Source organism: Pseudophryne corroboree, chromosome 5, assembly GCF_028390025.1.
Source record: "Pseudophryne corroboree isolate aPseCor3 chromosome 5, aPseCor3.hap2, whole genome shotgun sequence".
In the NCBI taxonomy this organism is placed as follows: domain Eukaryota; kingdom Metazoa; phylum Chordata; class Amphibia; order Anura; family Myobatrachidae; genus Pseudophryne; species Pseudophryne corroboree.
In genome coordinates this window covers 705,128,547-705,705,262 of record NC_086448.1, presented here as the reverse complement: position 1 = coordinate 705,705,262, position 576,716 = coordinate 705,128,547, and the positions used below count along the sequence as shown (strand labels likewise).

The following is a 576,716-nucleotide window of genomic DNA, read 5'->3' as shown; positions in this document are numbered from 1 at the left end:
CCATACCAGGTCTTATTGACTAGCACCACAGCATTGAAGGTTGCTGAGAGAGAGACTTGGGTCCATTCATCCCACTGCAAAAAGGTTGCTGATTCAGAGAAGTCCCGTGATAAGGAACAGACGGTAAAGGTTGTATCACTGGAGTGTCTGTTCCAGGAGGACTGAGGCGGCACCTGAGCCTTGAAGACCGAAAGCAGTTGTTGACTCCCTTCTCCCTTTTATTGTTTTCTCCACTTCCCATCCCCTCTCCCTTAAAAATTTCTTTTTCCCCCTTCTCATTCTTCTCTATTTCCTCCTCAAAGATGGACTTGCCCCAAGAGACTGTGATCCGGATTTTGATGTTAACCATGATGTTGACCAGAGCAGTCTGTTCCGGCGAGAGTACCATAGAGGTCGAGAGAGGTTCTGGAATGGGTTCCGATTATGATGATGGAGGCGTAGTTTTCCAAGATCAACCAAACCAACAAGCAAAGGCGAGTATCAGAAAACGATCCGATAGAAGAAATTGTGATGGATTATTAGCTGAAGAAAACTGTATCTGTAGGCTCTGTGACAATTTGATTGAGGATGGGTGCATAAAGAAATGCCAATCCAGTTTTAATATCCATATGGACCGGCATCCATTGAGTGACTATCACTCCTTAGTGGGTAACGTACTAAACCAAACAGATTGTTGGGTATGCTCTCAAGTACCTCAGGGTCATAGCAAATCAGGGCTAGTACCATTTCCTTTAACGTTAGGGGAGGTACTTGAGCTAAGTGGTGGGAGACCGGTGGACCGGAGGTTTAACATCTCCAGCCCTCCTAGTTTGAAGCTCCACCAATACCATGTGGATAGGTCCCTCTTATGTTTTAATATCTCCAATCCCCGTAAGCCGGGAAATTGGGAAGTGTCATGGAGCAACCTTACCATGACCTTTTCACACAGAGCAGATAGAATGCCTACAGATACAGAGCTTGTACGCCACATAGCCAGTAGAGGAAAATCTTTCCGGTATCGATATACCTTAGGAAATAGGATTACTAGAGTTGGAGAAGTATCACCAGGATACTGTGCACATATCGTACAAACCGATACGTGCATTAAGCAGATGGAAGAATTAGGGTCAGGAGAGTTCACCTGGAAGGTGTGTAATATGGTAATGTCCTTCTCTGTCCCCTATGTTCTCCCCGATGATGCATATTTCATATGCGGGAGAAAGGCGTACAAGTGGCTTGCCCCAAACTCTGAAGGATTGTGTTATATTGGAAAAGTAGTGCCTGAAGTGATGACTGTTACACATGACAAAATGAAGGACATACACCCTGGTGCCCAAGCTCCTTATACTCACACTCATTACGAGCACCGAGTTAAAAGACAACTGTCAGAAAGGTTAGAGCATCCGGCCTCTGATCTTATCCATGAATCCACCGGGATTCAGGTTCTGGTAGCGTTAGATTTCACTCGCACCGCTCGAGGAGTGATGAATTATAGATACATTTCCGCACTCGCCAATTTGTTAGATAATATCACTGAAATGTATGATGACACGTTCAGATACACTGGAAGAGAACTTCAAGCTTATAAAACAGAACTAGTTCAGCATAGGATGGTTCTTAATTATCTTACAGCAGTAACAGGCGGATATTGTGTTACATTGGCAACACAGTACGGCATAAAGTGTTGCACGTATATCACAAATAGCACCGAGGATCCGGTAGAGGTCATAGACCAAAAGATGGACGATATTCTCCAATTGAAGTGGGAATTTCGTCGAAAACACAATCTCACCCTTGCTGCTGTAGGTAATGAGCTGACTGGTTGGGTGTCATGGTTGAACCCGCGAAATTGGTTCTCCGGTTTAGGAGACTGGGCTCAAGGAGTCATAATGGATGTTGGAAAGTTCCTCCTATGTATCTTAGGTGTTGTTATATCTATTGGATTGATATTTAGATGCGGGCAGGCTTTAATGAGGTGCAAACAAAGTACAAAAGTGATGAGCTTGAGGAGTGAGGAAACTGTAATTAACCTGGATTTGATTTATGACCCAATGATAGAAACCAGGATGTGATGAAAAATGCGATTATACGGTCCGTTTCTTTCACCTGTTTTTCTGCTTTTCTCCAAGATACAAAGACCCCCTTGGACGAGGAAGTTGACGAGACGCTATACAGACAACAGACAAGCACCAAAGATGAAGTTTTGACCACTTGAGAAATGGACATTTGATGAACTTTGCCATGGATCCCCAGTTTCCCTAGTATTCTTAAACTCACGCTAGCCCAACATTTTTGTAAATCTGATGGCACTGACAAAGCTATTTGCTCATGCCCAAGGAGCAATACAGCGCAAAGAAGACGACTCTCAACAGATACCGAACAAAACTTCAACAACAGATGTACATTTCCCTGACATAGAATATCATTGCATTTCCCATAAGTGTTCTTTATCTTCATCTCTACAACCCTCAGGTAATAACACACATAGTATAGGGAATACAGGTACAGATATCAGCAATCACATATTCCCCATTTTGTTCAAAAGCCGAAAAGAGCTCGGTAAAGTTTGACAGCCCATCCACAGACCTGTACCACGGGATAAGAAGGAATTCAAATGTATACTTCGCAATACCTCGAAGCTTGATTTACCACACGTACGGCACGATGATACATGACCCTCCAAACATGGACTCATACACACATGCTTCTGCTTTCTCACTAGGTCATACCCTCTTCACACCTACTCCACTCTTCTTCCTTTCCCCACCATGGAAATCAATTAACCCCTGACTTATATTTTTCTCCTTTTGAAATGTTTTAGAAGGTGGCAGTTATTATTGACTGCCAAAGGGTGGACTGTCAAAGTCAGAAAAATATCCCTATACACGCTGCCATATTTGCACCTCACGCTGGTCTGCGCTGCGCATGCGTGCGCTTTCCCGTGATAGCGCATACCCGCTGATGCGTGCACCCGCTCGCATCGGTATGCGTATTTACGGTAAAGAGTATGTAGTCGTAGCGTGCGACCCAATCGTTACATATTTCCACAATTAATGTAGTTTGTAGATCATGGTCCCTTTGATAGATTCTGAAAGTTTGGTTAATATAGAATGTCCCTGAATGGAGGAATCCCTCTTTGTATTGTGCGAAGGGTCTAACAGGAATCATACAGCAGTGTTTGGTACCCATCGGAAGAGTATTTAATTAGCAATATTCCGGTGTTGGTTTGGAGCGTATTAATCGCTTGTGCGAATAGTTATGAACATAAGAAGTTTATGTCCATTACTATTATTTACTCATACTCAGGTATGCGGCGGGAAACCTAGTTTCCCACCCACCTGAGCTGTTTGAAATCGTCACAGCCCACCTGTATGAATCACCCTATGACCTTTTGTTATAGTGCGAAGCCGAATTCCTGCGTCCAATGGACAATGAGGTTGTAAGGACCATTAGATTGCATTGTGTGAGTAGCATAAAAGACAGGCCTGTGGCATCCAGCTTTCACTTCTCATCAAACGGTTCTCATTGCTGATAATCGGGAAGCTGGATGTCCAGAGGCGCATGCGATCATACCCTTTGTGCGTAAGTTTCTCTCCGTAATCTTATTGTCTTACTGTGAGCCAATCTCTCTCTCTCCGTCTCTCTCTCTCTCTCCGTCTCTCTCTCTCTCTCTCTCTCCCTCCCTTCCTTCTCTTTCTCTCGTATCTCCCATTGACTAGTATTGTATTGTATTAGATCAGCATAGTATTGTATTGTATTTCTTGTATAGTTATTTGGTTAGGAAGTCTCTGTTATATTGTAGTGTATCATTTGTACTGTGATTCTTTTTACAAGTATATTAGTTATAATACAGTTAATAGGCTTTGGACCCTAAACCAGTATCTGTGTATTTCCTATAGTTTTAAGTGTTCACTTGAGCGTCGGTGACGCTCAAGCAGCTTTGTAGTTAGTCAGGTTACACAAAGTTGCACTTACACCCTGTATTCACATTAAGGTATTCTGTGTATTTCATTGATAATAGGTTTAGACATAAAGGTATAGCGTTGTGAGCGTCTGCGCCGCTGGTGATCTCCTCGTGGTCTCGAGCGTCCGCTACGCCATAGCGAATCATTACTCTAGTCATCACCAATAACGTGCTGTCCTGTGATCGCTGGGCCGTGAGCGAACGTGACGCTTGAGCGTCTCGCCTACGGCTAAGCGATCGTTACGCAACTAGCGTACCCTTACGGTACTTCTTAAGTAAACAGCGTACTGTGTTCTTAGACTTCATTAAGGGTTGTTTATAAGACAAAGGAATTTAACATTGTCACTCACCACACATTGGAACCTGAGGATGACATATAAACACAATTTACTTAATGTAATATTTCTTTCTACATTTCTCAGTAAGAAACTTTTGGCCTAGGGGTGCCGTAAAAAAAATAAAAAAATTCTGATACTCTAGGGCGCCGGGGTTCAAAGAAGTTTGTGACCCACTGCTCTATAGCATTTACTACATATATTTATCAAGGGGATCATAACATGCACTCTCTAATGGTGATGACAGATAAGAACCACTTGGCAGCTCATCTAGTCTGCCCATGTATACACTAGGTGCTACGTTTTTGTTGGGAATCAATTAACCTACCTGGAACCTGGAATACCCATGCAAGTGCAGTATGTACAAATTCCACACACTCAGGTCTATGGTGGGAATTGAACCTATGACCTTTCTGTCTCAGGGCTGTAAGGCAGCAATGCTAACCATTACACCATCTGTACTGTGAAAGCTAGCCACCCACTTAAGCATGGGCCACTGCCACTGCATTCCGCCGATGGGCCTTTCATTCCCCAGTCCAACACTGGGGAGGCTCATTACATTATATACTATAAAGGGGAACATGAGGAGAATATACAAACTCCACACAGTTAGGACCATGGTGGGAATCAGTGCTGTGATGCAGTAATGATAACCATTTCGTTATCCAAACCGCCATGCTGTATATGTATGTTTGAATATATGTAAGGTAGGTGTGTGTGTGTGTGTGTGTGTGTGTGTGTGTGTGTGTGTGTGTGTGTATATATACTTTATCATTATGAATTACGGTCAACATAATTTGCATATGCAAATTAGTTTACCCATAATGCATTGTGATTGTAAATGATGTAATGTTTGCACTTTATTTATGCGTAATTGACATATAGGAATCAAGAAATAGTGATTAGCATATAGTAAGCATTATAAATGAATAAAGTATATGTACATTGTATATATAAAAAACAATTTAGAAAAAAGAACCCAACTCTCCCTAAGCCTTCATGTTCATGATATAAAGTGACATATAAGAAGATTGAAAACACTTAGCATATCGGGGAGGGTGTGTGGCTGTTAAGATGAACATCTACCATCATACTCCAACATCAGGTGATGGTTCCAAGTCCCCCTCCCTACATTTTTTTTTGTTTTAAATCTTCCCTTTGTGTAAGACCAGGGTTGGGGAAAAAATAATACATCATAAAAAAATGAAAATGCATTTCTCACTTAAACAGCTTTTACTTTTATTAGGTTCTTTATTCAGTGTTGCTACATAGTGCTTTATTGGCTCAGAGTCCATGGGGGACACATTGCATTCTATACAGGAGGCTGGGTTAGGGTTGTACTGGCCCTCAGGTGTACAGGGGAAACCCACAGTGGGGCCCACCCTAGACTCTTGGGATCAGTTTCCAGACTGTGAACTTTTACTATGCAGTACATTATACATATGTTACATTATACTGCACATGACTATGGTGTATTTTCTACTATACTATATAGCAGTGGTTCTCAAACTGTGTACCGTGGCACCCTGGGGTGCCTTGGGACACTTTCAGGGGTGCCTTGGATTAGTGCTCCATGACCAATTAAAATTATTTATGGTCAATGTAATAGGCAAAACCAGTGCTGGTGGCTGTCAATCATAAAATATGTGGACAAACAGAAGCAAATCTTGTCCCTCACCACACATTGGAACCTGAGGATGACATATAAACACAATTTACTTAATGTAATATTTCTTTCTACATTTCTCAGTAAGAAACTTTTGGCCTAGGGGTGCCGTAAAAAAAATTAAAAAATTCTGATACTCTAGGGCGCCGGGGTTCAAAGAAGTTTGTGACCCACTGCTCTATAGCATTTACTACATATATTTATCAAGGGGATCATAACATGCACTCTCTAATGGTGATGACAGATAAGAACCACTTGGCAGCTCATCTAGTCTGCCCATGTATACACTAGGTGCTACGTTTTTGTTGGGAAACAATTAACCTACCAGGAACACCCATGCAAGTGCAGTATGTACAAATTCCACACACTCAGGTCCATGGTGGGAATTGAACCTATGACCTTACTGTCTCAGGGCTGTAAGGCAGCAACGCTAACCATTACACCATCTGTACTGTGAAAGCTAGCCACCCACTTAAGCATGGGCCACTGCCACTGCATTCCGCCGATGGGCCTTTCATTCCCCTGTCCAACACTGGGGAGGCTCATTACATTATATACTATAAAGGGGAACATGAGGAGAATATACAAACTCCACACAGTTAGGACCATGGTGGGAATCAGTGCTGTGAGGCAGTAATGATAACCATTTCGTTATCCACACCGCCATACTGTATATGTATGTTTGAATATATGTAAGCAGTGTGTGTGTGTGTGTGTGTGTGTGTGTGTGTGTGTGTGTGTGTATATATATATATATACTTTATCATTATGAATTACGGTCAACATAATTTGCATATGCAATAGAGATGAGCGGGTTCGGTTTCTTTGAATCCGAACCCGCACGAACTTCACTTTTTTTTCCACGGGTCCGAGCGACTCGGATCTTCCCGCCTTGCTCGGTTAACCCGAGCGCGCCCGAACGTCATCATGACGCTGTCGGATTCTCGCGAGGCTCGGATTCTATCGCGAGACTCGGATTCTATATAAGGAGCCGCGCGTCGCCGCCATTTTCACTCGTGCATTGAGATTGATAGGGAGAGGACGTGTCTGGCGTCCTCTCCATTAGAATAGAGATAGATAGATTAGATAGAGAGAGATTGTGCAGAGTCGCAGACAGAGTTAGTTTACCACAGTCAGTGACCAGTGCAGTTGCTAGTTAACTTTTATTTAATATAATATATCCGTTCACTTCTCTCTGCTATATCCGTTCTCTGCCTGAAAAAAAAAACGATACACAGCACAGTCAGTCACACAGTGTGACTCAGTCTGTGTGCACTCAGCTCAGCCCAGTGTGCTGCACAGTCATCAATGTATAAATTAAAAGCTTATAATTAATTGTGGGGGAGACTGGGGAGCACTGCAGGTTGTTAGCAGGAGCCAGGAGTACAATTATATTAATTAACAGTGCACACTTTTGCTGCAGGAGTGGTGACCAGTGCCTGACCACCAGTATAGTATTGTTGTATACTACTAATATCTCTTTAAATATCAACCAGTCTATATTAGCAGCAGACACAGTACAGTGCGGTAGTTCACGGCTGTGGCTACCTCTGTGTCGGCACACGGCAGGCAGTCCGTCCGACCAGAATTGTATTATTTATTATTATATACCTACCACCTAACCGTGGTTTTTTTTTCATTCTTTATACCCCGTCATAGTGTCATCCTAATTGTTACGAGTATACTACTATCTCTTTATCAACCAGTGTACAGTGCGGTAGTTCACGGCTGTGGCTACCTCTGTGTCGGCACACGGCAGGCAGTCCGTCCGACCAGAATTGTATTATTTATTATTATATACCTACCACCTAACCGTGGTTTTTTTTTTAATTCTTTATACCGTCATAGTGTCATCCTAATTGTTACGAGTATACTACTATCTCTTTATCAACCAGTGTACAGTGCGGTAGTTCACGGCTGTGGCTACCTCTGTGTCGGCACACGGCAGGCAGTCCGTCCGACCAGAATTGTATTATTTATTATTATATACCTACCACCTAACCGTGGTTTTTTTTTCATTCTTTATACCGTCATAGTGTCATCCTAATTGTTACGAGTATACTACTATCTCTTTATCAACCAGTGTACAGTGCGGTAGTTCACGGCTGTGGCTACCTCTGTGTCGGCAGTCGGCAGGCAGTCCGTCCATCCATAATTGTATTATTATTATAATATATACCACCTAACCGTGGTTTTTTTTTCATTCTTTATACCGTCGTCATAGTGTCATACTAGTTGTTACGAGTATACTACTATCTCTTTATCAACCAGTGTACAGTGCGGTAGTTCACGGCTGTGGCTACCTCTGTGTCGGCAGTCGGCAGGCAGTCCGTCCATCCATAATTGTATTATTATTATAATATATACCACCTAACCGTGGTTTTTTTTTCATTCTTTATACCGTCGTCATAGTGTCATACTAGTTGTTACGAGTATACTACTATCTCTTTATCAACCAGTGTACAGTGCGGTAGTTCACGGCTGTGGCTACCTCTGTGTCGGCAGTCGGCAGGCAGTCCGTCCATCCATAATTGTATTATTATTATAATATATACCACCTAACCGTGGTTTTTTTTTCATTCTTTATACCGTCGTCATAGTGTCATACTAGTTGTTACGAGTATACTACTATCTCTTTATCAACCAGTGTACAGTGCGGTAGTTCACGGCTGTGGCTACCTCTGTGTCGGCAGTCGGCAGGCAGTCCGTCCATCCATAATTGTATTATTATTATAATATATACCACCTAACCGTGGTTTTTTTTTCATTCTTTATACCGTCGTCATAGTGTCATACTAGTTGTTACGAGTATACTACTATCTCTTTATCAACCAGTGTACAGTGCGGTAGTTCACGGCTGTGGCTACCTCTGTGTCGGCAGTCGGCAGGCAGTCCGTCCATCCATAATTGTATTATTATTATAATATATACCACCTAACTGTGGTTTTTTTTGCATTCTTTATACCGTCGTCATAGTGTCATACTAGTTGTTACGAGTATACTACTATCTCTTTATCAACCAGTGTACAGTGCGGTAGTTCACGGCTGTGGCTACCTCTGTGTCGGCAGTCGGCAGGCAGTCCGTCCATCCATAATTGTATTATTATTATAATATATACCACCTAACCGTGGTTTTTTTTTCATTCTTTATACCGTCGTCATAGTGTCATACTAGTTGTTACGAGTATACTACTATCTCTTTATCAACCAGTGTACAGTGCGGTAGTTCACGGCTGTGGCTACCTCTGTGTCGGCAGTCGGCAGGCAGTCCGTCCATCCATAATTGTATTATTATTATAATATATACCACCTAACCGTGGTTTTTTTTTCATTCTTTATACCGTCGTCATAGTGTCATACTAGTTGTTACGAGTATACTACTATCTCTTTATCAACCAGTGTACAGTGCGGTAGTTCACGGCTGTGGCTACCTCTGTGTCGGCAGTCGGCAGGCAGTCCGTCCATCCATAATTGTATTATTATTATAATATATACCACCTAACCGTGGTTTTTTTTTCATTCTTTATACCGTCGTCATAGTGTCATACTAGTTGTTACGAGTATACTACTATCTCTTTATCAACCAGTGTACAGTGCGGTAGTTCACGGCTGTGGCTACCTCTGTGTCGGCAGTCGGCAGGCAGTCCGTCCATCCATAATTGTATTATTATTATAATATATACCACCTAACCGTGGTTTTTTTTTCATTCTTTATACCGTCGTCATAGTGTCATACTAGTTGTTACGAGTATACTACTATCTCTTTATCAACCAGTGTACAGTGCGGTAGTTCACGGCTGTGGCTACCTCTGTGTCGGCAGTCGGCAGGCAGTCCGTCCATCCATAATTGTATTATTATTATAATATATACCACCTAACCGTGGTTTTTTTATACCACCTAACCGTGGCAGTCCGTCCATAATTGTATACTAGTATCCAATCCATCCATCTCCATTGTTTACCTGAGGTGCCTTTTAGTTCTGCCTATAAAATATGGAGAACAAAAAAGTTGAGGTTCCAAAATTAGGGAAAGATCAAGATCCACTTCCACCTCGTGCTGAAGCTGCTGCCACTAGTCATGGCCGAGACGATGAAATGCCAGCAACGTCGTCTGCCAAGGCCGATGCCCAATGTCATAGTACAGAGCATGTCAAATCCAAAACACCAAATATCAGAAAAAAAAGGACTCCAAAACCTAAAATAAAATTGTCGGAGGAGAAGCGTAAACTTGCCAATATGCCATTTACCACACGGAGTGGCAAGGAACGGCTGAGGCCCTGGCCTATGTTCATGGCTAGTGGTTCAGCTTCACATGAGGATGGAAGCACTCAGCCTCTCGCTAGAAAACTGAAAAGACTCAAGCTGGCAAAAGCACCGCAAAGAACTGTGCGTTCTTTGAAATCCCAAATCCACAAGGAGAGTCCAATTGTGTCGTTTGCGATGCCTGACCTTCCCAACACTGGACGTGAAGAGCATGCGCCTTCCACTATTTGCATGCCCCCTGCAAGTGCTGGAAGGAGCACCCGCAGTCCAGTTCCTGATAGTCAGATTGAAGATGTCAGTGTTGAAGTACACCAGGATGAGGAGGATATGGGTGTTGCTGGCGCTGGGGAGGAAATTGACCAGGAGGATTCTGATGGTGAGGTGGTTTGTTTAAGTCAGGCACCCGGGGAGACACCTGTTGTCCGTGGGAGGAATATGGCCGTTGACATGCCAGGTGAAAATACCAAAAAAATCAGCTCTTCGGTGTGGAGGTATTTCACCAGAAATGTGGACAACAGGTGTCAAGCCGTGTGTTCCCTTTGTCAAGCTGTAATAAGTAGGGGTAAGGACGTTAACCACCTCGGAACATCCTCCCTTATACGTCACCTGCAGCGCATTCATAATAAGTCAGTGACAAGTTCAAAAACTTTGGGTGACAGCGGAAGCAGTCCACTGACCAGTAAATCCCTTCCTCTTGTAACCAAGCTCACGCAAACCACCCCACCAACTCCCTCAGTGTCAATTTCCTCCTTCCCCAGGAATGCCAATAGTCCTGCAGGCCATGTCACTGGCAAGTCTGACGAGTCCTTTCCTGCCTGGGATTCCTCCGATGCATCCTTGCGTGTAACGCCTACTGCTGCTGGCGCTGCTGTTGTTGCCGCTGGGAGTCGATGGTCATCCCAGAGGGGAAGTCGTAAGCCCACTTGTACTACTTCCAGTAAGCAATTGACTGTTCAACAGTCCTTTGCGAGGAAGATGAAATATCACAGCAGTCATCCTACTGCAAAGCGGATAACTGAGTCCTTGACAACTATGTTGGTGTTAGACGTGCGTCCGGTATCCGCCGTTAGTTCACAGGGAACTAGACAATTTATTGAGGCAGTGTGCCCCCGTTACCAAATACCATCTAGGTTCCACTTCTCTAGGCAGGCGATACCGAGAATGTACACGGACGTCAGAAAAAGACTCACCAGTGTCCTAAAAAATGCAGTTGTACCCAATGTCCACTTAACCACGGACATGTGGACAAGTGGAGCAGGGCAGGGTCAGGACTATATGACTGTGACAGCCCACTGGGTAGATGTATGGACTCCCGCCGCAAGAACAGCAGCGGCGGCACCAGTAGCAGCATCTCGCAAACGCCAACTCTTTCCTAGGCAGGCTACGCTTTGTATCACCGCTTTCCAGAATACGCACACAGCTGAAAACCTCTTACGGCAACTGAGGAAGATCATCGCGGAATGGCTTACCCCAATTGGACTCTCCTGTGGATTTGTGGCATCGGACAACGCCAGCAATATTGTGTGTGCATTAAATATGGGCAAATTCCAGCACGTCCCATGTTTTGCACATACCTTGAATTTGGTGGTGCAGAATTTTTTAAAAAACGACAGGGGCGTGCAAGAGATGCTGTCGGTGGCCAGAAAAATTGCGGGACACTTTCGGCGTACAGGCACCACGTACAGAAGACTGGAGCACCACCAAAAACTACTGAACCTGCCCTGCCATCATCTGAAGCAAGAAGTGGTAACGAGGTGGAATTCAACCCTCTATATGCTTCAGAGGTTGGAGGAGCAGCAAAAGGCCATTCAAGCCTATACAATTGAGCACGATATAGGAGATGGAATGCACCTGTCTCAAGTGCAGTGGAGAATGATTTCAACGTTGTGCAAGGTTCTGATGCCCTTTGAACTTGCCACACGTGAAGTCAGTTCAGACACTGCCAGCCTGAGTCAGGTCATTCCCCTCATCAGGCTTTTGCAGAAGAAGCTGGAGGCATTGAAGAAGGAGCTAACACGGAGCGATTCCGCTAGGCATGTGGGACTTGTGGATGCAGCCCTTAATTCGCTTAACAAGGATTCACGGGTGGTCAATCTGTTGAAATCAGAGCACTACATTTTGGCCACCGTGCTCGATCCTAGATTTAAAGCCTACCTTGGATCTCTCTTTCCGGCAGACACAGGTCTGCTGGGGTTGAAAGACCTGCTGGTGACAAAATTGTCAAGTCAAGCGGAACGCGACCTGTCAACATCTCCTCCTTCACATTCTCCCGCAACTGGGGGTGCGAGGAAAAGGCTCAGAATTCCGAGCCCACCCGCTGGCGGTGATGCAGGGCAGTCTGGAGCGACTGCTGATGCTGACATCTGGTCCGGACTGAAGGACCTGACAACGATTACGGACATGTCGTCTACTGTCACTGCATATGATTCTCTCAACATTGATAGAATGGTGGAGGATTATATGAGTGACCGCATCCAAGTAGGCACGTCACACAGTCCGTACTTATACTGGCAGGAAAAAGAGGCAATTTGGAGGCCCTTGCACAAACTGGCTTTATTCTACCTAAGTTGCCCTCCCACAAGTGTGTACTCCGAAAGAGTGTTTAGTGCCGCCGCTCACCTTGTCAGCAATCGGCGTACGAGGTTACATCCAGAAAATGTGGAGAAGATGATGTTCATTAAAATGAATTATAATCAATTCCTCCGCGGAGACATTGACCAGCAGCAATTGCCTCCACAAAGTACACAGGGAGCTGAGATGGTGGATTCCAGTGGGGACGAATTGATAATCTGTGAGGAGGGGGATGTACACGGTGATATATCGGAGGGTGAAGATGAGGTGGACATCTTGCCTCTGTAGAGCCAGTTTGTGCAAGGAGAGATTAATTGCTTCTTTTTTGGGGGGGGTCCAAACCAACCCGTCATATCAGTCACAGTCGTGTGGCAGACCCTGTCACTGAAATGATGGGTTGGTTAAAGTGTGCATGTCCTGTTTTGTTTATACAACATAAGGGTGGGTGGGAGGGCCCAAGGATAATTCCATCTTGCACCTCTTTTTTCTTTTCTTTTTCTTTGCATCATGTGCTGATTGGGGAGGGTTTTTTGGAAGGGACATCCTGCGTGACACTGCAGTGCCACTCCTAGATGGGCCCGGTGTTTGTGTCGGCCACTAGGGTCGCTTATCTTACTCACACAGCGACCTCGGTGCAAATTTTAGGACTAAAAATAATATTGTGAGGTGTGATGTGTTCAGAATAGGCTGAAAATGAGTGTAAATTATGTTTTTTGAGGTTAATAATACTTTGGGATCAAAATTACCCCCAAATTCTATGATTTAAGCTGTTTTTTAGGGTTTTTTGAAAAAAACACCCGAATCCAAAACACACCCGAATCCGACAAAAATAATTCGGTGAGGTTTTGCCAAAACGCGTTCGAACCCAAAACACGGCCGCGGAACCGAACCCAAAACCAAAACACAAAACCCGAAAAATTTCAGGCGCTCATCTCTAATATGCAAATTAGTTTACCCATAATGCATTGTGATTGTAAATGATGTAATGTTTGCACTTTATTTATGCGTAATTGACATATAGGAATCAAGAAATAGTGATTAGCATATAGTAAGCATTATAAATGAATAAAGTATATGTACATTGTATATATAAAAAACAATTTAGAAAAAAGAACCCAACTCTCCCTAAGCCTTCATGTTCATGATATAAAGTGACATATAAGAAGATTGAAAACACTTAGCATATTGGGGAGGGTGTGTGGCTGTTAAGATGAACATCTACCATCATACTCCAACATCAGGTGATGGTTCCAAGTCCCCCTCCCTACATTTTTTTTTGTTTTAAATCTTCCCTATGTGTAAGACCAGGGTTGGGGAAAAAATAATACATCATAAAAAAATGAAAATGCATTTCTCATTTAAACAGCTTTTACTTTTATTAGGTTCTTTATTCAGTGTTGCTACATATTACTTTATTGGCTCAGAGTCCATGGGGGACACATTGCATTCTATACAGGAGGCTGGGTTAGGGTTGTACTGGCCCTCAGGTGTACAGGGGAAACCCACAGTGGGGCCCACCCTAGACTCTTGGGATCAGTTTCCAGACTGTGAACTTTTACTATGCAGTACATTATACATATGTTACATTATACTGCACATGACTATGGTGTATTTTCTACTATACTATATAGCAGTGGTTCTCAAACTGTGTGCCGTGGCACCCTGGGGTGCCTTGGGACACTTTCAGGGGTGCCTTGGATTAGTGGTCCATGACCAATTAAAATTATTTATGGTCAATGTAATAGGCAAAACCAGTGCTGGTGGCTGTCAATCATAAAATATGTGGACAAACAGAAGCAAATCTTGTCCCTCACCACACATTGGAACCTGAGGATGACATATAAACACAATTTACTTAATGTAATATTTCTTTCTACATTTCTCAGTAAGAAACTTTTGGCCTAGGGGTGCCGTAAAAAAAATAAAAAAATTCTGATACTCTAGGGCGCCGGGGTTCAAAGAAGTTTGTGACCCACTGCTCTATAGCATTTACTACATATATTTATCAAGGGGATCATAACATGCACTCTCTAATGGTGATGACAGATAAGAACCACTTGGCAGCTCATCTAGTCTGCCCATGTAAACACTAGGTGCTACGTTTTTGTTGGGAAACAATTAACCTACCAGGAACACCCATGCAAGTGCAGTATGTACAAATTCCACACACTCAGGTCCATGGTGGGAATTGAACCTGTGACCTTACTGTCTCAGGGCTGTAAGGCAGCAACGCTAACCATTACACCATCTGTACTGTGAAAGCTAGCCACCCACTTAAGCATGGGCCACTGCCACTGCATTCCGCCGATGGGCCTTTCATTCCCCAGTCCAACACTGGGGAGGCTCATTACATTATATACTATAAAGGGGAACATGAGGAGAATATACAAACTCCACACAGTTAGGACCATGGTGGGAATCAGTGCTGTGAGGCAGTAATGATAACCATTTCGTTATCCACACCGCCATACTGCCATAATGTTTGAATATATGTAAGCAGTGTGTGTGTGTGTGTGTGTGTATATATATATATATATATATATATATATATATACTTTATCATTATGAATTACGGTCAACATAATTTGCATATGCAAATTAGTTTACCCATAATGCATTGTGATTGTAAATGATGTAATGTTTGCACTTTATTTATGCGTAATTGACATATAGGAATCAAGAAATAGTGATTAGCATATAGTAAGCATTATAAATGAATAAAGTATATGTACATTGTATATATAAAAAACAATTTAGAAAAAAGAACCCAACTCTCCCTAAGCCTTCATGTTCATGATATAAAGTGACATATAAGAAGATTGAAAACACTTAGCATATTGGGGAGGGCTTTTAAGATGAACATCTACCATCATACTCCAACATCAGGTGATGGTTCCAAGTCCCCCTCCCTACATTTTTTTTTTGTTTTAAATCTTCCCTTTGTGTAAGACCAGGGTTGGGGAAAAAATAATACATCATAAAAAAATGAAAATGCATTTCTCATTTAAACAGCTTTTACTTTTATTAGGTTCTTTATTCAGTGTTGCTACATATTGCTTTATTGGCTCAGAGTCCATGGGGGACACATTGCATTCTATACAGGAGGCTGGGTTAGGGTTGTACTGGCCCTCAGGTGTACAGGGGAAACCCACAGTGGGGCCCACCCTAGACTCTTGGGATCAGTTTCCAGACTGTGAACTTTTACTATGCAGTACATTATACATATGTTACATTATACTGCACATGACTATGGTGTATTTTCTACTATACTATATAGCAGTGGTTCTCAAACTGTGTGCCGTGGCACCCTGGGGTGCCTTGGGACACTTTCAGGGGTGCCTTGGATTAGTGGTCCATGACCAATTAAAATTATTTATGGTCAATGTAATAGGCAAAACCAGTGCTGGTGGCTGTCAATCATAAAATATGTGGACAAACAGAAGCAAATCTTGTCCCTCACCACACATTGGAACCTGAGGATGACATATAAACACAATTTACTTAATGTAATATTTCTTTCTACATTTCTCAGTAAGAAACTTTTGGCCTAGGGGTGCCGTAAAAAAAATAAAAAAATTCTGATACTCTAGGGCGCCGGGGTTCAAAGAAGTTTGTGACCCACTGCTCTATAGCATTTACTACATATATTTATCAAGGGGATCATAACATGCACTCTCTAATGGTGATGACAGATAAGAACCACTTGGCAGCTCATCTAGTCTGCCCATGTATACACTAGGTGCTACGTTTTTGTTGGGAAACAATTACCCTACCAGGAACACCCATGCAAGTGCAGTATGTACAAATTCCACACACTCAGGTCCATGGTGGGAATTGAACCTATGACCTTACTGTCTCAGGGCTGTAAGGCAGCAACGCTAACCATTACACCATCTGTACTGTGAAAGCTAGCCACCCACTTAAGCATGGGCCACTGCCACTGCATTCCGCCGATGGGCCTTTCATTCCCCAGTCCAACACTGGGGAGGCTCATTACATTATATACTATAAAGGGGAACATGAGGAGAATATACAAACTCCACACAGTTAGGACCATGGTGGGAATCAGTGCTGTGAGGCAGTAATGATAACCATTTCATTATCCACACCGCCATACTGTATATGTATATTTGAATATATATAAGCAGTGTGTGTGTGTGTATGTATATATATATATATATATATATATAAATATATACTTTATCATTATGCATTACGTTCAACATAATTTGCATATGCAAATTAGTTTACCCATAATGCATTGTGATTGTAAATGATGTAATGTTTGCACTTTATTTATGCGTAATTGACATATAGGAATCAAGAAATAGTGATTAGCATATAGTAAGCATTATAAATGAATAAAGTATATGTACATTGTATATATAAAAAACAATTTAGAAAAAAGAACCCAACTCTCCCTAAGCCTTCATGTTCATGATATAAAGTGACATATAAGAAGATTGAAAACACTTAGCATATTGGGGAGGGTGTGTGGCTGTTAAGATGAACAACTACCATCATACTCCAACATCAGGTGATGGTTCCAAGTTCCCCTCCCTACTTTTTTTTTTGTTTTAAATCTTCCCTTTGTGTAAGACCAGGGTTGGGGAAAAAATAATACATCATAAAAAAATGAAAATGCATTTCTCACTTAAACAGCTTTTACTTTTATTAGGTTCTTTATTCAGTGTTGCTACATAGTGCTTTATTGGCTCAGAGTCCATGGGGGACACATTGCATTCTATACAGGAGGCTGGGTTAGGGTTGTACTGGCCCTCAGGTGTACAGGGGAAACCCACAGTGGGGCCCACCCTAGACTCTTGGGATCAGTTTCCAGACTGTGAACTTTTACTATGCAGTACATTATACATATGTTACATTATACTGCACATGACTATGGTGTATTTTCTACTATACTATATAGCAGTGGTTCTCAAACTGTGTACCGTGGCACCCTGGGGTGCCTTGGGACACTTTCAGGGGTGCCTTGGATTAGTGGTCCATGACCAATTAAAATTATTTATGGTCAATGTAATAGGCAAAACCAGTGCTGGTGGCTGTCAATCATAAAATATGTGGACAAACAGAAGCAAATCTTGTCCCTCACCACACATTGGAACCTGAGGATGACATATAAACACAATTTACTTAATGTAATATTTCTTTCTACATTTCTCAGTAAGAAACTTTTGGCCTAGGGGTGCCGTAAAAAAAATAAAAAAATTCTGATACTCTAGGGCGCCGGGGTTCAAAGAAGTTTGTGACCCACTGCTCTATAGCATTTACTACATATATTTATCAAGGGGATCATAACATGCACTCTCTAATGGTGATGACAGATAAGAACCACTTGGCAGCTCATCTAGTCTGCCCATGTATACACTAGGTGCTACGTTTTTGTTGGGAAACAATTAACCTACCAGGAACACCCATGCAAGTGCAGTATGTACAAATTCCACACACTCAGGTCCATGGTGGGAATTGAACCTATGACCTTACTGTCTCAGGGCTGTAAGGCAGCAACGCTAACCATTACACCATCTGTACTGTGAAAGCTAGCCACCCACTTAAGCATGGGCCACTGCCACTGCATTCCGCCGATGGGCCTTTCATTCCCCAGTCCAACACTGGGGAGGCTCATTACATTATATACTATAAAGGGGAACATGAGGAGAATATACAAACTCCACACAGTTAGGACCATGGTGGGAATCAGTGCTGTGAGGCAGTAATGATAACCATTTCGTTATCCACACCGCCATACTGCCATAATGTTTGAATATATGTAAGCAGTGTGTGTGTGTGTGTGTGTGTGTGTGTATATATATATATATATATATATATATATACTTTATCATTATGAATTGCGGTCAACATAATTTGCATATGCAAATTAGTTTACCCATAATGCATTGTGATTGTAAATGATGTAATGTTTGCACTTTATTTATGCGTAATTGACATATAGGAATCAAGAAATAGTGATTAGCATATAGTAAGCATTATAAATGAATAAAGTATATGTACATTGTATATATAAAAAACAATTTAGAAAAAAGAACCCAACTCTCCCTAAGCCTTCATGTTCATGATATAAAGTGACATATAAGAAGATTGAAAACACTTAGCATATTGGGGAGGGTGTGTGGCTTTTAAGATGAACATCTACCATCATACTCCAACATCAGGTGATGGTTCCAAGTCCCCCTCCCTACATTTTTTTTTTGTTTTAAATCTTCCCTTTGTGTAAGACCAGGGTTGGGGAAAAAATAATACATCATAAAAAAATGAAAATGCATTTCTCATTTAAACAGCTTTTACTTTTATTAGGTTCTTTATTCAGTGTTGCTACATATTGCTTTATTGGCTCAGAGTCCATGGGGGACACATTGCATTCTATACAGGAGGCTGGGTTAGGGTTGTACTGGCCCTCAGGTGTACAGGGGAAACCCACAGTGGGGCCCACCCTAGACTCTTGGGATCAGTTTCCAGACTGTGAACTTTTACTATGCAGTACATTATACATATGTTACATTATACTGCACATGACTATGGTGTATTTTCTACTATACTATATAGCAGTGGTTCTCAAACTGTGTGCCGTGGCACCCTGGGGTGCCTTGGGACACTTTCAGGGGTGCCTTGGATTAGTGGTCCATGACCAATTAAAATTATTTATGGTCAATGTAATAGGCAAAACCAGTGCTGGTGGCTGTCAATCATAAAATATGTGGACAAACAGAAGCAAATCTTGTCCCTCACCACACATTGGAACCTGAGGATGACATATAAACACAATTTACTTAATGTAATATTTCTTTCTACATTTCTCAGTAAGAAACTTTTGGCCTAGGGGTGCCGTAAAAAAAATAAAAAAATTCTGATACTCTAGGGCGCCGGGGTTCAAAGAAGTTTGTGACCCACTGCTCTATAGCATTTACTACATATATTTATCAAGGGGATCATAACATGCACTCTCTAATGGTGATGACAGATAAGAACCACTTGGCAGCTCATCTAGTCTGCCCATGTATACACTAGGTGCTACGTTTTTGTTGGGAAACAATTACCCTACCAGGAACACCCATGCAAGTGCAGTATGTACAAATTCCACACACTCAGGTCCATGGTGGGAATTGAACCTATGACCTTACTGTCTCAGGGCTGTAAGGCAGCAACGCTAACCATTACACCATCTGTACTGTGAAAGCTAGCCACCCACTTAAGCATGGGCCACTGCCACTGCATTCCGCCGATGGGCCTTTCATTCCCCAGTCCAACACTGGGGAGGCTCATTACATTATATACTATAAAGGGGAACATGAGGAGAATATACAAACTCCACACAGTTAGGACCATGGTGGGAATCAGTGCTGTGAGGCAGTAATGATAACCATTTCATTATCCACACCGCCATACTGTATATGTATATTTGAATATATATAAGCAGTGTGTGTGTGTATATATATATATATATATATATAAATATATACTTTATCATTATGCATTACGTTCAACATAATTTGCATATGCAAATTAGTTTACCCATAATGCATTGTGATTGTAAATGATGTAATGTTTGCACTTTATTTATGCGTAATTGACATATAGGAATCAAGAAATAGTGATTAGCATATAGTAAGCATTATAAATGAATAAAGTATATGTACATTGTATATATAAAAAACAATTTAGAAAAAAGAACCCAACTCTCCCTAAGCCTTCATGTTCATGATATAAAGTGACATATAAGAAGATTGAAAACACTTAGCATATTGGGGAGGGTGTGTGGCTGTTAAGATGAACAACTACCATCATACTCCAACATCAGGTGATGGTTCCAAGTCCCCCTCCCTACTTTTTTTTTTGTTTTAAATCTTCCCTTTGTGTAAGACCAGGGTTGGGGAAAAAATAATACATCATAAAAAAATGAAAATGCATTTCTCACTTAAACAGCTTTTACTTTTATTAGGTTCTTTATTCAGTGTTGCTACATAGTGCTTTATTGGCTCAGAGTCCATGGGGGACACATTGCATTCTATACAGGAGGCTGGGTTAGGGTTGTACTGGCCCTCAGGTGTACAGGGGAAACCCACAGTGGGGCCCACCCTAGACTCTTGGGATCAGTTTCCAGACTGTGAACTTTTACTATGCAGTACATTATACATATGTTACATTATACTGCACATGACTATGGTGTATTTTCTACTATACTATATAGCAGTGGTTCTCAAACTGTGTACCGTGGCACCCTGGGGTGCCTTGGGACACTTTCAGGGGTGCCTTGGATTAGTGGTCCATGACCAATTAAAATTATTTATGGTCAATGTAATAGGCAAAACCAGTGCTGGTGGCTGTCAATCATAAAATATGTGGACAAACAGAAGCAAATCTTGTCCCTCACCACACATTGGAACCTGAGGATGACATATAAACACAATTTACTTAATGTAATATTTCTTTCTACATTTCTCAGTAAGAAACTTTTGGCCTAGGGGTGCCGTAAAAAAAATAAAAAAATTCTGATACTCTAGGGCGCCGGGGTTCAAAGAAGTTTGTGACCCACTGCTCTATAGCATTTACTACATATATTTATCAAGGGGATCATAACATGCACTCTCTAATGGTGATGACAGATAAGAACCACTTGGCAGCTCATCTAGTCTGCCCATGTATACACTAGGTGCTACGTTTTTGTTGGGAATCAATTAACCTACCTGGAACCTGGAATACCCATACAAGTGCAGTATGTACAAATTCCACACACTCAGGTCTATGGTGGGAATTGAACCTATGACCTTTCTGTCTCAGGGCTGTAAGGCAGCAATGCTAACCATTACACCATCTGTACTGTGAAAGCTAGCCACCCACTTAAGCATGGGCCACTGCCACTGCATTCCGCCGATGGGCCTTTCATTCCCCTGTCCAACACTGGGGAGGCTCATTACATTATATACTATAAAGGGGAACATGAGGAGAATATACAAACTCCACACAGTTAGGACCATGGTGGGAATCAGTGCTGTGATGCAGTAATGATAACCATTTCGTTATCCAAACCGCCATGCTGTATATGTATGTTTGAATATATGTAAGGTGTGTGTGTGTGTGTGTGTGTGTGTGTGTGTGTGTGTGTGTGTGTGTGTGTGTGTGTGTGTGTGTGTGTGTGTGTGTGTGTGTGTGTGTGTGTGTGTATATATATATATATATATATACTTTATCATTATGAATTACGGTCAACATAGTTTGTTTACCCATAATGCATTGTGATTGTAAATGATGTAATGTTTGCACTTTATTTATGCGTAATTGACATATAGGAATCAAGAAATAGTGATTAGCATATAGTAAGCATTATAAATGAATAAAGTATATGTACATTGTATATATAAAAAAACAATTTAGAAAAAAGAACCCAACTCTCCCTAAGCCTTCATGTTCATGATATAAAGTGACATATAAGAAGATTGAAAACACTTAGCATATTGGGGAGGGTGTGTGGCTGTTAAGATGAACATCTACCATCATACTCCAACATCAGGTGATGGTTCCAAGTCCCCCTCCGTACTTTTTTTTTTGTTTTAAATCTTCCCTTTGTGTAAGACCAGGGTTGGGGAAAAAATAATACATCATAAAAAAATGAAAATGCATTTCTCACTTAAACAGCTTTTACTTTTATTAGGTTCTTTATTCAGTGTTGCTACATAGTGCTTTATTGGCTCAGAGTCCATGGGGGACACATTGCATTCTATACAGGAGGCTGGGTTAGGGTTGTACTGGCCCTCAGGTGTACAGGGGAAACCCACAGTGGGGCCCACCCTAGACTCTTGGGATCAGTTTCCAGACTGTGAACTTTTACTATGCAGTACATTATACATATGTTACATTATACTGCACATGACTATGGTGTATTTTCTACTATACTATATAGCAGTGGTTCTCAAACTGTGTACCGTGGCACCCTGGGGTGCCTTGGGACACTTTCAGGGGTGCCTTGGATTAGTGCTCCATGACCAATTAAAATTATTTATGGTCAATGTAATAGGCAAAACCAGTGCTGGTGGCTGTCAATCATAAAATATGTGGACAAACAGAAGCAAATCTTGTCCCTCACCACACATTGGAACCTGAGGATGACATATAAACACAATTTACTTAATGTAATATTTCTTTCTACATTTCTCAGTAAGAAACTTTTGGCCTAGGGGTGCCGTAAAAAAAATAAAAAAATTCTGATACTCTAGGGCGCCGGGGTTCAAAGAAGTTTGTGACCCACTGCTCTATAGCATTTACTACATATATTTATCAAGGGGATCATAACATGCACTCTCTAATGGTGATGACAGATAAGAACCACTTGGCAGCTCATCTAGTCTGCCCATGTATACACTAGGTGCTACGTTTTTGTTGGGAATCAATTAACCTACCTGGAACCTGGAATACCCATACAAGTGCAGTATGTACAAATTCCACACACTCAGGTCTATGGTGGGAATTGAACCTATGACCTTTCTGTCTCAGGGCTGTAAGGCAGCAATGCTAACCATTACACCATCTGTACTGTGAAAGCTAGCCACCCACTTAAGCATGGGCCACTGCCACTGCATTCCGCCGATGGGCCTTTCATTCCCCTGTCCAACACTGGGGAGGCTCATTACATTATATACTATAAAGGGGAACATGAGGAGAATATACAAACTCCACACAGTTAGGACCATGGTGGGAATCAGTGCTGTGATGCAGTAATGATAACCATTTCGTTATCCAAACCGCCATGCTGTATATGTATGTTTGAATATATGTAAGGTAGGTGTGTGTGTGTGTGTGTGTGTGTGTGTGTGTGTGTGTGTGTGTGTGTGTGTGTGTGTATATATATATATATATATATATATACTTTATCATTATGAATTACGGTCAACATAGTTTGTTTACCCATAATGCATTGTGATTGTAAATGATGTAATGTTTGCACTTTATTTATGCGTAATTGACATATAGGAATCAAGAAATAGTGATTAGCATATAGTAAGCATTATAAATGAATAAAGTATATGTACATTGTATATATAAAAAAACAATTTAGAAAAAAGAACCCAACTCTCCCTAAGCCTTCATGTTCATGATATAAAGTGACATATAAGAAGATTGAAAACACTTAGCATATTGGGGAGGGTGTGTGGCTGTTAAGATGAACATCTACCATCATACTCCAACATCAGGTGATGGTTCCAAGTCCCCCTCCATACTTTTTTTTTTGTTTTAAATCTTCCCTTTGTGTAAGACCAGGGTTGGGGAAAAAATAATACATCATAAAAAAATGAAAATGCATTTCTCACTTAAACAGCTTTTACTTTTATTAGGTTCTTTATTCAGTGTTGCTACATAGTGCTTTATTGGCTCAGAGTCCATGGGGGACACATTGCATTCTATACAGGAGGCTGGGTTAGGGTTGTACTGGCCCTCAGGTGTACAGGGGAAACCCACAGTGGGGCCCACCCTAGACTCTTGGGATCAGTTTCCAGACTGTGAACTTTTACTATGCAGTACATTATACATATGTTACATTATACTGCACATGACTATGGTGTATTTTCTACTATACTATATAGCAGTGGTTCTCAAACTGTGTACCGTGGCACCCTGGGGTGCCTTGGGACACTTTCAGGGGTGCCTTGGATTAGTGCTCCATGACCAATTAAAATTATTTATGGTCAATGTAATAGGCAAAACCAGTGCTGGTGGCTGTCAATCATAAAATATGTGGACAAACAGAAGCAAATCTTGTCCCTCACCACACATTGGAACCTGAGGATGACATATAAACACAATTTACTTAATGTAATATTTCTTTCTACATTTCTCAGTAAGAAACTTTTGGCCTAGGGGTGCCGTAAAAAAAATAAAAAAATTCTGATACTCTAGGGCGCCGGGGTTCAAAGAAGTTTGTGACCCACTGCTCTATAGCATTTACTACATATATTTATCAAGGGGATCATAACATGCACTCTCTAATGGTGATGACAGATAAGAACCACTTGGCAGCTCATCTAGTCTGCCCATGTATACACTAGGTGCTACGTTTTTGTTGGGAATCAATTAACCTACCTGGAACCTGGAATACCCATGCAAGTGCAGTATATACAAATTACACACACTCAGGTCTATGGTGGGAATTGAACCTATGACCTTACTGTCTCAGGGCTGTAAGGCAGCAACGCTAACCATTACACCATCTGTACTGTGAAAGCTAGCCACCCACTTAAGCATGGGCCACTGCCACTGCATTCCGCCGATGGGCCTTTCATTCCCCAGTCCAACACTGGGGAGGCTCATTACATTATATACTATAAAGGGGAACATGAGGAGAATATACAAACTCCTCACAGTTAGGACCATGGTGGGAATCAGTGCTGTGAGGCAGTAATGATAACCATTTCGTTATCCAAACCGCCATGCTGTATATGTATGTTTGAATATATGTAAGAGAGGTGTGTGTGTGTGTGTGTGTGTGTGTGTGTGTGTGTGTGTGTGTGTGTGTGTGTGTGTGTGTGTGTGTGTGTGTGTGTGTGTGTGTGTGTGTGTGTGTGTGTGTGTATATATACTTTATCATTATGAATTACGGTCAACATAATTTGCATATGCAAATTAGTTTACCCATAATGCATTGTGATTGTAAATGATGTAATGTTTGCACTTTATTTATGCGTAATTGACATATAGGAATCAAGAAATAGTGATTAGCATATAGTAAGCATTATAAATGAATAAAGTATATGTACATTGTATATATAAAAAACAATTTAGAAAAAAGAACCCAACTCTCCCTAAGCCTTCATGTTCATGATATAAAGTGACATATAAGAAGATTGAAAACACTTAGCATATTGGGGAGGGTGTGTGGCTGTTAAGATGAACATCTACCATCATACTCCAACATCAGGTGATGGTTCCAAGTCCCCCTCCCTACATTTTTTTTTTGTTTTAAATCTTCCCTTTGTGTAAGACCAGGGTTGGGGAAAAAATAATACATCATAAAAAAATGAAAATGCATTTCTCATTTAAACAGCTTTTACTTTTATTAGGTTCTTTATTCAGTGTTGCTACATATTGCTTTATTGGCTCAGAGTCCATGGGGGACACATTGCATTCTATACAGGAGGCTGGGTTAGGGTTGTACTGGCCCTCAGGTGTACAGGGGAAACCCACAGTGGGGCCCACCCTAGACTCTTGGGATCAGTTTCCAGACTGTGAACTTTTACTATGCAGTACATTATACATATGTTACATTATACTGCACATGACTATGGTGTATTTTCTACTATACTATAAAGCAGTGGTTCTCAAACTGTGTGCCGTGGCACCCTGGGGTGCCTTGGGACACTTTCAGGGGTGCCTTGGATTAGTGGTCCATGACCAATTAAAATTATTTATGGTCAATGTAATAGGCAAAACCAGTGCTGGTGGCTGTCAATCATAAAATATGTGGACAAACAGAAGCAAATCTTGTCCCTCACCACACATTGGAACCTGAGGATGACATATAAACACAATTTACTTAATGTAATATTTCTTTCTACATTTCTCAGTAAGAAACTTTTGGCCTAGGGGTGCCGTAAAAAAAATAAAAAAATTCTGATACTCTAGGGCGCCGGGGTTCAAAGAAGTTTGTGACCCACTGCTCTATAGCATTTACTACATATATTTATCAAGGGGATCATAACATGCACTCTCTAATGGTGATGACAGATAAGAACCACTTGGCAGCTCATCTAGTCTGCCCATGTATACACTAGGTGCTACGTTTTTGTTGGGAAACAATTACCCTACCAGGAACACCCATGCAAGTGCAGTATGTACAAATTCCACACACTCAGGTCCATGGTGGGAATTGAACCTATGACCTTACTGTCTCAGGGCTGTAAGGCAGCAACGCTAACCATTACACCATCTGTACTGTGAAAGCTAGCCACCCACTTAAGCATGGGCCACTGCCACTGCATTCCGCCGATGGGCCTTTCATTCCCCAGTCCAACACTGGGGAGGCTCATTACATTATATACTATAAAGGGGAACATGAGGAGAATATACAAACTCCACACAGTTAGGACCATGGTGGGAATCAGTGCTGTGAGGCAGTAATGATAACCATTTCATTATCCACACCGCCATACTGTATATGTATATTTGAATATATATAAGCAGTGTGTGTGTGTATATATATATATATATATATAAATATATACTTTATCATTATGCATTACGTTCAACATAATTTGCATATGCAAATTAGTTTACCCATAATGCATTGTGATTGTAAATGATGTAATGTTTGCACTTTATTTATGCGTAATTGACATATAGGAATCAAGAAATAGTGATTAGCATATAGTAAGCATTATAAATGAATAAAGTATATGTACATTGTATATATAAAAAACAATTTAGAAAAAAGAACCCAACTCTCCCTAAGCCTTCATGTTCATGATATAAAGTGACATATAAGAAGATTGAAAACACTTAGCATATTGGGGAGGGTGTGTGGCTGTTAAGATGAACAACTACCATCATACTCCAACATCAGGTGATGGTTCCAAGTCCCCCTCCCTACTTTTTTTTTTGTTTTAAATCTTCCCTTTGTGTAAGACCAGGGTTGGGGAAAAAATAATACATCATAAAAAAATGAAAATGCATTTCTCACTTAAACAGCTTTTACTTTTATTAGGTTCTTTATTCAGTGTTGCTACATAGTGCTTTATTGGCTCAGAGTCCATGGGGGACACATTGCATTCTATACAGGAGGCTGGGTTAGGGTTGTACTGGCCCTCAGGTGTACAGGGGAAACCCACAGTGGGGCCCACCCTAGACTCTTGGGATCAGTTTCCAGACTGTGAACTTTTACTATGCAGTACATTATACATATGTTACATTATACTGCACATGACTATGGTGTATTTTCTACTATACTATATAGCAGTGGTTCTCAAACTGTGTACCGTGGCACCCTGGGGTGCCTTGGGACACTTTCAGGGGTGCCTTGGATTAGTGGTCCATGACCAATTAAAATTATTTATGGTCAATGTAATAGGCAAAACCAGTGCTGGTGGCTGTCAATCATAAAATATGTGGACAAACAGAAGCAAATCTTGTCCCTCACCACACATTGGAACCTGAGGATGACATATAAACACAATTTACTTAATGTAATATTTCTTTCTACATTTCTCAGTAAGAAACTTTTGGCCTAGGGGTGCCGTAAAAAAAATAAAAAAATTCTGATACTCTAGGGCGCCGGGGTTCAAAGAAGTTTGTGACCCACTGCTCTATAGCATTTACTACATATATTTATCAAGGGGATCATAACATGCACTCTCTAATGGTGATGACAGATAAGAACCACTTGGCAGCTCATCTAGTCTGCCCATGTATACACTAGGTGCTACGTTTTTGTTGGGAATCAATTAACCTACCTGGAACCTGGAATACCCATACAAGTGCAGTATGTACAAATTCCACACACTCAGGTCTATGGTGGGAATTGAACCTATGACCTTTCTGTCTCAGGGCTGTAAGGCAGCAATGCTAACCATTACACCATCTGTACTGTGAAAGCTAGCCACCCACTTAAGCATGGGCCACTGCCACTGCATTCCGCCGATGGGCCTTTCATTCCCCTGTCCAACACTGGGGAGGCTCATTACATTATATACTATAAAGGGGAACATGAGGAGAATATACAAACTCCACACAGTTAGGACCATGGTGGGAATCAGTGCTGTGATGCAGTAATGATAACCATTTCGTTATCCAAACCGCCATGCTGTATATGTATGTTTGAATATATGTAAGGTGTGTGTGTGTGTGTGTGTGTGTGTGTGTGTGTGTGTGTGTGTGTGTGTGTGTGTGTGTGTGTGTGTGTGTGTGTGTGTGTGTGTGTGTGTGTGTGTGTGTGTGTATATATATATATATATACTTTATCATTATGAATTACGGTCAACATAGTTTGTTTACCCATAATGCATTGTGATTGTAAATGATGTAATGTTTGCACTTTATTTATGCGTAATTGACATATAGGAATCAAGAAATAGTGATTAGCATATAGTAAGCATTATAAATGAATAAAGTATATGTACATTGTATATATAAAAAAACAATTTAGAAAAAAGAACCCAACTCTCCCTAAGCCTTCATGTTCATGATATAAAGTGACATATAAGAAGATTGAAAACACTTAGCATATTGGGGAGGGTGTGTGGCTGTTAAGATGAACATCTACCATCATACTCCAACATCAGGTGATGGTTCCAAGTCCCCCTCCGTACTTTTTTTTTTGTTTTAAATCTTCCCTTTGTGTAAGACCAGGGTTGGGGAAAAAATAATACATCATAAAAAAATGAAAATGCATTTCTCACTTAAACAGCTTTTACTTTTATTAGGTTCTTTATTCAGTGTTGCTACATAGTGCTTTATTGGCTCAGAGTCCATGGGGGACACATTGCATTCTATACAGGAGGCTGGGTTAGGGTTGTACTGGCCCTCAGGTGTACAGGGGAAACCCACAGTGGGGCCCACCCTAGACTCTTGGGATCAGTTTCCAGACTGTGAACTTTTACTATGCAGTACATTATACATATGTTACATTATACTGCACATGACTATGGTGTATTTTCTACTATACTATATAGCAGTGGTTCTCAAACTGTGTACCGTGGCACCCTGGGGTGCCTTGGGACACTTTCAGGGGTGCCTTGGATTAGTGCTCCATGACCAATTAAAATTATTTATGGTCAATGTAATAGGCAAAACCAGTGCTGGTGGCTGTCAATCATAAAATATGTGGACAAACAGAAGCAAATCTTGTCCCTCACCACACATTGGAACCTGAGGATGACATATAAACACAATTTACTTAATGTAATATTTCTTTCTACATTTCTCAGTAAGAAACTTTTGGCCTAGGGGTGCCGTAAAAAAAATAAAAAAATTCTGATACTCTAGGGCGCCGGGGTTCAAAGAAGTTTGTGACCCACTGCTCTATAGCATTTACTACATATATTTATCAAGGGGATCATAACATGCACTCTCTAATGGTGATGACAGATAAGAACCACTTGGCAGCTCATCTAGTCTGCCCATGTATACACTAGGTGCTACGTTTTTGTTGGGAATCAATTAACCTACCTGGAACCTGGAATACCCATGCAAGTGCAGTATATACAAATTCCACACACTCAGGTCTATGGTGGGAATTGAACCTATGACCTTACTGTCTCAGGGCTGTAAGGCAGCAACGCTAACCATTACACCATCTGTACTGTGAAAGCTAGCCACCCACTTAAGCATGGGCCACTGCCACTGCATTCCACCGATGGGCCTTTCATTCCCCAGTCCAACACTGGGGAGGCTCATTACATTATATACTATAAAGGGGAACATGAGGAGAATATACAAACTCCTCACAGTTAGGACCATGGTGGGAATCAGTGCTGTGAGGCAGTAATGATAACCATTTCGTTATCCAAACCGCCATGCTGTATATGTATGTTTGAATATATGTAAGGGGGGTGTGTGTGTGTGTGTGTGTGTGTGTGTGTGTGTGTGTGTGTGTGTGTGTGTGTGTGTGTGTGTGTGTGTGTGTGTGTGTGTGTGTGTGTGTGTGTGTGTGTGTGTGTGTGTGTGTGTGTGTGTGTGTGTGTGTGTGTGTGTGTGTGTGTGTGTGTGTGTGTGTGTGTGTGTGTATATATATATATACTTTATCATTATGAATTACGGTCAACATAATTTGCATATGCAAATTAGTTTACCCATAATGCATTGTGATTGTAAATGATGTAATGTTTGAACTTTATTTATGCGTAATTGACATATAGGAATCAAGAAATAGTGATTAGCATATAGTAAGCATTATAAATGAATAAAGTATATGTACATTGTATATATAAAAAACAATTTAGAAAAAAGAACCCAACTCTCCCTAAGCCTTCATGTTCATGATATAAAGTGACATATAAGAAGATTGAAAACACTTAGCATATTGGGGAGGGTGTGTGGCTGTTAAGATGAACATCTACCATCATACTCCAACATCAGGTGATGGTTCCAAGTCCCCCTCCCTACATTTTTTTTTGTTTTAAATCTTCCCTATGTGTAAGACCAGGGTTGGGGGAAAAATAATACATCATAAAAAAATGAAAATGCATTTCTCATTTAAACAGCTTTTACTTTTATTAGGTTCTTTATTCAGTGTTGCTACATATTGCTTTATTGGCTCAGAGTCCATGGGGGACACATTGCATTTTCTACAGGAGGCTGGGTTAGGGTTGTACTGGCCCTCAGGTGTACAGGGGAAACCCACAGTGGGGCCCACCCTAGACTCTTGGGATCAGTTTCCAGACTGTGAACTTTTACTATGCAGTACATTATACATATGTTACATTATACTGCACATGACTATGGTGTATTTTCTACTATACTATAAAGCAGTGGTTCTCAAACTGTGTGCCGTGGCACCCTGGGGTGCCTTGGGACACTTTCAGGGGTGCCTTGGATTAGTGGTCCATGACCAATTAAAATTATTTATGGTCAATGTAATAGGCAAAACCAGTGCTGGTGGCTGTCAATCATAAAATATGTGGACAAACAGAAGCAAATCTTGTCCCTCACCACACATTGGAACCTGAGGATGACATATAAACACAATTTACTTAATGTAATATTTCTTTCTACATTTCTCAGTAAGAAACTTTTGGCCTAGGGGTGCCGTAAAAAAATAAAAAAATTCTGATACTCTAGGGCGCCGGGGTTCAAAGAAGTTTGTGACCCACTGCTCTATAGCATTTACTACATATATTTATCAAGGGGATCATAACATGCACTCTCTAATGGTGATGACAGATAAGAACCACTTGGCAGCTCATCTAGTCTGCCCATGTATACACTAGGTGCTACGTTTTTGTTGGGAAACAATTAACCTACCAGGAACACCCATGCAAGTGCAGTATGTACAAATTCCACACACTCAGGTCCATGGTGGGAATTGAACCTATGACCTTACTGTCTCAGGGCTGTAAGGCAGCAACGCTAACCATTACACCATCTGTACTGTGAAAGCTAGCCACCCACTTAAGCATGGGCCACTGCCACTGTCACTGCATTCCGCCGATGGGCCTTTCATTCCCCAGTCCAACACTGGGGAGGCTCATTACATTATATACTATAAAGGGGAACATGAGGAGAATATACAAACTCCACACAGTTAGGACCATGGTGGGAATCAGTGCTGTGAGGCAGTAATGATAACCATTTCATTATCCACACCGCCATACTGTATATGTATGTTTGAATATATATAAGCAGTGTGTGTGTGTGTGTGTGTGTGTGTGTGTGTATATATATATATATATATATATATATATAAATATATACTTTATCATTATGCATTACGGTCAACATAATTTGCATATGCAAATTAGTTTACCCATAATGCATTGTGATTGTAAATGATGTAATGTTTGCACTTTATTTATGCGTAATTGACATATAGGAATAAAGAAATAGTGATTAGCATATAGTAAGCATTATAAATGAATAAAGTATATGTACATTGTATATATAAAAAACAATTTAGAAAAAAGAACCCAACTCTCCCTAAGCCTTCATGTTCATGATATAAAGTGACATATAAGAAGATTGAAAACACTTAGCATATTGGGGAGGGTGTGTGGCTGTTAAGATGAACATCTACCATCATACTCCAACATCAGGTGATGGTTCCAAGTCCCCCTCCCTACATTTTTTTTTTGTTTTAAATCTTCCCTATGTGTAAGACCAGGGTTGGGGAAAAAATAATACATCATAAAAAAATGAAAATGCATTTCTCATTTAAACAGCTTTTACTTTTATTAGGTTTTTTATTCAGTGTTGCTACATATTGCTTTATTGGCTCAGAGTCCATGGGGGACACATTGCATTCTATACAGGAGGCTGGGTTAGGGTTGTACTGGCCCTCAGGTGTACAGGGGAAACCCACAGTGGGGCCCACCCTAGACTCTTGGGATCAGTTTCCAGACTGTGAACTTTTACTATGCAGTACATTATACATATGTTACATTATACTGCACATGACTATGGTGTATTTTCTACTATACTATATAGCAGTGGTTCTCAAACTGTGTGCCGTGGCACCCTGGGGTGCCTTGGGACACTTTCAGGGGTGCCTTGGATTAGTGGTCCATGACCAATTAAAATTATTTATGGTCAATGTAATAGGCAAAACCAGTGCTGGTGGCTGTCAATCATAAAATATGTGGACAAACAGAAGCAAATCTTGTCCCTCACCACACATTGGAACCTGAGGATGACATATAAACACAATTTACTTAATGTAATATTTCTTTCTACATTTCTCAGTAAGAAACTTTTGGCCTAGGGGTGCCGTAAAAAAAATAAAAAAATTCTGATACTCTAGGGCGCCGGGGTTCAAAGAAGTTTGTGACCCACTGCTCTATAGCATTTACTACATATATTTATCAAGGGGATCATAACATGCACTCTCTAATGGTGATGACAGATAAGAACCACTTGGCAGCTCATCTAGTCTGCCCATGTATACACTAGGTGCTACGTTTTTGTTGGGAAACAATTAACCTACCAGGAACACCCATGCAAGTGCAGTATGTACAAATTCCACACACTCAGGTCCATGGTGGGAATTGAACCTAAGACCTTACTGTCTCAGGGCTGTAAGGCAGCAACGCTAACCATTACACCATCTGTACTGTGAAAGCTAGCCACCCACTTAAGCATGGGCCCTGCCACTGCATTCCGCCGATGGGCCTTTCATTCCCCAGTCCAACACTGGGGAGGCTCATTACATTATATACTATAAAGGGGAACATGAGGAGAATATACAAACTCCACACAGTTAGGACCATGGTGGGAATCAGTGCTGTGAGGCAGTAATGATAACCATTTCATTATCCACACCGCCATACTGTATATGTATGTTTGAAAATATATAAGCAGTGTGTGTGTGTGTGTATGTATATATATATATATATATATATATATACTTTATCATTATGCATTACGGTCAACATAATTTGCATATGCAAATTAGTTTACCCATAATGCATTGTGATTGTAAATGATGTAATGTTTGCACTTTATTTATACGTAATTGCCATATAGGAATAAAGAAATAGTGATTAGCATATAGTAAGCATTATAAATGAATAAAGTATATGTACATTGTATATATAAAAAATAATTTAGAAAAAGAACCCAACTCTTCCTAAGCCTTCATGTTCATGATATAAAGTGACATATAAGGAGATTGAAAACACTTAGCATATTGGTTAGGGTGTGTGGCTGTTAAGATGAACATCTACCATCATACTCCAACATCAGGTGATGGTTCCAAGTCCCCCTCCCTACATTTTTTTTGTTTTAAATCTTCCCTTTGTGTAAGACCAGGGTTGGGGAAAAAATAATACATCATAAAAAAATGAAAATGCATTTCTCACTTAAACAGCTTTTACTTTTATTAGGTTCTTTATTCAGTGTTGCTACATATTGCTTTATTGGCTCAGAGTCCATGGGGGACACATTGCATTCTATACAGGAGGCTGGGTTAGGGTTGTACTGGCCCTCAGGTGTACAGGGGAAACCCACAGTGGGGCCCACCCTAGACTCTTGGGATCAGTTTCCAGACTGTGAACTTTTACTATGCAGTACATTATACATATGTTACATTATACTGCACATGACTTTGGTGTATTTTCTACTATACTATATAGCAGTGGTTCTCAAACTGTGTGCCGTGGCACCCTGGGGTTCCTTGGGGCACTTTCAGGGGTGCCTTGGATTAGTGGTCCATGACCAATTAAAATTATTTATGGTCAATGTAATAGGCAAAACCAGTGCTGGTGGCTGTCAATCATAAAATATGTGGACAAACAGAAGCAAATCTTGTCCCTCACCACACATTGTAACCTGAGGATGACATATAAACACAATTTACTTAATGTAATATCTCTTTCTACATTTCTCAGTAAGAAACTTTTGGCCTAGGGGTGCCGTAAAAAAATAAAAAAATTCTGATACTCTAGGGTGCCGGGATTCAAAGAAGTTTGTGACCCACTGCTCTATAGCATTTACTACATATATTTATCAAGGGGATCATAACATGCACTCTCTAATGGTGATGACAGATAAGAACCACTTGGCGGCTCATCTAGTCTGCCCATGTATACACTAGGTGCTATGTTTTTGTTGGGAAACAATTAACCTACCAGGAACCTGGAATACCCATGCAAGTGCAGTATGTACAAATTCCACACACTCAGGTCCATGGCGGGAATTGAACCTATGACCTTACTGTCTCAGGGCTGTAAGGCAGCAATGTTAACCATTACACCATCTGTACTGTGAAAGCTAGCCACCCCCTTAAGCATGGGCCTTTCATTCCTCAGTCCAACACTGGGGAGGCTCATTACATTATATACTATAAAGGGGAACATGAGGAGAATATACAAACTCCACACAGTTAGGACCATGGTGGGAATCAGTGCTGTGAGGCAGTAATGATAACCATTTCATTATCCACACCGCCATACTGTATATGTATATTTGAATATATATAAGCAGTGTGTGTGTGTGTGTGTGTGTGTGTGTGTGTGTGTGTGTATATATATATATATATATATATATATATATATATATATATATATATAAAATATATACTTTATCATTATGCATTACGGTCAACATAATTTGCATATGCAAATTAGTTTACCCATAATGCATTGTGATTGTAAATGATGTAATGTTTGCACTTTATTTATGCGTAATTGACATATAGGAATCAAGAAATAGTGATTAGCATATAGTAAGCATTATAAATGAATAAAGTATATGTACATTGTATATATAAAAAACAATTTAGAAAAAAGAACCCAACTCTCCCTAAGCCTTCATGTTCATGATATAAAGTGACATATAAGAAGATTGAAAACACATAGCATATTGTGGAGGGTGTGTGGCTGTTAAGATGAACATCTACCATCATACTCCAACATCAGGTGATGGTTCCTAATCCCCCTCCCTACATTTTTTTTTGTTTTATATCTTCCCTTTGTGTAAGACCAGGGTTGGGGAAAAAATAATACATCATAAAAAAATGAAAATGCATTTCTCACTTAAACAGCTTTTACTTTTATTAGGTTCTTTATTCAGTGTTGCTACATACTGCTTTATTGGCTCAGAGTCCATGGGGACACATTGCATTCTATACAGGAGGCTGGGTTAGGGTTGTACTGGCCCTCAGGTGTACAGGGGAAACCCACAGTGGGGCCCACCCTAGACTCTTGGGACCAGTTTCCAGACTGTGAACTTTTACTATGCAGTACATTATACATATGTTACATTATACTGCACATGACTATGGTGTATTTTCTACTATACTATAAAGCAGTGGTTCTCAAACTGTGTGCCGTGGCACCCTGGGGTGCTTTGGGACACTTTCAGGGGTGCCTTGGATTAGTGGTCCATGACCAATTAAAATTATTTATGGTCAATGTAATAGGCAAAACCAGTGCTGGTGGCTGTCAATCATAAAATATGTGGACAAACAGAAGCAAATCTTGTCCCTCACCACACATTGGAACGTGAGGATGACATATAAAGCCAATTTACTTAATGTAATATTTCTTTCTACATTTCTCAGTAAGAAACTTTTGGCCTAGGGGTGCCGTAAAAAAAAATAAAAAAATTCTGATACTCTAGGGCGCCGGGATTCAAAGAAGTTTGTGACCCACTGCTCTATAGCATTTACTACATATATTTATCAAGGGGATCATAACATGCACTCGCTAATGGTGACGACAGATAAGAACCACTTGGCGGCTCATCTAGTCTGCCCATGTATACACTAGGTGCTACGTTTTTGTTGGGAAACAATTAACCTACCAGGAACACCCATGCAAGTTCAGTATGTACAAATTCCACACACTCAGGTCCATGGTGGGAATTGAACCTATGACCTTACTGTCTCAGGGCTGTAAGGCAGCAACGCTAACCATTACACCATCTGTACTGTGAAAGCTAGCCACCCACTTAAGCATGGGCCACTGCCACTGCATTCCGCCGATGGGCCTTTCATTCCCCAGTCCAACACTGGGGAGGCTCATTACATTATATACTATAAAGGGGAACATGAGGAGAATATACAAACTCCACACAGTTAGGACCATGGTGGGAATCAGTGCTGTGAGGCAGTAATGATAACCATTTCATTATCCACACCGCCATACTGTATATGTATGTTTGAATATATATAAGCAGTGTGTGTGTGTGTGTGTGTGTGTGTGTGTGTGTGTGTGTGTGTATATATATATATATATATATATATATATAAATATATACTTTATCATTATGCATTACGGTCAACATAATTTGCATATGCAAATTAGTTTACCCATAATGCATTGTGATTGTAAATGATGTAATGTTTGCACTTTATTTATGCGTAATTGACATATAGGAATAAAGAAATAGTGATTAGCATATAGTAAGCATTATAAATGAATAAAGTATATGTACATTGTATATATAAAAAACAATTTAGAAAAAAGAACCCAACTCTCCCTAAGCCTTCATGTTCATGATATAAAGTGACATATAAGAAGATTGAAAACACTTAGCATATTGGGGAGGGTGTGCGGCTGTTAAGATGAACATCTACCATCATACTCCAACATCAGGTGATGGTTCCTAGTCCCCCTCCGTACATTTTTTTTTGTTTTAAATCTTCCCTTTGTGTAAGACCAGGGTTGGGGGAAAAATAATACATCATAAAAAAATGAAAATGCATTTCTCACTTAAACAGCTTTTACTTTTATTAGGTTCTTTATTCAGTGTTGCTACATACTGCTTTATTGGCTCAGAGTCCATGGGGGACACATTGCATTCTATACAGGAGGCTGGGTTAGGGTTGTACTGGCCCTCAGGTGTACAGGGGAAACCCACAGTGGGGCCCACCCTAGACCCTTGGGATCAGTTTCCAGACTGTGAACTTTTACTATGCAGTACATTATACATATGTTACATTATACTGCACATGACTATGGTGTATTTTCTACTATACTATAAAGCAGTGGTTCTCAAACTGTGTGCCGTGGCACCCTGGGGTGCCTTGGGACACTTTCAGGGGTGCCTTGGATTAGTGGTCCATGACCAAATAAAATTATTTATGGTCAATGTAATAGGCAAAACCAGTGCTGGTGGCTGTCAATCATAAAATATGTGGACAAACAGAAGCAAATCTTGTCCCTCACCACACATTGGAATCTGAGGATGACATATAAACACAATTTACTTAAAGTAATATTTCTTTCTACATTTCTCAGTAAGAAACTTTTGGCCTAGGGGTGCCGTAAAAAAAAATAAAAAAATTCTGATACTCTAGGGCGCCGGGATTCAAAGAAGTTTGTGACCCACTGCTCTATAGCATTTACTACATATATTTATCAAGGGGATCATAACATGCACTCTCTAATGGTGACGACAGATAAGAACCACTTGGCGGCTCATCTAGTCTGCCCATGTATACACTAGGTGCTACGTTTTTGTTGGGAAACAATTAACCTACCAGGAACCTGGAATACCCATGCAAGTGCAGTATGTACAAATTCCACACACTCAGGTCCATGGTGGGAATTGAACCTATGACCTTACTGTCTCAGGGCTGTAAGGCAGCAACGCTAACCATTACACCATCTGTACTGTGAAAGCTAGCCACCCACTTAAGCATGGGCCACTGCCACTGCATTCCGCCGATGGGCCTTTCATTCCCCAGTCCAACACTGGGGAGGCTCATTACATTATATACTATAAAGGGGAACATGAGGAGAATATACAAACTCCACACAGTTAGGACCATGGTGGGAATCAGTGCTGTGAGGCAGTAATGATAACCATTTCATTATCCACACCGCCATACTGTATATGTATGTTTGAAAATATATAAGCAGTGTGTGTGTGTGTGTGTGTGTGTGTGTGTATGTATATATATATATATATATATATATATACTTTATCATTATGCATTACGGTCAACATAATTTGCATATGCAAATTAGTTTACCCATAATGCATTGTGATTGTAAATGATGTAATGTTTGCACGTTATTTATACGTAATTGCCATATAGGAATAAAGAAATAGTGATTAGCATATAGTAAGCATTATAAATGAATAAAGTATATGTACATTGTATATATAAAAAATAATTTAGAAAAAAGAACCCAACTCTTCCTAAGCCTTCATGTTCATGATATAAAGTGACATATAAGGAGATTGAAAACACTTAGCATATTGGTTAGGGTGTGTGGCTGTTAAGATGAACATCTACCATCATACTCCAACATCAGGTGATGGTTCCTAGTCCCCCTCCCTACATTTTTTTTTGTTTTAAATCTTCCCTATGTGTAAGACCAGGGTTGGGGAAAAAATAATACATCATAAAAAAATGAAAATGCATTTCTCATTTAAACAGCTTTTACTTTTATTAGGTTCTTTATTCAGTGTTGCTACATATTGCTTTATTGGCTCAGAGTCCATGGGGGACACATTGCATTCTATACAGGAGGCTGGGTTAGGGTTGTACTGGCCCTCAGGTGTACAGGGGAAACCCACAGTGGGGCCCACCCTAGACTCTTGGGATCAGTTTCCAGACTGTGAACTTTTACTATGCAGTACATTATACATATGTTACATTATACTGCACATGACTATGGTGTATTTTCTACTATACTATAAAGCAGTGGTTCTCAAACTGTGTGCCGTGGCACCCTGGGGTGCCTTGGGACACTTTCAGGGGTGCCTTGGATTAGTGGTCCATGACCAATTAAAATTATTTATGGTCAATGTAATAGGCAAAACCAGTGCTGGTGGCTTTTGGCTAAGATCAAGTGTAGTATCTGTTCTTATCAGTGGAGAAACACTGGGCCGCTTACCCCTAACCCATGGGGACCTAACATAACCCCCATGTGGTATAGGGAACGGCCTGGTGGAGTATCTGCGGTAGAGAAACACGGGGTGGAGTACCTGTTCCCACACTAGGAGCGTGAGAGGTTCCTAGATGTGGAATGGAGAAACACCCTGTGGAGTACCGTGCCGGGGTGTGGCGGGCCCCTGGTCGAGAGTGGAGAAAAACTGGGCTGAGTATTCCTATCTTCCTAGGGGTTTTGTGTTACCCTAGGTTGTTTAGGAACAGCCTGGTCTAGTATCTACCCTTGTACTGGGGGTTGACCCTGGCATAGAGCAGTACGAAACTTGGTCTGGCTGAGAGGCCGGGAGCTGCTTAGAAGCTCGAGGTGACATGTGCCCATGGGGAGACCCAGGGGTGCCTCAAACTGCACAGGTATTCTGGGAACCTTGCACTTGATGGCACGAGCACAGTCACCTCCCCAACTTCTGGTGCACCACATCCTTTGCCCTGGCCTTTTGGCTAGGGCAAGGATAATTTTTTACTCCCCCCCCGGCCTTCTGGCTGGGGCTTATTTATTTATTTATGCCCACGTATGTTTTGCACTTGCACTTGCACTTGCACAGCATTTAGCACTTATTTTTGTTTTTCGTAGTGTGTCACGTTCACGTTTTCGTTTGGGGTTTAGGTGAGACCCTTATGGGCCGCCCTCTCCTCTACGTTGCTGAGGTCCTCTCCACGGGGGGAGGACCAGACGCAGTTATCGGTCCCCAGGGGGACGCTTCGGCCAACCCTGGGGACACCCGAGGGTTCCCCTGCGCTTCGGCAAAGGGGGACCCACAGTCCCTTTGTTCCCTCAGTAGGCCTTTTGGCTCTGAGGGTTAGAGGAGTAACGGGGCCCTTCTCCTTTGGGAGAGGGTCCAAGAACCTATGCCCCCAGCACGTTTGGTCACAGACACTGGGTGATGAAGCACCGCACCTCGGGCTTCAAGTAAAAAAAAAAAAAAATCTACCATCATACTCCAACATCAGGTGATGGTTCCAAGTCCCCCTCCCTACATTTTTTTTTGTTTTAAATCTTCCCTTTGTGTAAGACCAGGGTTGGGGAAAAAATAATACATCATAAAAAAATGAAAATGCATTTCTCACTTAAACAGCTTTTACTTTTATTAGGTTCTTTATTCAGTGTTGCTACATATTGCTTTATTGGCTCAGAGTCCATGAGGGACACATTGCATTCTCTACAGGAGGCTGGGTTAGGGTTGTACTGGCCCTCAGGTGTACAGGGGAAACCCACAGTGGGGCCCACCCTAGACTCTTGGGACCAGTTTCCAGACTGTGAACTTTTACTATGCAGTACATTATACATATGTTACATTATACTGCACATGACTATGGTGTATTTTCTACTATACTATAAAGCAGTGGTTCTCAAACTGTGTGCCGTGGCACCCTGGGGTGCTTTGGGACACTTTCAGGGGTGCCTTGGATTAGTGGTCCATGACCAATTAAAATTATTTATGGTCAATGTAATAGGCAAAACCAGTGCTGGTGGCTGTCAATCATAAAATATGTGGACAAACAGAAGCAAATCTTGTCCCTCACCACACATTGGAACCTGAGGATGACATATAAACACAATTTACTTAATGTAATATTTCTTTCTACATTTCTCAGTAAGAAACTTTTGGCCTAGGGGTGCCGTAAAAAAAAAAAATTCTGATACTCTAGGGCGCCGGGATTCAAAGAAGTTTGTGACCCACTGCTCTATAGCATTTACTACATATATTTATCAAGGGGATCATAACATGCACTCTCTAATGGTGATGACAGATAAGAACCACTTGGCAGCTCATCTAGTCTGCCCATGTATACACTAGGTGCTACGTTTTTGTTGGGAAACAATTAACCTACCTGGAATACCCATGCAAGTGCAGTATGTACAAATTCCACACACTCAGGTCCATGGTGGGAATTGAACCTATGACCTTACTGTCTCAGGGCTGTAAGGCAGCAACGCTAACCATTACACCATCTGTACTGTGAAAGCTAGCCACCCACTTAAGCATGGGCCACTGCCACTGCATTCCGCCGATGGGCCTTTCATTCCCCAGTCCAACACTGGGGAGGCTCATTACATTATATACTATAAAGGGGAACATGAGGAGAATATACAAACTCCACACAGTTAGGACCATGGTGGGAATCAGTGCTGTGAGGCAGTAATGATAACCATTTCATTATCCACACCGCCATACTGTATATGTATGTTTGAAAATATATAAGCAGTGTGTGTGTGTGTATATATATATATATATATATATATATATATATATACTTTATCATTATGCATTACGGTCAACATAATTTGCATATGCAAATTAGTTTACCCATAATGCATTGTGATTGTAATGGATGTAATGTTTGCACTTTATTTATGCGTAATTGACATATTTGAATCAAGAAATAGTGATTAGCATATAGTAAGCATTATAAATAAATAAAGTATATGTACATTGTATATATAAAAAATTATTTCGAAAAAAGAACCCAACTCTTCCTAAGCCTTCATGTTCATGATATAAAGTGACATATAAGGAGATTGAAAACACTTAGCATATTGGTTAGGGTGTGTGGCTGTTAAGATGAACATCTACCATCATACTCCAACATCAGGTGATGGTTCCAAGTCCCCCTCCCTACATTTTTTTTTGTTTTAAATCTTCCCTTTGTGTAAGACCAGGGTTGGGGAAAAAATAATACATCATAAAAAAATGAAAATGCATTTCTCACTTAAACAGCTTTTACTTTTATTAGGTTCTTTATTCAGTGTTGCTACATATTGCTTTATTGGCTCAGAGTCCATGAGGGACACATTGCATTCTCTACAGGAGGCTGGGTTAGGGTTGTACTGGCCCTCAGGTGTACAGGGGAAACCCACAGTGGGGCCCACCCTAGACTCTTGGGACCAGTTTCCAGACTGTGAACTTTTACTATGCAGTACATTATACATATGTTACATTATACTGCACATGACTATGGTGTATTTTCTACTATACTATAAAGCAGTGGTTCTCAAACTGTGTGCCGTGGCACCCTGGGGTGCTTTGGGACACTTTCAGGGGTGCCTTGGATTAGTGGTCCATGACCAATTAAAATTATTTATGGTCAATGTAATAGGCAAAACCAGTGCTGGTGGCTGTCAATCATAAAATATGTGGACAAACAGAAGCAAATCTTGTCCCTCACCACACATTGGAACCTGAGGATGACATATAAACACAATTTACTTAATGTAATATTTCTTTCTACATTTCTCAGTAAGAAACTTTTGGCCTAGGGGTGCCGTAAAAAAAAAAAATTCTGATACTCTAGGGCGCCGGGATTCAAAGAAGTTTGTGACCCACTGCTCTATAGCATTTACTACATATATTTATCAAGGGGAACATAACATGCACTCTCTAATGGTGATGACAGATAAGAACCACTTGGCGGCTCATCTAGTCTGCCCATGTATACACTAGGTGCTACGTTTTTGTTGGGAAACAATTAACCTACCAGGAACTTGGAATACCCATGCAAGTGCAGTATGTACAAATTCCACACACTCATGTCTATGGTGGGAATTGAACCTATGACTTTACTGTCTCAGGGCTGTAAGGCAGCAACACTAACCATTACACCATCTGTACTGTGAAAGCTAGCCACCCACTTAAGCATGGGCGTTTCATTCCCCAGTCCAACACTGGGGAGGCTCATTACATTATATACTATAAAGGGGAACATGAGGAGAATATACAAACTCCACACAGTTAGGACCATGGTGGGAATCAGTGCTGTGAGGCAGTAATGATAACCATTTCATTATCCACACCGCCATACTGTATATGTATGTTTGAATATATATAAGCAGTGTGTGTGTGTGTGTATATATATATATATATATATAAATATATACTTTATCATTATGCATTACGGTCGACATAATTTGCATATGCAAATTAGTTTACCCACAATGCATTGTGATTGTAAATTATGTAATGTTTGCACTTTATTTATGCGTAATTGACATATAGGAATCAAGAAACAGTGATTAGCATATAGTAAGCATTATAAATGAATAAAGTATATGTACATTGTATATATAAAAAACTATTTAGAAAAAAGAACCCAACTCTCCCTAAGCCTTCATGTTCATGATATAAAGTGACATATAAGAAGATTGAAAACATTTAGCATATTGGGGTGGGTGTGTGGCTGTTAAGATGAACATCTACCATCATACTCCAACATCAGGTGATGGTTCCAAGTCCCCCTCCCTACATTTTTTTTTTTTTTAAATCTTCCCTTTGTGTAAGACCAGGGTTGGGGAAAAAATAATACATCATAAAAAAATGAAAATGCATTTCTCACTTAAACAGCTTTTACTTTTATTAGGTTCTTTATTCAGTGTTGCTACATATTGCTTTATTGGCTCAGAGTTCATGGGGGACACATTGCATTCTCTACAGGAGGCTGGGTTAGGGTTGTACTGGCCTTCAGGTGTACAGGGGAAACCCACAGTGGGGCCCACCCTAGACTCTTGGGATCAGTTTCCAGACTGTGAACTTTTACTATGCAGTACATTATACATATGTTACATTATACTGCACATGACTATGGTGTATTTTCTACTATACTATAAAGCAGTGGTTCTCAAACTGTGTGCCGTGGCACCCTGGGGTGCCTTGGGACACTTTCAGGGGTGCCTTGGATTAGTGGTCCATGACCAATTAAAATTATTTATGGTCAATGTAATAGGCAAAACCAGTGCTGGTGGCTGTCAATCATAAAATATGTGGACAAACAGAAGCAAATCTTGTCCCTCACCACACATTGGAACCTGAGGATGACATATAAACACAATTTACTTAATGTAATATTTCTTTCTACATTTCTCAGTAAGAAACTTTTGGCCTAGGGGTGCCGTAAAAAAAAAAAATTTCTGATACTCTAGGGTGCCGGGATTCAAAGAAGTTTGTGACCCACTGCTCTATAGCATTTACTACATATATTTATCAAGGGTATCATAACATGCACTCTATAATGGTGATGACAGATAACAACCACTTGGCGGCTCATCTAGTCTGCCCATGTATACACTAGGTGCTATGTTTTTGTTGGGAAACAATTAACCTACCAGGAACCTGGAATACCCATGCAAGTGCAGTATGTACAAATTCCACACACTCAGGTCCATGGTGGGAATTGAACCTATGACCTTACTGTCTCAGGGCTGTAAGGCAGCAACGCTAACCATTACACCATCTGTACTGTGAAAGCTAGCCACCCACTTAAGCATGGGCCTTTCATTCCCCAGTCCAACACTGGGGAGGCTCATTACATTATATACTATAAAGGGGAACATGAGGAGAATATACAAACTCCACACAGTTAGGACCATGGTGGGAATCAGTGCTGTGAGGCAGTAATGATAACCATTTAATTATCCACACCGCCATACTGTATATGTATATTTGAATATATATAAGCAGTTTGTGTGTGTGTGTGTGTGTGTGTGCTTCTCGGCCTTTTGGCTAAGATCAAGTGAAGTATCTGTTCTTATCAGTTCACGCTGACTGACGGTGCTACCTTGTTTCTTGGACCGACAATTGTCCTTCTCAGGGCTAAGCTGCACCCGGGCTGAGAAGCCAGAAAAAACGAAAGTCGAGACTGCGAGGAGAAGGAGAAGATCGCTTGAAGAGGGTGAAGATTTGCATCGCTCCCCAGCTACAGCAGAGGGTTAGACTTGTTTGCTCTGCCCTCTGGAGAAGATACCCCCCCCTCCGCCAGCAAGACTGCGTGGAGAAAAGGGACTTCGCCGGAGAAGCTCTGCAGCGCCCCCTACCTGCACTGGAGGGCTAGACTTGCTGGCTCTGCCCTCTGAAGCGACCGACCGCCTCTCCTCCTCTCGACGACAGCGCTGATCCTCCGCCCCGCCTTCTACGCCAAAGGAGCTGTGAGTATGGCCACCGCTGCCCCGGCCGCCGCTGTTCCAGCCCCCGCTGCTCCAGCCCCAGCTGCTCCAGCCTCTGCCTCCACTCCAGCCACCCTCGCCAAGAAGAGCCAGGCCAAGACGGCGAAAAAAACCGCCAAAGCCCCCACCGGATCGGCCGCACCCAGCGCCACAACCCCTGCAGCAACACCGCCAGCGACACCCACCCAGGTGAGCACCAAAGACAAACCGTCCCTGGAGCCCTGGATGAGATTCACCGTGGTGATGAAGTTGAAGGAGGTGGATGGACGGATGCCGGACATGACAGTGGAGACCTTTGGGAAGAAGATGATCCTGGACCAGGGCTTCTCGACCGCTGAAACCCTCAGCATCCAGAATTACCTGAAGGGGATCTTCTACGTCACCTTCGCCTCCCTTGCCATCTGCAAGAGGTACTGGGAGGCAGTGAAATCGGCGAGACCCGAATCCCCTTTCTCCCGCTTTGTGGGCAATTGCCCTATTCAAAGAGAGGAAAGGCGGGTGACGGTTTCAATGAGGAACCCACACACGCCCATCAAGGACATCGTCACCTTCCTCAGCCGGTTCTGTACCGTCAAGAAGGACCCCACAAGGGTTCTGGATGGGAACAGCTTCTGGACTGGAAAGTGGGCGGTGATCGTCGTCCTGCAGAAGGACACCTCGTGCCCAGAAGGAGTCAAGCACCTCCCCCAGTGCTTCTCCCTGGGGGGATCCCAAGGACTTCTCCACTACGCCGACCAGCCACGCAACTGCAGGAAGTGCGGCGGGACGGGCCACGTGATGAAGGACTGCAAGGTCCCGGCATGCAAGAATTGCCACATGGCCAGCCATGAGACAAAAGACTGCCCCACGAGGAAAACCTGCAACCTGTGCGGCAAAGTGGACCACGTCTACAGGGACTGCCCGAGTAGGTCGAGAACCTACTCAGCTGTGGTGACCGGACGTGCCAACCCTGCCCTCAAGCTGCTGCCCTCTGCTACGCAGAAGGAAAAGAAACCGCAGGAGGGTAAGAAACCTAACCCCACCCCTCTCCCATCCTCCCTCACCACCTCCCTCCCCATCTCCACCAGCCCACCCCCTGTGACAGTGACTCCCATCCCTACCACTGTCACAACCCTCCCTGACCCCCCCTCCGACTCTCCTACCCAGCCCATTGTCTCTCCCAACCCAGCCACCCCTGCCCCCCCTGACCTTTCTTCCCAGGAAGATTTCCCCCCCCTCCCCTCCCCTCTTACTCCAACTGCAGGTGCTGAGAAAACGAGGAACTGCAAGAGGAAGGAGCTCGACAGCCCGTCTGCGGACTCCGAATCCTCTAAGAAACTGGCGGTCGAGCTGATCCCGCTGGAAGAAGAAATGGAGGAGCTGGCGGAGGCAATCAGCAGGGAGGAGGAGGAGGAGCTGGATGCCAACGCCGTCGCCTTACTCGACCAGATACTGGGAGACAACTCGCCGCTACCCGAGCAGGGGAACCTGGCATCCGATGCCGAGGAAGCCCCGCCCGACGGAGTGGTAACGTAAATGTAGAACTGTTGCCTAACTTCTCTTTTTTCCCCAACTAATGGCGTCATTTTCTATTTTCACCATTAATGTGAGGAGTATTAAGGATAAGCTTAGAAGACAGTCTGTGTTTACTTTCTTAGATAGTCAGAAATGTGATGTGTACATGTTGCAGGAATGCTCTCTTCCTTTCTCCAAGTCCTACAAACATCTGGGCAGGCAGTGGTCTCACGGCGCCTCCTATTGGTCCGGTGGGGGTGAGTGTAAGTCTGCAGGGGTCGCCATTCTTATCAGGGGGAGCCTCTTCACGCTAGATTCTGTTCAGGAGCTCGTCTGCGGCAGATTACTTGTTGTGGACGGCTCCTGGGCAGGTGAGCCTATCAGGCTTATCTGCGTGTACGCCCCCCCTTTCAAGAATGAGCGTTTGGAGCTTTTCCAGACCCTGCGACCGCAGCTCGCAACCACTAGGGCGGTAGTGATGGCAGGAGACTTCAACTGCACCATGGAAGAGGATGGACGCAGCACCAGCAACTCTACCAAGCTTGATGTGACGTCTAAACTGCTTATAGAAATGGTGACCGAAGCATCACTGCGGGACGCGATGGGCTCCATGGGGTCCGGCTCCGTGAATTATACATGGAGCCGCCCCGATGGCTCTGTGCGTTCCCGCATTGACTTTGTGTTTACCTCTAGAGCAGTGAAACAGACTAGGCATTCTATGATCCCCTGCTTCTTCTCAGACCACAGGGCCATTCTCTTCCAAGGAGTCCTGGGTAGCGGTTTCGCACCTGGCCCAGGCTCCTGGAAGTTGAATTGTGCCCTACTGGAAAGGGAGGACGTGCTGGCGGAGCTGAAGGATGCCTACATCACATGGAAAAATGACAAATGTTATTTTGATTGTATGAGCGACTGGTGGGAATATGCTAAGGCTAACATTCGCAGTTTCTTTCAGGTTAAAGGGAGACAACAGGCGTGCGACCGAAAGAGGAACTTCAAGAGGCTGCAGAGACTTCTGCAGTCCCTGCTGGATCTCCAACGGTGCGGCTGGGACGTGAGAGACGAGCTGGATGAGACCAAAGGGGGCCTGAAAAGGCACTTTGAGGAGGAATCCAGACGTATCGTCTTCCGTTCCAAGGTGGAGAACCTTGAGAAGGATGAGAAATGTAATTCTTTCTTTTTCAGGAAACTCCACTCTGGCCACACGCCCCTGACTGAGCTGCGAGATGAGACCGGCATTCCCAGACAGGGGAAGGAGGGCGTGATGAAAGTCGTCCGCGACTATTACAGCGACCTCTACTCCCCTAAGACTACAGACAGCGAGGAGGCTGATAAGTTCCTGTCAGGTATCACTAACACCCTTGATCCTGCAGGCAAAGCCGCCCTGGATGCTCCCTTGGCGTTGGAGGAGTTGCACTCTGCCGCCAGATCCTTTAGGCAGGGCAGGACCCCGGGCAGTGATGGTCTCCCAGCAGAGCTCTATGTAGCGCTGTGGGACCTCATTGGACCGGACCTGCTCGAGCTGTATGGGGAGATGGTGGTGGAGGGCAAAATGCCCCCATCGCTGAGGGAGGGAATGATCACGATCTTGTATAAGCGTAAGGGGGAGAGATGCGAGCTGAAAAATTGGAGGCCCATCTCTCTCTTAAACGTGGACTACAAGATCCTCGCCAAGGTGCTCGCCAACAGGCTGAAGGCTGTCATCGGACAGATCATTCACCCGGACCAGACCTGCGCCATTCCTGGTCGCAGGATTGCAGACAGCCTCGCCCTCCTCAGAGACACGGTCCATTACATCAAGGATCGGAACGTTCACGCGGCCCTGGTCAGCCTCGACCAGGAGAAGGCCTTTGATCGTGTCTCACATGAGCTGATGGGCAGGGTTCTGCATAAATTTGGCCTCGGTAAAATGTTTTGTACGTATGTTAACCTGATGTACCTTGATATCCACAGCTCGGTGCTGGTGAACGGCTGGAAGACTGACCCCTTTTCCATCTTGTCCGGGGTCAGACAAGGCTGCCCTCTTTCACCTCTTCTTTTTGTTTGTGTTATAGAGCTTATGGCTGTATGCATCAGACGGAATCCAGAGATCAGAGGGATCGCCGCACCGGGTCGTGACCGACGAGAGGCCAAGTGTTCGCTGTACATGGATGATGTCACTGTCTTCTGCGCGGATCAACGTTCGGTGACAGCACTCGTCCAGACCTGCGAGAACTTCGGCCGAGCCTCAGGGGCTAAAGTCAACTGCGGGAAGTCAGAGGCTATGCTCTTCGGAAAGTGGCACCTGTCATCCTCTGCACCATTTCCTTTTGCCATCAAGCCCGACTTCATTAAGATCCTGGGAGTCTGGTTCGGCGGTGAGGGTGCAGCCCTGAGATGTTGGGAAGAGAGACTGGCGACTGTTCGACAAAAGATTGTATTGTGGAGCCTCAGAGAACTCACCATCGAGGGGAAATCACTTGTGCTGCGCAACGAGATCCTTCCCGTTCTGCAGTACACCGCGCAGGCCTGGCCACCTCTGGCAACCGTCTGCAGGGCCATCACAAGGGCAGTGTTTCACTTCATCTGGGGCTCCAAGATGGACAGAGTAAAGCGTGCAGTTATGTACAAGGAACCCCTCAAGGGTGGAAAGGGTATCCCCGATATCCCCACCATGCTTCGAGCCTTCTTCGTCTGTAACTGCATCCGAAGGACAATGTACGAGAACTTGAACGATTCTGCAGGAAACTCCATGTCCCGTTTCTTCCTCCTGCCTCTTTGGAGGAACCTCGGCTGGGACAAATGGGACAGCTCCATCCCTTACAACTGGAACACTCCGTGGTTTTACCTGGACGTGTCCAAGTTCGTGAGGGAACACCAACTGGAGGGAGTTAAACCTGACTTATGGAAACCGAAGACCATCTACAAGCTCATCAGAGCTAAAGACGATCTGGAGCCGATTCCTGGGCTCCCTTCAGCGACTGCCAAACAGGTCTGGGAGAATGTGGCCTCCAAAAGGCTCACAAACAGACACAAAGACCTGTCGTGGATGGCCATCCAAGGGGGCTTGCCCCTCCGGTCATTCATGCACTCCCGGAACCTGTGCAGGTACAGACATTGCCCCAGGTGCATCATACATGAGGAAACATCTATGCACCTGTTTTGGGACTGTGCCTGGGCCCAGTTGTTGTTGGACGCCCTGGAAAACGAACTGAAAAACTCTGTGCCAAGGAACTGTCTCACGTACCACTCGGTACTCTACGGACTATTCCCTGGCACCCATACCGTTGGGGCGATCCAGGAAGCCTGGCGCCTTATGAACAGTGTTAAGGACGCTTCGTGGCTAGCCAGGAACCGCCTCATTCTGCGGAGGGAGAGGATGTCTATCCAGGACTGTTGCAGGCTGGTCCACAGCCTGCTCAGAGACTATTCCACCATGGACAGCCCTGAGGAAGAAGAGGACTAAAGCCCCCCTTTTTCTGCCCCTCTCCCCTTGTTTGGACTGAATAATGAGACTTTGGGACCGTGGCCCCTTCCCCCTCACTCACAATGTCTGTTGTTTTATTGATGTCTTTTCTATTTATTGCCCCTCCCCTTATATGTGTCTGTCCTTCAATAAAGCTTCGGGCATGTGACTCACCCTCCCTCACCCCCCTACCCTCCACACCCATAGCCTTATTAACTGTTGTGTTATTGTATCGTTTAAATGCATAGTGCAGTCTGAGAACTATAGTGTAGGCTACAGGCCTGCGCCGTAGTTCTTCGACTGCACTATACAGTCTGCATCTGTGCTGTGTTTTGGCCTGTGCTGCGACACTGCACTTATGTTTGTCAATGTACCCGTCTGTTTTTTGCTACTTTATGCCAATAAAGACGCTTTTTCAATCTACCATCATACTCCAACATCAGGTGATGGTTCCAAGTCCCCCTCCCTACATTTTTTTTTGTTTTAAATCTTTCCTTTGTGTAAGACCAGGGTTGGGGAAAAAATAATACATCATAAAAAAATGAAAATGCATTTCTCACTTAAACAGCTTTTACTTTTATTAGGTTCTTTATTCAGTGTTGCTACATATTGCTTTATTGGCTCAGAGTCCATGGGGGACACACTGCATTCTCTAACGGAGGCTGGGTTAGGGTTGTACTGGCCCTCAGGTGTACAGGGGAAACCCACAGTGGGGCCCACCCTAGACTCTTGGGACCAGTTTCCAGACTGTGAACTTTTACTATGCAGTACATTATACATATGTTACATTATACTGCACATGACTATGGTGTATTTTCTACTATACTATAAAGCAGTGGTTCTCAAACTGTGTGCCGTGGCACCCTGGGGTGCCTTGGGACACTTTCAGGGGTGCCTTGGATTAGTGGTCCATGACCAATTAAAATTATTTATGGTCAATGTAATAGGCAAAACCAGTGCTGGTGGCTGTCAATCATAAAATATGTGGACAAACAGAAGCAAATCTTGTCCCTCACCACACATTGGAACCTGAGGATGACATATAAACACAATTTACTTAATGTAATATTTCTTTCTACATTTCTCAGTAAGAAACTTTTGGCCTAGGGGTGCCGTAATAAAAAATAAAAAAATTCTGATACTCTAGGGCGCCGGGATTCAAAGAAGTTTGTGACCCACTGCTCTATAGCATTTACTACATATATTTATCAAGGGGATCATAACATGCACTCTCTAATGGTGACGACAGATAAGAACCACTTGGCGGCTCATCTAGTCTGCCCATGTATACACTAGGTGCTACGTTTTTGTTGGGAAACAATTAACCTACCAGGAACCTGGAATACCCATGCAAGTGCAGTATGTACAAATTCCACACACTCAGGTCCATGGTGGGAATTGAACCTATGACCTTACTGTCTCAGGGTTGTAAGGCAGCAACGCTAACCATTACACCATCTGTACTGTAAAAGCTAGCCACCCACTTAAGCATGGGCCACTGCCACTGCATTCCGCCGATGGGCCTTTCATTCCCCAGTCCAACACTGGGGAGGCTCATTACATTATATACTATAAAGGGGAACATGAGGAGAATATACAAACTCCACACAGTTAGGACCATGGTGGGAATCAGTGCTGTGAGGCAGTAATGATAACCATTTCATTATCCACACCGCCATACTGTATATGTATGTTTGAAAATATATAAGCAGTGTGTGTGTGTGTATATATATATATATATATATATACTTTATCATTATGCATTACGGTCAACATAATTTGCATATGCAAATTAGTTTACCCATAATGCATTGTGATTGTAAATGATGTAATGTTTGCACTTTATTTATGCGTAATTGACATATAGGAATCAAGAAATAGTGATTAGCATATAGTAAGCATTATAAATGAATAAAGTATATGTACATTGTATATATAAAAAATAATTTAGAAAAAAGAACCCAACTCTTCCTAAGCCTTCATGTTCATGATATAAAGTGACATATAAGGAGATTGAAAACACTTAGCATATTGGTTAGGATGTGTGGCTGTTAAGATGAACATCTACCATCATACTCCAACATCAGGTGATGGTTCCAAGTCCCCCTCCCTACATTTTTTTTTGTTTTAAATCTTCCCTTTGTGTAAGACCAGGGTTGGGGAAAAAATAATACATCATAAAAAAATGAAAATGCATTTCTCACTTAAACAGCTTTTACTTTTATTAGGTTCTTTATTCAGTGTTGCTACATATTGCTTTATTGGCTCAGAGTCCATGAGGGACACATTGCATTCTCTACAGGAGGCTGGGTTAGGGTTGTACTGGCCCTCAGGTGTACAGGGGAAACCCACAGTGGGGCCCACCCTAGACTCTTGGGACCAGTTTCCAGACTGTGAACTTTTACTATGCAGTACATTATACATATGTTACATTATACTGCACATGACTATGGTGTATTTTCTACTATACTATAAAGCAGTGGTTCTCAAACTGTGTGCCGTGGCACCCTGGGGTGCCTTGGGACACTTTCAGGGGTGCCTTGGATTAGTGGTCCATGACCAATTAAAATTATTTATGGTCAATGTAATAGGCAAAACCAGTGCTGGTGGCTGTCAATCATAAAATATGTGGACAAACAGAAGCAAATCTTGTCCCTCACCACACATTGGAACCTGAGGATGACATATAAACACAATTTACTTAATGTAATATTTCTTTCTACATTTCTCAGTAAGAAACTTTTGGCCTAGGGGTGCCGTAAAAAAAATAAAAAAATTCTGATACTCTAGGGCGCCGGGGTTCAAAGAAGTTTGTGACCCACTGCTCTATAGCATTTACTACATATATTTATCAAGGGGATCATAACATGCACTCTCTAATGGTGATGACAGATAAAAACCACTTGGCAGCTCATCTAGTCTGCCCATGTATACACTAGGTGCTACGTTTTTGTTGGGAAACAATTAACCTACCTGGAATACCCATGCAAGTGCAGTATGTACAAATTCCACACACTCAGGTCCATGGTGGGAATTGAACCTATGACCTTACTGTCTCAGGGCTGTAAGGCAGCAACGCTAACCATTACACCATCTGTACTGTGAAAGCTAGCCACCCACTTAAGCATGGGCCACTGCCACTGCATTCCGCCGATGGGCCTTTCATTCCTCAGTCCAACACTGGGGAGGCTCATTACATTATATACTATAAAGGGGAACATGAGGAGAATATACAAACTCCACACAGTTAGGACCATGGTGGGAATCAGTGCTGTGAGGCAGTAATGATAACCATTTCATTATCCACACCGCCATACTGTATATGTATATGTGAATATATATAAGCAGTGTGTGTGTGTGTGTGTGTATGTATATATATATATATATATATATATATATATACTTTATCATTATGCATTACGGTCAACATAATTTGCATATGCAAATTAGTTTACCCATAATGCATTGTGATTGTAAATGATGTAATGTTTGCACTTTATTTATGCGTAATTGACATATAGGAATAAAGAAATAGTGATTAGCATATAGTAAGCATTATAAATGAATAAAGTATATGTACATTGTATATATAAAAAACAATTTAGAAAAAAGAACCCAACTCTCCCTAAGCCTTCATGTTCATGATATAAAGTGACATATAAGAAGATTGAAAACACTTAGCATATTGGGGAGGGTGTGTGGCTGTTAAGATGAACATCTACCATCATACTCCAACATCAGGTGATGGTTCCAAGTCCCCCTCCCTACATTTTTTTTTGTTTTAAATCTTTCCTTTGTGTAAGACCAGGGTTGGGGAAAAAATAATACATCATAAAAAAATGAAAATGCATTTCTCAGTTAAACAGCTTTTACTTTTATTAGGTTCTTTATTCAGTGTTGCTACATATTGCTTTATTGGCTCAGAGTCCATGGGGGACACACTGCATTCTCTAACGGAGGCTGGGTTAGGGTTGTACTGGCCCTCAGGTGTACAGGGGAAACCCACAGTGGGGCCCACCCTAGACTCTTGGGACCAGTTTCCAGACTGTGAACTTTTACTATGCAGTACATTATACATATGTTACATTATACTGCACATGACTATGGTGTATTTTCTACTATACTATAAAGCAGTGGTTCTCAAACTGTGTGCCGTGGCACCCTGGGGTGCCTTGGGACACTTTCAGGGGTGCCTTGGATTAGTGGTCCATGACCAATTAAAATTATTTATGGTCAATGTAATAGGCAAAACCAGTGCTGGTGGCTGTCAATCATAAAATATGTGGACAAACAGAAGCAAATCTTGTCCCTCACCACACATTGGAACCTGAGGATGACATATAAACACAATTTACTTAATGTAATATTTCTTTCTACATTTCTCAGTAAGAAACTTTTGGCCTAGGGGTGCCGTAAAAAAAATAAAAAAATTCTGATACTCTAGGGCGCCGGGGTTCAAAGAAGTTTGTGACCCACTGCTCTATAGCATTTACTACATATATTTATCAAGGGGATCATAACATGCACTCTCTAATGGTGATGACAGATAAAAACCACTTGGCAGCTCATCTAGTCTGCCCATGTATACACTAGGTGCTACGTTTTTGTTGGGAAACAATTAACCTACCTGGAATACCCATGCAAGTGCAGTATGTACAAACTCCACACACTCAGGTCCATGGTGGGAATTGAACCTATGACCTTACTGTCTCAGGGCTGTAAGGCAGCAACGCTAACCATTACACCATCTGTACTGTGAAAGCTAGCCACCCACTTAAGCATGGGCCACTGCCACTGCATTCCGCCGATGGGCCTTTCATTCCTCAGTCCAACACTGGGGAGGCTCATTACATTATATACTATAAAGGGGAACATGAGGAGAGTATACAAACTCCACACAGTTAGGACCATGGTGGGAATCAGTGCTGTGAGGCAGTAATGATAACCATTTCATTATCCACACCGCCATACTGTATATGTATATGTGAATATATATAAGCAGTGTGTGTGTGTGTGTGTGTGTATATATATATATATATATATATATTTCTCTATCGTCCTAGTGGATGCTGGGGTTCCTGAAAGGACCATGGGGGGATAGCGGCTCCGCAGGAGACAGGGCACAAAAAGCAAAGCTTTAGGATCAGGTGGTGTGCACTGGCTCCTCCCCCTATGACCCTCCTCCAAGCCTCAGTTAGATTTTTGTGCCCGGCCGAGAAGGGTGCAATCTAGGTGGCTCTCCTAAAGAGCTGCTTAGAAAAGTTTAGCTTAGGTTTTTTATTTTACAGTGAGTCCTGCTGGCAACAGGATCACGGCAACGAGGGACTTAGGGGAGAAGAAGTGAACTCACCTGCGTGCAGGATGGATTGGCTTCTTGGCTACTGGACATTAGCTCCAGAGGGACGATCACAGGTACAGCCTGGATGGTCACCGGAGCCTCGCCGCCGGCCCCCTTGCAGATGCTGAAACGAGAAGAGGTCCAGAATCGGCGGCAGAAGACTCCTCAGTCTTCTTAAGGTAGCGCACAGCACTGCAGCTGTGCGCCATTTTCCTCTCAGCACACTTCACACGGCAGTCACTGAGGGTGCAGGGCGCTGGGAGGGGGGCGCCCTGGGAGGCAAATGTAAACCTTTTTTGGCTAAAAATACCTCACATATAGCCTCCGGGGGCTATATGGAGATATTTAACCCCTGCCAGAATCCGTTAAGAGCGGGAGACGAGGCCGCCGAAAAAGGGGCGGGGCCTATCTCCTCAGCACACAGCGCCATTTTCCCTCACAGAAAGGCTGGAGGGAAGGCTCCCAGGCTCTCCCCTGCACTGCACTACAGAAACAGGGTTAAAACAGAGAGGGGGGGCACTAATTTGGCGTTAGAAATATATAAAAAAGATGCTATAAGGGAAAACACTTATATAAGGTTGTCCCTATATAATTATAGCGTTTTGGTGTGTGCTGGCAAACTCTCCCTCTGTCTCTCCAAAGGGCTAGTGGGTCCTGTCCTCTATCAGAGCATTCCCTGTGTGTGTGCTGTGTGTCGGTACGTGTGTGTCGACATGTATGAGGACGATGTTGGTGAGGAGGCGGAGCAATTGCCTGTAATGGTGATGTCACTCTCTAGGGAGTCGACACCAGAATGGATGGCTTATTTAGGGAATTACGTGATAATGTCAACACGCGCCAAGGTCGGTTGACGACATGAGACGGCCGACAAACAATTAGTACCGGTCCAGACGTCTCAAAAACACCGTCAGGGGTTTTAAAACGCCCGTTTACTTTAGTCGGTCGACACAGACACAGACAGGGACACTGAATCCAGTGTCGACGGTGAATAAACAAACGTATTCCTTATTAGGGCCACACGTTAAGGGCAATGAAGGAGGTGTTACATATTTCTGATACTACAAGTACCACAAAAGAGGGTATTATGTGGGATGTGAAAAAACTACCGTAGTTTTTCCTGAATCAGAAAAATTAAATGAAGTGTGTGATGATGCGTGGGTTCCCCCCGATAGAAAATATGGGCGGTATACCCTTTCCCGCCAGAAGTTAGGGCGCGTTGGGAAACACCCCTTAGGGTGGATAAGGCGCTCACACGCTTATCAGAACAAGTGGCAGTACCGTCTATAGATAGGGCCGTCCTCAAGGAGCCAGCTGACAGGAGGCTGGAAAAATATCATAAAAAGTATATACACACATACTGGTGTTATACTGCGACCAGCGATCGCCTCAGCCTGGATGTGCAGAGCTGGGGTGGCTTGGTCGGATTCCCTGACTAAAAATATTGATACCCTTGACAGGGACAGTATTTTATTGACTATAGAGCATTTAAAGGATGTATTTCTATATATGCGAGATGCACAGAGGGATATTTGCACTCTGGCATCAAGAGTAAGTGCGATGTCCATATCTGCCAGAAGATGTTTATGGACACGACAGTGGTCAGGTGATGCAGATTCCAAACGGCACAAAGGTGTATTGCCGTATAAAGGAAGAGGAGTTATTTGGGGTCGGTCCATCGGACCTGGTGGCCACGGCAACTGCTGGAAAATCCACCGTTTTTACCCTAAGTCACATCTCTGCAGAAAAAGACACCGTCTTTTCAGCTTCAGTCCTTTCGTCCCTATAAGAGTCATATCTGCCCAGGGATAGAGGAAAGGGAAGAAGACTGCAGCAGGCAGCCCATTCCCAGGAACAGAAGCGTTCCACCGCTTCTGACAAGCTCTCAGCATGACGCTGAGACCGTACAGGACCCCTGGATCCTACAAGTAGTATCCCAGGGGTACAGTTTGGAATGTCGAGACGGTTCCCCTGCGCAGGCTCCTGAAGTCTGCTTTACCAAGGTCTCCCTCCGACAAGGAGGCAGTATGGGAAATAATTCACGAGCTGTATTCCCAGCAGGTGATAATTAAATTACCCCTCCTACAACAAGAAAAGGGGTATTATTCCACACTATATTGTGGTACTGAAGCCTGAAGGCTAGGTGAGACTTATTCTAAATCTAAAAAAATTTGAACACTTACAAAGGTTCAAATCAAAATGGAGTCACTCAGAGCAGTGATAACGAACCGGGATCCATGTCCCAAATTTGCCCTTATCACTAAGGGTACCTCAGGTTCGTGGTACAGAACTGTCACTATCAGTTTCAGACGCTGCCGTTTGGATTGTCTACGGCACCCCGGGTCTTTACCAAGGTAATGGCCGAAATGATGGTTCTTCTTCGAAGAAAAGGCGTCTTAATTATCCCTTACTTGGACGATCTCCTGATAAGGGCAAAGTCCAGGGAACAGTTGGAGGTCGGAGTAGCACTATCTCGGATACTGTTACAACAGCAGGGGTGGATTCTAAATATTCCAAAATCGCAGCTGATCCCGACAACAAGTCTCCTGTGCTTAGGGATGATTCTGGACACAGTCCAGAAAAAGGTGTTTCTCCCGGAAGAGAAAGCCAGGGAGTTATCCGAGCTAGTCAGGAACCTCCTAAAATCAGTGCATCATTGCACAAGGGCCATGGTAAAAAAATGGTGACTTCCTTCGAAGCAATTCCAGTCGGCAGATTTCATGCAAGAACTTTTCAGTGGGATCTGCTGGACAAATGGTCCGGATCGCATCTTCAGATGCATCAGCGGATAACCCTATATCCAAGGACAAGGATGTCTCTCCTGTGGTGGTTACAGATGACCACGGAGGCCAGCCCGAGAGGCTGGGGAGCAGTCACACAAGGAAAAAATTTCCAGGGAGTGTGATCAAGTCTGGAGATTTTTCTCCACATAAATATAGCTAAGGGTAAAGTTATAATGCTCTAAGCTTAGCAAGACCTCTGCTTCAAGGTCAGCCGGTATTGATCCAGTGGGATAAAACATCACGGCAGTCGCCCACGTAAATAGACAGGGCGGCACAAGAAGCAGGAGGGCAGTGGCAAAAACTGCAAGGACTTTTCGCTGGGCGGAAAATCATGTGATAGCACTGTCAGCAGTGTTTCATTCCGGGAATGGAAACTGGGAAGCAGACTTCCTCAGTAGGCACGACCTCCACCCGGCAGAGTGGGAACTTCATGGGGAAGTTTTCCACATGATTGTAAACCGTTGGGAATTACCAAAGGTGGACATGATGGCGTCCCGTCTGAACAAAAAACGGGACAGGTATTGCGCCAGGTTAAGAGACCCTCAGGCAATAGCTGTGGACGTTCTGGTAACACCGTGGGTGTACCAGTCGGTGTATGGTTCCATCCTCTGCTTTTCATACCTAAGGTACTGAGAATTATAAGACGTAGAGGAGTAAGAACTATACTCATGGCTCCGGATTGGCCAAGAAGGACTTGGTACCCGGAACTTCAAGAGATGCTCACAGAGGACTTATGGCCTCTGCCGCTAAGAAGGGACTTGTTTCAGCCAGTACCAGGTCTGTTCCAAGACTTACCGCAGCTGCGTTTGACGGCATGGCGGTGGAACGCCGGATCCTAAGGGAAAAGGCATTCAGGAAGAGGTCATTCCTACCCTGGTCAAAGCCAGAAAGGAGGTGACCGCACAACATTATCACCACATGTGGCGAAAATATGTTGCGTGGTGTGAGGCCAGGAAGGCCCCACGAAGAAATTTCAACTCGGTCGATTCCTGCATTTCCTGCAAACAGGAGTGTCTATGGGCCTCAAATTGGGGTCCATTAAGGTTCAAATTTCGGCCCTGTCGATTTTTCTTCCAGAAAGAATTGGCTTCAGTTCCTGAAGTCCAGAAGTTTGTCAAGGGAGTGTTGCATATACAACCCCCTTTTGTGCCTCCAGTGGCACTGTGGGATCTCAACGTAGTTCTGGGATTCCTCAAAACACATTGGTTTAAAAACCAGTCAAATCTGTGGATTTGAAGCATCTCACATGAAAAGTGAACATGCTCTTGGACCTGGCCTGGACCAGGCGAGTGTCAAATTGGTGGGTTTTTTTTCTCAAAAAAGCCCATATCTGTTTGTCCTTTCGGACAGGGCAGAGCTGCGGACTCGTCCCCAGTTCTCTCCCTAAGGTGGTGTCAGTGTTTCACCTGAACCAGCTTATTGTGGTGTCTTGCGCCTACTAGGGACTTGGAGGACTCCAAGTTGCTAGATGTGGTCAGGGCCCTGAAAATATAGGTTCCAGGACGGCTGGAGTCAGGAAAACTGACTTGCTGTTATCCTGTATGCACCCAACAAACTGGGTGCTCTTGCTTCTAAGCAGACTTTTGCTAGTTGGATGTGTAATACAATTCAGCTTGCACATTCTGTGGCAGGCCTGCCACAGCCAAAATATGTAAATGCCCATTCCACAAGGAAGGGGGGCTCATCTTGGGCGGCTGCCCGAGGGTTCTCGGCTTTACAACTTTGCCGAGCGGCTATTTAGTCAGGGACAAACACGTTTGTAAAATCCTACAAATTTGATAACCTGGCTAAGGAGGACCTGGAGTTCTCTCATTCGGTGCTGCAGAGTCATCCGCACTCTCCCGCCCGTTTGGGAGCTTTGGTATAATCCCCATGGTCCTTTCAGGAACCCCAGCATCCACTAGGACGATAGAGAAAATAAGAATTTACTTACCGATAATTCTATTTCTCTGAGTCCGTAGTGGATGCTGGGCGCCCATCCCAAGTGCGGATTATCTGCATTACTTGTACATAGTTACAAAAATCGGGTTATTATTGTTGTGAGCCATCTTTTCAGAGGCTCCGCTGTTATCATACTGTTAACTGGGTTCAGATCACAGGTTGTACAGTGTGATTGGTGTGGCTGGTATGAGTCTTACCCGGGATTCATAAATCCTTCCTTATTGTGTACGCTCGTCCGGGCACAGTACCTAACTGAGGCTTGGAGGAGGGTCATAGGGGGAGGAGCCAGTGCACACCACCTGATCCTAAAGCTTTGCTTTTTGTGCCCTGTCTCCTGCGGAGCCGCTATCCCCCCATGGTCCTTTCAGGAACCCCAGCATCCACTACGGACTCCGAGAAATAGAATTATCGGTAAGTAAATTCTTATTATATATACTTTATCATTATGCATTACGGTCAACATAATTTGCATATGCAAATTAGTTTACCCATAATGCATTGTGATTGTAAATGATGTAATGTTTGCACTTTATTTATGCGTAATTGACATATAGGAATAAAGAAATAGTGATTAGCATATAGTAAGCATTATAAATGAATAAAGTATATGTACATTGTATATATAAAAAACAATTTAGAAAAAAGAACCCAACTCTCCCTAAGCCTTCATGTTCATGATATAAAGTGACATATAAGAAGATTGAAAACACTTAGCATATTGGGGAGGGTGTGTGGCTGTTAAGATGAACATCTACCATCATACTCCAACATCAGTTGATGGTTCCAAGTCCCCCTCCCTACATTTTTTTTTGTTTTAAATCTTTCCTTTGTGTAAGACCAGGGTTGGGGAAAAAATAATACATCATAAAAAAATGAAAATGCATTTCTCACTTAAACAGCTTTTACTTTTATTAGGTTCTTTATTCAGTGTTGCTACATATTGCTTTATTGGCTCAGAGTCCATGGGGGACACACTGCATTCTCTACAGGAGGCTGGGTTAGGGTTGTACTGGCCCTCAGGTGTACAGGGGAAACCCACAGTGGGGCCCACCCTAGACTCTTGGGACCAGTTTCCAGACTGTGAACTTTTACTATGCAGTACATTATACATATGTTACATTATACTGCACATGACTATGGTGTATTTTCTACTATACTATAAAGCAGTGGTTCTCAAACTGTGTGCCGTGGCACCCTGGGGTGCCTTGGGACACTTTCAGGGGTGCCTTGGATTAGTGGTCCATGACCAATTAAAATTATTTATGGTCAATGTAATAGGCAAAACCAGTGCTGGTGGCTGTCAATCATAAAATATGTGGACAAACAGAAGCAAATCTTGTCCCTCACCACACATTGGAACCAGAGGATGACATATAAACACAATTTACTTAATGTAATATTTCTTTCTACATTTCTCAGTAAGAAACTTTTGGCCTAGGGGTGCCGTAAAAAAAAATAAAACAAATTCTGATACTCTAGGGCGCCGGGATTCAAAGAAGTTTGTGACCCACTGCTCTATAGCATTTACTACATATATTTATCAAGGGGATCATAACATGCACTCTCTAATGGTGACGACAGATAAGAACCACTTGGCGGCTCATCTAGTCTGCCCATGTATACACTAGGTGCTACGTTTTTGTTGGGAAACAATTAACCTACCAGGAACCTGGAATACCCATGCAAGTGCAGTATGTACAAATTCCACACACTCAGGTCCATGGTGGGAATTGAACCTATGACCTTACTGTCTCAGGGCTGTAAGGCAGCAACGCTAACCATTACACCATCTGTACTGTGAAAGCTAGCCACCCACTTAAGCATGGGCCACTGCCACTGCATTCCGCCGATGGGCCTTTCATTCCCCAGTCCAACACTGGGGAGGCTCATTACATTATATACTATAAAGGGGAACATGAGGAGAATATACAAACTCCACACAGTTAGGACCATGGTGGGAATCAGTGCTGTGAGGCAGTAATGATAACCATTTCATTATCCACACCGCCATACCGTATATGTATGTTTGAAAATATATAAGCAGTGTGTGTGTGTGTATATATATATATATATATATATATATACTTTATCATTATGCATTACGGTCAACATAATTTGCATATGCAAATTAGTTTACCCATAATGCATTGTGATTGTAAATGATGTAATGTTTGCACTTTATTTATGCGTAATTGACATATAGGAATCAAGAAATAGTGATTAGCATATAGTAAGCATTATAAATGAATAAAGTATATGTACATTGTATATATAAAAAATAATTTAGAAAAAGAACCCAACTCTTCCTAAGCCTTCATGTTCATGATATAAAGTGACATATAAGGAGATTGAAAACACTTAGCATATTGGTTAGGGTGTGTGGCTGTTAAGATGAACATCTACCATCATACTCCAACATCAGGTGATGGTTCCAAGTCCCCCTCCCTACATTTTTTTTTGTTTTAAATTTTCCCTTTGTGTAAGACCAGGGTTGGGGAAAAAATAATACATCATAAAAAAATGAAAATGCATTTCTCACTTAAACAGCTTTTACTTTTATTAGGTTCTTTATTCAGTGTTGCTACATATTGCTTTATTGGCTCAGAGTCCATGAGGGACACATTGCATTCTCTACAGGAGGCTGGGTTAGGGTTGTACTGGCCCTCAGGTGTACAGGGGAAACCCACAGTGGGGCCCACCCTAGACTCTTGGGACCAGTTTCCAGACTGTGAACTTTTACTATGCAGTACATTATACATATGTTACATTATACTGCACATGACTATGGTGTATTTTCTACTATACTATAAAGCAGTGGTTCTCAAACTGTGTGCCGTGGCACCCTGGGGTGCCTTGGGACACTTTCAGGGGTGCCTTGGATTAGTGGTCCATGACCAATTAAAATTATTTATGGTCAATGTAATAGGCAAAACCAGTGCTGGTGGCTTCTCAATCATAAAATATGTGGACAAACAGAAGCAAATCTTGTCCCTCACCACACATTGGAACCTGAGGATGACATATAAACACAATTTACTTAATGTAATATTTCTTTCTACATTTCTCAGTAAGAAACTTTTGGCCTAGGGGTGCCGTAAAAAAAATAAAAAAAATTCTGATACTCTAGGGCGCCGGGGTTCAAAGAAGTTTGTGACCCACTGCTCTATAGCATTTACTACATATATTTATCAAGGGGATCATAACATGCACTCTCTAATGGTGATGACAGATAAAAACCACTTGGCAGCTCATCTAGTCTGCCCATGTATACACTAGGTGCTACGTTTTTGTTGGGAAACAATTAACCTACCTGGAATACCCATGCAAGTGCAGTATGTACAAACTCCACACACTCAGGTCCATGGTGGGAATTGAACCTATGACCTTACTGTCTCAGGGCTGTAAGGCAGCAACGCTAACCATTACACCATCTGTACTGTGAAAGCTAGCCACCCACTTAAGCATGGGCCACTGCCACTGCATTCCGCCGATGGGCCTTTCATTCCTCAGTCCAACACTGGGGAGGCTCATTACATTATATACTATAAAGGGGAACATGAGGAGAATATACAAACTCCACACAGTTAGGACCATGGTGGGAATCAGTGCTGTGAGGCAGTAATGATAACCATTTCATTATCCACACCGCCATACTGTATATGTATATGTGAATATATATAAGCAGTGTGTGTGTGTGTATATATATATATATATATATATATATACTTTATCATTATGCATTACGGTCAACATAATTTGCATATGCAAATTAGTTTACCCATAATGCATTGTGATTGTAAATGATGTAATGTTTGCACTTTATTTATGCGTAATTGACATATAGGAATCAAGAAATAGTGATTAGCATATAGGAAGCATTATAAATGAATAAAGTATATGTACATTGTATATATAAAAAATAATTTAGAAAAAAGAACCCAACTCCTCCTAAGCCTTCATGTTCATGATATAAAGTGACATATAAGAAGATTGAAAACACTTAGCATATTGGTTAGGATGTGTGGCTGTTAAGATGAACATCTACCATCATACTCCAACATCAGGTGATGGTTCCAAGTCCCCCTCCCTACATTTTTTTTTGTTTTAAATCTTCCCTTTGTGTAAGACCAGGGTTGGGGAAAAAATAATACATCATAAAAAAATGAAAATGCATTTCTCACTTAAACAGCTTTTACTTTTATTAGGTTCTTTATTCAGTGTTGCTACATATTGCTTTATTGGCTCAGAGTCCATGGGGGACACATTGCATTCTATACAGGAGGCTGGGTTAGGGTTGTACTGGCCCTCAGGTGTACAGGGGAAACCCACAGTGGGGCCCACCCTAGACTCTTGGGATCAGTTTCCAGACTGTGAACTTTTACTATGCAGTACATTATACATATGTTACATTATACTGCACATGACTATGGTGTATTTTCTACTATACTATAAAGCAGTGGTTCCCAAACTGTGTGCCGTGGCACCCTGGGGTGCCTTGGGACACTTTCAGGGGTGCCTTGGATTAGTGGTCCATGACCAATTAAAATTATTTATGGTCAATGTAATAGGCAAAACCAGTGCTGGTGGCTGTCAATCATAAAATATGTGGACAAACAGAAGCAAATCTTGTCCCTCACCACACATTGGAACCTGAGGATGACATATAAACACAATTTACTTAATGTAATATTTCTTTCTACATTTCTCAGTAAGAAACTTTTGGCCTAGGGGTGGCGTAAAAAAAATAAAAAAATTCTGATACTCTAGAACGCCGGGATTCAAAGAAGTTTGTGACCCACTGCTCTATAGCATTTACTACATATATTTATCAAGGGGATCATAACATGCACTCTCTAATGGTGATGGCAGATAAGAACCACTTGGCGGCTCATCTAGTCTGCCCATGTATACACTAGGTGCTATGTTTTTGTTGGGAAACAATTAACCTACCAGGAACCTGGAATACCCATGCAAGTGCAGTATGTACAAATTCCACACACTCAGGTCCATGGCAGGAATTGAACCTATGACCTTACTGTCTCAGGGCTGTAAGGCAGCAACGCTAACCATTACACCATCTGTACTGTGAAAGCTAGCCACCCACTTAAGCATGGGCCTTTCATTCCTCAGTCCAACACTGGGGAGACTCATTACATTATATACTATAAAGGGGAACATGAGGAGAATATACAAACTCCACACAGTTAGGACCATGGTGGGAATCAGTGCTGTGAGGCAGTAATGATAACCATTTCATTATCCACACCGCCATACTGTATATGTATATTTGAATATATATAAGCAGTGTGTGTGTGTGTGTGTATATATATATATATATATATATATATATATAAAAATATATACTTTATCATTATGCATTACGGTCAACATAATTTGCATATGCAAATTAGTTTACCCATAATGCATTGTGATTGTAAATGATGTAATGTTTGCACTTTATTTATGCGTAATTGACATATAGGAATAAAGAAATAGTGATTAGCATATAGTAAGCATTATAAATGAATAAAGTATATGTACATTGTATATATAAAAAACAATTTAGAAAAAAGAACCCAACTCTCCCTAAGCCTTCATGTTCATGATATAAAGTGACATATAAGGAGATTGAAAACACTTAGCATATTGGGGAGGGTGTGCGGCTGTTAAGGTGAACATCTACCATCATACTCCAACATCAGGTGATGGTTCCTAGCCCCCCTCCCTACATTTTTTTTTGTTTTAAATCTTCCCTTTGTGTAAGACCAGGGTTGGGGAAAAAATAATACATCATAAAAAAATGAAAATGCATTTCTCACTTAAACAGCTTTTACTTTTATTAGGTTCTTTATTCAGTGTTGCTACATACTGCTTTATTGGCTCAGAGTCCATGGGGGACACATTGCATTCTATACAGGAGGCTGGGTTAGGGTTGTACTGGCCCTCAGGTGTACAGGGGAAACCCACAGTGGGGCCCACCCTAGACCCTTGGGATCAGTTTCCAGACTGTGAACTTTTACTATGCAGTACATTATACATATGTTACATTATACTGCACATGACTATGGTGTATTTTCTACTATACTATAAAGCAGTGGTTCTCAAACTGTGTGCCGTGGCACCCTGGGGTGCCTTGGGACACTTTCAGGGGTGCCTTGGATTAGTGGTCCATGACCAATTAAAATTATTTATGGTCAATGTAATAGGCAAAACCAGTGCTGGTGGCTGTCAATCATAAAATATGTGGACAAACAGAAGCAAATCTTGTCCCTCACCACACATTGGAACCTGAGGATGACATATAAACACAATTTAATTAAATGTAATATTTCTTTCTACATTTCTCAGTAAGAAACTTTTGGCCTAGGGGTGCCGTAAAAAAAAATAAAAAATTATGATACTCTAGGGCGCCGGGATTCAAAGAAGTTTGTGACCCACTGCTCTATAGCATTTACTACATATATTTATCAAGGGGATCATAACATGCACTCGCTAATGGTGACGACAGATAAGAACCACTTGGCGGCTCATCTAGTCTGCCCATGTATACACTAGGTGCTACGTTTTTGTTGGGAAACAATTAACCTACCAGGAACTTGGAATACCCATGCAAGTGCAGTATGTACAAATTCCACACACTCAGGTCCATGGTGGGAATTGAACCTATGACCTTACTGTCTCAGGGCTGTAAGGCAGCAACGCTAACCATTACACCATCTGTACTGTGAAAGCTAGCCACCCACTTAAGCATGGGCCACTGCCACTGCATTCCGCCGATGGGCCTTTCATTCCCCAGTCCAACACTGGGGAGGCTCATTACATTATATACTATAAAGGGGAACATGAGGAGAATATACAAACTCCACACAGTTAGGACCATGGTGGGAATCAGTGCTGTGAGGCAGTAATGATAACCATTTCATTATCCACACCGCCATACTGTATATGTATGTTTGAAAATATATAAGCAGTGTGTGTGTGTGTGTGTGTGTGTGTGTGTGTGTGTGTGTGTGTTTATATATATATATATATATATATATATATATAGCCGAAAAAAGATACAGGCACTCACCACTTCCTTGATGATGAAAACTTTATTGGTGTGTCTCACATAGAGACAGTTAACAGCATGTCAGCAAAAGGTGTCGACGTTTCGGCTCCATCTGAGCCTTTTTCAAGACTAACAAGATTACAGCAGGTTCTCACCCAGCAGCCCATGACACACAATGAACCCTGGAGCACTTTTATAGCAGAGGCATATCACAAACTCTGCCCATCAATCATCCAACAGGATGGAGCCGAAACGTTGACACCTTTTGCTGACATGCTGTTAACTGTCTCTATGTGAGACACACCAATAAAGTTTTCATCATCAAGGAAGTAGTGAGTGCCTGTATCTTTTCTCGGATATATTTTTGGATTTCTTGTGAATCTCTTATGGAGCACCGCCCAGGTTGCAAATTGGAGCAGTGAGTGTGGACTTTCTGGATATATTAGGGAATGGTCTGTGATACAAATTGTTCCTTTAGTCCGACACCCGCCTTACTTTGAATATATGAAAAGCTTGTGGAGATATTTTTGTGGAGTTCTTTTCCTCACCTGCCCTGATACCGTTTTCACCAACATGTGGTGATTTTTAACTGTATTTTTTCTTTTTTCATTTTTCAACGTCTTTGGACTCTAGTGTCGGTCCCTGGTCTAAGCTTTGTGTTTGTCATATTGTTTAATAAGTATTGTTTAAACCTTGCTGTGGTCAGTATGTCAATTGATCCTAATCAAGTGATTGATGAGGCCACTTTCCAATTAGCACATAGCACTTTTCTTTCTCTGACTGATGACGACGTCGAAAAGGTGCTTTTTGACCATATTGAATTTGCTAAACTACCAGATGAGACACCACTTGATCTGTTCCATAAAGCCCTGAGATTAAGAAAGCGGGAGGTGGATCTCACCTTACATGGCCAATTCCTCTCGGACTATTATAGGAACAAGAGAATCCCGAGAGGATTTCGAGTAAACAATATTCCCACCATTGGTCGCAATAGTCCAACATTTTGCACCAAATGGTGTGGTGTCCTGAACAAGTGTTCGCTAGACCTCATCCTCCTCGTTATTGAGGAGGTTGGGGTTGAATTGAAACAAGTGCGAGAGGATTTGGCCGTGTTTAATTCTACACATTTGTCTACATTGGTGGTGGACACTGCTGATAAGTGGCTTGACCGTTTGACTGAACAAGTAAACACTTATCAACAGGACCTTATCACATTTAAGCGGAAGAAATTGGTTACTGTAAACGCCGATTACACAAACAATCAGGTTTATAGATGGTTGAGGGGTGAACCTAAAGGTTATACTGGTCGGAGACCACGTTTACAAACTAGAAATAGATATCAAGGTCCCTTAGACAATTCTTCATCCCAATCAAATTCTGAGAGTGAGGTGACTGATAATAGACCCCCCTCTGGCGCTTTTTTAGGGAAGAGCGTCCGGACCAATACCAACCCCAACAGAAACGTAGAAGGAGGTTCCCCTCGAGGAGGGGAAGGGGACGCCCAAGAAAATACCAATAGATACTGTCTTTAATCTGTCAGAACACACGCTCTCACCTGTGGAAACTGAAGTATTGGCACTAGGTCTTTCGTTTGTGCCAACTGTTCCACACAATAAATTTGGTTGGGTTGTAGACCATTACAAATTCGGGAGAAAACTCAGATTGCGTGAGTTTTTCTCCAATAAATCAAATGAAATGACCCAAATAAGTGGTTTAGCTAGACCGAGTGTCTTTGACCCTCAATCAATCAATTCAAGTATACGAACATTTCTCCGTTTGACTAACAATGAGATGAGTACCGGGGTTGTACCACCACGGTACAGTAACCTTTCTCCCGCACAAAGGGTTGCATTAAAGAGCTTGATTAACAATGAACAGATCGTGATTCGACAAGCCGATAAGGGCGGTGCCGTGGTGGTACAGGACTGGTGTAAATATAATGCTGAGATACTCAGATAATTAGCAGACCCCATGGTATATGTGAAGTGTAGAGGCAACCCAATGTTGCAGATTAAAAATTGGTGGATATCACCATCAATCGGGCTTTGGCGTGTGGATGGTTGGACCAAAAAATAGCTGGCTACTTGACAGTGGATAGTCCAGTATGTCCAATCATCTACACGCTACCTAAAATACACAAGTCTATGATTGATCCCCCGGGTCGCTCAATCATCTCGGCAATGGGCTCTGTTTTACAGCCATTGGCAATCTTTATTGATTCATTTCTCCAACCACTTGTATCCAAGATGCCAAGTTATATTAGGGATACGGCAGACCTGCTTGATAAGATTGATTCCATTGGCATTATACCTGAAGATGCCTGGTTAATAACTTTAGACATCCAGTCTTTATATACAGTCATACCGCATACAGAGGGCCTAGAGGCCATGCGTGAAGCTTTGATCACAGGTCCACACGATGGTCCAATGTCTGAATTTTTGTTGGAGCTTGCTAGCTTGGTATTAAACAAAAATCATTTTGCCTATGGCAAGGATTTCTTTATGCAGTGCAGTGGCACTGCGATGGGGTCAAATTTGGCCCCATCTTATGCCAACCTGTACATGCATAAGTACGAATCCAATAACATCATACCGAGATTTGGATCCAAATGTCTATTTTTTGTTCGTTATATTGACGATGTCTTTATCATTTTGCTAGGGACCGACACAGAGTTCTATGAGATGATTGATTATTTACATAGTCTAGATAGCCCTATCCGCTTCACATATCACATCAATCGTGATAGAGTGAATTTTTTGGATGTGTCTCCTTTTCGACACAACGGTAAACTTGCCTCAACTCTCTATAGAAAAGAGACTGATAGAAACACGCTGCTTCATGCCTCCAGTCACCACCCTGCTCATCTGAAAGAGAGTCTTCCCATCTCTCAATTTATGCGTGTGCTCCGAAATAACACCTTGAATGAGGACACTGAGACACAGATTAAGGCGATGGCTGAAAGGTTTTACGAACGCGGCTATTCAAGGAGAACTGTTGAAAGATGTTTGCTCAAAGCAAGATACAGGCACTCCCACTCTAGCCACAGTCATCGTACCAAGCGAATAGCCAATAGAATGATCTTCACGACCACGTTTGATGTTGCTTCATCACATTCTGAACATGTTTTACGCAAACACTGGCCAATTATTGCCACTGACCCAGTCTTCAAAGGGTTAGGCCATCAACCACCTCTCTGTGCCTACAGACGTGGTAAGAATTTACGACAGATGCTAATGCGTCCTACTTTGCAACCATCTGCCACCATTAAGACCTGGCTTTCAGATACCAAGAAGGGTTGCTACCGGTGCCCTAATTGTACCACGTGCCGGTCGATGATGACTGGTGCAAGCTTTGCACACCCACATAGTGGTCAACAAATCAAAATTCGTCATCGATTACATTGCACCATGGACCATGTAATCTATATCATCATCTGTCCCTGTGGGTACTATTATGTTGGCATGACAACTAGAAACTTCCGTGACAGAATGGCTAACCATCGCACATCAATTCGAGCTGCGTTGGTCTCAAAGGTGTCCGACAAACCTGTAGCACAACATTTTGCAAGTAGGGGGCACTCAATTTCCAGTTTGAAGTGCATGCTGATTGATCATGTACCAAAACCTCCACGTGGGGGTGACTGGGAGAGGCAGTTACGACAACGAGAGGCTAAATGGATATATGAGCTGGACACTCTGACACCACGGGGCCTAAATGAGGCAAATCCATTCAATATTTTTCTTGGATAGGGCTATGACTAGACTTTTTTAATATCCGTACTTTTCATAATGTATGTTTACAATTATGTGTGTTGTCTTGTTTGTGATTTTCTTGTCTTTTGTGTTGGTGATCACTCTGGTTCACCTAGTGGCAGAGGCAATATCACACACCCAATACGGTCTCCATTAAGTCCTGGGTTCCATTTATATCCATATTATGTGTTTTAAACTTCTATTACACATTTCTCAGCTAAGCTGTATAAGTTATTATGAATTATTCTATATATATGTATAAAGGCGAGAATGTGTGGTTCTTTTGGTCAGTGATAGGCGGTTAACAAGCTTTTATCTTAGGAATGAAGTTTTTGACAACAGTAAACATGAACCATTATGCAATAATTATTTGTCATCTATTGGAATCAAACTAAGAAGATGTTTAATGTGGTTAATGCTTGTTCCGCACTCAGGACTAATATGGAGCCCTTGCCCTATGTTTAATACATCTATGAATTATTCCCGTGCTTGCGCGCCTTATTACATACTTTTTATGACTATATTAATACATATTCACTTATGTGTTTTGGTCTGTCATGTGATCATTTATACTGGCGTTAGTCTGGTTGCTTAGTAACGACGTACAGCCGTCCTTTGCCATTTACCACATACACAGTGAAGCGCACGTCACGTCTGCTAAATCCACTTCCGCCGGATAGACGTGTGCGTTCCACTGGCAATGGAACGCACAATACTTCCGGTAATGCGACTATCAGCCGCTATCGGTTGTTCTTTTGGTTTTAAATGGTTGTGATTGTGTTCACATGTTGTGTAATTGGTTGATGTTATAGGACATTCGATTGGCTGCACATGTATCCTTGATTACACATGTTAAACACTTGAATACCAGTGTTTTTTTGTTATTTCCTGTTGGATGATTGATGGTCGGGGTTTGTGATATGCCTCTGCTATAAAAGTGCTCCAGGGTTCATTGTGTGTCATGGGCTGCTGGGTGAGAACCTGCTGTAATCTTGTTAGTCTTGAAAAAGGCTCAGATGGAGCCGAAACGTCGACACCTTTTGCTGACATGCTGTTAACTGTCTCTATGTGAGACACACCAATAAAGTTTTCATTATCAAGGAAGTGGTGAGTGCCTGTATCTTTTTTCGGATATATTTTTGGATTTCTTGTGAATCTCTTATGGAGCACCGCCCAGGTTGCAAATTGGAGCAGTGAGTGTGGACTTTCTGGATATATATATATATATATATATATATATACTTTATCATTATGCATTACGGTCAACATAATTTGCATATGCAAATTAGTTTACCCATAATGCATTGTGATTGTAAATGATGTAATGTTTGCACTTTATTTATGCGTAATTGACATATAGGAATAAAGAAATAGTGATTAGCATATAGTAAGCATTATAAATGAATAAAGTATATGTACATTGTATATATAAAAAACAATTTAGAAAAAAGAACCCAACTCTCCCTAAGCCTTCATGTTCATGATATAAAGTGACATATAAGGAGATTGAAAACACTTAGCATATTGGGGAGGGTGTGCGGCTGTTAAGGTGAACATCTACCATCATACTCCAACATCAGGTGATGGTTCCTAGCCCCCCTCCCTACATTTTTTTTTGTTTTAAATCTTCCCTTTGTGTAAGACCAGGGTTGGGGAAAAAATAATACATCATAAAAAAATGAAAATGCATTTCTCACTTAAACAGCTTTTACTTTTATTAGGTTCTTTATTCAGTGTTGCTACATACTGCTTTATTGGCTCAGAGTCCATGGGGGACACATTGCATTCTATACAGGAGGCTGGGTTAGGGTTGTACTGGCCCTCAGGTGTACAGGGGAAACCCACAGTGGGGCCCACCCTAGACCCTTGGGATCAGTTTCCAGACTGTGAACTTTTACTATGCAGTACATTATACATATGTTACATTATACTGCACATGACTATGGTGTATTTTCTACTATACTATAAAGCAGTGGTTCTCAAACTGTGTGCCGTGGCACCCTGGGGTGCCTTGGGACACTTTCAGGGGTGCCTTGGATTAGTGGTCCATGACCAATTAAAATTATTTATGGTCAATGTAATAGGCAAAACCAGTGCTGGTGGCTGTCAATCATAAAATATGTGGACAAACAGAAGCAAATCTTGTCCCTCACCACACATTGGAACCTGAGGATGACATATAAACACAATTTAATTAAATGTAATATTTCTTTCTACATTTCTCAGTAAGAAACTTTTGGCCTAGGGGTGCCGTAAAAAAAAATAAAAAATTATGATACTCTAGGGCGCCGGGATTCAAAGAAGTTTGTGACCCACTGCTCTATAGCATTTACTACATATATTTATCAAGGGGATCATAACATGCACTCGCTAATGGTGACGACAGATAAGAACCACTTGGCGGCTCATCTAGTCTGCCCATGTATACACTAGGTGCTACGTTTTTGTTGGGAAACAATTAACCTACCAGGAACTTGGAATACCCATGCAAGTGCAGTATGTACAAATTCCACACACTCAGGTCCATGGTGGGAATTGAACCTATGACCTTACTGTCTCAGGGCTGTAAGGCAGCAACGCTAACCATTACACCATCTGTACTGTGAAAGCTAGCCACCCACTTAAGCATGGGCCACTGCCACTGCATTCCGCCGATGGGCCTTTCATTCCCCAGTCCAACACTGGGGAGGCTCATTACATTATATACTATAAAGGGGAACATGAGGAGAATATACAAACTCCACACAGTTAGGACCATGGTGGGAATCAGTGCTGTGAGGCAGTAATGATAACCATTTCATTATCCACACCGCCATACTGTATATGTATGTTTGAAAATATATAAGCAGTGTGTGTGTGTGTGTGTGTGTGTGTGTGTGTGTGTGTGTGTGTGTGTGTGTGTGTGTGTTTATATATATATATATATATATATATATATAGCCGAAAAAAGATACAGGCACTCACCACTTCCTTGATGATGAAAACTTTATTGGTGTGTCTCACATAGAGACAGTTAACAGCATGTCAGCAAAAGGTGTCGACGTTTCGGCTCCATCTGAGCCTTTTTCAAGACTAACAAGATTACAGCAGGTTCTCACCCAGCAGCCCATGACACACAATGAACCCTGGAGCACTTTTATAGCAGAGGCATATCACAAACTCTGCCCATCAATCATCCAACAGGATGGAGCCGAAACGTTGACACCTTTTGCTGACATGCTGTTAACTGTCTCTATGTGAGACACACCAATAAAGTTTTCATCATCAAGGAAGTAGTGAGTGCCTGTATCTTTTCTCGGATATATTTTTGGATTTCTTGTGAATCTCTTATGGAGCACCGCCCAGGTTGCAAATTGGAGCAGTGAGTGTGGACTTTCTGGATATATTAGGGAATGGTCTGTGATACAAATTGTTCCTTTAGTCCGACACCCGCCTTACTTTGAATATATGAAAAGCTTGTGGAGATATTTTTGTGGAGTTCTTTTCCTCACCTGCCCTGATACCGTTTTCACCAACATGTGGTGATTTTTAACTGTATTTTTTCTTTTTTCATTTTTCAACGTCTTTGGACTCTAGTGTCGGTCCCTGGTCTAAGCTTTGTGTTTGTCATATTGTTTAATAAGTATTGTTTAAACCTTGCTGTGGTCAGTATGTCAATTGATCCTAATCAAGTGATTGATGAGGCCACTTTCCAATTAGCACATAGCACTTTTCTTTCTCTGACTGATGACGACGTCGAAAAGGTGCTTTTTGACCATATTGAATTTGCTAAACTACCAGATGAGACACCACTTGATCTGTTCCATAAAGCCCTGAGATTAAGAAAGCGGGAGGTGGATCTCACCTTACATGGCCAATTCCTCTCGGACTATTATAGGAACAAGAGAATCCCGAGAGGATTTCGAGTAAACAATATTCCCACCATTGGTCGCAATAGTCCAACATTTTGCACCAAATGGTGTGGTGTCCTGAACAAGTGTTCGCTAGACCTCATCCTCCTCGTTATTGAGGAGGTTGGGGTTGAATTGAAACAAGTGCGAGAGGATTTGGCCGTGTTTAATTCTACACATTTGTCTACATTGGTGGTGGACACTGCTGATAAGTGGCTTGACCGTTTGACTGAACAAGTAAACACTTATCAACAGGACCTTATCACATTTAAGCGGAAGAAATTGGTTACTGTAAACGCCGATTACACAAACAATCAGGTTTATAGATGGTTGAGGGGTGAACCTAAAGGTTATACTGGTCGGAGACCACGTTTACAAACTAGAAATAGATATCAAGGTCCCTTAGACAATTCTTCATCCCAATCAAATTCTGAGAGTGAGGTGACTGATAATAGACCCCCCTCTGGCGCTTTTTTAGGGAAGAGCGTCCGGACCAATACCAACCCCAACAGAAACGTAGAAGGAGGTTCCCCTCGAGGAGGGGAAGGGGACGCCCAAGAAAATACCAATAGATACTGTCTTTAATCTGTCAGAACACACGCTCTCACCTGTGGAAACTGAAGTATTGGCACTAGGTCTTTCGTTTGTGCCAACTGTTCCACACAATAAATTTGGTTGGGTTGTAGACCATTACAAATTCGGGAGAAAACTCAGATTGCGTGAGTTTTTCTCCAATAAATCAAATGAAATGACCCAAATAAGTGGTTTAGCTAGACCGAGTGTCTTTGACCCTCAATCAATCAATTCAAGTATACGAACATTTCTCCGTTTGACTAACAATGAGATGAGTACCGGGGTTGTACCACCACGGTACAGTAACCTTTCTCCCGCACAAAGGGTTGCATTAAAGAGCTTGATTAACAATGAACAGATCGTGATTCGACAAGCCGATAAGGGCGGTGCCGTGGTGGTACAGGACTGGTGTAAATATAATGCTGAGATACTCAGATAATTAGCAGACCCCATGGTATATGTGAAGTGTAGAGGCAACCCAATGTTGCAGATTAAAAATTGGTGGATATCACCATCAATCGGGCTTTGGCGTGTGGATGGTTGGACCAAAAAATAGCTGGCTACTTGACAGTGGATAGTCCAGTATGTCCAATCATCTACACGCTACCTAAAATACACAAGTCTATGATTGATCCCCCGGGTCGCTCAATCATCTCGGCAATGGGCTCTGTTTTACAGCCATTGGCAATCTTTATTGATTCATTTCTCCAACCACTTGTATCCAAGATGCCAAGTTATATTAGGGATACGGCAGACCTGCTTGATAAGATTGATTCCATTGGCATTATACCTGAAGATGCCTGGTTAATAACTTTAGACATCCAGTCTTTATATACAGTCATACCGCATACAGAGGGCCTAGAGGCCATGCGTGAAGCTTTGATCACAGGTCCACACGATGGTCCAATGTCTGAATTTTTGTTGGAGCTTGCTAGCTTGGTATTAAACAAAAATCATTTTGCCTATGGCAAGGATTTCTTTATGCAGTGCAGTGGCACTGCGATGGGGTCAAATTTGGCCCCATCTTATGCCAACCTGTACATGCATAAGTACGAATCCAATAACATCATACCGAGATTTGGATCCAAATGTCTATTTTTTGTTCGTTATATTGACGATGTCTTTATCATTTTGCTAGGGACCGACACAGAGTTCTATGAGATGATTGATTATTTACATAGTCTAGATAGCCCTATCCGCTTCACATATCACATCAATCGTGATAGAGTGAATTTTTTGGATGTGTCTCCTTTTCGACACAACGGTAAACTTGCCTCAACTCTCTATAGAAAAGAGACTGATAGAAACACGCTGCTTCATGCCTCCAGTCACCACCCTGCTCATCTGAAAGAGAGTCTTCCCATCTCTCAATTTATGCGTGTGCTCCGAAATAACACCTTGAATGAGGACACTGAGACACAGATTAAGGCGATGGCTGAAAGGTTTTACGAACGCGGCTATTCAAGGAGAACTGTTGAAAGATGTTTGCTCAAAGCAAGATACAGGCACTCCCACTCTAGCCACAGTCATCGTACCAAGCGAATAGCCAATAGAATGATCTTCACGACCACGTTTGATGTTGCTTCATCACATTCTGAACATGTTTTACGCAAACACTGGCCAATTATTGCCACTGACCCAGTCTTCAAAGGGTTAGGCCATCAACCACCTCTCTGTGCCTACAGACGTGGTAAGAATTTACGACAGATGCTAATGCGTCCTACTTTGCAACCATCTGCCACCATTAAGACCTGGCTTTCAGATACCAAGAAGGGTTGCTACCGGTGCCCTAATTGTACCACGTGCCGGTCGATGATGACTGGTGCAAGCTTTGCACACCCACATAGTGGTCAACAAATCAAAATTCGTCATCGATTACATTGCACCATGGACCATGTAATCTATATCATCATCTGTCCCTGTGGGTACTATTATGTTGGCATGACAACTAGAAACTTCCGTGACAGAATGGCTAACCATCGCACATCAATTCGAGCTGCGTTGGTCTCAAAGGTGTCCGACAAACCTGTAGCACAACATTTTGCAAGTAGGGGGCACTCAATTTCCAGTTTGAAGTGCATGCTGATTGATCATGTACCAAAACCTCCACGTGGGGGTGACTGGGAGAGGCAGTTACGACAACGAGAGGCTAAATGGATATATGAGCTGGACACTCTGACACCACGGGGCCTAAATGAGGCAAATCCATTCAATATTTTTCTTGGATAGGGCTATGACTAGACTTTTTTAATATCCGTACTTTTCATAATGTATGTTTACAATTATGTGTGTTGTCTTGTTTGTGATTTTCTTGTCTTTTGTGTTGGTGATCACTCTGGTTCACCTAGTGGCAGAGGCAATATCACACACCCAATACGGTCTCCATTAAGTCCTGGGTTCCATTTATATCCATATTATGTGTTTTAAACTTCTATTACACATTTCTCAGCTAAGCTGTATAAGTTATTATGAATTATTCTATATATATGTATAAAGGCGAGAATGTGTGGTTCTTTTGGTCAGTGATAGGCGGTTAACAAGCTTTTATCTTAGGAATGAAGTTTTTGACAACAGTAAACATGAACCATTATGCAATAATTATTTGTCATCTATTGGAATCAAACTAAGAAGATGTTTAATGTGGTTAATGCTTGTTCCGCACTCAGGACTAATATGGAGCCCTTGCCCTATGTTTAATACATCTATGAATTATTCCCGTGCTTGCGCGCCTTATTACATACTTTTTATGACTATATTAATACATATTCACTTATGTGTTTTGGTCTGTCATGTGATCATTTATACTGGCGTTAGTCTGGTTGCTTAGTAACGACGTACAGCCGTCCTTTGCCATTTACCACATACACAGTGAAGCGCACGTCACGTCTGCTAAATCCACTTCCGCCGGATAGACGTGTGCGTTCCACTGGCAATGGAACGCACAATACTTCCGGTAATGCGACTATCAGCCGCTATCGGTTGTTCTTTTGGTTTTAAATGGTTGTGATTGTGTTCACATGTTGTGTAATTGGTTGATGTTATAGGACATTCGATTGGCTGCACATGTATCCTTGATTACACATGTTAAACACTTGAATACCAGTGTTTTTTTGTTATTTCCTGTTGGATGATTGATGGTCGGGGTTTGTGATATGCCTCTGCTATAAAAGTGCTCCAGGGTTCATTGTGTGTCATGGGCTGCTGGGTGAGAACCTGCTGTAATCTTGTTAGTCTTGAAAAAGGCTCAGATGGAGCCGAAACGTCGACACCTTTTGCTGACATGCTGTTAACTGTCTCTATGTGAGACACACCAATAAAGTTTTCATTATCAAGGAAGTGGTGAGTGCCTGTATCTTTTTTCGGATATATTTTTGGATTTCTTGTGAATCTCTTATGGAGCACCGCCCAGGTTGCAAATTGGAGCAGTGAGTGTGGACTTTCTGGATATATATATATATATATATATATATATATATATATACTTTATCATTATGCATTACGGTCAACATAATTTGCATATGCAAATTAGTTTACCCATAATGCATTGTGATTGTAAATGATGTAATGTTTGCACTTTACATATGCGTAATTGACATATAGGAATCAAGAAATAGTGATTAGCATATAGTAAGCATTATAAATGAATAAAGTATATGTACATTGTATATATAAAAAACAATTTAGAAAAAAGAACCCAACTCTTCCTAAGCCTTCATGTTCATGATATAAAGTGACATATAAGGAGATTGAAAACACTTAGCATATTGGTTAGGGTGTGTGGCTGTTAAGATGAACATCTACCATCATACTCCAACATCAGGTGATGGTTCCAAGTCCCCCTCCCTACATTTTTTTTTGTTTTAAATCTTCCCTTTGTGTAAGACCAGGGTTGGGGAAAAAATAATACATCATAAAAAAATGAAAATGCATTTCTCACTTAAACAGCTTTTACTTTTATTAGGTTCTTTATTCAGTGTTGCTACATATTGCTTTATTGTCTCAGAGTCCATGGGGGACACATTGCATTCTATACAGGAGGCTGGGTTAGGGTTGTACTGGCCCTCAGGTGTACAGGGGAAACCCACAGTGGGGCCCACCCTAGACTCTTGGGATCAGTTTCCAGACTGTGAACTGTTACTATGCAGAACATTATACATATGTTACATTATACTGCACATGACTATGGTGTATTTTCTACTATACTATATAGCAGTGGTTCTCAAACTCTGTGCCGTGGCACCCTGGGGTGCCTTGGGACACTTTCAGGGGTGCCTTGGATTAGTGGTCCATGACCAATTCAAATTATTTATGGTCAATGTAATAGGCAAAACCAGTGCTGGTGGCTGTCAATCATAAAATATGTGGACAAACAGAAGCAAATCTTGTCCCTCACCACACATTGGAACCTGAGGATGACATATAAACACAATTTACTTAATGTAATATTTCTTTCTACATTTCTCAGTAAGAAACTTTTGGCCTAGGGGTGCCGTAAAAAAAATAAAAAAATTCTGATACTCTAGGGCGCCGGGATTCAAAGAAGTTTGTGACCCACTGCTCTATAGCATTTATTACATATATTTATCAAGGGGATCATAACATGCACTCTCTAATGGTGACGGCAGATAAGAACCACTTGGCGGCTCAGCTAGTCTGCCCATGTATACACTAGGTGCTACGTTTTTGTTAGGAAACAATTAACCTACCAGGAACCTGGAATACCCATGCAAGTGCAGTATGTACAAATTCCACACACTCAGGTCCATGGTGGGAATTGAACCTATGACCTTAGTGTCTCAGGGCTGTAAGGCAGCAACGCTAACCATTACACCATCTGTACTGTGAAAGCTAGCCACCCACTTAAGCATGGGCCACTGCCACTGCATTCCGCCAGTGGGCCTTTCATTCCCCAGTCCAACACTGGGGAGGCTCATTACATTATATACTATAAAGGGGAACATGAGGAGAATATACAAACTCCACACAGTTAGGACCATGGTGGGAATCAGTGCTGTGAGGCAGTAATGATAACCATTTCATTATCCACACCGCCATACTGTATATGTATGTTTGAATATATATAAGCAGTGTGTGTGTGTATATATATATATATATATATATATACTTTATCATTATGCATTACGGTCAACATAATTTGCATATGCAAATTAGTTTACCCATAATGCATTGTGATTGTAAATTATGTAATATTTGCACTTTATTTGTGCGTAATTGACATATAGGAATAAAGAAATAGTGATTAGCATATAGTAAGCATTATAAATGAATAAAGTATATGTACATTGTATATATAAAAAAACAATTTAGAAAAAAGAACCCAACTGTCCCTAAGCCTTCATGTTCATGATATAAAGTGACATATAAGAAGATTGAAAACGCTTAGCATATCGGGGAGGGTGTGTGGCTGTTAAGATGAATATCTACCATCATACTCCAACATCAGGTGATGGTTCCAAGTCCCCCTCCCTACATTTTTTTTTTTGTTTTAAATCTTCCCTTTGTGTAAGACCAGGGTTGGGGGGAAAATAATACATCATAAAAAAATGAAAATGCATTTCTCACTTAAACAGCTTTTACTTTTATTAGGTTCTTTATTCAGTGTTGCTACATATTGCTTTATTGGCTCAGAGTCCATGGGGGACACATTGCATTCTATACAGGAGGCTGGGTTAGGGTTGTACTGGCCCTCAGGTGTACAGGGGAAACCCACAGTGGGGCCCACCCTAGACTCTTGGGATCACTTTCCAGACTGTGAACTTTTACTATGCAGTACATTATACATATGTTACATTATACTGCACATGACTATGGTGTATTTTCTACTATACTATAAAGCAGTGGTTCTCAAACTGTGTGCCGTGGCACCCTGGGGTGCCTTGGGACACTTTCAGGGGTGCCTTGGATTAGTGGTCCATGACCAATTAAAATTATTTATGGTCAATGTAATAGGCAAAACCAGTGCTGGTGGCTGTCAATCATAAAATATGTGGACAAACAGAAGCAAATCTTGTCCCTCACCACACATTGGAACCTGAGGATGACATATAAACACAATTTACTTAATGTAATATTTCTTTCTACATTTCTCAGTAAGAAACTTTTGGCCTAGGGGTGCCGTAAAAAAAATAAAAAAATTCTGATACTCTAGGGCGCCGGGATTCAAAGAAGTTTGTGACCCACTGCTCTATAGCATTTACTACATATATTTATCAAGGGGATCATAACATGCACTCTCTAATGGTGACGACAGATAAGAACCACTTGGCGGCTCATCTAGTCTGCCCATGTATACACTAGGTGCTACGTTTTTGTTAGGAAACAATTAACCTACCAGGAACCTGGAATACCTATGCAAGTGCAGTATGTACAAATTCCACACACTCAGGTCCATGGTGGGAATTGAACCTTTGACCTTAGTGTCTCAGGGCTGTAAGGCAGCAACGCTAACCATTACACCATCTGTACTGTGAAAGCTAGCCACCCACTTAAGCATGGGCCACTGCCACTGCATTCCGCCGGTGGGCCTTTCATTCCCCAGTCCAACACTGGGGAGGCTCATTACATTATATACTATAAAGGGGAACATGAGGAGAATATACAAACTCCACACAGTTAGGACCATGGTGGGAATCAGTGCTGTGAGGCAGTAATGATAACCATTTCATTATCCACACCGCCATACTGTATATGTATGTTTGAATATATATAAGCTGTGTGTGTGTGTGTGTGTGTGTGTGTGTGTGTGTGTGTGTGTGCGCGTGTGTGTATACTTTATCATTATGCATTACGGTCAACATAATTTGCATATGCAAATTAGTTTACCCAAAATGCATTGTGATTGTAAATGATGTAATGTTTGCACTTTATTTATGCGTAATTGACATATAGGAATCAAGAAATAGTGATTAGCATATATTATGTTGAAATTACAGCATAAGAAACTTTTGCCTTACGCTTGTAGTGATTTTAGTTAGACAACCACTCCTGCTGGGGAATATGGCTGGTGTCCAGTTTTCTCAATTTCTTCATTATCTGTCAGTGACAGTAGATTGGTGAAGGACAAAGGGGGTCATTCCGAGTTTTTTAGCAGCCGTGCAAACGCTATGCCGCCGCCCACCAAAAGTGAGTAATTCAGACCTGATTGTAGCAGCAAATTTGTTAGCAGTTGGGCAAAACCATGTGCACTGCAGTTATGGCAGATATAACATTTGCATAGAGAGTTAGATTTGGGTGGGTTATTTTGTTTCTGTGCAGGGCAAATACTGGCGGCTTTATTTTTACACTGCAATTTAGATTTCAGTTTGAACACACCCCTCCCAAATCTTACTGTCCCTGCACATGTTATATCTAACCCCCTCCCCCCCCCCCCTGCAGTGCACATGGTTTTGCCCAACTGCTAACAAATTTGCTGCTACTGATTAGGTCTGAATTACCTCCATAGGCCCTCATTCCGAGTTGTTCGCTCGCTAGCTGCTTTTAGCAGCATTGCACACGCTAGGCCGCCGCCCTCTGGGAGTGTATCTTAGCTTAGCAGAATAGCGAACGAAAGATTACCGGAATTGCTACTAAATAATTCTTTGCGGTTTCTGAGTAGCTCCAGACCTACTCACAGATTGCGATCAGCTCAGTCCGTTCAGTTCCTGGTTTGACGTCACAAACACGCCCTGCATTCGGCCAGCCACTCCCCCGTTTCTCCAGACACTCCTGCGTTTTTCACTGGCACGCCTGCGTTTTTTAGCCAACGCCGTGAAAACGCTGAGTTGCCGCCCAGAAACGCCCCTTTCCTGTCAATCATTTACCGAACACCAGTGCGACTGAAAAGCGTTGTACGAACACCAGCAAATCTACTAAGTTTTGTGTTAAATAACTTAGTGCAAGCGCGCTGTGTACCATGCGCATGCGCAGTTAGCAACAAATCGCAGCATAGCGAAAATCGGCAACGAGCGAACAACTCGGAATGACCACCATAGTCTTTAAGAATCATTTTGTTACCTTTTCCTACCAGATGAGCGTCAACAACTTCTCAGAAATCTTTTTTGATTGAGGCCGGTCATTCATTCACAAGCCTGAAAGGTGAACATCAAACTTCGATAGTGGAGGCTCCAGTTTATGTATTTTACGTAGGACAGTTTAACCTAAACTCACACCAGATTGTATTCCCATTGATTGACACTCATGACTAATTATCCGTCTTATCTGAACTGATAATGCTAGAGGCTCACATACTTTTGGCAACAAAAAAATTGTAATGTTGGCTAATTTTCAGCAAAAAATGAATGGACATGTACATAATTGTGTGCCGTATTTTTGGTTTATTGGGTTCTCTTTATTTTTATGACTTAGATGAAGTTCTGAAGACATTAATGATTGCATTTAGGCAGAAATCTGAAAATTCCAAATGATTCACAAACTTTCTAGCATCTCTGTATTTAGCTATGTTTTGAACACCCTAGTTTCATGTACAATATATTATTCATCTCAGTCTTTCATTTACTGTACTGTACTGTATATTAATTTCCGATAACAATAACAATAAAAAATGTCGGAATGACATTGTCGAGAACAGCCAAACAAACAAAAAAGGAAAGAATGTCTCTTTGTTGGCGCACAATAAGTAATTAATATTAAAATATAACTTTTATTACATCAATGACTTTTAATTGATATAATAAAAGTTATATTTGAATTTCAATTTCCTTCCTTTTTTGTTTGTTGTGATTATCTATCTTGTCTCTGGCAGCACCCCCGAAGATTTACTTCAATAAGAGCAATTTGCTTATAGATATTAATCGGGGCTTTTCTCAAAAACATATTTACAATTAATTGACTGTTGCAGAGTCTCATCATCCCTTTCCACATCCCCTTTTCCTATCCTTTTATGAATTGAGAACGACCAAATCCCGTCGGATTTGGCCGTTCATTTAATAGTGCTCTGTCAGATCCTTTCCGACAATGCTTATCGGAAAGGATCAGACTTGAATTGAATATATACCACGGTATTGTCATCCCATATTCACATACAGGAACATTAGTAAATTTTTTAACATATCAGTTTGTGTTCAAACTTAACACATTATTTGAAAAAGATGGATACAATCTCAAAGAGCCTAACTAGGCGCCCTGGGCAGCATGAAAACCTAGTCTTACACTGGCAAAAGTAGGATATTATGCCGTGGCACAATCCTACACCCCCGCCAGTATAAATATTTTAGTGGAAAATTCTGAGGAGAAACGCGCCATTACAGGGGGCGGGGCTTCCTCTACACAGGCTGTAGGGGAAGAAACGCTGGTCCTCCTCCACTTCTGAACCAAGTATCAGGGTGTAAATAAGGGGGGCACAGTGTATTTGGTGCTGTATTGTATAATTTGACATAAAAGCGCTACAGGTCTCTGTGGACATTTTATATTATACAGGGATTTTATATTGGCGCTGAGTTGTGAACTGGCTAATCCTTTCTGTGTCCTTCTGACAGATTTTACTGTGGGTCTGTCCCCTATAAAGCCCGGAGTGTCTGTGGTGTGTTTGTGCACGTGTGTGGCATGTCTGAGGCAGGGAGTTCTTCCCCTGAGGGAGCCATTTTAGGGACACAGAGTTGTAATGTGGTGGCTCTGCCGGCACACCACGAGCCTGAATGGGTGAAAGAATTACGTGATAGTGTGAATCATATAAGTAAGAGATTGGATAAGTCTGAGTCTCATGCAGAAACCTGGAGAAAATCAGTCGAAGATGTGATTTTTAATAGTTCTGTTTATTCATCCATGGGGACCCCTCTGGGTCACATAAAAGGCCATTTGCACAAATAGTACATACTGATACCGACACGGACTCTGATTCCTGTGTCGACACTAGTGATTCCAGAGGAATAGATCCAAAGTTAGCGACGAACATACAATACATGATTGTTGCTATAAAGGAGGTCTTAGAAGTTACAGAACCCCCTCCTTTACCTCAGGAGAAGGCTTACTTTTGCAAAGAAAAGAAAATTAACGTAACTTTTCCTCCATCTCATGAGCTGAACACTCTCTTTGAGGGAGTCTGGGTAAACCCTGAAAAGAAATTTCAGATTCCCAAAAGAATTCAGGTAGCCTATCCTTTCCCGGCAGATGACAGGAAAAGGTGGGAGTCACTCCCTGTTTTAGACAGTGCCCTGTTACGTCTAACAAAAAAAGGTAATTCTCCCTGCGCCTGGGACGGCTTCCCTAAAGGAGCCGGCAGACCGCAAGTTAGAGACTACGTTAAAATCTATTTATGTGGCCAATGGGACACTACTCAGACCTACCATTGCCTGTGCGTGGGTGAGTAGTGCTATTGAAAAATAGTCAGAAAATTTGTCATCAGAGATTGATACAATAGATAGAGACTAAATTCTCCTAACGTTCTCCTACGCTGCTGCATATATGCTAGAGGCCATGAAAGATATTGGGCTTTTGGGATCAAAAGCCGCTACAATGGCTATTTCAGCAAGGAGGGCATTGTGGATTCGCCAATGGAATGCTGATGCAGATTCCAAAAGAAATATGGAGGCTCTCCCATATAAAGGTGAGGCCTTGTTTGGAGATGGGCTGGATGCTTTCGTTTCTGCGGCTACCGTAGGTAAGTCGTCATTCTTGCCTTATGCTCCTGCGCCGGCGAAAAAGACACATCACTCAGATGCAGTCCTTTCGGCCCAATAAATACAAAAAGGGTAAAGGTTCCCTTTTCTTTGCAGGTAGAGGAAGGGAAAAAGGAAAAAAGTCTTCTGCGTCTCCGGGATCACAGGAGCAGAAATCAACCCCTGCTTCTGCCAAATCTTCAGCATGATGCTGGGGCTCCCTTGCGTGAGTCCGCTCAGGTGGGGGCACATCTGAAACTTTTCAGTCAGTTCTGGGTTCAATCTGGTCTGGACCCGTGGATCTTACAAATTGTGTCCCACGGGTACAAACTGGAGTTTCAAGACGTTCCCCCAGGCAGATTTTTCAAATCGGCCTTACCAGCTTCTCTTCCAGACAGGGAAGTAGTAGCAGCAGCAATACAAAAATTGTGTCAGGATCAAGTCATTGTCCTGGTTCCCTTGTTTACAACAAGGAGAAGGGTTTTATTCAAGCCTATTTGTAGTTCCGAAGCCGGACGGTTCGGTCAGACCAATCCTAAACCTGAAAAATCTGAATCTCTACCTGCAAAGGTTCAAGTTCAAGATGGAATCTCTGAGGGCAGTGATTTCCAGTCTGGAGGAGGGGGAATTCATGATGTCAGTGGACATAAAAGATGCCTACTTACATGTTCCCATTTATCCTCCGCATCAAGCTTATCTGGGATTCGCAGTGCAGGATTGTCATTACCAATTTCAGACGTTACCGTTTGGACTTTCCATGGCTCCAAGAGTGTTTACCAAGGTAATGGCAGAGATGATGGTCCTCCTTCGACAGCAAGGAGTCAATATAATTCCTTACCTGGACGATCTCCTGATAAAAGCAAGGTCCAGAGAAAAGCTGGTGCAGAATATTGCACTCTCCCTGACAATACTTCAACATCAAGGTTGGATCATAAATTTTCCAAAGTCACAATTGGAACCGACGACAAGATTGTCCTTTCTGGGGATGATACTGGACACAGAAGTACAGAGGGTATTTCTTCCAGTAGAAAAGGCTCTGGAAATCCAGAGAATGGTCATACAACTCCTGAAACTAACAAGAGTGTTGATTCATCAATGCATTCGGTTGTTGGGAAAGATGGTAGCGGCCTACAAGGCCATACAGTTTTGCCGCTTCCATGCCAGAGTATTCCAGTGGGACCTATTGGACAAGTGGTCCGGATCCCATCTACACATGCATCAGAGGATAATCCTGTCATCCAAAGCCAGAATTTCGTTCCTGTGGTGGCTACACAGTTCTCACCTTCTAGAGGGACGCAGATTCGGGATTCAGGACTGGATCCTGGTGACCACGGATGCAAGTCTCCGAGGCCGGGGAGCTGTCACACAGGGGGAAAGCTTCCAAAGAAGATGGTCAAGTCAAGAAACTTGTCTTCACATAAATGTTCTGGAGTTGAGAGCCATTTACAACGGCCTTCTACAAGCGGTGCATCTTCTTCAAGATCAACCCGTACAGATCCAGTCAGACAATGTAACAGCAGTCGCGTACATAAACCGTCAGGGCGGAACGGAAAGCAGAGCAGCAATGGCAGAGGTGTCAAAGATCCTCCGCTGGGCAGAAAGACATTCAAAAGCTCTGTCGGCAATTTTCATTCCGGGTGTGGACAACTGGGAAGCCGACTTCCTCAGAAGACACGATCTCCATCCAGGAGAATGGGACCTCCACCAAGAAGTCTTTGCAGAGTTGACAGGTCTTTGGGGAATTCCTCAAATAGACATGATTGCGTCTCGTAGCAACAAGAAGCTTCAGAGATATTGTTCCAGGTCGAGAGACCCTCAAGCAATAGCAGTGGATGCACTGGTGGCCCAGTGGGTTTTTCGGTCGGTATATGCCTTCCCTCCACTTCCACTGATACCAAAAGTTCTCAAAATAATAAGAAGAACAGGAGTTCGAGCAATCCTCATTGTCCCAGACTGGCCAAGGAGGGCTTGGTATCCAGATCTTCAGGAGTTGCTCATAGAAGATCCTCTGCCTCTTCCTCTCCGTGAGGACCTGCTGCAGCAGGTGCCGTGCGTGTATCAAAACTTACCGCGGCTATGTTTGACGGCATGGCTGCTGAGCGCCGAAGCCTAGCCCGAAAGGGTATTCCAAATGAAATCATTCCCACTCTTATTCAGGCCAGGAAAGGAGTAACGTCTAAACATTACCACCGTATTTTAAGAAAATATGTGTCTTGGTGTGCAACCAAGAAGACTCCAATGGAAGAGTGTCAGTTAGGACGTTTTCTCCATTTTCTCCAGGCGGGTGTGGATGCGGGCCTACGATCGGGTTCAATCAAGGTCCAAATTTCGGCCTTGTCCGTTTTCTTTCTGAAACAATTGGCCTCCCTTCCAGAAGTTCAGACATTCGTGAAGGGGGTGCTACACATCAAACCTCCGTTTGTGCCTCCTGTGGCACCATGGGATCTTAACGTGGTGTTGCGATTCCTTTAATTGGATTAGTTTGAATCTCTCCAGGAGATTGAGTTGAAATTTCTCACTTGGAAAGTGGTCATGCTGTTGGCCTTGGCATCCGCAAGAAGGGTGTCTGAGTTAGGGGCCTTGTCTCACAAGAGTCCTTACTTGATCTTCCATGAAGATAGGGCTGAGTTGAGAACTCGTCAGCAATTTCTTTCGAAGGTGGTTTCTTCTTTCCATATAAACCAACCTATTGTGGTGCCAGTGGCCACTGACACCTTCGCTGCGTCAAAGTCTCTGGATGTGTTCAGAGCTTTAAAAATTTATATCGCAAGAACAGCTCGGATACGGAAAACAGAGGCTCTGTTTGTCCTGGATGCTCCCAAAAAGATTGGGTGTCCTGCTTCTAAGCAGACCATTGCCCGCTGGATCAGAGGTACGATTCAGCACGCTCATTCCACGCCAGGATTGCCGATACCGAATTAGGTGAATGCCCATTCTACTAGGAAAGTGGGCTCATCCTGGGCGGCTGCCCGGGGGGTCTTGGCATTACATCTTTGCCGAGCAGCTACTTGGTCATGGGCAAACACATTTGCTAAGTTTTACAGGTTTGACACCTTGGCCGTTGAGGACCTCAAGTTTGGTCAATCGGTGCTGCAGGGTCATCCGCACTCTCCCGCCCATACTGGAGCTTTGGTATAACCCCATGGTACTGAAGTGGACCCCAGCATCCTCTAGGACGTATGAGAAAACAGGATTTTAATACCTACCGGTAAATCCTTTTCTCCTAGTCCGTAGAGGATGCTGGGCACCCAACCCAGTGCGTACTTTACCTGTAGTTGTTATTTTGTTGAAAATGTTTTCAGCACGGTTGCTGTACTGTTCATGCCCGTTGGCATGTGTTTTGTTGAATGCCATGTGTGCGGCATGGTTGAAGTGTGAGTTGGTATGAATCTCACCATCAACTTAAAAGTCAATCCTTTCCTCGAAATAACCATCTCCCTGGGCACAGTTCCTATACTGAGGTCTGGAGGAGGGGCATAGAGGGAGGAGCCAGTTCACACTCTAGAAAAGTCTTAAAGTGCCCACGGCTCCTGCGGAACCGTCTATACCCCATGGTACTGAAGTGGACCCCAGCATCCTCTACGGACTAGGAGAAAAGGATTTATCGGTAGGTATTAAAATCCTGTTTTTTTAGGTGAAATTTTTTTTCTCCGTTATACCCAACACAATGGGGGTCATTCTGACACGTTCGCACGCAGCAGTTGTTCGCTGCGGTGCGAATGGGTCAGAATTGAGCATGCGCGGCGAGCGCATTTTGCACGAACACCGTTGCTCTGCGACAGATGTCACCAGGCAACGGAGCGCCTAGCGTGAAGAAAAGATGCAGCGCTGGACGGAAAGAAGATTGACAGCGGAGAGGTGGTCCTGGGTGGATACTCACCGTTGGATGCCGTTTTAGGGGATTGGTAAGAAGAACGCAGGTGTGTCCAGGTGAATGGAGGTCGGATGTCTGACGTCAGGACCAGGACCTTCATCGCTGGATCCATCGCACTGGGTAAGTAGCTGTAGGGCTGGTCTTGTTATGCAGGGAAATTTTTAAGCATAGCAGGACTGCACAAGCGATCGCAGCCCTGCTATGCTAAAATACACTCCCCCATAGGCGGGGATTAGTTGATCGCAGCAGCAGCAAAAAGTTGCTGGCTGCGATCAACTTGGAATGACCCCAATATCACACAATTTACAACGTACAAGACAAATCAAGTCCATCACTTCTACTTGATAATTCTGCTCAACTCTTTGTATTAAGAGCCAGTGTTATTTTTTTTATGAAAACCTATGAGTAAGAGCTACAATTGAAGTTGTCACCCTATGTTGAAAACTGACAAGATACACAGCTACAATTTTTTGTATACAGTGTCATGTATGGGACATTTTACTCATTTACTCAATTTTCGTGGAATGGCCAACTACGCCACTGTGAGGGGGGAGCATGCACTATACAAGTTTTAAGGTATCCTTAAGCACGCACAGTAGCAAATAATTGCTTAACTCCATGAACATAGGCATTGCACGTGAACAGAATAAGGCCTTGAATGTTCATTTCCTCTTCCAAAAAGTAATTACTCATACTGTAGGTCAATGGCAGATTTGTAACTGATGAGGGACAGAGTACTAGTGACACATCTAGTGTTTGCCAAATTGTGGTACTCTGTACTATTGAAAGTAATTTACTGATCAGGAAGCAATTAAGCACAGTTGATTGAATTTTGGACAAACATGGTTAATCGATCACCTCACTCATTAAAAGGTCCACATTGGACAGAACCTCCCGGAAAATACTTCCCTCGATTCCCCCATTTGTGTCATTGCAGCCCTAGGATGGGAATGTGGATCGTGGGCATACATTACTTCGGAGGTAAAACTCACCTTTGCAATTAGTTTGCCCTGGGCATTGTGGAACATATATGTCCCCTCATCTAGCACGGTAGCCTCTAACGGCACAAAAGTGTTATTGGCTCGCATATCCGCTGCATCTAAGAAAACTATTTTATCTCAAAGGACTAAACCAGACCATATCTCAATGTCTCTTTTTCTATCTTGCTTGTACTATCTTTTTTCAAATGGATTGGGTGAGTGCCTTTTTTGATATATGGCTCCTATATATAACTACCATGTCCCCAGCGCTTATTAATAATATTTGCAAGGTAGTGAGGTAAACTTCATGGAATAACATGGAAATTGTCGAAAATGGTTCTCTATTTTAAGTGGAATGGTTCTCCTACTTTGTGGAAATGTTCTCCTTTTACACATGACTACCATGATTGTCGTTTACATATCGTCACTCTATGAACTGTATTTTATTTTATTGTAATATTATGTATCTGAACAGTTATATTGCGTTTGATGATTGTAAGATGTGTATGTTTTTCCTTTGATAATAAAAGTATTTTGAAAAAAAATATTCCTCAAGTGTCCTATGTACGACAACTTCATGATTATTCCCTTAACTATCTACAAATGTAAATTTATTTCCCAAATGACTAATTTATGAGAGTAATAGGACAATTGAATTGTCTTTAATTGCTGACTTTTGCAAAGTTTGATGTTTTACGAACTAGCGTTCGGGTTGTCTATAAAATGTCAACATGGCCATAATGTTGACACTGACCATGTTAACATTAATTATGTAGACAGAAATGAAATATCAACATGCTAGAATGTCGACATGTCAACATATTTCCTCCCTGTGGTCCAGTGGTGACTTACCTCTTCCTGGTGGTCCAGTGGTGACTTACCTCCTGGCAGCTCCAGAGGTGTCTTCCAGGTCTCGGAGGTCACTTGACTGTCCCCTTGGGGTCAAAGCTTTTCTTCCTCCAGTGTTTTGGTAAGTATATTTCCATTATCCATACCCTGAATCCCTAACCCTCCCTCTAGTGCGAACCACTGGCCTAGCCCTATGCTCCCTCCACCCCAGCCTAAACCCACCCCTCCCACCCTATGCCTAACCCTGATGTTGACATTCTGATAATGTGTACAGTACACATATTACCTGGCGATATTGTAACAATGGGCCTAATTTAGACCTGATCGCTGCTGTGTGTTTTTGCACAGCAGCAATCAGGTCTGAACTGCGCATGCACCGGTGCTGCAGTGCGCTGGCGCATGCCAGACAGCCGACGGCAGTCTTAGCCCTGTGATCATCTCTGCCTGATTGATAGACAGAGGCGGTCGCAGGGCGGGAGGGGGCGGGCTGGCGGCATTTAGCCACCGTTTAGGGGGTGCAGTCTGGGCAGCGCAGCCGTGCCCGGACCGTTGGGGGTTACGGCTGTGATATGGGCAGCGACGAGTAGCTCCCTGCTAGTGCACAGTAGCTGCGCTGACTGGGAGCTACTCCTACAGTACAAAAGCACTGCCGCTGTGCGATGCTTTTGTACTTGTGCGACGGGGTAGGACCTGACCTGCGGGGTGGACTAGCCCTGTGCTGGGCGTCCCCCCGCATGTCAGGGAAGCTGATTGTAGATGTGCTAATTTTAGCACATCTACGATCAGGTCTGTATCACCCCCAATGTCGTCATCTGAACTGTCGACGTGATGAATGGCGACATTGTTAATTTTGACCTTTTTACTGCATCCCATACGTACTTCCCCATATACATTGTGAGTGGTAATTCGGCAGCTTCAGAACTGACTTTGCTTTTTCTTTTAGTCTTAATTCAGTATTAACCATACACATTTGTACAATACTATACACTTTTTTTTTTTTTACGTAGACACGTGTACAAACTATCAGGAAATTAACAGCATGCTGCGATTGTTATATTGTTTGGAACTGATCCTTCTGTAATGCGTTGCCGACCCCTATGGCTTTGACAGAATTAATGTGATGTTAATGTAAATGACAGAGAACTGAAATGAAACAGAAATGAGTCATTTATACATTTATTTCTATCCTGCATATGCATTCAGACTGAAATGAAGAAAAGAAATGCAGTCATTGTACAGACATTTGACATAAATGTTCAACAGTTACTTGCATGCATACATAATTCATAGGACGATTGGTATGGAAGTCATCAACATTCTACTTATTACAAAGCCACATTTCCTCTCCTTTCTGTATGTCAAAGGCAACAATAATGAGAACATTGATAAAAGTGCCATTAAATATGTTTGAGAAGAAATTATTGATGCATATGAAAAAGTGAAGGAGGTGGTTTATCAGTTTGTTCAGCTGGATGGGTGAAGAGTATGGCTGAATTCTAATGAAACATGCTGGATACCAGTAATACAAGTCAAACAAGAATGTTATTGTTATTAATAATTACTAACATTGACCCAAGCACCCTGTAAAGAAACAACAATATTTTACTGATACATGTGCTCGTCCTGCAATTATGTAAATGAACATACTTCACGATGGCTCTTTTTTGGGCATTCTAGAAATGATGCCAAACCCTTAGAATCCTTTGACATTCACAGAGATCTTTTTAGTCTTGCAAAAATACATTACAAATTGTATTTAAACTTTATTAAATCTAAAGTTGAGAAGGTCAGACAGTTGTTGGTAGTTCAGAGTAAGGTTGAAATGTAGTTTTTGTGCTTTTTTTGTTCTTTGCAGCATTCAGGATAGTTACTGAAACAAATATTGTACAAATATAAATTTATATGTATATACATATATATATTTACAGAGCAAAAAAATAAACATACTATTAGACAACATAAATAATATACAGGAAAAGATAAATTGCACAAAAACTCAGTGCTACTGATTCTGTCAAACATCATGAATGCTTAGGCTTTGTGCATGGTGCATTCTAGTCTATGCATTAATAATAACCTCCATAGATATATTGGGTTGTAATACTTGTAAAAGTAAGAACCCTGGTGGCTTAGTACTTAACAAGCTACTACAGTGCATTTCGCAGTGTGCATACTGCTTGATGACATTGCTTTATGTTTTCTTTTTATCTTCCACTAGAATCCATTAATTATAGAATAATACAGATGATCTCCAGGAACAGTGAAACAAATTAATAAAGTAAAAGTGACTGTTTGATCTTATAATGTTTATAATATTTTTGCTGATAAAAAATGTGTGTGTGTGTGTGTGTGTGTGTGTGTGTGTGTGTGTGTGTGTGTGTGTGTTTATCGATAAAAAGAAGTCCAAGTAGTCGCATAAAATAAAGAATTCATAAGAGTTATATGTGCTTTATAAGTGTACAAGACTTATTTAAATTTTTCCTGAATAGATTTTGTAGAAATCTTCCTGTTTCTTTAACTAGTTTTAAGAAATAGATATCAGATCCTCCAAAAACATAGTGCCAGTAATTCACACCCCTGAGTACCACCCCAAAAGCCCCCGCTTCTCTCTCTCTCTCTCTCTATATATATATATATATATATATATTCTGCACTTATCACTTTATCACTGAGTAACTAAAGGTCACTTAGATTCTATGGTTTCTGGAAATTAATTTCAAAATAATATTTATTGAAAAAAGGGCAAAAGTAGCATTTTATTGGTTCCAGAGCAACATACTTTTTTTTATAAAGTTTATTAATTACCTTTAAGTTGTACATAATGTGCAAAATTGACTTACTATGCTGTATAGATTTATAATAAGTCATTTATAATATTAAGAAATGCAAGATACAAGTATGATGAGTCATAAGTAAGAATTGTAATTCTTCTTTGCTCTTATTAAGAATAATAATCTTCTGGTTTATATTGATGGATTTCTAACAGGGCAAGACTAAAGATAGATGCTGGCAAAAACATATTATGATAAAATTGCTCTGATCAAAACTCAACATGGAGCTCCCCCTAATATGATAGATATGCTTAAAAACTCTATTTGGGATGAAATTTAGTAGTGATCTATTTAAACAATCAATTTATTTGGGATTGAAATGATCTATTTTTACAATTTCTTTCTTGGATGATTTTCATTTTACACTACTCCTATCAGCAATAAACAGGTGTGTTGGAAAACTGCAGCCCCAAAATAAGAATCATTATTTTGATTACTGCCAATAAATAAACATATTGGCGTTAAAAAAAAAAAGTATATATATATATACACACACACACACACACACACACACACACACACACACACACACACACACACACACACACACACACACCTGTAGGATGATAGATCCCTAGATCCCTGCTTAGATTAGAATATATATATATATATATATATATATATATATATACAGGTTGAGTATCCCTTATCCAAAATGCTTAGGACCAGAAGTATTTTGGATATGGGATTTTTCCGTATTTTGGAATAATTGCATACCATAATGAGATATCATGATGATGGGTCCTAAATCTAAGCACAGAATGCATTTATGTTACATATACACCATATACACATAGCCTGGAGGTCATTTTAGCCAATATTTTTTATAACTTTGTGCATTAAACAAAGTGTGTCTACATTCACACAATTCATTTATGTTTCATATACACCTTATACACACAGCCTGAAGGTCATTTAATACAATATTTTTAATAACTTTGTGTATTAAACCAAGTCTGTGTACATTGAGTCCTCAAAAAACAAAGGTTTCACTATCTCACTCTCACTCAAAAAAGTCCGTATTTCGGAATATTCCGTATTTCGGAATATTTGGATATGGGATACTCAACCTGTATATATATATGTATGTGCTTGATATACACACATGTTGAGTCTCCCATATCCAATATGCTTGGGACCAGAAATATTTTGAATATCAGATTTTTCCACATTTTGAAATATCTGCTATAATATCTGCTAATAATGAGATATCTTGAGGATGGAAACCAAGTCTAAACACAGAATGCATTTATATTTCATATACACCTTAATAATTTTCTGCATGAAACAAAGATTGGGTACATACACAAAATTAATTTTGTTTCATATACACCTTTTACATATAGGGGTAAATTCAATTAAAGTCGGATCCATTCCGACATGCATTTGTCGGAATTGATCCGACAAGCCCTATTCAATGAGAGGCCAAATCCAACTGTTGGATTTGAGCCAAATCCAACTGTCAGATTTAGCCATTCCCGGTGTCCCGTCCTGCTGCTGCTGTCGGTGGCGACCTGGGTGTGCTGTCAGTGGCGGCCGGGGAGCGCTGTCAGTGGCTGCCGGGAGTAAAGAGCCTGGCCGGGGGGACGCCCTGCTATAGAAGTACCTGTGCCCTGCTGCCCCTATAGCTCCCCCGTCTCATCTCGTCAATCCGACTTTTTTAAAAGTCGGATTGAGATTGTCGGAAACAGGGCCAAAACCTGTCGGATTTGACCCCGTTTACAACAGAAGCACGCGGATCGGCAGCTATTCTGCCGTTCCACGTGCTTTCCAATAAGTCGGAATTCCCGACTTGTCAGATAATTCTGGGGTATATTGAATAGGTCGAAACCCCTTCTGACCTAAAAAAGTAGAAAACTGCCATCTTTCCGACAAGACGGAAGTTTCTACTGTAACTGAATTTACCCCATAGCCTGAAGATAATTTTATACCATAATATTAATAATTTTGTACTTTACACAAAGTTTGTGTACATTGAACCGTCAAAAAGCAAATTTGTCCATATTTCAGTCATGCTCAAAAAATTCTGTATTTTGAAATTTTGGATATAGGAGACCTGTATTTATGTTTAATTTATCCAAAGGGATTATTTATGAGAGTGTATAATATATGTAAAATTGTGTAGGTAATTTCAATAAAATACTGGATATTTAAATAGATGTATGGGTTAGTCATTGACAACCTGTTTGATATTCAATTTACAATGTAATCAACATTTAAATATTTATTACACCTAATGTTGGATGCAGCATGCGCATGCTAGTGATATGAGTGAGTTATAGGTCTTATCAGTTTAACATTCCATTCAAGTGTAAATGTTTTTATGAACTATGCTCAACTTGTATGTAGGTTGTTTTTTTTTTTTTATAAAACATCCTGAAATGCAGCTTTTCAATATTATTCAGTACATTGCAACACTATAAATGTCCTTGATTTTTGCAGAAAAATAATTGGTTAGATGAGAATATAATAAACTACTGTAGAAAGCATTTGGGCATACCTAAAATTAAGTAGTCTGCATTATAGTGTTTCATTTTTCATCTAGTAGTCAGATATAGGTTTATTAGGCTAGTGGGTGTTGGTAGTTTAACAACAGCTGAAAGTCTCCAGTGTTATTAAAATTTTGCAAAAGAGTTTAGAATGAACGATCTTTAGCTATTCAGTAAGGAGAGAATTTGAATAAAAACTGAGATAAACAATCTATGTATTTATTTTTTTTACACTGAAAGATGTTATCTGTTAAATAGAAAAGCAAGAGTAGATTGTAGCCTTGCAAATCAATAATATAAAATCCAGTCTTTATACTTGTCCTTGGTATAAAATCTCCGTAAGTGAAAAAGTAAAATTTTGTTTATTGTTTATTTTAGATTGTACTTTCCTTTTTGTTTACTTTAGTCTAACACTTTGATCTCATTTAACTTGTTTATTGTAAAAAAAATTAATAAACCTATCACAACATGCAATTTTATATTGAAATTTGAATCACTGACAAATTGTTTACTGTAGATTTTGTTTTTCTATCTGTGTTTTTCTACTATTTTCACATATGTCCTGTCCTTATTTATCACAGCCAGCTTTATATTTAGCATTGCTCTAGTATCCTAGTCAACAAGAAAGCCAGGACATTTTTATTTTAAACGTTTAAAAAAAAAATATGGCTAATAGTATGCATTTGAAGGTTCTGGATGCAGCGTTTTAAAGGGCAATAATATTAAGTGCAAAACCAGTAGAGTTTTGCATTTAATATAATTATGCTGTTAAATCCTTTGGCCAGAATCAACGACAAACTGAAGTCATGAAAAATATAGTGAAGACCTACATTTCTTTTTAGTACTATGGATGGAGCGTGCAGGAAAGAGAAACAGTATTGTCACTGGAGTATGTTGCAATCTTCATTTTATACAGATATGTAATACAAGAGAAGGGATTGAACTCATACTTATATTTATCAAAAAGTAATTAAAAGTAATTTGTATTCTTTTAAAAACTGCAGAACAAATATAGGGTTTTATATAGGTTTTTAAAGCAAAAAAGTTTGAAATGTTTAATGGGAGAGGCTCACCAGACCTGGGCGGAATCAGTCAATTTTGAACAAGAAAAAATATTATGCATAGAGAATAAGAATCCGTAGCAATGCACCAGATTCACAGTGCAGAAAGGAGATTTTGCTTATGTAGCATGATAAATATCAGTGGATGCAGACTTCTATTTTGTGAGACATTCTTAATTTAGAGGATGCCTTTTTGCAAACACATGTTGAATGTCCTCTGAATTAGCGTTGTTTGTGTACCATTAATTTCATGCCTTTAACACCATCTAAAGACCTGTAAATGAATGATCTATGTACACTATAATTACAATTAGCCATAAAATGGACAAATGTACATACATAAAATGAAGACAGCCCAATGGCGCCTTACTCATACTTACTGAAGTGAAGTGACTGTAAGTAAAATCGTCACTGTGACCAACGTGAGAATTTTTATCATTGACCACCATTTTGCAGAATGTTGATCTATGTATCTTTGAGGACTAGCATAACTTAGTGAGGATGCGCATTTGTGTATACCTGGGCATGGAAGACATGTATACAGTATTTATGCACACATTTGTATAATTTGTGCTCTTGCCATGTTTAGAAGAAGTGCTTTGTGCCCCATACCCACTGGTGTTTATTCTATACATTTTAATAGTGCATTGAGGTCTGGTTCTAGAAACCATTGTTGCTAGTCTTACAGTACTTAGTTACTACTGCTTTTACTAACATTTCCTGTTGTGGCAGCATTTCTTTGTTTCCTGGTGTTTGGAATGCATTTTTTAACCAATGTACTTACTATTGGGTACGCCTACAGGATACTCAGAATACTAGTGAAAATGCTAATAGTAAATGCATGTTAAAGGCAACGTGCGTTCAGTCGTGTCAGTACTAGTTGATGCCACCAATGCCATTGAGTATTGACCTGTCCCGATACCCTTTAATTATCCCACTAGCACTGACACAAATAGCAGGGGGGCAGCTAGAAATTCAAATTACCCCGACATGTAATGTATTGTCTGTTATTATATCATAATTATTTTATTATATCCATTTTTAGTACATAGGAGTTAAGCTGTTAACACAGCAAATTTATTCCCTAAAAATGTATTGATATAGGGCATAAAGTGCATCTCAGACATCTTTTTCATTTTTAAAAATTACATTCAAAGGGTTACTTTCTACTTATGCCAATGGTAAATTTCCAGGGGCTGATTGATACCCCGGGGCTATCAAATTAGCCCCAAAGCCAGCCTGATGCCGGCAGTTATCAGGGATTTTTTTTTCGGGGCCCACTCAGGTTCCGTAAAAAATCCCCAAAAAGTGCCCTGTATTTGCAATCACATCCTCAAAAACAGATAGGTCCTTGAACTTATCACGGATCCTATGCGTTTTCACAAAAAAAAAAGGTTTGGCACCAGTGCATTCCTTAATTTTTGCAAGGGCGCTCAGAATTCTACAGGAGCGGGAAGGTTTGTGGAGTAACATGGTTGTCAGCACAGGGGATTAGAAAGAATTAGGCAGAATAAAGTAATTCTTAATAAAGTACAAAATAGGTGCACCAGTGCGCCCACTTTGCAGAGCAATTCAAACATTTCAGACTGCAGGGCGAGATTACTGAAATGAGAAAGAGAGAGGTGGAGATGGTCCATTTTAGTGGGCTTCCGTTCCCTGTGAATGCACGCATAGCCATTTTCACTGTAGAAAGACCAATTCTGATGCACCTTGATCTCATGATGAATTTAAGCCATACATTAGGCTATATTAAGCTGTGCTTTTTAAGAAAAAATTCAGTTACAAAAGTTTCAGTGTTGAGAGTTGAAATTTCCTCCTGTGTTCACAAGGACTAAGAATACCATCTAAATCTATTACATGCTGGTTGACCCCGATCACATCTAGAAAGCACTAGTGCTAATTATTCCCATCTGACGTCACTACTACTCTCAAACTCTCAGCAACTTGCTGCTACTCCACACATCAGAGTTGCCGACATTCTGGCTGCCCAGTTCAGGAGAGGACAGCCAGGTCAGCATAGCATGGATCAGTACAAGAGAGCGTGCGAGTCATAATGGGCGAGGCAAGACAAATGGGGGGGGGGGGGGCATGGTTTCCTTGATCTTGCCACCATGGCTACACACCTGCTATACAATGCTGAGATTACCGACATTGCACGGCAGGCGGGGGGGGGGGGGGGGGAGCTTTGATTAATCGCATCATTGTCAGGGTAACTGGTGAGGGCAGGCAAATTTTGGGATACTTGCCCACCTTTCTGGGGGGGCCGGGGGAATACCACCAGATATTCAGGAGCTTCCTGTCCGTTCCGGGAGAGTAGGCGAGTAGGCCACACATTTGTAAATTGTTTGGCAAAAGTGCTGCAGGATAAATGGGGTGTGTATCAGTTATGACTCAGCTGGTTTTGCACAGATGTACTGTACTCAGATGCTGACACATTATGAAATACAGCTTCAAACTAGTGTCTAGGTTTGCAGGGAAGTGGGAAAATCAGACGAGGCACACTGCAAAATGGCAAACATAAGCTCGCTGCCACTAAGGAACCATACCTTTCATTATTATTTTTTTTATTTCCACTTATTATACTTCTAAATTTAGCCTCAGTTGTGTATTAGATTAATCATGAGGGGACGTTCATGATGTGCAGAGCTGGTGTAGAATACAAGTGTTGTTTGCTCCTCTACAAGTAAGCAATCATCCTTAAAAATGGGCCCTTCTGCCCCTTTATCTAATTTTAATCATGCTCTGCAAAATGAGATCTCCTTTTTGCAGTTTTCCACAACAATAGGCTGTTGTCATTACTACCGATTTACTCTGCAAATAAAAGAACGTATCGCCATCTTGCAACATTTTACACTGCACCTCCACAGTTCTAATGGTCTACTATAAATATCCTGCTGTTCCAATAATAAGCATCGGTTTGTCAGTGCATTCAAATCGGTGGTTATTCTTAAATTGTGAGGTCCCAAATGCCTGCCCACTAACATAAATAAATTACTGAAAAGACCTCAAGCTCAGTAACAGGGAGCACATACTCTGTGTGCTGAATAATAAATGTCCACCTTACCTCACCCTGTGCTGCATTAGCTTTTAGGCAGATTTGCTGCCTACTGTATATGCCAGTTAAACACTATTACATACCCGTATCTCTCTTAAGAAAACAAAATAGGACATAGTTAAATAGATTTTGAAACCAAACACAATTTCGTATGCCTCTTCAAACAGAGCTATAGCTCCAAATTAATTGTCATTTTTAATGCTGAAAACTGGCTTGTAGGCATTACTACTTTTTTCTGGGATTTTAATTAGAGCTTTCACGCAGACAGAGGGCCTGATTGTGTGTGAAAATGCGGACGCATCTCGGGGATATCTGCATACTGTATCTGGGCATGCTCAGATATACATATGTTCATGGACAGAATTCACTATTCATGTGGATTGATCCGTACGTAGATGGTGCACACTATCCTTAAATGGGCATTTCTGGTTGGTGACCATGTGTTCTGTTTCATGGGAGTGCCTTGGAGGAGTATGCTGGCTTCTAACTCGTTCGTCGCCTGCCGGCAGAAATTGGACACCTGTTCCAGACGGATATGGGCTGGTGCAATGCCAGACACTAATGATGACAGTTGTGACTGCAGAGGGCGACATGGCCTTCCACATGCAGGTACACAGATTTTTAGTATACATGGGCGGGTTCTCACTTTATCTTAAGGAAATACTGTACGTAGGCTGCCACGGTCAAATGCAACTGCGGATGCGTCCAACCAAGATCCAACCTAGTGGATTTCCCCCAAACTGTGCAAATAAATTGTGTATTGTACCCAGAGCAACCACTTTGAAATTAGCTTTCATTTGTCTGACAGTGCTAAATTGCCAATAGATTAATAGTTGGTTTCTATGGTTTACAGTACATCAAGTAGCCTGTACTCTAGTATTACTGGATAGCCAAGCTCATGCAGAATACCTCTGCTTATCTAGCGATCCTGCACCAAGAATGTGAAAAAGCTTGTAAGTGTCCCATATAGCTAAAGTAAGTTTCAGAATCCAGAAATGTGATTTCTTGTTTCCGTTATGGGCATCTGCAGTGACACTGTGAAGTTGGCTATATATATATATATGCATGTGTGTGTGCTAGTATAGGTTTGATATGGTATTCCAAGCTTTCTCTAACTATACAGTAGTAGTAAGTTTACCACTACAAAAATTGAATGATGAAGGGTCCTATTCCTGGAACGCCTGCCTTTTGTGCTGCAGTGCACTTGGTAAAGTCAGGACTTTCCACCTAGAAAAACCTGATTGACATAATATAAAGGTGGGACTGCCTGTGACTGCATCAAACCCATGCTCACTCTGCCATACTAGTAACATTTCAAAGTCTTGTGCCAACAGTTACTGCACTAGAATGTTCACATTTATTACCTCTGCAGGGGGCACAACATTATAATGAGCACATCACTTGATCTGGTTTGTAGGACTGATTTAATTAGTGGTATATACAGATTAGAATGTAACATAGGTAATTGATTTGTGTTTATAATTGATTTATAAGGAAGTGTTGAAACTGCTCTGTCCCTGATTAATCAACAGCCCCTTAAGAGAGAAATAATATAGACTGGAAAGTACTAAACAACATGGCATTCAACATGTATATTGAGAAACTGAGTTATTTCATGGCAATTGGCACTATTTACGTGGCAATCAATAACCGTACTTTTGTACTCAACAGTGGGAAATTATTATTGACAACATTTTTGGCAAGTTAACACATTAAATATCAGTCTTCACACTCAAATTTCTGTTTGTTAAATCTTGCCTGTTTTTTTTTTATTTTTGCTTTATTTTTTTTTATTTATTTTTTAGTAAGAAATGCAAAAACAATCTTTTATGCACAGCAAAATCTGTAGTGGTTTATAGCACAAAAAATAAAATAAAAAATATTTTCTTAATTTAAACCAACAAAGATCTCTGAAAAGAAAGCATTTACTTGAGTTGCATAACGATTCCAGTGTTGGTGCACTTTGTAGTAGTGTGTTATAATGCAAACCTTTACATCACTGGACCAGCTAACAGCAAAGTTGCACTTCTGCAACATGATAGGTCTATACAAGTCTTCCACGCTGTGAAGGAAGTACTGTACCTGTGTCCTAATTAGTGGATTCTCATTATATACTTTGTTTATATTCAGTCTTCTAGCTAACATACAGTATGTACACATATTGGCTTTCTTAAAGCTCACAGTACCTCATTTCCGTTTTTTTAATGCATGCATTGACACTTAATCCTTTCTTGTGCAAACTGTACACCGCTTTTATAAACGTTCCAGAATACATCTACAATCATGGATTAAAGGATCAAGAATGTCAGGCTTTGCAGTACACTGGCTCTTAAGGGCTTTCATTATTACACGCTGCCATTGAGTCATTATATGGATTGTTATAAAAGGTAGTTCCTGAACTATTTAACTAAGCAATTCTTCATGCCATGCAAAATTAATAGTTTTTGAGGTTTTTCCCTTTAAGTTCACAGACGTTATCAACCTCTAGTGCTTTTAAGAAAAAAAAAGTCTTTATTGCTCTTTGAGCTAGTCACATGCTGGTCTCACGTGTCTGACAGTAGCCTATTTCGCCAGTGTCAGGGTGGATTTCTGGGATAAATAAATGGTTTTCTACTTTGCTTTCCTCCTGATTATTGTCCGGGTTCCTGTCCTCTCCTGCCAGGTAAATGTCCTGAGTACAGTTTACATTGATATTTTTTTGAAGAGAGAGAATATCAGTTTCTGCAGTCACGTTGTTGCCTTCATCCTGTTCCTCGGTGCAATTGTTTTTTATGTCCTCCTGAGTTTCATGATGTGCACCACATACCTGCATGAAGTCATCGTCTTCTGTGTTGATTTCTGTAAAGCTGCTTCTCTTCTTTGAAGAGAGTGAAACAAGGATGGGGTTTCGAGAAGGTGACGTTGAAGGTCTTGAAAAGCCACCTGATTGTTCAGTTTGTGGCTGTGTTGGTTGTTCCGATGAAGAATAGTCTTGCAGAAAAACTGTACTTAACTGAAGATGAGTGTACAATGGATGATCTATTGTACTTTGTGGTAAAGTGCTTGTCAGTTTTGTTGGATTTTGGAGAGTGCTGCTATTTGATGGTTTGAAATTAACTTTCAGGGATCTAGCCTTAAGTGGGTTGTTAATTTTCTGTAAACTCTGGCCATTGTCCAGTTCATTACTGACCTGCTCTTGCAAAATTATTTTTGGGGTTCCACTATCACTTTTGGCAGGTGCCTCAGATAACTTATATTCAAAGGTGACATCTTTGGGAGCAAAACCTGTATATTTTGAACGTGGCAGGTACTGAGACACTTTGACCTCTTGGCTGCCTTCCTCAGGCACAGGATTTGAAGGAAACCTAGTTTCCAAGTTACATCCTTGGAATGGCGTAAGAGGGGACCTTTCTGCTTCTGTAAAATCTGTTGCACAACTAGCAAAGCTATCAATGCTGGAAACACTTCTCATGTCCGTTATTATATCTTTTGGAGCAACTGATAGCTGGTTTCTCTTTGAGGAAACATCTTCCATTTCTATTTCCTCCTCATATGCAGGAGGGATGATAGACTGCTCATGGTATGCAGAGTTAACACTGGGATGGGAATGCGTTTTGGTGATCTCATTGTACAACTCTTCTAGCTTCTGGGCACTGAGATGCTGTGGGCTGGAAGAAGTGTTTAATAGTTCCTGAGAGTCATTTTGGCTGACCTCCTGATATTTATTATCAAATGATTTATTTGAACTTGTTTCAGACATTGTCCTACGTGCCCATTTCCATCGGCTTGGAGACAAATGGTTATCATTAGCTTTCTCTACTTTGTTAGATCCATCAGCGGACTTATCTACGACAATATCAATCAGCTCCATGCTGCGGGCAAATGCATCTTTCAGATTCATGGACACAATGCTCCCATTTCTTTTTGCTCTTTCAAGCGCTTCTCTCCTCTTTATTGCCTTCTCCTGCCTCTTCTGCTCTTTGTAAAATTCTGAGAAATTGTTAACTATGATTGGAATAGGCAACGCTATCACTAGCACTCCAGCAATGCAACAAAGACCCCCAACTATTTTACCAAGCAACGTCTTGGGATAAATATCTCCATACCCAACAGTTGTCATGGTTATGGTGGCCCACCAAAAAGATGCAGGTATACTTGTAAATTTTGTGGCATCTTCGTCTTTCTCTGCAAAAAAGACCAAACTAGAAAATATCATTATCCCCATTGCTAAAAATAATATCAATAATCCCAACTCATTATAACTTCTCCTGAGTGTGAATCCTAGTGACTGCAGACCTGTTGAATGTCTGGCAAGTTTAAGGATGCGCAATATCCTCATAATTCTGAATATCTGAACCACCCTTCGAACGTTCTGAAACTGCAGAACACTCTTGTTGGATTCTGTAAGGAAAATTGTAACATAGTATGGCAAAATGGCCAATAAATCAATAATGTTCAGTGGCCCTTTAAAGAACTTCCACTTGTTTGGTGAAGACAGCAAGCGTAGGAGATACTCCATTGTGAACCAAGCAATGCATACAGCTTCAACATGTGCCAGCTGTGGGTTGTCAGTTGGATGTCCAAACTCATCTGGCACTTGCAAATCAGGTAGTGTGTTCAGTGATAATGCAATGGTCGAAAGCACAATAAATAGGATTGATATAATCGCCAAAATCTGAAAGACAAGATAAAAAAAAGTCATATTTAATATGAGTATGTTTATCTGAATTATATAATAAACTAAAAGTGATTGTATGTAGAGGCGTGCATTTCTAATATTCTGAAATGCTTTCAAACATGTGTATGTGCTAGCATAAACACAGCTGCTTCACTGCTTATTCTTCAATGCAAAAATCAATTGTTTGACACCAAAATGAAATGGACAATAATAGTAGGATTACATAAAACTTTCTAATTTCAAATTTCCCCTGACTTGACCCAAGAACAAGGATAAAGGTAAATATAGATGGATACAGAAGTCATTCCTTAAAATTCCACTTGTGTATCTATTTCCTCTGCTCACTCTATGTCCAGGCATGCTCAGGTTCAACTCTCTATTCTAATCATGCCATATTGGCCATGAAAGGCATGTATGCTGATTTGATAAGAATGTCAATAGCTTGCCCTAAGAAATTTCCACTAAGACTATGTATCTTCTTCCACCAGGGTTTGGAAGACTTGTTTTTAATGGCTTAACTGAGAAAACCATGATTATTATTATTATTATTATTATTATTATTACATTAAAGAATCTTGCAGAGTTGGTGGTATAGACTACGTAACAGGGTCAGAAGGCTTCCTCACTAAGAATGTTTCTGAGTGTGGAAGCTTACTTGGTTTGGTGCAGGGGAAAGGTTGGTACTGAAAATGGTTGAACTTTGGTAGTGTGTGGCTTTAGCTAAGCCTGATCACTCTGGCATGCTTTAATGAGATCTTTGTTATCTCTTGACTATATAATGAGAGATACTTGGGCATATCTAGAGAGGAGGGGACCCGTGTGCAGTCTCCTGGTGTGGGCCCCCTCCTCTCCCATCCCGTAGCCAGCAGCAGCGCTGATAGCACTCTGCCTGAGCGCTAGAGACTCCGAAAAAATGGCACGGCGGCCATTTTTTTGGGAGACCTGCATATGCGCTGTAGACTCTGGCACTGTACCAGAGTCTCTAGTGCTCAGACAGAGCACTAACAGCGCTGCTGCGGCTGCCGGCTACGGGACTCGAGAGAGGAGGGGACCCACACCCGGACACCAAAAAGATAAGTATATAGAAGAAATGGGTGCGGTGTGGGCCCCCACTGGACCCAGGGGCCCGTGTGCACCGCACACACTGCACCCATTGTAGATACGCCAGTGGAGATACTGCAACTGTTACACAAATATCAGCTCAGTTAATTAGGAATTGTCTTCAAGGGGTGTGGATACTCATAAAAAAATAATGTCAAATATTTCCCCCTTCTAGCAAACAGCGATCGACCAAAGAGAGGGCCAACATGCCAGTCACCCCAACTGATATGTTATTCATTCTAGTAGGTAGCAACCTGCAGTTTCAAAGCTATCCAATGCTCTGAGGCCACATCCTCAGTCCTTTACGCCAGTGTAAGTGCAGAAACCAAACTCCCCGGCAGTGCCTATTCGGGGTAAGTAGTCTTATATATCATGAACATGCATAATGTGGGGTCTATCATGGTATGGGGATTTTCAGATCTAATTTGTCTCAACTTTCCAATGGGATAGTTATGTAAAACAGGCGAATAAGGTTGTGTTGAGACAAAGCACTGCCTAGTTAATTACTAGAATACTGGCCACCAGATGCTGCAGAGGCGGTCAGTGTTACCACCCCTGTTTCTTTAGTAGTAATTATATGGGAAAACATGGAGCTATAGTTAAGCAATCCTATAGGCTGGGTGTGATGGTGGTGGTGGTGGTGGGGTGACTGGACTGCACACACTAATTTCAAACCTATGAGGTACCTGCTGATTGGCCGCTCAGGCCTACATATTCACACACGTCTTAAAATAATAAGCAGAAAGGTGGTACTATCCGTATTGATAAAATAAATTTTTTAAACTATACAAGAGTAATGTCAGAATCGGGTTGCTATGGACAACACTGCCTTTTTTTATGTATGAGTTCATATGCTTCCTCATTCAACTTGTGATTCTAAATGTAAATCTTTGGAGGGGTATTTCTAATTGTATGAATATAAGATGCTTAGTGACACAGAAAGTAACCCATTTATTAATATTAGTGCTGCAGCCTCGAAAGTCAACATTCCTAATTGACGCATATTGTAACAAATCAGAACTTTGTTTTGTCTCCTATTTATTATTCCATTGTCTTATGATCCTAAGCAGTGGTTTGCTCAGTTCCAGCAATATGCACATCTGCAGCCATCAGGCCTCTTGTGTAAGCATAATTTACTGTCTGCCGTAATGTGTAAAAAGGAGGACTGTCTTCCGTAATGTGTAAAAAGGGGGACGCTGTCTGCAGTAATGTTTAAAAAGGGGACGCTGTCTGTTGTGATGTGTAAAAAGGGGGACGCTGTATGCCGTAATGTGTAAAAAGGGAACGCTTTCTGCCATAATGTGTAAAAAGGGGACGCTGTCTGCCGTAACGCGGAAAAAGGGGACGCTGTCTGCCGTAACGCGTAAAAAGGGGATTCTGTCTGCCATAATGTGTAAAAAGGGGACGCTGTCTGCCGTAATATGTAAAAAGGGGAATCTGTCCGCCGTAATGTGTAAAAATGGCTCTACCTGGTGGAGTGGCGCTACTGTGCGGCGTAATTTGAATAATGGAGACTACTGTGCACCGTAATAGGAATTGGTATTATTTTGTGGCCACACCCCTTCCCCACGAAGCCACGCCCCTATATTTTTTGCACGCGCCAAAAGTGGACGAAACACGTTGAGGTTTAGTCTGTCGATTCTCCCCAGTCTAACAATAGTATTAAAAAAACACACACAAATTGTCAATTACCAAAAAGCTTCAAACCAACAAAAAAAAGCATAAAACCTTATGAATATCTTTCCTTACACACTGTGTAGTTGCTAAGTTAATATATATGAATAATATATGAAATAAAACAATAATATGCAATGTCACACACAAACCATACGAGTGTATACTATTTATAACTAAGTTCAGTCTACAAAACACTTGAAGTAACAATTTAATTAATACATCTAGTAAATTAATATCAGCAGTGACTAATGACTGCAGTCTGTAAGTGCTGCATTTCAGAAATTCACATTGACATGAATAATGTTTACATTATAGGTGTGGAAATACATTTTTAGGCAGTATTCAGTAACATAATTGCATACATCAGCAGAATATTTCCATAAGGCTGCATGCTTTAGTAGACAGCATGTTTACCAAGTCCTTATTTTTATTCCTAAAATTAACCCAGTATAAATTGTGCCTCTGGATGCAACTGCCATACTATATATTAATACATTTTATTTTACAGGTATATAAATAGTATACACTTGGTTTTGTGAAACTTGGTAATAAAGTCAGCTTATGTGCAAGCTCTGCAGAATCCTAGCCTACATTAATTGCATTATTTACAGGTATTATTGTAGTCTTCTGCCTGCTGGGAAAGCTTAAATCTCGGCAGCAAATGTTAAAATATAAATGGCAGATCAATAGCATTTTCTGGATTTGCAACATTTAACAACATCAGCATACACAGAAATAAGACTAAGCATTGTAATCATATAAATTAAATACAGCATATTGCTTGAAATTATTTACATAATGGAAGGAAAAAGATAAATTAGAAGTGTAACATCACAGGGCAGTACCCTATTAGCCCCGATGCAGTTTCAGCCGATCAAAAGGCAGGATATTGCGATTAATGACTGGTGGTCATTATCGCGGTATACAATTATACCGCCTTTAGGCCTAAACTGCGGGCCGCAGCCGGGAGCCTGACACGGGTGCTACCCAGCTGCGACCCGCGTCAGCCCCCATTTAGACCGGAGTCACCAACCCAGCAAATTGAGGTTGCCGGTGTCGCAACGGGGGCGGCGCTTGGAGGTCATATGATCTCCAAGCGCCGCCCGCTCATACACTGTAAACGGGAAGCCGGGACGTGCGATCCGGCTCCCGTGTACACTGAACAGTTTGCCGGGTTGAACACGTGTTCAACCCTGCAAACTACCCGAGTTGGAATACCAGGTCACTCGAGTCGGATTATTCCAACTCTGCCATTTACACCGAGCAGCAACACGGGTTATGCACGTTCATGTGCAATAACCCGTGTTATATGCTGCCGGTGTAAAAGGGGTATTAGAGGCTGTTTTGATTGGCCGAAATTGGACCCGCTATTGCACAAAAACGCATGGGATCGGGGTTAAGTGCCCAATCTCATGTGTTATCGCAGCTTCGGCGGCCCCTTATCACAGATTATGCTTCGGGTGCCTGAAGCCCCCAAAGCCTAATCCCCAATAAGTGTTGACATCGGGGTAAAAGGATGCCAGCATCAGGGCTAATAGGTTAGCCCCCGGTGATCTTATTAGTGCCGTCTATCGTGTACAGCTTGAAAAGTTAAACTATCTCCATGAACAATTCTATATTGTCTCTTCAGCATTTTCTCCACTGCTGCGGCTGGTATCTCAGTTTACAGCACGGATCAGATGACTGGGGTCACAGAGCAGGAGCACAGGATCCGATGACTGGAGCTGACCAATCACTGGCCCTGGATGCAGGAAAGTGTGTTAGCTTAGTGGAAATGGGAGGCGGCGGGAAGCAGCCGCAGTGCATGCAGAGTCACTGTCCCAGCGTATTTTTTGCGATAAATACCTTGAGAACTGCAGTGAGAGGATTCGCAGGGACAGAGCTTTGTCACAAGCTCTGGCCCTGCATGCCATATTTGGTACATTCCTGCGATGTATTCAAATATCACATTGTGCATTTAGGCAAATGTATCACATCCCATCTGAGATATGGTTTGTGATAAATATGCCTCTAAACGACATGAAACAAAGACCACTTTTTGTCATTGCCCTGTATATAGCTTAAATGTATAGTCATTTTCAAAGAACTGAAACTAAGGTGAGTTTTAATGAAATATGTTAGTTTAATAGTTTTTTCTACATCTGTAATCCAAAAATGGTTAAGTCACTATGTTGACACTCACAATGTCTATAGTCACAGTGTCTACACAAGTGTCTACAGTTCTGACGTTAACATTGTTCAAATGTCAACTTGTGAAATGTTGACATTCTGCACAATGCTGACACCAGAGTTAGGCTGCAGGGGAGTAGGGTTAGAGGTAGGCTCTGGGAAGAGACAGCTAGGGAGGATGCGAAAGGGGGAGGGTTAGTGGCAGCTTACTCACTGCAGATGACTCCATAGGAACTCCGTGTCAGCTGACCACCAAACCACAGAAGGCTGGAGCCGCACCACCAGGATTGTTCTCAGTGTGAAATGATGAATGTCAAAAAAACAAAACCATGCCACCAAAGCAAGCGGTAAACTGTGTTGCAAAGGAATGTCACCGTGAAGAGTTAGAAAAGGTTTTTTTTGAGAAACACTCAAACTGTGCATTGTATCATTTCTGTTCTTTAGGGTCCAGACTTATCAAGCCTTAGAGAGTGATAAATTGCACGGTGATAAAGAAGCAACCAATCAGCTCCTAACAGTCTTTTTACAAAAACACAGGATGAAACATGGCATTAGTTGATTGGCTGGTACTTTATCAGCATGCAATTTACCCAGTGGTGGGATTCAGCCGGTTCGCACCGGTTCTTCAGAACCGATGCCTAATGTTAGGTATGGTTCTGAGAACCGTTTGCTAATGAGCGCCGCCAGCATAGGCGCTCGTTACCCCAGTAGAGCTTGCCGCCGCTGCCCCCGCAGCCCCCGCGGTAGATTGAGACGCGCTGTGGGCTGCAGAAGCGCTTCTGTACCATAGCAATGGAAAAAAACAACAACCAAAAATGGCCGCCGCCAAGGAGGAGACAGACGCTAGAGGTCACATTTGACCTCTAGCGCCTGTCTCCTCGGCGGCGGGCATTTTAAGAGGGTGTTTTTTTTACACTACTATGGTACAGAAGCGCTTCCACAGCTCCCAGCGTGTCTCAATCTACTGCGGGGGCTAGCAGTAACCACTGATGCCCGCACCCACCCTCCCTACTTTACTGATGCAGCGGCCAGGAGATACCTGGCAATACACAGGAAAGCCCTGGCAACGCACAGGAGACCCCTTAGCAACACGTATGAAACCCCTGGCAACGCACAGGCGACCCCTAGCAACGCGCAGGAGACACCCTAGCAACACGTATGAAACCCCTGGCAACGCACAGGAGACCCCTTAGCAACACGTATGAAACCCCTGGCAACGCACAGGAGACCCCTAGCAATGTAAGTGGCATTACTGTGTGTGGGCACAAAATGGTGTCAGGGCCATAACTGTGTGTATCATAATATGTAATTGGCTTTACAGTGTGTGGCATAACGCATAATGGGGCAGATGTATTAACCTGGAGAAGGCATAAGGAAGTGATAAACCAGAGTGATAAATGCAAGGTGATACACGCACCAGCCAATCAGCTCCAATATGTAAATTAACACTTAGGAGAGGATTGGCTGGTGCGTGTATCACCTTGCATTTAACACTGGTTTATCACTTCCTTATGCCATCTCCAGGTTAATACATCTGCCCCAATGGGTGTTATTTGAGTATTAAATGCATGAATTATTAAACTACCTTTCGGTATACTTAAAATGGTCATTAGGACATAGAACCTGTTATTAATTAATTTGAATCCCACCACTGAATTTACCACTCTCCAAAGCTTGATAAATCTAGGCCTTGGTGTGTTTCAGTAGTTATAAACATGATCATATACAGACTAGCCCTAATACACCATGCAGCGCAATATGCCTGGTGTGAGTGAGCTGACAGGTCCCGTGCAACTCTGCTAAGATCGAACGTCTTTTTTGCTGAAATTGCATCTTAGTCGCAATGTAATGTGGCTAGTACATATCAGGAGACTGTGCTGATTCATTTCATATATAACACATATATTGTGTGTGACTGAGTCTGTATACGAAGCAGACAGAACTTGTATTGGAAAAAAAAGCTGTGACTGCTACATTGTAGCACTTCATATACAGATTCAGAGACTCAGTCACACACAGATATGTGTCACATCAAATGAATCAGCACAGTCTCCTCTTGCATTCTAGTCACATTGTGTAGCAACTAAGATGCAAAAAAGACGCTCGACACTAGAAGATTCTCACGCGACCTGGAGTGCCAAGAGGGGCTGTTTGGCGTTACTGCAGCAAAGATGGATGAGGACGCATCTGTACAGTGTGCAGGCTCATAATGACTACAACAACTCCACAAAACTAGAAAAACAGCCTCAGAAATCCAAAATTGAGATATAAACTAGGGGTAAAAAATCTGATAAGGTAATAAATATCAGTTTAGGTAGATTCATTTGACACTACCTGATATCAAAAGTACGGGTGTATATGAGTGAAGGAAGAATATGGCCAAAAAGGCTGATATAAAACCATACTTGCTATCCCGGAATGTCTGCAAGACTCCCAAATATTGGGTAGTTCCCCCCGAACCTGAGAGAGCATCCAGCATGGCAAGGGGCTTGATAATGTGATAAGGGCTGCCATCATAAATTGTGGGGCCCGTGACTGACAAAAGAGACAGCCCCCCCCCCAAAAAAAAAAAAAAGATTATGCCACACTGCTCCACCCCTATGTGTTGTCACACACCATGATGTTACATATAGATGGATCGTTACAGACCCGCAAAAATGATTTACAGAGAGCTGATGCACAGGGAATGCGTGTTTTAAGAAATCTTCCCTGCGCATCAGCCTGCCTTTGATGCGCAGCCTGGTGCAGCTCTTCAGATATCGGCAGTAGGAGCCAGGAGTGGGCCCTCCTCTCTGTAAGGTTCCGAGACTCCAGTCCCCGCAGTCCCCCTCTGACGGCGGCCCTGGATGTGATTCCCTGCAATCATATCATTATGACCCCGCACACTGCACCCTGATACTGCAATTTCCTGTATAACGCTATGTGGGCGTGGCCATAATGAAGTAAATCATGGCACGTTACCTGAACCAGAGTGGAGTTTCCAAAAGTCAGCAAGTATGTTTTAAACTAATAATAATAATAATTTTATGTATATACCGCTCTTTTTCCAATAGGACTCAAGGCACTTAAACTAGAAATTGTGCAAGGGCAAATATGGTATCAGTGGAAGCATAGATGTGCAGATGGGCATGATCAAGGTGACCGGCGTTCGGGATGTCGGCGGTCAGAATACCAACAGCGGCATCCTGATGGAGAGAATCCTGACAGGGTTTCGGTAGGTATACTTACCCTTCCGATTTACCCGTCCAACCCCCCTCCCCACTCCCCCTCCCCTGTCGAGATTTCAGCATCAGCATTTTGACTGATGTCGGAATTCTGGTGCTGATCTTCTGCCTATGTTTTGGTATTGCAGCGCCGGGATTTTGACTGCCGACATCCTGAACGTATCCCATGCAGACAGTGCCCAGCATTTATTATATGGGTGAAGAATTAAGGATGGGCACAGAACAGGCAATAATAACATAATAACAGCAAATGTATGGTCACAAATTCTAATAATTGCCCATACTAAGTCAGAGAAGTGGTATGAATAATATTTGCATGTAATTATAATATAGTGAGGGCAATGCACTGCTGGTCTGTGGATCTGACAGACAATAGTGTGCTTAGGAATGACAGGGAGACCACATTGATAGATATTCATGAAGACAAATGCTCATTGGAGTACAAATCATTATATAGAATTTCACTTATTAACGCCAATAAAGACAGCAGCAAGGTCTTCATTATGGCTGATACTTACTACTACTCCAGTATTCAATGGGACAGTAAATCTAGTGGTTCTAGCAAATGAAGCACATTTTACCTAATGTAAAAAGTGATTATCTTCTCAGGTAGTAGAATAAGCAACTGGAAGGAGAGCGTGACTGTACTTGGTATTGTATTATAGCATGGATATTACAGGCGGGATGTAATGCAACACAAGATCGCCGGAGGTGCGAGATGCCGGGCGATCTTGGATGTTTTTTAAGGGACAATCACTTACAGTACAAGGTATGGTTTTGCCTTGTGACTGTCAGAGATCGGCCAGCATCGCGCACCGTCGGCAATCTCGCCATACACTACACATACTGGTTCTCACAGACAAATGCAGTCACGTTGGTGAGTACGGAGATACAAAAAGCAGGTATTTTTGAGAGGCTTAATGCAGAAATGGCTTTACGCTTATATATAGTATACTATCAGAAAGCATGGACAGCAAGCTGGACAATGGGCCTAATTCAGACCTGATTGGTGCTGTGCGTCTCAGCCCTGCAATCGCCTTTGCCTGATTGACAGGCAGAGGCATTCGCTGGGCGGGAGGGGGCAGGCCGGCAGCGTTTGGCTGCCATTTAGGGGGCATGGTCCGGGCAATACAGGCGTGTCCGGACCTTGCGGGGGGAGGGCAGCAGCGGCTGCATGACGTCACACGCAGACGCTGCGACCCTCACAGCGACTAGTAGCTCACTGACAGCGCGCAGGAGCTGAGCTGGCAGGGAGCTACTCCTACAGTACAAAAGCACTGCATCTGTGTGATGCTTTTGTACTAGTGCGGGTGTGTCGGGCCAGACATGCGGGGTGGACTAACCCTGTGCTGGGCATCTCCCCACATGTCAGTGTGACTAATCGGAGATGTGCTAAATTTAGCACATCTACGATCAGGTCTGAATTAGGATCATTGTTCATAATATCTTACACAGATACGTTTCAAAACCGATAAGAAAGTGGATTTTCTTGACTCTTTACTATGAGTACATTGTAGTCAGAAAAACACAGCAGCATAAATGTTATGGGGCTGAGGCTGAGTTGCTGGCAAGTCTGAATCATATTCTGAGGTGGGTCCATCTATGTGGCTTCTCTGCCTTCCTCACTTTTACTGAAACAGCATTCACACCATTGCTAAAGCAGGTGATATGTGACTGAGATGCCTATGATCCTGAACCGTCCCCAGATGTGAGTGCTTTATGGGCAGGTGGAAAACTGCTAGATCCCGCCGCAAAACGGAAGTGCGTTCAATTAGGAATTAGGCCCATAGTCCATAGAAAATTACAGAATGTGATACAGGTTGAGTATCCCATATCCAAATATTCCGAAATACGGAATATTCCGAAATACGGACTTTTTTTAGTGAGAGTGAGATAGTGAAACCTTTGTTTTTTGATGGCTCAATGTACACAAACTTTGTTTAATACACAAAGTTATTAAAAATATTGTATTAAATGACCTTCAGGCTGTGTGTATAAGGTGTATTTGAAACATACATGAATTGTGTGAATTTACACACACTTTGTTTAATGCACAAAGTTACAAAAAATATTGGCTACAATGACCTTCAGGCTGTGTGTATAAGGTGTATATGTAACATAAATGCATTCTGTGCTTAGATTTATGTCCCAACACCATGATATCTCATTATGGTATGCAGTTATTCCAAAATACGGAAAAATCCCATATCCAAAATACCTCTGGTCCCAAGCATTTTGGATAAGGGATACTCAACCTGTATTACAATTCTGCAGTAAAATTACCTTACAAGTGTCATGTCTTGCTTCATTTTCACATTTACATAGGAGTTTCCTTTTAATTACAATTATTATTAGATATAGTACGGTCTCACAAACAAAAGTAATCACATCTGATCTTCTGCCAATCACAACTGTTTTAACAGTGGATCAGAGATTCTCTATTATCCCTTGATCATAAAACTGATGAATGGAGCTACCCAGTGATAATGATATGTCACTTTATTTTTGGGGAGCAGCAAATTGGTAGAGGAAGTCAATGATAGCAACAGCCGTGCTACTTACACTAAGTAGCAGATCAGTGTCGGACTGGGCTATGAGGTGGTACAACAGTTGTATTACACCGGGGGCCCCTTAAGACTAAGAGACCCACTGCTATCCAGACCAGGAATAAGTTATCCCCTAAACCCCCTTCCCCCAGACCATTTTGAGCATTGTCAGATGAATGGAACAATGCAGAGAGCAGGGTGGGTCCCACTGCCTGAGGGACCGGCCCCTTTACCTTATGCAGGCAGGGCTGACCTTGTGTGTGCCGGACCGATAGAGGAGTCCTGCCACCTATCAGCGCTGATGATCACAGCTACATACAGCCTCTAACAGACAGCCGTACATTTTTTCTGATTCACTGCTGTCTGAGAATTAAAGGCAGCTCACAACCGGTGTAACTGCCACTGTCAGAGTCTTCCTCACCAAGTGCCAAACTGAGGAAAGCATAAGGGGTGGGGGCTCTTGTCAGTGACAGAACAGAGGCCGCTGTGTTCCTGCCCACACCAGGGTACATGCCCCCTGTTCTCCACACCACACAGGACATTGTGTTTGTACCCCTGTCACCCACTGTCTCTCCCTGTCACCACCTACATTCTGCTATCACCCTCTGCCTCCCCCCGTCACCCACTACTGTGTGGCAAATTGTGAACTTGGGTTGGGGTAGAGAAGAGGGGCCCAAACTATATTTTTGCATCTGGGCCCACCACTCGCAAGTTCCGCCACTGTCCAGCACAGAATGCAGTGGTAGGAGCCCATGCTTAAACAGTGTGGCCAGCCATCAAAGAGGCTTGACTAACCATTAAAGTGCATGATCTGGGCCCCTATAACTAATAGTGCATGCATGATAATGTAGCAGATAACAGCAATGCACTCTAGAAAATTCACCATACTTCTGAGAATACAGTATAATGTAATATATGTATAATCATTAAGCACAGTTAGTGCCGCTTCCCCACAAGGTAAACCCCAAAGGGTGCATTTAACACAGATTTTTTTTTTCTTGCAGCTTCCGAGGCTGTAAGGAAAAAATCTGCATTAAATGCACCATCTGAGACTTACCATGCGGGGTAGCAGCACAAATTAAATAGCCCAGGCCCCTGAATATCATACACTTGAGATGATAACTGAAAACACATTCATGAAACTTTGATATAAATCACTGCTTAGATGGCAGGTTGAATTTGGGATACAATATGGGCACTGGTCTGTGTATTTGACAGTCACAGTTTACTACTATTATTATTATTATTATTATTATTACACCACAGTTATTTATCTGGTGCCTACATATTACTAAGTCCCTGCCCCAGTGCCTACTTTCTTCTGATTGGAATAGACGTCATGAGCCCTGCCCTGTGAGACAGTAATGCTAACCAGTGCACCATCGTGGCATCTAGTGGTTTTACTAGCATTTGGAGCCCTCTCTGTAGGCATTCCCAATGCATTTACCAATAACGTGAATGCAAAAAAACAGAATATAAGATACAACGGTTTGTAGTGTCAAATGACTTTTGATGCATTTTATCAGCATTACAAAATGTTAGTAAATTGAATTTAGGGGTATGAGCCCTTAAACTCAAGGGCGTAGCTACCATAGGTGCAGGGAGTGCAGCTGCTATGGGGCCTAGAGCTGAGAGGGGCCCAACTGCCCTGTCAAAGTTACATGTATTATATATATATTTTTCACCATTGAGTGATACATGCTGTAGGGGGGGATCCGGTCTGAAGATCGACAGTGTCTAGGTCGACAATGTTTAGGTCGGCCACTATAGGTCGACAGTCACTAGGTCGACAGGGTTTCTAGGTCGACATGTGCTAGGTCGACAGGTCTAAAGGTCGACATGAGTTTTTCACATTTTTTTTCTTTTTTTAAATTTTTTCATACTTAACGATCCACGTGGACTAAGATTGGAACAGTAAAGTGTGCCGAGCGAAGCGGTAGCGGAGCGAAGGCACCATGCCCGAAGCATGGCGAGCGAAGCGAGCCATGCGAGGGGACGCGGTGCACTAATTTGGGATCCCGGTCACTCTACGAAGAAAACGACAAAAAAAAAAAATCCTCATGTCGACCTTTAGACCTGTCGACCTAGCACATGTCAACCTAGAAACCCTGTCGACCTTCCATCCATGTCGACCTAGTGACCACCTATAGTGGTCGACCTAGACATTGTCGACCTAGACACTGTCGATTTGATGAACCACACCCCTGTAGGGGCCCTTACAGAATTTTGCCTTGGCTCTATGGACCTGTTCATTGTAATATGGTATAGAAAAATTAACTGGAGGGAATTATAATGTTGCATAAAATTAACTGGTTCACTGTAATGTGGCACAATGTGAACTGGAGGCACTGAAGTGTGGCATAATATGAACTGGGGGCACTGTAATGTGACATAATATGAACTGGGGGCACTGTAATGTGACGTAATATGAACTGGGGACCCTATGTCATAATAACTACAATGGGGCATAACATTAACTAGGGCACTATTATGGTTCAGAAAATGAACTTGGGCACAATTATAGGGTATCCGGTTGACAGATAGACAGTGTCTAGTTAGACAGTCAATAAATATACACCATATGCTAGACAGACATTAGGTCAACAGGGTCAAAAGGTCGACATGGTCAAAAGGTCGACATGAAAATGGTCGACATAAAAAAGATAGACAAATTTTTTTTTAAAATGTAACATGTTTTTGGACTATTTCATACTTTCTCTATCCATGTCGGCATAGAGTTGGTTATAAACCTTGTGGCGAGTGCAGCGAGCCACCGTGCCCGAAGCGTGGCGAGCGAAGTGAGCCCCGCAAGGGTATGCCTTTCTACAATTGGGGATCCCAGATGACAAAACTATCCACACAAACCACAAAAATGCAAAAAACATGGTGTCTACCTTTTTCATGTCGACTATTTTCATGTCGACCTTTTGACCTGTCGACCTTTTGTACTGTCTACCTTTTTCATGTCGACCTTTTGACCCTGTCGACCTAATGTCTGTCTAACATATGGTGTCTATCTATTGACTGTCTAACTAGATACTGTCTATCTTTTATACCGGAACACAATTATAGTGGATAAAATGAAAACTGCTGCCGAGAGGTGTCTCTCTAGAAGCATTGGGACAGGGGCCCCTTCAAAATGTTGCTATGGGGCCCCCCAAGTTCTGGCTATGCCCCTGCTTAAACTCCTTGTTTGTATCCATGTAAATGGTTCCGTTCAGGTTAATACTTGCTGTGTATAGTTATCAAGGTTGCTCCCACTGTGACAACCATCTATCAGCATGATAAATAAATACTGGCTTGTTACAATATCAGTAAAATGTTTAATCTGTTCCATTCCCAGTAGATGGCACTGTGCTTTCATATTTCATGTACAATAAATAAATACCATGATAGTTTACCTGTATGAGTGGCATATGTGACATTGGTGTAACTGTAATATGAAGAAAAAAAATACTTGCAGACCTATTACCTTTCAATATTAATATATATATATATATTTTTTATTATTATTATTATTATTATTATTATTATTACATTGTTAGATTTTTACAAAAACAATATTAAAACAGTCATTGACTAAAGCATCCCTCCTGGACTGTACTAAATCTTGGGTCTTTGTTCTTCAAACTGTAAAAGCGATTGTGCGCTATAGACAGACCTCACCTGGCTGCATTGTTTGTGTGCGTAAAACATATTTGCATATCCATTTTTATTTTCTTGCTTATTTCCAAGTGAAATCATCTGTTTATATTCACTAAAAAACTGTAGGTAATTTTTTGTGACTGCAGCTAAAATGTACAGACTTTACATAGTACTTTCCTCTAAATTCTAAAAAAAAAAACCCCCCAAAAAAATTATATTTGTAAAGGCCTTGAAACAGATTTTATTTTAGGGTCTTACCAAAAAAAACTTATATTGTATATCTCGGACATGGATACAGATACAGTGTATGTATATATATATATATAGAGAGAGAGAGAGAGAGAGAGAGAGAGAGAGAGAGAGAGAGAGAGAGATTTTTTCCCCTATAGGAATAACAAACAACTGTAACATTTAAAACATCATAAAAATTTTCTGAGCTATCTATATAATTTTGTTGATTCCCAGGATGTCGGATGTGTGTAGGGTGGTAGGATGACACCAGCTGTCATTGGGGTAGGGCATCAAATTAATTATACACATGAAGTGGGCTAAAATGTCACAACAACCCCTATTTACTTTAACTGAAATGTTGTCATGTCAATGTATTGAATTTGGGGGGTAATTCTGAGTTGATCGCAGCAGCAAGTTTGTTAGCAATTGGGCAAAACCATGTGCACTGCAGGAGGGGGGGGGGGGCAGATATAACATTTGCAGAGAGAGTTAGATTTGGGTGAGTTATTTAGTTTCTGTGCAGGGTAAATACTGGCTGCTTTATTTTTACACTGCAATTTAGATTTCAGTTTGAATACACCCCACCCAAATCTAACTCTCTCTGCACATGTTATATCTGCCCCCCCTGCAGTGCACATGGTTTTGCCCAATTGCTAACAAACTTGCTGCTGCGATCAACTCAGAATTACCCCCTTGGTTAGATTGGGGAAGTAATATTGCAATACAATCGGCTATCCATTAAAGTTGTTGAATCAAATGATTTAAAATGAACCTGTCTTACTCACATACTCTATGTATTAGTATTATTTTGTATTTTTTTATTTCATAAACAAAAGTCTACAGCCAACAATTCAGTCTCCAGGGAAATGACGCTAGGAATTTCAATGTCAATGCAGTCACATATTTCCCTGCAGGCAATCACAACAAAGAGCATTGTCCATTTTCACAAGCAAAACACATGTACGTTTGATTCTTTTTTCGTCTTCATTTGTCTAAGGATGTGCTGGCACAAGTGATACTGATACCCCCCCCCAGATTCTATAGATGCTTCCTTATTGTGTGACATAGCAGAGATGCTGTAACTTGTGCCTGCTCCTCCTATGTGATCTAAACACTACCTAAACATAGCTAATACCCCTTTCAGACCGCGTATGGAGGGTCGCACCCGGGAGCCTGACACGGGAGCTCCCAGTGTGCGACCCGCTACTGCTGACTGCAACCCGGGTTGGTGATGGCGGCGGGGGCGGTGCTTGGAGATCACATGATCTGAGTACACAGAGAGTGAACAGGAAACGGGTCGCATCGAACATGTTCAAACCTGCTAATGACCAGGGTTAAAATACCGGCTCAACCCTTGCACCTTTCAGACCGCACCTGAAAATGGGTTATGCGCGCTCATGTGCCAATAACCCGTGTTCATAGGTGGTGGTCTGAAAGGGGTATTAGTGAGATAAGAGTGGGTCCTAAATGATAGCTCTCACTCATATTTGCTTATGGAGTCAGCAGTGTAATATATAAAGGTAAATATATATAAAGGTAAAATGATGACAGTGTATTCGCTACAGACATGGGGGGTCATTCCGAGTTGATCGCTAGCTGCCGTTATTCGCAGCGCAGCGATCAGACTAAAAATCGGCATTTCTGCGCATGCGTATGGGCCGCAGTGCGCACGCGCGACGTACTTTCACAAAAAACTATGCAGTTTCACACAAGGGCGAGCGACGCTTTTCCGTCGCTCTGTTGATCGGTGAGTGATTGACAGGAAGTGGGTGTTTCTGGGTGGTAACTGACCGTTTTCCAAGAGTGTGCTAAAAAACGCAGGCGTGCCTGGGGAAACGGGGGAGTGGCTGGCCGGATGCAGGGCGTGTTTATGACGTCAAAGCAGGAACTAAACAGACTGAAGTGATCGCAAGGAAGGAGTAGGTCTGGAGCTACTCTGAAACTGCTCAAAAAAATTTCAGCACTGTTCTGCTAACCTTTCGTTCGCACTTCTGCTAAGCTAAGATACACTCCCAGAGGGCGGCGGCCTAGCGTTTGCACTGCTGCTAAAAGCAGCTAGCGAGCGATCAACTCGGAATGAGGGCCCTGGAATCCAAATGCAATCAGATCAATCGGAATACATAAAGGGAGACCAGCTGAGGGGATGCTGGCTCTCAGTATACCGACAGCAGCATCCCACCAGCCGAAATCCTGGCTGTGAGGTAGCGAGTCCCCTAGCGGGCTTGCTGCGCTCACCACGCTTCAGGCGCGAGTGTGAGCTTCGCTCGCCACGTGTAGACCCACCACCTGAGTAGGAAAACAGGGCTGCGGTTGGGATTGCGACCGCCAGCATTTTACCGGCTGACAGGATTCCGGCGTCGGTATCCTGTGTGCCGGGATCCTGACAGCCGGCATATTAACTGCACCCCGATAAATCATATGTGTGCCATTTTGGGAATATACAGTACATGGCTCAATAAGATCACAATGAACAGTATAAGCACCAGACGTCTTTCTTCTGAGGAGAAAGGGGGTTGCACCCTTGTAGCCTTTCTGACCTTTCAGGTGACAACGGTAAAACTACAGTAACCATCTTTAACGCATTGCAAATTAGCAACATATATCTGCATATCTATAGCTGCATATCTCAAGGATATACATAGTAAATATACTGTAGTTATACAATGTTTACATAATCAACACAAGTGAATGGCAACTAACCATGAGCACATCACATTGTATAATACTGTCAGCCCTACTTGTGGATTCTGGAGCACAATGGCAGTTGTATTGTTTCACTCGGTATGGCGCCAGTTTATGTGCTGCAATTCTACTCCTGTAGTGAATCATTACAATGTAATGTGGTACAGGGGGAAAAACACATAGGTTTAAATGTTGCAGATTTCCAGACAAACTGATTTATATTCATCCAAGCTCTAAGTGTATTCTGATTAATATGTTTCCTCTGTGATAAGTGTGTTCTTTGCAACTGTAAATTCAAAGCCTGTTGCCACTTGGGTTTAGTCGTTTTGTATCGCTCTGAAGCATTTTTCTATTTCAACATCCTTTTAAATATTCTGTACGCAAACAAGATATCAGCCTTTGAAATGTGTGTGAATTTTAACCAGTGTCAGTGCACAAGGAACAATACAGAAATCCGATAACAAGAATGGCCCTCAGTTGTTATCATCTTAATAACTGTATTTATATTGTTCTCAGGGTTTGTGTCAAGATGAAGGTGCTACTGAAATGGAAATCAAATAATTGATACAGATTCTAGTGCACATTATGTCATGTACTTCATTCAATATGGCATAGCCACACAGATTCGCTTCCATGTAGCAATGAGCTTGTGTTAGTATGTATGCTGCATGGATGGCATCCGCACTGGTATACTAGGATTCTATGATCTCTGCAGGTCACCGTCCAACGCAACAATGCTGCTGTTTTGTTTGTGCATTGGACTTTACCATGATGGAAACACTCGAGATGAGACAACAGAGATCAATGACCCAATGAAACTTGGTTATAGCCCTCCTCTTCGTTGCCCATTCTTGTGGAGTTTTCAGAGAGGTTTCAGGAGACTCCTGAATTTTGAGGAGTTCTTGGCTCCCGTTATAGTGGGCTATTCACCCACATGCTATCCACTTCTCCCATGATGTGGGTAGGGCAAGGGTCTTGATGACGTGATTCTCTATGAATCCCGTCATCCCATCCCTGCCCCCAAGCTGTTATGCAGTAAATTGCAGTAAAATGTCTCAGAAGGCAGGGTCATGATGACACAAATCATAGCATCACACCCTCCTCTCCAACCTCGACCTTACAGCAGAGATTCCCAACCATGTCCACAAGGCACACTAACAGTCCAAGTTTTAAGTATAGCTATACATGAGTACAGGTGACCTAATTAACCTCAGATATTTTAATTTAACCATCTGTGGAAACCTGGACTGTTCGTTTGCCTTAAGGACCAAGGTTGGGAAACTTTGCCTTACACTTTACCGATCTCCACTAGGCCTCCCAGCAAAGGTTGGGAGAATGCTTCAGCCATTGTTTTTTTTTCCACTTACTGTATGTACACCCGATTGCCACAAGCTTCATTGCTCCAGCCTACAACACTTCCTGTTATTATAATCTTTTCTTTTTAAAGTCCCACATTGTATCTTAGAAATACAATTGAAATTAACAAGAAACGGTGCTTGATAATGTGGTTTGAGCTGCTCAGTGTGAAAATAAGAAACCTGACCTGAAAAAAGTGGTATGCACGTTGGTCCCTCAATGGTGACACATTTCCGGTCTTCACGCTGAGATCTGTCTGGCACGGCACTTATGGTTTCCAGACAGAGATCCCCACTGTGGCAATCATCACAGCAGGCACCACACTGAGCTCCAGCTGACATTGCACCTCTGGCCCCAAGCCACTACAGCATTGTGGCAGACATACATAAAAGGAGTTTGAATTTTCTTCTGATCATCTGAACAGGACCTCCCAATACAAGGGAGGAAGACCAAGGCTAGTGACACTGTAGACCAGGGCATGGAATAGCCCACTAACGTTCCGCAATCACGCCAAAATATTGGGACTAGTCTTAAGTCCTCTTTCCTAAGTCCTCTTTCTTCAAACACCAAAAAAGTCTAAACTAGATATCACTGGGAAGATGGCACCACAGAGGATGAAAGACCTGCTTACCGGCACAAGGTAAGATGCGGGGCTCGGGGCAGAAAGTGCTCAAAGGAGGGGAAAAACTGTGCACGGTTACACACAGCACTCCAGGGCCACGAGCAGCTAAGTATTTATACTTAGCTCATATTCTCACATAAAGACATCCAATATCATCTGTCAAACTTGAAAATAAAAATAGCCATGATTATTAAAATATGCCAGACAAATCAAGATGAAATCAAAAAATAAGATTTTACTTACCGGTAAATCTATTTCTCGTAGTCCGTAGTGGATGCTGGGGACTCCGTAAGGACCATGGGGAATAGACGGGCTCCGCAGGAGACAGGGCACTTTAAGAAAGAATTAGGACTACTGGTGTGCACTGGCTCCTCCCTCTATGCCCCTCCTCCAGACCTCAGTTAAGGAAACTGTGCCCGGAAGAGCTGACAGTACAAGGAAAGGATTTTGGAATCCAGGGTAAGACTCATACCAGCCACACCAATTCCACCGTATAACTCGTGATAAACTTACCCAGTTAACAGTATGAACAACAACAGAGCATCAGACAAACCTGATGCAACCATAACATAACCCTTATTTAAGCAATAACTATATACAAGTATTGCAGAAGAAGTCCGCACTTGGGACGGGCGCCCAGCATCCACTACGGACTACGAAAAATAGATTTACCGGTAAGTAAAATCTTATTTTCTCTAACGTCCTAGTGGATGCTGGGGACTCCGTAAGGACAATGGGGATTATACCAAAGCACCCAAACGGGCGGGAGAGTGCGGATGACTCTGCAGCACCGAATAAGCAAACTCAAGGTCCTCCTCAGCCAGGGTATCAAACTTGTAGAACTTTGCAAAGGTGTTTGAACCCGACCAAGTAGCTGCTCGGCAAAGCTGTAATGCCGAGACCCCTCGGGCAGCCGTCCAAGAAGAGCCCACCTTCCTTGTGGAATGGGCTTTTACTGATTTTGGATGCGGCAATCCAGCCGCAGAATGAGCCTGCTGAATCGTGTTACAGATCCAGCGAGCAATAGTTTGCTTTGAAGCAGGAGCACCCAGCTTGTTGGATGCATACAGGATAAACAGCGAGTCAGTTTTCCTGACTTCAGCCGTTCTGGCTACATAAATCTTCAAAGCCCTGACTACATCTAGTAACTTGAAATCCTCCAAGTCACGAGTAGCCGCAGGCACCACAATAGGTTGGTTCAAATGAAAGGATGACACCACCTTCGGCAGAAATTGCGGACGAGTCCATATGGAAAACCAGATAGGGGCTTTTACATGACAAAGCCGCCAATTCAGACACACGCCTAGCCGAAGCTAAGGCCAATAGCATGACCACTTTCCACGTGAGATATTTTAACTCCACAGTCTTAAGTGGCTCAAACCAGTGAGGTTTCAGGAAACTCAACACCACGTTAAGATCCCAAGGTGCCACTGGTGGCACAAAAGGGGGCTGAATATGCAGCACTCCCTTTACAAACGTCTGAACTTCAGGAAGAGAAGCCAGTTCCTTTTGAAAGAAAATGGATAGGGCCGAAATCTGGACCTTAATGGACCCTAATTTTAAGCCCATAGTCACTCCCGCCTGTAGGAAGTGAAGGAAACGGCCCAGTTGGAATGCCTCTGTAGGGGCCTTCCTGGCCTCAAACCAAGCAACATATTTTCGCCATATACGTGGATAATGTTTTGCTGTCACGTCCTTCCTAGCCTTTATCAGCGTAGGAATAACTTCATCCGGAATGCCTTTCTCCGCTAGGATCCGGCGTTCAACCGCCATGCCGTCAAACGCAGCCGCGGTAAGTCTTGGAACAGACAGGGCCCCTGTTGCAACAGATCCTGTCTGAGAGGCAGAGGCCATGGGTCCTCTGTGAGCATTTCTAGCAGTTCCGGATACCAAGCCCTTCTTGGCCAATCCGAACAATGAGTATTGTTCTCACTCCTCTTTTTCTTACGATTCTCAGCACCTTGTGTATGAGAGGAAGAGGAGGAAACACATAAACCGACTGGAACACCCACGGTGTCACTAGTACGTCCACAGCTATCGCCTGAGGGTCTCTTGACCTGGCGCAATACCTTTGTAGCTTTTTGTTGAGGCGGGATGCCATCATGTCCACCTGTGGCAGTTTCCATCGATTTGTAATCTGTGTGAAGACTTCTTGATGAAGTCCCCACTCTCCCGGGTGGAGGTCGTGCCTGCTGAGGAAGTCTGCTTCCCAGTTGTCCACTCCCGGAATGAACACTGCTGACAGTGCTTGCACGTGATTCTCCACCCAGCGAAGAATTCTGGTGGCTTCTGCCATTGCCACCCTGCTTCTTGTGCCGCACTGGCGGTTTACATGAGCCACCGCGGTGATGTTGTCTGACTGAATCAGCACCGGTTGGTTGCGAAGCAGAGGCTCCGCTTGACTCAGGGCGTTGTATATGGCCCTTAGTTCCAGGATATTGATGTGCAGACAAGTCTCCTGACTTGACCACAGCCCCTGGAAGTTTCTTCCCTGAGTGACTGCCCCCCACCCTCGGAGGCTTGCATCCGTGGTCACCAGGACCCAGTCCTGTATGCCGAACCTGCGGCCCTCGAGAAGGTGAGCACTCTGCAGCCACCACAGAAGCGACACCCTGGCCCTGGGGGATAGGGTGATCAGCCGATGCATCTGAAGATGCGATCCGGACCACTTGTCCAACAGATCCCACTGAAAGGTCCTCGTATGGAACCTGCCGAAGGGAATGGCTTCGTATGATGCCACCATCTTTCCCAGGACTCGCGTGCATAGATGCACCGACACCTGTTTTGGTTTTAAGAGGTCTCTGACCAGAGTCACGAGCTCCTGGGCCTTCTCCTCCGGGAGAAACACCTTCTTCTGGTCTGTGTCCAGAATCATGCCCAGGAAGGGCAGACTCGTCGTAGGAATCAGCTGCGACTTTGGAATATTCAGAATCCAGCCGTGCTGTTGTAACACCTCCCGAGAGTGTGCTACGCTGATCAGCAACTGCTCTCTGGACCTCGCCTTTATGAGGAGATCGTCCAAGTATGGGATAATTGTAACTCCTTGCTTTCGCAGAAGCACCATCATTTCTGCCATTACCTTGGTAAATATTCTCGGTGCCGTGGACAGACCAAACGGCAACGTCTGGAATTGGTAATGACAGTCCTGTACCACAAATCTGAGGTACTCCTGATGAGGTGGATAAATGGGGACATGCAGGTATGCATCCTTTATGTCCAGAGACACCATAAAATCCCCCTCTTCCAGGCTTGCAATGACCGCCCTGAGCGATTCCATCTTCAACTTGAACCTTTTCAGGTAAATGTTCAGGGATTTTAAATTCAATATGGGTCTGACCGAACCGTCCGGTTTCGGAACCACAAACATTGTGGAATAGTAACCCCTTCCCCTTTCTATGGGGGAAGCTGGCAGGGCCGATTTGAGGTAACGGTGAGGGGGCATCACTTCGAATTCCAGCTTGTATCCCTGAGACACAATCTGTATAGCCCAGGGATTCACCTGTGAGCGAACCCACTGGTGGCTGAAATTTCGGAGACGCGCCCCCACCGCTCCTGGCTCCACCTGTGGAGCCCCAGCGTCATGCGGTGGATTTAGTGGAAGCCGGGGAGGACTTCTGTTCCTGGGAACTAGCTGTATTGTGCAGCTTCTTTCCTCTACCCCTGCCTCTGGCAAGAAAGGACGCACCTCTGACTTTCTTGCCTCTTTGTGATCGAAAGGACTGCATTTGGTAATACGGTGCCTTCTTAGGTTGTGAGGGAATATATGGCAAAAAATTTGACTTCCCAGCCGTAGCTGTGGAAACTAGGTCCGAGAGACCGTCCCCAAACAATTCCTCACCCTTATAAGGTAAAACCTCCATGTGCTTTTTGAGTCGGCATAACCTGTCCATTGCCGAGTCCACAGGACCCTTCTGGCAGAAATTGACATTGCATTTATTCTAGAGCCCAGTAGGAAAATATCTCTCTGGGCATCCCTCATATATAGGACAGTGTCTTTTATATGCCCCAGCGTCAGCAATATAGTATCCTTGTCCAAGGTATCAAGCTCCTCAGACAGAGTATCTGTCCATGCTGCTACAGCACTACACATCCAGGCCGACGCAATTGCCGGCCTTAGTAAGGTACCTGAATGTGTATAAACGGACTTCAGGATACCTTCCTGCTTTCTATCCGCAGGATCTTTTAGGGCGGCCGTATCCTGTGACGGCAGGGCTACCGTCTTAGATAAGCTTGTCAAAGCTTTGTCTACCCTAGGGGAGGATTCCCAGCATAACCTGTCCGTTGGCGGGAAAGGATACGCCATAAGTAACCGTTCGGATATCTGCATTTTCCTATCAGGAGAATCCCAAGCTTTTTCACATAACTCATTTAACTCATGTGAAGGGGGAAAAGTCACTTCTTGCCTTTTCTCCCCAAACATATAAACCCTCTTGTCAGGGACAGGGTTTTCCTCTGAGATGTGCAATACATCCTTCATTGCTATAATCATATAGCGGATGGCTTTAGCCATTTTAGGCTGCAACTTTGCATCATCGCCATCGACACTGGAGTCAGAATCCGTGTCGATATCCGTGTCAACAATTTGGGATAGTGGGCGCTTCTGAGACCCTGACGGCCTCTGCGCTGTAGGATCAGGCATGGGTTGGGACCCTGACTGTCCCAAGGCATCAGCTTTATCCAACCTTTTATGCAAGGAGTTTACATTATCATTTAACACCTTCCACATATCCATCCAATCAGGTGTCGGCGCAGTCGGCGGAGACACCACATTCATCTGCACCTGCTCTGCTTCCACATAGCCTTCCTTGTCAAACATGTCGACACAAGCGTACCGACACACCACACACACAGGGGATGCTCTATTTGAGGTCAGAACCCCCACAAGGCCTTTTGGAGAGACAGAGAGAGAGTATGCCAGCACACACCCCAGCGCTACCCAGGAATTACACAGTAACTTAGTGTTTACCCAGTAGCTGCTGTATATACTGATTTTGCGCTAAATTTATGTGCCCCCCCCTCTCTTTTTACCCTCTTTCTACCGTGAGTCTGCAGGGGAGAGCCTGGGGAGCTTCCTCTCAGCTGAGCTGTGGAGAGAAAATGGCGCAGGTGAGTGCTGAGGAAGAAGCCCCGCCCCCTCAGCGGCGGGCTTCTGTCCCGCGATTTTGTGCAAAATAATGGCAGGGGCTCATGCATATATACAGTGCCCAACTGTATATATGCCCTTTTATGCCAAGAGGTACTTAATTGCTGCCCAGGCCCCCCCCCCCTGCGCCCTGCACCCTACAGTGACCGGAGTGTGTGGGTTTGATGTGGGAGCAATGGCGCACAGCTGCAGTGCTGTGCACTACCTCATATGAAGACTGGAGTCTTCTGCCGCCGCTTTTGACGTCTTCTTGCTTCACATGCCGGCTTCTAGCTTCTGGCTCTGCGAGGGGGACGGCGGCGCGGCTCCGGGATCGGACGACCAAGGGTGCGTTCCTGTGTTCAATCCCTCTGGAGCTAATGGTGTCCAGTAGCCTAAGAAGCATGACCTATCCGCAGTTAGTAGGTTTGCTTCTCTCCCCTCAGTCCCACGTAGCAGAGAGCCTGTTGCCAGCAGATCTCTCTGAAAATAAAAATCCTAACAAAATACTTTCTTATTAGCAAGCTCAGGAGAAACAAAAACAAAAGGAATGCTCTGCGCTCCAAAAATCACTTAAAATCAATTGATTAATTAATTAAATGCAGTCTAGCATGGAGAATAATTGACTCAATGAGGCTTGACCTTTTAAAAAGAAAATATTTTATCAAACAGTTAAATACCACATAGACACATAAACCAAACAATACATAGAAGATTAGCAGTTTAAAAATTCAGAGGTTACTACCTCTAATATATGTAAGCAGAAACACTGTATCTATAATTGTAAACGTGCTGTTACAATAGTAAACAATATATCTAAAGTGCAAAAATGGTTATCTTGAGAGAGAAGCTCTCTAGCAAAGAATGTCAAATGATTCTATCACTGGCGTCCCAGTGTAAAATCATATGGACTGTCCACAGAAGGCTCCGCATTAGCTAATAAAAAAGTTATTAGAGGCAAAAACAATAATAATTACCCCCGTGCTGATTCCTGGAGTTTATCACAGGGTCCTGTGTGCAAATGCACGAGGTAGAGATGAAGATTTTTGGTTGATGCCTCAGTAATAATTGGAAAGCAAACTTGCTAGAATGCTCTGACCTCCGTTAGAGAAGCCGTCAATTGACCATAAGATGGTGTTATAATAGGAACTTCCCCACAAGGGACGTAATTTATTCAGCTGATGGTAGCAGTATGGAAAAGCACATCCGCTGATGGCTGGTGTTATAGTGGTCTCACTGCGGAGATCCGTTCATATCCATAGCCGCAGCAGTTTCCAAATAACAAAATGCCGTGAGTAGCTGAAATAACTTTTTATCTCACAGCGGAGGTGCGGTGCGGTTCCTAGAGGTCACTTGGCTGTAGTATGTACACCGAACGGGGTGTCAGGAGCCGAGATGGTAAAGAGCCTGTCTGCCAAATAACGGGTGTCCAATGATGAACTCGTAGAAAAGGGGCGCCCCTTTTCTACGAGTTCATCATTGGACACCCGTTATTTGGCAGACAGGCTCTTTACCATCTCGGCTCCTGACACCCCGTTCGGTGTACATACTACAGCCAAGTGACCTCTAGGAACCGCACCGCACCTCCGCTGTGAGATAAAAAGTTATTTCAGCTACTCACGGCATTTTGTTATTTGGAAACTGCTGCGGCTATGGATATGAACGGATCTCCGCAGTGAGACCACTATAACACCAGCCATCAGCGGATGTGCTTTTCCATACTGCTACCATCAGCTGAATAAATTACGTCCCTTGTGGGGAAGTTCCTATTATAACACCATCTTATGGTCAATTGACGGCTTCTCTAACGGAGGTCAGAGCATTCTAGCAAGTTTGCTTTCCAATTATTACTGAGGCATCAACCAAAAATCTTCATCTCTACCTCGTGCATTTGCACACAGGACCCTGTGATAAACTCCAGGAACCAGCACGGGTGTAATTATTATTGTTTTTGCCTCTAATAACTTTTTTATTAGCTAATGCGGAGCCTTCTGTGGACAGTCCATATGATTTTACACTGGGACGCCAGTGATAGAATCATTTGACATTCTTTGCTAGAGAGCTTCTCTCTCAAGATAACCATTTTTGCACTTTAGATATATTGTATACTATTGTAACAGCACGTTTACAATTATAGATACAGTGTTTCTGCTTACATATATTAAAGGTAGTAACCTCTGAATTTTTAAACTGCTAATCTTCTATGTATTGTTTGGTTTATGTGTCTATGTGGTATTTAACTGTTTGATAAAATATTTTCTTTTTAAAAGGTCAAGCCTCATTGAGTCAATTATTCTCCATGCTAGACTGCATTTAATTAATTAATCAATTGATTTTAAGTGATTTTTGGAGCGCAGAGCATTCCTTTTGTTTGTGTTTCATATTGTTTTTCAGCCTAGCCAGCTGTTTTGCTCAGCAGCCACAATATCACCATCTCTATATTGATCACCAGTTGGTAAATTTATTATTAATTATTATTTATAGCGCCAGATATATACAGTTTGAGATTCATCTCCAGCTGTATCTATATACAAGCTCAGGAGAGCTCACTAAAGTGCACCCAGCTCGGCCGGGCACAGATTCTAACTGAGGTCTGGAGGAGGGGCATAGAGGGAGGAGCCAGTGCACACCAGTAGTCCTAATTCTTTCTTAAAGTGCCCTGTCTCCTGCGGAGCACGTCTATTCCCCATGGTCCTTACGGAGTCCCCAGCATCCACTAGGACGTTAGAGAAATAATTTTTCTTTACATGTTCACGAGCAACCTGTTTCATATATTTGACTACAGCATAATCAAATGCATTCACGCAGATAGTTCTGAAACTGTATAAGTTCCATTTAATTAAATATATGTACCAGGAAGATGCTAGGACACACAGTAGCTATAAAACTAGATATGTGAAAGTGATAAATGGGTATTTAGTGCCAGCTTCATAAATCACAGCATTGCCTATGCCAAAGTATCCTGGATTGTGATCAGATTTTCATACCGAGGGGCATGGTAGGCCAGTGCCACGTGTAATTGGTCAGCTGCAACTTCATTCCATACTCAATAATCTTACTTTGCCTTTAACTGTTTTCTTATTATTCATGTGAATTAAAAATGATCTTCTGTTCTGCACATGCATTGCATATATTCATTGTGTGGTGAGCTGTATCTCTATCGGTGCAGCAAAAATACACAGTAGGGCCTACACTCCTAATTACTGTGGGGCCCCTACTTTTTAGTGGTTTTGAAGGATCACAGAAAAGCAGAGCATTGCCTTTTTTATGCAATTGTAATGTAGGCATAGCCACGTCGTGTTCACTAATCATCATTTCTAACTTGGCATTTAAAGTAAGAGGCTTATAACTCCTATTTCTCTGACGTCCTAAGTGGATGCTGGGACTCCGTAAGGACCATGGGGAATAGCGGCTCCGCAGGAGACTGGGCACAACTAAAGAAAGCTTTAGGACTACCTGGTGTGCACTGGCTCCTCCCACTATGACCCTCCTCCAGACCTCAGTTAGAATCTTGTGCCCGGCTGAGCTGGATGCACACTAGGGGCTCTCCTGAGCTCCTAGAAAAGAAAGTATATTTTAGGTTTTTTATTTTCAGTGAGATCTGCTGGCAACAGACTCACTGCTACGAGGGACTAAGGGGAGAAGAAGCGAACCTACCTGACTGGAGATAGTTTGGGCTTCTTAGGCTACTGGACACCATTAGCTCCAGAGGGATCGAACACAGGACCCGACCTCGATCGTTCGGTCCCGGAGCCGCGCCGCCGTCCCCCTTACAGAGCCAGAAGCATGAAGATGGTCCTGGATATCGGCGGCAGAAGACTTCGGTCTTCAACAAGGTAGCGCACAGCACTGCAGCTGTGCGCCATTGCTCCTCATGCACACCTCACACTCCGGTCACTGATGGGTGCAGGGCGCTGGGGGGGGGGGGGGCCGCCCTGAGCAGCAATATGAATACCTTGGCTGGCAAAAAATCACAATATATAGTCCCAGAGGCTATATATGTGATAAATACCCCTGCCAGAATCCATGAAAAAATCGGGAGAAAAGTCAGCCGAAAAAGGGGCGGGGCTATCTCCCTCAGCACACTGGCGCCATTTTTTCTTCACAGTGCAGCTGGAAGACAGCTCCCCAGGCTCTCCCCTGTAGTTTTCAGGCTCAAAGGGTTAAAAAGAGAGGGGGGGGCACTAAATTTAGGCGCAATATGTGTATACAAGCAGCTATTGGGGGAAAAATCACTCAGTTATAGTGTTAATCCCTGCATTATATAGCGCTCTGGTGTGTGCTGGCATACTCTCTCTCTGTCTCCCCAAAGGACTTTGTGTGGTCCTGTCCTCAGTCAGAGCATTCCCTGTGTGTGTGCGGTGTGTCGGTACGGCTGTGTCGACATGTTGGATGAGGAAGGTTACGTGGAGGCGGAGCAGAGGCCGATAAATGGGATGTCGCCCCCTGTGGGGCCGACATCAGAGTGGATGGATAGGTGGAAGGTATTAACCAACAATGTCAACTCCTTACATAAAAGGCTAGATGACGTAACAGCTGTGGGACAGCCGGCTTCTCAGCCCGCGCCTGCCCAGGCGTCTCAAAGGCCATCAGGGGCTCAAAAAAACGCCCTTTACCTCAGATGGCAGACACAGATGTCGACACGGAGTCTGACTCCAGTGTCGACGAGATTGAGACATATACACAATCCACTAGGAACATCCGTTGCATGATCTCGGCAATGAAAAATGTGTTACACATTTCTGACATGAACCCAAGTACCACATAAAAGGGGTTTTATGTTTGGGGAGAAAAAGCAGCCAGTGTTTTGTTCCCCCATCAGATGAGTGAATGAAGTGTGTAAAGAAGCGTGGGTTCCCCCGATAAGAAACTGGTAATTTCTAAAAAGTTACTGATGGCGTACCCTTTCCCGCCAGAGGATAGGTCACGGTGGGAGATATCCCCTAGGGTGGATAAGGCGCTCACACGTTTGTCAAAAAAGGTGGCACTGCCGTCTTAGGATACGGCCACTTTGAAGGAGCCTGCTGATAAAAAGCAGGAGGCTATCCTGAAGTCTGTATATACACACTCAGGTACTATACTGAGACCTGCATTTGCCTCAGCATGAATAGTGCTGCTGCAGCGTGGTCTGATACCCTGTCAGATAATATTAATACCCTAGACAGAGATAATATTTTGCTAACATAGAGCATATTAAAGACGTCGTCTTATATATGAGGGATGCACAGAGGGATATTTGCCGGCTGGCATCCAGAATTAAGGCAATGTCCATTCTGCCAGGAGGGTATTAGAGACCCGGCAGTGGACAGGTGATGCTGACTTTAAAAGGCACATGGAAATTCTGCCTTATAAGGGTGAAGAATTGTTTGGGGATGGTCTCTGGGACCTCGTATCCACAGCAACAGCTGGGAAGAAAAATTTTTACCTCAGGTTTCCTCACAGCCTAAGAAAGCACCGTATTTTCAGGTACAGTCCTTTCGGCTTCAGAAAAGCAAGCGGTTTAAAGGCGCTTCCTTTCTGCACAGAGACAAGGGAAGAAGGAAAAAGCTGCACCAGACAGCCAGTTCCCAGGATCAAAAATCTTCCCACGCTTCCTCTGAGTCCACCGCATGACGCTGGGGCTCGACAGGTGGAGACAAGTGCGGTGGGGGCGCGTCTCGGGAACTTCAGGGACCAGTGGGCTTGCCCACAGGTGGATCCCTAGGTTCTGCAAGTAGTATCACAGGGATACAAGCTGGAGTTCGAGGCGACTCCCCCTCGCCGTTACCTTACATCAGCCTTGCCTGCTGCCCTCGGAGAAAGGGAGGTAGTACTGGTGGCAATTCACAAGCTGTACTTCCAGCAGGTGAAATCAAGGGACCCCTCCTTCAACAAGGCCGGGGTTACTATTCCAAAATGTTTGGGGTACCGAAACCAGACGGTTCGGTGAGACCCATTCTAAAATTTAAATCCTTGAACACTTATATACGAAGGTTCAAGTTCAAAATGGAATCGCTCAGGGCGATTATTGCAAGCCTGGAGAATTTCATGGTATCACTGGACATCAAGGATGCTTACCTGCATGTCCCTATTTACCCTCCTCACCAGGAGTACCTCAAAATTGTGGTACAGGATTGTCATTACCAATTCCAGACGTTGCCGGTGGTCTGTCCCCGGCACCGAGGGTATTTACCAAGGTAATGGCCGAAATAATTATCCCGTACTTGGACGATCTCCTTATAAAGACGAGGTCCAGGGAGCAGTTGTTCGTCGGAGTAGCACTATCTCGGGAAGTGCTACAACAGCACGGCTGGATTCTGAATATTCCAAAGTCGCAGCTGGTTCCTACGACGCGTCTACTGTTCCTGGGTATGGTTCTGGACACAGAACAGGAAAAAGGGTTTCTCCCGAAGGAGAAGGCCAAGGAGTTGTCATCTCTAGTCAGAGACCTCCTAATACAAATACAGGTGTCGGTGCATCAATGCACGCGAGCCCTGGGAAAGATGGTAGCTTCTTACGAAGAAATTCCATTCGGCAGGTTCCATGCAAGGATCTTCCAGTGGGATCTGTTGGACAAGTGGTCCGGGTCGCATCTTCAGATGCATCGGCGGATAACCCTGTCTCCAAGGGCCAGGGTGTCGCTGTTGTGGTGGCTGCAGAGTGTTCATCTTCGAGAGGGCCGCAGATTCGGCATACAGGACTGGGTCCTGGTGACCACGGATGCCAGCCTTCGAGGCTGGGGGGCAGTCACACAGGGAAGAAACTTCCAAGGACTATGGAAAAGTCAGGAGACTTCCCTACACATAAATATTCTGGAACTAAGGGCCATTTACAATGCCCTAAGTCAGGCTAGATCCCTGCTTCAAAACCGGCCGGTGCTGATCCAGTCAGACAACATCACGGCGGTCGCTCATGTAAACCGACAGGGCGGCACAAGAAGCAGGATGGCGATGGCAGAAGCCACAAGGATTCTCCGATGGGCGGAAAATCATGTGTTAGCACTGTCAGCAGTGTTCATTCCCGGAGTGGACAACTGGGAAGCAGACTTTCTCAGCAGACACGACCTCCACCCGGGAGAGTGGGGACTTCATCCAGAAGTCTTCCAAATAATTGTACACCGTTGGGAAAGGCCACAGGTGGACATGATGGCGTCCCGCCTCAACAAAAAGCTAAAAAGATATTGCGCCAGGTCAAGGGACCCTCAGGCGATAGCTGTGGACGCTCTGGTAACACCGTGGGTGTACCAGTCGGTGTATGTGTTCCCTTCTCTGCCTCTCATACCCAGGGTAATGAGAATAATAAGAAGGAGAGGAGTAAGAACTATACTGATTGTTCCGGATTGGCCAAGAAGAGCTTGGTACCCAGAACTCCAAGAAATGATCTCAGAGGACCCATGGCCTCTGCCGCTCAGACAGGACCTGCTGCAGCAGGGGGCCTGTCTGTTCCAAGACGTACCGCGGCTGCGTTTGACGGCATGGCGGTTGAACGCCGGATCCTGAAGGAAAAGGGCATTCCGGAGTAAGTTATCCCTACGCTAATTAAAGCTAGGAAAGAAGTGAACGCAAACCATTATCACCGCATATGGTGGAAATATGTTGCGTGCTGTGAGGCCAGGAAGGCCCCAACGGAGGAATTTCAGCTAGGTCGATTTCTGCACTTCCTACAGTCAGGGGTGACTATGGGCCTAAAATTGGGTTCCATTAAGGTCCAGATTTCGGCTCTATCGATTTTCTTCCAAAAATAGAACTGGCTTCACTGCCTGAAGTTCAGACTTTTGTTAAGGGAGTGCTGCATAGTCAGCCCCCGTTTGTGCCTCCAGTGGCACCGTGGGATCTCAACGTGGTGTTGGATTTCCTGAAGTCGCATTGGGTTGAGCCACTTAAATCCGTGGAGCTAAAATACCTCACGTGGAAAGTGGTCATGCTGTTGGCCTTGGCGTCGGCCAGGCGTGTATCAGAATTGGCGGCTTTGTCATGCAAAAGCCCTTATCTGATTTTTTATATGGATAAGGCGGAATTGAGGACTCGTTCCCAATTCCTTCCTAAGGTGGTATCAGTTTTTCATGTGAACCAACCTATTGTGGTGCCTGCGCTACTTGGGACTTGGAGGATTCCAAGTTACTGGACGTAGTCAGGGCCCTGAAAAATATATGTTTCCAGGACGGCTGGAGTCAGGAAAACTGACTCGCTATTTATCCTGTATGCACCCAACAAGCTGGGTGCTCCTGCTTCTAAGCAGACTATTGCTCGCTGGATCTGTAGCACGATTCAACTTGCACATTCTGCGGCTGGACTGCCGCACCCTAAATCTGTAAAAGCCCATTCCACGAGGAAGGTCGGCTCTTCTTGGGCGGCTGCCCGAGGGGTCTCGGCTTTACAAATTTGCTGAGCTGTTACTTGGTCGGGTTCAAACATTTTTGCAAGAGTCTACAAGTTTGATACCCTGGCTGAGGAGGACCTAGAGTTTGCTCATTCGGTGCTGCAGAGTCATCCGCACTCTCCCGCCCGTTTGGGAGCTTTGGTATAATCCCCATGGTCCTTACGGAGTCCCAGCGTCCACTTAGGACGTCAGAGAAAATAAGATTTTACTCACCGGTAAATCTATTTCTCGTAGTCCGTAGTGGATGCTGGGCGCCCATCCCAAGTGCGGATTGTCTGCAATACTTGTATATAGTTATTGCCTAACTAAAGGGTTATTGTTGAGCCATCTGTTGAGAGGCTCAGTTATATTTCATACTGTTAACTGGGTATAGTATCACGAGTTATACGGTGTGATTGGTGTGGCTGGTATGAGTCTTACCCGGGATTCAAAATCCTTCCTTATTGTGTCAGCTCTTCCGGGCACAGTATCCTAACTGAGGTCTGGAGGAGGGTCATAGTGGGAGGAGCCAGTGCACACCAGGTAGTCCTAAAGCTTTCTTTAGTTGTGCCCAGTCTCCTGCGGAGCCGCTATTCCCCATGGTCCTTACGGAGTCCCAGCATCCACTACGGACTACGAGAAATAGATTTACCGGTGAGTAAAATCTTATTTTTTATTGCCACTGCACTTAGTTGCATTGTAATACTATACTGTAAGCAGCGGTGCCGATAGCTCTGCCGGGCTGCGATACTGGGAGGGAGCGTGGCAAACGCTGGGAGGTGTGGTCAGATACCCTCCTTAGAAAACACAAAAAATGATAGCTTATGTGTGGCCGCAAAGCGGTCGCGCACGCTGCACAGAGGGGCACCAGAGTTAGATCAGGTGGGCAGCAGTGCGATCACCCTCCTCCCCGCACCTCATGCAGGGAGATATAGGACTGACTGCGTCTGCAGCTGCCTCTCTCCCCAGCCCAGCACACAGTAACACAGTAGCTATGATGCATGCTGGTCTGGGGAAGGTGGCTTCTGCAGCAGTCAGTCCTCTCTCTCCCTGCCCGAAGTGCCACTGTCTGCAAGAGGGGGGGGGGGGGGGGAGGGCTGGGGGCAGCAGGACCCAGGCCCCTCCAAAAGGCCAGGTCCTGTGTAAAGAGTACCAACTCCCTCCCTTCTGCTCCCTATTTTGGTGCCACTGACTGTAAGGGGTGCCCTTCTGTGATGTCCTGTTGAACATATTAGGCCCAAAAAATTAAAATACGGGACATAGGTAGTGAAGATAGATTAGTGAAATGCCAAAAAGTGGGGATCTACTATAAGTGAAAGGATGATGATATAGGAAACGCATCCTAATTGATACCCTTAAAATATGCTATTAGTATATTGTGAAACTGTGTCACAAAATATTCCTTTTCAAAGTTAAAGTTCTAGGAACAGCAGTATGCTTGGCCATTTTTCTTTTGACTGCTATTGTACCTACAATATGTTAATATGTAAACTAGTGGTTCCCAAACCTTTGAATCACAGCGCCCAGACTACCAGACTTTTTTCACGGTATAACTTTCTTATTAAGAAATTTTGAAAAAAAATATTCAATTAAGTAAACAGAGTTTATATGTCATCCTTAGGTTCAGTTATTTGCTGAGGGACAGGATTTGCTTCTGTTTGTCGACATATTTTATGATTGGCAGCCACCAGCACTGTATTTTTTCTGTTAATGATAGAATGGGTCATGTATTACATTTTATTTAGGCATGTTTCACTAGATTCCAAGGGTTTACTGTTTATTTTCTATTATTCTCAGTGACAATTTGGCCTCCTTTCCAGGATTGGTTGTGTAGCCAGCACAACAACTATGTAAAAATAACTTGTATATCTAAATCCAAAATGTAGTGTTAATTACTGTAGTTTCAGTAGAGCAGAGCGGGGGCATTCAGGAGATAAGTAACTCCTGTCTCTCTGGACTGCTTTCACCGAACTCGGCTGCAACACTGCAAAAATGTAATTTGATTATTGCAACAATAATGTGTCATTATTTTTATGTTGGAGCTTGCTTAGATCAAATACAAATGTAACTTCTATTTCCTTCAGGGCTGTGTTCCCATGACCTGGTCCATTCTCCATTGATGGCTCCAGTAGTCCAGTGCTCCAGCCTCCTGCTAGATCTTGCCCAGACTTGCCTACTTTCCCAGAACAGCCGGGAGAGTCCCAAATTACTGGTGGTGCTCCAGGCAGCCTGGAAGAGTATTAAATCTCCTGGCCGCAGCTGTTGCAACCTGCTTCCCGCCGATGCTGCCCACTTTCCTGAGTGAACTGGGCAGTCAAGCGGCAGTTCACTGTGAATTGTGTCAGTAATCTTGGCATTGTATAGCAGGGGACTGGAACACAATGATGCAACTGCGCCATAACAACCCCGCACTGCCCGTCTATTCCATGCCACACCCCCACTAAGTCGACCTAGCAGGTATAATTGATATATCCAAATTAGTTCACACTGAAGCTGTCAAAGCCTCCACTATGAAGCAGCCTTGAAGCCTTCAGGAGAACCTGCTTGATGGGCTTTTTAGCTTCTCTTGGGAGGATTCCTTCTGAAATGAAACATTTACTTTTGGGCAGGATTCTCATCCACTTTATTAGTGTATACCTATATTGTGTACATTATCTCATCCACTTTTCAATAAAAACATAGCCTTATATACTATGTTTTTCATGAGGACCATTTAGAATTATTCCTTTTGTTATCTTCTGGACACATTGAAGCTGACTGTGGGTCGCATGAAAAATTGACTGTACCCAAGACCAGTGGCGTCGAGAGAGGGTACAAATTACCTGGGCCCAGGTCTGATAGAGGGACCCAGTGGGGGCCCAGGTCCATGCCTCCTGTGATTAGGTCATGTACCCTGAAAAGGACCTGGACCCAGCCAGGCTCTCTACTACCCTGGCTGGAAGGCATGCCATGCTCCTGTGAGGGGGTGCTTCTGATGTGCTAGACACGCCCCCAAAGAGGAGTGGCCATGCCCTCAGCACGCTGTGGTCACACCCCCTTCAGTGGGGGCAGGGGGACCCAGGAAGTTGTTGTAGCAGGGCCCAGAATTTCTCTTGGCATCCCTGCCCAGGACTTTCCCATGACACCGCCATCGCGCTGTCACCTCCCTGAAATTCCCAATTTTACAGAAAGACAGACTGGGCCAAGTTCTTTCCTACTCAGAATATGACGAAGATATAAATATGTAGTAATTCATATTTGCACATGCGCTGTATGCAAAAACTCGCCATTTGCGTCCATGCACAGAGAGCCATCTGACTCAGGATCAGCGCCATTGTAGCTAATATACAAGGCAGTGCTGAACCTTGAAACTCAGAAAGCCAGAACTGAAAGCAATATATTAACAAATGTCAAATAGCATGTACAAACCAGTACTTATGGTCATCTGAAGATGGTAACCACCTTTTAAATAGCTGTACAGACAAATATAAAATATATATAACCCTTTGGAGAAACTGGTACATTATTATGTTAAAATTATTATTAATAAAATGAAAATAAGATTTTAAACCTACCAGTAAATCTTTTTCTTGTAGTCCGTAGAGGATGCTGGGACTCCGTAAGGACCATGGGGATAGACGGGCTCCTCAGGAGACATGGGCACTTTAAGAAAGACTTTGGATCTGGGTGTGCACTGGCTCCTCCCTCTATGCCCCTCCTCCAGACCTCAGTTAGAGAAACTGTGCCCAGAGGAGACGGACAGTACGAGGAAAGGATTTTAGTTAATCTAAGGGCAAGATTCATACCAGCCACACCAATCACACCGCATAACCTGTGATATACAATCTAGTTAACAGTATGAACAACAACATATCATCGGTCCATAACCGACAAAACTATAACATAACCCTTATGAAAGCAACAACTATATACAAGTCTTGCAGAAATAGTCCGCACTTGGGACGGGCGCCCAGCATCCTCTACGGACTACGAGAAAAGATTTACCGGTAGGTTTAAAATCTTATTTTCTCTAACGTCCTAGAGGATGCTGGGACTCCATAAGGACCATGGGGATTATACCAAAGCTCTCAAACGGGCGGGAGAGTGCGGATGACTCTGCAGCACCGATTGAGCAAACAGGAGGTCCTCCTCAGCCAAACTTATAGAACTTTGCAAAGGTGTTTGACCCCGACCAAGTAGCAGCTCGGCACAGCTGTAGTGCCGAGACCCCTCGGGCAGCCGCCCAAGACGAGCCCACCTTCCTAGTGGAATGGACCTTAACCGATTTTGGTAACGGCAATCCTGCCGTAGAATGCGCCTGCTGAATCGTGTTACAGATCCAGCGAGCAATAGTCTGCTTTGAAGCAGGGCCGCCAACCTTGTTGGCTGCATATAGGACAAATAGTGCTTCTGTTTTTCTGATCCTAGCCGTTCTGGCCATGTAAATCTTCAAAGCCCTGACCACATCAAGGGACTCGGAATCCTCCAAGTCCCGTGTAGCCACAGGCACGACAATGGGTTGGTTCATATGAAAGGATGAGACCACCTTAGGTAGGAATTTAGGACGGGTCTGCAATTCCGCTCTATCCATATGGAAAATCAGATAGGGGCTTTTGTGAGATAAAGCCACCAACTCCGACACTCGCCTTGCCGATGCCAAGGCCAACAACATGACCACTTTTCAAGTGAGGTATTTTAATTCCACCGTTTTAAGTGGTTTAAACCAGTGAGACTTAAGGAACCGCAACACCACGTTAAGGTCCCAGGGTGCCACTGGAGGTACAAAAGGAGGCTGGATATGCAGCACTCCCTAGACAAAAGTCTGTACTTCAGGCAGAGAGGCCAATCCCTTTTGAAAGAAAATGGATAAGGCCGAAATCTGAACTTTAATGGAGCCTAACTTTAGGCCCAAATTCACTCCAGTCTGTAGGAAGTGAAGAAAACGGCCTAGACGGAATTCTTCCGTAGGAGCATTCCTGGCCTCGCACCAAGAAACATATTTTCGCCATATCCGGTGATAATGTTTAGATGTCACGCCCTTCCTAGCCTGTATTAGCGTAGGAATGACCTCATCCGGAATAACTTTTTCCGCTAGGATCCGGCGTTCAACCGCCATGCCATCAAACGCAGCAGCGGTAAGTCTTGGAACAGACAGGGACCCTGTTGCAACAGGTCCTGTCTTAGAGGAAGAGGCCACGGATCTTCTGTGAGCATTTCCTGCAGATCCGGATAACAGGTCCTTCGTGGCCAATCCGGAACAATGAGTATTGTTCTCACTCCTCTTTTTCTTATTATTCTCAACACCTTGGGTATGAGAGGAAGAGGAGGAAATACATAGACCGACTGGAACACCCACGGTGTCACTAGGGCGTCCACAGCTACCGCCTGAGGATCTCTTGACCTGGCGCAATACCTTTGTAGCTTTTTGTTGAGACGGGACGCCATCATGTCTATTTGGGGCAATCCCCACCGACTTGCAATCTGTGCAAAGACTTCCTGATGAAGTCCCCACTCTCCTGGATGCAGGTCGTGTCGGCTGAGGAAGTCTGCTTCCCAGTTGTCCACTCCCGGAATGAACACTGCTGACAGTGCACTTACATGATTCTCCGCCCAGCAAAGAATTCTGGTGGCTTCCGCCATCGCCACTCTGCTCCTTGTGCCGCCTTGGCGGTTTACATGAGCTACTGCAGTGACGTTGTCCGACTGAATCAGCACCGGTCGGTCGCGAAGTAAGGTCTCCGCTTGACGTAGGGCGTTGAATATGGCCCTCAGTTCCAGGATGTTTATGTGAAGATAAGTCTCTTGACTTTACCAAAGGCCTTGGAAATTTCTTCCCTGTGTGACTGCTCCCCAACCGCGGAGGCTCGCGTCCGTGGTCACCAGGATCCAATCCTGAATGCCGAACCTGCGGCCCTCTAGATGGTGAGCACTCTGCAGCCACCACAGGAGAGAAACCCTGGCCCTGGGGGACATGGTGATCCGCTGATGCAACCTGCCGAAGGGAATGGCTTCGTATGTCGCCACCATTTTTCCCAGGACTTGAGTGCAATGATGCACTGACACTTGTTTCGGCTTCTACAGGTTCTTGGCTAGAGTCATGACTTCCTGCGCTTTTTCTTCCGGAAGAAAACCCCTTTTCTGGTCTGTGTCCAGAATCATGCCCAAGAAGGACAGGCACGTCGTAGGATCCAGCAGCGACTTTGGAATATTGAGAATCCAGCCGTGTCGCTGTAACACCTGCAGTGAAAGGGATACGCTGTTCTGCAACTTCTCCCGTGATCTCGCTTTTATGAGGAGATCATCCAAGTACGGGATAATTGTGACACCCTGCTTTCGCAGGAGTACCATCATTTCCGCCATTACCTTGGTGAAAATTCTCGGGGCCGTGGAAAGCCCAAACGGTAACGTCTGAAATTGGTAATGACAATCCTGTATCGCAAATCTCAGGTACACCTGATGAGGAGGATATATGGGAACATGCAGGTATGCATTCTTTATGTCCAGCGATACCATAAAATCCCCCCCCCCGTCCAGGCTGGCGATGACCGCTCTGAGCGATTCCATCTTGAACTTGAACCGTTTTAAGTAAAGGCTCAGGGATTTTAAATTCAAAATTGGTCTGACCGAACCGTCCGGTTTCGGGACCACAAACAGGGTTGAGTAGTACCCCTTCCCCCTCTGAAGCAGGGGAACCTCGGCCACCACTTGTTGAAGACACAATTTTTGAATCGCCTGTAATACTATCTCCCTTTCCAGGGGAGAAGTTGGTAGCGCCGATTTGAAAAACCGGCGAGGAGGCACCTCTTCGAATTCCAGCCTGTATCCCCGGAAACAATTTCCATTGCCCAGGGATCCACCTGTGATTGAACCCAGATGTGGCTGAAAAGTCGAAGACGTGCCCCCATTGGAGCAGACTCCCTCAGGGGTTCCCCAGCATCATGCAGTGGATTTTGCAGAGGCCGGGGAGGACTACTGTTCCTGGGAACTAGCTGTGTTGTGCATCTTTTTTCCTCTGCCCTTACCCCTGGCAAGAAAGGACGATCCACATACTCTTTTGCTTTTATTTGAACGAAAGGACTGCATTTGATAATGAGGCGCTTTCTTAGAGTGTGAGGGAACATAAGGCAAAAAATTCGATTTACCTGCCGTAGCTGTGGAGACGAGGTCCGAGAGGCCCTCTCCAAACAATTCCTCACCCTTGTACCAGCAAAAACTCCATATGCCTCTTTGAGTCGGCATCCCCCGTCCACTGTCGGGTCCATAAGACTCGCCTAGCAGAAATGGACATAGCGTTTATTCTGGAACCCAGTAAACTAATGTCTCTTTGAGCATCCCTCATATATAAGACAGCATCTTTTATGTGCCCTAGGGTCATTAAAATGGTATCCTTATCAAGGGTCTCAATATCCGCTGATAAAGAATCTGTCCATGCTGCTACAGCACTACAAACCCAGGCCGACGCAATTGCCAGCCTGAGCAACGTACCAGAATGAGTGTAAATGGACTTCAAGGTAACCTCCTGCTTGCGGTCAGCAGGATCCTTGAGGGTAGCCGTATCTTGGGACGGGAGCGCTTTCTTTTTTGATAAGCGTGTCAAAGCTTTGTCTACCCTAGGGTAGGATTCCCACCGTATTCTGTCCTGTGACGGGAAAGGATACGCTGAATCCTTTTGGGAACCTGCAGTTTTTTGTCTGGAGTTTCCCACGCTTTTTCGCATAACTCGTTCAGCTCATGTGAGGAGGGAGAGGTGACCTCAGGTTTCTTTCCCTTATACATGTGTACCCTCGTGTCAGGGACAGGGGGTTCCTCAGTAATATGCAAAACATCTTTAATTGCGATAATCATATATCGAATACATTTAGCCACCCTTGGCTGCAATTTTGCATCATCGTAGTCGACACTGGAGTCTGAATCCGTGTCGGTATCTGTGTCAACTATTTGGGATAGTGGGTGCTTCTGAGACCCCGAAGGTCCTGGCGACATAGGGACAAACATGGGTTGACTCCCTGACTGTACCCTAGCTTCAGCTTTGTCTAATCTTTTGTGCAATAAATTAACATTAGCACTTAAAACATTCCACATATCCATCCAGTCAGGTGTCGGCGCTGCCGACGGAGACCTAATATTCATACACTCCCCCTCCTCCTTAGGTGAGCCTTCAACCTCAGACATGTCGACACACGCGTACCGACACACCACACACACACAGGGAAGCTCTTTTCTGAAGACAGGTTCCCCACCAGGCCCTTTGGAGAGACAGAGAGAGAGTATGCCAGCACACACCCCAGCGCTATATGACCCAGGAAAAAACACAGAATGTTTACCCAGTAGCGCTTATGTATAATGTATATGCGCCAATTATGTGCCCCCCACCCACCTCTACTTTAAAACCCTCTTTCACCGTGTGTCAAGCAGGGGAGAGTCCGGGGAGCTTCCTCTCAGCGGTGCTGTGGAGAAAAAATGGCGCTGGTGAGTGCTGAGGGAGAAGCCCCGCCCCCTCGGCGGCGGGCTTCTGTCCCGCTCAAAATTACTAATAGTATGGCGGGGGCTCTTTTTATACATGTACAGTGCCCAGCTGTACATGTATATATGTCTATTTGCCACCTGAGGTGTTTATTGCTGCCCAGGGCGCCCCCCCTGCGCCCTGCACCCTTACAGTGACCGAAGTGTGTGAGGTGAATGGGAGCAATAACGCACCGCTTCACTGCTGTGCGTTACCTCTTATGAAGATCATGTCTTCTGCCACCTCTGAAGTCTTTTCACATACTCACCCGGCTTCTTTCTTCCGGCTCTGCGAGGAGGACGGCGGCGCGGCTCTGGGACGGACGGCGAGGGTGAGACCTGCGTACCAATCCCTCTGGAGCTAATGGTGTCCAGCAGCCTAAGAAACAGAGCCCTGAAACTCAGAGAAGTGGGTCTGTTTCTCTCTCCTCAGTCCCTCGATGCAGGGAGTCTGTTGCCAGCAGGCTCCCTGAAAATAAAAAACCTAACTAAAATGCTTTCTTTTACAGGAAACTCAGGAGAGCTCCCTGAAAGCACCCAGTCTCCACTGGGCACAGTATCAAACTGAGGTCTGGAGGAGGGGCATAGAGGGAGGAGCCAGTGCACACCCAGATCCAAAGTCTTTCTTAAAGTGCCCATGTCTCCTGCGGAGCCCGTCTATCCCCATGGTCCTTACGGAGTCCCAGCATCCTCTAGGACGTTAGAGAAATAATTTTTATCACATTGTGTTGAGGGAGATTTATTATCTACATAATGGAACACAACTTTGCTAATTGCATAGTAAAAATGCATTGATTTATTTTCAAATACATACATACATATGTAATAGTTGCAGTGTACGGTATCTGATTTATTCAGCAGTGTCAACTGTACATTATTACCGGATTTGTGCCATATTTTCAAAATACAGAAACATCAGGATACTGTTACTGGAACAAGTAACTTATTGCTGACAAAAAAAAAACAATGCAATATTAACAAAATGCAATTCTAGCACATAGTAATTACAGATTAAACCTAACCTGCAATGCTGCTAATAGATTCAATCAGAGGCTTTATTTTCAGGGTAGCCACTGCAGTGGGAAAGAGCCACTACAAATAATATGACAATGTGCAGAAATACCCCCTCGCAGCGCATATGCCAATTTGTCACTCTGGCCTTGATTTAGAGCTTGACATAACACCAACTCTCAAGCATGGAATTCTCACAGCCCCTATGTCAGGAGAGACAGATTTAGGGTGTATACATACAACTCAAATGCAGTTTTAATTAGGCCACATTTCCGGTTGCACCTGGTGACAGTCTATATCTTGCAGGTACTCGGATGCATATACAAAGATACATACCGATGGTGATGATGATGACCAGCATGTATGTTTTTACAAAGTAAATTAAAAAATTAGAAAATAAATTAATACATTTATTTACTAAAGCGCCATCATCAAGCTATGATATACTGACTGTCACATGATTACAGGGAACCTCACAACATGAAGATCCCCTGTCATACAGGGACTGAGAATGTTCCTCATGGATATGAGTTATGTAGGGAAATCTAAGGAAATTGAGGCCTGTATGGGAGGAGCAAAAGTGAGCACATTTTTCATGCCCAGATAACCCGCATAGCCCTCTGGGGCAATTGAATAGCCTAGTTAGATCACTTAATGGCAATAAAGACCCACAACTTACACAAACTAAGGGCCTAATTCAGATCTGATCACAGCAGCAAAATTGTTCTCTAATGGGCAAAACCATGTTGCACTGCGGGGAGGGGGGGGGGGGGGGAGATATAACATTTGCAGAGAGAGTTAGATTTGGGTGGGTTATTTTGTTTCTGTGCAGGGTAAATACTGGCTGCTTTATTTTTACACTGCAATTTAGATTTCAGTTTACCCCATTCAAATCTAACTCTCTCTAGAGTCTCTACACATGTTATATCTGCCTCCCCTGCAGTGCACATGGGGCCTAATTCAGATCTGATCGCAGCAGCAAATTTGTTAGCAAATGGGCAAAATCATGTGCACTGCAGGTGTTATATCTCTCTGCACATGTTATATCTGTCCCTCCTGCAGTGCACATGGGCCCTCATTCCGAGTTGTTCGCTCGGTAAAAATCTTCGCATCGCAACGATTTTCCGCTTAATGCGCATGCGCAATGTTCGCACTGCGACTGCGCCAAGTAAATTTGCTATGCAGTTAGGAATTTTACTCACGGCTTTTTCATCGTTCTGGAGATCGTAATGTGATTGACAGGAAATGGGTGTTACTGGGCGGAAACAGGCCGTTTTATGGGCGTGTGGGAAAAAACGCTACCGTTTCCGGAAAAAACGCAGGAGGGGCCGGAGAAACGGAGGAGTGTCTGGGCGAACGCTGGGTGTGTTTGTGACGTCAAACCAGGAAAGACAAGCACTGAACTGATCGCAGATGCCGAGTAAGTCTGAAACTACTCAGAAACTGCTACGAGGTGTGTAATCGCAATATTGCGAATACATCGTTCGCAATTTTACTATGCTAAGATTCACTCCCAGTAGGCGGCGGCTTAGCATGAGCAAATCTGCTACAATCCGCTTGCGAGCGAACAACTCGGAATGAGGGCCATGGTTTTGCCCATTTGCTAAAAAATTTGCTGCTGCAATCAGGTCTGAATTAGGCCCCAAGCCAGATGGTACTTTTTCAAGATAAATAAAAAATATATATAGTTTTGTGCAAGCTAGAGCTAATACAGGTACATAGCTGGCAGGTTTTTGCGGATTTTGGCACATTTGGACTTTTGCAGTTTTATCAGTCAAGGCTCAAACACCTAAACAGTGTTTAAATCATAACTCCCTGTGGGAGCCAGGAAGGGACAGGGTGCATGGTCAAATAATGGGGGTGTGTCTGCAGCATAGAGGGGGAGTGGCCACATATCAGGTTGCATGCCACTGCTAGGCTGCGCTGCCTCTTATCCTCCTATCTTTCCTCTGGAAGGTGCATGCAATACCCATTCACTGCTGCTGTTGCATACAGAGTAGCGATTAATGTGCCATACCTTCTAACTGCAGGAGAAAACCCTAAAGGCGGGGCTCTCCTGCAGAAATCAGGATGGTTGGGAGCTTTGTTTAATATTTATAGCCTCCTTTCCTGTTCTGGAATATAAGCCATGTGCAGCCTTTGGTTTGCTCACAGATGTACTGTAAGCAGGCAATCTTCAGCTTGTTTATATAATGCTCTGGCATCCTATAAAAGGTATTCAAATCAAATTGTGCTAATTAAAGGTATATTGTGTGGCACCAATTAGTGTGAAGAGATGTTCCATTTTATATTTAAAGGATAAATACAACTTTCTTTTTAGTTATAAGACAACGGGATATGTATGTGTAATGTACTTTTCGAGTTCCTTATTAATTACACTTCACAGAGAAAAAGGGTTGCTATGGCGACTGTTCTACTTTTAGAATATTATGAAGCAGTACATCTACATTTTGCAGTAATACATATGATGATCTGTTTGTAGCGACGTGAGTCTGTTTTGCTATTTTAATCATGTGTTACAGTGCAGAGGAGCATAATCTCAGATCCTTATTTAATCAATATGATTTATCATTACAAGTCCTCAAAGTGAGGCAGTTTCAATTGGAATGGGAGTAACTAATGGTCTGGGCGTGATTTTTAATCATGTCAATACAACAGAACCTGCCAGCCAAACCTTCAGCTAAGTTTTATTTCTTTCTTCCTTCAGTATGATTTAAGATTCTTATTTAATCATGAAAAAGGTGCTAAAATGCACAGCAACAGTGACTGGCACAAATAGGAGAACAGATAAGGCAAAATATTAATTTTAAATGATCTATTACAAAAATAATTTCAAGCACTGGCTAAATATTACTCTGAGAACCAGTTGTCACGCGTGATTCAATCGATTTTAAATAACTGATGTTTTCAATATTGATTCTGTGTTTCATTTTTCCCGTATGACAGCTAGTTCTGTGGCTATCCATCAGCCTAATGAATGCAATTTCCAGGGTCACAGATGTGACGTACAGTAATGCTGTGTGTAAGGCAAAGGCTTGTTTATATGCTTGAAGATGATCTTCAATCATTGGCACCCTGAAATATACCTTTATTGTAATGATAGCAAGGTTTGCTGTGAAATTGACACAAAATAAAATGTTATAGAATTTTTTTTTTAAATGTTATTGACTTGGAATATTTGTGTATAACTAACTTCTACCCGTCTGCAAGAACCTTGAAATCAGCTAACACAACAGGACTGACACACAATTGGCTTCAAAATCAGCAGAAATCTATTAATCAAAGAAGTTGCGTGCAATATTAATGTGGATATCCCATATGCAGAGCTCGAGGTATGTTCTGTCACCAATAGAAGCATATACATATGGCTTACTACAATTATACCTCACAGGCACTTTCATCCAGGGCTGGATTAAGGGGGAAGGTGGGGTGGCGGCGTTCGTCCCAGGGCCCCACACAGGGTCGGTCTGACCTGTTCCAGGATGGGGGCTACCATGGCTCTGTGTTCTCTGTTCTGTATGCACATTGTAGACATAGCAGAGCGGCTCCTGAGCCCGTGACGCTGATGAAGGGACTCGGGAACCACTCTGACCTGAATTCACTCGGCGCATAGAAAACACAGAGCCAGAAGGATTGAAGAAGAGCCGGCCACAGAGGTGAGTACTTGGGGGGGGGTTTACTGGGAGGCATATCAGGGGGCACTGTGTGGCATACAGGGGGCACTATGGGGCATATTGGAGGGGAACTGTATACAGGGGAAACTGTGCGGCATACATTGGCAGCACCACAGTTCCTCTAAAAATGCCTTAATGTGGACCAGTCTGCACCCTCCCCTGGCTGGAGACAGAGCGTCAGTTTTATTGGAGGGGGCCCCCACAATTTAGTTACTCCGGGGTCCCCACAAGCCTTAATCAGGCCTTGCTTTCATCACACTTGTGCCCATCTTGTAAGGTAAACCATTTATGTACCACAAACACATTCATCATAAACTACAAAACCACTCCAATACAGCAGCTCCCTGTCTCACATGCGCAAAAACCCCCAATCCTTACACATGTTCACAAATCCATAACTTATGACTGAGCAATGAAGAAAGCACTAATCAGTGTCAGTGGAGTGTTCGCAAAAGCAAAGCAATTCGCCAATGCTGGCAGCCATCATTATCATTATTTACACCTGCCTCTGACCACAGGCAGATAATACTGCTCTCTCAGGCGTATATGAGTCTTTTACCCGTCTGTATATGATCGCAACTGCACAAAAGCAACCTCACTGCAGAGGTGGACGTTAATGCATTAGCCACCCACCGGCCGTGACTCTAATCCACTGCGATGCGCAAATAGTCGCACCATCTAGCAGACATCAGCCAAACCATCAGACATTACAGCAATTCTATGGTTACTTGGAATGTCCAATGGTACATGGCCGTCAGTGCCAGTAGAACTGCATCTTTTAATACAATCCAGGACACCAGCAGACCCCCAACAATGCTGACGATGAAAAGACACCCCCGTCACTGCCCATTGATCTCCATGTAGTACCAATCTGTCCCCGCTGCCAGTAACCATTGGGACGCATGCGCAGTGCATCTCGGATAAATGTGCAATACTTAAAAAATCAGGCTCTTGCGTCCACCTCTAAATCAGATCCTCAGGGTCTATGTACTAAGCCTTGGAGAGTGATAATGTGGACGGAGATACAGTACCAGCCAGCCAGCTTCTAGCTATCATTTTTCAAACACAGCCTGTGTTAGGAGCTGATTGGCTGGTACTTTATCTCCATACACTTTATCTCTCTCCAGGGCTTAGTACATAGACCCCTCACTCTCTGTACTACAGTTGATACTAGTTCCATACATGTAGCTCCAACCATTACATCTCTAGACCTACTTGCCAACACAGTGGTCAGCTGTGATCTACAGGACCAATCCTGTATTCTACAATCGACCAATCTTTATAAACAATACATATCTCAACTAGTTGTAGTATGTAAAGTGGATGTCCATTTATTGAAAATCTCCGCTCTGTAGATATACTCCCTGAAATGGTTTGCCATGTGCAATTATATATCCATACAAATATCCTTCCCAACCACAATGAAAGTGAGGAACCCCACTGAAAGACTACATGGTCATAGGCAACGTACAGTAGAACTCATTACAGGGACTCATGTACTTCCTAATGCACCTCATTTTACTGGGAGTTACTTCAGCATCCATTAAGCATTGCAACTTCATCCATAGTGAAAAACAACCTGTCAAGTGGAGTTATGTCCTGCCAGTGTCAACTACTCATCTTCTACAGTATGTTTGTCATTTACCTTAATTAAGTTATTTACCATAGCCCACAATAGTTTTGTCTACCAGTCCTTCTTAAAGCACCAAGTGTTAAAATTTCTACCAGGCAGAGTTGGACTGGACTGGCCCATAGGGGAAACGGCCTTGCTCTTTGCAGATTGACTATGTCCTCTCTATAATAGTTGGCCAAATCCCCCTGTGGTGACTGGCCACACCCCTTAAGCATTCCCTGGTGGACTTTCATGGCCTAGTCCGACCCTGCTACCAGGTCATAATTACAATGTCAAGAGTAACCTATAGCTCCGGTCCTCAGCCTGCAGTCTGTGTAACCTGCCTCAGACTGCCATTTATAAAGAGGGAGATAATGAAATATTATTGCATAAACAAAATGATTAAGTCTGCCACACTGCTTGTATTGCCGTATACATGAAGTAAGGATAAGCATATTAGAACTTCATCTATCTGGTCAGCACTGCCTGTCACTAGAAATAGTTTTATGCACTATTAATGGCCATTGTAGGGATTTCCTGTGCTATGCATAAATCTCAGGAGATTTTAATCATTTTGTTCATAGCATTGCACAGTGCATTGTAATGGATGACAAGCCTGTGTGAAATCTGGAGCAGGGTATACAGTAGTTTAGTAATAAATTATCTTGATAGTTACTTGGCAGTAAAAAGCAGGGATTACATTGTCTGCAGCTATTTTTAGACATGCCATTGTGTTTTAAATGTTAAACATTACCAGGGCGCTCCTCTACACCTTTCTCTTGGTTAAAAACTAAGGGCCGATTTAGAAACTAAGGGCCTAATTCAGAGTTGATCGCAGCAGCAAATTTGTGAGCAGTTGGGCAAAACCATGGGGGTCATTCCCTGTTGATCGCTAGCTGCCTTTGTTTGCAGCGCAGCGATCAGGCTAAAAATCGGCATTCCTGCGCATGTGTATGCACCGCAATGCGCACGCGCGACGTACGGGTACAAAGCCATTTGTTGTTTTGCACAGGTTCTAGCGAAGTTTTCAGTCGCACTGACTGCCGCAAGAAGATTGACAGGAAGGGGGCGTTTCTGGGTGTCAACTGACCGTTTTCAGGGAGTGTTTGCAAAAATGCAGGCGTGTCTGAAAAAAAGCAGGCGTGGCTGGGCGGTCGCAGGGCGGGTGTATGATGTCAAATTCGGACACAAATAGGCTGAAGTGATCGCAAGCGCTGAGTAGGTTCAGAGCTACTCTGAAACTGCACAAACTGTTTTTGCAGAGCTCGCCTGCACATGCGTTTGCACTTCTGCTAAGCTAAAATACATTCCCCATTGGGCAGTGGCATAGCGTTTGCACGGCTGCTAAAACTAGCTAGCGAGCGATCAACTCGGAATAACCCCCCCCCCCCCCCCATGTGCACTGCAGGGGGGGGGGGGGGCAGATATAACATGTGCAGAGAGAGTTACATTTGGGTGGGGTGAGTTCAAGCTGAAACCTAAATTTCAGTGTAAAAATAAAGCAGCCTCTATTTACTCTACACAGAAACAAAATAACCCACCCAAATCTAACTCTCTCTGCAAATGTTATATCTGCCTCCCCTGCAGTGCACATGGGCCCTCATTCCGAGTTGTTCGCTCGGTATTTTTCATCGCATCGCAGTGAAAATTCGCCTAGTACGCATGCGCAATGTTCGCACTGCGACTGCGCCAAGTAACTTTACTATGAAGAAAGTATTTTTACTCACGGCTTTTTCTTCGCTCCGGCGATCGTAATGTGATTGACAGGAAATGGGTGTTACTGGGCGGAAACACGGCGTTTCAGGGGCGTGTGGCTGAAAACGCTACCGTTTCCGGGAAAAACGCAGGAGTGGCCGGAGAAACGGTGGGAGTGCCTGGGCGAACGCTGGGTGTGTTTGTGACGTCAACCAGGAACGACAAGCACTGAAATGATCGCACAGGCAGAGTAAGTCTGGAGCTACTCTGAAACTGCTAAGTAGTTAGTAATCGCATTATTGCGAATACATCGGTCGCAATTTTAAGAAGCTAAGATTCACTCCCAGTAGGCGGCGGCTTAGCGTGTGTAACTCTGCTAAATTCGCCTTGCGACCGATCAACTCGGAATGAGGGCCATGGTTTTGCCCAGCTGCTAACAAATTTGCTGCTGCGATCAACTCTGAATTACCCCCTAAGTGGAGACGTTTAGGTCCTCAACCATGAGTGATTAGTTGAGTAACACTGATTGCCCCTATTTGTTAACCCTTTTTATCAATATGTCATTTTTATTTGCCAAGTACTACAACCTTAATTGTGCAGATCCATAATGAAAGGTTTTAAGGGTGTTTTGCTACAGAGATTAATTTCCTTGATAGAGGGTTATGGTGCAGCTGATTTACTTGTCAGGAGGTGCTCTGATGACGTTTGTATTGAGCCACGTTAGGATCGTAGATACATTCACTGAAAGTGACATCAAAGAAAAGGATGATTTATTTTTTATCTATATCACTGTAATAAATCACTTGCATTTAATCATGTAAAGTGTCATAGAATTCTGCAGTGTTTTCAGTATGATGTCAAAAACGAAAACATTTCTATTGTTGTTGGGCCTTTTTGTTGTTAAAGCAACAATCCCACATAAAAAGGTACCGTACTTACATTTCTATTTAAATAAAGAAGTAGAGAAAAAAACCTTTTAAGCATGCATCTGATACAAATCATCATCTCCTTTTCAAAATCTCTCTGGATTGCACACCTTTAAGCATATCATGTGAAGGCAGAGGGGGAGAAGGAAAGAGAGGGCTTCACACTGCAGAGGGCAGACAGAATTTGGAGGTGGCAAAGCCTCTATGGCTATGCTCACTATGACACGTACTATAAGTCTGAGATTGCCATAGAAGAAACATAAAAGGAAGCCTGAAGAAACAAAACAAGGAACATGGTAGTTACCAAGCTTCTTCATCTCGCCTGTAGGGATAAACACTAAATTTCTAAAGGGGTTTTCAGTATGTGCTTAACACTAATACACTCAATAGCCACTTTATTCGGCATAACTTTTAAGTACTGGGTAAACTACTGCTTTGCCCCAGGACAGCCTGAATTCTTTGTGTCATTGATTCCACAAAGTGCTGGAAACACCCCTTACAGATTTTGGTCCATGGTCAGGGGTGGTTTGGTCCTCCAGGGCACTGGGATGGTCTCCAGCCGGGCCGGGTCCTGTTGCACTATCTGGGGCTTCCCGTAATCCCCCTATCTCCTGCCGGGCCAGCTGCCATGAGCATTAGGCACTCCACCTGTTGGAGCTTACACCCGCGGCCGGTATTCTCCACTTGGCCGGGTCACGCTATCCATCTGGTACTACTGCCTGTCCTCCCTGCTGCCACCGAATGCTAGCCCCTCCCCCGCCAGAGCTTACACCCACGGTCGATAGTCACACCCTCCCACTAAAGTTTACAGCTGCAGCCTTACCTCTTATACTGCCACATCATGTGCAGGGAGAGTGGGGCTGCAGCGGAGGTAAGCAATCTGGAGCAGAGCTCTTGCTGTGGGTTGGGTCAGAGCAGAGGCCTGTAGTGATTGGTCTCTGCACAGGTACAGGAGCATGAATAGCATCCAGTACTGAGCCTCCATCATCACCAAGCCAAAGGTCTCCAGCACATACACATATATGTATATGTGTGTATGTTCCCTGGCTGGACACTCTCCCCTCAATGTTTGCCTTGCCTAATATGCCCTCTTTGCTTACTATTTACATTTTATGGCACTTACTTTGTTAGTGTATCCAAAAATGTAACCCCCCCCACCCCGCCCCTTCCCCTGCACCATAGCCCTGAACTACCCTTTGGTCCGTTGTACATACATTCCCCACCCTACCTATTGCCTATTTGCCCCATGGACATATACTCTTGCCCCCTCCCCAGGCTTTTAGACATTCAGTAACCCCCCCCCCCAGCCCAGGGACATATATTACCTGCCACATCACCTCCAGCCCAAGGGACATATACTACTCACCATGCCCCTGAGATGTACACTCCCTGCCCTACCTCTGGCTCTTAAGACATACAATACCCACCAGCCCAGGGACATACACTAACTGCCCCAACACTACTCCCCCCTGGGATCCAGGGACCTACACTACCCACCAAACCCCCCTTGTACTCATGGCATAAGAGCTTTTGTGACGGAAGCTAAACAGTCGAATACACATCGTTCTCAGGTGGCGGAGACAAGCATGTCAGCAAGTAGTGCAGTCAGGTTAGTCTTCTGTGGGGGACTGGGGCAATTATGTATGTGCTGTATTTTTTCCTGTCGGGGGCCAATGTGTTTTATTCTTTTCTGCTGGGTTTAATGTTTTTTTTCCTGTGGGGGCTAATATGTTTATTTTTTTCTTGTGTTTGCCAATGTGTAATTTTGCTCCAGTGACGACCAATGTGTTTTGTTTTGTTTTTCCTCATGGAACTATAGTGTTTTTTTTATTTACAGTCATTGGTTAAATGCTGGTTTTATTTTTTCCTGTGGGAGCCAATGTGTTTGTTTTTTGTTTGTGTAGACCAGTGTGTTTGTGTTTTTCTGTGGGGGGCCAGTGTATTTTATTTTATTCTTGTGGAATGTTTTTCATCTGCGAATGCATCTGAGTAGGATGTGTACCAATGGTTGCAGTACAGATTCAGAAGCACGCACCAAGAAGTGTACTCAAAATATGTTGGGCATTCTTGGCCAGTTACGGGGGGTTGGTCAATAAGACGCAGATGTAGCATAGTATTGGCATGTTATTGGAGTGATACGGGCGTGATGCTTATAGTGATTGCATATAGAGACACTGAATTGCTCACCATAGTCAGATGGATGATCTGCACCTAAGCATAGGGCTGGTGCCAAGTGTCAATTGTGTGACTGGTGGTGGCATCTAAAGATGCACAAAGCATGTTTTCAACATCTGTTGACACTGACAGTGGATATCTTAGTCCTTGCATATTGGGATGCATACATGTACACCAGGGAAGGGCTCTGTAATGGTATTAGCATAAAGTCACAGACGCAACTGCTGCAAAGGACACCCAACTTAGCATCAATCCCTATGAGGACGAATCCGGCTCCCCTCGACAGCCCCAACCCCCTTAACAGACCCGCCCCCATTAGGGCTGCTTCCATAAATTTCCGGGGCTGGTTTTCCATCCAATCCGCCCCTGTCCATTGTGATATGATAGCATAACTGCCATATGAGCAGCAGTGAGCAGAACATACCTACCAACAATCCCTCCGAATTGGGACTATCATGCCTAAAAGCTGGAAGGTTTGCTCTAGCTTTAATTCTAAACATTATTGACAAGATTAATGTGTATGGTATTTATAGTTATTCAAGGATGGACGATGGCACCATACAACCTAATCTTTTCTCTGACAACTTTAAGATCATGGGCCGGATGTAATGATGTCCGAAATGGATGGAGGTGCAGGTTCCCGGCCCAACTCTGACATTTTTTTAAAGTGCCAATAATTTACAAGGCCTGGTTCACTTTTTATTAAAGGTTAATCATTTACAAGGCAAAACCATGCCTTGTAAATGATTGTTGCTTTAAAAAAAAGTCAAAGTCCGGCCAACTCGGACATCATTATATCGGCACCATGTAAGTATGTAAATAGTAGATTCTAAATGATAAAATATAAACTGATTTTTTTTATTAGAATCTATTATTGTTGTTATTATTATTCTTACTATTATTATTATTATTATTATTATTAATAATAATAATAATAATAATAACATATTTATAAAGCACCAGAAGTTTACAATAAATTATGAAATAAGACTTCATATTGACAAGCAGACAAAGAAAAGAGAGATTGTCGGGAGCCGTTTGCAAGCATGCAATTGCTAATGTTATTATTTTGCAATCGTCGTGGGGTTCATTTATGACTTAACGGCACCAAGGAGCCAAATATGTTCCCCCTCATGTGTGACGTCACACCACTGCTTAATACAAGTATTTCTGTAAGAATAACATTAGTATAGCTTAGTAGAGTACCTTGTAGATCTGTCTAATTATAGCTCTCCCTAGACATTTCTGCTCTGCAAGGCACTATATTTATTCTTAAAACGAAGGCAGCTGCAGGCTGGAATAGCTCCACTGCGGTACTTAAAGCAAACTTTGCTTTTATATGCTGGCCTACTTAGTCTGAAAGTACAATAATGAGGCGCTGTCGCAGACATGTCAGCAAAAGAGCTAAAGGAAATCGTGCATAAGCCGAGTATTTTGCCTGACAGAAAATGCACCTCGTGGTTCAGTATTTACAGTGAACAGAGATTACTCGGCTTGTGTCATTGATTTTATGAATACAGCTAAGTACTGCACCACGTAAGCACACAGCACAGACAACAGTACAGTGACCGCTTCGGTGCCCACACAGCTCTCTGCATCATTTGCCTGCTTGTCACAGAGTCATCAAATGGTTATTTATTACCGAGTACATTTCTAACATATATAATAATAAAACAGACCGGTGTGATATTAGAATCTCATTTACTAAGGTGCTGGGGGGAAAAGTGGTCATTTTTGCTGGCTGTCTTATATTAATTTGACGGATATTTATGAAAACTTTGATAAAGTTAAAGGGGTCTACTCTATTCATTAAGCAGTGAAAAGTCTGGAGGAGTGAGCCAGTGGAGAAGTTGCCCATGGCAACCATATAGTGTTGAGGTAACATTTATAAAATGCATTTTATAAAATATCACGTAGCAGCTGATTGGTTGCCATGGGCAACTTCTCCACTTGCTCACTTCTCCACGCTTTTCACTGCTTCGTGAATAGACCCCAAATTACCAACCAATCAGCTCCTAACTATAATTTTTCAAACACAGCCTGTAAAATGACAGAAGCTGGTTGGTTGGTGAATTTTCTCAAATCGCGGCACTTACATGAGAGTCTATTGACAATTAATTATGGATCTGCCTAATGACGTGGAGCCCTGCCACCCAAAGTATCCAGCAGTATCTCCTCTCCAGACTTCTTCCGGACAGGAGACACAAAAAGCAGGCAAGTATGGCCCACTGGGTAGTGGTTAAGCCCACAAACCATTATGGTCAGGTATTAGGAAATGCAACAAAATAATTTTTAGCTTTTTAAAATGTTGTAAAACGTTGTATTAACTTTTTTAAAAAATGTTTTGCAACTGACACTACGGGGAGTCACACTGCATATATATGTGAACACAGTGGGGTATGACCTGCGGAGTCAGTGCAACACCACTGTGTGACAGAAATAATTAGACTGGCGGACTGGACACAGCACAGCCACTTGATGGACACCGCACAGCTTGTGGGTGGACACAGTGACAGCATAGCTGGTGGATGAACACAGTGACAGCGCAGCTGGTGGATGGACACAGTGACAGCACAGCTTGTGGATGGACACAGTGACAGCACAACTTGTGGATGGACACAGTGACAGCACAGCTGGTGGATGAACACAGTAACAGCACAGCTGGTGGATGAACACAGTGACAGCACAGCTGGTAGATGGACACAGTGACAGCACAGCTTAGCTTGCGGATGGACACAGTGACAGCACAGCTTGTGGGTGGACACAGCAGCGGGACAGCTTGTGGGTGTACACAGTGACGGCACAGCTTGTGGATGGACACAGTGACAGCACAGCTTGTGGATGAACACAGTGACGGCACAGCTTAGCTTGCGGATGGACACAGTGACAGCACAGCTTGTGGGTGGACACAGTGACAGCACAGCTTGTGGATGGACACAGTGGCAGCAGAGCTTGTGGATGAACACAGTGACAGCACAGCTTAGCTTGCGGATGGACACAGTGACAGCACAGCTTGTTGGTGGACACAGTGGCGGGACAGCTTGTGGGTGGACACAGTGACGGCACAGCTTGTGGGTGGACACAGTGACAGCACAGCTTGTGGATGGACACAGTGACAGCACAGCTTGTGGATGAACACAGTGATGGCACAACTTAGCTTGCGGATGGACACAGTGACAGCACAGCTTGTGGGTGGACACAGTGACAGCACAGCTTGTGGATGGACACAGTGACAGCACAGCTTAGCTTGTGGATGGACACAGTGACAGCACAGCTTGTGGGTGGACACAGTGGCGGGACAGCTTGTGGGTGGACACAGTGACGGCACAGCTTGCGGATGGCGGCACAGATTGCGGGTGGACACAGTGACAGCACAACTTGCAGATGGACACAGTGACAGCACAGCTTGTGGATGAACACAGTGACGGCACAGCTTAGCTTGCGGATGGACACAGTGACAGCACAGCTTGTGGGTGGACACAGTGACAGCACAGCTTGTGGATGGACACAGAGGCAGCAGAGCTTGTGGATGAACACAGTGACAGCACAGCTTAGCTTGCGGATGGACACAGTGACAGCACAGCTTGTGGGTGGACACAGTGGCGGGACAGCTTGTGGGTGGACACAGTGATGGCACAGCTTGTGGGTGGACACAGTGATAGCACAGCTTGTGGATGGACACAGTGACAGCACAGCTTGTGGATGAACACAGTGATGGCACAGCTTAGCTTGCGGATGGACACAGTGACAGCACAGCTTGTGGGTGGACACAGTGACAGCACAGCTTGTGGATGGACACAGTGACAGCACAGCTTGTGGATGAACACAGTGACAGCACAGCTTAGCTTGTGGATGGACACAGTGACAGCACAGCTTGTGGGTGGACACAGTGGCGGGACAGCTTGTGGGTGGACACAGTGACGGCACAGCTTGCGGATGGCGGCACAGATTGCGGGTGGACACAGTGACAGCACAACTTGCAGATGGACACAGTGACAGCACAGCTTGTGGGTGGACACAGTGACAGCACAGCTTGTGGATGGACATAGTGACGGCACAGCTTGTGGATGAACACAGTGACAGTGCAGATTAGCTTGCGGATGGACACAGTGGCAGCACAGCTTGTGGGTGGACACAATGACGGCACAGCTTGCGGATGGCGGCACAGCTTGCGAGTGGACACAGTGACAGCACAACTTGTGGATGGATACAGTGACAGCACAGCTTGTGGATGGACACAGTGACGGCACAGCTTGTGGATGGACACAGTGACGGCACAGCTTGTGGATGGACACAGTGACGGCACAGCTTGTGGATGGACACAGTGACGGCACAGCTTGTGGATGGACACAGTGACGGCACAGCTGGTGGATGAACACAGTGACAGCACAGCTGGTGGATGGACACAGTGATAGCACAGCTTGTGGATGGACACAGTGACGGCACAGCTTGAGGATGGACAAAGTGATGGCACAGCTTATGGATGGACACAGTGATAGCACAGCATGTGGATGGACACAGTGACAGCACAGCTGTGGATGAACACAGTGACAGCACAGCTTGTGGATGGACACAGTGACAGCACAGCTTGTGGATGAACACAGTGATAGCACAGCTTAGCTTGCGGATGGACACAGTGACAGCACAGCTTGTGGGTGGACACAGTAACAGCACAGCTTGTGGATGGACACAGTGACAGCACAGCTTGTGGATGAACACAGTGACAGCACAGCTTAACTTGCGGATGGACACAGTGACAGCACAGCTTGTGGGAGGACACAGTGGCGGGACAGCTTGTGGGTGGACACAGTCACAGCACAGCTTGTGGGTGGACACAGTGACGGCACAGCTTGCGGATGGTGGCACAGCTTGCGGGTGGACACAGTGATAGCACAGCTTGTGGATGGACACAGTGACAGCACAGCTTGTGGGTGGACACAGTGACAGCACAGCTTGTGGATGGACATAGTGACGGCACAGCTTGTGGATGAACACAGTGACAGTGCAGATTAGCTTGCGGATGGACACAGTGACAGCACAGCTTGTGGGTGGACACAGTGGCAGCACAGCTTGTGGGTGGACACAATGACGGCACAGCTTGCGGATGGCGGCACAGCTTGCGGGTGGACACAGTGACAGCACAACTTGTGGATGGATACAGTAACAGCACAGCTTGTGGATGGACACAGTGACAGCACAGCTTGTGGGTGGTCACAGTGACGGCACAGCTTGTGGATGGACACAGTGACGGCACAGCTTGTGGATGGACACAGTAACGGCACAGCTTGTGGATGGACACAGTGACGGCACAGCTTGTGGATGGACACAGTGATGGCACAGCTAGTGGATGGACACAGTGACGGCACAGCTTGTGGATGGACACAGACAGCACAGCTTGTGGATGGACACAGTGACAGCACAGCAGAGCACAGTGCAGCACACAGCAGCGTGACTGGAGTGAAATGAGGCAGAGTCACCTCGGCGGGGTCTTTTAAAAAGAATTCAGAACCCTCGAGAATCTGATGCTGGGATGATGACGTTTTGCCTCAATTTGGAATCCAAGCCTGGGCTCGGATTAACTTGGTTACTGGAAGTTCAGATGGGTATGGAATTCTACAATCCAAATCACTCATATGTACTTATATGTAGTGTTTATGTGTCCTTTCATTTATTATACTATTTTTTTCTCTTTCTCTGTACCTGTTTGGCTGCTAATGCAGAAAGGTGGCCAATACTTAAAAAAAGAGTTATACACCTCTATGAACAAGGAAGCCAAGTTTATATAGAATAGATAAACTTACATTATTTTTTAGGATGCAGCCACCTACCACTACTGTATATTCCCAATTGTAATACAGTATATTAACTGCCATCTCAGAGCAACATTGATTGTACTGTTTACTCTAGATTTAGCACCTGCAAACAACAGGAGAACTCAGGAGAGCTGCTGCCTAAATATATGCAAATAGCAGTGACTGCATGCTATGATTATTTTCATGTTTCTGTGGGAATTTTGTGTCTACTATCTTTACACTAAGTCCTAATTGGAATTATTAACACTTGTCCATGGACCTATTTAACTAACAGTGAAGAACAGTAATAAACAATTTAAACACACGACTTTACACATATTTGTACTAAAATAGTAAAAGTTGATAAAAGACACAAAATGAATAACATTTCAGGGCATGAAATACATAACAAATATCCGCTTTAGGTCAGTTTAGATAGCATTTACCGGAGGTAGTGTGAACTGTGTCATGAACATCAGTTCTGAAAGCGTCTGATAAAGTGTCATCCGGAAACACCACAGCAGATGGCTGACTTTGCTGCCTTCAGGTACTGCTTCTCACTGACTCCAATAGCGGTTTGGATCAGAGAAACGTGTTGGACCTGAACCAAACCGCTATTGGAGTCAGCGAGAAGCAGTACCTGAAGGCAGCAAAGTCAGCCATCTGCTGTGGTGTTTCCGGATGACACTTTTTCAGACGCTTTCAGAACTGATGTTCATGACACAGTTCACACTACCTCCGGTAAATGCTATCTAAACTGACCTAAAGCGGATATTTGTTATGTATTTCATGCCCTGAAATTTTATTCATTTTGTGTCTTTTATCAACTTTTACTATTTTATTACAAATATGTGTAAAGTTGTGTGATTAAATTGTTTATTACTGTACTTCACTATTTTCACTAATTTCCTTTAATTGAGCTGAAATCTCACTGTGCCAAGGAATGAGTATTACCTCAAGTTTGAGACACTAGCGCTACAAAGGTTCTGTTTTGCTCATTTATTTTTATGCATTCATATTGGTGAAGGTGTGAGGGTTCCTTCTTGCTTCACATTGAGCCTGGTGTAGCAGCTACCATTTGCGCACATACTAAAAGACACCTGTTTTTTTGCACTATCTAACACCTTACTGCCTCACATTTATGGGCAACTAGAATTTATTTATTTATGTACAGTACCTTTAGGCATAGCATAGTACAAGTAATAATGTATATTTTCAAATCTACGTAAAATGGGGATACGGTCGTTAGGTCAACACAGCTTAGGTCGACAGTCATTAGGTCAAACACTGAAGGTCGACATGCATTAGGTCGACATGGTTAATATGTCGACATGGTCATTGGGTCGACATGTACTAGGGTGGCAGGTCAAAAGGTCGACATTAGTTTTTCACTTTTTGGGGGGATTTTCCCATACTTGACGATCCACGTGGACTACGACTGGAACAGTAACCTGTGCTGAGCGAAGCGGTAGCGTAGCAAGGCGAGCCACATGAGGGGACTCGGTGCACTAATTGGGGTTCCCCGTCACTTTACAAAGTAAACAACGCCAAAAAAGTCCAACAACTCATGTCGACCTTTTCACCTGTCGACCCTGTACATGTTGACCTAATACCCATGTCGACCTAATGCCCATGTTGACCTTTAGTGGTTGACCTAATGACTGTCGACCTAAGTTGAGTCGACCCAACGACCCATACCCTGCAAAATGTGTCCTGCACCAAACAAGGCTTATTGATCAGACTTATTAACCACCTAAGTCACTGGCGCTAAAATCAGGATTTACTAGTGTTTTTATCCCTAGTATAGAACTGTAAACCAATATGAAGATGGAACCGATTGGCTTCAATGGGACTCTGTAACCACTGGAGTTAATTATTTCATTTCAACATAGCATACTTGTTAAAACCTGATTAGGGCCCATTAAGGCTTATCTATTGAGGCTGAGAATGGTTATAAACTTTAGGGTCAAACAAGACAAATTAAAGGGTCTACTCTGTACCTATCATTGGCATCAATGGGCCATAGAAAACTGATGATTTATCTCTGTGTCTTGGTCATATATATGCCAGTACCGACTGAGCATGTGCAAGAGATAATAATGGCCCAAGTTATGTGGTACTAAGCAGTGACTGGAACATCCTTATATGGGGTAACATCCAGCAGCCAACACAAGTTTATGGTATATATTGCAAGTCTGAGACAAAGAGCTTCAGTCTCTCCCAGAGCCAAGGGATCTGCAGTCAAAATGGCTCCAGCTGTAGATATGCTTGATCTGAGCAATGGATGACAAATGATGGGCCTCCTCGGAACTTAACTACATCTGATGTTAAGAAGATGATGCATCTGTATTTTGTAATCACATAGACAAAAGTTGAGTATTACACTTGTTTATTGTTTGTTTGTTTGTAACTTTATACTTTAGTGTTTGTTCATTTATAATCAGTCAATTTATTACCGTGTAAAACTATATCCTTCAATCATAGGAACAAAAACACCCAAATAATACAGGCTCCTAAACAGATGTCTAGTTACAGCTCTTCTGTGAGAGATTACTAACAGAAAACTACAGTAGCATAAAAGCACATATGAACATGTATGCAAGTATCACCTGCAAGCAGCTGGTAAAGTACTTGAGATGTTGTGCAGTAGTGCAAAAAAAGAAAAATAGACCTTGGGGGTAATTCCAAGTTGATCGCAGCAGGATTTTTTTTTAGCAATTGGGCAAAACCATGTGCACTGCAGGGGAGGCAGATATAACATGTGCAGAAAGAGTTAGATTTGGGTGGGTTATTTTGTTTCTGTGCAGGGTAAATACTGGCTGCTTTATTTTTACACTGCAAATTAGATTGCAGATTGAACACACCCCACCCAAATCTAACTCTCTCTGCACATGTTATATCTGCCTCCCCTGCAGTGCACATGGTTTTGCCCAATTACTAAAAAAAAATCCTGCTGCGATCAACTTGGAATTACCCCCCTTATTTGTAAACTTGGTATTTCCAGAAGACCTGTAGTGGGCTGGTTGAGGCTTACAGGTGTGTAATGTTCAGTTTCTACTAGGGAAAACTGTAGTGGCACCTTACTGTTATACAAGGCTACTATGACTCGTACAACCTTGTTCTGTCTGCCCTGCCAATGAAAAGACTATTCCCACTGCAAACATTCTTTAATACTGCTGCTCACATGGCACAAACGTCTTCATCTGCTGTTCCGCTCTATCAAACCTTACACTGGCTTCCAATGGAATATTATAAAATAAAAGTGTTACTCTAGGCTACAAATCCTGCTCCTCTTTATCTCAATCATCTCCCTGTAAGTCTCAAGCAGCTCAAATTTTGTATTATATTTATACAGTATTATTTACTTTTTTATTCGTTCTGTGTCATCAATGCTCTCAAGCAGCATCTAAATGTGTGCATTTATAGCAGTCATTTGTTTCAGAAGATCCAAAAAGCTCACAATTAGGTGAAAATGTCATATATTTTTTTATTAAACAAGTATATTCTTGGAATTTAAAGGGTTAAATGCCCTCAGCTGTTCTATATGTTCCTTCAGTGACCTTCTAATGTTGCTCTCTTTCATAATCTCTTTCTCACAATAACCTCATTTCGTGCAAGACCCAATAGCGGGTCCATCCATGCATGGCTGCAAGACTCTGTAGCTGGCCCATCCATGCATGGCTGCAAGACTCTGTAGCGGGTCCATCAATGCATGGCTGAAAGACTCTGTAGCGGGTCCATCCATGCATGGCTGCAAGACTCTGTAGCTGGTCCATCCATGCATGGCTGAAAGACACTGTAGCGGGTTCATCCATGCATGGCTGCAAGACTCTGTAGCGGGTCCATCCATGCATGGCTGAAAGACACTGTAGCGGGTCCATCCATACATGGCTGCAAGACTCTGTAGCTGGTCCATCCATGCATGGCTGAAAGACACTGTAGCGGGTCCATCCATGCATGGCTGAAAGACTCTGTAGCGGGTCCATCCATGCATGGCTGAAAGACTCTGTAGCGGGTCCATCCATGCATGGCTGCAAGACTCTGTAGCTGGTCCATCCATGCATGGCTGAAAGACACTGTAGCTGGTCCATCCATGCATGGCTGCAAGACTCTGTAGTTGGTCCATCCATGCATGGCTGGAAGACACTGTAGCGGGTCCATATAAATAGGTGCTGCAAGGCGTTGCACAAAATCATTACACTGATTTATTTCCTTAAATAGAAAACATGATTTCATATTAATGTTTTGTACATATGGTCTGTAAATAGTTTTGTTTTCGGCCCTTGTATATCGTTGCATATAGTTTTTGGAGCCTTATAAATAAAGGATAATACTTATAATAATTATAATGATGATAATAATAATAATAATAATAATAATAATGATGATGATGATGATGATGATAATAATAATAATAAAAAGCCATGGCTCTTGTCTGATATAGAAAAAAAGCCTGAAATATTACAAAATCATATATAAGCAAACGTAAGCTTTTTAAATAAACATATAGTATCACATATATAAAGCATGGCATATAGCTATACTTTCTACACTAAAGTGTCCAACAGAACATAGGAAAAGTGTGCCATGGAAAGTGTCTCTTGTATGACCTGCTGCCCAATAGCTGTCCCAACTATATTGCTTCAGTTAATGATGAAACTATTCTCGGAAACACAGCAATAATAGGTTTTAACAAACAAACACAATGGGCGCATAAGCTTCTCATTAGGTTCGCTTTTTTTTCAAACATGCCATGAAAATTCCAATGAACACATTTTCCAAATGACATTAAAGGCAAGAGGCAGCGAAGTTGGTGACAGAACAATTACATACTGTATGGATATGTGATGAGCACGCACTATACCTAGACATTCATCTCTCACTTGCTGGCAATGGAAAGCTGTTGATGTTTAATTTTCAGCTCAGACTAGAACACATGTGACTTAAGTTGCTATTTTGGGAGACGAATTAACTTTTCTGTCATGGGAAGCCGAGCAGAACTCACTTTGAAGATACAGTATTGCCTAATCACTGCTAACGATCATGTAGAAATTTCCCATCAGCCATGACAGCGGAGGGAAGATACAATGTGACTTTAGTACGTTGCTAAGGTTTAGTACATACTGTAACACTACAAGTAGCAAAATGTCCTGAGCTTCTTACTAACTTTCCAGCCCATTTCCCTGGTGTTTCCAGTTAATGCCCTGATCTCCTTACAAAATAAGCCCTTCTGAGCAGGAATATCCTTGCTAAGAGCATCCGTACTAAGATACACTTTAAGAACATGTTCTGCCTACTGTATGTCATTTTGTTTATATATTTTATATGTTTATAGGGTTAACTATGCTGCAATTTTGGACCATAATACTATCTATCTATCTATCTATCTATCTATCTATCTATCTATCTATCTATCTATCTATCTATCTGTCTGTCTGTTTCCATAATAATTTTTAACATAGTTTAATAGGAACCTGACTAGTCGTAATGACAGAGAACAGCTATGATTATTACAAATTCAGTTGCTACACATTGTACTGTTTTGCAAAGCAGATGCTTCATTAATCCCCCTTTGCAGGCAGCCTTATGGCCTTACTCTTTGCACTGGCCTCTTAAGGGCATATAAGCTTTGAAACTGAACTTATGACATCTCCCAAGCAACAATAATATGGTGGAAAATGGTGGAATTAGCGGGGGCATTGCTGGGCACCAGCACTTTAAACCCAAGCCCTGAGCCCCTAGCAATGCCTTGGGTTGATTTCTTTAATGGATTTATCACAATACAGAAAAGATTGCACAAAATAAAGCCGCTCTCTAAATCACCATGTAAACATAGGTGTGAGCACCAAAGTGAAAAACCACTCAAATACCCGTGTAGACAAAATAATCTCCACGGGGGTCATTTAGGTGCAGACGCATAGCGACGGTAGTATGTATATTGATCGATGTTTTCCCACTGTGCATGCATCTGAGCCACATTGCGCACCCGCAGCGAGTGATTCGCAGTCGCAGTGAGATTTTAGTCGAAAATTGAGTGACAGGAAGTGAGGGAGTGTGATGGAAAGGATATGTGATGGACAGGATATGTGATAGAAAGGATATGTGATGGAAAGGATATGTGATGGAAAGGATATGTGATAGAAAGGATATGTGATGGACAGGATATGTGATGGAAAGGATATGTGATGGACAGGATATGTGATAGAAAGGATATGTGATGGAAAGGATATGTGATAGAAAGGATATGTGATGGACAGGATATGTGATGGAAAGGATATGTGATGGAAAGGATATGTGATAGAAAGGATATGTGATGGACAGGATATGTGATAGAAAGGATATGTGATGGAAAGGATATGTGATAGAAAGGATATGTGATGGACAGGATATGTGATGGAAAGGATATGTGATGGAAAGGATATGTGATAGAAAGGATATGTGATAGAAAGGATATGTGATGGAAAGGATATGTGATGGACAGGATATGTGATAGAAAGGATATGTGATGGAAAGGATATGTGATGGAAAGGATATGTGATAGAAAGGATATGTGATGGACAGGATATGTGATGGAAAGGATATGTGATGGACAGGATATGTGATAGAAAGGATATGTGATGGAAAGGATATGTGATAGAAAGGATATGTGATGGACAGGATATGTGATGGAAAGGATATGTGATGGAAAGGATATGTGATAGAAAGGATATGTGATGGACAGGATATGTGATAGAAAGGATATGTGATGGAAAGGATATGTGATAGAAAGGATATGTGATGGACAGGATATGTGATGGAAAGGATATGTGATGGAAAGGATATGTGATAGAAAGGATATGTGATAGAAAGGATATGTGATGGAAAGGATATGTGATGGACAGGATATGTGATGGACAGGATATGTGATGGACAGGGTATGTGATGGACAGGATATGTGATGGAAAGGATATGTGATGGACAGCATATGTGATGGACAGGATATGTGATAGAAAGGATATGTGATGGACAGGATATGTGACGGAAAGGATATGTGATAGAAAGGATATGTGATGGAAAGGATATGTGATGGAAAGGATATGTGATAGAAAGAATATGTGATAGAAAGGATATGTGATGGACAGGATATGTGATAGAAAGGAACCAATGGTGGTTCGAACGTCTCTGGCTTCCTAAAGATGGTTAAAATCCATTTACCATCGCTAGCTCAGGTATTAACATGAAAAAGATGTAAAACAACACAAATTTTATTGCTACACCTATTTGTGCATAGACCACAGGTTCTCAAACTCGGTCCTCAGGACCCCACATACCGTTCATGTTTTCCAGGTCTTCTCACAGAATCACAAGTGAAATACTAAACTCCACCTGTGTATCATTTAAATTTGTCAGCGAATAATGAACACACCGGTGTTCCTGCTGAGTGACCTAGAAAACGTGACCTGTTTGGGTCATAAGGACCGAGTTTGAGAACCACTGGCATAGACTATCCATGGTTTGTTAATGAAGTATGGAATTATAATATTTAAACATCACAAATGTAAACTTAGTTTAAAACATACATAATAATTTAAAATACTTGTAAAACCTATGACTTTGTAAACAAAACCAATTCATTTATGTTTTTTTAAAATAAGACTTAAATTTAAGGTGACTTTATGGTTATATTTTTCAATGATATGTTGACCTATATACATTTTTACCACTGGGGATGAGGATGGTAATTGACCCTGTATAATGAAACTTATCCACTTCTACTAAGCAAATTACCATATTACACACTGAGATTATAATTGGATAATACCTTTGCTTGCAATTGTGTTTGCAGAAGCGGTTAGACACTTTATTAAATGGAGATCTGAAGTGTCAATGTCATTGTACAAAGGACATTCTGCCAATTAATACTAAAAATAAAGGAAAGTCATGGTTAGATAAGGTCAGCACATTTAACCACATATCGCAAGCAAAAGATGGATAATGTTTTCGAAAACCTCTGAAAATAGAGCACCAATAACAAGGTGATAGAAGAATATGGGCGTTATGGGGCTTCTATATTCCCGAATTACACTGACATCGGGGCTGATTCAAAGACAAATGGTGGACCGATTTGGTGGCAGCTGTCTGATGTTTTTTAAACTGCTCCAGAGTGGGTATGTGCCGCTATACTGCTGTGGCTCTGGATGCAGTGTGGAGGAAGCCGTTTGGGGAGGAGACAGGGACTGTTTCACAAAATAGAGGCATGTAATTTTCATTTTGTGGTTGTGCCAAGGTCAATGTGTCTTCCAACGCAGATTTACTGGCTTCGGCAGCGGATATGTGGTATCCATTTTGAGTAATCTAGGGGATACTCAGCCAACGATCAGGATGGTGATCTTAGGGCACAGGCATTGTAGCTGAGATGCCGGCAGTGGACACCTCCTGTGGCATTACCACATATTCACACACCTGTTGCATCCAGCTATGGCTCAGTCCCATCAATCTATGAATCCAGAATGTATTTTAGGTAATTTCTATATTCAGATACAGAGCTTTAGATATTATACCAATAATTGTGGGACTTCCATTAAAGTATTGCTTATATTTGAAATTTGGTTCCACAAGCTGTCCTAGACAGCTATGAATAAAGTGGCTATGGTAAAGTTCCCCACACTGTTTGTCATTATTTTAACATTTTGTTTTCTTACATCATGCGGGATGCAGTCAGGATCCCGGGCAGCAGATTACCAACGCCGGAATCCCGACACTATTTGTAATGCGGACAACGGTATCCTGAATAGTTACACATCCCGGCGTCGGAATCCCGACAGCCGCGCTGCAGAGGTAAGCCGTAGGAGGGGGTTAGGTTTAGCCTGTGGGGGAGGGTTAGGGTTAGCCTGCACCACGGGAGGGTTAGGATGAGGGGAGGGGGGGCTAGGGTTAGGCCCCCCCCTCCGAAGGTTAGGGTTAGGCTGCGGGGCGAGAGGGCTAGGTGTAGGCAGCGCGGACAGGGAGTTAGGTTTAGGCACTTACAGGGGGGGTTAGGTTTAGGCTGCGGGGGGAGAGTTAGGGTTAGTCTGTGCCCTGGGAGGGTTAGGGTGCGGAGAGGGGGGTTAGGCAGCGGGAACTGGGAGTTAGGTTTAGGCGCTTACAGGGGAAGGTTAGGGTTAGGCACTAAGGGGGAAGTTAGGGTTAGGCAGCGGGTAGGGAGGGTTAGGATTGTAGGAGAGAGGGTATAACACACCTTACTCACCCCTGTCGGCTTCTTCACAATCGAGATCCTGACATCGGTATTTTGGACGTCGGGATCCCGGGCGCCGGCTTTCCCTACTGAACCCCATCATGCAATTACCATTTTAGCATTTGTACACAACACACTGTAAAGTCATATTATTTTTATTTATTATTACAAACAAAACTGTAATTACAGCTGACAGTAGAATTAAATAAGAGTCTACCAGCCTTGTACTTCTGCACACGGCAATTTTCCACCCATGTTTTAATATTGCTCAGGCTCCATCAAGTTGGATAGGGACCAGCCATTTTAATTTAAACAATTTCTCAGAATCTCCATGGGATTGAGGTTTCAGCTCTGACTGAGCTACTCCTGGCTCCAGCAGTATAAGCCACACTATGGTGCCTTTTGCAGGATGAGAATTGTCCATATAACCTTTAGATGTCACAACCATGCTTCACAGAAAGAATAGTATTCATTGGATAATGAGCAGTCCTATTCTTGCACAAACAAGTCCTTAGCATAGATGGCAAAAAAGTTCTGTATTGGTCTCATGAGACCCAGTGATGTGTAGGCAGGGTAGGCAAAGCCTCACCTGTCATCAGTGGTGTAACCAGGGCGGCGCGAGCAGGATGCGTGCCCTTGGCGCCATGGCAGGTCCAGCAGTGGGGGCGCCGCTGGCTAGGGCATCGCACCAGCACCCGCTATGTGCCGCAACCAGAGCCAGTGCTACCATTAGTGATCCTATAAGCCGCTACCCCAGCACTTGCTATCTGTTGTCTGTAGCAGGGTGGTTGCTCCCTCCCCCGGGATCAGCCATAAAAGTCCTGCTTTGAGTCCCATCTCCTGAGGCTCCACCCCTCCTCTCCGAGGCCCCACCCCTTTAAAAAAAAAACTTCCGTGCTCTTGACTGTGCCTATCTTCACCTACATGCCCTTCAGCTCCCTGTGGTGAGACAGAATATGAATAGACCACAGAACTTCAAGTAAGCAATTCTGTCGTAACAGTTCTTGGCTGACTGGCTGATGATGGTGATTAATAGGAAGTTACAGAGGAAGCAGTGCAGAAAGAAATGCTAATATTGTGCACAACAACACTGCAAGGCTTGCTGGGACACGCTATACAAGCTACAGTATATATGTAACAGATGGGACGGTGTTACATATCCCACCAGAAATGTTGAGTGGACGAGAGGGCTCACCATAATGGTGTCTACATCTGGCCGTATTCAGAGCTGTATGTATCACTGCGTGGTATCCATGTGGGTCATTATCATCAGGGCGCACTCAGCCATATTCCTGGTGCAAATGATCTATTGAATAGTATGCGTACGCTCAATTATGCCATCTCTGAGCTTATGTGATAACACCTCGTTACTGCCCCATTACAGCAACATGATGGCCAGTTTCAGCCCAGCTACAGCACCGAAGCAGCCCCATTACTCCCAATTAGTCCCAACCTGCTCAGTTATAGCCCTGTTACAGCCCCATTATGCCCAGCTACAGCAGCGAAGCAGCCCCATTACTCCCAATTAGCCCCAACCTGCTCAGTTATAGCCCTGTTACAGCCCCATTATGCCCAGCTACAGCAGCGAAGCAGCCCCATTACTCCCAATTAGTCCCAACCTGCTCAGTTATAGCCATGTTACAGCCCCATTATGCCCAGCTACAGCACCGAAGCAGCCCCATTACTCCCAATTAGTCCCAACCTGCTCAGTTATAGCCATGTCACAGCCCCATTATGCCCAGCTACAGCACCGAAGCAGCCCCATTACTCCCAATTAGTCACAACCTGCTCAGTTATAGCCATGTCACAGCCCCATTATGCCCAGCTACAGCACCGAAGCAGCCCCATTACTCCCAATTAGTCCTAACCTGCTCAGTTATAGCCATGTTACAGCCCCATTATGCCCAGCTACAGCACCGAAGCAGCCCCATTACTCCCAATTAGTCCTAACCTGCTCAGTTATAGCCATGTTACAGTCCCATTATGCCCAGCTACAGCACCATTACAGCACAGTTACCAGGGCCTGCGCTCCCATTAGGCAGCTTTAACCCTAACCTTCCCCCGCAGCCCAACCCTCCCATCCACAGTCTGATCCTAATGTCGGCACATTGCTTATCAAGATTTGAACAATGTTGATATCATAACTGTCAACATTGTTATTGTCAACCTTTTGACTACAAACCGGAGTAGGGATGGAAGGCTTAAATTTTGCCTAGGGTGCAGAGAAACATAGCACCGGCCCTGGCCGCACCCCCTGCCTACCATTGCGGTGCACCGTCCAGCGTCTCCTGCCTGCCCACCACTGGCTCCCTACTCCTGCCTCCCACCTCCTGCCTGTCCACCATTGGCTCCCTACTCCTGCCTCCCACCTCCTGCCTGTCCACCGTTGGCTCCCTACTCCTGCCTCCCACCTCCTGCCTGTCCTCACCATTGACTCCCTGCTCCCGGCTGGTATATGGACTATAGAGCTACACTAAAAAGGTCTACAGTCAATAGGTCTACCACTAATGGTAGACATGCATTAGGTCGACAGGGTCAAAAGGTCGACAGGGTCAAAAGATTGACATATAAAAGGAAGACAGTTCAAAAGATCGACAGGGTCAAAAGGTCGACATGACAATGGTCAACACACATTTTTTCCTTCTTTTTTTTAAATTTTTCACACTTTACCATCCAGGTGGACTATGATTGGGAATAGTAACCAGCGCCGAGCGCAGCAGTAGCGGAGCAGCTGGCATGCCCCCCAGTAGATAGACAAATAAATAGATAGACAGATTAGGCCTGGCCAACCAGTGGCTTTCCAGCTGTTGTGAAACAACATGCTGGGACTTATAGTTCCATAACAGCTAGAGAGCCACATGGCCAGGCCTGGTATAGGGCATACGCAGTCAGTTTGCAGTCATATATTTCTGGAAAGAATTTATGCCTGTTGCATTGGAGAATACTTGCCTACTCTTCTGAATCCTAAGGGTTTTTGGGTAGTCCCCCGCAGCCCCAGAAGAGTGGGAACCCCCTTCACCATTCTGTCCACTTCCTAGTGAAGTGGGCAGAACAGGGAGAAATACTGAGAAGCCGCAATCCTGGTGGAGGCAGCGCAGCCTAGTGACGCGATTATATGTTAATCGCGTCATTTTGGCGGCGATGCTTTTGCACTTTAGGAGTAGCTCCCGGCCAGCGCAGCTTTAGCGTGCTGGGCGGGAGCTACTCGTTGCACCCCGGCCCACAGCGGCTGCGTGTGACGTCACGCAGCCGCTGCGGCCCGCCCCCCGCACGGTCCAGCCATGCCTGCGTTGTCCGGACCGTGCCCATGAAACGGCAGTCAAATGCGATAAACTGCAGCATGCGATCGGGTCAGAATGACCCCCTATGTCTTTATATACATAGGCAAAGTGCTGAGATTCAACAACCTACTGTCAGTCTAGTCACTTACAGTACCATGTAATTGTCCCTATTTGGGTGGACAGACCCAAGTCATGGACCTTAAGAAGTGAGGACTTTTGCATGTTACAGTATTGACAGGTATGAAACGGGATAAATGGCAAACACCTGGTAAGTAGATTTCTAGAATCCAGTTGAATAGCTGTGTGTTTGCTTTATTACTATATACTGTATATCTATATTGGGGACAGGGAAGTGAGTGTGTTGTGACAGACATAAATGTCACTATAAAATATATAAGATTATTTTAACTGACTCAGAGAATATATTTCCTTTACAAAGGTTAGGTATTTTGTAGCTTGGCTCAGCAGCCACCTGCGTTGATGTGGTAGAGACGGGGTTACAGCAAAACACGCCTGCGGGGTACATAATGTAAACTCGCGTTTGTTTTTACAAGATCATCCAATAAGAAGGTTAACTACTGAAGAACAAGTGGAAATTCAGATACTCTACTGCCAGCGTAGAAAAAACCCTGAAACATTAAACATTCATTAGACTCGGAAATTAGTGGAAACAGAAGCCAATGTAATAAATACACGAGGTTCCATGGAAAATATGTGACTTTGAATATAATATACAACAGATTCAGGGTGCAATTGCAGCTCAGAATAAATGAATTCAGTCTTTACATGAAAAAGCAGAAGACTGGATAATATACGATGTTGGACTAACCTCAGATAAAATCATTTTGTCAACAAATAAATAACAATTATGTCCTGACAGCAACTGTGGGCGTGAGGAGAAGATTCAATTATATGGGGTTTTGTCCTTTAATCACTTTTCATCATTATATAACTACATTTCATCTATTACTGCTTGCTGGCAACAACAATTGGTCCAACTTCAAAAGAGACAACAATAATTGTTCAATTTCTAAAAATGATTTACTGCTAATATGCTTTATTGTTGAAAATACATTATTCGGCAATTGTACATGTAAAAAAAAAATGTAAAAAAACAAAAACAAACAATATATATTTTGTAGGGATCTTCTTGCCAAGTATATTTTGCTTGCTTTGTATATATATATGAAGTTGGCATGGAAACGGCAGTTACAAATGGTTGTACTCTAGATTTACTCTGTGCACAATTTCCTTTATAAGCATCTTCTCACAAATTTAGGGGGAGATTTTTCAAATATTGGTAAGAGAGATAAAGTGGAGAGAAAGAACCAACCAATCAGCTCCTGTCATTTTTTCCATGCACGACCTGTAAAATGCCAGACAGAAGCTGATATTTTATCTCTTCATTTTATTTCTCACCAAGCTTTGATACATCTCCCCTATAAACCAGTAGAAAATGTGTAATACCTAGCAGTGTCATCACACTAAGGAGAGGGCATACTGAAGACCCTCTGGATACCTCTCAGCTCTCCTGATTTTGGCAGAACAGTTCTGGATAGCAGACATCAAAATGGTCAGGGCTTACATGGTTAGCGGTGCGGTGTTCATACATGACTACTCTCTCAAATTCATGATGGTGGGACATAGTCTTGAAATAGGGACATTTGGGAGGACATGGTATAATGAGAGGGGTATTATAGACAACATATGGAATTATGTAGATCATTTCTAAATGTTCATTTAATTTTAAGCAAAGTGCTCCAAATTACATATAAATAAAGTATAATGATGATGATGATGATGATGATAATAATATACAGAAAGACCTTATCCTGGATAAGCTTTCTTGACCTTTCCTTGACAATCTGATCAATAATGATGCTTTTCCCAGCTTTTTAAGTGTCAGTGAATGTCAACCATCATGTGACTCTTTAAGTAGACAGTAGTCATCAGTTTGTGACAGAAATTTTAGTGTTAAATCAAAATCAGACTCATCTCTTTGTGTTGTCGGAGGAAGGCAGATATTTATACCAAGTGAAACAGTTCTGTGTAGCGTGTGGTGGAAACAATTGTACGTAATCCTGTTTAATGGACCAACATATCAGTCAAACAAGGTATTATTGCTAAATAATCTTTAAAGCTTTATCAACGAGATGATGAATCCTCTGTGGATTTTAAAGCTCATGCAACAGACAGTTATTGTGCTGATATTTTGGTTCAACAATAAGTATAATAAGTTACACCTTATAAACATACAGTACCACTGACATACAAAAAAATCGTAATGAATTAACTTTAAGAAATATAAAAGTTCATGGCTTATCAAGTGCAGATACTTGCTATAACAGAGGCCAGTCAATACATGGGAACATTATATATATGGTAATATATAACAGTGTGGGCGTTCTATCAAGTTTATCTTCCTATATGCCATAATGAGGTGATTGGCACCCCTCCAAGTCAACTATTTTTGATGGAGTGACGGCTGTGCTGGAATTTTTTTTTTTTTTACAAAAAATAATAATAAATATATATATATATGTATATATATATATATATATAAATATATATATATATATAATTTATATATGTCACTGTTATTAATAAGTTCTTATGTAAGACAACTTGGGTCTACACATATTTGAGATGATATTCCCCATTTCATAGTAACAAGAAATGATGATGATGCAAATACCAATATTTTACTAATCTGTCTACTAATTTACTGTTACCAAATAGCATTTAAATACTTCTATGCAACACTTAAGGGGGGTACACACGAGGAGATGTGTGCTGAGCGAGGGGGGTGGGGTGGGGACGGGGGACGGACGCTCACCTCCCCCAGTGGTGAAGTAAGCGATCTACTAGATTGTGCCTGCATGCAGGCCAATCTAGAACCGCCAACAGTGGCCCACGGGGCCGCGCATCCCTCTCACTATGAAGCATACACACGGAGAGAACAGTCAGATTGCTTAGAAATTAAGCACGGATCTCTCTGTGTGTACTCACCTTTAGGCAGAGGCATGAACTTGTACCCTCCTTTAGGCATGAACTTGAACCCTCCTTTAGGCATGAACTTGAACCCTCCTTTAGGCAGAGGCATGAACAGGATTTCTACAGCAAGGTTTCTTAATGCTTGATTTAGGAACAAAGTAGCAAAAACTGCTGCAGTAAGCCAAAAAAAGTTACACTGTTTCACCTAAATAAGATTCAGTCCCTAGGTGTTGTTTCTTCATGCAATTTTAGCTAGTAGGATTAAGGCGGAACCTGTTTTCAGGGGTTAATATGGGTAAATGCAACTTAGCGCAGCCAGGCACAGGTTTTCTTGCTATCCAATTAGCTACAGAAATTGAGCCACGTTAACTTCCCATAGGATTTAAAGCATGTTTTTCTTGCAGGCACTGAACGGGTGAAAAGTTTTAAAGAATCTCTATTTAAGCAAAAATGTCGGGATTTGATTCAGAACCCCCGGAGCCCCACTGTGCCCAATGATTAATTAGGTACTTAGAATTTTTTTGGGTTAACTTAATATTGTATGGTTAATAATGACATGTCATTTTTGGGGTGATAGTCAAAAAGCACAATAATGAGTTGCATTGATGGGACCGGTGTTTTTAGGCTTGCAGGTGGGAGTTAGAGGTTTTTTTTAACACATTTTAAAAGTGGCTTAAATTGACAAACAAGAAATTTTTAAGCATGTTTATGCTCCCTCCCCAAATTAATCTAGAGCATTAATTTACTGAAACACACTTACTTTCTATATTTTTTAATATATATAAAAAAAATTACAAAAATAACACCTTTAACATCTTTTAAGAGCCCCAAACACTTTGTTAATAGACTTTGATACTGTTATCCAGTGTTAGTTTGCACTTCTCTTGGAGTGAAGGCTGATCTCCCAATTCCCCCCCCCCCCCCCTCCCCCCCTCACACACACCCTATACATGCACTGGTGTATCTATAATCCAGAGTGGGCCCCCACCACACACGCTGCACCCATATTTTGAATACTTAACCCTTCAGAATCCTGTGCTCAGACTCTCCAGCGCTGCTGGCAGAGAGGAGGGGGCCCAAATGGAGGAGGAAGCACACGGGCCTTCTCCTCTTTTAAAGCGCCCCTGTATACATAGCTAACATTAAAAAAAAATGACAACACAACCAAATGAAATTACCATGCGCTAGCTGCGTTAATTCAAGCTGCAGTGAACAAAGATTTTCTTAGAGCTGTATGATGAGCACCTCCAAATGACTGAGGGGAGACACTAAGAACAAAATTGGCCTTTTCTCCTTAACAAGGCCCACCATTCCCCTCTGTTGATAATTTTTTTTACAGTGCCCAGAGAGTGTTTCTGGGCAACAGGAAAGTCCTCCTCAGGTCACCCCTGTAAGGCATCTATTTATGATATGGCCCGAAAAAAATGTATGATGTTCAGTTCCCCAAAGACAACCACTGTCCATCTAATATAAGTAAAAGGTAGCTTCCTAGTAGACATGGCTACCACTGATGATACTTATTGATAGTCATTGCCTTCAGTATCCTTCTTAATGAATGAAAATAGTATCTCAAGTGAAAACACCATTTTCACCAGAGACTCATTGCCTCATTCTTCTCTTTTACATTAAAAGCACTTTAGCTGTGAGAAGTCAGGGTAACTTCATCTTCATAGCTAGATCTCCAATTTAAAAGTATAAAATGAGTTCAAGCCAAAATTTAACCACTGCTCTATCACAAAGCACTTAAAGCATGGAATCCCACTGGAAGCAGAGCCGGACCAAACTAATATAATGCCCTAGGCAAGATTTTGACTGGTGCCCCCTAGCACCACCACTAGTTCCGCCTCTGACCCTGCACCACCACCCATAGCTGTCCTCATTTTGGTGCTCCTACCCCCTATATTTTAAATAGGAACAGTGTGCACATTCGGCGCACAGCCCAAAAAAGGGCGTGTTCTTGCTGGGAAGGGGTCTGGTCACACAAAAGTACCCCCAGTTCAACTTACGCCGCACAGTACTGCAACTTTATTCACACTTTATCATGCAATAGTGTCCCTTAGTCATGTTACAACACACAGTAGTACCACTTTACCTTATATATGTTACTCCTCACAGTAGTGCCCCTTATTCACATTACATCACACAGTAGTACCACTTTACGTTATATATGTTACTCCTCACAGTAGTGTCCCATATTCACATTACATCACACTGAATTGCCCCTTATTGCTCTTTATTCACATTAAACCACACAGTAGTGCCCTTTCTATACATTACGCCACACAGTAGATTACCTTATACACATAATGCCACACATTAGTGATGCATTTATACACATAATACCAGAGTAATGCTACTTATACACATGACACATATTATTAATGTCCTTATAAACATAATGCGCCTTACACATTAATCCAGCCTTTATTAATGTCCTTATACACATAATGTCCCTTACACATATGCCGCATATTATTAAGCACCTTATGCACATAATGACACACATAATGCCCCTTACAAATATGCCGCACATTATTAATGCCCTTATAAACATAATGACAAATAGTGCACCTTACACATATCCACACTTATTAATGCATTTATACGCATGACACACATAATGCCCCTTACACATATGCCGAACACTATTGCACATACAACCCACCCGCACACAGCACTTACAAGGGCGCTAACACTGTGACCTCTGCCTCTGCTTGGATACAGATGTTTCCTCATACATCTTGCCTCAATACGCCATGCAACAGAAGATGCCTGGCGTGAGTCAGCTGGCAGAAGTCTAGGCCAGCTCTGCTAACGCCTGGCACATTTTTGCCAAACATGCGTCTTATTTGCATTGCTATGTGACTAGGATGCACAAGCAGCTTCTACTGATTTAAATGATATGCAGCATGCCTATATTCTGTAACGTAGCATTTTGCATGCAGATACAGCTGCAGTCTCACACAGAATATAGGCATGCTGCATATCATTTTAATCAGCAGAAGCTGCTTGTGCCCGTAGGCATTCCAAATGCCCTAGGCAATTGCCTAGTTTGCCTAAGCCTAGGGCCAGCTCTGACTGGAAGCATCATAGATTGTCCATGCAGGACCTTGTATCAGACCTAAGTTCCAGACATACCTCCCAGAAGACAGGCTAGGAGTCCCTTCTCCATCTCGACACAGGCAATATAATGGCAATACTTATTCTTTTTCTTTCCATGTCAATGTACATTCAGGTTCTACTTCTGAGGATACCTCAAGGAACAAACCCTGTGGAGCTCCCACAAGAATAATGGACTAGAATGAGTCACTGGCGGATGCAGAATGACAACAGATAAAGGGAATATACACCAAACATAGATACAGAACTAGAGAAGGGTACTGTGCACTGGGGCAGTAGATCTTAGTAGTAATAATGACATTATTAATACAAATAAAAATAATTTTCTTAAAATGTTAATTGTCTGGCAGTTCCTGTAAATAAAGATAATGTTACAGAGACCCTTGCAGTAAAGCCCATTATACACAGTTGCCTACCCTCCCTCATTCTGCAGGAGACTCCCTGAAAAGACCAGCAATCTCCCTGATTGCACCTTACCCCCATTATATATCTGTTACGTTCTTGGGGGGATAAAATAAATCAGAGATACATACATTCAAATGGAATCATCAGTGCCATTTGCCTACATTGGTTATAAGGCACAATGGGGCAGATGTATTAACCTGGAGGGTATCCGGACTCCAGGTCGACAACAAAAAGGTCGATACACCTTAGGTCGACGCCAATTAGGCGACACACCTTAGGTCGACATGGACAAAAGGTCGACAGGAACAAGGTCGACATGGAAAAGGTCGACATGAGTTTTTTATGGGTTTTTTTTTTTTAACCTTTTCATACTTAACGATCCACGTGGACTATGATTGGAACGGTAATCTGTGCAGAGCGAAGGCACCATGCCCGAAGCATGGCGAGCGAAGCGAGCCATGCGAGGGGACGCGGTGCACTAATTGGGGTTCCCAGTCACTCTACGAAGAAAACGACACCAAAAAAACATAAAAAACTCATGTCGACCTTTTTGTTGTCGACCCTCAGTCCCAGACCCAACCTGGAGAAGGCATAAGGAAGTGATAAACCAGTGATAAATGCAATGTGATAAACACACCAGCCAATCAGCGCCTAACTATTGATTTACATATTGGAGTTGATTGGCTGGTGCGTTTATCACCTTGCATTTATCACTGGTTTATCACTTCCTTATGCCTTCTCCAGGTTAATACAGTACATCTGCCCCAGTGATCACTATGGCTGCATGCATTCTAAATGTATTTATTTATTATTTATTACACATATTCCGCAGTGCTTTACAGAGAATATTTGCCCCAGTGGAGCTTACAATCTATATTCCCTACCACATGTACACGTGCACACATTCATACTAGGGTTAATTTTTGTTGGGAGCCAATTAACCTACCACTATATTTTTGGATTATGGGAGGAAACCGGAGTACCCGGAGGAAACCCACGCAAGCACGGGGAGAATATACAAACTCCACACAGTTAGGGCCATGGTGGGAATCGAACCCATGACCTCAGTGCTGTGAGGCAGTAATGCTAACCATTACACCAGAGGTTCCCAAACTGTGTGCCGTGGCTCCCTGGGGTGCCTCGGGACACTTGCAGGGGTGCCCTGGGTTGGTGATCCAGGACCAATTCAAATTATTCATGGTCAATATAATAGGCAAAACCAGTGCTGGTAGCTGCCAGTCATAAAATATGTGGCCAAACAGATGCAAATCTTGTTCCTCACCACACAACTGACCCTAAGGATGACATATAAACGCGATCTACTTAATGTAATATTTCTTTCTAAATTTCTCAATAAGAAATTTTGGCCTAGGGGTGCCGTGAAAAATATTCTGATATTCTAGGGTGCCGTGATTCAAAAAAGTTTGGAAACCACTGCATTACACCATCCGTACTGCCCCTAAATAAGGTTTCTAGTGGCCACTTACAGTATATGGAACCTCAACACAATACACAAACATATTTTCTTCAACAAGTAGATCTTACTAGCTTTGGGGCTCATTTACATTTAGATGTAAATTTTCATGACACACCTCTCAGATGTAGCAATGCTCGTCCGCGCTGATAGGTGTTGCTTTCACATGACATACTTTTTCAAAGGTAGGCAAGTATGCCATTATCACCTCTTACTACCAAATCTCTAGCTAATTCATGTGTAAAAAGAATCTAACAAATATCAGCACAAAATAGCGACACCATGAGGGACAGTTGTTTCTCCTAAAGTGTCAGATGAAGTTTAACTAGAACACATGAATACAGCTGCACAAATACAATGTTGAGAATGTAGAAATATTCAAGATAAATGCAGGCCTATCCTGAGACTGAGCTAGGAGAAGCAATAACATTATAAGGGTGGAAAAGGGAGATAAACAGGTTGCCTTGTTGATGGAACAATGAATGGGCCCTTATCTCCTGTCAAATACTATGTTGCTATTATCTCATGTGACAAACAAATTATGCAATCTCCTATATATAGGCTGATAGCTGTTATCGCGATGCCAGTTACAGAAGCACTTCAGTGATATTACAAAAGAACCCGCAATGGTGTATTTACTGTACAGTTAAGCTGAGTAAGATATAAAGGGTAAAATGGCCTGAAATATATTCACAAGTATTTTATATTGTGTTACTGCAGTTATTCTGCAGACTTGTAAGAATAACCGGTGATCACACACAGCTCCCAGTAATAGTCATTGGCAAATGGCCAAACAAACACAAACATACACTGATTGAGTATCCTCAGTGGTGAGTTTTACCTATGGGCTGCAGCTCCCCCCCTCCCTCCCCCCCCCCCAGGTAAAATCCGCTACCCAGCTCAGTGTCTGTGAAGCCAGACGCAGTCCGTGACTGCACTGGCCTCACTGTGACTGGCAGTGACTTCCTGTTGTAAGTCCTACCTGTCAGTCACAGACATTTCAGACTGTCCCCTTGAGAGGTGTTTCCTCCCTCTGAGACTGCCAGACCGGGCTGCGATTGGCATAAATCCTGTAGGAATCTACTCCATGCCTTCTCAGCCCTAGCCAGCTTCTATGGGCTGCAACCGAGGCAGTCCCTAGAAGCCGTGGGATTGTGCATGCACAGTCTGGCCGCTGCTGGTGCACATGCACTGGTCCTGGCACCTGCGGATCCATTGCGCAAGTGTGGAGACTCTGCTGACGTGTCTCCTCTCCTCCTCTTCCCTCTCCAGGAAGGCTCAGGTAGCAGCAGCCACCCTACGACTGTTAGATAGGAGCAACCGATGATTATCTTTGACCCATCTAATTTTCTAGTAAGAACATTTAAATAAAAAAAATGTGTTGATACCAACCCATATATGGGGTAGTTTTCAAACATAAATGGACGATATGGTTGAATATCCTCAGTCATTAATGCTTTGGGACGAAAACAATGACATCAGCAGAAATTGGAGACCAACTTGAAAGGACCACCTCATACAATATGTTCATGTTTGTTATCAACCAGGGCAAGTACATGTTCACACAGATCATTAATTGGTTACATTTGTTAGTGGTAATAGAAAGAACTTTGTGGTGTCCATAGCAAACATTTTGTTAATTTGATGCCCCATAATAGTGCCCTAGTTCATTTTGTGAGCCACAGTAGTGCCAGTACACATTTGGCTCCCAAATTCACATTGTGACATACAGTGTCCACCAACTCACATTATACTACACTATAGTGCTTTCACTTAATAACTTGCCACACTACACTGCTGCCCCAGTTCCTATTATGTAACATTATAATTCCCTCCAGTTCATTTTATACCACAATACAATGAGTAGGTCCGGTGGCATACCTAGATATATTGTAGGCCCCAAGTCAAATGTTTGTAAGGGCCCCTATGTACTTCCCAATGGTGAAAAATGTATATAACACGTAACTTTGGCATCCTGATGGCTGTGAGGTGAACCTTTGAGGCATTGTAAAGGAGATCACTTTTTTGTCCTTGAACTACTGCACTTCCACATATTGTTGTGAAGTGACTATTTGATACATTTAAAAGGAATTGCTCACAGCACTACATTCCATACTTTTTATTGATTTATGTTGGTGAAGCCAAAATGATATTTTGCTTATTTTAACGGCATAGTCTGGATATGGTACTGTGATTCACTATTACTGATATTTGATTATAACCCCTAATGAAGTCCTAGCGGACAAAACGCATTGGGTTTCTTCAAGTATGTGGATTTGATCATGCATCTGAACCTTTCTGTTGAATACCTTATGCAACATTAGATATCATCTGAATTCAATTAATCAACTTAATGTCAAACAACATATCTTGGTTCATTTGATGTATACGATCTTATGAAAGAATTTTTATTCATTTATGTTACAAATGTATACAACAACGTTATAAGATTCATTGTTGATTTTATGAATAAACAATTTTTAATTCCAATGTTTTGATGTTTTGAGGTGGTTTAGCTCCCATGAGAATTCTGTTTTCCTTCTATATATATATATATATATATATATATATATACATACACAGCAAGGTCCCCTGGGCAGGAGCGTAGCAATCCCCCCAATAGCAGCACAGGAACCAGACGGCACTCATTGGATTTTATGAAAAGAGTGATATATTCAAATGTAAAAAAGCATTCTATTGCACCGACATTCCAATGCCACACAGGGCGTTTTTTTCAAGGTGAAAAAGAAAAATATATATAACAAAATACAATAGAAATTATATATATATATATATATATATATATATAGAAATACAGATTCCCAAGTGCGCTAGTGATGTACTGTAATTATATAATTTTTCCAGCGTTTATTTCATCAGAAAATGTGGACTGGAAGATGTTTAGTTCTGGGGACCTGTAACAGACACCCCTCACCAAAAAGTCACCCAAAACAAGAAGCCAACAGGCCAATTACTAAAAAGTTATTTTAATAACATATGACTTTATGTACAATATAAAATTATATCAATAAAACACAGTCACGACCAACATGTTTGTAAGATGGATTCTAGATACTCCCTCACCTTTTTCAAGGTGTGAGCTCAAAGGGGAGTATCTTCACAAACTAGGGTGCGATTTTCTGACTGACAGACCCAACGCGTTTCGTCTTAGCGACTTCATCAGGGGTAACGCATATAGGAAGAAAGACTAATTCACTCTCGATGGGTTTGTATGGCAAAATATGGCCTTAAATAGGATTTAATATAGTCTCCTTTATCAGGATTTAGTGGATGGAATTCCTATATTCAGGCTCCTAGCCAGAGTGGTAAATCTTTTTGAATATAGAAATCTATAGAACAACCATGTTTTTGTGAATATTATCTTAAAACTAATTAAGCATGATTCCTTAACGGCCGTCTAGGAAATACTCTTGATTCTAATTCGTTAGAAATGCCGACAACTGTATGTCGGTATTTGTTGTGAACTGCTAAAGTATGGTCTTCAGTTCTTAAAATCACGATTATTAGTGGTTCAAATGTTGACTCGCATAAAATTCAAAAGCCCAAATAACTGGTCTGACAATCACAGGAATATAACAGATGTGACTTCCCCAAATAGATTTCAAGGAACAAATCCCTGGAGGAAATTTTGGCTGTATCTGGAAGTCACAGAGTCTATATATATAAAATCTCCTGTGCACATATTCTGAGCAACACTATATTATGCCCCACGTACCAGGGCCAGCTGCTCCCACAGTATCCCCTTGATGGTGGCCTTGGTTATGTAGTCCGTAGCGCAAGGAAAATGATGTGGTGGCCATTTTCCTGGAATTTTTCGCATGCACAGTAAGAAAATCACCTCGAAAAAGGCCACCGTGCCATTTCCCCAAAGACCTGTGAATGTGCACTAGACTGACACAGTACTAGGGGCCCCCCTCCTCTGTTAATACACCCCTGTATCTATACCATAGATATGAAACGGATATAAAACAGGCTTTCATGTTGGAATGTGAGGATGATCTCATCTTGTTACTGTCCTTCTGTTGGCCCGCAATCTTGACCCACTACTCACTGTTGTACCCAGTCTCAAAATAATGGTCCTACCCTGGACTTATTAATAATGCTCTAGTTCATTTTCTGAACCATAGTAATGCCCAAGTTTACATGATGTCACATTGTAGGGCTGCCAGTACACATTATGCCACACAGTATCCCCAATTCACATTATGAAATTCAGTGCCTCCACTTCATATTGTGACACAATAAAGTACCCTCCGGTTAAAATTATGCCACGTTACAGTGCCCCATTTCACATTATGCCACACTGCAGTGCCTCTGTTTAATATTGTGCCACATTACAGTGCCCAAGTGCTTATTATGTAACATTATAATGAGCAGATCATCCGATCTACTCAGTGCCCTCCTGTTCATATTGTGCCACATTAGTGACCTACAGTTCAAATTATGCCACATTACAGTGCCCACTTACCATTAAACCATCCACTACACACACCTCTTACTGAAAATGTAATGTCACACAATTCAGGCTGGGCAATGGATCAAACCCTAATCTGGGTCACGGGTATGCAACTTTATAGCCTTGGTCGAGGTCCACCTAAGCCTCTTGACCCCATAGAAATGGCACTCCTTGCACCCACTATAGTCAGTGGCACAAAGGAAGGGGGGGGGGGTACTCTTTAGCTAGGTCCAGGCCCATTGGAAGGGCCAAGAGGGGGTCCGGGTCCCACTGCCCTTCCCCGTTGCTGACAGCCGCATGTCGGGTGGGGAGAGAGGACTGACCACTGTTGCAGCAGCCTCTCTCCCAGCCCAACACAAGGAAGAGGCATTTACAGTGGCAGCCAGTCCTCTCTCCAGTGATGAAAGGAAGGGGAGTGATCTCACCCTCCAGCCGCCACCCACCGATGGGTGGCGCCGGCAAAGCTGTCGGCACCCCTGACTATAGTTACCACCATGCAAGTGACCCAGGAATTAGGAAAGAAAATCTCCGTATAACTGAATGTAGTCCGTGACAATGGTTAGCTGTACAGGAGGTACTGGTCTGCAGTTGCACACCAAATTCCCTGCTTGTTTTTCCTATTCCCTCTCTTCACTGACCCCGTTTGTTTTCTTGTTTATATGTTTTTCCCTGCAAGTGACAGTATTATTTTATCTACCCCTACAATGGGAGCTTTTAGTGCAAATGAATGTTCAATAAAGTAGTTTGTTTTTATTGTCATGAGATATGAGACAGTACAGCTGAACTCTCTTCATGGAATACCGTTGTATCTAGAGAATGTATCTGTCTTGCATCTCAGGGAATGCAAAATAAATAACTTTGTCAGATGGTATAAAGACATGGCTATAAGCACAATAAAAGAATGTATAAGACTGATGCAGAGTTGAATATAAGTCGGACTGCAGATATATCTCGCATGTTTTTGCATTGTGCATGTTCTAGAGCTGGATGGTGTAACCAAGTATATATGTTTTTAAACCATAGTTGACAAATCTTTGGCTACTCTTCTAGGGCAGCCAGAACTTTGCACAGGGAGTAGAGCGGTGGCGAGACGCATAATAGGTGGCAGAATGGGGGCATGATTTCTGCATTTGCATCACAGTAACATAACCAAACTCCTGTTATACAATGACCAGCATGGCAAAGCGGGAGGCGTGGCTATGATGACGCAATTCAGCGGGAATTGCGTCATCGCCCAGCTTAGTGAAGGGGCAGCGGCCGACTGCGGGAGACTTGCCCACTGTTCCAGGTGACGGGGAAGGCCACCCATTTTGAGGAACTTGAATGGCCCTGTGATATTGAGCTTATTCCCAGTACTATTTAGAAGATGTATATTAATATAGTTACAAAAACATTGTGTTTAGCAAATGCAGTGAGTGATCAGAAGCTCAGTAAGATGCACTCAGGCATTAGCATTTTACAGAATCGTGGATGCTAATGCAGAAACTTGCCTGCAGCATAACAGGGAGCCGCAATAAAGAACACAGTCAGCTTTCTACTTTAGCTCTGGGAAGGGACACAACACTTTGAATGAAATCACACTTTGTATAGGAGTCATTAGGAGTTTCTTCTCGAATCCTGTCTGTATAGAATGTTGGGGTTATTTCCAGATAAAAGAAGTAAAAGTAGGAGATAACGGGTCTCTCAATTCCCTTCACTCCTGAGTTTCCGACTCCTGAACCAACAGATATGCTGATGTCAACATTTGAAAAGTAATTATTAAAACATTTATTGAATGCAGCCTGAGATATTATCCTGTGTAATTAGAGATCTAAATGATCTCCTTCCCAGAGGCGTTTTGAGAGAGGAGGGGGCCCATGTGTAGATTCTGTGTGGGCCCCTCCTTTCTGCGTTGCTGTAAACTCTATGCATGTCCAGGTATCTGGCAACATGGCATCTGCCATGTTTCTGGAGACAAATCTGTACTGCACATGCGCAAATCACCAGGAAAATGACTACCAAGCGACTTTCCAAGTGATTTCTCCTGCAACTGCAGCACTGACATGGGACTCAGAAGAGGTGATTAAACATGGCTGCAGGGTGTGCGGTGTGGGCCCCCCTGGACCCAGGTGCCTGTGTGCACCGCACATACTGCACCCATTATAGAAACGCCTAAGCCACTCCCCTGCTATAAAGATAGCCCTACCTGGTTAATTTGGTAGGAGCTGCTGCTGCTAATAAACATTTGAGTAGACTGAAAAGCCCGGCACCAGCTTTAAGTATACATACAGAAAAAAACTTCCATCTAATTAATTTGATTCATTTGTCTCTGTTTTTAGACTTAAGCATTATTTTTTTTTCTGCAACATTTGACAAATCGATTTAACCCTACAAAAATTGCAAGACTTCCACACTCGATGCCCTTGATATTCAAATACCTTTTGCTATGAGTCTTTAAATTTGGATTTTCATTATTCTTGGCAAGTGGGGCAAATTAAATATTTAGGTGTTTATATAACATTATATCATAAGCATTAAAGATCTAAAACCTACAACATTATGATCGGATCAATGTGATGCAGATCTTAGATCTAGGATGGACTCTTAAATGTAACAGACTGAGCTGTTTCTGCAAAAATAAATAATTGACAGAGAATATTATTTTTAAACCGTTCTAGTTATGAAGTAGTGAAAAGGGTGGAGAAGTGAGCCAGTGGAGAAGTTGCCCAGTGCAACCAATCAGCATTGAAGTAACATTTATAATTTGCATAGTGAACCATTGTACAGAGCAGTTGATTGATTGCCATGGGCAAATTCTCCACAGGCTCACTTCTCCACCCTTTTCACAAACAAACAGTAGCAGCACTAATTGAATTACTAACACATGAAGGATTGAGTAATAAAACTTTCTATTTAATAAAATGGCAATCTGTAGCCACAATTAGACAACACATATACACAGCTCATAAACTAAATAATTAAAATGGGTCTCAACTTATAATTGCCTCTGGTAAGCAGTCCGTTCCTATTTGGTGAACTGGATAAGCAGATGAAATTACTTAAGTGTGAAAAGAAGACTGACTGCGCAGTCTAAACATCCAACTTTACCAATGCCGCTAGAGGTGAAGTCCCTTGGAAATCTTTGATGTATATGAACGTCCAAACGGGTTCCTCAATATTTTGCGGTGTCCTTCTCCTTAAGGTGGTAAGTTGTTTGGTGTTGGAGATTATTTCCACAATCTGTCTGCAACAGTGAACGTCCAGTTCTGGTCCGGATATGAGCAATATAAAGTGGCAGATGATGACCCAAAAGATTCCTGACGCGTTTCGCTGTAAGCACTACAGCTTTCTCTTCTTTCTTTCTTCTCCACCCTTTTCACTGCTTCATGAACAGACCACGAAGCCAGCTGAAATGTCTGAGGGCAGTCTTTCACTCCTAGATTTAGTAATATATAGCCTTGCTGGATCACCTGGCCACTTCCCTATATGCATACAGCAGCTGGGTAGGTAGACTGCTAGAATGGTTTGTCTTTTGCTACTTGAATTTGCTTTTATTTAGTCTAGATAGCACATAAAGCTAAAAGTGCAGCACTATTGCATATACAGTATCAGAGCCATTTGGCATTTGTTTACTGTAAAACTTCCACTAAATAACCATTACAGATGAGCGGGTTCGGTTCTCAGTGAACCGAACCCTACCGGACTTCACTACCCGAGCCCGGATCTGAGTCAGACTCAGGTTTTCCCGCCTGACTCGGAAACCAGAACAAGGCAAAACGTCATCATCCCACTGTCGGATTCTCGCGGGGTTTGGATTCCATACAAGTCGCCGCGAATCGCCGCCATTTTCACTCCGGCATTGGAGAGTGTAGAGAGAGGATGTGTCTCCATCCTCAGTGTCCTGCATCAGTTCAGTGTTAGTGTCTTGTGCTGCATCAGTCCAGTCACAGTGGTTGTGTCCTCTGCTGCCATATGTCCAGTGCTGCTGTATAAGTCTAGTCCAGTGGTGGTGTCTTGTGCTGCATCAGTCCAGTGGTGGTGTCTTGTGCTGCATCAGTCCAGTCACAGTGGTGGTGTCCTCTGCTGCCATATGTCCACTGCTGCTATATAAGTCCAGTCCATTGCAGTGGTGCTGTGTTGTTCTGCATCAGTTTAGTGGTGGTGTCCCTGTGTTGCTGTATATGTCCAGTGGTACTGCCGTATATGTCCAGTGATACTGCCGTATATGTCCAGTGGTACTGCTGTATAAATCCAGTGATCCTGCCGTATAATTCCAGTGATCCTGCCATATAATTCGAGTGGTACTGGAGTATAAGTCCAGTGATCCTGACGTATAATTTCAGTGGTACTGGAGTATAATTCCAGTGATCCTGCCGTATAAGTCCAGTGATCCTGCCGTATAGTTCCAGTGATCCTGCCATATAATTCCAGTGGTACCGGCATATAAATCCAGTGATCCTGCCGTATAATTCCAGGGATCCTGCCGTATAATTCCAGTGACCCTGCCGTATAATTGCAGTGTACCTGCCGTATAAATCCAGTGATCCTGCCGTATAATTCCAGTGATCCTGCCGTATAATTCCAGTGATCCTGCCGTATAATTCCAGTGGTATTGGCGTATAAATCCAGTCCAGTGATACTGCCGTATATGCCCAGTGGTAGTGGCGTATAAGTAGACTAGTACTGTCATATAATTCCAAAGATCTTGCCGTATATAACTCCAATGGTACTGGCATATACGTCCAGTGATCCTGCCGTAAAAGTCCAGTGATCCTACCGTATAATTCCAGTGGTACTGGCATATAAATCAAGTGATCCTGCCGTATAATTCCACTGGTACTGGCGTATAAATCCAGTGATCCAGCCGTATCATTCCAGTGATCCTGCCGTATAATTCCAGTGGTACTGGCATATAAATCCAGTGATCCTGCCGTATAATTCCAGTGGTACTGGCATGTAAGTCCAGTGATCCTGCAGTATAATTCCATATAAATCCATATAATTCCGTATAAATCCAGTCCAGTGGTGCTGCCATATAAATTCAGTGGTGCTGTCCTGTGCTGTATATTATTTACTCCAAATAAAGAGGTTATTAATATTTAATCCAAATAATTTTCACAGGGTTTGCACTGTGTGGTGTAGAGGTACGCTCTCCTGTATCGCATATGGGGGGTCATTCCGACCCGATCGGGGTCGCAGCCGTGTGCTTGGGTCGGAACTGTGCATGCGCGGTGGCCGCATTTCGCAGGCGCGTTGTTGCCCGTGACGGCCACCGCCAGGCAGCGACGTCACATACGAAGAAAGATTGACAGGAGGAAGGCGATCCGGGGCGTCAACTGACCGTTTTCCGGGAGTAGTTTGGCGAACGCAGGCGTGTCCAGGCGTTTGGAGGGCAGATGTCTGACGTCAATTCCGGGACCTGCATCGCTGAAATCATCGCACCAGGTAATTATGTCTAGGGCTAGTCTTGTTTTACACAAAACTTTTTTAGCATAGCAGGGCTGCACAAGCGATCGCAACCTTGCTTTGCTAAAATACACTCCCCCATAGGCAGCATCTAGTTGATCGCACAAGCAGCAAAAAGTTGCTACATGCGAGCAACTCGGAATGACCCCCATGGTTATATAACTCCAGAAAAATAATGGAGAACAAAAATTTGGAGGATAAAATAGGGAAAGGTCAAGATCCACTTCGTACTAGTGCTGAAGCTGCTGCCACTAGTCATGACATAGACAATGAAATCCCATCAACGTCGTCTGCCAAGGCCGAGGCCCAATGTGATAGTAGAGGGCATGTAAAAGCCAAAAAGCCAAAGATTAGTAAAAAGACCCAAAAAAATAAATTTAAATGCTCTGAGGAGAAACGTAAACTTGCCAATATGCCATTTACGACACAGAGTGGCAAAGAACGGCTAAGGCCCTGGCCTATGTTCATGACTAGTGGTTCAGTTTCACATGATGATGGAAGCCCTCATCCTCCCGCTAGAAAAATGATAAGAGTTAAGCTGTAAAAAGCACAGCAAAGAACTGTGCGTTCTAAGATGGTTCACAAATCCCCAAGGAGAGTCCAAGTATGTCGGCAGTTGCGATGCCTGACCTTCCCAACACTGGATGAAAAGAGGTGGCTCCTTCTACCATTTGCACGCCCTCTGTAAGTGCTGGAAGTAGCACCCACAGTGCAGTTTCTGATATTCAAATTGAAGATGTCATTGTTGAAGTACACCAGGATGAGGATATGAGTGTTGCTGGCGCTGAGGAGGAAGTTGACGATGACGGTGATGTGGTTTGTTTAAATCAGGAACCGGGGGAGACACCCATTGTCCGTGGGATGAATAAACCCACTGTGATGCTTGGGCATAATACCAAAAAAGACATCTTTTTGGTGTGGAATTATTTCTCCACAAATCCGGACAACAGGTGTCAAGTCGTGTGTTGCCTCTGTCAATCTGTAATAAGTAGGGGTAAGGATGTTAACCACCTAGGAACAGCCTCCCTTATACATCACCTGCTGCGCATTCATCAGAAGTCAGTGTCCAGTTATATCCTGTTGCAAAGCGGATAACTGAGGCCTTGACAACTATGTTTGTGTTAGACGTGCGTCCGGTATCCGCCATTAGTTCAGTGGAACTTGTTTGAGGTATTGTGTCTCCGGTATCAAATCCCATCTAGGTTCCACTTCACTAGGCAGGCGATACCGAGAATGTACAGAGATGTCAGAAAAAGTGTCCTCAGTGTCCTAAAAAATGCAGTTGTACCCACTGTCCACTTAACCACAGACATGTGGACAAGTGGAACAGGGTAGACTAAGGACTAAATAACTGTGACAGCCCACTGGGTAGATGTATTGCCTCCAGCAGCAACAACAGCAGCGGCACCAGTATCAGCATCTTGCAAACACCAACTCGTTCCTAGGCAGGCTACGCTATCACCGCTTTCTGTAAGAGGCACACCACTGATAACCTCTTACGGAAACTGAGGGACATCATTGCACAACGGCTTACCCCAATTAGACTCTCCTGGGGATTTGTGATATCGGACAATGCCAGCAATATTATGCGTGCATTACATCTGGGCAAATTCCAGCACGTCCCATGTTTTGCACATAAAATTAATTTGGTGGTGCAGAATTTTTTGAAAAATGACAATGGGTGTGCAGAAGATGCTGTCAGTGGCCCGAAAAACTGCGGGCCACTTTCGTCATTAAGCCAACACGTGCCAAAGACTGGTGCGCCATTAAACACTCCTGAACCTGCCCTGCCATCACCTGAAGCAATAGGTGGTAACGAGGTGGAATTCAATACTCTATATGCTTCAGAGGATGGAGGAGCAGCAAAAGGCCATTAAAGCCTATACATCTACCTACGATATAGGCAAAGGAGGGGGAATGCACCTGACTCAAGTTCAGTGGAGAATGATTTTCGTCTTGTGAAAGGTTCTCCAACCCTTCGAACTTGCCACACGTGAAGTCAGTTCAGACACTGTCAGCTTGAGTCAGGTCATCCCCCTCATCAGGCTTTTGCAGAAGCAGCTGGAGAAATTGAAGGAGGAGCTAAGACAGAGCGATTCGCAAAGTATGTGGGACTTGTTGATGGAGCCCTTCATTTGCTTCGCCAGGATTCAAGGGTGGTCAATCTGTTGAAATCAGAGCACTACATTTTGGCCACCGTGCTCGATCCTAGATTTAAAGCCTACGTTGTATCTCTCTTTCCAGCAAACACAAGTCTGCAGAGGTTCAAAGACCTGCTGGTGAGAAAATTGTCAACTCAAGCGGAACGTGACCCGTCAACAGCTCCTCCTTCATTTTATCCCGCAACTGGGGCTGCGAGGAAAAGGATAAGATTTCCTAGCCCACCCACTGGCGGTGATGCAGGGCAGTCAGGAGCGGGTGCTGACATCTGGTCCGGACTGAAGGACCTGCCAACAATTACTGACATATCTACTGTCACTGCATATGATCCTGTCACCATTGAAAGAATGGCGGAGGATTATATAAGTGACAGCACCCAAGTAGGCATGTCAGACAGTCCGTACGTTTACTGGCAGAAAAAAAGAGGCAATTTGGATGCTCTTTCACAAACTGGCTTTATTTTACCTAAGTTGTCCCCCCTCCAGTGTGTACTCCGAAAGAGTGTTTAGTGCAGCAGGTAACCTTGTCAGCGATCGGCGTAGGAGGTTACCTCCACAAAATGTGGAGATGATGATGTTCATCAAAATGAATGATAAATTCCTCCGGGAAGACCTTTACCAGCAATTGCCTCCAGAAAGTACAGAGGGACCTGTGATGGTGGATTCCAGTGGGGACGAATTAATACTCTGTGAGGAGGAGGATGTACACAGTGAAAGGGGTGAGGAATCGGAGGATGAGGATGAGGTCGACATCTTGCCTCTGTAGAGCCAGTTTGTGCAAGGAGAGATTGATTGCTTCTTTTTTGGTGGGGGCCCAAACCAGTCATTTCAGCCACAGTCGTGTGGCAGACCCTGTCACTAAAATGATTGGTTTGTTAAAGTGTGCATGTCCTGTTTATACAACATAAGAGTGTGTGGGAGGGCCCAAGGACAATTCCATCTTGCACCTCTTTTTCTTCTTTGCATTATGTGCTGTTTGGGGCCTAGTTTTTTTAAGTGCCATCCTGTCTGCCACTGCAGTGCCACTCCTAAATGGACCAGGTGTTTTTGCCGCACACTTGTGTCGCTTAGCTTATTCATACAGCTACCTCATTGAACCTATTTTACTTCTTTGCATGATGTGCTGTTTGGGGCTTAGTTTTTTTTAAGTGTCATCCTGTCTGCAATTGCAGTGCCACTCCTAGATGGGCCAGGTGTTTCTGCCACACACTTGTGTCGCTTAGCTTAGTCATACAGCTACCTCAGTGCACCTCTTTTTCTTCTTTGCATGATGTGCTGTTTGGGGTCTATTTTTTAAATCTGCCATCCTGACTGCCACTGCAGTGCCACTTCTAGATGGGCCAGGTGTTTGTGCCGCACACTTGTGTCGCTTAGCTTAGTCATCCAGCCATCTCGGTGCAACCTTTTGGCCTAAAACCAATATTGTGAGGTATGAGGTGTTCAAAATAGACTGGAAATGAGTGGAAATGAATGGTATTGAGGTTAGTATTACCATAGGAGCAAAATTATCCCCATGTTATGTGAATTTAGCTGTTTTTATGTCTTTTTTTCCCAAAAATCATCCAGATCCAAAACCAAAACACAAAATGGTGGTTTTGGCAAAACCAATCCAAAACCAAAACACGAGCGGGGAATTAGAACCAAAACCAAAACACGAAAAGTGCCCGCCGCACATCTCTAAACCATGCCTCTGATTTATTTTCTCAATAGTGCGTTATTACTTCCCTGCATGGAGCATACAATGGCACGCCCTTGGCTATAAACAGGCCCACTGTATCTCAAAAATGTATTATTGTTATTATTTGCAAACTAGCTATTTTCATTAACTGGCCGTCAGCCTAGGTTTAAGCGTCATCATTCACCCTGATACATCTTACATTCTGTATTTTGTGCAATCTTTAAATATGAATCTCAATTTCCCTAGGCAGACAGCTTTTAAGCAGCCATGCGCAGGGCAACCCTGTCTAAAATGATACATAGAGTAGATGTTATGCTTTCTGCTTTCTCATAAAGAAATTATATGAGGGTGATACAATAAGATAACAAGACCTCTCACATTTGTAATGTTCTCTATTTCATTTTAATTTCCCAACAGGCCACCAGAGCAAGTAGACCACTGCTTCCCCTTACAGCCATTGGGTTTGGTAGAATAGATCTACACATATTAGATAGACAGTAAATAGGTTGACCCCATATGGTCGATATACAAAAGGTCAATAGTGTCAAAAGGTCGGCAGGTACAAAAGGCGACATGGAAATAGTCAACACAAAAAAAGGTTGAAGCAAATTTTTTTATGTTTTTTTGGCCAAAATCTGTTCATTTCACAGTCTGTGACCACGAGTAGTGCAAACATAGACCCTTGCTTCACTCGCCATGCTTCTGGTTAGGTGGTTCGCTTCACTACTGCTGCATTCGCCATGGGTTACTATTCCCAATCGTAGTCCACATGGATGGTAAATAAAGGAAAAGTTGAAAAGAAATCCCCAAAACTTGTGTCGAACATTTATGTGTTGACCATTGTCATGACAACCTTTTGAGCCCACCAACCATAAGCACAGTTGACCTTTTATCTGTTGACCGTTTGACTGTGCTGACATATTTCATGTCGACCATATGGGGTCGACCTAGTGATTGTCTAACTATACAGTGTCTATCAATACATTGGAACCTATAGCCATTAGACTGCGCCTCATATCAGTCATACTGTCCCAACATCAGTTGTAAGATAGCGGCGCTGGTGAAAACATGGTCACACATTGAGGTGCGTGGTGTGATCAGGTTTCCGTGTCTAAAGGGCTCTGTTTTTTTATTTTTCTGAATTTAATTGTCCATTTAGTTCACTCTACCAGCAGGCCCATACGCAGTGTATATTTAACGTCACAGGGCTTTATTAAGAGTTAGGAATAAATCAAGAAAAGGAGCAAACAAGGAGCATTATACTCCTGGAGCAAACCATGTTACAATGCAAGGGGAGCACATGCAATTTTTTTCTTGCACTGACTACAGTACTCTTTTCTTGAATGTAATGAATACATACCGGGCGGCTTTGTTGTGACAATGAAAGTTAGAATTATGCCAGTATACACCATTTCACAACTTTAAATCTTCCTGGACTATTTTAATTTACCCTACCTGCAGTGTAATATGGTTTTGCTAATATGCAAATTTTTCCTTTTTTTTTTTACTCTTTTTTTCACGCTCCTAATTCTGAACCTGGCCCACAATCACAAAGTCTCTGGCTATGGGGCAGATTTATCAAAGCTTGGAGAGAGTAGAGAGAGATAAAGTACTAACCAATCCGCCTCTAACTGTCATGTTACAGGCTGTGTTTGAAAAATGTAATGAACTGATTGGTTGATACTTTCTCTCTCTCCAAGCTTTGATAAACTGGCCCCTAAATCTGTTAACAGTTTTTCTCTTACGTCCTAGAGGATGCTGGGGACTCCGTAAGAACCATGGGGATAGACGGGCTCCGCAGGAGACATGGACACTTTAAGAAAGACTTTAGATATGGTGTGCACTGGCTCTTCCCTCTATGCCCCTCCTCCAGACCTCAGTTTGATACTGTGCCCAGTGGAGACTGGGTACTTTTCAGAGAGCTCTCCTGAGCTAGGCAGTGGTGAACCAATAATTTTGCTAGAGGATAAGGAAATCGGCTAGCAAAATTATTGGTTCACCACTGCCTAGCTTTGATGATTTGTATAGGAGTAGGGTTTTAAGCAAAGCCAGGTGTATTTTACTAGATAGTGCTCATCCTTTTAATATGCTTTTTGTAAAACTTCCGTCACTAAAGAGATTTCGTTCTCTGATGGCTCGTACCAACCGGTTTAGGGTTAGTTTTATCCCATCTGCTGTACGTATGTTAAACGAATGATTTATTTTTATGTTTGTTTTATGTTCTCGCTTGCTACTATTTGATGCCTTGTACAATGTAATTTCGTCTGTCAATTTGTTTTGGCTGATGACAATAAACTTGAACTTGAACTTGAGCTTTCTGACAGAAAGTATATTTGTTAGGTTTTTTATTTTCAGGGAGCTTGCTGGCAACAGACTCCCTGCATCGAGGGACTGAGGGGAGAGAAGCAGACCTACTTCTGTGAGTTTCAAGGCTCTGCTTCTTAGGCTACTGGACACCATTAGCTCCAGAGGGAGTCAGAACACAGGTCTCACCTTGGAGTTCGTCCCGGAACCGCGCCGCCGTCCTCCTCACAGAGCCGGAAGATAGAAGCCGGGTGAGTATGAGAAGAAAAGAAGACTTCAGAGGCGGCAGAAGACTTCATGATCTTCACTGAGGTAACGCACAGCAGTGCAGCTGTGCGCCATTGCTCCCACACACCTCACACACGGCAGTCACTGTAAGGGTGCAGGGCGCAGGGGGGGGGGCGCCCTGGGCAGCAATATAAACCTCATTTCTGGCAAAAGAGATATATATATACAGCTAGGCACTGTATATATAAAGAGCCCCCGCCAGTTTTTATTATATTTAAGCAGGATAGAAGCCCGCCGCCGAGGGGGCGGAGCTTCTCCCTCAGCACTCACCAGCGCCATTTTCTCCACAGCACAACTGAGAGGAAGCTCCCCAAACTCTCCCCTGCTTATCCACGGTGAAAGGGGGTTTCAGAGAAGAGGGGGGGGGGGCACATAATTGTCAGCAAATAATAGTATTACAGCGCTACTGGGTAAACACATTATGTGTTTTTTCCTGGGGCATTAGCGCTGGGTGTGTGCTGGCATACTCTCTCTCTGTCTCTCCAAAGGGCCTTGTGGGGGAACTGTCTTCAGATAAGAGGATTCCCTGAGTGTGTGGTGTGTCGGTACGTATGTGTCGACATGTCTGAGGTAAAAGGCTCTTCTAAGGAGGAGATGGAGCAAATGTGTGTGTGTGGTGTCTCCGTCGACAACGCCGACACCTGACTGGATATGTGGAATTAAGTGCTGAGGTAAATTTATTGCACAAAAGATTAGAGAACAGACAGGGAATCTACCCATGTCTGTCCCTATTTCCCAGGGACCTTCAGAGTCTCAAAACGCCCACTATCCAAAATAATAGACACTGATACCGACACGGAGTCTGACTCCAGTGTCGACTACGATGATGCAAAGTTACAGCCAAAACTGGCAGAAAAGTATTCAATATATGATTATTGTAATAAAAGATGTTTTGCATATCACTGATGACCCATCTGTCCCTGACACGAGGGTACACATGTTTAAGGGGAAGAAAGCTGAGATAACATTTCCCCCCTCTCATGAACCAAATGAATTGTGTGCAAAAGAGAGGGAATCTCCAGACAAGAAACTGCAGTTTCCCAAAAGAATTCTCATGGCGTATCCTTTCCCTGCTAGGGCCAGGATACGATGGGAATCCTCCCCTAGGGTGGACAAGCTTTGACACGTTTACCCAAAAGGTAGCGCTGACATACCAAGATACAGCTACCCTCAGGGATCCTGCAGATAGCATGCAGAAAAAGTACTTTGAAATCCATTTACACACATTCTGGTACACTACTCAGACCGGCGATTGTGTCGGCATGGGTTTATAGCGCTGTAGCAGCGTGGACAGATACCTTAACAGCGGAGATTGAAACCCTAGATAAGGATACCATGTTATTGACCCTAGGATATATAAAAGATGCTGTCTTATATATAAGACATGCTCAAAGAGACATTGGCCTACTGGGTTCTAGAGTCAACGCTATGTCAATTTCTGCTAGAAGTGTCCTGTGGAACATGCAATGGACAGGTGATGCCGACTAAAAGAGGCATATGGAGGTTTTACCTTACAAGGGTGAGAAATTGTGTGAAGAAGGACTCTCGGACCTGGTCTCCACAGCTATAGCTGGTAAATCTGATCTTTTGCCTTATATTCCCTCACATCCTAAGAAAGCGCAACATTATCAAATGAAGTCCTTTCTGTCGCAGAAAAACAAGAAAGTACGAGGAGCATCCTTTCTTACCAGAGGTAAGGGCGCAGGGCACAGCTAGTTCCCAGGAACAGAAGTCCTCCCCGGCCTCTACTAAATCCACCGCATGGCGTTGGGGCTCCGCTAAGGGAGTCCGCCCCAGTGGGAGCACGTATTCGACTCTTCAGCCACATCTGAGTTCACTCACAGGTGGATCCCTGGGCAATAGAAATTGTTTCTCAGGGTTACAAGCTGGAATTCGAAGAGGTGCCTCCTCGCCGGTTTTCCTTATCGGCCCTAGCGGCTCCTCTCCCAGAAAGGGAGATAATATTAAATACAATTCACACATTGTATCTCCAACAGGTGGTGCTCAAGGTTCCCCTCCTTCAACAAGGAAGGGGATATTACTCAACCTTGGCTGTAGTCCCAAAACTGGACGGTTCGGTCAGACCTATTTTAAAATGAAAATCTCTGAACCTATACTTGAAAAGGTTCAAATTCAAGGTGGAATCACTCAGAGCGATCATCGCAAGCCTGGAAGGGGGGGATTTTATGGTGTATCTAGACATAAAGGCTGCATACCTTCATGTTCCCATTTATCCACCCCATCAGGTGTACCTGAGAATTACGGTACAGTATTGTCATTACCAATTTCAGGGTAATTGGCGGAAATGATGGTGCTCCTATGCAAGCAAGGAGTCACAATTATCCCATACTTGGACGATCTCCTAATAAGGGCGAGGTCAAAAGAGCAGTTGTTGAACAGCGTGTCACTTTCGCTGAAGGTGTCACAGCAACTCGGCTGGATTCTCAATATTCCGAAGTCACAGTTGGTTCCTATGACTTGTCTGCCCTTCTTGGGTATGATTCTGAATACAGACCAGAAATGGGTTTATCTTCCGATAGAGAAGGCCCAGGAACTAATGACTCTGGCAAAAAACCTATTAAAGCCAAAACAGGTGTCAGTGCATCACTGCACTCGGGTCCTGGGAAAGATGGTGGCATCTTACGGGGCCATTCCCTTCGGCAGGTTCCATGCGAGGACTTTCCAATGGGATCTATGGGACAAGTGCTCCGGATCACATCTACAGATGCATCAGTTAATCACCCTGTCCCCTAGGGCCAGGGTGTCTCTCCTATGGTGGCTGCAGAGTGCTCACCTTCTGCAGGGTCGCAGGTTTGCCATCCAGGACTGGATTCTGGTAGCCACGGACGCGAGCCTCCGAGGTGGGGGAGCAGTCACACAGGGTAGAAACTTCCAAGGTCTTTGGGTCAAGTCAAAAAACTTATTCAACGTATTCAAATCAACATCCTGGAGCTGAGGGCCATATACAACGCCCTTCGGCAAGCGGAAACATTGCTTCACGACCTACCGGTTCTGATCCAGTCAGACAAGATCACCGCAGTGGCTCATGTAAACCGCCAAGGCGGCACAAAGAGCAGAGTGGAAATGGCAGAAGCCACCAGGATTCTCCGCTGGGCGGAAAATCATGTAAGCGCATTTTCAGCAGTTCATTCCGGAAGTGGACAACTGAGAAGCAGACTTCCTCAGCAAACACGACCTGCATCCAAGAGAGGACTTCTTTAGGAAGCCTTCGCACAGATTGCAAGTCAGTGGGAACTGCCACAGATAGACATGATGGCGTCCCGCCTCAACAAGAAGCTACAGAGGTATTGCACCAGGTCAAGAGACCCTCAGGCAGTAGCTGTAGATGCCCTAGTGACACCGTGGGTGTTCCAGTCGGTTTATGTATTTCCCCCTCTTCCTCTCATACCCAAGGTGTTGAGAATAGTAAGAAAAAGAGGAGTGAGAACAATCCTCATTGTTCCAGATTGGCCACGAAGGACCTGGAATCCGGATCTGCAGGAAATGCTCACAGAAGATCCGTGGCCTCTTCCTCTAAGATAGGACCTGTTGCAACAGGGGCCCTGTCTATTCCAAGACTTACCGCGGCTGCGTTGGACGGCATGGCGGTTGAACGCCGGATCCTAGCGGATAAGGGTATTCCGGATGAGGTCATTCCTACGCTAATAAAGGCTAGGAAGGGCATGACATCTAAACATTGTCACCGTATATGGCGAAAATATGTTTCTTGGTGTGAGGCCAGGAATGTTCCTACGGAAGAATTCCATCTGGGCCGTTTCCTTCACTTCCTGCAAACTGGAGTGAATTTCGGCCTAAAATTAGGATCTATTAAGGTTCAGATTTCAGCCTTATCCATTTGCTTTCAAAAGGAATTGGCCTCTCTCCCTGAAGTACAAACTTTTGTGAAGGGAGTACTGCATATTCAGCCTCCTTTTGTACCTCCGGTGACGCCTTGGGACCTTAATGTGGTGTTAAGTTTCATTAAGTCACACTGGTTTGAACCACTTAAAACGGTAGAGTTGAAAAATCTCACTTGGAAGGTGGTCATGTTACTAGCCTTGGCTTCGGCTAGGCGAGTGTCGGACTTAGCGGCTTTATCACATAAAAGCCCCTATCTGGTTTTCCATATGGATAGAGCGGAATTGCGGACCCGTGCTCAATTCCTGCCAAAAGTGTTTTCATCCTTTCATATGAACTATTGTGGTGCCTGTGGCTACGCGTGACTTGGAGGATCCCGAGTCCCTTGATGTGGTCAGGGCTTTGAAAATTTACGTGGCCAGATCGGCTACAGTCAGAAAAACAGAAGCACTGTTTGTCATGTATGCAACCAACAAGATTGGTGCCCCTGCTTCAAAGTAGACTATTGCTCGCTGGATCTGTAACACGATTCAGCAGGCGCATTCTACGGTGGGATTGCCGTTACCTAAATCGGTCAAGGCCCATTCCACTAGGAAGGTGGGCTCTTCTTGGGCGGCTGTCAGAGAGGTCTCGGCGCTACAGCTGTGCCGAGCTACTACTTGGTCAGGTACAAACTCCTTTGCAAAGTTCTATAAGTTTGATACCCTGGCTGAGGAGGACCTCCTGTTTGCTCAATCGGTGCTGCAGAGTCATCCGCACTCTCCCGCCCGTTTGGGAGCTTTGGTATAATCCCCATGGTTCTTACGGAGTCCCCAGCATCCTCTAGGACGTAAGAGAAAATAAGATTTTAAACCTACCGGTAAATCTTTTTCTCGTAGTCCGTAGATGATGCTGGGCGCCCGTCCCAAGTGCGGACTACTTCTGCAAGACTTGTATATAGTTATTGCTTAAATAAGGGTTATGTTATAGTCTCATCGGTCTTGGACTGATGCTATGTCGTTTTCATACTGTTAACTGGATAGTATATCATAAGTTATACGGTGTGATTGGTGTGGCTGGTATGAATCTTGCCCTTGGATTAACAAAAATCCTCTGGGCACAGTTTCTATAACTGAGGTCTGGAGGAGGGGCATAGAGGGAGGAGCCAGTGCACACCAGATCTAAAGTCTTTCTTAAAGTGCCCATGTCTCCTGCGGAGCCCGTCTATCCCCATGGTTCTTACGGAGTTCCCAGCATCCTCTACGGACTACGAGAAAAAGATTTACCGGTAGGTTTAAAATCTTATTTTAAACATGGATATAAATGCAACTGAGAAACAAAAACAGAAGACCTCTACTTTAGGTTCCACATAGCCCTTAAGTTTTATTTCCACATGGCATCTGAACAATGATGATGATGATGATGATAATAATAATAATAATAATAATAATAATAATAATAATCTGACAGTGTTTGAAATGCTATGTAGTTTTGTGAAGGGCACTGAAGGTGTAACTTGATGCAGAATATATATTACTTGGCAAGGAAATAATATTTGTGGTTCTGCTCTGTCACTTAATAGCTTAACAGTTTCAAATTTATAACTTCATCCAGTCTTTTAATTTCTATAAAGTCATGTTGCATATTCAATGATGTTCTCTTTGAGATGATCAATCATCAGATGTTCCCTAGGTCAGTCACATGAACCGTAGAATGGTTCCTGCTATTCTATACTCTGCCAATGCTAAAATGACAATTCCCTGAGAAGTCAGGACCATGGCTAAGTTAAAATCCATTTAAGGCCATTGGTTTGCAATTGCAAAAAATATAATCTGCAGAAATTCTGCATATAAATGAAAATGAGGCATCTCCTAAAGGTTCTTTATAGCAGCCAAAATAGAAGAAACGTTCATTTTGATATAAAAAGCATACTGCATACATTAAATTAAAATAATGCATGCTATACAGTAAAAAGTGAACACTGAACATAGCACAATATTATAAGAAGTACATATTTAGCATAGTTATCATGAAAAAAGTAAACACAACACTCCAATTAAAAACATATTACACATATAGACAGTGGCGTATCTAGAGGAGGAGGCCCGTGTGCATGCTCGGTCTGGGCCCCCTCCTCTCTAGCAGGCAGTGCTGTAGCTCTGGGCACTAGAGTCCATAGGGGACCCTGGCGCTGTCCCAGAGCTTAGAGTGCATGCACAGGTCTCCGGGAAAATGGAGTGGCTGCCATTTTTTTTGTGATTTTCCTACCGCACATGCTCAAAACACTTGGAAAATGGTGCTGCACCGTTTTCCCAGTTATTTCTGCAGCGCAGACTGCAGTGATGCGGAAGTCCAGGGGGGTAAGTATTAAAAATAATGGGTGCTGTCAGAGAGGCAGTGATGTGCTGCTGTCAGCGAGGCAGTGATGTGCTGCTGTCAGTGAGGCACTGGTGTGCTGCTGTCAGTGAGGCAGTAATGTGATGCTGTCAGTGAGGTAGGGATGCACTGCTGTCAGTGAGACAGGATTGTGCTGCTGTCAGTGAGGCAGTGATGTGCTGCTGTCAGTGAGGCAGTGATGTGCCGCTGTCAGCAAGGCAGGGATGTGCTGCTGTCAGCAGGGCCATGATGTGTTGCTGTCAGTGAGGCAGTGATGTGATGCTGTCAGTGAGGCAGTGATGCACTGCTGTCAGTGAGACAGTGATGTGCTGCTGTCAGTGATGCAGTGATGTGCTGCTGTCAGTGACTGACGCAGGGATGTGCTGCTGTCATTGAGACAGTGATGTGCTGCTGTCAGTGATGCAGTGATGTGCTGCTGTCAGTGACTGACGCAGGGATGTGCTGCTGTCAGTGAGGCAGTGATGTGCTGCTGTCAGTGAGGCAGGGATGTGCTGCTGTCAGTAAGGCAGGGATGTGCTGCTGTCAGTTAGGCAGGGATGTGCTGCTGTCAGTGAGGCAGGCATGTGCTGCTGTGAGGCAGGGATGTGCTGCTGTCAGCAAGGCAGGGATGTGCTGTGAGTAGTGTCTCTGTAAATGATACTAGTGTTTACAGTTGTGGAGTGATACAGCTGTGGTTCTGTGATTGGGTTTTGGTGACAGTTGTAAGTAGTTCAGGTGTGCAATCGTTGGGAAAAATGCACAGTCATGTGATCTGGTGTGTCCAATCATGTTCCTGGGATATCTGTCATTATAACATACTGTTATATATAGTCCCCGCCCATAGTCCCCTGACAACGGATCGTGATGATACTTAACCTAAAACCTGCCTGGGAAAATTAACTACACAAGGGTGAAAAACGCATCACAATCGGTCCAGTGGTTTCGGAGTTTATCTCCAGCAGACAAACAAACAAATAGTCAGACTTCCAGTTATGAGAGGTATAGATTTACATAAACAATTGCAGGAAAGGTGGATGGAGATTACAAAGGCTCAGAGTCGAAGGCGATATTGTTGTGTGTGTGTATATTATTCTATAACAGTGGTTCCACGTGAAGTTCTTTTCCATTACCCCTTCACAGTTGTACATTTCAGTTCTCTAACACTTTGCCTACATATCTGTCTAATGTTTGACCTTAATAGTCACCCAGTGCTATCCCCTCCTACACTTCTCTAACACTACTTTAACACACACTGTACTTACTGTCTTTTCATTTCTCCTCTCCTGGCGTAGGCCAGTGAGGAGTTACTGATGACCACTCCGAGGGAGAGGCCTTGCTCTTGATGTGAATCACGTCATATTGGCCCCGTCTCTACCCTACAGACCAGCAATTCCTGATATTATCGCCACGTTTTTTCCACTGCACTGGGAGGTGGTTAACATGCGGAAGTTCTCAGGAAAAAAAGTGGGAGTCTTCCGGACCTTCCGAGAGAATAGGCAAGTATGCTTTAACACCTTTTTCACCTAAACATCTCTAACACATTTACCTTATACACTAATACTTTTCCCACCTACTGTACACTTTTCTAAGAATTTTCCAGCCTACACTAGTACCTTAATACTTTTCTATCCTACGCTTCTCTCACACTTTTCCCTTTTACACTTCGCTTCTACACTTCTCTGACACTTTTCCCTCTTACACTTCTATCACACTTTTACCTTTTAAACTTCTCTAACACTTTTCCCTCCTACACATCTCTCACACTTTCTCCTACTACACTTCTCTCACACTTTCCCCTCTACACATCTCTGACAATGGGGGTAATTCCAAGTTGATCGCAGCAGGACATTTTTTAGCAGTTGGGCAAAACCATGTGCACTGCAGGGGGGGGGGCAGATATAACATTTGCAGAGAGAGTTAGATTTGGGTGGGTTATTTTGTTTCTGTGCAGGGTAAATGCTGGCTGCTTTATTTTTACACTGCATTTTAGATTGCAGATTGAACTCACCACACCCAAATCTCTCTCTCTCTGCACATGTTATATCTGCCCCCCTGCAGTGCACATGGTTTTGCCCAACTCCTAAAAAATTTCCTGCTGCGATCAACTTGTAGGACACATGAATCCAGACACTGACTAAATGGTGAATAGAAATACACTGTCAGTAACAACAGTTTAAAAAGGACTTACAGTAGGAATTATAATTTAAAATAATATGGAGGCCAAAAACAGTGTAATAAAAGTGGCTAAAACTATTACAGTACATGATTTATATAAGGAGGCAGTTATATTGGTACTTCTACAGTATTATATTAATTTCCAAAGGTAATTACAAAGCACACTTCGGGGGTAATTCAGAGTTGATCGCATCAGCAAATTTGTTAGCAGTTGGGCAAAACCATGGGGTTATTCCGACCTGATTGCACGCTGATGTTTTTCGCAGTGCAGCGATCAGGTCACTACTGCGCGTGCATATGCACCGCAATGCGCAGGCGCGTTGTACGGGTACAAAATGGATCGTTGCTGTGCGATGGATTTAACAAAGAATCCATTCGCACAGCCGATCGCAAGGAGATTGACAGGAAAAATGCGTTTATGGGTGTCAACTGACCGTTTTCAGGGAGTGGTCGGAAAAACGCAATTCCGGGACCGGACAGGCTGAAGTGATCGCAGCGGCTGAGTAAATTCAGATCTACTCAGAAACTGCACAAACTGTTTTTGTACTGCTCGACTGCACAGGCGTTCGCACACTTGCAAAGCTAAAATACACTCCCCTGTGGGCGGCGACCATGCGTTTGCACGGCTGTAAAAAATAGCTAGCGAGCAATCAACTCGAAATTACCCTCCCATATGCACTGCAGGTGGGGCAAATATAACATTTGCAGAGAGAGTTAGATTTGGGTTTGATATGTTTCTGTGCAGGGTAAATACTGGCTGCTTCATTTTTACACTGCAATTTATATTTCAGTTTGAACACACCCCACCCAAATCTAACTTTCTCTGCACATGTTATATCTGCCCCCCCTCCAGTGCACATAAGGGGTCATTCCGAGTTGATCGCTCGCTGCCGATTTTCGCAGCGCAGCGATCAGGTGAAAAAAACGGCATTTATGCGCATGCGTATGCCCCGCAATGTGCACGCGTGATGTACGGGTACAAAGCCCTTTGTGGCTCTGCTCAGGTTCTAGCAAAGTTTTTCTTCGCACTGACGGACGCAAAACGATTGACAGGAAGGGGGCGTTTCTGGGTGTTAACTGACTGTTTTCAGGGAGTGTTTGGAAAAACGCAGGCGTGGCTGGGCGTTTGCTGGGCGGGTGTATGACGTCAAATCCGGACAGGAATAGGCTGAAGTGATCGCAAGCGCTGAGTAGGTTCAGAGCTACTCTGAAACTGCACAAAATGTTTTTGCAGAGCTCGGCTGCACAAGCGTTCGCACTTCTCCTAAGCTAAAACACACTCCCCAGTGGGCGGCGGCATAGCGTTTGCACGGCTGCTAAAACTAGCGAGCGATCAACTCGGAATTACCCCCATGGTCTTGCCCAACTGTTAACAAATTTACTGCTGCAATCAACTCTGAATTAGGCCCTTGATGCACACCGCAAAACACTTTGTGTGTTACAAAAGTTGTATTCCTACTGTCCGTTACAAAAGTGTACCCATAATGTCCTGTATAAAAGTGTATTGTCTCGTACAAAGGTATACTCCTATTGTCTGCCACGGCAAACTACAACTGTACCACTGTGCATATAAAAATCCCTAGAGCCAAATGATAATGGTTTAAACTTCATCTCTATTATAAAGCAATGTACTTGGAGTGACACTTGTGCCTACCAGGTCAGTCTGTGGCAGCTCTCTTCACATCTCAGTGTGCCTCACACTGACCTTGCTGACAGGTGCCAATCCGATCTGCAGTAACTGCGGGCACACAGCACTTCCCCGCCTTTATGTGTGCGGCTATGTGATCACTGCTGTCACGAAGACATGCTGTCTAAGTAAGACTTCCCTATTTAAGCATCACTCTGGCTGCAGATGTCTACCAAAGTATTAGGCTCATCACCCACCTCCAGCATTCGTGATTACTATTGCGTATTACCCATCTAGTATAAGACTACAATATCCCTATGCCATATTCGTGACATCTCACAATTCAGTTCAGACCCTGGCTTTAACCTTGACCTCCCAGTGTACTTTCCTCGACTTTCATCATTACTCTTCTTTGAGTACTCCCTATGGCCTATGCAACACATCACGTGTACTAGACTCTCACTTGCTGACTTCTCTTAGAGCAATCTACCACCAACCTGCCACAATAGTGACCAGTCCCAGGGACTGTGACCTGCACACCAGGCGCAGCAAAGTTCAAACCTCTTTCCAGGGGTCCCTGGCAACTAATACGAGTGCTTTAGCCTCCGCACTTGTAGTGCAAAGATAGGGTAAGAGTTCTGAACCCATCATTTCCTGAAGAACTGTGACAATGGCCCTCATTCGGTATGGATCGCAGTAGCGATCCTCAGTGCAGTATCCCGATAATCCTGAAACTGCACATGCACATGACCTGTGTATTGCGAACGCCTCTGCCGGATTGACAGGCAGAGGAGTTCGGAGGTGAGGAGGTAGCCGGCACTGCCAGAAACGGGGGCGTCTTGGCTCCGTTTTCCAGGAGTAGCGAGGACAAGGACTGCGTTGCGAGATGCCCCTGCAGCGGACAGCCTATATAAGCTGAGGCTTAGCCAGCTTGCCATCACAGATGACCATTGCAACTGATAGTCGCAATGGCTGATCCCAGACTGTGGCTCCCATTGCAGTGCTGTAATCGTAAGTGCAATAAGGAGGTGTGTAACACGTCCTACTGAATTTGCATTGCTAAGGATCGCATTTGCATGCTGCGAGCAGCTTTGCAAATTCGATCCATACTAAATGAGGGCCAATGATCTAACCGTTTAATGTGGCCCTTTCTAGTTACGTAAATTGTTCCTCCTTTCTCATAAAATAATGCATATATTACTCATGAGAGTGAGGGCAAGAGCATAATTCCAGAGGCAATGGAGACACCTGCCTCCGGGCTCCAAGCCCTGAAGGGGCACCTGCATGTACAGCAGCACCTGTATGATTCATAGTGTGATTCAAGTATAACCGCTACTCTTCCAAATGAGCCCTGCTAACACCTGCACTAGTTGGCAGGACAGCTCCCACCTGGTACTGCTCAGCCTGCTCTGCACACATCACTGCTTCCGGAACAGTGAAATGGGACCAACCATTGGTCGCTGAATCTGTATGCTTCAGACGACTGAATCTTATGAGTCTGACCCTGACAAACAGGCCATTGGGCCTAATTCAGTTCTGATCGCGGGAGAAAATTTGTTAGCTAATGGGCAACACCATGTACACTGCAGGGTGGGCAAATAAAACATGTGCAGAAAGAGTTAGATTTGGGTGGGTTATTTTGTTTCTGTGCAGGATAAATACTTGCTGCTTGCTTTATTTTTACACTGCAATTAAGATTTCAGTTTAAACACACCCCACCCAAATCTAACTCTCTCTACACATTATATCTGCTTCCCCTGCAGTGCACATGGTTTTGCCCATTAGCTAACAAATTTTCTGCTGCGATCAGATCTGAATTAGGCCCACTGTCATAGATTTGCACACAAGACAATTTTTTTTTTTAAGGGTTGGGGGGTCACCAAACTTCAACTTGCCTCCGGGCGCCTGGGATAAACTTACGCCCCTGAGTGAGGGTACAGTATTTAGTACAGGTGATTTTTTTTGTGTTTGTGTTTTCTGAACGCAACTTCATCCTGTTTTTACCTCATTTCAATAATAATTTATGTAAATGTTTTATTTTTGAGGCGCACCGATATGACTGACCTGTAAGTTAGCATTAAAACCTTCACTCCACTCCTCTCCCTGTCTGAACTTCTATCCCTGTACAAATAGGACAACCGTTCTCCGTAAACTATGGCATTCTAAAAAGAAAAGATAATTTAGAGACATGCTGGGGAGATTTTTACCATCATATTCTGTTTCTATGTTTACACATACAATGGAGAAGACGCACTTTGCACAATTATTCACACTGTGGTTTGGTGTAGTTGGCACCTGCTGTGGATGTTTTCCTTTTCTTACTGACAGAGAAACTAACTAGCTACATAACACTAGTAGAGAAAAGTGCAGAACGCCTCTCAGGATCAGCCTTCTCTTGTTCACACAGCAACCTAAATCTGGAAAGCAGCAGAACCCTGACAGGATTCTAATCTGAAACGCGCCATGCATCATACAGAAACTTGTTTTGAAGAGGAGCAGACTAAAACTCATATAAATATATACTGTAACTATAGTTCTAGCTATAGTGACATTCTGTATTAGTATACTTAAATTCTTTACTGTACTGGATGTTATTTTCCCCTACAATGTGCTGGAAAAAAGTAATAAAATATCCTCTATTTAATCTTCTCCAAAACACCAGTACTGCAATACTAGGGGGTTTATTCATGAAGCAGTGAAAAGAGTGGAGAAGCGACGCCACTGGAGAAGGAAGTTGCCCATGGCAACCAATCAGCTTCTCTGTATAATTTTATAGTATGCAAATTATAAATGTTACTTCAGTGCTGATTGGCTCTTCTCCACTGGCTCCCTTCTCCACAGTTTTCACTGCTTCATGAATAGACCCCTAACTGGGCTTGATTGGGAAGTGGACAAAATGACGATGCTTGCGCAGTTCAGCGAATAATTAGCAACAGCGGACGCAGTGAGAGTTTAGGGGTCTATTTACTAAGCCTTAAATGGAGATAAAGCGGACGGAGATAAAGTACCAGCCAATCGTCTCCTAACTGTAATTTTTCAAACCCTGCCTGTGATATGACAGTTAGGAGCTGATGAGCTGATTGGCCGGTCATTTATCTCAGTCCACTTTATCTCCATCCAAGGCTTAGTAAATAGACCCCTTATTCACAAAGAGGTGACAGGTTTGTGCAAGGTTACATGGGGTGGCTACCTGTAGCTCATTCAGAGGCGTGTTTAAGCCTGCAACTGGGAATTCGTACGCAGTTCTGAATCCTGTCTAACGAATCATGGTCTAAAATACTTTTTTCTACTTTGTCAGAATCCATGCTATTGTAGATAAAAAGCCTGCTTAATATAGTGCTACCCTGCAATGACAACTTCTGAATGATAATCAGCATTGCCAAGGTCTGTCAGAGCGCTGAGGGGGTGTCCGGGGGCAATTATTTCCTCAATGTGTCTGAGTCAGTAAAAAGTGGTTTTGCTAATAAAATATTATAGTAGCACCCTAAACCCACAGAGACACATTCGGCCATACAGCAGCAACGCCTGAGGGAAGAAGGAGAGACGCCTGCGATCATATTGTTATGGCATAGCAGCTTTCTTTATTAAAAAGAGCATTTCTCTAAAACTCCTTTTTATATATTATTTATGGCATGACTGGATAAATAATGTTAGTTATGCATTGTGCACATGTACAAATACTAAATTACCAGGGACACAGATGAAGAATATTCAAACAATGTCTTTGCGTGGCTCTCTCGTAAGAGTAAAGTCCGCGTCTGCCAGATGTATTGTTATTATGTGTTAATTATTATCCTTTGCAATGGTAATAAAGGGCTATTGTGAGTCCCAGGGCCTGAGATGCTGCAGCCATAGTCAGTCATAGATGTGCACTGCAAGACGCCACTGCAAGGTATACAGTTACTCTTGCAGAAAATATTATAAAAACCTTCTACCCCTTTCCTTAATTTAAACATTTATTCATTAAAAGCTGAAAGTAATCAGGAGAGCGATGAGAAAAGGCAGAACACTACATTGTTGTACCCTATATAACGTTCTGTGGGGATGGGAGAGGATGGCAATGCCACTACATTCTCCCAAGGCCCCTACTCTGCTCTCTGGACCATGGGGGTCATTCAGTTGCGGTTTCACATGCGATATCACGAACAATGTACCAATGTTTGGTACTTTGCGCATGTGCAGGACCCATTCTGTTAGTGCAGGAACAGGTCCTGTGACGTTGGAAGCAGGACGGCAACAGACTGTCAGTGCCATTCTGGGGGACGAGGAGTGGGAGTTGATGGCCCCTGTTTGTAAAAAAGGGAGGTGTATCGCTGAGGTTTAGGGGATGGGAAAAGATCAGGGATCTCCATGGTATGACAGGGATTCCTGGCCTCTGCAACGGGCGGCTTGCACGCCTCAGTAAAGATGCTTCCTGGGATGCAGATCAGAGCACTGCTTCAGCAGGAGGCGTCTGTTTGTATAAGACTCCTCCTGCTGCATTACAATACAGCGCTATCACTGCTGCAACTCCAACCATAACTGATTGAGCTTCCAAGTGTGATGAGTGACCCTTTTTACAGATGTGTCCTTATTCACCTAGCGTGACATGCATCCCGCAATTTAGATGGCATGCACGGAAAGACATTTTTGGATTCTCACATTTTAGCATAATCTTTGCAACTGCATAGGGTATTTTTAGGACCAGAGATGCACACCAGCTGATTAGTAGTGTACTAGGGACTTAGGATTCGTTCTTTTCTAGCAATTGTTGCAGTGTTACACAATGCTGCATGGTGGGATACGTGTCAGGATGCAGGGTGCAGATTTGTCATAGCAGTCCCTGGTCTCCCGCCTTTGCATTGCTATAGTTCCTGACTCAGTGGAGGACACAAACCGGATTTTACACAGTTGACCAATTTTTTAGCCACCTGCACACGCATCTAAGTCATACTGTGCATGTGCCGCAATGGTGTTGTGTTCATTGTCACTTTGTCTATATAATGCCCCCTTTTCAATGCCTGAGCAATAGGTTTATTCTACATGGTCATGCCCTTGTGTTACTACCAGTTATTTCAGGTATGATGGGGGCTAACTACACTTGCCACCAGCTAGTGAACCTGACCACTGACTATGGTTCCAATATTAAGCTGTCTGTCCTGATCCCTGACCTGACCCAGACTGTGTCCGGAGCCTGTAACTACTTTATTCTGCTCTTGTCTGCATCGGCTAGTGAGGAGAAGAAGCAGAATACTATATCGCTGTGCCGGATATAACATTATGTGGGTGGGGAGGGGCGTACGGGAAATCGGAATGCCAGCCCATACCACTATGACTGTGGCCATCTTGCAGTGAATCCCACTACTTTCATGTTTGGCTTCATGGTAAATACCAGATGCAGTCACTAAGTCCACATTGATAAAGTCAACACCAGAAGGTATACATTCATGATATTAAAATGTCAACGCCTTCAAAATGTCATCATTGACAGAATGTAAACATATGAAATGTCGACACTGTGAAATTGCCAATATTTGCTATAGGTTAGGATTAGAGCTGGGGTTAACATTACAGTTAGGGATTGAATCACAGTAAAAACACGTTGTTGACATTTCAACAATAATGACATTACATCAGTGTTGGCATGCTGAATGCCGACATGTCAATTCCGACATTATGAACAAGCTGATATAATAACCAAGTTGACACTCTCATGTCGGCCTAATGAATGTCGATATTCTGTACAGAGGAATAATACACCAAACTTGTATATATAAGATGCTAAATAGACTGTGTGTAGTAAAGTGTCTACAATACATGCTCATGGCGGGTAGTGTGTCCAAAGTGTATAGTGCCATTTATCCTCAATACAGACACACGGCTAAAACACACACACACACACACACACACACACACACACACACACACACACACACACACACACACACACGGACAAACAGGACAACTATGACAAAAAAGCATGTGCTGTATCTTCTAAAGCTAAGTACACACTGCACAATGTGTATCCAGCCCGACATCGGCAGGAACAGGACCCGGGAGGGGAGCTAGCATCAGCAAGTGCATACACACTTGTTGATGCAGGCAGCGACGGAGCAACAGTGGGGCCATGCTGGCCCTTGCTAACGACATCCCCCTCGGCCCTGCATGTAGGGCCATTAGAGGATGTAGCTGACGACCCACAGGAGTGCACACGCCAGTGTTTTTATACCTTATGACAATGTTCCATTGTTCTGGAATCATTAGTGTTATTGTACCATTTCTCTATCGTCCTAGTGGATGCTGGGGTTCCTGAAAGGACCATGGGGAATAGCGGCTCCGCAGGAGACAGGGCACAAAAAGTAAAGCTTTAGGATCAGGTGGTGTGCACTGGCTCCTCCCCCTATGACCCTCCTCCAAGCCTCAGTTAGATTTTTGTGCCCGGCCGAGAAGGGTGCAATCTAGGTGGCTCTCCTAAAGAGTTGCTTAGAAAAGTTTAGCTTAGGTTTTTTATTTTACAGTGAGTCCTGCTGGCAACAGGATCACTGCAACGAGGGACTTAGGGGAGAAGAAGTGAACTCACCTGCGTGCAGGATGGATTGGCTTCTTTGGCTACTGGACATTAGCTCCAGAGGGACGATCACAGGTACAGCCTGGATGGTCACCGGAGCCTCGCCGCCGGCCCCCTTGCAGATGCTGAAACAAGAAGAAGGTCCAGAATCGGCGGCATGAAGACTCCTCAGTCTTCTTAAGGTAGCGCACAGCACTGCAGCTGTGCGCCATTTCCTCTCAGCACACTTCACACGGCAGTCACTGAGGGTGCAGGGCGCTGGAAGGGGGGCGCCCTGGGAGGCAATGAAAACCTATTTTTGGCTAAAAATACCTCACATGTAGCCTCCGGGGGCTATATGGAGATATTTAACCCCTGCCAGAATCCGTTAAGAGCGGGAGACGAGGCCGCCGAAAAAGGGGCGGGGCCTATCTCCTCAGCATACAGCGCCATTTTCCCTCACAGAAAGGCTGGAGGGAAGGCTCCCAGGCTCTCCCCTGCACTGCACTACAGAAACAGGGTTAAAACAGAGAGGGGGGGCACTAATTTGGCGTTAGAAATATATAAAAAAGATGCTATAAGGGAAAACACTTATATAAGGTTGTCCCTATATAATTATAGCGTTTTTGGTGTGTGCTGGCAAACTCTCCCTCTGTCTCTCCAAAGGGCTAGTAGGTCCTGTCCTCTATCAGAGCATTCCCTGTGTGTGTGCTGTGTGTCGGTACGTGTGTGTCGACATGTATGAGGACGATGTTGGTGAGGAGGCGGAGCAATTGCCTGTAATGGTGATGTCACTCTCTAGGGAGTCGACACCGGAATGGATGGCTTATTTAGGGAATTACGTGATAATGTCAACACCCGGCAAGGTCGGTTGACGACATGAGACGGCCGACAAACAATTAGTACCGGTCCAGACGTCTCAAAAACACCGTCAGGGGTTTTAAAACGCCCGTTTACTTTAGTCGGTCGACACAGACAGGGACACTGAATCCAGTGTCGACGGTGAATAAACAAACGTATTCCTTATTAGGGCCACACGTTAAGGGCAATGAAGGAGGTGTTACATATTTCTGATACTACAAGTACCACAAAAGAGGGTATTATGTGGGATGTGAAAAAAAAAAAAAAAAACTACCGTAGTTTTTCCTGAATCAGATAAATTAAATGAAGTGTGTGATGATGCGTGGGTTCCCCCCGATAGAAAATATGGGCGGTATACCCTTTCCCGCCAGAAGTTAGGGCGCGTTGGGAAACACCCCTTTGGGTGGATAAGGCGCTCACACGCTTATCAGAACAAGTGGCGGTACCGTCTATAGATAGGGCCGTCCTCAAGGAGCCAGCTGACAGGAGGCTGGAAAATATCATAAAAAGTATATACACACATACTGGTGTTATACTGCGACCAGCGATCGCCTCAGCCTGGATGTGCAGAGCTGGGGTGGCTTGGTCGGATTCCCTGACTAAAAATATTGATACCCTTGACAGGGACAGTATTTTATTGACTATAGAGCATTTAAAGGATGCATTTCTATATATGCGAGATGCACAGAGGGATATTTGCACTCTGGCATCAAGAGTAAGTGCGATGTCCATATCTGCCAGAAGATGTTTATGGACACGACAGTGGTCAGGTGATGCAGATTCCAAACGGCACAAAGGTGTATTGCCGTATAAAGGAAGAGGAGTTATTTGGGGTCGGTCCATCGGACCTGGTGGCCACGGCAACTGCTGGAAAATCCACCGTTTTTTACCCTAAGTCACATCTCTGCAGAAAAAGACACCGTCTTTTCAGCTTCAGTCCTTTCGTCCCTATAAGAGTCATATCTGCCCAGGGATAGAGGAAAGGGAAGAAGACTGCAGCAGGCAGCCCATTTCCAGGAACAGAAGCGTTCCACCTCTTCTGACAAGCTCTCAGCATGACGCTGAGACCGTACAGGACCCCTGGATCCTACAAGTAGTATCCCAGGGGTACAGATTGGAATGTCGAGACGTTTCCCCTGCGCAGGCTCCTGAAGTCTGCTTTACCAAGGTCTCCCTCCGACAAGGAGGCAGTATGGGAAACAATTCACGAGCTGTATTCCCAGCAGGTGATAATTAAATTACCCCTCCTACAACAAGAAAAGGGGTATTATTCCACACTATATTGTGGTACTGAAGCCAGAAGGCTAGGTGAGACCTATTCTAAATCTAAAAAAATTTGAACACTTACAAAGGTTCAAGTCAAGATGGAGTCACTCAGAGCAGTGATAACGAACCGGGAAGAAGGGGACTATATGGTGTCCCGAGACATCAGGGATGCTTACCTCCATGTCCCAAATTTGCCCTTATCACTAAGGGTACCTCAGGTTCGTGGTACAGAACTGTCACTATCAGTTTCAGACGCTGCCGTTTGGATTGTCCACGGCACCCCGGGTCTTTACCAAGGTAATGGCCGAAATGATGGTTCTTCTTCGAAGAAAAGGCGTCTTAATTATCCCTTACTTGGACGATCTCCTGATAAGGGCAAAGTCCAGGGAACAGTTGGAGGTCGGAGTAGCACTATCTCGGATACTGTTACAACAGCAGGGGTGGATTCTAAATATTCCAAAATCGCAGCTGATCCCGACAACAAGTCTCCTGTGCTTAGGGATGATTCTGGACACAGTCCAGAAAAAGGTGTTTCTCCCGGAAGAGAAAGCCAGGGAGTTATCCGAGCTAGTCAGGAACCTCCTAAAATCAGTGCATCATTGCACAAGGGCCATGGTAAAAAAATGGTGACTTCCTTCGAAGCAATTCCAGTCGGCAGATTTCATGCAAGAACTTTTAAGTGGGATCTGCTGGACAAATGGTCCGGATCGCATCTTCAGATGCATCAGCGGATAACCCTATATCCAAGGACAAGGGTGTCTCTCCTGTGGTGGTTACAGAGTGCTCATCTTCTAGAGGGCCGCAGATTCGGCATTCAGTTTTGGATGTTGGTGACCACGGAGGCCAGCCCGAGAGGCTGGGGAGCAGTCACACAAGGAAAAAATTTCCAGGGAGTGTGATCAAGTCTGGAGACTTTTCTCCACATAAATATAGCTAAGGGTAAATTTATAATGCTCTAAGCTTAGCAAGACCTCTGCTTCAAGGTCAGCCGGTATTGATCCAGTGGGATAAAACATCACGGCAGTCGCCCACGTAAATAGACAGGGCGGCACAAGAAGCAGGAGGGCAGTGGCAAAAACTGCAAGGACTTTTCGCTGGGCGGAAAATCATGTGATAGCACTGTCAGCAGTGTTTCATTCCGGGAATGGAAACTGGGAAGCAGACTTCCTCAGTAGGCACGACCTCCACCCGGCAGAGTGGGAACTTCATGGGGAAGTTTTCCACATGATTGTAAACCGTTGGGAATTACCAAAGGTGGACATGATGGCGTCCCGTCTGAACAAAAAACGGGACAGGTATTGCGCCAGGTTAAGAGACCCTCAGGCAATAGCTGTGGACGTTCTGGTAACACCGTGGGTGTACCAGTCGGTGTATGTGTTCCATCCTCTGCTTTTCATACCTAAGGTACTGAGAATTATAAGACGTAGAGGAGTAAGAACTATACTCATGGCTCCGGATTGGCCAAGAAGGACTTGGTACCCGGAACTTCAAGAGATGCTCACAGAGGACTTATGGCCTCTGCCGCTAAGAAGGGACTTGTTTCAGCAAGTACCATGTCTGTTCCAAGACTTACCGCAGCTGCGTTTGACGGCATGGCGGTGGAACGCCGGATCCTAAGGGAAAAGGCATTCAGGAAGAGGTCATTCCTACCCTGGTCAAAGCCAGAAAGGAGGTGACCGCACAACATTATCACCACATGTGGCGAAAATATGTTGCGTGGTGTGAGGCCAGGAAGGCCCCACGAAGAAATTTCAACTCGGTCGATTCCTGCATTTCCTGCAAACAGGAGTGTCTATGGGCCTCAAATTGGGGTCCATTAAGGTTCAAATTTCGGCCCTGTCGATTTTTCTTCCAGAAAGAATTGGCTTCAGTTCCTGAAGTCCAGAAGTTTGTCAAGGGAGTATTGCATATACAACCCCCCTTTTGTGCCTCCAGTGGCACTGTGGGATCTCAACGTAGTTCTGGGATTCCTCAAAACACATTGGTTTAAAACCAGTCAAATCTGTGGATTTGAAGCATCTCACATGAAAAGTGAACATGCTCTTGGACCTGGCCTGGACCAGGCGAGTGTCAAATTGGTGGTTTTTTTTTTCTCAAAAAAGCCCATATCTGTTTGTCCATTCGGACAGGGCAGAGCTGCGGACTCGTCCCCAGTTCTCTCCCTAAGGTGGTGTCAGTGTTTCACCTGAACCAGCTTATTGTGGTGTCTTGCGCCTACTAGGGACTTGGAGGACTCCAAGTTGCTAGATGTGGTCAGGGCCCTGAAAATATAGGTTCCAGGACGGCTGGAGTCAGGAAAACTGACTTGCTGTTATCCTGTATGCACCCAACAAACTGGGTGCTCTTGCTTCTAAGCAGACTTTTGCTAGTTGGATGTGTAATACAATTCAGCTTGCACATTCTGTGGCAGGCCTGCCACAGCCAAAATATGTAAATGCCCATTCCACAAGGAAGGTGGGCTCATCTTGGGCGGCTGCCCGAGGGGTCTCGGCTTTACAACTTTGCCGAGCGGCTATTTAGTCAGGGGCAAACACGTTTGTAAAATCCTACAAATTTGATACCCTGGCTAAGGAGGACCTGGAGTTCTCTCATTCGGTGCTGCAGAGTCATCCGCACTCTCCCGCCCGTTTGGGAGCTTTGGTATAATCCCCATGGTCCTTTCAGGAACCCCAGCATCCACTAGGACGATAGAGAAAATAAGAATTTACTTACCGATAATTCTATTTCTCGGAGTCCGTAGTGGATGCTGGGCGCCCATCCCAAGTGCGGATTATCTGCAATACTTGTACATAGTTACAAAAATCGGGTTATTATTGTTGTGAGCCATCTTTCAGAGGCTCCGCTGTTATCATACTGTTAACTGGGTTCAGATCACAGGTTGTACAGTGTGATTGGTGTGGCTGGTATGAGTCTTACCCGGGATTCATAAATCCTTCCTTATTGTGTACGCTCGTCCGGGCACAGTGTCCTAACTGAGGCTTGGAGGAGGGTCATAGGGGGAGGAGCCAGTGCACACCACCTGATCCTAAAGCTTTACTTTTTGTGCCCTGTCTCCTGCGGAGCCGCTATTCCCCATGGTCCTTTCAGGAACCCCAGCATCCACTACGGACTCCGAGAAATAGAATTATCGGTAAGTAAATTCTTATTTTTTGAAGGATCTCTAGCACCAGTGCACCATTGTTGTGGAATCCCTAATTACACTCTTCTGGGATCAAAAGTGTGTTTGTATCATTGTTCTGGGATCCCTACCGTCAGTGTACCTCTAGCGTCAGTGTACCTCTAGTGTCAGTGCACCAATGTTGTTGAACCCTAGTGTCAGTGTACTATTGTTCTGAGATCACTAATGTCTGTGTACCATTGTTCTGGGATCTCTAGTGTATTTGTGCCATTGTTCTAGTATCACTATTGTCCAGACAACCCAAAAGTTACTCAGGGGAGCTAAAAACATATTCTGTGACCATAGTTGGGATACTGACCCACAGTTTCCATTCAGGGTTCATGTTAAATCTACTACTCCTTGCAGTTAACTATACCATCAGACTTTCCACCTCTCTACAAAACTTCAAACGGGCTCTCAAGAGCTACTTCTTCATCAGCCGTCTCTCATCCTAAGCCTCTGTTCCAGCAGTCTTACTGTCTACTCAGGGCCGGATTAACAATGGGGCGGCTGGAGCTGCAGCTCCATACCCCCCCCATCAAAATAGGGGTGTAGTATGGTATGCCAGTGGCCGGGCTCCCGGCGACCAGCATACCAGTGCCGGGAGCCCAACAGCCGGCATACCGTCAGCGTGGCGAGCGCAAATGAGCCCCATGCGGGCTCGCTGCGCTCGCCACGCTGCGGGCACGGTGGTGCGCGTATTTATTCTCCCTCTAGGGGGGTCGTGGACCCCCACGAGGGAAAATATGTGTCGGTATGCTGGGTGTCGGGATTCCGGCGCCGGTATACTGTGCGCCGGGATCCCGACATTCGGCAACCAGAAGACCACCCCAAAATTGGCCCACAGGATCCCCTGCTGCTGAAAACAGGAAAACATTTTTTTTCTATTTACAGCAAATCAGTAGCATCAGACAGCCTCAGTCAGAAGCCCTCCCTGCGCCAAAATGAGATTTCTCTCCTAGTCCCCTGCGCCGTGATGTCACACTGTGAGACATGCCACAAGCGCATCTCCAGTGGGCCCTGATTTCCACCACCGTGCAGAATAGCAGCAGCTAGCGGTGGACTTGCCTGTCGGGATGCAGGGTGATTTACCCGCTTGCTTGGTCCCGGCCGTGAGTGGTGCTTGCTTAAGTTAATGGTAGGGTTTTTTTTCTCTCAAAGGGGTCGTGGTCACGGGTCTGTGATTAGGCCACGCCCACGACTAGTCAGTCTGTCTACTCCTGCTGTGTCCCAAAGGTTCAATGACTGTCTGTTTGGGGGGAACGGGGGAGAGTGGGAGAGCTATGGGGAACACGGTATGTGTGTTGGGAGGGACAGGCTGTGTGTGTGGAGGGGGGGCTGGGGGAAACAGGCTTTGTGTGTGTGTAGGGACTGGGGAAACAGGCTGTGTGTGTGTGTGTGTGTGTGTGTGTGTGTGTGTGTGTAGGGACTAGGGAAACAGGCTGTGTGTATGTGTAGGGAGTGGGGGGGAGCAGACTTTGTGTCTGTCTGAGTGTGTGTGGTGACATGGGCATATTGCTGGGGTTAGTTGCATGCACAGACTGGGTTGCTCATATCTGTGGACGCTCGGTCCTTGAGCAGTCGGCTGCACTATGGGGGTCATTCCGAGTTGTTCGCTAGCTGTTTTCGGTCGCAGCGCGGCGGTTAGGTCAAAAAGCGGCACTTCTGCGCATGCGGTGCAATGTGCACGCGCAACGTACTTTCACAACGGCCGATGTACTTTCACACAAGGTCTAGCGACGCTTTTCAGTCGCACTGCTGGCCGCTGAGTGATTGACAGGAATGGGGCGTTTCTGGGAGGTAACTGACCGTTTTCAGGGAGTGTGCTGAAAAACGCAGGCGTGTCAGATAGAAACGCAGGGGTGCCTGGGAAACCGCAGGTGTGGCTGGCAGAACGCAGGGCGTGTATATGACGTCAAAACAGGAACTAAATAGTCTGAAGTGATCGCAAAATAGGAGTAGGTCTAGAGCTACTCAGAAATTGCTAGAAAAAATAAGATTTTACTCACTGGTAAATCTATTTCTCGTAGTCCGTAGTGGATGCTGGGGACTCCGTAAGGACCATGGGGATTAGCGGCTCCGCAGGAGACTGGGCACAACTAAAGAAAGCTTTAGGACTACCTGGTGTGCACTGGCTCCTCCCACTAAGACCCTCCTCCAGACCTCAGTTAGGATACTGTGCCCGGAAGAGCTGACACAATAGGAAGGATTTTGAATCCCGGGTAAGACTCATACCAGCCACACCAATCACACCGTATAACTCGTGATACTATACCCAGTTAACAGTATGATAACAACTGAGCCTCTCAACAGATGGCTCAAAAATAACCCTTTAGTTAGGCAATAACTATATACAAGTATTGCAGACAATCCGCACTTGGGATGGGCGCCCAGCATCCACTACGGACTACGAGAAATAGATTTACCGGTGAGTAGAATATTATTTTCTCTAACGTCCTAAGTGGATGCTGGGGACTCCGTAAGGACCATGGGGATTATGCCAAAGCTCCCAAACGGGCGGGAGAGTGCGGATGACTCTGCAGCACCGAATGAGCAAACTCTAGGTCCTCCTCAGCCAGGGTATCAAACTTGTAGACTCTTGCAAGAGTGTTTTTAACCCGACCAAGTAACAGCTCTGCAAATTTGTAAAGCCGAGACCCCTCGGGCAGCCGCCCAAGAAGAGCCCACTTTCCTCGTGGAATGGGCTTTCACAGATTTAGGGTGCGGCATTCTAGCCGCAGAATGTGCAAGTTGAATCGTGCTACAGATCCAGCGAGCAATAGTCTGCTTAGAAGCAGGAGCACCCAGCTTGTTGGGTGCATACAGGATAAATAGCGAGTCAGTTTTCCCGACTCCAGCCGTCCTGGAAACATATACTTTCAGGGCCCTGACTACGTCCAGAAACTTGGAATCCTCCAAGTCCCAAGTAGCCGCAGGCACCACAATAGGTTGGTTCACATGAAAAACTGATATCACCTTAGGAAGGAATTGGGAACGAGTCCTCAATTCCGCCTTATCCATATAAAATACAGATAAGGGCATTTGTATGACAAAGCCGCCAATTCTGATACACGCTTGGCCGACGCCAAGGCCCACAGCATGACCACTTTCCACGTGAGGTATTGTAGCTCCACGGATTTAAGTGGCTCAACCCAATGCGACTTCAGGAAATCCAACACCACGTTGAGATCCCACGGTGCCACTTGAGGCACAAACGGGGCTGACTTTGCAGCACTCCCTTAACAAAGTCCGAACTTCAGGCAGTGAAGCCAGTTCTATTTTGGAAGAAAATCGATAGAGCCGAAATCTGGCCTTCATGGAACCCAATTTTAGGCCCATAGTCACCTCTGACTGTAGGAAGTGCAGAAATCGACCTAGCTGAAATTTCTCCTTTGGGGCCTTCCTGGCCTCACAGCACGCAACATATTTCCACCATATGCGGTGATAATGGTTTGCGTTCACTTCTTTCCTAGCTTTAAATAGCGTAGGGATAACTTCCTCCGGAATGCCCTTTTCCTTCAGGATCCGGCGTTCAACCGCCATGCCGTCAAACGCAGCCGCGGTACGTCTTGGAACAGACAGGCCCCCTGCTGCAGCAGGTCCTGTCTGAGATCATTTCTTGGAATTCTGGGTACCAAGCTCTTCTTGGCCACCCGGAACAATGAGTATAGTTCTTACTCCTCTCCTTCTTATTATTCTCATTACCCTGGGTATGAGAGGCAGAGAAGGGAACACATACACCGACTGGTACACCCACGGTGTTACAAGAGCGTCCACAGTTATCGCCTGAGGGTCCCTTGACCTGGCGCAATATCTTTGTAGCTTTTTGTTGAGGCGGGACACCATCCTGTCCACCTGTGGTCTTTCCCCACGGTGTACAATCATTTGGAAGACTTCTGGATGAAGTCCCCACTCTCTCGGGTGGAGGTCGTGTCTGCTGAGAAAGTCTGCTTCTCAGTTGTCCACTCCGGGAATGAACACTGCTGACAGTGCTAACACATGATTTTCCACCCATCGGAGAATCCTTGTGGCTTCTGCCATCGCCATCCTACTTCTTGTGCCGCCCTGTCGGTTTACATCAGCGACCGCCGTGATGTTGTCTGACTTGATCAGCACCGACCGGTGTTGAAGCAGGGGTCTAGCCTGACTTAGGGCATTGTAAATGGCCCATAGTTCCAGAACATTATTGTGTAGGGAAGTCTCCTGACTTTTCCATAGGCCTTGGAAGTTTCTTCCCTGTGTGACTGCCCCCCAGCCTGGAAGGCTGGCATCCGTGGTCACCAGGACCCAGTCCTGTATGCCGAATCTGCGGCCCCCTAGAAGATGAGCACTCTGCAGTCACCACCACAGCGACACCCTGGCCCTTGGAGACAGGGTTATCCGCCGATGCATCTGAGGATGCGACCCAGACCACTTGTCCAACAGATCCCACTGGAAGATCCTTGCATAGGATTTGGCGAATGGAAATTCTTCGTAAGAAGCTACCATCTTTCCCAAGGCTCGCGTGCATAGATGCACCGATACCTGTATTTGTATTAGGAGGTCTCCGTCTAGAGACGCCAACTCCTTGGACTTCTCCTCCAAGAGAAACCCTTTTTATCCTGTTCTGTGTCCAGAACCATACCCAGGAACAGTAGACGCGTCGTAGGAACCAGCTGCGACTTTGGAATATTCAGAATCCAGCCGTGCTGTTGTAGCACTTCCTGATATAGTGCTACTCCGACGAACAACTGCTCCCTGGACTTTGCCTTTATAAGGAGATCGTCCAAGTACGGGATAAGTACTTCGGCCATTACCTTGGTAAATACCCTCGGTGCCGGGGACAGACCAACGGCAACGTCTGGAATTGGTAATGACAATCCTGTACCACAATTTTGAGGTACACCAGGTGACGAGGGTAAATAGGGACATGCAGGTAAGTATCCTTGATGTCCAGTGATACCCTGAAATTTTCCAGGCTTGCAATAATCGCCCTGAGCGATTCCATTTTGAACTTGAACCTTCGTATATAAGTGTTCAAGGATTTCAATTTTAGAATGGGTCTCACCGAACCGTCTGGTTTCGGTACCACAACATTTTGGAATAGTAACCCCGGCCTTGTTGAAGGAGGGGTACCTTGATTTCACCTGCTGGAAGTACAGCTTGTGAATTGCCGGCAGTACTACCTTTCTCCGAGGGCAGCAGGCAAGGCTGATGTGAGGCAACGGCAAGGGGGAGTCGTCTCGAACTCCAGCCTGTATCCCTGTGATACTACTTGCAGAACCTAGGGATCCACTTGTGGGCAAGCCCACTGATCCCTGCAGTTCCCGAGACGCGCCCCCACCGCACCTGTCTCCACCTGTGGAGCACCAGCGTCATGCGGTGGACTCAGAGGAAGCGAGGGAAGATGATTTGATCCTGGAACTGGCTGACTGGTGCAGCTTTTTCCTTCTTCCCTTGTCTCTGTGCAGAAAGGAAGCGCCTTTGACCCGCTTGCTTTTCTGAAGCCGAAAGGACTGTATCTGAAAATACGGTGCTTTCTTAGGCTTTTGTGAGGAAACCTGAGGTAAAAAAAATTCTTCCCAGCTGTTGCTGTGGATACGAGGTCCCAGAGACCATCCCCAAACAATTCCTCACCCTTATAAGGCAGAATCTCCATGTGCCTTTTAAATGCAGCATCACCTGTCCACTGCCGGGTTTCTACTACCCTCCTGGCAGAATGGACATTGCATTACTTCTGGATGCCAGCCGGCAAATATCCCTCTGTGCATCCTTTATATATAAGACAACGTCTTAAATATGCTCAATGTTAGCAAAATATTATCCCTGTCTTAGCGTATTAATATTATCTGACAGGGTGTCAGACCACGCTGCAGCAGCACTATTTATGCTGAGGCAATTGCAGGTTTCAGTATATAACCTGAGTGTTTAAATACAGACTTCAGGATCACCTCCTGCTTTTTATCAGCAGGTTCCTTCAAGGTGGCCGTATCCTAAGACGGCAGTGCCACCTTTTGACAAACGTGTGAGCGCCTTATCCACCCTAAGGGATATCTCCCAACGTGACCTATCCTCTGGCGGGAAAGGGTACGCCATCAGTAACTTTTTAGAAATTTCCAGTTTCTTATCGGGGGAAACCACGCTTCTTTACACACTTCATTCATTCATCTGATGGGGGAACAAAACAGTGGCTGTTTTTTCTCCCCAAAAATAAAACCCCTTTTATGTGGTACTTGGGTTCATGTCAGAAAATGCGTAACACATTTTTTCATTGCCGAGATCATGTAACGGATGTTCCTAGTGGATTGTGTATATGTCTCAACCTCGTCGACCCTGGAGTCAGACTCCGTGTCGACATCTGTGTCTGCCATCTGAGGTAACGGGCGTTGTTTGAGCCCCTGATGGCCTTTGAGACGCCTGGGCAGACGCGGGCTGAGAAGCCGGCTGTCCCACAGCTGTTACGTCATCCAGCCTTTTATGTAAGGAGTTGACACTGTCGGTTAATACCTTCCACCTATCCATCCACTCTGGTGTCGGCCCCACAGGGGGCGACATCCCATTTATCGGCCTCTGCTCCGCCTCCACGTAACCTTCCTCATCCAACATGTCGACACAGCCGTACCGACACACCGCACACACACAGGGAATGCTCTGACTGAGGACAGGACCCCACAAAGTCCTTTGGGGAGACCGAGAGAGAGTATGCCAGCACACACCAGAGCGCTATATAATGCAGGGATTAACACTATAACTGAGTGATTTTTCCCCAAATAGCTGCTTGTATACATATATTGCGCCTAAATTTAGTGCCCCCCCTCTCTTTTTAACCCTTTGAGCCTGAAAACTACAGGGGAGAGCCTGGGGAGCTGTCTTCCAGCTGCACTGTGAAGAGAAAATGGCGCCAGTGTGCTGAGGGAGAAGCCCCGCCCCCTTTTCGGCGGACTCTCTCCCACTTTTTCTGTGATACTGGCAGGGGTAATTTTACATCTATATAGCCTCTGGGACTATATATGATGTATATTTTGCCAGCCAAGGTGTTATTTATTGCCCTCAGGGCGCCCCCCCCAGCGCCCTGCACCCATCAGTGACCGAAGTGTGAGGTGTACATGAGGAGCAATGGCGCACAGCTGCAGTGCTGTGCGCTACCTTGGTGAAGACCGAAGTCTTCTGCCGCCGATTTTCCGGACCTTCTTCGTGCTTCTGGCTCTGTAAGGGAAACGGCGGCGCGGCTCCGGGAACGAACACCAAGGTCGGGTCCTGCGGTCGATCCCTCTGGAGCTAATGGTGTCCAGTAGCCTAAGAAGCCCAAACTACCACCTGTTAGGTAGGTTCGCTTCTTCTCCCCTTAGTCCCTCGCTGCAGTGAGTCTGTTGCCAGCAGATCTCACTGAAAATAAAAAACCTAAATATACTTTCTTTCTAGGTGCTCAGGAGAGCCCCTAGTGTGCATCCAGCTCGGCCGGGCACAAGAATCTAACTGAGGTCTGGAGGAGGGTCTTAGTGGGAGGAGCCAGTGCACACCAGGTAGTCCTAAAGCTTTCTTTAGTTGTGCCCAGTCTCCTGCGGAGCCGCTAATCCCCATGGTCCTTACGGAGTCCCCAGCATCCACTTAGGACGTTAGAGAAAATTTTGCAGCCGTTCTGCGATCCTTTCATTTGCATTTCTGCTAAGCTAAGATACACTCCCAGAGGGCGGTGGCTTAGCGTTTGCATGGCTGCTAAAGGCAGCTGGCGAGCGAACAACTCAGAATGAGGGCCTATGTGCACTGGGAGGGGCTTTGTTGGCGGCACTGAAGTGTGTGCTGCGGGGAGAGTAGCTGCTCGTCCAGCTTTAGATGCTGGCCAGCAGGGCGGGCCTGAGGCCGCAGTAACACCATCAGCACCCGTCTGCTGCCTGCATCACAATGCCCCCCGCCGCTTCCTGCTGCTGGGCGGCTGCTTCCCGTCCTGGCCACTTAACGCTGCTCGCACCCCACCGTTTTCTCCTGCCAGCAGCCCCCCTCTCCTGAGACGAACATAGATCCGGTGAACCAAAGGCGCCGGATGGTGAGTGACAGCTAGCTGGGGCAATTTCTATAATGGGCTACCTGGCGCAATGTGTATAAGGGGCTACCTGGTGCAATGTGTAGAATGGAAATCCTGGTGCAATGTGTATAATGGGCTATCTGGTGCAATGTATATAATGGGCTACCTGGTGCAATGTGTATAACGGGCTAGATGTGTATAATAGGCTTTATATTGTGCAGTGAGTATAATGGGCTACCTGGCGCAATGTGTATAATGGGCTACCTGGCGCAATGTGTATAATGGAAAACCTGGTGCAATGTGTATAAGGGGCTACCTGTGTATAATAGGCTCTACCTGGTGCAGTGTGTATAATGGACTACCTAGAGCAGTGTGTAAAAGGGGCTCTACCTGGCATATTGTGTATAAGGGGCTCTACCTGTTGTGTATAAGGGGTACCACTGTGTGGTGTAATGTGACTGATGGACACTACTGTGTGGTGTAATGTGAATTGGTACTATTCTGTGACCATGTCCCTTCCCCCGTGAAGCCCCTCCCTTACATTTTTGTCATGTGCCATGCGCACTGTCCCTGTTTTGAATGGGGAAGGGGCGGCACCAAAGGAACCGTTCACAAGGTCTAGAACCAGCCCCGAATCCCACCCTCCTCAGCAAACCCTGCCTCCTTTGGGGCTGTTTATGGAAGTTTCCCCAGCTGGTTTTCAATCCCAATCTGCCCCTGGCAGCAGTCAAGCTCAGTGTGACGAAACACATTGGTTTGTGGCCTAGCGTAAAGGAGTGAGCAGTGCTATTTTGGCTGTGTGTGGATGGTTGTGGATGTGAGAAGAGATAGCGCTATATATATAGAGAGAGAGAGAGAGAGAGAGAGAGAGAGAGAGAGAGAAAAGAAAGAATGGAAATGTAATAACACCAGAAACAGTATAACCTGCATCACATGCTCTGGTAAAGGCTGTCAATCATATAGTCACCTGAAGTGTCAGGTGACTATATTCCGGACCAATTTCAAGTCTAGCAGCCACTCTCAAGCCAAAAAGTACCTGCAGTTACTTGTTGGCTTGAGAGCGGCTGCTGTAATTATTAGCAACTTTGACTCAGGCAAGGGACAATGTGTGCCGGCCCTACGTGACACACCCCCTAGTCACAATCCAGCTGTTGCTGGTCACACCCCCTGCGACGGTACACAATAGGCCCCTCATAAATTTCAGCTCCAGGCCCATGTGGTCATTAATCTGGCACTGTGTCTACTCCATCTGTGTGACTCCTGTCTGTCTGCCCCTCCCCTTTACAATGTAATCACTCATGAGCAGGGCCCTCTTTCCTCATGTGCCTTTTCTTCTCTTATTTAAATGATCTTCTACACCATACTCCTTACAACGGCACCTAGGCCTCAGTTGCGGCCACCCTGTTGCTTATTTCAGTGTCATGTCCGTTGATGCAGATATGTTTATATACCATGTACTTATCCTATATTGTCTTGTACTGTACAGTAAGTCACTGTTTCCTTGTTCTGTTCATTTGTTTATGTACTTTGTTAGGCGCTGCAAAACCCTTCTTGCACCATATAAGTAACGGATAATAATAATAATACAGGTTGAGTCTCCCTTATCCAAAATGCTTGGGACCAGAGGTATTTTGGATATGGGATTTTTCCGTATTTTGGAATAATTGCATACCATAATGAGATATCATGGTGATGGGACCTAAATCTAAGCACAGAATGCATTTATGTTACATATACACCTTATACACACAGCCTGAAGGCAATTTTAGCCAATATTTTTTATAACTTTGTGCATTAAACAAAGTGTGTATACATTCACACAATTCATTTATGTTTCATATACACCTTATACACACAGCCTGAAGGTCATTTAATACAATATTTTTAATAACTTTGTGTATTAAACAAAGTTTGTGTACATTGAGCCATCAGAAAACAAAGGTTTCACTATCTCAATCTCACTCAAAAAAGTCCGTATTTCGGAATATTCCGTATTTCGGAATATTTGGATATGGGATACTCAACCTGTAATAGTAATAATAGTAATAATAGTAATAATAATAATAATAATAATAATAATAATAATAATAATTCCAGCTTGTAGACACAATCACCACATAATGACAAGTAAATGTCAGTTTATGGAAATCTTATTGCAATTGTATGGGAGAATATATCTGCCTTTTGTCATTGTCTCAGGACTATAAAATCTAGGCACATTTAAAAATATATATATATATAACAAAATCAGTAACAGCATTTACAGTAACATGGCAGCATTTCCAGACTGTCACTATGGTAACAACAGCCTAAACTGTAATCATGGTTACCGTAAGCAGACTTTTCAAAGAACTCCAACAACGGAAAGCAATGTTTAGATGTCATCTACTTTATGTGAGATCTTTTTATTTTGTTATTTTTCCTGTTCATCATTCAGCTTTTAGGTAGTGATGAAACGTAGCCTGTAACATTCTCGATCTAGTTAATTGTATCTTTACATTCAGTTATTTGGCTCTAAGTAAATGCATCCCACTCTTGTGTTTCTATATCTGACGTTAATGTTATAGTAGCATATTAGAAAGCCAGCCATCCACTTACCTATCAGTCCAGGGCAATTAGTCACATAGACATTACAGTATACAGTGATCTTTGTAACTGTCTACCTGTCATGTGACAACTGGCATTGATGCATAGGAAAAACACTAGGACATAAAAGGGAAGGCTCAAATGCCTCTTTTTAAGGATAGACTGTAAAGGTGGATGACATTTGTTAAAGACAGAGATGACAGAATGCACAATTGTTTCCTTGACTCTATCTCATTTTCGGCTTGCATCTAAAGGTCCTTTCAGCTGCATGCCCGCTATAAGCCATTGATTGGCACCAGCAGCAACAATTTCTTTCTTTGTGGCTATTAGGATATATCCTTTCCACATGACCTTTTTTTTTTTAAAGCAGTATATAAGGTACAAGTAGTTGAACTTCACAGCTCTGAACAAAAAGATGTCCTTTCTCTCTTTTGTTCATCACAAAGAATAGTCACAGAGCAGATTGAAAGTATGGCTTTACAATACATTTTAGACAGCATTCACACCCTAGAAATTGCTTTTTTCCCCTTTTAATACTGCCCATGCCAATCAGGCATTCTATGCGTTTTCAATCTCAGAGAATCAGAAATACCATGTATTCCTTTGTGCGGCTTAGCCAGCTTCATTTACTTCTGGATTAATGTTGCGGAGTTGCTACATTCCACATGTGGTCTTTTAATGTGTTGCTTCAGTGCTTTATAAATCCATCTGGCAGACTTATCTGGCGCCCAACAAAAGCATTATGTTTCCCTATATTTCCAGATTTGGATTTGAATGTCTATAGCAATTACATATCATGTATTAAATATACATTAAACATATTAATGTTTTACATGGCCGAAATTGTCCGATCATTATCATTTCAATTTCATTATATGATGCAATATGTCGAATTTGTACATACAGTAAGGTTACTATGCTTTCCTTCAGTTTAATGGATTGTAGGATTTAAGAAAAATCCGTGCAAAGCTGAAGTCATTACTCTGAGATGCTTTATAGCAAATGGAGAGTATGTTAATGTATTCTCAGATAATATTGTACATCTCCTTCAGTTCACACAGATTACACGAAGTCTGATTATATAGAGTAAGGAGCAAGATTCCATAGTCATCATAACCTTTGTCCAAAAACATCATTTCATTATTACATACCTGTTTCCTGTTTGTTGAGAGATTTTTTTTTTGTGCCCTGGGGCTTATTCTGTATCGGGAACAAACCATGCTTCAATGCAAGAGATTCGAATACAGATTTTCTTTGCATTCAGAATAAATACTGGCTGCGTTTGTATGTAGCCCACAAATGCTGGACAACTTTATTTGTACACCGCAATGTAGATTTGATTTTGGATGCATCCAGCTCAAATATACATTTCTCTAAAGTTTTTAAATCTGCCCCACCTGCAGTGCAACATGGTTCATCAAGGTGTAAAGTTACTTGCTCTTTTTTCTATGTATGGCCGTTAGTGTGGACACCATAGATGGTAATAGTGTTGCTAGCCATCGTTGGTATCCAATAATGAGGTGTGTTACTATCGATGGTTCAAAGCCAATGATGGATTGGCGCTGTTGCTTCAGTGTAAAAGATAGAGCCGGGCTGCTGACTGAGCCTGCCAAGTCAGCAGCTACAGAGTGAGGTGGCTGTGGGCCAATATGGCATAGTGGGCACTGGGTAGTGTGGAGTGGGCACACTGAGAAGCAAAAGCCAAGTTTCAGGGTGGAGGGAGGAGAGCACTGTTGCAATATCTCTTCTTCTACACTCTAGCCCTGAGCTATTAGCCGCCCATCAGCACTGCTTGTCCCTGATTGGTGGGCTGCTCCCCCTGATGTAAGCATTTGTAAGAGCTGGTGGCAGGATGGGTTGCTGACTGACAGGTCTGTACGTGCAACACTCTGTAAACGTAAATAAAAAACAAAAAAAACATTGGGCCCACAGCTACCAACGTAGGCAGAAAACACTTGGTTCTCCACCATCGATAGTGAAAAAACTTATCATCACACATAGGGGGAGATGTACTAAGCAGTGATAAAAGTGGAGAAGTGAGCTAGTGGAGAAGTTGCCCATGGCAACCAATCAGCATTGACGTAACATTTATAATTTGCATACTTTAAAAGCATACAGAGCAGCAGATTGGTTGCCATGGGCAACTTCTCCACTGGCTCACTTCTCCACTTTTATCACTGCTTAGTACATGTCCCCCATAGACCGCCATTTGGTCGATGGCCATCTCTCATCTAGTTTTTTTTTTTAAATTATATAATTTTTTCTTCTAGGCTCTGTTTAAGGCCAAACAAAGTACCTTTTTCATTTTGTCAATTCGTCAATATATGTATGAGCCGGAGATATTCATGTTCTAAGAAGTAGGATACAGACTGACTGCATTGGCTCCCAACGTTTTTGTAATTGTGACAAATCTGCCAACACAGATGCCATATGATTAATTGTTTCGTGACACCAGTGTTAAATTATTGTAATAAATAAAACCAGAATCATGAATAAGTGTTTGTATTCGTGAAAACAAGTGAATTGCAGTTAATATGGTTAAATTAAAATAGTTCAGATAAAGAGGCGGACCTGGGGCGTAACCAGAACTTTGGGGGCTCCATGGCAACATATTGAAGGGGCCACCTCTCCGCAGCAGTTATTAATGTAATCCCCCATAATAGTACCCTGGTTCATTTTCTGAACCACAGTACTGTAGTTCCCTAAGTAATGTTATACCCCATAAGAGTGCCCTACTTCATTTTCTGAACCAAAGTACTGTAGTTCCCTAAGTAATGTTATACCCCATAAGAGTGCACTACTTTATTTTCTGAACCAAAGTACTGTAGTTCCCTAAGTAATGTTATACCCCATAAGAGTGCCCTACTTCATTTTCTGAACCAAAGTACTGTAGTTCCCTAAGTAATGTTATGCCCCATAAGAGTGCCCTACTTCATTTTCTGAACCACAGTACTGTAGTTCCCTAAGTAATGTTATGCCCCATAAGAGTGCCCTACTTCATTTTCTGAACCACAGTACTGTAGTTCCCTAAGTAATGTTATACCCCATAAGAGTGCCCTACTTCATTTTCTGAACCACAGTACTGTAGTTCCCTAAGTAATGTTATACCCCATAAGAGTGCCCTACTTCATTTTCTGAACCACAGTACTGTAGTTCCCTAAGTAATGTTATACCCCATAAGAGTGCCTACTTCATTTTCTGAACCATCATAGTTCCCGTAGTTTACATGATGTCAGATTATAGTGCTGCCAGCACACACTGGGCCTGATTCAGATGTGGTTGGGAGCAGCAGCGATATCTCTAATGCAGCAGGAGGCGTCTATTACAAGAAGATGCTTACTGCTGTAGAAGTGAATCGTCCTGAATCAAACCACTCACTCACCATCAGGCGGCTGCGGCACCCATGGGGACATGCAAGCCGCCGTTGCAGAGGCCAGGAAATCTCTGTGCAACCATGGAGATCCCTGGCTCTCTTCCTCCCCCTAAACAGTAGTGACACGTGACATGCCTCCATTTTGGGAAAAGGCCGTTGCCGCCCCTTCCCTGCCCCCCAAAAGTGCAGCAGACTGTCAATCACTGACAGTTTGCTGCCGCGCTGCTTCCTGCATTAAAGGACCCGTTCTGCCTGCACATGCGCAAAGTACTAAACATTGGTACTTTGCTCATGATGTTGCAGATCCTTCAGGATCTGAATGACACTCATTATGCCACACAGTATTCCAAATTCACATTACAGATGTGTCCTTCTACATCCTTGTCCAGTCACGGCAAACAGCCCTTCTAACCGCGCCTAGTCGTCAGTGCGTTTTCCAGGAAAACACTGTAACGTAGCATTTTGTATGCAGATACAGCCACAGTCGCGCACAGAATATAGGCATGCCGCATATTATTTTAATCAGCAGAGTCTGCTTGTGCTAATGCGAATAAGATGCATTTTCGGCAAAAAAAAAGCCACCCGATGTTAGAAGAGCTGAATGGGAACTGGACGTATGATAAGGCATCTGTATGACATAGAGGGATATTCAATTTTGCCCGAAGAGACATCTGGAGTAAAAAACTCGATGTGTCTTCGGGGTGCTGCGGTCGTGCTGTTTGATTAGCTCGGCCGGTAAAAGTTGCAGTTACACCCGTAAACACACAGGTACAGTGAAACCTGTGTGTTTTTGGATGAAAACGGGGCAGTTATCGGGGATGTTGCTTCGCCTGCCGGAGGCAGGTGAAACAAAATCCCCGATAAGCAGAAGCACGCGCCGGCATATCAGGCTAATTAGATAGCTCCCCCCCGGTGAAACTTTAACACCTGGAATCGGTGCGGGAAATTGAATATCGTAGATAGTGTCACCAGTTCATATTACGCCACATTACTGTGGTCCAGATCATATTATGACACACTATGGTGCCTCCACTTCATATTGTCATATTGCATCACATTGCAGTGCCACAGTTCCTATTATGTAACATTATTGTTCCCTTTACATTACAATGAGCAGATCAGATTATGACACATTACAGTGGCCTCCAGTTCATATGTGCCTTATTACAGTGCCCCCTGTTCCAACTGTGCCACATTACATCTCACTAATAATGTACTGTCTCACAATTCAGGGTGGACAATGTATAAGACTCAATTGTGTAGCAGGCACATCTGGGAAATCGGTATGGCACTTTATAACCTGGGTCCTGGCCACCCAAAGCCTCTGGGCCTTATAGCAATGGCACATTGAGCAGATGCGACTTCATGCATTTTGCACATGTATGTCTGGGCATTTTGGTGTGGGAGCTGGATAGCAACAGTTTAATTGCTGCCCAGCATGTTCTGACCTGTGTGAGTGCTCTGAGTTCTGTGCAATACGGGAAAGGGAAGCCTGTGTCAGACAGAGCTCTTGCACCTATCATGGGACTGGTGTAATTGCTAGTACCAGGGCCGTAGCCTAGGCCGCCTTAAGAGAGGAGGGGGCCCGTGTGCAGATTCCAATGTGGTCCCCTCCTCTCCGCCGGTGCAGGAGCCTCTGGCATTGTGCCAGAATCTACTGTGCATGCGTAGGTCTCCGGGAACATGGTGCGTTCCCGGGGACATCTTCTATTGTGCATGCGCAAATCACCAGAAAATAACCACAGTAGCCATTTTCCGGGTGATATGTACAAATTAACAGAAATAATATAATATTTCAGAGACCGGCGCTAGAATGGGCACTATTCGCCAAGCTGCTGTGTCAACCACAGGGGTAGTCAATCCCAAAATTATAAACAAAACAAAGAAAGAACACTGCGCTTCTTTGAGGAAAGGACTTAATAACAAGTGAAGTGAAATAGATCCGGCTACAGGGGACTCCTACTGCCACAGCGGAGCCATCTGCTAAATATAGGACCCCATTCTTCATGCCTGGACAGCAACGTACAGCCAGGAACCATCATCCAAAGTTCATGATTGAACCTACATTATAAGGTCGTATACAAGGAAAAGGACACACCAACTTAACTATACCATTTTAATATGAATGTGGAATCTCTATTTATCAAGGGATGATTATTAGCTATCACTGTTTATGCTATTTTATTTCAGATTATTTGGCTGCCTATTTTAGAAGTTAACATATGTCTGAATTTTTAACAGATGATCTATCGAGATATTTATACAGAAAGAAACATCAATTTATATTTATATTAATACATTTTATAAAATTCAATTTCACTTCACTTGTTTTTAAGTCCTTTCCTCAAAGAAGCGCAGCGTCCTTTCTTTGTTTTATTCTCCGGGTGATATTTGCTGCTCTACTGACAGTGCCGGGTCGCCGGAGAGGTGAGTTTAATTAAATAGGTGCAGGGGGTGTGGGTCCGCACCGCACACCATGCACTCATTATAGATACGACATTGGCTGTAACTAGAATGGTGCTCGCAGTGCGCAGCACATAGAACAAATGCCATGTGAGCAGAACGGCTGCCTACCATCCCCCCCTCCCAAAATCATTCATTTGTGTATACGCCGCCGCCGAGTGTCTACTGCCTACTGCAATCTATAACAGTAGCAGTGTGCACGGCTCCTTCTCTATGGGGTGCACGGCTACTAATATACATTACATTAGGCAGTGCTGCTGCTGCCTGCCCTGTGTCCTATGACCCCTCACCAGGCTCCCGCAGTGACTGTAACAACTGCCTTGTCATGGCGCCAAGCACTGGCTGTCGCCAGAAACCAGAGCAGAAGCTGCCCCTGCAGTCCCAGTGAGTATAGGCTGCACCTAGTTACAGACATCTCTTCCTGTGTGCATGCATCTCCATGTCCACCGGCACTCTGCACCTGCTGCTGTGGAAGCACTTCCTGTGCTGGGAGTGAGCGCTGCTCGCAGAACCCCCCCCCCCCCCCCCCCCCCTCCGGGCCATATTGCTATCAGTGCCTATGAGACTGCTAGTTGCCAGAGACTGGAACTGGCCAGGTGGGACAGAAGCATGATGTTACCATGGATGGGCTTCATTATGCTCTACCAGCCGTCCCACGGTGAAGGAGGATATCTGGGTTGTCACGGGGTGTGAAGAAGGAAGAGAAGGAGATACAGCAATGATGGTCCCACATATGACGACTAGACTGACAAGCTACTTCTCTTAGCGCCGTGGCTCCTGGCTTAGTTGCTGCTGCCTGTGTGCCTGAGAGTGTCCCGGTTCCGGAGTGGGATAATTGGGGATGATGAAATGATAAACTGGCCATTTTCTTACAATGTGACCATATAGCCAGGGTGTGACAGAGTGAAGGGGCCTGGGGCTTATGTTGTGATGGTAGCCAAAGAGGGAATAAACAGGATGGCCATCTAACACGGTAGTCTTCTTGTCCATCCAAACCTTGTGCCTTATGGGGAATGAGTACACTGAGCTTAACTGGCTTGATAATAGTACTAGATGAGATTAGTTATGCGCAGGACACCAGCAGCAGAGGCTATGAGACTGGATGCAGGGGTTTCTTGTTTGACCAAATAAATGTAATCACTAGTCTTTAAGGCAAGCAGAATGAATAACGGACACTACTGTGCGGTGTAATGTGAATAATGGACACTACTGTGCGGTGTAATGTGAATAATGGACACTACTGTGCGGTGTAATGGGAATAATGGACACTACTGTGCGGTGTAATGTGAATAACTGACACTACTGTGCGGTGTAATGGGAATAATGGACACTACTGTGCGGTGTAATGGGAATAATGGACACTACTGTGCGGTGTAATGGCAATAATAGACACTACTGTGCGGTGTAATGTGAATAACACACACCACTGTGCGGTGTAATGTGAATAACAGACACTATTGTGCAGTGTAATGAGAATATCAGACACTACTATGTAGTGTAATGGGAATAATAGACACTACTCTGCGGTGTAATGAGAATAACAGACACTACTGTGCGGTGTAATGTGAATAACGGACACTAATGTGTGGTGTAATGGTAATAACAGACACTACTGTGCTGTGTAATGGGAATAACGGACACTACTGTGCAGTGTAATGGAATAACAGACACTACCGTGCGGTGTACTGGGAATAACAGACACTACTGTGCGGTGTAATGGGAATAACACATACTACTGTGCGGTGTAATGGGAATAACAGACACTACTGTGCAGTGTAATGAGAATAACAGACACTACTATGCAGTGTAATGGGAATAACAGACACTACTGTGCGGTGTAATGGGAATAACAGACACTACTATGTAGTGTAATGGGAATAACAGACACTACTGTGCGGTGTAATGGGAATAACAGACACTACTATGTAGTGTAATGGGAATAACAGACACTACTGTGCGGTGTAATGGGAATAACAGACACTACTATGTAGTGTAATGGGAATAACATACACTACTGTGTGGTGTAATGGGAATAAACGGACAATACAGTCCAGTTTAATTAAAAATAAGAATTTACTTACCGATAATTCTATTTCTCATAGTCCGTAGTGGATGCTGGGAACTCCGTAAGGACCATGGGGATTAGCGGCTCCGCAGGAGACTGGGCACAAAAGTAAAAGCTTTAGGACTACCTGGTGTGCACTGGCTCCTCCCCCTATGACCCTCCTCCAAGCCTCAGTTAGGATACTGTGCCCGGACGAGTGTACACAATAAGGAAGGATTTTGAATCCCGGGTAAGACTCATACCAGTCACACCAATCACACCGTACAACCTGTGATCTGAACCCAGTTAACAGCATGATAACAGAGGAGCCTCTGAAAGATGGCTCACAACAATAATAACCCGATTTTTGTAACAATAACTATGTACAAGTATTGCAGACAATCCGCACTTGGGATGGGCGCCCAGCATCCACTACGGACTATGAGAAATAGAATTATCGGTAAGTAAATTCTTATTTTCTCTGACGTCCTAGTGGATGCTGGGAACTCCGTAAGGACCATGGGGATTATACCAAAGCTCCCAAACGGGCGGGAGAGTGCGGATGACTCTGCAGCACCGAATGAGAGAACTCCAGGTCCTCCTCAGCCAGGGTATCAAATTTGTAGAATTTAGCAAACGTGTTTGCCCCTGACCAAGTAGCTGCTCGGCAAAGTTGTAAAGCCGAGACCCCTCGGGCAGCCGCCCAAGATGAGCCCACCTTCCTTGTGGAATGGGCTTTTACAGATTTAGGCTGTGGCAGGCCTGCCACAGAATGTGCAAGCTGAATTGTACTACAAATCCAACGAGCAATAGTCTGCTTAGAAGCAGGAGCACCCAGCTTATTAGGTGCATACAGGATAAACAGCGAGTCAGATTTCCTGACTCCAGCCGTCCTGGAAACATATATTTTCAGGGCCCTGACTACGTCCAGCAACTTGGAGTCCTCCAAGTCCCTAGTAGCCGCAGGCACCACAATAGGCTGGTTCAAGTGAAATGCTGAAACCACCTTAGGGAGAAATTGAGGACGAGTCCTCAATTCTGCCCTGTCCGTATGAAAAATTAGGTAAGGGCTTTTATAGGATAAAGCCGCCAATTCTGAGACACGCCTGGCTGAAGCCAAGGCTAACAACATTACCACTTTCCAAGTGAGATATTTTAAGTCCACAGTGGAGAATGGTTCAAACCAATGTGATTTTAGGAACCCCAAAACTACATTGAGATCCCAAGGTGCCACTGGAGGCACAAAAGGAGGCTGTATATGCAGTACCCCCTTGACAAACGTCTGAACTTCAGGAACTGAAGCCAGTTCTTTCTGGAAGAAAATCGACAGGGCCGAAATTTGAACCTTAATGGACCCTAATTTTAGGCCCATAGACAGTCCTGTTTGCAGGAAATGTAGGAAACGACCCAGTTGAAATTCCTCTGTAGGGGCCTTCCTGGCCTCGCACCACGCAACATATTTACGCCAAATCCGGTGATAATGTTGCACGGTTACATCCTTCCTGGCTTTGATCAGGGTAGGGATGACTTCATCCGGAATGCCTTTTTCCTTCAGGATCCGGCGTTCAACCGCCAAGCCGTCAAACGCAGCCGCGGTAAGTCTTGGCACAGACAGGGTCCCTGCTGAAGCAGGTCCTTTCTTAGAGGTAGAGGCCACGGGTCCTCTGTGAGCATCTCTTGAAGTTCCGGGTACCAAGTCCTTCTTGGCCAATCCGGAGCCACGAGTATAGTCCTTACTCCTCTCCTTCTTATGATCCTGGAGGGAACACATACACTGACTGGTACACCCACGGTGTTACCAGAGCGTCCACAGCTATTGCCTGAGGGTCCCTTGACCTGGCGCAATACCTGTCCAGTTTTTTGTTGAGGCGGGACGCCATCATGTCCACCTTTGGTTTTTCCCAACGGTTCACAATCATGTGGAAGACTTCTGGGTGAAGTCCCCACTCCCCCGGATGGAGGTCGTGTCTGCTGAGGAAGTCTGCTTCCCAGTTGTCCACTCCCGGAATGAACACTGCTGACAGTGCTCTCACATGATTTTCCGCCCAGCGAAGAATCCTTGCAACTTCTGTCATTGCCCTTCTGCTTCTTGTGCCGCCCTGTCTGTTTACGTGGGCGACTGCCGTGATGTTGTCTGACTGAATCAGCACCGGCTGACCTTGAAGCAGAGGTCTTGCTAGGCTTAGAGCATTGTAGATGGCCCTTAGCTCCAGGATATTTATGTGAAGTGATGTCTCCAGGCTTGACCACAAGCCCTGGAAATTTCTTCCCTGTGTGACTGCTCCCCAGCCTCTCAGGCTGGCATCCGTGGTCACCAGGACCCAGTCCTGAATGCCGAATCTGCGGCCCTCTAGAAGATGAGCACTCTGCAACCACCACAGGAGAGACACCCTTGTCCTTGGTGACAAGATTATCCGCTGATGCATCTGAAGATGGGACCCGGACCATTTGTCTAGCAGATCCCACTGGAAGGTTCTTGCGTGGAATCTGCCGAATGGGATTGCTTCGTAAGAAACCACCATCTTTCCCAGGACCCTTGTGCATTGATGCACTGAGACTTGGCCTGGTTTTAGGAGATTTCTGACTAGTTCGGATAACTCCCCGGCTTTCTCCTCCGGGAGAAACACCTTTTTCTGGACTGTGTCCAGGATCATCCCTAGGAATAGGAGTCGGGTAGTCGGGATCAGCTGAGATTTTGGAATATTGAGAATCCAACCGTGCTGGCGCAGCACTATCTGAGATAGTGCTACCCCGACTTCCAACTGTTCCCTGGATCTTGCCCTTATCAGGAGATCGTCCAAGTAAGGGATAACTAAAACTCCTTTCCTTCGAAGGGGTATCATCATTTCGGCCATTACCTTGGTAAAGGCCCGGGGTGCCGTGGACAATCCAAACGGCAGCGTCTGAAACTGATAGTGACAGTTCTGTATCTTGAATTTGAACCTTTGTATGTAAGTGTTCAAGGATTTTAGGTTTTAAATTATTCTCACCGAGCCGTCCGGCTTCGGTACCACAAATAGTGTGGAATAGTACCCCTTTCCCTGTTGTAGGAGGGGTACCTTGATTATCACCTGCTGGGAATACAGCTTGTGAATGGCATCCAATACTGCCTCCCTGTCTGAGGGAGACGTCGGTAAAGCAGACTTTAGAAAACGGCGAGGGGGAGACGTCTCGAATTCCAATTTGTACCCCTGAGATACCACTTGAAGGATCCAGGGGTCCACTTGCGAGTGGGCCCACTGCGCACTGAACTTCTTGAGACGGGCCCCCACCGTGTCTGCTTGTAAAGCCCCAGCGTCATGCTGAGGACTTTGCGGAGGCGGGAGAGGGCTTTTGTTCCTGGGAACTGGCTGTTTGTTGCAGCCTTTTTCCTCTCCCTCTGCCACGGGGCATAAATGAGGCGCCTTTTGCCCGCTTGCCCTTATGGGGCCGAAAGGACTGCGCCTGATAATACGGCGTCTTCTTAGGTTGAGAAGCTACCTGGGGTAAAAATGTGGATTTTCCAGCAGTTGCCGTGGCTACCAGGTCTGATAGACCTACCCCAAATAACTCCTCCCCCTTATAAGGCAATACTTCCATGTGCCTTTTAGAATCCGCATCACCTGACCACTGCCGCGTCCATAAACCTCTTCTAGCAGAAATGGACAGCGCGCTAACTCTTGATGCCAGTCGGCAAATATCCCTCTGTGCATCACGCATATATAGAAATGCATCCTTCAAATGCTCTATAGTCAGTAATATACTGTCCCTATCTAGGGTATCAATATTTTCAGTCAGGGAATCCGACCACGCCAGGCCCGCACTGCACATCCAGGCTGAGGCGATTGCTGGTCGCAGTATAACACCCGTGTGAGAGTATATACATTTTAGGATATTCTCCAGCTTTCTATCGGCAGGTTCCTTTAGGGCGGCCGTATCAGGAGAAGGTAGTGCTACCTGTTTTGACAAACGTGTGAGCGCTTTATCCACCCTAGGGGGTGTTTCCCAACGTGCCCTATCCTCTGGCGGGAAAGGGTACGATGCCAATAACCTTTTAGGAATTATCAGTTTTTTATCGGGGGAAACCCACGCCTCATCACACACTTCATTTAATTCCTCGGATACAGGAAAAACTACAGGCAGTTTTTTCTCACCAAACATAATACCCTTTTTAGTGGTACTTGTATTATCAGAGATATGCAATACATTTTTAATTGCTTCAATCATGTAACGTGTGGCCCTAGTGGAAGTCACGTTTGTCTCATCATCGTCGACACTGGAGTCAGTATCCGTGTCTGTGTCTGCCATTTGAGGTAACGGGCGTTTTAAAGCCCCTGATGGCGTTTGAGACCCTTGGACAGGCGCAAGCTGAGTAGCCGGCTGTCTCATGTCGTCAACTGTCTGTCGTAACGAGCTGACACTGTCACGCAATTCCTTCCATAAGCTCATCCACTCAGGTGTCGACTCCCCAGGGGGTGACAACTGTATAATAGGCAATTGCTCCGCCTCCATCTCATTTTCCTCCTCAAACATGTCGATACAATCGTACCGACACACCGCACACACACAGGGAATGCTCTTATAGAGGACAGGACCCCACTAGCCCTTTGGGGAGACAGAGGGAGAGTATGCCAGCACACACCAGAGCGCTATATATAAACAGGAATACCACTATAAAATGTGCTTTTCCCTTTATAGCTGCTGTTAGTATCAAAACTGCGCCAAATTAGTGCCCCCCCTCTCTTTTTTACCCTTTTCTGTAGTGCAGGACTGCAGGGGAGAGTCAGGGAGACGTCCTTCCAGCGGAGCTGTGATGGAAAATGGCGCCTGTGTGCTGAGGAGATAGGCTCCGCCCCCTTCTCGGCGGCCTTTTCTCCCGCTTTTTTGTAAGTTCTGGCAGGGGTTAAAATACATCCATATAGCCCTGGGGGTTATATGTGGTGTATTTATGCCAGCCAAGGTGTTTTACATTGCTGCTCAGGGCGCCCCCCCCTAGCGCCCTGCACCCTCAGTGACCGGAGTGTGAAGTGTGCCTGAGTAACAATGGCGCACAGCTGCAGTGCTGTGCGCTACCTTGTTGAAGACTGATGTCTTCTGCCGCCGATTTTTCCGGACCTCTTCTTGTTTCTGGCTCTGTAAGGGGGCCGGCGGCGCGGCTCTGGGACCGAGCTCCGAGGCTGGGCCTGTGTTCGGTCCCTCTGGAGCTAATGGTGTCCAGTAGCCTAAGAAGCCCAATCCACTCTGCACTTCAGGTGAGTTCGCTTCTTCTCCCCTTAGTCCCTCGATGCAGTGAGCCTGTTGCCAGCAGGTCTCACTGAAAATAAAAAACCTAAAACTAAAACTTTCACTAAGAAGCTCAGGAGAGCCCCTAGTGTGCACCCTTCTCGGCCGGGCACAAAAATCTAACTGAGGCTTGGAGGAGGGTCATAGGGGGAGGAGCCAGTGCACACCAGGTAGTCCTAAAGCTTTTACTTTTGTGCCCAGTCTCCTGCGGAGCCGCTAATCCCCATGGTCCTTACGGAGTTCCCAGCATCCACTAGGACGTCAGAGAAATTGGTAGTATTCTGTGGTCACACCTTTCCCATGCAAGGTCACGTCTCTTTATTTTTGGTGTGTGCTTATTGCGCGGACTGTCCCTATTTCAATTATAGGTGGAGTGGGGGCACCAATTCTTTTTCTGGCACAGGACACCAAAACATCTAGTTACAGCTCTGGCTAGTACTAATGATGATGGTTGCCGCGGTTGGTGTAAAATCATTGGGCGGTCAGGCTTCCCACTTGCAGATGCACTGCATTAGCTCTATGGGAGGTAGTAAATTAGGCTTCTGCGGTCAAGGCTATTTTGCGTCAGACTGTAAATTCTACATATTATAAGACTTTTTCCTGTTATCTCTAAATTCGTATTAAAAAAATCCAGCCTGGCATTGTGTCAATTTAATGTACTGATACGTTGGGTGGGAATTAAGGGCTGCAGTGGCGGTGGTGGGCCATGTGCTAATATATAATTTGGGCCCCCTTCCTCCACCCCAACTAAGTTCACAATGTGCCACACAGCAATGGTGGACAGAGGGAGGTAAAGAGTGACAGAGGATTGTAGAGGGTAACGGGGAGAGACAATGGGTGACAAGAGTACAAGCACAATGTCCTGTGTGGTGTGGAGGGCACGTACCTTGGTGGGAGTAGGAACACAGCGGCCTCTGCTTTGTCTGTGACAGGGAACCCCTGCCCTTTGCGCTTTCCTCCGTTTGGTACTCGGTCAGGCAGACTCTGACATTACACTGGCTGTAGCTGCCTATAATTCACAGACAGCTGTGAATCAGAAAAAAATGTACAGCTGTCTGTTAATTAGAGGCAGTAAGTTACTGTGATCATCAGCGCTGATAGGTGACAGGACTCTATCAGTCCGGCACACACAAGGTCAGTCCTGCCTCCCTATGGTAAGGGTCAGGTCCCTCAGGCAGTGGGGCCCACCCTGCTCTCTGCACTGGGCCATTCATCTGGCATTGCTCAAAATGATCTGCAGGGGAGCCAGGGGATAACTCATTGCTGGTCTGGACAGCAGTGGGCCCCTTAGTCCTCAGGGGCCCCAGTGCAATGTACATGCTGCACCAATGGTAGTTCTGCCTCTGATGGGCCTACAAGATTGCAACCAAAGCTGTTGAGTTGCAACTTTTCCTGAGACGACTAGATGGTCTGCCCAGTGCATATTAGGGTACATGTCTTCTCCCTGCTTACGGAGGATGTCTGTGCAAACTACAGGTGCAATACTGTAGGTATTATATGCATATAGGTGGCCAAACTTAACAGGAGCTTTGTGCAAAAGTGTATACTGTCACAAAAGTCCAACCTTAAATTTTATTAGGAAAGCAAATGGTCAATTATGGTTACACTCTTACCGACTGTCAAACGTCCTAGGTGACTATTTATCATGCCTAAAATTCTGTGGAACTTACTGTTTCTTCATGGTTGTTTAGGAATATTTTAGTGTCAGGGCAATTTAGTCAAGTCTGAATGAAGGACATATCAGATATATCTACTGCATTGTATTAGGCAAACTAACGCAGAAAACCCCATGCCCTTTAATCCTCAATGCGGATAGCGGTCTGGACCCATAAAAGGGAATTCCATCTTTTGTGCCTAGTGACTAAATTTAGGTAGTCCCCACAGATTTTGGGGAGAGTAGGTTACGACTACAGCCGGGGGCGTTTTAAGAGAGGAGGAGGCCCGAGTGCAGCCTCCTCCAATCGGGCCCCCTCATCTCTGCCGACAGCACTGAGAGTCTGAACACTAGAGCGCTCAGACTCTACTGCGCATGCGCAGATCTCCGGGAAAATGGCGCAGCAGCCATTTTCCCTGAGATTTCTCTACTGCGCATGTGTAGAACTCCGTGAAAATGGCCGCTGGGCCATTTTCACTGAGTTTTAATACCGCCGTGGACGTCGCCGCGGGACTCCGGAGGGGTGAGTATTCAGAAAATGAGTGCAGCATGTGTGGTGGGGGCCCCCTCTGGACTCAGAGGCCTGTGTGCACCGCACACACTGCACCCATTATAGAAACGCCAGTGACTACAGCATATCCGCTACCTGCTAGTCAAATGGCCATACACACGAGCTGAATAGAACCTGGAAGTAGCCTGTAGACTCTTTACAATATAGTTGTCTTCCTCTGTTACTATTTATAAACACAGGCCCGACTAAAGGTTTAGCAAAAATACATACTCTATGGTCGTCTGTCACAGTGATTCAGGGTTAATTACTTAATGAGTTAATTTTTATTTGCCAGACACTAAAATAGATTGTAATGGCTTCCCCCCCCCCTTTGGATTAGTGTTACACAGCATGTCAGAAACTAATTATGTGTTTGATATTTGACTCAGATCATTAAATAGAGGAATTTATGCCAATTCAAATGTGACTGAAAAAGGTGAATGATGGATGAAAAGACAGAGATGTACAGACATATTGTATCAGCTTACTGCTTTTTAACTCTGAAAGGCACCATGATATTTAGAAAGCCAATTTAATGCTTTTATGTTATAGATCTTGTTTTGTCTACTGGTTTGGTCAAAATTGGTCAGCTGCCCATTCCATAATTTTGGGTTTAAAATAAATATGGGCAAGATTTGGACATTAAGGTCACACTACTATGGGGACGATGTTTAATTACCGGCACCAATGCCCCCCTAAGCCCCACCCCGATTGCACGATCACTTTTTTACTTGCAGGTTCAGACCCAGCACATGAAGGACACAAAATGGTCTGTATCGTAGAGGGATCCTAAGGACCAAAAAATAATTGATCCTGTAGTCTATAGATTACTGTTAGCTGTCTGGAGGCAAGGTAAGGACATGATACATTCAGCATTTTCACAGTTCTCATAGAAACCTATGGGGACTGCAATGCAATCAATAACTGTGAGACTATAGTTTGCTACATTATATTGGCCACTATGGGCGGGATGTATTAACATACATCGCCGCACCTCGCCGGTTACCGCAGCGATGTTGATCGCGTATGTACTAACATATGCGATCAACATCGCGATGCGGTGACGGAGGCCCCCCGCGATACCTGTTAGGTGGTCTGCGGGGGGTCTCCGTCACCTCCATGGTGTCCCCACACAGGCTAGATGCCGGGAAGCAGCAGCAGGCTGCCCCCGGCGCCTCCTCCTCCCCCCTGCAGCCGGAAGGACGTCCGGCTGCGTTCCTAGGGGGAGGAGGAGATTACCTTCCGGGTCCGGGGCATCATGGAGGAAGGTAAGCTGGGGGGGAAGGGGGTCGGCGTCTGCGGCGGTGTCGACGGGTTGCGGCGGTCGGCGAAAAGAAGCCCATAGGCTTCTATAGGGTATCGCCATCCAGAGATGGCGATACCCTGGACGCCAAAAACGCGGTGGTAGGGTGTTAGTAAATATGAAAATGCGGTAAAACCCCCGTTTTCGGGGGTTTTACCGCATTTTTGCTTTAGTACATCCCGCCCTATATGTGAAAAGTCCAGGAGACTGCCAAATTTCATGCACCCTCTCATATTCCACTCACTTCCCTACAAACAGCAAGGGATAGAACTGGATGACACAATTCACTGTGTATTATTATTATTATCCTTTATTTATATGGCGCCACAAGGGTTCCACAGCGCACAATTACAGAGTACATAAATAATCAAAACAGGAAAACAGCAACTTACAGTTGAAGACAATATAGGACAAGTACAGGGTAACCAAACATAGCTACATCAGCAGATAACACTGAAATAAGTATCAGGTGGCAGAAGACTGCGGAATTTGGTGAAGTTGAAGATTCTTAAAGTAAGAAAAGGATAAGCACATGAGGAAAGAGGGCCCTACTCGTGAGAGCTTACATTCTAAAGGGGAGGGGCAGACAGACAGGGGTGACACAGATGTGGTACACAGAGAGAGTGAAACGGAGGGTTAGGATGAGATTTGGCTGGCTTTGGTGAAGAAGTGGGTCTTCAGAGCCCGTTTGAAGTTTTATAGAGAGGTGGAGAGTCTGAGGGGGAGAGGTAGGGAATTCCAGAGAAAGGGAGGTACCAGGTTATCTTCTCTTTGGGATCTCCCAGAGGTGAGGTCACAAAAGTAGGCAAGTATACACTCGTCTCCTACTCAAAATGGTGGCAGCCATTTTGTGAACTGAACCAATACATCCTGCATGTAAGTAAAAATTCTAAAATGAAAATACTATTGAAAATTGATGCCAATAAATTCTACAATAATATTTAATATTATATTACTTTTTTTAAAGTAAATGTAACAGCTATGGATTGATCTTGCATTAATACTCACCTTCATTTACTGCTTTGGTCATTTATGATTATAGAAAAATGAGTGTCTCTTTATAATTTTATGACGGTACAGTAAATGGATTTGTTTTATATATAACAGACAATTTCATTATTACAAACCTTACTCTTATACATTATTTAATAAACAGATTTCCCGTACCATTGTTAAACCTTTTTTTTAATTTTATTTTTTATTCATGTACTGACAATTTTTTTCCTCCGTCTACATCAGGAGCATTGAAGAAATGTTTTAAAAGCCTTGCTTTCTTATGTAGATCACTATTGTCTGAAAATCGGCTGCTGCGCAGTCCCTTTTAGCTATTGTTCCCTTTCATGTCTGGTTAGCAACATACAAAAACGATTTTAATAATAAACAGAACTCTATTATAGGGGCAAAAACACCTCCGCTGTTGTACAGTCATTCAACCAAACATGGAATACTTATTTTTAGCACCTCATTAAGTGGATTGCATAGACTGAGATGGGGGGTTGCAGTAAGGACCTCGTGATGGTGATAGCACTGTACAATAATTATCCTGCTATTAATTCTTAGACACTAATCTTTGCAGGTGTAATTAAAATATACTGATGACAATTAAAGCTCAGATGCTTTTTTCCTGTATGTTTACCCTGTATTTTCCTGTTAAGTACAAGGTGTATTATGTATTTCTGGCGGTGGTTAAACTAATGTCATGCTTCGGTGATTATTATGTGGCAGCCCCACATTTGTCTACTAGGCAGTTTCTTGCTAGGTAATAATTAGTGTCAGAAAGCTCTGCTGGCAATATAAATGGATATGATTATGATGACCTAGAACAAGTGGAATTATACATCCCAGCATGTCCTGCCACTGTTTTGCTATTAAGGAATGCTAAAACTGAGGCATGCTTGGATATGTAGTTCCACAGCAGCTGGAGGGCCGCAGGTTGTAGACCCATGACCTAGAACCAGGATAAGCAAAGAGACAGCTGTTAATGATGAGCCAGAATGGTGCCTACCATCCTTATTCACTGTGCTCTGGCTGCAAGTGGTGAGACCTGGAGTGTCACAGGCTGCTTAACCCTGACCTGGAAGACTGGAATCTCTGTGAAAGCTGGTCTTTATAACCAGCGGGAGATCGTAATTAGATGATAAATAAGTACAGATGGAACGGAGAACATATATTTAGTACAATTTCACTCAAAGGGCATGTCCACCATTAGTCATCCCTAGAAACCTGTGGGTACCCCTCATTTCTAGCCTGGAGGTCTGAAAATGTTTAGAGGGAAATGTATAAAGCAGTCTTAAGATTGGATAAGTTGTCCACAGTAGCCAACCAGCTTCTACCAGTGCCGTAACTAGACATTTTAGTGCTGTGTGCAAGATAGGGCATCGGCACCCCCTCTCTATGTAAAAAAGGGGCAGTGCGTGCCGTAGGGGAAGGGGTGTGGAATCAAAATAATACCAATTCACATTACATATTGTAGTAGTCTCCATTATTCAAATTACGCCACACAGTAGCGCCAGTACACGAGGTACAGCCCCTCTTACACATTACGACGGACAGATTCCCCTTTTTACACATTACAGCAGACAGCGTCCCCTTTTACACATTACGGCAGCCAGTCCTCCTTTTTACACATTACGGCAGACAGCGTCCCCTTTTTACACATTACGGCAGATAGCACCCACTTTTTACACATTACAGCAGACAGCGACCCCTTTTTACACATTACGGCAGACAGCATCTCCTTTTTACACATTACGGCAGACTGACCCCCCTTTTTACACATTACGGCAGATAGTCCCCCTTTTTACACATTACGGCAATTAGTCCCCTTTTTACACATTACGGCAGCCAGTCCCCCTTTTTACAAATTACGGCAGACAGCGTCCCCCTTTTTACACATTACGGCAGACTGCGTCCCCCTTTTTACACATTACGGCAGACAGCGTCCCCTTTTTACACATTACGGCAGCCAGTCCCCCTTTTTACACATTACGGCAGACAGCGTCCCGTTTTTACACATTACGGCAGATAGTCCCCCTTTTTACACATTACGGCAGACAGCGTCCCCTTTTTATACATTACGGCAGACTGCGTCCTCCTTTTTACACATTGCGGCAGACAGCGTCCCTTTTTTACACATTATGACAGACAGCGTCCCCTTTTTTCACACATAACAGCAGACAGCATCCCCCTTTTACACATTACGGCAGACAGCGTTCCCTTTTTACACATTACAGCAGACAGCGTCCCCTTTTTACACATTAAGGCAGACAGAGTCCCCTTTTTACACACTACGGCAGACAGCGTCCCCTTTTCACACATTAAGGCAGACAGTGCCCCCTTTTTTACACATTACGGCAGACAGCATTCCCCTTTTTACACATTACGGTAGACAGCGTCTACTTTTTTACACATTACGGCAGACAGCGTCCCCCTTTTACACATTAGGTAGACAGTCCGATAGATATATAAATAGATAGATAAAATAGAATAGATGATACTTACCATCTCTCAGGCAGTCAGGTTCCTCAGTGCTGGCAGCTCCGGGTGACAGGGGAGAAGGAGGAGGAGGGGGAGCAGGGAGCCGCAGCAGCGCACTGTAATTACCGGCGGCGCCGCATGCAGCTGTACCTCTCCTTCAGTATTGGCTGGCCGCAACTGCTGTGAACGCTGGGATGAGGGAAGCGCATCCCAGCATTCACAGCAGCGCCGGGCCAGCCAATGCGGAAGGAGAGGGACTGCGGCAGCGGCGCCGCTACCAATTACATAGCGCTGCTGTGGCTCCAGTCTCCCTCCCTCCTCCTCCTTATCCACTGCTCCTCTCCTCCGGCACAGGCGGCTTGTAATGAGTCAAATTGACTCATTACAAGCCGCTGGCCATTGCGCCCTCAGTGCAGCTGCGCTGTGTGCCAGGCACACCTGGCACACACGTAGTTACGGCACAGGCTTCTACAGATATGTCCTCCTTCAGCCTTGCATCGTTGAGTAAGCAACACAGCAGGTGATTCCCGGCATAGCATTGCGTACGCTATGCCGACTTTTGAATGGTAGCCGGCAGTCGCATATGTATGCACGCAACCACCACCAATTCATTCTACCGGGAGCCGGCTAGTGATGCGTATGCAGTGGCATGTTGCTGGGTACGCATTGTGGTCCAGCTACAGAACACTGCTATATGCAGCAGAGATGTAGCAGGACACATCTATACCTATGATTTTACAGACTGTACATAATAAATGCCTGTTAACATTTGATTGGTTGCTATGGCAACTTTTCCACTTGACCACCTCACCATTCTTTAAAGGCTTGAATTTCCAATGCAGGTAATATCATTTAAATAATAATAATAATAATAATAATAATAATAATAAAAGTAATTTTAATGTGTGTACTTACAGTGACTGTCTAGTGTAAAGTCCCTAATACTATGGTGTTTATGATGGAAATATAAAAGGTGGCAACAGCAATGCCATATAATTAGTACTGACACCCGAAATATTCATCCTCCACACTTTTAAAATGTCTTAGTATAACCCATCCTTGTACTGGTAGCGTTAGATATGTGTGTGAGTGATTTCTTTCAGTGGCGGTAATATACTGTAACATGACAAAAATAACTTGGTACTGTGTTATCATACTCATCAGCTACAGCATAAAGCCAAGAAATAAAAAAAAATCCCCAAAGGCATAAAATGTATAACACCGTGCTGCCATACATTACATAGAACACAACCTGACTATTTTAGTTAAATAAAATAATAAAAGGTGACACATTAATGTATAACTGAGAGCTGTCAGATTCTCTGTAGGCAACTCCACTCTAATAGAAGATAAATAACGTGTAGAGAACTCATCGAAAGTTAAACATTTTCTACAGAACATAACGGAATCAGCTAAAGTACATTGCTAAGAAATGGGTACATTTTGTGGATTATTACTCATTCTTATAACTCATTGTTTAGTACTTTTGAAAGTGAACAAAAAGTAAAATGAATTGACAAGAGATTAAACATACAGGTTGAGTATCCCTTATCCAAAATGCTTGGGACCAGAAGTATTTTGGATATCGGATTTTTCCGTATTTTGGAATAATTGCATACCATAATGAGATATCATGGTGATGGGACCCAAGTCTAAGCACAGAATGCATTTATGTTTCATATACACCTTATACACACAGCCTAAAGGTCAGTTAATACAATATTTTGAATAACTTTTTGTATTAAACAAAGTTTGTGTACATTGAGCCATCAGAAAACAAAGGTTTCACTATCTCAGTCTCACTCCAAAAATTCTGTATTTCGGAATATTTGGATATGGGATACTCAACCTGTATATACCGGCCCTGAAGGCCCAATGTTGGTGGTTCCTGACAAACAATGTTTTGCACATTCAGAGGTGTGTGGAGGTGACTGCCCTGTATAAGAAAGCTCTGCAATGAATTGGCCGCATGAGGCATTGCACTCCCTAAATAATAAATGCCAGTACAGTAGTTTCCATTTATACTGTAGTCTAACAGCAGCATACTAGACTCAATACAGAACACCAATAATAGTGCAGTGCTACATTTTAACAGTGCATTACCCTCAGAAACGTATACATATTGGGCCTAATTCAGACCTGATCACTACGGCAAAATTGTTCTCTAATTGACAACACCATGGAGGTCATTCCGAGTTGTTCGCTCGCAAGCGGATTTTAGCAGATTTGCTCATGCTAAGCCGCCGCCTACAGGGAGTGAATCTTAGCATCTTAAAATTGCGAACGATGTATTCGCAATATTGCGATTACACACCTCGTAGCAGTTTCTGAGTAGCTCCAGACTTACTCGGCATCTGCGATCATTTCACTGCTTGTCGTTCCTGGTTTGACGTCACAAACACACCCAGCGTTCGCCCAGACACTCCTCCGTTTCTCCAGCCACTCCTGCGTTTTTTCCGGAAACGGTAGCGTTTTTTCCCACACGCCCATAAAACGGCCTGTTTCCGCCCAGTAACACCCATTTCCTGTCAATCACATTACGATCGCCAGAACGATGAAAAAGGCGTGAGTAAAATTACTAAGTGCGTAGCAAATTTACTTGGCGCAGTCGCAGTGCGAACATTGCGCATGCGCATTAAGCGGAAAATCGCTGCGATGCGAAGATTTTTACCGAGCGAACAACTCGGAATGAGGGCCCATGTGCACTGCAAGTGGGAGGGGGCAGATGTAACATGTGCAGAGAGAGTTAGATTTGGGTGGGTTATATTGTTTCTGTGCAGGATAAATACTGGCTGCTTTATTTTTACACTGCAATTTAGATTTCAATTTAGACACACCCCACCCAAATCTAACTCTCTCTGCACATGTTATATCTGCCTCCCCTGCAGTGCACATGGCTTTGCCCATTAGAGAACAATTTTTGCTGCTGTGATCAGGTCTGAATTAGGCCCACAGTTCACTCTCAGCCACCGACCAATATATATGTTTGTATAGTAATGTTCTCCATTTAATATCGGTCATAAACTCATCTATTTTAATAACAAATTAATTTTCACTTTTATCTTGAAGCTGGGAACAGAGTTTGTCACTTAGTGGAAGGTTGTACTAAATTTTATTATGTTCCAGCAAAGGTACTGTATTGACGAAATAATGTACTCTTACTAAATAAAAATAAAATACTTTTACTAACATACAAGATCATCAACAAACTACATCAACATATATCTTTACAGTAACCTTAAAATATCTCCCAACTCGACCCCTCCACAAAAGATCTGTGTCTGTCATACACACCCATTACCTGCTCATATTCTTGGAACTATTTTTAGGGGGGAATTCAATCACACGTGAAAACTTTTCAAGGGTAAAAAAGGGAGGTAGCCTCTGGTTTTAACGCCTGTGGCTATTCAATTGCGCTCCCTTTTTCACCTGACAGTCTTGTTAATACCAATTAAATTAGCGTGTTAACGAGCGTCAACATGGGTTAATGGGTGTTAAAACACAGAATACAAGAAAAGTTCACAGATTCGCAAGTTAATAGGGTTGTGGCACTTGTTAACCCGCTAGTTATCAGGGATTTTTTTCTCTCGAGATGCTGAAGCTCCTGGCTTCGGGTCTAATTGTATAGCCCCGGGGATCAATTAGTCCTTGGTAATTTACCATGGCTAATTGAATTCCACCCTTAAGGTGCTCATACACTAGACGACCTGTAAATAATGATTTCTCGCTAACAATTTCCCTTGAACTCCCCCGGCAGCTCCCCGACAGTCCTGGGCAAACGATATAGTACAATACACATAAGATATAGCTTAAGATCTGGGAGTGGCTACATTCAGGAGCATGCTGTCGTTGATGATAGTTTCATATCTTCTCTGCAGCAGGGAAGATCAGAAGCTCCGACCAATGACCAGCGGGACCGCGCATCGTGATCGTTATTGTTCACAGACACTGAACGATCTGCACTATTATGAACGAGTTGTAGTTCCGATCCATCGGAAATGGCCAAATCGCTCATAATATCGTCTAGTGCAGGGGTAGCCAACCGTGGTCTTCAGAGCTACCATCAATTCACATTTTCCAAGTCTCCTCACAGAATCACAACTGAAGTAATTAGCTCCATCTGTGGATCTTTTAAAATGTGTCAGTTAGTAATGACTACACTTGTGCACCTGCTAGGTGAGCTGGAAAGCGTGAACTGTTGGTAGCTCTCGAGGACCGGGTTTGGCTACCACTGGTCTAGTGTATAGGCACCTTTAAGCTGTTCCCAATGTGTGAAATACCCACCCTCATGCAAGACTGTACCTAGCCTCCAAACCTTCAAGTACTCCCTGAAAACTTACATCTTCAGGGAAGATTATTACATTTCCAAGTTAACCTCCCCAGGGTATTCTACCCAACTAACTCCCTATTCAATTCTACCAGATTACCAATTCTCTACACAGTTCGCACAAACTTTACAGGTGTTCTCTTTGTTATATTCAAACATTCATCTGACCCCCAGGACAGCATTTCTGTGTGACTGGATTATATAGCCCACTAAGTACGTTTTACCCTTGCAAGCTAGCTGGACAATTATGCAATATATAGCACTAATGTATTAAACTACAATAGTCCTATCTATTGCAAAATTTGGTGAAAGTACCTACTGCTTTGTATTTCAGTTAGTACCCAGTCTCGTTTTATGATTGTTTGTTCCCAATTTTAAAGTGCTATGAAATATCCTGGGGCTATATCAAGAAATGTTAGTAAATAAATAATAATTAGTCTAGATTTGGAACTGTTGCTGGGGATCTGACTGGACTATAGACAGCAGAACAGTAGATCCATTATCGGCAGGAGGTTCAGAGATTAGAGGCTGAGCTGGGCTGTCATAGCAACAGGTTTCCCATCATCGTATATGATTTTCTACAAAGTATACACCATCTTATGAAATGATTTGTAATGCACAGAGGATTCTACCATCAGCCATATGTGCAATCAGAAATCTATGTGAAAAGTAAGAACTCCCTGGAGAAATATTACCCTTGCACTAAAATATTGTTTACTTATGCTGTAAAAAAGTAACAGCTTGCTGGCTACACATGTCATGGCAATTATGTATACAGTATAGCTATTATCTATTACAAATATTGTTACAGCTATTATTTCATTTGTTATTTGCATCACTGTCAGCTAATTTTGTATTCCTGACTTAGCTAGATGGCAACTATTCGTTTAGTTAGTAGAATCCTTTTGGTGGTGGTTATATTTCTGGCAAGTCATCTAAAGATAAATTTAATATTCCTGTACTGCGAATATATAGAAAACAAAGTGAGAGGGATGTTATATAGAAAACAAAGTGTGAGGGATGTTATATAGAAACCTTTGCACAATGGTGGTCATTCCGAGTTGATCGCTCGCTAGCAGTTTTTAGCAACATTGCAAACGCATTGTCGCCGCCCACTGAGGAGTGTATTTTTGCTTTGCAGAAGTGTGAACGCTTGTACAGCATAGCGCCTGCAAAAACATTTTGTGCAAAACAAGACCAGCCCTGTACTTACTCTTCGGGTGCATTGAGTCTAATGTTGGAGGGTTGGCTTTTGATGTCACACACCCGCCCAGCGTTCGCCCAGCCACGCTTGCGTTTTCCCTGGCACGCCTGTGTTTTTCTAAGCACTCCCTGAAAACGGTCAGTTGACACCCAGAAACGCCCCTTTCCTATCAATCTTCTTGCGGCCGCCAGTGCGAATGAAAATGTCGCTAGGACCTGTGCAAAACCACAAAGGCCTTTGTACCTGTACGTTGCGCGTGCACATTGGGGTGCATACGCATGCGCAGAGATGCCAATTTTTAGCCTGATCGCTGCGCTGCCAACAACGGCAGCTAGCGATCAACTCGGAATGACCCCCAATATCTTCTAAGACGGTTAACATACAGTGATGTTACAATTCCAGACACTGGATAGACAATGTCTAGTTAGACAGTCAATAGATCGACTCCATATGGTCGACATGCAAAGATCAACAGGAGGTCAAGTTGACATGACAATGGTTGACAAATTGTCGACAAAAGATTTTGAAATTTATTTTTCAACTTTTGTTTACGATTGGTAATAGTAACCTGTGCTGAACGCAGCTGTAGCGGAGCGAGGTACCTTGCCTGAAGCGTGGCGAGCGAATCGAGCCTTGCAAGGGGACACTGGGCCTGATTCAGAGAAGCCCGCAAAGCCGATGTTCCATGGAACTGGGCAATTATTGGCAGACTGCATGTGTGCTGCGTTCGCATTGCAAATGCGTCATGGTGCCGCTGTAAACCTGCACGCAATGAGGACTCCTTCAGAAAGTGATTGACAGGAAGTAACCATTTGGAGGGTGTTAGCATGGGTTTAGCAAAGAGCGGTTATTAAAACGCAGAAGTGTCATGGCCATTTTCGAGGGAAAGAATCTGCTATCATCTGTGAGCCCTAACGTACAAAAACATGGTGTATAAAATCGCACTTGCAGCTGCATTAGCTACTTCGCTGAAACAGGCCCACTGTACCCTAATTGTGTTCATACAGTATATGCTGAAACAGACAAAATGACACCCCAAAAACGTAAAAACAATTGTGTCAATGCTTTTACTGTCGTCATTTTGAGCCTGTCGACATTTTGACCATGTCGACCTTTTGCATGTCGACCATATGGGGTGAACCTATGGACTGTCTATCCTTTTATTGCAGATCTATTGATCCACACCTGTTACACTTAAGGAGGCTGGTCACAGCAATCTGAAACAGTGGAAGATTGAAAACAAACAACGACAGTTATGCTCCGCCAGGAGCCCCGTTGCAAATGAGAAGTCACTTGGGGACACTCGCTATAGGAATGTAAGGGAGACTCGCTGATTGGTTTGAGTGTGGGAACTGGTGCAAACTGACCAATCAGTGTGTCCCCATTTATTCCAATGTAGAGTGTCCCCGAGTGACCTCTCATTCGTGCCAGGGCTCCTGGAGGAGCAGCAATATTTTTTTTGGGGGGAGGGGGGGTTTACCAAGATTTGGGGATGCTACATGGACCAAAGAGGACATGAACCCCTACAGTCTGTGATCAATAAATGTGCCAACAGGGGCTCTGCAGGGATATTTTTATTATTTAATGCAATACAATATTTGGTATGTGACTTCTGTCATTTGTTTAATTTTTTTTTTTTTTTTTTACATGTGGAATACATGTGACAGCGGGTCTTTGATGTCCAGCGACACTGGCACTTGTGGTTTGACAAGAGCCATCAAGCCGTACAATATTATTTAACCATTTTATACAATATTACCTCTGTACCCAAAGCCCAGGGGGTGAGGACAAGACATAGTAGTCCTTGGGGAGGATAAACTTCATTTTCAAATCACATTACCTTAATGTGATAACTTTAGGAAGGTGGCACGGAGTCAGTTGCCATTGGGCTCTAGCCCTGAAGGGGGCACCTCCTCCACTGTCTCTCGATCCATGCCCTAATTTCCTGTTGTAATAGAAGAGCCAGTAGGCGTGTGGTACCCCACTCCTGCAATTGTACCCCGTCAAATGCCCACATGGACCCCGTGCTCTGTTTGAAGGGGATGTTTGTGGAGGCATTTGTAAGTTGGTGCAGATGTTGCCCCTCGTAGTAATAAAAACTAAACTGCATTGGTGACAGTGGACAGCTGTAATACAGAAGCCAGCGCGTGATGATCCAGGACTTTCACCCGCACGCTGGTTGCTGAGTGACACGCTGATAGGAGATGCCGAGGTGGCCAGGGTGTGGAGAGGGAGCTGCTCTGTCTGAGGGCAGTGTCGGAACATGTGATGGTGCCTGAGGTGGAGTCAGATGGAGCTCAGTGGAGTAGGAGGGAGAGGCATCTGATGGAGAGCTTTGTAGTGAGGGAGATCTCAGTCCCTGAAAGCACTGAAAGTTTGATGAAGTGCCAGGGTCATGATTAGGAGGCAGAGGCTGACTGAGCCAGTGATCCTTCCCAGCAGGTGGTGCCCAGTCTGAAGGAAGAGGCAGATTAAAGGTAGGCAGTAAGAGTCGGAGAAGGGAGCCCACCACCTGCTGTGCCTGCACTAGATTAAAGACTGAAGAGCTGGACTTGAGGACTGCAAACTGGTCTGTTGAGTCTCGCCACTTATCGCACATATCTCTGTAGGGCCCATCAATACTTATAGAGTGATACAAGTCCTAGTCCTCATATTAATATATTGAGACCTAAAACGAACCCTCCCGTCCCATTTCCTAACCCTAACCCTCCTCTTAGAGCCTATATGCCCCCCCACCGCAGCCTAACACTAACCCTCCTGTCTTGCAGCCTAGCTCTAACCTTCCCCCATGCAGCCTAACACTATCCCTCCCCCTAGTGCCTAACCCTAATTCCCCTACAGCCTCCCCCTCCCCCTATTGACTTACCCCCCTCAACCTAACATTATCACTCCCTTCCTCACAGCCTAACCCTAACCCTCTTCTCCTGCAGCATAAACCTACCCTCCCTCAGCCTAAACCTAAAACCTAACCCTCCCTCTAGTACTTAGCCCTAACCCCCCCTCCCCCCACAGCCTAAGCCACCCCCTAGTACCTAACCCGTATCCTCACCCCTGCAGCCTAACCCTAACCCTCCCCAGCATACTTAGGTTGGGGATGCTGACAGTCAGGATTCCGGCATCGGTCTTCTGATTGCCGGCATCTTGATCATCTGGATGCCAGCTAAATCCCCATAAATCAGGGGAGGACACTAGACAGCAACGCTTCTAATAAGTATATGGAAACTGTTCACCATTTACAGTGAATCAATCACACCCTAACCTTCTTTTACAGTGAATCAATCACACCCTAACCTTCTTTTACAGTGAATCAATCACACCCTAACCTTCTTTTATTAGTTAATCCAGCGGGGAGTTTGTACAGAAAGACTAAGGTGCCCATTTATCATAGACCACCTATATAATGCGATATGGGCATGATATTAGCGCAGAGGATTGCATTGCAATATGCGATCATATCAGCTGAATGTATGATCCAGTTTCGGAGTCCGTTCCTGCGAAGTTCTATAAGTGCTACCGGCCTTCGGAGCATGCGCAGTCCCGCTGACCGCACGTGCACAGCTGCCATTTTCAGCACTACAGCCACGATCTGTAGCCCATAGGCTACAACTGGCTACCACAATCTTAAGATGGGGGTAGCCAATATATATAATATTTGGTAGCACTGGAGGTAAATCTAAACTATCATAAAGCCATTATTACATTATATTGCACTTTAAATATATAATGGTGCTGGGGGGGCGGGGGGGCCAAGATTGACCTTGCCTCTGTGCAACTGGGTTGAAGTAACACCACTGGAAGGTGGGCTTTCAGAAACACGGAGGTGATATTGTTATTTTATTTATCTTTAGGTTTTTGGGTGAAATATAGCTGCTGTACCAGAGACATAGTATCAAATTAATTCTAATCGTTATTATGAAAAATATCTTACTGTAACTTAGAGGGAAAAAAAGAACAAAACACAATATGGTACAGTATGAGGTCTGCAATAATTACTCATGTTGTCTTAATTGACTCTGCAGACAACACTCCAGGTTATTACTAAGCCACAAATCACATTACTAATGGCTACTTTTCTCAACATGATTATTTTAGAATTCTATGATTGATTAACTTTGATAGAGGAGTGGTTCAATCACCGTGACGCTGTTGCAGCAACAATAATTACAGTTGTTTGTTTTGTGTCACAATGATTTTTCTTCAAAAAAGCAATTCATCAGTTTAAAACTCTTGTCTATATTTGAAATGCTATACTTACTACCTCAAATACACAAGATAAATGTTGCCACAATCCACACTAAAATGACAGTGTAAGACCTTTTACAAAAATGCAGATATTTGTTGCCTTTATATTTGGTAGAACAACATTTTGGAGTGAATACCTGGAGTAACAATAATTGTGTAAAGGTGTGAGATGACAATAGCGATAATAGGATTGCGGCAGTACATGCTCCGCCGCAGCCTTTCTGAAAAAGGAAGAATGTGAAGGCTATCACTGGAGTTAATAGATGAAGACTATCACTGGAGTTAAATAGGTGAAGGCTATCACTGGAGCTAATAGATAAAGGCTGTCACTGGAGTTAATAGGTGAAGGCTATCACTGGAGTTAATAGGTGATGGCTATCACTGGAGTTAATAGGTGACGGCTATCACTGGAGTTAATAGGTTAAGGCTATCACTGGAGTTAATAGATGAAGGCTATCACTGGAGTTAATAGATGAAGGCTATCACTGGAGTTAATAGGTGAAGGCTATCACTGGAGTTAATAGATAAAGGCTATCACTGGAGTTAATAGGTGAAGGCTATCACTGGAGTTAATAGATAAAGGCTGTCGCTGGAGTTAATAGGTGATGGCTATCACTGGAGTTAATAGGTGATGGCTATCACTGGAGTTAATAGGTGATGGCTATCACGAGTTAATAGGTGAAGGCTATCACTGGAGTTAATAGATTAAGGCTATCACTGGAGTTAATAGGTGAAGGCTATCACTGGAGTTAATAGGTGAAGGCTATCACTGGAGTTAATAGATAAAGGCTATCACTGGAGTTAATAGATAAAGGCTGTCGCTGGAGTTAATAGGTGATGGCTATCACTGGAGTTAATGGGTGATGGCTATCACTGGAGTTAATAGGTGATGGCTATCACTGGAGTTAATAGGTGAAGGCTATCACTGGAGTTAATAGGTGAAGGCTATCACTGGAGTTAATAGATAAAGGCTATCACTGGAGTTAATAGGTGAAGGCTATCACTGGAGTTAATAGATAAAGGCTGTCGCTGGAGTTAATAGATGAAGGCTATCACTGGAGTTAATAGGTGAAGGCTATCACTGGAGTTAATAGATGAAGGCTATCACCGGAGTTAATAGGTGAAGGCTATCACTGGAGTTAATAGGTGAAGGCTATCACTGGAGTTAATAGATGAAGGCTATCACTGGAGTTAATAGGTGAAGGCTATCACTGGAGTTAATAGGTGAAGGCTATCACTGGAGTTAATAGATAAAGGCTATCACTGGAGTTAATAGATAAAAGCTGTCGCTGGAGTTAATAGGTGATGGCTATCACTGGAGTTAATAGGTGAAGGCTATCACTGGAGTTAATAGGTGAAGGCTATCACTGGAGTTAATAGATGAAGGCTATCACTGGAGTTAATAGGTGAAGGCTATCACTGGAGTTAATAGGTGAAGGCTATCACTGGAGTTAATAGATAAAGGCTATCACTGGAGTTAATAGGTGAAGGCTATCACTGGAGTTAATAGATAAAGGCTATCACTGGAGTTAATAGATAAAGGCTATCACTGGAGTTAATAGGTGAAGGCTATCACTGGAGTTAATAGATAAAGGCTGTCACTGGAGTTAATATGTGATGGCTATCACTGGAGTTAATAGGTGATGGCTATCACTGGAGTTAATAGGTGATGGCTATCACTGGAGTTAATAGGTGAAGGCTATCACTTGAGTTAATAGATGAAGGCTATCACTGGAGTTAATAGGTGAAGGCTATCACTGGAGTTAATAGATAAAGGCTATCACTGGAGTTAATAGGTGAAGGCTATCACTGGAGTTAATAGGTGAAGGCTATCACTGGAGTTAATAGGTGAAGGCTGTCACTGGAGTTAATAGATAAAGGCTGTCACTGGAGTTAATAGGTGATGGCTATCACTGGAGTTAATAGGTGATGGCTATCACTGGAGTTAATAGGTGATGGCTATCACTGGAGTTAATAGGTGACGGCTATCACTGGAGTTAATAGGTGAAGGCTATCACTGGAGTTAGTAGATGAAGGCTATCACTGGAGTTAATAGTTGAAGGCTATCACTGGAGTTAATAAATAAAGGCTGTCACTGGAGTTAATAGGTGAAGGCTATCACTGGAGTTAATAGGTGAAGGCTATCACTGGAGTTAATAGATAAAGGCTATCACTGGAGTTAATAGGTGAAGGCTATCACTGGAGTTAATAGATGAAGGCTATCACTGGAGTTAATAGGTGAAGGCTTTAACTGGAGTTAATAGATGAAGGCTATCACTGGAGTTAATAGGTGAAGGCTATCACTGGATTTAATAGGTGAAGGCTATCACTGGAGTTAATAGGTGAAGGCTATCACTGGAGTTAATAGATAAAGGCTGTCACTGGAGTTAATAGATAAAGGCTGTCACTGGAGTTAATAGGTGATGGCTATCACTGGAGTTAATAGGTGATGGCTATCACTGGAGTTAATAGGTGATGGCTATCACTGGAGTTAATAGGTGAAGGCTATCAATGGAGTTAGCAGATAAAGGCTATCACTGGAGTTAATAGGTGAAGGCTATCACTGGAGTTAATAGATGAAGGCTATCACTGAAGTTAATAGGTGAAAGCTATCACTGGAGTTAATAGGTGAAGGCTATCACTGGAGTTAATAGATAAAGGCTGTCGCTGGAGTTAATAGGTGTTGGCTATCATTGGCGAAACCCAGTGATGGCTATTAGTGACAGTGGGGATTTTGGGCTTACCTCTCTATAATACCCATATGGCAATTTCATCAGAAATATGGTGATCCCAAATATTGGAGTTTGCTCCTCATACATCTTTGCTGCAGTTGCGCCAAACAGCCCCTCTCGGCGCGCCAGTTCCTGTGAGACTCTGCTAGTGCTGGGCGTCTTTTATGCATATTTGTTGCCGAATTGTCTCAGTGGCACCATGATGTGACTAGGATGCATTAGAAGAATGTGCTGATTATTTTAATATGTGACACTTGTATATCGATGTGTCTCTAAATCTGTATAGGAAGTACTACTATACACTAGGCACATTTTTTTTCCATACCAAGTTCCGTTGCGCTTTGTATACAGACTCAGTTGCACACAGATATACAAGTGCCACATATCAAATTAATCAGAACAAATCTCCTGGTGCTCAGCACCAATAGAGTTGCGCGGAACCTGGCGGATCACTCACACCAAGCATCTTGGCGTACTGAGGCTAGATGTATGAGGACGCATCTGTAGCTACCGACATTTTAAAAATGTATTCCAGGATACCCAAGGCAAGTTCGGGTATGAGGTACAGAGGCATGTTGCGAATGCAGCAGCCAGGGGGTGGCAGCTGGCGGAAGGCGGGAGTGCCCCCCTGTCTTGGGTGTCCTGGGTCCCCCCGAGGGCTTACCCTCCGCTACTCTATTTGGGAATGTCCTGACATTTTGGTACTGTGGGCAGTAGGATGGTAATATGCCACAAACCACCAAAGGCCCTCATTCCGAGTTGTTCGCTCGCTAGCTGCTTTTAGCAGCATTGCACACGCTAAGCCGCCGCCCTCTGGGAGTGACTCTTAGCATAGCAGAATTGCGAACGAAAGATTCTCAAAATTGCGAATAGAAATTTCTTAGCAGTTTCTGAGTAGCTCGACACTTACTCTGCCACTGCGTCCAGTTCAGTCAGTTTCGTTCCTGGTTTGACGTCACAAACACACCCAGCGTTCGCCCAGGCACTCCCCCGTTTCTCCAGCCACTCCCGCGTTTTTCCCAGAAACGGCAGCGTTTTTTCACACACACCCAGAAAACGGCCAGTTTCCGCACAGAAACACCCACTTCCTGTAAATCAGAATCCGATCACCAGAACGAAGAAAAATCCTCGTAATGCCGTGAGTAAAATACCTAACTTTTGAGTAAAATAACTAAGCGCATGCGCTCTGCGAACATTGCGCATGCGCAGTAAGCGACTAATCGCAATATAGCGAAATTCGGCAACGAGCGAACAACTCGGAATGAGGGCCAAAATACCTACTTTAACCAATTACAAATCATTTATTTAAAGGGACTTATTATCATGGTAGAAACCATCTTAACCTAGTTTTTTTAAATGATTCACTACAGCATTATCAGCAATCATAACTCACTCCATAGAACATACATGCCATCTGCTATGAAAAGCCTTTTTCTGTTTAACTTCCTCGGTGTGTAGAGCTATGCTGGAGGGTGTGCCCGCCTAATGGACCAGTAACTGCTTTATGAATTATTAACACATATTTAATTGTGAGTTGCTTGGTGCTGTAGGCTGAGGCTTTCACATATTTTTTAAAGTTGATTCCAAAAAGCAAAAGCTCATGGTAATGTGTTCTGTCATCGCATTTTTACTGGAACTCTGAAAATAGTATAGTATATCCTGTGTAGGAGAGTAGAATTCATAATACTTAATATCAAATCAAGGTTTCAATAACAATCTTTACCTTTTACTAATTTTTTGTAAATTTTTTGTAATTTATTTTCTGATTACAATGTTTTTTTAATATAAAAGATAAAGGGGCCCATTTATCAAATAATATTTGTGGGATATTCACAGAAACATCTGCACATATAAAGTATCCCTTGAATCAGGCCTGGCGCTACCCGCTCAGCAAAGGAATGCAGAGCAGGTAGGTGCCTGGCTGGAGAGGTACTCTCCCTGCTCTGCATCCCTGCTGCTGTGCCGCCCTGATCCCCCTGCTGCCTCCGGCTGCTGTGCCTGTCACACTGCATGACAGGCATCAGTACCGGCTGTCACAACTGAGGGCCTGAGCTGACGGGAGGCAGCCTCAGTTGTAGGGGCTGAGATGTACCGGAACCTGGGAGGTTGTATCAGACCCCTGGACATGTAAGTAACATGAATAATAACTGCCCGAAGGCGTGACCACGACAACTTGGATAAAAGTCAATGATGTTTATTATGACAACTCCGCAACACAGCAGCAGTAAAAGAAAACGTAAAAGTCAGCAAAGAATAAATACAGTTCCTGGGTACTACAGGATGGCAGGAGCCACAGGGCACTGGTAGTGTGAGATAGTTCTTATGATCTTCTAGATGGAAAGTCCTTACCAGGCCCGACTGTAGCAATGGAGATAACCCAGGATTGTGCCAGCTGGTGTTCCAGGAAAAGCTGGGTTGCTGAAGATAAAACAGCTGCTGTGGATACTGGCTGGAACCAGACTGTTGTTAGCACGGAGTGGATACTGGCTGGAACCAGTTAAATAATAAATGAACTTGGGAGCGATGAAATATGAACTGAAATGTAGAACTTGAGAGCGGAGAAATAATAATACCGGTGGAGAGTGGTAAAGTGTAGAAAGGACACCGGCCCTTTAAGGGAAGCTGTACTCTGCTGGAAGCTGAGCTGGAAGCAGGTAATGTTGTAGCTGGAAACAGATGAATCCACAATGGATTGGAGAGTCAGGCTACACCGCAGGTGGAATGCTGGTGCGGGTCTCTATGGTGGAAGTCTTGAGACAGGAGCTGGAACCTGGAAGACAATCACAGGAGAGAGACAAACAGGAACTAGGTTTGACAACCAAAGCACTGACGCCTTCCTTGCTCAGGCACAGTGTATTTATACCTGCAGCAAGGAAGGGATTGGCTAGGCAATTATGCAGATTATCAATACTGAGAACAGATTGGTGGAAATGATCAGCTGACAGAATCCAAGATGGCTGCGCCCATGCAGACACTTGGAGGGAAGTTTGGTTTGTAATCCATGTGGTAATGAAAACAGTAATGGCGGCGCCGGCCACCGGAGACAGGAGGCGCCAGGCTGACAGATGCACATCCAACCACGCGGACACAGCGGAGGCCGCGGCTGACGTAATCGCCACTCAGACACTCTGCATGCAGAAGTTCAGGGACGCGGCGGAGGCCGCGGGAGACGCCATGCCAGGTGTAATATGGCGTTTACTGTGACAGCGTCCCAGAGTGACAGGAGAGGATACAGGAATGTACACATCAGGATAACAGATGGGATCCGGTCCTGGAGCGCTGAGCCAGCCTTAGGAGGCATCTGATGGGTAAGAAATGGCGTCCAGATACCCGGATCGTGACAGCACCCCCCCCTTTAGGAGTGGCCCCAGGACACTTCTTTGGCTTTTGAGGAAACTTGGAATGGAATCTCCGGACCAAGGCAGGAGCATGGACATACAGAAGCATTGGTCCATGAACGTTCCTCAGGACCATAACCCTTCCAGTCAATAAGATATTGTAGTTGACCGAACCGGTGACGTGAGTCCAAGATCTTGGCCACTTCATACTCAACGCCTCGTTGAGTTTGGACTTTCGGAGTTGGAGGAAGTGAGGAATGAAACCGATTCAAGATCAGCGGTTTCAACAGGGAAACATGGAATGTCATGGGTATTTTTAAGAAGGGAGGCAACTGGAGTCTGTAAGCAACAGGATTGATGACTTGTTCAATCTTGAAAGGACCGATATAGCGAGGTGCAAACTTCATACTGGGAACTCTTAACCTCAAATTCTTCGTGGATAACCATACCCGATCACCCACCTTGAGAGCAGGAACTGCTCGACGCTTCTTATCCGCAAACTTCTTGTACCTGAACGATGCCTTGAGCAGAGCTGATCGTACGCTCTTCCAGATATTGGCAAACTGATGCAAGGTGATATCCACTGCGGGAACAGAAGTTGCTGGAAGCGGTTGGAACTCAGGGACTTTAGGGTGGAATCCAAAGTTAGTGAAGAATGGTGTTGAAGCAGATGAAGAATGATACTGGTTGTTATGACAGAACTCGGCCCAGGGAAGTAATTGAACCCAGTCATCTTGAGAGGAGGACACATAGATGCGGAGGAAGGCCTCCAAGTCCTGATTCACCCTCTCGGTTTGACCATTGGTCTGAGGATGGTAAGCCGTGGAAAACTTTAGCTTGACTTGGAGGACTTGACATAAACTTCGCCAGAATTTGGCTGTGAATTGAACTCCTCGATCTGAGATAATTTCTTCAGGAAGACCGTGGAGTCGGAAGATCTCTTGTATGAATACTTGAGCCAACTTGGAAGCTGACGGAAGACCGGTGAGAGGAATGAAGTGTGCCATCTTGGTGAACCGGTCAACTACCACCCAGATGGTATTGAACTTGTTGCACATGGGTAAGTCTGTAATGAAATCCATCGACAAGTGGGTCCATGGTCGACGGGGAACGGATAGTGGAACCAGTTGCCCCGCAGGCGACTGGCGGGATACTTTATGTTGGGCACACTTTGGGCAAGATGCAATAAACTCCAAGACGTCCTTTTTCAGAGTTGGCCACCAATAGGACCTAGAGATAAACTCCAGGGTTTTTTGGATACCTGTATGTCCGGCAAAACGGGAAGCATGGGCCCAATGCATGAGCTTCTTCCTTAGCATCGGCTTCACAAAACTTTTCCCTGATGGGGGCGTAGAGTCCATCCCTACCGTGGAGAATGCCAACGGATTTATAATAGGATGCTTGTCTGAAGACTCTGACTCATTTTCTTGCTCCCATGAGCGGGAAAGGGCATCGGCCTTGCGATTCTGAGAGCCCGGACAGAACTGGAGTTTAAAGTCGAACCTGGAAAAGAAAAGTGCCCATCTGGCCTGACGGGGGTTGAGACATTGTGCGCCCTTCAGGTATAAAAGGTTCTTGTGGTCTGTAAGTATGGTGATTGAATGAGAAGCTCCCTCCAACAGATACCTCCACTCTTCTAGAGCGAGCTTGATGGCTAGCAACTCCTGGTCGCCAATGGCATAGTTGCGCTCAGCTGGGGAGAACTTCCGGGAGAAGAAACTGCAAGGGTGTAAATGGCCATCTTTAGCCCTCTGAGATAACACCGCTCCTACTCCAACGGAGGAGGCATCCACCTCTAAGATGAAAGGAGAGTCGATGTCAGGCTGTTTCAGAACAGGCGCAGAGATGAACCTTTGTTTTAAAAGATGAAATGCTTGCATGGCTTCTTCAGACCACTTGGACGGGTTAGCACCCTTCTTAGTGAAAGCAGTAATAGGCGCCACAATGGTGGAAAAGTCTCGTATAAACTTTCGGTAATAGTTGGCGAACCCTAAGAACCTCTGGACCCCTTTGAGGGTTAAGGGTACCGGCCAATTTTGGATTGCTTGTAGTTTCTCAGGATCCATCTCTAGTCCGGAACCGGACACAATGTACCCTAGAAACGGAATGGACTTGACTTCAAAGACGCATTTTTCTAATTTGCAATAGAGATGATTGACACGGAGACGGGACAGAACCTCTTTAACCCAAAAACGATGTTCCTCTAAATCGTTGGCAAAAATGAGGATATCGTCTAGATAGACCACGACATGACGGTATAGAATGTCTCTGAAGATCTCATTGACAAAATGCTGGAAGACAGCTGGAGCATTGCTCAATCCGAAGGGCATGACGAGGTACTCATAATGTCCGTCACGGGTGTTAAAGGCGGTCTTCCACTCGTCACCCTCACGGATCCGGATGAGATTGTATGCACCTCGCAAGTCCAGCTTTGTAAAGATGGTAGCTCCGCTAACTCTGTCAAAGAGCTCAGTAATCAGGGGTAAAGGATAACGGTTCTTGATGGTAATGTCGTTCAAACCTCTGTAGTCGATGCACGGCCGCAGACCACCATCTTTCTTTTTTACAAAAAAGAAGCCTGCGCCGGCTGGAGAAGAAGAAGGTCGAATGAACCCCTTTGCTAGGTTCTCTTTAATATATTCCTCCATAGAATGCGTCTCAGGCAGAGACAACGGATAAGTTCGGCCTCGAGGTGGAACCTTCCCTGGAACGAGATCAATCGGACAGTCCCATTCTCTATGAGGAGGAAGGATATCAGCAGAAGCTTTACTGAACACATCCGTGAAATCTTGATATGGAGGAGGTGGAACATCAGACGACCTGGGGGAGGAAGAACAGACAGGCAATACTTTAAACAAACATGTCTCAGCACAGGAGGAACCCCATGCCAGGATTTGCGTAGTCGTCCAATCAATTGTAGGATTGTGAAGACGGAGCCATGGAAGGCCCAGGACCACAGGATGTGTGGCTCTTGGAATCACTAAAAAAGAAATAAGTTCGGAATGAAGAACTCCCACTCTCAGACGAACTGGTAGAGTCCTTAAAGAAATAACTGCATCAAAAATTTTGCTGCCATCCACGGCAGTTAAAGAAATGGACGAAGGAAGTCTCTCGGTGGGTAGGGACCACCGTTTAACATAGGCTTCGGTAATAAAGTTCCCAGCTGCTCCGGAATCAAGGAGGGCAATGACGTTCCGATAACGTTGAGCAACTTGAAGCGAGACTGGGAGATTACAATCTTGAGGAGATGGAGAGGAGATCATTACTCCTAGCCGGCCCTCTCCTTGGCGAGCTAGGATTTGGAGTTTCCCGGACGTTTGGGACAGGCATTAATGGTGTGAGACGGAGCTGCACAATAGAGACAGAGAAACTCGGAGAGACGTCTTCGGCGCTCAGCAGGAGTTAAACGGGAACGGCCAAGTTGCATGGGCTCATCTTTAGATGGTGACAGTTGACGAGGAGGAGGAGCAGAAGATTTTGGAGCAGATGATCTTCCACGCTCAGTTGCTCTCTCTCTGAAACGTAAATCAACTTTCGTGCAGAGTGAGATTAGCTCATCTAACTTAGAAGGTAAGTCTCTGGTAGCTAACTCATCTTTAATACGCTCAGATAAGCCATGCCAGAATGCAGCATACAGGGCCTCGTCGTTCCATGCCAGTTCGGATGCCAGGATCTGGAACTGTATCAGATATTGTCCTACAGTACGTGACCCCTGGCGTAAACGGAGAATCTCGGATGAAGCTGAGGTTACCCGGCCTGGCTCGTCGAAGATGCGCCTGAATGTTGACACGAAGGCAGTGTAGGAAGATAGCAGGGTGTCGGACCTCTCCCATAACGGTGATGCCCAATCAAGGGCTGAGCCACTGAGAAGAGAAATAATGTAGGCAATTTTTGTACGGTCACTGGGAAAATTGCCAGGTTGTAGCTCAAACTGAATCTCACACTGGTTGAGAAATCCCCTGCAGAATCTTGGAGATCCGTCAAATTTTGCTGGCGTTGGAAGATGAAGACGTGGAGCAGAAATGGGTAAGGTGGGTGGGGTTATAGCTGGAGTCACTGTGGTTGACGCACCAGACGCGCCTGATCCACGGAGAGTTGTCTGAATCCCATCCAGCCGAGTAGAGAGATCCTGGAGACAGCGGATGATGTGGCCCTGTGCAGCCTCCTGATGTTCTAGTCGGGCTGCCAGTTCTTGCATCGGCCTGGCCGCTTGATCCTGGTCTCCGGCTGGATTCATTAGGTCAGTGCTTACTGTCACAACTGAGGGCCTGAGCTGACGGGAGGCAGCCTCAGTTGTAGGGGCTGAGATGTACCGGAACCTGGGAGGTTGTATCAGACCCCTGGACATGTAAGTAACATGAATAATAACTGCCCGAAGGCGTGACCACGACAACTTGGATAAAAGTCAATGATGTTTATTATGACAACTCCGCAACACAGCAGCAGTAAAAGAAAACGTAAAAGTCAGCAAAGAATAAATACAGTTCCTGGGTACTACAGGATGGCAGGAGCCACAGGGCACTGGTAGTGTGAGATAGTTCTTATGATCTTCTAGATGGAAAGTCCTTACCAGGCCCGACTGTAGCAATGGAGATAACCCAGGATTGTGCCAGCTGGTGTTCCAGGAAAAGCTGGGTTGCTGAAGATAAAACAGCTGCTGTGGATACTGGCTGGAACCAGACTGTTGTTAGCACGGAGTGGATACTGGCTGGAACCAGTTAAATAATAAATGAACTTGGGAGCGATGAAATATGAACTGAAATGTAGAACTTGAGAGCGGAGAAATAATAATACCGGTGGAGAGTGGTAAAGTGTAGAAAGGACACCGGCCCTTTAAGGGAAGCTGTACTCTGCTGGAAGCTGAGCTGGAAGCAGGTAATGTTGTAGCTGGAAACAGATGAATCCACAATGGATTGGAGAGTCAGGCTACACCGCAGGTGGAATGCTGGTGCGGGTCTCTATGGTGGAAGTCTTGAGACAGGAGCTGGAACCTGGAAGACAATCACAGGAGAGAGACAAACAGGAACTAGGTTTGACAACCAAAGCACTGACGCCTTCCTTGCTCAGGCACAGTGTATTTATACCTGCAGCAAGGAAGGGATTGGCTAGGCAATTATGCAGATTATCAATACTGAGAACAGATTGGTGGAAATGATCAGCTGACAGAATCCAAGATGGCTGCGCCCATGCAGACACTTGGAGGGAAGTTTGGTTTGTAATCCATGTGGTAATGAAAACAGTAATGGCGGCGCCGGCCACCGGAGACAGGAGGCGCCAGGCTGACAGATGCACATCCAACCACGCGGACACAGCGGAGGCCGCGGCTGACGTAATCGCCACTCAGACACTCTGCATGCAGAAGTTCAGGGACGGCGGCGGAGGCCGCGGGAGACGCCATGCCAGGTGTAATATGGCGTTTACTGTGACAGCGTCCCAGAGTGACAGGAGAGGATACAGGAATGTACACATCAGGATAACAGATGGGATCCGGTCCTGGAGCGCTGAGCCAGCCTTAGGAGGCATCTGATGGGTAAGAAATGGCGTCCAGATACCCGGATCGTGACACCGGCAGCATAAAGCCTCTTCCCCTCCTGCTGGTGACACGGACTGAGAGGGTGGAGCTACACAGGGCCAGCAGACTTCTACAGAGGTGGATGTGCTGCTCCAGATCCTGCCAGCCAGACTGTGATAGGTAAGTGGAGAAAGGGAGAGTGAATGAGAAAGTGTGTGTGTGTGTGTGTGTGTGTGTGTGTGTGTGGGGGCCCTTGGGCAAAATGTGAATAAGCTGCACTTCTGTGGGTGTTATGTGTTAAGCTGCGCAACTACTGGGGGCATTATGTGTAAGCAGCGCTACTACTTGGGGCATTATGTGTAAGCGGCGCCACTACTGGGGGCGTTATGTGTAAGCGGCGCCACTACTGGGGGCGTTATGAGTAAGCTGCACAACTTCTGGGTGCGTTATGTGTATAAGCGGTGCCACTACTGGAGGAATTATGTGTCTAATTGGCACCACTACCTGGAGCATTATGTGTAAGTGGCGCCACTACTGGGGGCATAATGTGTAAGCAGTGCCACTACTGGGGGCATTTTGTGTAAGCGGTGCAACTACTGGGGGCATTATGTGTAAGTGGTGCCAATACTGGGGTCGTTATGTGTGAGCAGCACCACTACTGGCAGCACCACTACTGGGGGCATTATGATTAAGCGGCACTACTACTGGGGGCATTATGTGTATAAGCAGCACTACTACTTGCGGTGCAATGTTAGTAAGATTGTGCTACTGTGTGGCGTAATTTTAAATGGGGTACTATTTTGTGGTCCTGCTGCTTCCTTGTGAGAACACACCCCTTTTTTGACGCTTGCTGTCCCTTTGTAAATTATGGGAGAGTGCAAATTTATACCCTAGCACCGGCCCTGCCTTGAATGTACCATGAAGGGACTGCAGCAGATCTCTCAAATATGTTTACTGCTTCCAGCTCTTTGCCAGGACAAACTCTTATCGAAACCTGTCACCTGGCAAGAGATTGTTAGTAAATTTGCATGAAAATATTCATTTTCACTTTGCAAATTTAAGTGAAAAATATTTAGCACATCCATATTTTTAATAAATATTCCCTGTAGTATTCTTTCTGAGGAAACATGAAATGCCAAAGTCCACAAAACCTGATATGTCAGAAAATCTGAAAAAACTGCTACCCAAAAGTCATAAAAAAGAAATAATAAATTAAAGCAATTCATTGCTGCTATGTGGTAATAATGTCATTCACACAAACATAATTTACAAGTGTTTTGGTCTAGTCACTGTGATGAGGACAACCATACCTCCCAACTGTCCCGATTTTCGCGGGACAGTCCCGTTTTTTGGGGACTGTCCCGCTGTCCCACCCGCGGGTCGCAGTGTCACGCGGTGGGGGGGACAGTTGGGAGGCTCTGTCTCTCGCTGCCCTGCTTAGCAGAGCAGCGGTGAATAGACGCTGTGCGCATGCGCACAGCGTCTATTCAGTGCAGACAGGGGGAGAGGAGGCATGCCAGCGGCTCACGGAGCGCTGGGCATGCCCCCTCAGTGACGAAAACGGGGGGCGTGACTCGCGATCGCGGGTCCTCCCGCGAAGCCACGCACCTTTTCCATAGGCCATGCCCCTTTTTCGGGAGCGCGCGCGGCTTCGCCGCGCGTGTGTCCCTCTTTAATGCAGCACAAAGTTGGGAGGTATGGGACAACTACACAAAGAATGAGAGTAACATGTGCAGCATGAGGAAAAAAAGAAATCATATCAAATATGGGTGGGGAGGGTGTACAAATTACCCAGGCCCAAGTCTGATGGAGGGGCCCAGGTGTCCCCCCCCCCCCCCCCACCTTACCTGGCAGCGGCAACTGCTGCTCTTCTTCTCCGGCCAGCACACGCTGCTGTGTTCTGGGCTGCAGTGTGGCCAGGGAGGCGCTTAAAATTATTTTTTTTCCTGATTATTTTTTTCTAAGGGTGCATGGCCACCCCCCCAGAAAATTACCTGGGTCCAGCCAGGCTCTCTACTGCCCTGTATGTAAGCAACAACATTATATTACAATGACCGGCTAAGTGTGGGTAGCAATAGGTGAATAGTGTGGGTAGAAATATAACGTGTCTATAATTAAAGTTCACCTATTCCAGGCAGTCTACAGCCAAAACCTCTTATTGGAATGTCACCATATTTTCAGTACATTTTAATGAGGCCAAGGGGTGAACATTATTTATAGACACCCTGCATGTTGGTACATTTATACCCATATACAGTATACAACACTATTACATGGTCAGAGATAAAGACTGATTGTGTTTTTATTGCTGTAAATATAGCACTTGTATTATATGGATGTAGACTGGGAAGGAAATGAAACACTCAAATTTCCTTATTAAGAAATACTACCTGCAATCATCTAGGGTATCTCAACCCTGGTACAAATACCATTACTTTCTTTTTAAGGTGATTTTTTATGTACTAAAATCTGAGTAGATATATTTTATAATTAACAATAATAAAAGTAAAGTTTTAACATATTTCTTTCACGTAAAGTGTGCCCCAACGGTATCCGGTCTCTAGATCGACCACTTAGGTTGACAATGTCTAGGTCAACCAATGTTGGTCGACAGTAAGTAGGTTGACATGGTTTCTAGGTCTGCATGGTCTCTAGGTCGACAAGACAGAAGGGCGACATGACTTTTTCAAATTTTTTTCATTTTTTTTACTTTTTCATGCTTTACGATCCACGTGACTTCAATTGGGAACGGTAACCTGTGCCGAGCACAGCAAGGCACCTTGCCCGAAAGCGAGCCATGCGAGGGGACACGGTGCTCTAATTGGGGTTCCCGGTCACTCTACGGAGAAAACGTCAATTTAAAAACAAAAAAAACTCAAAAAACTCATGTCGACCTTCTGCCATGTCGACCTTGTACATGTCGTCCTAGAGACCCTGTCGACCTAGAAACCATGTCAACCTACTTATTGTCGACCAATAGTGGCTGACCTAGACATTGTCGACCTAAGTGTGGTCGACCCTATGATCCACACCCGCCCCAACACAGAGTCTTTCTTTTTCTTCCCAATCTACTATTCATACCACTGACTCTGGGAGCACCACCAACACAAAAATATATATAGAGTAGATACCCACCATAGGGATCTTTGTTTATGATATATTGTTGGTCAATGCGGAGGCACCCATACAAAAATTAAAACTCCGCATTTAAAAGTCCAGTGCAGTGCCCAAGCCTACATTATACGGACCTACATTATACGGATGTACTAAGATTTATTAGAGAAATACTTCAGATTACACTTGCTTACTGACCCAGTATTTCCTGGAGATTCACACATTTATGGAAGTTCTCCTGGGCTGGGCTGATCATGCCCAATTCCACAGTATTTAGTGGTGAATAGCATAAGCATGACTCTCGTCCACATGGGGATGATACACATTCACTGTGCCAAACTGTGCCAACCCCCCACTTCAGGTATATAGCCCCTGTACTGAAAACCAGCGTACCAATTCCACTGTCCCTGTTAGAAAATAATTATTTATTCCTGTGACAACTAGGAGCTAGTAGTCCAGTTTTAGATGCACCGTCTGCAACATACACTATAGGGCCTAATTCGGACTTGATCGCAAAAGCAATATGTTTCTCTAATGGGCAAAACCATGTGCACTGCAGGGGGGGGGGGCAGATATAACATTTGCAGAGAGAGTTAGATTTGGGTGGGTTATTTTGTCTCTGTGCAGGGTGAATACTGGCTGCTTTATTTTTACATTGCAAATTAGATTTCAGTTTGAACACACCCCACCCAAATCTAACTCTCTCTGCACATGTTATATCTGCCCCCGTTATATCTGCCCCCCCTGCAGTGCACATGGTTTTGCCCAATTGCTAACAAAACTGCTGCTGCGATCAACTTGGACTTACCCCCATAGTTTTGCCCATTAGAGAAAAGGTTTGCTGTTGCGATCAGGTCTGAATTAGGCCCTTAATCCTTTTCATAGTGCAGAAATAGAGAGCAGTAGTCAAATAATAATAAAATCTAGGTATGTAGAATGCTAACAGGTTCGGTAATCCCAAATTTGGTGTCCGCCTGCCGTATAGTTTAGCCAGTAAAAATGATGTGATGTTTTGATTTCTTGAAAAAAAAAAAAAAGTGTTCTTAATGGTGCAATCTCCTGGCTGCCCAAAGAACTTAAATACCGTTGGAGGGAGCCTTAATCTCCCTTCCAGATTGATTCATCACAAGGAATAAGGTTCTGCTGCTGAGAAAGCCTTCAGGTTAACTATGACCTCTGGTCTACCACAGTCCTTGGAACATCTGGCTCTGGGAGATTTAGGAAGATTAACCTAGTGCTTTGCATTCTTCTTCTCTAAACAGCTTAAGAGTTGCTGTTTAAATATCATGGCACAGGACGGTTAAACACTGACCATTTCAACTTTTCTTTATGTTACATGTTTCATGAACTGGTTTGAGTTTTTATTTTGTTTTAATGCATAATAGAACATCCAAGCAAGTAGGGAATCCTTCACTCTATTGTATCGGTTTGTTATTAGTATGTTATTGTTTTCTACCTCTTGGAAATTGTACAGCGCAAAATACATTGTTGGCACTTTACTGTGGGATCGTTTACAATAGCAGTAAGCTACAGTAGAAACCTTTTCTTTAACTTACTGTTTAAGGGGGAGATGTACTAAGCAGTGAAAAGAGTGGAGAAGTGAGCCAGTGGAGAAGTTGCCCATGGCAACCAATCAGCATTGAAGTAACATTTATAATTTGCATACTATAAAATTATACAGAGCAGCTGATTGGTTGCCATGAGCAACTTCTCCACTGGCTCACTTCTCCACTCTTTTCATGTCTTCATCTTACCCTAAGTCACTATACCAGAATTTGTTGGCATACTATAAAGCAGCTTTAGTGTAGACACACATGATTGGTGCTAGTAATGGCCACTTGATACATAATAATCTACATATTCCAGTTACATTATTATGACCACCTCCTACATCTGACTTCGGCAGTACATAGCCCATGAAGTACGTCACGCGTCGTGCACTGGCTTGGTGGGTATACACTGTAAAGTGTGCTATAGGCCGTCTGCACATATATTGCTCGTTGCTGTCATGGGAAAAAGGGGCAATTTATAAGAGTTTCAAAAAGGGATGATTATTGGCTTTCGGCAGTATTTCTGAAACAGCGCAATTTGTGGACTGTTCATGTGCTGCTCTGGTGAAGGTGTACCGTGACCGGACAAATGGCACCATTGAAAATAACCGGCGTGGAAACTGCGGTGTGCCACGTGCCAGTGATGTGAGAGGTGAATGTCAGCTATGAAGGTGTATGAGGGCCGACCAACACCCTACAGTGGAGCAGCTCACCGTCAAAATCAACCTGGGGGCTACCAGACGTGTGTCTAAAAAGACATTACAACCCGTCTACTGCTGTCCATACTGCACACAGCTCTGGCTATTAGCTTTTGCCCATAATAATATGGCTCGCCCGTGTAGATGCAATTATTTGCCAGATGCAAAAGATTTGGACAATTTTTCCATTATTTCCATTAAAGTTATTAGAAAGTTATTTCCACTAAATCTGTAATATGCATAGGCCATAATATACATATTGGTCACAATTTATTTCATATTCCCAACATTTGTCTGGGCAAAGTTGGGATAAAATAAGCCCCAACCCTGAACTATACACACTATCGAGTAAATTCAATTGCCGGCAACTTGTTTGCCCTGCCGAATTCGCACAACACTCACCGCACTTTACAGTGGTGGGATCTCGCTTAAAAGTGTTCGCTATCCCATAAGCTAGTAAGCACTTTTGAGTGAAAGGGGGGAAAATTGGCTGGGTGAAGGGTGCGATTCGGTCTGCTGTTGCCGGCATGTAAACGCTGTGACAATGGCAATTCGATCCCTCTCCCACAAGTGAATTCTCCCCTATGCCACAATACATGCAAACCCACTCAGTTTACCATAAACTCCCCTCTTTCAAGGTCCCCAAACTGGGGATGATGGCGCAATGGCTAGACAGAAATTCAAACAAATAATTTGGAAATATGGTGCCGGATGTAATTACACCCAAGTTCGGCGGCCATGTGGGATGCCGGCCAATCTCAGATTTTTTGTTTTTAAAGGGGCAATCGCTTACAAAGCAAAACCATGTCTTGTAAGTGATTGCCCCTTTAAAAATACACACGAGTTCGGCCGGCGGCCGTGCATGATGTCGGCCCAACTCGGACATCATTATATCATTATGGCGTCATTACATCCAGCCCATTGTCTTTGTTACAGATTTTATTTAAAGATGGAGTAACTATTTATGAAGTTGAAGGCACTGCCTTCTTTGCATGCATATGTCAATCGGGTTCAGTATGATTTACCGGCGGACACAATACAGACGGTCGTAATCCCGAAAGCCACTGGCCTACAGTCAAAATACTGACACGGTCGAAATACCGACATTCATTATGCCGTCTAGAGATGAGCGGGTTCGGTTCCTCGGAATCCGAACCCGCCCGAACTTCATGCTTTTTTTCACGGGTCCGAGCGACTCGGATCTTCCCGCCTTGCTCGGTTAACCCGAGCGCGCCCGAACGTCATCATGACGCTGTCGGATTCTCGCGAGGCTCGGATTCTATCGCGAGACTCGGATTCTATATAAGGAGCCGCGCGTCGCCGCCATTTTCACTCGTGCATTGAGATTGATAGGGAGAGGACGTGTCTGGCGTCCTCTCCATTAGAATAGAGATAGATTAGATAGAGAGAGAGAGATTGTGCAGAGTCGCAGACAGAGTTAGTTTACCACAGTCAGTGACCAGTGCAGTTGCTAGTTAACTTTTATTTAATATAATATATCCGTTCACTTCTCTCTGCTATATCCGTTCTCTGCCTGAAAAAAAAAACGATACACAGCACAGTCAGTCACACAGTGTGACTCAGTCTGTGTGCACTCAGCTCAGCCCAGTGTGCTGCACAGTCATCAATGTATAAATTAAAAGCTTATAATTAATTGTGGGGGAGACTGGGGAGCACTGCAGGTTGTTAGCAGGAGCCAGGAGTACAATTATATTAATTAACAGTGCACACTTTTGCTGCAGGAGTGGTGACCAGTGCCTGACCACCAGTATAGTATTGTTGTATACTACTAATATCTCTTTAAATATCAACCAGTCTATATTAGCAGCAGACACAGTACAGTGCGGTAGTTCACGGCTGTGGCTACCTCTGTGTCGGCACACGGCAGGCAGTCCGTCCGACCAGAATTGTATTATTTATTATTATATACCTACCACCTAACCGTGGTTTTTTTTTCATTCTTTATACCGTCATAGTGTCATCCTAATTGTTACGAGTATACTACTATCTCTTTATCAACCAGTGTACAGTGCGGTAGTTCACGGCTGTGGCTACCTCTGTGTCGGCACACGGCAGGCAGTCCGTCCGACCAGAATTGTATTATTTATTATTATATACCTACCACCTAACCGTGGTTTTTTTTTTCATTCTTTATACCGTCATAGTGTCATCCTAATTGTTACGAGTATACTACTATCTCTTTATCAACCAGTGTACAGTGCGGTAGTTCACGGCTGTGGCTACCTCTGTGTCGGCACACGGCAGGCAGTCCGTCCGACCAGAATTGTATTATTTATTATTATATACCTACCACCTAACCGTGGTTTTTTTTTTCATTCTTTATACCGTCATAGTGTCATCCTAATTGTTACGAGTATACTACTATCTCTTTATCAACCAGTGTACAGTGCGGTAGTTCACGGCTGTGGCTACCTCTGTGTCGGCACACGGCAGGCAGTCCGTCCGACCAGAATTGTATTATTTATTATTATATACCTACCACCTAACCGTGGTTTTTTTTTCATTCTTTATACCGTCATAGTGTCATCCTAATTGTTACGAGTATACTACTATCTCTTTATCAACCAGTGTACAGTGCGGTAGTTCACGGCTGTGGCTACCTCTTTGTCGGCACACGGCAGGCAGTCCGTCCGACCAGAATTGTATTATTTATTATTATATACCTACCACCTAACCGTGGTTTTTTTTTCATTCTTTATACCGTCATAGTGTCATCCTAATTGTTACGAGTATACTACTATCTCTTTATCAACCAGTGTACAGTGCGGTAGTTCACGGCTGTGGCTACCTCTGTGTCGGCACACGGCAGGCAGTCCGTCCGACCAGAATTGTATTATTTATTATTATATACCTACCACCTAACCGTGGTTTTTTTTTTCATTCTTTATACCGTCATAGTGTCATCCTAATTGTTACGAGTATACTACTATCTCTTTATCAACCAGTGTACAGTGCGGTAGTTCACGGCTGTGGCTACCTCTGTGTCGGCACACGGCAGGCAGTCCGTCCGACCAGAATTGTATTATTTATTATTATATACCTACCACCTAACCGTGGTTTTTTTTTTCATTCTTTATACCGTCATAGTGTCATCCTAATTGTTACGAGTATACTACTATCTCTTTATCAACCAGTGTACAGTGCGGTAGTTCACGGCTGTGGCTACCTCTGTGTCGGCACACGGCAGGCAGTCCGTCCGACCAGAATTGTATTATTTATTATTATATACCTACCACCTAACCGTGGTTTTTTTTTTCATTCTTTATACCGTCATAGTGTCATCCTAATTGTTACGAGTATACTACTATCTCTTTATCAACCAGTGTACAGTGCGGTAGTTCACGGCTGTGGCTACCTCTGTGTCGGCACACGGCAGGCAGTCCGTCCGACCAGAATTGTATTATTTATTATTATATACCTACCACCTAACCGTGGTTTTTTTTTTCATTCTTTATACCGTCATAGTGTCATCCTAATTGTTACGAGTATACTACTATCTCTTTATCAACCAGTGTACAGTGCGGTAGTTCACGGCTGTGGCTACCTCTGTGTCGGCAGTCGGCAGGCAGTCCGTCCATCCATAATTGTATTATTATTATAATATATACCACCTAACCGTGGTTTTTTTTTCATTCTTTATACCGTCGTCATAGTGTCATACTAGTTGTTACGAGTATACTACTATCTCTTTATCAACCAGTGTACAGTGCGGTAGTTCACGGCTGTGGCTACCTCTGTGTCGGCAGTCGGCAGGCAGTCCGTCCATCCATAATTGTATTATTATTATAATATATACCACCTAACCGTGGTTTTTTTTCCATTCTTTATACCGTCGTCATAGTGTCATACTAGTTGTTACGAGTATACTACTATCTCTTTATCAACCAGTGTACAGTGCGGTAGTTCACGGCTGTGGCTACCTCTGTGTCGGCAGTCGGCAGGCAGTCCGTCCATCCATAATTGTATTATTATTATAATATATACCACCTAACCGTGGTTTTTTTATACCACCTAACCGTGGCAGTCCGTCCATAATTGTATACTAGTATCCAATCCATCCATCTCCATTGTTTACCTGAGGTGCCTTTTAGTTCTGCCTATAAAATATGGAGAACAAAAAAGTTGAGGTTCCAAAATTAGGGAAAGATCAAGATCCACTTCCACCTCGTGCTGAAGCTGCTGCCACTAGTCATGGCCGAGACGATGAAATGCCAGCAACGTCGTCTGCCAAGGCCGATGCCCAATGTCATAGTACAGAGCATGTCAAATCCAAAACACCAAATATCAGAAAAAAAAGGACTCCAAAACCTAAAATAAAATTGTCGGAGGAGAAGCGTAAACTTGCCAATATGCCATTTACCACACGGAGTGGCAAGGAACGGCTGAGGCCCTGGCCTATGTTCATGGCTAGTGGTTCAGCTTCACATGAGGATGGAAGCACTCAGCCTCTCGCTAGAAAACTGAAAAGACTCAAGCTGGCAAAAGCACCGCAAAGAACTGTGCGTTCTTTGAAATCCCAAATCCACAAGGAGAGTCCAATTGTGTCGTTTGCGATGCCTGACCTTCCCAACACTGGACGTGAAGAGCATGCGCCTTCCACTATTTGCATGCCCCCTGCAAGTGCTGGAAGGAGCACCCGCAGTCCAGTTCCTGATAGTCAGATTGAAGATGTCAGTGTTGAAGTACACCAGGATGAGGAGGATATGGGTGTTGCTGGCGCTGGGGAGGAAATTGACCAGGAGGATTCTGATGGTGAGGTGGTTTGTTTAAGTCAGGCACCCGGGGAGACACCTGTTGTCCGTGGGAGGAATATGGCCGTTGACATGCCAGGTGAAAATACCAAAAAAATCAGCTCTTCGGTGTGGAGGTATTTCACCAGAAATGCGGACAACAGGTGTCAAGCCGTGTGTTCCCTTTGTCAAGCTGTAATAAGTAGGGGTAAGGACGTTAACCACCTCGGAACATCCTCCCTTATACGTCACCTGCAGCGCATTCATAATAAGTCAGTGACAAGTTCAAAAACTTTGGGTGACAGCGGAAGCAGTCCACTGACCAGTAAATCCCTTCCTCTTGTAACCAAGCTCACGCAAACCACCCCACCAACTCCCTCAGTGTCAATTTCCTCCTTCCCCAGGAATGCCAATAGTCCTGCAGGCCATGTCACTGGCAAGTCTGACGAGTCCTTTCCTGCCTGGGATTCCTCCGATGCATCCTTGCGTGTAACGCCTACTGCTGCTGGCGCTGCTGTTGTTGCCGCTGGGAGTCGATGGTCATCCCAGAGGGGAAGTCGTAAGCCCACTTGTACTACTTCCAGTAAGCAATTGACTGTTCAACAGTCCTTTGCGAGGAAGATGAAATATCACAGCAGTCATCCTACTGCAAAGCGGATAACTGAGTCCTTGACAACTATGTTGGTGTTAGACGTGCGTCCGGTATCCGCCGTTAGTTCACAGGGAACTAGACAATTTATTGAGGCAGTGTGCCCCCGTTACCAAATACCATCTAGGTTCCACTTCTCTAGGCAGGCGATACCGAGAATGTACACGGACGTCAGAAAAAGACTCACCAGTGTCCTAAAAAATGCAGTTGTACCCAATGTCCACTTAACCACGGACATGTGGACAAGTGGAGCAGGGCAGGGTCAGGACTATATGACTGTGACAGCCCACTGGGTAGATGTATGGACTCCCGCCGCAAGAACAGCAGCGGCGGCACCAGTAGCAGCATCTCGCAAACGCCAACTCTTTCCTAGGCAGGCTACGCTTTGTATCACCGCTTTCCAGAATACGCACACAGCTGAAAACCTCTTACGGCAACTGAGGAAGATCATCGCGGAATGGCTTACCCCAATTGGACTCTCCTGTGGATTTGTGGCATCGGACAACGCCAGCAATATTGTGTGTGCATTAAATATGGGCAAATTCCAGCACGTCCCATGTTTTGCACATACCTTGAATTTGGTGGTGCAGAATTTTTTAAAAAACGACAGGGGCGTGCAAGAGATGCTGTCGGTGGCCAGAAAAATTGCGGGACACTTTCGGCGTACAGGCACCACGTACAGAAGACTGGAGCACCACCAAAAACTACTGAACCTGCCCTGCCATCATCTGAAGCAAGAAGTGGTAACGAGGTGGAATTCAACCCTCTATATGCTTCAGAGGTTGGAGGAGCAGCAAAAGGCCATTCAAGCCTATACAATTGAGCACGATATAGGAGATGGAATGCACCTGTCTCAAGTGCAGTGGAGAATGATTTCAACGTTGTGCAAGGTTCTGATGCCCTTTGAACTTGCCACACGTGAAGTCAGTTCAGACACTGCCAGCCTGAGTCAGGTCATTCCCCTCATCAGGCTTTTGCAGAAGAAGCTGGAGGCATTGAAGAAGGAGCTAACACGGAGCGATTCCGCTAGGCATGTGGGACTTGTGGATGCAGCCCTTAATTCGCTTAACAAGGATTCACGGGTGGTCAATCTGTTGAAATCAGAGCACTACATTTTGGCCACCGTGCTCGATCCTAGATTTAAAGCCTACCTTGGATCTCTCTTTCCGGCAGACACAGGTCTGCTGGGGTTGAAAGACCTGCTGGTGACAAAATTGTCAAGTCAAGCGGAACGCGACCTGTCAACATCTCCTCCTTCACATTCTCCCGCAACTGGGGGTGCGAGGAAAAGGCTCAGAATTCCGAGCCCACCCGCTGGCGGTGATGCAGGGCAGTCTGGAGCGACTGCTGATGCTGACATCTGGTCCGGACTGAAGGACCTGACAACGATTACGGACATGTCGTCTACTGTCACTGCATATGATTCTCTCAACATTGATAGAATGGTGGAGGATTATATGAGTGACCGCATCCAAGTAGGCACGTCACACAGTCCGTACTTATACTGGCAGGAAAAAGAGGCAATTTGGAGGCCCTTGCACAAACTGGCTTTATTCTACCTAAGTTGCCCTCCCACAAGTGTGTACTCCGAAAGAGTGTTTAGTGCCGCCGCTCACCTTGTCAGCAATCGGCGTACGAGGTTACATCCAGAAAATGTGGAGAAGATGATGTTCATTAAAATGAATTATAATCAATTCCTCCGCGGAGACATTGACCAGCAGCAATTGCCTCCACAAAGTACACAGGGAGCTGAGATGGTGGATTCCAGTGGGGACGAATTGATAATCTGTGAGGAGGGGGATGTACACGGTGATATATCGGAGGGTAAAGATGAGGTGGACATCTTGCCTCTGTAGAGCCAGTTTGTGCAAGGAGAGATTAATTGCTTCTTTTTTGGGGGGGGTCCAAACCAACCCGTCATATCAGTCACAGTCGTGTGGCAGACCCTGTCACTGAAATGATGGGTTGGTTAAAGTGTGCATGTCCTGTTTTGTTTATACAACATAAGGGTGGGTGGGAGGGCCCAAGGATAATTCCATCTTGCACCTCTTTTTTCTTTTCTTTTTCTTTGCATCATGTGCTGATTGGGGAGGGTTTTTTGGAAGGGACATCCTGCGTGACACTGCAGTGCCACTCCTAGATGGGCCCGGTGTTTGTGTCGGCCACTAGGGTCGCTAATCTTACTCACACAGTCAGCTACCTCATTGCGCCTCTTTTTTTCTTTGCGTCATGTGCTGTTTGGGGAGGGTTTTTTGGAAGGGACATCCTGCGTGACACTGCAGTGCCACTCCTAGATGGGCCCGGTGTTTGTGTCGGCCACTAGGGTCGCTAATCTTACTCACACAGTCAGCTACCTCATTGCGCCTCTTTTTTTCTTTGCGTCATGTGCTGTTTGGGGAGGGTTTTTTGGAAGGGACATCCTGCGTGACACTGCAGTGCCACTCCTAGATGTGCCCGGTGTTTGTGTCGGCCACTAGGGTCGCTAATCTTACTCACACAGTCAGCTACCTCATTGCGCCTCTTTTTTTCTTTGCGTCATGTGCTGTTTGGGGAGGGTTTTTTGGAAGGGCCATCCTGCGTGACACTGCAGTGCCACTCCTAGATGGGCCCGGTGTTTGTGTCGGCCACTAGGGTCGCTTATCTTACTCACACAGCGACCTCGGTGCAAATTTTAGGACTAAAAATAATATTGTGAGGTGTGATGTGTTCAGAATAGGCTGAAAATGAGTGTAAATTATGTTTTTTGAGGTTAATAATACTTTGGGATCAAAATTACCCCCAAATTCTATGATTTAAGCTGTTTTTTAGGGTTTTTTGAAAAAAACACCCGAATCCAAAACACACCCGAATCCGACAAAAAAAATTCGGTGAGGTTTTGCCAAAACGCGGTCGAACCCAAAACACGGCCGCGGAACCGAACCCAAAACCAAAACACAAAACCCGAAAAATTTCCGGCGCTCATCTCTAATGCCGTCATGTTCAAAATGCCGACATAGGGGTAAATTTACTAAGGTGGGAGTTTTTTTAGAACTGGTGATGTTGCCCATAGCAACCAATCAGATTCTACTTAACATTTGTCTAGCTGCTTCTAGAAGATAATAGATACAATCTGATTGGTTGCTATGGGCAACATCACCAGTTCTAAAAATCTCCCACCTTAGTAAATTTACCCCATAGTCTGAAATTGAAATTCCAACATGTCAAAATAACGACATGAGTTTTTCTGGGGGGGGGGGGGTTGTGCCAATGTCGACATAGGTCAACATAGACACCGTCTAAGTGTACAGCGTCCCCTCGCATGGCTCGCGATTATATTCCCCCTCCAGGTCCACTGGGATGGTAACGTATGAACAAGTCTGTTTCGGGCAAAAATTCCATAAAAAAGCATATTGGCTTTTTGACATGCCGGTATTTTGACCGTGTCGATATTTTGACTGTCAGCCAATGGCTGTTGGGATTATGACCGTCGGTATTGTGCCAGCGGCACTGCAAATAAGTAAGTAAACCATAATTTAAATAAACCAAGTAAAATACAGATTCCACAAAAATAACACAATGTTAAGATCATTTTTATCATGTTACTTTCCCATCTGAAGTTCTTTCATGAGGTTTATGAAAGAAAATGAATACAAATTTAGAAGGTGTTTGGACAAAAACATTATCCTTATTTTACCAAAAATGTAAATAATATGGAAGCACTGTGGGGGTAATAATATGGAAGCACTGTGGGGGTAATAATATGGAAGCACTGTGGGGGTAATTCAGATCTGATCGTGAATGGATCCTTTGGCTTTGCACCATCCGGCGATGCCCGTTGTAGCTGATCATCGCGCCTGCGCATTGCGGTGCATGCGCATACGCAGTTTGGACCTGATCGCCCGGTGTGCAATAACGCACAGCAGCAATCAGATCTGAATTACCCCCTATGTATCTTAATAATTACCCATTAATGTTAACAAAATAAGTTCACATTCAATCATTTTGATCAGATGTGTTTTGTTATTATTATATTCTAGCTACAGTATATACCGGAATATACACATTGGGACATGCATGGTGTTTACTATGTGAAATCTATTTATCCAGCCCAACTGTGGAGCGTATTGGTAAAGAAGGACTTTAGACAGAAGGAAGCAATGACATTAGCTTCTGCTTCTTATCTGAGACCAGGATGCTAATAAAGATCTATTTTTAACTACTCATCTAGAGTTGCCAAAAGAAATATCACAACATCTTTATGGAATAGACATTGTACTGTGGGAAAAGTGACATAAAATAATGATAATAAATAGATGCTAAATCATGTACAGAAAGTTCTCTCTGAGAATGACAAACTCTACAAGTTGAAACAAGAATCTTATTTTAAATGTCTCTTCATAATGTACTATACATGTTAGAGCAGGCAACAAGCTGTGCATTAAATTTTTATCCTTTGCAGTAGTCAACCCTGCTTCCCAGTGGATGGAATAACCATTACGGCTGCACAGCCATTTGTTACCTTCAATCAGTATGAATTTCACAATGTAAGTAATGACTTTCATATTAGACTCTGTACTAAATAAACTACCAAGACCTGTGTTGTGCAGGGCTTGCCAGGCAAGCAAAAGAAATGGGCGATAGATAACGAGATGGCTTCAATAACAAACTATTTCAGGCAGGTTGGGTATGGGTGACCAGTGGTCGGGATAACGCTGGTCTTGCTAGGATCCTGGTGTTGAGATTGCTGGCGCGGGGGCAGCGGAACGACCTGTACTCACCACGCAGCGGGCTCCCTGTGCTCGCCACAAGTTCCAATCTCACTCTATGGGTGCCGACCGTTGGGCTCTCTACCGGGCGGGATTCCGGCGTCAGTATAGTGACCAGTAGTGTCTCGACCGCCAGTCACATAACCGCATCCCATTTTAGGCTTATGGCAACTGGCTCCTGTGCACTTACACAATGTTGCGCTCACATCCCTTTTTATAGCCGCCACGTACAACCCTGTGCACACGTGCAGGCCTTTCCGTGTGTGGGTGGATAGGCTAGTCCTGTCTGCAACAGAACAGAGGTGACAGCCAAGCATGGTTGTTAACTTCTTGGCAGACATGGTGGATAGGCCCACGACTGGATGGGACTAGTAGATGTCCAGGTAAGAAACATTTATTTGCACACTTCACTTGGAGATGTGAAAGGAGTATAATAGAGTGTGATAATCAGAAAGTGAGAGATTTTGTGAAATGTTTTTTTAAAGTGGCAATCATTCACATGGCAAAATCAGATTTTTTTGCCATGTGAATGATTGCCACTTAAAAAAAACAAAACAACAACAACAGGAGAATTCTCCCAAAATCTCTCACTTTCTGATTCTCACACCCTATTACATTCCCCCTTCAGTATTCTCAGCTACCGGAGCATAAGGCACTGTGCATATTTGGCTAGCACAGGGATGGGGAACCTTTGGCCCTCCAGCTGTTGTTGAACTACACATACCAGCATGCCCTGCTACGGGTTTGCTATTTGGCCATGCTAAAACTGTTGCAGGGCATGCTGGGATGTGTAGTTCAACAACAGCTGGAAGGCCGCAGGTTCCCACCCCTAGGCTAGCAGATTGCCAGCACTAAGGAAAGTATTATAGGATTCACATTAAAAATGACCTGAAGTGGAAAGCATCATGTAAGATGAGCGCCTACTTCCTTACCATGATGCAAATTGCAAGATACAGTATCATCGACTAGATGATGCCAAACAACACTGGGCCTGATTCAGATCAGATCGCGGAAACAAATTTGTTAGCTAATGGGCAAAACCATGAGCACTGCGGAGGGGGGAGGGGCGGGTAGATGTAACATGTGAAGAGAGAGTTAGATTTGGGTGGGTTATATTGTGTCTCTGCAGGGTAAGTACTGGCTACTTCAGGGCTGTAACTAGGTGTGTGCAGAAGGTGCATTGCCCACAGTGCATTTGCCCTGTGGGTGCACCTTCTACATACACCCCGAGTGGCCGCATATTCCCCCAGCTGACAGCCGCTCCTCCCGTTCCTGCTCCCCTATGCGCTCTTTCAGGGAAGCCTCTGCCGCATATAGTCAGAGGTAGCCAAGCTCCGACCAGCGGGAGCCTCTGCTTCATAAAGTCAGCGGCAGCGCTGCGCTGATGCGTCGTCGTCCCCCTCTTGGTGCCTGTGTACTGCTCTCCCGCGGCCCACGCTCTCCTGGTTCCCGTGTGCTCAGCTGTGCTCCCGCGACCTGCCTCCTCTCTAGGTTCCCGTGTGCTCAGCTGTGCTCCTGCGGCCTGCCTCCCGTCTTGGCCCCCGTGTGCTGCGCTCCCGCGGCCCGCCCCCACTCTAGGACTGGAGTGCAGTCAGTGTACAGAGGGAGTGCGGGGTCAGGAGCCGGAAGAAGGAGAAATCATGAAAGTGGCTGCCTACACACTACACTACAGTACACCATACTACACTACAGTACACTACATTACAGTACATTATACTACACTACAGTACACTACACTACACTACACTTTAGCATACCTCCCAACTGTCCCTATTTTCGCGGGACAGTCCAGCTGTTCCACACAATGGCCGCAGTGCTCCGCGGTGAGGAGGGGGGGGGGGCAGCTGGCAGCTAGGAGGCTCCTGTCATCACTGCCCTGCTTAGCTCTACCTGGCGTAATGTGTAAAATAGGGCTCTACCTGGCATAATATGTGACAGGGGCTCTACCTGGGCGTAATGTGTGTAAGTGGAGCTACTGTGCGGCGTAATTTGAATAATGGAGACTACTGTGCAGCATAATATGAATTGGTATTATTTTGTGGTTAAGCCTTTTCCCCATAAAGCCCCACTCCTACATTTTGGTCACTCGCGTACTGGCCATGTTTTAAATAGGGGGGGGGGGGGGGCACCTATGCTGTTTCTTGCACCCAGCGCTAAAATGTCTAGTTACGGCACTGGGCTACTTTATGTTTACAGTGCAATTTAGATTTCAGTTTGAACATACCCCATCTAAATCTAATTCTCTCTGCACATGTTATATAAGTTCATCATAACGGGTTTATCCAATTCTTCTCCTTATTCATCCCTCAAGCAGCACCGCCTTTGTGGGAATGCTCCTACTCCTTGCTCCGAATGATACAATCTTTTCAGTAGATTACAGATTGGAGATCTGCAGCATAATTGGACAGGTGTATAAGCATAGATTGGGTGTTGTATCTGCAACCTAGGTCTCCAGTAGGATTATGGCAACAGTCTGGTCAGGAATTGTATACTTCTCCAGGATGACTGTTGGGGTCAATCTTATCACCTGTTGCAGAGGCGTGTAAACACTGGCACTGCAATTCACTTGTGGCTCGATCTCATCCCAGATTAATAACCCGCGCTTACTCGACTTCATCGCAGGTAACAGGATTGAACCCTATGGCAAGATGCATCATCACTTGGAGAGTGATAAAATGGACAGAGATAAAGTACCAGCCAATCAGCTCCTAACTGCCATGTCACAGGCCCTGTTTGAAAAATGACAGTTAGGAGCTGGTTGGCTGGTAGTTTCTCCCTCCCTATTTTATCACTCTCCATGCGATGATGCATCTAGCCAGGTGTGTTTTAAATATGACATTGTGTGAACCAGGTAAGGATGAGCACTTGACAAAACAGCCCTCACATCTTCCTCTCACGATATATGTATCAAGTAACGTCAGGTGGTAGATTACTAACAACGCGCCTGCAAACATGAGCAGTCAGTTCCCCGCTTGTTTAGTTAGCTTAGCACTTCCCTCCCACTATGGCTGCTGCGTTTATGGTGGACATATGAGTATAAACAATGCAGTTATTATATGTATATGATCAGTGCATGCACAGCCTTTGATATTCATTAATGTGAAATACAGTACTGGCGTTACTTGCACTTTAAGGCTGTAAAGGGTGAAGTAGAATAAAAATGAGCATTGAAATCTAAATAGAAAAACAGCAAGTAGGGAGATTTACCCAGAATTCTGATGTGTGTATTTATCTACAAAACGGTGATTCCACGTTGTACAATGATAAAAGGGAAAACAATTTAGAACTTCAGGAGTGCAAAGCTTTATTGCTACCAAACAGCATGTCCTATATAACTCTGTTTACTCAGAATTCATATTCTCTTTGCTAATTGCTACCTAAGATACCAGCCAGCTAGTCCAGGCCAACAGTATAGGATGGAGCCTATTGTATCTATGGATACCGGCATAGCAACCATATCTCACTGCTTCTAAAAATACTGCATTTAGTTCTCAAGGCATAGAAGGAAGCAGACTCTGTACAGAAGCAAACAAGTACAGTAGGTTCTTAGGTGCAATCATTGGTGAGCGGTATTGCTTTATTTCCATATAACAATTAAAGAGGAAATTAAAACAGAACCAAGACTCCATGTAAGATGGATGGGTCTATACAGTACATGTGAAAGTAAAAATGGGTATTATGTAAAGAGTTATACCACGTCTGCAGTCACAGGTCATCATACCACATCTAAAAGCAGATGCAACTGCTCTGGCATACATACTGTTAATAGGGCAGACTGTCTATATCAGGTGCTCGGTGTGGCCTTTCACAGAAATGTTGCAGTCAGCTACTAATACAATGATTTTCTTATGGATCAAAGTTATTGACGTGAAATGTGTGTAAAGTATGAAAAATGACAGCTTCAACCGATATTACAGATATACCAAATATAGGACAGTAATAAGTCTGTCTTTACGTCTTCACACATATCATTGCCATCATTCCTTGGGAGCTATTCAATTTTGAAAAGTCAGTTGGGAGTCTGTTTTTTCCTATGTAATAGACAGGGGAAAAAAGACACCCAATCGACTTTTCAAACAATTGAATTGTCTCTTACATGTTTATCTGCCCTTTTATTGACTGGAAAGTCTCTATGTTTATCTGTCTATTTTATTGCACCACAGATTGTGAGCCTGATTCTGAGTTGGATGCAAGTCAACATGGGGTGTATCTAGAGAATATTTGCAGACTGCACATAAACTGAATGATGCATACGCCCACAGACGAAGGCTACGAGAGCGGTTGGCTTGCTCTGTGTGTAGGTGGATCTCACCATCTGTGAAATGGGTGTTTCTGGGTAGCAACTGTGAAGGTACCATTTCATGCATGGGCGCAAGAGTGCCATTTCTCTGTGGCCCAGAAGTTTAGAGGGCCCAGGACTAGGGCATATAGTTGTCTATCCAGTTCCCAGAAGTGCCTTCTAAGTAATTGGGTTTGGCCTAGGGCCTGGCTTGAATTGGTTGACATTCCATTTTCAGTGAGTGGCATTTGTAGTGGATGTTATAATGGTAAGAAGGCACTGTAATGTGGCATAATATGAACTGGGGACACTTCAGTGTATGACATATTATGTTCTGGGAGCACTGAATGGCATAATGTGAATAGGGGGCATCCTGTGGCATAATGTGTACTGACAGCCCTACTTTGTGGCATACTATGAACCAGTGGCGGATTTAGGGGGGGGGCACCAAGGCACGTGCCCCCCCTGTCATTTTTAGTGCAGACTGACATGCGGACTAGCGTCCGCATGTCAGTCTGCGGTCTCGTTTCGTCCCCTGCTGTTAGGAGGGACACGGAGGGCACAGTGCGCGCCTCTCCTGTGTCCCTCCTGTGTCTCCGGCGGCCGCTGGTCTCATAAAGGAAGTGCCGTTCGTGAGCACTTCCTTTATTACAGTGACCCGCGGCCGCCGGAGACACAGGAGGGACACAGGAGAGGCGCGCACTGTGCCCTCCGTGTCCCTCCTAACAGCAGGGGAGCGGGGGGAGCATCGGCGGCGGCGGCGGTGGAGGAAGGGACGCACTGGGGGGTTATATCTGGCACTGGGGGCATATTTGGCAGGGAGGGGGGGGGGTGGGAGAACATCTGGCACTGGGGACATATATGGCACTGGGGGGAATATCTGGCACTGGGGGCATATCTGGCACTGGGGGGGGGATATCTGGCACTGGGGGCATATTTGGCAGGGAGGGGGGGGGGAGAATATCTGGCACTGGGGACATATATGGCACTGGGGGGAATATCTGGCACTGGGGGCATATCTGGCACGGGGGGGGGATATCTGGCACTGGGGGCATATGTGGCACTGGGGGGGGATATGTGGCACTGGGGGGAATAACTGGCAGGGGAGGGATATCTGGCACTGGGGGCATATGTGGCACTGGGGGGGGGAATATCTGGCACTGGGGCATATGTGGCACTGGGGCATATGTGGCACTGGGGGCATATAAAGCACTGGGGGGGGAGATATCTGGCACTGGGGGCATATGTGGCACTGTCTGGGAATATCTGGCACTGGGGGTATATGTGTACCTGGCACATGGGGGGGGGGCTATATTTGGCACTGGGGGCATGTGAGTACCTGGCACCGTGGGGGAATATCTGGCACTGGGGACATATGTGGCACTGGGAGCACAGCCCTAGCAACAAGGACTACCTCCTAGCAACGAGCATGACACCCAGTGCATGAAACCCCTGGCAACGAGCATGACACCCAGTGCATGAAACCCCTGGCAACGAGCATGACACCCAGTGCATGAAACCCCTGGCAACGAGCATGACACCCTGAGCATGAAAACCCCTGGCACCGTGCATGGAACCAAGAGCATGAAACCCCTGGCAACGAGCATGACACCCAGTGCATGAAACCCCTGACAACGAGCAGGTATTTGAAAAGTAATTAGAAGCCTTACTGTAGGACTTAATGTGTAATGGGCATTACGGTGTGTGGCATAATGTATCACGGACATTGCGGTGTGTGTCATAATGTGTCACAGGCATTACGGTGTATGGTATACTATATCGCTGGCATTGTGATATGTGGTATAATGTCTCAGGGTCATTGCAGTGTGTGGCATAATGTATCACGGACATTGCGGTGTGTGTCATAATGTGTCAGGCATTACGGTGTGTGGTATACTATATCACGGGCATTGTGGTATGTGGTATAATGTCTCAGGGTCATTGCAGTGTGGCATAATATATAACGGGCATTACGGTGTGTGGCATAGGGTATAACGGGCATTGCGGTATGTGTCACAGGCATTACGGTGTATGGTATACTATATCACGGGCATTGTGGTATAATGTCTCAAGGTCATTGCAGTGTGTGGCATAATGTGTCACAGACATTGTATGTGCTATAATGTATCAGGGGCATTGCAGTGTGTAGCATAATGTATAACGGGCATTGCGATTCCTGTCATAATGTGTCACAGGCATTACGGTGTGTGGCATAATGTGTCGGGGGCATTACAGTGTGTGCATATTGTGTCATGTGCATTATTGTGTGTGGAATAATGTCTAAGGGCCATTGCAGTATGTGGAATAATGTATACTGGGCATTACTATAAGGAGGAAAAATGACAAATAATGTAAGGGGCATGAATCAGGATTATTTTTCTTTCCTGTGGTGGCCAACGTCTGGGCGTGCAGGTTGCAAAACTGGGGTATAAGGTAGTCTTTTCCTGCAATACCACGCCCATTCCAACGAAGCCACGCCCATTCCAACGAAGCCACGTCCCTAATGGTGCCCCCCCTGTAATTTTTTTCTGGATCCGCCCCTGCTATGAACTAATAAACTGTTGCGGAGAGAGTGTCTCCCTAGAAGTATTAGAGTAGGGACCCTTCAAAAGGTTGCTACGGGGCCCATGAAATTCTGGCTACGCCCCTGAAATCATGGAAGTGTGGTGGGCATGTAGCCAATTTCCACACTATTCTGAGATTTGCCTACAGAGAAGGGATGACTGTTTCCGATGGATCGTTTGCATCCAGCACAGGGTAGGGGTAAGTGTGACACTAAGGATGGCAGGCTGTGGGCAGAAAAATAGTAGGTGGTGAATCTATATAAATGAAGACGAATGGATACGTTAGCATAAGGTAGTAACCGGTCTATTAAAGTAATAAATAAATGCTTTTCTCCAGCATTTTACCTGGAGAAAGCAATAATTATGTTGCCTCCATATTTAGATCACTGATTTTCCCCGACTTTTCCGCCATCCCTGTAGATTGTGCATTTCCTATAGGTTATAGTGGTGGTGCAGTCAGACGGTATTTATATAAAGGGAAGAAGTGAGAAGACAAACACATGGCGTTATGTACGGGTATAGTGTCCCCTACCTGCCGTAGTGGAGTGGAGCAGAAGATCTTCTTCCTGTGTCCCAGAATGTTCCAGGTTTGCCAAGTAGAATATAACTGTCCTTAATGTCTGTAATAGTGTGAGGTCAGCATAGCTCCCTGGCTGTGCACGTGTGTGAACCGCACCTTATGCTTCAGCAGCAGTCCTCGCTGGGAAAGCCCTTTTTCCTATGGACTGTCCCAGAAACGGTTTGATGTAAATATGGCAGTGAAAGAATACACAATGAGACAGATCGACAAAAGTAAATACAGTCTACTAAATACACCCCTAAATCTGGCCACGTTTGCATCTGCCTTGTGTCTGAATCAGAATCAGGCCCAATATAATAGATGGGTGGGATGCAGCAGCGTTAAAACTGTGGCCGCACCTCCCAAAATGCAGTTTTTGGAAGTTTGGCTGCTTTTCTCATATGCAACAAGCTCCAAAATGTGATACATTCCGGAACTTGGATGCAGTTACCCTACAGGTTACCCTACAGAATCCTATGGGTTTCTTTTTGTGTTTCCCCCTGAGAGGGATCCAATCAGATCCCTCCCAGCTCCCCCTGCAGCATGTTCATCGCTCAACGCATCTGCAGAAGAACTCCTGGAAGTCCTATCATCGCAAAGGATAGCTCTTACCAGGAGAGCTGTCCTTTGTGATTATCTTCAAGAATACAATGTTAATAAACACCGTTATGTTTGTGATGAGTGGTGGGATGCATTGCAACGTCATGCATCCCACCCAATGTGAGAAAAACCTGCTTCAGATTTATCAAAGAGTTGGGACAATGGGATGTGCAATAAAAGGTCACAGAGTTCAAATACCTGTGTGGTGGTGATGATAATAATAATAATAATAATAATATTAATAATAGGATTTTATTGGTAATGTCTTGGGGACCTCATGCAGTTGATCTTACCATATTGTGGATAGTTCTAGCTCTACGTAATGGTGAATAGTGAATTAGAAGTGACTGGTTCTGGGACAGTGTGTTATACATTATAGCAGATACTATATTATATAAAAAGAAATTGTTTCCTATTACACAAAGAAAGGAAAAATAGCAACACATTTTCATCTCTGTTAGGCTAATGCTTCAAATGAATACACTATAAATCCACTTAAGTACTGGTTACATTTTTCTGTTAAAAAGGAATGAAATTATACATAGTGTTATTAATCACTGCTAATTATTCCGCTAGAGAAAATGGAACATTAAGCTTTAGCATATGAACATTGGTTTCCTGCTATGCTGCTCATGTAAGCACTAGTTTCACAATGACATCTATACTGCTAATACAATTTCTAAAAACAAAACAATAAATGACCAGGTAAACACAGAAGAATTTCTTATACTAATTAAAAGGTGATACATTAAAACAAACAATAGAGTATAGCAGTGGTTCCCAAACCGAGTGCTGTGCGGCACTTGCAGGGGTGCCACGGGTTGGTGGTCCAGGACCAAATCAAGTTATTTATGGTCAATGTCAACTAGTACTGGTGGTAGCCATTCATAAATTATGTGGACAAACAGAAAGGAGGGAAGTTTAACTGAGGAGGAGGCCCTTGTGCAGACTCCACGCGTACTCCCTCCTCTCTACAGCTCAGCCCGCTATGTACTGGTGACTAATCACTACTGCGCATGCAAAAATGCAAGTCAAAAATTTATTATACACAAATCTCGGCAGCGTTGGGGCAATTCGTATTGAGATACACTGCCATCCACACAAATACGAATCAATAGACCATTGGTCAAACACAGTTGCTTTTTCCCTAGTGGAGCTGGTCCTGATTTCAAAAATATGGGGGACCACTACGTCCTCTGTCCCACGTATTTTTGGAACCAGAACCGGTCCAAGAGCCCGGTGGTGGTTGTTAAAATACTGGGAACCCATACGCAATTTTCCCCCGGTATTTTATCAACCAAGCTGTCTGTGTTCAGGAGGGGGACCCCACACATTTTTTTGTTTTTATTTGTAACTATTTAAATACTGTACACAATGAAGTCCTGCACGGATCTCACTGATCCGGACGGGCTTCATTGTGTTATGTCTGGTAGTGTTTTACTAATCTCTCCCGCAAAACACTGCCCGACAATATGAATGACATCGACATCGGTGAACACTAATTGCAAAAACACAGTAGTTTTGTAAATTATCATGTTTTAATTTTTTCAAAAAGTTGCAATCTCAAACGGCCGATGTCAGCCGAGATTGATCTCGGCTGAAATCGGCTGCAACACGAATCTTAGTACATTTACTCCAGTGCGTCTGTGTGTGTGTGTCTGTGTGTATGTGTGTGTGTGAGTGTGTTTCTAAATGTATCCTTGCAATTCAAAAGAACAGACAAATTGATTTACTCACGGTATGTCTGAAATATATTCAGTTCCTGGCTGGAATAATATATTTAGTGTACCTGTTAAAATTTTGTTGACAATTGCAGGATTTAAAGCCAGTGGGAGGTACAGTAGTCATGACTACAATGCACCCCAGATGTAAGATGGATAACCCCTGGCAACCAAGGGAAACCAATCTGCTAGCAGGAGTTGTACCAAGGGGAGCCAACATTTTGCTAACTGCAGCCAAGCAATACAGTAGGGACTAAAGAGTTTTATAATTGTTTGCAAATGTAAAGTGGATCAGAAATTTATCAATTACAGTCACTCTCTTGGCACTGATGTGTGTAAAATCTGAATACTTGTATAGTGGAGTATGCTTTACTTAGCACTTAACAGTGGTACACCATACAAGTATATATCAGGGCTGCCTATAGTGGTACACCATACAAGTATATATCAGGGCTGCCTATTAGTACTAATATATGGTCAGTTTTCTCGATCTGCTATGCCTAAAATGGAAAAGAAGAACAATTTAGGTCATTACTTCTTGTGAAAAAGTGGACTATTGGAGACATGTCTGTAGGGAATATATACTGGAGACCGGCAGACGGGATGCCGACTGTCACTATAACGACAGAGGCATCCCGTCACCCAGAATCCCGGCAGCTGCACTCACCACGCTTCAGGCCCGTGACGAGCTTTGCTCCCCATCGGTTATATTCCCACCCGGGTGGTGGCGTAGACCCACCACCCGAGTGGGATTACCACGCTGCATATCTCTGGGATTGTTGGGATTTCAGTGACGGTCTCCTGAACACCGGGATCCCATCAGGCGGTATATTGACCGCATCCCGTCTGTAGAACCAGAGCCATTTCTTGCGGCGGGAGAGGCGTGCCTTTGCACGGGGCGCTTGACGCGGCTCTTTCTGTGGCTTCTGGTTCTCCCCTTCCTCCACGTTATTCCTTCTCCGGTCGGGGGGCGAAGTTTCGCGAAATGAAGCATTTGCATCGTGATGTTATGATGCAAACGCGTCATTACGCGAAACTCCGCCCCAGAGCAGAGTACTAATGACAGGGTGGATGGGGAGCCGAGCGATCCAGGACACAGCAACGGGGACACAGCAACGGGTGGGTTGGCGAACGGGCGGGAGGAGGAGGAGGGAGATGCTGGCCTCCACTGTAAACACCCCAAAGTGATAAGTATGATAAATTTACACTGAATTTCCTTGGCCAGCACACAACCTTCAAATAGTGAGTAAGATGACATAGCATGCATTTATTTATTTTTTAAACTTGGGAGTTTAAGTAAGAGCTTTGTAAAACGGTAAAACTGACTCTGTATACTAAGTTGCCAGAACATAGAGATCTTTGTAGACCTGTACCCTGAATTACTGAAAGGAATATACATATCTTAGAAGGTAACCAGGAAAAGTACTAGAATGCGAAGCAGAGGGAAAAGAGTGGACTTGTACCAGTTATATTTGGAAGCAGAGATCATTTCAAATTGTATTATCTAAAGAAGAACCCCACCAGGGGAGTGACATGCATTTTCCAAATATAACATGGAGTAGGCGGGGAAAGGCGAGGACTGGATTAGGGCCAGAGAGGTTTCTTGCGGCAAGTAAGGGGTGCCCTTGCACGGGGCGCCCGCCACGGCTCTTTTGGTGGCTTCTGGTGCTCCCCCTCCTCCCCGTTATTACTACTCCGCTCGAGAGGCTTTGCTTAATGATGCATTTGTGACGTGATGTCACGACGCAAAAACGCGTCATTACGCAAAACTCTGGCCCCGAGCAGAGTACTAATAATGGGGTGGATGGGGAGCCAGGACACAGCAACAAGCGGGCGGGCTGGCTGGCAAATGGGCGGAAGGAGGAGGAGGGAGATGCTGGCGGGTGCTGTAAACACCCCAAAGAGCACTACACAGCCCTGGCAACTGGCATTACACAGGCCTGGCAATGATAATGACACTCGTCCCAGAGCATGAAACCCCTGGCAAACAGCATGACACCCAGTGCGTGAAACCCTTGGCAACAAGCAGGTAATTTAAAAGTAATTAGAAGCTTTACTTTAGGGCATAATGTATCAAAGGCATTGCGGTGTGTGGCATAATATGGTGCAGGGGGCATTACTGTGTGGGGCTTAATATGGTGGAATTAATTTTTTTTCACAGTGGTGGTCGTGATCTGTTGGTGTAGCGTCAAAAACTGTGGTGTAAAGCAGTATTTTCAGACGAGACCATGCCCAATTTTAGAGAGACCACGCCTATTTTAGTAAGGCCACGTCCCCTAACCAGAAGCGCGCGCAAATCTGCATTTTTAATATCTATGGGTGGGGGGGGGGGTTTGTCAACGGGAGGGGCGCATTTTTAAATATTCACACTGGGATCCAAATTGGCTAGAACCAGCCCTGTGTAGAATCCTTGCAGGCTAAGAAACTAATGTGGATCGTTTTCTATCAGTAGCAGCTAAAGAACCACTGCCATGCACTGACCAGCCTGTTTTTATTGAACAATCGTGTTATTTGTATGAAGCAGTCATCTTGCTTGACAGCAGACCTCAATCAAGAATACTATTATTTGAAGGTAGGGTTAATATGTGTGTAGTGTTTTATATAATCATATACATATATTATATTCATTTTTCCTCTATGAAAGACAGCAACTATGAAACACTGTAACATTGACTGATGTCTTTAATTCAAAAAAGCATCTGCTTTTTGCTACAGCACTGTGAACAAAGAAATTAGCAGTGTTAGATAGCGATCTATTGATTGTGATGGGCCCAGTCCTGAAAACTGATTCACACTAGTGGCAAATTATAAAAAGGGAGGGTGGGAGAACACCCCCTTATTACAGAATCTGAATATATGAATTCTCTCAATATATATCTATTTCATACTTACAAATCAGTGAAGTCAAAGTGTCATTAAAGGTTTATTATTACATATATGGCATACAGATTTTTTGCAGGGTCCAGAACAATATGGAAGTCCATGCCCCATGCTACACCCACCATAGGGTTCTGGCAGAGGACTCAAATACAGTTCTGGCTGGATTTCAGGCTCTTCCAAGTGAGAATCTCCCCTACTTCACCAATGACCCCAGTTGTCCTCGTATATGATGCAGTGATGTCCAGTGGAGGGAGGGTCATGGTTTTGCTCCATGCAGGTGTTTTGTGCAGGCGGCTGGTCAGGTCATGACTGTCTGGCACCCTACACAGAGTTCTTATCACATGGAGCAGCAGAGGTGTGCTGTGATATGAGGAAGACTAGTGTCCTCCTCCACCTGGGCAAAAGGTGAGATATGGGAGAGGTGGTGGAGGGAAGTTGTGGGTCTTAAAGAACAAGGGGAGAATGTTGTGACAGTGTTTGTGACAAGGGGATAGTGGCGAGATCATATGTAATAATGGTCGGGAAGTTGAACAAGAGACTGTGACGGATTAAGCAACAAAAGGGAGTAATGGCATATGTGTCAAGGATATATTACGGGAGCAAGAAGTGACTAGAGGAGAATGGGGGCAATAAAAGTGACAAGGAGCGAGTGGGGGGCATGAGCAAAGAAAGATATGTGACCAGAGGAATTTGTGGGCTGAGGACCATGGTATCCATACAGCTTAGATTGTCTTAGTACATAGTATTCATTATAGCCCTAGCACCAGGAACCGGTGACAGGAAACAGCGGTGAAGTCACCATTCTCATGAGTTCCACCAGGAAGAAGCAAAGGAGGAGAAGGGAGGCATGAAACGTAAGAGAATTGGTATGCCCAAATCAGAGATGAGAAGTACAGTTTGGTGGAACTGGGTGTGATTGTTTCCACAGCCCAAGTAAGGCTAGTGAGGACTACAGTGAATAAAGAAGTGTAAATAAAGTGAATAAAGAAGAGTAAAGTGAAAAGTAAATAATGCTAGTAGAGTGGACATGTGGAGAGCTGGAGGCACCCCAGCAGAGAGAGATCACCCTAAGAGAAAAGGTGAGGGGAACTGGGAAAGACCGGCTGATAACAAGTACTACCTTTTTGGAGAACTACTAAGCGCATCAAACTGCAAACTCTGCTAAGTCTTGCAGTGAGTCTAGACACAGATTACCTGAGATCCCGGGTGAGATCTATGAATACAGCTACTGAGGGTGATCCAAACTACTATAGTCCATGGTCTCAGAGGGAAAAAGATCAGTGAGAACAACAGCTGCTGAACTTCATTCCTGGGACACTTTACAGCTGACAGATAAGTGTGTCTTCCCTTTACATGTGTATTAGAGTATAATATGAGCCCCATTCTCTTTAAGAGAGCTCAGCTCTAGCTAAATCTGACAACCACATTAAGACTATAATACATACATCATTTTTGGACAACAAAACTGACTGGATGACAGCTGCGGTAGTATAGGGGATATGCAGTAGCGTATCTTGCCACGGGCAAGCAGGACTTTTGCCCGGGGCGCCGCCTTCCGGAGGGCGCCGCACCATGACAAGATCCGCTACTGCTGTGCCCCCCGCTGCCCGCTGTGTCCCCCGCTGGTCCCGAGGACCTTTGCTGTGCCGTGCGTGATGACGTCATCGCGCACCGCATAGCATTTCAGCGGCGCTACTCTACTGTACAGGGGGCGTAACTGACCACGCCCCCTGTATGAAGCCATGCCCCTATTTCCTGCCCGGGGCGCAAAAAGGTCTAGAACCGGCCCTGGGGATACATCACTGAAAAGTGTTGCCTTTAGGACAGAGACTTCTGTTGTGATCAGAGACTGTGTAGACTTGCCATAGTGTTACTCTTTTGTTCCCCAGACACAAGTTAGTCATCTATAAACTTTGGATCTCTAAGTAACCCAGGGTACCAACCATATATGTACATCAATGGTACCACCTTGTACTTAACACTACACCGATGTGTTTAATTAATTTGGTATAAAAAATGAATACAGTAGGTACGTGAAAGGTTGACATGGGATTATTAAGTGCCATGGGGACTAATTCAGACCTGTTTTCTCGCTTGGGTTTCTTTGCAGTCCTGCGTTTGCATAGTCGCCGCCTACAGGGGGAGTGTATTTTCGCTTTGCAAGTGTGCGAACGCATGTGTAGCAGAGCTGTAAAAACAGATCTTGTGCAGTCTCTGAGTAGCCCAGGACTTACTCAGCCGCTGCGATCACATCAGCCTGTCCGGGACCCGAATTGACGTCAGGAACCCTCCCTGCAAACGCTTGGACACGCCTGCGTTTTTCCAAACACTCCCAGAAAACGGTCAGTTGACACCCACAAACGCCCTCTTCCTGTCAATCTGTTTGCAGCGGCTGAGTAAGTCCTGGGCTACTCAGAGTCTGCACAAGATCTGTTTGTACAGCTCTGCTACACATGCGTTCGTACACTTGCAAAGCGAAAATACACTCCCCTATGGGCGGCAACTATGCGAACGCAGGACTGCAAAAAAAAATCCTAGCGAGCGAACAGGTCTGAATTAGCCCCATTGTGTGTTAAGAAACATTATTGTTGATACTTGTGCGCTGTATACATATTTGCTTTTTCATATTGTTAATGCCACCTGCAATCCTCCCATATTCACCTGCCCCTCCTCCTAATAAGAGCCTATTATTAATGTTATAATACAGGAGATATCACTAAAGTACTGCTGTCCCAATAGTTCTTCATGGGGGACGATGAAATAGAGCAATTTCACAAGCTCCAAAAAGCGTAGCTTCTGTGATTCATGGTGGCTGCACCTCCTTTTTCAAAAAGCATCAAACTGTTAGCCCCTGGGGTTTCCCCATCTTGGCTCTGGCGGACAGCAGTTCATCCCACAAAGTCAGAAACTCTGCTTAAAATGAATATATACTGTACATTCTCCTTAATACATGCAACAATGAATATAGGGGGTTATTTAGGTTAGCAAAACCATGTTGCACTGCAGATGGGGCAGATGTAACATGTGCAGAGAGAGTTAGATTTGGGTGGGGAGTGTTCAAACTGAAATCTATGGGGAGTATTCAGTTCTGGTTTGAAGTTCCAACAGTACGGAAAGACGGCACTTTCTGCCGATAATCTGAATTTTCGGACACTTCAATATTCAATTGAAGTGCTGTTCTGTCCACCCTGTCGGAAATTCCGACAAGTCGAAAAACACATGGATGAGCGGAATCTCTGCTCATCCATATGTTTTCGACCCAGCCGCTGTTGAAAAGGGGCCGTTTTCGACCATTCATTTTTGCCCATAAGCGAGGGTCGGATCCTCTCCGTCGGAGAACATCTGAATGTGATTGAACATGTCCCTAAATTGCAGTGTACAAGTTAAGCAGCCAGTATTTACCCTGCACAGAAACAATATAACCCACCCAAATCTAACTCTCTCTGCACGTTACATCTGCCCCATATGCAATGCAACATGGTTTTACCCAATTGTCAACTTTCCTAACACACCTGAATTTAATTTGATTATTATATTTCTTTTGGCCCATCTTAAAATGAAGAAAAAATTGGTTCATTTACTTTTCAGCCTAAAGTTCTTATCTTTATAGTAGAGGAACTGTAGCGGAACTGAAGGAAGTAATGCTAAAGATCTTATATTTCACATAACAATGGTAAAGCTAACCACTTTCTACTTTTTCCTGTATTCTAATTGGGTCTGACACCGCAGTCTATGGACAGATGCTCCCAAGAGATCAAATCTACTTTCTAATCTAAATTCATTTTTTACACATCTCTGCATCACTTCCCCACTAAGTAATCTGAAATACAGAGAATGGACAGCTTCTGGCAACTTTTAGTAACGATGCCAGGCAGGAACTAGAGCTAAGTGATATATGCAGTACTGATAAAGTCTCCTTGATGGATGTTTCCTGCACTGTAAGTCTAAGGCTTTTTAATTGCCATACTTATTGATTTTTCTCCTACAGAACGTGTTAGAATGATATCCATCTAATATTAAACACTACAATCATCTGAGCTTTCTTTTCATTGTGATAACTACAAGTAACAAATGTAACACAATGACGAATATGATCCAATGTTACAGGTAAAACACTACTGTAAGAAAAAAGTACAGTAATCTAATATCTGTGTGAGAAAGAAAAAAATACAAGTTAAACAAAGCTGATTTATTACATTGTATTTATACATGACATTAAACTGGTTTACTACCTTTTTTAGAGTTAACAACCATATATCTAACCACCCTTATCTTAGTACATGAGCAGTGGTGGATTTTACCCGGGGATTGTCAACTGGCATCACCAGGAGGCGGGGCTTATGTACGACGGCAGCGGGAGGCAGGCTTAAGTCCGGCGGCAGTGGGAAGTGGGGATTAAGTCTGGGGGTGGGGCTAAAGTTCAGCACTGGTAGAGAACAGGTTGGCCTTCTAGGGCCTGCATCGGCTGCAGCCCATAGAAGTCAGATTGGGCTGCCGTAATAGCAGAGGAGTGGCTTCCCATGCAAAACGTTCTCTCTGGTATGGAAGTCTGGACTGGCAGTTCCAGGCGGGAAAAAACACCTAACTCTGGTATTGCCTGTCCGGCTGTGATTGGCAGGGAATGCTTCCAATGGTCACTGCTAGGCAGTCTCTGCAAGTGGCAGATTTTATTGGGGAGCTGCAGTGTCCATACGTAAAATCCACCTCTGGTCCTTTCCTTGGGTTTTTTTTTTTTTAGTTTGGCCAATACAGTAAGGTCCCATATTTACTACTGGTGGACATCCTGCTGGAAGGGTTCAGTAACCATGTATATGTGCTGAAGAATCTATGGCACTTTTAAATAGTAGCTGGGTGTTGCATCTTTGCTATAGTATGTAAAATCATAACTGAGAGATTCCAGTAACAGCATTCACAATAACAGTACGCACTGGACATGACTTTGTGGTAATGGTGGGACTCCGAGATCAGCATTTTACAAGTGCAGTAAACAAGAAATTTATATATCAGCACGTACAGCCACATCTATCTATATGTTACACACACATAAGCACACATTTATGTAAAAAAACAGCATAGAGGACACTATTGGGAATGCAGATAATAGTGTATTAGAAAAAAATACAATAAGGGGCCGATTAACTGTTTACTGACTAGATAAATCGAATTTCTTATTGCCGCTATTCCAGCAATGTGTAAACTAAAGTGACTGCATCCGGGATAACTTTACCTTATGCTGTGGACCTACTGCAGAGATAGCACCAGTGGCTGCTATCGGGGAGGGATCCAGACAATCCCTCTCTAAGTAAATTGTGCGATACAGTATGTAGCCTATACACTACAGTGGCTAATGCATTTGCAGTTGCGATGGGAAACAGCCCCCAAATGGCACAGACTGTTACTTAAATGATGTCTGCAGCTGCAGTGCGTTCAATGATGCAGCACCTGTACGAACATCGGTACCTTGTGCTATGCTAGTCACATCCGATGGGATCTGAATTAGACCCTGTGCCACTTAACCTTATGTATTACGGCCCTCATTCCGAGTTGATCGCTCGCAAGGCGAATTTAGCAGAGTTGCTCACGCTAAGCCTACGCCTACTGGGAGTGTATCTTAGCTTCTTAAAATTGCGACCGATGTATTCGCAATATTGCGATTACAAACTACTTAGCAGTTTCAGAGTAGCTCCAGACTTACTCGGCATCTGCGTTCAGTTCAGTGCTTGTCGTTCCTGGTTTGACGTCATAAACACACCCAGCGTTCGCCCAGACACTCCCCCGTTTCTCCGGCCACTCCTGCGTTTTTTCCGGAAACGGTAGCGTTTTTATCCACACGCCCCGAAAACGCTGTGTTTCCGCCCAGTAACACCCATTTCCTGTCAATCACACTACGTTCGCCAGAGCGAAGAAAAAGCCGTGAGTAAAAATACTATCTTCATTGTAAAATTACTTGGCGCAGTCGCAGTGCGAATATTGCGCATGCGTACTAAGCGGAATTTCACTGCGATGCGAAGAAAATTACCGAGCGATCAACTCGGAATGAGGGCCTACATTTCAATTTAAATGTACATTTCCTAGTAGGGTCCATTATGTGTCATTATGGGGTTTCATTTCAGTTGTACAGTATATGCTGTGTACAGTATATGCTGCCACAATGATAATAAATGTTAATAAAGAAATAAATATATAAATTGGAAGAGTTTTGCTTAGATTGTAAGCTTCTTGGAGCAGGGCCCTCCTGTTCTCACAGCCCTCTTCTCTCACACTTCAATTACAGCTCTCTCCTACTCAGCGACCATCTATATCTGCATCCACTCTCGCTCTTAACCGTTCATCTGTTCCAATGGCTGCCTGCCCCTAGTAGTACGCTGATAATTTCTTTGCTTCATTACATATCAGCTGTATTTTGTACTGACAATTGTGGTGCTGATTGTTACTCTGTGCTCTGTCTTTTCTGTCACTGTAATGTTAAGTTCTGTGTACCCTGTATTGTTCTAATGTGTGCTGTATGTACAGCACTGTGAACCACTTGTTGCGCCTTATAAATAAAATGTAATAATAATAATAATACTTTTCTGTAATAGGTGACCCATTGCAATTACTGAAGCATGACAAAGAGAAGGAAGGGTACAATTTTACCTGCATTTCCTGATTCCCGGGTCATTTGCATAAAGAGACACCTGCAGCGGTATAACCTGAGAGTGGTGGGCCCAGGTGTAAAAATATAATTTAGGCCCGCCTTCTCCTCCCAAACCCAAGTTCACAATATGCCACACGTCAGTGGGTGACAGGGAGAGGCAGAGGGTGACAGCAGAATGTAGGGGGAGACAGTGGGTGATAGGAAGAAACAGTGGGTGACAGCCAGGGAGAGGCAGTGAGTGACAGGGGTACAAGCACAATGTACTGCGCGGTGCGAAGAACAGGGGGCATGTACCTTGGTGGGGGTAGGAAAACAGTAGCCTTTGTGCTGTCTGTGAGAGGGAGCCCCGCCCCTAGTGCTTTCCTCAGTTTGGCACTCGGTGAGGAAGACTCTGACAGTGCCAGTTACACCGGTTGTGAGCTGCCTTTAATTTACAGACAGCTGTGAATCAGAAAAAATGTACAGCTGTCTGTTAATTAGATGCAGTATGTGGCTGTGATCATCAGCGCTGATAGGCGACAGGACGCCTCTATCAGTCCGGCACACACAAGGACAGCCCTGCCTACCTAAGGTAAGGGGCAGGTCCCTCAGGCAGAGGGGCCCACCCTGCTCTCTGCACTGGCCCATTCATCCGACAGTACTCCAAATTGTCTATTGTGTGCCAGGGGATAACTCTTAGCTGGTCTGGGCAGCAGTGGGCCCCTTAGTCTTCAGGGGCCCCGTTGCAATACACCTGCTGCAAAAATGTTAGTTGCGCCTCTGAACAACTGACCAGGTCCCACTCGAATGGGAGTCTAGATTGGAAAGCAGTTATTTCAACCCACAGGTGTCCTAAGATTAGTTAAAAAGTTTAAATAAAAAACATATGTATATATAATACTCTAAATACTGGTATCACTCTAACAATAGGCAAAGTTTTAAAGCTTTGGAAACTTTTCGAAACTTATTAAGCCTGGCTTTTCGTCACTTGCCAAGAAAAATATTATGCTATTTGAAGATGCTGCTTCTTTGATTAATGCGCATGTGTTATAGCTCACGTCTGCGCAGTCCAGAAAAAAATACTGCATGAATTGGCTGCACTTACATCTACAGTACATGCCCATGGGACACTTATCTTACGCGTGATTGCCCGTTTCCATTCAGGTGCAACCACTCAATTGCAAATGGAGATGTGTATGATTCTGAATCACACGTAGTTAATCAAAGTTGCATATGAAGACTTCGGCACTAGGGGGTAATTCCAAGTTGATCGCAGCAGGATTTTTGATAGCAATTGGGCAAAACCATGTGCACTGCAGGAGGGGGCAGATATAACATTTGCAGAGAGAGTTAGATTTGGGTGGGTTATTTTATTTCTGTGCAGAGTAAATACTGGCTGCTTTATTTTTGCACTGCAAATTAGATTGCAGATTGAACACACCAGTGCCGTAAATAGGCATTTTAGCGCTGTGTGCAAGAAACGACATTGGCGCCCCCCCCCCCTTGCAAGATAGGGGCAGTGCGCGCCGTAGGCGCGCAAAAAATATATAGGGGCGTGGCTTCATGGGGAAGGGGCGTGACCACAAAATAATAGCAATTCATACTACGGTGCACAGTAGTCTACATTATTCAAATTACGCTGCACAGTAGCGCCACTACACCAGGTAGAGCCCCTTTTATACATTACAGCAGACAGCGTCCCCCTTTTTACACATTACAGCAGACAGTCTCCCTTTTAACACATTGCGGCAGCCAGTCCCCCTTTTTACACATTGCGGCAGACAGCGTCCCCTTTTTTACACATTACAGCAGACAGCGTCCCCTTTTTTAACATTACGGCAGACAGCGTCCCCTTTTTACACATTACAGCAGACAGCGTCCCCGATTTTACACATTACGGCAGACGGTGTCCCCCTTTATACACATTGCGGCAGCCAGTCCCCCTTTTTACACATTACGGCAGCCAGTCCCCCTTTTTACACATTGCGGCAGCCAGTCCCCCTTTTTACACAGTAGTTAGTTTTACACGTAGTTACGGCCCTGGAACACACCCCACCCATATCTAACTCTCTCTGCACATGTTATATCTGCCTCCCCTGCAGTGCACATGGTTTTGCCCAATTGCTAACAAAAATCCTGCTGCGATCAACTTGGAATTACCCCCCATGTTGTGTGGCTAAAAATCACGAGAATTATCTACATAGCAGGTTTGCAAAGAAATCTAGATCAGGCCCAAGGACATACATTTTCTAGTTACTTTTTATTGTCTGAGATGAGATTGTCAGCTCTACCTGTGTGCTCTTCATACTCAAGCTACGAATTTCATGGGTCACTTTATAACATCACCCCATCAAATCTGTATACGTCAAGGCAGAATTTGACGGCACAGAAAACATTGTCGCCTACCCAGTGACATTTTGCTTTTAGCTTTCTACAAGAATTCCAGCCTTTTAATTTACTTAGACCTGGATTCCTGCAGTTAGTCCACGGGAAACAGGGGAGTGACGGGACTTTATTTATCGTCTGGTCTGAATTCACAGCAGATTGAAGCCTATTAGCAGCAGCAAGTGTGAGAAGAGACTGTGTCTCATAAGTGGTTCATGACGTCATAAACCTTTATATTACATTGCTTCCCAGTACTCAGAAACGCAGCAAAGCTATACAAAGCTTCCCATTGAAAATATGACTCATTTTGCCATTTTACAATGCTTTCTTTGCAGAAAATCTGCTTGTCTCGTTGATGTCAATACTGGTTTACAAAGCAGCCGTCTATGGGGGTCATTCCGAGTTGTTCGCTCTGTATTTTTTTCTCGCAACGGAGCGATTAGTCGCTAATGCGCATGCGCAATGTCCGCAGTGCGACTGCGCCAAGTAAATTTGCTATGCAGTTAGGTTTTTTACTCACGGCATTACGAGGTTTTTTCTTCGTTCTGGTGATCGTAATGTGATTGACAGGAAGTGGGTGTTTCTGGGAGGAAACTGGCCGTTTTATGGGTGTGTGTGAAAAAACGCTACCGTTTCTGGGAAAAACGCGGGAGTGGCTGGAGAAACGGAGGAGTGTCTGGGCGAACGCTGGGTGTGTTTGTGACGTCAAACCAGGAACGGAACTGACTGAACTGATCGCAGATGCCGAGTAAGTGTGGAGCTACTCAGAAACTGCTAGGAAGTGTCTATTCGCAATTCTGCTAATCTTTCGTTCGCAATTTTGATAAGCTAAGATTCACTCCCAGTAGGCGGCGGCTTAGCGTGTGCAAAGCTGCTAAAAGCAGCTTGCGAGCGAACAACTCGGAATGGCCCCCCATGTGTGGTGGGTTGTACATACAGGTGTGTGTGTGTAGTACACACTCAGGTGTCGTCATCTACCCATGTACAGTTTTTGCTTAGCTCTGCTTAGAGTGCAAGGGGTTTAGAAAACAGAGGGTCCAGCATTTGGGTCCAGCCAAATGCCAACAAACCAGGGTAGTTAGAGCTCTCCGACATGTTCTTCAAAATACTAATTTATTTAGCCATATTTCCAGTTTGATGAATAGGTGAATGAGGTAACATATATTTAAAGATATATGCACATTAGTAAATCAGGAACAGCATATTCTGAAATGCTGTTTTTACAAGGATACTTGATAAAATGCCTTTTTTTTACATTACATGGTACTGTCAGATGTGCTTGAAACTGGGCATACATCTATGTGACTCAATTATAGGGAAAAATGGTAATGACAATGGGTTCCTTCCTAAACAAATATTGTTAGTTGCAAGCAATAGATTGCAACAAATACAGTTCATTTCAGCAGCATGAGCTGCTAATCATTTGGTGAAATAAGAGCTCTCTCTGGATATCTGAAATTTAGGCAGATAACTATTGCTATATTGAACGCCATATTTAGTTTCTTCTGAGCCAGTCCAGCAACCCAAAAGCTGGATAATCTGGCATAGAAGTGTGACATCTTAACATATGCTTCTGCATAGACTTATCCAGTAAGCCTAGTCATTGTGACTGGCAATTTTGGTAGTTCTGTGCGATATATTGGGTATGTTATCCCCGGGGTCACTGGACAGGGTAAGTATTCTACCACTCCCCCGTCCCCTATCCTAACCCTAACCCTCCTGGGGTGGCGGCTGTGGATAACACTACGGGGGATGGCGGATGTGGCTAACCCTCGGGGGGAGGTGACTATGACTAACCACCCTCCCCAGTGCCTAACTCTGTCTCCACACCAGAGTAATTTTGATTGCTCCAGTGTTTTAGTATCCGCTGCTGCTATTTGCAGCTAGTTGGATTCTTAATTGGCACTACCAAGCATGATTAATGAATAGGCCTCCTAGTGAGTTATTTTTTACACCTAAGCAGCCACAGGAAGTAGTTACTATCCTGGCGATCGGGATCTCGGCGGTCAGATTACTGACGCCGAGATCCCGACCGCCGAGAATACCGACAGCTGCGCCAAGGCTATTCCCACTCGTGAGTGTCCACGACACCCATAGAGTGGAAATAGAACCTGCAGCATGGCGAGTGCAGCGAGCCCGCAAGGGGCTTTCTAGCACTTGCCCTGCTGCCTGCAGTCAGGTGGTTGGGACCCCCGGGGTCTGCATTCTGACCTCCTGGATCCCGACCGACGGCATTCCAATCCCAACCCAGCAGCCACAAGTGGTCTTTGCTTATCTCTTTCCTCCCCTCTCCCTAATACCCTCCTCTCCTCCTGATAGATGATTCTGCTGCCTACATTCATGAAGGGGAGTGATGCAGATAGAGATGGAGGGTGGTAATGTTCAACACCTACAAACATGAGATAACATAATGTTGGTGCTTGTAATGGGCTGTCTTACTGTTCTTTGCAGCAGGAATTATCACAGAATGTACAGTAGGCTATCAGCGTACAAATCTTTCTATCATTATCTTTTCATTTATTAGGTGCCACACAATGTTAGGGTTTGGATTGATATGCCGGCATTTGGGATGCTGGTGGTCAGATTACCGACCGCGGCATCCCGATGTTAAGTATACTTATCTTCCCTCAATGGACCCCTAACCCACCCTACTAGCAGTCTAAACCTAACTCTTCTCCCCCCGCAGCCTAACCCTGACCCTCCCCGGTGGTGCTTAAACCTAACCCCCCTTCCCCAGTGGCGGAACTAGCGAGCGGTGGGCCCAGGTGCGACAAAATACTTTGGGCCCCACACACACATCCCATCCAAGTCCACCCCCTCACCCCTGGGGAGGATCTGGTGAGGGGGACCTGCTCAGGGCCAGAGAAATGGATACCTAGCAACAGTGCCGTAACTAGACATTTTAGCACTGTGTGCAGGAAACGGCATCGGAGCCCCACCCCTGCATGCAAAACAGGGGCAGTGCGCGCCATAGGCGCGCGCAAAAATACATAGTGGCGTGGCTTTGTGGGGAAGGGGTGTGGCCACAAAATAATACCAATTCATAAAACGGTGCACAGTAGTCTCCCTTATTCAAATTACGCCACACAGTAGCACCACTACACCAGGTAGAGACCCTTTTACACCTTACGGCGGACAGATTCCTCTTTTTACACATTACAGCAGACAGCGTCCCCTTTTTACACATTACGGCAGACAGCGTCCCCCTTTTTACACATTACGGCAGACAGCGTCCCCTTTTTACACATAACGGCAGTCAGCGTGCCCTTATTACACATAGCGGCAGACAGCGTACACTTTTTACACATAACGGCAGACAGCGTGCCCTTGTTAAACATAGCGGCAGGCAGCGTACACTTTTTACACATAACGGCAGACAGCGTCCCCCTTTTTACACATTACGGCAGACAGCGTGCCCTTGTTACACATTACGGTAGACAGTGCCCCCTTTTTACACATTACGGCAGGCAGATTCCCCCTTTTTACACATAGCAGCAGGCAGATTCCCCATTTTTACACATAGCGGCAGGCAGTCCACCATTTTTACACATTGCGGCAGGCAGATTCCCCCTTTTTACACATTGCGGCAGGCAGTCCCCCATTTTTACACATAGCGGCAAGCAGATTCCCCCTTTTTACACATTGTGGCAGGCAGATTCCCCCTTTTTACACATTGCGGCAGGCAGATTCCCCCTTTTTACACATAGCGGCAGGCAGTCCCCCATTTTTACACATAGCGGCAAGCAGATTCCCCCTTTTTACACATTGCGGCAGGCAGTCCCCCATTTTTACACATTGCGGTAGGCAGATTCCCCCTTTTTACACATTGCGGCAGGCAGTCCCCCATTTTTACACATAGCGGCAAGCAGATTCCCCCTTTTTACACATTGCGGCAGGCAGATTCCCCCCTTTTACACATAGCGGCAGGCAGTCCCCCATTTTTACACATAGCGGCAAGCAGATTCCCCCTTTTTACACATTGCGGCAGGCAGTCCCCCATTTTTACACATTGCGGCAGGCAGTCCCAAGAAAGAAAGAAAGAAAGAAAGAAAGAAAGAAAGAAAGAAAGAAAGAAAGAAAGAAAGAAAGAAAGAAAGAAAGAGAAAGAAGAATTATACTTACCCTCTCCGCTGGCTCAGGCTCCTCGGCACAGCTTGACGATTCTCGGGCAGTAGAGAAGGACGAGGAAGGAGGTGGAGGAGGGAGCCGCAGCAGCGCTGTGTTATTGGTGGAGGCGCTGCTGCTGCTGCTGCCCCTCTGCTTCACTATAGGCTGTTCTCGGAAGACAGCCTATAGTGAAGCAGAGGAGCAGCAGCAGCAGCGCCTCCACCAGTAACAAAGCGCTGCTGCGGCTTCCTCCTCCACCTCCCTCCTCCTCCTTCCCCCGTACCGCTGCTCCTCTCCTCTCTCCGGGCGGCTGTGCGCTGCGGGCAGCGGTTGCCCGCAGCGCACAGCGGCATGTAATGAATTAGTTTGACTCATTACATGCTTTGGGCCCCTGGACAGAGGCGGGCCCCAGTGCAACGCACTGGTTGCACTGGCGGTAGTTCCGCCTCTACCCTTCCCCCACCATTCAGCCTAACCCTAACTCTCCCTGGGGGTGCCTAAACCTAACCCCACCTCCACACAACCTAAACCTAGTCCCCCTTCCCCGCAGCCATAACCCTCACCTTAAACCTAACCCCCAAATCCCCGCCCCCCTGCATGGCTTACCTTTCCTGCGTCCTGGCACGTGCTTGTTCGGTACCCTAATGTACGCAGTGCCATACATAGGGTAGACATAAAACCAAACAATACAGCATACGCATAATACATAACAGCTAACCATTGCCTACATAGGATGAATACAGGACTATACATTTGAATGTCAGCACAATGTAATAGTTGTGCTTATTTAATTGAGAAAATGTTCTCAAACATCACATACACTATAGCTGTCAAAGTTATGTACAACTCTTTTATAAAGCAATTTGTTTGTTATATAGCCTCATCTCAAAGTCTTGCCCACGTTCTTGCCCAGCGTGTATGCACAGCGATGATCGTGAACATCGCTGGCAGAAAAACAGCTCAGTGCATACACACTGACCTATTTTACCTGTGCCAGCGATGTTCACGGGAAGGGGAGGGGGGGGGGGGGGTGAAGCACTTTCCACAGTAGGAGACTATGGAAAGTGCTAGCCCATACACACTGGACGAGTTTGAGCTCAAAGTAACTCAAAATGCCAAAAGTGAGCTACTTTGAGCTCAAATTCGTCCAGTGTGTATGGTCCTTTAATGCAAGCATGGTTCTAAACAACAATCTCCATGTAACCATACCTCCCAACTGTCCCGATTTTCGAGGGACAGTCCCGTTTTTTGGGGACTGTCCCGCTGTCCCACCCGCGGGCCGCATTGTCCCGCGGTGGGGGGGGCAGTTGGGAGACTCTGTCTGTCGCTGCCCTGCTTAGCAGAGCAGCGGTGAATAGACGCTGTGCGCATGCGCACAGCGTCTATTCAGTGCAGACAGGGGGAGAGGGGGCATGCCAGCGGCTCACAGAGCGCTGGGCATGACCCCTCAGTGATGAAAACGAGGGCGTGGCTCGCAATCGCGGTCCTCCCGTGAAGTCACGCCCCCTTTTCATAGACCACGCCCCCTTTCGGGAGCACCGCGTGTGCCCCTCTTTGAAAGCGGGCAAAGTTGGGAGGTATGATGTAACCAAAACATTTGCTGTTGTGTCTATTATCAAAATTATATACTGCAGAACAAATATGATCCCATAGTCCACAAACTAATCCTTTAGTTAGTGACTAGCATAATTTATTGTAGACTTATTGTAGTAGAATCTCCACTGAGTCCATAGCATTTGTACTATACAGTGTATGCTGGGAAGGTCTAGAAAAGTCTCTGGCAACAATTACTATTATTTTATTTGGGCTTCTTTTAGCTACTTGTTCCTGGCATTATGCATCATTTATAAATGTACAAAAATAAGCTACGATGTAACATGTGCCATTTTGTATTGTCACACTTCTATTTTTGGGCAAAATGCACCTATTTTTGGAGAAACCAAATGATTTGGCACGTGAGGGCTAAATTAGATTGTGTTTTGTGATCTATTACATTGGCTCACTCATATGCGGATTACTGGAGAACCTCTGATTTCTTGCATAAGGACTGGTTTCTTGGGAGCAGAGCCGTAATTAGACATTTTGGTGCCCTGTGCCAGTAAGAGATTCGGTGTCCCCCTTCCCCCCACCACCATATTTAAAACAGGTACAGTGCGCGCCTAAGGCACTCGCAAAAAATATAGGGGCATGGCTTCATTGGGAATGAATGTGGCATAGAATAGTACTACTTCACATCACACCGCACAGTAGTGTCCATTAGTCACATTACACCATACAGTAGTCTCTGTTATTCACATTACACCACACAGTAGACCCCTTATACACATCACACCGCACAGTAGTGCCCATTAGTCACATTACACCACACAGTAGACCCCTTATACACATCACACCGCACAGTAGTGCTCATTAGTCACATTACATCACACAGTAGTGTCTGTTAGTCACATTACACCACACAATAGTCCCCTCATACACATCACACTGCACAGTAGTGCCCATTAGTCACATTACACCATACAGTAATGTCTGTTATTCACATTACACCACACAGTAGTGCCCATTAGTCACATTACACCACACAATAGTCCCCTCATACACAGCACACTGCACAGTAGTGCCCGTTAGTCACATTACACCATACAGTAATGTCTGTTATTCACGTTACACCACACAGTAGACCCCTTATACATATCACACTGCACAGTAGTGCCCATTAGTCATATTACACCACACACTAGTGTCTGTTATTCACATCACACCACACAGTAGTGCCCATTAGTCACATTACACCACACAGTAGTGTCTGTTATTCACATTACACTACACAGTAGTGCCCATTAGTCACATTACACCCCACAGTAGTGTCTGTTATACACATTACACCACACAGTAGTGCCCATTAATCACATTACACCACACACTAGTGTCTGTTATACACATTACACCACACAGTAGTCTCCTTATACATATCATGCCATGTCCCGTAGATTGTAAGCTTGCGAGCAGGGCCTTTCTACCTCTATGTCTGTCTGTTTTTACCTAGTTTTGTTCTATTACTGTTGTTCTAATTGTAAAGCGCAACGGAATATGCTGCACTATATAAGAAACTGTTAAATAAATAAATAAAGTTAGAGCCTTTAATACACATTACGCCAGGTAAAGCCCCCTTATACACATTACGCAAGGTAGAACCCTCCTTCTATCCACCCTACCAGGGTTTTTTCGTGCCGCAGATGGTCACAAGATTGTGATGTCAGATCCCCAGCTGCCTGTTGGCAAGAGCAGGACTGCCTCAGCACCCAGTCGCAGTCACTGTCACTCAGGAGGCAGCGACGAGGAGCTGTGGAAAGATGAGGGGAGCAGAGAGTAACCTGCCCCTCCTCCTCCAGCTGGACCATATCTTCCCTCTTTGTCATAGCCCACATAGCAGCAGAGCTCTAATGAGTCAGTCTATCATTATAAAGCCATTGCTTGCAAGCAGTTTCATAGAGGTTGGCCGCTATTCCATACCGCTAGTTTAGCCCATGGAACTGGACATATGTCAACCATGGTATGGCCGTGGTATGAAAATTCAGAGGGCACCAGGAGTGGCTGGTGAAAAGGTAAGAGCCACATCCAGACTACAAAGGGGGATTTACAGTTATGAACACAAGGAAATTATATGGAAGAACAGTTTTCCAGATTATTTTCCTCTGTTCATACAGATGTCCTCATACACTGTTGCCCAAGTCACACCAAACAGTCTAGGTTAGGCTGCGAGGGGAGGGCTAGGTTGTGGGAAGGGGAGGGTTAGGTTTAGGCTGCGGAAAGGGGGGATTAGGTTTAAGCACCACCGGGGAGGGTTAGGTTTAGGCTACAGTAAGGAAAGGTTTGGGCTGTAACACACTACCCGGTTTACACCGGATGGCAAAAAGCCGGACAAACTTTGTCCGGCTTTTTGCCATCCGACAGAGTCTTTCACACACAACGGCTTTGAGCCGTGTGTAATGCTGTGCGCATGCGCAGCAGCAGACACGGCTTGAAAAAAAAACGTTGTGTGTGAAAGCTCCCCTTCACACACACACACGGTCCACTGCCTACAAAGACGGCACGGCGCCTACACCGCAGCCGGACCTTCCAGTGGATATTTCCGGCTGCAACCCGGCAGCCGGGCCGGGGCCGTGCAGTGTGAAAGGACCCTACCCCTTACACTGTTAATTACAATACCGGCACGAGAAAAAGCCGTCCGGCTTTTTCCTGCCCGGCAAAAGCCGGCGAGTGTGTTACAGCCCTTAGGGGGAGAGGGGTACCTTGCTCACCTGACCTGTTAGGAATCTAAATAGCGGTGGGTATTAAAAGCCTCATTAAATGTCATCAATGCAAGGAAGGGAATGTGTATATAGAAAAAGTAATTTCAAAAAGAATCTTAAGATGCGCTGATCACTTAGAACTGCTGCAGAACTGAGACTTGTGATCTATTTTAAATAAACAAAAACACAAACTAGATTACAAACGGAGATAAGCTGAGATTTTATTTATTTTAGTATTTCATTTAAATGCAGTCAGCGATTGTACATCAAGATAATCAGCAGCTAAAAATAGACAGCATGACATTTGAAAAGGCCTTTCTTTCTAGGGTGAATTGTGCTGAATGTCACACATTGTAACCCACAAAATGAAAATGGACTATTGAAGCAGGCAGCACAATTGATGGGGGTTAGAGAGAAGAACAAAGCAAATACCATGACAACCTGTCGTAATGAATGGTGTAAGTGTAACAAGGAAGCTTTTCCTTTGTGAAGCTGAACAGAAAATGGCACATTACATCTGCAGTGCCAGGAGGAAGTGTCGAATGAGACTTCACATATGAGTCACGGCTGGTGGACCTCTTGGCACTGATGTTTGTAATTTGCTTTTACAGATAAAATGCAAACCAAAGAAAAATAAACCTCTTTACACCACGTTATCTGGGATTTGTTGACAACATTTCAATAATTTTTAACTGTGATAAATAAATGATTGCTTATTTCATGCCTGCCTAGGTTCCTCATGTCGGCGGTTACCAGGGGTATAGGCAGTTGGTATAATGGGTGCAGCCCCTGGAAATGGGCACGGCATGGTTAGGTTGGCATACCTCACAACATTTCAGAGTTTGGATTTGGGATGAGCATTATCTGCAGCGCACTGGGGGTGTGACCATGCCATAGTGGGTGTGATCATACAAGGTTGGGGGGTATGAATTAGAGTATGGATTGGATGGGACAGCCCTCAGTGCAATTTATTCTGATTTTCCAATCAGAAAAATCAGTTTCGCTGCTATGCTACTGTATGTATGATTTAATTTAATCTACGGATTTAAATTGCCCATATATTGTGCAATTTCTAATCACAACTTGGTCAATTCAATAAGTGGTAAACCAATAGCCTTTTCAAAGTTAGTAATATTGAATGAGGCAGCACAGTCGCACAATGGTAAGCAGTGTTTAATGACAGCACTGGAGCCAAGAGTTCTGTTCACTATCTGTATGTTCTCCCTGTGTTTGAAAGGCCTTCTCGCAGGGGCTCCCGTTCCTTCCTACAGTCCAAGGAGATACCAGTAGGTTTATACCCCTTTTCCACCATTGTAGCACGGGTCGCAGCCGTGTCGCCTGACACGGCTGCGACCCGTGCTACAGCCCCCTTCAGACAGTGCTCACCAACCAGGCAATTGCCGGGTTGGTGACACGGCTAGTGACGCGGCAGGGGCGGTGCTGGGAGATCACATGATCTCCCAGCGCCGCCCTCCCATACACTGTGAACGGGAGCCGTGTCGCCTCGACGCGGCTCCCGTTCACACTAGACAGCTAGCCGGCTAGCTACCGGGGTAGGATTCCCGGATCACTTGATCCGGGAATTTGCCGGGGGACCCTTTTCCACTAGGAAAAAACACGGGTAAATGTGCGTCCCCGCGCATTTACCCGTGTTTTAAAAAGCTAGTGGAAAAGGGGTATTATTTGCCTCTGATGAAAATTAACCTTTTGGTGCATATCTTCGTGTGGTTGAGAAAGTAAATTGTAAGCTTTACATATGATGTGAATTATTAAACACTCTTGTGTAAAGTGCTTTTTTAATATGTTAGTACTATATAACTAAAGGAGAATAATAATTATACAAGATTCCAGTAATGGTAATTTTACAAGCCACAAACTTAGTGGAATATGTACTTCTTTGCATTACGTGACTGACTCATGTTTGTAAGCTAAGCAAAAAAAGCACAAACTGGGCAGGACCATGCTGCACTGCAGGTGGGGCAGATGTAACAAGTGCAGAGAGATTTAGATTTTATGTGGATTACATTTGTTTCTGTACAGGGTAAATATTGGCTGCTCTTGCAAGTAGCCCACAAATGTTACGACAGCTTTATTCATACACTGCAATTTAGATTTCAGATTGAACACACCCCACCCAAATCTAACTCTCTCTGCACATGTTACATCTGCCCCACCTGCAGCGCAGCATGGTTTTGCCCAGTTGTGTGTACTTTTGCTTTGATTACAAACATGACTCAGGCCCTACATGCGCACCGCATGATGCCTTGATTTTGTAATCTGCTCGCTGGTTCAGCCAGTGGGACCAGATGTCATACACAGTTCACGGAGCGAGCGTACTTCAACCTGCACCACTACCCTTCTCTCTCTGGAGATGCCTTTGTAACCTAGAAGTCCACCTAGGTGTACTTTTTAAGACTTCGAGGAGGCGATTCGATTAGCACTGTAAAGTTACATCACAGCCAACAACATCGCTACTTCTTCCTCGCACCGCACAGGAAAATATCAATGTTGAGCTAAAAGTTATAGGTGGAAATGTGCTCGGCGGCTCAAAAAAGTAGTTATCTGACTTCCAAATCCCACTGCTCTAGTAGGGTGTGAAACAAGTTACCGGCGGCCGGTCAGCATCCCAGCTGCAGAATGCCGGCGGGGGCGAGAGCAAGAAGCCCCTTGCGGGCTCGGTGGCCACGGGTTCTATTCCCACTCTATAAATGTTGTGGACACCCACGAGTGGGAAAAGTCCCGGTTGGTCAGCATGCCAACCGTCGGGATAGTGAGGGGGCGGGATGTAGGAGGAGGTGTTGTGACCGGCGGTCTCCTGACATAACTACATCACCTTTAGTACTGCCTCTTTCAGTGAAACAAACATTTCTAATTGTATGCTCATAAATCGCTCAGTTAAGGCTCATTTGACATGATTATGAAAGCGAGGGGACATCTGCACAATATTACATGTTGCAGGTGTGTGTGTGTCTGTGTTCAGTTTTTATTATAATACTCTGAATGTGTTTCAATACTTTATTATGAACTCTGTCATTATGCCCAACTGCTGCACACTATCTGTGCAAACTGCTGCCCCACTGTATGCACAGGCACCTTGCCCAGGGCTGCCACGATACATATTGCTCCATAGAACCAAGGTGGCATGGTCACACTATGTGGACAAGCGTGGCCAGGTTACATTGTGAATTTCAGTCCATATTTTGTGCCACTTACAAGGTGTGGCCGCATCATGTAGGAGGCATGCTTAGCCTCTTCGTCAAACCCACTTCAATAGACAGTATTGGCCCCAGTACTTTGTATCATCACCCAGACGCTACGCACACTGCGCCTCAGTGAAAATGTAATTGCATTGCACAAATTGAGATAAACATAGGGTCCAGTGGTGTCACAAGGTGGGTGCGACCCGCACACGGGTGTCTTCCGCCAAGAGGTGACACCAAAGTGCCAGCTCCTGCTCAGTGACAGGAGCCGGGTGCTGCATTGTTACATTACGTGCAGCAACCCGGCTCCTGTCACCATGTAGGAGCTGGCACTGCAGACACGCCAGTTTCCGGGGGCAGGCTGCAACTCCCGGACCCCCAGAGTGACGAAAACGCTGGTCGGGGCACCTAGCCACGCCCCCTGCCGTGAAGCTAATCCCCTCCTGCGGCTCGGCCCGTGAAGCCACGCATGCTGCCGCACTGGGTGCATAAGAGGTGAGTGATGCCTCTGAGAGGGTCCAATGCTGTTTTTGCCATGTAACGTGCTCTTTTGTGTTCCATAAATGTACAAGTCTCAGTAAGGTAGCTGTGTGTAATAAAACTATGGTGTTCACCATAGTGTAAATTATAACGGTAAATCTATATGGGAGAGGGAGAGGGAGAGGTTTAGATTAATGTTTAAATGTTAGTACATGTATGTTTTAGCCCTGAAACTCAGCAATTTATAGCGATCTTAATGGAAATTGACTTTAGTAAATATAGCCCCAGGGTTTATTTAAAGCAAGTGATACAATATTGAATTATGGGGGTAATTCCGAGTTGATCGCAGCAGCAATTTTGTTAGCAGTTGGGCAAAATCATGTGCACTGCAGGGGGGGCAGATATAACATGTGCAGAGAGAGTTAGATTTGGGTGGGGCGTGTTCAAACTGAAATCTTAATTGCAGTGTAAAAATAAAGTAGCCAGTACTTACCCTGCACAGAAACAAAATAACCCACCCAAATCTAACTCTCTCTGCAAATGTTATATCTGCCACACCTGCAGTGCACATGGGCCCTCATTCCGAGTTGTTCGCTCGGAGATTTTCATCGCATCGCAGTGAGAATTCTCTTAGTGCGCATGCGCAATGTTCGCACTGCGACTGCGCCAAGTAACTTTACTATGAAGAAAGTAAGTTTACTCACGGCTTTTTCATCGCTCCGACGTTCGCATTGTGATTGACAGGAAATGGGTGTTACTGGGCGGATGCACAGCGTTTTAGGGGCGTGTGGCTGGAAACGCTACCGTTTCCGGAGAAAACGCAGGAGTGGCCGGGGAAACGGTGGGTGTGCCTGGGCGAACGCTGGGTGTGTTTATGACGTCAGCCAGGACCGAAAAGCACAGAACTGATCGCACAGGCAGAGTAAGTCTGAAGCTACTCAAAAACTGCTAACTCGTTTGTAATCGCAATATTGCGCATACATCGGTCGCACATTTAAGAAGCTAAGATTCACTCCCAGTAGGCGGCGGCTTAGCGTGTGTAACTCTGCTACATTCGCCTTGCGAGCGATCAACTCGGAATGAGGGCCATGGTTTTGCCCAACTGCTAACAAATTTGCTGCTGCGATCAACTCAGAATTACCCCCTATGTTATGACTCTGGCCAATGGCTATGTACTGTACATTGCTATTTGTCTATTCTCCCCCGCCCCCAAATAATAATATTGTAGCCAGTGTACACAAGCTAGCACTACAACTGCTATTTACAGATGTCATCTACACTGCAGGAAACAGTGCAAAGTAACACACACTATATACAGCATAAAGCGGGGTAAGCAACGCATGAAAAGTGAGAGGGAGACCTACTGTTGAGTGAACCTGCGTGTTAGTGACACAATGGGATCTGGCAGAGCACATTCATGGAGAACAGTGAGCTGTATATATGTGGGCTGGTTTGTTGACATTCCAAATCCATAAAGCTTTAGCTAATTGTTTATTAAGAAATAACTTGTAAACGAGACAATCTCTATGTTCAGTATTCATTTCTGTCATTAGTACTGTATAACAAAGAATCACCCATTTGTAAAATAATAAAATCAATTAATCAAATTCATTATTTTAAAATATCTTTAGACTGGAAATAATCATATATGTTCTATAGGAAGCAGATTGCCCTGTGCATACATGAATGCTTCAAAAATATATATAAATGAGAGCGCTTAATGATGAACGCACATACCTGTAAAAAAAGAGGTTAGTGTTAATGTAACAGCTCTTTTGTGAATTGGTAAAGGAGATGGTAAGGATATTTGTCCAATCCGGGTAGGAAAGCAGTGTTTCAATTGCAGGTATCTATCCCTGCTGTCCCTACCTTATTACATGCGGTTTGATGTTAGTTCAGCCTAAACGGCTGCCGCTGCTTTATCAGGTCCCGTGCTGACGTCGCTCCAGCACGATCTCCTTTTTGCGGCTTACGGCTTACGGCTTCAAGGCGTACCAGCGATAGCACACGCTGGCGTCTCTCCTCCGATGCTTGTGATGTCTTTCCAACGCGTTTCGGGTATTCCACCCTTTAACTAGATACATCTGTTTGTAATAATAAGGGGGTAATTTGGATGTGTGGGCGGATTGGGGGTGGGGGGAATTGAATTGGAGATGGTAATTTTTCAAGTGTGAAAAAAGGTGGTAACCTTGGACTTTAACACCCAGGTCTATTCAATTGGAGCTTTTTTCTGCCGCTTGGTAAATACCCTATTATGGGGCGTTAACACATTGAATATGGGATAAATTCACGGATTTATGTGTTAACATGGTTCAGGCCTCCGGTAACAGGCTATTTATCAGGATGGCTTAGACCTGAAAATAAATCCTTGTTAACTGCAACCTGCCGGCTGCATTTGGGGCTAATTGAATAGTGCCGGGGTATCGGGTGTTCAATTAGCACATGGTAAATCACAGCGGCTAATTGAATTCCCCCTTATATGTGCTTGTACCTGAAATGTAAGTTGGATGCATTTCAGGCTGTATACTAATAGCATTTATGCCAAGTAGTATACAGTATATACTTCTACCATGCAATATAGATAAGAGCTGTATAGATGACAGTGTTAGCAGAAAGTACTAAACTTATTCATGGCCATTGATGGTCAACGATGGTCAGTGATTTTAAATCATCAACAGAAACCCATGGATGGTTGCGCCATTGCAGACTTTTATCACTAGCCCCCTGACTGACAATGGTGTCTAGACATCAGTAACAAAATAATAATAAAAAAACCCCAACACTTGACATCGGCCATAGCCCACCAATGATTGCAAAACAACTGATGGTCAATGGCCATCCCTTACTAAAGCTAAAGCTGGGGGTTTACACATTTGAGGGATCTAATCAACATGCTTTATAGAGTTCACGGCAAATCTTGGTCATGGTAAGTGAACATGGTGGTATGGGGAGCATTATACCAAGAGCAAGGTCCTGAGGGACGATCACTATGAAAGAGGGTCATTCACGCTCTATTGGTGGCGGTGGTGGTGTAGGTGTGACTGAGACTCCAACAGATAGCTGAGAGCAGCTCATGGCGGTGGGTAATGGCTTCCAAGCACTGAATGTGTTATTAAGGTAGAATTAAATCATTGTACATTCAAATTTAGATTTAAGGTTATATTCGTCTGTTGAACCATCCATAGGTTTATTTTTAGTGATATTTGCAGGTAAGTACTTATTGGGGACACAACATTGGATTCAAAATTATCGAGGCAATAATAACTGAATTAATAATGCAGCCATATTAATTATTCATTTTATCTTAAAGGGACGTTATTCATAATTTATTTATATAGAAGAGGTGCAGTTTTTTATACATAAAGAGGGCAACATTATTTATTTATACAGAGAGAGCACCATTATTTATTCTTATAAGGAGGGCAAGATTAATTTATTATTTAGCTAAAGGGATCACTAATCTGTAATTTCTTAGGGAGTCAGCGACTGTAATGTAAACTTGTGTCGCTGTTGTCCATTTGGCACTTGTAGTTCAGTTTGTATTAACAAGCATTTCTCCTGGTGCCCACCAGGCAGGGGAACCGGGAGAGGCCCTGTGCTAATCAGCATTGGGACCGTCATCTCTCGGCAAGGCTGCTCAAACAAGGTGGGGTTAAGGCTATGGGGGTCATTCCGAGTTGATCGTAGCTGCACTAAATTTAGCACAGCTACGATCATTAACTCAGACATGCGGGGGGGGGGGGGGGCAGCACAGGGCTAGTCCGCCCCGCATGTAAGCACCGGCCCCCAGCACAAATACAAAAGCATCGCAAAGAGGCGATTCCTTTGTATTTGAGGAGTAACTCCCGGCCAGCGCAGCTGCAGCGGCTGGCCGGGAGTTGCTCGTCGCTCTCGCTGGCCACAGCGGCTGCGTGAGACGTCACGCAGCCTCCGCAGCCCGCCCCCCCAACGGTCCGGCCACGCCTGTGTTGGCCGGACCGCTCCCCCTCCCGCCTATCGACCGCATCTGTCTCAGAGGCGATCGCTAGGTAATGAAAGCTGCCATGCGCCGGCGCACTGCGACGCCGGCGCATGCGCAGTTCCGACCCGATCGCTGCACTGCGACAAACTGCAGCGAGCGATCGGGTCGGAATGACCCCCTATGTCTATGTGGACCATGTCTTTTTCTTACTAAAAAGTGGCAGTTTGCATGTGGTTTGACAAACTCCTGCTTGATACATGGGTCAGTTTGTATTCTTCCCATGTACGAAAATCCAGATTACCATTTTCAGAACTGGTGCTTTGACATAATGTGGTTTTCTGTTTATCGGCTTGTCATTTAGAGGACTCTTTATCAAATTATATTTACAGGATATTCACAGAAAACACCTACAATTATAATTATCCCCCAAGTGTACCATGTAGGGACTGCAGCAGATATTGGGGGTAATTCTGAGTTGATCGCAGCAGCTAGTTTGTTAGCAGTTGGGCAAAACCATGGCCCTCATTCCGAGTTGTTCGCTCGCTAGCTGCTTTTAGCAGCATTGCACACGCTAAGCCGCCGCCCTCTGGGAGTGAATCTTAACTTAGCAGAATTGCGAACGAAGTATTCGCAATATTGCGAAAAGATTTTTCTTTGCAGTTTCTGAGTAGCTCGAGACTTACTCTTCCAGTGCGATCAGTTCAGTGCTTGTCGTTCCTGGTTTGACGTCACAAACACACCCAGCGTTCGCCCACACACTACCCCGTTTCTCCAGCCACTCCCGCGTTTTTCCCAGAAACGGCAGCGTTTTTTCACACACACCCATAAAACGGTCAGTTTCCGCCCAGAAACACCCACTTCCTGTCAATCACACTCCGATCACCAGAACGAAGAAAAAACCTCGTAATGCCGTGAGTAAAATACCAAACTTCTTAGCAAATTTACTTGACGCAGCCGCAGTGCGAACATTGCGCATGCGCAGTTAGCGGAAAATCGCACCGATGCGAAGAAAAATAACGAGCGAACAACTCGGAATGAGGGCCCATGTGCACTACAGGGGAGGCAGATTTAACATGTGCAGAGAGAGTTAGATTTGGGTGTGGTGTGTTCAATCTGCAATCTAATTTGCAGTGTAAAAATAAAGCAGCCAGTATTTACCCTGCAAATCTAACTCTTTCTGCACATGTTATATCTGCCCCCCCCTGCAGTGCACATGGTTTTGCCCAACTGCTAACAAAATTCCTGCTGCGATCAACTTGGAATTACCACCATTGGCAGATATTTTCAGAAGCTTTATTCTATAGTAGCCTATGGACTGCTAATTTTTATGGAACCTGGAAGCTGTGCTTGGGTAGTGTGCGAGGGAACCCGAGCCACAATAACAGTGCTTCCAGCTCTTCACCAGGACGAGCTCTTATCAGAGCCCATCTCCTGGCAAGAGAAACTTAGTAAATTTGCATATTAATTTTCAGTGTGTGGATTTACTTGATAAATATTTATCACATCTGCATTAAAAATGTGGATTGTCATAAATATGTCTCTTGGTAAATCTGATGGTTTACAGTCTGCACATAAAACAGCTGCTTAGTACATCTCCCCTAATTCCGTTTAGCATCCCAGGCACACTCTTGAAGTTGAGCTTTGCTAATCAATACTCAGGATTGTGGGGAAAGATTCTCTTCTCATGGATCACCAAACTACACTTTAAAATGTGCGGAGGGGATTTCTGTATATGAAACCTATTTATTGGTCACAATACAAATGAGAAACAAAGTTCATGCTATGAATAAACATAGGCACACCAGGACAGACTTAAGGTGGGTACACACTAGGCGGTGTGCTCTGTGGGCCTAATTCAGAGTTGATCGCAGCAGCAAACTTGTTAGCAGTTGGGCAAAACCATGAGCACTGCAGGGGGGGGGGGTTCAGATATAACATGTGCAGAGAGAGTTGGATTTGGGTGGGTTATTTTGTTTCTGTGCAGGGCAGTTGGGCAAAACCATGTGCACTGCAGGGGGTGGGCGGGGGGTTCAGATATAACATGTGCAGAGAGAGTTGGATTTGGGTGGGTTATTTTGTTTCTGTGCAGGGTAAATACTGGCTGCTTTATTTTTACACTGCAATTTAGATTGCAGATTGAACACACCACACACAAATCTAACTCTCTCTCTGCACATGTTATATCTGCCTCCCCTGCAGTGCACATGGTTTTGCCCAACTGCTAACAAAGTTCCTGCTGCGATCAACTCAGAATTACCCCCCATGTGCATTGCAGGTGGTGGTGGTGGTGGTGGTGGTGGTGGTGGTGGTGGGGGGGGGGGGGGGCAGATATAACATGTGCAGAGAGAGTTAAGGGGAGTACTCACGGAGCGATCGCTGCTTAAAATCTAAGCAATCTGACTACATTGCTTAGATTTTAAGCATGATCGCTCCGTGTGTACCCCCCACAGTGATAGCGCTATCGCTGGTGCTAGATTGGCCTGCATACAGGCCAATCTAGCAGGTCGCTCACTTCACCCGCTAGGTGAAATGAGTGGCCCCCCCGTCTCCCCCCCACACGCTCAGCACACATCTCTCCCACATCGGCCAGTGAGTACTGGCCTTTAGATTTGGGTGGGGTGTGTTCAAATTTAAGCTTAAATTTAAATTGCAGTGTAAAAATAAAGCAGGCAGTATTTGCCCTGCACAGAAACAAAATAACACACCAAATCTAACTCTCTTTGCAAATGTTATATCTGCCACACCTGCAGTGCACATGGGGGGTCATTCCGAGTTGATCGCACGTAGCAACGTTTAGCTGCTCGTGCGATTAAGCTGACGCCGCCTATGGGGGAGTGTATTTTATCATAGCAGGGCTGCGAACGCTTGTGTAGCCCTGCTATGCTAAAAAAGTTTCACGTAAAACAAGACCAGCCCTAGACCTACTTACCATTTGCGACGGATCCAGCGATGCAGGTCCCGGGACTGACGTCAGACATCCATTGCCCGGCGACGCAACGCTGCGCGTGCACAATGCGCACACCGCGCATGCGCAGTTCTGACCAAATCGCATAGCTGCGAAGAAGTGCAGCGTGCGATCAGTTCGGAATGACCCCCATTGTTTTGCCCAACTGCTAACAAATTTGCTGCTGCGATCAACTCTGTATTACCCCCTATGAGCGATGTCACCTAGTGTTTCCCCTCCCATACCGGGGAGGTCAGCGGCAGGGCATACACACTGAGCGATATGACGACCATATCGCTCAGTGACGTCATGCCGCGGCCGGGCCGTGCATGCAGTTTTTGGATGACAGTCCAAATTGAGCTGCGTGCACGGTCAACAGAAAGGGTCGTTAACGTCCTGGGGGGCCGTGCATCTCTCGGTGGTGGCATACACACTGGCCAATATAGTAAACAACGTCACTCAGTTTACTTTCTCGGCAAGTGTGCATGCACCTTTACTGACAAAGCATTGAACATTAGAGGTGGTGATCATGTTAAATTTAAGAACAAGAAATAAGACGACACTACACTATGTGGGTGACTACATAATGACCTATAAAATATGACAATGATTAGTAGGCTTTGGGTAAAAGAGAAGAGGAAATTTAACACATGGAAGAGAAGCAGCTGATTGGTTTCTATGGGTAACTTATTTCAAAGTTTTGATACATCTCCCATCATCATCTACAATACATACCTTAGGGAGATAAAAGAGCAATTAAATCAGCCATCTAATGCTAAAGACACTCCATGGGCAGTCACACTCTATAGGCTATAGTTGTGTTTGATTTGCCGTATGTCATTAGAAATTAAATGTTCCAAGCAAATAGAATTCAATGTATTATATTGGTCTTTTCAGTAAATCAGCTCCTGCACTCCTTTCAAATAGCAGTGAGTCCTAATTTAATTATAAGATGTGGGATCCCTAAGCCTGTCACTGTCTGCGCCAAGCACCTCATAAAATAGTAACCAGAACTGAAGGTTGTAAGAAAGATAAGACATGACTGTTAATGGCGAGATCTAAGCTCTCATCTATAATTGTTTTATAAGTACGCCGGACGTGTTGAGATGCGTAACAAATAGTCCAAACCAACTGCAAAGTAAATGAGGAAGAATGTTGTTAACTGTTTTTATCTACCAGCTTTTTACTGTGGTTGAAATTAGATTGCATAAAGAATAATTACTGTTATTGAATAAATATATACAGTATGTGTGTGTGTGTGTGTGTGTGTGTGTGTGTGTGTGTGTGTGTATATATATATATATATATATATGTATATGCTGTATCTATCTATCTATCTATCTATCTATCTATCTATTTCTCTCAGAATTCCTTATTTTACATAAGTGAAACATGTTAAAAATTGAAGGCATGGAGCTCCATACCCCAGCAGTCCCAATTTTAAGGGACAGTCATGATACCCTATAGACTGTAAGCAGGGCCCTCTCCCTTTTGTCTTCACTACATAATTATATTGGCCCACTGTAGTTAGGTACCTATATGCAAATGTATTTACTGGCAGTATTAGTCTGTACTATATATCCTGTTGTCACTGTCAGCTTTATCCCAATGTTCAGCGCTATAGAACTCTTGAGGCGCCTTACAAATAACAGTTAATAATAACAGTCAACATATTGCTCAAAAGCAGCGAGAGCTCATACCTATACACTGGGCTCTGCTCTGCTCTGCTGGTCTGCGCATCTTGTGTGCATGTGCAGAACAGTGATCATGCACACGCACACAAATTGACAAGCGGCACAGGCTTCTAGGGACTGCTTCAGCTGCAGCCCCTAGAAGCCAAATAGGGCTGCCGTTATAGCAGGGAAGTGGCTTCCCATTGGAAGTGCTCTCTCTGCTAATTGCAGTCTGAACTTGTAGTCCCAAGTGGAGAAAACACCTTCAAGGAGAAGCCACAGCTAGGCAGCCCCTGCACGTGGTGGATTTCACAGTCCTCCACCCACTAGGTAAAGTCTGACACTACTCCATACTTACTTACTCTCCTGGAAGTTGCGGGAGACTCACAATTTTTCATGTAGTCCACTGCATCCCTGGAAGAGTGGGTACCCCTCCCGCCCACTTCCAAGTGAAGTGGACAGGATAGGGAGAAAATGACGAAAATTGCGGGTCTGTATAGAGAGGGTGGGGCTAAAATTATGCAAATCACTGTCATTTTAGCTCCGCCCCTTCCCAGCAAAACAGCGATTTGTGGGACTAGCCGTGACAAGACAAGGCCTAATGATATGGATACCCGGCCCCGCCCCCCAAAGTGCCCAGCTGCTGTTCCTCTCCGGACATCGTCCAGGAAAGGTAATGAAACAGTCTGCAAGTGTGCACTATTCAAAAGTGATGTGGCCCACCACAAAAATGGTGGTGGTCTTATAGGAAAAGGATGTGTTATGGGTGGAACTTTGCTCTGTGCAAATCAGGGTGTGGCCTACTTTGTAAATGTCAGGTGAAACCAAGCTTTGTCGCGTTGGCTTGGATGAATGAATACTGTACAAATTGGTTTACATGGGTATGAAAGCTAAACCAATGCCTGGCTATATGAAGTCAGACTCAATGGAGAGTAATTTAGTGGCGGTATTTTGGGATAAATAATTTCAGAATATAGCATTTTGCAGTAAAATCTTCCTACAAGATCATATTAACGTGAATCAGGCCTTACAGCAGCAAGGCCTCATATCTTAGTGGCTCTTAGTATCTTAGCAGCCTTTAGAGCTGCGTACGGTGCATATTTTTGGATGTCATTGCAAATCATGCAGAAAGATTTGCACAATTCCGTCCAAAAATAAACTGTTCATCTAACGCGGCAGTATTTCTTCTAATAAAACTATTCCACCTTTTAGAACCTCTTCTGGAGTACATGACTGAGAGAAACTGCATTTAGGTGAGAGGACCTTAAGTTCAGTACTGTATATGTATATGCAGAAATAAGTGACTCTAGCTGCTATATTAAAGTTCTAAATTAAAACTTACAATGCTGTATGTCTGGAAAATGTGGAGTCATATGTCATTACATAATGTGGTTAGACTGAGGTGGTAGAAAACTATGATCCCAACTTGGGTAAATGGCACAGTGGATGGCTGCTCATTTACTAAAGTTCCCTAAGTATGAACCTGAATAATTTCACACAATAATAAACTTAAGTAACTACATAGATTGTCTTGTCTATGGGATGCTGATAAGTGGCTCCTGTGATAGTATATCGTGTAGAAGTTTTCCCCCGTAGAACCTGTAATCCACCACTCCAAAAGCTGGATACACCTAAACGCTGACATTTATGAAAAATATTTCATATGTGACAATGGAGAAACGTTGGGTGACCCATACCAAGTGATCTATTGTTTCCTCAGTTTTTGGAAATTGTAGTGCAATATGTTATGTATAATCTGATTGTCTGTTATGGGCAGAATCACTTTTACTACACAGTTACAGGTAGAACTTCTTTCATGAATATCCTTAATATTTCTCAGCAACTTAAATAACAATATATTGCTTAGTTGTGAGAGGTATATATGAGAAGCATAATGCTGGATTGTCTTGTGCTGCTATATGTATACTGATTACAGAGATACTGTATACTTCATGTAGTTCATTACATGGTGTAAGGGGTGTGCAAGCAGTTCCGCCACCCAGTGCGCAAAGCTAATCACTGCCTAGTGGCACATGTGTGTTGCTTACAGGTTCCTGGCACGGCACCCTGCAGCCTGCAGATCAGTCGGAGAGCTGCCCTGTGCGTTTTTAGGAGGCATCGGGAACTCAGCTTCTAGGTCCTTTGGCAGCCCTGTCCTCTTGTGGGACAGCTTATGGTGCTCTGCAATGGCTATACTGTAGGTTGCTGTAATTACTGTATACTGAATATAGAGTTTAGGAAGCACACTACTATATTAATAGATGGTCCTCAGGATTGTATTTCAATTATTTATTCATGAGCAATGCAGAATTTATTAATATGACGCACGCATAATACCTGTATCTATATTGATTAATGAGTTACTTACGCTGTTTGATCAGACTCTCATACTGTACCACGGGCATTGCATACCAGTACCCACAACATTATTTGACCTATGGATTTACCAGTTTTGCACACAGCAGAAGCAATTACAATATCTGAAACACCTACAAGCTCCTATTCAACACAGACTGAAACTTACTTGGTGGAAGAGGCAACTACTGTGCATCTAATAGTTAGACCCTACTCCTGGCTCAGGCTGTATTTCAGAATTGGGAGAGAGTGACATTATGCCCTGCACACTGCGGCTGACAGCTGCTAATTCTTCCTGGGTTACCCAATGCTCTTCTGTTCTACAATATAGCTTTGTTACATGAACTCTTTTATGCTTGCAGAAATGCGGATGCCGCAGTATACTGTATTTTCCTTTTGGTACTGTATATATGCATACCTCATACCAATGCTGATTGGACAATCAGGACAAATGAAAGCCACACCATGCTACACATAGGGTCACACCCTAAACCACCCATAACAAACCCATTGCTCACTGCACTTCCTTTCCAATTGGCCCGTCACCCAACCAATTTTGATATGAGAACACCAGCACTGATGGGAAGAATGCAAATGGTAATAAAGTACAGCTTATTATATACTGCTACAAACACATCCTAATATATATAATATATAGTATAATAAATGTAGTAGAGCATACCTCCTGTCTATATTATGGTTGGACTGTCTCGATTCCATAACCTCAAAAATGGCAGGCGTTTCACCCCAAAGAGGGCATTCCCCGGTGGATCAGATTAGGGTTTGGGTGGATTAAGGAGGGACTTATTTGATCACATCTGTATATTGGGAAGTATGTAGAGGCTACTTTAAATGTATACATTTGACATAAATGAATTTGGATTGAAGGTGGTTCAGGAGTATTTTATTTTTACGATTTAAAAGAGAGACAGAAGTATGGATTGTGTTATCACAGTATAGCATGCTACTTTAAGAAGGTTGGGTACGGGATCTTGACAGTCAGGATACCGGCGGCCAGAAAACCGTCAGCAGCATCCCGATGGTAAGAATCCTGGCACATTTTAGTAAGTCTGCTAGCGTTCTCTTTACCCTCCCCCTAACCCTCGCGACCCACAGCCTAACCCTAACTCTCCTCTCCCACAAACTAACCCTAACATCCCGCAGCCTAACCTTCCCTACCCAAAGCCTAACCCTCCTCTCACGCAACCTAACCCTAACATCCCGTAGCCTAACCCTCCCTACCCACAGCCTAACACTAACCCTCCTCTCCCACAACCTAACCCTAACATCCCGCAGCCTAACCCTCCCTACCCAAATCCTAACCCAAGCCCTCCTCTCCTGCAACCTAACCCTAACATCCCGTAGCCTGACCCTCCCTACCCACAGCCTAACCCTAACCCTCCTCTCCCGCAACCTAACCCTATCATCCCGCAAATAGAAAATATTCCACTGCGCTTAAATACTCCCAATTATAGTCAGGTGCTCTAATCTTTCCACAATATAAACAACACAGGACTTGTTATATAAAAATATTCCTTTTACTTGATATATTCAAACATACATATATAAAAATAACACGCACAAATATATATATATATATATATATATATATAAAAAAAAAAAACAAATCAATCACATAAGTATATGTATATTAGTGATGAGTGGGTTCGGATCCTCGGAATCCGAACCCACCCGAACTTCACCTTTTTTTGCACGGGTCCGAGCAACTCGGATCCTCCCGCCTTGCTCGGTTAACCCGAGCGCGCCCGAACGTCATCATCCCGCGGTCGGATTCTCGCGAGATTTGTGTTCTATATAAGGAGCCGCGCGTCGCCGCCATTTTTCACTCTTGCATTGGAGATAATCGTGAGAGGACGTGGCTGGCGTCCTCTCAGTTTCTATGTTCAATGGGCTGCAAATATCTGTGCTCAGTGTGCTGCAAATATCTGTGCTCAGTGTGCTGCAAATATCTGTGCTCAGTGTGCTGCAAATATCTGTGCTCAGTGTGCTGCAAGTGCAAATATCTACGTTCTCTGCCTGAAAAACGCTCCATATCTGTGCTCAGTGTGCTGCAAATATCTGTGCTCAGTGTGCTAATTGCTTTATTGTGGGGACTGGGGACCAGCAGTATTATATAGTAGGAGGACAGTGCAGAGTTTTGCTGACCAGTGACCACCAGTATTATACGTTCTCTGCATGAAAAACGTTCCATATCTGTGCTGCATTGTAGTATATAGTAGGAGGACAGTGCAGAATTTTGCTGACCACCAGTATAACTATATATATAGCAGTACGGTACAGTAGTCCACTGCTCTACCTACCTCTGTGTCGTCAAGTATACTATCCATCCATACCTGTGGTGCATTTTAGTTGTGCGCAGTATATATAGTAGTAGGCCACTGCTATTGATATATTACATATAATTCCACACATTAAAAAATGGAGAACAAAAATGTGGAGGGTAAAATAGGGAAAGATCAAGATCCACTTCCACCTCGTGCTGAAGCTGCTGCCACTAGTCATGGCCGAGACGATGAAATGCCATCAACGTCGTCTGCCAAGGCCGATGCCCAATGTCATAGTAGAGAGCATGTAAAATCCAAAAAAATAAAGCTCAGTAAAATGACCCAAAAATCTAAATCAAAATCGTCTGAGGAGAAGCGTAAACTTGCCAATGTGCCATTTACGACACGGAGTGGCAAGGAACGGTTGAGGGCCTGGCCTATGTTCATGGCTAGTGGTTCAGCTTCACATGAGGATGAAAGCACTCATCCTCCTGATAGAAAACTTAAAAGAGTTAAGATGGCAAAAGCACAGCAAAGAACTGTGCGTTCTTCTAAATCACAAATCCCCAAGGAGAGTCCAATTGTGTCGGTTGCGATGCCTGACCTTCCCAACACTGGACGGGAAGAGGTTGCGCCTTCCACCATTTGCACGCCCCCTGCAAGTGCTGGAAGGAGCACCCGCAGTCCAGTTCCTGATAGTCAAATTGAAGATGTCACTGTTGAAGTACACCAGGATGAGGATATGGGTGTTGCTGGCGCTGGGGAGGAAATTGACAAGGAGGATTCTGATGGTGAGGTGGTTTGTTTAAATCAGGCCCCCGGGGAGACACCTGTTGTCCGTGGGACGAATATGGCCATTGACATGCCTGGTCAAAATTTTAAAAAAATCACCTCTTCGGTGTGGAATTATTTCAACAGAAATGCGGACAACTGGTATCAAGCCATGTGTTAACTTTGTCAAGCTGTAATAAGTAGGGGTAAGGACGTTAACCACCTAGGAACATCCTCCCTTATACGTCACCTGGACCACATTCATCAGAAGTCAGTGACAAGTTCAAAAACTTTGGATGACAGCGGAAGCAGTCCACTGACCACTAAATCCCTTCCTCTTGTAACCAAGCTCCTGCAAACCACACCACCAACTCCCTCAGTGTCAATTTCCTCCTTACACAGGAAAGCCAACAGTCCTGCAGGCCATGTCACTGTCAAATCTGACGAGTCCTCTCCTGCCTGGGATTCCTCCGATGCATCCTTGAGTGTAACACCTACTGCTGATGGCGCTGCTGTTGTTGCTGCTGGGAGTCGATCGTCATCCCAGAGGGGAAGTCGGAAGACCACTTGTACTACTTCCAGTAAGCAATTGACTGTCCAACAGTCCTTTGCGAGGAAACTGAAATATCACAGCAGTCATCCTGCTGCAAAGCGGATAACTCAGGCCTTGGCAGCCTGGGTGGTGAGAAACATGTTTCCGGTATCCACCGTTAATTCACAGGGAACTAGAGACTTGATTGAGGTACTGTGTCCCCGGTACCAAATACCATCTAGGTTCCATTTGTCTAGGCAGGCGATACCGAAAATGTACACAGACGTCAGAAAAAGAGTCACCAGTGTCCTAAAAAATGCAGTTGTACCCAATGTCCACTTAACCACGGACATGTGGACAAGTGGAGCAGGGCAGACTCAGGACTATATGACTGTGACAGCCCACTGGGTAGATGTATTGCCTCCCGCAGCAAGAACAGCAGCGGCGGCACCAGTAGCAGCATCTCGCAAACGCCAACTCGTTCCTAGGCAGGCTACGCTTTGCATCACCGCTTTCCATAAGAGGCACACAGCTGACAACCTCTTACGGAAACTGAGGAACATCATCGCAGAATGGCTTACCCCAATTGGACTCTCCTGGGGATTTGTGACATCGGACAACGCCACCAATATTGTGCGTGCATTACATCTGAGCAAATTCCAGCACGTCCCATGTTTTGCACATACATTGAATTTGGTGGTGCAGAATTATTTAAAAAACGACAGGGGCGTGCAAGAGATGCTGTCGCAATTCTTCGGGCCACTTTCGGCATTCAGCCACCGCGTGCCGAAGACTGGAGCACCAGCAAACAGTCCTAAACCTGCCCTGCCATCATCTGAAGCAAGAGGTGGTAACAAGGTGGAATTCAACCCTCTATAAGCTTCAGAGGATGGAGGAGCAGCAAAAGGCCATTCAAGCCTATACATCTGCCTACGATATAGGCAAAGGAGGGGGAATGCACCTGACTCAAGCGCAGTGGAGAATGATTTCAACGTTGTGCAAGGTTCTGCAACCCTTTGAACTTGCCACACGTGAAGTCAGTTCAGACACTGCTAGCCTGAGTCAGGTCATTCCCCTCATCAGGCTTTTGCAGAAGAAGCTGGAGACATTGAAGGAGTAGCTAAAACAGAGCGATTCTGCTAGGCATGTGGGACTTGTGGATGGAGCCCTTAATTCGCTTAACCAGATTCACGGGTGGTCAATCTGTTGAAATCAGAGCACTACATTTTGGCCACCGTGCTCAATCCTAGATTTAAAACCTACGTTGTATCTCTCTTTCTGGCAAACACAAGTCTGCAGAGGTTCAAAGACCTGCTGGTGAGAAAATTGTCAAGTCAAGCGGAATGTGACCCGTCAACAGCTCCTCCTTCACATTCTCCCGCAACTGGGGGTGCGAGGAAAAGGCTAAGAATTCCGAGCCCACCCGCTGGCGGTGATGCAGGGCAGTCTGGAGCGAGTGCTGACATCTGGTCCGGACTGAAGGACCTGCCAACGATTACTGACATGTCGTCTACTGTCACTGCATATGATTCTGTCACCATTGAAAGAATGGTGGAGGATTATATTAGTGACCGCATCCAAGTAGGCACGTCAGACAGTCCGCACGTATACTGGCAGGAAAAAGAGGCAATTTGGAGGCCCTTGCACAAACTGGCTTTATTTTACCTAAGTTGCCCCCCCTCCAGTGTGTACTCCGAAAAAGTGTTTAGTGCAGCCGCTCACCTTGTCAGCAATCGGCGTACGAGGTTACTTCCAGAAAATGTGGAGAAGATGATGTTCATCAAAATGAATTATAATCAATTCCACCGTGGAGACTTTCACCAGCAACTGTCTCCTGAAAGTACACAGGGACCTGAGATGGTGGATTCCAGTGGGGACGAATTAATAATCTGTGAGGAGGGGGATGTACACAGTGAAAGGGGTGAGGAATCGGAGGAAGAGGAGGAGGTGGACATCTTGCCTCTGTAGAGCCAGTTTGTGCAAGGAGAGATTGATTGCTTCTTTTTTTGCTGGGGGCCCAAACCAACCAGTCATTTCAGTCACAGTCGTGTGGCAGACCCTGTCGCTGAAATGATGGGTTTGTTAAAGTGTGCATGTCCTGTTTATACAACATAAGGGTGGGTGGGAGGGCCCAAGGACAATTCCATCTTGCACCTCTTTTTTTTTTTCATTTTTCTTTGCATCATGTGCTGTTTGGGGACTATTTTTTAAGTGGCATCCTGTCTGACACTGCAGTGCTACTCCTAGATGGGCCAGGTGTTTGTGACGGCCACTTGTGTCGCTTAGCTTAGCCATCCAGCGACCTTGGTACACCTCTTTTTTTCTTTGCATCATGTGCTGTTTGGGGACTATTTTTTAAATCTGCCATCCTGTCTGACACTGCAGTGCCACTCCTAGATGGGCCAGGTGTTTGTGTCGGCCACTTGGGTCACTTAGCTTAGTCACACAGCTACCTCATTGCGCCTCTTTTTTTCTTTGCATCATGCGCATATAGATAAATCAGACAGAGAACCAAAGTAATAGTCAACGTTTCGGAGCTGTGCTGTCTTGATAAAGGAGCACAGCTCCGAAACGTTGACTATTACTTTGATTCTCTGTCTGATTTATCTATATGCTGGAGTGCCGCCCGTCACACCCCACTTTATATATATATATATATATGGTATTAAAATGCTTTTGAAGATATCTTTCTTACAGCGCTGTTGTAGCATATAATATCTTTATAAAGTGGCTTATTAGTGCAGCATAACATGTAACACGGTCCCAGGTATTTCTGTTTAAATGGTCTTTTTATATTTCAATGGCGTCCCAGTGTAATAATATAGCTTTTAAACAGTCACATGGGCTCTCACAAAAAGATAAATGCTTTCCATCCGGGTACTTTAATGGAAAGTTAGCTTGTATATGATAGCCTGTTTAATATGGCCCCATAATCATACCATGGATGATCTCACAACTTTGCATGCAGCAGTCCGGTTTTCCAGCCAGAGACAGATAACTGTCTGGGCTCCTGGCTTGATGTATATAGGTCCGGATGTCTGCTCGTAATGTCGGGTGTCACCACAGTGTAAAGATGGTTATCTAGCTGGTGTGATGCAGGTGGAACGCCAGAGCTCCATACCGGAAGTGACAGGCGGAAATTATGTATCAACGCGTTTCATCTCCTAGCAATGGGAAGCTTTCTCAAGACATTTCTCAAGACATGTCTTGAGCTCTGTACCGGAAGTGACAGGCGGAAATTACGTATGAACACGTTTCATCTCCAAGCAACAGGAGACTTTATCAAGACATGTGGCATCTTCACTGTCAGGGTGCCAACTACAACCCATGTTAAGGCTTAGTTTATTATTATAATATTATATTACTAGTTTCTTATATAGCGCATCATATTCCGCTGCACTTTACAATTGGAAACAACAGTGATAAAGCAAAACTAAGCTTGTACTATGCATTAAGCTACACAACAAGGCCACACTTGTCATACAAAATGTAATACATAAGTGAAAATGTATGTATAATCCTCTGTAAATAATATCTGTAGTTCTGTGTGGAGTTCTGAATTCAGTGCTAGTAATGGGGGTGTTGTACCCATTGGCGTTTGTATAATGGGTGCAATGTGTGCAGTGCACACGGGCCCCTGGGTCCAGGGGGGGCCCACACCGCACACACCGCACCCATATTTTTAATACTCACCTTTCCTGAGTCCAGTGTCTGGTGCTGCTCTCGCGGCAAAATACCAGCCAAATTGGCCGCCGCGCATGCGCCGTAGCCAGATTGGTCTTCGGAACATGATGGGCTCCATGTTTCCGGAGACCTGCGCATGCACAGTAGACTTCGAGTCATTACTGGAGACTACTTCGCTGTGCAGAGGAAGGGGTCCACCCAGAGGTGCACACGGGCCCCCTCCACTGTTAAAGTGCCCCTGGTTTTACCACTACACAGAAGGAAAGTGCAAGCAATCATTTTAATTTATAAGATGTAGTATTATAGTGACTTAATGAATTAGTGAATAAGTCTTAAGAAGTTTTTTTTTTTTTTAATTTCTGAATTAAAAATGACGCAGTTGAGTACCCCCAGAAAAAAAGCACTGCTAAATCACATACAGGGGCTCGACGGATATATCAATCTGTAGATATTTTCACATATAGACTGTCAGTATACTGTAGGTGCAGTTTCTCCCACAATCCAAGAGCTGGTAAATGAACTGTCCAGTGAAAGAATGCTATATACCAGGGCTGGCCAAACCGGTCCTCGAGATCTACCAACAGTTCATGTTTTCCAGGCCTCCTGGAGATCTGTAGAATTGTCAGTTAGGAATGAATGCAGCACATCTTAATTAGTACTGACTACACCTGTGCACCAGCTAGGTGGTCTGGAAAATGTGAACTGTTGGTAGATCTCGAGGACTGGTTTGGCCAGCCCTGCTATATACAATATGGCATTTTAATTGTTACTGTATTTTCTGTAATACTTGTCTGTGAGCTTCATACATTTTGATACTACTGTATGTCAACTTCTACTTTAAGTTTAGAGAATCTTTATTTTCTTTCAAAGCATATTGGGGGTCATTCTGAGTTGATCGCTAGCTGCCGATGTTCGCTGCATAGCGTTCATTAAAAAAAAAGGCAAAACTACGCATGCATATGGGGCGCAATGCGCACACGCAGCGTACGGGTATAAAGTGCTTCGTTGTTTTGCACTGCTTCTAGCGACGACTCCATTCACACAGCTGATCGCAAGGAGATTGACAGGAAGTGGGAGTTAATGGGTGTCAACTGACCATTTTCTGGTGTTTGGAAAAACGCAGGCGTGTCCAGGCGTTTGCAGGGCGGGTATCTGACGTCAATTCCGGGATCTTCGTCGCTACAATCATCGCATAGAATAAGTAACTACAGGGCTGATCTTGTTCTGCACAAAATGTGTTTGTACCCGCTTGGCTGCACAGGTGTTCGCACATTTGTAAAGCGAGAACACACTCCCCCGTGGGTGGCGACTATGCGTTTGCATGGCTGCTAAATGTAGCTAGCGAGCGATCAACTCGGAATGACCCCCATTGTAAAAAAAGCATCTCTGTTACTTTCTGTATAATCCGTCAGTCCAAAGAGTTTTCTATTGCTCTGCATTCATGGTATCCGCCTCAGCTAAGAGAGTGTTTCATGTTTAATGACCCCTGACACATCCTGTCGACCAGCCTGTAGCACTATCACATCATAATGCACTAAAGTAAAGTAAGGCTAATCCAATTGTATGACAGATTTTGTAAATGTCTGGCAAACTAGTTAAAGAATGAGCCAGATTATATCTGTACCTGACTCCACATGTGCAGTGGTGGTATTTCCAGTATAGTGCCAGTGTCTAGGAAACCTAATGCAGGATCACTATTTTGTTGTTCTTTAATGGGCAGCATGAACCAGTTTTGTTTATAAGTACATGGATATAGAGGAGAGGCACATTACCTATGAACTGCATATACTGTATATAGTACCTGGTAATTTGATTTTTCACTCCTTTTCTGTGTGTCATTTCTGTCTGGGGTGTATGAAGTCTACAGTATGCTCTCTTCACCCTTTTAGGAGTTGTTGGGTAACCTCATAGTAAATTCTGTTCTCCATTGCGTAATCCAATATAATAAAAGTCTAACACTGCTTCTCAACCTCTATGGGGGGAATCCAAGTGTTTTGCATGCTCGTGAACACTAGATGGCGCCCAACATAGCAATTCAAGTGTTGCTCCATTCGGACGCGCTCAGCCGACAGTACTCTCATTACTGTTATGTTGCTCCGTCATTGTCAAAGTCAAAAATATTACATAGAGAGACCATATAAACTGCACACATATAAGCCGCTATACTTGCAAATATGCGCAGCGAGCACAGCAAACACCAGACATAATGGAGATTTAGAATTGGCTGATGAATTAATGTCATGGATGTGTATCATTCGAACCGAACCAGATAAACACATCATGTTTGGTATTGAAGCAAGCAGAATGAGGTGTGGGTTAGTTTGAGGCCTGTTGTGTTGTTGTGGGACATTGCAGCAGATAGATATGATTATATGTATAAAAGCTAAGATCATATTGTTAGAACAATGGATGCTCAAGACAACCTTTTACTAAGTTTTCAGGGCTGAACCTGATTAGCATATACAAAGAGAATGGTGACTCAATACAAAGGAGAAAGAAAGACCCCTCCCCCAGGTACTGGTCAAACAGGAAGGTAGTGGTCAGGTGTGGCCTCAGAGAACAGATGTAATGTAGCTACACTCACAGACACACACACAGCTACCTGGCACCAAGCAGCATGGCGGCTGAATCCCCAGGACATCCTCCAAACTAAAGGCTAAGTATTGAACCTCACATGGCTAGATAAGGAAACAGACAGATTGCTTTCTGGTTTAAATAGGATATTGTAACTTGGTTGTGTGATTGTTGGGTGTTTGTGGATACTCTGTGAAGTCCGTGATGAATTGGAACAGTATACAATCTGTAGCATAGTATTTGTGGTATTTGTTTGCCTATGGAGATTTAAAATAGATTGTGCTGGTTAGTTATAATATATATCCTGTTAATCATAAATACCACCATGCAGTTACGTTTGTGTTAATTACATTGTGATCTGGTCTTGTGATGAATATGCTCTGGTTATTGAGATACTGAAGTTGTTTGGGATGTGAAATTATGAGATGGTTCTAGGAAGTTGGATTACATTGTGAAAGGTGATTTAGATGGTTTGGAATTGTAAAATCAGAACATATGCATTGTTTTGAGGCTTGGACATTTTGGAATAAAGTGCCATGTGTTTGGACCTGCAAATCTAAAATGGCTGCTGCTGGATGTCTTCCCCTCCCCCTTTCAGCCATGTGGTGTGGTCTTTGGAATCAAGTGGAGGTTTCTCAAAATGGAGTCTAGCTTCCATCCCATGCTGTATTCAGCATTGACTAACTGCGCAGCGATTGTCTCTCACATGTGTAGTTTTATCTGCAACCATGTTGTCTCTTATTTAATGTTATCATTGTCTTACTGTGAGCCAATTTCTCTCATCTCTCTCCGTCTCTCTCTCTCTCTCTCTCTCTCTCTCTCTCTCTCTCTCCTCTTTTCTCTTATATCTCTCATAGTATTATAGTATTGTATTGTATTGCATTTAGGTCAGTGTAGTATTGTCTTTTTGTACTTATTGTTTAGTTCTGTGGTTAGGAAGTCTTTGTTATATTGTAGTGTATCATTTGTACGGTTATCCCCTTTTACAAGTATATTAGATATAATACAGTTAATAGGCTTTGGACCCTAAACCAGTATCTGTGTATTTCCTATAGTGTTAAGTGTTCACTTGAGCGTCGGTGACGCTCAAGCAGCTTTGTAATTAGTCAGGTTACACAAGGTTGCACTTACACCCTGTACTCACATTAAGGTATTCTGTGTATTTCATTGGTATAAGGTTTAGACATAAAGGTATAGCGTTGTGAGCGTCTGCGCTGCTGGTGATCTCCTCGTGGTCTCGAGCGTCTGCTACGCCATAGCGAATCATTACGTTAGTCAACAGCCAATAGCGTGCCTGCCTGTGATCTCTGGGCCGTGAGCGAACGTGACGCTTGAGCGTCTCGCCTACGGCTGAGCGATCGTTACGCAACCAGCGTACCCGTACGGTACTTCTTAAGTAAACAGCGTACAGTGTTCTTAGACTTCATAAAGGGTTGTTTATACGACAAAAGTATTTAGCATTGTCAATTGGGGGACTCGTCCTATCCTTCACATATCTCTGCTAGGTAATATCAGCAGACATTATCCATCAGCAAAGGGCGGGATCATATTCCTTGCAGTGCTGATTGGATAAGCGTCTGTTTCGCTTAGTAAAGGGTGCTGAGGGAATCCGGGACCGGAGGTAAGAACAGTACGCTATTGTCTTTGAAAATCTGGTTTTTATTTCAATTTGGTGCCAACTACACACTCAGGCCTAGAATAACTTTAGGAGTTTTGAATGATGACTTTCTTTGTGACAAGAGGCCGCATGGTCTGTCCACCATTTTGTGTGACCCTCATGGAGGTGGAAGGGGGAGGAGCAGCGGCCATTTTGGGAAGGTCAAATTTTTTTTTTTTCTGAGCGGCTGGTTTTCAGTTGACTCAGGAAACAATCAGCCATCCACTGTCAAAAAGAAATCATCATTTAATGAGTTTTTTTTTTAATGCATTTATTTAATCTATATCATAGTCAATCATAAGTAATAGTGATTGGTACTTATATGTAATATCTATATGCGTGTGCTTACATCAATGTATGTTATTAGATTAAATTTAGAATTGCATTTTCATCTGTGTAAGTTTCACATCTCACCTTCCTGTTTGCCATTTGCATTGATAACGTGCTGAGAAAAAACAAGCACACAGCATAGAAGATACTGTGTGGTGTTTGGTAAGCGTTTATATAGTGAAATATCGCTTATAGTAAGGCGATACAGAAGCCACAAGACAATAGCACACATTTGTTCAGTTTCCAAAATTTAGTTTAAATACCTTACTTTACTGTAACGCCTCTGGGGAGAGCTATCAGACTACGGGAAATGATTTTTCTGATCAGAAAACTATAAGAATGATAGTGGGTTGAAAACGGTATGAGTGTATTGAATCCCGCTTTGTGGACTTTGTGATCTATGTGATAAAACGGTATTGAATTCCGCTTTGTGGACTTTGTGATCTGTGTGATCTATGTGGAACGTGATGAGCACGATCTGAGTGAAAACGTGCAACAGAGTGTGATAAAGTTTTCGTTGTATTACGCTCTGGCTGTTTTGGAGCACAGTAGGGAGACTCCAATGATCCTACCATTTATGGGCAACAAGTGTCTATAAGTGGTACGATTGGACCGCACGGTTGTATGTGTGACCAATAACGCAACGTGATATGAGGTCGTATATCCATGCGTAAATCTTGCCCTCATACGTGTTGTAGGGAGCACATGCAAGCGTGATTTGTGTAAAAGAAAAAGGAAGGGAATTTTCTCAGGAGAATCTCTAGAGATAGGGCCTGCAACGGCTACACGTGTCTGCTAGAAGGCGGACCGGAGATACCCGGAGCAGAAGAAGTTCAGTGGAAGAGCTTTAAGGATTTCCAACGAAGTTCTGTGTTTGGTGCATTTTAGGAAGTTTTTCTGTGTTAAAAAGGTCCACAATGGCAGCCAAGTGCACAACACAGAGACGGTCGGAGGTCAGGATTCAGACTCCAGAGGCTTGCAGACCCCGAGGGTCTGCTCGGTTAGTAATGTGGGGGAAATATGGTCCCCACTCTGAGACCTTTTGTGATGAATGGACACGAATGACTGCGGGGGATAAGGCACCATTTCCCGGGATAGGTAGTTTTGACTTAGAGGTGTTGCATAATTTAAGGCAAAGGATCAGTCTCATAAAATCCTGGAAACAACGAGTTAAACATGATGATTGTTTGCAGTTATGGCAACAGGAAAGTGAAATGCAAAGAAATGTAACTTACATATCTAACTTTCATCTTGAGAGGAGAGACATGGCATTGAAGAGGATTATGGTTGCAGAGAAATGGCACAATGTTGTACGATAAAAATGCACTTAGTAACTGTATTAAGAATGAAAGTGTTAAATGTAATAATGTTTATGAAAATGAAAGTGTAAAAATTACAAATGTTAACCTGTGCAAGTCGCACCCCATGTTAAACTTCCCTCAGGATTACCAACAAGAAAGTGAGCCCAGAACGATGTCGGCACCTCTTAAAGAAGCCATCCTACAAGACATCCAGGTGGACGCGACCAAATTGGTAAAGGCAATAATCAAACCCCCTAACGGAGGGTCAGGTGAGGTCGTGTCCACAGGTACGTACAATGTTTTATATCACGCACAAACAAATGTACCCCATATTATAAGACCAAAACAAGGTGATGTGATTGAGTTTAGTCCTGTCAGGGTGATCACAGTCCCCAATGGGAAGACTGATGATCAGGGAACCATTCCCGTCAAGGACAGTGCAATGCGCCATCCCTGGTCCCGGACAGAATTGAGATCAATCATGTCTGATTACCCAGATCCTAGGAAAGATCTAACTGTATGATCAAAGATTCACAGAAGGCATACCAACCCCCTAGACAACGACATAATCATGGTATCCAAGGAATCAGGGAGGTACAGGGAAAGCGGTTGATGGTGATGAGCATCCAAGCGTTTGAGGAGGCATCAAATCAACCAAAACCCCAGGCCATTGGCACATGGAGGAACTTAAGGATTTGTGATCTGTGCAAAAGAGAAGGGCATTATGCCAGTAACTGCAACAGCCCACATAAAATCAGACCCCCTAGACATGAAAATGAGCAAAAGTTATGACACACCAAATTACAAGCAGGGATCACATAGGAAGAATTTTGAGCCACACCCATGATAGGTAGTCAAGAAAGGTGATCATACGACTGATGGTAAGCCTGAGGTAACGGTTAATAAATTGGGAGGTCATTCACTGAAAGACACAGGAATGACCAGGTGAAACGTTGTAAATGTATCAGTGAAATGTTTTTTCTCTCTCTCTCTCTCTATCCCCATCTCTGACGAGTATTGGTAAGAATTCACACATTGCATACCCACTTGGTCCTTGCAGAAGTCTACCAAACCCCAGCATGACCTCCGCCACAATGTATTTCTGGCCAGATACAGACAGTGGAGTAATGCAGGTGCTGGTGGGGAGGGACTGCTCAAGGAGACCATTAGACACGTAGATATGACAGCCTGATAATCTGACAATGTTTTTCTAATGCTAACAATGTTTTCTTAATGTTGACAATGTTTTAAAAATGCTTTGTTTCTCTTTTCCTATTGATGGTTAATGTCGAGTTATGAAATATATATATGCATATGAATTGTTCTCTATCTCTTGTTTTTTTTTTTTTTTTTTTTCTCTCTCTTCTCACTCATGTTTTCATGGTTTAAAGATGGTATGTCACCCCTCAGTTGGACCAATGGTAATGCCAGATTTTTTCTCCTTACAGAAAGATCGCCGGTTAGGAAGGAATATTGCATCACCAGAATGTTCGTTTGGAAGACTGAGAGATAGCACCTTTGAGAGGACAGCAGAACAAGAAGAACAACAAGACGAGAGAACTTATTATCGTAACAAGTTCTCTCCCCCTCAAACTGATTTCTTATACCCCCTTTACAAATTTCTTCTTTTCTCCTCCTGTAAGATGGACTTGCCCCAAGAGACTGTGATATGGATTTTCCTGTTGACCATGATGTTGACCAGAGCAGTCTGTTTCGGTGAGAGTACCAGCGAGGTCGAGAAAGGATCCAGAAAGGTCCTGATGACTGAGACGGAGGTGTAAATTTCCAATAGCAACCCAATCACCAAGCAAAGGCGAGTACCGGGCACGATCTAACAACCATGTTATTTGTAAACAATTGTGAAGGATTGTTAGTTCAAAAAGAAAATTGTATCTGTAGGCTCTGTGACAATCTGGTAGAGGATGGATGCATAAAGAAATGCCAATCCAGTTTTAATATCCATATGGACCGGCATCCATTGAGTGACTATCACTCCTTAGTGGGTAGTGTGTTAAATAAAACAGATTGTTGGGTATGCTCTCAAGTACCTCAGGGTCATAGTAAATCAGGGCTAGTACCATTTCCTTTAACGGTAGGGGAGGTACTTGAGCTAAAGGGTGGGAGACCGGTGGACAGGAGGTTTAATATCTCCAGCCCTCCTAGTTTGAAGCTCCACCAATACCATGTGGATAGGTCCCTATTATGTTTTAACATCTCCAATCCCCGAAAGCCGGGAAATTGGGAAGTGTCATGGAGCAACCTAACCATGACCTTTTCGCATAGAGCAGATAGGATGCCTACAGATACAGAGCTTGTACGCCACATAGCCAGTAGAGGAAAATCTTTCCGGTATAGGTATACCTTAGGAAATAGGATTACGAGAGTTGGAGAAGTATCACCAGGATACTGTGCACATATCGTACAAACTGATACGTGTACTAAACAGATGGGAGAATTAGGGTTAGGAGAGTTCACATGGAAAATGTGTAACATGGTAATGACATATTCCGTCCCATATGTTCTCCCCGATAATGCATATTTCATATGCGGGAGAAAGGCGTATGAGCGGCTTGCCCCAAACTCTGAAGGATTGTGTTGTATTGGAAAAGTACTACCTGAGGTAATGAGTCTAAGGAGTGAGGAAACTGTAATTAACCTGGATTTGGTATATGACCCAATGATAGAAACCATGATGTGATGAAAATGCGATTATACGGTCCGTTTCTTTCACCTGTTTTTCTGCTTTTCTCCAAGATACAAAGACCCCCTTGGATGAGGAAGTTGACGAGACGCTATACAGACAACAGACAAGTACCAAAGATGAAGTTTTGACAACCTATGATATGGACACTTGATGAACTTTGCCATGGATCCCCAGTTTCCCTAGTATTTTTAAACTCACGCTAGCCCAACATTTTTGTAAATCTGATGGCACTGACAAAGCTATTTGCTCATGCCCAAGGAGCAATACAGCGCAAAGAAGACGACTCTCAACAGATACCGAACACAACTTCAACGACAGATGTACATTTCCCTGACATAGAATATCATTGCATTTTCCATAAGTGTTCTTTATCTTCATCTCTACAACCCTCAGGTAATGACACACATAGTCGATAGGGAATACAGGCACAGATATCAGCAACCACATACCTCCCCCATTCATGTATCATCAACTAAAATGTGCTCCCCCATTTTGTTACAACCACAGCCGAAATGAGCTCGGTAAAGTTTGACAGCCCATCCACAGACCCTTAGTACGGGATAAGAAGGAATTCAAATGTATACTTCGCAATACCTCGAAGCTTGATGTACAACACGTACGGCACGATGATACATGACCCCCCAAACATGGATTCATACACACATGCTTCTGCTATCTCACTAGGTCATACCCTCTTCACACCTTCTCCTCTCTCCTCCCTTACCCAACCATGGAAATGTATTAACCCCTGACATATATTTTTCTCTTTTTGAAATGTTTTAGGAAGTGGCAGTTATTGGTGACTGCCAAAGGGTGGACTGTCAAAGTCAAAAAATATTACATAGAGAGACCATATAAACCGCACACATATAAGCCGCTATACTTGCAAATATGCGCAGCGAGCACAGCAAACACCAGACATAATGGAGATTTAGAATTGGCTGATGAATTAATGTCATGGATGTGTATCATTCGAACCGAACCAGATAAACACATCATGTTTGGTATTGAAGCAAGCAGAATGAGGTGTGGGTTAGTTTGAGGCCTGTTGTGTTGTTGTGGGACATTGCAGCAGATAGATATGATTATATGTATAAAAGCTAAGATCATATTGTTAGAACAATGGATGCTCAAGACAACCTTTTACTAAGTTTTCAGGGCTGAACCTGATTAGCATATACAAAGAGAATGGTGACTCAATACAAAGGAGAAAGAAAGACCCCTCCCCCAGGTACTGGTCAAACAGGAAGGTAGTGGTCAGGTGTGGCCTCAGAGAACAGATGTAATGTAGCTACACTCACAGACACACACACAGCTACCTGGCACCAAGCAGCATGGCGGCTGAATCCCCAGGACATCCTCCAAACTAAAGGCTAAGTATTGAACCTCACATGGCTAGATAAGGAAACAGACAGATTGCTTTCTGGTTTAAATAGGATATTGTAACTTGGTTGTGTGATTGTTGGGTGTTTGTGGATACTCTGTGAAGTCCGTGATGAATTGGAACAGTATACAATCTGTAGCATAGTATTTGTGGTATTTGTTTGCCTATGGAGATTTAAAATAGATTGTGCTGGTTAGTTATAATATATATCCTGTTAATCATAAATACCACCATGCAGTTACGTTTGTGTTAATTACATTGTGATCTGGTCTTGTGATGAATATGCTCTGGTTATTGAGATACTGAAGTTGTTTGGGATGTGAAATTATGAGATGGTTCTAGGAAGTTGGATTACATTGTGAAAGGTGATTTAGATGGTTTGGAATTGTAAAATCAGAACATATGCATTGTTTTGAGGCTTGGACATTTTGGAATAAAGTGCCATGTGTTTGGACCTGCAAATCTAAAATGGCTGCTGCTGGATGTCTTCCCCTCCCCCTTTCAGCCATGTGGTGTGGTCTTTGGAATCAAGTGGAGGTTTCTCAAAATGGAGTCTAGCTTCCATCCCATGCTGTATTCAGCATTGACTAACTGCGCAGCGATTGTCTCTCACATGTGTAGTTTTATCTGCAACCATGTTGTCTCTTATTTAATGTTATCATTGTCTTACTGTGAGCCAATTTCTCTCATCTCTCTCCGTCTCTCTCTCTCTCTCTCTCTCTCTCTCTCCTCTTTTCTCTTATATCTCTCATAGTATTATAGTATTGTATTGTATTGCATTTAGGTCAGTGTAGTATTGTCTTTTTGTACTTATTGTTTAGTTCTGTGGTTAGGAAGTCTTTGTTATATTGTAGTGTATCATTTGTACGGTTATCCCCTTTTACAAGTATATTAGATATAATACAGTTAATAGGCTTTGGACCCTAAACCAGTATCTGTGTATTTCCTATAGTGTTAAGTGTTCACTTGAGCGTCGGTGACGCTCAAGCAGCTTTGTAATTAGTCAGGTTACACAAGGTTGCACTTACACCCTGTACTCACATTAAGGTATTCTGTGTATTTCATTGGTATAAGGTTTAGACATAAAGGTATAGCGTTGTGAGCGTCTGCGCTGCTGGTGATCTCCTCGTGGTCTCGAGCGTCTGCTACGCCATAGCGAATCATTACGTTAGTCAACAGCCAATAGCGTGCCTGCCTGTGATCTCTGGGCCGTGAGCGAACGTGACGCTTGAGCGTCTCGCCTACGGCTGAGCGATCGTTACGCAACCAGCGTACCCGTACGGTACTTCTTAAGTAAACAGCGTACAGTGTTCTTAGACTTCATAAAGGGTTGTTTATACGACAAAAGTATTTAGCATTGTCATCATTTTGACTGGTAACTAGTATGTATATATATGTGGGATGTAGCTATGTGACCGTTTACCAGTCAAATTACTATTCTCACTCCTGGGTGTCCACGACACTCATACAGTGGGAACAGAACCTGTTGTGCTCGCCCCCCCCCCCCCCCCACCTCACCGGGATACCAGCGTCGATATGCTGACTGGCGGTCACGCATACCACACTGATATATGGCCATATAGAGTTACCATGGTTTCTTACGAAGATGCCCTGTTGTGGCAGACAGCCTATGTATATACAGTATTTGCAAACATTTACATAATAAGTAAGCTTTTAGTATTGATATTAGAGGTAGGTCTGCTTTCTGAATGAAGTGATGAGGAGGGTATACGCCTATTTTTTCAATATAGAAAAACTGTGAAACCTACAACTTACAACTAACAGATGCAGCTACACCTAGAAGAATAATTTATTACAATAATATAAAATGCATATAATACAGTAAATTCTGTACACATTTTTTTAGTATGTCCCTTACAGTGCTACTGAGGTTGTGGGGGCTTTGCCTGCTCTTCGGTTAATTTGAGCATAAACTATGGGGTCTTAGGTGATGTCTGACCTCTTTCAGAGCGACAGTCAAAGAGCATTTTTCCTCCAAGTCCCAATTACAGAGAGACTCCGTGTTTACCCCTTCAACTAAGATTTCATATGTTGTCAGATTAGTATACTTTTGTATGCACATGGTGCAGGTGTTTTATATCCTTTATCGTAAATGGAAACATATAAGAACAGCAGTACTACAAACATTATTATATTTTTAGCGTCACTGGGGTCATGATGAGATAATTTTGACAAAAATGACTACTGTGTATGGGATCCAAATTTTTTTGCATATCAGATGATCCACTTTGAACACATCTGAGCCTGCATCAATACATTTTATTCTTTGGAAGAACAGGTGACAGTCAGAGGCAGAGAGATGGGGGAATTGGGTACAAAGTACCCATGCACCTGAGGAGGCAGCTACCCAAAGATGGTATAACTGTACCCATCAACATTATTTAAAGAGTCATTTTCATTCCCACAAACAATTGCTGCCTCCCTCTAGTACTGGGGACTTTATAGATATCCCAGTGGCCCTGATGAGGAGCAGAACATTGGTATTCAGTTGCTTAATAGCAGTTAAGGTTGTCACAGATGTATTTAAGATGTTATGGTTGCTTCCTTTACTTGGTTTTGTTTTTTTGTTAGATCTGCGCTAGCGCTAAGCATGCCCCAAACATAATGCAACCACACCCCCACCGCAACAAACAAAAGCAAGCCTCCTGGATCAGAAACGTATAAATTAGACTAACTCGTTGGAAGCTCTCTCTGCAAACTGTTGGCTGCAGCATAAGCATGCTACACTGTAATGGGCCCTACACATTTGGTGACCTGCCGCCGAGCTGCCCGGCAGACGGGCGACCCGGCGGCGGGGGGGGGGGGTTCTTCACTCCCCCCGTCACCCGGCTCCATAGCAGTGCAAGCTAATATGGATGAGATTGTCCATATTGGCCTGCATGCATAAGCGACCCAGCACAAACGATGAATGAGCGCGGGGCCACGCACCGTTCATCGTTGTTACCTACACACTGAACGATATGAACAAGTTCTTGTTCATTGATGAACGAGAACTTTCATATCGTTCAGTTATATCGCCTAATGTGTAGGGCCTATAAGGACATTAGACACACGTAAGGGGATAGCTGCCTTACACAAAATCAGAAAATCTTTGTTTTCAGATAAATCAGGTGGTTACAACTGAAGGAAGTATTAGTCCAGTAATGGATCCACATAGTTTACTGGCAAAAACGCTGCATTGCCTTAGGTGCTAAAAAGCTTCTCATTATTTATTTATCATTTTAATGACTACATTTGTGTTTAGATTTTTTCAACATTTCAGTCCAAATGTTCAAGGACCAGTACACATAAATTCTGCCTGTGTAGAGCATCAGCTACAAGCCATGCCAGAGAAACACAGGGCCTGACGTTGAGCCGCACGAAGTCCGTGTGCAATACCGCCATTCACACAGTTGAGCGATTTGCAACTGGGCATGCACAAAAAATGTAGAAAAACCTTATGGCGAGTGTACACTGCGATAAGTATCAGAAATGTGCCAAAAAAGTGATGGATGTTACTGGACAGTGACTGGGAGGCGGCTAGTAGTGCACAGAGAAATGGTCCAATCAATGGACGTGTTATGGGAGCGTCCGGACTTGCCAATGCAAGCAACTGTATTCCTAGATGAACAGCCGCAAGCATAGGTGGCCGTGGTCAGACAGAGAAAGTTTTAATGGTGCAACCGACTATGGCGTGCACGGATGCACCAATCAGTATTACAACATGCATGGGTGCTAATAGTGGGCATCAGAGTCCTTGCACATCCAGCCGTACACAGGTGCTAAAAGTGGGCATCTCAGTCTTTGCACATTCGACCACACAGACGTACACAAGTCACTGCATGCATTGCGGGAGCATATACAGCTGACACTGCATTAGACCCATAAGGATCTATTTATTATAGTCCAGGAAAAAGTGTCACTTGTTTGTTTGTCACCACAATAAAGCCAGCTACACACTGATATCAGCGCTCCACACTAAGCGATTTGTTTTGGTATAGTTACAGATTTTCTGTCACACCCCACTGAATTTGCATATGTCCGCAGACAAGGAGGATGAGGAGATCAGGTCATACCATACGGTCAGATTATCAAGAACGCCCATAAACTGCACAACATCGAGACCTATTGGCCAATATGTTCTGGCAAGTCTGACCGATTCAGTAATCGAAACTGAGCGTTTTGGACTGTTTTATCAGTGTTTGGCCAAACGTTTGTCTACATTCTACATGGAAAAAAAACCAACACAAAACAGAGCGATCACCCCATTCTTGGCAAACTGGTCTGATTATTGTGTAATTAGCTTAAGAAATGACTTATCATCACCATTTGCCACTATTTTATCACCATGGCAGAGGAGTCAAACTGAAGACTGAAAACTATCCATTAGGAGTATAACTCTGGTGGTCCTGTTTATGTCTGGTTTATGTCTACTGAAAATGCATGAGGCTCCTGAGAATGCACGGAACTGGAAGCTCAGTTCATGCTACCAGTACCACTGTGTTACTAAAACAAAAATGAGGAAAACCTTTATTTAAATTAAAAAACAACAAATCTTATATAGGGAAGATATAACGTAAAGGCAATATTATAGATCACAGGTTCTCAAACTCGGTCCTCAGGACCCCACACGGTCCATATTTTGCAGGTCACCTGTAGATTTTTAAAATGTGACAGTTGGTGATATACAGTGCAGCTGCTGGGTGACATGGAAAACGTGAACCGTGTGGGGTCCTGAGGACCGAGTTTGAGAGCCACTGTTATAGATAACCCTTTTTCCTCAAAAGCAATAGCCTCTCTCATTTTAATATCTTACAGTCTAGAAAATATACTGTAGCAATTCTTTGTTTCAGCTTGCCTACCAGTTAACGCCATCCTGAAGTGGAATTAGTAGAAGTTTCACCGGCAATTAACCCTTAGCGTTCATAATTCATTTATAGCTTGCCCCATCTTTTGGCTCATCAGCCAGATCACATACATCACGGATAGTCTGCTTGTTCCTCTTACAGATAGGCATCAGCATTGCAGGACTCCTGTCTCTAGCAGCGTGGAACACTACTGTGCTATGCTGCAGGCCTTCTAACCTAAGCCCTGCACAGCAAGGGTGAATGGGACATGTAGAATTTATGTGTACTTGTCCTATAAATAAAATCATCATAAAATATTATTAGAACTGTGATTCCAACTGAAAAGATAATATAAGGGACTGACCTTAATAATGTGAACTTTCAAGAGGCCACAAGGCAGGATAACCACAAATCACCATGCTACCATTCCCGAATAAGAATTCTATTAAACAACATCTAATGCTTGTGTTTTCTGCACCTGGTGCTGTCTCTGCTGTCAGATTCGGGTTTAGTATGAAACCTAAAATCAAAATCCCGACGGTCAGAATCCCAACAACAATTGACTGACGGTTAAAATTTCGACAAAGTCAAAATACCGACATTTAAAATACCAACAAGGTCAAAATACCGACATTTAAATTGTCGACAGGTCAAAAAGTCGTCACAAGTTTTTCTTTGCTTTTTTTTGGTGTGTATGTTGACATAGGTCAACATGGACACCGAATAAGTGTATGCCTGCTGCGCACGCCATGCTTCGGGCACGGTGCCTCACTGCGCTCGGCACACTATTATATTCCCCCTCCAGGTCCACTGGGATGGTAAAGTATGAACAAGTCGGTTTCAATGAAAAACTCATGTTAACTTTTTGACCTGTCGGTATTTTAAATGTTGGTATTTTGACCATTTCGGGATTTTGACCGTCAGGATTTTGATTGTAGGTAAATTGACTATATCCCGTCAGATTCAATGCATGCCTTCTAGTTACCACTAGTAAGTGACCCCTTCGTACATGTATTTGTACTTTTATAACACTTATATTATATATGAAAACATATATCAGTCATCTAAGGTATAGCACCCATTTTATTGGTAAATCACCCTTACAACACATTTGTAGCCGGTGGAAAGAAAGTATACAGTGCAGGTGCTTACTGTAATTCTGTTACTTTATTGTGTTATAAGTCTAAATTCTAGAAACAAAGGGGGACATTTACTAAGCAGTGATAAGAGCGGAGAAGTGAGCCAGTGGAGAAGTGCCTATGGCAACCAATCAGCACTGAAGTAATATCTATAATTTGCATACTATAAAATGATACAGAGCTGCTGATTGGTTGATGGGGCAACTTCTCCACTGGCTCACGTCTCTGCTCTTACCACTGCTTAGTAAATGTCCCCCATAGATCTAAATAAATATTTTGTATAGGCTTCAGACTGAAGCTTTCTTCTGTTTCATTTTAACAATAATTACATGTGTTTAAAGCTTTATTTAGGTAGTCCTTTTATTATATCTTGTGGCTGCTACTTTTGAGGTCTATGGGAAGGCTTTTAGATGTAACGTAAGTGTGGTGTCACATCACTTGAATGTTGCGATTTTCCAGCTAGAAAAGTATAATGTTTATAAGAGCTAATTCGCTTCTCCCCAGTCACACAGGAGCCATTACACTCTAAAGACACAGCTTGCAACCTCTTCAGGGCTGAATCAAAGCCCTGTTGTGGGAGGAGCATTCCCCTTCACTTTATTGTATCACCATGGCAGCGCCTGAACACAGCACCTGTGTAATGTAAGAAGGGACTAACCAGCAAAATTATAAAAAAATGCAAAAAGACTGAAAAGTTAACCTTGATGATATTGATGGTGTCTCTTGAATTGGAAAGCTAAGTTACATAAGAAAGGAAACTGGATTACTCAGCCGTTTGTATGGTGTATAGAGCATTTGATATCAGTAAATTATTTAACACTAGATGACCTGAATCATGTACAGTTTATGTAGTTGTAATCCAGAAGCAAAAGATCAAAGACAACAAAAATGTTTAGTAAAATGCATAATTTCTTGAATAAATGGTCAAAGGATCTGCCCATGAAATATTTCTCTCTTATCTAGTATATATTTTCTTTCATAGTCATGTTTGTGTAATATAGATTGACCAAACTTAAGGATCAGAATGTATAGATACAATAAATGAATGTGTAGGAAGTGTACAAAGTGAACAATATTCCAGTTTATGGAGGTCACTGAGACCTGATCGCACGCAGGCCATTTTTTGCACTGCAGCAATCAGGTAGTCGCCGCCTACAAAGGAGGGAGTAATCGCTGTGCAGAAGTGAGAACGCCTGCACAGCTCAGGACTTACTCAGCCGCTGCGATGATCCTGGACGGAGCTGACGTCAGGAACCCTCCCTGGAAACGGCCGGGCACGTCTGCGTTTTCCTGGACACTCCCTGAAAACGGTGAGTTGACACCCCCTGACAGCCTCTTCCTGTGAATTTTCTTGCGTTCACCGCTGCAAATGCTTTCTTCGTTCAATCTGTTGCTGCCCAGCGACGGCCGTCACGCCTGCGCATTGCGCATGCGCTGTTCAGACCCAATCGCACTGCTGCTAAAAAAGCTAGCGTGCGATCAGGTGTGAATGACCCCATATATCTCTTGATTTGTCCTATTTTGTTAGGTCAGTTTCTTCCTGAAGAGAATTGTTACACTGTTTTACCACCCAAGGTGGTTTCCAAAACTTAACATATTACACCAAAATAGGGCTATAATATGCATAGAAAAAATACAATATTTTTGCACTAATATTTTTGCACCAATTTCTCTCCGCATTGGCGCCCATATATTCAGTGTACACCTAGGGTGTCCTTTTATATTTTTGAATAGTATCCTAGCTATACAGGTTAAACCATCCCCAATTTATTCATGGTTGTAATTGATTTGTCTTAGACTTTTTCCTCCCTGAGACTATGCTGCATACCCTAAAGTGAAGACACTATTGGTCTGCTGTCTAAACCTTCAAGAGACAGTGGCGGTATGTATACCTGATATGTAGTAATCATCCTCTTAGTTGCAGCACCCTTTAATCTAGGGTGCTATTATCCCTTATGTAGATCTTTCACTTTTTATCACTTATAGGTTTTCTCAAGATAGGACACTTACCTGTGATCCATCTGTGTTTAAGTCCACATTGGGACTGAAACTTTTAGAATAAAATACCCTGTGGTTATTCGTACACCCAAGATTTTGTTTGGTATGTTTGAAACTGTCCCACCTGCTCCTCGAATAGTTTATGGTTCTAAGGTGCACATTGATATTTAATGTATATCTATCAGTTTCCAGATAGGCCATCCCACGGCATGTCAAGATATGTCCAATCTGTATCAAGCCATTGAATTTATGTATGAATAATCACTGGCACCTGGTATGTATCTAAGCCTGAATGCATAATTTATATGCCCCAATATGCATCCATAGGTATGTTTTTTTTTCTTAAATTATTTTATTTGCTATCCAGATAGCTCAACCCCTGAAGAAGTCATTGGTGACGAAACGCGTTGGATTTTCCTGCTTTAAGCAACATCTGCAACTTATTAAGATCAAATGCCACTAAAGGAACCCAGTGTATTTGATCTGGATGAATTTGCTTTCACTGCTGTAAATCACCTATTATGTTACTGTATATGTGGGTGTGAACTGATGCCATTGTTTTTTATCCATTTTATTGTGACTAAGGGTTATATGCAATTGTGGCCGAATTCCGGCTGGAATTCGACCGTTTTTGGATTCGACACAATTCGACAGTCGAATCCCGACCGCCGGGACCCGAATTCGACATATTCAATAAAAAACGGATTCGACAGTCCCGCTGTCGAAAAACGGACCAATTGACGATAGTGTGCGTCCTAGATTCGACTTCATGGATGGCACACAAGTGTTAAAAAAAACCCTGAAAAAAATGCGTGGGGTCCCCCCTCCTAAGCATAACCAGCCTCAGGCTCTTTGAGCCGATCTGGGTGTGTAAAAATACGGGGGGGAAAATGACATGGGATCCCCCGTATTTTAACAACCAGCACCGGGCTCCACTAGTCAGAGAGATAATGCCACAGCCGGGGGACACTTTTATATCGGTCCCTGCGGCCCTGGCATTAAATCACTAATTAGTCACCCTTGGCCGGGGTACCCTGGAAGAGTGGGGACCCCTTAAATCAAGGGGTCCCCCCTCCAGCCACCCAAGGGCCAGGGGTGAAGCCCGAGGCTGCCCCCCCATCCAAGGGCGGCGGATGGGGGGCTGATAGCCATGTGTCAGAAAAAAGAATACTGTTTTTTTGTAGCAGAACTACAAGTCCCAGCAAGCCTCCCCCGCAAGCTGGTACTTGGAGAACCACAAGTACCAGCATGCAGGGGAAAACGGGCCCACTGGTACTTGTAGTTCTACTACAAAAAAATACCCAAATAAAAACAGTACACACACACCGTGACAGTATAACTTTATTACATACATGCACACCGACATACACACATATTTACCTATGTTGACACGAAGTGTCGGCCCCCTTGTCCACGTAGAATCCACGGGGTACCTGTAAATAAATGTATACTCACAACAATCTGGGGTAGAACGGTCCTCTTCTTAGTTTGTAATCCACGTACTTGGCAAAATAAAAAAACGGAAACCACGGACCACGCACTGAAAGGGGTCCCATGTTTACACATGGGACCCCTTTCCCAGACTGCCGGGACCCCCTGTGACTGCTGTCAAAGAGGGTCCCTTCAGCCAATCAGGGAGCGCCACGTCGTGGCACTGTCCTGATTGGCTGTGCGCGTCTGAGCTGTCAGGCGGCACACTCCAGATACACTGTAGCACATAGGCGCTCCATTGTATCCAATGGTGGGAACTTTGCGGTCAGCGGTTCCCCCGCATGCTGGTACTTGTGGTTCTCCAAGTACCAGCTTGCGGGGGAGGCTTGCTGGGACTTGTAGTTCTGCTACAAAAAACAATATTCTTTTTTCTGACACATGGCTATCAGCCCCCCATCCACCGCCCTTGGATGGGGGGGGACAGCCTCGGGCTTCACCCCTGGCCCTTGGGTGGCTGGAGGGGGGGACCCCTTAATTTAAGGGGTCCCCACTCCTCCAGGGTACCCCGGCCAGGGATGACTAGTTAGTGATTTAATGCCAGGTCCGCAGGGACCGATATAAAAGTGTCCCCCGGCTGTGGCATTATCACTCTGACTAGTGGAGCCCGGTGCTGGTGTTAAAAATACGGGGGACCCCTACGTGTTTTGTCCCCCATATTTTTGGCACCAGCACTGGACGCAGAGCCCGGTGCTGGTTGTTAAAATACGGGGATCCCATGTCATTTTCCCCCCCGTATTTTTATAACCAGGACCGGCTCAAAGAGCCCGAGGCTGGTTATGCTTAGGAGGGGGGACCCCACGCATTTTTTTTCTGAAATTTTAACCCATTCCCACCCCTTCCCACTGAAAAACATGCTCTGATCTCTCCATATTATTTTAGTCAGTAAAAAAAATAATATATTATTTTAAAAAATATATTAAATAATACTTGTGGCTCCTAAATAGACAAACCAAGTAGATAATCCCTTCTAATATAAATAGATATGCTATTAGCAATCAAAAAAACACAAAAAAAACATGTTTTTAAAAATTTTTATTAGATCATTCACGACAGCAAAATGAGGCGGAATGAAATTGACGAAATGACTGTCGAAAAGCACGGTTGTCGAATCGACATTCTTCAATTGAATATACTTTTGTCGAAAAGCCACACTTTTACCATTGCAGACATGTTGAATTTGAAAAATGTCAAATTGCAGAAAGTGGAATCTGAAACGGCAGTTTTTTTGACGAAAAGTACTGTATTGCATTGTCGAATCTAATTCGACAGGTTTTTTTTTGTCGAAAATGCCCCGTTTTTCGACATTTACGGCAATTCGACCGCAATTGCATATACCCCTAAATCTTTTATATAAAAGTGAAGTCTATAGTGACTTAAAGGAATATTGTGCTGAACACTGTTCTGTTTATAACGGGAAGTCTCACACCTAGCGCCCTCAGATTTTGTATTTATATATATATATATATATACTAGGTGATTCATCGCGCCCTACGGGCGCTCTTCACACCGTCGGAAGGGGCTATGCCCCCGTAACCCCTGCACGTAGTTGTGTGAGTGGGTAAATAGTGCACGACGAAAGTGCGTTTGATGGTGAAGGGGGCGTAGGCCCTTTAGTGGGTGTGAACAGTGGCTGCAGGGCATGATGTACAGAATGTAGCGGGTGCAGGGGTGACCGCGTATGGGGGAGGGTGTCTGTGGGTGGAGGAGGGGCGGATGCCGGGAGTGTGTGCGGATAGGAGAGGGGGGCGGGAGGTGGTGTGGGTGGGGGAGGAGCAGGGGACTGGGGGTGGTGGATGGGCTCTGGATGCAATGTGGGTGGGGTAGCGTTGGAGGGGGTGGGGGAGGGGTCGGTGCAAGACTCTCATGGATGTGGGAGGGGTTCTGGAAGCGTTGTGGGTGGGTAAGGGGTAGGTGTGCTTGCGGGTGGTGTTGGGGGTCCTGTGGTGGCGGGTGAGGGGCTGGGTTTCATTGAGTGGGGGAGGTGTAGGTGTAGGGGGTGCAGTGGATGGTCGAGGGGGTCCGTAGGTGGTGTAGGGGCAGCCGTGGGTTTGCTGTGGGTGGGATGGAGTTAGGTATCTCCTATATATTAGGACAGATCTGTGACTTTGTGACTCATTTCTAAAGCTGGGTGGAGTCACAATGCTGGACGGAGTCAAGTTACAGATCTAACCAAATATATAGGAGAAGCATAGGAGAAAATAGGAGAACACACTGGCCAAATATATAGGAGAGAATAGGAGAACACACTGGCCAAATATATAGGAGAATAGGAGAACACACTGGCCAAATATATAGGAGAGAATAGGAGTACACACTGGCCAAATATATAGGAGAGTATAGGAGAACACATAACAGTACATTGTAATAACAGTACATACATAGTGAGCGCAGGAAAGGCAGCAGCAGCATGTTAACGCGACATACAAGCACCGCCTTTAGGCGCCAGCCATTGGACACATGCTGAAGGGTGCGCTGTGATTGGCCACCCGTGGGAGTGATGGGATGTAGCTACTGCTGCTGCCTCCGTGGTACAGAGCATCCCCAACTCCCTACATATAGCGGGGACGCGGAGTGAGGGCGGGTACGAAGCGGGGCTCACTGCCAGGGGACGGAGCGCACTGGCATCTTACTGGACTCTCCGGCACCTGGCATTGTAGTGTCCGCCAGCGTCTCCCTGTGTGAGCGGTGACCCAGGTGCTAGTTGCCAATCACAGCGCACTCCTCAGCCATGTGTCCAATAGCTGGTGGCTGGGGGCGGTGCTTGTATGGAGCTTTAACATGTGTCCAATAGCTGGCGGCTGGGGGCGGTGCTTGTACGGAGCTTTAACATGTGTCCAATAGCTGACGGCTGGGGGTGGTGCTTATACGGAGCTTTAACCTGCTGCTGCTGTCTCTCCTGCGCTCACTATGTATGTACTGTTATCACCATGTACTGTTAAATGTTCTCCTATTTTCTCCTATATATTTGGCCAGTGTGTACTCCTATTCTCTCCTATATATTTGGACAGATCTGTGACTTGACTCCGCCCAGCATTGTGACTCGCCCAGCGTTAGCAAATGAATCACAAAGTCACAGATCTGGGCAAATATATAGGAGATATATATATATATATATTCGTACATAGGTACACTATGTGGCTATATAAAAGGAGCTCTGTAGTAATATCATAACACATAGCCATCATGTATATGGGTACTACAGGGGGTCAACGGTACTGTGCTGCAGACAGGGACTCTGTGTACTCCAGAGAAAACAGACCTGTATGTGCCCCCAGCTATACACCCCCCTCCTCCTGTACTTACTGAGATAACACAAGACATAGTCCAGCACAAAGGTGAAGAGCATACCTCCCAACATTTCTTCTTTATAAAGCGGGATACACGCGCAGCGAAAAAGGGGCGTTACCTAAGAAAAAGGGGGGGTGGCTTCGCGGGAGGACCCGCGATCACGGGCCACGCCCCGTTTTAGTCACTGAGGGGGCATGCCCAGCGCTCTGTGAGCCGCTGGCATGCCCCCTCTCCCTCTGGCTGCACTGAAAAGCAGGGCAGCGGGTGACAGAGCCTCCCAACTGCCCCCCCCCCCCCCCCCCCCCCACCGCGGGACACTGTGGCCCGCGGGTGGGACAGCAGGACAGTCCCCAAAAAACGGGACTGTCCCGCGAAAATCGGGACAGTTGGGAGGTATGGTGAAGAGTCTCAGGAAGAGTCACCAGCACAAGAGCAGTAGTCTCTGCTTCCAAGGCAGCAATCCCAAGCCCAAGGAATAGCGGAGGAGTGTTGGGGTGGAGGTAAGGGTGTCTCTGGCAGTGGTGGGAGGGGGGCTCCGGCTACTGGCAGGGATCTGAAAAACTGGAGTGCCCTGGATCTCAAAAATGCAGCGGTTTCCAGGGTGCAGTAAACAGGCAGCCCAGAGTGAGCATCTAACAGGTGGAATGCAGCTGTGTGTGGGGGGGGGGGGAAACGACTTCAGCAACGCGGGTACTAGCCCTGCCCCTTGAGCTGCCCCTGATCATACAAGAGGCCTGAACCTGAGTCGTGCGCTGCAGCGTTCATGTTTGTGCCTTTCGCCGGTGTTGATTATGAGACTTTATTCAACTACCTCTACAAGTCCTTCCCTGGTGTACATCCATGTGTCTGCATGTTCAAGGGTTGAGACACCCATATAGAGCTTCGTCAGACACTCAAATACCACATGGCGTGTCTTTAGATGCACCATAGGTCGCACCATCCAAACCTGCAGCTTCCCTATGGCAGGTGCAGACTCTCCATCTGAATAAATGATCAAAAAGCACCTGGCCCTCCCCCCATCAGTGGTTAGCAGCACTTCCCCTCCAGGAACTCCCCCAGGCAAGAGGTGAGGAAGGTCAGCAAGCATGTCCTGCACATTTTAATGCACACTCTCTGATGATTATTATTATTTATTTACAGGTTTGTTTGTTTTTTAAGACCTCTATTTTCTTCCTCCTATGTGAATGATTCTGCATCTCTGTACATAACCACTCTCAGCGGGCGATCAGGTCTGAACTGCGCATGCGCCAGTGCCGCAATGCACCGGCGCATGCCAGAGATGCGATCGGCATCTCTGTCCAGCAATCGCATCTGCCTGATTGACAGGCAGATGTGTTTGCTGCGCGGGAGGGGGTGGGCCGGCGGCGTTGAGCCTCCGTTTTGGGGGCACGGTCCGGGCAACGCAGGCGTGCCCGGACCGTGCAGAGATGTCACGAAGCCAGTGCGGCCCAGAGAGCGACGGGTAGCTCCCTACCAGCGCGCAGGAGCTGCACTGGTAGGGAGCTTCTCTGCAGGTACAAAAGCATTGCCGCCGTGAGATGCTTTTGCACCTGTGCGGCGGGAGGAGGGCCAGACATGCGGGGCGGACTAGCCCTGTGCTGGGCGTCCCCCCGCATGTCAGGGTGACTGATCGTAGCAATGCAAACTATGATCAGGTCTGAATTAGGCCCACTGTCCCCTCCAGTTTATAGTGAATTAGCTGGATGGTACACTCCACTTAGGAAGAATGACATCTGTCATAAGCGTTCTCCATTTTGTAAATAATATTTCTCATTGTGGGATGATGGACTTCAAATTGTTTGGAAATGGCTTTATAATCCCTTCCAGATAATGTGCAACATGATTACTAGTGGCACTTAGCTCAAATTACCTTCCGTATAATACCCATTGCACATATGACACAATAATCTATAGTTCAATATTCTTGAGAGATTAGTTTACTGATGACTTGATGTGTCCTCTCCCAGTGCTAAAATTCGTTTTTTCAGCAATGCACTATATATATAGGGCCTGATTCAGAGATGCCTTTGCAGCTGCGATTCAGTGAACAGCGGCTGTGCAAACATATGTCACAAGCACAGGGATTTGTATTAACATGCTCCCTGCAGGCGTCTCAGATCTGCTGCTTGCATCTGAAGATGCACATCGGTCTATCACTGGCCTATAGAATGATTGAATGACCCTATGGTCGTGCCGCATGTTTGCTGTGTACCGGATCGTAGCCACAAGCTGTGACATGCCCCAGCAACACGCCTGAGTTTGAGTGGCTATCCCCCCCATTACTGTCCACAAATGATTCATGCCTGCAAATCCCCGGCTTATCGATCCCCACCACATCAGAGCACCTATTACTTTCACTCTTCAAAGCACACACATGATTGGGAAACCTGGCCAAGGCTAGAAACCTGTGTAGCCAATTAGAGTATTAGATGTTATCAGCAGAAGATCATTTCAGCTATGCCATCTCCTGCATGTGTACTGAAGATAGAGTTGATGTGGCTTGGCCTGTAGAGTTGTGTGAACAAGGTGCCTAATTCAGACCCAATTGCTGGTACAATAGCGATCGCTGCCTGTAGCCCTAGCTGGAGTGCGCTCGCGCAGCGGGCGCACTGCGCGTGTGCACCCCATTAGAACCACTGAGAAGCGAAAGCATCTCAGGGCTGCGATCGTGGGGCGGGAAGGGTGTGCCAATGGCGTTAGAACGTCATTGGTGGGGCGCGGTCCGGATAACGCAGGCGTGTCCGGACCGTTGTGGGGGTGGGCCACGGCGGCTTCGTGACATCACACGAAACCACTGCGGCCCAGAACGCGGCGGGTAGCCTCCTGCCAGCAGGCAGCCACTCGATGTGTGCAAAAGCATCGGCGGGGGGGAGGTTAGGGCAAACGCAGGGGGGTTTCTTGTTGCCCGGAAACTCCCCTTCTCTTGGCCAGCGAGTCAGATTATAACAACAACAGCAATGGAATATACTACGATTACTAGAGCTGCTGCCACAACATGCAATTTAAGAAACAGAGCATGCCCAGTGGTAGCAGATTCTTCTATCAAGTTTGCTGTGTGTGGGAAATTAGAGGGGGAAACTCTAAGCGAAAATAAGTTAATAACCGTTGCAGAAGACAGACTTAAACATTACATGTTTCTGCACCATCTTTACCTACTTGAAATGTCCGTTAGACTCCCTTATTCACACAGAGTCACCAGGACTTCTGAAAGAGTATGTATCGCTCTAACATCTCTACCCACTTCCCAGTGAAATGTGTGGCATGGGTGCACAATGCCATGATTCACGCGACAATGGGGATGGGGTTGGGCAAATACTGTATATAAATAGTTTCTAAAGGACTAGTGTCACTTTGGCTGCACCCGCTCTTCATCGACCAATGATGCGCATCAATGTGCCACAAGGGGGGAGGTCTCTTGGCAAGACACACATGGCCCTGCCCCTTCCAGTTGTTAGTGGCGTCTCGCCTCTGGAAAATCTCCCAGATGAGAGGACTTATAGTTTGATTGTTGGAAAAGCCTTAAATTAAATGAAGTAAAGGCAAGGTCAGAGTTGAATAAGTTAAATCACCCTTTTAACCTCTCAGGTTGTTGTGTTTGCTCTCATTAACTATATAGCTAGGCATCTGATTGAGGAATTAACAATAAAAATAAAATAACTAGCTATTACAAGGCAGCAGAAGGCTACACCAAATATCTAAACACTTTCAGCTTGGAATTTTAAGTGTTAGCAAAACCATTCAAAACTGAAGCTGAAGGGGAACTGATGAAGTCAAGGCAAGCCGACATAAAGAGAATAACAGGTTCGCTATAGTGTTGAACTGCGTGAGCTGAACTGTTAACATATAACTTTTATTTATTCTGTTTATTTTCTTTTTCATCTGGAATTGCACTCACATCCGACTGGAATTATTATTTCTCTTTAAAAAGGTTTCTTTCTTTCTTTTAATTCTTTGATGCTGTTTCTCCTTGTAATTGAAATATACCACCCAACTTTCCCTCTTCTATCCTAATAAAACTTGCAATATTGTAATACCATCCAAAAATGGTTAAAATACTTGACTAATTAACACTTTGGGGTATATTCAATTGAAGTCAAAAGCTGGCCTCTGTTGAAAAGACGGCAGTTTTTGACTTTTTTAGGTCGGAAGGAGTTCTGACCTATTCAATCTAACCCCAAATTATTCGACAAGTTGAGGAATTCGACTTGTCGAAAAGCACGTGGATCGGCGGAATAGCTGCCGATCCGCATGCTTCTGTTGAAAACGGGGCGCCCCCCTTTTCGACCATCTCAATTCGACTTTAAAAAAAGTCGAATAGAGATGCGGGAGCAGAGATGGGGGAGAGGAAGAGATGGGGGGGGAGACGAGGAGGAGACGGGGGAGAGCCTCGGGCAGACGGGGGGAGAGCAGCGCTACAGCAGCGGCTCCAGCAAGTGTAGCCGGAGGATGTGTCACAGCCGCCACTCACAGCAGCGTCCACCCGAGACTTCGCTTGCTGGAGCCGGGTGGGCACTGCCGTGAGTGGCGGCTGTGACACATCCTCCGGCTATGCTGCTGTAGCACTGCTCTCCCCTGTCTGCCCGTGTCTCTCCCCTGTCTCAGCTCCCGCATCTCAATTCAACTTTTTTTAAAGTCGAATTGAGATGGCATTGAATAGCCCTGGTCGGATCCATTCCGACAAATGCATGTCGGAATGTATCTGACTTCAATTGAATATACCCCGTAGGGGTAAATTTACTGAAGTATGATTTTTTTTAAGAACTGGTGATGTTGCTCATAGCAACCAATCAGATTCTACATAACATTTATCTAGCTGCTTCTAGAAGATAATAGATTGAATCTGATTGGTTGCTATGGGTAACATCACTAGTTCTAAAACACTCCCACCTTAGTAAATTTACTCCATAGCAGTTATTACTCTATTGCAAATATATTTTGTAAGGATATACTATACGTCTCTCCCGAGATGGGTATCTCTATCAGAAAGAAAAATAACAAGAAAAGGATAAAAAGAAACATTGATGAAGAATGACGAAGAATCATCCTCCTCCTCCTAATTATTATTATTATTATTATTATTATTTTTGAGAAGTGGTAGAATTTTTCTACATTGATCAACTCTATTGTTAGTACATACTGTATGTGATTAGCATTTCTTCGATGGGCAGAGATGTCTATAAGTACATCCTGCCCAGAGAGAGAGAGAGAGAGAGAGAGAGAGAGAGAGAGAGAGAGAGGTTGCATCCATGAGGAGTCAAAATGATGGCAAAGTAGTGATCCTGAGTTAATTATTTCTAGAAAAAATCAGGGCAGTCAGAGAAAAACTGGTCCAGAGGGGATTTGTCTCTGTGTCAGAAAAGTGTGTATACAAATTGTCTTATATTGTGTTTTGGTGCTACTCTATGTGTATACAGACTCTACAGTAATGGAATTAAGTGTTTCAAATCTATTTCCATGTTCGCACTGGTTGTAATCTGTGTCAATCCAATATTTAAGAAAAACCCCATCATTCTTCTTGGTAGTCAAGTTAAGGCTCCAATAATGCATTTGAATCTCTTTTTGTGCTATTTCTTTCATAAGAAGAATGCAAATTAATAGACTTTCAAAATAAGCCTGAGGCAATTTTCAAACAACTTATCAAAATTCTCATTAAAATTTAAAGCAAAAAAATTGCAAGCTGTACAGTGCTCTACAGCACATTAAGTCTAGGTTACAGCACTGTCAACTGTTTCAAAGATTCGCTTATAGGTACTTAGAATTAATTACTGTGCAAAAAGTTCAATACAACTTCAAAAGTGGTACACTTAGGTGTCTGTGTGAGTAGGCATCATGGATATCCGTTAACCTTACAATGACCTTGCATTGTATTTAATGTAAATTTAGCAGTAAATTATTCAAGTGATTTCAGAGAATTAAAAGCGGCTTATATTGTCAATATATTGATACTGCTACATCTTAAGTAATACACAGTCTGCTTTTCCAAAATAGCATATGGAAAATGAACAGAGCTGTAAAGAACCCTATTTATAACTTTTCTGTCCTTGGGAAACAAAAAAAAAAACAATAAAACTAAATTAAGTTTTTTTATAAATGATAACTGTAATAATTGATTTGTTTACACTTAAGGTAATCTGTCTACTATGCTACAGTATCTGTTGTAGCCTTCTGAGAAAGACATGCGTAAAGATGTATTGGGGTCCAAGATCGCTGGACGTGTAGGATGCCGGCCAATATTGGATGTTTTTTTTTTTTTAAAGGGGCAAACACTTACAAGGCAAAACCATGCCATGTAAGCGATTGCCCCTTTAAAAAAAGTCAGAGATCGTCCGGCGAGCTTGGACTCCATTATATCCCGACCATTGTCTGGGATGATGAAGCTTCTCTATGTTGCATCAATGCAAAACCAAATCTTTTTGGCTAGCAAGTCTCCAAAGCAGAGATTGGTGGATCCACAGTGATTGTCAGGGCAAGTGATATCAAAACAAGAATAAACGTCTAGATATAATTTTTCAAGTACACTCTATAAAATAATAACTATAAGCTGATTGGTTGCTTTTTGGAAGGTTTGATATAACTCCCCCTATAGGAGAGGAGGAGAAGTTTCATCATACCATTTTTTTTTAACATGGCTTTAATGCAATGTCAGAGCTGGAAATTCAAATTTATCTGTGTGTCTTACATGTGAAAACACAAGAACATATACTTTATGCACCATGAACACTGTAAATCCGACTGCCTGCCATACTGTGTAAAAAAGTCGAACTGCCTGCCATAATGTGTAAAAAAGGGGGACTGCCTACCATAATGTGTAAAAAACGGGGACTACCTGCCAAACTGTGTAAAAAAGGGTACTGCCTGCCATGTTTAAAAAAGGGGAACTGCCTGCCATAATGTGTAAAAAATGGGGACTCTGCTGCTGTAATGTGTAAAAAGGGGGACTCTGCCTGCCGTAATGTGTAAAAAGGGGGACTCTGCCTGCTGTAATGTGTAAAAAGGGAACTCTGCTGATGTAATGTGTAAAAAGGGGGGCTCTGCCTGCCGTAATGTGTAAAAATGGGGACTCTGCCTGCCATAATGTGTAAAAGGGAGCTATGCCTGCCGTAATGTGTAAAAGGGAGGTTTGTGGCCACGACCCTTCCCCATGAAGCCATGCCCCTATATTTTTGGCACGAGCCTACGGCGCGCACTGGCCCTGATTTGTACATGGTGGGGGAGGGGGGGGGGGGAGCGCCGATGCTGTTTCTTGCACACAGCGCTAAAATGTCTAGTTACGACACTGAAATCATCACATGCCCCTTTACCCTTTGAAACCAACTCCCATTTCTTCCCTCTTACATTAGCTTTTCCTGTACAGCTCCACAAGGAGAACATGCCAGTTTTTTAACACCACGATTTATAATGAAATGTAGAAACTCCAATTAAATTTAAAAGAAAGATATGTGACCTAGATGATATCTTTATATGTAGGTACAGTATATCTTACTTGTCAGTAGCGTACAGGTTGTCAGTAATAAATTTTTCGCTTTCATCTTCCACCTCCAAATATGAAATGTAAATAATGTTTTGTAGACACAACTAATATTTTTTTTCATGGCAAGACATCTGTGCTTCACGTTTGTGAAAAAGAGAGGAAAGTTCTTGAACACATATAACTTATTATATAATCATTTTGTATGTAATGTGAAAATTATTTGCTAAGCTTTAATCTCTGAGTAACCTAATGGGTTGTGCAAAGGTCATCATTTTATTTTAAATGAAACGGTATTTTATGTTTTGGGTATACTTGATTAACACCGACTGGCTGCTAAACATTTCAGTGAAGAATATTTTCAAAATGAGAACTTAGAACTGGGTGGAGCCTGTTTCTTCAGTACATGAATAGTACAAGATAAATCAGCTGAGCTCACATAACATCTATATTAATAATTCTATAACGCATGACATGAGATGGACATGCCCAGTAGACGCAAAGGCCTATCTCAACTAATGACTCACACTGCAGGCCAGGGTATGAGCATACCTCCCAACTTTGTAAGTCTGCAAAGAGGGACCCTTCTGTAGCCAAAGGCATCTGCGCGTCTCAAAAGGGACAGGGCCTCGGGAAAAATGGCGAAGCCTCATGTATCCACCTCCCCCAATCGAGCCACTGGAGTGAGGGGCATGCCCAGCAATCTCCGAGGTGCTGAGCACGCCCACAGGCTCCACCTGTACTGTAAGTAGATGCTGTGCACATGTGCACGCCATTTATTCTACTTATCTCCTGCTGCTCTGCGATGTATGCGCTCCCCCCAACTCCCCACTCACCACAGGACACTGCTGGCCGTGGGTGGGACAGCTGGGCTAGTCCCAGGAAAACAGGACTGTTCTGCAGAATGTGGGACAGTTGAGAGGTATGGTATGAGAGAAGGTACAGTCAGTAAAGTGTAGGAGTTAGGGGCAAGGGAACAGCGGAGAGGAAAAGGTCAAATACACTAGTAATACATTTTAAATCTCTCTTTGTCTAAAGGTGCATATACACAGTGAGATCCTTGCTATGCCCGATTTGACTATGCGATTTCCCTTGAACTCCCCCAGAGCCCAGAAGCACTGATATTGACTATCTGTATTTTCGATTTTGTCTATGTACGATTTTAACTAAGAGACAATTTTGACTATACTTTGTACTAGATAGTACACTAGATAGTCAAGATTGACTTGCCTGCACAGTCTATCTAGCCTTGCGATACCGACCCCACGGAAGCGCGCATTGGGATTGAATTGATATCGCAAGCTGCCTAACATCTTGAGATTTCTACTAACTTTCCTTGCGATTTTGACTATATAGTCAAAATCGAAAGGCTATATCTCACTGTGTCTAATTGATCTGCTTCAGCAGCCATGTAATACTGATCTGATGACACATTGAGGTTTATATTGTGTCCAGATCGATTGGTCAGTGCTTTCAAAACACATTGGGACATATTTATTTAAGTCATAAATGGGGGTATCTGCTGCTGTCTCTCCATTTTCAATTTAAAAACAGCTCCCATAGGCTTCTGGTGATTTTGGCAGTGAGGACAAGCCCAGGGTTTTTGTTTACCTAGCATCACCCTTGAGTGTAGCCTCTTCCCAGTGCTTCCCAACTTTTTCCAAGAGTAAACCATTATATTGCCTAAATTGTATTGCTTTTCTACATAGATCATTTTTAACTAGTTAAATATATAAATCGCTATCACTTCATGAAGCTATATCCATTGCCATCAAGCATTCAGTCAGACCCAAGTACTATGACGGGCATGGCAATGAGTGGGGGGGCACAGAGCATGCCCACTCGAAGGTGTAGTTATGCCTAACTTTGCACTCCTGGGTTCCCAATGTGGCCATGGCCCCCACTTTGGAGCCCCTGGCAATCTCAGTGGACCTAGACCTGAAGAAGTGTGAGGGTCCAATACCAGTGAATCTTACAGGGGTACTGCCTTGTTGTTTTCTTAGTTACATGAAGAAGTAAACAACCTGAATTTTAGGTTTCTCTCCTCTGAGATTGCAATTTTCAAACTTTTTAAACAAATGTTGTTGCAATGCTCCCATATCTGCTGCCAGCCCCCCCCCCCCCCCCCCCCCCCTCCTCCCCATCTGTACTGTAATATCTGCAAACCTGTGTCACAGCCTAGGCCAGGCATGTCAAACTCAAAATGCCAACTGGGCTGAATAATCAAGGTCTAAGATTGTGTGGGCCACAAGAAAAAGTCTTACATCCAATTTTGAAAGGTTTATTAGAAAAACCAACAATAAAGTTTTAACATTTTAACATTAATTTACTTTAATGTTTATTTCCCGATACTTGACACCTTTTTGCTGTCACCAATTTTCCAATTTCAGGAGAAATCTTACTGGATGTGATAACTTTAAAAAATGAGCCACATATCATTGTGAGCTGGGAGCTATGCCATTCCCTCTCATATCACTATATAGTCCCCTCTCCTCTATATAATAATAATAATAATAATAATAGTAACACATATCAGTGTGAGCTGGGAGCTATGCCATTCCCTCTCATATATCACTATATAGTCCCCTCTCCTCTATATAATAATAATAATAATAATAATAATAATAGTAACACATATCAGTGTGAGCTGGGATGCTATTCCCTCTCATGTATCACTGTATAGTCCCCTCTCCTCTATATAATAATAATAATAATAATAATAATAATAATAATAATAATAATAATAGTAACACATATCAGTGTGAGCTATGCTATTCCCTCTCATGTATCACTGTATAGTCCCCTCTCCTCTATATTATAATAATAATAATAATAATAATAATAATAATAATAATAGTACCACATATCAGTGTGAGCTATGCTATTCCCTCTCATGTATCACTGTATAGTCCCCTCTCCTCTATATTATAATAATAATACTACCACATATCAGTGTGACCTGGGAAAATATGGAAAATGTATCCCTACCAGATCCTCTCTGTCCCTCCAGTCCAGCCACATGCCCCCTGTGTCCCCTCTTGCTCCTTGTGTCACCTCCAGCAGCAAGCCCTCTGTGCCTACTGTGTCTATTAAGCCTCCAATTCCAGAGCTTGGTGGAGTCTGAACGCTAGAGCCAGCCGGGCATGCACAGCCTATCCCCCAGTGGGCATTTCCCCATCTCCTCATCGAACAGCTGCTGCACATGTGCAGAATGAATGCTGCCTGAACAGAGCTGAGCTCTAATTGCAGCAGCCAATGGTGGGCCGCATTCAACTGCTTTGACAATAGTAACCTGCAGGCCACAAAAGTATTTGAGTTTGACATGCCTGGTCTAGACATTCAATCCACAATAGTCAGTCTTTATTCTTAATACTTACCACTATTCTTGTTTTAGCTTGACTTTATTGTATTTTTAGAATATAGATATGAAAAGGAAACATCATCCATGTGTCATTTGGCACCTTATGAAAGAAAACACAGCAAATGTAATCTTAAACTAATTAGTAACAATTACTCACACTTCCAAACTTACTTTGTAACTATAAATATATTTTATATTACAGTTTTAATCTCCGACTCAATAGTTATAATCACTTGTTTCTCATTTTGTTAAATATATCATATTTGCTGTATGCGTGAAGGAGTACAGAAGTATTAAAGGGCAAAAATAGATTATAAGTGGTTTATAAACCTCCTAATGATAATGTGTGGACCTCCATTCTAAAAATAAAACACTCTATACCCTTAATACCATGAAATAATGACACGGAGGCTTGAATTTGGCAGAAAATGGTTAGCTATTTATTGTACCCTAACCATTAGAAAAAACCTGTAAAGTAAAAATTAAGTTAACATGCCTATTCAACCGACATATGGTGGCAGACAAAAGAACGGCTATAACCCACTGGAGATAACCTCAGAACATTAAAAACCCAAACAATCCTAATCTACCACAAACCATACATAGGTAATAGGTGCCCGACTCAGACCTCCACGCTGACTGCCCACCCTGATGGGTGATGACGCTGCCCCCTGATGGGTGATCTAGCGGCCTTAAAAGTCAATAGAGGTGAGTGCACCTAAACCACACCAATACTGTAAAAACTGTGACTAACAAGTCAAACTATAACCTGCCGTTCTTTTCCGCCAACAAATAGCCAACGATAAACCACAACTAACAACCCAAAGCCAAGACACTCCGCGCCAAAACATCTACCTAATGGGGTGGGAGGGCGGGAAGGCAAACTAGCAGAGAGAGACCCCTAGATGACCTATACCATCCTATATATGCTGATCCCTCCCCTATCTACCATTGGCTGTACTTTTCATAACCCCTTATGTCCACACCCATCACAGGAGGTTTAACTCTCTCCATTCCTATGCCTGTCATTTCGTTCTCCTTTTCCTTTTGGTTTTCTAGAACGGGTAAACAAAAGACACATGCATACCGTACAGTAGGTCACTATTTTATGCCACTGCATATACAGGTTGAGTATCCCTTATCCAAAATGATTGGGACCAGAAGTATTTTGGATATCGGATTTTTCCGTATTTTGGAATAACTGCATACCATAATGAGATATCATGGTAATGGGACCCAAGTCTAAGCACAGAATACATTTATGTTTCATATACACCCTATACACACAGCCTGAAGGTCATTTTAGCCAATATTTTTAATAACTTTGTGCATTAAACAAAGTGTGTGTACATTCACACAATTCATTTATGTTTCAAATACACCTTATACACACAGCCTGAAGGTCATTTAATACAATATTTTTAATAACTTTGTGTATTAAACAAAGTTTGTGTACATTGAGCCATCAGAAAACAAAGGTTTCGCTATCTCACTCTCACTCAAAAAATTCCGTATTTCGGAATATTCCGTATTTCTGAATATTTGGATATGGGATACTCAACCTGTATATTATTACATACGTGACATGAAGAATCCTAAGCAGTCCTAAAATAAAAAATCAAACACCCGATTGCAGGAACCTACAATAGTATATGATGAGGATTCTACGAGTATATTGGATATCAAATGAGAAAAGCACAAAGTATATATATACTTTAAGGACAGTTTTGGTTACTGCCAGCTGTCCTCTAACGCTATATCTCCATCCCAGGGTGGTGACAGCAGATACAAGATACAGTTAAAAATGCTTTATTATTAAAAGAAAGCATTTTTATGTGTGTGTGAATCTGTCACTAGATGCCCATGTCTGGAAAGTAACCTCTATGTCGAGTCCCTTGTATCAGATGTATTGCCTCCAATGACTCCCTCAGTTTAAGAAAATGTCTGGATATGTTCTGTATTACCAGGGCCGTAGAGAGTGGAGCCGGACCTGGGTACTGTAGGGGTCATGGCCTATCATGGAGGTGTGGCCTTGCCCCCTACTAAAAACAAGACAGTATGCGAGGTGCTGACACTGGTAAGAAGTGGAAAGTTCAGCCCCTCCCCCTATAACGCTGAATGAACTTAGACTTTCAACCACTAATGTATTCATGGAGCTTTCTATGTGAGGGCCATTTCATCCAGTCAGATGGCCTTCTTCACTTGTCCAATGTCCATAAAGCACGGACTATACGCAATGCATGGACAATCTATGCACATAAATAAAGGAGGGTTAACGTGCAGACATTTTCTGCTTTATTATGTCTCATAGTCATTGAATGTCTGTATCATAGTCACCTTACAAATTTATACTAATTGTACACATTAAATATTTATGCTCATTCTTAATTCTGGTTTGGTAATTGTTTTCATTGCTGAAGAATAATAATTTAGTATGCTTGTCATTTTTTAAAATATGCTGTTGTTTTAATAATATTAATAACGTTATTATCACTTCTTATATATTTTTTTAAAATATGTTTATTTTCAGATAAACACATATTTTTTTTCTTTTTTCTTTTATGTTTACATACAAAATGTAGTAAGGCACAACAAAATAGCATGTGTAAATACAAATGTCAAACTCTGAGCCCAATTCAGACCTGATCTCTCCTCTGATCAGATACTCGCCGACCAGGGAGAGTGAAAACCTGCCTCGTGCAAGTGTGCGAATGCATGCATACGCCGTGCGAAAACTTCACCAGACAGCGGATATCTGCAAATCCATTTGCAACTCACTCACCATCAAATTATTTTACCAGTCTATGCAGTTTGTGCGCGGCCCAGGACCTACTCCTGCAGTGTGATACAAACAGTCTGATCAGGGCCGGAGCTGATCTAACACACCCTCCCTGAAAACGCTTGGGAATGCCTGCGTTTTTCCTGACACTCCCAGTAAACGGGCAGTTACCACCCACAAACATCCGCTTCACCTTGCGTACGCCTAGCGATCAAAAATTTTGCACCATTCTGTCGCTGTTTGGCGTCGCGCCTGGGCATTTCAGTGCATACGCATACGCAGTCCTTCGATAATCGGCCGCTGTGCGATTTCGCACAACAGCAATCAGGTCTGAATCAGGCCCTTTGTTCCTAGATCAGCAAAGTGACATTTGAAAGCCTAGAAATGTATAATTAAATGTAAAATTTGATTATGCCATGTTAAAGTGCTAGTGTGTTGAGAAATAAAGTTACGTTAAGTGCATAGATTATATGAAAGTGGTCACAAAAAACAAATCATAGCAATCACAGTAGTTGACAAACCTGAATCCCTCACTTCCCTGAGTTGTTTGCAGCTGCAGTTCCTACCTTTCTCCTGTGGAGGGGCTGCCCGGGTTACATCATCCCCTTGCCTCAGCTACAGCCCGGCTCCAAGCCATTGCGCTTTCGTAAAAAAAATAATGGGGAAAAAGTTCCTGCAAAGTCAATCCTCAAGTATACATAGGAAAAAATAAGAATTTACTTACCGATAATTCTAATTCTCATAGTCCGTAGTGGATGCTGGGACTCCGTAAGGACCATGGGGAATAGCGGCTCCGCAGGAGACTGGGCACAAAAGTAAAAGCTTGAACTAGCTGGTGTGCACTGGCTCCTCCCCCTATGACCCTCCTCCAAGCCTCAGTTAGGATACTGTGCCCGGACGAGCGTACATAATAAGGAAGGATATTGAATCCCGGGTAAGACTCATACCAGCCACACCAATCACACCGTACAACCTGTGACCTGAACCCAGTTAACAGTATGATAAACGAAGGAGCCTCTGAAAAGATGGCTCACAACAATAATAACCCGAATTTTGTAACAATAACTATATACAAGTATTGCAGACAATCCGCACTTGGGATGGGCGCCCAGCATCCACTACGGACTATGAGAAATAGAATTATCGGTAAGTAAATTCTTATTTTCTCTAACGTCCTAAGTGGATGCTGGGACTCCGTAAGGACCATGGGGATTATACCAAAGCTCCCAAACGGGCGGGAGAGTGCGGATGACTCTGCAGCACCGAATGAGAGAACTCCAGGTCCTCCTCAGCCAGGGTATCAAATTTGTAGAATTTAGCAAACGTGTTTGCCCCTGACCAAGTAGCTGCTCGGCAAAGTTGTAAAGCCGAGACCCCTCGGGCAGCCGCCCAAGATGAGCCCACCTTCCTTGCGGAATGGGCTTTTACAGATTTTGGCTGTGGCAGGCTTGCCACAGAATGTGCAAGCTGAATTGTACTACAAATCCAACGAGCAATCGTCTGCTTAGAAGCAGGAGCACCCAGCTTGTTGGGTGCATACAGGATAAACAGCGAGTCAGATTTCCTGACTCCAGCCGTCCTGGAAATATATATTTTCAGGGCCCTGACTACGTCCAGTAACTTGGAGTCCTCCAAGTCCCTAGTAGTCGCAGGCACCACAATAGGCTGGTTCACGTGAAACGCTGAAACCACCTTTGGGAGAAATTGAGGACGAGTCCTCAATTCTGCCCTATCCGTGTGAAAAATCAGGTAAGGGCTTTTATAAGATAAAGCCGCCAATTCTGAGACACGCCTGGCTGAAGCCAGGGCTAACAGCATTACCACCTTCCATGTGAGATATTTTAATTCCACAGTGGTGAGTGGTTCAAACCAATGTGATTTTAGGAACCCCAAAACCACATTGAGATCCCAAGGTGCCACCGGGGGCACAAAAGGAGGCTGTATATGCAGTACCCCTTTGACAAACGTCTGGACTTCAGGCACAGAAGCCAGTTCTTTTTGGAAGAAAATCGACAGGGCCGAAATTTGAACCTTAATGGACCCTAATTTTAGGCCCATATACAGTCCTGTTTGCAGGAAATGTAGGAAGCGACCCAGTTGAAATTCCTCTGTAGGGGCCTCTTTGGCCTCACACCACGCAACATATTTTCGCCAAATGCGGTGATAATGTTTCGCGGTTACATCCTTCCTGGCCTTTATCAGGGTAGGGATGACTTCTTCTGGAATGCCTTTTTCCTTCAGGATCCGGCATTCAACCGCCATGCCATCAAACGCAGCCGCGGTAAGTCTTGGAACAGACAAGGTCCCTGCTGGAGCAGGTCCTTTCTCAGAGGTAGAGGCCACGGGTCCTCCGTGAGCATCTCTTGAAGTTCCGGGTACCAAGTCCTTCTTGGCCAATCCGGAACCACGAGTATAGTTCTTACTCCTCTCCTTTTTATGATTCTCAGTACTTTTGGTATGAGAGGCAGAGGAGGGAACACATACACTGACTGGTACACCCATGGTGTTACCAGAGCGTCCACCGCTATTGCCTGAGGGTCCCTTGACCTGGCGCAATATCTGTCTAGTTTTTTGTTGAGACGGGACGCCATCATGTCCACCTTTGGTTTTTCCCAACGGTTTACCATCTCTTGGAAGACTTCTGGATGAAGTCCCCACACCCCCGGGTGAAGGTCGTGTCTGCTGAGGAAGTCCGCTTCCCAGTTGTCCACTCCCGGAATGAACACTGCTGACAGTGCTATCACATGATTCTCCGCCCAGCGAAGAATCCTTGCAGCTTCTGCCATCGCCCTCCTGCTTCTCGTGCCGCCCTGTCTGTTTACGTGGGCGACTGACGTGATGTTGTCCGATTGGATCAATACCGCCTGACCCTGAAGCAGGGGTTTTGCTTGAGTTAGGGCATTGTAAATGGCCCTTAGTTCCAGAATGTTTATATGAAGAGATGTTTCCATGCTTGACCACAAGCCCTGGAAATTTTGTCCCTGTGTGACTGCTCCCCAGCCTCTCAGGCTGGCATCTGTGGTCACCAGGATCCAATCCTGAATGCCGAATCTGCGGCCCTCTAGTAGATGAGCACTCTGCAGCCACCACAGAAGAGACACCCTTGTCCTTGGCGACAGGGTTATCCGCTGATGCATCTGAAGATGCGATCCGGACCATTTGTCCAGAAGATCCCACTGAAACGTTCTTGCATGGAATCTTCCGAATGGAATCGCTTCGTAAGAAGCCACCATTTTTCCCAGGACCCTCGTGCACTGATGCACTGACACCTGTCCTGGTTTTAGGAGATTCCTGACTAGCTCGGATAACTCCCTGGCCTTCTCCTCTGGGAGAAACACCTTTTTCTGGACTGTGTCCAGAATCATTCCTAGGAACAGGAGACGTGTCGTTGGAATCAGCTGCGATTTTGGAATATTTAGAATCCACCCGTGCTGACGTAACACTAACTGAGATAGTGCTACTCCGACTTCTAACTGTTCCCTGGACCTTGCTCTTATCAGGAGATCGTCCAAGTAAGGGATAATTAAAACGCCTTTTCTTCGAAGAAGAATCATCATTTCGGCCATTACCTTGGTAAAGACCCGAGGTGCCGTGGACAATCCGAACGGCAGCGTCTGAAACTGATAATGACAGTTTTGTACTACAAACCTGAGGTACCCTTGGTGAGAAGGGTAGATTGGGACGTGGAGATAAGCATCTTTGATGTCCAGAGACACCATATAGTCCCCTTCTTCCAGGTTTGCTATCACTGCTCTGAGTGACTCCATCTTGAATTTGAACCTCTTTATGTAAGTGTTCAAGGATTTTAGATTTAAAATTGGTCTCACCGAGCCGTCCGGCTTCGGTACCACAAACAGCGTGGAATAATACCCCTTTCCCTGTTGTAGGAGAGGTACCTTGATTATCACCTGCTGGGAATACAGCTTGTGAATGGCTTCCAAAACTGCCTCCCTGTCGGAGGGAGACTTTGGTAGAGCAGACTTCAGGAACCGGCGAGGGGGAGACGTCTCGAATTCCAGTTTGTACCCCTGTGATACTACCTGCAGAATCCAGGGGTCCACTTGCGAGTGAGCCCACTGCGCGTTGAAATTTTTGAGACGGGCCCCCACCGTGTCCGAGTCCGCTTGTAAAGCCCCAGCGTCATGCTGAAGACTTGGCAGAAGCAGAGGAGGGCTTCTGCTCCTGTGAAGAGGCTGCCTGGTGCAGTCTTTTTCCTCTTCCTGTGCCCCGGGGCAGAAATGAGTGGCCTTTTGCCCGCCTGTACTTATGGGGACGAAAGGACTGAGTTTGAAAAGACGGTGTCTTTTTCTGTTGAGAGGTGACCTGGGGTAAAAAGGTGGACTTTCCGGCCGTTGCCGTGGCCACCAGGTCCGATAGACCGGCCCCAAATAACTCCTCCCCTTTAAACGGCAATACTACCATATGTCGTTTGGAATCCGCATCCCCTGACCACTGTCGCGTCCATAACGCTCTTCTGGCAGAAATGGACATAGCACTCACTCTTGATGCCAGGGTGCAAATATCCCTCTGTGCATCACGCATATATAGTAATGCATCCTTCAAATGCTCTATAGTTAGTAATATACTGTCCCTATCCAGGGTATCAATATTTTCAGTCAGGGAATCCGACCACGCAACTCCAGCACTGCACATCCAGGCTGATGCGATTGCTGGTCGCAGTATAACACCAGTATGTGTGTATATACCCTTCAGGATATTTTCCAGCCTTCTATCCGCTGGTTCTTTGAGGGCGGCCGTATCAGGAGACGGTAACGCTACTTGTTTAGATAAACGTGTGAGCGCTTTATCTACTCTAGGGGGTGTTTCCCAACGCGCCCTAACCTCTGGCGGGAAAGGGTACAGTGCCAATAATTTATTAGAAATTAGCACTTTTTTATCGGGGGAAACCCACGCTTTATCACACACCTCATTTAATTCATCTGACTCAGGAAAAGCTACTGGTAGTTTTTTCACTCCCCACATAATACCCTTCTTTGTGGTACTTGTAGTGTCAGAAATGTTCAATGCCTCCTTCATTGCCGTGATCATGTAACGTGTGGCCCTACTGGACATTACGTTTGTCTCCTCACCGTCGACACTGTACTCAGTATCCGTGTCTGGGTCTGTGTCGACCCACTGAGGTAACGGGCGTTTTATCGCCCCTGACGGTGTCTGAGACGCCTGGACAGGCACTAATTGATTTGTCGGCTGTCTCATGTCGTCAACAGTTTTTTGTAAAGTGCTGACATTGTCACGTAGTTCTTTAAATACAACCATCCAGTCAGGTGTCGACTCCCTAGGGGGTGACATCACTAATACAGGCAATTGATCTGCTTCCACATCATTTTCCTCCTCATACATGTCGACACAATCGTACCGACACCCAGCACACACACAGGGAATGCTCTGATAGAGGACAGGACCCCACTAGCCCTTTGGGGAGACAGAGGGAGAGTTTGCCAGCACACACCAGAGCGCTATATATATATATCAATAGGGATAACCTTATATAAGTGTTACTCCCTTTTATAGCTGCTGTTTATAATTTAGCTGCCAATAGTGCCCCCCCTCTCTCGTTTTTACCCTGATTCTGTAGGGACTGCAGGGGAGAGTCAGGGAGCCGTCCTTCCAGCGGAACTGTGAGGAAAAATGGCGCTTGTGTGCTGAGGAGATAGGCTCCGCCCCTTCACAACGGCCTTATCTCCCGCTTTTTTCTGGAAAACTGGCAGGGGTTAAATACATCCATATAGCCCAGGAGCTATATGTGATGTATTTCTTTTGCCATCCTAAGGTATTTCTGTTTTTATTGCGTCTCAGGGCGCTCCCCCCCAGCGCCCTGTACCCTCAGTGACCGGAGTGTGAAGTGTGCTGAGAGCAATGGCGCACAGCTGCAGTGCTGTGCGCTACCTTAGTTGAAGACAGGAACGTCTTCTGCCGCCGATTTCACCGGACCTCTTCGTTCTTCTGGCTCTGTAAGGGGGCCGGCGGCGCGGCTCCGGGACCCATCCAGGCTGAACCTGTGATCGTCCCTCTGGAGCTAATGTCCAGTAGCCTAAGAAACCTAATCCACTCTGCACGCAGGTGAGTTCGTTTCTTCTCCCCTTAGTCCCACGATGCAGTGAGCCTGTTGCCAGCAGGACTCACTGAAAATAAAAAACCTAAAATAAACTTTTACTCTAAGCAGCTCAGGAGAGCCACCTAGCATGCACCCTTCTCGTTCGGGCACAAAAATCTAACTGAGGCTTGGAGGAGGGTCATAGGGGGAGGAGCCAGTGCACACCAGCTAGTTCAAGCTTTTACTTTTGTGCCCAGTCTCCTGCGGAGCCGCTATTCCCCATGGTCCTTACGGAGTCCCAGCATCCACTTAGGACGTTAGAGAAACAGGATTGTCTATCTGCTGCCGCCCCTAGAATCCGAATAGGCCTGCTATAATAAAAGTAGAAAAGGCTTCCCATTGGAAGCACTCTCACTGCTAATGGACTGTTAGTCCCATAGGGAGAAAACACCTCCCCCTGGGATGCCAGTTTGACGTGTTATTAGCGGGCTTCTAATGGGAAGCCACTCTTAATACACATAGTGGGGGACTGAAGGCTCACACGGGAGTGGTGGGTTTTACTGGGGGGCTTGAAGACTGCGGATCCAAGGTAAAATCTGACAATGATTGTTTGAATGCAAGAAGAGAATTTTAAAAAATCAGTTATGTCTGTGGTATGGACATTCTTATTTATTGAGGAAGCAATGAGGAGGACATAGGTACATATTTACTCAATGCACTCAAGGTGGGAAAACATGAACAACGGTTTAGTTTGCAAAAGAATTATGTATATGCCAAAATTCCACACTGGCCGCCTCCATCAGATAATTGTATGCACAATACAGATTTAAGCTCATTAGCAATATGTACAATTTCCAATAAATCCCTAGTAAATGTGCCCATATTTGTCCCAAATGACTTTAAAGCTGAAATGGTCTAGCCCAGGGGTGGCCAACCAGTCAGAGACAAAGAGCCAAGAAATCTTGTTAGGTACATCAAAGAGCCGACTTCGAGACGAAGGCGCACTTGCAAAAATGGGGTGTGACTTTGTGCCTGCTAGGCCACGCCCCTGGTATAAAATACATTGAAAAAGCCAGATCCAACAAAAAAATACAATGAAAAAGCCAGATCCGTATAAAATATATTGAAAAGCCAGATTCACATAATACACTTCAGTTCCCCCATGTGTCACTCCAGCCAGCTCCCCCATGTGTCACTCCAGCCAGCACCCGTCTGTGTCACTCCAGCCACCTCCCAAGTGTGTATTTGGCTCCCTCAGTTCTCTACGTAGTGCTGCTGCATGTTTGGCTGGAGTGCAGCGGTGTACAGATCTCTTGTGGTCACGTGACTTTGAATGTTAGGAGCCACACTTGAATGAAGAAAGAGCCGCATGTGGCTCTAGAGCCACGTGTTGGCCACCACTGGTCTAGCCTCAATATTCAATCCACTCTAAAAAGACCACACAAGCATTATTATTTTTCCAGAATAAAATACTGGGCATAAGACATATAAGCAGTATACACAGACGGTATGTGCTCATATCTGCTGTAAATAAAACAGCAAAAGACAGATTATATAATATAGATCCGTCAACATGTTTGATGTAATGGAGGAGAGATTGGAAGGTCAGCACTTGGCAGGTTTTCATCTCAGAAATAATTAAATAACATGAGTGAATTTTCGATGCTGACTTAAAAAGGATCACGCACCAACGAGAAAGCTTTCTTCTTCTTTTTAAGATGTGACATTTTAGTTTCTGCAGAAAGGAAAACATGTTTGTAGTATTGCTCAAAGTGCATCTCTACCTAGAAATGACTAGTATTGTACTTTGCTAAAGTACTATCGGCATATATATTTTTTTGTTTGTACATTTAATATGTATTAACTCTTTTTTGGGGATATGAGACAATAAATGGAATCACAGTTTCTGTCTGAGAATAGTAGAACAAAAGTAGAACATGACATTGTGGAATTCATTTGTTTTTTTTAGACAAACAAAATAAAGGGGTGTATCTTAATATCCGCTTTAATTTACCAGGCATTTAAAAAAAATTTGCCCGATGGCAATTATCAGGCTATTCAATTATAGCCTGTTTTTACCATGCAGTAATTTACCCTATACCGCATAGAAACACATAGGTTCCACGAAAAGACACGACCTACAGTATGTGTTTCTGTGGCAGTGATCGTGGCTTTGAAGAACACTTATTGGGAATTTGGCTTGGACTGCCTAAGGCAGGTGGACCAAACCCCCAAAAAGTACCAGCGGTCGAAGCCTCGGGGGACACAATTAGCTGCGGTAATTCTAATTGGATATCCCCCAAAGTCTGAATTCCCTGTAGAAGTTTAGAATAGGAGTAATGATGTTTAATAAGGATGAATGGGACTGTAAATGACCTCTGGGCCATGTCAATGCATCAACATTTTGGATGTAATAAATGGACTTTCAAAACTGGACCTACTTGATTCCATCTCAGCTCAGCTGCTGGACCCAGAGAGGTCCATTTCTGTGGCTTACATGGTACCAGCAGCTACCACCACATCTGAAGAAGTGTGGAAGAAGTGTCCTGGATCTGTGTATAGCAACACAGATCCAAGACACGTGATGACAAACAAATATATAGGGCACACAGCTGCTCTAAGATGCCAGGTAACTGCTATAGTGACCATGCAGCACAAAACCAAAAACCTTCTCCTGAACCAGAGCTCTCTGCAATGCTATGTTTGCAAGCATAGTAGGGTCTCTCTTTCAGATCACTCGACATACTATACTAATTATACTGTTTCTGACCAGTTACACTGAATATAGTGACTGATTTGGATGTGAATGTGGCCACTCTCCATATAGCCGCGGCAGCCTGCTTACTACCTTATGCTATTGCCAGTATCTGCTCATCTATGCATCCACATGTGGAAGGCCTTGTTACCCACTGTCAGGGGTGTATCTACCCATTGGCCAGGAGCGCCAGCCAAGCAGGGGGCGCCGCCTGACGGTGTAACCCTCGGCCAATGGGTGGAGTCCCTTAAGCCGTGGTGTCTGGCAATACCTGCTGTGCCGAGCTGCCTGTGCATTGCCTGGGATGGGGGGCAGAGGATCGCTCAGCAGGCAGGAGCTGGCACCGTTGTCCGGCACCGCAATGCACTACAGGGAAGAAACTGAAAATATACTATAACTCCCAGCAACCCTTGCTGTCGGGAGCTCCCAGCGGCAAGGGCTGCTGGGAGCTGTAGTTTATTTTCAGTTTCTTCACGTAGCATGGTGCGGTGCCGGACACCGGCACCAGCTCTTGCTTGCTGAGCGATCCTCCTCCCTCCATATGTGTATCTGGCACTGTGGGGGCATATCTAACACCATGGGGGCATATCTGGCACTGTGGAGGCATGTGTGTATCTGGCACTATTGGGGGCATATGTGTATCTGGCACTGCACTATTGGGGTCATATGTGTATCATGCCCCCATTTTCATTGGCCACGCTCCCCATGGCATGTGGTCACACCCATTTTTTGTACCACTAAGGATTTTTTCTACTTGCACCAATGGGTAGTGTGCTGCACTGCATTTCTTTGCACTACTATTTGATTATACTACCTGGCCTTGGGTGGCATTGCCTCCTCAGCCATGCCAGGCACTGCTGATATCTCCTCAGTGTTATAAGAATTACTGTGTGGGCATAATGTGTAAAGGGAACTGCTACTGTGTGGGCATGTGTATAAGGGTTACTACTGTGTAGCGTAATTTTAATTGGGGGAACTATTGTATGGTCATGCCCCTTTCCCAGAAGATCATGTCCCTTTTTTGCACATGCACCTTCCCTTTTTCAAATATGAGGGGCACCAGTCCCTTAGTTTGCCAGGGGCGCCCGGACCCCTAGATACACCCCTGCCCACTGTTTTTCTATCTATAGCCATCATTATTAATATCGAGACTTACACCGACCTAATGCTTGGTGCAAAATCCATCTTGAACAGGCATGCCATCTCCCTCCGCATGCCACAAACACAGGAGTCTAGCTACACAACCACGGGATGGATCAGTTTTGTGAATTCACATGGTCACCGTCCAGAAACACCCATTCACAGAAAGAGTGGTGGGATCAATCCGTCCTCACTTTCAGTCTCTGCCTGTCTGCATGGTGCGGCTTATGCGCAGCCAGCAGTTGCCTTCTATAGTGCAGATATCCACAGGACATGTCTGCATTTAGACTTACATCTGTCTCAGATTCAGGCCTGTAGCATCCATTGGTAATTTCCACCATGAGAGTTGAGTTATGGATTGCGGACTGGGATTAGGACCTTTTGTTTAAGGTTAGGAACTACGTAAGAACTAGGCATAAGAGACCGTGGATTGGAGTTTGCGGTCAAAGTTAGTGATTTTGGAATAGGAATTGATATTGGGGCTGGGGTTAAAAACTGATAACCGTCCCAGTTTGCTGTGCACAGACCAAAATAAAATGAAGCACTAGTAGATGCAGACATAAGCAACTTCTGATTGCAGAAAATTATTAATTCCTTTACGGGATACAGTTACGTGGCCGACACACGGGCTCCCGGTGGTCAGCAACCTGACGCCAGGATCCTGAAGACTGACAATGCCGCCAGCCACAATACCGCCAGTCACAGGGGCTATTCCCGCTCGAGGGTGTCCATGACACGCATAGAGTGGGAATAGAACTTTTGGCTAGCTCAGTGAGCCATCGAACCCGCAGCGTGACCACCAGGATCCCGTGCGCTGGCCACGTAACCTCAACCAATTCCTCACAACCATATACTATGAAGGGCTGCTAAAGGAGGCATGTGCTGTTATGCCCAGTACCCAGAGAGACCCTGCCTAGTGTACTTTGTATCTGCCCCTTCTCTGTGCCCCTGTAGAAATCATATAAATAAGGTTTACTTCCCTTCATTGTGCAAATAATGAGCCATGCTGCCATTTATTTTACATTTCCAACCAAAGATAAGCTTTTATCCCTTTAACACCAAACTGCTTCTGTCAAATTTTGGAATGTGCCAAAGAGTTCAGAGGAAAGAAAAACATTAACTTTTAATGCTGTATACGGTATTTCAGAAATGCTCTGCACTTAAAATTGATTCGTTAGCGGCTGACGACTGTTATTGCCAGCCCAATACAAAAAAAATAATAATTGAGGTTTATCTCAAAATGCTTCTATAATAAAAGTAAAACTTCACACTGCAAGGGAAAAAGGTGCAATTTCTACTCCAAAAATAAAATCAATCAATAGCTAATTCCGGGAAAAAAGATATTACTACCATAAAACTTCACATCAATTTACAAATTAGATTTCTACAGAACTCTGTTATACACAGAGGAGGTCATTCCGAGTTGTTCGCTCGCAAGGCGATTTTAGCAGAGTTGCTCACGCTAAGCCGCCGCCTACTGGGAGTGAATCTTAGCATCTTAAAATTGCGAACGAAGTAATCGCAATATTGCGATTACACACCTCGTAGCAGTTTCTGAGTAGCTTCAGACTTACTCGGCATCTGCGATCAGTTCAGTGCTTGTCGTTCCTGGTTTGACGTCACAAACACACCCAGCGTTCGCCCAGACACTCCTCCGTTTCTCCGGCCACTCCTGCGTTTTTTCCGGAAACGGTAGCGTTTTTTCCCACACGCCCATAAAACGGCCTGTTTCCGCCCAGTAACACCCATTTCCTGTCAATCACATTATGATCGCCAGACCGATGAAAAAGCCGTGAGTAAAATTCCTAAGTGCATAGCAAATTTACTTGGCGCAGTCGCAGTGCGGACATTGCGCATGCGCATTAAGCGGAAAATCGCTGCGATGCGAAGATTTTTACCGAGCGAACAACTCGGAATGAGGGCCAGAGTACATAGTGACCTAAATGTGTGTGTACAAAGCAGAATCGGTAACGCTACAATCACCCGGAAATAGCGATCCTTCTTTATACATCCAGGTTTATAAGGTATAAAACATGACACAGTGGGGGGGAATTAACGTTACAACCACCCTGAAATAGCGATCCTTCTTTATACATCCAGGTTTATATGGTATAAAACATGACACAGTGGGGGGAATTCAAATGTTTGAAAGGTCGGTTGGGTGTCTGTTTTTTCCTGTCTATTAGATAGTAAACAACAGACACCCAACTGACTTTTCAAACATTTGAATACCCCCCAATGAGTGTACAGTATCCCATATGACTGCATACATTTTGAATTTCAATTTTGAAACTCTTTTTTTATTTTTTTTCCTAATCACCCACAGTAGCACAGATTAAATAGAGGCAACAAACATATAATTAATAAAACAAATATGAAAAAATTAGCAAAGTAATTGCCTGTCGTAATTTGAACATGATCACTCTGAATACAAAAGAAAAGTAATTGAGCAATAAAAAGAGAAAAGCAGCTCATGCTGCAGAAACTAGTAGCTAGTAGGCTAAATGAAAATGAAACAATTACACAGTTTGTTATGCATATGGTTTGACTCATATTGTAGATCTCCTAGCAGTCCCAATTTCAGCTGGACAGTCCTGATTTAAAGGCTGACCTGTGGGATGTTAGTGGGCATGTTCCTGATATCATCATTTAGTTGGCCTTCTGAGAGCACAAGTCACAGGTTCTTTTGGTGCATGTGTCAATTCAAGTATGTTTTAGAGTAAGGTTACCCTGTGGGGTGGAGGACAACCTAGTAGGGTTGTCCATTGACCAACGATGACTGGCAGTCATTGATGGTTTGCCCCCGATGGCGAAGTATTACCAGCCGATGGAGCTGGGTTGCCAGACAACCTCGGACGTTTTTTTTAAAGGGGCAATCATTTACAAGGCTAAACCATGCCATATAAATGATTGCCCCTTTAAAAAACGTCAGAGTTCGTCCGTCATCCCGCACGTCCGCTAAACTCAGACATCATTACATCTTGGCCATGGTAACAAAATCTTTTATGGACAAACCTACAACCTAACCACAGGGGACATGGCACACCGCAAATGTAGCATGACCATGCCTCTTCAACTTGCTACTGTCTTGGACAGTGTTGGGAGCTATAGCCTTTTACACATAGTTGAGAGCTAAATATATTTGATATGTGATAATGGGCAAACTCTGCTTCAGTTACAGTAGAAGATATTGTATGGTCAAATATAGGCAGTGAAGTTTAAATCCCCCAACCGCTTGCTCCTGGTGTAAGATCTACAGTGTTTCTAAATAGCTATCTATATACAGTGACTTTGATAAAGTATTCATTCCCCTAAATGGTCAACAGACGGCCCTGTTTATACAGGACATGCTGAAAGCTGGTGGACACTAGGTACTCACCTGCACTTTCAGTGGGATTCATTCTGCACCTTACGTGCACATTTTACACAGGAAACTGCTTTTGTAATAATTTAAACACAAACAACTGATGTATACAGTTCAGCCCCCTCATGCTCGTTATTAAATTTAGACACAAATGAAAGTAAACGGAGATGTAGTTTTAAAAAACGGTAACATTAAAGAAGGGGTGATCCTAACAGCATACTTGTCTATTCAAATTGTGGACCAGCCTCTCGAATTCTGCCCACTTCACTGGCTCTGTCATTGTGGTCCTGCTCCCTGCTGCATAATGCCACGAATATCTGTATTCAGGGTCGGACTGCCCCACAGGGGTACAGGGGAAATCACTGGTGGGCCCCACTGCCTGAGGGCCCACTCCTTCCTCTAGGGATCAGGTTCCAGACTGTGCACTTGTATTATACATGGTAGATATGTTGCAGTACACTGCACAAGACTATTGTGCATTTCAAGCCTCTGTGGAGGCCACATCCCCTTTGTAGGCTGGTCACACCCCTAAGTATGGGCCCCTATCACTGCATTCCCTCGGTGGGCCCTTTACACCCCAGTCCGACATTGCACTGTGCACGGTTATACAGTACAGCGTACTATACAGGTTTACATACGTTACAACATCTCGAGGTCTGCAGAAGGGGAGTGGCCTATTGAGAAGGGGCGTGGCTTCACGTGGATGATGCACTCACGAGCCTTGTCTCCCAATTTTGTCACAGTGGGGGCACGGCCAGCGCTCTGTGAGCTGCTCGCCATGCCCCAAGTCTCTCTGGATCACTGGAATAGACGCACAGCGTCTATTCGGTGCTGCTCTGCTCTGAACTAAGCTGAGCAGTGAGTGATAGGGAACCTTCCAGCTGCACTCCCCTACCGCGGGACACTGAGGCCCGCAGGAGGGACATTGGGACAGACCGAAAAAAATAGGACTGTCCCGAGACAGTTGGGAGTTATGGGGTTATACAGTGATGACGCGATTCATGGCACTATGCACCCTGCACCTCCCACATGTAATCTCCTGGAGGAGACCATAAGAAAATTACTGTCTCCTACAGTTGTACAGTAGTAAGATGGATTTTGAATCCACTTTTACTCTTTGCACCAAAACTATGTTTAGATGGATCTGCAATTAAAGTAATTAGGTGTATTTGCACAAATTTAAATGTATTATCTGCCCCCATACTTTGAGGTTAATTTTTCTTTTTAAGTCATAAGCTTATAATTTTAAAATAAAAATATATAGTTCTCTTTAGAAACATTAAGTGAATTTGTGATGTCACCGGTTCTTCCTATAGCTCAGTCTCTTACTGTCTGGAAATGGCTTGACTTGATACACAGCTAAAGCTTTTATAAAATAAAGACTGTAATAAATGAGTATACACAAACACTATATTATACATGTGTCTCAAAGAGCTAAAAGCTGATGCCTCTTGCATTGCAAACATTAAAACTGCATTATTTTTTACAAGCTAGGCAATCATTTTATTATAGGAGCACATATATTAAAATAGAAGGACTGAAAAGCAGTATATAAAATGACAATTATTACAGCTCGAGATTCTACTGAAGCTACAACAGATCATTCAAAGTTTATAGAAGCATTTCCCAAGCTACTTTGTTACAGTAAAACCTAATTGAATACATAAGAAATTGAGGGACTTAAGTGACTATATTTTATTTTGATCACCAATAGTTACTGCATATAATTTCTGTGCTTAACCTCAAAGACCATCTTGTAGTAGAAAAGCTCATATGTTAATTTATTTAGTTGCTATCTTTAATACCAGTACTTAGATTAAGTGGAAAATAGCTTTGGAGCATTCGATAATTTTCCCCATTTTGAAAATTAATTTGTGAATGCACAATAGAATAGAATCTAGGGAATGAGTTTCCTTGAAAATAACAATAATAATAATAATAATAATAATAATAATAATTAAAAAAAAAATCACTGTTATTGTCAGGGCTGGATTAAGGTATGTGGGGGCCCCAAGGCAACTAGGCTGCAGGGGCCCTCACCAACATAACTGATTCCAAACCCACTGATTCCAAGCCCCCCCCCCCCTCCTCTCCCCCCCCCCCCCCCCTCCATCTGATGTTAGGGTCGGAGAAGGAAAGACACAAAAGGGAACCCCTGTCACTGTGCAGCTGCAGCGGCTGGGTGCACTGCCACTCACTGCAGTAAGTGATCAGCAGTCAATAGCAGGAGCCGTCCGGCAGCTGGATGGGGCTAGGCAGGCTTCCAGGGACTCAGCTGCCGAGCAGGTAACACTACAGCCGGCAGACATCAGAACCTGGAGCGGCTGTGAGGTAGCCAACAAACAGTGTGGGGGCCCGTAATATGGCCCTGGTTATAGTGTATACAAGGGGCAAATTTGGGGGGCTTGGGGGAAGGGGGAATCAGAGGCATGATTACACATAGAGATATCTCCTCATTTAACTATCCTGGCTGGACATAAGTTAGAGCGGCTTTCAGTGATATGATAATGAACAAAAAAAACTCATAACAAGATATCACAACTCGTGATAAGATGTCACAAGCTACAGATGTGTCTTCATACATCATTGCTGCAGTTTCGTCAAATAGCCTTTCCCAGTGTGCCAGGTCCCGTGAGACTCTGTTAGTGTCAGTCTTCTTTTTTGCATTTTATTTGTTTCAAAAAATGTGCCTTAGTTAAAGTGTGACTATGATATACCGAGATACTGCAGATTAATTTGATATGCGACACGTGTATGTGTGTATGATAGAGTCTCTGAATCTGTATACGTAGTGCTACAATGCAGCAGCTACTGTACTGTATAGCTTTTTCTTTATCAAGCTCCTTTGTGTTTTGCTTACAGACATAGGGGGAATTCCATTAGCCACGGAAGATTACCGTAGGCTAATTTATCCCCTGGGGATATCCAATTAGCCCCGAAGCCAGCAGTCACTGGAGGATTCTTTTTTTTCACCTACCTTAACGGGTCGAAAAAAATCCCAGATAACAGGTTAACAGGTGCTGCGACTGTGTAAACACACAAATCTGTAAACTTTTCACAGACTATGTGCTTTAATGCCCCTTAACACGGTACTTTACCATGCATAAACAAGGCTATCAGTGTAATTTGGGAATCAACTAAATAGCCCCCGGCGTTAAAGCCTGAGGCTATCTCCCATTTCACACGCAGTAATTTACAGCAGGTACTTGAATTCCCTCCTCAGTTGCACACAGAAGGTGGGATGTACTAATGGACATCGCCGGCCAGCGCCACGATGCTAATCGCATATGTACTTACATATGCGATTAGCATTGCGGAGGACAGCTCTTCCGATAAGAGCTGTCCTCCGCGATCCCCTGCGGCTGCCTGACTTCCGGGATTCGGCCCCCGGGAGTCAGTCTGCGCATGCGCAGGGTAATGGGGACGGCCGCATGCTGGGAGGGATCCGATAGGATCCCTCACACAGCGCTGCGGAGAGAAGCCCGTAGGCTTCTATGGGGTATTGCCAGCAAAAGCTGGCGAACCCCACCGCGGCGCTGACCTGACGGCCGGGGGTTAGTACATTAGGAAAATGCGGTAAACGGGAGTTTACTGCATTTTCCGTTTAGTACACCCCGCTCCCATATACAAGTGCCACATATCAAATCAATCAGTACAGTTACCGTTGCATCCTAGTCACATCATGTTGTGACTAAGATGCATTTATGTAACTGCACGGGACCTGGTGGCTTTCTCACGCCAGGTTTATCTCGCTCATCGCACAGTGTATTCTCTATGGATCGCGGGTACAACTTATCGCACATGCCTGTATATGGATACACTAATCGCGTCAAACCAGTCGCAGCTGAGAATAGTCGTGGCTACATCTGTATGACGACACATGATGAACTCTAGAGTGTGAAACCTTATCATGAGTTTTAATAATCAACCATAGAATGTTTTTATTCCGTAGCATATCACTCAAAGCCACGCAACGGCTAGCTGGAAGGATATTAAATGAGAACACATCATTAAATCATATTAATTTTTACAGTCAATGTACTTACTGTAGGTGGGTAGCATGCCACAGGATCAGGCAGGTCAAAACACAGCGCCAACTTGTGGCAGACCTGTATGGCAGTGTTTACATGTTTCCAGAAAGTATATGCATACTGTATACTCTGCTTTGGTGTATTCAGCACAACACCACTGAATTGAATGGAGCTTTACGACATGCATGACAAGCACATCAAGAGTCAGGGCCGCCATCAGTGGGGAACTGCCGGGACTGCAGCCCTGGGCCCTGACAGCTGATGGCGCCTGGCTGCCGGCAGAGTTAATCAATACACTCACACAGCACAGTGCAAACTGGTAGTGCTGCCCAAAGTGTAATATGAATGAATGACTCATCACACAGTTAGCCATTCACTAATTAACTCATCAGCCAGCGTTAGCAGCAGCATCTGCGCCGGGATCCTGATCTTCTGATTCAGTGAATCAGAAGCACCTACAGCAGGACCAGATTATGCATCCATTCTGCCTCTATAGCTGCTCCTACTTCAGTTATTGTCTCCTTCCTCACTCCTCTCATTGGCCGGATATACTGTAGTGTGCACTGCACTGAAGATGGAACTGTGAGATTGTGGCTGCGGTGCAAACTGCACAGAGGCACCTCTGCCCCTCTCTTCTATACAGTCTGTCCCAGTGTCCCCTTTCCTATTCCTGCCTCTGCCCTCTCCTCATATCAGCGCCTCTGCCACCTCCCCACATTTGTGTCTCTGCTCCCTTCTCACATTCCCTCTATATCTGTGTCCCTGAACGCCCCCCCCCCCCCCCACACACACACACACACAAATCTGTGTCTTTGTTCCCTCCATATTTGTGTCTCTGGCCCCTCCCCATATCTGTGTCTTTGATCCCTCCCCACATCTGTGTCTCTGCACTCCACCGTTACTGTGTCTCTGCCCCCTACCCCCACCCCACCTTTGGAGGGGAGGAACCAAGGAGATGGAGGGTCCTGTGTTTTTCTTTTGTACTGGACCCCACGATTTCTGATGACAGCCCTGTCAAGAGTACATACTGTACTCATACAGCATATTGTATCCTATGTATCATACCCCATCAGAAATACAAGGTGACTTGATGATGGGAGGTGAAGGCAAATTGCTGACCATCTAGTAAAATAATACATTGCAATCTAAGCAAAACACTAATGGTGGTGACTTCTACTTATTTCTACTGTGCAGTCCTTAAGGACTTCTAATAGGCATTGAAATGTTTAATGCTTTTCTAATTAACACTTAATCAAGCAATTAAGCCAGCTGACATATTTACTTTTCCTATTAAGGAAAATCAGACTTGGTCGCTTTTAGCTATAGACATGATAACATTATAAAATGGATAGATTTATTATACTGTGAATCCTTCTGTATTCTCCCAAGATATACAGTGAATCCACACAGAATACTTTCTGGTTTATACCAATAATATCCCCTGATGGCCTTCTATGAGTTTCTAATTTTACGCCTGACTTTTTGTAACCTTTAAGCAGAGACATAATATTTGTTGTACATAACAGTAGGTGTGTAGTGACCAAATGTAATACATATTATCTATTTACACATTAAACTTAGACAGTGCACTATTATAAAAAAATAGCTTTATCAGTTTGACATGCAATTATCTCAGGTCAACACTAATTCACTAATTTTATCAGACCAAACATAATAAAAAATGTTTTAAAATGTTACAAAAAAAAAAAAAATACAAAAAATATCTATGCCATTTTATACTCGGTATAGTTGTTTATCCATGGCAACTGATCTCAAATAGTTGTATAAATAAAATATCCTTATCTTATAAAGAAGAAAAATCAATCCCAAAGGGGGTATCCAATTACAGGTGAAAAGACGGCACAAAAAAACATAAATTTTTCGCAATTTTCCACAATGTTTCACTCAATTTTTTTTTACAGGCTATCCAATTTGGTCATCTGTAAAAAAAAAAGTACATTATCTCCCGAAAACAAACAGGTTCAGTGAAACCTGTGTGTTTACAGTAGAAACAGCCCCGAAAATAGGGCTGTTTCCGCGGATTTGGTTTCACCTGCCTGAGGCATGTGAAACAAAATCCCCAACAAGGCGGCGTGAGCCGCCGCTTTACAGGGCTAATTGGATAGCCCCCCAATGGAACAATTAGCTGCGGTAGTTTACCACGGCTAATTGGATACCCCCCTAAGTCCTGTATCTGCTAATGATGTAAATGAAAACACAAATACAAATAATAAAATTGCCTTTTAGGACAATTTCAATTTCAAGTTTATGTTTTCCTTATCCAATATTTTGCATAGACAATATCAATCAATTTGGACAATTTCGTAATCCCTTTATCTCATAAAACATTAGAAATTATTCCCACATTAGGTTACCCTCCAAAGGCAAGTTAATTGATGCCTTCTAATCACATTTAATCTGTCTTTGAAAGGAATAACAGTTACTATGTCCCCCAACTAAATATGTCTAAATAAGGAGGGGAAAAAAAATCCCTGATTCGCCAATCCCAACAATTTGTGGTTTGGAATTGACATATTGGGGAAATCATAAATGTCCTTTCCGTAATAATTTAACAATAAATGTACCGTCTGTAATTTTATTGATTAAAAATCTGGAAATACAATGTATCAGTAAATACATTCTATTCAGCCACAAATTGGATATAACTATTGACATTCTTCTTAAGAAAAAGCAACACAGTGGTAGATAAGGAGAGCGTATGTAAAAAATAAAAACAGAGGTTCCTTTGCTACTGTATCTGACCATTTCCAATCATAGACTTTCAGATTTCTTCAAGCATTTTATATCCCACAAATGACCTAAAGTGATTATTTGTCCTGATTATATCTCGAATATACAGGCTACATATATCAACAACGCATCAGCATATAATGAGACTACTGTATAAGATCCTGGCACCCACAGTATGTAGAGTCTATGATATACAATATGTGAGGCAAACACTTATTGTCTATAGCTGGATTAAACAAAGCCAAGAGGAGATAAGGGGGAACCTTAATTTGTTTCACGTTACAAATCCCAATTACAAAAAAGTAGAGAAGCTGAAAAGAATTTCAAATGTACATAGAAAATGGTTAATAAATATAAATCGGATTCCTCAATTTAGTGTTTGAGGTAGACAACCAAAATAATATAATCATCAGCATGTTCTTTATAAATATATACTTCCACATGTTGCCACCTCCCTCAATGTAAGGACAGTTACTTCAATTTCTGCATTTGTACATCTCAGATCAGTGGCAAACGCAGGATTTGCATGGGGGGGGGGGGTTTCCAGAACTGGGTGGAGCCAATCACGGGGGTGGGGACTGAGGTGACCCAGTATATGCTGGGTCCGTAAAACTAGTGTGTCTGTGTGTGTGTGTATATATATATATATATTTACACATATATACACATATATATCAGGGACGTGCGGCGAGCTAAACGGCTCAGGAGGTACTGGCTAGCACCAGAGCCAGATTTACATGAAATATATGAGACACAGGGTGCATCTGGGCATTATACACATGTGCAGCAGTATAAACACCTGGAAATTTGATGAGTTTTGATAAGAGATGTGCGGAAAAGTTACTCAGGTGAGGCACTGCCTCCCCTGCCATAGACTTTCTACTCCAGAGTTTTGGCTATAAATATTATTAGAATAATGCAAAGAAGATATTTCAAACATATTCTTTGTATTTTTCATATACTTTACACAGTCAAAACTCTGGCACAAACGATAGTATGACAGGAAAGGCTCTGCCTCACCTGCCTCACCCCACCGCACATCACTGATATATATACCGTATATATATATATATATATATATATATACACACACACACACACACACACACACATATACATAGCATATTAAACATGCATATATATATATACACATACAGTACACGTATATATACACATGTATATATATCATATGTGTGTGTGTGTGTGTTTATATGTATGTATATACACGTGTATATATGTATGCACATGATATATGTACTATAATTAAAATAAAGTAAACTTTTATTGCACTTACAAGTGCCACCAGGAAGACAGCAGGCTGCAGAGGACGCTAGACAGCCATTAATAATACTCATGCAGCTAAAAAAAAAAAAAAGTAAATTTTTTTTTTTTTTTTTTTAGTGGAGGGGGGTTTCTGGGTGCTCGGAAACCCCCCCTGGGTGCGCCACTGCAGATTTTCTAGTAACAGCCTAATCTTTGAACAGATCGATTTTTAGAAGGTGGTTTTTCTATAATACTAGTTCAGGAGCCACATTAAAAGGAACTCACAATGGATATACATGCACTATACAGTACAGTAAAAAAACAATAAATTAATTACAGAGAAGATGGTAGGGAACCAATAATTTAATTATTTTATAATAAAATATGACACTTTAGGGCATAGTTTCCCATACTCCGCCATTACATTCCAGGTTTTAAGAATATCCATGCTTGAGTCCAGATGGTTAAATCAAAGTGACTTTAGTGGGACATTTATCAAAGTTTGGTAAGATACGGGGGGGGGGGGGATTCAATTAGATGCGAAGGATGTGAATCAACTATAATTGTGGTTTTTCAACATCGGCAACGGCAGCCTGATCCCCATTTGCCTGGCGGACTGAATATTGGGCTTGCCTAAAAGTGCTTGCTGCCTATGGGGCACAGAGCACTTTTGAGCAAGATTCCCGCTGCCATTACGTATTTCATTGTCGGCCAGATTCGCTGGGCAAATCCTCCTGGCAACCAATTGAATTTCACCCCCCACCCCATAAAATGAAGAGAGATAAAGTATCAACCAAACCGCTCTTAACTTTCATTTTACAGACTGTGGGGGAGATGTACTAAGCTGTGGAGAGTGATAAAGTGGACAGAGATAAACCCCCAACCAATCATCTCCAGTCTCTTTTCAAACACAGCCTGTAACATAACAGATAGAAACTGATTGGCTGGTACTTTATGTCTTTCCACTTTCTCACTCTGTAAGACTTAGTACATCTCCCCCTGTGTTTGAAAAATAAAGTTATGAGCTCATTGGTTGGTACTTTTTCTATCTTCCCTGTATCTCTCCATGCTTTGTGAAATCTCCCCTGTGGTCCTCTTTCTTGAAGCTACAATTTTACCAGCATCACCGCTAAGTTTAGAAGAATTTAATCAGTCTTAAGGAAAACAATAGAGTAAATGACTAATTCATCCCCATCTGTCCTTCACTGCTACCGAAACCACCGATCATCTATATAAGAGTCAATAATCTCAAGTCTAAACTAACACAAAGTGGCATATTCACTTAGGCTAATTGTTGGCTAATTACCGCACAGGAAAAAGCTATTCAATTGAATAGCCTTTTCCCCATGCCTAAAATTGGGGATTTCTGGGTGGAAACTCACTGATTCCGCGTAAACTGCGAAAGAAATGGGTTTTCCCCACGTGTGAACTCCCAATTGTGCCATTTTCTCGCTGACTTTTCATCTCAAAAAGTACACCCTCTGGGATTCACATGTGGGTAAATCACTGCGGATTGAATCAGACTGCGAGGTTTATTTGAATATGCCCCTAAATCTACTAAAAAGTGAAAATGGGAACAGTGACTCCGATTGGTCAACTGAATAAACAATGCAGCTTCCAGGATTAACCTAATAACACCTTTAAAGTTATGGATAAGGAACCGTCCAGTTTCAATGTTGAGACAAATAGAGAATATGTAAAGAGAAGCTACAGTATATACACAGTATTACTTGAGTCAGTGTGACTGTAACTTGGTTTATGCTACCTGCTAATAAATAAATAATAAATATATGCAGTATCCAAAATGTGTTTCATTAACAGATAAAGTTGATAATGAAACTTGTAAAGTGGTTCCCATATCTAGTTAAGTCTGAGGATTGCACAACAACAAAGGCCAGAAATATGTCACTGGACTAAATAATTCATAGTTTCGGTTTGTGTACCCGGAAGCAGAGAGACTGGAATATAAATAGCACTTTATACTACCAACATGTCTCCTTCAACAATGTCTATGGCACATGAGTGGCCTTAGGGCCTTATGTACTGTAAGTAATTTTCCTTCTACAAATACCTGTCTGGATTATTGATATTATAATACCTGAGACTTGGAACAGAGCCCAAACAGTAGGAGATTATTATCAAGGAACCATAACCAGATAAGTAGCTATACAATCCATTTAAGTACATTATCTATTAATTATCTTACCTACTACTGTACATTTAAAGTATCTTTTTCTTACTTCCTATGTTGACCCATTCCATTTACAACAAAAAAACACAGCTCCACCTTATCTGGGTATAAAGAATCCTTCTTCAAAAACAGGCAATACTAGTCCTAGGAAAGGTCTAAATCATACACGAGCAATATAAAATTATAAATGTACAAATTATTATACTAATATTATAAATTAACCCCATTTGTTGCTGACAGGTTTCCCATCCCTGTTCTGAGCCCATTTTTCAATGTTTGCAATCATCACATCAACAAACCAACATTATTCTTTTTTTTTAGTCAGTAATCTAGACACTGCATTTTAATAAAATACTATTATTCTTTTTGGCCACACCTAATGTTTTTGCTATCTCTCTGATGGGTTTGTTTTTATTTTTCAGCCTAATGATGGCTTGCTTCACTGATAGTGGCAGCTCTTTGGATCTCATATTGAGAGTCGGCAGCAACAGATTCCAAATGCAAATGTCACAGCTGGAATCTACTCCAGACCTTTCACCTGCTTAATTGATGATGAAATAACGAGGGAATAGCCCACTCCTGTCCATGAAATAGCTTTTGAGTCGATTGTCCCATTACTTTTGGGCCCTTAAAAGTGGGAGGCACATATAGAAACCATTGTAATTCCTACACCGTTCACCTGATTTGGATGTAAATACCCTCAAATTAAAGCGGAAAGTCTGCAGTTAAAGCACATCTTGTTTGTTTAATTTCAAATCCAATGTGGTGGTGTATAGAGCCCAAAATATGAGAACTGTGTCGATGTCCCAATATTTTATGGACCTGACTATATATATATATATATATATATATACATTGCCTTGATAGAGTATTCACCCCCCTTTGCATTTTTCATGTTTTGTTGCCGCACAACCTGGAAATAAAATGGATTGTTTGAAGGTTTGCATCATTTCATTCACAGAACATGCCTACAACTTTGAAGATGTTTTTTTTTTATTGTGAAGCAAACAACAAATAGGACAAAATAACAGAAAACTTCAGCGTGCATAACTATTCACCCCCCTAAAGTCAGTACATTGTAGAGCCACCTTTTGCGGCGATTACAGATGCAAGTCACTTTGGATCAGTCTCTATGAGCTTGCCACATGTTGCCACTGGGATTTTTACCCATTCCTCAAGGCAAAACTGCTCCAGCTCCTTCATGTTGGATGGTTTACGCTTGTGAACAGCAATCTTCAAGTCTGACCACAGATTCTCAATTGGATTGAGATCTGGGCTTTGACTAGGCCATTCCAACACATTTAAACGGTTCTACTTAAACCACTCGAGTGTTGCTTTAGCAGTATGCTTTGGGTCATTGTCCTGCTGGAAGGTGAACCTCCATCCCAGTCTCAAATCACAGGCAGACTGAAACAGGTTTTGCTCAAGAATATCCCTGTATTTAGCACCATACATCTTTCCCTCGACTCAAAACAGTTTCCCAGTTCCTGCTGCTGAAAAACATCCCCACAGCATGATGCTGCCACCACGTTTCACTGTGGGGATGGTGTTCTTGGGGTGATGGGATGTGTTGGGTTTGTGCCAGACATAGCGTTTTCCTTGGTGGCTGAAAAGTTAAATTTTAGTCTCATCTGACAAGAGCACCTTCCTCCATACATTTGGAGAGTCGTCCACATGCCTTTTGGCAAACTCAAAACGTGCCTTCTTATTTTTAACACTAAGTAATGGCTTTTTTCTTGCCACTCTTCCATAAAGCCCAGCTCTATGGAGTGTACGGCTTATTGTGGTCACATGCGCAGATACACCAGTCTCAGCTGTGGATCTCTGCAGCTCCTTCAGTGTTACCTTTGGTCTCTGTGCTGCCTCTCTGATTAATGCCCTCCTTGCCCGGTCTGTAAGTTTTGGTGGCCGTCCCTCTCTTGGCAGATTTGTTGTGGTACCATGTTCTTTCCATTTGAAGATGATGGATTTGATGGTGCTCTGGGGAATCATCAAATATTTGGATATTTTTTATAACCCAACCCTGACTTGTACTTCTCAACAACTTTGTCCCTGACTTGTTTGGAGAGCTCCTTGGTCTCCATGGTGTGATGCCTCTTGCTTAGTGGTGTTGCAGCCTCTGGGACCTTTCAGAAAAGGTGTGTTTATTCTGACAGATCATGTGACACTCAGATTGCACACATGTGGACTTCATTTCACTAATTATGTGACCTCTGAAGGTAATTGGTTGCACCAGAACTTTTGAGGGGCTTCATAGCAAAGGGGGGTGAATACATATGCACATGCAAATGTTCAAATTTTTATTTATAAAAAATATTTTTTATATAAATTTTTCTCATTTCACTTCACCAACTTAGACTATTTTGTGCAGATCCATCACAAAAAAAATCAGATTAAAAAAATAAATAGATTACAGGTTGTAATGTAACAAAATAGGTAAAAAAGCCAAGGGGCGTGAATACTTTAGCAAGGCACTGTATACACACTCACCACATAAAATCTGCAGTTGAAAACGACAATGCATTTTTTTTTCTTCTTTTTGCCATTATTATGGTAGCCCAACAATATATATAAATGTCTAAACTAGTAACTATTGAATTAGGGTAGCAGTGTTTTTATCTGGCACCGGATGGGGAAGATCTGGGAATTAAATCCCCTCCATCTTTGGAAAATGAATTTCTAAATGCAAAGAACTGTAAAGAAATAAATGATCCCATATAATAAGGTCAGTTGAAAAAAAAAAAAAGGCTGGAGAATCACTAATAAGCTAAAATACTGAGTGTCTGACAATTAATAGATGTCTTATATTTCTCAATGAAGAACTTTTTTTCTCTTAAGTTTTAATTAAACCAAAAGTTATTTAAGCCTGGACCTTTAGAACGCAGCTTGAGATTGTCAATGAAAGCTGACATCTAGTAGAGTAAAAGCCTTGGGCCTGGCAGGTATGTGTCTTGATGAACTCATATATCTTTTACATTTAATTACAATATCATTATCCATGCTCTTTATTAGCCAGGCAGTATGGTTCCAATTCTGTTGCTGACCTAGTAATGCAATAATAATGGTGCGGCAGAAGTGATATCTCATGTGTGCCGATCACTGAGGACAGCAGGGACAGGACTGCCTTGAATACACAGGAGTCGTTGTTAGTTTCATATACTGTAGGTAAATGCAGCGTCTGCTCTGAATATCTTTACAATATGAAATGACATGAGGAATATTTTCTGTGAAAAAAGAAATGGTATAAGAATGGTATATACAGGGTTTTTTCATTATATGGAGAATATAGTTCAGGGAGTGATTTACTTTGATAAATGAATCCAATGGGAATACATAAGATAATGACTGTTGGTAACAGAGATGCAGCCTGTGCTTCCCTGTGTCGGTACTGCCCCGGAACAGATGGCCTCATGATGTTACGCAGAGGAGACAGGGCTTCCAGCACTAGGAAGTATATCAGTGCCTGCTGGTCGGCTCTACAGGCTGCAGGGTGTGTGCCCTTTGAGACGTCAACACACACACACATCTAGTTATGGTCCTGGATGCAGCTATGGGACATAACATGAGCGTAGTGATGTAATCTGTTGTGTGCCAGAAACCGATCAGCTAGAAACAGAGAATTTGACAGCAGATAAGAACCACCTGACCCATCTAGTCTGCCCATGTAAATACTAGAGATGAGCGCCGGAAATTTTTCGGGTTTTGTGTTTTGGTTTTGGGTTCGGTTCCGCGGCCGTGTTTTGGGTTCGACCGCGTTTTGGCAAAACCTCACCGAATTTTTTTTGTCGGATTCGGGTGTGTTTTGGATTCGGGTGTTTTTTTCAAAAAACCCTAAAAAACAGCTTAAATCATAGAATTTGGGGGTCATTTTGATCCCAAGGTATTATTAACCTCAAAAACCATAATTTCCACTCATTTTCAGTCTATTCTGAATACCTCACACCTCACAATATTATTTTTAGTCCTAAAATTTGCACCGAGGTCGCTGTGTGAGTAAGATAAGCGACCCTAGTGGCCGACACAAACACCGGGCCCATCTAGGAGTGGCACTGCAGTGTCACGCAGGATGTCCCTTCCAAAAAACCCTCCCCAAACAGCACATGACGCAAAGAAAAAAAGAGGCGCAATGAGGTAGCTGACTGTGTGAGCAAGATAAGCGACCCTAGTGGCCGACACAAACACCGGGCCCATCTAGGAGTGGCACTGCAGTGTCACGCAGGATGTCCCTTCCAAAAAACCTTCCCCAAACAGCACATGACGCAAAGAAAAAAAGAGGCGCAATGAGGTAGCTGACTGTGTGAGTAAGATAAGCGACCCTAGTGGCCGACACAAACACCGGGCCCATCTAGGAGTGGCACTGCAGTGTCACGCAGGATGTCCCTTCCAAAAAACCCTCCCCAAACAGCACATGACGCAAAGAAAAAAAGAGGCGCAATGAGGTAGCTGACTGTGTGAGCAAGATAAGCGACCCTAGTGGCCGACACAAACACCGGGCCCATCTAGGAGTGGCACTGCAGTGTCACGCAGGATGGCCCTTCCAAAAAACCCTCCCCAAACAGCACATGACGCAAAGAAAAATAAAAGAAAAAAGAGGTGCAAGATGGAATTGTCCTTGGGCCCTCCCACCCACCCTTATGTTGTATAAACAGGACATGCACACTTTAACCAACCCATCATTTCAGTGACAGGGTCTGCCACACGACTGTGACTGATATGACGGGTTGGTTTGGACCCCCCCCAAAAAAAGAAGCAATTAATCTCTCCTTGCACAAACTGGCTCTACAGAGGCAAGATGTCCACCTCATCATCATCCTCCGATATATCACCGTGTACATCCCCCTCCTCACAGATTATCAATTCGTCCCCACTGGAATCCACCATCTCAGCTCCCTGTGTACTTTGTGGAGGCAATTGCTGCTGGTCAATGTCTCCGCGGAGGAATTGATTATAATTAATTTTAATGAACATCATCTTCTCCACATTTTCTGGATGTAACCTCGTACGCCGATTGCTGACAAGGTGAGCGGCGGCACTAAACACTCTTTCGGAGTACACACTTGTGGGAGGGCAACTTAGGTAGAATAAAGCCAGTTTGTGCAAGGGCCTCCAAATTGCCTCTTTTTCCTGCCAGTATAAGTACGGACTGTGTGACGTGCCTACTTGGATGCGGTCACTCATATAATCCTCCACCATTCTTTCAATGTTGAGAGAATCATATGCAGTGACAGTAGACGACATGTCCGTAATCGTTGTCAGGTCCTTCAGTCCGGACCAGATGTCAGCATCAGCAGTCGCTCCAGACTGCCCTGCATCACCGCCAGCGGGTGGGCTCGGAATTCTGAGCCTTTTCCTCGCACCCCCAGTTGCGGGAGAATGTGAAGGAGGAGATGTTGACAGGTCGCGTTCCGCTTGACTTGACAATTTTCTCACCAGCAGGTCTTTCAACCCCAGCAGACTTGTGTCTGCCGGAAAGAGAGATCCAAGGTAGGCTTTAAATCTAGGATCGAGCACGGTGGCCAAAATGTAGTGCTCTGATTTCAACAGATTGACCACCCGTGAATCCTTGTTAAGCGAATTAAGGGCTCCATCCACAAGTCCCACATGCCTAGCGGAATCGCTCCGTGTTAGCTCCTCCTTCAATGTCTCCAGCTTCTTCTGCAAAAGCCTGATGAGGGGAATGACCTGACTCAGGCTGGCAGTGTCTGAACTGACTTCACGTGTGGCAAGTTCAAAGGGCATCAGAACCTTGCACAACGTTGAAATCATTCTCCACTGCACTTGAGACAGGTGCATTCCACCTCCTATATCGTGCTCAATTGTATAGGCTTGAATGGCCTTTTGCTGCTCCTCCAACCTCTGAAGCATATAGAGGGTTGAATTCCACCTCGTTACCACTTCTTGCTTCAGATGATGGCAGGGCAGGTTCAGTAGTTTTTGGTGGTGCTCCAGCCTTCTGTACGTGGTGCCTGTACGCCGAAAGTGTCCCGCAATTCTTCTGGCCACCGACAGCATCTCTTGCACGCCCCTGTCGTTTTTTAAAAAATTCTGCACCACCAAATTCAAGGTATGTGCAAAACATGGGACGTGCTGGAATTTGCCCATATTTAATGCACACACAATATTGCTGGCGTTGTCCGATGCCACAAATCCACAGGAGAGTCCAATTGGGGTAAGCCATTCTGCGATGATCTTCCTCAGTTGCCGTAAGAGGTTTTTAGCTGTGTGCGTATTCTGGAAAGCGGTGATACAAAGCGTAGCCTGCCTAGGAAAGAGTTGGCGTTTGCGAGATGCTGCTACTGGTGCCGCCGCTGCTGTTCTTGCGGCGGGAGTCCATACATCTACCCAGTGGGCTGTCACAGTCATATAGTCCTGACCCTGCCCTGCTCCACTTGTCCACATGTCCGTGGTTAAGTGGACATTGGGTACAACTGCATTTTTTAGGACACTGGTGAGTCTTTTTCTGACGTCCGTGTACATTCTCGGTATCGCCTGCCTACAGAAGTGGAACCTAGATGGTATTTGGTAACGGGGGCACACTGCCTCAATAAATTGTCTAGTTCCCTGTGAACTAACGGCGGATACCGGACGCACGTCTAACACCAACATAGTTGTCAAGGCCTCAGTTATCCGCTTTGCAGCAGGATGACTGCTGTGATATTTCATCTTCCTCGCACAGGACTGTTGGACAGTCAATTGCTTACTGGAAGTAGTACAAGTGGGCTTACGACTTCCCCTCTGGGATGACCATCGACTCCCAGCAGCAACAACAGCAGCGCCAGCAGCAGTAGGCGTTACACGCAAGGATGCATCGGAGGAATCCCAGGCAGGAGAGGACTCGTCAGAATTGCCAATGACATGGCCTGCAGGACTATTGGCATTCCTGGGGAAGGAGGAAATTGACACTGAGGGAGTTGGTGGGGTGGTTTGCGTGAGCTTGGTTACAAGAGGAAGGGATTTACTGGTCAGTGGACTGCTTCCGCTGTCGCCCAAAGTTTTTGAACTTGTCACTGACTTATTATGAATGCGCTGCAGGTGACGTATAAGGGAGGATGTTCCGAGGTGGTTAACGTCCTTACCCCTACTTATTACAGCTTGACAAAGGGAACACACGGCTTGACAAATGTTGTCCGCATTTCTGGTGAAATACCTCCACACCGAAGAGCTGATTTTTTTGGTATTTTCACCAGGCATGTCAACGGCCATATTCCTCCCACGGACAACAGGTGTCTCCCCGGGTGCCTGACTTAAACAAACCACCTCACCATCAGAATCCTCCTGGTCAATTTCCTCCCCAGCGCCAGCAACACCCATATCCTCCTCATCCTGGTGTACTTCAACACTGACATCTTCAATCTGACTATCAGGAACTGGACTGCGGGTGCTCCTTCCAGCACTTGCAGGGGGCGTGCAAATGGTGGAAGGCGCATGCTCTTCACGTCCAGTGTTGGGAAGGTCAGGCATCGCAACCGACACAATTGGACTCTCCTTGTGGATTTGGGATTTCGAAGAACGCACAGTTCTTTGCGGTGCTTTTGCCAGCTTGAGTCTTTTCAGTTTTCTAGCGAGAGGCTGAGTGCTTCCATCCTCATGTGAAGCTGAACCACTAGCCATGAACATAGGCCAGGGCCTCAGCCGTTCCTTGCCACTCCGTGTGGTAAATGGCATATTGGCAAGTTTACGCTTCTCCTCCGACAATTTTATTTTAGGTTTTGGAGTCCTTTTTTTACTGATATTTGGTGTTTTGGATTTGACATGCTCTGTACTATGACATTGGGCATCGGCCTTGGCAGACGACGTTGCTGGCATTTCATCGTCTCGGCCATGACTAGTGGCAGCAGCTTCAGCACGAGGTGGAAGTGGATCTTGATCTTTCCCTAATTTTGGAACCTCAACATTTTTGTTCTCCATATTTTAATAGGCACAACTAAAAGGCACCTCAGGTAAACAATGGAGATGGATGGATACTAGTATACAATTATGGATGGACTGCCGAGTGCCGACACAGAGGTAGCTACAGCCGTGGACTACCGTACTGTACTGTGTCTGCTGCTAATATAGACTGGATGATAATGAGATGTAGTATGTATAAAGAAGAAAGAAAAAAAAACCACGGGTAGGTGGTATACAATTATGGATGGACTGCCGAGTGCCGACACAGAGGTAGCTACAGCCGTGGACTACCGTACTGTACTGTGTCTGCTGCTAATATAGACTGGATGATAATGAGATGTAGTATGTATAAAGAAGAAAGAAAAAAAAACCACGGGTAGGTGGTATACAATTATGGATGGACTGCCGAGTGCCGACACAGAGGTAGCTACAGCCGTGGACTACCGTACTGTACTGTGTCTGCTGCTAATATAGACTGGATGATAATGAGATGTAGTATGTATAAAGAAGAAAGAAAAAAAAACCACGGGTAGGTGGTATACAATTATGGATGGACTGCCGAGTGCCGACACAGAGGTAGCTACAGCCGTGGACTACCGTACTGTACTGTGTCTGCTGCTAATATAGACTGGATGATAATGAGATGTAGTATGTATAAAGAAGAAAGAAAAAAAAACCACGGGTAGGTGGTATACAATTATGGATGGACTGCCGAGTGCCGACACAGAGGTAGCTACAGCCGTGGACTACCGTACTGTACTGTGTCTGCTGCTAATATAGACTGGATGATAATGAGATGTAGTATGTATAAAGAAGAAAGAAAAAAAAACCACGGGTAGGTGGTATACAATTATGGATGGACTGCCGAGTGCCGACACAGAGGTAGCTACAGCCGTGGACTACCGTACTGTACTGTGTCTGCTGCTAATATAGACTGGATGATAATGAGATGTAGTATGTATAAAGAAGAAAGAAAAAAAAAACCACGGGTAGGTGGTATACAATTATGGACGGACTGCCGAGTGCCGACACAGAGGTAGCTACAGCCGTGAACTACCGTACTGTGTCTGCTGCTAATATAGACTGGTTGATAAAGAGATGTAGTAGTATGTATGTATAAAGAAGAAAGAAAAAAAAACCTCGGGTAGGTGGTATACAATTATGGACGGACTGCCGAGTGCCGACACAGAGGTAGCTACAGCCGTGAACTACCGTACTGTGTCTGCTGCGACTGGATGATAAATAATGATATAAAAAATATATATATATCACTACTGCAGCCGGACAGGTATATATATTATATAATGACGGACCTGCTGGACACTGTCTGTCAGCAGAATGAGTTTTTTATAGAATAAAAAAAAAACACCACACAAGTGAAGTCACACGACGAGTGTTTAACTTTTTCAGGCAATCACACAATATAGTATACTACTAACTATACTGGTGGTCAGTGTGGTCAGGTCACTGGTCAGTCACACTGGCAGTGGCACTCCTGCAGCAAAAGTGTGCACTGTTTAATTTTAATATAATATGTACTCCTGGCTCCTGCTATAACCTATAACTGGCACTGCAGTGCTCCCCAGTCTCCCCCACAATTATAAGCTGTGTGAGCTGAGCACAGTCAGATATATATACATAGATGATGCAGCACACTGGGCTGAGCAGTGCACACAGATATGGTATGTGACTGAGTCACTGTGTGTATCGTTTTTTTCAGGCAGAGAACGGATATATTAAATAAAACTGCACTGTCTGGTGGTCACTGTGGTCAGTCACTAGTAAACTCTGCACTCTCTACACTTCTACAGTACTCCTAAGCTCCAGTAAATCAGGTCAATCTCTCTCTCTCTCTCTCTTCTAATCTAAATGGAGAGGACGCCAGCCACGTCCTCTCCCTATCAATCTCAATGCACGTGTGAAAATGGCGGCGACGCGCGGCTCCTTATATAGAATCCGAGTCTCGCGAGAATCCGACAGCGTCATGATGACGTTCGGGCGCGCTCGGGTTAACCAAGCAAGGCGGGAAGATCCGAGTCGCTCGTACCCGTGAAAAAAAACATGAAGTTCGTGCGGGTTCGGATTCAGAGAAACCGAACCCGCTCATCTCTAGTAAATACACACACTTCACTTACACACTAGGTTCATTTTTTTAGGGGGGAGCCAATTAACCTACCAGTATATGTTGACCTGTCGACCTAGAGACCCTGTCGACTTAAAATCCCTGTAAACCATATTTACTGTCGACCAATAGTAGTCGACCTAGACACTGTCGACCTTCAATACCACACCCGCCAGGCATCTCCAGGAGTTCTGAGCAGGTCCCCAGAGTTATGAAAACGGGGACATGCAGCAAAGTCACACACCCTTTTTGGGCACATGCAGTGTCCCAAACTTAAGCTAAAAAATGTTGAAAGGCAGAGTTATGAGCTTTTAAAAGTGTACTTGAGTTGGACTGATTAAATCTGATATCTAGTTGGTTGGTATGGGTTATAGCAAATTATGTTATGCGGTTACTAAACTACATTGCTGGTATATGCTAACAACGAATCATAGGCATCATATTTGTATTGCTGTATAACAAATAAGGACGCTTAATGGAAGTTGGCGGGCGTCCTGTGTGTATTAATGACAGCTTTGCAAAGAATGGAAGTACTGTAGCTGCTCTTGCACAGGGAGGAACATACTGAATAGGGTGCTTCTGACTGAGCATCTGTTCTCCACTTAGGAATTTAAACGTGTTGACAGCATAAAGTGTTGAACTCCTGCATGAGAAGCTGATTTGTGTCCTGTTGGATGAATTGCATTTGCTTGTATACTGCGCCAGTCTCCTCATGAGGGAGCGATTGATATCCTGTAACTTTTAATTGATTGCTTTTATTGCCCTAGGTGGCTATAAACCTTCGTCTCTAAGCTTAGCAATAGAGTTTGTTTACCATTTGTAGATGTTAGAGACCAGTATATCATTGCAAGGCATGTACTGTAAGACAAGCATATTACAATGGTATTCAGGTACATGGATGGAAGTACAAATACAATTATTTTTTTTCAGTCAATAAATGCAAATTGGTTATTATCATAAAATCCACCACATTTTCCCAACAAATGGGAAAGCCAGTCTGCGAAATATCTGAAAGCAGAGCTAATGGAGATGGGCTCTGTTGAGGGGGGGGGGTTCTGTCAAGAGGGGCGGGATCCCTCCTTATAAGACCTGATTCTGAGTTGGAAGCAATGTCAGTCTTCCTTGCATTTTTTGCTGCTGTTGTGTCTGTGACTTTATGCTAATGCCACTACAAAGCCTGTCTCTGGTGTACTTCCATGCGTCCGAATGTGCAAAGGCTGAGATGCCCACTTTCAATGTCTACAGACACTGTAATCATGTTTTGTGTGTCTGCAGTTGCCACCATTGGTCGCACCCCTTAAACTTTCACCAGCCCTATGCTAGGTGCAGAATCATCTGTTCTGAAAATGGCCTCCAATGTGAGCGATTTAGCAATCAGCATCTCTGTATGCAACCACTTTTAGCAAACACATCCGTGTCACTTCAATAACAAGCCCATACTACGTTACATCTACGTCTGATTAGCCAATGCCCTGTATCTGACCAGGAATGGCCGACATATTTCTGATACACTGTTTTGTGCGTGAGTCTGAATCTGTACTGCTACTCAGTACGAACACCATCAGCTCGCATGCACAGTGCTATTCAGATGCATTCACAGACGAAAAACACTGCACAAGAAAAAAAATTATCATATTGGCCTCCACAGGAAATAAACACACTAATTTTCCTTTACAGGGAATAAAACACCCACATTGTTCCCCACAAACAAACAAACAAACAAACAAACAAACAAACATACAAACAAACACACATTATCGCCAACTAGAAAATAATAAAATCATTGGGAGTCATTCCGAGTTGTTCACTCGTTGCCGATTTTCGCTATACTGCGATTAGTCGCTTACTGCGCATGCGCAAGGTTCGCAGAGCACATGCGCTTAGTTATTTTACACAAAAGTTAGGTATTTTACTCACGGCATAACAAAGCTTTTTCATCGTTCTGCTGATCGGTGAGTGATTGACAGGAAGTGGGTGTTTCTGGGCGGAAACTGGCCGTTTTCTGGGAGTGTGCGGAAAAACGCAGGCGTTTCAGGAAAAAACGCGGGAGTGGCTGGAGAAACAGGGGAGTGTCTGGCCGAACGCTGGGTGTGTTTATGACATCAAACCAGGAAGAAACTGACTGAACTGATCGCAGTGTAGGAGTAAGTCTCGAGCTACTCAGAAACTGCTAAGAAGTTTCTATTTGCAATTCTGCTAATCTTTCGTTCGCAATTCTGCTATGCTAAGATACACTCCCAGAGGGCGGCGGCCTAGCGTGTGCAATGCTGCTAAAAGCAGCTAGCGAGCGAACAACTCGGAATGAGGGCCATTGTCTCTCATAGGAGAAAATAAAACACATTGGTCACCTGAGGGGAGTGCGGTGCACAGCCGTGAGCTGACCCAGCGGGAACTGTTCCAGTGCTCCTGATGGTCCACCTACCCCTGGATATAAAAGGACTTTTCTTCAATTGTATGTCCTCTAGAATGATATCAGATTATATCTACATTTTCTATGAAGAATAAAATATTTTTTATCGTAGCTCATTAAAATAAATGAATAAAAATTAGAGACAGCAAGCAACTTTATATTTTAGTGCTAGCACTTTCATTTTTTGTTTTTACAAGCCATCTGTTCATTTATGATTTATATACTCACTTTAATTTATGTGACATTTTATCGTAAAATAAATCAGTCAGTTCCCTGTACATTACCTCAGAAATTGATTTGGTTAACAAACATTGTGATGATAGATAAATGTCTCTCAGTGATACGTTCCAACAAAATCGAAACAGATGCCTTGTGGTTTTATATATACTCTAGATGCATCCAGGTAACGTCAATGTTAGAAATGTTGAAGAGTAAGCTAATCCATTATTTGGCATAAACATACACCTAAGGGGGAGAGCAATTCAATTGTTTTGGTGCCAAACTAATTATTGTGCTTGTCACGCCCAAAAGCACCATATTTAGCCTTGCAAAGCAGATAAACCCACTTAAACTAATGGGCACCATTTGGACACCCAAAAGCTGGACTTTTCGCATGTTAGGAGGCTGCAAGCAGAAATTAAATTGCTCCATTGGGCGACCATTAATTGGCGGCGCCTACAAAACAATTGAATCACCCCCTAAGACTACTTTTTTAACCTCCCATCTGGGAAATCCTAGAGTCGAGGTCAAAGGGGCAAAAGCGCAGGGCTGAATGATGTTGCTTACTTCAGGTTACCTGCCTGCAGTGATTACACAAATCACAGGGATAATACTAGAATTAAATTGTTACACCCCCCAGCTCTAGACCCTTGGTGAATAAGCGGCATGTGATGGATAAACACAAGAAATACGTACCTGTCGTAAATACACTTTACTAAAAATTAATATAACCAAGCTGAAGTTATTTGTGTTAAGATTTGAATACAATTCAAAGAAGCACACAACATGAGTTATAAGGACAGCTGATTTGAAGTAATTTTATCTATTTGTACAAACAGCAATTTGTGACAGTTTAAAGGTTAGGTTGGTTACACACTATGCGATATATCACTCGTGCAGCTGACAAACGATATTCCGCTAAGCATATCGGCTCGTGTCTACTGACAATATACCTGTGACTGCCATTGTTCACAAACATATCACATCTGCCCTGCTGGCCACAGGAACTGCCGACAATGACATCACAACTGGGTGGGCAAATTTAAATGCCTGTCCAGTTGTGATGTCTGGCCAGACATATTGTGCGGCCGATTGGTGTGTATGCTGGGTCCGTGGGTCGGCTGGTGGGTTGGTCAGGTCTGTACCCAGCCTTAGGGACTAAAATCTGTCTGACAGATTGATGCCCAATGTCCAGTAGGAGCTTTTGAGGTCTATTTACTAAGTGGATGGAGATAAAGTACCAGCCAATCAGTTCTTAACTGACATTTTTCAAAACCAGCCTGTGACATGGCAGTTAGGAGCTGATTGGCTGGGGCTTTGTCTCCGTCGACTTTATCTCCATCCAAGGCTTAGTAAATAGACCCCTTAGTGTGGATTGTGTGGTTGTGAGGCCTTAAAAAAGGCCAAACTTCTGCCCATATGAGGAAAAGGTGGAACAATCTCTTGATGCCAAAGAAAGTCTCCCTGGTATGTATCAAAGCTAGAAAATGCGCCTGCTGTCCAGTATTTAGACAGAGCGTCAGGATCACCCTCTGCATGACCACTATAAAATAATGAAAGTCAACTAATCCGGTTACACAAAATGGATATGAATATTCTGTCCATGTACCCAGCCAATCACATTTTTTTCTGATTAATGTGTATGTTAAAGCTAATGAACCAGGAAAAAAAATAACTGTTTTAAGTCAGTTTCCAAAACTCCACCATTACAGTCCAGGTTTTAAGGCTATCTATGATTTAAACCATGTGGTTAAACCAAATTGACTGAGGTACTAATTAAGTCACCTGTGATCAAGCAGGGATAGCCTTAAAACCTGGACTGTTTGGAAAACTCTGGTTTAAGCAATATTTTTTAAATGAATACTGAGTCCAAACAATCAAAGCTAAATGCATTTATTATAATTATTTAATATTTTATAACTATTTAGAAATTACAGCTGCACATTCAAAAGAGACAAGCCAGCAGCAGGTAATTAAAACAATAAATTCATAGGTAAACGAAGATGACCAGAATGACCTTACAAATTACTTTAATAGAAAAAAAGAATCTCTGCTCTCCACAAGCTATTATATAAAAATGACAACAATCAACAAACATAAATAGCGCAATTAATTTTATGGGTCTCTCAGATGCAGCCACTCCTGTCCCTACATTACTTATTTCAAATCTGTTGCACAGCCGGCCAATGTTTAATAGCACAAACAAATCAATACGGCGTCCTGAGATTAAACACATTCATTTGGCTATATTAAAAAAAGGCTGTTTAATATAATATTGTCTTAAAAGAGTAACAAAAAGGAACTGGATAAAGGCTTTTTACAGTATTCTGAATTCTAAGTGCAACTGTCACTGCATAAGAGGCAGCCATTTTGTACACAATATAAATATTTTGTACCCATTACCAATAAGGTACTAAGAAAGGAATTTGTGCTAACAAGTTGCAGTCATTTCTCATAAATTTAGTCATGTGGTCCAATGTGTTACTATAGATTGCCATTCTAAATATTTTTTTATACTCACATAATTGCAAGAGAGAGCTAGATACCGATCATTACTATATAAACATTTTATTCAATCACATAAAATAAAAGCATAAAAAATGCAATGCATATTTTCATAAAAGAATTATTCTCACTGCTGATATTATTTACACGCTGCCATATACTGTATCCCAATTGTATATTGCACAGATGGGGTCGGGGCATAGCGCCCATCGTTTATACAGCTGAACATTCACCATCTAGTGAACACCATTCACATTACCTAAAACAAATTGGGACTTTATAATTTGCTTTGGAGCGAACCAGCCACACTGGTCTTTTGGATGTGGACATCTGTGCAATATACAGTATATGGCAGCGTGTAAATAATATCAGCAGTGAGAATAATTCTTTTATGAAAATATGCATTGCATTTTTTATGCTTTTATTTTATGTGATTGAATAAAATGTTTATATAGTAATGATCGGTATCCAGCGCTCTCTTGTGATATTGCATGTTTCACAATTACTTTGTATCTATTTGAGTATCGCAGAATACTCATGTGGGAGCAGCTATAAGTATATAGATATCAGTATATCAATTCTATTATATAAATTGGGTGACCAACAGCTTTATTTTGTGCCTTATATCAGAGCGCCTGATTTGATAATTTTAGGAGTCATAATTATCAAGCACTATACTCACATAATTATCACATACCTGTAGTCCATACCTCCCAACATCTGGAGGCTGAAGATCGTGACTCTCTGCGTGGCGTATCCGTGCTACGCTGAAAAGGGGTGTGGCCTAATTGGAAGGGTGTGGCTTCACATTAATGTCGCGATTGCGAGCCACTCCCCCATTTCTGTCACAGTGGCCAGCGCTCTGTGAGCTGCTGGCCATGCCCCCGGTCCCTCTCCCTCACTGGAATAGATGCTGTGCACATGCGCACAGCATCTATTCACCGCTGCTCTGCTCTGAACTAAGCAGAGCAGCGAGTGCAGGAGCCTCCCAACTGCCCCCCCACCCACCGCGGGACACTGTGGCCTGCGGGAGGTACAGTGGGACAGACCCCAAAAAAACGGGACTGACCACGAAAATCGGGACAGTTGGGAGGTATGACATAGCCTATATTCATGAAGCAGTGAAAACTGTGGAGAAGTGAGCCAGTGGAGAAGTTGCCCATGGCAACCAATCAGCTTTGAAGTAACATTTATAATTTGCATACTATATAACTGTACGGAGCAGCTGATTGGTTGCCATGGGCAAGTTCTCCACTGGCTCACTTCCCCACTCTTTTCACTGCTTCATGAATAGACCCCTCAGCATAAAACATATTTATTAAACAATATTTTTATGAACAGCCCTGCACAAAAATGGTATGTGCTGTATAAGAAAAAAAATATATTGATTGTCAGGGTACAAACTAGAGATGCTCCTTTTGTGATGTTAAATTCTATGTTTCTATGTCAATAGATGAATGCACTGCAGCATATAAACTTATATAAACACTATTAAAGAAATGCAGACTGTAGTGTGTTTGGTTAGTGGTTTCAAGCAATTCCAGACCTTTTAAAAGCTACACTTTGCAAACAGTAAAAGGCAGCAATACAGTAATACACAGCGTGCGCAAATGTGATGAGATTACTTTCCTGGGAAGTGCAAAATGAAAACCTGAAACACTAGCTACTGCTTATCTTTATAGTGGAACATTTCTAATAACTTTTTATTCTTCATTTCATAGCCCATAAACCAGAAATGCTGATGTGAAATGAAATAAGGCGATGAGCACAAAAGGAATCCACAGTAAAAATAAGATTTTACTTACCGATAAATCTATTTCTCGTAGTCCGTAGTGGATGCTGGGACTCCGTAAGGACCATGGGGGTATAGCGGCTCCGCAGGAGACAGGGCACAATAATAAAAGCTTTAGGATCAGGTGGTGTGCACTGGCTCCTCCCCCTATGACCCTCCTCCAAGCCTCAGTTAGGATACTGTGCCCGGACGAGCGTGCATAATAAGGAAGGATATTGAATCCCGGGTAAGACTCATACCAGCCACACCAATCACACCGTACAACCTGTGATCTGAACCCAGTTAACAGTATGATAACAACGAAGGAGCCTCTGAAAAGACGGCTCACAACAAGAATAACCCGATTTTTGTAACAATAACTATGTACAAGTATTGCAGACAATCCGCACTTGGGATGGGCGCCCAGCATCCACTACGGACTACGAGAAATAGATTTATCGGTAAGTAAAATCTTATTTTCTCTGACGTCCTAGTGGATGCTGGGACTCCGTAAGGACCATGGGGATTATACCAAAGCTCCCAAACGGGCGGGAGAGTGCGGATGACCCTGCAGCACCGAATGAGAGAACTCCATGTCCTCCTCAGCCAGGGTATCAAATTTGTAGAATTTAGCAAACGTGTTTGCCCCTGACCAAGTAACTGCTCGGCAAAGTTGTAAAGCCGAGACCCCTCGGGCAGTCGCCCAAGATGAGCCCCCTTCCTTTTGGAATGGGCTTTTACAGATTTTGGCTGTGGCAGGCCTGCCACAGAATGTGTAAACTGAATTGTATTACAAATCCAGCGAGCAATCGTCTGCTTAGAAGCAGGAGCACCCATCTTGTTGGGTGCATACAGGCTAAACAGCGAGTCAGATTTTCTGACTCCAGCCGTCCTGGAAACATATTTTTCAGGGCCCTGACAACGTCAAGTAACTTGGAGTCCTCCAAGTCCCTAGTACCCGCAGGTACCACAATAGGTTGGTTCATGTGAAAAACAGAAAACACCTTAAGGAGAAATTGAGGACGAGTCCTCAATTCTGCCCTGTCAGAATGAAAAATTAAGTAAGGGCTTTATATATGATAAAGCCGCCAATTCTGACACACGCCTGGCTGAAGCCAGGGCTAATAGCATCGTCACCTTCCATGTGAGATATTTTAAGTCCACAGTGGTGAGTGGTTCAAACCAATGTGACTTTAGGAAACTCAAAACAACATTGAGATCCCAAGGTGCCACTGGGGCACAAAAGGAGGCTGTATATGCAGTACCCCTTTTACAAACATCTGAACGTCAGGCACTAAAGCCAGTTCTTTCTGGAAGAAATTCGACAGGGCCGAAATTTGAACCTTAATGGACCCTAATTTTAGGCCCATAGACAGTCCTGTTTTCAGGAAATGTAGGAAACGACCCAGTTGGAATTCCTCTGTAGGGGCCTTCTTGGCCTCACACCACGCAACATATCTTCACCAAATGCGGTGAAAATGTTTTGCGGTTACATCCTTCCTGTCTTCGACCAGGGTAGGGATGACTTCATCTGGAATGCCCTTTCAGGATCCGGCGTTCAACCGCCATGCTGTCAAACGCGGCCGCGGTAAGTCTTGGAACAGACAAGGCCCCTGCTGGAGCAGGTCCTTTCTTAAAGGTAGAGGCCACGGGTCTTCCGTGAACATCTCTTGAAGTTTCGGGTACCAAGTCCTTCTTGGCCAATCCGGAACCACGAGTATCGTTCTTACTCATCTCCCTCTTATGATTCTCAGTACTTTTGGTATGAGAGGCATAGGAGGGAACACATACTCTGACTGGTACACCCACAGTGTTACCAGAGCGTCCACCGCTATTGCCTGAGGGTCCCTTGACCTGGCGCAATATCTGTCTAGTTTTTTGTTCAGGCGGGACGCCATCATGTCCACCTTTGGTTTTTCCCAACGGTTTACAATCATGTGGAAGACTTCCCGATGAAGTCCCCACTCTCCCGGGTGGAGGTCATGCCTGCTGAGGAAGTCTGCTTCCCAGTTTTCCACTCCCGGAATGAACACTGCTGAGAGTGTTATCACATGATTTTTCGCCCAGCGAAGAATCCTTGTAGTTTCTGCCATTTCCCTCCTGCTTCTTGTGCCGCCCTGTCTGTTTACGTGGGCGACTGCCGTGATGTTGTCCCACTGGATCAATACCGGCTGACCTTGAAGCAGAGGTCTTGCTAAGCTTAGAGCATTGTAAATTGCCCTTAGCTCCAGTATATTTATGTGGAGAGAAGTCTCCAGACTTGATCACACTCTCTGGAAATTTTTTCCTTGTGTGACTGCTCCCCAGCCACTCAGGCTGGCATCCGTGGTCACCAGGACCCAGTCCTGAATGCCGAATCTGCGGCCCTTTCATAGATGAGCACTCTGCAGCCACCGCAGAAGAAACACCCTTGTCCTTGGAGACAGGGTTATCCGCTGATGCATCTGAAGATGCGATCCGGACCATTTTTCCAGCAGATCCCACGGAAAGGTTCTTGCGTGAAATCTACCGAATGGGATCGCTTTGTAAGAAACCACCATTTTTCACAGGATCCTTGTGCAATGATGCACTGATACTTTTCCTGGTTTTAGGAGGTTCCTGACTAGCTCGGATAACTCCCTGGCTTTCTTCTCCGGGAGAAAACATCCTTTTCTGGACTGTGTCCAGAATCATCCCTAGGAACAGTAGACGTGTCGTCGGAAAAAACTGCGATTTTGGAATATTTAGAATCCACTCGTGCTGTCGTAGAACTACTAAAGATAGTGCTACTCCGACCTCCAACTGTTCTCTGGACCTTGCCCTTATCAGGAAAGCGTCCATATTTCTTTTAAGAAGAATCATCATTTCGGCCATTACCTTGGTAAAGACCCGGGGTGCCGTGGACAATCCAAACGGCAGCGTCTGAACTGATAGTGACAGTTCTGTACCACGAACCTGAGGTACCCTTGGTGAGAAGGCAAATTTGGACATGTAGGTAAGCGTCCCTGATATCCAGTGACACCATATCGTCCCCTTCTTCCTGGTTCGCTATCACTACTCTGAGTGACTCCATCTTGATTTGAACGCTTGTATGTAAGTGTTCAAATATTTCAGATCTCACCGAGCCGTCTGGCTTCAGTACCACAATATAGTGTGGAATAATACCCCTTCCCTTGTTGTAGAAGGGGTACTTTGATTATCACCTGCTGGGAATACAGCCTGTGAATTGTTCCCAATACTGCCTCCCTGTCGGAGGGAGACGTTGGTAAAGCAGACTTCAGGAACTTGTGAGGGGGAGACGTCTCGAATTTCCAATGTACACCTGAGATCCTACGTGTAGGATCCAGGAGTCCACTTGTGAGTGAGCCCCCTGCGTGCTGAAACTCTTGAGATGACCCCCTACCGCACCTGAGTCCGCTTGTACGGCCCCAGCGTCATGCTGCGGACTTGGCAGAAGCTGTGGAGGGCTTCTGTTCCTGGGAATGGGCTGCCTGCTGCAGTCTTCTTCCCTTTCCTCTACCCCTGGGCAGATATGACTGGCCCTTTTGCCCGCCTGCCCTTATGGGGACGAAATGACTGAGACTGAAAAGACTGTGTCCTTTTCTGCTGAGATGTGACTTGGGGTAACAAAAGGTGGATTTTTCAGCTGTTGCCATGGCCACCAGGTCCGATGGACCGCCCCTTTATACGGCAATACTTCCATGTGCCGTCTGGAATCTGCATCACCTGACCACTGTCGTGTCTTCGTCTGGCAGATATGGACATCACATTTACTCTTGATGCCAGAATGCAAATATCCCTCTGCGCATCTCGCATATATAGAAATGCATCTATAGTCAATAAAATCTTGTCCCTGTCAAGGGTATCAATATTTTCAGTCAGGAAATCCGACCAAGCCCCCTCAGCGCTGCACATCCAGGCTGAGGCGATTGCTGGTCGCAGTATAACACCAGTATGTGTGTATATACTTTTTAGGATATTTTTCCAGCCTCCTATCAGCTGGCTCCTTGAGGGCTGCCGTATCTGGAGACGGTAACGCCCCTTGTTTTTATAAGCGTGTGAGCGCCTTATCCACCCTAAGGTGTGTTTCCCAACTCGCCCTAACTTCTGGCGGGAAAGGGTATACCGCCAATAATTTTCTATCGGAGGAAACCCACGTATCATCACACACTTCATTTAATTTATCTGATTCAGGAAAAACTACAAGTAGTTTATTCACACCCTACATAATACCCTTATTTGTGGTACTTGTAGTATCAGAAATATGTAACACCTCCTTCATTGCCCTTAACATGAAACGTGTGGCCCTAAAGGAAAATACGTTTGTTTCTTCACCGTCGACACTGGAGTCAGTGTCCGTGTCTGTGTCGACCGACTGAGGTAAATGGGCGTTTTTACAAGCCCCTGACGGTGTCTGAGACGCCTGGACAGGTACTAATTTGTTTGCCGGCCGTCTCATGTCGTCAACCGACCTTGCAGCGTGTTGACATTATCACGTAATTCCTAAATAAGCCATCCATTCCAGTGTCGACTCCCTAGAGAGTGACATCACCAATACAGGCAATTTGCTCCGCCTCCTCACCAACATCGTCCTCCTACATGTCGACACACACGTACCGACACACAGCACACACACAGGGAATGCTCTGATAGAGGACAGGACCCCACTAGCCCTTTGGGGAGACAGAGGGAGAGTTTGCCAGCACACACCAAAAACGCTATAATTATACAGGGACAACCCCTTATACAAGTGTTTTCCCTTATAGCATTTTTATATATGTAATCATATCGCCAAATAAGTGCCCCCCCTCTCTGTTTTAACCCTGTTTCTGTAGTGCAGTGCAGGGGAGAGCCTGGGAGCCTTCCTCACAGCAGAGCTGAGCAGGAAAATGGCGCTGTGTGCTGAGGAGAATAGGCCCCGCCCCCTTTTCGGCGGGCTCTTCTCCCGGAGTTTGTGAGATCTGGCAGGGGTTAAATACATCCATATAGCCTCAATGGCTATATGTGATGTATTTTAGCCATAAAAAGGTATTATACATTGCTGCCCAGGGCGCCCCCCCCAGCGCCCTGCACCCTCAGTGACAGTTGGTGACTGTTGGTGAAGTGTGCTGACAACAATGGCGCACAGCTGCAGTGCTGTGCGCTACCTTATGAAGACTGAAAGTCTTCTGCCGCCTGTTTCTGGACCTCTTCAACTTCGGCATCTGCAAGGGGGGTCGGCGGCACGGCTCCGGGACCGGACTCCATGGCTGGGCCTGTGTTCGATCCCTCTGGAGCTAATGGTGTCCAGTAGCCTAAGAAGCAAATCCATCCTGCACGCAGGTGAGTTTACTTCTCTCCCCTAAGTCCCTCGTAGCAGTGAGCCTGTTGCCAGCAGGACTCACTGAAAATAAAAAACCTAACTTAAACTTTTATTCTAAGCAGCTCAGGAGAGCCACCTAGATTGCACCCTTCTCGTCGGGCACAAAAATCTAACTGAGGCTTGGAGGAGGGTCATAGGGGGAGGAGCCAGTGCACACCACCTGATCCTAAAGCTTTTATTATTGTGCCCTGTCTCCTGCGGAGCCGCTATACCCCCATGGTCCTTACGGAGTCCCAGCATCCACTAGGACGTCAGAGAAATAATTATTACACATTGGGTATTCCTAGAGGAACAGGTTTTAAACAAAGATGTTACTACAGTATATACTTCTACTACTTGATCTAAAATCAGCTCTGCACAATGCAGGTGCGTTGTAAGAGAGGAAGGGGCCCGTGTGCAGACTACAGGTGGACCAGCTCCTCTCCACGGCGCCGCCGGCTCCGACTCTGTGACGGAGTCTTCTGCGCAGGTCTCCAGAAACATGGCACCCGCCATGGTCTGGAGTCTAATTATCTACTGCCATTTTGGATGTGATTTTTTGCCGTGACTGCTGCGGCTACAGCTCCCGTCGCGGGATTCCGTAAATGTATTAAAACAATCTGGGTGCAATGTGTGCGGTGTGGGTCCCCCTGGGTGTGCAACACACACATTGTCCCCATGATAGGAACGCCTATGGCACAATGTAATTTATTAAGAGCGGTAACTATGTGTACACCAGTAGCCTGCAATGCTGGCTAAAGGCCAGTACTGACGGGAGAGATGTGTGCTGAGCGATTTTAACACAGGCCGCTCAGCACACATCTCTCCCCCCCCGCTCAGTACAGCGTGGTGTGCTGAGCGAGGCGGGGGGACGACGGGGGACGCTCATTTCAAACAGCGCTGAAGAGAGAGACCCGCTAGATTGAGCCTGCATGCAGGCTCAATCTAGCATCGCTGGGGGGCATACACACAAGAGATCCGTGCTTAAAATCTAAGCAATCCAGTCAGATTGCTTAGATTTTAAGTACGGATCTCTCCGTGTGTACCCCCCTTAACACTTCGTATAAGGAAAAGACTGTAAACCAAATCTGCAAAAGAAATACAACTTTGCAGGGAGAGCTGAACGATATTCAGATCCCCAGCAATACTGTAAAAAAAAAAAAAGTTACATAAAAAAAACAAAAATTCAAAATAATGTTTAAAAAGGTATTTTTGAACTCTGTAACATAGCTCTTATTACAGTGTATTTTGTATATACAGTATTTTATTGTGCGCAAACACTAATCAGATCTGAGAAGATGAAGATCCATACGCTACCAAGCCTTTTGAGCACACATTCGGATAAAAGGAAATCCAAAACTGTCAAACGTGTGTAGCTGCCAAGTATGACAGCCAAAATGACTCTTATTACAAAATGATGGTATTATAATGAATATACTCCGAAACTAATTAGTGCTTTATCCTATCCAGTCACATTACAGAGCAAATAAAAGCAGTGTATTAATGAGCTACATAATATACCTGAAATAAAAGATTATGTTTAGTGAAATCAGCCCAGCACAGGGGCCATATTGGCTTGTGGAAATGTAAACACTGGTCACAGACAGTCTATATAGGATAGTACCAAGCTCAGGGCCAGCTCTACCATTAGGCAGCTTTAGGCGGCTGCCTAGGGGCGCCAGCACCTGGAGGGCGCCACTGAATTCATTTCATCTAGCAAAAAACTGAAAGATGTCTCTGTATGCGGCCTCCACTGTGCTACCTGCTGCTGCAAGTCTAACCAGGTGCAGCCACCACTATCAGGCTGTACCACATAGTGCCTCAGCGCTTTCTCTGTGCCGACACGTGTAACATCAAGTCATGTGAAGGCACATAGAAGGGGGATGTAACTATGGCTCCCGAGAGGCGCCCCTATGGCGGCTCCTCATAGTCATAATGGGCGGGATGTACTAATGTACATCGCCGCCCATCGCCTCCCTGCGCCACGATGCTGATCGCATATGTACTAACATATGCGATCAGCATTGCGGAGGACAGCTCTTATCGGAAGAGCTGTCCTCCGCGATGCGCAGCGGCAGCCTGACTTCCGGGATTCGGCACCAGAAGTCAGTCTGCGCATGCGCGGGGTGACGGGGGCGGCCGCAGGGCATGCTGGGAGGGATCCGATCGGATCCCTCACACAGCGCCGCGGAGAGAAGCCCATAGGCTTCTACGGCTGGCGTACCCCACCGCGGCGCTGTCCTGCCGGCCGGGGGTTAGTACATCAGGAAAATGCGGTAAACAGGGAGTTTACCGCATTTTCCGCTTAGTACATCCCGCCCCATAACTCTTCCTCCCGAATCAAAAAAATGTAAACCAAATTACTTTAGCTGCTTTATGTTTCGAGTTACAGTAAAAACGCACGTTTTTCAAAAATACTTAAAAACGCTAGGTTCAATCAACATTAGATACCCCAATTTTTTTAATGTGCTTAACGAAGGTATAGATTATTACCAGACAAAAAATCAGCACGGTACTCTGTTTCATAGTGAAGAAAAAAAATCATAACGTTGATGTTGGGGCCGTAAAGTACAGATGGTGTAATGGTTAGCATTACTGCCTCACATCACTGAGGTCATGGGTTCGATTCCTACCATGGTACTAACTGTGTGGAGTTTGTATATTCTCCCCGTACTTGCGTGGGTTTCCTCCGGGTTCTCCGGTTTCCTCCCAAAATCCAAAAATATATACTGGTAGGTTAATTGGCTCACAACAAAATTAACCCTAGTAAATGTGTCTGTGTGTACATGTGGTAGGGAATCTAGATTGTAAGCTCCACTGGGGCAGGGACTGATATAAATGGGCAAATATTGTTTGTAAAGCGCTGAGGAATATGTGTGCGCTATATAAATAACTGGTAATAAATAAAGTTCAATTACTGTTGTACCACATACATAATTAACATAAGAAATCATGAAATTTAAAAACTTAAACATAACTTGAGTCCCTAAGATATTTAATGTCACAGAATACTTGGTAAAACAATTAATGTAAAACATCAGGTACAGCAGTTTTATGAAGATGATGAACATTCACGGATGTGCCCTGGAAAGAAAGTCTGTTTCTGTACAAGTTCCAGGAGGAAAAATAATTCACAAACAGAAAAGGCTACTCCTAGTAAACTTGAAATAACTTTATCTTGCTTTAAAATACCGTTTTCCAGACATTCAAGTTGCATTGTCTAAGGTTTGTTCCTTAGTACGACTTACATCATTACATGGGGGTAAATTTACTAAGGTGGGAGATTTTTAGAACTGGTGATGTTGCCCATAGCAACCAATCAGATTACATCTATTATCTGCTAGAAGCAGCTAGATAAATGGTAAGTAGAATCTGATTGGTTGCCATGGGCAACATCACCAGTTCTAAAAATCTCCCACCTTTGTAAATTTACCCCATGGTGTGTTAGTCAGCGTTGCTGCAAGAGGTATGCATTCTGTGTGTGTTTGCGAAACTCACCAAAACTAAAAAATGATTGGTTGCTGCTAAAGATGGACTACAAAGACCTAACTGAAATCCTTGTTTGTTCTTCAGTCTAAAAAACGTGTGTGCTTCATCAGTGTGATAAAGGCCCAGGTCTGGAAGCACTTCAGAAAATAGATGAAAAACGTTTTCATGATAGTGACATGGATGATGAGGACACAATTGTTTATAAGTAGTGGGTCCACAAAAAGTAAATTGGTTACAATCACTAGCAGTGTCAGACTGGGGCATGAAGGGCCCACCGGGGGGATGCTGTTGTAGGGGCCCATGCTTACAGGTGTGGCTAGACTCCAGTGGGGGTGTGGCCAGCCACCACAGAGGTTTGGCTAACCATTACAGAGTACATGTTCTGTTCCCCTTGGTAAATATATAATAAACCATATTCTTGTGAAATATAATGTAACATAAGTATTATGCATAATTCAAGTGCACAAGGATAGAGTGTGGAACCTGATCCCTAGAGGAGAAGGAGGGTCCTCCGGTGGTTTCCCCTGTTCCCCTGTGGGCCAGTCCGACCCTGATCACTAGTACTGTGGAACAATTCTGTGAAATTATTTGTAGTGCTGTTGATAATGCAACAGCCCATCTGTATACAGCAAAGTCGCAGGCTGAATACCTACGCCAGTTGAAGGAAACCATTTGCCCAGAAACAGAAGCTATGTGTTACTACTGTAGATTTAGCCGAAAATTATTAATTTGTGTGTCAGAATGCAATTAAAGGATTCCAGTAGGACACTTCACAAGCAACACTTCACCCATTTGCTGTATACAGATAGAACCACACTCATCTATACTGCGATGCTTGCGCACGGCATATGTATTAGTGTTCCTTCTAGGCTATTTCAGCTAGAGATGAGCGGGTTCGGTTCCTCTGAATCCGAACCCGCCCGAACTTCATGTTTTTTTACACGGGTCCGAGCGACTCGGATCTTCCCGCCTTGCTCGGTTAACCCGAGCGCGCCCGAACGTCATCATCACGCTGTCGGATTCTCGCGAGGCTCGGATTCTATCGCGAGACTCGGATTCTATATAAGGAGCCGCGCGTCGCCGCCATTTTCACACGTGCATTGAGAGTCATAGGGAGAGGACGTGCCTGGCGTCCTCTCCGTTTAGAGAAGAGAGAGACACAGTATTTTTGGGGAGCATTATTAGGAGGAGTACTACTATACTCCTGTATACTACTATACTACTTGCTGAAGTGATATTATTTTATAGATTAGATAGTGTGACTGTAAGTGTATTATCTGACTTGTGGGGGAGACACTGACAGTGGGGAGCAGTTAGAGTCTGAGAGCAGGACTCAGGAGTACATACTACATAATATAACGTACAGTGCACACTTTTGCTGCCAGAGTCAGTGCCACACTGCCATTGTTGTGACCACACTGACCACCAGTATAATAATATATTTTGTGATTGTCTGCTTAGGCCTCGGAGTACTAGTTGCAAGTTGCAACGTGACCTGACCACCAGTTTAATAATCAATCACCACCAGTTTAATATATATATATATATATATATATATATATAATTGTATATAATACATACAGGTTGAGTATCCCATATCCAAATATTCCGAAATACGGAATATTCCGAAATACGGACTTTTTTGAGTGAGAGTGAGATAGTGAAACCTTTGTTTTTTGATAGCTTAATGTACACAAACTTTATTTAATACACAAAGTTATTAATAATATTGTATTAATTGACCTTCAGGCAGTGTATATAAGGTGTATATGAAACATAAATGAATTGTGTGAATGTAGACACACTTTGTTTAATGCACAATGTTATAAAAAATATTGGCTAAAATTACCTTCAGGCTGTGTGTATAAGGTGTATATGTAACATAAATGCATTCTGTGCTTAGATTTAGGTCCCATCACCATGATATCTCACTATGGTATCTAATTATTCCAAAATACGGAAAAATCCCATATCCAAAATACCTCTGGTCCCAAGCATTTTGGATAAGGGATACTCAACCTGTATATATATAATATTGTATACCACCTACCCGTGGTTTTTTTTTTTTCATTCTTCTTTATACTATTACATACTACTATAGTAGCTTACTGTAGCAGACTAGCAGTCTGCGGTGCTGTGCTGACCTGACAGTGTCCAGCAGGTCCGTCATCAGTCATTACATAATAAATATATATAGTACCTGTCCGGCTGCAGTACTAGTGATATTATATTGATTTCATCTCATTATCAATAATTTATCATCCAGTCTAGACTCTATATTAGCAGCAGACACAGTACGTTAGTCCACGGCTGTAGCTACCTCTGTTTCGGCACTCGGCAGTCCATCCATAATTGTATACCACCTACCCGTGGTTTTTTTTTTTCTTTCTTCTTTGTACATACTACTATAGTATAGTAGCTTACTGTAGCAGTCTGCGGTGCTGCTGAGCTGACAGTGTCCAGCAGGTCCGTCATCAGTCATCATTACCTAATAAATATATTATCTACCTGTCCGGCTGCAGTACTAGTGATACTATATATACATACATATATATTGATTTCATCTCATTATAAATCATCCAGTCTATATTAGCAGCAGACACAGTAAGTTAGTCCACGGCTGTAGCTACCTCTGTGTCGGCACTCGGCAGTCCATCCATAATTGTATACCACCTACCCGTGGTTTTTTTTTTCTTTCTTCTTTATACATACTACATCTCATTATCATCCAGTCTATATTAGCAGCAGACACAGTACGGTAGTCCACGGCTGTAGCTACCTCTGTGTCGGCACTCGGCAGTCCATCCATAATTGTATACCACCTACCCGTGGGTTTTTTTTTCTTTCTTCTTTATACATACTACATCTCATTATCATCCAGTCTATATTAGCAGCAGACACAGTACGTTAGTCCACGGCTGTAGCTACCTCTGTGTCGGCACTCGGCAGTCCATCCATAATTGTATACCACCTACCCGTGGTTTTTTTTTTCTTTCTTCTTTATACATACTACATCTCATTATCATCCAGTCTATATTAGCAGCAGACACAGTACGTTAGTCCACGGCTGTAGCTACCTCTGTGTCGGCACTCGGCAGTCCATCCATAATTGTATACCACCTACCCGTGGTTTTTTTTTTCCTTTCTTCTTTATACATACTACATCTCATTATCATCCAGTCTATATTAGCAGCAGACACAGTACGTTAGTCCACGGCTGTAGCTACCTCTGTGTCGGCACTCGGCAGTCCATCCATAATTGTATACCACCTACCCGTGTTTTTTTCTTTCTTTCTTCTTTATACATACTACATCTCATTATCATCCAGTCTATATTAGCAGCAGACACAGTACGGTAGTCCACGGCTGTAGCTACCTCTGTGTCGGCACTCGGCAGTCCATCCATAATTGTATACTAGTATCCATCCATCTCCATTGTTTACCTGAGGTGCCTTTTAGTTGTGCCTATTAAAATATGGAGAACAAAAATGTTGAGGTTCCAAAATTAGGGAAAGATCAAGATCCACTTCCACCTCGTGCTGAAGCTGCTGCCACTAGTCATGGCCGAGACGATGAAATGCCAGCAACGTCGTCTGCCAAGGCCGATGCCCAATGTCATAGTACAGAGCATGTCAAATCCAAAACACCAAACATCAGTAAAAAAAGGACTCCAAAACCTAAAATAAAATTGTCGGAGGAGAAGCGTAAACTTGCCAATATGCCATTTACCACACGGAGTGGCAAGGAACGGCTGAGGCCCTGGCCTATGTTCATGGCTAGTGGTTCAGCTTCACATGAGGATGGAAGCACTCAGCCTCTCGCTAGAAAAATGAAAAGACTCAAGCTGGCAAAAGCACCGCAAAGAACTGTGCGTTCTTCGAAATCCCAAATCCACAAGGAGAGTCCAATTGTGTCGGTTGCGATGCCTGACCTTCCCAACACTGGACGTGAAGAGCATGCGCCTTCCACCATTTGCACGCCCCCTGCAAGTGCTGGAAGGAGCACCCGCAGTCCAGTTCCTGATAGTCAGATTGAAGATGTCAGTGTTGAAGTACACCAGGATGAGGAGGATATGGGTGTTGCTGGCGCTGGGGAGGAAATTGACAAGGAGGATTCTGATGGTGAGGTGGTTTGTTTAAGTCAGGCACCCGGGGAGACACCTGTTGTCCGTGGGAGGAATATGGCCGTTGACATGCCTGGTGAAAATACCAAAAAAATTAGCTCTTCGGTGTGGAAGTATTTCAACAGAAATGCGGACAACATTTGTCAAGCCGTGTGTTGCCTTTGTCAAGCTGTAATAAGTAGGGGTAAGGACGTTAACCACCTCGGAACATCCTCCCTTATACGTCACTTGCAGCGCATTCATAATAAGTCAGTGACAAGTTCAAAAACTTTGGGCGACAGCGGAAGCAGTCCACTGACCAGTAAATCCCTTCCTCTTGTAACCAAGCTCACGCAAACCACCCCACCAACTCCCTCAGTGTCAATTTCCTCCTTCCCCAGGAATGCCAATAGTCCTGCAGGCCATGTCACTGGCAATTCTGACGATTCCTCTCCTGCCTGGGATTCCTCCGATGCATCCTTGCGTGTAACGCCTACTGCTGCTGGCACTGCTGTTGTTGCTGCTGGGAGTCGATGGTCATCCCAGAGGGGAAGTCGTAAGACCACTTTTACTACTTCCACCAAGCAATTGACTGTCCAACAGTCCTTTGCGAGGAAGATGAAATATCACAGCAGTCATCCTACTGCAAAGCGGATAACTGAGGCCTTGGCATCCTGGGTGGTGAGAAACGTGGTTCCGGTATCCATCATTACTGCAGAGCCAACTAGAGACTTGTTGGAGGTACTGTGTCCCCGGTACCAAATACCATCTAGGTTCCATTTCTCTAGGCAGGCGATACCGAAAATGTACACAGACCTCAGAAAAAGACTCACCAGTGTCCTAAAAAATGCAGCTGTACCCAATGTCCACTTAACCACGGACATGTGGACAAGTGGAGCAGGGCAGGGTCAGGACTATATGACTGTGACAGCCCACTGGGTAGATGTATGGACTCCCGCCGCAAGAACAGCAGCGGCGGCACCAGTAGCAGCATCTCGCAAACGCCAACTCTTTCCTAGGCAGGCTACGCTTTGTATCACCGCTTTCCAGAATACGCACACAGCTGAAAACCTCTTACGGCAACTGAGGAAGATCATCGCGGAATGGCTTACCCCAATTGGACTCTCCTGTGGATTTGTGGCATCGGACAACGCCAGCAATATTGTGTGTGCATTAAATATGGGCAAATTCCAGCACGTCCCATGTTTTGCACATACCTTGAATTTGGTGGTGCAGAATTTTTTAAAAAACGACAGGGGCGTGCAAGAGATGCTGTCGGTGGCCAGAAGAATTGCGGGTCACTTTCGGCGTACAGGCACCACGTACAGAAGACTGGAGCACCACCAAAAACTACTGAACCTGCCCTGCCATCATCTGAAGCAAGAAGTGGTAACGAGGTGGAATTCAACCCTCTATATGCTTCAGAGGTTGGAGGAGCAGCAAAAGGCCATTCAAGCCTATACAATTGAGCACGATATAGGAGGTGGAATGCACCTGTCTCAAGCGCAGTGGAGAATGATTTCAACGTTGTGCAAGGTTCTGATGCCCTTTGAACTTGCCACACGTGAAGTCAGTTCAGACACTGCCAGCCTGAGTCAGGTCATTCCCCTCATCAGGCTTTTGCAGAAGAAGCTGGAGACATTGAAGGAGGAGCTAACACGGAGCGATTCCGCTAGGCATGTGGGACTTGTGGATGGAGCCCTTAATTCGCTTAACAAGGATTCACGGGTGGTCAATCTGTTGAAATCAGAGCACTACATTTTGGCCACCGTGCTCGATCCTAGATTTAAAGCCTACCTTGGATCTCTCTTTCCGGCAGACACAAGTCTGCTGGGGTTGAAAGACCTGCTGGTGAGAAAATTGTCAAGTCAAGCGGAACGCGACCTGTCAACAACATCTCCTCCTTCACATTCTCCCGCAACTGGGGGTGCGAGGAAAAGGCTCAGAATTCCGAGCCCACCCGCTGACGGTGATGCAGGGCAGTCTGGAGCGACTGCTGATGCTGACATCTGGTCCGGACTGAAGGACCTGACAACGATTACGGACATGTCGTCTACTGTCACTGCATATGATTCTCTCACCATTGAAAGAATGGTGGAGGATTATATGAGTGACCGCATCCAAGTAGGCACGTCACACAGTCCGTACTTATACTGGCAGGAAAAAGAGGCAATTTGGAGGCCCTTGCACAAACTGGCTTTATTCTACCTAAGTTGCCCTCCCACAAGTGTGTACTCCGAAAGAGTGTTTAGTGCCGCCGCTCACCTTGTCAGCAATCGGCGTACGAGGTTACATCCAGAAAATGTGGAGAAGATGATGTTCATTAAAATGAATTATAATCAATTCCTCCGCGGAGACATTGACCAGCAGCAATTGCCTCCACAAAGTACACAGGGAGCGGAGATGGTGGATTCCAGTGGGGACGAATTGATAATCTGTGAGGAGGGGGATGTACACGGTGATATATCGGAGGATGATGATGAGGTGGACATCTTGCCTCTGTAGAGCCAGTTTGTGCAAGGAGAGATTAATTGCTTCTTTTTTGGTGGGGGTCCAAACCAACCCGTCATATCAGTCACAGTCGTGTGGCAGACCCTGTCACTGAAATGATGGGTTGGTTAAAGTGTGCATGTCCTGTTTATACAACATAAGGGTGGGTGGGAGGGCCCAAAGACAATTCCATCTTGCACCTCTTTTTTCTTTCATTTTTCTTTGCGTCATGTGCTGTTTGGGGAGTGTTTTTTGGAAGGGCCATCCTGCGTGACACTGCAGTGCCACTCCTAGATGGGCCAGGTGTTTGTGTCGGCCACTAGGGTCACTTATCTTACTCACACAGCTACCTCATTGCGCCTCTTTTTTTCTTTGGGTCATGTGCTGTTTGGGGAGGGTTTTTTGGAAGGGCCATCCTGCGTGACACTGCAGTGCCACTCCTAGATGGGCCCGGTGTTTGTGTCGGCCACTAGGGTCGCCTAGCTTAGTCATCCAGCGACCTAGGTGCAAATTTTAGGACTAAAAATAATATTGTGAGGTGTGAGGTATTCAGAATAGACTGAAAATGAGTGTAAATTATGGTTTTTGAGGTTAATAATACTTTGGGATCAAAATGACCCCCAAATTCTATGATTTAAGCTGTTTTTTAGTGTTTTTTAAAAAAAACACCCGAATCCAAAACACACCCGAATCCGACAAAAAAAATTCGGTGAGGTTTTGCCAAAACGCGGTCGAACCCAAAACACGGCCGCGGAACCGAACCCAAAACCAAAACACAAAACCCGAAAAATTTCCGGCGCTCATCTCTAATTTCAGCAGGGTGCTGCACCCTGCCCATTTTTCAAATGTGAAAAAGCACCCTGCCCTTTTTCGGTGCACCCTGCAGGACCAGAAATCACCCCCTTGTATACAGAATGCAACAGTCAGAGTGCATGTTACAATGTAGTGGTCTACTCCTTGTCCATCTCTGAAATTGGAACACAATTTCTGTCCTCTGTGAATGGGCTAGCAGAGGAGGAAATGATATCACTGCTGTGGCTGCCTGTATAACACAGCATTCTGATAAAGAGGGAGAGAACAGGGTAAGCAGTGAGCATGTACTGCTTACACTATTTCCCTAGTAGAAGAACAGACTTATTTTGTACCTATATATTTTAACCCTCTGCTTAACTTTTCATAAGGATTAGAACTACTTCAGTACTGGAAGAAACCTTCATTATCTGCTTATTATTTATATGCTACAGCCATTCTTTCATTAAGACTGGACATATACAGTATTTTCCTCAGTACAGATGTTGGGTGTTACATGGGTCTCTTATATGTATGTATCGGTATATGATACACTAAGGGGAAAATATATGTATAACAACTATACACATATGTGCTATGCTTTGTGCGCAGAGCGTCACACCAAAAATGTGCCCTTTAAAATTAAAATGTGCCCGCCTCAGTGATCAGCACCCTGCCCTAAAATCACAGCCGTCATTCGCTCCATTGGCGTGCATTTGCAGGCACACTTCCCGCGAGGCAATGATTAGCGTGGCTACATCTATTTTTTTAGGCAAGGTGAAACAAATTCCCGATATGCCGAGCGAAGCGAGCCACCGTGCCCAAAGTGTTGCGAGCGAAGCAAGCCCGCGACGGTACTTTTTGGGTACCCTGTTCGGCCGTAGCTCTTCCCCCTGGTGATGTGTCTCCTCCCCTAGTGATGTCAGAAGGTCCCTTCTACCGCTGTGATTTAGAACCAACCCCAGGCCCGGCGCTACCCGCTCAGCAAAGGGATGCAGTGCAGGTAGGCGCCAGGGAGGAGAGGCGCTTTCCCTGCACTGCATCCCCGCTGCTGCGCCGTCCTGTCCCCCCTGCTGCCGGCTGCTGTGCCTGTCACTGTATGACAGGCAGCGGCGCCGGCAGATTAAAGCCTCCTCTCCTCTCCCTTTGACATTCTCTACGGTAACAGTTCTCCTCCCCCAGGCGGCGCTGCCATACGCTACCCATTGTTTTCTCCCCGGGCCTCCCCTCGCTGGAATTACACTTGCTCCACCTCTTTTCCGCCGCGGCCACTCAGATATCCCGAGCTGTGGCATGTGCGCATGCACAAGAAAATAGCAAAGGGAGAGCGCGGCATCAGCGACGCTGAGACCTGAGTTGCCGCGGCGGAGCAAGTGTAATACCATCGAGGGGAAGCCCGGGAAGAAAACAACAGGGAGCGTATGGCAGCGCCGGCTGGGGGAGGAGAACTGTTACCATGGAGAATGTCAAAGGGAGCGCAGTGAAGGCAGCTGAGTACATCCTGCCCTAACTGATCTGACGAAGGGGGCGGAGCTTCACGACGAAAATGGGGCGGAGCTTCACGACCGAAAAGGGGCGGGGCTACACAGAATCAGAATACTGCAGTACCACAGAGAAGCGGGAAGATCCTCTTCAAATGTAAGTAGTCTCTCTCTCCCCCCTCCCTCTCCCTTCCTCCCCCCCAACTTGACACTTGCCTGCCGTACTGTATAAAATGGGGACACTTGCCTGCCGTACTGTATAAAATGGGGACACTTGCCTGCTATACTGTATAAAATGGGGACACTTGCCTGCCGTGCTGTGTAAAATGGGGACTCTGTCTTGCCTGCGTAATGTGTAAAATGGGGACTCTAGCCTGCGTAATGTGTAAAATAGGGACACTTGCCTGCGTAATGTGTAAAATGGGGACTCTCGCTTGTGTAATGTGTAAAATGGGGACACTTGCCTGTGTAATGTGTAAAATGGGGACTCTCGCCTGCATAATGTGTACAATGGGGGCACTTGCCTGCCATACTGTATAAAATGGGGACACTTGCCTGCTATACTGTATAAAATGGGGACACTTGCCTGCCATACTGTATAAAATGGGGACACTTGCCTGCCGTACTGTGTAAAATGGGGACACTTGCCTGACGTACTGTGCAAAATGGGGACTCTTGCCTGCTGTAATGTGTAAAATGGAGACTCTTGCCTGCGTAATGTGTAAAATGAGGACTCTCGCCTGCGTAATGTGTAAAATGGGGACTCTCGTCTGCGTAATGTGTAAAATGGGGACACTTGCCTGCCGTACTGTGTAAAATGGGGACTCTTGCCAGCGTAATGTGTAAAATGGGGACTCTCGCCTGCGTAATGTGTAAAATGGGGACACTTGCCTGCCGTACTGTGTAAAATGGGGACTCTTGCCTGCGTAATGTGTAAAATGGGGACTCTCGCCTGCGTATTGTGTAAAATGGGGACTCTTGCCTGCATAATGTGTAAAATGGGGACTCTTGCCTGCCGTAATGTGTAAAATGGGGACTATCGTCTGCGTAATGTGTAAAATGGTGACTCTTGCCTGCTGTACTGTGTAAAATGGGGACACTTGCCTGCCGCACTGTGTAAAATGGGGACACTTGCCTGCCACACTGTGTAAAATGGGGACATTTGCCTGCCGCAATGTGTAAAATGGGGACTTTTGATGTTTTTTCCCCCCTGTGGTGGCCATGATGATATCAGATGAGACCACGCCCATTTTAATGACGCCCACGCCCCCTTGCCATCCCATGCTTTTTCTTTTTATAGCTATGGGGGGGGGGCGCTTTTTTATGTAAAGGGGGGGGGGCATTTTGAAATCTCGCACTGGGAGCCAAATTGGCTAGAAACAACCCTGGACCACATCCTTTTATTCAGCGGCGCTGTCCCTTTGTAAAGTATGGGAGGGCGCAAATTTATAGTTTGCAGGGGGGCGCCGAACACCCTAGCACCGGCCCTGACCAACCCTATACATATGTGCCATCGGGCTGTGCATGAGCATGTATAGACCTTCAGGGAGGGATCCCAAGATCATTTTCTGGGGAAAATTTGCAATAATGTGGGCTGTAGGCTACAATAGGTAATGCTGTATGAAGATATAAGTCATTCTCATAGAGGTCTATGGAATGGTGTAGTACTGCAGATCCTTCATTAATGCAGGAGAGATCTGCTTTGTTAAATGGGGACCATTGCTGGATGTGCATTCAGCCAGATTGTCATGGACATTAGGTGGACAAGCGAAATATCAACATACAGATTTTAGCCTGACTCTAATCCTAACCCTAAAAATAACACAAAAATGTACAGTAGACATTCTGGAGTCAGCATAGAAATTATCAACATTATGAACATGTCAACATTTGAACCATATCAAAATTTGTGAATGTCGACATTTTGTTTGTTGACTATATGTCCATGTCATCATTCTGAGTGTCAACATTCTGACCGGATACCCCGGTAATACATCTAAAACTAAAGTCCAAACCCTTCTACGTACGCTTTACTCCCCAATTCCTTTTCCTTGCATTTTTTTCTGCACACAGTAAATACTGGCTGCTTTTGCATGTAGCCCACAAATCTTAGACAGCTTTATTTTTGACACTGCAATTGAGATTTCAGTTTGAACACACCCCACCCATATCTAAATCCCTAAGCACATGTTACATCTGCCCTCCCTGCAGTGCAACATGGTTTTGCCCAGTTACTTGCTTTTTTACTTTACTTACAAACAGGAATCAGGCCCTATAGTTCTCATATCAAACTTTCAGTATTACATAAACTTGCATTTTTCTTCACACGACATGCAAATTGCCTTGTTACCAAAACTAGAATCACCATGACAAATCTAGAAGTTCAGCAACAGGACTACAAATGCTGAATGCATAAGGGCAACAAGAGAAATCATGGCTTTAAAGTGCCATTTCATAAGCAACCTTATATACTGCAAAGGCAATAACACAATAAAGAAAACTAATCTTGTTTAAAAAAAACATGTTAAGTACAACTAATAAAACCTGAATTTTATGTATATTTTACACATATATACATTATTATACATTATTTCATGAAGATTTAGAATTATATCTGACCAAACCACGATACTGCAATTCAAGGCACAAAACTGCATTTCCTTCCTTCTCAATACTGGAGAACGTCTTATGAATTCCACGTGACATTCAGAAGTATATCACCGTCACTGGACTGCTGTGACTGCTAGGTGCTATTTTTAGAATGTTGACTTATGGTTACATAAGGACTCAATAGACGTGGTGTAATCAATATGTATGTGGAGGAAGCAGAGGAATACATAATCTTCTGAAAATAAACCACTTGTTTATAGGTGAGGGTGAGTAGCTGCGTAAAGCATGCAGAGCCAAATTACAACCACACACTTCCCACTCGGAGAAATTCACAGTACCCTACATAAGCCATAATTTACTTACATCCCTCTTTATATCACAAGCAGCTGTAATCCTTTGTCGAATGTCACACTGCGTTTGTCTGGAATGTTATATTTCAGCACTGCATCATTTGCTGGTTTCAAATGACCTTGCACTAAAGTAATTTTACCAATGCGGCTTCTATAGATTTGCCTCCCATTGTCACGTCCCAGAGGCATGCTTGTATCACTAACAGAAAGTAGTTAAACCTTTGGCTGCCAGAGGGACTGAATCCAGAGAAAAGGTTAAGAAGCACTTGTTTTACTTGGTTAAAAATAGCTGCAACCCTCGACTAGCATTTAATATTACAACAGAGCCTCAAGCTTTTCCATTGTATTATTACACCCAGCTGCCTGGGTCGATTTGGTAAAACAAACATTGATATTTTTCAGATCTAGATTATTAAAACAATATTTTACTGTAAGGAATGTGCAGTGTTTTCAGTTTATAAACGGAAAGCTCATCGTTGACAGATGCAAGCGCAGAAAAAATAAGACACCAGGAAAAGACACCATTTATTATTAATTGAACCTAATGATTTATAATCCGCAGCTCATTCTAATGTAGCTAGGACGGGAAAGATGAAGCAGCAGATTAAGTCGAGGACTATCCAGATACTCTTTTACACTACGAGCTCAGTCCCGGTAACATAGCATCTTCCATCATAGCATCATCCAAGTAAACCTATCCTCCAATCGCACCAGGTAACCCCATTTGGTGAGCCACAGATTTTGTGACTAAGCATGCATCCCACCACACAGTCCGGGGGCTTGAAGGCATCATTTGCTGGTGGTGTTAACTTTTTCCTGAGGATGGGGAGTGTTTCCCTGAAATGTAGAGGATAAACTGAGCATATTGAAAAGTCCTGGAGTGCCGAGCCATGGTCAGTTACCTCCACCAAGAAGAGAACTTGACACAATGGGTGGAATTTTGCACCCTTGATCTCACATCTAAAGTGATGGGAGATCGCAGGGCGGCATTCAATTGGGTTTTGCGTGGCTATCAGACCTCGTAAAACAGCTAAACCTGATCAAAGTGCTGGCCGCGATTGCGAAAAATGACTTTTGGGCCACTTTGCATGCATTTCAACCCGCCACCCCCGGGACAGAGTCTCGCCAAGTATATATATATATATATATATATATATAAAAACAAGGATTGATACTGCGCCACATGTGATAAAAACAAATATGTTGTATAATAGCTGGCTTATAAAACAATCCCCTATACTGTTATTGGGGCGTCAGCTGTTTCCCTCAAATAAATACAGGGGTGGTAATTCCCTGAAATTAATGTAAGAAAAAAGGAGGGGATGAGGGATATATAGCGACCAAGTTGTCAATAAAATAGGTTTGCCAGTTAAAATATTAAAAAGTATTTATTAAATGAATATAAAAGAAACACATAAAAAATAGGGACAACAATATATACACAACTGAACTAAAAACACTTAAATGAATATACGCACTAAAAAAGGGTATAATATAGAATTTTTCCTTATCTTAGAATGAGGTAGGTATAGGTCACCCAACGCGTTTCGTCTGATGAGACTTCTTCAAGGGGTATATAAAACAAAAAATGAACAGCTGAGTCATACTCCACAGCAGTACTGACCAGCTGTAGTATGAGTAATCTTACCGTCAGTAGTTTATTAGCGCATGCAATAGCTGGCCTTCCAGCTCCAATATGCACACTGAAAAAGGAAGCCCGGACTTTGTCGTCCAGTTCCTCATTTTCAAAAAAATAAACAAACTTTGACTTAAAAAAGAAAAAGAAAAGAAAAATACAAACAAAGGAGAAGCATCGCAGGAAGCCCTAATGAAAGCTACCACCGCTGATAGTCATCACAAGGAGGAAGACTTTTAGAAAAAGAACCATCTTGCCATTGATAATAAACCCCATGGCCTGGTTCTGTATATAGGCAGTGGTAGGGGGTCCTTTTTTGGCCACACATATTTATCAATGCTGCATTATAAAATACAGGGATTATTGTTAGAACAAATAAACAAAAAAAATATTATGTTATTTGTCTTCATGGGATGCTAAAGGCTTGGAGTGGTGCTTTTGGGATATGTGTTGGAAATATGTGTATAGAGGCTGGAGAATGTAGCAGTAGTTTCTGTACTCACCACTTAGCCCAGTTAGTTAACCAGTGGAGTGGTTTTATTGAAGATAAAGCAGGTACAGCCGTACTCACTGTTATACACATTGGTAATTGGAGCCTGAGTGGAGCAGGGTGTCATACAGCTTACCAGCCGGTGAGTGTATGCAGTTACCGTGTAGCGGTGCAAGAGGCTGTAACAGCATCCTACAGATAGAGCCATGCTCACTGTAGCTACATCTCGGTGAAGTTGTGCCTAAGGTCTAAGGCGAGTGTGCTTTAGACATGCACGTACCCTATTCGCAATGAATGAGATGGCTAAATACATAGCTTGCCACTGCTAGGCACGCCGAAAGAGTGCCCGTCCACCGCAGATGTAGCCACGATGAGAGTATAACAGCAAGTAATCGCAGGTCTCTCTGGAGCTCAGTGGAAGACTACTGTTATGGCACTCTAACACAGTCTCAAGATGTCTCCGCACATGTTCAGTAGTAGCATCGGCGACCATCTTGGAACAGGGAATGAAGTACCAACAAGGAGTCTGTGCAGTAGCACACTCCACTTTCAACACTATGACTAGAGATTTTAAGTTGAGTATGAAAGACAATACACAGTATCCTGAAAGCACAAACTGATGCGAGAGAACCAATGAATGAAATTATTGGTTCCATGAAGTAAATATAAACACAATAAAAATGTTCATATACATTTAAGTACACATTGGCATTTCTGCTGATTATATTCTGTGTTTAAAGCCCTGCAGATGTTTCTATATGATCTGTGGCTTGTGTCACGTTCACAGCAATAAACGATGATTCACTGTTAGAGCAGTGGGGCTGGAACTTTTCCAGAAACAGTAAGATCAAGGATTGTTGGAAGATATTGTTTCAGGATATTTCAAGATCTCTAAAATAAACGGAATCGATAGTTACATGATACCAGATGTCATAGTTGCTCCTCATATAAATCATGCTGGTAAATGAAACAGAGCTGTTATTGCCAGCATGACCTTTAAGAGACGTAGCACTTATAATTCCACATACACGCAATAAATAACCAATGTGTTTGTACCCCACATTGGCATGTTTCCCTTTCACCATCACATAGCCCAAACATGTGGAAATAATGGAAGCAGTCTCCTTTGTCTAAGGGTTACGCATTATACTTGAATATAGACAGCCTTTCCCCAGCACCTTAAGATGGATTAAAGCTTTGGGGGGTCCTAATGGGCAACATTTGGGACACAGGGTTCTGGTCCTTGTGCTCAAGCCTTGGGCACATACACAAAAAGGGGGCACTGCCATTTAATTTCATGCTGGGGGCATGTACATCCCTTCCCTAACTGCTGGGCTTCCCTCCTAATCTGGGTACAGATGGTGTCGTTAGCATTACTGCCTCATAGCACCGAGGTCATGGGTTTGATTCCCACCATGGTCCTAACTGTGTGGAGTTTGTATATTCTCCCTGCGCTTGCATGAGTTCTTCGGTTTCCTCCCACAATCCAAAAATATACTGGTAGGTTAACTAGCTACCAACAAAACATTAACCCTAGTGTGTAAGTATGTGTGTATACATGGGTTTAGGGCAGACTAGATGGGCCATGTGGTTCTTATCTGCCATCAAATCTAATCTTATCTTATCTTTCCTCCAGCTTACAGGTGGGACATTACTCGAAAAACAGGACTGTTCTACCACAATTGTGATGGTTAGGGGGTATGCATACATAGTCACACAAATATACACATACATACGTACTGTCGCACACATAGTCACACATTTACATGTACTGTATACTGTCAAATACATATACACATATATACTGTCACACAGTCACAAATATACATATATAGCCACACACATATACACATGCTGTCACACACATATACACATACATATATACAGTCACACATACAAATACCTACAAACAAACATACATACATACATAATACAGTCATACACATACTGTACATATACCTACATCTACACATACAGTCACACATATGCACACCTACATAGTCACACCATACTTACCTACTTTACAAGTCGCCTCTCCGGGAGAAGCCCGGAGAGGAGACACTGCATGCCACTTCGGGTGGGGTGGGGGCAAACTGTTGTGTCATTAGGGCCTGTTGTATCAATACTGTGAAACGCCTGCGCGTCCACAGCGAGGGGTGGAGCTACTCTTCCGGGGCTGCGGGGGACTACCCCAGAAATCTGTAGTTTCTCGCAGATTCCAGGAGGGTAAGCAAGTATGAGTCACACACATGCACACATACATACAGTCACACACATGTACACATATATAGTCACACATATATACATACGGGCCCTCATTCCGAGTTGTTCGCTCGCTAGCTGCTTTTAGCAGCATTGCACACGCTAAGCCGCCGCCCTCTGGGAGTGTATCTTAGCTTAGCAGAATTGCGAACGAAAGATTTGCAAAATTGCGAATAGAAATTTCTTAGCAGTTTCTGAGTAGCTCGACACTTACTCTGCCACTGCGCTCAGTTCAGTCAGTTTCATTCCTGGTTTGACGTCACAAACACACCCAGCGTTCGCCCAGGCACTCCCCCGTTTCTCCAGCCACTCCCGCGTTTTTCCCAGAAACGGCAGCGTTTTTCACACACACCCATAAAACGGCCAGTTTCCGCCCAGAAACACCCACTTCCTGTCAATCACACTACGATCACCAGAACGAAGAAAAATCCTCGTAATGCCGTAAGTAAAATACCTAACTGTTGAGTACAATAACTAAGCGCATGCGCTCTGCGAACATTGCGCAAGCGCAGTAAGCTACTAATCGCAATATAGAGAAAATCGGCAACGAGCGAACAACTCGGAATGAGGGCCACTGTACAGACATACATATATACATACAGCTCTTTGGGAATGCTGCCACTATTTATAGGTGCGATTTTCATTGACTACATCAAGACAAGCAGATCTACACATTTACAAATACAGTATATCCACCTTTAAAATGGCATTTTTATTTATACTATACTATTATATTTCTGAAGTGTATTCTAACAGTACGCTACTACAGTACATTTTATAGTAGTCTGCTAGTCTAAGCAATAAAGTCTATTCTATCCCCTTCCCCCAATAACCTGCAGTCTGTTTTATTCCTGCTTTTACCTACAGTATCATAGGACAGTGGGTCCCAAACTTTTTGGAATCACGGCGCCCTAGAGTATCAGATTTTTTTTCACGGCACCCCCAGGCCAAAAGTTTGTTATTGAGAAATTTAGAGAATAAAAAGTAAATTAAATAAATTATGTTTATATGTCATCCTTAGGTTTAATTATGTGATGAGGGACAGGATTCGGGTCTATTTGTCCACATATTTTATGATTGGCAGCCACAAGTTCTAGTTTTGTCTATTACATTGACAATAAAACGTTTGAATTGGTCCTGGGCCATCATCCTGAGGCACCCAAGCAAGTGCCCTGCGGCACCCCAGGGTGCCTAGGCACACAGTTTGAGAACCCCTGTTATAGAGCATGAGGTTACAGAGACAGTGCATACAGCTATGCAGAACATGCACTTAAATAATACACTGTTACTCTATCAGCGGGTCAGTTACTTAATAAGATCACAGATTAGTGGCTGACATAGGACTCTACCACTACATTCCCCCCAGGGGGCCATTCATGTCTCAGTCTGACTATATATATATATATATATATATATATATATATATACACAAACCATACCTGCCTACTTCAAATATCTCCTCTCCGGAAGAAGCCTTTGGGGGGCGGGGCCGGGCTATAACATCATTAAGCTCAACCCCCACATTGGGAAAATGCAGCGATTTGCAGGTCTGCGGGAAGGGTGCAGGGCTAAAATGACACGATTCGCATCATTTTAACCCCTTCCCCACCCCACAGACTCTCGAATACGGGAGAGTATCTCTTCATCCTACCCGCATCACTAGGGTGCGAGCAGGATTCGGGAGACATACCTACTCTTCCTGGAGTGCGGGGGGCTACCCCAAAAATCAGGAGCCTCCCGCAGCTTCCGGGAGAGTAGGCAAGTATGACACAAATACACAATACTGTGTAAAAGTTTTAGGCAGGTGTGGAAAAAATGCTTCAAAGTGAGAATGCTTTCAAAGATACAAGTGTTAATAGTTTATTTTTATCAATTGCATACCTCCCAACATTTGAAAATGTTGATGCAGGACCCCAGTGCGTGCGCACCCGAAAAGGGGTGTGGCCTATATTAAAGGGGCGTGATCTCGCGGCAGTGCTTCAATCGCGTGCCACGCTCCCATTTTCCTTTACAGAGGTGGCTTGCCTACCTGACTTTGTGCAAGACATGATGCTGTTTTGCAGGCTAAGGGGATTATTCAATTACCTACAAAGGATCGGGGCGAGAAATGGGCGTCTTTTGTGTTTTTTCCAGATGTTCCTTCGATATTTTTTTTTCAGGCTATCCATTTAGGTCACCCCCCCAAAAAAAAAAGAGTTTTTTTTACACGAAAACACACAGGTTCTGTGAAACCTGTGTGTTTTCGGTAGAAATAGCCCCGTTTTCGGATGAAAACAGGTCTGTTTTCTAGGGGTATTGCTTCGCCTGCCTGAGGCATGTGAAACAAAATCTCAGATAAGACGCATCTCACGTCAGTGTATCAGGGCTAATTGAATAGTCCCCAGCAACACAATTACCTGCGATCAATGATCGCAGGTAATTGAATGCCCCCCAAAGAGTGGTCACACCAAATATTAATTTGTTTTCGATTTCTCCTTTGTTCATTAACTTTTTTGCATTTTGTCAATTGACTATTAACTATTAACACTTCGATTTTTTAAAGCATTCTCACTTTGCAGCATTTTTCCACACCTGTCGAAAGCTTTTCCACAGTACTGTATATATATTAAAATACAGTAAAAATTCAGTCTTACCCAAATGAATCTCCATTCTGCCTCAGACCACCCATCAGGGAGTTGTGTCATATAAGTGGAATCACTATTCTTCAGTCACAAACGATTATGTCACCACTCACCAAATCACAGACATTCACTCACTTTTGATTTGGCCAGGTTTCCTTTATGTTATATCTCACATGCCCACTGAAGCGTTACATTGTTTAGAGTCAGCAAACGTCCACTGTTCCATTCCACTGTCAGTTGTTCTTGTAAGAACATTTGCAAGCCAAATAATGTGTATGCAAATCAGAATATTATCAAGTGAAAAGAAACAACTGGAAAACCTAACCAATGTGCGTGTCAGAGAGGGATTCTCCTCTATGTACTATTAGTGGCATGGTGTGTGTCATCACCTTATTAATCTTCCCCTCATCCTCAAATCCTCTCACTTGTCCTTGATCTCTCCTCTCGCTCTCATATTCCCCCTCCTTACCTCTTCACGACCTACTGTCACCTCCACTCTGACATTCCCTAGTTGTACTGATTTTCATAACTGCTCTGTGCGTCAGCATCTTCATGTCTCTCCCGTCCTCGCACAAATGCTTATTCCCCCATGATCATCCACCTGTGCAGTAACTCACCAGCATCTCCCTTCTAATCACCTCTTTTAGCACTTATTCTCACCTTGGGCCTGCAGAGCAGTGTTGGCTGTTTGTTGAACGTATAACACTATGCAATGTTCATCATACATGATCATATTTTCTTCTGTACTCTTTTTCTGATTTATGTATGTTATTATGACACAATGAAAACTAATTGGAGCCGTCAGGTGTTACTGAGAGGGTGCAATGAAAAAAATCTGTGATGCGAGCTTGCACTTCTCACGGCATAATCTCAATAACCTGTCCTCATATACAATGTACAAAGGCATTACTTCAGAAACTTAGCAGCCACTTAGTGGTACTGATAAACTAGTCCTGTCGTCAGTCTGATGGCGTCTCTGCTGCTTCCTGGTGATAACATGTAATATGGATAGTGCTTTCCTATGAACGCCAGTATGCACACTGACAATAGTGCAACAGAAACGAGAATGTACAGACACGCCCACCCTTCACACAAGGGATCATCTTCACAGATACTACAGCTACTTAAATAAAGAAGAGTGGGCAAGTTTCCCGTAGCCGTCAGCCACTCCCGGCCACCCACTACCAAAGTAAAGTGGACACAGATTGCAGATAACGGGATTCCTCACTAGAAGATTGGATAATGTGACCCCCACTTAAAAAAATGGGGACTGCAGTCTGCAGCTTTAGTTTGCCTAACACAGGAGATGTCACCTAGGGAGGCCAATCCCGGGATCGGGATCGGCGGGATCCCGGGATTTGGGCCCAAAAATGATCCCGGGATTCACGGGATTACACTGCGGATGTGCGGGAGGGATGGTGTGTAAGTAATACTACTTACAATTAGGCGGGCGGCTGCCATATACAAACGCTGAACGCGGCGGCACTTCAAATGTGGCACCGGCCGCCAGCCAATCAGAGCTGGCGGACCGGCAGCCAATCAGGGAAGCTGCCGCAGCAGCAGAGGCCAATCAGGAGCGACTGCTGCGGCCGCTTTCCTGATTGGCTGCCGGTCCGCCAGCTCTGGTTGGCTGGCGGTCGGCGCTTCATTTGAAATGCCGCCGCGTTCAGTGTGTCCATGGCTGCCGCCCACCTAACAGTATGTGATATTACTTACACCCACCCTCTCTCCGTGCAGTGCTAACAGCCTCCCTCCGGCGCCGCTACCAACCCTCCCCGCTACCTACATCCTCCCGCCCAGCTACCTACACCCTCCCGCACCGCTACCTACACCCTCCCTCCCTTCCGCGCCGCTACCTACACCCTCCCGCACCGCTACCTACCCTCTAGCGCTGCTCCCTACACCCTTCTTAACTGATCCCTACTGCAATCCCGGGAATCCCGGGATTGAGCGTTTTTCAATCCCGAATCCCGGGATTGAAAAAACGGCCCGGGATTGGCCTCCCTAATGTCACCATACCACCCAACCTCTTTGGCATGCAAGGAGGGCAACCAACGCGGGCCTTCGGCGCATGTCCGAAATTATGGGTGTGGCTTCGTGGTAAGGGGGCATGGCCTCGTGGTAAGGGGCGTGACCACACGGAAAGTGCAGTGATCGCAAGACACGCCCCCGTTTTTGTGAGTATGGAGGCATGGACAGCACTCAGTGAGCTGCTGGCTATGCCCCCTGTCCCTCCCTGTCGGGGAATAGACGCTGTGCGCATGTACACAGCATCTATTCACTGCTGCTCTGCTCAGAGCAGCGAGTGACAGAGGGGATCTCCCTACTACTCCCCCCCCCCTCCCCGCGGGACACTGCAACCCGCGGGTGGGACAGCGGGACAGACCGTGAAAAACGGGACTGTCCCGCCAAAATCGGGACAGTTGGGAGGTATGCATCACTGAGCAGACTACTGTATAATGTATGTGCAGACCTTAGCATCATGTACAGGGCCAGACAAAGAGTAGGGTTGTTATGGTTACCGCTCCGGACCCCACTCAGCATAAATCAACTTTTATTGCTGGACAGGTACAGTACACAGTATTTACACTTTCATATTATCCCTTTAAAGTGGGACACTCAAGAATTACATAGAAGTCAGCCAGCAACAGAACCTGTGTAATTCATGAGTGTCCAGGCTTATTAATAATAATAATAATAATTTTATTTATATAGCACTCTTTCTCCAACAGGACTCAAGGCGCTTTACAGACATCAAAAACAATGCACATTCGGGGTCATTCTGACCAAATCGCACCCTGCAGTTCTTCGCAGCGTAGCGATCGGGTCAGAACTGCGCATGGCCGCCCGTCGCTGCACTACGATCGCCTCTGCCTGATTGACAGGCAGAGGCGGTCAATGGGTGGGAGGCGGCGAAACGGCGGCCAAACGCAGGCGTGGCCGGACCGTGCAGGGAGTGGCCAGCAGCGGCTGCGTGACATCACACGCAGTCACTGCGGGCCATGGAGTGATGAGTAGCTCCCGGCCAGCACGCTAAAGCTGCGCTGGCCGGGAGCAACTCTTGAAGTGCAAAGGCATCGCCGCTGTGCGATGCCTTTGCACTTCAGCAGGGGTGTGTGGCACAGACATGCGGGGCGGGCTGGCCCTGTGCTGGGCGTCCCCCGCATGTCTGAGTTCATGATCGTAGCTGTGCTAAATTTAGCACAGCTACGATCAACTTGGAATGACCCCCATAATACAGAAGATTTAAGTAGTACAGCAATAGATAAGCCACACAGACATAAAAGAAAACCTTAAGCACACAGAAGCATAATACAGGATTGGTGTAGGCATTTTGGGTAATAACTTCTAAGGGTTGTGTATTCCACCCTCACCAAGGTACCAGGTGCTGCAGCCATCTTGGGCCCACAGCGTAGAATTACCCAGGGTAGAATAGTCTACTCCTAGAAGAGATAACACAAAATGGGGTTGATTTCAGAGTTCTAAAGTTCAGAGTGAGGTTCTAAAAAAAACCACCAGGTCCATGTATTTTTTCATCCCATCCACAAGCGCACCAGATGAGGCAGCCATGTTGGGCGCACTTCGAAGGTTACACTGTGGGAGGTGAGCCATACAAGGGCCCAGTGCATATATGGGAAAACTAACGCTTGTGTAGTAGTATGATGTATGTAGGGCGCAATGGCAGGGTGTGCAATCAGTGGAGGTAAACATTACAGGAAAAGCACACAGTGGGGTGGAAGAGAGAAAAAACAACAACAGGGGTTTTGAAGTTATAGTAAGGTAAGCTTATGTATACTGGAAGTTAAGACGAGAAAAATCTTAGCGAATTCATCTAGAATTATAATATGCTCCCAGACAGTAGGCTACCTACCTAGATAAAATTATTTCATTCATGGGGGAAAGTTAAAAGTCAGTATTTTTTTCACAGCACTCATGGGCCAAAAGTTTCTTATTGAGAAATTTGGAAAGAAATATTAAATTAAATAAATTGTGTTTATATGTCATCCTTAGGTTCAATTGTTTGGTGAAGGACAAGATTTGATTCTATTTGTCCACATATTTTATGATTGGCAGCCACCGGCACTGGTTTTGCCTATTACATTGACCATAAATAATTTGAATTGGTCCTGGACCACCAATCCAAGACACCCCTGCAAGTGTCCTGAGGCACCCCAGGGTGCCTAGACACACAGCTGAAAACCACTGGCCTAGTCCATATATTGTAAAATTCATACGTTCGGCTAATCTATTAAGCACATGTCAATGGTGACTCCAATGTTTGTCAGAGTAATGAATAACCTGTACTTGCTACTTTGTGCCACTGTCAAAAGCAATTTAGAGACTATCTAGATAACAACAATATAATTCAGAGAAGACTTCATGGAATTCATGTTTGGGAAGGAGTTTACAAAGAGACTTTCAAAAGGCAAGCAATATCACGCTCAGCTCCACCCCTCTCTGACTGGTCCCTGCCCTCTCTTCCCCTCCCCCACGTCACAGCTATGTACTCCCACACCCACGCACGGCTCCGTCGCAACCCCCTTCACGGCTCTGTGTTCACCCCCCCTCCGTTGCAGTTCCATCCAGACCCCCTCCGCCTGCTCCCATACTGGCTGGTTCTCCTCTTCTAAGCCTTGTAGTGGGAGCCATTGGTACTTGTGCATTGAAGAGACAGCATTACACAATTATTATATAGATGCTGGCCTCCTCTGGCTTGTGATTTCTCTTTGGATGACAATAGAAAAATGTATTTAACAGGGTATTTTACACTCTTCTTAAGTTAATAGCGGCTCCTACAACGGGGTCCCAGGGGGTCTGCCGTTCTAAAATATATATAAGCGTGGGATCACGATCCCGCATATGCGCACAAATGGACAAGCAGCTCAGGTTTCTAGGGACTGCATTTGCTGCAGCTCCTAGAAGTCAGATAGGGCTAACATTATAGCAGGGGAGTGGCTTCCCATTGAAGTGCTTTCTGTTAGTTGCAGTCTGTACTGGCAGTCCCAGGGAGAGAAAACACTTCTCCCTAGGACTGCCTCTTCGGCTGTGATTAGCAGGGAGCGCTTCCTATAGGAAGCTACTGCCATTGCTAAGGCAGTCCCTGTGGGTGCCGGACTTTACTGACTGAAGAACATGTATAAAAATAAGAGTTAGAATCTGTATGGTTAGTGGTGTATCTCTCTCCATGCTCTGATAAATACCCCCAGGATATGTGATTGTAAGTATTATATATATATACACAGTGTATATATTAGAGATGAGCGGGTTCGGTTCCTCGAGATCCGAACCCCCCCCGAACTTCACGTGGTTTACACGGGTCCGAGCCAGCCTCGGATTTTCCCGCCTTGCTGGTTAACACGAACGCGCCCGAACGTCATCATCCCGCTGTCGTATTCTCACGAGATTCGTATTGCATATAAAGAGCCGCGCTTCGCCGCCATTTTCACTCGTGCATTGGAGATGATAGCGAGGACGTGGCTGCGTTCTCTCAGTTTCTGTGTTCAGTGTGCTGCAAATATCTGTGCTCAGTGTGCTGCAAATATCTGTGCTCAGTGTGCTGCAAATATCTACGTTCTCTGCCTGAAAACGCTCCATATCTGTGGTGCATTGTAGTTGTGCGCAGTATATAGTAGGAGGACAGTGCAGAATTTTGCTGACCACCAGTATATATATATAGCAGTACGGTACAGCAGTCCATTGCTCTACGTCTGTGTCGTCAAGTATACTATCCATATCTGTGCTGCATTGTAGTTGTGCGCAGTATATAGTAGGAGGACAGTGCAGAATTTTGATGACCACCAGTATATATATATATATATATATATATATATATATATATAGATAGCAGTACGGTACAGTAGTCCATTGCTCTACCGCTGTGTCGTCAAGTATACTATCCATATCTGTGCTGCATTGTAGTTGTGCGCAGTAGTAGGAGGACAGTGCAGAATTTTGCTGACCACCAGTATATATATATATATATATATAGCAGTACGGTACAGTAGTCCATTGCTCTACCTCTGTGTCGTCAAGTATACTATCCATATCTGTGCTGCATTTTAGTTGTGCGCAGTATATAGTAGGAGGACAGTGCAGAATTTTGCTGACCACCAGTATATATATATATATATATATATATAGCAGTACGGTACAGTAGTCCATTGCTCTACCTCTGTGTCGTCAAGTATACTATCCATATCTCTGCTGCAATGTAGTTGTGCGCAGTATATAGTAGGAGGACAGTGCAGAATTTTTCTGACCACCAGTATATATATAGCAGTACGGTACAGTAGTCCATTGCTCTACCTCTGTGTCGTCAAGTATACTATCCATATCTGTGCTGCATTGTAGTTGTGCGCAGTATACAGTAGGAGGACAGTGCAGAATTTTGCTGACCACCAGAATATATATATATATATATATATATATATATATATATATATAGATATAAATATAGATATATATAGCAGTACAATACAGTAGCCCATTGATCTACCTCTGTGTCGTCAAGTATACTATCCATATCTGTGCTGCATTGTAGTTGTGCGCAGTATATAGTAGGAGGACAGTGCAGAATTTTGCTGACCACCAGTATATATATATATATATATATATATAGAGAGAGAGAGAGAGAGAGAGAGAGAGCAGTACGGTACAGTAGTCCATTGCTCTACCTCTGTGTCGTCAAGTATACTATCCATATCTGTGCTGTATTGTAGTTGTGCGCAGTATATAGTAGGAGGACAGTGCAGAATTTTGCTGACCACCAGTATATATATAGCAGTACGGTACAGTAGTCCATTGCTCTACCTCTGTGTCGTCAAGTATACTATCCATATCTGTGCTGCATTGTAGTTGTGCGAGGACAGTGCAGAATTTTGCTGACCACCAGTATATATATATATATATATATATATATATATATAGCAGTACGGTACAGTAGGCCGTTGCTATTGATATATTACTGGCATATAATTCCACACATTAAAAGATGGAGAACAAAAATGTGGAGGGTAAAATAGGGAAAGATCAAGATTCACTTCCACCTCGTGCTGAAGCCGCTGCCACTAGTCATGCCCGAGACGATGAAATGCCATCAACGTCGTCTGCCAAGGCCGATGCCCAATGTCATAGTAGAGAGCATGTAAAATCCAAAAAACAAAAGTTCAGTAAAATGACCCAAAAATCTAAATTAAAAGCATCTGAGGAGAAGCGTAAACTTGCCAATATGCCATTTACGACACGGAGTGGCAAGAAACGGCTGAGGCTCTGGCCTATGTTCATGGCTAGTGGTTCAGCTTCACATGAGGATGGAAACACTCATCCTCCCGCTAGAAAAATGAAAAGACTTAAGCTGGCAAAAGCACAGCAAAGAACTATGCATTCTTCTAAATAACAAATCCCCAAGGAGAGTCCAATTATGTTGGTTGCGATGCCTGACCTTCCCAACACTGGACGGGGAGAGGTGGCGCCTTCCACCATTTGCACGCCCCCTGCAAGTGCTGGAAGGAGCACCCACAGTCCAGTTACTGATATTGAAATTGAAGATGTCACTGTTGAAGTACATCAGGATGAGGATATGGGTGTTGCTGGCACTGAGGAGGAAATTGACAAGGAGGAATCTGATGGTGAGGTGGTTTGTTTAAGTCAGGCACCTGTTGTCCGTGGGATGAATATGGCCATTGACATGCCTGGTCAAATTACCCAAAAAATCAGCTCTTCGGTGTGGAATTATTTTAACAGAAATGCGGACAACTGGTGTCAAGCCGTGTGTTGCCTTTGTCACGCTGTAATAAGTAGGGGTAAGGACGTTAACCACCTACGAACATCCTCCCTTAAACGTCACCTGGAGCGCATTCATCAGAAGTCATTGACAGGTTCAAAAACTTTGGGTGACAGCGGAAGCAGTCCACTGACAACTAAATCCCTTCTTCCTCTTGTACCCAAGCTCCTGCAAACCACACCACCAACTCCCTCAATGTCAATTTCCCCCTTAGACAGGAACGCCAATAGTCCTGCAGGCCATGTCACTGGCAAGTCTGACGAGTCCTCTCCTGACTGGGATTCCTCTGATGGATCCTTGAGTGGAACGCCTACTGCTGCTGTTGTTACTGCTGGCACTGCTGTTGTTGCTGCTGGGAGTCGATCGTCATCCCAGAGGGGAAGTCGGAAGACCACTTGTACTACTTCCAGTAAGCAACTGACTGTCCAACAGTCCTTTGCGAGGAAGATGAAATATCACAGCAGTCATCCTGTTGCAAAGCCGATAACTCAGGCCTTGGCAGCTGTGTTGGTGTTAGACGTGCGTCCGGTATCCGCCGTTAGTTCACAGGCAATTAGAGAATTTCTTGAGGTAGTGTGTCCCCGGTACCAAATACCATCTAGGTTCCACTTCTCTAGGCAGGCGATACCGAGAATGTACACAGACGTCAGAAAAAGACTCACCAGTGTCCTAAAAAATGCAGTTGTACCCAGGGTCCACTTAACCACGGACATGTGGACAAGTGGAGCAGGACAGACTCAGGACTATATGACTGTGACAGCCCACTGGGTAGATGTATTGCTTTCCGCAGCAAGAACAGCAGCAGCGGCGGCACCAGTAGCAGCATCTCGCAAACGCCAACTCGTTGCAGCGGCGGCACCAGTTGCAGCATCTCACAAACGCAAACTCGTTTCTAGGCAGGCTACGCTTTGTATCACCGCTTTCCATAAGAGGCACACAGCTGACAACCTCTTACGGATACTGAGGAACATCATCGCAGATTGGCTTACCCCAATTGGACTCTCCTGGGTATTTTTGTGACATCGGACAACTCCACTAATATTGTGCGTGCATTACAATTGGGCAAAATCCAGCACGTCCCATGTTTTGCACATACATTGAATTTGGTGGTGCAGAATTATTTAAAAAACGACAGGGGCGTGCAAGAGATGCTATCGGTGGCCAGAAGAATTGCGGCCCACTTTCGGCATTCAGCCACCACGTGCCGAAGACTGGAGCAGCAGCAAACACTCCTGAACCTGCCCCGCCATCAGCTGAAGCAAGAGGTGGTAACGTGGTGGAATTTAACCCTCTATATGCTTCAGAGGATGGAGGAGCAGCAAAAGGCCATTCAAGCCTATACACCTAACTACGATATAGGCAAAGGAGGTGGAATGCACCTGACTCAAGCGCAGTGGAGAATGATTTCAACGTTGTGCAAGGTTCTGCAACCCTTTCAACTTGCCACACGTGAAGTCAGTTCAGACACTGCCAGCCTGAGTCAAGTCATTCCCCTCATCAGGCTTTTGCAGAAGCAGCTGTAGAGATTGAAGGAGGAGCTAAAACGGAGCGATTCCGCTAGGCATGTGGGACTTGTGGATGGAGCCCTTCATTCGCTTAACCAGGATTCACGGGTGGTCAATCTGTTGAAATCAGAGCACTACATTTTGGCCACCGTGCTCGATCCTAGGTTTAAAGCCTACGTTGTATCTCTCTTTCCAGCAGACACAAGTCTCCAGATGTTCAAAGACCTGCTGGTGAGACACTTGTCAAGTCAAGCGGAACGTGACACGCCAACAGCTCCTCCTTCATTTTCTCCCGCCACTGGAGCTGCCAGGAAAAGGATCAGATTTTCAAAACCACCCGCTGGCGGTGATGCAGGGCAGTCAGGAGCAAGTGCTGACATCTGGTCCGGACTGAAGGATCTGCCAACGATTACTGACATGTCGTCTGCTGTCACTGCATATGATTCTGTCACCATTGAAAGAATGGTGGAGGATTATATGAGTGACAGCATCCAAGTAGGCACGTCAGACAGTCCGTACGTATACTGGCAAGAAAAAGAGGCAATTTGGATGCCCTTGCACAAAGCCACAAACTAGCTTTACTTTACCTAAGTTGCCCCCCCTCCAGTGTGTACTACGAAAAGAGTGTTTAGTGCAGCCGGTCACCTTGTCAGCGATCGGCGTACGAGGTTACTTCCACAAAATGTGGAGAAGATGATGTTCATCAAAATGAATTATAATTAATTCCTCCATGGAGACATTCACCAGCAATTGCCTCCAGGAAGTACACAGGGACCTGAGATGGTGGATTCCAGTGGGGACGAATTAATACTCTGTGAGGAGGGGGATGTACACAGTGAAAAGGATGATGAATCAGAGGAGGAGGTGGACATCTTGCCTCTGTAGAGCCAGTTTGTGCAAGGAGAGATTGATTGCTTCTTTTTTGGTGGGGGCCCAAACCAACCAGTCATTTCAGCCACAGTCATGTGGCAGACCCTGTCGCTGAAATGATGGGTTTGTTAAAGTGTGCATGTCCTGTTTATACAACATAAGGGTGGGTGGGAGGGCCCAAGGACAATTCCATCTTGCACCTCTTTTTTTATTAATTTATCTTTGCATCATGTGATGTTTGGGGCTAATTTTTTTAAGTGCCATCCTGTCTGACACTGCAGTGCCACTCCTAGATGGGCCAGGTGTTTGTGCCGGCCACTTGGGTCGCTTAGCTTAGTCATCCAGCGACCTTGGTGCAAATTTTAGGACTAAAAATAATATTGTGAGGTGTGAGGTGTTCAGAATAGACTGGAAATGAGTGGAAATTGTGGTTATTGAGGTTAATAATACTATGGGATCAAAATTACCCCCAAATTCTATGATTTAAGCTGTATTTGAGGGTTTTTTTTGTAAAAAAAAACACTTGAATCCAAAACACACCCGAACCCGACAAAAAATTTTCAGGGAGGTTTTGCCAAAACGCGTCCGAATCCAAAACACGGCCGCGGAACCGAATCCAAAACCAAAACACAAAACCCGAAAAATTTCCGGTGCACATCTCTAGTATATATATATATATATATATATATATATATAAAAAAATACTCTCTGCTGCCGCCCTGCTGATGTTGAATAATTAAATTTTCCCTGCTTCCCTTTGCAGATTTAGTACAAGGTCATGGGCCGACTCTCACTCGTCATCCACAGCCCAATGTACAGTATAATAATGCTTCTTCATTGCAGTCCCTATTCAGGCAACATACACCTTCCTCTAGCCCTGACTAAGGACCCGTTCCAACATCCCTTTGGCAGGAAAATACGCCTTTCTATCGTTCATTTGCAATTTTACACTCCATGAAGAGGATATCACATTCCTATTTGAGCTGTAGTTGGAAAATAACAGTGACTATAACATTGCAAGTAAATGCTTAGTGTCTCCAGAACACCCAGACTCTCTTACAGAGATTGACAATAACTCAAATATTTATTTACATAGCTCTGAGTGAAGAACATTTTTGAAAAGCTTGCACAATAACGTTCCCATTAGGCAAGTAAAGTAGGTGCTGAAAATCAGATACAGCATGACGTTCATCAAGGAAATAAGGTTTATTTGGCACCTAGCTGACAAACCCATCAGCAATCCTACTACTTGATAAAATACAGGCTCAATACAGACTCCGTTATTTACAACTTAGTGGCCGTGTATGTCAAATCCTTATTCTCTTTCATAGACTAATGAGCTGCAGTGAGAACAGGCAGTCAATTAAATGAGTAAAATTAGTAGTATATCAATTCTACCAAGTAGATGTGGAATGAAATTAATTAATATCCCCAGTAATTTCAAAAACCTCTTTCGGAGCTCAATGTCTTTTTTTTTCAAAGTAAATGCATACATTACATGACAATCTCCTTATTTTGGGGTTTTTTTCTGGGTCTTTAAAAAAAAATGCCCTTTAGCATAATTATTTAGCAGAATTAGTGGAACTTTACATGAAATGTATTTGCTATAAAAGACCAGCTATTACTTCATTAAAAAAAATAGGTTTCTGGGTATCATTTCAGTACTGAGTAGTTATGGAGCAATAATCAGCAGTAAAGCCTCTCGCGCAGAGACAATTCTTTTCAATACAAGAAAAATTGATTTGGAAGGGGGTAGAAAGTGTCGGACTGGGGCATGAAGAGCCCACTGGGGGAATGCAGTGGCAGGGACCCATGTTTAGGGGTGTGGCCAGTCTACAGAGCAGGTGTGCTTTGGATAACCATTAGAGAGTACATCATACTTGCCTACCTGACCCTCTCCATGAGGGAGAAAATGCTCTGTTCCTGTACTTTCCTGGTAATGTATGATTGCCATCACCTGTGGTGAGCTAGTCAATTGATAAGAAAGGTGTTTCACCACAGGTGATGGCAATCACACATTACCAGGAAAGTCCAGGAACAGAGCATTTTCTCCCTCATGGAGAGGGTCAGGTAGGCAAGTATGGAGTACATGGCCTGGACCCCTTGATAAATATATATATATAGTAAATACTGCTAGTGCATCATGATAATGTGCCAGATTAATAGCAGCAATGCACTGTACAAAATCCACCGTAGTCCTGTGAGGTATAAGGTAACATATGCATAATTTAAGTGCACAGTCTGGAACCTGATCTCTAAAGGAGGTGGTGGGGTTCACCGAGTGTTTCCCCTGTACCCCTGTGGGCTAGTCCAACCCTGGGGGTAGAGATGAGGCTACTAAGTCAACATCAGCCACACTGGTTCTTAAAACAAGACAAAGAAATCAGCTTGAAAAAGACAATCACATATACAACAATACATTTATATAAACCAAATAAAAAGTTACTGTGAGGAGAAATCTGTAAAAGTTTAACCCTTAATAAGTAAACTGTAAGTCATTTCACCACTAGCTCTTTAAGCATGACCAACCATATCTGCTTCACGAATAGACAGAAAAAGTACTATCTCTACACATGCGTAACACCAAACAAAGACTGATCTTGCATTTTATGGTAGAACTTACCTTAGCAGCTACTGATGAATTTGGCTTCTCCAGTAAGTCCCAAAGCTTTTTCCGTTTCTCCGGGCAGCATGTATTATCAAATTCTTCTCCTTCTCTCTCTCTCAAAGTCTCTGCCTCTCGCCTCAGCTCCTCGTTCATCTGTTCTTTCTTCTGATGGTATCTGGCCTGGCAGCAAGACTCCAAATATATTTCATCAATTCCCCAATAGTCCAGCTCCTGGCCAAACGACAGCGCACACATCTCCTCCATCATATGCAACTTCCCTGTCCTATAGAAATTTAAAATGGAAGTAAAAGCTCCTGGATGTCTGTCAAAAAAATACTCGTTCTCATTTAGGGTATAGTCATCGCAGACTTCCAGGAGTGTTTCATGTGTGTTGCAGTCTCTCAGTTTCCCTAATCTAGTCCTTGGCAGACGGTCTAAAGTCCTCCATAAGACCTCATGGTTGAGGCCTCCTACATTTATTTTCACTCTGCGTGAACATGCTTTACTTCTAATTATCTCCACCGGCTCTGGGGGAAGGGAGAGAGTTGATCTTGACGACTTCCGATTCAGTCCAGGTGGAGCTTTTTCTGCCATTTTGCGTATAAGACAGGACTTAGTGGAGCTTCTTGGAGTTGGCTGTCATGGGGAATACAGAGGAGATTTGTCAAAATTCAGGCAGGTTCCAGATCAGACAGAGGCCCTCTCTTCAAGCTGAAATATACAGAAGGGTATATTAATGTGACAGTTTCATAGAGAGGAAAAATACCACAGAAAACTATGTACATATTGATGTTTGCAATGCGTTTTATTGCATGTAACCTGTATTGTGCTTACGTCACGCTGGTGGGCAACCCCAGCACTCTGGCATTTGCTGGGCTGCCCCCAACCTCCATCTCTGTGCAGTGTATGGACTCCGAACTCATGCGTGCGGAATCCATTCACCTTTACCCCGTCACCGCTGCTGTCAGAGGCAGAGACTGTGTGCACTCTGTCCCCCAACCTCCCGACCACCCCCAGGTGGTTGCCATTGGGAGGTATGGGCTCTCCCATTGCTGTACACAGGTCCCAGGTCTGATGACCCGTGGCCCTCATTCCGAGTTGTTCGCTCGCTAGCTGCTTTTAGCAGCATTGCACACGTTAAGCCGCCGCCCTCTGGGAGTGTATCTTAGCTTAGCAGAATTGCGAACGAAAGATTAGCAGAATTGCGAATAGAAAATTCTTAGCAGTTTCTGAGTAGCTCCAGACTTACTCAGCCATTGCGATCAGTTCAGTCAGTTTCGTTCCTGGTTTGACGTCACAAACACACCCAGCGTTCGCCCAGACACTCCCCCGTTTCTTCAGACACTCCCGCGTTTTTTCCAGAAACGCCAGCGTTTTTTCGCACACGCCCAGAAAACGGCCAGTTTCCACCCAGAAACACCCACTTCCTGTCAATCACACTCCGATCACCAGAACGATGAAAAATCCTCGTTATGCCGTGAGTAAAATACCTTACTTTTGTGTAAAATAACTAAGCGCATGCGCTCTGCGAACCTTGCGCATGCGCAGTAAGCGACTAATCGCAATATAGAGAAAATCGGCAACGAGCGAACAACTCGGAATGACCACCCAAGTTACCCATTTACACTGCCCTTCACCACAGGTTCTACACGTGGTCAGCCCAGGTCGAGACCCGGGTAGGATTGTCAGGTAAGTTGACCCGGGTTATATTTTTGTGAGCCGTTTACAATGAGGGCCGATCCGAGTCGACCCAGCAATAACCCAGAATTTTTCCTTTGTATAATAAGGGTGTTAGTTGCTGCCCCTGAACACAAAGACAGATCCCTTTAAAATAAACACAACCTACACACACATGGGTGGGAAACATTAAAGGTATATCAATATTCCCATAATATACCAAGAATTGAGATTTACAGTTAGATGTAAATGAATAAAGACAAAAAACCTTGAGGTTTAGCATAAGTACAGCCATAGCTCATATAGATGCAAAATTTTTTGGTGGGGCATTATTTACTATTAATCAAAACCCACAACTCCTTAGAAATTTGTTTGCTATTTACATCTTTTACTGTATATTAAAAAAATATATATATATTTTGAATATTGAATATATATATACACACATACATACATACATACATACATACATACATACATACAGTATATGGGTTCCCTGGGGTACCTTTAGCTCAGTACTCCAATTGCTTTGAAATAACCAGGTAGCACTCCTCGGGCTTTGCAGCTCAGTAGATGTGTATTACATTCAAAAAAGGTTTACAGCAGAAACAATTAAATAAAGTGCATAGTGGAAATCACCAACGTTTCAACACCACTAGGGTGTTTTTTTCAAGGTGCTATGCTGCCAACCCTGGGCAAAGTGCGTTGGCAGCATAGCACCTTGAAAAAAACACCCTAGTGGTGCTGAAACGTTGGTGATTTCCACTATGCACTTTATTTGATTGTATTGGAACAGTGAACTGCTCGGGCAGTGCTCCTCCTGTTCCTCCTTGCACAAAGGCGGAGGTAGCGGTCCTGTTGCTGGGTTGTTGCCCTCCTACGGCCTCCTCCACGTCTCCTGATGTACTGGCCTGTCTCCTGGTACCGCCTCCATGCTCTGGACACTACGCTGACAGACACAGCAAACCTTCTTGCCACAGCTCGCATTGATGTGCCATCCTGGATGAGCTGCACTACCTGAGCCACTTGTGTGGGTTGTAGGGAGGTCATACAGGCACGTGGAGGCCACACACACTACTGAGCCTCATTTTGACTTGTTTTAAGGACATTACATCAAAGTTGGATCAGCCTGTAGCGTGTTTTTCCACTTTAATTTTGAGTGTGACTCCAAATCCAGACCTCCATGGGTTAATAAATTTGATTTCCATTGATAATTTTTGTGTGATTTTGTTGTCAGCACATTCAACTATGTAAAGAACAAAGTATTTAATAAAAATATTTCATTCATTCAGATCTAGGATGCAGGGACGTGCAGTCAGGGGTGCAGGGGAGGCAGTGCCTCCCCTGTCATAATGATTGAAATAATAAAAAGAAGATATTTATCACAGAGTCTGTGATAAATATCTTCTTTTATTATTAGAATCATTTTTCCCCTATTACTGTGGCTGCATGTTAGGGTGGGAGGCAGCGGGAGAGGTGCCTCCCGCTGCTAACATTAAAGTCCGGGCAGCGGGGGGCGGGCAGGGTGCAGCAATGGGCTGTGAAAGCCCATTGAAAAAGAATGGAGAAGCGGCACCACTACAGGTGCCTCAATGACAGGGGCGTGCATTCAGCCCCGATGAATGCATGCCCCTGTCACTGCCCCAGATGTGATTGGCCCAGCGGATCCAGTGCTGGATCCGCTGTCCAATCACTAGCGATCCCTCTTCCTGGCTGCAGCAGGCGCCGTGGGCTGTGTGGGCGCCCGCTGCAGCCAGCGCCGCTGACTGACACCAGAGGTCATAATTGACCCCTGGTGTCTGAGCGGCGCTACTAAGGCAGAGACGTCATGAGTCATGACGTCTCTCCCATAGTAGTAAGGAGCCGGCGGCCAGAGACGGAGGACAGCGCTGCAGGATCGGTAAGTATTGTGTGTGTGTGTGTGTGTGTGTATTTTTTTTTTATGTGTTTGTGTTGGGGGCACAACTACAAGGGGCACAGCAAGTGGGGGCACCACTACAAGGGGCACAGCAAGTGGGGGCACAACTACAAGGGGCACAGCAAGTGGGGGCACCACTACAAGGGGCACAGCAAGTGGGGGCACAACTACAAGGGGCACAGCAAGTGGGGGCACCACTACAAGGGGCACAGCAACTTTGGGGCACAGCAACTGGGGGCAAGACTACAAGGGGCACAGCAACTGGGGGCACCACTACAAGGGGCACAGCAACTGGGGGCACCACTACAAGGGGCACAGCAACTGGGGGCACCACTACAAGGGGCACAGCAACTGGGGTCACCACTACAAGGGGCACAGCAATGGGGCACCACTACAAGGGGCACAGCAACTGGGGGCACAACTACAAGGGGCACAGCAACTGGGGGCACAACTACAAGGGGCACAGCAACTGGGGGCACAGCTACAAGGGGCACAGCGACTGGGGGCGCAGCTACAAGGGGCACAATTACAGGGGTCACAACTACTGGGGGCACAGCCACAAGGGGCACAGTTACAGGGGTCACAACTACTGGGGGCACAGCCACAAGGGGTACGCTACTGGGGGCACAATTACAGGGGTTACAACTACTGGGGGCACAGCTACTGGGGCCAAAGCTACAGGGGGCACAGCTACTGGGGGCACAGCGACTGGGGGCGCAGCTACAAGGGGCACAATTACAGGGGTCACAACTACTGGGGGCACAGCCACAGGGGGCACAGCTAGTGGGGGCACAGTTACAGGGATCACAACTACTGGGGGCACAGCCACAAGCGGCACAGCTACTGGGGGCACAGCATTAGGGGGCACAACTACAAGGGGCACAGCTACCGGGGGCAAAGCTACAGGGGGCACAGCGACTTGGGGCACAACTACTCGGGGCACAGCTATTGGGGGCACAGCTACAGGGGGCACAGCTACAAGGGGCACAACTACAGGGGTCACAACTACTTGGGGCACTGCTACTGGGGGCACAGCTACTGGGCTCACAACTATTGGGGGCGCCTGCTCCATCCTCCCAGCCAGCAGCAACACTCTCCCGTCTGTGCTAACGTCCTTCCGCGTCAGCGAGTGAATAATATTCATTAATTTCTCTCTATTTCTCTCTCTCTCTCCTCCTGTGGATAACTTTGTAAGTATAATTTTCATTTTTACAGGTACCGGCCCTATTGGATTCTACTGGACAAGTGGACGTGACCGGCGTGGGATGTAGGTAAGTAATCTCTCTCTCATTTTTACAGGAACCACCTATTGGATTCTACATGGACAAGTGGACGTGACCGGCGTGGGATGTAGGTAAGTATGTGTGAGTGTGTAAGTGTGTTTTAATAAATTTTTACTTTCACGGTGTGTGTGTTGTGTTTTTATTTGGGTATTTTTTGTTGTTGTAGAACTACAGGTACCAACGGGCCCATTATTTCCCCGCATGCTGGTACTTGAGGTTCTCCAAGTACCAGCAAGCGGGGGAGGCTTGCTGGGCCTTGTAGTTCCACAACAACAAAAATATTCTTTTTTTTACACACTTATGGCTATCAGCCCGGCACCCACCGCCCAGGGGTGCTGGGGACAGCCTCGGGCTTCACCTCTGGCCCTTGGGTGCCTGGAGGGAGGGACCCCTTGATTTAAGGGGTCCCCACTCCTCCAGGGAACCCCGGCCAGGGGTGATTAGTTGGGGGGGTAATGACACGGCCGCAGGGACCTACATAAATGTGTCCCCCGGCTGTGGCATTATGTCCCTGGCTAGTGGAGCCCGGTGCTGGTTTTAAAAATACGGGGGACCCCTACATCTTTTGTCCCCCCCGTATTTTTGGAACCAGGACTGGTCTAAGAGCCCGGTGCTGGTTGTCTAAATACGGGGAACCCCTGTCCAATTTTTCCCCAGTATTTAAACAACCAGGACCGGCTCAAGGAGCCCGAGGCTGGTTATACTTAGGAAGGGGGACTTCACACATTTTTTTTTTTTTTTAACCCATTCAGACCCTTCTCCATAAGTTAATAGAAGCCCTGGACAACAAAATTGCATTTATGTCCTCCTCCCACTCCCTTCCCAGGCCCAAACACTAATTTTTATTTTTTTTCTATAAAAATGTACAATATATCACAAGTATGATGAGCAGGCAGGCAGTGGGCATTGGCGGCATCGGATTGAGATGCAAATTAGTGGCGGAGGGCTGGGTCAGTTGATGGTGGGCAAGTTTGTAAGCCATTGGCGGTGGCAGCAGGCATCGGCTCAGAGGCAGTAGCGGGCATTGGCTCGACGGCGGTAGGGGTCATCGTCAGAATCCGGTGGACATTATGGCTGTAGTGCCTCACCAGCCTCTGACCTCACCGCACGCCACTGCTAGGATGTGTTATTTTAGTGTTCCCTTTATTTTTTTGAGCAGTGTATATAAATATATATATATATATATATATATATATATATATATATACAGGTTGAGTATCCCATATCCAAATATTCCGAAATTCGGAATATTCCGAAATACGGACTTTTTTGAGTGAGAGTGAGATAGTGAAACCTTTGTTTTTTGATGGCTCAATGTACACAAACTTTGTTTAATACACACAGTTATTAAGAATATTGTATTAAATGACCTTCAGGCTGTGTATATAAGGTGTATATGAAACATAAATGAATTGTGTGAATGTACACACACTTTGTTTAATGCACAAAGTTATAAAAAATATTGGCTAAAAGTACCTTCAGGCTGTGTGTATGAGGTGTATATGAAACATAAATGCATTCTGCGCTTAGATTTAGGTCCCATCCCCATGATATATCATTGTGGTATGCAATTATTCCAAAATACGGAAAAATCCCATATCCAAAATACCTCTGGTCCCAAGCATTTTGGATAAGGGAGACTCAACCTGTATATATATATATATATATATATATATATATATATATATATAAAATTTAATGATAACAGATAAAAAAAATCTGAAAAAAATCTAAATGACAAATAAATCATGCAAATACAGATGGTCAACACAAATATGGTCCATGCCTCCATAAAAAATGGTCAATGTCGGCCCATCATAACCAGACCCTTATTATATGCGAATGTCAGTAAGAACAGATTAATTCATGTGACTATTTATTACTGAACTCAATTTGAAACAGAGCTTCTGAAAAGAGGTGACGGGATCCCGACATGGATTGCAATGCCGGTGCCGCAATCCGGAATGAAGGACTGCCAGTTCTGCACCAAGTTAAATATAGTCCGTAGGCTAAAATCGGTGATGCCAACTGAAAATACATTTGGCTAATGGGGTCAAGCTTGGTAAATAACTCCAGACCACAGTCCCCATTTCGGAACATGGGAACTATGGTATTTTACATTACTTAACAAAACAAAGGAGGTATTACTACCTATTGTCATGTTCTTACACATAATGAGTAGTTGTAATACCTATCTGCTAAGGCCAGAACAATTAATAGTTTGCTTGACAAGCATTTTGGACCATCATCTATTCTAGACGGATGTAGACTACATTCCATTTTGGAACCCTAATATTCCTAGTGAATTGGGCAGGATGGGGAAATAATACAGGGAATCGCCAATCTGTAGGGAAGGGGCGGGGCCAAAATTATGAAATTCAATGATGTAAATAGCCTTGTCCCCAGACTGATTACCTGTATTTCCTCTCCAGGCTTTTCCCAGAGAGGAGGAGGAGGAGGAAAAAAGTAAGAAGGTATGAATAATAATAATAATAATAATAATAATAATGCAGGGAATCGCAGGTCTGTAGGGAGGGAGCGGGGCCAAAATTATGAAATTCAGTTATGTAAATAGCCTGGTCCCAAGACTGATTACCTGTATCTCCTCTACAGGCTTTTCCCAGAGAGGAGGAGGAGGAGGAGGAGGAAAAAGTAAGAAAGTATGAATAATAATAATAATAATAATAATATTTTAATTAGTCCTATATTTTTTTTTCTTCTTTGTGCTGTTATATTCTGCAACCACATCATAATGTTTAATACTGTAGTAAATTGTGTACTCTGACCACAGCGTCAGCTATGGTAATTATCTGCTTGTGTATATTTATGACAGAAATACATCTGTACGGTCTTTTCCAAACAACATCCTAAAATGGTGCCTTTGCTTTATTGCTAATGACTTTTGGCAAAATTTGCCTTTGTCCCTGGATGGCAGCGCTTTGTAATAGTTTCAGTGCGTACTTTTACTCTGGCCTCATCATGTTTTCATGCTACAATATTTCAGTGTAAGAGGTTATTGCCTTAGTAGACTTCAAAAGACATTTGTGGGCAGATACAAGATGGTTTCAGTGCAAACTGAAAAAAATCTGTAATATGTAAATAGATTCAAATTGTACTTTAGAACTGCCAAGAGAAGGCCTAGAGACTGACTGCTGCACAAATTATAAACTCATTAGTGTATTATCATGTATTTCTCTGACAGCAGATCAATTCTTGGCAAGGATGTGACTTTTACTAAATTACTGTATACAAGTAGTTTTCAAGTTTAACTGAGCCTAATGGTAATGCAAGTTCCTGTCTTGATTATGGGCCCGATCAGACTTGGCCTTAGGTGTGTGTAGTATATTTCATATTTGGCAATTTTTTGCTGGTGGCCTCTGGGAGATCCCAGATGGGAGGGTACAGGAGGCATGTGTGGTGCACTCAATTCTATCATCTTGGCCTCGTCCCAACGGCACATTGTGCAGTGGGTAGGAGTGGCGCACAGTGACGCAGAGCATTTCTTCAAACGATGAAGTGGGCCGGATGCAGGAAGCCGGCCCACTCTCTTGAGAGTTTGGGAGAAGTCACAAAAATCATTGGTCTCCTGGACATATGGGAAAAGTAGATAGGTATGGTCAGGGTCGGACTGGCCCACAGGGGTACCAGGGAAACCACCGGTAGGCCCCACTGCCTGAGGGCCCACTTCTTCCTCTAGGGATCAGGTTACAGACTCTGCACTTGTTTATACATGGTAGATATGTTGCATTACACTGCACTAAACTATTGTGTATTTCAAGCCTCTGTGGAGGCTGGCGACACCCCCTTTGTAGGCTGGTTACACCCCTAAGTATGGGCCCCTATCACTGGATCTCCCTGGTGGGCTCTTCATGTCCCAGTCCGACACAGGGTATGGTATATACCATATTCTCCATAGGACAAGTTATTACAAACGGTGGGGTAGATGTAACAAACCTGGGAGATAAAGGGGTCTATTCATGAAGCAGTGAAAAGTGTGGAGAAGTGAGCCAGTGGAGAAGTGGCCCATGGCAACCAATCATCTGCTCTGTATAACTTTATAGTATGCAAATGATAACTGTTACTTCAATGCTGATTGGCTGCCATGGGCAACTTCTCCACTGGCTCACTTCTCCACACTTTTCGCTGCTTCATGAATAGACCCATGAGTACTGATTGTTTGGTACTTTATCTCTCCCCACTCTCTCCAAGGTTTGACACATCTCCTCATTTATGTTTTACCCCCAGGCACCATTATGGTGCATAATCCTAATGAGAAGCCTGAGAACAGTTTTTGTGCTGCAGGTAGAGTGACATAGACGGTGTTTAATGATGCACTATGTTTCTCTGTGCCTGAAGCAATGGTTCCTTCTGCCTCTTAGCACCAAACATAGACACCAATTTGTTGTTTTTATGGAATGACAGATATACAATCGTAATTACATAGCGATTAACCTCTTCAAGTCCGGAAACTTTATCTATAAACTTGCCCAGAAATAAGTACATAACGTGATACATAAATTTACTACACAACACATCATAAGAAAGCTACACAAGATGGTGGGAAGCGGGTACAATACCGCTAGTCGGGATCCTGGAGGTCACAATGCCGACGCGGGAATCCCGACTAGCCGTGAAATACTGATGCTGGAATCCCAGCACCACAGGCTTTCCTTCCTCTATGGGTGTCTACGAGGTTCCGGTGTGAATGGTCGACAGTGTTAAGGTCGACACTCATTAAGTCGACCACTAATGGTCGACATTGACATTGTCGACATGGACTAATGGTTGACACATGGAAATGGTCGACACGTGGAAGGTCGACACATGAAAACGTGATTTTTTTACTTTTTTGGGTGTCATTTCCTTGCTTCGCTAGCCATGCTTCGGGCAAGGTTCCTCGCTCCGCTACCGCTGCGCTCGGCACAAGTTACCGTTCCCAATCGTAGTCCACGTGACTCGTAAAGTATGAAAAAGTTCCACAAAAGAAAAAAAAAGTGAAAAACTCATGTCGACCTTTTCATGTGGCGACCTTTCGTGTGTCGACCATTTTCATGTGTCGACCATTAGTCCATGTTGACCATGTCAATGTCGACCATGTCAATGTCGACCAATAGTGGTCGACCTAATGAGTCTCAACCTTAACACTGTCGACCATCTGACCGGATACCGTCCACGACACCCATAGAGGGAGAATATAACCAAAGGAGCTTTTCAGCGCTTGGCCCGCCGCCGGCATACCGGTAGCGGGATCCGGCTGTCAATATACTGACGGCCAGGATCCCAGCCACCGATTTTTCATACTGATCCCGTGGTGACTACTGCTGCTCAGTCTCAGCACTGTGACAGGAATGCAGAAAGATATCTGGATGCACCCTTGTGCTGTTACCCTGGTTTTAGTTCTGACCAGGAGGATATTTGTGAAGTTTGGATGTTCTCCCCATGTTCAGGTGGGTTTCATCCATTTGTCTCCACAGTTCCCTGACACACTGGCAGATAAACAAGGTTTCCGACTAAATTGTGTTTGTCATCTCCTCAGACTCAATGTCTGTCACGCTTGCATATTGTTTTATGATTATATTGTTATGCTGAATATATATTTAAGCTAAATAAATGAATAATAATAATAAATAAAAATAATAATAATAGTAAATGCAATCTGTGTCAAATATTTGGTGTAATATGAACTAAACTCTATTTTCTTTTTCTTTTAATTTTGTTGGGAGAGCAGCACTCTGTGCTGTCTCCTATGCTACATACACTCTTTGCACTAGGATCCAGAGTCTGCCGGGAGGTGCGACCCCCGACCTGATGTGCTACTGCAATTCACTGTGTAAGAGTGTCATTCTTAGGGGGTAATTAAGATATTATCGCAGCAGCAAATTTGTTAGCAGTTGGGCAAAACCATGGGGGTAATTCTGAGTTGATCGCAGCAGCAAGTTTGTTAGCAATTGGGCAAAACCATGTGCACTGCAGGGGGGGGGGGGGGGGGGGGCAGATATAACATTTGCAGAGAGAGTTAGATTTGGGTGTTTTTTTTGTTTTTGTGCAGGGTAAATACTGGCTGCTTTATTTTTACACTGCAATTAAGATTTCAGTTTGAACACACCCCACCCAAATTTAACTCTCTCTGCACATGTTATATCTGCCCCTCCTGCAGTGAACATGGGGGGTCATTCCGAGTTGTTCGCTCGTTATATTTTTCTCGCAACGGAGCGATTAGTCGCTAATGCGCATGCGCAATGTCCGCAGTGCGACTGCACCAAGTAAATTTGCTATGCAGTTAGGTATTTTACTCACGGCATTACGAGGTTTTTTTTTCGTTCTGGTGATCGTAATGTGATTGACAGGAAGTGGGTGTTTCTGGGCGGAAACTGGCCGTTTTATGGGTGTGTGCGAAAAAACGCTACTGTTTCTGGGAAAAACGCGGGAGTGGCTGGAGAAACGGAGGAGTGTCTGACCGAACGCTGGGAGTGTTTGTGACGTCAAGCCAGGAACGAAACTGACTGAACTGATCGCAGTTGCCGAGTAAGTGTGGAGCTACTCAGAAACTGCTAAGAAGTGTCTATTCGCAATTTTGCTAATCTTTCGTTCGCAATTTTGATAAGCTAAGATTCACTCCCAGTAGGCGGCGGCTTAGCGTGTGCAAAGCTGCTAAAAGCAGCTTGCGAGCGAACAACTCGGAATGAGGGCCATGGTTTTGCCCAATTGCTGAAAAAAATTGCTGCTGCGATCAACTCAGAAATAGGCCCCATGTGCACTGCAGGTGGCAGATATAACATTTGCAGAGAGATTGACTCACATCTCCACTCTGTACTGTTACTAAGCTTACATGGCAAGCACCCTTAACCATTTTAACAAAATGTGCTCTAAATTAAAATATTGACTCCTCAAGTTATGCCCAATGCAACACATTTTACACAAGTCTCGTTTGTATGTGACGCAAATGGATTTACAGCCAGGCCCTATCACTCTGGATTCCAACCAGAATGCAGTTCACTTAGATATAATGTGAATGTAATAACGGGATCTGGTTAATATCCTGATGGTTGGGATCCCGGCGCAAACATATAACTTGGAGCAGTCACCAGGGTAGAAATAGCTAAATAAATCGATTTATAAGATCCCACTGTGGAGTAGAAAATAATACATTTTATGTAGCAGACAGACATTTCTATAAACACAAAGCAACAATATAAACACAATAAGATAACGTGGAGACACCAGAATAACCAAAATCACTTTTAGTATTTTCCTAATGCTAGACAGGCTATAACGGCACGTTTTATCCAAGTGGTTATACTTCCTTTTGCAAACGCATTTAATATGCTGATGTAACAGGCTGCTATGTAAGTGGTTTCACTGTGTCATATCTCTCTCAGCACGGCATGGGGTGTTTGTGTGTTAAATAAATGACCTACCTAATACTGTAGCTGCACATTTGACATTTATAAAAACTACAAAATGGACATACAGACATTATTGTGGGATACATACGATATCCTGGCAGAATGGGATGCTGGCTGTCACTATACCAACAGCAGCATCCCGTCTGCCGGAATCCCGGCAGCGAGTTCCCTCACGGGCTCGTCACGCATCAAGCCCGGCGGCTCGCCACAGGTTCTATTCCCATTCGGTTGGTGGAGTGGACCCACCAACCAAATGGGAATACCGGGCGGGAGTTGGGATTCTGTTTGTTGGTAAAAATAAGATTTAACTTACCGGTAAATCTATTTTTCGTAGTCCGTAGAGGTTGCTAGGGACTCCGTAAGGACCATGGGGAATAGACCGGCTCCGCAGGAGATAGGGCACTTTAAGAAAGACTTTAGGATTCTGGATGTGCACTGGCTCCTCCCTCTTTGCCCCTCCTTCAGACCTCAGTTAGGGAAACTGTGCCCAGAGGAGACGGACAGTACGAGGAAAGGATTTCTGTTAATCCAAGGGCAAGATTCATACCAGCCACACCAATCACACCGTATAACTTGTGATAAACTACCCAGTTAACAGTATGAAAAAACAACATAGCATCAGTACATGACCGATGCAACCATAACATAACCCTTATTGAAGCAATAACTATATACAAGTATTGCAGAAGTAGTCCGCACTTGGGACGGGCGCCCAGCATCCTCTACGGATTACGAGAAATAGATTTACCGGTAAGTAAAATCTTATTTTCTCTAACGTCCTAGAGGATGCTGGGGACTCCGTAAGGACCATGGAGATTATACCAAAGCTCCCAAACGGGCGGGAGAGTGCGGATGACTCTGCAGCACCGATTGAGCAAAAAGGAGGTCCTCCTCAGCCAGGGTATCAAACTTATAGAACTTTGCAAAGGTGTTTGACCCCGACCAAGTAGCTGTTCGGCACAACTGTAATGCCGAGACCCCTTGGGCAGCCGCCCAAGAAGAGCCCACCTTCCTAGTGGAATGGGCCTTAACCGATTTAGGCAATGGCAATCCTGCCGAAGAATGCGCCTGCTGAATCGTGTTACAGATCCAGCGAGCAATAGTCTGCTTTGAAGCAGGAGCGCCAACCTTGTTGGCCGCATACAGAACTTACAGAGCTTCAGTCTTCCTGATCCTAGTTGTTCTGGACACATAAATCTACAAAGCCCTGACCACATCCAGGGACTCGGAATCCACCAAGTCCCGCGTAGCCACAGGCACGACAATAGGTTGGTTCATATGAAAAGATGAGACCACCTTTGGCAGAAATTGAGGACGAGTCCTCAATTCTGCCCTATCCACATGAAAAACCAGGTAAGGGCTTTTATACGAGAAAGCCGCCAATTCCGAAACACGCCTTGCAGAAGCCAAGGCCAATAACATAACCACTTTCCAAGTGAGATATTTCAATTCCACCGTCTTGAGTGGTTCAAACCAAGGTGACTTGAGGAAACTTAATACCACGTTAAGATCCCAAGGTGCCACCGGAGGTACAAAGGGAGGCTGAATATGCAGTACCCCCTTCACAAATGTCTGTACTTCAGGAAGAGAAGCCAATTCTTTTTGGAAGAAAATGGATTAGGCCGAAATTTGGACCTTTATGGACCCTAATTTCAGGCCCAAATTCACTCCCGTCTGCAGGAAGTGAAGCAGATGGCCCAAATGGAACTCCTCCGTAGGAGCAGTTCTGGCCTCACACCAAGACACATATTTTCGCCATATACGGTGATAATGTTTCAATGTCACGTCCTTCCTAGCCTTGATCAGGGTAGGAATGACCTCCTCCGGAATACCTTTTTCCGCTAGGATCCGGCGAAGACTTCTGGATGAAGTCCCCACTCTCCCGGATGCAGGTCGTGTCTGCTGAGGAAGTCGGCTTCCCAGTTGTCCACCCCCCCGGGATGAATACTGCTGATAGGGCGCTTACATGGCCTTCCGCCCAGCGAAGAATCCTGGTCGCTTCTGCCATGGCCACTCTGCTCCTTGTGCCGCCTTGGCAGTTTACATGAGCCACTGCCGTGACATTGTCTGACTGAATCAGAACCGGTTTGTCCCGAAGCAATGCCTCCGCTTGGCGTAGGGCATTGTATATGGCCCTCAACTCCAGGACGCTGATGTGGAGACCAGTCTCCAGATTTGACCAGAGACCTTGGAAATTTCTTCCCAGTGTGACCGCTCCCCAACCTCGGAGGCTTGCGTCCGTGGTCACCAGGATCCAGTCCTGAATTCCGAACCTGCGGCCTTCTAGGAGGTGAGCACTGTGCAGCCACCACAGGAGAGATACCTTGGCTCTGGGAGACAGGGTGATCCTTTGATGCATTTGTAAATGGGACCCGGACCATTTGTCCAGTAGATCCCATTGAAAGGTCCTCACATGGAACCTGCCGAAGGGGATGGCCTCGTACGATGCCACCATCTTCCCCAGGACACGTGTGCAATGATGCACTGAAACCGTTTTTAGCTTTAATAGGTTCCTGACCAGGGCCATGAGCTCCTGAGCCTTTTCCATCGGAAGAAAAACCTTTTTCTGGTCTGTGTCTAGCATCAGACCCAGAAAGGTCAGGCGTGTTGTAGGGACTAGCTGAGACTTCGGTAAATTGAGAATCCAGCCGTGCCCCTGCAACATCCTCACCGACAGCGACACGCTGTCCCGCAACTTCTCCCGAGATCTCACCTTTATGAGGAGATCGTCCAAGTATGGGATAATTGTAACCTCCTGCTTGCGCAGGAGCACCATCATTTCCGCCATTACCTTGGTGAAAATTCTCGGGGCTGTGGAAAGCCCAAACGGCAACGTCTGAAATTGGTAATGACAGTCCTGTACTGCAAATCTCAGGAACGCCTGATGAGGAGGAAAAATCGGAACATGAAGGTATGCATCCTTTATGTCCAGGGACACCATCCAATCCCCCCCCCCTCCAGGCTGGCGATGACCGCTCTGAGCGATTCCATCTTGAACTTGAACTTTTTCAAGTACAAGTTCAGGGATTTTAGATTCAAAATAGGCCTGACCGAACCGTCCGGTTTCGGGACCACAAACAGGGTTGAGTAATACCCCTTTCCTTGCTGGAGAAGAGGAACTTTGACTATCACCTGTTGAAGATACAATTTTTGAATCGCAGTCAACACTAACTCCCTCTCTGACGGGGAAGCTGGTAGAGCCGATTTGAAAAACTGGTGAGGAGGCACGTCTTCGAATTCCAGCCTGTATCCCTGAGAAACAATCTCTATAGCCCAGGGATCCACCTGTGGGTGAACCCAGACCTGGCTGAAAAATCGAAGACGCGCCCCCACTTGAGCTGACTCCCCCCGGGAAGCCCCAGCGTCATGCGGTGGACTTTGCAGATGTAGGGGAGGACTTCTGCTCCTGGGAACTAGCTGCATGCAGCTTTTTTCCCTTGCCTTTTCCTCTGGCAAGGAAGGACGATCCCCGTACCTTCTTGCTTCTATTGGAACGAAAGGACTGCATTTGATAATGAGGTGCCTTTTTAGTATGCTGCGGGGGGACATAAGGTAAGAAATTCGATTTACCGGCCGTAGCAGTAGAGACAAGGTCTGAGAGGCCTTCTCCAAACAACTCCTCCCCCTTGTAAGGCAACTACTCCATATGCCGCTTTAAATCGGCATCCCCCGTCCACTGTCGGGTCCACAGGAGTCGCCTAGCAGAAATAGACATAGCATTTATTCTGGAGCTTAGTAAACAAATGTCTCTTTGAGCATCCCTCGTATACAAAGCAGCATCTTTGATGTGCTCTAGGGTCATTAGAATGGAATCCTTATCTAGGGTTTCAAGTTCCGTAGATAAGGAATCTGTCCATGCTGCGATAGCACTACACACCCAGGCCGATGCCATCGCCGGTCTAATGATAGTACCGGAATGTGTGTAAATGTGTTTCATGGTAACCTCCTGCTTACGATCAGCAGGATCCTTGAGGGAAGCTGTATCCTGAGAAGGCAGTGCCACCTTCTTGGATAAGCGTGTCAGCGCCTTGTCTACCTTCGGCGAAGATTCCCATCGTATCCTGTCCTTTTGTGGAAAGGGATACGCCATAAGAATCCTTTTGGGAACTTGTAGTCTCCTATCTGGAGATTCCCAAGCCTTTTCGCACAAGTCGCTTAGTTCAAATGAGGACGGAAAAGTGACCTCAGGCTTTTTCCCTTTATACATGTGTACCCTCCTGTCAGGGACAGGGGGTTCCTCAGTGATATGCAAAGCCTCTTTAATGGCCATAATCATGTAACGAATACCTTTCGCCACCTTTGGCTGTAATTTTGCATCCTCATAGTCGACACTAGAGTCAGTCTCTGTGTCGGTATCTGTGTCAGTGATCTGGGATATGGTGCGTTTTTGAGACCCCGAAGGTCCTGGTGCAAGAGGGGCAGGCATGGTTTGACTACCTGACTGATCCCTAGCTTCAGCCTTGTCTAATCGTTTATGCAGTAAATTTACATTTGCATTCAAGACATTCCACATATCCACCCAGTCCGGTGTCGGCATTGCCGACGGCGACCTGACCATCATGCACTCCTCCTCCTCCTTAGGTGAGCCTTCCTCGTCAAACATGTCGACACACACGTACCGACACACTTCACACACACAGGGAATCTCTTTTCTGAAGACAGGTTCCCCCTGAGGCCCTTTGGAGAGACAGAGAGAGAGTATGCCAGCACACACCCCAGCGCTATATGTCCCTGGAGAAAAACACAGAATGTTTACCCAGTAGCGCTGCTGTAGTGTATAAACGCCAATAATGTGCCCCCCCTTACTTTAAAACCCCCTCCTACCGTGTGTCAAGCAGGGGAGAGTCCGGGGAGCTTCCTCTCAGCGGTGCTGTGTAGAGAAAATGGTGCTGGTGAGTGCTGAGGGTGAAGCCACGCCCCCTCAGCGGCGGGCTTCTATCCCTCTCAAACTTATTAAAAAATGGCGGGGGCTCTTTTATATACATGTACAGTGCCCACCTGTACATGTATATACACTTTTGCTATAGGAGAGGTGTTTTATTGCTGCCCAGGGCGCTCCCCCTGTGCCCTGCACCCTTACAGTGACCGAAGTGTGTGAGGTGTAGCGGAGCAATGACGCACAGCTGCAGTGCTGTGCGTTACCTCTGTGAAGCACCGAAGGCTTCTGCCGCCTGAGACGTCTTCTGTCTTCGTTTCTCCTGGCTCTGTGAGGAGAACGGCGGCGCGGCTCTGGGGTGAACGCCCAGGACGAACCTGTGTTCATTCCCTCTGGAGCTAATGGTGTCCAGTAGCCGAGGAAGCAGAGCCTAACATTTAAGTAGGTCTGCTCCTCTCTCCTCAGTCCCTCGATGCAGGGAGCCTGTTGCCAGCAGTGCTCCCTAAAAAAGATAAAAAATCCTAACAAAAAAAACTTTCTAAGCAGGAAACTCAGGAGAGCTCCCTGCAGTGCACCCTTTTTCCTCTGGGCACAGTCTAAAACTGAGGCCTGGAGGAGGGGCATAGAGGGAGGAGCCAGTGCACACCCAGAATCCTAAAGTCTTTCTTAAAGTGCCCTATCTCCTGCGGAGCCCGTCTATTCCCCATGGTCCTTACGGAGTCCCCAGCATCCTCTAGGACGTTAGAGAAATTCAGGCTGTCGGGAGACCAGTGTTGGTCTCCTGAACGGCAGGATCCCTACAGCCGGTATACGGACTGCATCTCCTTAACGTACCTAACCCAACTAGAATCTGACCTAAGCGAAATCCTGCCTGAAATCCTGCCTCCATACCAATTCTATTTATTATGGGAATAAGGTAAACTCCTTAGTCCAAAAACAAAGCTTCCCCTTAATCTACATATATTATATCTAGCACTCGGACATCCTATCACTATTCCTCTCCTATGTAACCTTCACTCACTTAATGAATACATTTCCCAGTTACCTGAGTGGCATCTACCCCAACTAACATACAAAGATTGTTGGATTTCTACCTAGGATCTGCTACCTCCAGTAAACCAGTCGGAGTCCGTGAACTGGCTTCGCTGTTAGTGACTTCCCATTGGAAGCACTACCTGCTAATCACACACAAGACTGACAGTCCCAGAGGGAGGAGTTTTCTCTCCCTGGGACTGCCAGCCCAGACCGCGTTTAGCAGAGAGAGCTTGCAATGGAAGCCACTAGCCTGCCATGTCATCATCCCTACTGGACTTTTATGGGCTGCAGCTGATGTAGACCCTAGAAGCCGGTGTTTGTGTGCACATGCCAGTCCCAACACTTGCCAGGTCCTTTGTAAATGCACAATGTCCATTGCAAGTGCTGGGACAGTTGGAACGCCAAACCGCCAAACTTCAGTATTGGCAAGCCCCTTTACCAAAACAGGGTAGGATCTGCCCCTGCTTACAAATTACATTAACTCCCCGAAAAGTATAGGTTACAATTTTTATTAAATAGACTGAATTTTCATTTATATAAACTCTCTACAAATCTGGAAATATGGACAGGTCACTGCCCAGTTTCCTTTCTCATTTCACACACCTCAATCCTGAAACAACCTGCTCAGAATTCCATGTTTCCCTAAATGACATAAATGTGTCTTCTGTACTATCTGTAAAATATCTTTAACTGCAGGTTATAATTATAACAACAGGAAAAACTATAACACTAAAGGGTCTATTTAACATGAATCTAAATAATAAGCAATCTGTACCGCTGCTTTCCACCTTGATGCAAAATGTTCTACCGCTGGAATTTACCATGAAAACCTCTATGTTCAATGAGTTTCAGCAGTCTGACATTACTTACTAAAGATGTGCATGGAAGTGTGACCAGACGGGGATCTAGCAAAAGCCTCTCCGCTGTGTCTCCATTGCCGCGTATAACTAACGCCATCCATGGCAATAGCTAGTAGTAAAATCTATGCTTTTTTCCACTTGTTAAATATATGGGGGTATTCAATTATCTCCAATAATTTTGGAGCTATTGAATTCACCCCCCTGCGTATTCAATTGCGGGTTGTTTTCGCCCATTTTTAAGGCATTTTCACCAGTGCCTTTTCACTTTTTTTTTTTTTTACATGAAAAGGCATTGTCGAATATGTCTCAAAATCGGTGTAAACACAGGCGCAGTTGCAAAAACACGTGGACTTGCTGATCCACATGTTTTTCACTCCTTCCGCATTTTTTGCCTTGGCAAAAAAAAACAGCCCTTCTATTGAATAGGGTGAATCCCCATTCGCCCTAAAAAATAGCGAAAAGTGCAAATAAATGGCCTTAATTGAATACTCCCCTCAGGCCGCCATTCCTATAGAGCACTATAGGAATGGTGGTAAGCGGCGCAAAATAGGTTATCACTGAGAACTGTCTGATTTGTTTGATGTACACCTTTTGTTAAAGCGAGAGAAGCTGAGATAAGCCCTTTCTCCGGAAAAACGCCAGAATAAGGGATTTCTAAGCGTCATAAATAGATCCGTAGGTCTAAGCGTGCGTATAATATCAACAGCCACAAAACATGCACTGCCTGATAAAGCCATGTAAACATATTTGTATAGGGAAATAAAAACAGAAGTTGAATATTCAAATCCACTGAACCAAAGCCATACACCAACAGTAGGTCATCAACTATGAACACAAATTCCATGCTCTAGTATCTCTCTTTACATAAAGCCAGTGTCTGATTTGTTACCCTTGGTTACAGAACATCACTTCTGTTATGTTATGTGCCATGTTATTAAATATACTGATATATGGGATCTACAGTATGTTGATCACTCTGCAATATGTGTATTGGTTTTGTTATTACGCAGGTGTTCTGTCAGGCCTATGAAGAACCATGTTGCACCATATAGCGACTGTTTGTCCATGGCTTTGAGCACCACTAGTGATATGCAATTACTACCTTGGTATGAAGGTCACAACCTGCATACGGATACAATACCATACATGCTCTTTCACTGGATTTTTAGCTGTAGTCTCTTTGGACCTTCAGAATGTTGCTAAGCAATATAGGCCCATTGTTGGCTAAAGAAATGACAGATTACACTGGCAAATTACACAAAGCCACACGCTTGTAAAACTTTTTATAGACAAGTACATTTTGTGCTGGCATTTTTTTATCACAAGCTCTGCCAGCTGTTTAGCAGCACCGGATAGGATTATTATTGATTGAAATCATTTCTCTTTTTAGACTTCTTTTTCCTCGTACACTTAAGTATCGAACTTTCATTACTGATTATTTGCAGAGAATCCACCCCTTCCTGTAGTCCCAGCATCATGAGACAGCATGGTCGTAAAAGAGACTTTTTTTCAATGTATAACCTCAACACAACAGCAGATTCTTCAAGATTAAATGTTATATAACTTGATTTGCCTGGATTACAGCAGCGGCAGTAGGAACATATCCCCCTGTGTGTACATTTATGTGTATTTATAGCTTATGACACACAGAAAATTGTTTCATCATTGTGTCAATAATTAAAACAAACACTTTCATGTGTCACGTTCATGGCTGGGGTTTTATTAATCTGCCTAGAACGAGAAATAAACATATAATCGGATCGTCTCCGCCAGTACATTGCAATCTGCTTCTTCCATTGAGACTGCTAAATACCTATAACACACAATTCTAGATGACACACTCTGGATCAGCCTATACATACTGTAATTGTGCATCTTGCTCCTAGTATAATAGATTGGGCACACATAAAATGTACATGTGTCTGGGTGACTGATTACAATACATTGACAAACGCACATATGGCAATGATAAATAAGCAACATGGCTCATTCACACTTTTCCAGCACAACAGGAACATTATAGTTCACTTGTCTCTTAAAAAAACAAAACATGGTGGTGATGATGGTGATGATAATAATGATTTCTACACTATAAGATTTGGAAAGCCTTTAAGTCTCTCAAGTTGATGCCATTTGACCCTTGTTGTCATTGGACTCCTTGGGAACTAACATGACTAAGGTGCTGTAAACATGGATTATTTATCCCTGGGAGGGGTTGGTGTCAAAGTGCAGGAGAAATACCCCCCATCTACTTACCTTGCTTAGAGAGCAAACTGTCCAGCCTCAGGAAGGGTGGGCTCATCCCTTATCCAGAGGTTCTAGATGTTCTGTAGGACGAGAAGACACTTCGCACTGCCCTGGACCATGTTCTTCTGTCCCATGGTGTGCTTGTTGGACCGTTCCAGAGCTCAACAAGTCTAAAGGGGGGAAAGGTGTGCAAGGCCAGGGGCTAGAGCAGGAGTGGCATGCAGCGCCAGGCAGCCTAGCCCTGCTGGAGGTGTGTGGGGTCCATCCTCTCCATGTGCTGCGCCTGTGGATGGAGTGAGGAATGGGAGAGCAGGCAGCAGCAGCAGCAGCTCAGCTAGCACAGCTTGGAGACACAGTCAGCTGCAGCAGATACATGATAGTCACACACTCACACCATCACACACACTCACTCCTGCAGCCAGGGACACACCGGGCTGCATCTCCCACAATCTGGCTCAGAGGATCTAGAGGTGAAAGCTAATTGGATTGAGCTCTGCATCACCAAGGACAGCAGCAACAGATCGGCAAGTGCTCCTGACCAAAGCCAAGAAATCCCGAGGAGAAGAGGAGAGGGGAGGGGAGGGGGGCCGGGGGAATCCTATTCTGAGCGCAGCCTTAACCCCTTCAGCCTTTAACTCTCACAGTATCCCCCCTCCCTCCCCTGCTGTCAGTGACACCTCTGCACAGCAACCTAAAGGCAGGAGCCCCGGCATGTTCCATATGTGCCTTACACAACTATTTATCTGGGGGGTTACATATTAATGTATGTCATGTCCTGTAAATAAGACGCACCCAGCAGCATGGGCCACACGTCACTATGGGTTGGGGGTTGCAGTTTTATAATTAAGATACGATATAGCTAGGAGAGATTGCTATTCAATAGCTATCTATACACACAGGTGTATGTATGTATATATATTACACACGCACAAACAAGTTGATATATATATATATATATATATATATACATACACACACACACACACACACCACACACACAAGTGTCTATATATCTAATTCTACAGTATCTATCTATCTATCTATCTATCTATCTATCTATCTACCTACAGTATCTACCTACCTAGCTACAGTATCTATCTATCTATCTATCTATCTATCTATCTATCTATCTATCTATCTATCTATCTATCTACTTCTACTACAGTATCTATCTATCTATCTATCTATCTATCTATCTATCTGTCTTGTTATCTATTATCTATCTATCTATCTATCTATCTATCTATCTATCTATCTGACTTTTTAGCTATCTATCTTTTAATCTATTATCTATCTATCTATCTATCTATCTATCTATCTATCTATCTATCTATCTATCTATCTATCTATTTATCCATCTATCATCGAAACCTTAATGTATGTGTACAATAGACTATATCTGCCTCTGTTACTATAATATAGGCTTGGTTGTTATGGTTCCCCGGAGCAGATTGTAGATCCGTGAACGTTTCGGTGCTTTAGCCGGGCAGTGCCAGGCATAGTGGGGATAGTTGTGAGTCGGAGCCGGAGGTACACGTGTCCCCCTCTGCCACAGGACTCCCCCAAGCTTATGGCACACACACCATTGCTACAGTGCTGTAGGAGATACAATGTATCAATGCAGGGTGTGTGTTGCACTGTGCAGGAGAGCTCATTAACCCTCTCCTGACTGCCAACCCTTCCTTCATCCGCTTACTCCAAGTAGCATTAAAAATATATATTATTTAAAAAGTTTTTTAGGTCATGTTTCCTTTAAAGCAATCATGCAATGGCTGTATGTGTTTCATTACAGCTAGAAGTCCTTGTACTGTTTGCACTTACGTTTTATATATTCACAATAGTGGAGCTCAATGGAATATGCTGGTGCTATATAAATGAATGATAGAAGATATATAGGGGGAGCGTTTTTCAAAAACATACATTTGAGGCCTAAGGGCTGAATGTAGATAGTCTATGTGAAAATGATACATTGTTTTTCTTTTGCAGTATGGAGAGCACATGCCATGGAAGAGACACTGTAAATAAGCGTGCGTGTGTGTGTGAGAGAGAGAGTGCGCTATTGACAGGCGGAAGAAGAGGGGGAAAGGACAACGTGTGTCATGAATGATGACACAGTGCATGAGGTTCTGCTGCTTCACTGCTAATCAGCCTGAGCACACTGGGAGGAGGAGGAGGAGGAATCCCAGAGTTAAGGTTGCTAGGAAAACCCCACTGGCTCCCTGCACTCTTATGAGCCTGTGTGTGCAGCAGCCATTTATCATGGACAGTGCACAGTATGTCACCAGGCGTATTACCTTGCTCGTGGTCTCTTTATATCATATTTGTTATTGTAGCTGATGTGCACATTAATATTGCATGGCTCTGTTTATAGAAGCACATTATTGGTGCATGAAATGTTTTATCCATTGAACGCCTGTGCCTGCTAGATATTGTAGTATTAGATGAATACTGTTTGTTCATCACAAAATAGGTCAAATGCTGCGAAATAATAATAGATCACAGTATAACATTTAATAGAAAACATACACATAATTACTGAAAATCAGAAGATTCCCAGATATGTATCAAATGTAGAATTTATATGAAGAAAACACAAGGGGCAATACGATTCTGGATGTGCAGTGCATTGGTAGAGTTGACACAGTCTGATTGGTTGTGAACTGTAATCTCTGACTTTCTTGTGAAACGACAAGGTACAGAACTGTATATAAGCTGCACTGCACACTGAAGAAGTCAGCACGTTCACTTCAGTCACATACTCATTAAGGAGCTCAACAGGGACCACTGGAGAGCCATGGTCTTCTACGACTACAAGAGTGGTCTGCGACAGCAGGAGAGTTTTGACCAACAGCGAACTGCGTTTGGGGAGGAAGCACTGTCCCGAACAACTATGTTGAGTGGTTCGCAGACTTTTGCAGTGGAAGACGCGGCCTGTGGAAGATGAGGAGTGCTGCAGCTGTCCTGTGTTTACCATTGCTGCTGTGCGGGTCATAGTTGAATTGGACGCCATGGTGACTGTGGCCTACTTAGAGAAGGAGATAGGCATCACGCGGGGATCCATCTGCTTGATACTCCATGAAAAGCTTGGCCTGAGCAACGTTTCTCCATGCAGGGTGCCCCATCAGCTTACTCAAGAGCAGGAGGAGGCTCAGGTGACTTGGTGCCACAACATGCTGGCCATGTTTAATGGTAGCTGCTCAAACTCTGTCTGGGAGATCACAAGTGCGATGACTCCAGAATCTACAGGGTTGACCCCGACATCAAACAATAGTCAGCCCAGTGAACTGCAGTTGGAGGTGCACCTCCGCAGAAGTTCTAACGTGAACACAGAATGGCCAAGCAGATGGTGGCTGTTTCTGTGACCAAGACTGGTCATGTAGCTACCGTACCACTCATGCAGTAGTGCACTGTCACTATGGACTGGCACACCAGCCAATTCCTGCCGCAAATGCTGGAAACCATTACCGGGCACCGTCCAAGTACTTTTGCTCGTGGTGCATTACTCCATCATGACAATGCACCTGTTGACAAGTCCAGGAAAGTGGTGGATTTTCTGGCCTAAAACGCATACAGGAGCTTGGTCATTCACCAGACCTGGCTTCCAGCTACTTCTTTATTTTCCTACAAATTAAGCACAAGATGCGTAGGATTAGGTTTGAGTCATTAGAAGCTGCAGTGGAGACCTTCATCCAGCATGTCGAAGATATACTTTCCAGCTACTTCACCAAGTGGTTTGACTGCATGCAATGTTTTATAGACTCACCTGGCAAAAACTTTGAAAAAATGTAAAGTTCACTTTATAAATAAAATACTTTTTGTGCATCCGGAAACTTATTGCAGACCCCTCGTACAGGTGCAGAAAGACCTATGCCTCTGAAGATGGTGTGTTGTTTTTTTTTACCTGCACCAATACTAAAACAATATAATTTAACATAATTTAAGGGGCCTATTCATCAATAATCATTATGGTGCAGCGCAAATTAAGAAACTAACTTGCTATGAATTGCGTCAGCAGACCCAAGTGAATCATCATTGCACCAGTGGCGGGACAACTGCTTTGAAAAAAGCAGATGTTCCCACAAACCCTAATGATTGCCGGGTTCTGTCCTGGCAAACTTTACTGTGCATTCCAAAACTTATAGTAGGTCACGTAGTGAGGGCTGGAAGAGGTGGAGGGATCTGATTTATCCTACGTACAGCAAATACCTGATGTGTCATGCATTCCTTTATACTAGTATGGGTACATAGTAATTAATAACACTATTTCTAAAGCTCTGAAAACTACAAGTATTTGGTGCTTCAGTATGTTGGTACAATGATGAACCTCAATATGCAAAAAATCATGCAGAAAATAATACAGTACATGCAGAAACTACTGTTTGCTCATGTATAATGGACCCGTTTACATTGAGGAATAGGCCCCTTACAGTGTTTTTACATCACAGTAATGTATGAAATGTTACATGTTGTTTTGTTATAAATGTTACATGTTGTTTTGTTATATTAGTTTTTTTTATACTTTAAATACACATTTTGGTTAAAATAGATAAACAATTTGATCAACTCAACTGATATATTAACATAATTTTAATCCTACTTTGCAACAATTTACAAGGCTCAGCCTTGCCTACCTGCTGTTCTCTCCACTCTGCTAGATGAGACTAGACTTCCAAGACTTTCTTTTCCACAGTGTGAGTTGCTGGAGGTCTACAGTATATCACTGATGAGGAAATCTTTCAGGCTATCCTTCATATGGCTTTAGTAACATAGTAACATAGTATTTGAGGTTGAATAGAGGCAAATTGCCCATCATGTTCAACCTGTTTTAAGTTGTGATGATTCTACATACTTGCTGAATAATGTTTTATGACTAGTTAGCTGCTATAACTCATGTTATCCCCGGATTAACCACGTTGATATTTTAAGTATTATAACCTTGGATAGCTTTTTTCATTCAGAAATGTATCCATTCCTTTTTTAAATCCAATTACAGAGTCCGCCATTACCACCTTCCCTGGCAGGGAATTCCACATCCTGATTGCCCTAACAGTGAAGAACCCTTTCCTCCGTTGCGTTAGGAATTTCTCTCCTCCAGTCGCAGCGAGTGCCCACGTGTCCTAAACTGTGTTCTTTTAATAAATAATTCCTCTGATAACCCTTTGTGGTGTCCCTTTACATATTTGAAGATATTAATAATATCTCCTCTTAGGCGCCTCTTTTCTAGTGTATATTCAGCCTAGTAAGTCTTTCCTTATAGTCCAGTCCTTCTAGGCCTTTAATCAATTTAGTAGCTCGCCTTTGAACACTTTCAAGTTCACTGATGTCTTTTTTATACAATGGTGCCCAAAACTGAACACAATATTCCAGGTGCGGACGTATCAATGCCTTATACAGCGGCATGATTACATCCGAGTCCCTTGTCTCAATTCCCCTTTTTATGCACGCTAGCACCTTACTTGTCTTCTTTACTGCATTTTGACATTGTGTACGGTTATTAAGCCTATTATCAATGAATACCCCAAATCTTTTTCCAACTCTGTTTCCCCTAGGCGTTCCCCATTTCATATGTAGGATGCAAGTCTGTTTTTAGTCCCAAAATGCATAACCTTGCATTTGTCTGTATTGAACCTCATTTTCCATTTAGACGCCCAGAGTTCAAGTTTAGATAGATCATTCTGCAAGGACTCCACATCCAATTCTGAATTACTTACCTTACACAATTTAGTATCATCTGCAAAGATTGACACTGTGCTTTCCAGGCCTATTTCTAGGTCATTGATAAATATGTTGAACAGTAGTGGTCCGAGTACGGACCCTTGTGGTATTCCGCTGACTACTGGGGACCAGGTTGAGGACTTCCCGTTGACCACTACTTGCTGTACCCTGCTATGCAACCAGCTGCTTATCCATGTGCAAATAGTTTTTCCTAGACCAAGCTCCTTTAATTTGATCATCAGTCTCCTGTGAGGCACTGTATCGAAGGCTTTTGCAAAATCTAGGAAGACCACATCCACTGCTTTTCCTTGATCAAGATTATTGCTCACTTCCTCGTAGAAGCTAATTAAGTTAGTCTGACATGACCTGTCCCTCACAAACCCATGCTGGTTCTTGCTAATAATCCTAGCGGACTTTAGATACTCCTGTATGACATCCCTTAGAATTCCTTCCAACATTTTCCCCACTATAGATGTTAAACTAACTGGTCTGTAGTTTCCCGGAAGATTTTTGGATCCCTTTTTAAATAATGGCACTACTTCAGCTATACGCCAATCCTTCGATACCATGCCTGATCTAATTGAACTATTGAAAATCAAGTATAGGGTTCGTGCTAGTTGTGAACTAAGCTCCATAAGAACCCTCGGGTGAAGTCCATCAGGACAAGGTAATTTATTAATCTTAATTCTGCTTAGTCTATCCCAGACTACTTCTTCGCTTAAACAAGTATCTAACTATGAATCATTACTGTCACAATTGTTATGCTCTACTCCCACCATCAGTTATTCTCTGGTGAATACTGATGAAAAGAATTTGTTCAGTATTTCCGCTTTTATTTCATCATTTATCAATTCTCCTAATTCATCTTTTAATGGACCTATATTCTCCTTTTTTAACCTTTTACCGTTGATGTATTTAAAAATCTTTTTAGGATTGGTTTTACTCTCTATAGCGATTTGCTTTTCATTTTCCATTTTAGCTGCTCTTATTGCTTTTTTGAATTTCTTATTACACTCCTTGTAATACTTGAAAGACTCTTCCTTTCCATTAGATTTAAATGCTTTGAAAGCCCGCTTTTTAAAAAAAATCAATTTCTGCCTTAACCTTCTTGTTAAGCCACATCGGTTTGAGTTTAATACTCCTGCGTTTACTGCCCATGGGAATAAAGTTATGAATATTGCTATCCAGCAACCCTTTTAAAACACCCCACATTTCCGAAGTGTTCTTGTTATTAAACACAACCTCCCACTCTATGGGGTATATTTACTAAGGTCCCGATTTTGACCGAGATGGTGTTTTTTCTTCAAAGTGTCATCTCGGGAATTTACTAAACTCAAATCTCGGCAGTGATTAAGGCATTCGTATTTTTTTGGAAGTCAAAGAAAAAAAATACGAATGAATACACCATCGGTCAAATACGACTGTTTTTTTATACAACTCGGTAATTTACTAAAAAGTGTATTTCACGAACACTGCCGGCAATAGCCAAACACTGCCGTGAAAAAATACAAATCGTAAAAAAAAGCAGATTTAAAACAGACCTGCTTTTTTTTTACCGTGTTGTGATAGGCATGCACGGATCCATGAGATCCGTGCATGTTTATCAGTGGGAAGGGGTGGGAAAGGGTTACATTTTCAGGAAAAAAATGCGTGAGGTCCCCCCTCCTAAGCAAAACCAGCCTCGGGCTCTTTGAGGAAAAAAATGTCAGGGGTTCCCCCATATTGAATCAACCAGCACCGGGCTCTGCGCCTGGTCCTGGTTCAAAAAATACGGGGGACAAAAAGCGTAGGGGTCCCTCGTATTTTTGAAACCAGCACCGGGCTCCACTAGCCAGGTACATAATGCCACAGCCGGGGGACACTTTTATACTGGTCCCTGCGGCCCTGGCATTACATACCCAACTAGTTACTCCTGGCTGGGGTACCCTGGAGGAGTGGGAACCCCTTAAATCAAGGGGTCCCCCCCCAGCCACCCAAGGGCCGGGGGTGAAGCCCGAGGCTGTCCCCCCCCATCCAAGGGCGGCGGATGGGGGGCTGATAGCCTTTTGAAAAAAAATGTGAATATTGTTTTTAGTAGCAGTACTACAAGTCCCAGCAAGCCTCCCCCGCAAGCTGGGACTTGGAGAACCACAAGTACCAGCATGTGGTGGAAAACCGGGCCCGCTGGTACCTGTAGTAGTACTACTACTAAAAAAATACCCCAAAAAAAACAGGACACATACACCGTGACAGTATAAGTTTATTACATACATGCACACCTCCAAACATACATACTTACCTATGTTCACACGAGGCTCGGTCCTCTTCTCCATGTAGAATCCTAGGGGTACCTGTGGAAAAAAATAATACTCACATAATCCAGTGTACCTTCTGCTCTTTGTATAATCCACGTACTTGGCAAAACAAAAAAACGGAAACCCGACCACGCACTGAAAGGGGTCCAATGTTTTCACATGGGACCCCTTTCCCCGACTGCCAGGACCCCCCCTGACTACTGTCAAAGAGGGTCCCTTCTGCCAATCAGGGTGCGACGCGTCGTGGCACCCTCCTGATTGGCTGTGTGCTCCTGTAGTGTCTGTGAGGCAGCACACGGAAGAGATACAATGTAGCGCCTATGCGCTCCATTGTATCCAATGGTGGGAACTTTGCGGTGAGCGGTTGACCGAAAGTAACCTCACCGCTTTGAGTCGGCATCTTCCGTCCACTGTCGGGTCCACAAGAGCCGCCTAGCAGAAATAGAGATAGCATTTATTCTGGAGCTTAATAAACAAATGTCTCTCTGAGCATCTCTCATATACAAGGCAGCATCTCTGATATGCTCTATGGTCATTTGAATAGCATCCCTATCTAAGGTGTCAATCTCCGTAGATAAGGAATCTGCCCATGCCACAACCGCACCACAAACCCAGGCCGACGCCATACCCGGTCTAGCAATAGTACCTGAATGAGTGTAAATGTGCTTCAAGGTAATTTCCTGGCTGCGGTCAGCAGGTTCCTTGAGGGAAGCCGTATCCTGAGAAGGCAGTGCCACCTTTTTGGACAAGCGTGTCAGCGCCTTGTCTACTTTAGGCGAAGATTCCCAGCGTATCCTATCAGTTTGTGGAAAAGGATACGCCATAAGAATCCTTTTGGGAACTTGTGGTCTCCTATCCGGAGATTCCCAAGCCTTTTTGCACAATTCACTTAGTTCAAATGAGGATGGAAAGGTGACTTCACACTTGCTACAAATAAATATATATATATATATATATAGCGTGAGGCTGGGCACTCTGTGGACTTAGCTGGATAAATCACTTCAGACATCAGGAGAAGTTGCAATGTTTCGGGCTTTTAATGCCCGTTATCAGGCAGCACTTACAAACGTTTGTAAGTGCTGCCTGACGACGAACATTAAAAGCCCGAAACATTGCAACTTCTCCTGATGTCTGAAGTGATTTATCCAGCCAAGCCCAGCCTCATGCTAGCTATATATATATATACACCCATTACATTTGCGAGCACCGTGGCAGATGTACAAATAAGAGTGCCAGACAGTCGCTATATATATATATATATATATATCTCCTCCCTGTCCCTGCCCTGCAGTCCAAGTGATCTGGGGTTGAGTTGCCCAGTCACTTCCCACCCAGCCCAACTGCCCCCCTCTCTCACCTCGGCCCTGGTCCGGGAGAGTATAAATGCCGGTGATGCTGCTGGCTAGGACAGGAGGACAGAGGAGAAGGAAGGAGCGGTAAGCGCTGGCCGCCGCTGCCACACGCTCTCCAGCTCAAGGGTTCCTCTGAAGCTGACGCTGCGCTAGTGACAGGCAGCTTCATTACTAATGCCGGGTCCCGCTGCCTCTTCATCCCGTCGCGCTACTGTAGTCACAGTTCTACAGTAGCGCTGGGACCCGCCGTTGTTTCACCCCGCTGCGTATGGGTTTTCCCTGTCAACGAGGCACTTGTATAAGTGCCGCTTCCCCTCTGGTTTTTAATGGGCTTTTACAGCCCAGTGCTTGCCCCCCCTCTCCCCGCTTTAACCTGTTCCTATTGATAACGGGAGGCACTGCTAGCAGTGCCTCCCAAACTACATTACAGCATTAAAATGGTCAGAATAATATAAAGAAATTACTTATGACACAGAATATGTGTCATAAGTGTCTTCTTTATATTATTTGAATCATTAATGACAGGGGAGGCACTGCCTCCCCTGCCTCACCTGACTGCACGTCCCTGTCACACACACAGGGAACCCCTTTCCTGAAGACAGGCCCTTTGGAGAGACAGAGAGAGAGTATGCCAGCATACACCCCAGCGCAATGATCCTGGAGACCAACACAAAATGTTTTTCCCCAGCAGCGCTGTATAATATGTTATCCGCCAATTATGTGCCCCCCCCCTCTCTTTTAAACACCCCTTCACCGTGTGTAAGCCGGGGAGAGTCCGGGGAGCTTCCTCTCAGCGGTGCTGTGGAGAGAAAATGGCGCTGGTGAGTGCTGAGGGAGAAGCCCCGCCCCCTCAGCGGCGGGCTTCTGTCCCGCTCAAACTTACAAAAATATAGCGGGGGCTCTTTTATATACATGTACAGTGCCCACCTGTACATGTATATTGTCTTTTGTCATAAGAGGTGTTTATATTGCTGCCCAGGGCGCCCCCCCCCCCCCTCCCCCCTGCGCCCTGCACCCTTACAGTGACCGGAGAGTGTGAGGTGTATGGGAGCAATGACGCACAGCTGCAGTGCTGTGCGTTACCTCCGTGATGCTGAAGGCTCCCTCTGTCTCCCTGGGCTAGCACGTGGCACTGGTAATATTTCGGAGAAAATGACCTTAGATGTCCTTTTTTTAGTTTCTGGCCTAAGTCCCTATAATCTTTCTTAAGAAGATCCCACCTACCACTAACCGCCGGGTCTTTCCCAGCCCCTCCCAACAATCTATCTACCCGGTCCGCGATGTGCCGTACCCGAGCACCCGGGAGGCAACAGACCGTACGGCGATCACGGTCCCGGTAGCAGATTGCCCTATCTGCCTTCCTAATGATAGAGTCTTCTCATATGCTCGTCTGCCTGGATGCTCAAAAGGCCTTTGATATGGTCTCTGGGCCTTATCTCCACAAAGTCCTGTCTTTTCTTGACTTTGGTGTGGTTTTCAAGTCTTGATTGATTTTATTCTACACCTCTCCAGCTACCTCACTTCTCATTAATGGTTTATGAGGTGAGAAGGTCAAGATGTCTTGTGGTACGAGACAGGGTTGTCACCCATCCCCTTAATTTATTCCCAGGATCCAGTGTCGGACAGGGGCATGATGGGCCCACCGGGGAAATGCAGTGGTAGGGCCCATTCTTAAAGGCTTGGCTAACCATTAGTGCATGGTCTGGGCCCCTTGATAAATAATATATATAGTAAATACTGCTGGTGCAGGCATGATAATGTACCAGATTAATAACAGCAATGCACTGTAGAAAATACACCATAGTCCTGTGCAGTATAAAGTAACATATTCATGATGTATAATTGAGAGGGTGGGCCCACAGGCAGTGGGGCCTACCGGTGGTTTCCCCTGTACCCCTATGGGCCAGTCCGAGCCTGCCAGGATCCCATGCTGAGACTCATGCAATCTAGTTCGGTTGTTGAGGGAACTGGACTGGGGACTGGTCCATTAAAATGTAGTTTTTTGTTGATAACATTTAATAATAACTCTCTATCCCCAAATATCCCTATAACATAAGCAATTTGGCATAGCCTCAGGTTTTGGGGTTAACTTTGAGAAGTTCTCTTTGCTGCAATTTAACAAGTGCTGCACTCGACCCTCATGGGCACAAACTGATCTACACTGGTAAAAGGCATTCCATGCCCTATGTAGGCATTCAGTTCCTCAAATATATGTATCTCCTTTATGCACTTACTATTTATGCAGCCATTTGTGGTCTTTGTACTGAATTGGTGGTCTGGAAACATCTTAGTTTATCATATATGAGCAGAGCAAACCTAATAAAAATAGTATCTTTTCCCAGACTACTTACCCCCTTAAAACTCTCCCCCTGGTATTATCATCTAAAGCTACATTGGATATCAACAGGCTTTTCCGTACTTTTATCTGGAAAAACAAAATAAACATCATTAGTTTGAATAAACTGCAGCAACAGAAGGCGCGTGGCAACATTAATTTTCCGAATGTGGGGGGTCATTCCGAGTTATTCGTTCGTTATATTTTTATCGCAACGGAGCGATTAGTCGCTAATGCGCATGCACAATGTCCGCAGTGCGACTGCGCCAAGTAAATTTGCTATGCAGTTAGGTATTTTTATCACGGCATTACAAGGTTTTTTCTTCGTTCTGGTGATCGTAATGTGATTGACAGGAAGTGGGTGTTTCTGGGCGGAAACTGGCTGTTTTATGGGTGTGTGCGAAAAAACGCTACTGTTTCTGGGAAAAACGCGATAGTGGCTGGAGAGACGGAGGAGTGTCTGGCCGAACGCTGGGAGTGTTTGTGACGTCAAACCAGGAACGAAACTGACTGAACTGATCACAGATGCCGAGTAAGTCTGGAGCTACTCAGAAACTGCTAAGAAGTGTCTATTCGCAATTGTGCTAATCTGTCGTTCGCAATTTTGATAAGCTAAGATTCACTCCCAGTAGGCGGCGGCTTAGCGTGTGCAAAGCTGCTAAAAGCAGCTTGCGAGCGAACAACTCGGAATGAAGGCCCTGGTGCAGTATAATCAGGCATCTCTCCTTTGACATCTTGGAGACTGAATTAGAAATTCTCAGTTTATATGGACATGACCCTAGAACAGGTTTTTTTTTTTTAACAGATACCCATCTCTTAGCGTTCTTACATTTACATGATGCAGAACATATTACTACTGTATGTAACAACCCTTTGCTTATGTCCACAAGGAAGAAATGGTTTTAGTTACGCATAAGGTTTCGTTTTAACCCTCATCATATCTCACAAATTTTAAAAGCCTTTGCTGGGGATACTTTGAGAATGGTGTGGTGGCCCACCCATTCATTCATTGGTAAAATAGAGGTCATACAAAATGTAGTCCATCTTTTGGACAGGTCCATTGGCAGACCACTCTCATTAACACAAGCTCGTTCTTTGTAAAGAACATTCCACCAGCATAATTTAGCTTTCCTTCAAATCAAAAGTATCCTAGCTCATTTGCTTGTTGTTGTCGCCAGTAGATCTGTCCAGCCCCCTAAATGAGATACAACTACCGCTACCAATGTGGAAGGCCGTTTCTGCACACTAGAATTTGTGCACTCACCGCTAAACTGTGCTAGAAGTTCTACAGGCATTATGACATTATGACTTAAATTTCCTAACTTAACAATGGGTACAGATGGTGTAATGGTTAGCATTACTGCCTCACAGCACTGAGGTCATGGGTTTGATTCCCACCATGGCCCTAACTGTGGAGTTTGTATATTCTCCCCGTGCTTGCATGGGTACTCCGGTTTCCTCCCACAATCCAAAAAATATATTGGTAGGTTAATTGGCTCCCAACAAAACATTAACCCTAGTGTGTAATGTGCTTGTTTACATGTGTTTAGGGCAGACTAGATGGGCCACGTGGTTCTTATTTGCCATCAAATCTAATCTTATCTAACACTTTTCTATGATCTATAGCAGATTCCGCCTGTGTCATCCTTGCAATAACTTATACGGATGTGTTTATAATCAAGACATTTCCATAATGAACTAACAGATGATCACAGGTGCCCTAAATGTGCGGTCCCTATAGCTGATTTATTTAACTGCCTTTGGCAATGCTCCTCTTGTTAACAAATTCTGGGATAGTATCTGGTACTATTAATCATCTACAAAGAAGAGAAAATGCAGGTGCACACTCTAAACACTAATGCCCCCTACACATTTGCTGATTTGCTGCCGAGGTGCCCGGCGGCGGGAGGGCGGGTTGACGGGGGAGTGAAGTTTCTCCATTCCCAGACATCACCTTGCCCCATAGCCCTAAATGCTAATATGACGATGTTGTCCATATTGGCTTGCATGCATAAACGAGCCGGCACCAACAATGAGCGACGCGGGGCCGTGCATAGTTCATCGTTGGTGCCTGCACACTGAAGGATATGAACAATTTCTCATTCATTACTGAACGAGATTGTTCATATTGGCCGCACACATCGGCCAGTGTGTAGGGCCCTTAAGAACACTGGCAATCAGAACAATTATAATAACCTCTGCAATTTAACATGGAGTAAAAAGGAGTGTTATGCTAGACTTACCATTGTTAACACTCTTTCTGCGAAGTACACTGGCTTCCACAGGGAAACATCGGGGATCTAGAGTGGATCTGGATCCAGAGGCACCAACAGGCAAAGCTTTAGCTGTCCCAGGATGCATAGGGGCCTCCTCTATAACCCCGCCTCCAGACACTGTGAGCTCAGTTTTGTTAATGCAAGAAGCAGGAAAGATAGAAGGCAGATGTTAGTCACATAAGAACACATTCTCACAACATTCTGAAGCTAGGTGCTTCAGGGTGGGCGCCCTTCGCAGAAAGAGTATTAACAATGGTAAATCTACCATAACACTCCTTTTCTGCAGCAGGGTACACAGGTTTCCACAGGGAAAAATCAGGGTTGTCCTAAAGCAGTTCCTCATAGGAGGGGACACGCCTTAGCGGATGTGAGAATCCGGCATCCAAAGGAAGCATCCTGGGAGGCGAAGATATCAAATGCATAGAACCTAAAAAACGTGTTCACTGAGGACCACGTAGCCACCTTGCATAATTGTTCTGCGGACGCACCACAGCCCTGGGACGCCCAAGAAGGTCCAACAGACCGGGTAAAATGGGCCTTAATCGAAGCTGGAGCTGGAAGACCAGCTTGATCGCAAGCATGTGCATTCACCAGTCTAATCCATCTGGCCAAAGTTTGTTTATTTGCAGGCCAGCTACGTTTGTGGAATCCAAACAGGGCAAAGAGGGCATCAGACCATCTAATCAGGCCCAGCGGCAGGGGGGGTCAAAGGGGACACTTGTACCGGGCCCCGAGGGTTGGAGGGGCCCCTTGAATCATGGAAATAAAATATAGGACGCACTGCCTATTTGAAGTGAATGCCTGCCCAGCTGCCAGTCACCTAAAAAATTAATTAAGTGTCCAGTCAGAAGCCGCAATACCTCCTTCCGCGCCTCCCCCTCCTTACCCTGTCCCTTGGTATGGTCCCATACCGTGGCACCAACGTCGTGACGTCATGACGCTGGCGCGCCGGCACTTCCCTGTCTCCTGCCTCCGCTGAGGAGCTGTCCAGAAGCTGTGCACAACCTCCCGCTGCTGGCCTGTCCACTGGTGTGTGACACTCGGAGGGAGAAGATTGCAGCAGCCCCCCCGCAGTGCTACACACGAGAGAGACACCCTAGCTGTGGTGACAGTGAGTCCTTCCTGGACAGTCTATGTCTGATTCACAGTATGTGTGTGTGTGTATACAGTATATGTGATGTGTATGTATGTAGGTATGTGTATGAGTGTGTTTGTGCTCCAGTAACGGACACAGTGCACTTTTGTTGTGTGTTTTCCATCTATGTACTGTAGTGTTTCAGTATATGCACAAATCTAGTGCCTTGTATTTGGTGATGCCTGTATTGGCACATGCAGGTTAGGGATATTTAGGGAGTGGGACGGAGGGGAGGGGGGCCCCAGAGATATCAGTGTAACGGGCCCCTAGATTTCTGTTGCCGGCCCTGCATCTAATAGAGGCAGTCCTGTCCACATAGACATGGAGAGCCCTAACCACAATCTCTTGGTTAAGGTGCAATGATGACACCACTTTAGGTAAGTAACCAGGTCGAATTCTGAGAACCGCCATGTCACGGTGGAAATTCAGAAAGGGTGGACGACAGGACAAAGCTCCTAAGTTCGAAACCCGTCTTGCAGATGCAAGAGCCAACAGGGGGAGAGAGAGAAAGCTCTTGTGTGGGCGCACTCTTATGAAAGGAAGAAAGATTCTTCGATTAGGAAATAAAGAAAATTTAAAACATATATTTATTAATCCAAATTAGAACAATTACCCAATCTGCGATCCAAAAGAGTGTGAGATAAAGAAAGAGAGAGTGTGAAAAAATATTTAGAATGTTCTGGTCTGTTAATCACGAGAGAAAAATTAGAAAGGCTGCAGACACTTAATAGTCTTACACCCGTTTCTCCTGACCAGTACAGATGTTCTGTATTAATGGGACCGAAAAAGGAGGTCAGTATTGTGTCTTAGAAAGACCACTTAGGTTAGGTCAATGCTGTACACTTTGCTAGTCACCCGTTGAACCATATGGCACATGTTAGAAATGTATATCTTGATAACCTGACGCTAGGGGAAATATAAGAAAAGGGATATGAGAAGGAAAAAGCAATTAGTGGTGATACTGCTGTTGGTGTCCCCCCTTCAAAAGAAGGGGAATAGTTCCTACCCTACAACACCGGGTATTCCCAGGGAGACTCCTCTCAAGGTACTGACCCAGCCCGACGCTGTTTGGCTTCCAAGATCGGACGAGATCGGGAATTAGCAGCATGGTATGATAGTAGAGAGGCTATCTACCAATGAGAGTGCACCTATATACGAATGGAAGATTCGAGAGAAAGATAAGGCCATATAGTGCGTGGATCTGCTTTCCACGTTAGGCAAGGTAAAACAAGTGTCACTCAGTGGCGTTGTATACCCTGGATCGTGGATGAGAGTCCACTGGAAAATAGTAAGCAGAGAAAAGGATAAAGTATGCAGATTGGAGCCTATGGGGTTGGGTTGGTGGTTGGTATCCAGGGAAAGATAACAAATCAAGGTATGAGGCATCAGGTGGGTTCGTTAACAAAATATGAATTACATTTACATTCTAGTTGTGCATAGACATCTATGAGTACTATAGCAGAAAATCATTACTTGGGCACAGAAACAAACAAATCAAACATACATAGAGTGTGACATACTGCATAAAGCAGTTATAGTCAGGCAGTGTGCAAGGAGCAAAATTACCCTGTAATCACTAGGATTTGTGAGCTATAATATGCACAGAAAATTCTACTACTGGTCTGACAAGGTATTTAACATGCCAAGTAAAGATAAACGCATGTGGAAATAAATAGCAGTGGTGATTCAAACTTCTGTTGAAAATAAGGAAAAATATACTCATAGGGTCAAATTCAGAAGGCAGGTGGTGACAAATAAAACCTCTATGGGAAGGTCCCGCTGTAGAATCCGTGGAAAACGCGTTTCGCCCGTGGGCTTGTTCACTTCCGGGATCTCACAGCTGGTAATACATGAGGGGTTTAAAAACCCTGCAAGTGCGGGTAGCAGCCAATAGGCTGTGGTAGTCCAATTAGGCATAGGGACGGGAGTCTGGAAACTCCCATCCTGGCGCTGGAGGCCAATAGGGACGTGTATGCGGCGCGTCCCAGCCAATCAGAGCATGGGTGCGCCTATTGACAGAAGCTCACACTCTTTTGGTTCGCAGATGGGTAATTGTTCTAATTTGGATTAATAAATATATGTTTTAAATTTTCTTTATTTCCTAATTGAAGAATCTTTCTTCCTTTCATAAGAGTGCGCCCACACAAGAGCTTTCTCTCTCCCCCTGTCAGTACTTGTACTTTCTAGCTCTGGGAGCACCACCAACAGGGACTATAATTGAAAGGTCTTATTTCCTTTCCAACAATTGTAACTGTCCATTTTTGGTTTTCTACTATCTGTTACAACTTATCATACACCAGTGCCCAGTCGCTCTTCCTTTTTAATACAGTAATTGTCTATGCTGTAGGTTAAATACAGCCTCTGACTGTGGCACGGTCTCTCTGATAATAATTATTTTCCTTTACCAACTCTATACATCTCTTTCCCTCCGATCCTTTTTAGCAGCCATTTAATATTTAATTTTTTATATTTATACCACTAATTTGGTATTCATATATACCAGGTTTACCCAGATGATACACAATTCTCAATTAGGCTTTTCCAACTCAATATGACCACTTTTTCACTCAAAACTGAGCTATCAAAACGGCCTAATGCCAATATTGCAGATCCATTCTCAGATACTTACGAACATACTACTCCCAATTCAGACTGGCGTTCCTCTTTCTTCAAACTACAGAAGAATTTACAAAAGAGGACACGCCTATCATGGGATGTTACTACGCTAGAAAATTACATTAAACATAAGATTGTACCACGTGGCCTCAGACCCAAGGTATTTCCCCCCTTCCCTCTCGCAAGTGACAATCTGAAGAGTGAGTGGGAAGCAGCTCTACTTAAGTGTTCCCATAAACTACTTCACCTTTTGGTGAAACATGACACTCTGCTATTAGATCAAGTTGAGAAAGAGATAGACGAAATTGGGAAGACCTTGGAAATCTGGGAGAAGGACCTACCCTTCCAAGCAGCTTTTGAGAAACATAAAAAAGAAATCGAATTATATGAACAGACCATAGTGGATCGCAAGCGGACCAAGTTTATCCGTGACAAACGGGATTTCGCGAGAGGGGACATTTTCAGGGGGAATCCCACACCTCTCAGTAGAAATCGTTAACCGTGGGAAGATCCCACCTTCTGAGAATTTGAATCTTCCACCAGTGGTGACTCAGCGAGTGAAACGTTTGAGAATCAGGAGGAAATTGTCAATTTCCATCCGCGTTTTTTAGGATCAGGTCAGAGATCGAGAGGCCGCATCAGAACTCGAGGAAAACAAGGAGACGGGGAAAGGAGAAACGACGGACGAAATTCAGACTGGGATCTACCAAGGACTGCACGATACCCAGCCCGTCAGAGAAAAACAGTGAGATAGACTCCAACAATTCGAACTCATTGCAAGTTATCAATCTAACTACTAGACCCCTCTCCCCTGATCACATGGAAGTACTCACCAAGGGACTCTCTTTCTCGCCATCCAAATCCTTTAATAGATTCTCCTGGGAAAAAGACTTGCGATTGTTCGGGAGGAAGCTTCTCCTAAAAAGGGAGACAAGTATAGAATACCCTTGATCCCGAACTTACCACCGATGATCTCAATACTATCCAAGAGTTGGAAGAATTACAGGCGGAATCAAGCATGGATGCACCTGTCACACATAGACCCCAGTGTAGACCCAAATCCTTTCTTTCCCCCTGATATCAACAACCCGGAGATAAAGGTTTTTTTGAACAGTGTTTCCAAAGAATTTGATGACATCTATGCCTAAACCAGACAGGGCCTTCATCGCTTTCCCAAGAACCTCAAATTTAAAGAGCGCAAAGCTCTACAAGAACTGGAAACCTGGCATGATGTCATCTTCAAACCATCTGACAAAGGCAGTAATATCGTACTTTGGCCATGGGAAATGTATATTACTGAGGCGCAACGACAACTCAATAACACTTCCTGCTATAAGAAACTCCTCAATAATCCAACCACTAGATTTTTGAATGCCTACAATTCTCTAACACAGCATGCCCAACACAGAGCATTATTACCAAACCAGAGCTAAAATACCTGACAGCTCAGAATCCAAAAACACCTACTTTTTACTTACTTCCCAAGGTACACAAGAATGCCTCTGTACCGCCTGGAAGACCAATTATGTCCAGTAACGGTGGATTATTGGAACAACCAAGTCGGTTCCTGGACCTTCATCTCCGGGAATTTGTCCTCTCGTTACCCTCCTACTTGCAGGATACGTCAGATCCACTACACAAGATACACAATATACATTGCGAAGATAACTTCTTACTGGTAACTCTAGATGTAGAAGCACTCTACACGAGTATTAACCACCACCACGGAATCTTAGCTGTTAAATACTATCTGGATCAAGGAGGGGTGAGTGCCTTCTCGGACTTTCTTTTGATGCTACTTGACTTCGTTCTGTCCAAGAACTATTTTATTTTTCAGGACCAATTCTTCTTACAAATAGGGGAACAGCAATGGGCACGGCTTGCGCCCCCACCTATGCCAATTTGTTTTTGGGATGGTGGGAGCATTTCTATGTTTTCAGCCCTATGAATGAGAGATATACCACCCATGTGGAATTATGGTTGAGATATATCGATGATGTATTCATTATCTGAAACGGAGAAAGGGACCTTCTAATGGAATTTATTGGATTACTTAACACCAACGATTTGAACATCAAGCTGACCCATACAGTCAGTACAGAGAGGGTTCCGTTTCTTGACCTGAACATCTACAGATCTCACACGGGTTACTTGGAAACAGAACTGTATCGGAAGGAGACTGCAACCAACAGTCTCCTTTTCCAAACCAGTTCGCATTTCCCACCGACCATTGAGAATATACCCAAAGGAGAATATCTCAGGCTAAGGCGCAACTGCTCTGAGGATCATATTTTCAAAACCAAGAGCTGGGAACTCACCAATCGCCTCCTTGCCAGGGGATATAGCAAACGGTCACTCAAACGAGCCTATCAAGCCACCACATCGGTTAAGAGGGAACATCTAATCTTTGGGACGGACAAGGAAGTCCCAGAAAAAGATGATACCATCAGATTTATAGGAACTTTTTGTCCCGAGTGGAAAATGCTAAAAGATGCTATCACTAAACATCTTCCTATGCTTCGGATGGATCCAGACCTATCTCCTGTTGTTGGCCCCATGGTACAGATGAGCTGGCGTAGATCCAGAAACATCAAGGATCAATTAGTTCGGAGCCATCTGCTGACCTCAACACGCAAGAAACCAGCCATAACGGGCTCCTTCCCGTGCGGCCAATGTAAGTCGTGTACACACATACTGCAAACCAACACGGTTATAGACAAGTATGGTCAATCAACCAAAATACGGCATTTCTTCAACTGCAATACTCAAGCAGTAATTTACTGCATTACCTGCAGCTGTAACATAAAATATGTCGGCATGACTACACGCAAACTGAAAGAAAGGATCCTGGAGCATCTGGGAAATATTCGGAATGCATCCAAAGATCTTACATGGATGAAACAACTTACTACAGTTGCCAAACATTTCTATTTTCAGCACAAAGGATCCACTAAGGAATTGAAAGCTTTCGGCTTAGACCGCATTCACCTGGGCATACGAGGAGGGGACATGACTAAAGAACTGTACAAAAAGGAGAGCGAATGGATATTTCGGCTCAGGAGTCTCCGACCCCTCGGACTGAATGAAAACATAAATTATGGCGCTTTTCTATAATACAGGACATCTCCAATTCCTCTGTAACACTTTTATAATGTGATTACCCCTATTTCCTTCTTTATGTCTTTCTTTCCCCGGATCATGCCGGCATGTTTTCACTATCTCACTTTCAGCCAGTCACTTCCCCCCTCTTTTTTCCATCAATTTTACTTCACCTATCTTGACCAATACTTTGACACACCCTTTCCATTTCCCATCAGGTCCTTTCCACCCCCACCCCTTCTTCCCTTCCTGTGTCCCCCTGATTGTCCTGTCCTCATAACCTTCAATGTACCGCCTGGGTTTCACTTAAACCTTCCATCACCCCCCCTTTTTTGGACCGCTCTCTCACTGCTATATCCCTTGCCCACAATCAGTCACCTCCAACATGCATTTACCCATGCATGTATCACTTTTACACGTTCATTCCTTATCATGCACCAAGGTCTCCCTTCCCTACCCCAATCAGCATTCCACCTCCAACCTGAGACTTCACTGTCATTTGTGGCACTTGCTCCCTCACTGGGCCGCATTAATATCTCTCATTTTTTTGTAACCTCACACCCTCACTTTCCATTTTTTACCATTAATCCTCCACATCAGTCCCTACCCCACATCCATTTTATTTACCCTCCCTATTTCCCCAGTGGTTATCACATACCTAGTGGCTGATTAGGACTAGGTTTTTCTTTTCTTTTCTCTTTTCAGCCTGTGTTTTCATGGCTTTTATAATAACTTTAACCAACGTGATACAGGTTGAGTATCCCTTATCCAAAATGCTTGGGACCAGAAGTATTTTGGATATCGGATTTTTCCGTATTTTGGATTAATTGCATACCATAATGAGATATCATGGTGATGGGACCCAAGTCTAAGCACAGAATGCATTTATGTTTCATATACACGTTATACACACAGCCTGAAGGTAATTTTAGACAATATTTTTTATAACTTTGTGCATTAAACAAAGTGTGTACATTCACACAATTCATTTATGTTTCATATACACCTTATACACACAGCCTAAAGGTCATTTAATACAATATTTTTAATAACTTTGTGTATTAAACAAAGTTTGTGTACATTGAGCCATCAGAAAACAAAGGTTTCACTATCTCACTCTCACTCAAAAAATTCAGTTTTTCGGAATATTCCCTATTTCGGAATATTTGGATATGGGATACTCAACCTGTAATCAGATTTATTACTCACTCTGTTGAGTGCTACAAAGTATCATAACAATCAACCAACTGTCGTAAATGTATTGTAGCATATATTTATTGTTATTATCCACTGGCAACAGATTCCTTTCTTTCCTTTAGTGTTTAGACACCCCCTTTATTTCCCCATTTTTCATCTGCATATTCCCTATCTGAGATATGCAGTATAACCAATTTCTCCATTCTGCCCTTAGCCATCAATGGGTGTCATCTCTGTTTTTCACACCCTGAGGTGTGTTACACATCCCCATATCACATGTGATCTCACCTTTCCCTTTTTTCCCCTATTCAGTCTTTATATCCCCAACACACCCAGGTGTACCTGTTCTTTCTATTTGTTTTTTCTATTTATTTTTTATTTTAACCTTATTTATTGTTTTAATATCTGCTCCATGGAACCCCTGGCAAGCCATTCCCATTTTCAACATGGCGCCATGGCATTCCCCCACGTGACTCTGTCTTTCTGCATATCACCCAGACATACAAGCGAGAGCTTTTCTACTCCCACTCTCCTGAGTCCGCCCTTCCGCATATGCCCCAGGCGTACCCGTGCCTCGATTGGCCGGGACGCATTACACACATGTCCCCATTGGCTTCCTACGCCAATAGGGGGATTGTCTAATCTCTCGCCCCTTTGCTGAGCTGGCTAATACCAGCCGGTTCGGCATTACATCAACCCTTATAAATACCAGCTACATTCAGGCGCATAGCCAACTTATATACTCCAGTATACCTTTTTCTACAAAATTGCCGTATTGTATCTTTATCCTATGTACTCCTGGCATCCCCTCTTTCAACATGACACTATCATATTCATCCCCGTGACCCTCCGTTCCCCGTCTTGATTGGCTATGTGTGTATCACTCACACACACGTTCGCAAACGTCCGCACGCCCACTGATCTTACTCCGCCCATCCGCTTCTGTCAATAGGCACACCCATGCTCTGATTGGCTGGGACGCGCCGCATACACGTCCCTATTGGCCTCCAGTGCCAGGATGGGAGTTTCCAGACTCCCGTCCCTATGCCTAATTGGACTACCACAACCTATTGGCTGCTACCCGCACTTGCAGGGTTTTTAAACCCCTCATGTATTACCAGCTGTGAGATCCCAGAAGTGAACAAGCCCACGGGCGAAACGCGTTTTCCACGGATTCTACAGCGGGACCTTCCCATGGAGGTTTTATTTGTCACCACCTGCCTTCTGAATTTGACCCTATGAATATATTTTTCCTTATTTTCAACAGAAGTTTGAATCACCACTGCTATTTATTTCCACATGCGTTTATCTTTACTTGGCATGTTAAATACCTTGTCAGACCAGGTAGTCAGAATTATCTGTGCATATTATAGCTCACAAATCCTAGTGATTACAGGGTAATTTTGCTCCTTGCACACTGCCTGACTATAACTGCTTTATGCAGTATGTCACACTCTATGTATGTTTGATTTGTTTGTTTCTGTGCCCAAGTAATGATTTTCTGCTATAGTACTCACAGATGGCTATGCACAACTAGAATGTATATTTAATTCATATTTTGTTCACGAACCCACCTGATGCCTCATATCTTGATTTGTAATCTTTCCCTGGATACCAACCACCAACCCAACCCCATAGGCTCCAATCTGCATACTTTATCCTTTTCTCTGCTTACTATTTTCCAGTGGACTCTCATCCACGATCCAGGGTATACAACGCCACTGAGTGACACTTGTTTTACCTTGCCTAACGTGGAAAGCAGATCCACGCACTATATGGCCTTATCTTTCTCTCGAATCTTCCATTCGTATATAGGTGCACTCTCATTGGTAGATAGCCTCTCTACTATCATACCACGCTGCTAATGCCCGATCTTGGAAGCCAAACAGCGTCGGGCTGGGTCAGTACCTTGAGAGGAGACTCCCTGGGAATACCCGGTGTTGTAGGGTAGGAACTATTCCCCTTCTTTTGAAGGGTGGACACCAACATTCTAAATATTTTTTCACACTCTCTCTTTCTTTATCTCACACTCTTTTGGATCGCAGATGGGTAATTGTTCTAATTTGGATTAATAAATATATGTTTTAAATTTTCTTTATTTCCTAATTGAAGAATCTTTCTTCCTTTCATAAGAGTGCGCCCACACAAGAGCTTTCTCTCTCTCCCCCTGTCAGTACTTGTACTTTCTAACTCTGGGCGCACCACCAACAGGGACTATAAGTGAAAGGTCTTATTTCCTTTCCAACAATTGTAACTGTCCATTTTTGGTTTTCTACTATCTGTTACAACTTATCATACACCAGTGCCCAGTCGCTCTTCCTTTTTGATACAGATGCAAGAGCCAGCAAGAAGAGGACCTTGGCCGTGAGCCATTTAAGGTCCACAGATTCAAGAGGTTGAAATTGAGACTCTTGAAGTGCTTTCAACACAAGAGACAGGTCCCATGGAGCCACAGGGGGGACATAGGGCGGCTAAATATGTAGAACACCCTGAATGAACGTATGTACATCAGGTATAGAGGCAATTTTGCGCTGAAACCACACCGACAAGGCAGATATGTGAACCTTGAGGGAGGCCAGCCAAAGACTTAAATCTAAGCCTCTTTGCAGAAAAGCCAAAATTCTAGAAGTTCTGAATCATGTAATGAGATCCTCCAGTCGTAATTAACAGCACATGTGGAAAAAACAGATTCTTATCATGTGCAGTAAAATCAATTTAATATTTGTACATCAACAAATTCATAAAAACACTTTACAAAGTATATACAGCATATAGTAATGCAAAAAAGGGTCCCCCTTATTTTCTGTGAATAGGAGAAAAGTAGCACAATTTTTTCTACTTTTCTCCTATTCACAACTGGCGCCCAAGATGGCTGCCTCACCTTTTGCATGCTCCTGATCATCTCCATAAAACAGCTTAAATTCACCACAACTGACCTATGAATCATCATAAATATCCAAGGACTTACCTTTAACTTGTACTACTCTACGCGGACATCTCATCAAAACCAACGGATTGCATTCCTGCGCTGAGATACACACTGGATTGAATCCTGGATTGAATCCTCTGCATCCCTCCACTGAGAAGTCCTTCAGTTTGGCAGCTGCTGTACTCTGCATTAGACATCTCAGATAAGGTACTGTGAACTACAACCTATCTTTGGCTCCATCCAGCCCCTCACTTAGACATCATCCACCTCTGTTCTCTGAGCAACAAATAACTGACTTATTGCATTAATCAACTAATATCAGTATATTCAGGCTCTGAATTGCTGAAGGCTCACTGTTTCAAATCAGGATCCATTTCCCAGGACACGTTATCACTACCCCCACAAGAAATCTACTTCAAAGGCCTCTCACACTGAGACTTTTCACACCTACACAGTAGGAATTGGCTTCTAACACCTTTGCACAAGACTGCCTTTCCTAGGATAATTGACTAAATCAGCAGTTATTTTATTTATCACTTGCTTCAAATATACCCAATAGGTTATAGCAATAACTTTGTTCATAAACCCATCATAATTTTGGATCACATACCGAATTGGGGGAAAACAAAACACAGAAAGGAAAAAACAAAACAAACAAACAAAAAAAACAAACACTGCTTTCTCTCCCTCTCTCATCATCATATGCAGCTCATACTTATAGTAATCTGTCATTGATGACCAAATGTATACGTATTCCTCCAGCTTCATTCTTTCACTCCGCCCATCACGTTCCGCAGTTCCTATCACACCATCACAGGCTTCTATTCTCCAATCCCTTGGCATTTTAAAAAGAAAACACAGGCGCATTCGTGGGAAGCGAGCAGGCCGGAAATTTATTTCCCCCGGTAACCTCCTAAGTCCTTTGCCCACCTGCTCACCCCATATTCAAAGAACAATCAAATAGAAGTTATACCCAAAAGACGGCCCTGTGCTTGGAAGAACAGAACTGTCAACTCTCGCTTTGTGACCCCCATACCCAGAGCTCCTGCACTTAACATAAAGAAAACTGAAGGCCCTCTGGTATGCCCAATCAGGTCAGTCCTTTGTAATGCCAGATCTATAAGAAACAAGACTGCAACAATTGCTGACCTTATTGAATCTGCAGATCTAGCCTGTATTACAGAGACCTGGCTAGATGAAAATGCAGCACCTATATTGGAGGCTGCAGTACCAACAAACTACTCTGTCTTCCATAACTCAAGACTGGACCGCAGGGGTGGTGGGGTGGCTATCTGCTTCAAAAAAGAACTTAAACTTAGGGTCCACCCTATTGAAATTATTCGCTCATTCGAGTGCGTTGCTGCCCGGAGTTCGACAGGATTAGGTTTCAGAGTACTTCTCATTTACCGGCCCCCTGGCGATGGAAAGATATTTCTACAAGAAATTGCAGACACTGTTGCTGGCCTGGTTCTGGAACATCAAAGATGGCTCATCCTCAGGGATTTCAATGCATGGGTGGATGATGAGTTCTCACACCTTGGCCAAGACCTCCTGTGCACAATGAATGGTCTGGGCTTCACACAGGTTATTCCTTCGGCCACACATAAAAGTGGTCACACTCTCGATCTTGTCTTTCAGATTGGATTAGAAGTCACTGACCTAAAAATAAACCCAGTCATCTGGTCAGACCACTACTCCCTTTGATTCTCAGTTGCAACCCCTCAAATTAGATCTCTGCCCATGGAGTTGACCAGGTATCGTCCAAGGAGGGGTATGACTCCCCAGGCTCTTGCAGCAAATCTGGATCTCTCTGCTATACTGGGTGCCTGTGAAGATCCATCCTGTGCCCTAGTCCGTTATTATAATAGGGATGTTATGGCTGCAATTGATATTATCGCCCCTGTGCGTATAAGACCTCGTAAACCACAACGTCAAGCTCCATGGTTCGACAACAGTGTTAGTGAGCTCAAGAAAAGGGGGTGTAGACTGGAAAGACGATGGAGGAAGACTAATCTAGTGGATGACAAAATAAAACTAATAAAGCATAACGAAGAATATCAATCGACAATCACTCGTAAGAAATCACAGTTCCTGTCAAATGAGATCACAGCAGCAAACAATAGTCCAGCTCAACTTTTCCGCACCGTGGAGATGCTTTGCCAGCCAGCATGCCTGCAGACTGATGAAACCCTCTCCCAGGCAAGATGCAACGAGTTTGCAAACTTCTTTGCAGATAAAATATCCACCATACGGGCTGGAATCTCCACAGTGCCATCAAAGGAGTGCCAAACTACAAAGCCTGCCAATATAAGCTACCTGCCTTCATGGACCAGCTTTGACCCAGTGGATGTAAAGGACACTGCTGAAATTGCTCGGATTTTGCGTCCCACCACCTGTGATCTGGACCCGGCTTCAACCAAGCTTCTAATAGGTTGTATGGATATAATTGGTCCTGTCTTTGCAAAAATTGTTCAATGTTCTTTGCAGACAGGCATTTTCCTGGACCCCTAAAGGAAGCAATTGTTAGACTGCTTCTTAAAAAACCTAATTTAGATCCCGACTGCATGACCAACTACAGACCGGTATCAAACCTTCCTTTCCTAGGAAAGGTTATTGAGAAAGTGGTTGCAAATCAACTGGAAACCCGCCTGACAACACATGATATTTATGATCCATTCCAATCAGGATTCAGGAGGAGACATAGCACTGAAACAGCCCTGGTGTGTGTGTTAAATGATCTTCTGATGGCAAGAGACAGAGGTGACTGTTCAATATTAATCCTTCTGGATCTCTCGGCAGCATTTGATACCATGGACCATGGACTTCTGATTGAGCGACTGATACATTTCTGTGGTCTGGATGGCACAGTCCTAAGCTGGTTCAAATAATTTCTCACAGGCAGGTCACAAAGAGTATCGTCTGGATTATACTCATCACCACCAGTGCCATTGCCATGTGGTGTCCCACAAGGTTCTATACTATCCCCCATGCTTTTTGCAGTATACATGCTCCCATTGGGCGAAATAATCAGGCACCATGGCCTGATCTACCACTGCTATGCAGATGATACACAACTGTACTTGTCCTTTGCTCCGGGCACTGATAACCCAATAGCAACCCTAAATGGCTGTCTAGCTGAGCTACAGGAGTGGATGAGCGCCAGTTGGCTGCGACTGAACCCGGATAAAACAGAGGTCCTCATGATACGACCGCAACATCAAAGGACAAGACTGCAGCATAGCCAACCAACTGGACTTACACTTGGGGATTCAGAATTACAGACCAGTGATCGTGTGCGGAATCTTGGCGTTGTCCTGGATGGTGGCTTGACACTTAAACATCAGATATCAGCCACAATCAAATCCTCATTCTTTCACCTGAGGAACATAGCCAGAATCAAGCACTTAATTCCTTCAGATGATATGCCAAAAGTCATACATGCATTTGTATCATCTCGATTAGACTACTGTAATGCCCTCTACCTTGGTCTCCCAGCAAAAGAATTGCAACGCTTACAGCTGGTACAAAACACAGCTGCCAGGCTGTTAACCAACCAGCCCCGTTCTAGCCACATAACACTCATCCTCTACTCCCTTCACTGGCTGCCTGTAAGATGGCGAATCACCTTCAAGATTGGCTTACTGAGTTTCAAAGCATTACATGACCAAGGCCCAAGGTACCTGAAACAGGCCCCACTCGATTACTGCGATCTGTAGATGAAGGACTTTTAGCAGTACCTAGAATCTACCGTAATTCATCTGGGGGTCGAGCTTTTAGTCATGCGGCTCCGACTCTATGGAACTCACTTCCCCGCACAGTGCGAGAGGCCCCAACTATAGAATCCTTCAAAAGTAGACTCAAGACTTTCCTGTTTACTCAAGCATTTCCATAATGTCCCTTTTAGTATCTTCATGCTTCTGTATTTTATGAAAATGTACTTCATTATTTTCTGTACTATATTATGCTATGTATCTGTTAAGCGCCTTGAGTCCTACTGGAGAAAGAGCGCTATATAAATAAAATTATCATTATTATTATTATTATTATTATTCACATGTGTTTTTTCCACATGTGCTGTTAATTACGATTGGAGGATCTCATTACATGAGGAGGATACTGTTCATCATAAGGGATGTATATGTATTTCTCTTTATCCTTTATCTGTGGCGCCTTGTGAGACTTGTTATCTATCACTTTTTTCCTGTTTGTTGTAAGGTATTTTTGGAGAGACACTTTTTTGTGATAATTGGTTTCAAAGGCTGCCTGGATTGTGCAGTTTTCCACATTACCCATACTTTTTCCATAACAGAATCAGGAGATCGTCCAGGTACGGTAGGATTCTGATTCCCTGGTGACAGAGGTGTGCCGTCATTATGGCATAATGGCCATGACCTTGCAGAAGATCCAAGGAGCTGTAGCTAATCCAAATTGCAGAGCCTGGAACTGGTAGTGAAGGTTGCCAATAGCAAACCACAGGAACTGCTGATGCAAGATGGAAATAGGAATATGCAGATATGCATCCTGTATATCCAGGAATACCATATAGTCTCTGGGTTCCATAGCCAGAACTTTTGAGCGCAGTGTTTCCATATGAAACTTGGATACTCTCACAAACTTGTTTAAAGATTTGAGGTTGAGTATAGGCCAATAGGACCCATTGGGTTTCGGGACCTGAAACAGGGTTGAGTAATAACATCCGCCCCTCTGGAGCTGAGGAACTGGCACAACCACTCCAGTACTCAGGAGGGAGCTTACAACCATTTGTAGAGATAGCGCCTTCAACGGGTCTGACGGTAGCACCGTTGAGCAGAACTGGTGAGGGCGACATCTCTTGATTGAGACAGCATACCCGTGAGAGACAACTTCCAGTACACAATCCTCTGAAGTGGTCGTGAGCCAGACCTGGGTGAACTGCAGAAGTCGGCCTCCCACCCTGGGGTCCCCCAGGGGGAGGCCTGCCCGGTCATGCAGCAGGCTTGTCATGTTTTGCAGCAGGCTGATGGGATGCCCAGGACTGTTTTGCCTTGGGCTTGGATGGTTTGGAAATGTGAGACTGTCTAGGGTAAGATTGACCTTTCACTTTCCCTTGAGGTCGAAAGGAATAAAAAGTGGTGCTTTTCACCTTCTGAGAAAGGTTAGATGTGGAGAGAAAAGCCGTTAGCAGCTGCCAATTCAGACACAATTTTATTTAGGTCTTCCACAAACAAAATGTTCCCAGTGAAAGGGAGGACTTCCAAGGTCTTCTTGGAGTCCAGGTCCACTTTCCATGACCTCAACCACAGAATGCAGCAACAGATGTAGCTGATGCCTTGGTCGCCAACACTCCCACCTCAGAGGACACTTCTTGGATGTAATAAGAGGTAATATGAGACAGGTATTGTCTGGCATTGTCAGAGATATCCTCAGGTAGCTCCTCCTCTAGCGCCTGAACCCACGCCTCAGTACCTTTTGGCTGCCCAAACAGCCCCTATAAGGGAGTAAATAGATTTCAGGCATCCCTCAATGCGCTTATCTGTCGGTTCCTTCAGTGAGGTGACAGTAGTGACAGGCAGAGTGGACGATACCACGAGGCAGGTGACATGAGAGTCCACTGGCAGTGGAGTCTCCCATTTGGTACATAGCTCTGCAGGGAGAGGATAACGAGCCAAAGCCCTTTTTGGGACAGGGAATTTCTGCCCTTGGTTAGACCAGGGTTCCCGTCTGATGTCCACTAAATGATCAGAATGAGGTAAAACCGTTTTAACTACTTTCTGCTGTTTAAACTTGTCAGTTTTCTTTTCCACTGTAGTTGAATCCTCCTCATCAGTGATTTGGAGAATATGCTTAATAGCAATTATCAGGGAAGGAAAGGCTCCATTAAGGGAGCGTCCTCGTCTAAACACAGGAGTCAGTGTCAGACAGGACCGTATGCTCCCCCTCCTCGTCAGAGGAGACCTGAGCGAGGTTTGTAGATTGAGAGGAGGAAGCAGCCCGCTTAGAAGAACCAGGGACAGGTGTGTGACCCGAGGCAGTTTTCTGTCTAACCAGAGACTGATGTAGTTGTTGCAGTTGGTTAGAGAAATTTTCCGCCCAAGGTGGGTTTACCATGGGGACAATTTGTGGGGTTAATGCTACAGGCGACCCCATAGGGGGCGCAAGGCATTCCACCAGAGTACCCAGCAGGGCAGTGAATGCTGCCCATGGTGGCTCCTGACTAGGTACAGGGGCTGCAGACTGACTGGGAGGCGCATGACAAGTAGTACAGAGAACATCATGTAATAATTACTCCTCTGATAAATCCGCGGAGCATGCTCTGCATGTTTCAGGAGCTTCCACTGATTTTCTGCCCTTTTTGTTAGATACTGCACAATATAAACAATTGGACTTACACAGTATGATATATTGCTAGACAAATAACAATAGTCTGTGGAATAAACAGATAAAGTATAGCGTGACTGTGACACAGATATAATATAGTTATATATGGATAAACACTGTGTACAACCATATTACTTGACCCAGACGCACCTAGCCCAGGGTATAGAAAATAGTGATAGATATAGCTGGGAAACACTGAAAGTGAAACCACACAGCAGTACAGGCACACACAATCACATGCAATGCAGAATTGATATCACAATAAAGCTGCACTTGACTAGCATATCACTGCACGATCCAAGGACCGGGGAATATTGCAGACTACTCGTACAATGGGGGTCATTCCAAGTTGATCGCTCACTGCCGATTTTCGCTGCGTAGCGATCATTAAAAAAATGGCAAAACTACGCATGCGTATGAGCCGCAATGCGCACGCGCGTCATACGGGAACAGAGCATCATTGTTTTGCACTGCTTCTAGCGACGATTCCATTCGCAACGCAAGGAGATTGACAGGAAGTGGGAGTTTATGGGTGTCAACCGACCATTTTCTCTGAGTGTTTGGAAAAACGCAGGAGTGTCCAGGTGTTTGTAGGGCGGGTTTCTGACGTCAATTCCGGGACCTTCGTCACAGCAATCATCGCACAAAATAAGTAACTACAGTGCTGGTCTTGTTTTGCACAAAATGTTTTTGTACCGCTTGGCTGCACAGGCGTCCGTACTCTAGCAAAGCGAAAATACACTCCCCCGTGGACGGTACTATGCGTTTGCACGGCTGCTAAAAGTAGCTAGCGAGCGATCAACTTGGAATGAGGGCCTATATAATCTGCAATATGTACACAATTTCTCAACTGACGCTGTCTCAAAGACAGGCAGGATACTTAAGTGTAATGTAAATGCACTGCACTGTGTACAGGCGGCTTTACATGGGAGACCTTGCCCAGCAATCCTGGAGGCCTGCTGCTGATATGCTTGTAAGATGGTGCCCAGCGTCTCTGTGAGGGAACGAGGGATAGTGACGCAGCTCCAGGACTGGTAATCTGCAGGAGATGGCACACTGGCTCGGGGGGGGGGGGGGGGGGGAGCTATAGGTCAAGCACTGCCACCCCTATGTTGGTGGTCTTCCACCCCAGGTACTATGGAGCCTTATTAAATGAGGTGTTAGTACATCTGACCTGTGTTCCTAGTGCCCTGGTGGTCTAGTGGGGTCCCTGCCCAGTGACAGTGTCCACGCCAGTGCCACGGCCCGTCTCCCTAGACCGCGGGCGGAATGAGATTTATTTGCGAGTCCTGCTAGTAGACCCTCTTACCAGCCTCCCGGTAGCAGCCACGTGATCCTAGTGAATGGTCCGTGACTGTGCCTACATCCGCGGGCATCTCCACCACAAGTACAGTACCTGGGAACCAGGCCAGCGAAAGTATGCGCCGCTGCTGGGGAGGTGATGGTGCTGCAGTACAGAAGTCAATCTGACAGTGCTGTCAGCTCAGATTTCTGTCAAAAAGTAAAAGCTTTCAGGGCTGCCAGTGCAGCCCTCCTCTTTAGTGACCTGCTGCTGCAGGCACCAACTTCAAAACTGAGCTCACAGTGCCTGGAGGCAGGGTTATAGAGGAGACCCCTATGCATTATGGGACAGCTAAAGCTTTGCCTGTTGGTGTCTCTGGATCCAGATACATTCTACATCCCCGATGTTTCCCTGTGGAAACCTGTGTACCCTGCTGCAGAAATTTAGATTATTAGCAAAATTTTTGGCCAAAAAATAGGGTCCACCTATCATGGTCTGGTGACCTCATTAGGTGGTTACCTAAAATTCACAGGGTTCATGTCCAGAGCACGGGACCCCCCCCCCCCCCCCCCCTCCTGGGCCAGCACAACCCTACCACTCCAAGGCATCACAGTAGTGAGAAGTAGCAGTTTAATGAATGAGTTACCGTTCATATCTTTCAGTGTGAAGGCACCAGCGATGAATGATGCGCGGCCCCGCGCTTGTTTATCGCTGGTGCCCCATCGCTTGTGCATGCAGGCCAATATGGACGATCTCGTCCATATTTGCCTGCACTGCTATGGAGCCGGGTGACGGAGTGACGAAGAAACTTCACTCACCCCGTCACTGCCCCCCCCCGCCGCTGGGTCACCCTTCGGCCGTATACACCGTCGGGCTGCTCGGCGGCGCATCGCGCAGTGTGTAGGGCCCTCAACAAATACAATAATGATGCCACAAGGCAGCCCAGACACACCAACCCAGGGGGCGCATGTCCTGAACCCATTCCCAATACTGACATATTATATCAGTTTATCCAGGACATACCAGTCATGGTGCCTATTCCAATATGTAGTATGCACATGCAAGGACGCTATACTAATTAAAAACACCCAAGGTCAAGTGGGAGGGTTGCTAGTCCAAGCTGAAGGAGTTTCATCCTTAAAGTGTACACACATGTACACAACAGGGCCGTCTTAACAGCAGTGTAGGCCCCTGGGCACAGCAATGCAGTGGGCCCCCTACCCATCCTCCAGTGGTAGGGGTGGGGGGTGCTATCAGCGGCAGGTTTGATGTCCCGCGGGTGGTAGGGGGTGTTCTATCTTCTGCTCAGCATGTAGGACCTGGAACAATAATTTCTGCTAATTACTCATTTACTGCACAGATGGGGCTAAACTGTAGAAGGGGGCATTGGGCTGAATGAAGGGGCCCTGTTACATGACTTCCAGAGTGTTAAGGGGTGTTTAATACGTAGGGGAGGGGTGGATAGTGGAGTGGGCTTAATATTTATCATTTTCCGGTGGGAGGGCAGCTTGCTTGACTGCAGATATCTCAAGTTGCTGAAAATATATTTCTTAGCTTTGAATGGAATAAAAAACTAGAGTTTCCCACCTTTCTGAAGGTTCTAGGGACTTGGGGATCAGAGTTCAGGAGCCAAAGCAATTCACCAACGAAAATCTAAAACTGCATATTAGGCGTGTGGAGCTGGAGCAGGGACCAGCTGCTTGAAGGCTGATATCTCTGGTTCTGTTCATAGTAGAGACAATCTGCCAGTGTCCACCAAAAGGGGAGAGTCACAGCTTTTGGCTTCTACCCTCACAAATACTCTAAGTTAGACAAAACTTAAGATATCAGGCTGGGAAGTGCAATTAACAGGCTTGGTTGGGGACCACTGCTTTCACGTCAGATATCTCTGGTTCCCCAGGGCCGATTTTCAAAAATCTGGTACCCCTGGAAAGAGGGGACCCTCAGCTATCAGCCTAGGACCCTTGTACTCCTGGGGCCCTTGGGCAAGAGCCCATTGAGCCCATACGTAAAGACGGCCCTGGTACACAATATAGAATATATTAAGGGGGGCTGAACTGCACACCCTAATTCTAAGCATAATAAGAGGTGCTACCATACTGACACATGTAGTGAAACACAGAAAAAAGAGAAAATGCAGGTGCACACTCTAAATACTAAGAACACTGGCAATCAGAGCAATTATAATAAACTTGCAGAGTTTATTATAATTGTTCTGATTGCCAGTGTTCTCGAAACCGCTGCCTGAAATCATTGCAAATTGCTACTTCACTATGGTGATCTGAGGCTGCGTCCTCAGACGCAGCACTTGGATCTCACAAATGCATGCATTTCTATCTCCTACAGGCGCCTCCTGCTACATTTGAAATTTAATGACCTGCTTTATATGTGGCTGTGCAATTCATTACAAACATGAATAAGGACTACTGTCCAGAGAGTATATGGTGCGTTATTAAGGTAGTATAATATTGATACATTGGGTACTGTAACTGTATCATTTACTACTATGCTGTCATGCCACATCTCCTCGTATAACTCAGACACATATACTAATCGTTTCTCTTGACATCAACTCTGCAAATACATCACTCTCCTCTATCCTGCTGCGAAACTAGCACATATGCTACCCTCGTAGAGATCTTAAGGTGTATTCAATGATTTGTGCCTGGTACCTGTAACAGGGAGGCTCGGACGTGTATCTGGGCACTGAGTATTTTGACAACCAAATAATAATCAAAATGAAAACTTTTGTATACAGAATATTTTACTGCTGTGGATCGTTGGCATTGCTTTATAAGTGTCAGGTCCGGGTGTTTTTGTGAATCCGTTAACCCGGAACCAACCACAGGTGTAGGTGCTGGGCTATGAAGAAAGCAGGGAGGACGAAGAAAGTTCCGATTCATATATTTATTCAAAATAACAATTCAGTAAAGGGTTAACTGACAAGTTGCTAATCATCATATTATACTGAAGTATTGCAGGAATAATATGCAAGAGAAAACTCAAAATTAAATAAAAGAAATGTTCATGGAAACATATGCAAAACAAGCTGATGAATAAATGTTGGATTGTCCAAATATAAACAAGCTTTGATGCTGAACTGCAGAATGTGATTAACTGGATAATGCAGACATGAAGAGATAACTGTAAGGATTTGCAATGGAGTTTTGAGAGTTAACTGAGAGACTGTGAAGAATTATCCTTGTTATGACAACATAGCAAATATAAACAAGCTTTGATGCTGAACTGCAGAATGTGATTAACTGGATAATGCAGACATGAAGAGATAACTGTAAGGATTTGCAATGGAGTTTTGAGAGTTAACTGAGAGACTGTGAAGAATTATCCTTGTTATGACAACATAGCAAATATAAACAAGCTTTGATGCTGAACTGCAGATTGTGTTTAACTGGTTAATGCAGACATGGAGAATTAACTGTAAGAATTGGCAATGGAGTTTTGAGAGTTAACTGAGAAACTGTGATGAATTATCCTTGTAATGACAACATAGCAAATAAAAGTACTGAATTGGGTTACTTGCGGGTTCCGGAGATCACTGTGAAACTGTAGTAGAAGACAAGGTGATGAATGGGTTAAATGCAGAGTTGAACAAACGAACAGCTGAGAGAAACGGAATCCTCCAGACTTTGAATGATAGGCAGACTGACAAGGTAACCTCATGCAGGACACTGGGAATCCAACTATTTCCAATAGGAGTGCAATTAACTGACAGCACAGCGGAGAGCCGGTGGATCTTTCAGCAGTGAAGGCTGCAGACGGACCTCTGGGAACGGAGGCGATATCTGGACCACGGGAATCACACAGGAATGCACGGAGAGAGCTCAGAGCTAGAGCACAGCTTTGATACAACAAAGCACTGGCCCAGAGTAACATAATCCCAGCCTACTTAAAGGCAGCACAAGCATGGGATTGGCTTACACCTGCCCACAGGTGTTTTCACAAGTGCTCTGTATTAGCTATTTGGTCTCCAACATGGCCACCTCCTATACAGCAGACACACCGCAGTGCCTTAGGCCATTTGGTCCCCGCACTCACAGTTCCCAGACTCTGCATTACCTGTGCCATTGATCACGCCGTGTCCCCACACGGGCGCACAGCACCGCGAGCAACCGCACTGGCAACGGATGAACCCCAGAACCCGCAAAGGTGAGAGACCGGTTCGTGACAGTACCCCCTCTTCTACGGGTGGTCTCCGAACACCTTTGAACCTTGTCAGGATTTTTGGAGAAGTATTTCTGTACCAGACTTGGAGCTTGAACATCTTCAGAGAAAACCCAGGATTTCTCCTCTGGACCGTAACCCTTCCAGTCGACCAGAAACTGTAAACGTCCATATCGGAAACGTAAGTCCACAATCTCTTTCACTTCAAATTCCTCATTCTGCAAAGAGTGAACTTTAGGAGATTTGGACTGGGTAGTACGGAACTTATTGAGAATCAAAGGCTTCAGTAAAGATGTATGAAAGGCGTTAGGAATTCTCAAAGACGGTGGCAACTTGACTTTGTATGACACAGGGTTGAGTACCTTTACAATGGGAAATGGACCAATGAACTTGGGAGCAAATTTCTTAGAAGGAACTTTGAACTTGAGATTGCGCGTAGAAATCCAAACTTGGTCTCCCACTTTGTAATTCGGTACAGTTTTACGTTTTCTATCTACAAAAGATTTATAACGAGCGAAAGTTTTGACCAAGGACTTACGTACACAACTTCAGATGCTAGATAGATGTTGAAGCTCTTGATCTGCTGCTGGAACCTCTAGGGCTGGCAATGGATGAAACCCTGGTGGAGAACTTCTTGGACTCTTATGTTGGGCACATTTAGGACATGCTGCTATAAACTCTTGGACATCGGCTTTGAGACGTGGCCACCAATAAGACTGTTGAATAAATTTGAGAGTCTTTAGAACCCCAGGATGACCCATGAAGGAAGAGGAGTGAGCCCAGGTAAGCAGCCGTTTTCGGAGACTTGTGGCGACAAAGGTCTTGCCAGGCGGAGGAACTGGAGAGGTTCGAGTCATTAAAAAGGACGTAGGATTCACAATGGCTTGATTCGTGGTAGCATCATTTAATTCAGAAGAAGCACAGGACCGGGAAAGGGCATCTGCCTTTTTGTTCTGAGACCCTGGACGATAGGTGAGTTTGAAATCAAATCGTGAGAAGAAAAGCGCCCATCGAGCTTGTCGTGGATTCAAACACTGAGCTGACTGCAGATACAGAAGATTCTTATGATCAGTATAAACTGTAATGCGATGTTGAGCTCCTTCTAGAAGGTATCTCCACTCCTCAAATGCCAACTTGATGGCAAGTAACTCTTGCTCACCGATTGCATAATTACGTTCTGCCGGGAGGAACTTACGGGAGAAATATCCGCAGGGATGGACCTTTTTATCTTCAAAGACTTGTGACAACACAGCTCCTACTGCTTCTGTAGATGCATGCACCTCTAGTAGAAAGGGACGATTCAAATCAGGCTGTCGAAGAATGGGGGCTGACACAAAGGCTTGCTTTAAATCAGAGAAGGCTTTGATTGCTTCAGAAGACCAGTTCGTAGGATTTGCTCCCTTGCGAGTTAGGGCTGTGATAGGAGCAGCTAACGTAGAATAATTCTTAATGAATCTCCTATAGAAATTAGCAAAGCCAAGAAATCGCTGAATCCCCTTGAGAGTTGTAGGAGTGGACCAATCCCGGAAAGCTCGCGTCTCTGGGATGGATAGCGGATGAATTTGTCCCCTAGGAGGGGTCTTGCCCGGAACCAGGACGACTGGGCAGTCCCATTCACGATGAGGAGGTAGAGAGTCTGCTGCTTGCTTACTGGAAACATCCGCAAGGGATTGATACACCGGAGGTAGATCGGAAAGGCTAATTGACCGAAGAGGTACAATTGTAGCTACACAGTCCTTGGTACAAGATTTACCCCATGAAAGGACTTCCATGGTTTGCCAATTAAGTTGAGGATTATGTTTCTGCAGCCAAGGTAAACCAAGTATCACATCTTGAGAGGCTTTGGGAATCACGTAGAAGGAGAGGTATTCGGAATGGAGCTCACCAACTTTCATCTTGAGACATACGGTTCGATGAGTAATTATACCATCTGGAATTCGACTTCCATCCACTGCTGTAACGGCAACTGCTGCTTCCAGAGGCATGGTTTGAACTTTAGACCGTATGACAAAGGCTGAGGAGATGAAGTTCTCGGCTGCCCCGGAATCTAGGAGAGCTGAAACTTTCACTGTAGAACTTGGAACTTCTAATTGAATAGACAAGGTCGGCTCTTTCCCAGAACGTGATTCTAAAGTAACTCCTAGCTTAACCTCTCTTGAATAAGCTAGGAGGCGAGAGTTTCCCGGTCGGAGTTTGCAGAATTTAACTAAATGTTCGGAGGACCCACAGTACATGCAGAGGTTACCCTGTCGACGACGAAGTCGTTCCTCCTCTGTGAGGCGAGAGCGCCCAATCTGCATAGGTTCTTCAGTCATTACTAGAGACTGTGATGAAGAATCTTGTCGAGGTCTAGGATGATCACGTGGACTGGATCGCTCTGCCCTGGATTTCTCTAAACATCGCTCCCTGTAGCGTAGGTCAAGTTTGTTACAGAGAGAAATCAATTCATCCAGTTTAATTGGCACATCCCGGATAGTTAAATCATCCTTGATTCTTTCTGAAAGTCCATTCCAAAACGCGGCGATCAGGGCCTCCTCATTCCAGTTTAACTCTGAAGACAACGTACGAAACTGAATAATATATTGACTGACAGGACGTAAACCTTGACGTAGACGGAGAATCTCCAAGGATGCTGAGGTGGTCCTGCCTGGTTCGTCAAAGATTCTCCGGAAGGAAGATACGAACTCTTTGTAATTCGAGAGGATAGGATCACCTCTCTCCCATAATGGTGATGCCCACTCCAGAGCCTGACCGGAGAGGAGGGCAATAATATATGCGACCTTAGAACGAGCTGATGGGAAACTGGCGGACATCAGTTCGAACTGGATCTCGCATTGATTCAGGAATCCTCTGCAAAGTTTTGGAGTTCCGTCAAACTTACTCGGAGAGGGTAACTGCAAGCGGGACGTAGGCAGCGTCACAGGAGAAGCTGTAGTGGTAACTGGGACATCCGGGGTTGGAATCTGGACTTGGGACGTTTTAATAGCCGTATGGAGAGTCTCTAAACGGTCTGCCATAGTTTGCATAAACTGCACTATTTGTGTCTGTATAGACTCCTGGTTTTCCAGACGGGAAAGGATATCTGACGTAGCACCGCCTCCTGCGAATTGGTCACTTGACGGATCCATGTGGCCAGTGCTTACTGTCAGGTCCGGGTGTTTTTGTGAATCCGTTAACCCGGAACCAACCACAGGTGTAGGTGCTGGGCTATGAAGAAAGCAGGGAGGACGAAGAAAGTTCCGATTCATATATTTATTCAAAATAACAATTCAGTAAAGGGTTAACTGACAAGTTGTTAATCATCATATTATACTGAAGTATTGCAGGAATAATATGCAAGAGAAAACTCAAAAATAAATAAAAGAAATGTTCATGGAAACATATGCAAAACAAGCTGATGAATAAATGTTGGATTGTCCAAATATAAACAAGCTTTGATGCTGAACTGCAGAATGTGATTAACTGGATAATGCAGACATGAAGAGATAACTGTAAGGATTTGCAATGGAGTTTTGAGAGTTAACTGAGAGACTGTGAAGAATTATCGTTGTTATGACAACATAGCAAATATAAACAAGCTTTGATGCTGAACTGCAGAATGTGATTAACTGGATAATGCAGACATGAAGAGATAACTGTAAGGATTTGCAATGGAGTTTTGAGAGTTAACTGAGAGACTGTGAAGAATTATCCTTGTTATGACAACATAGCAAATATAAACAAGCTTTGATGCTGAACTGCAGATTGTGTTTAACTGGTTAATGCAGACATGGAGAATTAACTGTAAGAATTGGCAATGGAGTTTTGAGAGTTAACTGAGAGACTGTGATGAATTATCCTTGTAATGACAACATAGCAAATAAAAGTACTGAATTGGGTTACTTGCGGGTTCCGGAGATCACTGTGAAACTGTAGTAGAAGACAAGGTGATGAATGGGTTAAATGCAGAGTTGAACAAACGAACAGCTGAGAGAAACGGAATCCTCCAGACTTTGAATGATAGGCAGACTGACAAGGTAACCTCATGCAGGACACTGGGAATCCAACTATTTCCAATAGGAGTGCAATTAACTGACAGCACAGCGGAGAGCCGGTGGATCTTTCAGCAGTGAAGGCTGCAGACGGACCTCTGGGAACGGAGGCGATATCTGGACCACGGGAATCACACAGGAATGCACGGAGAGAGCTCAGAGCTAGAGCACAGCTTTGATACAACAAAGCACTGGCCCAGAGTAACATAATCCCAGCCTACTTAAAGGCAGCACAAGCACGGGATTGGCTTACACCTGCCCACAGGTGTTTTCACAAGTGCTCTGTATTAGCTATTTGGTCTCCAACATGGCCACCTCCTATACAGCAGACACACCGCAGTGCCTTAGGCCATTTGGTCCCCGCACTCACAGTTCCCAGACTCTGCATTACCTGTGCCATTGATCACGCCGTGTCCCCACACGGGCGCACAGCACCGCGAGCAACCGCACTGGCAACGGATGAACCCCAGAACCCGCAAAGGTGAGAGACCGGTTCGTGACAATAAGATGCAAACACAGTTGAAGATCACAGGGGTGGATTGGCCATAGGGTACACCAGGAAGATTCCTGTTAGGCCGACATGTCTGTGGGGCCTGTTTTGTGTGTTGTTATGTGGTCCCACCCCCCACATGACAGGCAGCCCACCGCAATCAGTACACTACATTGTCTCCTTCATTCTGTTATTCCATCACCGCATACGTCAACTCTGCCATCCAGTGATGCTGCCATGGATACACAGTATGTTATACTACTTGTGCTACCCATGTTGGACCACTTCTACAAAATTCTACAGGACCACTTTTAGTTCCCAATCCGCCCCTGGTCTCAGACACAACTGCAGCAAAAGACGCAAGGAAGGCCGCAATTGTGTACATTCAGGTCCTATGAGGAGGGATCCTGCCCCCCTCAACAGACCCCACCCCCTCATCAGACCACACCCCCATTAAGGCTGCTTCCATAAATTTCCCTGTGTTCCATCCCAATCTGCCCCTGAAGATCACAATAAATTGATATAAAGACAGTCAGTGGAAAGTTCCACTTAACCAACTCCATACTGTGAGAGTAAGGGTTCTAAATCAATAAAAAGAAAATGTTTTTACATTTTGCTGTACAGAAGCCCAGTGGGGTGGAAGCGGCACAGTAGACAGGACTGATTCTAAGGTGGGACTAAAGCTTAAAAGAACAAGTAACTGTGCACCTGGACAAACTTTGTTGCACTGCAGGTAGAGCAGAATTAATCTGTGCCGAAAGATTTAAGCCCAGTACCCACGGGCCGATGTGGGAGAGATGTGTGCTGAGCGAACCGCTCAGCACACATCTCTCCCGCTGCTCAGCACAGCACGATCTGTGCTGAGCGTGCGGGGGGAGATGGGGGGGTGGGGCGCTCATTTCACCCAGCGGTGAAATGAGCAACCCGCTAGATTGGCCTGCACGGCAGGCCAATCTAGCACCAGAGATAGGGATGTGCGGGGCTGCGTATCGCTATCGCTGTATGGGGTACACACGGAGCGATCCTGCTTAAATTCTAAGCAATCTAGTCAGATTGCTTAGAATATCGCTCCGTGAGGACCCCCCTTTAGATTTTAATCTAAATTGCAGTGTACAAATAAAGCTGTCCAGCATTTGTGGTCTACATGCAAAAGCAGCCAGTATGTACCCTGCACACACCAAAAAATTAAAATAAGTGTATTTGCACCCTTTGCAGTTCCGCATGGTTTGTCCAGGTGCACAGTTTCTTACTCTTTTTTGCTGTATTCCCTCATAGAATCAGGCACACATTGTCCTACTGTACTTTATGACATATCTACTGTATTTGCATTACATTTAAGAGGTTTTACCTTGACAAACATTGGGGCAGATGTATTAACCTGGAGAAAGCATAAGGAATTGATAAACCAGTGATAAGTGCAAAATTATAAACGCACCAGCCAATCAGCTCCAATATGTAAATTAACAGTTAGGAGCTGATTGGCTGGTACATTTATCACCTTGCACATATCACTGATTTATCACTTCCTTATGCCTTCTCCAGGTTAATACATCTACCCTAAGAGTTGCAAGGGGTGGTGCAAATTCACTGTAGCATTTTGCCATGCAAGTTTTGACAAACAAATGTTTGAAAATATTCATAGCATATGTGTAATGCATTTGTGTAATAGGGCTCAAATGCACCCTGTGCCGCTCCGCCCTGAGTGTTCAACATCATGACTTTGCCCGCATGACATTATTATGTCACACAGAGGGGGCAGGTCTGGCAGCATCAGTAAGTGCACCACTGACCGTCGCATCCTGAGGAGACTCAGATCGGCTGTATAGGCTGCAGGGTGTCTATCTGGAGCAGCTAGTCACACCAATTTCACACAAAGTGACATACAGCAAAGCCTAAATACGCTCCTCTACACTATTTATGTCTGTGATGTGTCCGACTCAGACCGTCATTTACAATATGCATTGGTTCAGTGTGTTTCCACAATGATTTGCAATAAAGACATTGGGGTATATTTACTAACATTCGTAATTTTCGGAAAAAGGTCAAAGTTCAATCACGAATGACATCGAAAGTGTAAAACTGCAACTTTTTGAATTTATTACGCCTAATTTACTAAGCTGTCGTATTCGGATTTTTCATTTGTTCCGATGTCGATGTCATTCGTGTTTTTTTCCCGTTTTTTACGGCAGTGATTAGCAAAACACTGCCGACTTTATCACAATGAATCTCGGCCGGATCTGTGTGATCCGTGCTGGGGTTAATTTTTTTTTTTTTTTAAATAAACACTGTAGAACGGAGAAAAAAAATGCGTGGGGTCCCCCCTCCTAAGCATAACCAGCCTCGGGCTCTTTGAGCCGACCCTGGTTGCAGAAATATGGGGAAAAAAATGACAGGGGTTCCCCCATATTTAAGCAACCAGCATCGGGCTCTGCGCCTGGTCCTGGTTCCAAAAATATGGGGGACAAAAAGAGTAGGGGTCCCCCGTATTTCTAAAACCAGCACCGGGCTCCACTAGCTGGACAGATAATGCCACAGCCGGGGGTCACTTTTATATAGTGCCCTGCGGCCGTGGCATCAAAAATCCAACTAGTCACCCCTGGCCGGGGTACACTGGGGGAGTGGGGACCCCTTCAATCAAGGGGTCCCCCCCCCAGCCACCCAAGGGCCAGGGGTGAAGCCCGAGGCTGTCCCCCCCATCCAATTGGCTGCGGATGGGGGGCTGATAGCCTTTTGTGAAAATGAAAAGATATTGTTTTTAGTAGCAGTACTACAAGGCCCAGCAAGCCTCCCCCGCATGCTGGTACTTGGAGAACCACAAGTACCAGCATGCGGCGGAAAAACGGGCCCGCTGGTACCTGTAGTACTACTACTAAAAAAATACCCAAAAAAAGACAATACACACACACCTTGAAAGTAAAGTTTTATTACATGCATCCACACAAACATACATACATACTTACCTTATGTTCACACGAGGGTCGGTCCTCTTCTCCAGTAGAATCCATGGGGTACCTGTTGAATAAATTCTACTCACCAGATCCAGGGTACCAGGCTCCTCGGATAATCCTTTTGTAATCCACGTACTTGATTAAAAAAAAAAAACGGTGAGCCGAGCCACGCACTGAAAGGGGACCCATGTTTTCACATGGGCCCCCTTTCCCCGAATGCCAGAAACCCACTCTGACTGATGTCTAAGTGGCTTTCTTCAGCCAATCAGGGAGCGCCACGTTGTAGCACCCTCCTGATCGGCTGTGTGCTCCTGTACTGTCTGACAGGCGGCACACGGCAGTGTTACAATGTAGCGCCTATGCGCTCCATTGTAACCAATGGTGGGAACTTTGTAGTCAGCGGTTGACCGAAAGTGACCTCACCGCTGACCACAAAGTTCCCACCATTGGTTACAATGGAGCGCATAGGCGCTACATTGTAACACTGCCGTGTGCCGCCTGTCAGACAGTACAGGAGCACACAGCCGATCAGGAGGGTGCTACAACGTGGCGCTCCCTGATTGGCTGAAGAAACCCACTTAGACATCAGTCAGAGTGGGTTTCTGGCATTCGGGGAAAGGGGGCCCATGTGAAAACTTGGGTCCCCTTTCAGTGCGTGGCTCGGCTCTCCGTTTTTTTTTTTTAATCAAGTACGTGGATTACAAATGGATGCTACGAGGAGCCTGGGACCCTGGAGCTGGTGAGTAGAATTTATTCAACAGGTACCCCATGGATTCTACTGGAGAAGAGGACCGACCCTCGTGTGAACATAAGGTAAGTATGTATGTATGTTTGTGTGGATGCATGTAATAAAACTTTACTTTCAAGGTGTGTGTGTATTGTCTTTTTTTGGGTATTTTTTTAGTAGTAGTACTACAGGTACCAGCGGGCCCGTTTTTCCGCCGCATGCTGGTACTTGTGGTTCTCCAAGTACCAGCATGCGGGGGAGGCTTGCTGGGCCTTGTAGTACTGCTACTAAAAACAATATCTTTTCATTTTCACAAAAGGCTATCAGCCCCCCATCCGCAGCCAATTGGATGGGGGGGGGACAGCCTCGGGCTTCACCCCTGGCCCTTGGGTGGCTGGGGGGGGAAAACCCCTTGATTGAAGGGGTCCCCACTCCCCCAGGGTACCCCGGCCAGGGGTGACTAGTTGGATTTTTGATGCCACGGCCGCAGGGCACTATATAAAAGTGACCCCCGGCTGTGGCATTATCTGTCCAGCTAGTGGAGCCCGGTGCTGGTTTTAGAAATACGGGGGACCCCTACTCTTTTTGTCCCCCGTATTTTTGGAACCAGGACCAGGCGCAGAGCCCGATGCTGGTTGCTTAAATATGGGGGAACCCCTGTCAATTTTTTCACCATATTTCTGCAACCAGGATCAGCTCAAAGAGCCCGAGGCTGGTTATGCTTAGGAGGGGGGACCCCACGCAATTTTTTTAAAGAAAATAACCACTTTCCCACCCCTTCCCACTGATATACATGCACGGATCTCATGGATCCCTGCATGCCTATACAATCACGGATTAAAAAAGCAGGTCTGTTTTTTTTTAGCACTTTTTTACGAGTTGTAATTTTTCACGGCAGTGTTTTTTTTTTTTTTTGCTTTGCACTTCTTAGTAAATTACCGAGATTCATACTTAAACAGCCGCGTTTTGACCGATGGTGTATTCATTTGTATTTTTTTTGTTGGACTTCCAAAAAATTACGAATGCCCTCATCACTGCCGTGATTATTGGGGGTAATTCTGAGTTGATCGCAGCAGCAAATTTGTTAGCAGTTGGGCAAAACCATTTGCACTGCAGGTGTGGCAGATATAACATGTGCAGAGAGAGTTAGATTTGGGTGGGGTGTGTTCAATCTGCAATCTAATTTGCAGTGTAAAAATAAAGCAGCCAGTATTTACCCTGCACAGAAATAAAATAACCCACCCAAATCTAACTCTTTCTGCGCATGTTATATCTGCCTCCCCTGCAGTGCACATGGTTTTGCCCAATTGCTATCAAAAATCCTGCTGCGATCAACTTGGAATTACCCCTATTGCTTAGTAAATTACCGAGATGACACTTTGATGAAAAAACGGCATCTCGGTCAAAATCGGGACCTTAGTAAATATACCCCATTGTATACAATTTTGTTACATTATGGCCCTCATTCCGAGTTGTTCGCTCGGTATTTTTCATCGCATCGCAGTGAAAATCCGCTTAGTACGCATGCGCAATGTTCGCACTGCGACTGCGCCAAGTAACTTTACTATGAAGATAGTATTTTTACTCACGGCTTTTTCTTCGCTCCGGCGATCGTAATGTGATTGACAGGAAATGGGTGTTACTGGGCGGAAACACGGCGTTTCAGGGGCGTGTGGCTGAAAACGCTACCGTTTCCGGAAAAAACGCAGGAGTGGCCGGGGAAACGGTGGGAGTGCCTGGGCGAACGCTGGGTGTGTTTGTGACGTCAACCAGGAACGACAAGCACTGAAATGATCGCACAGGCAGAGTAAGTCTGGAGCTACTCAGAAACTGCTAAGTAGTTAGTAATCGCAATATTGCGAATACATCGGTCGCAATTTTAAGAAGCTAAGATTCACTCCCAGTAGGCGGCGGCTTAGCGTGTGTAACTCTGCTAAATTCGCCTTGCGACCGATCAACTCGGAATGAGGGCCTATGTTTTTACATTTATTTGTGAATTCTGATATTTTTTAATACAACGCTAACCACCAGTTAGGAATCAGTGATAGTCCTTGTTCTGGCTCAATGGCTGTAAGTAGTTGGATAGTGTACTGCGCAGATATTGCATACAGCACAAATGTTGCACTTTCTGAGTCTCTCATACCATCAGACACTCAGCAAATTCCCGGAAGAGTCAAATAGGGCTAGCTACGATTTTGAACAGCAATTCACAAAAGTAATTTTATACATTCTTATTGAATATGCTTAAACTTAATTGCATCGTGCTGGTATGACAATTTAAATTGAAAAAACATGATATTATATTTTGCAAAATGGATTTCTTACCACAACATCACTTTTTATGTTGCTAATAAACAAATTGTATCAATAAAAGCTCCAATGTTTCCAATTAACAGAATTTGCTCAACACTTGACATGAAATAGAAAAACAATAAAATATAAATATCTTTTGATTAAACCTTACAGCCAAATAAATAAATAAATAAATAAATAAACAAATAAATAAGTTCATATATAAATACACAAATCACTAGAAAAAATTGTTTACCTCAAACTGGTAGTAAACAGTATATTTGCTCATAATGGTTGCAAGCGTAGTACTACACTGCAATGATGGGTAGGCACTTTGAAGTTACTTATATATAATTTAGTGTCCACAATGAAAAAGGTGGAAGTCCTTTATGAAGTGTACTGGGTGCACAGTATGTAATGCCTTGGTATTGTACCTATGCCTTGGTATTGTACCTATGCACCTAATGGAATGTGGTGCTTTGGGGCAGGAAGGTCTTTTCATATGGGCTCAATGGACACTTGCCCAAGGGCCCCAGGAGTATAAGGGCCATAGGCTGATTGCTGAGGGTCCCCTCTTTCCAGGGGTACCAGATTTTTGAAAATCGGCCATGGGAAACCAGAGATATCCAATGTCAAAGCAATTGTCTCCATCCAAGCCTGTTAATTGCTCTTCCCAGCTAGATATCTCGGGTTCTCTCTGATTTAGAGTTTTTCTGAAGGTATACCCCAAAAACTGGGGCTCTCCCCTTCTGGTGGACACTGGCAGCTTGTCTCTACTATGCCCAGAACCAGGGATATCAGCTTTCCAGAAGCTGGTCCCTGCTCCAGCTCCACACGCCTGGTATGCAGTTTTACATTTTTGTCAATGTATTGCTCTGACTCCTGAACTCTGATCCCCAGGTTCCCAGTACCTCCTGAAAGGTGGGACATCCCATTCAAAGCTAAGAAATCTATTTCCAGGAACTTGAGATATCTGCAGTCAAGCAAGCTGCCCTCCCACCAGAAAATGATGAATATTAAGCCACTCCACTAGCCACCCCTCCCCTACGTATTAAACACCCCCCCCCCCACCACCACCACCACCACCCTGGAAGTCATGTACCAGGGCCCCTTCATTCAGTACAATGCCCCCTTCTACAGTTTAGTGTTCTCCCTCCCGCCCCTTAGCAGAAATTCCTGCTCAGGTCCTACATGCTGAGTGGAAGATAGAACGCCCCCTACTACCTGCAGGACATCAAAGCTGCCACTGATAGCACCCACCACCCCTACCGCTGGAGGATGGTTAGAGTCTCCAGTGCATTGCTGTGCCCAGGGGCCTACACTGCTGTTAAGACGGCCCTGCTTTGGCGCTGCAGGCATGCACTTCATGCATAAGGCTGGTGGCTGGAAGACATGCAGATGTTGATCTTTGGCCTCTCCGAAGATTGAGTTAGAAATATAACTAGAGTGATTATCTTCTGCTGGTCTTCCAGCTGACTGTCATTTACAAGCAGCAGCCGACCATGCTCTTAGGTTACTCAGTGCTGATTTCTGCATGGTTCGATCAATCCACCAATCACAGTGTTGGCATGTTTCACACACTAATTGGTGGATGACTGGAGCTATCCACAAATCTGAAGTATGGGTTTTAGCCTGGGGGAGGGGGGGTGGGGGGTTGTGTGTGACTAGGACCATAGCAGATATAGGGTCTGATTTTAAATGTATGGGGTCAGATCTGGTATTGGCTTTCATTGCACTTGTGTAAATAATAATTTAACATTCTAAGGTAGTCATTATTTTCCTCTCAAATTGTTGATTTATATATATAGTATATTGTTTGTTTTTAAGGTGTAAGTGTATGTTTCTTTGACAAGTCAGTAATATTACAAATAGAGTAGTATTTTAATAACAGCATGTTTTTGTCATGCCCAGTTTCCTAGCAGGAAAGCCAGAGCAATTTGCTTCTGTTTGCCCCCAGACTGGAAGTTGCCAGTCCACCCATGTGGACTGCCCAGATGCACATGATACGTGCCTTCTCTCAACACTCAGAAGACCTTCCCGCTAACTATCCATGCATACCTCCCAAATGTCCCGATTTTGGGCACTGTCCCGCTGTCCCACTCTGATATGCATACAGACATGACCGAGGCTGCATCTTTTGCAGCATCCACAACGGTGTACACTAATGCATATTTTGTGAATACTAAGACAACCACTTGCAGCATCTTGTGGATGTATATTAACCTGGAGAAGGGATAAGGAAGTGATAAACCAGTGATAAGTGCAAGGGGATAAATGCACCAGCTAACAGCTCCAATATGTAAATTAACAGTTAAGAGCTAATTGGCTGGTGCGTTTATCACCTTACTCTTATCACTGGTTTATCACTTCCTTATGCCGTCTCCAGGATGATACATCTGCCCCAATATAAGCTATATACTTAAGCTTTTTCCCTTCTTTGTGATATTACTCTGTATGTTGCATTTTTCATCCAATCTGTGCTAAAGTCCAGAATTGTGACCATTTGCATGCCACTTAAAACTCTGTACAATGTTATAAAATGCTATAATATTGAATATATCATTTGTGTAGAATACTGTACTAACCTCTTGAGAAACATTGTTTTCTCTTCTGCTGTTATCTAGACACATAGTGACATTTTCCAGGGCATGTCATAGTCAGAAACTAGAAATAGCCATAGAAATGTGTTTGAGTGTGTGTGCTTTTGCCATATGGTTTATATCTGGAAAGGATTCATCTTTCTTCTTACTCTTCTTGCTTGCAGCAACACTTCAGCACATGTGCTGTCATGGTTGTGACAATCATACTTATATACTCTATGTCCTTAGACATACACTGTATGTATGGACATAACAATACATGTACACAGCACACCCACTTTCTACACTATGATCATTATTCCTGTAGTCCATATACTGTAGCTTATGCACTAGACTTGAGTTTCAAGTACACAAGGTATATGGAAATGCATCCTCTGTCCATGGTTCTGAAATATCAGTAGGAAATGAGAGTTATTGTTTACTCTCCAATATTTCAGGAGCTCATCATTTGATTGGTATTTAGTTACCGTAAAAAAAATAAAAATATATCACTCAATTGTTTTTTTGGAAAAACATTTAATGTTCTTTATATATATAAAAAAAAATAAAAAAATACCAGAGCTCTTCTAAAGCTGGGTACACATTAGATGATGTCGTCCACTCCGGTGGATCGGACCCAAATATCGGGCACATTGTCTAGTGTGTACCCACTACTATATATGCAGGGCTGGCGGGGGATGTCATTAGCGAGGGCTATGCTACAATTCATCATGGCCCCTGCCGTCACTCTGTTGCTACCCGCATCGGTAAGTGTGTGTATACTTGCCGATGCAGGCTGGGTCCTGTTGTGCCCGATGTCGCTGGGTAAACACATTGCGTAGTGTATACCCAGCTTAAGAATTGTGATAACACGAATGACTATGCATTTTGGAAAGACAATACCAACTTCTACTAAGATTCAATACATAAACACCTAACACGATGTGTACAACAGCCATATATATTATTTATGAAGAACACACAATAGAGATGAGATCTCATCTTGTTACAGCTTGCAAACACCTTAACGAGATTAGTGCTAGACTAGATATCAAGTTTAAGACAAGCCAAGTGCATATGGAAATGCAAATACAATTAGATAACCAGGATAGAACATGCTGTGATTCAAATACTGAACAAGTTCATCCAAAATGTTATTATAATTTTTTGCAATAGTGCCGCCATATTATACAGCGCAGTACAGATACTATTCTAATGATATGTTTTTGGAGTGTGGGAGAAAACTTTTATGCTCAGAAATGCTGGTCCTTATGGTTCTCCCAGTACCATCACGACCTGGCAGGCTTGCTGGGACCTGTTGTTCACCTGTAAACAGCATTAAGTTTAACTATTAATTACTTTTACCTCTACACCCAAAGCCCCGAGGGTGTGGAGAAAAGCCCTAGGCTGTTTGTTCTTAGGGAAGGGGATCATATTTTGGGGGTCCCCATTCACTAGGGATTCCAGTCCTGGGCTGGCCAGTCTGAGCTAGTTGCTACTATGGCAGGTGGATCCCAAGCTGCATGTCTCCCTGCTATAGTGTCACCAGCCCTGTCTGGTTATTGAAAAATAAGGCAGGCCCCATGCTGTCTGTCCCCCAGACCCGGATTTAGACCTAATGGGGCCCAAGGCAAGATACTGGTTTGCCATCCCCACCCCCCATTTGTTTTAAAGTACACTATTGGATATATTTTTTGTGGCAGATGGTAAGAAGACAGGACTGCCTTATATTACAAGTGTACCAAAGCACCAGGCTCGGACTGGCTCACAGCGGAACGACGACGGCCCCCGGTGGGCCCCACTGCTTAAGGGTACGCCTCCTCCTCTAGGGATCAGGTTCCAGACTGTGCATTTGAATGATATATTATACATATGTTTCCTTATACTGCACAGGACTATGGTGTATTTTCTACAGTACATTTCTGTTATTAGTCTGGTACATTATCATGCATAGACCAACAGTATTTACTATATATATTTATTAAAAGGCCCAGCCTATGCACTATGTATGGTTAGGAAAACCAATGTGGTGGCTGGCCACACCACTAAGCACAGGCCCCTATCACTGCATTCACCCGGTGGCATACCTCCCAACATGACCCTCTCCAGGAGGGACACAATGCTCTGCTTCTGGACTTTTCTCTTAATGTATGATTGCCGGCACCTGTGTTGAACAGGTTAATGGATAAGAAAGGTGTTTCAGCACAGGTGATGGCAATCATAAATTAAGAGAGAAGTCCAGGAGCAGAGCATTCTGTCCCTCCTGGAGAGGGTCGTGTTGGGAGGTATGCGGTGGGCCTTCATGCCCCAGTCTGACACTGCTGGGCACAATAACATAAAACATGCTTGGTAAATCAATCATCATCCTAAATTAATGTACTAATAATTGGTAAATGAATCATGATGTATATTACAATATACTTGTAATATGAAACAGTCCAGTCCACTCCCCACCTATCATAAAAAAGGAATCCTCTATAATTCTATCATCATTATGTAATAAGTAATAATAATTTTATATATATATATATATATATATATATAATATATATATATATATATATATATATATATCTCCTATATATCAGCCCAGATCTGTGACTTTGTGACTCATTTGCTAACGCTGGGTGGAGTCACAAGGATGGGCGAAGTCAAGTCACAGATGTGGCCTGATATATAGGAGAATATATTGGAGAATCGGATAATATATAGCAGAATAGGATACTACATAGGATAGATATATCTCCTATATAATAGCCCAGATCTGTGACTTTGTGATTCATTTGCTAACGCTGGGTGGAGTCACAACACTGGGCGGAGTTAGTCAAATGAGTCACAGATCTGGCCAAATCTATAGGAGACTAGGAGCAGAAGCAGATGGTATGGGCATGGCACAGGCAGGGGTGCATACCTCCCAGCTTTCTGCAGGAGCTTTCTTCAGGCAGAAGGAGGGACACACTCAGCGAAAAGGGGGCGTGGCTTCACGGGAGGGTCCCCGTTTTCTTCAGTGAGGGGGCATGCCCAGCGCTCTGTGAGCTGCTGGCATGCCCCCAGGGGCGGATTATGAGTCCGGGGGGCCCAGGGCACTTGACACAGGGGAGCCCTATCTCATCGCTGTGCCTACTGTGGGTTGGGGGCGTGGCCTAATCGCGGCCCGCGCGACCACGCCCCCTTATGCAAATTTCGATTTTTATTTTTATTTTTTTAATGGGATTTTGGCCCCTCAACTAGGGCTAAATCCAGAGGAGGTGGTCGCTCCCCCCTACACACCCGCACAGGCAGAAGAAAGCAGGGAGACTGCTGCCTCCCTGTAACACCACAGACCTGCCAACACGCAGCAGCGTGTGCTGACTGTAGCACAATGCTGACGTTGTTGCTGGCAGGATGGGGGGGGGGGAGCTTTTGAGCTGGGACAGAGCTACTCCAGCCGGGAGGCCCCCTAAAACTGTGGGGCCAACGGTACGTACCCCCTGCCCCCCCCCTTAATCCGGCTCTGCTGCTGGAACCCCCCCTTAATCCGTACCCCCTGATGCCCCCTCTCCCTCTGTCTCCACTATTCACCGCTGCTCTGCTAAGCAGAACAGCGAGTACAGGAGCTTTCCAACTGCCCCCCCCCCCACCGCGGGACACTGCGACCCGCGGGTGGGACAGCGGGACAGACCCCAAAAAATGGGACTGTCCCGCGAAAATCGGGACATTTGGGAGGTATGGGGGTGTGTGAGGGGTATGTCATACAGACAGACGGGCACCGGCTCACTGTGTGCTTGACCCCCCACATCGGCATACTCAGCAGGGTCTCTCTGGCGCGGAGGAGCGTCACTTTCTGGCACACTCCACGCTTCTTAGCTGCAGTTTTGTGGGGCACCTGCCGCTGTGCAGGTTCCGTACTGCCTCTGTTATCTCCAGCCCCGGCAACCCCACCGCTAGCTGCAGCGCTGCCACCCGCAGTGAGGTGTGCCCAGCTCATTCACACACTTTAGCTGGCGGGTAGCGCTGCAGAAATCCGCGCTGCTTGCAGGCTCCGACCCACTCCTCCCTCCAGCCGCAGCGTCTCCTGGGAGCTAACCAGTCACTCCCAGTCTCCCCTTACCACAGTGCCCGGCAGCCGCGAGGTCCGCGCCACGTGCATGCTATGACCCCCTCCTCCCTCCAGCAGCAGCATCTCCTGGGGGCTAACCAGTCATTTCCAGTCTCACCTTACCACAGTGCCCGGCAGCTGCGCGAGGTCTGCGGTGTGTGACTGAGGAGGGGGGGAGGGATGCGGACGGGCAGAGGAAGCAGGACTCCAGCCTGAGAGAGTCAGCCATGCCAAGTCTCCAGCAGCAGCAGATCCCAACAGGTTGGAGTGGAACAGCAGCAGCCAGCAGCAGTGACTCCGGTAAGACACATCTGTCTGTCACCACTGTTTTGTCCCTAATACCAATCTCTCCCGTGCCCTGTGTTCTGTCATGTCCCTGTCACCCCTGGCCTTGCCCTGCCACCCTTATCCTGTTCCTTTCACCCTTATCCTGGCCCTTTCACCCTTATCCTGGCCCTGTCACCCTTATGCTGGCCCTGTTACCCCTATCCTGGCCCTGTCACCCCTGCGCTTGCCCTGTCAACCCTATACTGGCCCCGTCACCCCTGTCCTGGTCCTGCCGCCCCTACCCTGGCCCTGTCACCCCTATCCTGTCCCTGTCATTTCTGTCCTGGCCCTGTCGCCCCTGTCCTGGCCCCGTCACCCCTGTCCTGGCACCGTCACCCCTGTTCTGACCCTGTCACCCCTGTCCTGGCCCCGTCAACCCTATTCTGACCCTGTCACCCCTGTCCTGGCCCTGTTACTGCATACCCTCCAACTACCTTTTATGGCATGTACAGTACCCGCAGCACCTCCAGACCTCTCCCCAATGCACCACACCTCCGCACCTTCCCCTCCACCACATGCGGCACTCCACCCCTCCCCCACATGCTGTGCCTCCAGACCCCCTACACCACCCGCGGCTCCCCCTCCTCCGCCCCTTCACCACCCACAGCACCTCCAGGACCCCTCCACCATTCACCCCCCTTATATGTCTCCCCCCACACCTGCCCCCCTCCACCCGCAGCATCTGCAGACACCCTCCTCCATCCACGGTCCCCCCCCTCCCCCACCCCTCCCCCACCAATGGCACCCCCGCACCTGCCCCTCCACCACCTGCAGCACCTCCGGACCTCCTTTCCCATCCGCCGCACCACCCGTACCTGCCCCTACCCTAACCATGGTGCCTGCGGTCCCCTACCCCACCCCCGGCACTCCCGTCCCTTCCCATCCCACAGCACCTCCGGAACCCTTCAGCCATCCACAACATCCCCACACCTGCCCCTCTCCCACCTGTGGCACCCCTGCCCCTCCCCCACCTGCAGTGCCTACGGACCCCTCCCCCATCTGCATCCCCCACTCCTCTGCCCCTCCCCTACCCGCAGCACCTCCAGAACCTTCCCCATCCGGGCCCCACCCCCACTTCTGCCCTCCCTCCACCCGCAGCATCTACAGACACCATCCGCAGTCCCCCCCGCACCCGCTACATTCTGTACATTGTGCCCTACAGGTGCTGTTCACGCCGTCGCAAGGAGCTGCGCCTCCTTCACCATCGCACGCCCTTTCATTGTGCAATATTTAACCACTAACAAAGGAATGCAGGTAATACTCCATATAATACAAATATTAAACCCCAGAAAGGCATGCAAGGGTTAAGGGGGCGTAGCCCCTTGCGACGGTGTGAAGAGCGCCCGTAGGGTGCGATGAAGCACCTAGTATATATATAACAGTGAATGCGTGGAGAGAGCAGCGGCAGCAGCAGCAGGTTAAGGCTCCGTACAAGCACCGCCCCCTGCCGACAGCCATTGGACTCATGGTGGAAGACAGCCCTGTGATTGGCCGCCCGTCCTGCTAGCAGCACAATCATTGTCTCCCGCTGGGTCCCCGCTCTCTTAGGTGGACGCTGCTGGTCACTGCGCTGAGAGGCGACGGAGAGTCCGGTAAGGTGCCCGTGTGCACCGTCCCCTGACACTGAGCCCCTCCCGGTCCACGGACTCACCACCTGGTCCCTGCAATATAAAGGGAGCTGAGGATGGTCTGTACCACGCAGACCACACCGCTCCTGTCCTCCTGCGTGATCCTGTGCGGGATGAGTTACATCCTCTCCCTGCTCTACGTGGCCTGGGGCACCAACTACATGTCCGCCAGCGTCCGCCTGAGAGAGCGGGGACCAGCGGGAGCCAATCACTGCGCTGCTAGCAGCACGGCCGGTCAATCACAGGGCTGTCTTCCACCATGAGTCCAATGGCTGGCGGCGGGGGTCGGTGCTTTTACTGAGCCTATACCTTGCTGCCACGGCTGCTCGCTCCGCACATTCCTGCGCTCACTATGTACTGATATATATATATATATATCTCCTATTCTCTTACTTATCCTATTCTCCTATGTATTCTCCTATATATTAGGCCACATCTCCCTGGGAGATTCAGCTGGGTAGGATGTATATCCCCAGCATACACAGGACGTGTGAGATACCTGATACTGAATAAGCTATGTTTACATATTGCTGAATTTGCACAGAAAACCCGTTTGTGATGTGTTATGAAATGGCATAAAAACGTGGAATTACATTTGGAGTGCTGGTCTCATCTACAACATAGCCCCAGCTGGAGCCTCATGGTGTGCTTGCATATATATATATATATATATATATATATATACATAATTTGTATACTGTACCTGCCTTCACTGTGATCCTTAGTCAGCCTGACTCTGCCTCTCTCCACCCCCACCCCCTTCCCCTCCACTCCCCACCGTTACTGTGTGCTGGCAGTAGCAACTGCTGCAGTACTAGGGATGGCTGGGGCTGGGCAGCGGGCCCTCTGATGCACTGCAGACAGTGGGACTCTGGGAGTGTGGAGTGGGTTTGTGTAAACTTATGATGTCACACAGTGGTTGCACAGTACTAGCCTGGGAACGTTTTGCAGAGACACAGTAAGGAAGCTCAGTGCCAATATTAGTGATATAAATACTGATCTGAGCCTCTGCAAAACATTTACAGTAACTAGAAGCCAGCCATTGTGATGGATCATGGATGGGGAGGATTTCATGGGCCCGACCAAGGGCCTCTTGGGACCCGCCGGGCGCCTAGGTTGCCTTGTGAGGAATCCAGCCCTGCTGCCCCCTCCCTATTTTTTAATACCATCCTAGGCTAAGAGGCCTGGGCCAGTTATCTCTTTGGGATGCATGCCTGCCAGAATTGAAGACAGCAAAGCTTAGTAAATTTACACTTTAGGGGGCAACTGCTTTCAGCCCCATGACCATGATGTGCCATTCCGGACAGCGCATTGTGACTGGAAAAACCACAAATCTTTCCTTGCACACCATAAAATTGTTCAAGGTACTGTATATAGGGGATATGTGCACAGCCATATATTGCTGTAATGCTCAGAGGCACATTACGCCACAGTGAATTGGCTTCTTAGACTGGCAATGAGCAGAGAAATTCTAACAAATAAACATTTGTTCATTACAAATATCTAGGACACTTTTTTTTAGAACTCATGATAACCTCTATATCTTATTATTTTCCGTACTTTGGTTTGGGAAGTTAAAACAATTTCTATCCCTGGTATTTATTTTTCCCATTTGTCACATTATACAGATAAGTCTGCTGGCGTGCGCACTTAAACGTTTTCTGCCCTAGGTAACTTCATATATAATGGATGAGCTGGCCATGACTGCAGTGCTATTACGTATACCCTGTATGATATTTTATACTGCGAAGGAAATTATTTTTAGCTTTAAATATTTAATTTGCACATTTCATGTGTACAAACAGTCCTCACTTTGGGCATGAAATAAAATTGTTAAAATCACTTGGAAGTCAATTTCTTCTACTGGCAATTTCTAGCTTAAAGACACAGCAGGTGTCTCAAGCAGCCAGCCCAGGGGCTAATTCTGGCTTCCACAACCCGTCATTCTATAGCAATAGCTTCCTCGCTGACAGTCTCTGCTTCTAGCCTCCCTCAAGCACAGCTAATGATGTGACAGGCTGTCATCTCTCGGCTTCTTTTATGATCTGTAGACATGGTGCTAGCTTTTAGGCATCCTACAGCTTTTCTAGCTTTTGTGGAACTACACCTCTCAGCATGCTCTGCACTTCTGCCTGATGTAGACAATTAACAATTGTCATTCTCTGCATGTAGATTCAAAATTGGAGTGATGATCCCAATGAGGATGTATAATCTATTTTTCTAGAAAATTGTGTTAATCATAGTTTACCTTTGTAAGTTTTTTCTTTCATATGATTTAACCAATCTGACTTCAGAGTGGAATACAAAATAACATAATCTAGATACTTGGCTTGGCACACTGTGTCATATACAATGCCCTCTTGTTATGTAACATGCAACATCAAGTCACATTTGCGGGGTATGACTTGAAAACAGGGGGGTACCTGCACATATTAAGTATGGTCAGAATGCTTCAATATTGGAGAGATGCTGCTGTTCCCGGTTTTCTACTGCAAAAGCAGCCCCTATAACTTTCTATGTCAGCTGACCTAAGGCAAGATGGCTGCCCCCATGAAGCAGGAACATATTTGGGTGATTCCATGATAATGAGTAAAAATGTCCCATACTGTAAAAAATATCTGTAGCTGAGTTTCCAACATAGGCTGACAAGTTAAATTATATCTCTTTCTCATAGATTTTCATGAAAAATTTCACAGGCTCTTAATTTAGAGTTGAGGGTAATTATCAAGTAGAAGTTTCCTTTACTAAACGGCGGTGGACTAGTCATTACAACAAAAGTTTGGGATATTGCGTTGGGTATAACAGAGACATTTTTTTCCACCCAAAATTAATCATATTTAAGCTCTTTGATATTACATCCATCTTTTCTTAAACTTCCTTATGTTAAGTTTTAACAAAAATGTATATATTAAACTTGTACAATTGTCTTGTATGTGACAGGGGAATGGCCCATTTCTGAAGTGGAATAAGTAGGAATCTCCTGAGATGACTGGCCTGTGGAGACATGCCTGACAGTGAAATGTCAGTGGTGGCTGAGGTAAGAGGGTCTGGGAAACTGTAGTGTGAAAGGCCCTATGCACAAAGGTCCCTTCTACTTTTTGAAGAGTATTATTTGCATATTTTTCATAAGGTATTCCTCGGAATTCTCCATAACTTTGCTAGAACTAACTGGTGCAGATATCTATGAGTAGGCAGTAGAGCTTAACATGCTGCTAAGCACATTGCAAGCAACTGAGTTTGTAAACAATTTGAGCAAATTATATTTACAAGCATGCTATGGACCCTATTCAGCTTCATTTGCAGTTTTGCTAATTTAGAAAAACTGCATCTGACTAGAATCGCTGGGGGCCGCCCATCACAGGGCAATGCCCCGCAGCATGGTAATGGCCACCAGCGATGCAATGGCAATTGAACTGTGATAGCATCACTGGCCCTGCAAAATAAGTGAAGCCCCCTGCCTGCGTAGCCTGGTTGTGAAGGTAGGCACAGGTTGGCCATATTTTCTGTCACAGCGGCCATGTGTGATGTCATGTGGACACCACGAATATGGCCCAGACCCGGCAGCATTTCTAACACCACGCCTCTGCAATGCCACGTAGCTGGCAGTCACTGTCAATCAGGCAGAGGCGGTTGCATCAAATATGATGCGATCGCATCTCCTGTCCAGCGCAGAATGGGCCCTGCGAGTGCGCACTGGTCCGCGGATCAGTAGAATGAGATTGCATCTCCAATCCATCCTCAATAAGGCCCTATGTACATATGCGGGACATTATAAAATGTGGCTCGATCACAGCCCCATTAGATAAAACACAGTGAAGCAACGGTGAAGGGCTATGGTGACTGGGACCGTAAATTGGGAAGGCTCAGAATGTGAGATTACTCCCTTTCAATGCCTGATCACCTGCCATGTTTAAATAGAATGTCTTAGATTAAACCTCTTAAGAAGAAGAACAAACATCCAAAGATATGCTTACTATCTTTCTGGATGCTCTATGCCCTTCCAACGAACTAATAGTATAGTATGTTCAGCAAGTGAATTGGGAAATCAATTACCTGATTCATCTCAATTCCCATTGACTGTCAACTACTGGTGGTTTGGGAGGAGATATTTGAGGGCACAACAACCAACTCTGCCACCTCCTCCAGGCTATGGTCATGCTCTTAGCCAAAAATATTGGCTCCCTTTTGCCACTCAGTCATGTCACGTATATGACCCATGCATGGTTCCACCTGAAAAAGAGACAATATCACAACAAATTTGCATGTATCAATACCTCAGACATTCACAATGATCATCTAATAGTTTTAGTGTCACCATCTACACTTATGTTCAAGTCCCGCTTCGTTGAACTTATACCACTTGTCTTTCCACATTCCATATTATTTTGTCCCATGTGTTTACTTAATACTTACTAAAGAGTTCTAAAAAGGAGTGACGTGGATAACACATTGCTAAGGAAAATGAAGTGAGGGCATTTTGGAACACACAATTACTGTGACCTAAAAAATGAAATGCATGGGCTGTGGCCAGTTTAATACAGCAGACGCCTACTCTTTTCAGGGTCAACATATGTCTCATTTTTCTGAAGACTTTGCAGAACTGTAGTCACATGTAAATTATTAGAAAACATCAGAGCAGTAGCAAATTATCAATAACAGATTGATAAAATACAGTAGTTCATAAATGTAAAATGTTTGAAAACCCATTGGTATTACAGATCCAAATGGCATGATATAGTAATCAAAGTGGCTGTAGTAAGTATTAACAGGGTTTTTTTTTTACTAATTTCCTTTTGTGAGTCATATATGTAACATCATAGGTATATCTTAGCTCCAGAAAAGATGGTGGTCCCATGGATAAGATCAACAAGTTTTGAAGTGAACGAAAGAGAGCACCAATTTTATGTGTTGGTTGTGATTTTATACTGCCACTTAGTCAATCAAAGGGGTGGCTGTTGGGTGCTGCTGAAGGACAAGACTTCTAACATTATAGATAACTAATGCAATTTGCTCTCCCAACAGAACACAATTGTGTAACGTTAACTGTTACACATGGAATAAATTCACTAAAAAGAATGATTCCATGCATCACAGTGAAAAACAGATTACCAGCAGCTTTTCCAAGCATACTGTATCTGGAAATGTTATGGTATTTCCCAGCAACCAAAAGCATGCCCAATGAAATTTTCGACAGCTCCCAAATCCAAGAACGTAGAGGTCAATAAAAGTCATCAAAGTGAGACATCTACTGTAGAGCAAGATAATCAGAGTAGAATACTGCTTATTTAAAGTATACTGACAAAGTACTGTAGCTCTAGGTACTAGGTACTACAATGCATATAAAGACAGTCTGTGAGAGGGTTCTTCACTGGAGAGACATCATTGATCTAACTGAAGAGACCCATCTGTAGAAGAAGTAAAATATTACCAGAAGATGGATCTAAGCAAGTAAACAAAGATATAATAATGTGGTCCCTTAAAGTGGCGCTTTAAGAGAGGAGGAGGCCCGTGTTCAGCCTCCTCCGTTCGGGCCCCCTCCTCTCTGCCCAGATGCTGTAGAGTCTGAGCACTATAGGGCTCAGACTCTACTGCGCATGTGCAGATCTCTGGGAAAATGGCGTGGTGGCCATTTTCCCTGAGATTCCTCTACTGCGCATGCGCAGAACTCCGAGAAAATGGCCACTGAGCCATTTTCACAGTGTTCTAATAGTGCTGCGGATGCCGGCGCTGGACTTCGGAGGGGTGAGTATTTTAAAAATGGGTGCGGTGGTGGCCCCCTCTGGACTCAGGAGCCTGTGTGCACCGCACACACTGCACCCATTGTAGAAACGCCAGTGGTCCCTTATATTCTATTCCTGAAAGTTTTCTTAAACATGGTATTACAAAGATTAATGAGGTCATCAGCAGATTATGTCAGAAAATCATAGATTGCCAATTCATCATTGATTAAATCAGGAAGGCCTTGGTAGAAGGCAGCTACCAATGTTTCACAATTCCAGGCATGTTCAGATGCCAGCGTGGTCAACTGACTAGCATATGAAACAAGATTTACAGTATTCTGGTGCTGACAAAGGAAAAATCATTTCTCCCAGAGAGGAGATCCCCCACCTCAAGCAAGAACGTCCTCCAAGAGCAGGTAAATAATGTGACTTCCACATGCTAACAGACAATAGTTCCAGAGTAGAGTATGAAATATAAAGAACATTGTTGAAGAAAACTCACATCCATATGATTGGAAGGACCCATCAGAAATCTGGTCTTGCTTTGTGCAAAGAGATCAAGTTGTTGCACATGTTTAAATATCATAGGGGGTAATTCCAAGTTGATCGCAGCAGGAAATTTTTTAGCAGTTGGGCAAAACCATGTGCACTGCAGGGAAGGCAGATATAACATGTGCAGAGAGAGTTAGATTTGGGTGGGGTGTGTTCAATCTGCAATCTAAATTGTAGTGTAAAAATAAAGCAGCCAGTATTTACCCTGCACAGAAACAAAATAACCCACCAAAATCTAACTCTCTCTGCAAATGTTATATCTGCCACCCCCTGCAGTGCACATGGTTTTGCCCAACTGCTAAAAAATTTCCTGCTGCGATCAACTTGGAATTACCCCCATAATTCATTTTAGCTCCCCCTTGAATTGCAAGTATTCATTAATTGTGTTGCTTGTACTTTGAATTATTTTGTCCTCCGGGGTTTCCACAGATATCAATGTATTCCTAAAATGGGCATGACATGCTTGCTGCACAGTACTGCAAATATAATGTGTGTATGATTTCTGAAGTAGAATGCTACCGCTAATTTATGCAATCTGTTTTGACACAGCATACTAAAGGACATACAGTATGCACAGCATATACTAGTCACGGGAATGGGGCTTTGCTATGTATAATAGGCGGTGGAAATGGAGTATTGCTGTATATGCTACCCAGAGGCGGATTTAGACCTCATGGGGCCCTAAGCAAGATACCGATTTAGGGCCCCCCTCCCTCAAACAATAAATAGCACTATATTTTCATTCCTGATTTGTGCCCCTTACATTATTGGTTGTTTTTCCTCCTTATATTCTATTACAAAGTATTACTTTCCGCTTCACTGATTGTACCATGTCCCCTCACAGGAAGCAGTTAGTTTTCCAATGGTCGGGATCCCGGCAGTCATAATACTGACACCGGAATCCCGCCATCAATGGGAATCCCGATAGTCGAAATCCCGACCCACCAGGCCTGAAGCGTGGCGAGTGCAGCGAGCCCACATGGGGACACGCTGCGCTCACCGTCGGGATCCCGCATGTCGGGATTCTGGCATCGGTATTATGACCGCCGTGATCCCGACCATCAGGATTCCATACCGATCCCCCCTCACCACTAACTTCCATTTTTATACCACTCAGTGACTGCATTTTAGATCTGTGCTCCCCTCACTGAATGTAGCAGGTCTCCATAACCCATTATTACACCCTCACTCACTGACTGCATTGTATATGAGTGATCGAGGCTCGCAACACTGCAGGACTGGAGACACAGGTGTGCACTGGAGCCGACTTCATACAGCTGTGTAATCACTGACAGCCTGCTGGGAATATTCAGCCAGCCCAGTGCTCCAACATTTTTGACGGCAGTCGCAGTCCGCCGAAAATGCCCTCCATACAGACTTTCTGGTGGATCCCCATGGGACCCACAGGGCCCTAACCAGCCGCCTTGGTTGCCTTGTGGTAAATCCTCCTTCAATGCTACCAGTATTGGGTTTACTGCACATACTACTCACCAGTAGAAAGTGACATTTTTCAAACTAAGTATCCTCCTTCTGCTCTTGGCCATAAAATTATGTTTCCCAAGTGACATTTGTCCGTAAGTTTTCCAAGTCCTACTCAAACCAGAACATTACCAATAGTCACAACACGAGCTCTATTCACATAGACTATGAATTCTGTCAAATTCAAATGTACAAAAACAACTTACAATGTCATTCCATGGAACGGCCCGGCAAAAGCAAATTCTAAGGCTGTATTAACTTTGCTTTGCATCTCTCTCTGTGGAATAAGATAAGATAAGATAGATAAGATAATAGTTTATTGTCACTAAAAACATTAGAAAATGCAGAAGTGAAATTGCAATACAGTACCCTTATGCTTCAAGAGACAAATGAGAGTTCAAACCAACAATTATATAAGGAAAACAAACTGTTCCTCATCCTGCTAGTATGCCAACCAAGACACCTATAACAATTCCTAGAGGGCAAAAGGGAAAAGATTGAATAACAAGGATGGCTACTATCTCTAATTATCCTATTAGCCTTAGCCATGCTCCTTTTGTTAAATATCTCCTCCAACTTAGGCAGGGGTTGGCCAATAATCCTCTCAGCAGATTTAAGTACCCTACACAGTGTATTACGATCAGCACATTTAGTATTACCATACCACACCGTGATTGCATATGTCAACAGACTCTCAATCACCCAGCAGTAGAAATGAACTAGAATCGGTTTTTGTAAACCCGCTGCCGGATGTCTTCACAAAAAGAGAAGGGGGTAAATTTACTAAGAATCGTATTTTCCCGTTTGAGGTCAAAGTTCAATCACGAATGACATCGAAAGTGTAAATATGCAACTTTTTGAATTGATTACGACTAATTTACTAAGCTGCCGTATTCTGCATTTTTGGTTTTTCCGATGTCGATGTCATTCGTTTTTTTAGGCAGTGTTTTACGTGAGTGACTTGTAAAACACTGCCGACTTTAATACAATGAATCTCGGCCGGATCTGAGAGATCCGTGCTGGGCTTCATTGTGCACCTTGTAAAAAAAATAAAAAAATGTTTAAACTTAAAAAAAAAATTGCGTGGGGTCCCCCCTCCTAAGCCAAACCAGCCTCGGGCTCTTTGAGCCGGCCCTGGTTGCAAAAATATGGGAAAAAAATTGACAGGGGTTCCCCCATATTTAAGCAACCAGCACCGGGCTCTGCGCCTGGTCCTGGTTCCAAAAATACGGGGGACAAAAAGCGTAGGGGTCCCCCGTATTTTTGAAACCAGCACCGGGCTCCACTAGCTGGACAGATAATGCCACAGCCGGGGGTCACTTTTATACAGCGCCCTGCGGCCGTGGCATTAAATACCCAACTAGTCACCCCTGGCCGGGGTACCCTGGAGGAGTGGGAACCCCTTCAATCAAGGGGTCCCCCCCCCTCCAGCCACCCAAGGGCCAGGGGTGAAGCCCGAGGCTGTCCCCCCCATCCAATGGGCTGCGGATGGGAGGCTGATAGCCTTTGTTGTAAGTTATGAATATTGTTTTTAGTAGCAGTACTACAAGTCCCAGCAAGCCTCCCCCGCAAGCTGGTACTTGGAGAACCACAAGTACCAGCATGCGGCGGAAAACCGGGCCCGCTGGTACCTGTAGTACTACTACTAAAAAAATACCCCAATAAAGACATAACATACACACCTTGAAAGTATAACTTTAATGCATACATACACACCACCATATACACATACTTACCTTATGTTCACACGAGGGTCGGTCCTCTTCTCCATGTAGAATCCATGGTGTACCTGTTGAAAAAATTCTACTCACCAAATCCAGTGTAGAGGGCTCCTCGGGTAATCCATTTGTAATCCACGTACTTGTAAAAATAAAAAAAACGGACACCCGACCACGAACTGAAAGGGGCCCCATGTTTTCACATGGGACCCCTTTCCCTGAATGCCAGAAACCCCCTCTGACTGATGTCTAAGTGGGTTTCTTCAGCCAATCAGGGAGCGCCACGTTGTGGCACCCTCCTGATCGGCTGTGTGCTCCTGTACTGTCTGACAGGCGGCACACGGCAGTGTTACAATGTAGCGCCTATGCGCTCCATTGTAACCAATGGTGGGAACTTTGTGGTCAGCGGTTGAGCGAAAGTGACCTCACCGGGACCCCAACGCTTTTTGTCCCCCGTATTTTTGGAACCAGGACCAGGCGCAGAGCCCGGTGCTGGTTGTTTAAATATGGGGGAACCCCTGTCAATTTTTTCCCCATATTTTGGCAACCAGGGCCGGCTCAAAGAGCCCGAGGCTGGTTTGGTTTAGGAGGGGGGACCCCACGCATTTTTTTTTTGAAAAATTAAAACATTTCCCACCCCTTCCCACTGAAAAACATGCACGGATCTCATGGATCCGTGCATGCCTATACAAACACTAGAGATGAGCGCCTGAAATTTTTCGTGTTTTGTGTTTTGGTTTTGGGTTCGGTTCCGCGGCCGTGTTTTGGGTTCGAACGCGTTTTGGCAAAACCTCACCGAATTATTTTTGTCGGATTCGGGTGTGTTTTGGATTCGGGTGTTTTTTTCCAAAAACACTAAAAAACAGCTTAAATCATAGAATTTGGGGGTCATTTTGATCCCAAAGTATTATTAACCTCAAAAACCATAATTTACACTCATTTTCAGTCTATTCTGAATACCTCACACCTCACAATATTATTTTTAGTCCTAAAATTTGCACCGAGGTCGCTGTGTGAGTAAGATAAGCGACCCTAGTGGCCGACACAAACACCGGGCCCATCTAGGAGTGGCACTGCAGTGTCACGCAGGATGTCCCTTCCAAAAAACCCTCCCCAAACAGCACATGACGCAAAGAAAAAAAGAGGCGCAATGAGGTAGCTGTGTGAGTAAGATTAGCGACCCTAGTGGCCGACACAAACACCGGGCCCATCTAGGAGTGGCACTGCAGTGTCACGCAGGATGTCCCTTCCAAAAAACCCTCCCCAAACAGCACATGACGCAAAGAAAAAAAGAGGCGCAATGAGGTAGCTGACTGTGTGAGTAAGATTAGCGACCCTAGTGGCCGACACAAACACCGGGCCCATTTAGGAGTGGCACTGCAGTGTCACGCAGGATGTCCCTTCCAAAAAACCCTCCCCAATCAGCACATGATGCAAAGAAAAAGAAAAGAAAAAAGAGGTGCAAGATGGAATTATCCTTGGGCCCTCCCACCCACCCTTATGTTGTATAAACAAAACAGGACATGCACACTTTAACCAACCCATCATTTCAGTGACAGGGTCTGCCACACGACTGTGACTGATATGACGGGTTGGTTTGGACCCCCCCAAAAAAGAAGCAATTAATCTCTCCTTGCACAAACTGGCTCTACAGAGGCAAGATGTCCACCTCATCTTCACCCTCCGATATATCACCGTGTACATCCCCCTCCTCACAGATTATCAATTCGTCCCCACTGGAATCCACCATCTCAGCTCCCTGTGTACTTTGTGGAGGCAATTGCTGCTGGTCAATGTCTCCGCGGAGGAATTGATTATAATTCATTTTAATGAACATCATCTTCTCCACATTTTCTGGATGTAACCTCGTACGCCGATTGCTGACAAGGTGAGCGGCGGCACTAAACACTCTTTCGGAGTACACACTTGTGGGAGGGCAACTTAGGTAGAATAAAGCCAGTTTGTGCAAGGGCCTCCAAATTGCCTCTTTTTCCTGCCAGTATAAGTACGGACTGTGTGACGTGCCTACTTGGATGCGGTCACTCATATAATCCTCCACCATTCTATCAATGTTGAGAGAATCATATGCAGTGACAGTAGACGACATGTCCGTAATCGTTGTCAGGTCCTTCAGTCCGGACCAGATGTCAGCATCAGCAGTCGCTCCAGACTGCCCTGCATCACCGCCAGCGGGTGGGCTCGGAATTCTGAGCCTTTTCCTCGCACCCCCAGTTGCGGGAGAATGTGAAGGAGGAGATGTTGACAGGTCGCGTTCCGCTTGACTTGACAATTTTGTCACCAGCAGGTCTTTCAACCCCAGCAGACCTGTGTCTGCCGGAAAGAGAGATCCAAGGTAGGCTTTAAATCTAGGATCGAGCACGGTGGCCAAAATGTAGTGCTCTGATTTCAACAGATTGACCACCCGTGAATCCTTGTTAAGCGAATTAAGGGCTGCATCCACAAGTCCCACATGCCTAGCGGAATCGCTCCCTTTTAGCTCCTTCTTCAATGCCTCCAGCTTCTTCTGCAAAAGCCTGATGAGGGGAATGACCTGACTCAGGCTGGCAGTGTCTGAACTGACTTCACGTGTGGCAAGTTCAAAGGGCATCAGAACCTTGCACAACGTTGAAATCATTCTCCACTGCACTTGAGACAGGTGCATTCCATCTCCTATATCGTGCTCAATTGTATAGGCTTGAATGGCCTTTTGCTGCTCCTCCAACCTCTGAAGCATATAGAGGGTTGAATTCCACCTCGTTACCACTTCTTGCTTCAGATGATGGCAGGGCAGGTTCAGTAGTTTTTGGTGGTGCTCCAGTCTTCTGTACGTGGTGCCTGTACGCCGAAAGTGTCCCGCAATTTTTCTGGCCACCGACAGCATCTCTTGCACGCCCCTGTCGTTTTTTAAAAAATTCTGCACCACCAAATTCAAGGTATGTGCAAAACATGGGACGTGCTGGAATTTGCCCATATTTAATGCACACACAATATTGCTGGCGTTGTCCGATGCCACAAATCCACAGGAGAGTCCAATTGGGGTAAGCCATTCCGCGATGATCTTCCTCAGTTGCCGTAAGAGGTTTTCAGCTGTGTGCGTATTCTGGAAAGCGGTGATACAAAGCGTAGCCTGCCTAGGAAAGAGTTGGCGTTTGCGAGATGCTGCTACTGGTGCCGCCGCTGCTGTTCTTGCGGCGGGAGTCCATACATCTACCCAGTGGGCTGTCACAGTCATATAGTCCTGACCCTGCCCTGCTCCACTTGTCCACATGTCCGTGGTTAAGTGGACATTGGGTACAACTGCATTTTTTAGGAGACTGGTGAGTCTTTTTCTGACGTCCGTGTACATTCTCGGTATCGCCTGCCTAGAGAAGTGGAACCTAGATGGTATTTGGTAACGGGGGCACACTGCCTCAATAAATTGTCTAGTTCCCTGTGAACTAACGGCGGATACCGGACGCACGTCTAACACCAACATAGTTGTCAAGGACTCAGTTATCCGCTTTGCAGTAGGATGACTGCTGTGATATTTCATCTTCCTCGCAAAGGACTGTTGAACAGTCAATTGCTTACTGGAAGTAGTACAAGTGGGCTTACGACTTCCCCTCTGGGATGACCATCGACTCCCAGCGGCAACAACAGCAGCGCCAGCAGCAGTAGGCGTTACACGCAAGGATGCATCGGAGGAATCCCAGGCAGGAGAGGACTCGTCAGACTTGCCAGTGACATGGCCTGCAGGACTATTGGCATTCCTGGGGAAGGAGGAAATTGACACTGAGGGAGTTGGTGGGGTGGTTTGCGTGAGCTTGGTTACAAGAGGAAGGGATTTACTGGTCAGTGGACTGCTTCCGCTGTCACCCAAAGTTTTTGAACTTGTCACTGACTTATTATGAATGCGCTGCAGGTGACGTATAAGGGAGGATGTTCCGAGGTGGTTAACGTCCTTACCCCTACTTATTACAGCTTGACAAAGGGAACACACGGCTTGACACCTGTTGTCCGCATTTCTGGTGAAATACCTCCACACCGAAGAGCTGATTTTTTTGGTATTTTCACCTGGCATGTCAACGGCCATATTCCTCCCACGGACAACAGGTGTCTCCCCGGGTGCCTGACTTAAACAAACCACCTCACCATCAGAATCCTCCTGGTCAATTTCCTCCCCAGCGCCAGCAACACCCATATCCTCCTCATCCTGGTGTACTTCAACACTGACATCTTCAATCTGACTATCAGGAACTGGACTGCGGGTGCTCCTTCCAGCACTTGCAGGGGGCGTGCAAATGGTGGAAGGCGCATGCTCTTCACGTCCAGTGTTGGGAAGGTCAGGCATCGCAACCGACACAATTGGACTCTCCTTGTGGATTTGGGATTTCAAAGAACGCACAGTTCTTTGCGGTGCTTTTGCCAGCTTGAGTCTTTTCAGTTTTCTAGCGAGAGGCTGAGTGCTTCCATCCTCATGTGAAGCTGAACCACTAGCCATGAACATAGGCCAGGGCCTCAGCCGTTCCTTGCCACTCCGTGTGGTAAATGGCATATTGGCAAGTTTACGCTTCTCCTCCGACAATTTTATTTTAGGTTTTGGAGTCCTTTTTTTACTGATATTTGGTGTTTTGGTTTTGACATGCTCTGTACTATGCCATTGGGCATCGGCCTTGGCAGACGACGTTGCTGGCATTTCATCGTCTCGGCCATGACTAGTGGCAGCAGCTTCAGCACGAGGTGGAAGTGGATCTTGATCTTTCCCTAATTTTGGAACCTCAACATTTTTGTTCTCCATATTTTAATAGGCACAACTAAAAGGCACCTCAGGTAAACAATGCAGATGGATGGATTGGATACTAGTATACAATTATGGACGGGCTGCCGAGTGCCGACACAGAGGTAGCCACAGCCGTGAACTACCGCACTGTACTGTGTCTGCTGCTAATATATAGACTGGTTGATAAAGAGATAGTATACTCGTAACTAGTATGTATGTATAAAGAAAGAAAAAAAAACCACGGTTAGGTCACTGGTATATACAATTATGGACGGGCTGCCGAGTGCCGACACAGAGGTAGCCACAGCCGTGAACTACCGCACTGTACTGTGTCTGCTGCTAATATATAGACTGGTTGATAAAGAGATAGTATACTCGTAACTAGTATGTATGTATAAAGAAAGAAAAAAAAACCACGGTTAGGTCACTGGTATATACAATTATGGACGGGCTGCCGAGTGCCGACACAGAGGTAGCCACAGCCGTGAACTACCGCACTGTACTGTGTCTGCTGCTAATATATAGACTGGTTGATAAAGAGATAGTATACTCGTAACTAGTATGTATGTATAAAGAAAAAAAAAAACCACGGTTAGGTCACTGGTATATACAATTATGGACGGGCTGCCGAGTGCCGACACAGAGGTAGCCACAGCCGTGAACTACCGCACTGTACTGTGTCTGCTGCTAATATATAGACTGGTTGATAAAGAGATAGTATACTCGTAACTAGTATGTATGTATAAAGAAAGAAAAAAAAACCACGGTTAGGTGGTATATACAATTATGGACGGGCTGCCGAGTGCCGACACAGAGGTAGCCACAGCCGTGAACTACCGCACTGTACTGTGTCTGCTGCTAATATATAGACTGGTTGATAAAGAGATAGTATACTCGTAACTAGTATGTATGTATAAAGAAAGAAAAAAAAACCACGGTTAGGTCACTGGTATATACAATTATGGACGGGCTGCCGAGTGCCGACACAGAGGTAGCCACAGCCGTGAACTACCGCACTGTACACTGGTTGATAAAGAGATAGTAGTATACTCGTAACAACTAGTATGACGACGGTATAAAGAATGAAAAAAAAACCACGGTTAGGTGGTATATAATACAATTATGGTTGGACGGACTGCCTGCCGAGTACCGACACAGAGGTAGCCACAGCCGTGAACTACCGCACTGTACACTGGTTGATAAAGAGATAGTAGTATACTCGTAACAACTAGTATGACGACGGTATAAAGAATGAAAAAAAAACCACGGTTAGGTGGTATATAATACAATTATGGTTGGACGGACTGCCTGCCGAGTGCCGACACAGAGGTAGCCACAGCCGTGAACTACCGCACTGTACACTGGTTGATAAAGAGATAGTAGTATACTCGTAACAACTAGTATGACGACGGTATAAAGAACGAAAAAAAAAACCACGGTTAGGTGGTATATATTATAATACAATTATGGATGGACGGACTGCCTGCCGAGTTCCGACACAGAGGTAGCCACAGCCGTGAACTACCGCACTGTACACTGGTTGATAAAGAGATAGTAGTATACTCGTAACAACTAGTATGACGACGGTATAAAGAACGAAAAAAAAACCACGGTTAGGTGGTATATATTATAATACAATTATGGATGGACGGACTGCCTGCCGAGTTCCGACACAGAGGTAGCCACAGCCGTGAACTACCGCACTGTACACTGGTTGATAAAGAGATAGTAGTATACTCGTAACAACTAGTATGACTATGACGACGGTATAAAGAAAGAAAAAAAAAACCACGGTTAGGTGGTATATAATACAATTATGGATGGACGGACTGCCTGCCGAGTGCCGACACAGAGGTAGCCACAGCCGTGAACTACCGCACTGTACTGTGTCTGCTGCTAATATAGACTGGTTGATAAAGAGATAGTATACAATACTACTAATATACTGGTGGTCAGGCACTGGTCACCACTAGTCACACTGGCAGTGGCACTCCTGCAGCAAAAGTGTGCACTGTTTAATTTTAATATAATATTATTTATCATGTACTCCTGGCTCCTGCTATAACAACCTGCAGTGCTCCCCAGTCTCCCCCACAATTATAAGCTTTATATACAATACATTGATGTGCAGCACACTGGGCTGAGCAGTGCACACAGACTGAGTCACTGTGTGACTGTGTATCATTTTTTTCAGGCAGAGAACGGATATATTAAATAAAACAAACAACTGCACTGTCTCTGGTGGTCACTGGTCACTGTGGTCGTCAGTCACTAAACTCTGTCTGCACTCTGCACTCTCTTCTAATCTACAGTATCACAGCAATCTCTCTCTCTCTCTCTCTTCTAAATCTAATCTAAATGGAGAGGACGCCAGCCACGTCCTCTCCCTATCAATCTCAATGCACGTGTGAAAATGGCGGCGACGCGCGGCTCCTTATATAGAATCCGAGTCTCGCGAGAATCCGACAGCGTCATGATGACGTTCGGGCGCGCTCGGGTTAACCGAGCAAGGCGGGAAGATCCGAGTCGCTCGGACCCGTGAAAAAAAAAGTGAAGTTCGTGCGGGTTCGGATTCAAAGAAACCGAACCCGCTCATCTCTAACAAACACGGGATAAAAAAGCAGGTCTGTTTTTTTTTAGCACTTTTTCACGATTTGTATTTCATCACGGCAGTGTTTGGCTATTGTTGGCAGTGTTTGTGTTTTGCACTTTTTAGTAAATTCCCGATTTCTACCAAATTGCAGGCGTATTTGACCGATGGTGTATTGATTCGTGATTTTTTCCTAGGACTTCCAAAATATTACGAATGCCCTCATCACTGCCGTGATTTTTGCTTAGTAAATTACCGAGATGACACTTTGAAGAAAAAACGGCATCTCGGTCAAAATCGGGACCTTAGTAAATATACCCCAAGGTGTTACTGAGCCTTTCCCGCTACAGCAGTGATATGCGAAGACGACCAGGACAGATCTTCAGAGAAATTTATTCCTAAAAATGTTATTCCTGAAACCCTTTCTACTTCCTCACCATTGATGAAAAGCGGATGTACAGGGGTTTTCCAAGACTTCCTAAAGTCAATAAATTCCTTTGTTTTCTTGTTGTTCAACAGCAGGTTATTATGCTCTCCCCATTCAACTCGTTGCTTTACTTCCTCCCTGTAACTATCTTTCTCTCTTTAGTAATCAACCCCACAAGTGTAGTGGCATCCGCAAATTTTACCATAAAATTTGAAAATGAATGGGACATACAATCAAAGGTATACAAAGAATATAAAAAAGGACTTAAGACACAGCCCTGTGGGACTCCTACATTTAATATTAATTCTGATGCATAGACACGGCCCATCCTGACTGACTGAGGACAATTCGTCAAGATGTTCATCAACCAATCACCGATATGCGTGTCATAGCCAATCTTTAAAATCTTATTAATCAATATAGTTGGCACAACAGTATTAAAGGCGGAACTGTAGTCCACAAATAATAGTCTGACATAGGAGTCTCTATTCTCCAAATGACAGAGAACCCTATGTAGAACCATAAGGGCCACATCCTCAGTTGACCTATTCTGCCTATAGGCAAACTGATAGGGGTCAAACCCCAATGAAATACCTCCCTTTAAGTGATTCAAAACAACCCTTTCAAAACACTTCATAACCAATGAAGTGTGAACAATCGGTCGAAAATCATTCAGAGCATTTACTACAGAAGACTTAGGAATAGGAACAATAGTGGTTGTTTTGAAACAACAAGGAATGATACACTGTGTCAAGGATAAATGAAAAACTTTTGTAAAAATTCCATTCCAGAAATGGCCTTAGATAACCATGAATTTCACTCATCCCTAGTTACCTCTACTTCTGCCATGCATTCTAGTCACCAGAGTCAGATCATAATAACTTTAGGCCTAATTCAGACTAGATCGCTGCAGCGGCATCGATTGCAGTCTGAAGCCATTGGGAAGTGAGAACACTGTTGGTGGGGCGCGGTCCAGACAATGCAGGCATGTCCGGACCGTTGCGGTGGCGGGCCACGGCTGCTGTGTGATGTCACATGCACCCACTGTGACACAGGATACGGCGGGTAGCCACCTGCCAGCGCATCTGGGTGTCCCCCCCGCATGTCTGAATAAACTGGTCGTAGATATGCTAAATTTAGCACATTTAGAGATCTGAATCACCCCCTTTGTCTTAATGACACATATTGTAAAGTGGTCTGTCTGCAGAAGTGTGCAGGGGCGCCGACAGCTATGCCAGGGGAGGGCGTGTCCAATGCAGGGAGGTGTGGCCAGCTCCCGCCATTAGGAAATATAATAAAAGAGTTATTTTGCGTCATGTGGGAGCTCCGGCTTGAAGGCTAATGGGTGGCGGGTGTCATGTGCAGGTGATTGGTCACTCCCCCTCTGCACATGATGTGCGGCAGGGCGGGCTGCACATCGCATCAAATGATCATACATGCAGGCCATATTATCCGTCATAATCGTATGCACATCGTACCATGTTTGATGTGCATAATCTGCATCGTATGATTTTGAGTGGCATTTCCCTGGATTTAATTTTTTTTTTTATGGTGAGGCACACCCAGGGCCGGTGCTGGGGTTTTCGGCGCCCCCCTGCAAACTATAAATTTACACCCTCTCATATTTTACAAAGGGACAGCGCACGCCTTTGGACTGCACCAAAAAATGGGTCTGGTCTAACAAGGAAGAGGCATGACCACACAATGGTATAATAATTAAATTACGCTTCTGCATATAATGTCCCCAGTAGTAGTGATGCTTATACATAATGCTCCCAGTAGTGGTACCACTTATACACCTAATGCACCCAATAGTGGCGCTACATATACACATAATGCCCCCAGTAGTGGCGCGACTTATACACATAATGCCCCCTGTAGTGGCGCCGCTATAAGTAATGCCCCCAGTAATGGCACCACTTATACATAATGCTCCTAGTAGTGGCACTACTTATACACATAATGCCTCCTGTAGCAGTGACGTTTACACATACAACGCCCTCTGTAGCAGTGATGCTTATACACACAATGCCATCTGTACCAGTGATGCTTACACACACAACGCACCCTGTAGCAGTGACGCTTACACACACAATGAACCCTGCAGCAGTGACGCTTATACACAAAATGGCACCTATAGCAGTGATGCTAAACATATAACGCCCCCTGTAGCAGTGATGCATTCACATATAACGCCCCCTGTAGCAATGATGCTTAAACATATAATGCCCCTCCTGATCTGCATATCAAGTGCTGTATGGTGTGCAGCTTAAACGAGTGGTCCATGGATGACAGGTGCGGGAACAAAGTAGGATTTTAATGGTGGATGGGGTTGAATATTATGAAGAGTGAGAGAGCACCACATGAGTGATAGGAAATAACATAGAGAGACGTCTTAACAGCATTATAGGCCCTGGGCAAAGCAATGCACTGGGGCTCCTACACACCCATTCATGGCAACCATTAAAAAAAATCATAACATGCCCCTCCTGTGGTCCCGCGCCGTCTTTCCACATGCTTCCATACGGTGAATGGTTATCAGCACTCTGATTGGTGGATAGCTCCACTGTCTGGCTGCAGGCTGGGCCACAGGTAGAAACTGCTGCCTCACTGCTCTGATTGTGGGCCTAATTCAGATCTGATCGCAGGGCTGTGTTTTTTGATGCCTTGCGATCAGATAGTCGCCACCTACAGGGGGAGGGGAAAACACTGTGCAAGTGTGCGATCGCTTCGTTAGCAGAGCTGCACAAAAATCAGTTTGTGCAGCCTCTGCGCAGACCAGTACTTACACACTGCGATTGAATCCTCCTGATCGGGGCCGGAGCTGACGTCAGACACCCTACCTCAAAATGCCTGATCCCATCTGCGTTTTTCCGGACACACCCGGAGAACGCTCAGTTGCCACCCACAAATGGCCACTTCCTGTTACTCTTCTTGCGAATGCCCGTACGTTTGGATTTTTCGCACCATCCCGTCGCTAAGCACTGATGCCCGGCACATTGCGGCTCACACGCATGCGCAGTTCAGATCTGATCGCACACTGTGCGAAAACGCACAGCAGCGATCAGATCTGAATTAACACCTGTGTGACCACCATATTTGTTTTTCTAGGGGGGCCTTGGTATGCAATTTAAAGAGATGATTCACATTACAATAAAGCATAGTGAGTTATTACGAGGTTGTGTTAACTCAAAAAAATTATTAATAAAACTGTCCTTGAAATTAAATTGTTCATTATATTTATCACAGTTTACTGATCTAATTTTATTCCTTTGAGCAAAGTTTTAAATAATAAATCTTTCTGATTTCATTGCCCTTCCCCACTACAAAAGGAATTATTTATTGTTTGTTTACGTCCTTAATAAGTTTTGATTATTTTTTCTTGCTCAGCTATATCCTCCTTTAAATTAAATCTATGACACATTCAAAACTTGTTTACTGCAGTAACAAAGGAGAAATTAATCTTAAGAATTAATGATTTAAAGAAGACTTAGAAAGAGCACATCTGGTTACCTGCATTTGTGCATGCTTTTACAGTTCAGTGCATAAATATGGTCACCAGTGCCGGATTTCCAACTAGGCACATGAGGCACGTTCCTAGGGGCGGCACTGGCTGGGGGTGGCACAGCAGTCCCCCCCCCCCACCCCAAACCAGAGGAGCAGCACAGCAGTCCTCCCCCCTGCTTGTGGTGGTTCTAAGTGCGGTGGGGCTAGCAGGGTGGGTAGACATCCTGCCCGAACCCCCCCCCCCCAGGCTTCCACTGCGCACATCTCTCCTCCCGTCTGCCCACTTCCCACTGGCCGCACCCGTCAGCAGCTACTCACTTGTTGTTGGAAGAGCCAGGAGCCGAGGGACATGAGCCGGCGTGGATGGTGGTGAGTGACTCTCTCTCTCTCTCACACACTTTCTCACCTGGTGCAATGTGTATAAGATGCTCTACCTGGCGTAGTGTATATAAGGGGCTCTACCTGGTGTAATGTGTATACAAGGCTCTACCTGATGCAATGTGTATAAGCGGCTCTACCTGCTGTAATAAGTGTAAGGCAGTGGTTCTCAAACTGTGTGCCCTGGAACCCTGTGGTGCTTCGGGACAATTGCAGGGTGCCCCGGGTTGATGACAGAGGACCTTCGGTGCGCACTGTCCCTGTTTTCAGTGGGGAAGGGAGAGCACCAAAGGAAACGTTTGCCCTGGACTAAAAGGTCTACAACCAGCACTGCCCCTTCCCTCACATCAGTGGAGTGGTACAGCAGTTCTCCCACCTCCCCCGTATCAGTGGAGCCACACAGCATTTCCTCCCCCACATTAGAGGAGTGGCTTGACAGTTACCCCCACCCGCATCAGAACAGCGGAACAGCAGTCCCCACCCCCTCATCAGAGCACCGGCGCAGCATGTCATTCCCCCCTCCCGCCACTGCATCATCCTAACTGTCTCGCTTCCAGCAGGACAGTCCCACTTTTTGGGAGGTCCCGCAGTGTCCCATGAAGGGGAAAAGTTGTGGGGGATCAGGAGCACTCATTTTCTCTGAGGCAACAGATGCTGACCACATGCACACGGAAATCTGTTCACAGAGTAGGGAGGGGTAGCAGTTGATTTACCGACGGACACAATACCAACGTAATTGTGTCACAGTAAGTGTGTGTTCCAAAGTGCCCCCACTTCATTTTCACAAGCGATGTGTCATCCATGTCACTCCCTTTTAGAATTCTTCATTAAGTATTAAGTAAACACACGGGACAAAATATTATGGATTGTGGAAAGACAAGTGGGACATGAACATACGTGTAGATGGTGAAATGTTGGTATTCTGATTATGTTGGCATTTTGAACATGTCGGCATAATGAATGTCAGTATTTTGACCATGTCTGTATTTTGACTGTCGGTCAGTGGCTGTCGGGATTATGACCATCGGTATTGTGTCCATCAGTAGATCATACTGAACCCATGGGGAGAGCCAGGGGCAGCCCAGCATCTCCATGAGAATAAAAAGTATGGAATCAGTGGTAGAATTCCCTATGGCAATAGAGGCATTGGCCTCCGGGGGCCAGCTGTGAGGGAAGCACCAAGAAGCAGGCGACAGAAGGGGACAAGGGCCCACAGATAAATCCATCTATAACCCCTGACTGCGCCCTGCTGATCACTGCAGTGGCGCAGGCAGTGGTTATAGATGGATCTATCTGTTGGGTCCAGAGAGTCGCCTGCTTTTGACACTCAGGCGCAGGCAGTGGTTATAGATGGATCTGTTGAGTCCAGGGAGTATCCTGCCTTAGATATTCAGTCACTGCCGGGGCTGGTGCTATAAAATGTTTTTGTTTATTGCGATGTGGTGCATGTGCCATCATAATTGTCACACCGCCCCGCTGCCAGAAGACCAAGAAGAAGATAAGTGTCTGTGGGCTGGAGAGCTGTGAAGGATGGAACTGGAGAGACACTGCAGGGCTGGCTTGCTCTGGAGGGACACTAGGGCTGGAGAGACAGAAGGGGCTGGCTTTTGCTTGAGAAACATGAGTGGGGAGCTGGTGAGACAGAAGAGGTTGGCTGGAGCAGGAGAGAAACTGGGGGGCTGGAGAGACACTGTAGGGTTGGAGCTGCAGAAACACAGAGTAATAAGACTTTAGTGACACAACAGGAGATAAGGCTGAAGGGAACTGGGAGAAAGTGGCAGGAGATTATCCACAACTGGTAAAATTACTGGCACATTACTTTACCAACAAGCTGGAGCCACCGGTGAGAGGGGTATCACCGTCTATTTTGCCTCCAGGTACGTGTTATGAACTTAGGCCCTTGTTTGGAAGTCATGTACAAAAATGAAAAAAATAGCAGCCTTATACTTTCATTAAGCGCAATCAGGGCTGGACTGGCCCACAGGGGCACAGGGGAAACCCCCGGTGTGCCCTCTGCCTGTGTGCCCACCTCCTCCTCTAGGGATCAGGTTCCAGACTGTGCACTTGAATTATACATTATAAATATGTTACCTTATACTGCACAGGACTATGGTGTATTTTCTACAGTGCCTTTCTGGTACAGTATCACGCATGTACTAGTAGTATTTAATGTATATATTTATCAAGGGGCCCAGCCGATCACTCTCTACTGGTTAGGCAAACCAATATGGTACCCTGGTTTGGAGTCAGGGTGTGGACACACCTACTCTGGAGATCAACCACACCTCTAAACATGGACCCTTCCCACAGCATTCTCCCAGTGGGCCCTTCATGCCTCAGTCTGACACTGAGTGAAATGCTCCCATTCATCAGCCTTGCATCTATATAAGTTTTTTTTTATTCCAGCCTATTAGCAAGTTTAACTAATTAATTATATATTTTGTACAATTATCTTGCTCAAGCCTCTTAATGTGGACCTATTATCATCTACAGTATTAAGACATCTATTAGAGATCATGGAAATGTTCAAAATTGTTCCACAAAATATTTTCCCCATAGAGCACTTGGCCACAAAATGTAAGTTTAACTGGTGGATTGGTGGCGCAGCAGTATTGGAAGATGCCTACAAGTTGGTAGGTGTGTAGCGGATGTGAGCAAGGAGGTTAGGAGGTTAGTCCACACCCTGACTACAAACCAGGGTACATTTTATTGAAGATAACAGGATACAGGTGGTGTAAGATAAACAGCAGTCAATATAATAGGTAGAGATGAGTGGGTCCGTTTCTCTTAGAACCAGACCCACCTGAACGTAGGAGATCTGGGGCAATTCAAGAATCTGCTCAGATCTCCCTGTCTGCCACGAATCCCAAATTGAGGCAAAACTTCAGAATCACGCTGGACATTAGATCTTGAGGTTTTGCCTCGGGTGACAGTCGCATTGAATTCAGTCTGTCACAGCTCTCAGCCAATCAGCACGTTCTGATAGACTTCAATGGGGCAAGATGGCTGTCCCTTACCAAATTTGTGCTCTTCAACAGCTCCTGTCCTGCCCTCTCTTAACTGCGCCATGACTGGTGCACTTTAAATAAATCATGATAGGGAGGAGACAAAAGGTCGGTCTTATTTAGATGCACCACTCTCATCCTTTTTAATATTTAATACATTGTTATAAGTGCACCTATATTTTTTACTAAGGATTGGGAAATGTGTGGATGTACAGTAGCTGGGAATGCACTTTTAAAAACAGTCCCACCTGATTTCTCTTTTGGGCAAGCCTTAAATTCATAGAAACATAAAATTTGATGTCAGATAAGAACCACATGACATGGCCCACCAAGTCTGCCCTAAACACATGTACACACTCACACACTTACACACAAGGCACTGGCGTATCTATAATGGGTGCAGTGTGTGCAGTGCACATGGGCCCATGAGTCCAGAGGGGCCCCCACCGCACACGCTGCACCCATTTTTTAATACTTACCCCTCCGGAGTCCCGCGCCGATGTCAGCAGCACTGTGGAATCACTGTGAAAATGGAGTAGCAGCCATTTTCATGTTGTTCGCATGTGAAGTAGAGAAATCTCTGGGAAAATGGCCGCCTCGCCATTTTTCTGGTGATCTGGCAATGCACAGTAGAGTCTGAGCCTTCTAGTGCTAAGACTCTCCAACGCTGCTGGCAGAGAGGAGGTGGCCGGGCCTCCTCCTCTCTTAAAGCGCCTCTGACAGTAGGGTCATTTTTGTCAGGAGCCAATTAACCTACCAGTATATTTTTGGATTATGGGGGGAAACCGGAGTACCTAGGCAAGCACGGGGAGAATAGACAAACTCTACATTGTTAGGCCCATGGTGGGAAGTGAACATGACCATCTGTACTGCCATCTTTTATGTACTAAGGTAAAGTTTTTTGCCGCATCATAAAAATAAGTCTGCATATTACAGCTACAGGACATTGAGGCTACATTTATTTCAGATGTCACATATGAATACATGAACATATTTTTAGCACATTGGTATTTGTGTGATCTTGCTCAAATGAAGAAGTGCGAAATGCGTCCCATATTCAGTATAGGCCAAAACCTGTGTTTCCACCACTTCTGATGAGATGCAACTTTTTTTTTTAAAAGAGCTCAATCACAGAGTAAATGCTCCCGTTCCAGCTCTTTGATAACATTTAAATGTATAATCCCACAATGTGTAAGAAGAGTGAGCTCAGCATGGGATCCCCAGATCATCTACACATTCAGAATGGTTCACACCTGTAGATGTCACCACCTTCGCTTGCAGATACAGTACATGATTCTTCCCATAAAAACGGCTGTACTTGTGGAAATATAGGCTCAAATGGCACATGTACTGGGATTCTCACATCTTGCAGTTTCCCAGACACCCTTCACTGACTGCAAGTAAGTCCATGAAAGTAGCACAGCTCTTGACTGCAGAACATACTGCAAAACAGACAAAGAGTACTGAACACAGTGAAAGTGAGTTCAAGACACAACAGTCAGTGGAGACATTTCACGCGGTGTACGCAGTGTAAATACTGCAGGTCTCCATTTACATTACGAGCATTGTTTATATTCAAGAAAATGTAATTGTTTATTTTTGTCCCTTGCTTGCACATTTGTTCTTGCCTGTTTTGGGCACACAACCGTGCAGTCAGAGATAATATGAAGCACCTCCTTGAGCCGCCTCGAATTGTTTAAATCTTCACATTCCAGTGAATAAATAGTGTTGCTAGAGGTATTCACAAGAAACACAATGAGTATCATTTACAAACCACACTAGGTGCAGACCCACAATCAGGGCCATCTTAACAGCAGTGTAGGCCCCTGGGCAAAGCAATGAAGTGGGGCCCCTACCCATACTCCAGCAGTAGGTGTGTGTGTGTGTGTGTGTGTGTGTGTGTGTGTGTGTATGGGTGCTATCAGCCGCAGCTTTGATGTCCTGCGAGCGGTAGGGGGCGTTCTATCTTCCGCTTAGAATGTAGAACCTGGAGCAGTCATTTTTGCTAGTTACTCCTTTACTGCACAGATGGTGGAAGATGGGGCGGGAGGTAGAACACTAAACTGTAGAAGGGGCATTGGGCTGAATGAAGGGGCCCATGGACATGACTTCCAGGGTGGTAGGGGATGTTAATACACAGGGGAGTGGTGGATAGTGGAGTGGGCTTAATAGTCATAATTTTTCAGAGGGAGGGCAGCTTGCTTGACTGCAGATATCTTCAATTGTTGGAAATAGATTTCTTAGATTTCAATGGGATAAAAAAAAAAAAGCTTTCTGGAGGCCCTGAGGACTTGGGGATTAGAGTTCAGGAGTCAGACCAATGAATCAGCTGATTGGTTGCTATGGGCAACTTCTCCATTCTTTTCACTGCTTGATAAATCATCTGCTTATAATAATAAAATCATCTGAATAAAATAAATAACACCTATGGTACTAGGCTGAGGAAACAATAAACATGAAACTGGCTGTACTGATATTAGGGTACAGTTACCAGAGGTACTGTATGCTGGCATAGTAATTATTTTATCCCGACACAGACTTGATCTGTAAAAGATAAGTACAGAATTGAATAGTCTGGAAACAATTAAAGCAACTAAGTAGTAGTCTGCAGCAAGGGCGTAGCTAGTAGCTACCATAGGTGCAGGGAGTGCAGCTGCTATGGGGCCCTGAGCTGAAAGGGGCCCACCTTCCCTGTCAAAGTTAAGGGGGGTACACACGGAGAGATCCTTGTTTAAAATCTAAGCAATCGACTTAGCTCTTAAGTACGGATCTCTCGTGTGTATGCCCCACAGCGATAGCGATGCGCGGCCCCGCACATCGCTATCGCCGGTACTAGATTTAGCCTGCATGCAGGCACAATCTAGCAGGTCGTTCACTTCAGCGCTGTGTGAAGTGAGCGGCCCCCCGTTCCCCTCCCCCCCTCGCTCAGTACACATCGCGCAGTGCTGAGTGGGGGGAGAGATGTGTGCTGAGCGGTCTGTGTTAAGATTGCTCCGCACACATCTCTCTAGTGTGTACTGCCCTTTACACATGTTATATACATTTTTCACCACTGTGAGGCACATAGAGGCCTTTACAAATGTTTGCTTTGTGCCATAATATATCTTGTAATGCCCTTGTACCTGCTCGTTGTAATGTGGTATATAAATGAACACAAGGACATTATAATGTTACATAATATGAACTGGGGCACTGTAATGTGGCACAATATGAAGTGGAGGCACTATAGTATTACATAATATGCAAAAGAAATACAAGGAAGGTCTCAGTGCGCAAAAGATCAAGCTGCTGGATATTACCCCCCTTCTCCAAAGAAGGTTCCCAAATCCTTCACCACACGTGTCAAACAGAAAAAAAATAAGAAAAAGGGACTTATCCTGCGCTCCACAATTGAGTAACGTCTCAGTAAATTCCAGAGTTATTTGGAAACTCATACAGATGCCATATAAAAGAGAGGAATATTGTACATACTGTATATAGTGAAGTACAGTTTTAATTTTATACATGTAAAACAAATTCATCAAACAGTAAAAACATCATAGACATTCCAATAGGAATATATAGCAGCAATTGAATCACAATATTTTATAGGAATAGCAGCATATCAAACTGGGGTGGGGAGTTACCACCCAGAAACGCCCACTTCATGTCAATCACTCTGCGGCCAGCAGTGCGACTGAAAAGCTTTGCTAGACCTTGTGTGAAACTACTTCGGCTGTTGTGAAAGTACGTAGCGCGTGCACATTGCGGCGCTTACGCATGCGCAGAAATGCCACTTTTTTGACTAAATGCTGTGCTGCGAACGAAAACAGCTAGCGAACAACTCGGAATGACCACCATAGTGCGAACAATATCGCTGCCTCACCTGGTACTCTCTTGTGTAGGATAAACAATACATGGTTCTGAACTCTCCTAATATTTTTATCTCCCCAAATATGTATAATTTCTTCACCTTTTGAAAGGATTTAATAATAAAATAAAGACAACTTCAAGCAAAATATATTTAAAACATAAATGTCTATTTTTATTTTAAGTAAAATGCTGCCTGTTTTTTTCTTTCATCTTCTTCTTCTACTTCTTCTTTGTCATCTTCTTATTACTATTATTATTATTATTATTATTAGTATTATTATATGTAATTATTATTATTATTTACTCTGCATAATAAAATAGGGAATTTCGGACTAAGATTGGTCCAGTAATATTAAAAACTTGTCCTATAAGAGGAACAAGATGGCGGAAGCCTCATGACTCATGAAGAGTCATCCTTCAGCACTCAGGAGAGGAAAAATCCCCTTGTGGAGGAAACCTCTGGGGACCCATGGCTGAAGGACTGACCGTCCCTCTAGGCATTAAGAGACTATGCAGAGTTTGCCCAGACCACCCGCCCACCCACTAACCTTGCCTAACCCAGTCATCCCTTCTGTCACCTCAAACAGAGCCGTCTTAACAGCAGTGTAGGCCCCTGGGCACGGCAATGCACTGGGGCCCCTACCCACCCATCAGTGGTAAGGGTGGGGGTAGGCAACTTTGATGTCCTGCGAGGGGTAGGGGGGTTCTATCTTTCGCTCAGCATGTAGGACCTGGAGAAATAATTTCTGCTAATTACTCCTTTACTGCACAAATGGGGCGGAAAAGAGAACACTAAACTGTAGAAGGGGGCATTGGGCTGAATGAAGGGGCCCTGATACATGACTTCCAGGGTGGTAGGGGGTGTTTAAAACATAGGGGAGGGGTGGATAGTGGAGTGGGCTTAATATTCATCATTTTACGGGGGTCAGGGCAACTTGCTTTACTGTAGATATCTCCAGTTCCTGGAAATAGATTTCTTAGCTTTAATGGGATAAAAAATACTAGAGTGTCTCACCTGTCAGGAGGTACTGGGGACTTGGGGATCAGACTTCAGTAGCCAGAGCAATCCACCAACAAAAATATAAAACTGCATATTAGGCATGTGGAGCTGGAGCAGGGACCAGCTGCTTGAAGGCCGATATCTGTGGTTCTGGGCAAAGTGCAGAAAAGCTGCCAGTGTCATCTGAAAGGGGAGAGTCACAGCTTTTGGATTATACCCTCAGAAAAACTCTACGTCAGACAGAACCCGAGATATCTGGCTGGGAAGAACAATTAACAGGCTTGGATGGGGACCACTGCTTTGAAGTCAGATATCTCCGGTTCCCCAGGGCCGATTTTAAAAAATCTGGTACCCCTGGAAAGAGGAGACCCTCAGCTATCAGCCTAGGGCCCTTTTACTCCTGGGGCCCTTGGGCAAGAGCCCATTGAGCCCATACGCAAAGACGGCCCTGACCTCAAATCTGCTATTTTGACCTTTTACCCGGCCGGAGAAGAACGCACCTACACGTCAATGGTGAAAGAGTGAAAAAAGAGAGCAAAGATGAATGGGAGTGAGGGGGGTGGGAGGGGGACAGTCATAGCCACCATAGCATTCATTTCTGACGCTAACAGGGATTACAACTGTACAAATGTAGCCATTCTCGTCGTGGCTACATCCTATCACGATTGCGCCTTATTAGGCGTGACCGCACCGCGTACGTCTGGACGTCTAAGACGTGTGTGTGCCCCATAAGCATGGATGGGAGCGGCAAATGGCGCAGCTTGGCACAGCTAGTGCATAGCCGCGTTGAGGGTGCACGTTTACCTCAGATGTAGCCATGACCAGCATGGCTATATCTGTATATAGTATTGGATAAAAACAAAAGTAGTGATTAAAGCACAATATAATTCTCTTACACCTCTGCACATTAATAAAAATGGATCAGCCTGCAATACTGGTATACTGGGGTTTAAGGAAGACAGAGAGAGACTAAAGGATTTAATTTGTAACATTATAGGCTCACCAAGCAACTCCAAGGAGATGTCATAGGTGCGGCTGCACATAAAGAATTTACCTGTAATTAGGAACATTACAGGCCCATCTAGACAGCGCGCTTCAAATTTCTCCAGTGGCCCATTTGCAGGCGCTTGTGGTTGTTAAGTAACAGCACTGTCCCAGTAGGTGTGAGATTTTGTTTTTATCCAATACTATGCTATCCCCAAGGTCATAAGTCATATATTATAATAGTAATGCTAAAAGTCTGCCGACGATTCGACCTAAGCTGCCCTAATCTTTGTCCAGTCACTAACCTTCTGCCAGTGTGCTATGCCGTCCCAGGCCTCTGGTGGCATATGTGAGAGACAGCAAAAGCACCGCCCTGATATAGGCAGTTGCCATTATGACATCAGCATGACCTCACACACCCCACCAGACTGGCCAAAACTGGTTATTTCTGGTTTGAGGCCCCTGTTATCTTTTACTTGACTGACCTAAGGGAAATGTGATTCATTGTTCAACAATCCTTGTATCACAATATTGGAATGGTATCATCAGGGGCGGATTGGGATCGAAAACCAGCCTAAGAAATGTATGGAAGCAGCCCTAATAGGGGTGGGGTCTGTTGAAGGGGTGGAGTCTAAGTGGGCAGTATTACTGCTCAGAAGGTCTGACTAAAAGTAGGGATGAAAAGTGAGCGTCCACGGCACGCAGAAATGTTTTAGGGGCATGGCTTTATGTGAAGGGGCGTGGCCACATAATAGTGCCAATTTACATTACACTAGAGATGTGCACCGGAAATTTTTCGGGTTTTGTGTTTTGGTTTTGGGTTCGGTTCCGCGGCCGTGTTTTGGGTTCGAACGCGTTTTGGCAAAACCTCACCGAATTTTTTTTGTCGGATTCGGGTGTGTTTTGGATTCGGGTGTTTTTTTCAAAAAACCCTAAAAAACAGCTTAAATCATAGAATTTGGGGGTCATTTTGATCCCAAAGTATTATTAACCTCAATAACCATAATTTCCACTCATTTTCAGTCTATTCTGAACACCTCACACCTCACAATATTATTTTTAGTCCTAAAATTTGCACCGAGGTCGCTGGATGACTAAGCTCAGCGACCCAAGTGGCCGACACAAACACCTGGCCCATCTAGGAGTGGCACTGCAGTGTCACGCAGGATGGCCCTTCCAAAAAACACTCCCCAAACAGCACATGACGCAAAGAAAAAAAGAGGCGCAATGAGGTAGCTGTGTGACTAAGCTCAGCGACCCAAGTGGCCGACACAAACACCTGGCCCATCTAGGAGTGGCACTGCAGTGTCAGGCAGGATGGCCCTTCCAAAAAATACTCCCCAAACAGCACATGACGCAAAGAAGAAAAAAAAGAGGCGCAATGAGGTAGCTGTGTGAGTAAGCTAAGCGACCCTAGTGGCCGACACAAACACTTGGCCCATCTAGGAGTGGCACTGCAGTGTCACGCAGGATGGCCCTTCCAAAAAACACTCCCCAAACAGCACATGACGCAAAGAAAAAAAGAGGCGCAATGAGGTAGCTGTGTGAGTAAGCTCAGCGACCCTAGTGGCCGACACAAACACCTGGCCCATCTAGGAGTGGCACTGCAGTGTCAGGCAGGATGGCCCTTCCAAAAAATACTCCCCAAACAGCACATGACGCAAAGAAAAAAAGAGGCGCAATGAGGTAGCTGTGTGACTAAGCTCAGCGACCCAAGTGGCCGACACAAACACCTGGCCCATCTAGGAGTGTCACTGCAGTGTCACGCAGGATGGCCCTTCCAAAAAACACTCCCCAAACAGCACATGACGCAAAGAAAAAAAGAGGCGCAATGAGGTAGCTGTGTGACTAAGCTCAGCGACCCTAGTGGCCGACACAAACACCTGGCCCATCTAGGAGTGGCACTGCAGTGTCACGCAGGATGGCCCTTCCAAAAAACACTCCCCAAACAGCACATGACACAAAGAAAAATGAAAGAAAAAAGAGGTGCAAGATGGAATTGTCCTTGGGCCCTCCCACCCACCCTTATGTTGTATAAACAGGACATGCACACTTTAACCAACCCATCATTTCAGTGACAGGGTCTGCCACACGACTGTGACTGAAATGACGGGTTGGTTTGGACCCCCACCAAAAAAGAAGCAATTAATCTCTCCTTGCACAAATTGGCTCTACAGAGGCAAGATGTCCACCTCATCATCATCCTCCGATTCATCACCGTGTACATCCCCCTCCTCACAGATTATCAATTCGTCCCCACTGGAATCCACCATCACAGCTCCCTGTGTACTTTGTGGAGGCAATTGCTGCTGGTGAATGTCTCCATGGAGGAATTGATTATAATTCATTTTAATGAACATCATCTTCTCCACATTTTCTGGAAGTAACCTCGTACGCCGATTGCTGACAAGGTGAGCGGCGGCACTAAACACTCTTTCGGAGTACACACTTGTGGGAGGGCAACTTAGGTAGAATAAAGCCAGTTTGTGCAAGGGCCTCCAAATTGCCTCTTTTTCCTGCCAGTATACGTACGGACTGTCTGACGTGCCTACTTGGATGCGGTCACTCATATAATCCTCCACCATTCTTTCAATGGGGAGAGAATCATATGCAGTGACAGTAGACGACATGTCCGTAATCGTTGGCAGGTCCTTCAGTCCGGACCAGATGTCAGCATCAGCAGTCGCTCCAGACTGCCCTGCATCACCGCCAGCGGGTGGGCTCGGAATTCTGAGCCTTTTCCTCGCACCCCCAGTTGCGGGAGAATGTGAAGGAGGAGATGTTGACAGGTCGCGTTCCGCTTGACTTGACAATTTTCTCACCAGCAGTTCTTTGAACCCCTGCAGACTTGTGTCTGCCGGAAAGAGAGATACAACGTAGGTTTTAAATCTAGGATCGAGCACGGTGGCCAAAATGTAGTGCTCTGATTTCAACAGATTGACCACCCGTGAATCCTTGTTAAGCGAATTAAGGGCTCCATCCACAAGTCCCACATGCCTAGCGGAATCGCTCTGTGTTAGCTCCTCCTTCAATGTCTCCAGCTTCTTCTGCAAAAGCCTGATGAGGGGAATGACCTGACTCAGGCTGGCAGTGTCTGAACTGACTTCACGTGTGGCAAGTTCAAAAGGTTGCAGAACCTTGCACAACGTTGAAATCATTTTCCACTGCGCTTGAGACAGGTGCATTCCACCTCCTATATCGTGCTCAGTTGTATAGGCTTGAATGGCCTTTTGCTGCTCCTCCAACCTCTGAAGCATATAGAGGGTTGAATTCCACCTCGTTACCACTTCTTGCTTCAGATGATGGCAGGGCAGGTTCAGGCGTTTTTGGTGTTGCTCCAGTCTTCTGTACATGGTGCCTGTACGCCGAAAGTGTCCCGCAATTCTTCTGGCCACCGACAGCATCTCTTGCACGCCCCTCTCGTTTTTTAAATAATTCTGCACCACCAAATTCAAGGTATGTGCAAAACATGGGACGTGATGGAATTTGCCCATATTTAATGCACACACAATATTGCTGGCGTTGTCCGATGCCACAAATCCACAGGAGAGTCCAATTGGGGTAAGCCATTCTGCGATGATCTTCCTCAGTTGCCGTAAGAGGTTTTTAGCTGTGTGCGTATTCTGGAAAGCGGTGATACAAAGCGTAGCCTGCCTAGGAAAGAGTTGGCGTTTGCGAGATGCTGCTACTGGTGCCACCGCTGCTGTTCTTGCGGCGGGAGTCCATACATCTACCCAGTGGGCTGTCACAGTCATATAGTCCTGAGTCTGCCCTGCTCCACTTGTCCACATGTCCGTGGTTAAGTGGACATTGGGTACAACTGCATTTTTTAGGACACTGGTGAGTCTTTTTCTGAGGTCTGTGTACATTTTCGGTATCGCCTGCCTAGAGAAATGGAACCTAGATGGTATTTGGTACCGGGGACACAGTACCTCAAACAAGTCTATAGTTGGCTCTGCAGTAATGATGGATACCGGAACCACGGTTCTCACCGCCCAGGATGCCAAGGCCTCAGTTATCCGCTTTGCAGCAGGATGACTGCTGTGATATTTCATCTTCCTCGCAAAGGACTGTTGGACAGTCAATTGCTTGGTGGAAGTAGTAAAAGTGGTCTTACGACTTCCCCTCTGGGATGACCATCGACTCCCAGCAGCAACAACAGCAGCACCAGCAGCAGTAGGCGTTACACGCAAGGATGCATCGGAGGAATCCCAGGCAGGAGAGGACTCGTCAGAATTGCCAGTGACATGGCCTGCAGGACTATTGGCATTCCTGGGGAAGGAGGAAATTGACACTGAGTGAGTTGGTGGGGTGGTTTGCGTGAGCTTGGTTACAAGAGGAAGGGATTTACTGGTCAGTGGACTGCTTCCGCTGTCGCCCAAAGTTTTTGAACTTGTCACTGACTTATGATGAATGCGCTGCAGGTGACGTATAAAGGAGGATGTTCCGAGGTGGTTAACGTCCTTACCCCTACTTATTACAGCTTGACAAAGGCAACACACGGCTTGACAAATGTTGTCCGCATTTCTGTTGAAATACTTCCACACCGAAGAGCTGATTTTTTTGGTATTTTCACCAGGCATGTCAATGGCCCTATTCCTCCCACGGACAACAGGTGTCTCCCCGGGTGCCTGACTTAAACAAACCACCTCACCATCAGAATCCTCCTGGTCAATTTCCTCCCCAGCGCCAGCAACACCCATATCTTCCTCATCCTGGTGTACTTCAACACTGACATCTTCAATCTGACTATCAGGAACTGGACTGCGGGTGCTCCTTCCAGCACTTGCAGGGGGCGTGCAAATGGTGGAAGGCGCATGCTCTTCACGTCCAGTGTTGGGAAGGTCAGGCATCGCAACCGACACAATTGGACTCTCCTTGTGGATTTGTGATTTCGGAGAACGCACAATTCTTTGCTGTGCTTTTGCCAGCTTAAGTCTTTTCATTTTTCTAGCGAGAGGCTGAGTGCTTCCATCCTCATGTGAAGCTGAACCACTAGCCATGAACATAGGCCAGGGCCTCAGCCATTCCTTGCCACTCCGTGTGGTAAATGGCATATTGGCAAGTTTACGCTTCTCCTCCGACGATTTTATTTTAGATTTTTGAGTCCTTTTTTTACTGATATTTGGTGTTTTGGATTTTACATGCTCTGTACTATGACATTGGGCATCGGCCTTGGCAGACGACGTTGATGGCATTTCATTGTCTCGGCCATGACTAGTGGCAGCAGCTTCAGCACGAGGTGGAAGTGGATCTTGATCTTTCCCTATTTTTGGAACCTCAACATTTTTGTTCTCCATATTTTAATAGGCACAACTAAAAGGCACCTCAGGTAAACAATGGAGATGGATGGATACTAGTATACTTATGGATGACGAGCGACTGCCGACACAGAGGTAGCTACAGCCGTGGACTACCGTACTGCGTCTGCTAGTATAGACTGGATGATAATGATATAAAAAATATATATATATCACTACTGCAGGACAGGTATATATTGTATAATGATGGACCTGCTGGACACTGTCAGCACTGCAGACTCCTAAACTACTAGTATGAAGAAGATAGAATAAAAAAAAAACACCACAGGTAGGTATACAATTATGGACGAGCGACTGCCGACACAGAGGTAGCTACAGCCGTGGACTACCGTACTGCGTCTGCTAGTATAGACTGGATGATAATGATATAAAAAATATATATATATCACTACTGCAGGACAGGTATATCTTGTATAATGACAGACCTGCTGGACACTGTCAGCACTGCAGACTCCTAAACTACTAGTATGAAGAAGATAGAAAAAAAAAAACACCACAGGTAGGTATACAATTATGGACGAGCGACTGCCGACACAGAGGTAGCTACAGCCGTGGACTACCGTACTGCGTCTGCTAGTATAGACTGGATGATAATGATATAAAAAATATATATATATATCACTACTGCAGGACAGGTATATATTGTATAATGACGGACCTGCTGGACACTGTCAGCACTGCAGACTACTAAACTACTAGTATGAAGAAGATAGAAAAAAAAAACCCACCACAGGTAGGTATACAATTATGGACGAGCGACTGCCGACACAGAGGTAGCTACAGCCGTGGACTACCGTACTGCGTCTGCTAGTATAGACTGGATGATAATGATATAAAAAATATATATATATCACTACTGCAGGACAGGTATATATTGTATAATGACGGACCTGCTGGACACTGTCAGCACTGCAGACTCCTAAACTACTAGTATGAAGAAGATAGAAAAAAATAAAACCACCACAGGTAGGTATACAATTATGGACGAGCGACTGCCGACACAGATGTAGCTACAGCCGTGGACTACCGTACTGCGTCTGCTAGTATAGACTGGATGATAATGATATAAAAAATATATATATATCACTACTGCAGGACAGGTATATATTGTATAATGACGGACCTGCTGGACACTGTCAGCACTGCAGACTCCTAAACTACTAGTATGAAGAAGATAGAAAAAAATAAAACCACCACAGGTAGGTATACAATTATGGACGAGCGACTGCCGACACAGAGGTAGCTACAGCTGTGGACTACCGTACTGCGTCTGCTAGTATAGACTGGATGATAATGATATAAAAAATATATATATATCACTACTGCAGGACAGGTATATATTGTATAATGACGGACCTGCTGGACACTGTCAGCACTGCAGACTCCTAAACTACTAGTATGAAGAAGATAGAAAAAAAAAAAACCACCACAGGTAGGTATACAATTATGGACGAGCGACTGCCGACACAGAGGTAGCTACAGCCGTGGACTACCGTACTGCGTCTGCTAGTATAGACTGGATGATAATGATATAAAAAATATATATATATATCACTACTGCAGGACAGGTATATATTGTATAATGACGGACCTGCTGGACACTGTCAGCACTGCAGACTCCTAAACTACTAGTATGAAGAAGATAGAAATATAATGAATGACGGACCTGCTGGACACTGTCAGCAGAATGCGTTTATATATAGAATAAAAAAAAAAAACACCACACGAGTGTTTAACTTTTTCAGGCAGACAATATACTGGTGGTCACTGCTGGTCAGTCACACTTGCACTCTGGCAGCAAAAGTGTGCACTGTTAAATATGTACTCCTGCTATAACTGCTCCCCAGTCTCCCCCACAATTAAGCTGTGTGAGCAGTGAGCACTACTCAGCACAGTCAGATATACATAGATGATATTATCATGCAGCACACTGAGGCTGAGCACAGATATGGTATGTGACTGTGTATCGTTTTTTTTCAGGCAGAGAACGGATTATATTAAATAATAAATAAAACTGGTGGTCACCACTAGTATAACTATCAGCAAAACTCTGCACTCTCTGAGTACTCCTAATGCTCCAGTAAATCAAGTGTCTCACTCTCTATCTAAACGGAGAGGACGCCAGCCACGTCCTCTCCCTATCAATCTCAATGCACGTGTGAAAATGGCGGCGACGCGCGGCTCCTTATATAGAATCCGAGTCTCGCGATAGAATACGAGCCTCGCGAGAATCCGACAGCGGGATGATGACGTTCGGGCGCGCTCGGGTTAGCCGAGCAAGGCGGGAAGATCCGAGTCTGCCTCGGACCCGTGTAAAAAGCGTGAAGTTCGGGGGGTTCGGATTCCGAGGAACCGAACCCGCTTATCTCTACATTACACCACACCACACAGTAGTGCCTCTTATACACATTGCACCAGGTAGAACCTCCTATACACACTGTGCCAGGTAGAGCATGTTATACATATTGCGCCAGATAGAGCACGTCTACACTTTGCGCCATGTAGAGCATGGTATACACTTTGCGCCAGGCAGAGCACATTATACACATTACACCAGGTAAAGCACATTATACACTTTGCGCCAGGCAGAGCACATTATACACATTGCACCAGTAAAGCACATTATACATATTGCATCAGGCAGAGCACGTTATACACATTGCCAATCTGCCGCTGCACAGGCAGATAAAATGCCTATCAGACTGACAGGCATTTTATCTGACGTGGCAGGGTGAGGGTGAGGTTTAGGGTTACTCTCCGGGAAGGGTCAGGGTTAGGCTGAGGGGGGGAGGTTAGGGTTAGGCTGCAGGGGGAAGGGGGGAGGTTAGGGTTAGACTGTGGGAGGGGGAGGTTAGCGTTAGGCTGCGTGAGGGGAGGTTAGGGTTAGGCTGCAGGAGGGGAGGTTAGGGTTAGGCTGCGGGAGGGGAGGTTAGGGTTAGGCTGTGGGAGGGGACGTTAGGGTTAGGCTGCTGGGTGGAGGTTAGGGTTAGGCTGGGGGAAAGGTTAGGGTTAGGCTGTGGGTGGGAACGGTTAGGATAAGGGACTAGACTAAATTGCACACACAGTAGTAATAATGCCTTTTAGATACAGTATATTGCACACACAGTAGTAATATCCGATGCACATTTAGCAGCACTGCCACTGTGCCACACAGTAGTGCCCTGTCACTGTCTTCCCCTCCCTCCCTATCAACCCATATGTTGCAGCAGCAGCACTCACCTGCAGAGCCATCAGTAATGTTGCTTGTTGCCCCACCCCCTATGCAGGCCGCCACCAGCCGCAGCCGAGGGGTGACGGCCAGCCAATGAGGGGATGACCGGACTGGCCAAACTGAATCCGGTCCGGCGTCCCGGCATTCCAATCCGCCCCTGGGTATCATTCATTTAGCGCCCTCAGATCTGTATGTTTATATCTCCTCTGCATTTTTTGAGTTTTTGATGCGCTCTGTCTCATTCTGTCTCCATGTATTAAGTAAGCTGGTGGGTGTGAATCATATACTTAAATATATTATATGAATTATCCCTGCCTTGCTTTACAGTTATCATTAAATCAAGGACATAGCTCTCATCCATTAACCGGGAATCTCTCGTTTGGATGACTCTAGATACATCTAAAGTCGACTACTGCTATATACATATGTATATCTTTATAATATCTTCATCTGGTTTACCCCTGATATGGCTTATGAATATGGTGGTCAGCTAAAAGTCTCCCCGTCTGAAATCTCGAGAGGGCACTGAGGCTACTGATCGTAAGAACTATTTTCTCTTAGAAAAAAATGCTGTCTTCTAAAGAGGTTAATACTTTCAGTGCTTGCTCGTTACAAGTATGACGATTTGCACTAGATCAGATACGTGACTATTTCAATGAGGTATCCTTTCCATGCGTTCTAAGTAGTATGTGAATCCAATATAGACACGAGTGTGTGCTGTAAATTTTATGTGTAGTGCTTTAAATCTCGTTTAATTATAACTAATCCATGCGTGTATGGAATCTGCTATTAACATTGTTAGTTATAAATTATGTTTAAGCCCAAAGTGTGGTTACAGTACAAGGGTATTGAATTCTAATGAGGTACCCATATGATTTATGATGTGTTTTTATTCTGCCTTTTGACTAATATAAAAATAGCTAGGGTCGGAGATTTACATATGTGTGTACTGTCTATGAATTTTATATGTATTGTTTGTAAATTTTGTGCAAATATGTTTTGTGTGTATGTATTTAATAGCAACATTTTTAACCCATCTGTCACAAATTACGTGCGAGCCTAAAATTTGTGTATATTGTCGGTGGACTGAGGATTGTTCACTGGCCGCTAATTATCACAAACAGCTGGTGATGATCTGTGGAGTAGTATATTAAGGTCGGAATGACGTCTGCAAGCCAGCCTCCTGACG

The 576,716-nt window shown here is 44.4% G+C and overlaps 1 protein-coding gene and 2 pseudogenes across 1 annotated transcript; 1 reads left to right on the top strand and 2 right to left on the bottom strand.

Moving 5' to 3' along the window:
• Nucleotides 1-45,323: 45,323 nt before the first annotated feature.
• Nucleotides 45,324-45,428, top strand: LOC134931216 (U2 spliceosomal RNA; annotated as a pseudogene).
• Nucleotides 45,429-94,247: 48,819 nt separating this feature from the next.
• On the bottom strand, nt 94,248-481,857 carry KCNB2 (potassium voltage-gated channel subfamily B member 2). Its single transcript, XM_063923916.1, has 3 exons — nt 481,165-481,857; nt 459,869-460,564; nt 94,248-106,450 (listed from the first exon to the last, which is right to left on the bottom strand). The coding sequence occupies exons 2-3, from the start codon at nt 460,445-460,447 to the stop codon at nt 104,327-104,329; spliced, it is 2,703 nt and encodes a 900-aa protein (XP_063779986.1). The 5' UTR covers nt 460,448-460,564; nt 481,165-481,857; the 3' UTR covers nt 94,248-104,326.
• A 15,409-nt stretch (nt 481,858-497,266) lies between these two features.
• LOC134929962 (5S ribosomal RNA) lies at nt 497,267-497,385 on the bottom strand (annotated as a pseudogene).
• Between the last annotated feature and the right edge of the window lie 79,331 nt (nt 497,386-576,716).

What these genes read in the sequence shown, in the direction of transcription:
- KCNB2 (XM_063923916.1), bottom strand. Translation starts at nt 460,447, where the DNA reads ATGGCAGAAAAAGCTCCACCTGGACTGAATCGGAAGTCGTCAAGATCA. An exon ending in ATTCATCAGTAGCTGCTAAG is followed by an intron (nt 106,451 to 459,868) that starts GTAAGTTCTACC and finishes CTTGTCTTTCAG; the next exon opens with ATTTTGGCGATTATATCAAT.